The 576716-nt window shown below is 37.3% G+C and overlaps 6 protein-coding genes and 1 pseudogene across 34 annotated transcripts; 4 read left to right on the forward strand and 3 right to left on the reverse strand.

The window, feature by feature from the left end:
* The first annotated feature begins 12598 nt into the window (after positions 1-12598).
* Positions 12599-48587, forward strand: LOC141498246 (cytochrome P450 2W1-like). 2 transcript variants are annotated; one of them, XM_074201279.1, is made up of 9 exons: positions 12599-13621; positions 26407-26569; positions 29274-29423; positions 29630-29787; positions 34195-34368; positions 35463-35601; positions 38108-38292; positions 45115-45256; positions 47064-48587. In XM_074201279.1, exons 1-9 carry the CDS (start codon positions 13424-13426, stop codon positions 47249-47251), a joined length of 1497 nt encoding a protein of 498 aa, XP_074057380.1. In that variant the 5' UTR covers positions 12599-13423; the 3' UTR covers positions 47252-48587. The 2 variants fall into 2 exon arrangements, with proteins under 2 accessions (XP_074057380.1, XP_074057381.1); XM_074201280.1 differs by lacking the exon at positions 34195-34368.
* A 38897-nt stretch (positions 48588-87484) lies between these two features.
* On the reverse strand, positions 87485-469559 carry CHLSN (cholesin). 8 transcript variants are annotated; one of them, XR_012471531.1, is made up of 8 exons: positions 469361-469559; positions 456520-456652; positions 358850-358885; positions 192354-192550; positions 109632-109713; positions 102572-103377; positions 97959-100537; positions 87485-87858 (listed from the first exon to the last, which is right to left on the reverse strand). XR_012471531.1 is itself a non-coding variant. In XM_074200990.1 (6 exons), coding segments are annotated over exons 1-6 (633 nt in total). In that variant the 5' UTR covers positions 469363-469559; the 3' UTR covers positions 100544-103194. The 8 variants fall into 8 exon arrangements, 4 of the variants coding, with proteins under 4 accessions (XP_074057091.1, XP_074057092.1, XP_074057093.1 ...); XR_012471532.1 differs by lacking the exon at positions 87485-87858 and adding an exon at positions 94221-96265; XR_012471530.1 differs by lacking the exon at positions 87485-87858 and adding an exon at positions 96592-97067.
* GPR146 (G protein-coupled receptor 146) lies at positions 207085-294210 on the forward strand. 17 transcript variants are annotated; one of them, XM_074200971.1, is made up of 5 exons: positions 207085-207192; positions 247202-247351; positions 249281-249792; positions 268064-268216; positions 290750-294210. In XM_074200971.1, exons 3-5 carry the CDS (start codon positions 249777-249779, stop codon positions 291793-291795), a joined length of 1215 nt encoding a protein of 404 aa, XP_074057072.1. In that variant the 5' UTR covers positions 207085-207192; positions 247202-247351; positions 249281-249776; the 3' UTR covers positions 291796-294210. The 17 variants fall into 17 exon arrangements, with proteins under 17 accessions (XP_074057072.1, XP_074057075.1, XP_074057083.1 ...); XM_074200969.1 differs by lacking the exon at positions 207085-207192 and adding an exon at positions 207754-222294; XM_074200970.1 differs by lacking the exon at positions 207085-207192 and adding an exon at positions 207754-216473.
* On the forward strand, positions 342224-367374 carry LOC141498056 (uncharacterized). 4 transcript variants are annotated; one of them, XM_074200988.1, is made up of 3 exons: positions 342224-342664; positions 346201-346330; positions 362541-367374. In XM_074200988.1, the coding sequence occupies exon 3, from the start codon at positions 362582-362584 to the stop codon at positions 363551-363553; it is 972 nt and encodes a 323-aa protein (XP_074057089.1). In that variant the 5' UTR covers positions 342224-342664; positions 346201-346330; positions 362541-362581; the 3' UTR covers positions 363554-367374. The 4 variants fall into 4 exon arrangements, with proteins under 4 accessions (XP_074057089.1, XP_074057088.1, XP_074057090.1 ...); XM_074200987.1 differs by having other exon boundaries at positions 342224-346330; XM_074200989.1 differs by lacking the exon at positions 346201-346330 and having other exon boundaries at positions 362568-367374.
* GPER1 (G protein-coupled estrogen receptor 1) lies at positions 385862-391488 on the forward strand. The gene is made up of 2 exons (XM_074200985.1): positions 385862-386303; positions 388719-391488. Exon 2 carries the CDS (start codon positions 389122-389124, stop codon positions 390217-390219), a length of 1098 nt encoding a protein of 365 aa, XP_074057086.1. The 5' UTR covers positions 385862-386303; positions 388719-389121; the 3' UTR covers positions 390220-391488.
* LOC141503702 (U6 spliceosomal RNA) lies at positions 421639-421739 on the reverse strand (annotated as a pseudogene).
* Positions 469560-476977: 7418 nt separating the features above from the next.
* Positions 476978-482694, reverse strand: ZFAND2A (zinc finger AN1-type containing 2A). Of its 2 annotated transcripts, XM_074200994.1 has the most exons (7): positions 482496-482694; positions 481535-481656; positions 481046-481140; positions 480263-480391; positions 479504-479655; positions 478028-478108; positions 476979-477801 (listed from the first exon to the last, which is right to left on the reverse strand). In XM_074200994.1, the coding sequence occupies exons 2-7, from the start codon at positions 481587-481589 to the stop codon at positions 477783-477785; spliced, it is 531 nt and encodes a 176-aa protein (XP_074057095.1). In that variant the 5' UTR covers positions 481590-481656; positions 482496-482694; the 3' UTR covers positions 476979-477782. The 2 variants fall into 2 exon arrangements, with proteins under 2 accessions (XP_074057096.1, XP_074057095.1); XM_074200995.1 differs by lacking the exon at positions 482496-482694 and having other exon boundaries at positions 476978-477801; positions 481535-482177.
* Positions 482695-576716: the final 94022 nt, after the last annotated feature.

Below are 576716 nucleotides of genomic sequence, written 5' to 3' on the forward strand. Positions count from 1 at the left end.
GCCTTTGTACCCACTGTGATAAGTAGCCCAGCAAACTGGCTTAAATGGTGAAGTTTTTGGAGATTGGCTAAACAGATTTTGGAACATCAATGAATCAGAATATTACTGTGCTGTAAGAAATGATAATCATGAAGCCTACAGGAAGCATTTAAAGAACTACATGAACTGAAGCAAACTGAAGTGGAGACAAGAATATTGTGCTCATAATGAATACAACAATATAAACAGAAAGTCCCCCCCAAAAGAAAATCGAAAGGGAAAGTTGCAAAATTATAAAAAAGCAAGCATTAACCAAAGAAGAAATGTGAGAAGCCATTCCCACCCACCCCCATCCCTTAAAAAGGTGTGGTACATTGCACTTATTTTTAAAATTTTTAAAATGTATTGATCAGATATCTGCTTTTTTCTTCTTTTTTTTAGCCTTTAAAATTATAATTTGTTATGACTGATTCTCTGTAGAATAGTAGAGAAAGCTATGAGTATTAAAAAACCCAACAACATCAATTAAAACATTTTTTTCATGTTTTGAAAGTTTTTCAATAATCAACCACATGCAAATATATATTTTTTAAGTTACACGATTTCCTTCCACTCTCTCTTCTCACCCCCTTCCTTTCAATGGCAAACATTCAGGTGAATATTGTCCATATACCTTATTGTTTAATATGTTTACAGATTAATCATTTTTCAAGTATGAGGAATTAAGATTAAGGGAAAAGAAAGAAATCCATGAAATATGAATGAAATACATGAGAAATTTTTAAAAAGTTATGTTGTGTTCATTCAGATTCTGTAGGGTTTTTTGATTTATTTTGTTTTGCTTTTCTTCCTCTGGATGGGGATAGTATTGTCCATAGCTGGTCTCCTAGGGTTATCCAAGCTCTCTGAAATGCAGAGAGGAGCTGTTTTATCAAGAATGATCATCTCACAGTATTGTTGTTAATGTGTACATTGTTCTCTTGGTTTTGTTCCCTTCACTCAGCATCAGATCCTGTAACTCAATTCATGCTTCTCTAGAGTCTTACCAGTCATGGCTTCTTCTAGAAAAATACTATCCTTTAACATTCATATATCATTACTTGTTCAGCCATTCCCCATTTGATGGACATCCCTTCAATCTCCACTTCTTTGCCACTCCAAAAAGAGCAGTTATGAATATTTTGGAATATGTGGAACCTGTCCTGTTCTTTATGATTTTTTCTGGATATAGGCCTAGTATTGGAATTGATTGGGTCAAAGGGTATGATCAGTTTTATTGCTCTTTGGGCATAGTTCCATATTGCTCTCCAGAATGATTGAATCAGTTCACAATTCCATCAGCAATGCATTAATGTCCCAATCCTCCCACAAGCTCTTCAATATTGTTTTCCGTTTTTGTCATCTTAGTCAATTTGATTTGTGTGAGGGGATACCTTATAATTGTTTTAATTTGCATTTCTCTAATCAGAAGTGATTTGGAGCATTTTTAATGAAAACTTTTTTTTAAAAACAAATTTAAAGATCCAGCCTGAATGGTTACTGTGAATTTCATTCTAATTAGACAGTCAGGTGAGTGCATAATTGGCTGTGGTCTGATCTCTACTGCCAAAAGATAGCTAAGTTGATGAACTTTGCGGTTAAAGAGAACTTAAAGAAAATAGCTATTAACAATAAGAACTGACACAACTATTTAGGTGATGGTTAATTGAAATTTCTATTTCCAGTAAAGAAGATGATCTCCCCAACTGAAGATTCAAGCAATGAGCAGAAAAATACTTTCATGTAGATCTTTTCATGTATACTTCAGATGTTCCTGTATATAATAATAATTTTTCTTTTAAGTTTAATATTTACCCCAATTACAAATAGAAACAATTATTTATATTCATTCAAAAAAATTTTGAGTTCCAAATTCTTTCTTCCTTCCCCTTTGCTCTTCCACTGCCCCCCATATTGAGAAAGCAAGAATTTAATATAGGTTATATATGTGTAGCCATGCAAAACACAATTCCATGTCAATCATGTTGTGAAGGAAAAAAATACAAAACCAAGAAAAATAAGAAAGTAAAGGAAATTATATTTTGATCTGCATTCTGATTCCATTAGTTCTTTCCCTGGAGAATAATAGCGTTTTTCATCATAAGTGTTTCAGAATTGTCTTAGATAACTATTGCTGAGAAAAGCTAAGCTATTCACAGTTGATCATCATATAGTATTGCTGTTACTATATATTTTCTTCTGGTTCTGCTCACCCACTTTGCATAAATTCATGTCTTTCCAGGTTTTTCTAAGAACATTCACTTCATCATTTCTTATAGCATGATAGTGTACTTTCACAATCATATACAATAACCTGTTTAGCCATTCCCCCAACTGATGAAAATTCCCTAATTTTCAAATTTTTTTGCCACAACTGAAAGGGCTACTATAAATATTTTGGTAATATTTTTGTTTTTGTCTCTTTGGGATACAGGTCTAGTAGTTACATTGATTGGTCAAAAGATATGCATGATTTATAGCCCCTTGACATAGATAGAACAATGCAGTTGAGATATGTGAATTGCTCTAAGTCTAGGAACCTTCCTCTTGTGTTCCTATAAGTGTGTGCCCACACTCTACCATAGCTACTGAATGCAAGGATGGAAGAGTGTGATATGAGTTTATGTGTATATTATACAATTTGTTATTTATGAACTTGTCTTAATATATTAGTACAGATGATTTCTTTTGTCTTACTATTAAGTAAATACTATGTTTCAGATCTTAAGGTGTCAAAGTGAGAGGCTTATTGGATAGATAGAAAATATATTATTTGGGGTCTTAAAAACTAAAGTAGCAAGTAGAAATTTACTCCTCTTGACAGGTTAACCACCTGGGTCTTAAGAGAGTTTGAATGTATCTGTATGGTGGTCCATCTCTGGGATTTTAGATCTCCTAGTGGACAAGGAGGTTGGAGGAATGAGTCAAACTCATAGAAAAATGGAATGTCTAGCTCTACTAGACTTAGTGATATAAACATTCCTACTTTGACATATTATCTGGTGCCACATTGTGGGGCCATTGGGAAATTCATTATTGTTTGGTCTCCTCATAACTCCACTTGTTTTTGTTTTTTGTTTTTAGTTTGTTTGGTTTTGTTTGATAAAGATTCTAGAATGACTTGGAACTTTCTTGTCCAGGTCATTTTATAGATGAAGAAACTGAGGCAACCAGGATGAATTGTCCAGGATCACAGAGCTATTAAGTATCTGAAGTCAAATTTGAACTCAGGTCTTCCTTTTTTCCTTTTTTCCTTTTTTGTTATTTTGTTATTTTATTTTTTTCTAACTACATGCAAAGAAAGTTTTCAACATTCATTTTTTTTGAAAGATTTTGAGTTCCACATTTTTATCACCTTCACTTCTTTCACCCTTCCCCATGGCAACTAGTAATCTGATATAATTGTATAAGTATATTCATGTTCAATCTATTTCCATATTAGTTGTATTGTGAAAGAAGAGTTAGAATTAAAGGGGGAAAACTATGAGAAAGAAAGAAGCAACAGAAAAGAAGTTTGTTCTACATTCAGATTTCATAGTTTTTCCTCTGGATGCAGATGACATTTTCCATCACAAGTCTTTTAGGATTGTCCTTGATCAATAAATTGCTGAGAGGAGCTAAGTTATCATCTCATAATGTTGCTTTTTATATGTACAATATACTCTTGATTCTGCTCGCTTCACTCAATATCGTTTCATGCAAGTCTTTCTAAGCTTTTCTGGAGCCTGGTCACTAAAGATTTCTTTCTTTGCTTTTTTTTTTCTGATCATGATTTCTTATAGAACAATAATACTCCATCACATTCATATATCAGAATTTGTACTGGCAATCCCCAAATGACGGGCAGCCCCTCAATTTCCAATTCTTTACCACCACAAAAAAAAAACTGCTATAAATAATTTTATCCATGTGGATCTTTCCCCCTTTTTATAATCTAGTAATCATAATCATTTTATGGCCTAGTAGTGTTATTTATAGATCAAAGTATGCACAGTTTTATTATCCTTTAAACAACAAACTCAGGTCTCTGGATTACAGACCTGACATTCTATCTACTGTGCTACCCAGTTGCTCTATTCACCCTAGCACATAGTAATAGGTGTGTCACTGGAGGATATCATCCACCAAATACAGAAGCACAGCAAAGTCCACCGGTATTCAAATTAGGATGGCAGGATTGTTTAACCAGAGTCAAGTTAAAGCAATTGGGATTTTGCAGAGAGAAACTGGATTTGGGCACCATATTCTTTTTAGTCACATGCTTCAATAACTAATGATAAGTGTCTCATCTAGAAAAAAGATAGCAAAGCTTCAAAGGAAGCTACCCTGAAAGAAATGTGTTTGGCAGAGAAATTTAAATGAGAGTGGACAGACAGAGATTAGAGCAGGAATGACCATAATGAAGCAGGGAGGAGCATCCAAGAGGGCTTAAAAGAAAAGAGATGAAAAGAAATGCAGGGGAGATGAAAGGAATCAATAATTATAATAATAATTATTATTATGATGATTATTAGTAATTATTATGGACATCTATAAAGCAATTCAATATTCATAAAACACTTTCCTCACAGAGGAAATAAAATTTATTTTGTATATACAGTGTATAAAGAGGCAGCTTAGCATGGTGACTTGAGTGAAGCCAGAGCATTCTAGCTGTGTGACCCTGATCAAAATCATTTGATGTGTTGGAGCTCACTCTCTAAGACTCCAAGGTACAGAACAGGAAGTAATCTTAATTGGTAGGAGTTTCTCACCTGAAAGTCCCTGTACAAATAAAATCATAAAGTACTGGAGTTAGAAAGACTTGAGGTCAAATGCTACATCAGACTGGATCACACAGTTAGTTAAATATCTGCCTCAGTTACCTGATCTGTAAAATGGGAATAATCTAGCACCTACCTCCCAGGATTGTGGTGAGGACCAAATGAGATGAAAAGCATTTCACAAAGCTTCAGGCACTCTATTGGTTATTCAGTTGTTTTAGCCATGTTTGACTTTTCGTGATCCCAATTGCAATCTTCTGGGTAGAGATATTAGAGGGGTTTGCCATTTCCTTCTCCACTTCATTTTACAGAGAAGAAACAGAGACAACCAGGGTTCAGTGATTTGCCCAGGGTCATACAGCTGGTAGGTATCTGAGGCTGGATTTGAAGTCAGGAAATGGAGTCTTCCTCTCTTCATTTTTGTCTTGATATTCCCATTATCTAGTAAAGTGACTGACACATAGTGATAAATTAATTAATGGAGTTAAATATATGATTGATGGACCTAGGAAAACTGGAAGGCAACAAAACATATGACCCATTAGGAATTATGAAAATGAGGAGATAGTAAGCATTTATTGAGTACCTACTATGTGTTGGACACTGTACTAAGTTCTTTACAAATTTCATTTCATCTTCACAACAAACCTCTGAGGTTTACAGTTGAAGAAACTGAGGCAGACAAAAGTTAAGTGACTTGCTTAGGGACATATAGCTAGTAAGTGTCTGAGGCTGAATTTGAACTCAGTCTTCCTATCACTTATTAAGGATAATGGTTTGAGCTCATAATAAGCTCATGAAGAGAATTGTGACTGGGCTCAGTTTTCTCTTTTGATGGGCATATAGGCAGTTGGTGTAGAAATATTTCATGCATGGACTGGGGGTCCGTTCTTTGTGGATGCCCACACTGTCCACTGAGCCCTCTCTTGGCTAGAGCTCTTCTCAGAGACTCTATTCACCCACATACCACATTTGTAACTTTAAACCTTTTTGCTCCTGGTTATAGCTTGTAAACTGCTTATTCCACATTCTCCAAGGTGAGCAAAGAGGGTGGAGTGTTTCTGGCACTCCCAGGGAAGGCATATAAGTAAGCCCTGCACTCTGGAACAGACTGTAGGTGGGACTGCCATCCTGGGGGCACCTCCCCTGCCTGCACAACGGGTCCCAACTACCATGTTGTTCCTGACTTTTCCCTTGTCAAACCCAATTGGTGTTGCTCTGCTGGGGGCTCTGCTCTTCTGGGGACTGTTGTACTTTCTCACCCAACTCAATGAGACAACTGGAAAGTGGCCCCCTGGACCAACCCCTCTCCCTTTTATTGGGAACCTTCACTTGCTGGATTTCAGGAGACAGGACAAGTCACTGATGAAGGTAGGGCTGACTGCTTTCCTCTTCCAGGGACCAGCTCTTTTCTCAGTAAGACTCTTCACTCTGGGGTTGGTGACCCTGAGACTTCATTGCCTCCAGCTTCCTCCAGCCTAGGGTGGGTGAGAGTGTGGAACTGGGAAGATGTTTTAGGGAAAACAGGCAATAATTTCCCACTTCAGTTTCAGCAAGTGTTTATCAAGGGTGTGGAGAATAACAGTGATATAAGTTCAAGTTCAGAAAAGTGACAGAACATTGTTAGCTGGAATAGCTGGAGGGAGTCTTTAGAATGGAAGGGGACTTGACTTGTCCTGAGAGACCTATATTTTTAAAGCTCTTTGATCATAGAGAGAATGATAATATTGAAACCTGCAGTCCAAAGATGTGAATTGCTCCAAGCCCAGGAGCCTTCCTCACGTGTTCCTATAAGTACGTGCCCACACTTTACTATAGCTGCTGAATACATGAGTGGAGTGTGATATGGGTTTATATGTGTATTATGCAATTTTTTATTTATGCACTTGACTTGTTATATTACTGCAGAAGATTTATTTTTACTTCATTATTAAGTAAAAAGCTATGTTTCTGATCTAAAAATTTCAAAATGAGTAACTGATTGTATAGATAAAACACCTATTGGAATACCTAAAGTGGTAAGTAAAAGAAATTTATTTCCCTCAACAGGGTTGCCTCTAGAAGAACCTTAAGAAAGTTTGAATGTATCTGTGTGGTGATCCATCTCTGAGATCTTAGATCTCCTTGTGGGAAAGAAGTTTGAAGATATGAGTTGAGCTCATAGAAAAATGGGATATCTAGCCCACCAGGTCTAGATAAGGATTAGATGAATGACTAGTGCTATAAACACTTCCATTGTGACACATTATCCGGCATTACATTGTGGGGTCATTGGAAGATTTTTGTTTAGTCTCTTCATGACTCCATTTGTTTTTTTCTTTTTTTGGGGGGGGGGGAGAGGGGCAAAGATTCTAGAATGGCTGGGAATTTCCCTCTTCAGTTCATTTTATAGACAAAGAAACTGAGGCTAAGAGGGTGAAGTAACTTGTCCAGGCTCACAGAGTTAGTAAGAATCTGAGGTAAGATTTGAATTCAGGTCTTCCTTTTTTTTTCTTATTATTTTGTTATTTTATTTTTTCCAGTTACATAGTTTTCCAATTACAATAGTTTTCAACATTCATCTTTTTGTAAGATTTTAAGTTCCTTTTTTTCCTACCATCCTCCCTTCCCTCACCCCTCCCCATAACATATCCATATTAGTCACGTTGTAAAAGAAGAGCTAGAACTAAAGGAGAAAAAAACTACGAGAAAGAAAGAAGTTTTAAAAAGTGAACGTTGCTTTGCTCTGAATTCAGACATCATAGTTTTTTCTCTGGATGTGGATGGCATTTTCCATCACAAGTCTTTTGGAATTGTCCTTGATTACTGAACTTCGGAGAGGAATTGAATTCATCATCATTGATCATCTCACAGTGTTTCTGTTAATGTGTAAAATGTTCTCCTGATTCTGTTTACTTCACTCAGCATTAATTTATGCAAATCATTCCAGGCTTTTCTGAAGCCTTAACACTCGGAATTTCTTTCTTTGTGTTTTTTCCCCATTCATGATTTCTTATAGAACAATAGTGTTTCATAACATTCATATACCACAATTTGTTCAACCAGGCCCTAATTGATGGGTATCCCCTAAATTTCCAATTCTTTGCCACCACAAAAAGAGCTGCTATAAATATTTTTGTACATATGGATCTTTTTTATTTTTTATGATCTAGTTATCATAATCATTTTTAATGACCTAGTAGTGGTATTGATGGATCAAAAATATGCACAGTTTTATTTCCTTTTGGGTAATGAACTCAGGTCTCCTGATTTCAGGTCTGTTATTCTATCTGCTATGTTCTATGTGCCCTAGTACATAGTAATAGGTGTGTCATTGGAGGATAGCACCCCACCTTTTGCTCTCATTATAGAAGCATAGTACAATCCCCGGGTATTTAAATTAGGATGGTAGGATTGTTTAGCCAGAGACAAGTTAAAGCAATTGAGATTTTGCAGAGCAACTGGATTTAGGCACCACATTCTTCTTGGCCACCGCATTCTTCTTAGCCACTTACTTCAGTAACCAATGATAGTGTTTCATGCTGAAAAGGACAGCGATGTTCAAAGGAAGCTACCCTGAAAGAAATGTTTTTGGCAGAAAAACTGAAGTAAGGAGACTCTGGTGGACAGACAGAGATTGAAGCAGGAATGACCATAATGAAACTTGAAAGAACATCCAAGAGGGCTTAAAAGAAAAGAGATGAAAAGAAATCCAGGGAAGATGAAAGGAATCAACAATTATTATTACTAGAGTAATTAATTATTATTATTGATGTCTAGAAAGTAATTCAATATCCATAAAACACTTTCTTCACAGAAGAAATGAAATTTATTTTGAATATACCGTGTATGAAGAGGCAGCTTAGCATGGTGACTTGGGTGAAGCCAGAGCCAAGAGGACATGATTTACCTCCCATTTCTGAAGCATTCTAGCTGTGTGACCTTGATCAAGTCACTTGATGTCTTGGTGCTCACTTTCGAAGATTCCAAGTTGCAAAACAGGAAGTTATCTTAATTGGTAGGAGTTTTCTCACCTCAAAGTCCCCATACAAATAAAATCATAAAGTGCTAGTCTTGGAGTTAGGAAGACCTAAGTTCAAATGCTGCATAAGACATTTAACTGGCTGTTTGATCCTGGATAAATCATTTTGTCTGGCTCAATTACCTGATCTGTAAAACAGGGATAATCTAGCACCTACCTCCCATGGTTGTTGTGAGGACCAAATGAGATAAAGCATTTCACAAACTTTAAGGCACTCTGCTGTATTTGTCTCTTTATGACCCCATTTGGGGTTTTCTGGGTAGAGACACTGGGGTGGTTTGCCGTTTTCTTCATCAGCTCATTTACAGATAAGAAACTGAGGCATCTGGGTTAAGTGATTTTTCTAGGGTCACACAGCTAGTAAGTGTCTGAGGTTGAATTTGGACTCAGGAAGAGTTCCTGACTCCAGACCTGGCTCTCTATCCCCTGCACCACCTGTAAAGCACTATATAAATACTGTTATTATTGTTATCATCTCTATTCTATAGGAGAGGCAGTTCAAAAAAAGGAGATAGTGACCTGGGAATTCAGATTCAGGGAAAACCTAAATTCAGATCTCATTTCTTTTCTTTCTTTCCTTTTTTTAGGGGTGGGGGGTGAAGGGCACTGTAGTTAAGTGAACTGTCCAAAGTCACACAGTTAGTATCAAGTGTTTGAGGTCAGGATTGAACACAGAGGTCCCATTTGTGACACATTAGTTGTATTAGTTGTATGACCTTCCCTTTTCCTTTCTGTGTCCAAGCACATCTCTAACACTATGAATTTCAGAGAAGGCGATGATTGCATTATCAGAGGAAATTACTCACCCAGACCTCTCAATGCCTAAGAAATTCTAGGCCCAGAAGGGAAAAAAAAAATGTCTATATACTTATATAACAACCCTCATTTAAAAAGCGCTTTAATCTTTGCAAAGCACCCTACATATATTTTTTCATTTGATCCTCACAAATAATGCAGTGAGATAGGTGTTATTATTCCCATTTTACAGATGAGGAAAATTAGTTTGGTAGAGATTAAATGACTTATCCAGTATCAAACAGTTAGTATATCTAAGGCAGGATCTGAGCTCAGGTCTTCCTCCCTTCAAGTCAAGCATCCTACCCACTATTAGTATCATTTTTAATGGTTGCATCTTTTCTATATATATAGAATGTAAACCCTTTGCAGAGTGGGACCACTTCATTTTTGTCTTGATATTCCCATTATCTAGAACAGTGACTAATACATTGTAAAAATTAATTAATGGAGTTAAATGCATAATTGATGAGCCTAGGAAAACTGAAAGTCAACAAATATATGTGCCCCACTAAGAATTTAGAGAATGGGGAAGGAAATAAGCATTTATTGAGTACCTACTGTGGGCTGGACATTGTACTAAGTTCTTTTTTTCAGGAAATAATATTTTATTTATTTATTTATTTTCACAACTACATGCAATGGTAATTTTCAACAATCTTTTTTTTTGCTAGGTTTTGAGTTTTACATTTTTTTCTCTCCATCCCTTTCTTCCCCCTCCCCCTGACAGAAAGCAATCTAATGTAGACTCCATTTGTATAACCCTGTTAAACACAGATACATGTTGAAATGAAAGAAGAATCAACTAAGGTAAAAAAAAAAATCAAATTGAAATAGGGAAAAAATTAGAGAGGGAAAAATATATAATGCCTAAGGCAACTTTTAAAAATTGAAGATAATGACTTTTGTCTTCATTTAAACTCCTTAATTTTTTTTTTAGGTTTTTGCAAGGCAAATGGGGTTAAGTGGCTTGCCCAAGGCCACACAGCTAGGTAATTATTAAGTGTCTGAGACTGGATTTGAACCCAGGTACTCCTGACTCCAAGCCCAGTGCTTTATCCACTACACCACCTAGCTGCCCCTCCTAAACTCCTTAATTCTTTCTCTGAATATGCATGATATTTTCCAACATAAGTCTTTTAGATTTGTCTTTGATTATTGTGCTGCTGAAATGAACAAGTTCATCATAGCTAATCATCACCCAATGTTGCTGTTTGTGTGTATAGTGTTCTTCTGGTTCTTCTCAGTTCACTTCATGTACACTTCACTACACTTCATGTAAGTCTCTCTACTAGGCTATTCTGAAGTTCCATCCTTCATGATTTCTTATAGAACAATAGTGTTCCATCACATTCATTTAGCACAATATGTTCAATCATTTCCCAATTGAAGGGCATCCCTTCAATTTCCAATTCTTCACCACTATGGAAAGAGCTGCTATATAATATTTTTGTACACGTGTATTATTTATCCTTTTTTTTTTGCGATCTCTTTGGAATACAATATGGTAGTGTTGGGTCAAAGGGTATGGACAGTTTTATTGCTTTTCAGACATAATTTCAAATTGTTCTCCAGAAAGGTTGGGTCAGTTCACAACTCCACTAACAATGCATTAGTAACTTAGTTTTTCCTCATCTACCCCAACATTGATCATTTTCCTTTTTAATCATACTGGCCAAGCTGAGAGGTGTGAGGTGGTGCCACAGAGTTGTTTTAATGTGCATTTCTCTGATCAATGATGATTTAGAGCATTTTTTCACATGACTATAAATAGTTTTAATTTTTTCATCTGAAAATTGCCTGTTCATATCCTTTGATCATTTAGAAAATGTAAAATGACTTGTATTTGAATATTTCAGAAATGAGTCCTTTGTCAGAACCACTAGTCATAAAAATTGTTTCCAACTTTCTGCCTTCCTTTTAATCTTCATTACATTAGTTTATTTGTGCAAAAACTTTTCAATTTAATGTAATCAAAATTGTTTATTTTTGTACTTTGTAATGTTCTCTATCTAATCATAAACTGCTCCCCTTTCCATAGATCTGACAGGTAAACTATTCCTTGTTCTTCTAATTGTTTTTTTTTTAGCTTTTTTTTGCAAGGCAGTGAGGTTAAGTGGCTTGCCAAGGTCACACAGCTAGGTCATTATTAAGTGTGTGAGGTCGGATTTGAACTCAGGTACTCCTGACTCCAGGGCCAGTGCTCTATCCACTTCACCACCTAGCTGTCCCTTCTAATTGGTTTTTAGTATCACCCTTTATGTGTAAATTCTGTACCCATTTTGACTTTATCTTGGTATAGTGTGTGAGATGTTGGTCTGTGTCTAGTTTCTACCATACTATCTTCCAGTTTTTCCATCAGTTTTTGTCCAATAGTGAGTTCCTGTCCCCAAAGTTAGTCTTTGACTTTCTCAAACAGCAGATTACTATAGTCATTTACTACTGTTTCTTTTGCACCCAGTCTATTCCACTGATCCACCACTCCATTTCTTGGCCAGTACTAGACAGTTTTGATGATTGATGCTTTATAATATAATTTTATAAAGAGAGAGCACCTAAGAGAGGATCTTCTCCTGTCACCATCTTGACTCCACCCCCCTATAATATAATTTTAGATCCGGTATGGCTAGTCCAACTTCCTTTTCATTTTTTCCATTAATTCCCTTGATATTCTTGATTTTTGTTCTTCCATATGAATTGTTATTATTTTTCTCACTCAATAAAGTAATTTTTTGAAGTTTGATTAGTATGGCACTGAATAAGTAATTTAATTAGGTAGAATTGTTATTTTTATTATGTGAGCTCAGCTTAGCCACGATCAATTGACATTTGCCCAGTATTTAGATCTGATTTTATTTGTGTGAAAAATATTTTATGAATATTTTCATAATTTTTTGCATTTGCCTTGGCAGGTAGACTCTCAAGTATTTTATGCTGTCTACAATTACTTTCTATCTCTTACTTCAGTTTCTTGTTAATAATTCATAGAATTGCTGATGATTTATGTGGTTTATTTTATATCCTGCAACTTTGGTAAAGTTGTGAATTGTTTCAAGTAGTTTTTAGATGATTTTCTAGGGTTCTCTAAGTTTACCTCAAATCATTTGCAAAGAGTGAGAGTTTAGTTTTTTCATTATCAATTCTAATTTCTTCAATTTCTTTTTCTTCTCTTATTGTTAATGCTAACATTTCTAATACAATATTGAATAATAGTGGTGATAACGGGTATCCTTGTTTCACCCCTGACATGCTAAGTTCTTTACAAATATCTCAGTTCATCTTCACAACAATTCTGTGAGGTTTACAGTTGAGGAAATTGAGGCAGATAAAGGTTAAGTGACTTGCTTAGGGACATACAGCTAGTAAATGTCTGAATTGGAATTTGAACTCAAGTCTTCCTGAGTATCAGGAAGATAGTAGGGATCATGGTTTGAGCTCATAATAAGTTCATGAAGAGAATTGTGACTGGGCTCAGTTTTCTCTTTTGATGGGCATATAGGCAGTTGGTGTAGAAATATTTCATGCATGGACTGGGGGTCTGTTCTTTGTGGATGCCCACACTGTCCACTGAGCCCTCTCTTGGCTAGAGCTCTTCTCAGAGACTCTATTCACCCACATACCACATTTGTAACTTTAAACCTTTTTGCTCCTGGTTATAGCTTGTAAACTGCTTATTCCACATTCTCCAAGGTGAGCAAAGAGGGTGGAGTGTTTCTGGCACTCCCAGGGAAGGCATATAAGTAAGCCCTGCACTCTGGAACAGACTGTAGGTGGGACTGCCATCCTGGGGGCACCTCCCCTGCCTGCACAACGGGTCCCAACTACCATGTTGTTCCTGACTTTTCCCTTGTCAAACCCAATTGGTGTTGCTCTGCTGGGGGCTCTGCTCTTCTGGGGACTGTTGTACTTTCTCACCCAACTCAATGAGACAACTGGAAAGTGGCCCCCTGGACCAACCCCTCTCCCTTTTATTGGGAACCTTCACTTACTGGATTTCAGGAGACAGGACAAGTCACTGATGAAGGTAGGGCTGACTGCTTTCCTCTTCCAGGGACCAGCTCTTTTCTCAGTAAGACTCTTCACTCTGGGGTTGGTGACCCTGAGACTTCATTGCCTCCAGCTTCCTCCAGCCTAGGGTGGGTGAGAGTGTGGAACTGGGAAGATGTTTTAGGGAAAACAGGCAATAATTTCCCACTTCAGTTTCAGCAAGTGTTTATCAAAGGTGTGGAGAATAACAGTGATATAAGTTCAAGTTCAGAAAAGTGACAGAACATTGTTAGCTGGAATAGCTGGAGGGAGTCTTTAGAATTCTAAAGTCTTTAGAATTCTAAAGTCCCCTTTAGAAAAGGGGACTTTATTTGTCTGGATGGATCTATATTTTTATAGCCCATTGATCATAGAAAGAACGATAATATTGACTCCTATAGTCTAGAGATATGAATTGCTTTAAGCCCAAGAACATTTCTCATGTATTCCTATAAGTATGTGCCCACACTTTATTATAGCTGCTGAATATATAAGTGGAAGAGTGTGAAATGGGTTTATATGTCTATTATGCAATTTGTTATTTATGCACTTGCCTTGATATGTTCTGCAGAAGATTTATTTTGCTTTATTATTAAGTAAATAATCTAATTTCCATTCCAAAAGTTTCAAAATGAGTTACTGGTTATATAGATAGAAAACCCATTGGATGGGGGCTTAAGAACTAAAGTGGTAAATAGAGGTGTTTTGCTCTCCCTCAGCAGGGTACCTCTAGGGCCTTAAGAATGTGAATGTATCTGTGTGGTAGTTCATCTCTGCGATCTTAGACGCTAGTGGGAAAGAAGGTTGAAGGAATGAGTTGAGCCCAAAGAAAAATTGGATGTCTAACTTCACTAAACCTAGTTGAGAACTGGATGAATTACTAGTGGTATAACCATTCCCACTTGACACATTATCTGGCATTACATTGTGGGGCCTTTGGAAGTTTTAGTATTGTTGTTCAGCCATTTCAGTTATTTCTGAGACTTCATGATCCCATTTAAGTTTTCCTTGCCAAATATTCTAGAGTAGTTTGTAGTATCTTTCTCCAAACCATTTTATGGATGAGGCAAGCAGGGTGAAGTGACTTGCCCAGGGTCACACAGCTAGAAAATGTCTAAGGCTGGATTTAAACTCAGGTTAACATTCTACGTCCTGACCACCTAGTTGTCCATCCATTACCTCTAAGATCAAATATAGAATCCCCTGTTTGACATTTAAAGTCTTTTATAAGCTGGCCCCTTCCTAACACTACTTTTTTTTTTTTGCATTCCCTAATGCAACACTCTAATGTTGTTTTGTCCTTCATTCTTAAAGAAGACCATGACATCATGCCATGACAAACACATGAATTGGATTTGAGTGAGGGGAGTGCTGTCACCAGCCTCACTTTCTCTTCCAGAGCCATCTGGGTCCAGTGGCCACATATGAACCAGAATGACTGGAGATGGCCCTGGATGCGAGGGCATCGGGGTTAAGTGACTTGCCTAAGGTGCCATAGCTAGTAAGTGTCTGAGGGTGGATTCGAACTCCTGTCCTCCTGACTCCAAGGCCAGTGCTCTATCTTATTTGTTTTTTTTTATTTTTAATTTTTATTTATTTGTTTGTTTGTTTATTTGTTTATTTATTTATTTTAGGTTTTTGCAAGGAATGGGGCTAAGTGGCTTGCCCAAGGCCACACAGCTAGGTAATCATTAAGTGTCTGAGACAGGATTTGAACTCAGGTACTCCTGACTCCAGGGCCTGTGCTCTATCCACTGCGCCACCTAGCCACCCCTCTGTCCACTGCACCGCCTACACTGTAGCAAGACTGGTCTTCTTGCTGTTCCTTCAACTCCTGTCTCTTATTTCTTCCACACTTAGTGCATTGTATGATCCATAATAAATACTGCATAAATGCTTTTTGAGTGATATCACAGTTCAGGAGGGAAGCACTACATGTTGCAGTCCAAATCCTACCTCTGACATTGATTACTTTTGTGACGTTAGACAAGTCATTGGACTTCCTAGAACATCAGCTTCTTCACCTGTAAAATGGGAAATTCAGACTAGATTACTTCTAAGAACTGTTCTAGCTCTCTCTAAAAGCTTATTGTGAGCAGGGATGTTAGAGGAAATATGAGGCAGAGGAATGAGCTCTAAGGAGCTACTGTGTCCCACACATTAGCTAAGGATTTACCAGAATTTTACTTCATTTGACCTGACTGTTGAGTAGATTCAACAATTTTGACTCCATTCTCTTCGGCTGCTTGGAGGGTTGTCTCTGAAACCATACTAATGGAGACCTCTCACCCTTAGTAAATCACATCCTTCAAACTGATTTCTGAAAGTGGAGATGAATTTGTATTGAATTCTCCCCATCCTTCTGTCTGTTTCCTTTGGTGATCAGGAGGAGCTGGATGCCAATTAACAGGTTTCTTAGCCTCCTCACACCCCAGGTTTCCCATCTGTAAAAGGAGGGGACTATATTCAATAACCTCTATGTTTCCTTCTAGCTTAAATCTATAATCCTTTGATCCTATAATCCCTGGTCATGCCTGAGACCAGCCCATTTGGTTTATAATCAGTTGGTGATTCATGGTATCCTTAGGCAAAACTATTAAAATCTCTTGTGACTTCTTTCCTCTCTTTGTTTAATAGCATACATTTACAAAACACTTTTCTCACAACAACTTTGTGAGAGAAATATTGAATATATTGTTAACTCCATTTGACGGATGAGGAAATTGAGACCTCAAGAGATTTAAGTGTCTTGCTTGGGGTCACAAAGATAGTTAGGATGAGTTCTGGGACTCAAAATTAGATGTTTGGTTTCTAAGACTGGTACTCCTCCTACATCATCACACCGATGATTAAACATCTAATGCAATAAAGTTACCAGAAATTAGAACCCTCAGGCAGTGAACTTTCTAACTCATTTAAATTTCTGATCTCTTGAGGGTCCAATAGATAACTGTTTCAGCCTTTGTTGAAAATGAAGATACCTTAGCCTACTTTCCTGCCTTAGTGAATACAGCAGATGGGGTTAAATCTTGCTATGTTGAGAGAGAGTCTCAGCTAGCAGTTTAGGAGTATTCTTTCACATTAATTATGAACTAACTGCCACCTGTAGCAAGTATGAGATAGATAATACATGATAGAGATTGAAAAAATTGTTGTTCAGTCATTTCAATTGTGACAGACTCTTTGCAATTCCATTTGGGGTAATCTCGGCAAAGAGACTGGAGTAATTTGCCATTTTCAATTCCAGATCATTTTGCAGATGAGGAAAATGAGGTACACAGGATTAAGTGACTTGCCTAGGATCATATAGCTAGTAAATGTCTGAAGAAAGATTTGAACTCAGACGATGAGTCTTCCTTGACTCCAGGCTTAGTCCTCTATATACCACACCATTCTAGCTGCTGCCCTTTCAAAAAAAATTGTCATAATCTTTAATACAATGATTCTACTGTTGGGAATATGCCCTAAAAGTGTATCATAAACAAATAAAAAAGTTATCTGTTCTAAGATTTTCAAAGCAGTATTATACTTTAATTAAAAACAAATTAATATAAAACAAATTCAATTTCAGGTAGAGGAATAGTTAAATAAATTGTAGCACATTAATGTAATGAGATACTATAATGCAATCAATCAATTAGTACTTATTAAGGACCTATGATATGTCAGTCTTTGTGATAGGTTCTCAGGATGCCAATGAAAAAGAAAGATCAAGCAAGTATATATAAAATAAAATGAGGGGCAGCTAGGTGGCACAGTGGATAGAGCACCGGCCCTGGAGTCAGTAGTACCTGAGTTCAAGTCTGACCTCAGACACTTAATAATTAGCTAGTGGTGGGGCCTTGGCCAAGCCGCTTAACCCCATTGCCTTGCAAAAAAAAAAAAAAATCTAAAATAAAATAAAATGAAATCCTGAAAAGCATTGAAAGAATTCAAAGCAGGGAAGAAAACAGAACTAGAAGAAAGGGCTACATATCAAGTATAACCAGGTAAAAGGAAAAATGAATGAGAATGAGTGGACAAAAGAAATCCTAATGCAGGTTTAGCAGAAGAAAATTGTTATCTTACTTTACCCACACTTACACAGCAAATTTCTTTAGCTTCATTGACATTTGATGTTAAGCTTTTAATAAGGTATTTAAAAAAAAATGATAGGACCTGTGATTGCACATAAGGAAATAGGCTACACCAAAACAGATCAGCAACTATATTGGAAGTTAAAATCTTAGACCTGTCCAACATTCTACAATTCATATGTATTAAAGGTGGGACTTGAAGACATATTTTCCTGACTCTGAACTGCTATCCCATCCGTAAAGACACATCATCTTTTAATAAAATAGCTAAACTTTTAAAAAATGGAGGGAAGCTCAAGGTACTTGACTGAATAGGTACTGAGTCCAGTAATGAGTAATTAATTATTTGGCTTAAATATCTTCTACTTATCAATCACTTTGATTTCTAAAAGTAGAAGAAAATAAAAACATTCTAATCTTTACTTTCTTGTAACTCCTTATTCCAGTTACCTGTTTTTTCAAATTTCTACCTTTATTTTTTTAAATAGAAGGTAGTACATAAATTAGAGGCAACAAGAGAGGCATGTAGTTTTTAGGTCAAGAAGAGGTAAGTTCAAGACCTGCCTCTGACTCATACTGCTTGTATGATGCTGAGCAAGTCACTTAGGTACCCCATGGTACCTCTGAAAATTAGGCAACTCTCTGAAAATTACAATTGTCAATTTGCATATTGCATAATATAATAGCAATTACCAGTTGGTAGTGCAGTGGATATCTATAGTAGATATAGAGTCAGGAAGATCTGAGTTTAAATGTAGCCTCAAACACTTACTAGTTATGTGACTCTGGGTAAGTAAGTTTCCACATCTCTAAAATGAGCTGGAGAAGGAAATGACAAACCACTCAAGGTTCTTTGCCAAGAAAACTGCAAATGGGATCCCAAAGAGTCAGAAATACCTGAAATGACTGAACAAAAAAACCAAAAACTTGCCAATTTTCATTGACTGGAAGAATTTCCACCTGAAATGTGCTAAATCAATGCAATTGTAGATCTGACCTTAATTAATAAATTAATAATAAATAGAGGGTTTGTCATTGGGTCACAGGACATACTTGCTAGGTGGTCATAGGCAAGATATCTGATTGCTCAGTCTCCTCAGGCAACTAATATCTCAGGTCTCCACATAGATGCAATCACAGGTCCAACCCTGTCCCCTGTCCATATGTAACAATTGAAGAGAGGGACCCATGTATAGTAAGGGGTCTATGTGTTGCAAGGGGAGCCTGATGTATATGGCTCAAAGGGAGGCAGAATATACATCTCTAGTCTCTTTTCCCCAATTCTTCTTCACAAAAGACTTTCATTACTGCCAGAATGGGAAACAGGAGGTTGAGACCAGTGGTCACCACTCTACTCAGCTCAGCTAGAATGAGTACTGGGCTAGAAGTATATCTATTTATTCCTTTAAAAATCATTCATCTAAGGGATATGATTAGAATCAAGTTAACTTCTGATCACTCTATGTCTAAGCCTTGCCCCCTTTCCCAAGTAATGCCAATTTTACAATGAACACACATAGTACATATCAAAAAAGTTTAATTTACTTATTTTTTATTTTATTTTTCCAAATACATGCAAAGATTGGTTTCAACATTCATCCTTCTGCAAGCTTTTGAGTTCTGCATTTTTCTAGCATTCTCTTTTCCCTCTCACTCCCCATGGTGGCAAACAATCTGTTATAGCTTTTCCACATTCAATTGAATTTAACATATTTCTAATATAGACATGTTGTGAAAGAAGAATTAGAACTAAAGGAGAAATCATGAGAAAGAAAGAAAAAACAAAAGAAGTTTTAAAAAGTGAACATAGTATGCTTTTCTCTGCATTTAGACTTCATAGTTTTTCCTCTAGGTGTGGATGGCATTTTCCATCACAAGTTTTGGGATTATCCTCTATCACTGAACTGCTGAGAGCTGTTGCATCCAGCATAGTTGATCATCTCACAGTGTTGCTCTTAATTTATATGATAATCCCCTGGTTCAAAGAAAACTATTTATCCAAATCATAGCAAAACAGGAATCAGAGACAGTATACATAGGAGAATACATTCCAGATAATATAGAATGGGGGACTTCTCCCATTGGGATTGAGATAACTCAACTTATTCAAGAGAATGTCCTTGAAGATGTCCAAGAATGTCCAAGAAGAAACTCCTCAGATGGCAAGAGTTCTAAGCTGGGGATAGAAGTGTGATGTAGACTTCCCACTTCTCTCAAGTCTCCCAGAGTCTTTTACTTAAGCAACGTGATGTGGGGGTTGGCCTCTGTCTTCTCACAAAACTGGATGCTAAGCTTCAAGTCTCTCTGGAGTCTCCCAAAGTGGAGACTGGCTGAGAATTTTTTTCAACTCTGCCTATTCCTCAGGCAGGTTAGAACCTTCTCCACCAATAAGGAAAGAGTTCCATAACAAGGGGCCTTGAGATAGGGTTTACATATATAAATACTAATTATTTTGCATTCTATACATTAGACCATTTCACATATTCTACAATCCAGTGATCCTGGCCTCTTCACCCTTTGTCGTACAAGACAACCTATCTCCCAATTTCTGATATTTTCACTGGCTAACCCTCATGTCTGGAATTCTGTGTCTTTTTATCTCCAACTCTTGGCTTCCCTGGCTTCCTTCAATTGTCAACTTCTATAAGAAGCTTATCTGGTCCTCCTTAATCTTAGTATCCAGAAACTCTTTCCAGTTTACTTTGTATATAGTTTGTATACACATAGTTGTTTGTGGGATGCCTCTGTAAATTCTTTTTTTTTAAAGTTTTTTTTTAACAAGGCAAAGGGGTTAAGTGACTTGCCTAAGGACACACAGCTAAGTAATTATTAAGTGTCTGAGGCTGGCTTCGAACTCAGATCCTCCTGACTCCAGGGTCAGTGCTCTATCCACTGCACCTCCTAGCTGCTCCTTGTGAGTTCCTTTAAAGTAGAAACCTTTCCCCCCTCTGTGTATCCTCAGTTCTTAGCCCCAGGCCTGATATCTAATAGGGGCTTAATAAATATTGACGAGATTGGGTAAAAGCAGCAACAGCATAGTATGATGATCTATTCCAACAACATATTCCACGCAGTTATTTACACCACTGCAGGGTAAGTGGTGGCATCCGTAAGCTAAACATAAATTCTAACCTGATTCAGAATGGATTTTGTAGTTTAGATTTGGTGGGATGGACAACAAAGCCTAATCATGTGTTAAATGCATTGGTCGAAATAAAAAGGAGTTTTCCTTCACTGAACTTATGCATATTGATGTTGGAGACAGAGGTCTAGAATCTGCTGGGTGGCAATAGGGTCCAATGGCCTAATTGTTTTTATTCTAGATGAGATTAGTACTTCCCCAGAATTTGCCCAACAATGTCTTGGAAATCCTCTTTCCCACCTTTGATCGTAAATCAACAATGCAAAGTAGTAGTAATATTTTTCTGCCTTGGTACCTGGGAGAAATGATCCCAAAGGACATGACTAGATCTGGGAAACCCTCCTTGTCCCTTTTTTTCTCAATTTCTATGACCATCTTATTTGAACTTAAATTGAAAGGAGTAATAGAAGAGAGAGAAATAAGAGAAATTACCAGCTGAGCAAGACTGACTCCCACTTTAATCCTTTTCGATCTCACTTGTTTCATCACTTCTCAATGTGTCTCTCATCATTCACACTCATACCTATAGCCACACACACACACACACACACACACACACACACATACATGCATGCATGCACATAGTTGCCAGCGAAATCTTTCATCAACTTTCCTATTGTTCCAAGAAAGAGATTGGCACTAGACTGTGATTTAATTGGCACAGGAAACACCCAGATAAGAAAACTCTCTCTAACAAGGCAGGTTGGCACCTTCCCTGGGATTTAATCTTTAGAGTTGCCTAGTATGCCAAGAAAGTAAGTGATTTATATGAACAAAATGCTTGAAATTATCATTGTCTATAGAAATGCAAATTAAAACAACTCTGAGATATCACCTCATACCTGTCAGATTGGTTAGCATGATAGAAAAGGAAAATAATAAATGTTAGTGGGGAGTGGGAAAATTGGGATACTGATGCACTGTTTTTTGGTTTGGTTTTTTTTTTTTTGGTTTTTGCAGTGGGGTTAAGTGACATGTCCAAGGTTACACAGCTAATTATTAAGTACCTGAGGTCAAATTTGAACTCAGGTCCTCCTAACTCCACTGCACCACCTAGTTGCCTCTACTAATATACTATTGATAGAGTTGTGAACTGGATTAACTATTCTGGAGATCAATTTGGAACTATCCCCAAAAGGAAATGCCACTACTAGGTCTGTGTCCTAAATATTTTTTTTTAAATGGGAGGGGAAAAGGATGTATTTACACAAAAAAATTTATGGCAGCTCTTCTGTTGTGGTAAAAAATTGGAAACTGAGGGAATATCCATTAATTGAGAAATGACTGAACAAAAGTTATCGGATATGATTGTAATGCAATACTATTGTTCTAGAGAAATGTTCAGTAGGTAGATTTCAGACAAACCTGGAAAGACTTACATGAATGATGCAAATGAATGGAAGAACCAGGAGACCCTTATATATGATAACAGCAACATTGTATAATGACCAGCCATGAATGACTTAATTCTTTTCAGTATAATGATCTAAGATAATTCCAAAAGACTCATGAAGGAAAGTGCTATCTACAACCAGAGTAAGAACTATGGAGTCTGAATGTAGATTGAAGTATACTATTTTCGCTTTTTTGAAGTGTTTTTTTCTGTTTGTTCTTTCACAGCATGACTAATATGGAAATATGTTTTGCATGTAATACATATAAAACATAAAATTTCTTATTGTTTTATTAAGAGGGAAGGTGCGGAAGGGAGGGAGAAAATTTAGAATTCAAAAAATTTTTTAAATGGATGTTAAAATTTGTCTTTACATGAAACTATAAAAAAAATGCTATTTTAAAAAAGAGAGGAAGTTGCTTGCTCAGAGTCAGATAACCAGTACATATCAAGTCTTTCTAGCTCCAATCCTAGCTTTCTATTTACCATGGACTATTCTAATTTCAATTATCTCTTCATCACTGAACATACATGGCTGATTTGCAAATAGACATTCTGAAGCTGATCCCATTTGAAATGGGACAAGAAAAACACTTGTGATATAGTAGAAAGAGCACTGTGGGGGGTAGGGAAATGTATTTTTGATGTGGCTCTTACACTAATAAGCTGTATAACCTTTAGCAGGCCACTGAGTATGGCCTAAACCTCAGTATTTTCATCTATGAAATCGCACTAGATAAACTAGAAACAAAGGTCTTATCCAGTTTCAGTATCTACAAATCAGGTGATAAAACACTCCATAGGAACATTACATTGTTACAAGCTTTAGATTGGCATAAAGCAAAGAGTGGGAGCTGGCACAGTAGAGAGAATACTGGATTTGAAGCTAGCTGGCCTGGATTCAAATCCCAAATCTATTATTTAATATTTGTGTGAACTCAAGCATTGTCTCCTAATCTAGCTGTGCCTCAGTCTCTTCATTTGTAAAAACAAAAGAATTAGATTTCAGAGGTGTCAAACTTGCTATTAGAGGACCACAAATTTCTACAAAAGTCTGGAGTATCCCTGGAATTAGATTAAAGTGTAACTGAGAAATGTTTAACAAAATAAGCTAAGTTGTGTAGTGGATAGAGCACTGGGCTTAGAATCAGGAAGACTCATCTTCATGGGTTCAAATCTGACCCCAGGCACTTACTAACTGTGTGACTTTGGGCAAGTCATTTAACTGTTTACTTCATCTGTAAAATGAGCTGGAGAAGGAAATGACAAACTATTTCAGTATCTCTGCAAAGAAAACTCCTCAAAAAGGGGTCATGAAGGATTGGACATGACAAAAACAACTAGACAACAAATCAACAAAATAAATAAAAAATACAACACAGCACAATGTTAATTTGATTTTCTAAGTCTGGATTATATGACTTCTAAATTCCCTTCTAATTCTCAGTCTGTGATATGGAATTTGAATGGCAACTAATGACAGCTTCCTGTCCTGAGTTTCTTTTTCAGTTTCTCTTTACATGGATGAGTGGGACTTTCCTGAGCCCCTTATGTCTCAGATTTTCCTTTTAGCACACAACCTAAATTCCATAGAATCTAAGGGTATGAATATGTAGGGATAGAGTCTGGTCCTATGATTTCATTCATTTAGGAAATTTACAGATAAGGAAATTAATATCAGTAATAACAATATTAATAATAATAACTAACATTTCTCTAGGTCTCTAAGGTTTGAAAACTCTTTACAAATATTATCTCATTTGATCTTCACAACAAATCTGCAAAGTAGATACTCTTATTATCCCTATTTTACAGATAAGGAACCTGAAATTAAGTGATTTACCTAGAGTCACACAGTTAGTAAGAGTCTAAGTCAGGAATTGAAATTAGGTCTTCCTGACTCTAAATCCAGAGCTCTCTAGTCCCCTCACCTCTACCAGTGTAGGTCAGTACCTTTCCTGAAACCTGCCTAGAACATCAAAAGTTTGAGTGACTTCCCAGGGCCATAAAGCCCATATATGTCAGGCTCAAGAACTGAACCCAAGTCTTTCCTGGCTGTGAGGCTGACTTTCTAGACACTAAGTCAAACTACTTTTCTATGAGTACATACCTGATGATAATTTAGCTTGTCATAAACTATGATAATTATCATAGCTTATTTGGTTCATGTTTACTATCATCCCATAAAGATTCTAATTTCAATTTCTTATGTCTATAAAGTATTATTCACTTCTTATAAAAATTAGAAGATATTTAATTAAAACTGAATTGCAACCATTTTTTTCAAGTCTGATCCTCACTTTCTGTAGTATCAAAGAATTGGTAACAAAATATATGCCCACTAATTGGGGAATGGTACAACAGTTGTGGTACATGAATTTAAAGAATATTTCTGTGCCGTAAGTAAGAAATGGTGACTGTCAAGACCACAGAAAGGGAATTGTCTAAGGAACATATAGGTTAAATGACTTTTCCTGGAGTTTTCTCTTCCCAGATTTCAGAGAAATATGATCCCAACTTCACCATTCACTTTGGAAAGACTTATAATATGAAGAGAAGCAAACTGAACCAGAAAAAATAAATATATATAATGGCTACAAAATATCAACAACAAAAAATGTAAAAGAACAAAGCAAAACTGAACATTGTGTGACGAGAACAATCAAGCAAGATCCTGAAAGAGACCTGATGAAATATCCTTCTTTTCCTTCTTTAGAGAAGTGGGGACTGAAATATATGGATTATATTGTTATATATTGTCAGGTTGTGTTAAAGTTTTAGTTAATCTTGTTGAACTGTTTTTTTCCCTTTTCTTTTTAATTCTTTTCTACAAAGGATGACTTCTGGGGAATGATAGAAGATTGTTATTTAAAAAAAAAAGGCAACTCTCCCACTGCTCCCCCCCAGTCTCCAAATCAATAAAAATGAGAAAAAAGGGAATTCTATTCCTTGCTTTCAGGGAGAAGATAAAACTTGGATCTTTCACTATAATGAAAGTGAAATGAGGAATGTTGATTTACATAATCCTACACTATAGCAACCATTCCTGGGTAGTTCTGGTTTTTCCCGGCCCTGCTTCTCCCATCCCCTTTTTGTATCAAATCTCATTTTCAGAGATGGGGGACAGAAACAGACACCCTCCTCCTTGAACCTGCAAAAGTTGAAGGAGAGAGTGTTGGCTAAAAAGAAAAGGCAGCATGTACTAAACACCAAAACCAGGTCTTATATTTAACAGAAAGGGGTCCAGTTGAATGGATGGAGGTCTGCTAGAAACTCTGCAGGGCTGAGGGATGACTGGTGTACTTAAATATTTGACTAAAAATTTTCAATTGCCACAAATTGTCCAAATAATTGAAGGATATACAATTTGGTCCTAGGATCATAGATCTAGAAGAATCTTAGAAGCCAATTAGTCTAATTCATTCATTTTACAGATGAATCAATCACCCAACATCACACCAGTAGAAAGTGGCATAATTTGAACTCTGACTTTATATTTCAAAGTGAGCATTTTTTTTTATTATACCATCCTGGTGTGGGAGTTCCTTTCACCAGTACCAAAACAACCCATTTATGACTTGGTAGATAAATCCTAGGGAGTTGCCTTGAGGCACATATGGGTTAAGTGAATTCCCCTGGAGTCAGGGACACCTTTTTTCCCCCCTTCCCAGATTTGAGAGAAATATAACCCTGTCTTGACCATTGACTTAGGTCTCCAGAAGATAATGGTGCTAACTGGCTATGAGGCTGTGAAAGAGGCACTGGCCATTATAGCAGGATTTGAGCCCAAGTCTTTATTGTCCATAACTTCAGCCTTTTCTAGCCACACTGTTTTATTTTATCCCTAGGTCATTTTGTTATTGCATTTGTTAAGTCGTTTATGATGTCATGTAATGGAAGGGGACCCTAGCCTGAATATCAAGTGAGCCAGGTTTTCTTAAGATGAAGAGTTGGATAATAAAGTCTCTATAGTAATTTTTTATTTTAGTCTTGTGATTTTTGATCAATGCATACTTTAATCCCTAAGAATCCTAAGTTTTAGTAAGAAAGGCATTTATATACCTCTGTATTAATATATATATATATATATATATATATATATATATATATATATATATAAAACTTAATCACTTTTTCTTCTCTGATAACATGACCTTTGTGCCCCCAATCAGATTTCAGAGAAGTATGGCCCTGTCTTCACTATTCACTTTGGTCTCCAGAAGATGGTGGTGCTAACTGGCTACGAGGCTGTGAAAGAGGCATTGGTCAACTCTGCTGAGGAGTTCGCTGACCGACCACCCATCCCTATATTCCAATGCATCCAGGAAGGCCAGGGTATGTGATTGAGACAACATTGACCCTTACTGAGCATGGAAAAAGGAGAACCTTCCAAATGTACCTTCCCCCACCCCAAGTGCCCATGTCAGCCAAGGCAATTGTCCCATAGAGCAATTATTCACTTCCATTTTGCTTTCATAATTTTGCATAGTATGGCTATACAATTAAGGATGTGCCCCCAGGTCTAAGGACACACACACACACACACACACACACACACGTGTGTGTGTGTGTATTTGTGTGTATACATATATATAAACACATACATATAAGCATAAAACATATCTGTATATGTGTGTGTTGAGTATCAAAGAAATGAAGGACTGAGTAAAAAAGTAAATGGAATAAAGTGATTCCATGTTCTTTCATAATATTATCTTGTGTTGCAACAGAGCTTTATTCATTTAATAGGACTTTGGATATATATCTTCTAGTACAACTCTCATCAAACTCTATGAGGCAGTCAGTGAAATAATAATAACAACACTAACATCAGCAACAACAATTAAAAGTCATTTATACAGCACTCTAAAATTTGCAGTGTGAAACAGAAAGAGGATTACAATAGTCTAAGTGAAAAGAATAATCAAAACCCCCAAGCTCAGCACCCCAAAAGACATATGAGAAGGTTCCATGTACTAGGAGCAACATCCTAACCCCTTCCTAAACCTAAACTAACAGGAGATTGACCAGTCAGAACCAGTCTAGAATATAGCCCCCCCCCTTTTTCTTGTAGAGGAAGGGGACCACAGATGCAGAGTATCAAATATATTGCCAGACTAGGGTGATATTTCATTTTTCCAGAACTGTTCCTTCCCCACCTTCTCTCCCTTATGCTTTGCTAAAGGGAACATTTTTCTGGGAAGGGAGAAGGTATGTTTGGAAATAAAGGTAATGTAAAAACCAAAGATATCAAAAAATTTTTTTCATTAAAGTCTGCAACGTGATTTATTGAAATCATGAAGTTTCAAATCTACAGGTAACACTATAGGAATTATACTCTCTTTGGTGGTGGTTGTCCTTCATTCTTGGTGAGGATCAAAATAATATCACTTCATTGGAGTTAAGGCACATTCCTTAACTGTCCTACTGTGGCTGATCAAACCAATATTGGAAAGTTCTACCACAGGTTGGGCACAAATAATCCATGTGAACATTTAGAGTAGATTTACTCCATAAAGGTAGCTAGGTGGTTGAATGGTGGATAGAATACTGAACCTAGAGTCAGAAAGACTCTTAACTCTGATACTTATTAGCTATGTGACCCAGGGAAAGTCACTTAATCTCTCTTCACCTCAGTTTCCTCATCTATAAATGGAGGATAATAACAAAATTTTTCTCAAAGAGGCATTTTGAGGATCAAATGAGAGTTAACTTGTTAGATTGGTTTGTAATTCTTAAAATACAATCTAATGCTAATAAATATTATTTATAGATGAGGAAATGGATAATCAGAAGTGATGGGCACAAAGTCACATAGGAATTCATAGAATGAAATTTGGAAAGGGTTTTACCAGTCAGTCTCCTCATTTTACAGATAAAGGCCTGAGGCCCAGAGAGGTAAACAGATTTGCAAAAACAGGTGGTAAAAATTGGAGGTTAGATTCAAATTCAATCTTCTTGGATCCAATTTTTAGTATTCTACAATTTCGCTATACTACTTATTATCTTTCCATTTTACAGATGAAGAAACTGAGGATCATTGAAATTAAGTGATTTTTATCCCTCCCAAACTCTTACGGCAACTTGCATACAATTGGCACTCAAATGTTTGCCAATGATGTGAGTAGTGATTATGATGGTTTGTACTGAATCATACAACTCATAAATAAAATAGGGGACATTTGAACATAGTTCTTTCAAGAGAAAAGGTCTAGAGCACATAGGGTGGGGTATTTCAGTAGAGATCACTGCCTGTGGTTCTCTAAGGCTTTAGACAAAGGAGAAGGAAGAACAGGCTAGGAATAGAAAACAGCAGATAAAGCAAACCTCAGATAAAAATAAGAGAGTAAAGGAGCTGCAGGTTCAGAGCAAATGATAAGGAGAGAAAACCAGAGTTAGATAAACTGAGAGAACCACAGTATAAGGGTAAATTGAATTCAAAGTCATTTAGGTTGAACAGCAGAATAGTAATAAAGTACTATGCTAGGGTTGGTTGTCATAGATTAGCTCCTTAAGAATGAATGGATGAGGTGTAGCTAGGTGGTGCAGTGGACAGAACACTGACCATGGAGTCAGGAGGACTGGAGTTCAAATTCAGCCTCAGACACATAATAATTACCTAGCTGTGTGACCTTGGACAAGTCATATAATTCCCATATTGCCTTGCAAAATAAAAAAAAGAAGAATGGATGAATGGATAGATGGATGATGACTTGTTCTGATACCATATGCTGAAACTAAATTGATATTTAATAAGATGAGAGTAGAGAGCTTTTATGAATTGCTGCTCTAGTCATAAATTTCTTGTAAAGAGCCTCAAGCTGCTAGAAAGTGTCAACAGTAGACCTCTTCCTCAAACCATCTTCTGGGTCAGGGGAGAGATGAATGTCTTCAGAGAAAATATTGTTTCCTGACTCCTAGTTGAAAATTTTTTGACTTTGACTCTCCTGGAAACTTTGTTAGGTAGATGAATGAAGGAGAAGCAAAGAGTGGAACGTTTCTTAGTAAAGGAATAACTTGTAATGCATTCACCCCACAGGAATATTTTTCTCATCTGGGGAACTGTGGAAAACCACTCGTAAATTTACAATGTCTAGCATGCATAACCTTGGGATGGGGAAAAAGATGATGGGAAAGAAAATTCTGGAAGAATTTAGCTTTCTGGCAGGATTAATAGACTCTTTCAAAGGTGAGATTTTTGATTCCATTCATTCATTCATATATTCATTCACTTATTCATTCATTCATTTGTTCATTCATTCATTCATTTATTTTCTATAGACCAGTTTGTTTCAGAACCTGAATTTAGTACCTCCTAATGTAAGGTCTTGAGATTATTGTTGGGAGTTTTATTTGCTTGGGTTTCTTTGTTGTTGTTGGTTTTTGCTCTTGCAGGTAAACCTTTCAAGTTAAAGCTATTCAATATGGCACCAACCAATGTCACTTTTTTGCTGCTCTTTGGAGACCGGTTTGATTATCAAGATCCCACATTTGTTACTTTACTAAGACTAATAGATGAAGTTATGGTTCTTCTGGGCTCTCCCTTCCTCCATGTGAGTAGCTTTCCCCCTCTGGTGCTAATGGTAAGCATTACTAACAAAACTTTAACTAGATGTTAAGACATGTGGGGCAAGATAGGGGTAAGGGATAGCTTTATCTGGGAGTTGTTACACTGAGATAGCATCACAGGAAGGGTGCAGAACAAGTATCTTTGGCTATTACTTTCATAAGGGTTAGGCAAGAAGAGGATTAAAGCACTGAGGGGATGACCCGACCATCCCCTGCCTTACACTGTTTGTAGAGGATGAGTAAACAATTAAGACAGTGTTGTCAATGTCCTTTATATTTCCTATCCAATGTCAAAACCCCAATCACCTACTCTGGTTACAGCTCTAATTTAATTTGATTAGTCATCAGGCTCAAACTTTTAGACAATTCAATGGACTTTTCATTTGAGTTACAAGTTACCAACAAAAACGAGAAGTCATCAAAGAATATGCTCAATGTCCCTCCTCCCCCAGAATACCTGTCTGCTTCCCTTATCAGGCTGATCTCCTTTTTCTTCTCCTCCTCTTTCTGTCCATTCTCTGTTTCCTTCTGCAGTGTTTTTTCTTTCCCTTTTATAAAATTACCCCTAGGAATGTATTTGATATCCTCAGATCAGGACTGAGGTTGGACAACCCATTCCACTTTGAGGTAGTTCTAATTGTTAGGAAAATATGGCTTCTTTGCCTAGTCCTGACATTAGAGGTCAATCAGAACAAGTCTAATCTCTCTTCCATGTGACAGTCCTTGAATGCTTCAATCAATCAACTGATAAGCCTTTATTAATCACCAGTTCTAATCCAATCAATGTAATAGGTATTGGGGGTATAATGACTAAAACAAAACGATCTTTGCCTCAAAGAACTTACATTATATCAAAAGAAACAACATGTTCTGCCATCATGTTCCCCTTAAAGCTTTAGGCTAAACATTCTCATTTCTTCCAACTGAGTGGTTCTACTCAAGTTCTAAGATAGGGGTCAGTAAATTACTTAACACTTAAGGAACAGCTGCAGGACACCCTTGCTTCTTACCAAGTTTGAACAACAGTTTGTGTGTGTGTGTGTGTGTGTGTGTGTGTGTGTGTGTGTGTGTGTGTGGTGTGTCTGGTCCACTCCAGTACTATGTCATAGTTAGACAAATATACCACAAGAGCAGGTGTAAAATAGGTGGATTTACTTCCCTTAACTACTACCCCACAAATATGGGGTAAGTTCATTCAATGATTATTCACTCACTCACTGACTTTTCCCTCATTCCTGTTTTCATTAAAAAAAAAACCATTTGGTTTTTATACCACTTTCTTTCCTAATACATCCCTCCTTTCTCCCCTACCTATAGTGCTATCCCCAATAAAAAAGAAAAAGAAAGAAAAAGAAAAGTTTCACAAAATTATTGAACACAAATACAACATGTAGATGCAATGTTTGCAAGGTTCCTCAGTTATAGTCCCCCACCTCTGCAAACTAATCCCACCTTCCCTCAACATGCAAGGAGTATTTTTTGAGCAATTCTATTGAAAGTATTATAAGCCAACATGCATTAATATGAGGTGTTACTTATGTTCTAGGCACAGTGTTAAGTGCTAGGGATACATAGAAAGGGAAACTATAAGTCCTGCTCTTAAGGAACTCAGAACTAAAAGGGGGAGATAATATAACTAGGTACATGGATGATACATTATAAATGGAAGAGAATCTCAGACAGGAAGATATTAGCTGGTGTGGGGACTAGCAAAGGCCTCCTTAACATTTTAGGTCACTCTTTACCTCCTCCACTGCTTTCAATGGCATCACCTCACCCAAATGCCTTTGGGTATCATCTTGGTAAACCTCACACTCTATGTTGCCAATCTCTGATCTGAACTGTCCTCTGCATCATATTAAACCCACTTTACTTTTCTTCATTTCTAAATCAGTTCATATTCTCTCCAGTTTGAAAAACAGAATTGGCATAAATACTAAACATCTGGAAGAGGAGTTGAAAAGGGCAACAAGCCAGATGTTTTATTCACACCAAATAAAACATCTGGATATTTGAAAAATCTTTGAATGAGCAATAGAACTTTTTGACTTTTGGATATTTGGTACCACATAGAAATTTTCTCAGGCATAGAGAAGAACCTTTCTTTGATAAGTTGACTGGAAAGATTCATGGACCAGGAGTAAAAAGACTTGGATTCTAGTCTCTCCTCTGTTAGTTACTAGCTGTGTGACTTTGGGCAAGTCATATTACTTCTCTGTGACTTGTCTTCAGTTTCCTCCTTTCCTAATCTCACATTCTGAAATCTCTAGAAATCTCTTTGAATTTATTTTATTATTATTCATTTTCCTTAATTTCAAAATATTCCTAGTGTTTTTGTTTTATATTTTATATAAAAATTTTATATTTATATTTTATATATATTTCTGAATGAATTCCTTCCCTCTTCTCTACCCAGAGAGCCAGTCCTTGTTACAAATAATAAAGAGGGAAAAATGAGTTCATCAAAATGAATCAACTCAGTAATCAAATCTGATAGCATGTGTAATGTTCCATATTGATAATACTCCATACCTGCAAAGAAAGGAGGAAGTAACAAATGTTTGTTGATGACTGTTAGAAATGCCTTTCCTTGAATATATTTTCAAGATGTAAGTTATCAGATTTAATCCCAAATATCTAGCACTACTTTAGCTTCCCCAAATAGTTAGGCAATTTAAAAAGACAAAAATAAGGGGAGAAACGCTATATAGTGGACACTCTTCCTCCTCAGAGACATAGACTTTCTCAAATAAACAAATGTGTCATTATTTATGTCTGATCACCATTTCATGAGGGGTCTCAACTATGCTTCACTCTCTGAACTACCCAACCTCCTCACCCAGAACCTTGCCCACTTATGCCACATCATACCCTAGATCCAGCTCTCTTGTTTGATGACTCCCTAGTCAGAATTTCAGTTTCTGATGGATCCCAATCAGGCTCACTCCACTCCCAAGTCAGCTCCTTTCTAAATTGTTCCCCCATCATGCCCATCAATTGGGGAATGACTGAATAAATTATGGTATATGAATTAAATGGAATACTTTTTTCTATAAGAAACCATAAATGGTCAGACTCTAGAGAAGCATGGAATGAATTACAGGAACTGATGCTGAGTGAAGGGAGCAGAACCACGAGAACAATGTACACATCAACAACATTGTGAGATGTTCAACCCTGATAGCTGCAGTTCCTCTCAGCAGTTCAGAGAGCTAGGATAATCTTAGGAGACCAGCTATGGACAATGCATCCTCATCCAGAGAAAGAAAAACAAAACAAACAACAAAAACCCTTCAGAATTTGAATGAACATTACATTCACTTTTTAAAAATTTCTCTTATGTATTTCTTTTCTGTGTCATGATTTTCTTTCTTTTCCCTTAATCCTAATTCCTCATACCAAAAATAACTAATCTGTAACACACACATGTATGTATGCATGATATTCACCTGACTGTTCACCACTGGGGGTGGGTGGGAAGGGAGGGTGTAGGGAAATTATGTAACTTAAAAATATCCATATGTATGTAGATGAATGTTGAAAACCTTTCATAACATGTAATTAGAAAAATAAAATAAAATGTCAATTAAAAAAATAAATTGTCTCCCTCTCCTACCCCAAACCAATTTCTTGTTTTCTTTTATGTTTTCTTTTACATTATTGAAATGTAAACTTCTTGAGGGTATGGATCACATTAGTTTATTACATTTTTTCCCAGTGGTGTAACAGGAGTGCCTGGCACATGGTTAAGTCCTTAATAGAAGCTATAAGTATCCATTTATCTATCCATCTATCTATTTATCTATCCATCCCTCCAATATATCATCTATTTATATATTAAATAAATAGATAATAAAATAACTTCACCACTAGCCCTTGCCTTATTATACACATACTAGCTGTGTGACCCTGGGCAAGTTACTTAAACTCCTGGTGTTCCAAGTTACTCTCTAAGACTATAAACTGCAGAGAAAGTGATGATTTGTTTTGGTAGAGGAAGTTCTTTACCTGCTGTTGCCTATCCCTGTGAAATCACAAGGCTTATCTCTTCACAAGCCCTATCCCTGCTCCCCTACCTATTAGCTTCTTTCTCCTCAAGCCCCATACTTTTCATTGTTCTTTCATTTTTTTCTGCTTCTAAGCAAATAGACATTGATTAGTTGCTAATGATCTTTAGGCATTAATCAAGAGGCTCAGATCCTTCCCTAGACAGTCTCATTTGTAAAAACTATCCAGAGATTTGGAATGGGGAGAAGAGGAAGAGGTTAGAGCAGCATTAGTGGAAAAGGAGGCAGTTACTATTTAGAATTTCCCAGTTATCTCTTAGTGGCTCAATGTATTGGTTCTTCCCCATGAATTTATTAGTATTTTTCCTTCTCCTTTAAAACTAGCTATTTAACTTCTACCCCTTCCTTGGATGGTTCCTCAAACCCCATAAAACAATCTTAATAAAAATAGAAGAGGTGAGAGTCATCCTAAGGAACTACATGGTGGCAAGTAGACAGCACATCTCTGGAGGATACGTCATGAGCTGTGTTGATGCCCTGATGCAGAAACAGAGTGAGGTACTCATTAATGGTATTGTACCCTTCAACTGAGCTGAGAAGGACCTTCAAGATCACTTAATCCAAACCTCATTTTACAGGCTAGAAAACCAAAGACCCAAGGAGTGAAATGACTCACCCAGGATTACACAGGGGCAGAATCAGGATTTGAACTCAGCTTTCTTTAGTTTCTTCCATTATATTCTCATTGGCTTTTCTAGTAATTCATATATATATATATATATATATATATATATATATATATATATATATATATATATATATATATTTTAAAGGAGCCTAATCTCATACTCAAATAATAGGTTTCCCCTAGGATATTCTCAAGGGTCAAATCCAGGATTATGAAATAGATGAATAGACCATAAGTTTTTGTCTGTATAGATTGTGTGATCTGTTTTCACATAAAATGGCACAGGGAGAACATTGTAGTGAGAGGACCTCAGTTCAAATCGCTTCTCTGATGCTTACTACTTCTGTGACTGTAAACAAGTCCCAACCTCCCTGGGCCTCAGTTTCTTGATTAACAACAACAATAATTCTTAGCATTTATAGTGTGTAATTACTAGCAATTGTAGTATATAATATAATAACAACTAGGACATGAATAACACTACATATTTTATCCTCTTTTATGTTGGCATCAACAAAAGGAGGTAGATGTTATTATTTTTTGACAGATGGGGAAACTGAGGCTTAGACAAGCTAATTGATTTGTCTAGATAGAGTCTAAGGCCAGATTTAAAGCTGATTCTTTTTTACTCTAAGTCTGGGGATCTAAGTACTATGACATTTAGCTGCCTATAAAATGAGAGGGATTGGCTAGGTGACTTTGGAGTTCCCTTCTAGCTCTATACTACAACTCTATAAGATGTCAATGTTTTGTTCATATGCCTTTTTTTGAAGCCTTTTTATCTTTGTGTTTTCTTATCCTTCTGGTACAGATCTACATCTCTAACATTTGATTACAGAGCCAAGTATAAAGCCATGTTCACTTATAGGGGCAGGATGGAAAGAAGTTAGGGAAGTTTTAAGGCAGGACTGAACCTCTGCCATCCCAGGGCAGTGACATTAACCAAAGTCATTTGGTTTTGAAGGAATCAAAGATGGAGACTTATTTCTCTGATGCAAACATTATTGCTTCTCTCCTTGACCTGATGATGGCTGGGACTGAGACCACAGCTACCTCCCTGCAGTGGGCCGTGCTGCTCATGACCAAATATCCAGAGGTTCAGGGTGAGTCTGTTTCAACCTAGCCTTGTCTGTGTCTTCTCTTTTTAACTAAACTGGCTAGAGGGAAAGCTTTGTTTTGTGATTTATTGAAGCATCTCAGATTACTGTCAAGTTACTATAGCTGGCTTTCCCTAGATAGTGTTCCTTTTAAGATCTAGTAGCCAACAAAATGGCATTGTTTGTTTAGTGAATTATCACTGTTTGCAAAAACCCTAGGAGCCAATAACCTAATTTCCTAGACTGAGTGCTTCACTTACACTAGAGAGATAAAAAGACAGACAGACAGACAAATAGAGACAGACAGAAGAGACAGAGAAACAGAGACAGAAAGAGACAGAAACAGAGACAAAAAGAGACTGATAGGCAGGAGAGACAGAAACAGAGAGATGAAAGAGAGAGAGAGAGAGAGGAAAAGAAAGAAAGGAGGAAAAAACCTCAACTCAATAGGAAAAGTAACATATTCTTTGGGCTAAGCACTGTCCTAGGTGCTAGAAAAACAGACAACAATGAAAATAATCCTTGCCTTCTAGGAGTTTACATTCTACTAGAAGGAATGATATGTTAACAGATAAGAGAAAGCAAATCATTTTTTAGAGCTCTAAGCCAACCCAAACTTCACCCCCCCCCCCCAATTAAAAAACCTATACAAGTCAGGGGAAGTGAATAACAATGCTGTAACAACAGGTAACTCCCAGCTTGATCTGTTCCTACTAGCTTCAGCATTGGGACAGGTCAGACCTCATCAGACAATATAGGAAAAAAGCAGGATAATCCTGGGGTGGAGAAGTGAGGGGAATTACAATGATACTAGTTCACGCCCAAAGGGCAACAAAAATGTGCATACCCTTTGACCCAGCAATACCACTACTGGATCTATACCCTGAAGAGATGAGGAAAAAGGGTAAAAACATTACTTGTACAAAAATATTTATAGCAGCCCTGTTTGTGGTGGCAAAGAATTGGAAATCCAGTAAATGTCCTTCAATTACAGATGGTATATGTATGTCATGGAACACTATTGTTCTATTAGAAACCAGGAGGGAGGGGAATTCAGGGAAGCCTGGAGGGATTTGCATGAACTGATGCTGAGTGAGATGAGCAGAACTGGAAAAACAATGTACACCCTAAGAGCAACATGGGGGTGATGATCAACCTTGATGGACACATTTATTTCATCAGTACAACAATCAGGGACAATTTGGGGATATCTGCAATGGAGAATACCATCTGTATCCAGATAAAGAATCATGGAGTTCAAAGTTCAAGGACTATTCCCTTTAATTTAGAAAAAAAAACCCGGCTATCTTATTGTCTGATCTTGTTATCTCTTATACTTTATGTTTATTCTTTAAGGATATGATTTCTCTCTCATCACACTCAATTTGGATCAATGTATACCATAGAAACAATGTAAAGACTGACAAACTGCTTTCTGGGGGGGGGGGGTGTAAGATTGGGGAAAAAGTTGTACAACTCAAAATAAATAAAATCTTTAATTAAATTACAATGATACTAGTTCAATAGAGACTCAAAGAGATGAACAGGGAGAAAAAAGCAGTCCAGGTAGCTGGTTCTAAATCAATAAATACAAATTGTGAGCCAGGATCATAGAATGGAAAGAAGAATGAATTTTGAGCCAGAGGAACTAGGTTGAAATCCAGACTCTGCTACTCTTGCTACTTATTACTTGTGAGATTTTTGAACAGATTATTTCATTCTCTGGATCTTTGTTTTCTCATCTGTAAAAAATGAAGTGGTTCAATTAAATTTATGTTCTCTTTCATCTCTAAATTCTATGATTTATCTATTATAATTATAAAATAATTATTTAATTTATATCATTATAGCATTAGTTGTCTATGACCATATTTTATATATATTCATTCATTTATTCATTTGCTTATTCATTCATTCATTATTTATTTATTTGTTCATTCATTCATTCATCCATTTATTTATTCATTCATTCATTCTTTCATTTATTTGTTTGCTTATTTATTTATTTACTCACTCATTTATTTGTTTGTTTATCTATTTATTCACCCTATAAACCCTGGCCATGAACCTTCACCATCTCTCTGATAGGCTGTTCTTCTCCTTATCTTCTTTTTCTCTTCCTTCCTCTTTCCCTCCCTTTCTTCTTCCTTCTCTATTTTCCTTCTTCCCTCCCTCCCTTCTTCTATCACTTTTCTCCTCCCTCTTTTTCTTCCCTTCATTCTTTCTTTCTCCTTCTTTTTCTTCCTTCCTTCTTCCTTTCATCTTTCTTTCCCTCCCTCCCTTCCTACTTCTGGAGGTAATAGGGAGCCAGGGGAGTTTATTGAGTAGGGAGGTGACATGATCTAAATCTCTGGCTTATGTCAATTGCTTTGAAGTGTAAGCACACCAAGGGGAATCCTCTGTCTCCTTTCCCATGTCTTAACATGAATAGAAATTTGAACAAAGAAGTCACTCTTAGCAACAGCCATATAATGAACCAGGTCAGTTTAAACTTTTGTATCTTTTCCTTTAGCCAAAGTACAAGAGGAGCTGGATCAAGTCCTAGGAACAACAAGGCTACCAGAGTATGAAGACCAAAAGGTTCTGCCTTACACCAATGCAGTAGTTCATGAAATTCAAAGATACATTGCCCTTCTTCCCCATGTCCCTCATTCCACGTCGGTGGACACCCATTTTCGAGGGTATTTTTTCCCCAAGGTAAACTTTTTCTGAAAGTATGACCTTAATCTATGTTTTGAGGAAAGAATTTACATCTTGTGGTGTCATCATTAAAACAATGACCACTGGAGTAAGGAAGTTCTGAGTTCAGATCCAACCTCAGATCCTTACTATGTAACCTTGTACAGATCTCTTAACCCTGTTTGCCTAAGTTTCCTCATCTGTAAAATGAAATGGAGAAGGAAATGGCAAACTAGTACAATATTTTTGCTAAGGAAACCCCAAATGGGGTCACAAAGAGTTGGACACAACTGAAACAACTCAACAACAACAATAAAGGTGGTTGTGAGGACAAAATAAGATGATTATTATAAAGAGAATTGTAAGCTTCAGAGGGCTATAGAAATGCTAAGCATCTTATTTTGTCAGTCAGTCAACATTAAAATGCTTACAGACACTATACTAAGCAGTGGGGATACCAAAAAGGCCAAAATAGTCCTTCTACCCAAGAAGCTCACATTTTAATGGAGGACACAACCTATAAACAGGTATATACAAAATAAGGAAGTAGCTGAAAGGCAAGCTCAAAGAAGAAATCATTGTGGTTGGAGAACATTATGCATCAGGTGAGATTTGAGCTGTATTTTGAGGAAATCCAGGAAAACTGAAGAAGAGCTGAAGGGATAAAGCATTCCAAATATGGGGGAGAGTCAGTATGAATGTATGGAGTCAAAAGATGGAGAGTGAAGTGCAACAAGTAAGTCAGCCAGTGTACTTGAATGGTAAAGTGCATAAAGAGATATAAAGGATAGTTCTAGAAAGATAGGAAAGGGGCAGAAATTTTATTTATATAAATATATTTTATAATTAAATATTTTATAATTTTAAAATTATATATATATACATATATATATATATTTTTAAATCTAGAAAGTAATAAAGCAATGGGGTCTATTAATGAAGGAGGAATGGGATGTCATAGCTAGACCAACTTCTGCCATAGAAAAATCACCATGGCATCTCAATGAATTGGAGAAGGAGACTTGAGACAGGGAGATCAAGACTATTGCCTTCTAATAGTTCAGTGAATAAGAATGCTAGTGTGACTGAGCAAGTCACTTAACTGTCACTTACCTCAGTTTCCTTATCTGTAAGATGGTGATAATAATAAAACTCTCCCATGGATGTGAAGATCAAATAAGATAACTGCAAAGTGCTCTATAGTAAGTACTATAAAAATGTTAACTTCTGTTGGAATATCCAGGTGAAATATGATGAGGCCCTGCATGTAGTCTGTGTGAGTAGAGAGAAGAGAGATGTTATAAAGATATAAACTATGAGATATGACAATGGCCAAGATAGGTGAGATGAGTAAGAATGAGTCAAGAATAATGTCAGAATTGGTGAGCCTGGCTGATTGGGGGATGCTTGTGTCCTCAGTAATGATAAGGAAGTTTGGAAGAGTGGAGAGTTTAGGAACAAAAGATGAATTCTGTTTGGGACATGTTGGACCATGTGCCAAAAACATTTGGTTATATGGGAAGTAGGATTAGATATAGTTATGGGAATTGAGAACAAGGTAATAGTCTATATTTTTCTTAAGGAAAGGTCCTTAACAGAGAGGGAGAGATCAGGGAATATGGCAATCTATGGGGAGAAGAGAAGGTTTGTAGCAGCTTCGTCCCCTTCACATATGTGAGTTCTTCAACAAATCCCTTTCCATTATTTTTCCCAAATGGTACAGCCTGCCCCCAGAATACTACTCAATGTTAGAATTCTCCTTTTATCAAAGTAGACTAGTATCAGACAAAAGGAATCAGTTTGATTTCCATGATAGAAGAAACATGTAAGATTGAGAAGGATAAGGTCAGCAGCAGGGAATACATTAGCATCAGACAGAGCTCATTCCAGTTAATCTCCAGATATATAGGGCAGAATAAGAAAACTTCATGAACTGAAAAAAATGCCCACAGGTGAATTTTGTGTCTATGTCCCTACTTCTACTTCTAGGTAAGTGGGCTGAGATTGATCATAAAAGCATAATTCTAGATTCAAAAGCTAAAAGGACCTCGGAGGCCATTTGGACCAGTTAGCTGCCTCATCTTGCAGATGAGGAAACTGAATGCCAAAGAAATTAAGTGAGTTGACTGTCATCTAATTCCAGAACCCTTCTTTCCCTTTTATCTCACTGCCTCCTATGACCTGGGTTTTTGTTAAATTCAGAGACATTCTGAAAAAGTTTTTGAGATAATTCAAATATTTACAGACCGTAGGCTTAGACTATTAGGTGCAGAATTTATCTGCTTTATGATACAGGTGAGGAGACCAGAGAATGGACCTGGCTCAGGTAACAGGAAGATCCTGCTCCATGAATAAATACTTGTTAACTCATTGGTGAACTGACTGAATAGTTGACTGGCAAACACTGGGCCCCAGATTAGCTCTATGTAGATTGGATACTGAATATTTTAACTACTAGGATCTCCTAGCAGACTTGAGGAATTCCTTCCTACCCTTTTCTGAAGTTTCCAGCAGTGTGTTGAGTTTAGAGAATGTGAATGAATTTTAATGTCAGTAAAATAATTTTGATATTGGTCTCTCCAGAATTTGGAAAGTCAATCAACTGGGGGAAAAAAACAAACACCAGATGGTATAATATAGAATTTAACGGAGTTGCATTCAAAGTGGCCCCCAAAACACTCATTGATTACTATATTGATTCTAAAGTCTATCAGAAATTAATTTTACATTTTTGTCTTTATTTAATGCTCATTAGTGTGATAAGTCAACAAGGAAGAAATAATTAAACTCTTACTATGTGCTTGGGGCAGCTTGGTTGTATAGTGGATAGAGCACAGGCCTTGGAGTTAGGAGGACCTGAGGTCTGACCTCAGATACTTATGAACTGTTTGACTCTGGGCAAGTCATTTCATCATATTGGCCTCAGTTTCTTCATCTGTAAAATGATCTAGAGAAGAAAATACAAACTATTCCAATATCTTTTCTAAGAAAATCCCAAAGAAGGTCACAGAGAGTTGGAAATGAGTAAAAAAGAACTGCCTGCATATCAACATGTGTCAGATGCTGGGGTGGGTACTGGGGTAAATGAGAAATAACTAAAGTGTTATCTCACTCATTAATTATCAAGTGAAGAACATTAAGATTCACATCTAATCTGTCCCACAGAAAAATCATAGGCCAGGTATTAATTTTGGGGAACCAAAGATGCCAGGGGTTATGAATGAGTTTACAAGGATTTAGGTCAGGAGAAGAAAGCAGGGAGGGAAGAGGAGAGTAGACTAAGTCATGCTGATCACTTCACTAATGATGAACTCCCAAAAGGAGGAGGAAGGTGAAAATAGAAAAGGGAAGGTAGAGTAGAGGCTAGGTACTGTACTGATGAATGACATGCTTCTCTCCGGGGACATTAAATCCCAATGGTGTATGACATTTCTGATCTACTATAAGATTGGAATGTGCCTTTGAGTGATTTTCCTAATAGTAAGACTGACTCTGACTTGAACCATCCACTTATCTTTGGTAGTCAAGGGTATATATTTAGAAAATGGTTGGTCAAGATAGTCCAGGAGGAAGCTGTTTTGTTCTTCCTCTGTTTCCCTACCTACACTTAGCACATAATAGCCCATAAAGGGCAGCTAGATGACACAGGAGATAGAGCACTAAGCCTGGAGTCAGAAAGACTCATCTTCCTGAGTTCAAATCTGGCCTCAGACAAAATTTGCTGGCTGTATGTCCCTTAGCAAGTCACTTAAACTTATTTGCCTCTGTTTCCTCATCTATAAAATGATCTGGAGAAGAAAATGGCAAACCACTCTAGTATTATCAAGAAAAGCCCCCAAATGAGGTCATAAAGACTTGGACCAAACTGAAATGAAAGGACAACAACACACAGTAGGTTCTCAATCTCTGTTCAGTGATGGATAGTATGGAACAAAGGCCTCCTCTAGGCTTACCTTTTCTGTCTTAACTCATTTCAAATACATCCTTCATCCACTGCATAGCCAGTCATCTGTCAATTTGTTGCCTGTAACTTGCTTGTTACAAATGAACATTTGCAAATACACAGCTACAAAGGATACATAAGGTCTTCCTTATTTATGTTAAATTCTAAAGAGCCTCCAAAGGAGTCTAGATTTAAAATCTTGATATAGAATATAAACATCTGGAGGGCAGGAAATATATGACTTTGAAATTTGCAACCCAGAACCTAGCATTGTGTCTTTCACATAGCAGGCATTTAATAAATGCTTGTTGGTTAAGGTAAAATACTTCAGATAGCTTCCAAAGTTTCTTCCCTCATTTTTTCAAAGCTCTTACAATTTTTCTGATACTATCAAGAGGAAAAAAAAACCTCATAGTTAATTTCCAATAATCTTTAAGACCTTCTAATTTCCCTTTTGAGAAGTAAGTAGTGGATTCCCAAATGAATTTAGAATTAGTCTGAGCAGAGTTCAAGTCCCCGGTTTTGACATATACTAACTACATACCCGTAGGCAAGTCATTTAATCACTAGGTATTCCAGAAAAATCTCTAAGACTATAAATGAATTGTTGATTTGCTTAGGTAGAGGGAATTACCCAATACAAATTAAATTATAGTCTTGAGCAAAATACAAAAAAAACCCCAACTTCTTCAAACTTTTATTCAATCAAAAATGGGAACCATATTATCTGTCTTTTTGAAAGTCCCACAGAACATTATACATAAAATCGTGAGATAACTACATTTAAAAAAAAACATTACTTTAAAAAAATTTGGAGATGAGGGTTGAGGAAAACAGAGGAGGGAGATTCATGTAAGAAGTATGTGTGGGGGTGGCTAGGTGGTGCAGTAGATAGAGCACCAGCCCTGGAGTCAGGAGTACCTGAGTTCAAATCTGGCCTCAGACACTTAATAATTACCTAGCTGTGTGGCCTTGGGCAAGCCACTTAACCCTATTGCCTTGCAAAAACAAACAAACAAAAAAAAAGAAGTATGTGTGTCTTTGTATATGCATACACAAATATTTGAATTTTCTACTACTTTGGCAATAATAAATTATGCTTCTTTTTGAAAAATTTGTTCTAATTAAAAGATTATGAGTTGATGCTAGAGAATATAACGAAATAGTTTCTATTATTCTCTAGCCAACTAATCCATTTGTGCCAACTAGCAATTATGTGTGATTAATTTTTTTTAAATTTTTGCCCTGATTGGTTTTTGTATGGGTATTTCCCTTTTTCATAGATCAGTGGTTATCAAGCATTCCAGAGATCCCAGATGACTTCAAACTATTATCATTGAATTAAATAAATTCTCTTTGTAATTTTGATCTAAGTGTTATAAGAGACTTTTTGTGACTACATTGATTTTTACCCTTTCTAATGCCAAATCAGCCAGATCTATGGAATAATATTGTCAGAACAACCCTGTCCCAATAACAATGATCAGATATGCAAAATATACTGAAATAAAATAAAAACTGAAAGCTAAAATTTTTTTCAATTAACAAGCATTTCTTCCAAATTAATCTTTATTTTTCAATATCCCTACTCCTACATTGAGTTAATAGAAAATTGAAAAATAAAAGCTTTTATATATAACTCAGTAATACAGTAAAACAAATTTCCACATTAGCTAAGTCAAAAGTGTTTTTCTCCTTCAGCATTTTAAGTACATCACCTCTCTGGCAGGGGTTGAGTGATCTGTTTCATCTTCATCATTTTTGCATTTATGGCTTATCATTGCATTGATCAGAATTCTAAAACCTTTCCAATGGGCAGTTTAGGTGGTACAGTGGATAGAGTGCTGGGCCTAGAGTCAGGAGGACCAGAGTTCAAATTTGACACTTACTAGCTATGTAACCCTGGGCAAGTCACTTAACCCCAATTGTCTCCTCCCAACATAAAGTTTTTCCAAGATGTTTTTCTCCAGAATGTTTTCATTGTACACATTATTCTCCTAGAGGTGGTTACTTCTTTCTGCATCAGTTCATAGAAGTCTTTCTAGTTTAGACTAGACTAGTCTAAACCTAGTCTAGACTAGATTAAAGGATTTGTCGGGTGACTCCAGGTTTACTATGACATTCATTGTGCCATCCAGCTTCCACTAATGAGAGTTGGTAATGAGAAAGGCCATATTGGTCTGGTGTTGCCAAGGCAACTGAAGGTGGGGACTTGAAATTCAATAATTCTAATAGCTTTTTAGGGGTGAATTAATTATTTGACAAATATAACCTGCAAATGATGTTATTAATATCCAAATAACCCTTGATAGAAAATAGGTTCTGCACCCCTGATTTAATTAGCAAATTTTTTTTTAGGTTTTTTGGCAAGGCAATGGGGTTAAGTGGCTTGCCCAAGGCCTCACAGTTAGGTAATTAAATGTCTGAGGCCGCATTTGAACTCAGGTACTCCTGACTCCAGGACCAGTGCTCTATCCGCTATGCCACCTAGCTGCCCCAACAAATATTTATTAAGTATTTTTTTTATGTGTGGTACACTGTGTTAGGTGCTGGGGGCACAGAGATAAAAATAAAAAATTGTCCTTGCCCCAAGGAGTTTACACAAAGTTTGGAGGATACAAAGTTAAAAAAAATTACATCAGTTGGGGTATATGACTTGTGATATATGATCATATTGTAGTATATGAATTGTGATTGAATGTTATTGTGCTATAAGAAATGATGGGCAGAATGATTTCAGAAACATTTGGAAAGACTTACACAAAGTGATACAAAGTGAAGTGAGAAGAACCAGGACAACAAAATTACACAATAAAGAGCCTGTAAATGATTTAGCTATTCTCAGCAATACAATGAATGTTTCATTCACCCTTGCTCCCCAACCCCTTTTCTTCTAGGGAACCCCTGTAATTCCTCTACTCACTTCTGTGCTTCTTGATAAGACTCAATGGAAGACTCCAAATGAGTTCAACCCCAGCCACTTCTTGGATGCTGATGGGAACTTTGTGAAAAAGGCAGCTTTCCTTCCCTTCTCCATTGGTAAGGATCACTTTTCATTTTTATATGCTACTTTTGCTTTTTAATGTGTTTCTGGATACTTTAGAAGGTTGGCTCCAGAATCAAAGAATTTTGGTTTTAATATCACCCGTTACTTCTGTGGACAAATTCCTTCTTTCTCCTCTCTGGGCCTCAGTTTCCTCATCTGTAAAAAGAAGAGTTGGACCAGTTGAACCTGAAGAGACCTCTCAGCTCTCATACTAATCTTGTGATGAAAAAGGGCAAATGCTATTATTTCCATTTTATAGATTTAAAAACTGAGGCACAGAGAAATAAGGAAGTCTAAATATACCAAGATAGCTAGCAGTAGAGTCAGGAATAGAACTCTACTTCTTCAGAACCCAGGCCAGTGTTCTTTCCACTAAAATAAATTACTTCCATTATTAAGTGCCTACTATTTCCAAAGAATAGAGATAGAAAAATTCTGATGAAACAAGCTCAAAGACACATTTACATTAAAAACTGGTGAATCATGGTGGGTTCCATGGAAGAAGTGGCACTGGAGTCCATCAGAATCTTAAGCTGGCAGAAATGTATAATAATAGACCAAGTTTACTTTGAATTCTTTCCTCTTTCTCCCCTTTTAAAGATCCCCTCCCTATTTGGGGATCCATCTTACCCAGTTCCTAGGTCCTCGTGCTTTCATCCACTGAGTCATTCACATTAGAATCTGACTGACCTTCACCTGTCTTCCAACTGAACAGACTTGGTTCCATTCTCTCCATGCTCTCATATTTTACTGAAATGACTGATCAATTTATGTATGCCATAGTACAAGTGGGCAATCAATTATTCTTTCTTTATATTATTTCAATTAATTCTCACATCAACCACCATTTGAAGTAGGTGCTTTTATTATTTTCTTGTGGCTTGATTGTTTTCAACTCTTAGTAATCCTATTTGAGATTTTCTTGGCAAAGATACTGGAGTAGTTTGTCATTTCCTTCTCCAGTTCATTTTACAGATGAAGCAGATGAGGCAAACATGGTTAAGTGACTTGTCCAGGTCACACAGCTACTGAGTGTCTGAGACCAGATTTGAATTCAGGTCTTGCTAATCCCAGGCTCAATGACCTAGCCACTATATCACCAGCTGCTTCATGAGGAGAGTATGGTTCAGGAGGTGAAGAAACATTCCTTTATTACGTTGGTCCCTAGACTTTGTTAGGCAATCATTCCTCTTTATTCTAGGGGCTTTTTCTCCCTTACCTGTGTGTTTATTTTGAAAAGTATTTTCATTCCACAAACAGGGATTTCAAAAAGAGTTATATCAAAATCTTATATCCAGGGAGAATTTGAGTAGCAAAGGGTTTAGTGGGCAGCACAGAAGATAGTGTGCCCTGGGGCAGTAATTTCAGAAGTGAAGGAGACCCTTCCCTCAGACCAAGTAGCCCACATCTCCTGGGCACTGGCAGTAGACCCCTGGAAGAAGGGAGACAGATGTGAGGGGAAGGGGTTCCAGAAGAGGAATTTCAGCAAGGCAACTTTGAGAGTAGTGGCCTAGAGTTGAGTACAGGAGATATCATCTGGGTGAGATTGGAGGGCTGGAGGAACTTCATCTTCTGGATATTGGTACCCAGAGCAAAGTCATGGACCGCCCCCCCCCCCTTCAAATTCTGATCCCAGGCATGGGAGCAAGCTAGGGACTACAAGAATGGGAGGGGGGAAGGGACAAGGGAAACATTCCACATCCGTCGCATCACACTCCCCTTCCCCAAGACAGCTATCCATTCTGCCTGAGGGCCATAGGACCCCCAGGTCTGAGGTTTTTTAATTTGTTTTTTTTATAGGCCGTCGAGTTTGTATAGGGGAAAGTCTAGCCAAGATGGAGATGTTTCTATTCTTTGTGACCCTACTTCAGAGATTTGCTTTCTACCCACCGCCAGGCATCAAAGAGTCTGACCTGGACATCACCCCTGAGGCAACTTTCACCAAGAGGCCTCAGCCCCAGTCTGTGTGTGCAAAACCAAGATTCTAAGGAACAGGAGCCAGGAACAACCCTCAGGCTACTGGGTAGGGGAGGACAGATTTGATTAAATGGTAGCCAACATGCAATGCAAGCCAACAGGATCCTCCCTTGGTGGCAGAACTGTGAGAAAGGTAGCATCCTCAAACCTATCTGCTCCCCTTGGAACTTTCTTTTTCACCACCCTGACCTACACCTAACTACCCCAACATCCTGATGATTTCTACCTTTATTCCTATCAAGACCTCCTAAGGGACTGAAATGAATTTGCATTGAGTCCAAATAGTGTAAAGTGTAATATCCTTCTTCCCTCCTTCCCTTGAAGAGGGACTTGGATTTGAAAACAAAGTCTTAGATTAAGTTAGTGAAGCCCCAATGGTGACATTTAAGGCATTAGCCATCTTGAGGTGAAAGTGGGGTGGGATACAGTATTGTTATTGCTAAGATTTCTAAAAATTATATAGAACAATAGAGGCAAGAGTGTAGATCCCTATTTTTAATAGAAATACTTTCATACTTCCTTTATTATATATTAGCTTGTTTTAAAAATATTCTTTATATTGTGTACAGAAAGGCCCTGCTATTCTAGTTTTTAAACAAAAATGAATGCTGCGTTTAAAAGAAAAATCTCCATCTGATATGATCACAAACCATTTTTTTCTCTTCTTTCTATTTATCATATTAGCCAGTGAGGTAAAGGAGAGACCATAAGAAGTCTTATGGTCATGCCTGAAATCCTGTCAAATAAAAATGGCTATCTTCTCTGCCTTGTTCTGGAAACTCTTTATCCTGGCTTCAAAGTTCTCAGTTAAACTTTAAAAAAATTTAAATAAAACATTTTTTGAACTCCTACCATGTACAGTGCACTGCTGTAGGTCCCTAGGAAGAAATAGATATATACACACATATAGAAATATGTAAAAGATACATGTTAGCTAGCCTAATAGCTAGTTGGCAAGTAGGTAGATGGTTAAATGGAGGATAAAGCATTTATTATTGTTCTACATGCTGGGGTTTCAAATAGATATAAACAAGACAATCCTTATCTTCAAGTTTTTATTCTATTGGGAGTAAAACTACACATAAGGAGCAGGATATGGAAGTCTGATTCTGTGAAAGATAAGGAGAGAACACACCTTTGAGAGCCCATCACCACTGGAATTGAGAGGAGGATAATGAACCAAGTATAAGCAGAATGGTGTGGAGATGACCAATAAGAGGGAAAATGGCATTAGCTTTAGTTTAATGAAACTAATAATCTTGAAAAGTATTGCAATGAGAACAAGAAGAGAAGATGATGCTGCTGATAACATTAAAGGAACAATTCAGACAGTGCTAAGAAATATGCTGCAGGAAAAAGATCAAAGAATAGTCTTAAAATTTTTTATATCATTGAAACTTAAAAATCAAAATCAAAGACATGTAATCAAACATGGAGAATAAGGGGAAAAATCTTAAAGAAAATCCTAAATATTTAACAAATGAGTTAGCAAAGAACAAAGAAACATGTGCTAGACATCTTTTCCAAGTCCTCTGAAGTTCTAGGGTTGTTGCTGTTGTTATTAAGTCATTTCAATAGTAGACTCTTTGTGACACCTTTGGTTTACACCTAGATGTATGTATGACAGGGAACTCACATGAATGACTGTTTCTTTCTCTATACCTCTCTCTTCCTCTATCTCTTTTTTCTCTAGCTATGAGGACTCCATCACTCCATTTGTCCATGTACAACTAATCACAGCAGTTAATATTTGAGGGTTGGGTTCCTACTGAAAATGTCACCTCCTTAGTTTAATGCAGATCTTTTTTTTTTTTAGGCTTTTGCAAGGCAAATGGGGTTAAGTGGCTTGCCCAAGGCCACACAGCTAGGTAATTATTAAGTGTCTGAGACCAGATCTGAACCCAGGTACTCCTGACTCCAGGGCCAGCGCTTTATCCACTGTGCCACCTAGCCAGCCCCAGCTTAATGAAGATCTTGACTGACATTAATCTGATCTATTCTGCCAGGTCAGGGGTTGGTAGAGGAAACCTTAAAAGTAAAAAGACCTAAATACTAGGTCTAAAGTGAAAGTATAAGTCAGAAAGATCACAAAGAGAAATTCTGTTTAGATAAATATTGTTGTTTGTTGTTATTCATCCATCATTTTCTTTCTTTTGGGGTGGGGCTTTTGCAAGGCAGGGGGTTAAGTGACTTGCCCAAGGTCACAGAACTAGGTAATTATTAAGTGTCTGAGGTAGAGTTTGAACTCAGGTCCTCCTGACTCCAGGGCCCGTGTGCTATCCACTGAGCCACCTAGCTGCCCTCATCCATCATTTTCAAAGAGGACCAGTGACATCATAGGGTGTTGTCTTGACTTGAGCATGAACTGGATTTAAGTGAGTCAAAGTTGCACAAAGTTGTCAGCCCGCTGTCTTCCAGAGTCACTGATGTCTAATCAAGCTCCAAACTCTCCACTATGACTGCTTCATGGCCCCTGTTAAGAAGTTGTTTTTATCCACCCATTCCAGCAGGTGAAGTCTTCAAGACTTCTGTCTGATAGGTGATACTTTCTATTCTCAACAAGGAATGAAAAACAAAGAAGAAATGGAGCTGAGAGAGATGTATTGATTGGCATCTAGTGAATTCTTGTTATCTAATACTCAATTTAGTCCTACAGTACCCCATATTCCTGATGCTTTGGAAAGGGTAGTGCCAGTGTCCTCCTGTAGCCCATAAGACCTCATGTAATCCTAATAAGACTAGCAATAGCTAACTTTTACACAATGCCAATGATGCATTGTGATAACCACTTTATAATTAGTATCTCATTTGATCCTCACAATAACCCTCAGATCAAAAATGTTAACATCTGATTTCTTAATCTTTTTTTTTTTGGCTTTTCAACTTCCTTAAAGTCATTAGTGTCTATATATAAATGATAATATGTTTCAGTTTCCCCACAAGAATATTTGAATTTCAAATGTCTTGCACGGACCCATAAGCATCTGACACCGAATATGTCCAAAACTGAACTCATCATCTTTCCCCACCAATATCCTTCCTCCTTCCCAAACTTCTCTTTTACTTTTGAGGACACCACTATCTTTCCAGGCATCTAGGAGTCACCCTTAACTTTCACTTTCTCCAACCTTCCATATCTAATCTGTTGCCAAGTTCTGTCAATTTTACATGTGTAACTTCTCATAGATGCCCTCTTCTCTCCTCTGGCACTGACACTCCCCTGGAACAAGCCCACATTACTTCACATCCAGACTACTTCTATAGCCTGCTGGTACATCTGTACACCTCAAACCTTTTCCTTCTGCCTTCAGGGAACTTGCATTTTATTTGGAGAGAAAATATGCACATGTGGCACCTCTCTCCTACAAAGAGACTTCCCTATTCTAGAGTCTTGGGGAAGCTGACCTTAAAGAGAAGGGCTTTCTCTCTAGTTCATTATGGTCCCACTTAAAATTATTCTAGGAAAATCTCCTTAAACTTACATATGACTCATATTGAAGGGATTAAAAGGAATTTTTCTGGAAAAGTTGTACAATATAGAAAGAAGTAGATAGCAGGTAAAGGACAGCTATTTATTTCTTCTATTACAAAAAATACCTAAACCACAATAGACTTCAATAACTTTGTCAAGAAAAGCTCAAAATGAGGTCACAATAAGTCAGATATGACCGAAATGACTGAACAACAACAAAAGCAAGAACAAACATATAAACTCTGGGGGAATATAATCCTTCCCTTATACCACCTCAGGTGAGTGAAGGAGGATTAGATTAAATTCACATTGACAAATACTTCCAACATGAAACAGTAACCCATAATTCTATGAGGAGTAAAGGCTTCTGAAAGACTCAAAGGACTGCTGAATATGCATATTTCATTTTTTATTTCAGATCTCCACTGCTGATTGCCTTACTTAAGATAATATAATTTCTGGTCATTTAGGCATGCAGGCTTCATTTTAGAGTTAGTGTTAGTTTTCTCTGAGAAGGCACAATTTCAAGATGCACCTCTTGCTGCCAACACCTGGACCTCTCCATGACTTTAGACTTCTCAAGCTCACAAGATGACCACCTAAACTAAAAACATTCTACTCTGTTCAGTCACCTGTACTAAGGAAACAAAATATGAAGCAGAAAAAAACTACTAGGGACTTGAGAACCAATCTCATGCAAACAAATGTACACACATGGCTTTGTGCATATAGCCACTTTAGTTGTTTTTGGAGAGACAGACAGAGACAGACAGAGACAGAGAGACAGACAGAGAGAGACAGAGACAGGGAGAGACAGACACAGAGAGACAGAGATGGGGGAAAGAAGGGGGTGGGGAGAAAGAGAGAGAGACAAAGAGAGACAGACAAAGAGAGACCCTCCCTCTTCTCTCTGGAAGACCAAAACTGCTTATGTTCTAAGAAACACTCTCCAAAATTAAAAAGAGCAGAAGTCATTTTTCCCCTCTAAGCCTACTGAATGGGCAGCACTTCCTGCTCAGTCATCAATCAAAGTAATGGGGACCATAGAGATGACCCAAGAGTCTCTGGTTGCCCATGTAGGTTAGCAAGGAGCCACACAGGAGTCAGGGCCCATTCCCAAGCATACTCCAAAGGATGATTCCCACAGTTCCCCCCCCCCCCCCAAGAGCCAAGGTCTCCCACAGCATCCAAGGTCAGATCTATATCTGGCCACTGGCTCCAGCTGGCTCCAGAGGAAAGAATGAGGCTAGTTTACTTTTCTTAAATACAATTCACTTGATTGTCATGGCATCACTTTCCTGATATCATGGTTTTCTTCAAAAATGAATGACAAAAACAACTCACAGGCTCATCAGAACTGAGGAACTTTCCCAATTATTCTCATTATTTAACTATACACCAAATGCATACAAAATAAAGATAAGGTAGCTTGGGGTAAGGAGGGGAAGGGACCAAAAGTTTGGAGGGATTGGGGGAAGGCTTCATGTATAGAAGGTGGCACTGAAATTGAGCTTTGGAGAAAACTAGGGATACTAAGAAATGGAGATGAGGAGGAGACATATACTAGGCATAGGGGATATCATGAAAAGGAAGAGAGATGTGAGATGGAGTTTTATGTGATAAGAAGAACAAGAAGGGCAGCCTAGTTGGACTGTAGAATATGAAAAATGGAGCAATGCCTAATAAGGTTGGAGAGGAAAGTTAGAGTTAGGTTGTGAAATGCCAAACAGAGGAGTTTTTACTTGATCCTAAAGACAATAGGGAGCCACTATAGTTTATTGAGCAGGAGAGTGAAAGGGTCTGACCTGTACTTTAGGAAATTCACCTATGTGGAGGAGAGATTAGAGACAGGAGAGATTTGAGGAAAGGAGACCAATTAGGAGAATCACCTGCCATTTTTAAGCCTCTCAATTCAATCTGCAGGTAAGGTCTGAACTGATCTTCCAATATATCCTATTGCAGTAATAAGAGAGTACTCTATTATTGGCAAGATAGTAAACCTTTAACAATTAACTCTCAAAAAAGAAAGAATTTTTAATTTATTGTTAAGTTTAATTGGCATTTTATCCATTTTAAATCCGATCAACAAAATAAGTCAAGCCCTGAATTGTAACAATTGCCAATTTATGAGTTGTAAATGCCCACACTGAAAATTTAACAATCATCTTCTGGAATTTGAATGAACTGATGCTGAGTGAGATGAGCAGAACCAGAAAAACATTGTACCCCTAACAGCAACATGGGGTGATGATCATCCTTGATGGACTCGCTCATTCCATCAGTGCAACAATCAGGGACAATTTGGGGTATCTGAGATGGAGAATACTATCTGTATCCAGATAAAGAAACGTGGCATTTGAACAAAGACCAGAGACTATTACCTTCAATTTAGAAAAAATAAACCTGTTATCTTATGTAATTTTGCTATCTCTTATACTTTATTTTTCTTCCTTAAGGATATGATTTCTCTCTTATCAGATCCAATTGAGATCAATGTATAACATGGAAACAATGTAAAGACTAAACAGAATGCCTTCTCTGGGGGGGTGGGGGGGAGGGAAGCAAGACTGGGGGGAAAATTGTAAAACTCAAAATAAATAAAAATTTTCTAAAAAATAAAAAACCAATCATCTTCCCGAGCCTGTATGAAACTTGCTCTAGCTGCAACTCTAAATATCATCTGTTTTAAGATTCCAAGGAGAGTTTTCCCCACAGTGGTGGTCCGGGTCCAGTTAGAAAAGGTTTATGGCCACTAGAGGGCACCATTCATTACAGTTTTCAGATTTACCAGAGCTGGATGCTAAAATAACTGGGCTGTTTTCAAGGTCTCCTCAGGTCCCATTTTCTCCTACCTCCCCTCCCCCAAACCCAGGTGATGTCAACTTTTGACGACTATCTAGGTCAGCCTTGAAAAAGGAAATGGAGCTTTCAAAGCTTATTTTCCCATAGGGTCATGACCATTTCTATGACTTCTGAAAGACCTTCCACAACATTTAACACAGGAAGGGGGGTGGGCACAGTAGGAGCGCAGTAATTCCATGTTGATTTTATTTGAAAAATGAAACTCTGACTCATGACCTGGTGAGAGAAGGTGGAATTAAAATCCCAAACTTCAAAGATCACACTCAATAGACAATTTCTCCCCAGACAGAATGCTTTACAGCAGACTGAGGGGAGTCTCTCATTTAAAAAATAAAATACATTTCTATTGATGCATTTTGGTTTTATATCACAGTCAGACTCAGAGAGATCCCCCTCACCCGCATCAGTATCTAACCTTTCCTTGTGATGAGGAAAAACAGTCCATCAGAACACTTAGCACTCCACTTAATCTGCCACAAAGATCTGTTTTGGATCTAGAAATGACATCAATACCCATTTAGTCCAACTCCCACATTTTACAGATGAGGAAACTGAGACTCAAATGACCTGGCCATTAAATAAATAGTATAAGTGGCAGCAACAGAATGTGAATTCAGGATCTCTGATGTCAAATCCAGGCCTCTTTTTCATTCCATAAAGCTGCCAAGGAGGAAAGTATTTTTCATTATTTATTCTCTAGTGACAAAATTGGTTGTTGCAATTACTCAGAATTTTTCTTACTTTTATTAATTTGTATTTACATTAATGTGAACACTGCTTATTATTTTCCTGGTTCTGCTTGGGGCGGGGATTTGTATCAGTTCATGCAAGAGTTTCCATGCTTTTGGAATTTCTTGTGTTTTCATGTTAAAGAAGCATACTTTTTATTAAATTGTTTTTAAAGTTCTGGGCTTAATGAGAACCACATGAAATTAGCATTTCCATATGTACATACATATAAGTTTATGCATATACAGAACACTATAAATATATATTTCATATATATATATACATATACATATACACACACACAGACAGTCATACACATATGGGTAGCTAAATGGCACAGGGAATAAGGTATCAGACCTGGAGTCAAGAAGACTCATATCCTTTATTTCAAATCTGAGCTCAGAAACTTACTAGTTGTGACCCTAAGCAAGTCATTTAACCCCATTTGATTGAGTTTTATCATTTGTTAAATCAACTAAAGAAGGAAAGGACAAATCACTCCAAACTTTGCCAAGAAAATCGTAAATGAGGTCACGAAGAGATGGACACAATTGAAAACAACTGAAACAACACATACATGTATATATATACACAAATATATGTGTGTATATAATTGTTTATATATTAAAAAGAGAATTGTATGTAAAACAATAAATCTCTTAAAGCTAGCTTGCTTTTATTGTAAAATATCAATATTCTATTACATCCAAAACTAGTTGGTTCAATCATTCCCCAGCAGATGAATATTATTGCCAGTTGTGGCAAACACAAAGTGTTCTTTAGAATATTTTGGTATATATATAGACCTTTATTTTTGGAAGTACCAGAGGCAGCAGACAGAATTGGATTGGGTACTGGGGATCTGTATTGGAAATTTTGCTCTCCCACTCTCTACTTCTGGGAGTTTGATCCAATAGGAAAACCTCTCATTAAGTAATGCCTCTCTTTAGAACTTTAAACATTTCTACTAGTTTGAAGTCTGTGAACTAAGCCAGCTCTGGATTTGTGATTCCCCTGGACATGTTGTGGGCATTTCCTGGCCATTTCCACATTATGCCACTTCAGCTATGGCTATCATCTCCATCACCACCCTTCCCCCTCTCCCAACCTGGGACTCCATCTCTACCCCTTGGACACTGGGCTCTGATGGGTAAGCCTTTATCTTTTCTGTCCTCTCCATGTCACTTGTCACTTCTCAGTTGTTTCCATACTATACTGCCCCACCTTTCCAGTTTCCCTTTATATCACGTTCCTCCCCTCCCCTTTCTTCTTCTCTTCTCTCCTCTCCTTCCTGTCTCCTCCTCCTCTTTCTCATTCTCTTTTTCTTCCTTCCAGGTAGATTTTTAGGAAGGTGTCCTAAAGGAAATGACATTTGATTTGCATCTTGCAGGGTGGGTGAGGGAGTGAGGGGTGTGGAGGACACCCAAGGAAGATACAACTCTTGACTGGCTATTACTGCTTAGGGATATAAGATGGAGAGTACTGAGAAGTAAAGCTAGAAAGCTTTTGGGGAGGTCAGATGCTGTCGAAATCAAAGAAATCCAGATTTAGCATAACCTTAAGGCAATTCTCAATTTCCCAAAGTGTTTCTGAGAGTGTACTGGGATTCTATTATCTACTAACTCCATCACACACCCCATATCTTCCTCTTTCCCTTGTTCCTAGCCTGCTACTTAACACCAACAGATAATTATACAATTCATAATAACTAACATTTATATAGCACTATAAAGGTGGCAAAGTATTTCCAAGTTAATCTTCACAATGACCCCTAGAGGAAAGTACTAGAAGTAATATTTTACATTTCACATCAATGCCATTTCACAGATGAGGTAACTGAGGTCCAGGGAGGTAAAGCTACTTATTCAATGTCACACTGCAAGTAGCAGAATCAAAATTCAAATAGATTTTTCCTGACCAGGCCCAGCTCCTCTACCCATTAAACTTATTGTCTCTCTGAAAATTACAAATAGCATTTATAGAATTCTTTAGAATTCTTAAGTCCTTTGTATACATGGCCTCCTTTTACCTTACAAGCCTTTGAAATTAATATGATATTTTGCAGGTGAGGAAACTGAGACTAAGAAGGTCAAACTAACCTGGGTTACACATGGGTTACATAATTAGTTAGAACTAGAGGCAGGATTTAATCTCACGCCCATCCTGATTCCATGCTACTTCTAGACAATTCCTCCAGTGTCTCTTGCCACCAGGACACACAAAAGATAACTTGTAACAGCTTGATGCTGGTGCCAATGTTTCATTAGCACCTTCATTTTTCTAAGAGAAGAAAACTAAAGTACAAAAAAATGAAACTTCTCTGCCTAAAGACATACAAAGAGTAAGTGCAGAGTACATTAGAATCCAAGTCCTCTGAATCCAAATTAAATATTCTTTACCATTTTATCACAATGCATATATATGTGTATATATATATATATATATATATATATATATATATATATATAATATATACCCACACAAGATCATGGGAACATGAGTTCATAAACTTAGAACTTGGAGGGATCTTAGAAGCCACTGAGCACAATCTTCCAATTTTTCAGATTAGGAAAGTAAAGCACATGGTCACAGAGATGGGATCTGAGACAGGATTTGAATTCAGGTCTTGCTTGCTTACTCCACATCCTGTGATCTGTTAAATAATAAAACAAAGTTTAAAGTCCCAAGGTCAGAGAAGGAAATAAGAGGTGAAATAAGGAAGAAGGGGGGAGGGGGAGCTAGGAAGTACAGTGGAAAGAGCACTGGCCCTGGAGTCAGAAGGACCTGAGTTCAAATCCAGCTTCAGATACTTAATACTTACTTAGCTGTGTGACCTTGGGCAAGACACTTAACCCCACTTGGGAAAAAAAAAGTGAAGAAAGGGAGGACAGATAATGGTAAAGTCCCCTAACAATCTTATTGGGTACTTTTCTGTTGAAGCTCCTAGTGGTAGAGGATATTGAAGGGAGAGAAAACTCAATAGGAATAATCTGCTTTTCTAGTTGCAGGGCAGAATCTAGGTGGGGTAGCATTTTCTATTAGGAATAGCAGCGACTACCCCTGGCTTCTATCAAAAACCTGCTGGGGTTTAGATCTCAAGTCTAAACCTCTAGCATCATTCCCCACTAGGTGACGCTCAGTCCACAAAAATGAGTGAAGTTCAAGCTTGGCCCTTCAAGGGATAAACTATCTTTTTCAATAAGAACTCTGTTGATTGATTACCCAAGACTGGGGGTTGCTTTTTCTCCAGTCCCACTGTAAACTCTCAACAGACCTGGTTGCTGTCCAGAATAAACACACCAAACCCTTTTGTCAAAAGACACAATTGTAGTTTTTAAAGTGAATGTTAAAAAATTGTTTTTCCAACTAATTGGGGAAAATAAAATACTAAACAAAAAAAAGTCACAATCATATCCCCAACAGAGACTTAAAATCCAAGGCTACTTATTCTGTGTTGGTATTCTAGAATAATACCTTAAAATCATGATGAGCTATGTTTTCCAAAGAAGCTTATTATTTAATTTCGTGTTTCCCTCAATTTACATGCAAAAAATATTTAATACTTTTTAAAAAAATGGAGATTCAAATTCTCTCCCTCCCTCCTTCCCCTCCTCCTTGAGAAGGTGAACAATTTAATATGGATTATATTTGTGCAGTTATGTAAAACATTGCACTATTAGTCATGTTGTAAAAGAAAGTGCTGGTCAAAAAATACAATAGTAAAGAAAATAAAGCAGGCTTCAATCTACATTCTGACTCCATCAGTTCTTTCAGAAAACCTTTCTGAACATCACCATAATTGTTCAGTGGAAAGGGTGTTGGCTCTGGAGACATCGATTTTAGTTCTGAATTCTAGCTCTACTTCTGTGACCTTCGGCAAGTTACTTAACCTCTAATGGGACTCATTTTCCTCTTCATAAAATGAGGGTGATGGACTAGTCCCTACAAGATTTCGGAAGTTCTTTTAAGATTAAGCTGCTGGAGGATTTGCATGAACTGATGCTGAGCGATATGAGCAGAACCAGAAGAACACTGTAGACCCTAACAGCAACATGGGGGCAATGACCAACCTTAATGGACTTGCTCATACCAACAGGGCAACAATCAGGCACAATTCTGGAGTATCTGTGACAATGAATGCCATCTGTTTGAACAAAGACCAAGGACTATTTCCTTTAAATAAAAAAATGGCTAATTATGTAATTCTGCTATATCTCATACTATATGTTTCTTCCTTAAGGATATGATTTCTCATGACATTCAACTTAGATCAATACATACTATGGGAATGATGTAAAGTCTAGCAAACTGCCTTCTGTGGGGGGATGGGGAAGGAAGAAGATTGGGGAGGAATTGTAAAAGTCAAAATAAATAAAACCTTTTTAAAATTAAAAAAAAAGATTAAGCTGCTGGTAGCATTTTTATCTTCAAATGGCAGATCAGAAAACTGAGAAATATAGCCAGTGGCCAAATGCCTTTTGTTTCAATCCTTAGAAAGAATAAATTGGAAAATGGCAGAGAGACAGTGAGAGTTTAGGATCTTGCTATCTCTCTCTAAATGAGTAATAGAAATATTTCTTCCCCACCAAAAGCAAGTTACCTAAAAAACAACAAAGCTCTCAAATAGAAAGTGTTTCATGTAGAAAGAAAAGAACCAATCAGAGATATTAGCTAAGAAAATTTTAAAAGGTCTACCACAATGGTGGTACCATGGATGGAGTTCCAGGCTTAGAGTCAGGAAGATTCATCTTCTTGAGTTCAAATTTGGCCTCACACAAACTCTAAGAACTCCATAGCACCTGCTTCAGGTAACTTCAAGGTCGTTGGAACAAATTGTTCTTCTCTATTCATTCTGCTGGGGGAAGCTTTCACATGCTTTGGGTAGATATCCTCCTAAATGACCAACAGGTTTGAAATCTGGTCTATTAATACTCTACTGTTGGAGTCAGTAGAAATTGGTTCAGCCATTCCCCAAAACAATTTAGAATATGCCGCACAGTTCCCTAAACTACACTTTGATCCCATTATTCCACTTCTAGGCATATTCCAAAGATCTCACGTATGTCAACATAGTCATAATAGTATTTTTTGTTGTGGTAGCAAAAAGAAAACTGAAGGAAAGACACCAAAGGAGAAATAAACTACATCAATACTAGGAGGATGTGACATGTACACAAATGAATTATAATATAAGCAGAGATAAGGGGGAAATTAAGGCTATGCAAAAACAAACAAACAAAGCAAAGAAAATATGCTTTGTGTTTGAATCCAAACTAGAATAATCTGAAAAACATATCAATTTGGATAATAAACTTGATAAGGAAACTGAGACACAAAGTGGTCAAGGAATGAGGTATACCCGAGACTGCACAGATAATTACTGACATAGTAGATTCTAGATCTCAGGTCTCTTGACCCCAAATTATGGTCTCTTTCTACTGCTCTGGACTATCATGGAAAGTTTCAAGGAGGATCTAAGTATCCCTGTCTCATGTGTCTAGTCTGATCCACTAACTACAAGTCTCAGTGTCACTTCATTGCCTAGATCTTGAAAGATAGTCTGAAATTCCATCTGCAGTACAATAACCATTTTTCCGACAGCCTTACTAAAGACAGACATAATTGGGAATTATTGCATCTGGGGCAAATTTAGTTGGAGGAAGAGGCATCAACAATCTGAACATAAGTGAATTCATGCTGAGAGATGAGCTGACTGATCCCCCACAGAGTCTAATACTTATTCCCATAAGGGTTAGTAGAAGGGGAAAGTTGGGCTCTGGGAGAAAGGGTCAAAGCAGTCCAGCATCAGTCATATCACACAGAAGAGGCAAGGGACCATGGAGGCTGTGTATGCCCTTTCCCCTTCCCCCATCATGCCAGCACCCTGGAACAAAGCCCTATTCACAGCATTCTAGTTACAGCTATGACTGACTGGACCCAGCTTAGAAAGAGACCTCAGAACAATGAAAAAAAAATCTCTTATTTGTCAAATGAGGTCCTGGGGGACCACAATCTGCTCTCTGGGTGGTTTGGCTTGCACAAGCTTGGCCACACATGTTGTAATAGGTTGGTAACTAACTTTTTCACTATACAAGTTTTATTTTCACAAAAGGGAGTTGGCTATTTGGGGTGGGGAAGGGGTATCTTAAGAGATGTCTCAATGACTTTCACTGGTGACTTTTTATCTTTAGGATAGTTTTTGTCCCTTTTGAATATTTATCTTGAGATGTTAGGAACTGGTCTGCTTTCTTTCAGACCTGATCCTGGTGTCTAACTTCAGGTTGCTTTCCTGAGGGTTAGAGAAGGAACAGTTTACCTTGGCACATTAGGAACTGGGGATTGGGGGAATTAAAAGGGAAAGGGAAACTTTAGGCCATTGGGAGTCAAAATGCCAAGCTGATGCTGGCTCCCCGGCTTGGGAACAAATGAGGAGCCTGTGGCCAAATGAAAAGGATGTGTTCTTATGTTGGTTTGTCCCTGTCAGCGCAAGTGGCTACTGAGCTAGGCCCCAAGAAACCACCCTGGGGAGAGTTTAATGAGGGCCTGGATATCTATATGGAGTGTGGTTTTATGTTTGGGTCCTTGTGGCTTCTCTCTCTGCCACATGAGAGGGGGGCTTTGTGGCCCTCATGGCCTCCTATAAGGGCCAAGTGTTTCCTAATTGCTATCTGCAGATGCTAGAAGAATAGATTCCTTGCCATTTGGAACCAAATATCCCTGAATTTCAATTGACATGTTTTTTTCTCTCTTCTTGGCTTCTCTTTGATGATGGGGAATATTGTGTTTTTCATTTCTTAGGGCTGGTTTTGGCTTTTTTTCCCCACATGTTCCTTCCCTCCTCCTCTTTGTTATTTGACTGTGGGGCTATTTGGGGCTTTGAAAAATGAAGTTTGACATGATTTCCAAACTGGAACCAAGCCTATGGTAACTCTATGCTGGAGAGCAGAGGGTTAGAGAGAAGGATGGGTGATAGGTGGAACAATCATTGGAATTCAGTAAATGAACAAGGATGAGATGGCGGGGCTGCTCCCACCCTCTCACTGGAGTGAAAAAGCACTCTGCCAGGGAAGGTTGAGACAGTTGAGCATATAAAATGGTATCTGTCAACAAAATGAGTCTTCCACGCTCAGTGGCAAAGGGCAGGTAGAGACCATAGATTTTCTTACTACTCCATCCAAGACAGTACCAATTGTGTCAGTTTTTCCTCTGCACAGATCAAAAGGCCTCTCAGGCAATACCACCCACCCTTACTCCCATGAGCTCCTCCTTGTTTACAGTCCTCCGGACAGCTAGTAGACCAGAAATGACTCCAAATGTCCCCCTCAAGAGACTTCTCAGGTTTAGACTTGCTCCAATCTGGTTGTAGAACCCACTCAGGGTAACCTCCTTTCTGATCCACTCTTAAACATGGGCCAATTATTGTAAATTATAACGTCTGGGACATAAAGTCTTGTAAGCTTGACTCTGTGGTTGTCCTTGAGGCTTAGGGGCTTCCCTGTTCATACTAATTCCTCAGGCTCCTGGACAGTCTGTGCTGCTCAAAGAGTCCTGTGGTCTGTCTGTGCCGCCAGTGGGGGAGAAGCCTTCTGGCACCTTGAGGTCACCAGGGGTTCCTTGACTCTGTCCTCTGAATTCTAGTAGGTTCCTTTGCCTGCCTAGCTAATGATTCAGATTGGGGCCAGTCTGACCTTTGAGAGAAAGAGCACATTCTACAGAGAATGGAGAACCACAGACACTGTGGGAGGGGAAACAATTCAAGAGATAATGTTTAAGTACCTACTCTGTGTAAGCCTCTGGGGATAGATAAAACAACCAAAAAGTCCCTCAGGGAGCTTCCTTTTTACTGGGAGGATGTGACATGTACACAAATGAATTATAATACAAGCAGAGATAAGGGGGAAATTAAGGCTACGCAAAAACAAACAAAGCAAAGAAAATATAATACAAGGAAAGGAATGATTAAGGGAAAGGAAAAATTCAGACATACTACTTTGGGAAAATTTTGAGGCAGGAGAGAATATGTTTCAGGAAGATTTCACAGAGAAGGTGATGTCTGATGTGGACCTAAAGGAAGAGGGGGGAATTCTAAGAGACAGAGATAAGGAAGAGTGAAATCAATTTACTACTAGAGGAAGAGGAGAACAGTTAAGCTTTCCTAGGGAGGATGAAGCCCACCAGCTAGCTTTTAGTTTTAGTTAATTATTCTTGGTAAATAAATACTATGCTCAATTGTTGTAGTGCTGAAACAGTTCAGAAGCTGTATTCATTTTCTAAACTTAAGTTCCCTGATACAAAGCCCTGATCTCCTAGTCCTAGTTACATCTCTGCCCAAATATATTCATTTGTACCCTAATTCTCTTTCCTTTTCTTACAAAAAATGTTTTGGATTGTTACTGATACCATAAACTATGTCATTACCCATGCTCATTCCATTAGGCCCTCAAGGTCTTCAGACTTTCAGAGGTCTCTACTAAAAATCAAATAGCCCAGAGAGACTAGATACCATTAGCCTCCATAATTATCACACTACTGGGAGTTCAGTTTATCATGCTGGCTTTTCATTTTTAATAACCAGTTAAAACTAAGACCCCGAGGAAATGGCCCATAGGAAAGGCATATTTTTTTGTTTGGGTAGATTTTTCTTATTGGAAGAATATGTGTGTGTGTGTGTGTGTGTGTGTGTGTGTGTGTGTGTGTGTGTGTGTGATAATAAGAGAGGATAAAGAGCAAGAGTTGACTCATTAAAAGAGCAGACAGGGAGACAAGGACAAAGTTCAACAATGCTATAGCTCTACTGAGGGTCCCACCCAATGTGGCTGAGCTTAGGTTATTTTCCAAAAGGTTGGGCAATAGAAAGAAGCAATTTAAATGCTTCCCAAGTGGCAGACCCATTGTCCAGGACTAGTTTTGTGAGCTAATAAAACAGGATAATTGTTAAAGAATGGGGAAGTAGGAGAGTAGGGTAGGGAACAATTCTTGGTGAGAAGTAACTATAGTTTCACAAAGTCTAATTCTATGGTGGACTCAACCAGTGAGGATGGCCCTAGAGTTTGGGGCTATGAGATGCTATTGCTAACTTTATAATTGCTTCTTCTTCAGGATACCCTTACCATTACAAGTCAAACGGACTCATATATACACACCACACCACACACACACACACACACACACACACACACAGTCGAGTTTACCTTCAGAACCCTTAGGAGCCTAAGGTTCTTATGCTGAATTCCATTTGGCACCAAAAACTCATTATAGTGCTCTAGGAAGGCTTTTCAAACCTCTCCAACACCTCTTTAATTTTTTTTGGTTGATATATTTTTTACATTTTTATTTCCTATATATCCTTCCCCTCCAACCAGAGCCAATCTTTGCAATAAAGAATAAAATCTAGATAAATAAGAGGTCTGGCACATCAACAAGTCAGGTCAAATGTATATACTACATACATATGTAGTATATAGTATATAGTGCTGTACATCTGTAGTTCCTTACCTCTGCAAAGAAAGGAAGGTAGCATGCTCTCATATCTCCTTGTACTCAAGCATGATTTTTTTTTGTAAGGTAGCTAGATAGCAAAGTGGATAGAGCACTGGACCTGTGTCAGGAAGACTCATCTTCCTGAGTTCAAATTTGGCCTCAAATTCTAGCTGGCTAACACTGGGCAAGTCACTTAACCCTGTTTGTTTCCTTCAGATTCCTCAATTGTAAAATAAGCATAGGAAATAGCAAATCACTCTTTGCCAAAGGAAATCCTAAGCAATGTCACAACTGAACAATAGCAGTTGGTCATTACAATCACAAAGGGTTCAGTTTATTTATTTTTGTTACATTTTAACTCCCTCTCTTCCCACCCTGCACTAGAGAAGGTCACCATTTCACGCGCGTGCGTGTGTGTGCACACACACATGCACACATGCACACATATACATATACACACAAACATACATACACATGTGTAGGTAAAACTATTCTATGCATATCTTTATCAGTTCTTTCTCTGGTGAAGGATAGTATCTTTCTTAATGAGTCCTTTGTAGTAGATTTGAGTATCTAGAATATTTAGAATAGCTTAGTCATTCACAGTTGTTCTAACAACATTGCTGTTATTGTGTATGATGTTCTCTTGGTTCTACTCGTTTCATTCTTCATTATTTCATACAAGTCTTTCCAAATTTTTCTAAAATCTACCAGCTCATCATTTCTTATAGCACAATCATACTCCATCACAATCATATATCACATCTTGTTTAGCAATTCCCCAATTGATGGGCATACCCTCAATGAGAATCCAGTTTCAAATTATGTTTTATTCTTTTCATTTACTTCTTCTATTTTTTATATTTTTCTATTGCCTTGTGTCTATCATTTTTCCTTCCTCAGTTAGTGGAAGACGTATCCAAGATCAGAAGGCTTTCTTGCTCTCAAAGAGCTGAGCTAAATGAAAATTTTAGTCTGAAAAATTAATGTTGACATCTATCTTAGGTTATACACTTGAATCATAGGAGTGACTTCTGGAGACAATGCCTTAACCCATTAGCATTCTCATGGACTTGGTCAGGATAATGAAAGAGATAACTTTTGGTAGCCCTTCCAATTATATCATATAAGTAACTGTCCATCACTTGTCACTACCATCAGCAGTTTGACCTAGTTGTAGTTACCTGCAAGTGAATTTATGTCAAAGAACAGTAGAGAACAATGTGTTTAGATTCAATTTGATTCAATTCAATTCAACTGACATGACATTCACTGAGAACTTACTAGGTGCAGAGTATTGTGCTAAACTCTGGGGATACAAACACACAAAAAAATAGTCCTTGCCCTCAAGGTGTTTACATTCTACTGGAGGATACTGGGACAAAATCTAGCAATAGAAAATAATTTCAAGAAGGTGCTCATAACTGGGAGGCTAAGAAAGGAAAGGAGGTGGGAAAGGAAAAAGAATCCAAGTACCTACAATGCATCAAGTATTGTCCTAAGAGCTTTACAAAGTTCAGGTGATTCTCATGGCATGCCTGGGAGGCAGATCCTCATTCTACAGTTAGGGCAACTGAGACAAATAGAGATTTTTAAGTGATTTTTGCCCAGGGTTGCACAAATAGTAAATGTCCGAGGTCTGATTTGAAATCAGGTATTCCTGACTTCAGGCCCCTTGCTCTAAACTGATTAAGGACCTCTAGAATTTCTATTTAGGTGATGTAAAAGGGAGTGGAGTCCAGATATACACAAAGGTTCAAAGTGGGGGATGGAATGTTGTATAAATGGAATCACGTGAAGGTCAAAGGAACAAAGGGTGCAGGATGGGGAGTGAACTGGATTTGAGTGAGGCAGAGTTTCCCCAAGTCATCAACCTCATTTTCTCTTCCAGAATCATCAAAGTGCAGGACAAAAGTCAAAACAACTGGTGATGATCCCAGGATGCAGTGGATGACCCTGCCTTCTTCCTTATCTGTCCAAGCTCAAAGCCCTCTGCAGCACTTGCTTCAGCCACCTTCACGGCCACTGAAGCAAATTGTTCTCATAATCCATTCTGCTGGGGGAAGTCTTTACATATTTATCCTCCAACTCACCAATGGGTTTGTGGCCTGCCAAAATGGTTTAGCTCATCTGCTGGGGCATGGTCCTGTGCACGCTATGGCTTCTTGGTGACAGTTGGTTGACAGGTGGTACCAAAGGTGGACGAGCAGTATTTAAAAGAGCTTGGCAAGCCCTCACCCTGAAGGTGTAAGTCCTCCCTAAACACTTCATGAAATCCCATGTAAGTATCAACAAAGGATTAGAAAACATCCCATTCCACCCCCCACCCCCCACCCCAGGCCTGGGCTGGTTCTGTCTTACTATGATTCATTTTTCGTTTCTAATTTCTCTATTTATACTCTTTTCTGTAAATCAATAATTGACTGGTAAATATGATCACAGAGAAACACCAAGAGGTTTCTGGTTTCCATGGAGGGTAGTCATTATTCCCCCACCTTCCCTGCCTTCTGCTAGAGGCTGCACCTGCCCTCCTCTCTGTCCAGTTGACCTTTCCTTCTTACTTCTATCAGTTAACAACAGACTGGATACATGCAGTCAAAGCTGAAATTTCCTCCTCTCATGAGGACAAGTTGGGGCAACTTCTTTCTTCCTAGAGTTATGGGAGAAGTCTTTGATGGGGGATGAGATGGTGCATGGTCTACCAAAACTGCTTCCTATCAATTTAGCAAACACATTCTATCACCAGTAGCATGCACCACAACAGCAAGACCTATGAGGGTCTTTGTAGGGAATAGTAGAGAAGTGTAATTCCAAAGGCCTGGCTAAGTTTTGACTGGAAAGTCAACAACAGTTGTCAAGAGGGAAGATAAACTCTGACCTGACTTCTTCCGCTTCATATGTCTTTCTCCCCAAAATGTCTACAACATCATTCTGGAAGCCCCTGTTCAGAACTTCTATGTTTCTCTTTGCTCATATAGTGGCCTCTACCCTGGTGCAGACCCTCATCACCACACCCCTCCACTATTACAGTAGTCTTCTAACTGGTCTCCTCACATCAAATCTCTCCTCACTCAATCCATCCTCAATTCAGATGCCAAAGGGTTATTGCAGGCAGCTAGGTGGTGCAGAAGGAATAGGAGGACTTGAGTTCAAAGACCTAAGACACTTGATACTTATTAGCTGTGTGATCTTGGGCAAGTCACTTAACCCTGATTGCCTTGTGTCCAGAGTCATCTCCAGTTGTCCTAATTCATGTGTGGTCACTGGACTCAGATGGCTCTAAAGGAGAAAGTGAAGCTGCTGACATAGCACAACCTCCCTCCCCCCTACTCAAATTCAATTCATGTACTTGTCATGCCCTCACCTCCCTGATGCTATGGTCTCCTTTGAGAACAAAGGACAAACATCATCATATATCTTGCATGTACTTTTTTTTTGAACACTGTTTACCCCTATTAAAATAGAAGCTCTTTCTTTGCATTCCCAGTGGCTGACAATTGAATTGCCAACTCTTCTATCACACCTTCCCAGGTTCCCCAGCTGGAAATAATCTCTCTGCCTAGAATCTCTCAGACTATTTATTTTGTTTGTCTTCTTATGCACTTATCAACCAGGCATTGGAGAGAATGTACATAAATTCATGGTGCATTTGTATCAGCAGCATAAGAGCTTTGGACATGGTTTATATTTAGTAAATACTCTTGATTGGTTGATTTTGTTATTGTTGTTGAGTTGTTTCAGATGTGTCTGACCCTTTGTGATCCCAGTTGAGGTTTTCTTGGCAAAGATACTGGACTACTTTGCCATTTCTTTCTCAAGCTCATTTTATAGATGAGGAAACTGAGGCAGAGGGTAGAAATGATTTGCTCAAGTCACATAGCTAAAACTGTGCCACCTAGCTACCCTGTTGCTTGATTAATTGATTCTAATTTGTATTAGGGATTTTTCATAAGCTCATAGTATTCAGAGATTGTTTATCCCTCCCGCCACACTGCAAACTCCATGAGGGCAAGGACAATTTCTTTTTGTCATCAAGGCTTAACATATTATCTTGTAACAGTAGAATAAATGGAACAACAATAGTAAAAACAGAGAACAGAGCAACAAAGTGGTATATGCTTCAATCTCTTCAGTATGTCTGACTTAACAACAAGGAGAGGCAAATTAATAAGATCATAGATTTAGAACTGGAAAGGACCTTGGAAGTTATCTAGTTCAAAGCCCTCATCTTGCAAATGAAGAAACTAAGGCTGAGAGAAATGACAACTACTCAGGGGTCATTTGGGTAGATTTTTCAGTGGTGTATATTATTGCCCTTCTTTTACCAATCATAGTCCTTTCAGAGGACCCAGGGGCAAGTGTCTGATTGTCCCAGCCCTTACTATTCTCCTTAGGGCAAAAACCAATAAGATGTAGCACCTTTGTTCATAAGGTGATTCTCATAAATTAGTGCCTGCAGATGACAGGTAGTTACAGAACCATCCTAGAGAAGACCTCCCCCACCCAGTTCACTTGCTGTTAACTCTCACTTTCCCTTCCACCTTGCTTTCCTGAGAATCATCCCTGAGGAGAGAAAACTCAAATGCAGAGGGTGTACAGCTTAGCAGTGGGTCAAAAGTTTAATTTGCCTATTAAGCAATTTTATGAGGTCTATGGAATTGGCTGCCAATTCAATGAGGCAAATAGAGGTTGATAAATATAGCTTCTTGCCTGGAGTGGGATTGAAGGGGGCGAGGGTGAAAGGAAGAAAAAGCATCTATACAAACAAAGCTGATGAAAATAACTCCAGCAATGAATTTATCTTTAAAGTGAACACATGCTCAAAATTCCTCTGTTCTTTTCTCTCTTGTATGTTCTCACCAGGTGACATAGCTAGGATGAGATAAAACGGATACCTTCAGAATCAATGAGGAGCTATGGGGTAGAGAAGAATTTTGGACTTGGAAGTCACAAGACCTGGATTTGAGTCTCAGCTCTGTAGCTAAATCTCTGAGTGACTCTAATTTTCTTTCTTTGGACCTCAGTTTTTTTTCACATGTCAAAAAAAAAATTCTTAGAGTTCTTAAGATTCAAGGAGATAAAAGGGCCATCACGGTGTGCTAAGAATTGGCCTCACAGTCAGGAAATATCTGAATCAACTCCAAGCTCCAACACATACTAGCTGTGTGACTGTGACCAAGATACCTAGCCCATCTATGTCCTAAGCAGTTATCCTAAGACAATTAGTTTCAAAGAGGGTGCTGATTTATTTTTGGAAAATGAATTAATTACTCATCTGAGGTTCACTACACTGGTAAAACCACTGATCTTATGCCAAAAAAAAAAATTCTATGAGTCTCCAGGTTGAAGGTAGCCTTGGGTCATAGGGAATGAATAGGGAGGTATGGATGCTAAGTATTGGGAATACAAAAAGAAGCAAAAGATAGTTCATGCCTTCAAGGAACTTATAATCTAATGGGGGTGGATAACATGTAAGTAAATATTAAAAAAAAAAAGCAAGCCATATATGGTATAAATAGGATATAATTAACGTAGGGAAGGTATTGGAAGAGTTAGGGAAAGCTTTCAGTAAAAGATGCAATTTTATTTGGCACTTAAAGGTAACCAGGTAGGTCAGTAGACAGAGCAGAGGAGAGAGTGTATTCCAAGTACAGAAGAAAATGCCTAGATTAGAAAGAGATGGAATCAGGAGGTCAGTATCACTGGATCCAAAAGTATGTGTTGGGAAGTGAGGGGTAAGAAGACTGGAAAGGTGGGGGAACTTTGAATAAAAGATTTTGAATGCCAAAGAGCATTTTGTGTTGATCCTGAAGGCAATGGGGAGTAACTGGAGTTTATTGGATAGTGGGGTGACATGAATGGACCTGAACTTTAGGAAAATCACTGTAGAAGTTGAATGGAGGATGGATTGGAGTGAGAGAGTGTTGAGGCAGGTAGACCCATCAGCAGATTTTTGTAATAATAAGGTGATGAAGGCATGCATCAGAGTCATCAGAGGAGAAAAAGGGGTATACTAAAGAGATGCTACAAAGATGAAATCGAACAGATTAGAATATGGGGGTGAGAGATAGTTAAAAAGTCCAGTATGACTCCTGGGTTGGAGTTTGAAAGATTGGGGGGATGGTATTGTCCTTGACAGTAACAGGGAAGATAGGAGGTGAGGGATGCAGAGGGGGAAGTTCAGGGGGAAAGATAAATGAGTTCTCTTTTGGCCATGTTGAGTTTAAAATGACTACTGGATATCCAGTTTGAGATGTCTGAAAAATGGAGATGTGAAATTAGAAGTCAGCAGAGAGTTAGGGCAGGAAAAGTATTCTTGAGAATCATCAGCATAGAGATGGTAATTAAATCCATGGGAGTATTGAGATCACCAAGTAAAGTAAGATAGAGGGGAAAAAGAGAAGAGGGCCCTGGTCTGAACCTTGAAAGACACCTATGGTTAGAGAAGGTGAAAGGATTTAACCAAGGAGACAGAGGTGAGATCAGAGATGATGTCAAAGAGGAGAGTCAGTTTTAAAAACTGCAGAGAGATCAAGAAGGATGAGGTTTGAGAAAAAGTCATTGGATTGGAAAATGAAAGTGTGTATAAGTGTCCAGTCATCTGGCCCAGTACTGATCCCCTCTCCCCACCAACACACACACACACACACACACACACTCACCTGCCTCCCAATAGGAGAGAGATTTATTTCTGACTTAAATATGTCAGAAACATTCTAGACTCTAAAAAAGTCACCCATTTGAGCATATTTTGTACAACTCAGCATATCTCTGGAAACAATTGTTTAAGTTACTATAGATTTCATACCACGATCCACTAGGGCCTGTCTCTCTCTTTTTTTTTTCATTTTCAAATAAAGTAATACGATATAATAAAATGCAGAGAGCTGTTTCATGCCAAATTGCTCCACAGATGGTTACTTTCTGCTACAATTTTTGATTTAAATACCACAAAGACTTGAAAACCCCCAATACTCTGGAGCCCAATCTGAAGCAGAGGTGAAATTCTGAAGTTAACTCTTCTGCTGCCCTTTCCTGGGAAGACCTGGGTGGCTGTGCAAACCCAACTTCTGGTTCCAACATAAGTCCTGACTTCAGGCCACAGTAGTTCTTTGCACCTGCTTGTTGATCTCACTGACTTCTATAGACTTCTGGTTGGGTGATTCAGTGGTTAAAACATTCTATGTTGAGTCAATAAGAGTTTCAACTTTGATCTTAGACACTTAAGTGACTCTGAACCTGAACAAGTGGCTTAATTTCTGTCTGCCTCACTTTTTGAATCTGTTAAATGGAAATGATACTGCCTCCTACCTCCTAAGATTATTGTGAGGATCAGATGAGATAAGAATGCTTAAAGCAGTAAGGGAATATTAGTGAGAGGTTAAAGTGTAGAGAGAGGGACCAAGAGGATTTACAAGAGGATGTTGTTTTTAAAAACAACTGAAAGTTCTTTCCAGGTTCCTCTGCTATTACATCAAGGACTCCTCTCTTTCTCAGGAAGGGCTTCTCCCATCGTTAAAAAGGAAATACCCTTGGGAAAAAAAGCAGGACATGATGCCCTTAATCAGTTCTAGACAAACTCTTTCATGTGAATTAGATTAAAGTTGCTTTTAAAGGGTCAAGAATTTGAGGGCCGAAAGACCCAGGACAGATGAGCTTTGGGTGATGGAGAAGGTGGAGATCAAGGTTAGCAAAGCCAGGCAGGGGTGGAATGGAAAAGTCCTAGAATCACGGAGTTGGAATTTATAGTCCCTCAGGACTTGGTTTCCAGGATTATTACATTTAACTCTCCTCAGTGTCGATTAGGATCCAGTCATACTAGCTTTCTTGCTATTCATTACACTGCCATACCTTTGCCCAGACTGTGCCTTCCATGCCTGGAATGTACCTTCCTCCCCTCTGCCTCTTGGAGTCTCTTCTAAAAGGAATTGAAGAAGGATATGGTAAACTACTCTGTAAACCCTGCTAAGAAAACCCTCAAATGGAGTCATGAAGAGTCAGGACATAAATGAAAAATAACTAAACAATAACAACTTTCTGATTCCAGGATCAGAGAACAATTCATCTCCATCTTAGTATCCCCATTATTACTACCCCCCTAGAAAAGTGCCATGTGGATCTTAAAATACCAGCTGCCTAGAGAGACTAACAATACTAGTCCCATTATGAATAATAAATATTGCCCATTACAGTTTACAAGGTGCTTTCACATGTATTATATTTCTCAGTTCTCATGACAACCCTATGAGGTGGGTATTGTTATCCTGATTTTCATATGGAGAAACTGAGGCTCTGAGGGATATCACAGGTCCCATACTGGTTCACAACAGAGCTCAGGTTACAATCCTGCATGCCTTCTTTACACTGTACCCCATGGGCTCTCTAACACAGCATGAACTCCATATCTGATTCCTCCCCTTGAGGACAAGGGACAAGGAGCCTGGCATATAAAAAAATCCCCCAATCCAACCTGTCAGGTAAAACTCAGAATGCACCTGGAGTTGACCTCTTAGGAAGTCCCAAAGCAAAGAATGTGGAGCCCTGTCAATCCAAAAGACTTTGATATCTAAGGTCTCTTCCAATTCTAAGTCCTGTGATTTTAATTTCCTGTGATGTTGTCTTTGCAGTTGGAAGGATATAGTAGGTGAGGTGACCTTGGCCAGAAATAGGCAACTAGTTTCTAGCATATAATACCAAGGAAATCCCATATTTCATTTTTCCTGGGCAAGAAGAGAAAGATCAAAAAGATATACAGCTTCAGTCACTCCAACGTCACTCTCCAACAACCATTGTAGAAGGTGTAAAGTTCCTCATTGCTGCAGTCAGCTACATATCTGTTTTTGTTTCTTAAGTACTTAGATCGATAGCTTTGCATTGTGGAAAGATTAACAGACTGGAGGGGCAACTAGATGGCATAGTGGATAGAATGCCAGACCTGGAGTTGGGAAGACTCACCTTCGTGAGTTTATATCCAATCTTAGACACTTACTAGCTGTGTGACCCTGGGTATATTTTTCTTGGCAAAGATACTAGAATGGCTGGCCATTTCCTTGCCCAGCTCACTTTACAGATGAGGAAACTGAGGCAAGCAGGGTTAAGTGATTTGCCTAGGGTCACACAGTTAGTAAGTATCTGAGGTCAGATTTGAATTCAGGAAGATGAATCTTCCTGACTTCAAGTTTGGCAGTCTGTGCACTATGGCACCACCTTAGCTGTCCCTTACTGCCTGGGTGATCTTGGGCAAATTATTTAACTCCTTTGTTTTTTGTTTTTGTTTTTGTTTTTTGCAAGGCAGTGGGGTTTAACTGACTTGCCTAAAGTCATACAGCTAGGTAACTATTAAGTGTCTGAGATCAGATCTGAACTCAGGTCCTCCTGGTTCCAGGGATGGTGCACAGCATCTAACTGCCCCTACTTAACTCCTTTGAGCCTCAGTTATCTCTTCTCAAAAAGGAAAAATCTGGACTAGATAACCAATAATATCCTTTCTAATTCTCCATCACTGATATGATCTAGGCATCACATTTGGATGCTCTCAGAGTCTTGGTTTTCTGCATCAGGTTGGACCTCTAATATTTCTAGTTTTGCATTCTGTGATTTCAATTTTCTATGATATTGTCTTCTTCCAACTACTGCTGGGAGAAAGGATTCTTTCATGTTTCTCCCAGTAAAGTTTGGATAATCCACAACAAATTCTCAGTCTCCTAATTTTCCCCTAATGAGTAGGTTTCAGGTCAGTGTCTCCTGCCATCCTTTTGGTATGTGCTCAGGAAGATTGTACATTCATTTTAATTAAATTCAACAAGCATGTATTATGTCCCTACTCTATGTAAGAGAAACAGTGTGGAGTAGTGATTAGAGATAACCTTGGAGTCATGAAGACTTGGTTTCAAGAGGCATCTCTGACACATTCTAGATAGATGATGTAAGCTTGTAGGCAACTCTCTATCACTATAAGCAGCAGAGAGCATGATAGAGGGAGTTCCCCATTGGGAAGGGAATAAGTATTTATTAAGGTCTTACCATATAACCTGCACTATATTTGTTTTGTTGTTCAATCTGTTCAGGTATATCTAACTTCATGACCCATTTGGAGTTTTCTTGGCAAAGTTATTAGAGTAGTTTGCCATTTCCTTCTCCAGTTCATTTTACAGATGAGGAAACTAAGGTTAATTGACTTACCTAGAATCACACATCTAGTAAGAATCTGAGGACAAATTTGAACTCAGGTCTTCCTGACCCCCAGCCCTCTCTATCCACTGTACCACCTAACTGCACCATCTACAATGCTAAGGACTTTACAAATATAATCTCATTGAATCCTCAGAGCAACTCTTTTAAAGTAGGGACAATTATTATCCCCATTTTGCAAGTAAAGAAACTGAGGCAGATGGGGTCAAATGACTTGTCACATAACTAATGCATATCTGAGGTCGAATTTGAACTCAGGACTTGCTGACACCAGGATCAGTGTTCTATCCACTGTTTCACCTAAAGGTCCTTAGCATACATCATTTAAAGTTAAAAGAAAAAGTCCCTTTTTCCCACTTAATATTTACCAAGTGATTGAAATAGTTGCTAATCTTACTTTTTAACTGCTCTACCATTGTATGGACCCTAGTGCACTGCCTAGCAATGCTGGGAGTGCCAAGAGTTGGCTTATAGGTGGTCTGCCCCCCTCACCCCCATTACTCTCTGAATGCCAATCAGGAGCTTTTATTTCTTCCCTGTCCTACCAAAGGACTATGAATGTCTCATCATCATGTCCCTGAAGATTATAGCTTTGCAGTACTTACCTTGCAGAAGGCCAGCATGAAGACTCAAATAATGCTTTCACACAGTAGGTGATCCAGAAATATTTGCTGAAATGAATGAACAAAATGTCAACAAGGCCAGGGCTTGAATGACATTTCTTTGTGATGTAATTTTTTCTTTCTCCTTGTTGCACTAGTTTTTGCTTGGATTTTATTTTATTTTATTTTTCATTTTTTATTTTTTATTTATTTATTCTCTTTTTGTACAAATGTTTTTTATACATTAATAAAATATTCTTGTTTAAGAGTAAATAGAATACCCCTCCCCCCCAAAATATAGACTCACTTGAGTGATAAAGGGGAGAGAAAAAAATTAAAATTAAAAAAAATAGTAATAATTGTAGGTATGGCCAGGTGGCACAATGGACAGAGCCCCAGCCCTGGAGCTAAAAGTACCCAAGCCCATATCCTGCCCCATAGACCCAACAATCACCCAGCCATGTGTCATGCAAGCCACCCCAACCCCAATGCCCTGCAAAAACCAAAAAAAAGAAAAAAAAAAGACCCAAAATAAAATAAAATAGTAATAATAGTAGGGGTGGCTAGGTGGCGGACAGAGCATTGGCCCTTGAGCCAGGAGCACCTGGGTCCGATTCCGGCCTCAGACACCCAAAGATCACCCTGCTATGTGGCTTCAGGCAGGCCACCCAGCCCCATTTGCCCCGCCCCCCCAATAATAAAAAATGTGCTTCAGTCTTTGTTCCAATACCAACAACTCTGTCATGGGTGGATCACATTCTTTATGATAAGTCCCTCACAAAAGTTACTTCCATATTTTTCCACCGTTGCCATTGCTGATTGCAACTCCCTCCTTTCTTATTTCTCCACTACCATGTACTATATTTTCTCTCTCCTTTCACTCTGACTCTGGATGGCCTGTCTGGGTGGCACAGCAGACAGATCCCTGGTCCTGGGGCCAAGAGGCCCTGAGCCCCCATACCACCCCTTAGACCCAGCATCCACCTGGCCCTATGGTCCCAGACAGGCCATCCAATCCCAACCCCTTGCTAGAAGTAAAAAGGAAAAGGTGTTATATCTGACCACTCTCCCCCCATGGTCCATCCTCTCCTTCATCACTCACATCCCCCCTTCCCCCTGTCCCCCCCTTTTCTTCTTACTCCAGATGCCTATACCCCATTGAGTATATATGCTGTTTCCTCTCCTAGCCACCTCTGATGAGAGCAAAGATTCCCTCATTCCCCCTTGCCTTCCCCCGCTTACATATCATTGTAATAGCTCATTGTAATAAAGAAAAAACTTATTATATGAGATATCTTGGCCTATTCCCCCTTTCCTTTTTCTTTCTCCCATCACATTTCCCTTTTTTTTCTATTGACTCCATTTTTACACCATATTTTATCTTCAAATTCAGCTTTTTCCTGTGCTTCAACTATAAAAGCTCCCTCTACCTGCTCTATTAACTGAGAAGGTTCATATGAGTATTATCAGTGTCATTTTTCTATGCAGGAATACATGCAGTTCATCATCAAGTCCCTCATATTTTCCCCTTCTCCTTCAATCTCCATGCTTCACCTGAGTCCTGTATCTGAAGATCAAACCTTCTGTTCAGCTCTGGCCATTCCAACAGGAACATTTGAAATTCCCCTGGTTCATTGAAAGTCCATCTTTTTCCCTGGAAGAGGACAGTCAGCCTTGCTGGGTAGTTGATTCTCAGTTGCATTCTAAGCTCTTTTGCCTTCCGGTTTTGCTTGGATTTTATTGCAGGTGTCTTCCAATAGACGATTTATCATTTCCAAAATTTTCCCTGCCCTTTCTTGAATTGTTCAGTATGCCAGGCTCCATCCCCGATTCAAGCTATCTGCTAAAATCCCATTTAGCCTTCAAGATTCAGCTCAAATCCCAAGTCCTATAGGATTTCTTTACTAATTTCTCCATTCAAAAATCATCTTTCCTTTCTTAGAATCCTCACATAACCTTCCTTTTTCTCTTTTGTACCAATTGATTAGATTCTATTTATTATAGTTATCTATATGTTTTACACCTCCTCATCCCAAGGGCAAGATGTCTCTTATTGTTGTATCTCTCCAAGGGGTTTAGTACAATGCTTTGTAGATATTTAATATTGGTTGAATGAATTTGTTTCCCAAGTCAGAACTGAGTTTTATCAACCTTTTGTCATCTTTTATTAAACTTTCATATTCTACCTTGCAATCTAGTTATTTGTATGCATAACTTTTCTATAATTCAGGATAGGTACTATAACCTACTGGCATCTGGGATGGGGGAGGCATTGCAGGGATAGGAGATGTCATGAGTCTTGTTGGAGTTTTAAATAGTTTGGCTAGCATATAAATTATCTGAAGAATGAACATATTGAGGCAGAACAAAAAGAAAACCAAGTCTTTATTGGTTATACAAAGTGACATAAATTATTAGTATCTTTTACTGATGGGTTCTAAATGGATGAGTGGTTTGCAGAACTCTAAAAGGGTGGTTAGATGAATTTAAAGTCAAGAAGACTTATCTTCTTGAGTTCAAATCTGACCTCAGGTACTTACTAGCTGTGTGACTCTGGGAAAGTCACTTCACCCTGTTTGCATCAGTTTCCTCATCTGTAAAATGAACTGGAGAAGGAAATGGCAAAGCATTACAATATCTTTTCAAAAGAATACAAATGGGTGTTAGACATGACTGGACAACAACACCTCTACTTATGGAAACTAAACCTCAATTTATATATAACTATTACTCTCCTTTCTGGGTTTTATGTTGACCAAGTAGTTCAACTTTAGTCCACAGGTGTGGGTGAGAGGTGATGGAGGTTAGAGTGATCTGCTCAAGTCTGAACCTTAGCTCCAAGGAACACTCAACATAGCCTGCACCTAGCAGAATGATCAGACAGTTCCTTAGAGGTTGGGGAGGGAAACACTGAATCAGAATGGAGGCATGAATAAAGTGCTAGACAGGCTAGTCTGCCACTACTCATTGTGTGACAAGAACCTTTCTTTATATATTCATCTACAAAATGAGAGGTTGGATTAGAGCATCTTTAAGGGTGTTCCAGCTGTAACATTTTCTGCTCTGTACTCCCGTGGTCAGATCCTAATTACGATGACTTTGAGCCAAAGAGACTGGAGCAAGCCCAGGCTTGAATGAAGCATTTCCCATTGGTCAAATGGAGAAAACGAAGACAGAACAGTCAAGTGACTCCTCCTTCCTCCCCTCTTCTTTCTGCGAGGTCCCACAATTCATTGCCTTCAACAATATCACACTGTGACCAAAAAGCCTTCATGGGGGCTGTAAGCATCTCTGCAGTAATGCCAAGGAAAGAACTGAATTGTGCATGCCAGAATTCATTCAAACCCACCTTCTGGGCCTCCCACTCCTATGCTTACACAGAAGCCTTACTCACTGGAGCACACAGCTCCTAATGTTTTTATTATTATTATTATTATTATTACAGTTATTATTCAAGACCAAGGCATTCAGTAGGGGAAAAAAAGAGTCTTCCAAAAACCATTGCTGCCTGGGGACTAAGAATTTCTTGTCTCTCCTTCCTGGTTTATAGGAAAATAACTACTACTGAATATTTTACTTTACTATGCATATTTGTTACAAGGAATTTGTTTTTCTTTTTTTCTTTTTTTCCCCCGTGGAGTGGTAGGTGGGAGGAAGAGAAAAATAGATTCTTGTTAATTGAAAAGCAATTAAATTTTTTTTAAAAAAGGAAAATATACCACCAACTCACATTTCTGTTTAGCCCTTTATGTTTTGTGGCCCTCACAACCACCCTCAGGATAGTGAAAGTATTGTCGTTCTGCATTTAGTAGGGAAGATAACTGATGCCCAAAGTCACATAGCAAATAAGTGTTGGGGGTGGATATTGAATTCAGATCTTTTGACTACAAAGCCAGCATGCTTTCTCAACTTGCTTCCCAAAGGAGCCAATCAGCTCCTGGTCAGAGCACCTTTCACATGGCAGAAACTTATTTGTGTGCCAGATTGAATTTGTTGGACTAAATCAATCAAGAGTCTATAGGACATCTGTGAGATGCATTAGTTACCATGGAGAATGTAATATATATGATTCCTGGTCTCAAGGAGCTTACAATCTAGCTGGGAAAGCAGCTAGGTGGCCCAGTGGATAGAGCACCAGCCCTGGAGTCAGGAGGACCTGAGTTCAAAACTGACCCCAGACACTTAATAATAATTATCTAGCTGTGTGGCCTTGGGCAAGCTACTTAGCCCCATTGCCTTGCCAAAAAACCCTAAAACAAAAATCAAACAATCTAGCTGGGAAATCAGTGTTGATCCGCATTCAACATACATTTGGTGAGTACTTGCTATGTAGACCAGTACTTCATCCAGAGCTATAGGTCAGCTATAGGTAAAGGGTATGTGCCTATCTAAATACATACATATATATATATATATATATATATATATATATATATATATATATATATGTATATATATATGAAAACCCCATTAGTATTTCAATGTACAGATGAATACTCACGAGGAGACACTGATAGATTGATTATGTCTGGAATCTTGCCAACCCTTTCTAGTGGAGACTGTGATTTTTGCCTTGAGGTAAATAGAGGGACAAGAGTCTGGACCTAGAATTTGAGGAGGTTAAAATTCTCCTCTTGTCTCTGAGAGGGATGTTGTTGTTGCTGTTCAATTATTCATGTCCTGATTCTCCATGATCCTAGCATGCTGATATTATCCATGGAGTTTTCTTGGCAAAGGTACTGGATTAAGATAATGGATTTTCTTGGCAAAGATACTAGATTAAGGCAAACAGGGGTTAAGGGATTTGTCCAGGGTCACACAGTTAGTAAGTATCTGAGGTTGGATTAGAAATTGGGTCTTCCTGATCCAGAAACAATGCTCTATCCACTGAGTATCCTAGCTACCTTCTTAATATTGTTGAATTCAAGGGCATGCTTTTTAGGTTCAAAACAAATGCCAGTAGCTTCCCTGATCACTCTTAAGGGATAAGGGCTGCCTCAAGCTTACATTGACTGGCTTTGTCTTCTCATACAATGATGGGTACTAAAAAAAATAATAAATAGTGAAAAGTAAATAAAGTCATTTATTGAGGCAAATAGAAAACAGAAATTGCAGAAATCTATACTATAAAACAGATTAAAATATGTTAGAAAATGTAAAAAAGATAAATGAGCTTTCCCATTGGAGTGATATATTTCACTTCAAATCAAAAGAAATGCCCTGATTTCACCAAAAGGGAAGTTCTCTGAAGCTTCCATGTGAGCAAGATGAAAATCAGGGACATGTTGAGGAATCAGCTTTCCTTGCATGTCTGTATCTTCCAAAGTCTTTCTCTTCTCTCCAGATGTCTGGATTTAGTCCCAGAAAGAGTCTGGAATCATAAATACCCTTTCTCTTGAAGAAAAAAAGAATTTTTCTCCTCTCCAAAGCTTCAAATGAACAAACAGAGAAATTTTATTGCCACCTCGTCAAGTTTAATACCCACATTTTAAAAAATTCATAATAAAGAAAAATTAAAAAGCAGAAAAATAAGATCACTGTAGGCTAACAAGTTGTAAGAAGGCATTACAAAGAAGGTAAACTCTGTACTGAGTCACTCTAATCTCATTACATGAACTTGTTTTTCTTTCTTTTAGCATTTAAAGCTCCTAACAACCTGAACCCATCTAACTTTTTTAGTTATCTTGCATTTTAGTTCTCCTTCAATGATTCTGTTATGCTGATTTACTTGTAGTTCTACCCAAATGACTTTTCATGCCCCATCTTTGTATTTTGGCCATTTCTGCCCTCAAAGCCTCCAGTGCATCCAACTATCACTTCTATGCAGAGGATTCCAACTCACTATATCTATCTGTATATTCCTTGAATTCACCACCTTCTAGATATCTCCACAGGCATCTCAACCTAAATATGTTCAAAAGAGAAGCCATTATCCTTTTCAGCAGACTTGTTACTCTACCTTTTATGTTTCTTTTGTTGTTGTTTAGTCATTTCTCAGTTATGTCCTATTCTTCATATCTTCATTTGAGGTTTTCTTGGCAAAGATATTAGAGTGGTTTTCCATTTCCTTCTCTCAACTCATTTTACAGATGAGGAAACTGAGGCAAATAGTGTTAAGTGACTTGTCTAGGGTTGCCCAGCTAGTAAATCTCTGAGGCCATATTTGAATTCAGGCCTTCTTGACTCCAGGGGTCGGGGTTCACTGTCCCTGTTTCTTTTGAGGGTATCATTATTCTCACTGTCATCTACATTCACAATCTTGGTACCACCTCTGCCTCATCCCTAACATTCAGTCATTTGCTAAGTCTTGTCAAGTTCATCTCTCTCTCACACCCATCCCCCTGTCCTTCACCCATTCTCTAGTTTAGATTCTTTCCTTTCTGAACTATTGCAGCAACATCTGAATTGTGTTCTCAGCTTCTTCAATTCTGGCTTTATTATAATTTATTTAGTTGCCAGTGAGATATTGTTCAGGTATAGATGCAATCATGTTAGTTACCTCCTCAAGTGATTTGTCTTTTCCTTAATAAAATACAGTTCCTTTGGTTTCAAAGTCCTTCACTATCCAGTTCTTGCTTAGTTTTCCAGGCTAATTACTGCATATTCATTTCCTTCACATGTTCTATGTTTCAATCATACTGGACCACTTGTTGCTCCCTGTACATAGCACTCCATCTTACATGCCTATGCAGAAGCTATCCCCCTCCTCCCCCCCACTGCTTAGAATGCATTTCCTTCAAGAGTCCTTAGGACAGGGTGGCTAGGTGGCATAGTGGATGAAGCACCGGCCCTGGAGTCAGGAGTACCTGGGTTCAAATCCGGTCTCAAACACTTAATAATGACCTAGCTGTGTGGTCTTGGGCAAGCTACTTAACCCCATTTGCCTTGCAAAAACCTAAAAAACAAAACAAAACAAAGAGTCCATAGGACAACTGTGAGATGTGTTAGTTACCATGGAGAATGTAATATATGATTCCTATCCTCAAGGAGATTACAGTGTAGCTGGGAAATCAATATTGATTTCCATGAAACTATTTTATTCAACAAACATTTGTTGAGCACTTGCTTTGTAGCAAGTGAAATTTCTAGCTTCCTTCAAGGTTCAGTTCAAGTGACACACCTCTTAGAGAAAGACTCTTCTCATTCCCAAGATATTACTGCTTTGTCCTGGAAAAATTAATTTAATTTTCTGCATACATGCTATTTCCCACTCCCACCACCAATAGAATGTAAGCTCCCTGAGTGCAAGGACTAAATCTTTTTTTCTTTTTCTTTTTTGTATCTCAAGCACAGTGAGCTTGAAGTCCCTTCTAGTTCTAAAAGCTATAACATCCAGGCCTCAACTGGATAAAGCCAGAAATAACTCACCAGGGCAGCTGGCTTGGTCTGGAGATCTTACAAAGGCAACCTCAGGGGCCATACCAGGATACATGAAGGCTAGTGCCAATTGGTCAAGGACACTTTGGATGGTCCAAAGTCTCATTTAACTGAAAGGTACATTAAAAAAGCACCAGAATTCCTTGTCTGTGAGTTTCTGACACATTTTATATGAATATAGATTTGAGGGTCTGGGGCCCCAAAAGGTTAAAAAAAAAGGCAGGAATTCAAATAAAATGTGATACTCCAATCCAGAGCTTTAGATCCTACTTTTTTAGGTTAAAGATGTTTGAAATATCAACACATCAAAGAGCTGGGAGGAGGGGAGGAGAGGAGGAAGGGGAGAGAGGGCAGGTTCTGTGGGGCTGAGAGGTTATTTCTAATCCTCTCTGAAAAGTGAATGTTCTTTCTCTCTCTCTCTCTCTCTCTCTCTCTCTCTCTCTCTCTCTCTCTCTCTCTCTCTTTAGTTTTTGCAAGGCAAATGGGGTTAAGTGACTTGTCCAAGACCACCCAGCTAAGTAATTATTAAGTGTCTGAGGCTGGATTTGAACTCAGGTACTCCTGACTCCAGGGCCGGTGCTCTATCCACTGCGCCACCTAGCTGCCCCAAATGTTCTCTTTTCAATGACCTTTTTAGAGTAGGGACTCCCACCTTGTTTTTGCATCAAAGACCCTTCTGGTAAAGTTTATAACTTCTCAGAAGAATGCTTTTTTTGTTGTTGCTTTTAATGCATGAAATAAAATACTAAAACTTATAAAAGCAACCAATTATTTTTAAAATTATATTAATTGTAGATTTAATTCACTCCAATTTGAATAACTTAATATTATAGATTTTTTCAAATTTATTTATAAAAATCATTTTTTAAAAAAGAGTTCAAAAACCCCAAGTTAATTAAGATCCTCTGCTTGAGAGGAAAAATCCTTTGAGAACTCACCATGGTCAGGGAAATCAGACATTCATAGGATCATACTTCTAGAGCCTCAATAGCCTTTATTTTAGGTATGGGACATTGAGGACCAGCAAAGTTAAATGACCTCTCCAAGGTACTGCAATTAGTTTTTGAGGGAGGATTAGAACCCAGGTCATCTGATTGCATAGCCAACACTCTTCCTACAGCATTTCTTAATTGTGTCTTAAGGCCTCTTTTAATATTCTAGTTTTTTAGGCAACCTGATCCCAACTTCTCCTCCTGCTCTGGGGATGTCTGCAAGTTTTACCTCTCCTCTGTAGGGAATGGGAGAAAAATCTTGAAAAGCCCTGGTTGGGAGGGGGAAAGGAAAAATTGCAAGTTTCTTTTGCTGGGTGGGGAAGAAAACAGTTTATCTGGAGTTGATGAGAAAAATCTAGCATCTCTTGTCAATGGCACCAAGTCTGTATTTGATTTCACTTTTGGCTTCCAGGGGTGCTGCATGTGCCTTGCATTATTCCTCCTAAGTAAATTAAAAACAAAGCCACACACGGTCTCCAAACCATAAGCAAATTTTCCAGAACGAACAAACAACACACAACTGTCTTACACGGCTCTGTGGCCTAGATTGGTCTATTTAAGAAGAGACATTCTTCTGTAAATTGAAAATAAGAAGTTAAATATAACCTAAACAAACGTACATAGAGACAAGGCCAAATCCATTCCAGAAAAACAGAGGGAGCACATGGCCAAAATGAGCCAAAGGCATTCATTTTTCAAATATGGTCTCAACTAAAAATTGATATCTAGGGCTATTTAGAGGTAGTGTGGGGTTTTCTTCCCCTCCCCCTTCCAAGAACCTCCTAAAAGAATGGTTTTCAAACCAGGGGAAATTTGACTTACTGAAATATTACAGTATTAATCAGAAAATGAAGTGATTTGAATAGAATAAGACACTTTATTTTTCTGATTTTCACACCCCAAACCTAAATCCACATATTTGTGTCTGAAAATACAGTCTTTCTATGTAAAAATCCCTTTCATAAAATTGCAACCTCAGTTTCTGATTTCATGTCATCTGTCACAATGGGTCCTCTGGTGCCGAGCTGACCACAGCCTCAGGCTCTCCACTCTTTGGTATATTTAGAAACACCTCTGTCCATCAAGGCATAGGTGGTTTATATGTGACACAGTAGTTAACACAACTGGTTACCTTGGTCAACAACTGGCTGATTCAGTCAAGGGAAGTGGGGGAAGGGAAGAGAAAGGACAGGATGGTTGTTAGCTAAATTATGTCGTCTGACTAAATTGACTGTGGGACTGCAAAGCCTGGTTAAATCTATTCCTGTAGCCCGATGTAGACTTTACTGACATTGACCCCTATTGGTGGTGTTTTCCCTGGTGCCTGCTTGTCTCCCCTTTTGCCTTTCTTCCTCTCTCGCTCCCTTGGTCTCCAGCTTCTTAATTTCCATTCCTGCTCAATGCCCTAAGTCTCCTGAGGAAGGAGTAGTTCCTGGCTGCTTTCCCTAGAGCTAAAGAGCTGCAGTCTATGCATCAAAGAGAATCTGATTACTTCAGTAGAAAAGCCATTCAATTTATGAAGTTGGTTTTTAGAGGCCTTGAATTGTAAGCTGGGGCAGAAGGAGGTGCCAGGTTTAATTTTTAGTTGCTTTTACATAATGATATCATAAATCTAGGGCTGGAAAAGTCCTTAGAGGCATCCGCTGCAACCCCTTTGTTTTACAGATGAGAAAATTCAAGGTTAGTGAGGTTAAAGTAAAGTGGTAAGCATCAGAGACAGAATTTGAACTCAGACCCATACTAATTGTATGACTTTGGGCAAGTAGCTTAAGTAGCACTTAACCTTGTTTGCCTCAATTTCCCCATCTGTAAAATGAGTTGGAGAAGAAAATGACAAACCGCTCCAGTATCTCTGACAAGAAAACTCCAAATATGGTCATGAAGAGTCAGGACATGATCTAAACAACTGAACTAAACAAAGTGATCTCTGACTCCAGAGTCAGTACTCTTCTTAGCATGCCAAAATTGGGTATTGCAGAAAGACCTAGTCCAACCACTTCATTTTATAGATGAGGGTTTATCACTTATCCAAGGCCACCCAGGGAGTATCAAGAAAGAGATTTAAACTCAGATCCTCTGATGCTAGAGGCAGCATCATCACTGAGAACAGCAGAATTGTAGAATTTAACAAGAAATATAATTTTATAAGGGGGAGGAGGGAATGGCATTTACATAGTGATTACTGTGAGTCTGGCACTGACACAAGACTAACCACTTTGCAGACATTATCTCATTTGATCTTTTACAAAAGTCCTGGAAGGTAGGTATTATTATTACTACCTTCATTTTACAGTTGAGGAAACTGAGGCACAGGTTGCCACTTGTTCACTGTCATACAGCTATTATTCTGAGGCTAGATTTTAACTCGGATCTTCCTGATTCTAGGTCCAAATGCTCTATTCATTTACCATTCACTTATGTTCTTTCTTGTTCTAAAATTATACAAATCATGTCTGTACTGCTTCAGGAGTCAACAGACCTGTATTCAAATCTCTCTTTTGATACAATATGACCTTGGACAAGAAATTTAACTTCCCTGGGTCTCAGTTTCTTCAACTGTAAAACAAAGGGAGTGAACTAGGTCCTTTCCTGTTCTGAAATTGCATAATTCTGCTGTCTCCAATGGAAACTAAGGAACAGGGAAACAAGGTAACTTGGCTTACTGTATAGTAGAGAAAATCATTCCTAGACAGGAAACTTTTGACCTCAAGGGCTGAATGGGAGTTGATCTGCTCATGCAGTGCAACCCTAAAGCAGATGCTAGATATCTAGGAGTGATTCCTACTAGAAGTCTGTGAGAAGGAAATAGCTGGGTTCCAGAAGTTGTCAAGACAACATGTTTTTCTTGAGTGCTGACTGTATGCTCAGTGTGTTGTGCTTTCAGGAAGTAGAAGTCAATGGTTGTTCTTGAATAGATTTACAGCCTAGCTGAGGTTAGAGAGGATGGGCAATCCAAGGGATGGCAGTCACTGGAAGACAACAGTAAAATGAGGCCCTTGAGGAGATTTGTGACCTAGCTAGGGATAGAAAGGATAGGAAATCTGAGGGGTGGCAGTCATCAGAAGACATCTGTAAAATGGGCCATGTAATATTTGGATCATTTACATCAGAGGGCTTTTTGATTTTATTTTGTTTTCCTTTCTATCCCCAGCACTTTGCACATAGTAGGTGCTTAATAAATATCTACTGAATTGAATTCTTGGTATAAGGGTCCAGTACTGTCAGGAAAAGGCTGAATATTGGATTCATTTATAATTATTTTTTTGGGTAGACATGTCAATTGTCATTCATTCACCAAATCAATACAAAAGATAAGTAAGCATCTACTATGGCACTTTGCTAAGATCAGCAAAAAACAAAAATATGATGAAAAATACTTGGAAAACTTTAAAGTATCATGTCAATATGAATTACTACTATTACTAATCAAAGGATTAAGTAATTTGTCTCCAAGGACAAGGATAGCATCTTATTCTACTCTATCAGCTTTATCAGCTTCCAAGTTAAAATTCTCTACAGGACTGGATCAGATATGGCCCAGTGGAGAGATTGCCAGGCTTGGAGTCAGGGACACTTCCTACCTGTATGACACTAGGCAAGTCATTTTTGTTTCAGTTTTCTCAAATATAAAATGGGAAAAACAGTTCCTACCTCTCAGGGTGATTGTGAGGATTAAATGAGAAATTTTTCAAAGTTTGGCATAGTGCCTTGCACATTAATAAGCTCTCAATAAATACTTATTCTCTTAGCTCTTTGCCTTCAAGGAGGGATTCCCATTTATTTATTGTTGTCAATATTTCTGTGACACAAATGTTTTGTTTGATACTTGACTTTGTTTAAAAGACTTTGAAGTGTGTGTATGTGCATGTGTGTATTTTAAGTTAATTAGAATTAATTCTGAGAATTTTGGGGAGAATTTAATGTCAAATTTATACTAAAATCTATGTTTTTTTTAAGTTTTTGCAAGGCAAATGGGGTTAAGTGGCTTTCCCAAGGCCACAAAGCTAGGTAATTATTAAGTGTCTGAGACTGGATTTGAACCCAGGTACTCCTGACTCCAGGGCCAGTGCTTTATCCATTGCACCACCTAGCCACCCCTGTTTTTTTTTTTGGCAAGAGGGAGTTTCTAATTATTTCTCTTCCTCAGAATCACCCTTCATTTTACCTCACTGCTAATATCAACAATCAAGTCTCCATAACATTCCATCATATCCATCCCCTTCTTTCCACTCATGTGGAATTCTTTCCACTCTGTCCCAGTTCAGACCTCATCACCTTTTTTCCTGAAATATTATAGTAACCTTGACTGGGATCCTAGCTTCTATTCTTTTTCTTCTCTAGCTTGTCTTTCATATAGGTGTCAAAATGTTTTCATCAAACATAGTTCTGTGTTACTACCCCTTTGGGACATATCAACAGCTCCAAACTGGGTTCAGGATAAACTCCTCTGTAGTAATTAGGGCCTAATCATGATTCAATTTTTGCTTGAATTTATTTTGAATCACTTCTCATTCACTTTATGATCTCACAAAACCGGTCAATTTGTCATTTCCCATATAGGTCATTTGATCTCCCATCTTTCTGCTTCTGCTATCTCCCATGCTCATCATGTTCTCCCTCCCTTTGTCTCATCACATCCCTGGAGAATGAGGCTGGTGACTTTGCACAGCCCTTCCTCAATTAAATTCAATTCACTTGCAAGTCATATGACATCACCTTCTTGTTGTCATGGTCTTTGAGAATGAGAGACAAACAACAGTTGCCTTCAAGATAGCTCAGGGTTGATCACCGGCATGAGGCCTTTCATGAATCTTCTCCCCCATTAGTAGTCACCCTCCTCCAGAATATGTTGTAAGTTCCACAAGGGTAGAGCCTTTTATTTTTTATTCTTTCCTTCTTTATATTCTCAATGCCTGGTAATACAATAGTAATACATAAATGTAAGCTATTGTAATATTAATTATTAGGAGAGATAACTGAGTGATAGATAATTAGTGTCATAAGAGGCATTTAAAAATGGTTATGAGAGATCAATTTCAGTAGTGTTATAGGGGCAGAAGCCAGACAGTAAGAGCTTCTAGAGTCAGTGGCTAATAAAGAAGTAGAGGCAGCAAGTGTGTCTCTTTCAAGAAGTTTCTTTTATGGTGGAAGGGAGCAACTTAATGGGAAGCAAGGTTAACGTAAGAGGATGCCCAATAATTTTGGAATGGTGAATAACTCATGGTACACAAATGTCATGGAGTACTGTTGTGCTGTAAGGAATGAGGAAATAGATGATTTCAAAAAGACACAGAAAGGTAATGAACTGATGTAGAGGGAAGTGAGCAGAAACAGGACAATTTATATTGTAACATAAATATTATGGAAACAAGCTTTTTGAGAATTTTTGTAAACCAATGAAGAATGAAATGAGAATGAGAAAAATGATTTATAGAATGATAATAACATTTTAAAAATAGCCAATTTTGAAAACTATAAGAACCATTATCAATACAACAACCATCCATGATTTCAAAGAAGTGATGACAATATATTTATACTGTTATTATTCAGTTGTTTTAGTCCTGTCTGACTCTTTGTGACTCCATTTGGGGTTTTCTTGATAAAGATACTGGATTGGTTTGTCATTTCCTTCTCCAGTTCATTTTGAGATGAGGAACTAAGGCAAACAGGGTTAAGTGACTTGTCCAGGGTCATACAGCTAGGAGTGACTGAGTTCACATTTGAACTTAGGAAAGTGAGTTCAGGCCTTCAGGCCTAGCACTCTGTGCCACTTACCTGCATTAATTCCACTGCCGCAGTCCATTAACATTTTCCAAATCTTTTTTTTCCTGCTAACCTATCTAGTTTTGTCTAATATTTATGAAATTAATTTTCTGAATCTAAACACAAGACTAAACATTTAACCTAATTAAATTTCAAGGGATTATAGTTTACTTAATTATATAGCTCATTGAGAGCTTTTTTTCTACATTGAAAAGAACCAAAAGTGAAAAATCTTGTAACCAATAAACAGTTTCAATTACCTTGATTCAACAAGAAATTATTAATCACTTACTATGGGGCAAGGTACTACTTAAATATCCATATGTACCCTTTTCTTGAGAAGGCCTTGCTTTCACTTGGCAACAGCGATGAAAATACCACTAGCACTAGCACTCCTAGGATCTTCAGATTTTAATCAGTACTTCATGATATTTAACAATGTTTCTAAATTCCTTCTGGCTGTGTGTCTGTGAGAATCACCAAAAATTGTGTAGCAGGTAAATTTTTAGGAAGATTTATAACCTCTTGGGTGCTTGCTCCAGAAAGACATCAGTCTTCTCTGTTAAGGTCAGGTCAACAAATACTTGTTTCAGTATACCTCATAAGGGGTCACTAATCATAACTTTACAATGCCTCTTTCTTATCTAATCTTTATTGGATAATCTCTGGAGGAAGATAACATTTTCCATCATGACTCTTTTGAAATTGTCTTGGATCATTGTATTGATGAGAAGTCATCCATAGGTGATCATTGCTCAAAGTTTTAACAGTATCATTAACATTTCATCTTCAACTAGAACTACTTAATTCCTTAGATTACTCAAAAGCTGAAAAGTTCTCTTTGAAATCAATATCTCAGTCCTTTGTTTTTTAAAAATGGCATTTCATTTTTTTCCAATTACATGTAAAGATAATTTTTAACATTCATTTTTTAAAAAAATGTTGTATTCCAAATCATTTCCCTCAACCCCCACCTCACCCAAGACAATTAGCAATTTAATATAGATTTTATATGTATGTAATCATGTAAAGCATATTTCTGTGTGAAAGAAGAAATAGGTCAAAAGAAAAGAAACATGGAAAAAACAAAATGAAAATAGTATGCTTCAATCTGCATTCAGACTTCATCAGTTCTTTCTCTGGAGGTAGATAACATTTTCAGTATGAATCCTTTGGAATTGTTTTGGATCATTGTATTGCTGAGAAGAGCTAAGTCATTCATAGTTGATCAATGCAGAAAGTTGTTGATCCTGTGTATAATATTCTGATTCTGCTCACTTTACTTTGCATCAATTCATGTAAGCCTTTCCAGGTTTTTCTTAAATTTACAAATTCATCATTTATTTTAGGAAAGATTTTATTTATTTTGAGTTTTACAATTTTTCCCCTTATTCTTGCTTCCCTCTCCCCACCCCCCACAGAAGGCAGTCTGTTAGCCTTTACATTGCTTCCATGGTATACATTGATCTAGGTTGAATGTGATGAGAGAGAAATCATATCCTTAAGAAATAAAAATAAAGTATAAGAGACAGCAAAATTACATAATAAGATAATGGGCTTTTTTTTTTCTAAATTGAACAGTAATAGTCTTTGGTCTTTGTTCAAGCACCACAACTCTTTCTCTGGATATAGATGGTATTCTCCATCACAGATAGACCAAAATTGTTCCTGATTGTTGCACTGATGGAATGAGCAAGTCCATCAAGGTTGCTCATCACCCCTATGTTGCTGTTAGGGTGTACAGTGTTTTTCTGGTTCTGCTCATCTCGCTCATCATCAGTTCATTCAAATCCTTCTTGGCTCCCCTGAATTCCCATCCCTCCTGGTTTCTAACAGAACAATAGTGTTCCAATTTCATCATTTCTTTAAGCACAATATTATTCCATTACATTCACATAGCACAGCTTGTTTAGCCATTCCCCAATTGATGGGCACCCCTCAATTTCCAATGTTTTATCATCACAAAAAAAACTGCTACTAGTATTTTTGTACATGTTGGGCCTTTCCCCTTTTTGTGATCTTTTTGGACTTAATAGTGATATGGCTAGATCAAAGAATATACACAGTTTGACTACTCTTTGAGCATAGTTCCGAACTGCTTTCCAGAATGCTTGGATCTGTTCACAACTCTACCTTTTTGATTCATGCATAAATTAAGCAAGGCATTATCATTGACTTCAATATCTCTTCCAGAGTCATCACAGTCCAGTGGAAAGGCAGAATACAACTCCACCAATAGTTTCAGTATCTCAATTTTCCCACACTTTTTCCAACATCTATCATTTCCCTTTTCTGTCACATAAGTCAATCAGATGGGTGTGAGATGGTACCTCAGAGTTGTTTTAATTTGCATTCCTTCAATCAATAATGATTTAGAGCATTTCTTCATCTCTATAGATAGCTTTAATTTCTTCATCTGAAAACTGCCTACTCTTATTCTTTGACCTGGAGAATGGCTTGTGTTCTTATAAATTTGGTTCAATTCACTATATAGTTGATAAACGAGGCCTTACTAAGAGACAATTACTGTAAAAATTGTTTCTGTTTTCTGTTTTCCTTCTTTTCTTTAAATTTATTTTTTATTCTCATTTTGTACAAATGTTTTTCTTTACATCAATAAAATATACTTGTTTACAAGTAAACAAAATACCCCTCCCCCCATGAATATAGATAGATTTGCTTGGGCAAAAAAGTAAAGGGGGAAGAAAAAAAATTAAAATTAAAAAAATAATAGTAATAATTGTAGGTATGGCCAGGTGGTGCAATGGACGAAGCACCAGCCCTGGAGCCATGAGCACCCGAGTCCATATCCAGCCTCGTAAACCCAATAATCACCCAGCCATGTGACATGCAAGCCACCCGATCCCCACTGCCCTGCAAAAACCAAAAAGAAGAAAGAAAAAAAAAAGACCCAAAATAAAATAAAATAGTAATAATAGTAGGGGTGGCTGGGTGGCAGACAGAGCATTGGCCCTTGAGCCAGGAGCACCTGGGTCTGAATCTGGCCCCAGACACCCAATGATCACCCTGCTATGTGGCCCCAGGCAGGCCACCCAGCCCCATTTGCCCTGCACCCTCCCCCAAATAATAATAACAAAAAATGTGCTTGAGTCTTTGTTCCAACACCAACAACTCTGTCATGGGTGGATCTCATTCTTTATGATAAGTCCATCACAAAAGTTACTTCCATATTTTTCCAATGTTGCCATTGCTGATCACAACTCCCTCCTTTCTTATTTCTCCACTACCATGTACTATATTTTCTCTCTCCTTTCACTCTGACTCTGCTGTAGGGTCGCTGAGTGGCACAGCAGACAGATCCCTGGTCCTGGGGCCAAGAAGCCCTGAGCCCCCATACCACCCCTTAGGCCCAGAATCCACCTGGCCCTATGGTCCCGGACAGGCTATCCAATCCCAGCCCCTTGCAAGAAGTAAAAAAAGAAAATGTGTTATATCTGACCACTGTCCCCCCCATGGTCCATCCTCTTCTCCTTTATTCACATCCCCACCCCTTCCCCCTGCTCCCCCCCTCCTTCTTACTCCAGATGTCTATACCCCATTGAGTATATTTGCTGTTTCCTCTCCTAGCCATCTCTGATAAGAGCAAAGGTTCCCTCATTCCCCCTTGCCTCCCCCCTTCCATATCATTGCAATAGCTCATTGTAATAAAAAAAATCTTATTATGTGAAATAGCTTGGACTATTCCCCCTCTCCTTTTTTCTTTCTCCCATTCCATTTCCCTTTTTTTTCTTATTGACTCCATTTTTACACCATATTTTATCTTTGAATTCAGCTTTCTCCTGTACTTCAACTATAAAAGCTCCCTCTACTTGCTCTATTAACTGAGATGGTTCATATGAATATTATCAGTATCATTTTTCTATACATGCAGTTCATCCTCATTAAGTTCCTCATATTTCCCCCCTCTCCTCCAATCTCCATGCTTCACCTGAGTCCTGTATCTGAAGATCAAACCTTCTGTTCAGCTCTGGCCATTCCAAAAGGAACCTTTGAAATTCCCCTGGTTCATTGAAAGTCCATATTTTTCCCTGGAAGAGGACATTCAGCCTTGCTGGGTAGTTCATTCTTGGCTACATTCTAAGCTCTTTTGCCTTCCAGTATATTGTATTCCAAGCCCTACGAGCTTCCAATGTAGCTGCTGCTAAGTCCTGTGTGATCCTGACTGCAGCTCCATGATATTTGAACTGTGTCCTTCTGGCTGCTTGTAATATTTTCTCTTTGACTTGAGAGTTCTGGAACTTGGCTATAATATTCCTGGGGGTTGGTTTTTTGGGATCTCTTTCTCGGGGGGATCGGTGGATTCTCTCCATTTCTATTTTGCCCTCTGCTTCTAGAATATCAGGGCAATTTTCCTGGAGTAGTTCTTTGAAAATGATGTCAAGGCTCTTTTCCTGATCATGACTTTCAGGTATTCCAATAATTTTCAAATTATCTTTCCTAAGTCTGTTTTCCATATCAGTTGTTTTTTCAATGAGATATTTCACATTTTCTTCTAATTTTTCATTTTTTTTTTGGTTTTGAAGTATTGATTCCTGATTTCTGGTAAATTCATCAATCTCCCTGAATTCTATTCTTTGTCTGAAGGATTTATTCTCCTCAGAGAGTTTTCTTATCTCTTTTTCCATCTGGCCAATTTTGCTTTTTAAAGCATTCTTCTCCTCCATAACTTTTTGAGCTGTTTTATCCATTTGACCTAAGCTGTTTTTTAGCATGCTATTTTCTTCAGCATTTTTTTTGGATTTCCTTGACTAAGCTGCTGACTTCATTTTCATGTTTTTCCTGCATCTCTCTCCTTTCTTTTCCCAGTTTTTCTTCTAACTCCCTCATTTGGTTTTCAAAGTCTTTTTTGAGCTCTATCATAGCCTGAGCCCAATTTCTGTTTTTCTTGGAGTCTTTAGATGCAGGAGCTTGTGCTTCCTCATCTTCAGACTGAGTATTTTGATGCTTCTTGGGCTCATTTGCAAAATATTTCTCAATGGTCTTCCTCTTGTTTCTTTGTTCATTTTCCCAGCCTAAGCCTGTTTTTTGGGGGGGTGCTTCCTGAGCTTTTGGGACACTCCCACAAGGGTCTCAGTGTGTGAGGTTCTGTCCTCCCTCCTGGTCTGTGAATGACCATAAGCACCCCCCTCTGCCAAGGGGCTGAGGTGGGGTGGGGCCCTGCTGTTCTATGGGGGGGGCCTAGACTGCCATCAGGATCTGAATGTGGTCAGAGCTCCAGAGTCCTGTTCCAGGGACAGAGGACAGAGCTCTGCAGTCTCTCTTCACTCCCCTCCCTCAGCTCAATGGGCTCATGCCCTGGGGGCTCCTGCTTACCAGCTCCACCTGCTTCTGTTTCTCCGTCTAGGCTGCCGAAAGACCAGGCTGCTGGCTGTGTGCCCTGAGGGCTGGGCTCCATGTGCTCCCTCTGGCAGAGGTCCCCCGCTGTTCCCCCACTTTGTGCCGGTGCTCCCTGGGGTGCAGCTCGGGAGACTCCCCCGCTGCTGTGAGCTGAGGCTCCCAGTGCCCTGGGGCTGCCTCCAGGAGGCTGAAGTTCTTTGGCTCTGGCGGGCCACCCCTCTGGCCGGCTGCCCCTCCAACCCTGGGGAGCAGAGCCTTTCTGCTCTTTTCCAGGTTACTTTGAGTAGGAGAACTGCCTCACTGGGTCCCTTTGTGGGTTCTGTCTCTCAAAAGTTTAGTTAGAGTCCTTAGTTTATGAGTTTTTATCAGAGAGCTTGGCTCCACCCCTCTGTTTTCCTCTAATCTTGGTTGCATTGGTTTTGATTATTCAAAAACTTAAATTTAATGTCAAAATTATCCAATTTATCCTTTATAAAGGTCTCTATCTCTTGTTTGGTCATAAATTTTCCCTCTTCCATAGTCAATCCTTTCTCAGTGAAGAAGAAGGCACTACCCTTGAGGAGATCAGATCGGATCCCTTAAGTAGATTTGGTACTCTTTGTTCAAAGCTTGGTTTCCAGTTTTCATCTCTACTCCAGATATTGAATTTATTTCTACCAAGGTTAGTATGTTTTGTATGGATGCAGAACATTTATTTAAGGTTATTTTATGTTGCTTTTCTTCTTTGAGATTATCCTCCACTTCTGTGTATTTATATTCTCAATTCATTGTTTTATTTTTTTGGTGAAGTTTGCCATTACAGACTGCCAATTATTTTTGCTGTGAATATCATAAATTCTGTTCTCTTTATTCTCATTTCTTTTTTAAACCATTAGGAACATGCCATGGTTCCTTGTTTTCCTAAATATCCCCAGGACCTCTGTCTCATCAAGTATTGGATCATTTCCCTTTGTTTTGCAGCATTTATTCATAGATGCTTAAACTCATTTACTGGAGGTTATATGTCCTTCTGTGGTTGATTTTTTTCTTGTTGAACCTGCTCAGGTTCAAGGTTTTTGAGTTTTCTTTTTCCTGAGATATTTGGTAAATTATCTTCTCCTCTTGTTTTCCTCTGCTGCTCACTTTCAGACTCCTGCTCCTCTAATGGTTTCCCTGGGGACTGGATCTCAAATTGTCTCAGCCTCTTCCCATTCTGGATAATTCAGTTCACCATCTTGGGTCACATGAATTTTGGAGCGACAGAACTAGCTATATCTGATTATTGGGCTCTTTCCCTCAGGTTTAGTGGAGTGTTCTCTACTTACCTGCATGGCAATCTGTTCTGATCCCTTGATTTCTCAGTTCTCTGGCCCAGGAGTATAGGCATAACTATAGTAGGGGATTGCCTCTGTCATTTGGAGTTTTACTATCAGAGGCTCCTGGAGCAAGATGGGGTGAGCTCTTTTTAAAGCCCAGACAAGTCCCTTTCCCTCCGTTCCCCATCTTCTTGTTGAAATCTTTTGCAAGGGTGGCTAGGTGGTACAGTGGATAAAGCACTGGCCCTGGAGTCAGGAGTACCTGGGTTCAAATCTGGTCTCAGACACTTAATAATTACCTAGCTGTGTGGCCTTGGGTATGCCACTTAACCCCATTTGCCTTGCAAAAACCTAAAAAAAAATCTTTTGCAGTGCAGAATGCTGTTCCAACACTGTCCACCAAAGTCAGCTTAGAGCTGAGATCTCCAAGACATTAAAAAGAGGGTGAGCAAAAATGGGATATGAGGTCGAGTTTGTTGCAGGTCTATGGGATCAGATCCTTAGGTCAGCCAGTGCTACTGGTGGAATGGTGGGAGGTAGAAGAGGATACAGTATGAGATCAGGGTAGAAATCAGTTTATGATTTTTTTTTAACCTTTGAGTTTCAGGCGTTCTAGATCATAGAGACAGCTGAAGTAGCATTATCACTGGTACATGATTTCTGTTGAGAGGTCAAGAGGATCAGTAAAAATGGCAAGCCCTATAGCTTGTTGGTCATGTGACCTGGAAGTTGCCTATATTTATTTCTTAACATCAATTTAATTTAAAAAAGGGTGTTTATTTTTTAAAAGTATACTTCCACAGTTAATTTGGTACAATTTACTTTATGTAGAGTGGATTTGTTTTCGGAACAAATGAGAAGTTTTGTAGTTTTCTCCAGCCATGTTCTGTAGATTTGAAGCCTGTAGAAGTCAAGAATACAAAGCATTCTGGGAGGTGACAAAGCTGGAAGAGGGAGTGGGGAAATCATTAAGATGAAGGGGATAAAAAGGAGTGAAGGGGTATGAGAGGTGAAAAATAATGAGATCATAGATAGAGGAAAAAGACTGGGATCTTGAGGGGCAGAATTCTGAATAATAAGGACACTTCAGGTTTGGTTATAGTGATGAATAGTTGTATATATATATATATAAAATGTTTTTACAAATCATCTTTTTTGCAAGATTTTGAAATTTATAATTTTTCTCCTTCCTCCCTCTTCCCTTCCCTCCCCCCTCCCCGACAGAAAGTAATCTGATACAAGCTTTATATTTATAACCATGTTAAACATAGATCCATATTGAATGTGCTGTGAGAGAAGAATCAGATCCAAAAGGAAGAAAGAAAACATTAGAGATTACAAAATGACACAATACATAAGACAACTTTTAAAAACTGAAGCTAATAAGCTTTGGTCTTCATTTAAACTCCACAGTTCCTTCTCTGGGTACAGATGGCATTTTCTATCATAAGTCCCTTAAAATTGTCTTTGATTATTGTATTACTGAAATGAACAAGTCCATCATGGTTGATCACAGCCCCATAATGTTGTCAAAGTGTATAATGTTCTTCTGGTTCTGCTCACTTCCTCAGCATCAATTTATGCAAGTCTTTTCAGGCTTCTCTGAAATCCCATCTCTTATGATTTCTTATAGAACAATAGTGTTCCATCCATACATATACCACAATTTGTTCAGCCATTCCTCAATTTCCAATTCTTTGCCACTATAAAAAGAACTGCTATGAGTATTTTTGTCCACATAGGGTTTTTACCCTTTTTCATGATCTCTTCAGGATACAGATACAGTAGTGCTATTGCTTGGTCAAAGGGTATGCATCTTTTTATTGCCCTTTGGGCATAATTCCAAATTGCTCTCTAGAAAAATTAGATTATTTAACATGCCATCAACAATGTATTATTATCCCAGTTTTCCCACATCTCCTCCAACATTGATCAGTATCCTTTCTGGTCATATTGGCCAGTCTGAGAGGTATGAAGTGGTACCTCAGAAATGTTTTAATTTGCATTTCTCTAATCAATAATGATTTAGAGCAATTTTTTCATATGACTATAGATAGTTTTGATTTGTCTAAGAATCGCCTTTCCATATCTTTCGACCATTTATCAATTAGGGAATGACTTTTTTTTCATAAATTTGACTCAGTTTTCTATATATTTTTGAAATGAATCCTTTGTCAGAAACACTAGTTGTAAAAATTGTTTCCCAACTTATTATATTCCTGCTGCTTTTTAATTTAATGTAATCAAAATTATCCAGTTTTTAAAAAATGTTTTCTATCTTTTCTTTGGTCATAAACTGCTCTCCTTTTCATAGATCTGACAGATAAACTTGAATAGTTGCATATTTAGGGGAATGTGACTTTGCAGAAGCTTTACAAATGTCTCCAAAGTCACAAGCTTTGGAGTATTGTAACTTACTCCTATTGTTCAACAAGAGATCATTCAGTCCAAATCTGTTTTTTTGTTTTATTTTTTGTTTTTTCTTTTCTTTTCTTTTTTTTGCTTCTGGACTACATTTCAGAGGATAGAAAACACTATTTGCTTAGGTAAAAAGTTCTCATTTAACATGAAATACAAAGAATTAAATTACTCACACAAGGAGAAATGGGCTTTTGGAAGATGAAAGAATCCCATAGCTTCATTTCTGAAGGCACGTCAAGTCAATGTGTGTTTATTTCACCATCTACTGTGTACTCAGTACAGATATGCTCTGTGAAGGATATGAGATATAATTTGCTGAATTATCTTGCCAGAATGTAAATTCCTGGAGAGTAGAGATTAGGTCTGGTTCAAATCTCTATCTCCAGAAACCATGAGTAATCTATATATTGCGGGGACTCAGAAGTTGAAGTTCAATTGAATGGAGGAAACAGGCCTTGCCTTCAAACAGCTTATATCTTTGTTAAGGATTTTACTAACATGAAAGTGTTAGAGAACTAAATAAGACAGTATATAATCAAGTACTCAGTTCTGTGAGATAGACTTTTGGAAGTACAGCAACTAAAATAAGGAAGAGATCATTGTAAGTTGAAGTGGATTGGAAGCATTAATGGAGGAGAGACTTGAAATAGGGAAAAGGAGAACAGGGGGTTCTGGAAGGGTTAGAAGATAGGATGTCCAGAGCATGAGTTCCTGAAAGAATCATACATTTCAATTTAAAAAGGTAGTAAAAACTTGCTTAATGTTTCTTGATAGACTGATTAAGAGATGAAGATAGCGTTCTTTATTGAATATGAATTGATAGGAGGTTTTGTAAAAGACTAGAAAGGTCTTGTGTAGAAAGGAGCAAATGTTAGTGCAAAAGGGAAATATAGTTGATTCTCAAATTTTTTCTAATGGCTTAAGTTGGGTGAATTTTTAATCATGGACTGCCATGTACCTATTACTTAGCACAGCACTAGATCTATTCCTCCCAATTTCATTTGTTATATGCTCAGGTTCTACAAGCATTTTAGCATTAAATTGAGAAAAATAAAAAATGCTGTGTTAATCCCATAATGAATTCTAAAACCAAAGTCCACAACTGATTTTTGGATTATATAAAGTTTGGATTATTTGTACCATTGTCATCCTTCAGTGGATAGGAATTATTAGGAGTTCTTGAGAAGAAACAGGAATGACAAAGGTGTGAAAAGGTTAACCTGGAAAAACTATAGTGACTCCAAACCATTGGAAGCATGGTAAAACCATGAAAAGTCAGTTGCTTTCATTAAGAATGTAGAGAACCATGGAAATATCACACACACACACACACACACACACACACCCCAACCACATTTAAACCCCCTACAAGCTATCCCACCAAGAATTAAGAAAAAGTCTGTTTCCAGGCTGGATTTAAAGTCTGCTGAAAACAGATGCCCACAAGGCAACCCAGGCTTCTCTAAGAATTCACTCTCACAGACCATATGCTCCCTGCCTGGGTGACAAAGACAAGCAGGTGGGAAGCAAGCATCCTCTGATACTGTCAGCAGACGGCATCTCTGTGCTGATGGGAGGCTGCATTACGCGCCAACATCTGAGGAGGGAATGTGCAGATCTGGAGCTGCCATATGGATTCCTGAGCCTTCCCTGATCTTGGCTCCTAGGAAATCTCACTCCTTGATATTGTGCCTGAGTTTATAAGTAGGTGGTGGGGGAAGGGCCTAAGGGCTCTTTTTCATCAATTAAAAACATACACCTCACCCCCACTAGAAGATGTTGAACATGAAGTCATAAAGAGACTCTCAATTTGAGAGTCTCCCATCATTACATAGGTCCCCATAAAAATTCCACATGGGAAAGGGATGGGGAGCATATGACTAGGTTTCTATTAAGAACACATGTAGTTTTTGCATAAAAATAAAGGTAAAAATAGTTACTGAAGACCAAAAGGAGATAGGGAGGTAGTTCAGAGAGGACGTAATCTGGTTCCAAGCTATATTTCATTCATTCTTGGTTTTTTTTTTTAGATTTTGCAAGGCAATGGGGTTAAGTGGCTTGGCCAAGGCCACATGGCTAGGTAATTATTAAGTGTCTGAGGTCGGATTTGAACCCAGGTACTCCTGACTCCAAGGCTGGTGCTCTATCCACTGTGCCACCTAGCTGCCCCTATTCATTCTTTCTTAAAATTGATGCCTTTTACTTTTTCATCATATCCACCTCTGAAATGACCCTCTCTGCTATATCCAGGGAACTATTCCTTGTAACAAACATTTTAAAAGAAGAAAATATGTCACCCTAACAAAAAGCCATATTTGATATGTACACAGAATTCCATACCCCTACCTCTCCAATAAAAGAAGAAAGGTGTATTTTCTCATCTCTTTTCTCAGGTGCCAGGCTTGATCATTATAATTAAAGGGTTCAGTTTTGACAAATCACTATTATTGTATTCATAGTTTCACTGGTTTTGCTGACATTATTCTGCAGCAGCACATATCAGTCTTCCCAGGTTGCTCTGAAATTCTTCATCCATTTTATTTGTTATGGCACAATAATATTCAATTACATGTATGTATTTAAATTTATCTATTTATTCCCCAATCAATGAGCTACTACCTATTAATTTTTATTTCTTTGTTATCTCCCCATCTCCACCCCAAGCCCACAGGCTGTTATGAGTATTTCGGTCTATACAGTATCTTCAGTTCCATCTTTGCCTTTCTTGGATATATTCCTTGTGGTAGGGTCTCTGAAACAAAGGATATGGTAGACATCTTAGTCTCTCTTTTAGTCTTACATTTTTAGCCTATTTTCACATATTTTGTGAATGCAAACTCTAGACTTATCAAACTACAGTTATCCCTTCCACATCATAGGGGTTAGGGGTATGTTGCCCCATGATCTAGAAAACATGTAAAATTTTTTGATTCTCCCCTCAAACCAAAGAGGAAGTCAGCATTTTTTCTTTTATGAGGCATTTATAGTAATTTATTATAAAATTTTGGTTGATATTATATAATACTATACATATATATATATATATATATATTATGCATTTCTGAGTTTCTAAACTTTTTTTGTGACATTTGCTAGCCTTTGCATGTCATCTGTGGCTTCTGCAAACTCCCCTCCTCAAATTCCCGTTTTATTTCTTATGCCAACTTGTGTTACTTCAAAACCACAATGGGGAAAGTTACAGTGAGGAAGGAATAATTATCCTCACTTCTTCTCATACTTACTTTCCAGGTCCCATGTGTTTTTTGCTCACACTGTTCTTAATCCTTGGCATACCCTCTCCTTATATATACACCCCTTGTATCTACACCCACCCTTCATTTAAGGTCTAATTCAAATTTCCTCTCTGAAGCCAGTCTCTGACTCCCTCAGCTGAAAGTGGTCCCATCTTCTTCCTCTCTGAAGTCTCATAGTATTCTGGTTATACCCCTCTGATATATGTACTAATTAAACCTTATTGTAAGTTGTGTTGAGTGGTCTACATATGTTGTCTCCTTGAGTTTGAGAGAGCACTCACTATATTTCTTTACCAGCAAAATGGGGCCAATGATGCTGGTGTTCAGTACCTCTGAGGGTTGTGTTGAAGAAGGTGCTTTGTGGACAGTCATGAACATGATCTTTGTATATCAAGACCTAATATAGGGATTTGTGTAGACCTGGATAATAACAGTGATGATCATAGCTGACATTTAAAGTATGCAAAGCACTTTAAAGTCTTGTCCAGGCAGCCACTAGTCATTTTCTTATTGCACAGAGGAGGAAAATAAGATGTGAAGGACTTTACACAAGTGGGAGAGCTAGGATGAGAAGCCATTTCCTTCTTTACTACCAAACCCAGTACTTTTTTTTTTTTAAAACTAGATCTCAGCAAAGGAAAAGGGGAAGGGCAGCACAGATTTACCCAATGGCAGGCTGGCTTGATTCTGCTATACAAACACTTGGTTACCATGTTCTTCTGGCCTGACATCAGCTATTGTATCCTGGCCTTCTATTCTATTAAATTCCATTATAGTTACCCTTTTTGTAACAACACATCTTGTATCACTCAGAGAAGGCTTGGCTCATGATCGCCATGATTTAAAGAGGGTGTGATATATAAGCTCCTTTTGGAAGAGTTAAGTACATTTCACTCTATTCCCCCCACCAACTCTTCTTTTTTCCTTTAAAACAAAACAAAACAAAACAACTCATAGTATTTCATGTCTGGGAAGGCTGTCAAAACCTAGCCAAGCATCATAACTGCCAAATCCTTTAAGAATCAGACTGGCAAGACTGGCGAGGAACAAGTGGTCAATTAGTGCTGTTTTTCAAGTCAAATCTTCTACCCCAGGAACTCCTGGTGGTAATTAATGTTTTTGTTTTTCTTTTTAGAAGGATTTGGGGACATTCCTCCTTGGAGATGACCACAATTCATGGAGATGTCACAGCCCCAGAGTACAAATTAACTATATACAAGGGCAATTACAGCAGGCATATGGAAAAATGAAACAGAGCAGGCAGTAAAATGAGAATGAACAGCAGAATGGCCAGGCTGTCTTTTTATTAAAAATGAGGCCAACCCATTCAGTTTCTGTCCATCCAGGTACAGGCTTTGGTTGATGTGGAGCACCCCCATCCCCCTTTCTACTCCACTCCAGTGTTTGCACTGTAACCAAGCAACAAGTGTTGTGGAAAGCTGGAGAATGAGGAGATAAAACCAGAGACACTCCACAGCTCTGGGATCCTTGCTGAACTCAGACAGGTTACTACCAAAAAACCAATTTATTACCTCTTCTTATGGGACTTAAGAGATCCCAGCAATATGCATATGATGTTGACAGTGATGGATTACAGCTGGCAGGCTAAGGGCTTCGGTCTGTATTCATTTTTGAAAACCATTCCTTTGTAAATCACACACACACACACACACACACACACACACACACACACACACACACAGTCTAAAACTTCTGGGGCTTTGGAGGCCCTTCTAAAGCCAAGGATTTGGATCTCTTTACATCATTTCAGGGTAATTTACCCTGACCAGGAACATTTTAAAAATACAAAAACATCATTCTTCCTGTATCCCAGATAAAATTAAGTCACTTAAAAAAGACATCACCAGACATAACCAAAGCTTGTATCTAGAAGTAGAAATAATAGGTTTGAACAACAAAGTTATCTTTATCTTCTCCTGATAACCTGCCTGAGCAAAAAGATCAGAGGCTGGAAGTTAGAAAAATATTCTCCATTGCTTGTGCACTCACATACACACACACACACACACACACACACTCACTGCATGCATACACACATTCAAATGACAGGAGGGCAGAGTCATCCTTTCTTGGGGTTTGGGAAGATAACTCTTCTTTTGGTGTTAGAGCTGCAGAGATTCTGGTGCGTCCCCTTTTAGGAAAGCAGCTGTAGGACTTGTCGGATTCTCTCACTCTTCTCAGATAAACTGGAATCTTCTGACTCTGAAGCATCCAATTTCTTCATGAGCATTTCAGCTTTTTCCACTGTCACCTCTCGGGCCCTTCCTCTTAGACCTTCGAGGTAGTCCAGCAGAATGGAGAAATGCTTATCTGGGACCTTTGATAGGGAAAGACAAATGGAAAAGAAAAAAAACTCAGAGGAAATGAAAAAGAAAAATGACCTCCTATTTCAGATGGGGATAGTAGAGGAACAGAGGTGGCCTCTGTGGAGTGGACATTCAGATGAAGAATAGCAAATCACTAGTAGGGAACATTGTGTTCACTACAAGTTGCAAGAGGGGCTCGAAGGTTCACTTGTTCTGGGAAAACATGCTAAGCCCAGGGAAATCAACTGCTGCAGCTGAGCACACTCATACGCCAGCTGAGCACACTCATACGCCTACTGAGCGACACTTCCAGACCACAAACTCCCCAAGTCAGAGACCCAGGGTTTGAAGGCAGCCTTGCAAGCCAACAAACACCTCATCAAATTTAACTCTGTGTGGCAGAACGTGATAATACCAGTTGTGGCAGAGGGCCGAGTGGCCATTCTGGACAGGGCCGTCGGTCATATGCAATGCTCACAGCTAGTCTGCAAAACAACTCAAATTCCAAGCCATATGGAAACCATTCCCAGATTACATCGAGGCTGGCTCTGTTACATGTACTTAAGTAGAACATGCCTGAATTGAATGAAGCCTTAATGGTCCCAAACCTTCTGTTTTCCTTTTATTTTTTCTTTATTTCTTCTTCCATCTTCTTGTTCTTTTCACAAATGGGTGAGAGAAGGGGTTTTAAAAAAGGTTACTTTTGTGCTCAGGAGGGGCCTTTGCTGGTTCAGTCACTCAATACCATTGTTGGAAAGAGATGGATGGTCCTGAAAACCATGGTTTTGTGATGTGGGATAATCATGTGTACACCGTACAATGAGATACAGAACAGGTCAGTGGCAGGAGTGGGAGGGAGCCAGGCAGTGGACTTAGAACAGGAAAACTTGAGTTCAAATTCTTTCTCAGACACTTTGTAGCTGTGTGACTCTGGGCAAGTTACTTAACTTCTCCAAGTCTCAGTTTCCTCATCTGTAAAATGGGGACAAATAAAAGTACCTATCTCACAGACTATTTGTAATAATCAAAGCAACTATTATCTTTAGAGTAGTGTATAGATGTTAGCTATTATTAGCTAAGAATGGATCTCTATTTTCCACCTGTCAGTAGAGATTGCCCTAGCATCTCTAATTTATTCATGTTTATTTTTCATATGTAAGAGACTTTTAGTTTCTATACCATCTGTTGCAGAGGATAATATAGCTAGAGGCTGCATGAAGCTGTTTTTCAGAAATGGTCTTATATTGATTCTCTACTAAGTCATCCATAACCACTTGTGATAGAAGTCCAAGCTTAAAATCAAGGTATTGGGAGGTATCATAAACAGTGGGATAGGACCTTATTATCCAGAGAATGATAAGACAGACCAATACACATTGGTTGGAATTCCTAGGTATTTATCAGCTGATGGCGACAACAGGAGAAGTCATAATGGAGAAATCACAGCTTGGTCAAAAAGACTACTTCAGAATTAAGAGACTGAGATGCCAAGAATATTAATAGGGAACCAGAGACTGGAAATTTGAAAAAAAGAACAATGGGAAAAGTCAGCAGGGAGGGATAAGGGGGAGAAAACAATTGAACAGCTAGAATGAAAGAGAATACTGAGAAGAAAATACAAACCTATCAATCTTAGAATGCCAATTGGCATTTATGGGTATGTGAATTTTATTTGCTAGTTCTTTACTTTTGAGTCTCTGTAGGGATCATGTCTGCCTTGTGGATGCCTATAGCAGATTAGGAGAAAGGGAGAAAACTTTAAGGAGTCCCTCAGATCTCTATTGCACCCCAACCCTGGGCACCTATAGCAACACTTTGTAAGAAAGTTTAGTGGGGCAAAAAAAGAAAATATACATACACACAGAGATACACATGCACACACACATTCACACCCCCCCATAGACACATGGACACATACCACATAGGCACAGGCACACACAGACACACTACACATACAAAGACACAGACACACAGACATGCCACCTACCCTGGATTAAATCTTTAGATTCAGCAGAACCTGTATGTTTTCTGCAGCCTTGGCACAAATACCTGTAATTCCATCCTATCTTTGAGTTATCTGACTTTGGTTTTGGATTCCTGTGAAACCATATTGAATATTTCACCATTCAGATGAGAATCTTGAAAACCCACAGATGAAGCAAGGCAGGTGGTCTCTTTGCTCCCCTGTCCTTGCCCTGGATATACTTGGAGACACTGGCTGTAGCTAGGTGAATTAACTGATCCAAAGAGACCACCTGGCTTTACAGTCAGAATGATCCTGCTTGAGATTTTTGAGTTCACCCTACGACACTACACTGGGACCATCAGAATCTGCATTAAAGGAAAGCTGCCTGATGCTTACAAAATGATGACTTCTAGTCAATCAAGAAGCCACAAGATGGTGCGTGGAAGGTTGAGGTTCCTATCCTTGCCTGACTTACCAACCAAGCACCTCCTAAATTGTTCCACACAGGAAGAGCCATGCTAATAATAAGTCAAGTGGGGTTGAGATCTCTACCCTTAAAGCACTCACTAAATAATTGGAGAGCTTAAAATAGGGGCCAGACAGTAATCAGTGATAAGGAATATGGAGAGAGAGCAGGGTGAATCAGAGCAGTTAAGAAAGGCTTCAGAGGCACAACCTGATTGGAACCTTCAAGAATGGGAAGGATTTCAAGAAGTGTCTAGGGCACCGGGTAAATTATTGACAGCAAATATTTGCTATCAGGTGGGGAAAAGACATTTCAGACCCAGGGGCTGGAGAAAAGCTTGGAGGCAGCAGTGCAGGGGGCTGGGGAAGGCAGAGGTGTTTATGCTACATTTGTGGGTCTTATGGTTTTCATCTTTGTCTTCCTGCTTGATAAAGTCCTTTTGAGTGCAGTCTTCCTAGCAATGCATATGGATTTTGAAGACTCAGGGATAAGGGTAGGAGTGAATAAAGAGGCAGAGTGAAAGGGCACAATTATGGCTTAGGTCTTGGGTTTCCATGGACCTGACCTCTTGCTTTCAGCTCCAATGATGTTCAAATGCTGCTCACAAGAAGGCTGCCTGAGCCTATTAGCCTGTTGTCACATCACAGGGATATATCTGAAAATTACTTTTTGGGTTGGGTTTAGCTTTCATAAAAGGATAACAAGACTGGTAAAGACAAAAAAATGTGTCTGGGGCTTAGCAAGGCAAGGGTCTCAAATTCAAGTTGATTTTCTTACAAGGAGTTTTGCAGAGAGGAAAACCTTTGGGGGGGGGGGAGTGGCAATCCTGTATCTATGTATCTATCTATCTAGCTTTCTTTAGAGTGGATTGCCATTTCCTTCTCAGTTCATTTTATTTTTGTTTTTGTAAGACAATGGGGTTAAGTGACTTGCCCAGGATCACCAGCTAGGTGATTATTAAAGTGTCTAACTCCAGATTTGAACGCAGGTCCTCCTGACTTCAGGGCTGATGCTCTATACACTGTGCCACCTAGCTGCCCAAATCTGGTATCTTTTCAATCTAGAGTTGAACAATATCAGGTCTATTTGTTTTGGAAGATGGAAGCAGCTGAATATTCACTATAGGAATGAAAGCAATCCATGGGTAAAGTTGGACAGAGAGGTCTGCAAGTCCTCTTCTGTTGTCTACCACAAAGGAGAAGATGCTGTCAGTCATCACCTAATTACCAAAGATCCTTGGGTCAGGAAAGATTTTAAAAATAAATTAAGAGTACAAAGATCGGGCAGTTAAGTGATGCAGTTGATAAAGCCCTGGAGTCAGGAGGACCCGAGTTCAAATTTGGTCTCAGACACTTAATAATTGCCTAGTTGTGTGACCTTGGGCAAGTCACTTAACCCCATTACCTTAAATAAATAAAAGTTTTTTAAAAAGAGTACAAAGACTGTACTTAGCAGCAACTTATAGGACAAGAGACTCACTCTCAAGGTCCAAAGAAATAAATCATTGCAGAGAATAAGTACCAGTTGCCATTTGTGACCTGATATTCCCAAGGTATGGACAAATAAAGGTACTAAGTGAACCATGTTTGGGGGGGGTCTGAAACATCACCTCTCTGATCTGCCACAGGGAGAGACATAGGATATTTATTCCAAAGAGACACAAATGGCTAAGAACCTGATGCTTCAGTTTTTCCTAACTTGGTTTTCCTCTGCCTTTTGCATTTATTTTTTTTCATGCCAACTTTGTACCTCCCCAGGGGTGTAGCTGGGCAATAGGAAACTAGGATCAGAGTCTTAAACTGTACTTAGCCATTATGTAACAGCATTCTGGGGTTGTTTCCCTGGGGGTGTTTACTGTTATCCTTCTGGATTCCATTGGAATTTTTCAGGCCAGAATACACACCTGCTGAAGGTAACATCAGAGGGCATAACTACTAATTGTGCAACCCGATCCTTGAAGTATACTTGAAGCACAGACAGGAGGTCAGGTGACCCCTTACTGCAAATGCTCTCCCTGGAGAAAAGACTAGAGTAATTTGCAAAATATTCAAATAAGTTTTTATACCATGAAGCAGGAAACATGCCCCCCCCCCCAAAACCCCAAACAAACAAAACCCAGAAGGAAATGAAGGAAAGTAAACATGAAAGAAAATATACACAGTGTAATTCAGTAGTGGAAAGCACATGGGCTAGGTTTAAAATGATGGGAGAAAAGTAATTTCATGTAATCATGTTTCTGTCTGTCATGAAGTATTCAAAGGGTATTTCTATGTTAGTAGTATAATCTGTGCATTTCCACTATTATGAGCTGCCATTTAAAAAACCATTTCCAAGTACTTAGTTTATATCTGATACTTCAAATGAACTTTTATGGAACTGGCTCAAATCGCAAGATAATGAAGTTGTTCAACAATATGGAAGAAACTGAACTCATATACATGGTATTCCTTAGCCACAAAAGTCAGAAGATCTAGTTGGCTCAAAATTAAATTCTTAAATCCTATATACATTGGGAAACATTGGAACTTCACTCTTGCTATAAGCCTTGCTTCCTTGGCATCATTGGGAAAAATATCCCAATAAAGGCAGAGGTTTTGGACCCTTTGAGAGTGTAGCTTGCTGCTTCAGTTTCTGCTGTAGAATTATCTGGCTATAAGAGCTCATTTTAGCACTGAGGAGTAGCTGAGCCAAGATGGCCCAGCTGTCATTGCAGAGGTCAAGGGGTGTAGGCGTGGACCCAGAAGAAAGGAAACAGAATTGGATTTAGGGAAAAGGAGGGAAAGAAACTCTTGACACTTTGCTAAACACTGTGATAAGGGCTTTACAAATATCTCGTTGTCTTCAACAACAGTGGGAGAGAGGTACTTTTATTATCCTACCTTTACAACTGAGGAAACTGAGGCAGAGAGAGGTTAAGTGAAGTGTCTAGGGTCACACATTTGTATAGGTATCTCAGGTTGGATTTGAACTCAGATCTTCCTGACTCCAGGCTCAGCACTTCATCTACTGTGCCATCTAGTTGCCCATTCAAGATCGGTCCTGGTATATAAAGAACAGCTTAGGACTCATTATCAAGTATCAGTATGCAAACAATTTTAAGGAAAAGGGGAGGAACATTAGATTAGCAGTCAGGAGACCTGGATTGCAATTCCTGGTTACCATCCATAGTCTGTGTGATTTTGGGCAAATCATTTTTTACCTCTCTGGGCCTCAAATTTCTTGTTTATAAAATGAGGACAAGTGGGGTAGATGACCCTAGCTCACATTTATATTGCACTTTAAATTTTGCAGAGAGCACTGATCCTCACAACAAGCCTCTGGGGTAGATGTCATTCCCATTTGATGAGGAAATGGGATGTCTAAATAATCTCTGATGTCCTGAGTTTCTAATCAGAAAGGGAAAGATAAGAATCATCTTCTATAAAGGTTTCCTTTTCCTTTGGACACTGAATGCTTATGTGTGCAAGATGCTGGGAAGCACAATTATAAGGTAAAGAGCATAAAACTGGAGTAGGGAGGTGGGGGGGTCCAATCTGTAGAGTGAACACACTAGTGTGTGAACCCTGGATTAGTCCTCTCTCTGGAACTGGGCTTCATCATCTATAAATGAGGTGAGGTTAGATAATTTTGAAGGCCCCTTTAACTCTTAGATCTTATGCAAGTTTTAAAAGAGTCTCATATTTACTCTATTCCACAAGTATCCATACTACTATTTCACACATGGGGGAGTGGGATTTTCCAAAGTCAAGAGGAAACAGCATAATTAACTCCACCACAAAGTCCTTTTCAGAGAGTTGCAAGAGGTAACCTTGGAGCCCAGTTATGATACCAACCTTATTGCTGTCATACATGTGAAGTAGGAGCCAGGTCTGCCTTGTTTTCTGAAACTTCCATTCCTCACGCTTATTGGCCCAGCTGGGGGGAAAATGACAGACAAAAAGAGAATCAAGTATTGATTTAAACTATGCACAGTAGGTTTTGTTTACAAAAGATGGGAAGCAGACCATGCTGTTCCTAGAAGGAAGAGTTTGGCATGTACTTCCTGGGAGACAGAGACCCATTTATCTAGGGGAATTCCCTATGGTTTTGTTTTTGTCTGGTTTCTCCCCACCTAGTTCTTTTTCTTTTAAATTTTATTTAAGGCAACTAGGTTCCACTTAATTCTAACCAAGACAAAACAGTTCTTTGTTTAAGGTCCTAAAAACAAACAAGGACTAAAAAACACCTGAGTCTCACACAAACTAAAATATTCAAAGCAGGCTTCTTTGTGGCCAAGAAGAAGCTCAGGGTAGTGGCTGGAGAGCTGGGTTTGGAGTCAGGAAGTTCTGCTCAATTCAAGTCACATCTATGATACACAGTGGCTGTGTCACTCTGGGAATGTCATTTAATTTTTTAGTGTCTCCAAGTAACTCTAAGACTAAGTTGCTGAAAATGTACTTTGTCTGCATTACTGGAAGGGATTCCTTACCAGGTTCAGTCCCAACCTCCCAAGAACTGGAATAAAAGTGGGTGATTGAACCAAAAGTGAATTCAGTAAGCAATGAGGAATGTGAAGAATTCAGAAAAAATATGGGAAGATTTGCATGTTGAGTAAATTAAGAGGAACTAGAAGAACAAAATGCAAGATGACTATAATAATGTCAATGAAAAGAACACTTAAAAGAAACCATACTTGGGGGTAGCTAGGTGGCTAGAGCAGTGGATAGAGCACCAGCCCTGGAGTCAGGAAGATGTGAATCCAAATCCTGCCTCAGATACTTAATAATTGCCTAGCTGTGTGACCTTGGCCAAGTCACTCTTCATCCCCATTGCCTTAAATAAAATAATAAAGATAACCTTCAAACTCTTAAAAAAAAAGAAACCATACTCTAAGAAGGAATAATGATCAGTCTTGGTTCTGGAAAATCAATAATGAAATATGATTTTCAACTTTCTACAGAAAGGTGTGCAATACAGCACCAGAAGGTGCTGTTTGTGTGTGTGTATGTCTGTGTGTATAGGATTATCTCATTTTACTGCACTTTGCAGACCCTGCATTATTTTACAAATCAAAGATCTGTGGCAAACTGGGTTGAGCAAATCTACTGGTGCCATTTTTCTAATAGCATGTTCTCACATAGTGTGTCTGCATCATATTTTGGTAATTCTCACAATATTTCAAACTTTTAAATTATATGTTTTATGGTAATGTGTGATCAGTGATCTTCAATATTATTACTGTAATTGCTTTGGTAAACTACAAACCATATAAGATGGTGAATTTAATCAATTAAAGTTATGTGTTCTGACTGTTCCACTGATTGCCTGTTAGCCCATCTTTCACCTTTTCTCAGGCTTCCCTATTCCCTGATGTTGAAGATCAATGCATAAAATTAGTTGATAAAGCAGCAGCAGCAGGATTTGAGAAGAATGACTCTAATTTTGAAAGAAGTTCTAATCCTGGTAAAATGCAATAAAACAGCATTGCATGCTACACAGAAATCTTTCATGAAAGGGTCAATTGAAGTGGCAAAATTCATTGTTATCTTATTTTAAGAAAATTGCCTAAGTCACCTCAACTACCAACCTGATCAGTTAACAGTCATTAACAACAAGGTAAAAAAGATTATGATTTGCTACAGGTTCAGATGATGGGTGACATTTTTTTTTTTAACAATAAAGCATTTTTAATTAGGATATGTTCACTGGTGTTTTTAGCCATAATACTATTGTACATTTAATAGACTGCAGTATAGTGTAAATATAACTTTTATATGCACTGGGAAACGAAAAAATTCATTTGATTCTCTTTTTATTGTGGTGGTCTGGAACCAAACCCACAATATCTCTCAGGTATGCCTGTATAGTCTTTAGCATATAATAAAGTATAAGTGTGAATGGAAATTAGAAAGAATATAAATATTCTATCTAAAACATCTTTAAAAATTGAAGTAACCTAGCCTGATCTCTCTCTGTCTCTGTCTCTGTCTCTCATATCACTATATCAGTTTTTAACAATTGGTTTCCATTGTTATAAGGAAGGGTTCACTGCTGGGCAAGAGGAGGGAGGAGGGAATATAACTGAAATTGACTAATATAAATACAAACCCAACAAAAAAAAGTTGAAAAAAAAAGATGGCACCTTGGAACCTAGTTCTGGTTCTAATACCTACTGGTTCCATGACCTTGGCAAGTTGTTCATCATCTTTAACCCTTATTTTACTTTATATTTTTTTTTAGGTTTTTTTCAAGGCAAATGGGGTTAAGTGGCTTGGCCAAGGCCACACAGCTAGGTCATTATTAAGTGTCTGAGACCAGATTTGAACCCAGGTACTCCTGACTCCAGGCTGGTGCTTTATCTACTGCACCACCTAGCTGCCCAGAACCTTATTTTAAAAATAAAGATAATAGAGGCAGCTAGGTGGTGCAGTGGATAGAGCAATGGCCCTGGAATAAGGAGGACCTGAGTTCAAATCCGACCTCAGACACTTAATAATGACCTAGCCGTGTGACTTTTGGCAAGTCACTAAATCCCATTGCTTTGCAAAAACTAAAAAAAAAAAAGGAAAAAAAGAAGGTATTACTCTCTGTCCAGCTCTCCTCTCTAATGAGAACTAATAAAAGTCTGATGTTTGAAATACAAAGGGAATTGACACAAATATATATATATATATCTCACATATTCAGAGAGATCATGTGGATATAGAGATATAGATTGTATATAGGGAGGCACAGGAGATAAAGAGCTGACTTTAGAGTCAGTAAGACATGGACTCAAGTACTGCCTATGGGATATATGGGTTATGTGATCTTGAATAAATCACTTTTACCTTTCAGTGCCCCAGACAATTCTCTTAAGACAAAATTATAGACAGGTGTCTATCTACATTATAAGTATAAAGAGTTTCTTCACTGAAGGTTTCTTAATGAAATCCCAGAGTACTCCCTCTACCCCTAAATATTTACATATTATTATGTAATATTTACATATATATATTTAGGGGAATGAGACCTGTGATATACATATGTATGTGTTGCATATATGTGTATATGTACGTAATTAATAAAACTGACACAGAACATGAATAGTTTTCAAAAGAATCACAAACTCTACACATTCACATGAAAACACATTCCAAATCACTAATAGAGAAATGAAAATCAAGTCAACTCTGAGATTTCACTTCTTTACATGCAAACTGGCAAAGATTTTCAAAAGACAGGAACTGTCAAATATGTAGGAAGTCAGATATACTAAGGCATCATTGGTAGATCTGTGAGGTAATCCAAGCCATTTTATATGTTAATTTGGAATGATTCAAGAAAAGTGATTAAACTCTCTCTTTGATTCATGATCTCCCTTCTGGGCATATATCCCAAGTAAGTCAAAGACAGAAACAAAGGTTTAATCATATGCTCCCTAATGTCATGGTCTTAAAGAATGAAGGACAAATAACAAACAAACAACAAAGTACTCATAGTAGAACTCTTCACTGTAGCTAAGAACTAGAAACAAAGAAGTTGTTCACTTATTGGGGAATGGATGGAAAAAAACCCCTAAAGCATATGAAAATAATGGAATATTATTATGTGGTTTAAAAATGACAAATACTACAAATTCAAAGAAACTTGGGAAGATTTTTATGGACTGATACAGAATGAAATAAGCAGAACCAAGAGAATACTATATATAATGATTACAACAATATCAATGAAGAGATGGTCAAAGTAAAGTGGAAAAACCCATTAAAGTTTTAGAGAATAGGTAATTTACAAAATTCCTCTCTCTCTCTCACACAGAAGAAATGGGAGGAACTACTAGAATAGAATATAGTATTCACTGTCAGTCAAAATTAATATAGCCACTGTTTTGCTTAATTGATTTTTTTTTTCTGTAGAGATGGTTCAGTCTGGTGAGGGATGGTAATAATTATGATGATAAAAAGACAAATACTAAAAATAATTTTTAAAAAGAAAAATGACAAAATAATGGAAGCATTTTTCTAACTTGCAAAGAACAAAACAAACAAGGCATTTTAAGAGTATAGTATCTGCAAATATTTTAGGCTATGTGGCTCATTGAATTTATAAAGTGCTGAGCAAAATTAAGACATCAGGACACAGAATACAAATGATTAATTTCCTCTTTCCTATATGGATACGTGAGCTATTTTTATATAATATTTTCAAATTAAGTCAACAAACATTTTTTGAAAAGAAATTAAATTTTTTAATCTTATTATTGTGTCCTTGTTTTTAAAATTAAATGATAGAAATTAAATAGATGAAGTTATATATCTCCCTCTGCCCTCCTCTTCACAGCAAGCCATCTCCTGTAATAAAGATGAAAAAGAAATAGAAAAAAAGACCCTTCAATAAAATTAGCCAACACATTGATTATGCCCAAAGGCAAATACAATCTTCTGCATACTTAGCCTCTGCATTTTCTCAACTTTTCTTCAAACTGAACTTGGTCATTATAATTATAGTGTTTGGTCTTGTGGGTTTTATTGGTTGTTTGCTTGTTTTGGTGTTGCTGTTTATATTGATGTAGCTATTTCAATAATATTGTTTTCCTGTATAGGATTCTTTCACCATGCACTGGTTAATATAACTTCTTATTCTGGACCAGAGTTCAAGTCTGAGATCAGGCTTGAGATTGTACTGGGTACAGTAAGGTCAACTAAAAAGATCCCAAACTTACCTATCATAATGGTGTGGTAATTGTGACATAATGGTGTGGTGATACTGCCAGAATCACCATATCATTGTTTACAACCTTGGTTGGTTTTTGGACTTGGATGGGAAGAAAACATTAAATAAATCTTGGCAGCTTGAGGGGAAAAGGTCAGGCACAAGACTGGTGAGGAGATTCTCACTGTTTCAGAGATTGAGGCTGGACTACAATCTGTTTCTCCCTCCAAGGGGGAAAGCAGCTTGAATCCTGCAGATGCCACCCAATCTGATCAGATAAAATATTGACTTTATTCTTTTTATCTTTGTGCTGAAAAAAAAGATATGGACTTGACTTGAGGTTGCCTTGAGGGGGGGAGATTTGTTTTTATAAAAGAAGTCAATTACTTGCATTCTTCATTAAATATGAATTCTTCACATTTTTATAGTGTTGTAATATTTCATACATTCACAAAACATAATTTATTTAGCTGCTTTTCAGTCACTGGACACCTAATCTGCTTCTAGTTCTTTGTAACCATGAAAAATGTTGCTATGAATATTTTGTGGGGTTATAGATAATAAGTATAGATAATACATATACACACATACACTCACACATGCACATACACACATATATGTCAGTTGGATCTCTCTCCATCAAAGGGCATGGATATTTTAGTCAATTTTTAGGCAAAGTTTCAAACTTTTTCAGAATGGTTAGACCAATAAAAAATAGTGTGTCTCCCTTCTGGCACTCCCTCAATAAACATTTATCAAGAGCCTACTCTGGGCAGAGCCAAGACAGCAGCTTGAAGGCAAGATTTCCCAGAAACTCCTCCCCCCAAAAAACTCCAAAAGCCATCAGACTATGACACTAGCCAAAATTTAGAGGGGCAGAACACACGGAAAGATTAAATGATCTTATTTCCCAGTCCAAGATAAATTAGAAGTTCCTCAGGAAAGGTGTGCTTCACCTGGACCGGGGGTTGGAAAAAAGCCATGGCCACAGTGCAACACAGCCCAGGAATCACTGCTTGATTAGGCAGTGAGAGAACTCTGCTACACCAGAGTGAGTCTGGAGTGAAGAGCACTGGCTTCAGAATAGCCCTGCAATGAGAACAAGCAGCAGGAATTGGGGAAGCCAGCCTGCACCTCCAGGGCACAGCCCAAAGATGGTAAGGGGGTCAAGGGACTGCAGAAATCTCTCTGCTTTCCCTGGGACAGGACTCTGCTGTTTGCCCCCACTCAGATCCAGACTGCAGTTTGGGCTTCCATACTAAGACAGCCAGCAGGGACCCTCTTCACAGTTCCAGGGCAGAGGGGAGCACCTGTGATCCTCTACATATCAAAGCACAGGCAAGAGAGCATAAGACCTTGAAGAAATAAAGATCCCAATGGGGTGTCCCCAAAAGCCCTAAAGCCTTGATAAATTAGTCTTAGGCTTAGGAAATGAGCAAACAAAAGAAAAAGAAGAATCTGGCCATAGAAAATTACTTTGGTCCCATGGAAGATTCATAAGATGACAAATTTGAAGCTTCTGTATCCAAAGCTTCTAAGAGAAATAGAAAATGGGCTCAGGCTATGGATGAGCTAAAAAAAAAAGATTTGAAATGCAATTAAGGGAAGTAGAGGAAAAATTAGGAGGAGAAATGAGAGCAATGCAGATAAATTATGAAAACCAAACGAGCAGCTTGGTCAAAGAAATACAAAAAAAAAATACTGAAGAAATTATGTTAAAACCAGTTTAGGTCAAATGGAAAAAAGCAAAACAAAAGGCAAATGAGGAGAAGAATGCCTCAAAAAGCAAAATTGGCCAGTTGGAAAAGGAGATAAAAAAAAAAGCTCTCTGAAGAAAATAAATCCTTCAAATACAGAATGGAACCAAAGGAAGCTGATGAACTTTGCAAGAAACCAGGAAGAAATACAACTCTTCCAAAAAAGCCCCAAATTAGAAGAAAATGTGAAATATCTCATTTGAAAAATAACCAACCCTGAAAACAGATGCAGGAGAAATAATTATTGGGCTACTTGAAAGTCATGACCAGGAAAAGAGCCTAGACTTCATTTTTCAAGAAATAATACAGCAAAATTTCCATGAGATCTGAGAAGCAGAGGATAAAATAGAAATTGAGGGAATTTACTGGTCACTTCCTGAAAGAGATCCCAAAAGAAAAACTACTAGGAATATTATAGCCAAATTTCAAAAGTCCCAAGTCAAAGAGAAAATACTAAAAGCTTTATAGTCTCTATGGCTCTATAGTCAGGATTACACGAGATCTGGCAGCATCTACATTAAGGCACCGTAGGGATTAGAATATGATATTCCAGAATGCATAAGATCTTGGTTTACAACTGAGAATCACATACCCAATAAAACTGAACATCCTCTTTCAGGGGAAAAGATGGACTTTCAATGAAATGGGACTTTTAAACTTTCCTATTGAAACAACCAGAGCTAAACAGAAAGTCTGCTCTTCAAGTACAGGGCTCCGGTGAACCACAGAGGGGGTAGATGAGAATGACTAACTATGAAGAACTTAATGATGTTGAACTGTTTGTATTCCTGCATGGAAAGAAGATACTGATAACTCATATGAACTTTCTCATTTATAAGAGCTGTTAGAAGGAGCATATATAGACAAGGCACAGGAAGGAGCAGAATATAATGGTATAATATAGTAAAAAGATGGAGTCAATGGGTGATAAAAGAAAGTGCTGAGAGGAAGAGAAAGGAGAGGAAGAAGGGGCTAAGATATTTCACATGAGAGTCAAGAAAAAGTTTTTTCAACAGAGTGGAATGGGGGAAGAAGGCAAGGGGGATTAATGGGTGAGCCTTCACTCTCATCAAAGAAGAGAAGAAATTTCTTCTCATCAGAGAAGGAATAACATACACACTTAATAGGGTATAGAAATCTATCTTACCTTAGAGAAAAATGAGAAGAAAGGGATGGGATAAGGGGGAATGGGGGGAGGGAAGGGGGGGAAATAGGTGATGGAAGAAAGGGAAGATTGTGGGAGAAGGTACTCAGATACAACACACTTTTGGACAGGGACAGGATGAAAGGAGAGAGAGAGAGAATAGAATAAATGAGAGTGGGGAGGAATTGAGTGGAGGGAAATACAGCTAATAAGAGCAACTCTGGGAAAAATATTCAAGCTACTTCTCTGGTGGACTTATGATAAAGAAAGCAACTCACAACCAGAGACAGAGCCATTGGAATCTGAACACAGACTGAAGTACATTTTTTTTTCCTCTCTGATTATTCTTGAGGTTTCTCATCTTCTTGGGGGCGAGGGGGGTTTATTTTTACTCTTTTAACAAGATTGTTGTAATAATATAAAATAAATAAGCCAAAACAAAAGAGCCTACTCTGCAACAGACATTAGGCACTGAGAATAAGCAAAAACAAGACACTTTTTACCTTGAAGAAAGTTACATTCTTCTGGGGGGAATCTAACCTATACAGATTGTCTTGCCTCTTAGGCTTACCAGCTTTGGAAGCTGAGTCACTAAATTCTCTGAGTCATAGTTTCTTCATCTAAAAATAAGGGTTGGACTAGATGGCCTCTCTGGTTTTTTAAAACTCTACTGTGTGATGCTGTGATTCTAAGTAAGGAGAGAGAAAGAAAGACAGACAGACAGACACACTCATACACACACACACACACACACACACACACACACACACACAAACTCAGTCAAAGAGAGAAATAAAGAGAATCAACAATGGGGAAAGGCTTTTTTGTAGGAGGAAATGGCTAAATAGAAGGAAAAGAATAGTTCTAAGATAAGTAGGTGAGAAGGGAATATTTTTCAGACATAGAGGGAGGTAGGGAATGAAGTGCTAAATTCAGGGAACTATAGATGGCAGGGAAGTAGGGTGTGTGAGATGAAAGAAATATGGAAAGACAGAATGGAGATGACTGTTGAGAGCTCTGAAACTTGGAGGGAAAGGAGACTGTGCTTTTATCATGGAGGCAACAGGAAATCACTGAGGATTTCTGAGTAGAAGTAACATGACTGAGTCACACCTTGGATTGTCTCTTTGGGCAGTGGTGGAGAAGCCTCAAGTTCTCAATCAGTCCCCCTTGTGCCTTCTTTTGGAAATTCATCTACCCAGAGTTAAGGATATTGGCTAGGCATAGAAGAAAACAAACAAAATAAGAATAATTCACATTTGTAGTGCATTTTTATAATTAAAGCATGTTCCCATGCACCACCTCTTGATTTTAGATTTTTGGATGCACTTGTGATTTCACCGGCACAGGGAACTCTGACTCTTCATACTCTTGTGGATTACTCCTGCTTTGAAGCTCCCAGTCTGAAGAGAGTTGCTTGAGCTAGAGGTGGGGACCTGAATCCAGGTCTTCTTGCTGTCAAAGACAGCTCTCTAATTCTAGATTGTATTGCCTTATCATTTGAGAGTAATATTAAATTGGTAGAAAAAAGGATCAAATTTATGAATACTTAGCATGATCCTTTAAGAAAGTTAGTATTTATTAATGAGGTCTGAATTATAAACTCTGAGTTCTGCCATAAAAGAAGAAAGGATGGGAAACCATATTTGATAATGAATGACAGTGAAGGAGATTATGTTCTTGACAGGGTTTATGGAGCAGATAAGGAAGTACCAGATGTTGCTCATGATTCTCCTTCCCTCATTAAGGAACACCTTACAATGGGGGCTATACCTCTTCTTTGAAGAATTGGTGTATGAGTGAGTTTTTGTGTTCTATGTTAAAAAAGAAGCATAAGGGGCAGCTAGGTAGCGCAGTGGATAGAGCACCGGCCCTGGAGTCAGGAGTACCTGAGTTCAAATCTGGCCTCAGACACTTAATAATTACCTAGCTGTGTGGCCTTGGGCAAGCCACTTAGCCCTGTTGCCTTGCAAAAAAAAAAATCATGACTTTCAATCTAGTTATACGGAAATAGTAACACATATTAGAGATTTAGGCCTGGTAGAGCAAACGTATTTACTTATCAGAAGAGTAAAATTGACTTCTCTTTAAAAGCAGGTCCTGCTATCAGGACAAAGGTTTCCATTAGGAAGAAGAGAGATGGGATAGAGAAAGAATGGGAAAGCAGGAGGACAATAAAGGAGAAAGAGAAAGAAAGAAGGAGAATATGGTAGAGTATGAAAGAACATGACTGATAATTTCAGCAGAGTACACCAGTGGGGAATTCCTTTTCATATATAGATTGGACAAGATGGTCACTGAAGTCCCTTCCAACTTTGAAATTCATGGTTCTGTTATTAATGTTTCTACCTGGTTTTCTTGGTCTCATATGTCATCTATCTCTTGCCCAAATACCACAGTATCTGAAATTCCACTATTAAAGATTCATTTTCATTGTTGGAAGGGTTGTGGGAAATCTGGGAAAACTATTACATTGTTGGTGGAGCTGTGAACTCATCCAACCTTTCTGGAGAGCAATTTGGAAGTATGCCCAAAGGGCAATAAAAATGTGCATATCCTTTGATCCAGCAATACCACTACTGGGTCTATACCCTGAAGACACCATGAAAGAGGTTTAAAACATCCCTTGTACAAAAATATTCCTAGCAGCTCTGTTTGTAGTGGCAAAGAATTAGAAATTAAGTGAATGTCCATCAATTGGGGAATGGCTCAACAAACTGTGGTATATGTATGTCATGGAACACTATTGTTCTATTAGAAACCAGGAGGGACAGGAATTCAGGGAAGCCTGGAGGGACTTGCATGAACTGATGCTAAGTGAGATGAGCAGAAAAACACTGTACACCCTAACAGCAACATGGGGGTGATGATCAGTCTTGATGGACTTGCTCATTCCATCGGTGCACCAATCAGGGACAATTTGGGGCTGTCTGCAATGGAGAATACCATCTGTATCCAGAGAAAGAACTGAGGAGTTTGAACAAAGACCAAGGACTATTACCTTTAATTTAGAAAAAAAAACTATTTTATTGTCTGATCTTGCTATCTCTTAAACTTTATGTTTTTCTTCCTTAAGGATATGATTTCTCTCTCATCACATTCAATTTGGATCAATGTATACCATGGAAACAATGTAAAGACCAGCAAATTGCCTTCTGTGGGGATGGGGGGGGAGGGAAGTAAGATTAGGGGGGAAAATTGTAGAACTCAAAATAAATAAAATCTTAAAAAAACCAAAATAAAGAATCATTTTTTTTGGGGGGACAGGTCTATTTCTTTGAGATGCCATTTAATTTTTCTTCTCCTTAATCCCAGAAGGACCAAAACATTAAATTTTTATTAAGTAATCAGTAGCATAAAACTTGTTTTCTGACCCAGCAATACCACTACTGGGTCTATACCCTGAAGAGATGAAGAAAAAGGGTAAAAACATTACTTGTACAAATTTATAGCAACCCTGTTTGAGGTGTCAAAGAATTGGATATCAAGTAAATGTCCTTCAATTGGGGAATGGCTTAGCAAACTGTGGTATATGTATGTCACGGAACACTATTGTTCTATTAGAAACCAGGAAGGATGGGATTTCAGGGAAGCCTGGTGGGATTTGCATGAACTGATGCTGAGTGAGATGAGCAGAACCAGAAAAACACTGTACACCCTAACAGCAACATGGGAGTGATGTTCAACCTTGAAGGACTTGCTTATTCCATCAGTGCAACAATCGGGAACAATTTTGTGCTGTCTGCAAAGGAGAGTACCATCTGTATCCAGATAAGGAGCTGTGGAGTTTGAACAAAGTACAAGGACTATTTCCTTTAATTTAGAAAAAAAACAGATATCTTATTGTCTGATCTTGTTACCTCTTAGACTTATCTTCTCTTCTTTAAGGATATGATTTCTCTCTCATCACACCCAATTTGGATCAATGTATAACATGGAAACAAAGTAAAGACTGACAGAATGCTTTCTGTGGGGGTGGGGTGGGGGGAGGGAAGCAAGATTGAGGGGAAAATTGTAAAACTCAAATAATATCTTTAATAAAAATAAATTTAAAAAAACTTGTTTTCTTTGATAGGAACGACTTGGGGAAGACTGAAAACCTGGGAAGCCTGGGGAATTGGGAGCATAGAGAATGAGGGTGCTGACCTGGTCAGAGGGAAATACCACCATGGGAAGGAGAGATGAAAGAAAAACTCTATTTTTAATCAAAGAATTTTGCCTGACATTAGCTTTGCTTGTGATATGAGATACTAACTGTGGCTCCCACTTTTCCAGAGAATTTACCCTGACAACCCAGATCTGCTGTAAGCCTAAAGCACAACCCTGGGCATAGCTTAAAGAGCTTTGAACATCCCAAAGCCAAACCACCCACGTATTCAGGGTAGGTATTCCAAACCCTCCAAGCAAAAGTTCAAGTATATCCAGGGGAAACAGAAAGACCAGGCCACTACATTTTTGACTAGGATTCACTCCCTGAGGTCTCAGCAGAAAATCTGCCAGTAAGGGGGAAAAAAAGTAAATGCCTGATCTTAGCTTCGAGGATTTCCAGTCTCAGCCCTCAAAGGGGCAATTAGTGACTGGCCTACTTCAGAGTGTTCTCTGGGAAGGCTCAGTGGAAATCTACTATAGAAAGTCCAAGAATACAGAGAGAAAAGACTGCTAGTCATGAGTGTGTAACACATAATAGGAAAGAAAACACTCAGATCATGAAAACCCCCCAAAAGACTCTAAATCAAACCTAAACTTAAAAAGAAAGCCACTTGGGGACATCCCGGGCCAAAGCAGGCAAATGAGTTCAAAGCATTTAAACAAATATTAAAACTTGGACTAAAACCATCTGTGTTGGTATGCTAGCATGGGTCATTAACCAAATGGATAATTTTTCAACCAAAATTGGGAATCAGATGTAAAAATAAAAGCCAAAGGAAAGAAACCAGACTCATCAGAACCCACTAAACAAACTCAATCATCTGAAACTCCAGTGATATGTTTCTTATAAAAAGAATAGTGCTGAGGAGAATTCTTTGGCTTAATATTATTATTTGGCAGCATGACTGCATGTAAGATACTCTATACTCAGTTTGCTAGTAAATATGACTTGGTGTCTGGAGAGCATGGAAAATGAACACAAATTGAGAAAGGAAGGCACACCAACTAATCAATAAACATTTATGAAGTGCTTACTGTTCGTTAGGCACTGTGGATTAAAAGACAAAATAGAAAGATGTAAGCTCCCTGCCAGCAGGGGGTAAGGATGGGAGGAGGAGGGGGGACATAGCATGTCTACATATGTCTTTAAAATAGACATACATAGGAAATGCCAGTTAAGTGAGGAGATAAGGTACTAGTGTTCACTAAGTGGATTAAGAGAGGCTTCATGGAAGATGCCTGAACTAGGTTCAAGGACACCTCAGGATTCTAAGACATGGAGGTAAGGGAGAAGGAGGTATAGTACAAGCACAAAGGCAAGACTATGCAAATGTACACCTAAGGAAGAAATATGATGTGTGAGGAATGAGGTCAGAAAGGTAGGTTGGAGCAAGGTTAGGGAAGGCCCTTAAAATGCCAATCAGAGGAGTTTATTTTTGATTCTAGAGGTCATATGGAACCACTGGAGTTCATTGAACAGGGAATGTGATTGTAACTTTGAATACTCTGACAAGGTTAGACTATAGTGAGGAGAGACTTGAGGCTATTGCAATAGTTTGGGCTAAAGGCAATGGTAGCTAAATGGGGGTGGTGCCTATGTGAGTAGAGATAGAGGGATAAATGCAAGAGTTGTATTGAAGAGAGTCTCATATTTGTGCCAATGGACCTCATCAACACAGCACTGTCTTGAGGGCCAAGAGAGATGTCTTGGTTATGAGAAGGCCGACAAAGACAAAGGTCAGGCAAGAGGCTGACTCAGAAACAAATGAATACTTTAGGAAGATGCCAATAAAATGCTCCAAGTATTTAAGAAACATATAGAATTGCATGAAGTTGTAGACAAACAAATAAAATTGTGTCTGTTACTCTGGGTGCACTCAGTCACACTTTTCTTTGAATAAATAACTTACTTTGAGAGATTAGTGAGAATTTAAAAAAATGCTTGAAAAGAGGAGTGAGTGTGTACGAGCTGGTGATGGTAAGGAAAACCTCATGGGTTATGGAGTTTAGGGACAGGATGATAAGCATCTGGGTTCTAACCTTCACTGTACAATTTTGACTGGTATTAACATTATCATTGTTATCTCATCCTCATCTTCTAATAGTGTTCAGAAAGAAATTGTTCTGGGACAAATCATTATTCTACTTCTATTATTTTACATTTAGTATTCTATGGATGACTACACATGTAGAAAGAATACTTGTTCTTTTTGTGGTTTAATATAAGATTTAGGATTAAAACATCTAAGTTCATTCTCTGTAGGCTGACTGAAAGAAATATTGGTCAACTCAGTAGCAGAAATGGATAATGGAGATGATATGTACTTCCTCTTATTCATAGAGGAATTGGATTTTTTCTGCAAAGTAGCTATATTTTCAAGAGTTTTTTGTTTCATATTTAAAGCATTTAGTAGAGCAACATTTACTATTGGAAATATACTTAAGTTTTTCTAGATTGATATTATAGCTGGTGATAGTGGGCAGCAACAGTTCAATGTATGATAATGGTCTATTCATTGTAATGCTTATTGGTTGAGTTCTCAAGGATATTTTTGAGGTCTATTTGTAGCAGTGAGATTTGTCATGTTAGTTCAAGACAAATAGTGAGTTTCTTTTCTTTCTTTCTTTTTTTTTTTTTAGGTTTTTGCAAGGCAAATGGAGTTAAGTGGCCCAAGGCCAGGCAGCTAGGTAATTATTAAGGGTCTGAGACAGGATAAGGCTGGTGCTTTATCCACTGCGCCACCTAGCCACCCCTCAAATAGTGAGTTTCTAAAATCTAATTCTGGACAGCAGGCCATGTCTTAATATTACATTCAATTGTTGCTAAACTTTTGCAACTACAAATTATGTATTACACAGCTTCTACCAGTTCCTTTTATATTCTGCAATGATTAAGTCTGATTTCTTTTTTAAAAATTTATTTATTTATTTTAGAATTTTACATTTTTCCTCCAAATTCTGTCCCCCCCCCCACAGAAGGCAGTCTGTTAGTTTTTACATTGTTTTCATGGTATACATTGATCTAAATTGAATGTGTTGAGAGAGAAATCATATCCTTAAAAAAGATAGAATATAAGAGATAGCAAGATAACATAACTTTTTAAAAATTCAAGTAATAGTTTTTGTTCAAACTCCACAATTCTTTCTCTGGATATAGATGGTATTCTCCATTGTAGATATCCCAAAATTGTTCCTGATTGTTGTCTTGTTGGTATGAGCAAGTCCATTAAGGTTGATCATCACTCCCATGTTGCTGTTAGGGTATACAATGTTCTTCTGGTTCTGTTCATCTCACTCAGCATCAGTTCATGCAAATCCCTCCAGGTTTCCCTGAATTCCCATCCCTCCTGGTTTCTAATAGAACAATAGTGTTCATTCACATACATATACCATAGTTTGTTCAGCCATTCCCCAATTGATGGACACTCTAAGTCTAATTTCTTAAGGATGACCTCCTTGTAATTTCTAACAGTGATGGACTGGTCTGAAATAGTTATCATAAGATCCTTCTGTTTCCATATATATATATATACACACACACACACACATACACACATACACACACACATATTTGCATGACTCAACTATTTATTTGATTTTTTTGGTCAATATATTTTTGTCTAATTTCATCAGAATGTTGCCCATGAAGGCATTTTAGTTCTACTCTTGGATCTTAGTCACGTCACAGGCTCCATTTGGATGCAAAACACTATTGACAAATATAATGGTGTGTACTTGGTGTGAACCTTTTCTACTGCTCAGTGGAATTTTGTTTGTTTGTTCCCAAAGTATTTCTGTAGGTTTCTGACTTGTTTATGATGCATTTTGACAAGATCTACCAATCTTCCTGTCTTTTGGTGAGGAAATATTAATCTCTTTCCTTTTAAAAATTTAATCTATTTTTATTTTCAATTCATGGAACAAAACAAGCATTTTCATAACAGAACAATAAAAAAAATGATTGTACAAGAAACTGCAAATCTGCCATTTACAATTGTTGCATATATGCAACAAAGTTATCATGCAAATTTCTTTTTTCCTCCCTACCCCCCCAACTAAGAGATTAGGCACAAATAGGGAGATACATGCATTTACACACACACACACACACACATACATGTGTGTATATATGTGTATGAAATTATTCTATACATACTTCAACTTATCAGTATTTCTTTGGGTGCAGATAGTGTCTTTCTTCAAATGTCCTTTATTTTTAATTTGTATATTTATAATGAGTTAGTTGCTCAGTCATTCTTAAAATAAGAATTTATTATATACTTTTATTGTATTTTATTATCCACAATGTTCTTTATGTATTAGTGTTAATCTCTCTATAGCTTCTATAGTTAAATTCCATTTATCCTGTGTATGTACATACTTGCATATATGCATATACATACCACCTATATATGTATACCCATTTCCCATTTGTTATATAAATACATGTATGCATATGTGTGTATAGCATATGAGAGAGTGTGCTTATGTGTGTGTGTGTGTGTGTGTGTGTGTGTGTGTGTGTGTGTGTGTGTGTGTGTGTATGCATACACTACCCAGTAAAGACGGAAGACAGCCCATAGTGGGGAGGATGGTATGACAAAAACCACTTGCCTGGGAAAACGTTCTAGAGAAGATGAGAGATAAGCTCAGTCTTAAAGCAAGTCAGGGAAAATAAATGGTAGAAATGATGGAGATGAGCATTTCAGAAAAGAGTAAGAGAAGGCATTTCTCCCAACTCTGCTAATTAAAACCCTAGTCACCCTTTAAGACTCAAATGCAGCTTTTAACTTTTGGTGATTCTGATTCGGAAAAGATTTTTCCTCTCTTTTTCTTTATACTTTTTCTTTTTTCTTATATATTTTCTTAATTTGTTTTTACAATGTTTTGTTTATGGATCACACCCTCCCCCTCACTAGACTATCAATACTTAGAGGGCAGCAACTGTGGTTTATTTAATGTTTTGACCTTCATGGAGGCTTAGTTCTACACAGAGTAGTTTTAAGTGTTTATCTAAATTAAAGAATGTTCTAAAATTCTCAAAACTATTTAATGCTTCCTTCTAGGGTTTCTCTCTTTATTCAATAACTGTAACTTCTTTCACCATAAAATAGGGGTGTAAAACCCTTTCTGGGGAAATGATTAGCTCTGGCCCAAGAATATACTTTAATCTATCCAAATTGTTTGTGGTATAGTGTTGGGGTGGGGGGAGAGCTGGTTTGGAGATTTCACTTGGAGATGGGGAAATACTTAATGAAAAACTTCTTCAATCAATAAAAACCTGCACTTTCTCTGCAACTTTCAGGTTTAAAGAGCTGGTTGTTGCACAAAAAAAGCTAAGTAATTTTTTTTTTTGCAGAGAATCAAACAACCAGTGAATTTCAGTGGTGGGACTTGGACTGAATTCCTGCTGACCCCAAAGATAGTTTTCTGTCTATGAAGTCATATTAGTTCTGAGCACAGGACAATGACAATACAGGTCTCTTTCTTTCAGTATTTTGATACAAGATTTACTGTTGTCTATAGAGTTATCTGAAAAGACATTAGGAGCTACTAGCTGTTCTACAAGACACAAATCTGGAAGCAATATCAAGCACCCACGTATAGACTTAATAGATAGCAATGAAAGAGAACTGAAGGAAGTGATGGTGGTGATACACAAGAACACAAACTTATAAAAAGACAAAAGAGAATTTCAACTAAACCCTACATCATTCATGGGTTCTCTTCCATTATGCCTGAGGCTGGTTTTTTAATATATCACCCAGCTGCTGGGCAATTAGTTCTTTGTATACAGTTACTGTTTATATATTTTTATAAGCATGTACTGATTGAAAAAACATGTGGCTGACAAAAATTTAATGAATATTTGACTTGTTGAATAGATGTTGAGTTATATTTGGTCCTTGTAAGAAGGTGATCCTATTAGAATATTCCATATTTTCATCTAAAGAGCTGACAATGAAATCCATTTCATCAAGTCTTAGATAAGTACCTGATTTTACATTTTCATCACTAAAAAACTGTGTCTGTGCATGTGGTAGGGGGTTAAAAGAGACAATGGGATACAGATTTGGAAATGTGGAGAGGGAGTGCCCATAATATATAAGGTAGTTGAAATTGACTGGAAAGACTAGCTTTTGAGACTTGTAGATCTATATCTACAACTAGATAAGTAATCGGATTTTAATAAGATCCTTTTCTAATTATTTTAGGGCAAAAGTTTATATTCTCCACAGTGCCAAGTACACAACTCTACAGAAATTAGGTACCTACTAATAATACCTATTGAATCAAAGCATCCATCCAAAGATGAAGACATGACACATTATACTGAACAATTTTTTTTTTTACTTTTGGTTGACTTGCCCAAGATCACACAGCTAAGTAAGTATCAAGTGTCTGAAGCCAAATTTGAATTCAGGTCCTCATGACTCCAGGATTGATGATCTATCCATTGTGCCACCTAACTGCCCCTGAACAACTTTTAAAGTCTCACCATATGCCCATTAATAGTAATGATACAGATGAAGAGGGGTTGGGTTGGGAATGGTATACAAAAGATGTCAAAGTCAGAAGATAAGGCACATGCCTTGAAGTGATGTTATCATTACTGACATTTATATTAACAGCAATGATTATTATTTGTATTTTATTTGAATCTGCCGTAGATTTTTCCTATAATCACAAAGGAAAACATTTTTAAAAACAGCTTTTTATATTCATGCCTCTTCATTGCCAGCAAATAGACTTCATTGGAGAAGCTGAACATCTCAGTTTGCTGAACAAAAGCTGGTTCAGTCACTGTGTTTCAACATAGAAAACTGAGGGGGAAAATTGGCGGGATCCCGAAAGGATTCTGTATCTATTACTGTAACAACTATAATTAGGGAACACTTCACTCATCTCAGCTAAAGAATGGTAAAGAATCATTATAATTCCATCCTATTTCTACTTCCAACAAGCCTTTTTCTCCTAATATTTTCCTGTTCCATTCATTTTCTTCTTTTAGCTCTGACTCTCCACATAAAAGCAGTTAACATTTATTTTTTATGAGATGTTCCAGAAATTCCCCTGTCCCTGTCCCCCAACATGTATACAGAAAGAAAACTTGTTTATTTCCATGGTCTTTTTTTTTTTGTGGCTTCATTTTGAACAAGCCAGAAATCAAATGAAAATTAAGGAAGCAATAAAATGAAGAAAATCACCTTTTCTTCCAGGTTCATACTACTTAGAGCTTTTTATACCTACCTGTAAAATATTTTATTATTTTTGGACACATATTGCTTTGATACCTCATTTGGGATTCATCTGAGCATTCTGTCTATACTGATTTGCCAAATATGAGTTTTGCAGTGGTAAGAACAACACAGCTGAATTTCTTAAGGAGGAAAAGGAGCTAACATAATTGAAGACATATTTTCTATAAAGAAATTGATAGAATTTAATGAAACATACCTACACCCTTACTCATCTAGAATCCTGTAGTCACATGGCCACATAAAAAGTTTATGGTACAGCTTATAAAAACCAAGACAAACCCTATCAAGAATACCACATACACTTAAGTAGACGCACCCACATTTATGCAAAAATCTCAGATTGTACATATTTGCACAGGGGAAATCTAGGTCAGCTTATATGCAGGTCAAATATGGTAAAAAAAAATCTTCCTAAAACAACAAATAAATTGAGGAAAACTGACAGAAATGAAGAGTGCAGTCCAGGCAAAACACAGGAGGCCAGGAAAATCTAGAGGATAGAGATCAGAGGCCAAGACTTGAGATATGCACAGGGGAAGAAATTTCATTAGCCCCAAAGTCCTCAGGCTTTCTATCCATCTGAATCTTTGAGGCCATTAAGTAGCTTCAAAGCAGTCTTGTGGGGATGAAGGATATTAAAAAATCCTTCCAGTTACACACTGTTCCATCACCTACCTTGCTATTATTGTTAGAATTCAATCCAGTATGCACTGGTGGGTGCATTATCAGGGTCATAATCTACAAAAGATGGTAAACATCATAACTTTGGTCAATCTTTGCACCAACAAGACATCCTTTCCTGCCTGAAAAGTGTTCCCAGGAGCTTGGTTGGATGAGCAGAGGACTAGAAGGATAAAAAGTCAGTAAAAGAGTGAGGAAAGGGGAGGAGATATGTTAAGTTGTAGAACCTTGGAAAGCAAATGACTAGTAAGAGGAGGTTAGAGAGTATGAGGAGCAAGAGATTTGAAAAAAAATCATTGTGTCTAATACTCCACTAGGAACTTCAGTTTCAAACATGTGATGAATTAAGAATCTTGTTAGGAACTTGTAAATAAGAGAGATTCTAACAGGTTGAGGGAAGCAGCAGGCCTTCTCCATCTGGAGACTATTTCATTTACACCAGTTATTATCATCTGCAAACACTGCAACAATCTCAGTAGTTGAAAATTAGACATTCTGCTGCTAACATACATCCATTCATCCATCCATCACCTCCCCCACCCATTCATTTAACAAATATCTGTATCTATTAAACATTTGTTAGGTTAGTAGCTGGGGAGTTAGAAAGTTTAGAGAAGACAAGCCCTCACGGAGCTTATGGTAGGACAAGACACAGACATAATAATAACTGTTGGATATGAATTTAGAACTCAATTCCTCCCTGTTCCCTCTCTGATACTTGGTGGTTGCACACACCTGCCTGCCACTTCCTAGTGTCAATGATTTTTGATAAACAACTATTTTCATTTTCACATTTCTCGTTTCTCTTCTATATTCTAACTTGACTCTTGGTCCTGAGCTCTGAATTACAGCTGCTTCTGATCCAGAGTTAGAAACTGTCCCAAGTTCTGGGGAAGCAACAAGCTATCTATATGGCTAGGTGTGCTTTTGCATGCATGTGTGTATATGCATATTGTATATATAATATTTTATATACATGTATACCTACATATACACAAACATACATTTATAAAGATGAAAGTATATTCAGGATAAAAAGAGAAAAAAGTGAAATCAAAGTAGTTACAAACAGGGTAGTTTGAGGAGTATGTGTGTGTATAAGAGCTGTAAGTCTTTTCTTCTTTACCTTTTCCTTACTGTGGATATTGATTTCCCACATAAGCACTCATTTGGAAAGGCTCCTTGCTACTGGATAAAATAGGTTGTATTAAAATAGGCAGGAGACTACTCAAGTATCTCATCTTAAAATTCTTGGAATACAAAAAAGAGCTTTCATTCAGATTTTTGCAGTGATTGGCTTAAATTTAGATAATCACTTCCTAGTGGCACAACATTCAGAAAAAATCCAATTAAAAACTTAAACATTTTGGAGCAATATTAGTGTCCCTGTTAACTATAAGAAGGAACATGAGATCTTCCTTAAATAATGTCTTGAAAATGGAAGAAAATTAGGTAATGAAAAGATACTCTAGGAAATGTTTTCTTCAAGCAAAACTTGAAGTTGGAAGGTCAGTGGCTAACTTCATGAAGATATTGTAAAGGTTGTTAAATTTGGAAACTGGGGCGGCTAGGTGGCATAGTGGATAAAGCACCACCCTTGGAGTCAGGAGTACCTGGGTTCAAATCCGGTCTCAGACACTTAATAATGACCTAGCTGTGTGGCCTTGGGCAAGCCACTTAACCCTGTTTGCCTTGCAAAAACCTAAAAAAAAAAATTGGAAACTGAAATAGGTACCTCAGTGTTTAAGCTGGGTTTGCGAGTGTAGGCAGGGTACAAAAACAGAATGGAAGGCAAAGTAAAGGAAGAAGGAAGATGAGGAAGAAATGGAGGGGATCAGATCCTAGGGCAGTATCAGATGTCAGGAATCAAAGCAGAGAGAAGGATTGGGGAGAGGTGACTAGAGATAAGTGAGCAGAACACTGGCAGTCAGCATAAGGAATCAAGCTGGCCTAAGCATCCCCTAGGGTCAGAATGAGGCAAATCCTTGAGGATCAAGCCAAAGAAGATCCAGATATCCACGAGCAAAGTTGGGTGGCAGGAAGTAAGGACCTGGGAAATAGATAGGAATCAAAAGGAGAGGGTCAAGATGAAGAAGGCAGGAAAACAGAAGGAGATATCTTAACTCAATAATTTGATTTACTCTCCTTGAAATACTGGTACCAAAATATAATGCAAAAAGATTGTAAAATGGCTAGGGGATCATTGCCTCTAAAGTTCCTTCCAGATCTGACACTCTACAGTCCCCACTGTCCTCATCTAGATAAGCAGGTATTAAATAAGCAAAAATGGAGCTACTCAATTTTTTGTCAGTGAAGTTAACAAATTCTTGAATCATTATCTTGTTTTTGGCATCTGCATAAGAGCTGACTGCACTGTCTAATCTGTGGTCTAAAAAACAGTTTTTAATATATTATTCCACCTGGTCCAGGTGGGAGAGTTTGACTACAAATTTATATAAATGTTTTTTAAAAAAAGTTTTAGATGCTTTTTTTTTGCCAATAAGGAAAATAACTGGAAGGATAAAAAAGAAATAAACCTATTGATAAAAAAAAAAATTTGTAGAATTGTAAATAAGAAAAAGTTAAAGGTTAAAGCAGAATAAAGAAAATCAAGGGTAAATTAATGAAAAAAGTCAAAGTTTATGGGAAGAATACCACATTATAACTATGCTTTTGTATTTTATTAACTCTTACTCTGTGTTGTGGCTTTCTTTAAGAATATATGCAAATACTTTCCCTAGTGGCAAATAATTAGAAATTGAAGGGATGCTCATCAATTGGGGAATGACTGAACAAACTGTGGTATATGATATGAATGGAACACTATTGTTCTAGAAGAAATCTTAAGGGACAGGACTTCAGAATAGCCTCTAAAGGCTTGCATGAATTGACACTGAGTGAAGCAAGCAGAACCAGAAGAACATTGTACATACTTAAAGTAGCACTGGATTATGATCAGTTATGATGGATTTGTTCATTTCAGCAGAACAATAATCAAAGTCAATTCTGAAAGACTTGTGATGGAAAATATTATCCATATTCAGAGAAGAGGAAAAATACGAAACTCAAAACCTTGCAAAAATATTGTTGAAAACTCTCACTGCATGTAGTTTGAAAAATACATAAAAGAATATATGTAAACATCAGTAATAATGTCTAGTAAAATAACTATATCATAGTCATGGTACCTAGGAGGAAATAATTCCTCTTAAAAACTATAAAATGATGGGCAAGATCATAACTCCATTTGCCTCCTTTCCTGACTCCTGTTCCTTAGACTTTTTCTATGTTGTGGTATATATATCTGGAATATTTCCCCTCCCATTTCTTTTCATTTCAATCTTCTAAACTTTCTCATTTCTCAATGGCTCTTTAAATTAAATCCTTTCTCCTTCACAAAGCCATCTAAATAGGCAAGGGGGTAACTTCCCTTGACCTGGACCTTATTCATCCTTTTTTGCTACCCCCAAATATACATTTATCATTAACATACCAATGGAAATACTCACAAAATTTATTTCCTGAAACATTTCTTATGCTACCTATATACTCTTTCCATCTTGTTCAAATTAGTGTCATTTGTCTCATTTAATAAGCTTTAAGTGGGTAGGGCCTAGAGCTAATTAAGGAGAATATGACCATCTCATCCAGTATTTGCTAAATGACCACTTGTCAGGAATGGAACAGGAGTTTCTTCTTCATGTTGGGACTGAATAAAATGAACTCAAACTATAAGATCTTTTCCAACTCTGGGATTTCAAGCCATTCTTCCTTTGTTTACAGTTATCTTTTCCATATTATAGGGGTTAGAGGGGTAACACACCAATGATTTGGAAAATCTATGTAAAATATTTTGGCCCTCACCTCCTTATTAGAGAAGAAGTTTGATTTTTTTCTTTTTCCTCTATGGGTGTTTACAATAAAATTTGGTTTAATAGTATCCAATACTATACATATATTTTGTGCATTTCTGAGTTTCTAAACTTTTCTTGTGTCCTCTGTTGGTTTTCTCATGTTTTCTGCAGTTTCTGCAAAACTCTCCCCAAATTCCCCATTTAATTTCTTATGCAGACAATTCCCCTGATGGGGAAAGTATTATGATATAGAAGGGATAACTATATTAAAGCTACTGAATGGGGCCGCTAGGTGGCGCAGTGGATAGAGCACCAGCCCTGGAGTCAGGAGGACCTGAGTTCAAGTGTGACCTCAGACATTAAATAATTACCTAGCTGTGTGGCCTTGGGCAAGCCACTTAACCCAATTGCCTTGCAAAAACCTAAAAAAAAAACCCCAAAAGCTATTGAGCACAATAAGGAACCTAAATCAAAAATATTTCCCTAGATTGCACCCAGCCAAGTATCTACATATGTGCATTTTTATATGCATATATGTATATATATATACACATAAGTGTGTACTACTGCTAAAATGACCAAAGGCAACCATGTAGGTCAATGCATGGTTTTGTTGCCTTGTTGGCCCAGGGAATTTGGGGACCCTGGAACATAACTTTTCACCCAGTGTAGCCTTCAAGGGTCCTTTGTGAAGGAGTTGGGGCACAGGTGGAGGTGAATGCCTACTCTATGTTAGGCACTATGACATAGTTAAGTAAATACAAAGCATTTATCAACCAAATATAAAGCAATATGAGGTGCAGCAAAAATGGTGAAGGCTTTGTTTGCCCAGGCTATTGCACAAGTTTTGCATACACCCCTTCCTCAACTTTTGCCTATCAGAATCCCTAGGCTCATTTAAAGACTATTTGACTCAAGGGTCATTTCTTCCTGACTTGTATTGATTTTATAAATAGCTTGTATAGATAGTTGTACCTACATCACACCTCTCTTATAGAACACAAGTTCCTGGAGGGCAAGGTCCAGCTTATCTTTGCTTTTTCATTGCCTGGCACAAGTAGGCTGTTTAGGAATGCTCATTGGCTGACTGACTGCATGTCCAGCTCAGGACAAGTCATATTGCTGAAGCATTTTGACAGATTGGCAAAATGGTTTTCTAAACACAGTCCTGGGAAATAGGGACTGTAAATATTACACAGGAGACTATAAGGTAAAGTTACCTGTTTACAGTCCCATGATCATTATATAAAGCAAGATTCATACTCATATCTCCTGATGTTGAGGTCAGTGTCCAAGCTTCTCCACTGTTATTGTGGTTCAATAGATAGAACACTAATCCTAGAATCAGGAAGACCCGAGTTCAAATCTAACCACAAACACTTATTAGCTATGTGAACCAGAGTTTTCTCAGCTGTAAAATGGGGATAATCACAGCACTTCCTGTCCAGGGTTATTGTGAAGATCCAACGAAATATCATTAGAATTATAGAAGTATTAATTATTATTTTCACATGGGAACATGAGATGCGCTGGTAAGGAGAAGGACTTCAGGGCTCTCACTGCTTGCCAGCCATAGCCACTAGTTACCAGTGTGAATGGCACCTGTAACCACACTAATAATCTAGCTTGTATATGCAATGAGGGGCATGGGAGAAGGCCATCCCTAAAGGTTTTCCTCATCCTATAGGAGAGAAAAAGATAAAAAGGATAAAAAAACAAAACCCCAAACTTCCTTTTTTTCCTTTCCCTGCTTCTTCTTGGGTGTTGGATCATTGACTAAAATAGCCTGGTTCTATCATCTAGAGTGGGGGTTGTCATGAGTGACCAGATGTATTATACTAAAATAGAACCTTTCTGGTCCTGACTCATCTTTCTCATTTACAATGTTTAAGGCCAATCAAGCAGACAGGATGAAACACTGAAAGCCTGACATTTTGGGAAACTGACCCCAGAGTTCCTTTCTTGGGTGATATATCCAACTTGGCAACAATTCCTCAGGAGAGAAATGATACCTTTCTACTGTTGGGGCTAATTCTTATTATCAATGCCTGGGGAGGGAATAGGATCATTAAAGATCCAGCTTCATTTGGGTTTAAAAAAATAAAAGGACAGTTCTGACTTTTTTCTTGTCCCTCTCCCCCTTAAAAAGAAAAGAGCAGGGAAGGACTACCTGATGGCATATGTATCATGTTAAAAGACAAGTTCATCTAGCAAGATTATTGTATACGTAATGAACAATTTAATGCAGTCAAACACATTTTGCCAAAAATGGCCAGCTGATAGGTGCACAGTTAGCAACAGAAAATCAAAATGTGGATTTCATCTCAGCAGGATGTAATGGAAAGGATGATATTTTTTGTTTGTTTTTGTTTCCATGCTATATCTTGATCAAAATTGAAAGTGTTGAGAAAAACTATATCCTTGAGGAAAAAATAAAACATAAGAGATAGCAAAATTATGTAAGTACATAAGACAACTTTTTTTTTAATTGAAGGTAAAAGTCTCTGGTCTTTGTTTAAACTCCATAGTTCTTTCTTTGGATACAGATGGTATTCTCCATTGCAAACAGCCCCAAATTGTCCCTGATTGTTGCACTGATGGAACAAGCAAGTCCATTAAGGTTGATCACCCCTCCCCCTTCCCCATGTTGCTGTTAGGGTGTACAATGTTCTTCTGATTCTGCTCATCTTGCTCAGCATCAGTTCATGCAAGTCTTTACAGGTTTCTCTGAATTCCTATCCCTCCTGGTTTCTAATAGAACAACAGTGTTCCATAGGGTACATATATCACAGTTTGTTTAGCCATTCCCCTTTGATGGACATTCACTCAGTTTCCAGTTCTTTGCTACCACAACCAGAGCTGCTCAGAATATTTTTGTTCAAGTGATGCTTTTACCTTTTTTCTATGATCTCTTCAGGATATAGACCTAGCTAGGTCAAAGGGAATGTACATTTTTATTGCCCTTTGGGCATAATTCCAAATTACTATCCAGGAAGGGTGGATCAGTTCACAGCTCCACCAACAATGCCTTGTTTCAGAATTCCCAACGTTGTCCTTTCTGGTCATATTGGCCAATCTGAGAGGTTTGAAGTGGTACCTCATAGACACTTTAATTTGCATTTCTCTAATCAGTAATGATTTAGAGCAACTTTTCGTATGACTATGGATAGCTTTGATCTCCTCATCTGTAAACTGCCTTTGCATATCCTTTGACCATTTGTCAATTGGGGAATGGCTTTTTTTAAAAAATAAATTTGACTCAGTTCTCTATGTATTTTAGAAATAAGTCCTTTGTCAGAAATACTAGTTGTAAAAATTATTTCCCAATTTACTGCCTTTCTTTTGATCTTGGTTACAGTGGTTTTGTTTGTGCAAAAACTTTTTAATTTAGTGTAATAAAAATTATCTGGTTTGTTTTTAATGATTTTTTTTTTAGGTTTTTGCAAGGCAAATGGGGTTAAGTGGCTTGCCCAAGGCCACACAGCTAGGTAATTATTAAGTGTCTGAGACCGGATTTGAACCCAGGTACTCCTGACTCCAAGGCCGGTGCTTTATCCACTGCGCCACCTAGCTGCCCCTTTAATGATGTTTTAATGAGATTCCTTGGTCATAAACTGCTTCCCTTTCCATAGATCTGACAGATTTCCTTGATTTTATTCCCTGATCTCCTACTTTGCTTATGGTATTTTTTTATTTCTAGATCCTATACTCATTTTGATCTTATCTTGGTATAGGATGTGAGATATTGGTCTAATCCAAGTTTCTGCCATACTAACTTCCAATTTTCCCAACAGTTTTTATTGAAGAGAGAATTCTTATCTCAGAAGCTGGACTCTTTGGGTTTATCAAACAGCAGATTACTATAATCATTTCCTGCTATCTCTTTTGCACCTGGTCTATTCTACTGGTCCACCACTCTATTTCTTAGCCTGTACCAGACAGTTTTGATGACTGATGCTTTATAATATAATTTTAGATCTGGTAATGCTAAGCTACCTTCTTTTGTACTTTTTTTTTCATTAAATCCCTTGATATTCTTGACTTTTTGTTTCTCCAGTTGAATTTAGTTACAATTTTTTTACCTCATTAAAGTAATTTTTTTTATTGTAGGGCACTAAATAAGGAGTTTAATTTATGTGGAATTGTCATTTTTATTATATTAGCTCGGTCTATCCATGAGCAGTTGATATTTGCCGAATTATTTAAATCTGATTTTATTTGTGTGAGAAGTGTTTTATAATTGTTTTCATAGAGTATCTATCTGAGTCTGCCTTGGCAGGTAGACTCCCAAGTATTTTATATTGTCTGAAGTTACTTTAAATGGGATTTCTCTTTCTAGCTCTTTTTTTTGCTGTACCTTGCTAGTAACATATAGAAATGCTGAGGATTTATGAGGGCTTCTTTTTATATCCTGCAACTCTGCTAAATTTGCTAATTGTTTCTAGTAGTTTTTAGATGATTTTTTTTACCATCATGTCATCTGCAAAGAGTGAGAGTTTTGTTTCTTCCTTCCCAATTCTAATTCCTTCTATTTCTTTTTCTTTTCTTATTGCTAAAGCTAACACTTCCAATACAATATTGAATAGTAGTGGTGATAATGGGCATCCTTGTTGCACCCCCTGATCTTATTAGGAATGCCTCTAGCTTATCTCCATTGCATATGATGCTTGTTGATGGTTTCAGATAGATACTGCTTATCATTCTAAGGAACAATCCATTTATTTCTATGCTCTCTAGTATTTTTAGTAGGAATTGGTGCTATATTTTGTCAAAGATTTTTTCAGCATCTATTGGGATAATCATGAGATTTCTGTTTGTTATTGATAGTCAATTATACTAACCATTTTCCTAATATTGAACCAACTCTGCATTCCTGGGATAAATCCTGCTTGGTTATAGTATATTATCCTAATGATAACTTGCTGTAATAACTTTGCTAGGATTTTATTTAAGATTTTTGCATCTATGTTCACTAAGGAAACTGGTCTATAATTTTCTTTCTCTGTGTTGACTCTTCCTGGTTTAGGTATCAGCACTATATTGGTGTCATAGATGGAGTTAGGCAGAGTTCTGTCTTCACCTATTTTTCCAAAGAGTTTATATAGAAATGGAATCAATTAGTCCTTAAATATTTGGTAGAATTCACTTGTGAATCCATCTAGCCCTAAAGTTTTTTTTCTTGGGGAGTTCAATAATGACTTATTGATTTTTTTTCTGAGATAGAGTTATTTAGATATTTAAATTCCTTTTCATTTAATCTGGGCAGCATATATTTTTGTAAACATTCATTTCACTTAGGCTATCAAATTTATTGGCATACAGTTGGGCAAAATAGTTTCAAATTATTACTTTAATTTCCTCCTTATTGGTGGTGAGTTCACCTTTTTCATTTATGATATTAGCAATTTGGTTTTCTTCTTTTGTTAATTAAATTAACCAAAGGTTTATCAACTTCATTGGTTTTTTCATAAAACCAACTCTTGGTTTTATTTATTAGTTCAATAGTTTTCTTGATTTCAATTTTATTAATTTCTCTTCCTTTAAATTTTAGAATTTCTAATTTGCATTTAATTGGGGTTTTTTAGTTTGTTCCTTCTCTAATTTCTTAAGTTGCATGCTTAGTTCATTGATTTCCTCTTTCTCTATTTTATCCATGTAAGCATTTAAAGATACAGTATATTCCTTAACAACTGCCTTGGCTATATCCCGTAAGTTTTGGTATGTTGTCTCCTTATTGTCATTATCTAGGATGAAATCATTAATTCTATCTATAATTTGCTGTTTGATCAACTCATTCTTAAAATGAGGTTATTTAGTTTCCAATTAGTTTTAGGCCTATCTCTCTAAGGTCCATTACTGCATGTTATTTTTATTGTGTTATGATCTGAGAAGGAAGTGTTCACTACTTCTACTTTTCTGCATTTTATTATAAGGTTTTTATGTCCTAATACATGGTCAATTTTTTTTGTGTTAAGTGCCATGTACTGCAGAGAAAAAAAAGCATATTCTTTTCTACCCCCATTCAATTTTCTCCAAACATCTATCATGTCATGGTTTTCTAACATTCTATTTATTTCCTTAACATCCTTCTTGTTTATTTTATGATTAGATTTATCTAAATCTGAGAAAAGGATGTTGAGGTCTCCCACCAATAGAGTTTTGCTGTCTATGTCTTCTGTAACTCACTCAGCTTCTATAAGAATCCAAATGCTATACCACTTGGTGCACACATATTTAGTATTGAAATTACTTCATTTTCATGGTACCTTTTAGGAGGATATAGTTTCCTTCCTTATCTCTTATAATGAGATCTATTTTTGCAGCTGCTTTATCTGAGATAAGGATTGCTACCCCTGCCTTTTTCACTTCAGCTGAAGCAAAATATATTTTGTTCTAACTTTTTACCTATATGTATCTCTCTGCTTCAAGTGAGTTTCTTGTAAGCAGCATATTGCAGGATTCTGGTTTTTAATCCACTTTGCTATTCGCTTATGCTTTATGGGAGAGTTCATTCCATTAACATTCAAAGTTATAATTACCAACTCTTTTATTGTCCTCCATGCTATCTTCCCTCTGTTTGTATAGGACAATCATTTTCTAAGAGTTAGAAGACCCAGAGTAGCCCCTATCCAAGTAGAATATAATTTTCTTGGGGGGGGGGGTAGAGAAAATTTCATTTTTTTTCTCTGTGTGTTTAAATTGAAGTAGCAGTTCATGTCCCAGCTTTGTGAGTGTAATTTACTTTAACCCCCCACATTCACCCTCTTCTTGGCCTCAGGTTTCTCATTCATAAACTGTAGAGGTAGTGAGGTACTATAGTGGACAGAGCCCTGGGTCTGTAGTCAGGAAGGCTTGATTTCAACCTGATGTCAGATTCCTTCATGATGCCTTTTCTGATGATACCATTTGGAAAGGACCCATCCATCTCTGCCCTGATATAACTAGGTAGCAATAGATAGAAAACTAGACCTGAAGTCAAGCAGATCTGAATTCAAATCCAACCTCAAATACTTCCTAGTTATGTGAACCTGATCAAATTTTGTTTGCTTCAGTTTCCTCCTCTGCAAACTGGGGATAATACATATAACACACACACACACACACACACACACACACACACACACACACGTTATAACTGTTATTAGAAGTAATATTATAGGTATTAATTTTTAAAATTCCTTCCAGCTTTAAAATTTTACTATTCTTTCCTCTTCCCCATTCAAGTAATGAAAGGTGAACCAAATGGTTCTATTGGCAGTCTCCTAGATTATAAAAGAACCTGTTACAATGGCAGGCCAAAAAAGCCCAGCAATGGAAAGGAAAAAAGATCCATCCATCCTCTAGAGAAAACCGAAGCCTGGTTGAGGAATTTGGAATCATCACTGAAGCATTTCAGAGAATTCTTACAGGGATAATTTGAATAGTAAAACTTTGCTAACCCATTAGTCAATCAACAAGTGATTATTAAGCACTAGCTGAATACATGTTGCTAAATATTGTGTCTTTTTTTCCTGAACCAAGTCAACCCCAATTGCTATTGTTATCATTATTACTGCAATTGTTACTCTACAACTTGTACTGCTATTGTTACAGATGTTACCACTGTTATTGCTACTATTATCACCACTATTGCTACTATTACTGCCAAGGTTATTACTATTGAAACTACTGCTACTATTATTATTACTTTTACCACTGTTGTTACTATTACTGTTACCAGTTACAATTTACTATTATTGCAGTTACTATACCATTCCTGCTATTGTAGCTGCTACTGTTACCAATACTACCATGCCTGCTATTGTTATTTGCTATTGTTACCACTCTTACAGCGATTGTCTTTACTATTACTGATATTGTTACTATTATTGTTTCTACTATTCTTACTATCTTTTTTCTATCCAGCAATTCTAAAATTTCAAAATACTTTCCCATTTATTTTCTCATTCGATCATTAAAACTCTGTTCATTAGATAGAGGAGATGTCTGGTAGAAGAGGAAAATGAAGTTATATAAGTTAAGTGAACTGCTTTAGTAACAAAACCAGGCCTCAAACCTAAGTCTTCTAACTCTTAAGTCAATGATCATGCCTGTCACTATGACTTATTTCATGTGTATGTCTCCTTGTCTCTTAAATCCAAGGTCGTCTGACCCTACAGTCTTGGGTTCTAGAAAACACTCATCTTTGTATCTTATAAAACAGGGACACTGGATATTCCATATGGATTAACAATTTAATTGACCCAACTCAAAAGAGTTGTAATCTGCACTTCATTGTTTTTATTATCATAGTGAAGAATAATTTGGGGTTTCTATTTTTTCAAAAGATAGGTAGGAGATACTGTAGCATAGTATACAGTTAGAAGGCTCTGGATTTCAAATCTCATTTCTGATACTAGTTGTGTGATCTTAGGCAAATCATCTCTAAAATGCCTCACAAAACTCCTTAGACCCAATCTATGAAGTTACAAATGGGCTGCAGTCTAACTAGGTTGAAGGAATGCCCATACCAGGAATTCCTCATATTGAGGATATTACAGATTTTTCATGTATTCATATATTTACTGGCTACACAGGCCTGTACATTCTTTCCTATATTTATAGGTTTTGAACTAGAAGAGACCTTAAAATCCTCTAATTCATTATTTCTCCATTTTACACATGAGGAAACTGAGGCTCAGAAAGGTTAAAACAAACTATCCTGTGTCACACAGGAGTGGCAAAGCCAGGATTTGAATACAGGTCTCTTGACCACAAATCCCATGCTTTGTTCTTTCACTGTACCATACTGACTCCTATGAGGCCCCCTAACTCCTAATTTGATTGTTATGCAATTTGTTATATATTTCCCAGATTGATATTCATTAATGGAATTCTAAAATTGAGAAGATTTGTTTTTTGCTTACTTTCTGGACATTCAGTAACAGTGCTGTGGCAAGTGTGGCAAGAGTGGCAAGAGCTGCTGGTAGCTTTAAAAATCAACATCAAAAAAGAAAAAATGTTTTAAGATTGTCTTGTTACCTAGGTTCACTTTTTGTAATAGTCATACTGATGAAGAAAAAACTTTGTTGAAATAGAATTACTTGGGCACCTATTTATCTTGAGGGAAATTTGTCTAAAGACCAACATGAATTAATATTCATAAACAGGGAATTAGTCATACATTGAAGCTCACATTTATTTAGTAGTTTAAGGGATAAAAAGTAATTTTAAGAATACTAACCTGTGTGTGGGTAATATAGATATCTTTATTATTACAATTGAATAAAGCTACTGGAACAATCAAGTGACTTGACCTGTAGAATAAATCTAATAAGGGTCAGAACTAGGTCTCTCTCCTAGGTAGCATGACTTTATTTTTATTTTCAAGTGAAACAATTTGTTTATTTGAACTGATAATCTCCTTAGATTTTTTACACTCATTTATGCCTTTCAAAAAAAAAGACAAAATGATTACATTTTTAAAAGAACACATGGATGTGTTAGACATTTTGGGAATAATTTGTTGTCTATGTTTATCTCTTCTCCTTCAATATCCATATTTACTGAGTTTTAGAAGGTTTTTTGTTTTTAATTTGTATTTTTCACAAATAGTAAAGATTGTATTCCTGGAAAATTTTTAATAATAAGAATGTAAATATAAGAATAAAGATGAGTATCAGTACAAAAAAACACATGAACCTCAGAGAAATATTGTTCAACAATCCTCTCATCAATTGAATCAGGAAATTGTGGTAGATATTTGGTAGAGGTGCTTTCTAGCATAATTAAGAATGTCCTGTACAAAGGTGAAATAAAATTAGAATTGTCTATTGAAGATTCCAGATATTCTAATTTAAAAAAAGGTATTAACTTGATTGCATCAATCCCTGAGCTTTCTTAATGTAATCCTTAAGACACTGAAAAGAAGTTAGTCCAGCAATATACACAGAATAGGCAAATGGATGAAGAATCTAATCTGCCCTAATTATGTCATATAGGTTAATGGGCAAACCATGGAATCAATCTGTTTCTTAGATGTAGAACAGATACTACAAATAAATCAGAAATTGGGCCCTTAATTGGAGATCAGAATGAATCACATCTCAGGAATTGTTAAGTGCTTTCAAATACGTCGAACTATTACAAAAGCCCAAGTACACTCTATAGGCAAAGATCATTAGTTGTTTGTCTGTCACTCCTTGAAGACAGTGACATCAAGAAGGTGATGTCATGACATGCAAGTGAACTGAATTTAAGTGAGGGAGGGCAGAGACATCAATCAGAACAAAGAACAACGAAAAGCAAAAACTTAACTAGGGTAGGGTAAAAAAGCATTGAATTTATATGTCTAGAACATTGAATTTAAAGGTCTCTGACAGCACTTATTAGACTTTCAGCAAGAGAGAAAAATCAAAACCTAATAATACCTATTTAGTAAGAATAAGTAGTTAAAATAGATTACCAGTTGGTGGACTAAGCTGAATTATCCCTTCCTATACACACTGTGACTTCTCTAGCATCAGCTTGACTTTGTTCTGGGTTGTCTGTCTTCTCTCCACACTCAGAGCAGTCAATCATTCAATAAACATTAAGCTTCTACCATATGCCAGGCAGTTCTAAAAGCTGGAAATAGCAAGAAGAGCAAAAGATAATCCTTGCTTTTAAGGAGCTCACAATCTAAGGAGGGAAAACTCATAATGTTTGTCTTTTATTTTTGAAGAAGACTATGACATCAGGGAGGTGATGCCATAACAAGCACATGGATTGGATTTGAGTGAGGAGGGCTGTGCAAGGTCACCAGTCTCACTTTCTCCTCCAGAGCCATCTGGGTCCAGTGGCCAGATATCAATCAGGACAATTGGAGATGGCCATGGATGTGAGGCAATCAGGGTTAAGTGACTTGCTCAAGGTCACATAGCTAGTAAGTGGCAAGTGTCTGAGACCAGATTCAAACTCCTGACCTCCAAGGTCAGTGCTCTATCTACTGTGCCACATAATTGCCCTGGGAGAAAATACATAAATGATGAAAAACATGAGTGGAAGGAGAGGGCAGATCCCTAGTGTGAGGCATGGATGAAGTCCTATAGTCAGGTAGAAATGATGGGGTGGCTGTCCTGGGTCTCTTCCTATTGGTCAATTCTACTTTTGAAAGAGCTTTCCATTTGACCAATTGAGGTTTTGAGAGAAGTAATTTCTTTTTGCATTTGGCTCATTTGAGGATCTGAGAGATTTATTCTCCTTTTGTGTTTGTCCAATTGTACTTTCTAAGGTTTTGTTTTCTTGTTGCAAGGTATTAATTGTCTCTCCCAAATTTTTAAGCTCCTTCCTTATTTCTTCAAGGAAGTCTTTCTGTGCTGGAGACCAGATTGTATTCTCCTCAGAGGTTCCAGGTCTCTCTGAGTTGGGGTCTTTCCCTTCCAGGAATTTTTCTATGGATCCACCTTTCGGCTGACCCTTCTTCATTATCCTAAGACCTTGAGTTGGGGGGTGGTGGTTCACCTGGGCTTGGGATCGCCAAAGGCTTTAATGAGTGCAGTTTCTCTGGCTGGCCAGTAGGAGGTGCTGGTTGCTTTCTCTGGAGTGTCTGTGACCTTGGTTGAGAGGCCTTCTCCCTTTGCTTGTGAGAAGGAATTGGAGCTATTGAATTCTTTTGCCTTCAATCAATGGTGGGCTTTACCCTGGCCTGAGGTCATTCCTCAGCTGGACTGGTTCTGTTGCTCACACACCTGGGCCTGAGGCAGAAGTAGTTTACAATTGTTTGTTTTGGAGGAGGCCTCAGTGCAGGTGTGGACTCAGAGTTTCTCAGACCTGAGGAGCCCAGCGATGGTGTCTGCAGCTCTCCTGCACCAGACCTCTCCCCGCAGCCCCTTCCCCAAGCTCCAGGGGGACAGCACCAACACCAGCGCCTCTGCTTCCCCATGGACCCAAGCCCCTTTTGTCCAGCCCCACCGCTGATCCAGCAGGTCTGGCTCTCAGGCCCTCAGACTCCAGGTTCCAATTCAGCTGTTAATCTGTCTGATTCCGGGCTGATCCTCCCTTGGAGCCCAGACTCACCCACCGGTACTCAGCCAAGGCTGCTGCGGGAGACAAATCCTGAGGTAGATGTTCCTTCTCCTGGCTTTTCTTTCTGGGTTTCCTGGTTCGGATTTCTTTTAAGAGGTTTGTTTCATGTGATAGATGGGGAAAAGATCAGGAGACTTTAGAACTGTGCCTGTCTTCTCTCCGCCATCTTGGCCGGAAGTCCTTGGGTCTCTTCATTAAGGATTGGGGAGGAACTCCCAACATTACTCTACTCTCTCCAATCAGAGGAAGCAAGGAGTCAAGGGAATAGTGCTTCCCTACTCTGCACCCCCTTTAACTTCAGGTGCTCTTGGAGTCTCTTGTCTTGAGTACAACTTTATGGTCCTAGACCTTGAGGCAAAAATTCCTAATTATGGCTCCAGTGAAAAAGTTTGTTGAGTTTACACTCACAGGCTATGACATATTATTGATGATGACCTACATGGGAAAACTGGTATAAAAGATGTAACAAGAAATAGAAGCAAGACAGCCATGCAGTGAGAATGAGTCACAACAGACGGATGGCCTGAGTGGTGCCTTGGTATCCATGAAATATTAAATGAACCAGAAGGAAGCCTTCGGTGCAGTGAGAACCATTATGAAACATTTACAGAAATACATGGGCACAAAAACCAGGTAAGAGAGGGCTGAGTTGAGATTGGCTCTGATGAGAGAAATATCTGAGATCACATTCATAAATTATTGTAGTATGAAAATGATACATCTTATATTAGAAAGGGATAAAGTTGCCCCAATTTTGTCCTGGAATGACACTTCAGCCAATCAGTATGCAAGCATTTGAATGTTAATCTTATGTATCAGGTAATGGGAGGACACACATTCAAATCCATGTCACCAAAGAAAATGGATTTAAGTAATAAATGATTATTTCTTTTACACAATAATAAATTCCAAATAAATTCTAATTAATTGGCTATTATCTATGCCCTATTTATTCAAGTTAGCCAAGTCTATCAGCAGGGTTTTTTCTGTCTCTCCTATTAATATTGAACCCCAAATTTCATCACTTATATTTAGGGAAATTCATCCTGTGGTCTTTGACTCCGGGATCTGGGAGCTCCCATCTGGCCTATAATTTAGTTGCTCAGGGAAGAGCTGGTACCCCTTTCCACAGGCTGATTTTCATTAAAGTTGTGTGGGGTGTGGGATTAAGTCCATTAAAGATTCTGTTTAACTTGGAAAAATAATGAACTGCTTCATATGTTTGCTATTTTAACTGGGAGGCAATGACAGTTCCCTAGAGCTAAATGATTAATAATTGCTGTCCTTTTTTACTTTATAAAATTGAATGTTGGCTGACTGGTCTGTATCTCTCCTTGGAGCTAGAAAGTGCTCATGGGGACATTTTTGAATGTTTGACTTGGTTTGGCAACTCTACACTTTCCTGAAGCCAGAAAGAGCTGTTAATTCTTTAAGAAGGACCTTCCCCTTCTTTGTCTGTCCCCACCACAGACACATATGCGCGCACGTGCACGCACACACACACACACACACACACACACACACACACACACACGCTATTCTGATTTAGTACCTCTGTCATGGGTGGGGTGATTTCTTTCTTTTTTTTGCAAGGCAATGGGGTTAAGTGACTTGCCCAAGGTCACATAGCTAGGTCTGAGGTAGGATTTGAACTCAGATCTTCCTGACTCCAGGGCCGGTGCTCTATTCACTGCACCACCTAGCTACTCCTGTGGGGTGATTTCTGGACTTTTTTTCTATAAAAGTTTCTTGTGTCTTGATCCTCGAATTACTCAATTCTCAGTACTCCTTGGGCAGGAGAATCTCAGTTAATTATAGAAAGAAAGTTTTGTGCTCATGGGTCTTGAGTGAAGGGTTGGGTTTCTCTCCATATCAGGAAAAGGAGTTTGATGTGCCTGTGTTAGGGCAGCTAGGTAGCACAGTGGATAGAGCACTGGTCTTAAGAGTCAGGAGGATGGGAGTTTGAATCTGACCTCACATATTTGACTCTTACTAGCTGTGTGACCTTGGAAAAGTCACTTAACCCTGTTTGCCCCACATGCAGTCATCTCCACTGGACCCAGATGGCTCTGGAAGAGAAAGTGAGGCTGGTGACTTAGCACAGTACCACCTCACTCAAATCCAATTCATGTGCTTGTCATGGTATCACTTCCTTGATGTCGAGATCTTCAAAAAATGGACAAACATTATTGTGTCTATATAAAACCTTAGCCCACTTTTTACCCTTTCCTTAGTGTCAGAGGGATGAACCTAAAGAGTCCATAAGAGTATGGACTGTGTCCTATCTAGGTGCCACAGTCTGACACTGGCAAAAGCACCACAGGCAAGAAAGTACTTACTAAAGCTTCATTGAATGAATTTTTAAAAAAGCATCATTTTTTGTGCCATGTATTTCTGAGAATCAGAAACACAAATACCAGCAGACTAGAGTCCTTGCCCCTCCCTGAGGCAACAGAGAGAAGGAAATGGTGGCTAAAAGGAGTGTTCTGGTCAGGGAAGCCAAGGAATGAGCAGTAGAGCCAGAAGACTGTAGCAGTCTTCTGAAAATGGTGACTATTCCATGTAACAAGCAAAATTCTATGTGTAACACACTAAACCTAAGCTCCATTACATCTACAAAGGCTAATGAGATATAGATCCTGCCTATGAGGAACTTATAGTCTAATGGGGAAATGATGGATACCCAAGGAACAATGTGAAAATACAATAAAAGAAGGACAATAAGAAAGGTGTAGAAAGTGCTGAGGGAATTTCAAAGAATTTTTGATTGGAGGGAGGTGAAAGGTGAAAAAATTTGGAAGGGGTAGAGAGACAAGGAAAAAATACCACTGAATCTGAGCCTTATAGAATGGTAGGAAATGGACCAAAGAAAACTTGACACATCATCATCATCTTCATCATTAGAGCAGTGGTAAGAAACAAGTTCTAATTTCTGATTTTAGGCAAAATGTTGACACCCAAGCCTTAGGCCTAAATTTTTTCAGCAAATTTTAAGTTTTATTCTGATCTGGAACCAAACCACTTTGTTAGGTCACTGAATGAAAAGACATGCTGTCCCTGCCCTTAAGAGGCATGAAACTAAATGTACAGCCAAGGGTGTGTCAGTAGAGTGGAAGAGAATAACTCACAAGAATTATGCTTTGCAGAAAAAGCTTCAGGAAGAGAACCCCCCCCCCCATCTCTTGGAGGGGGGGGGTGTACCCTATGAGAAGAAGGGGTTAGATGGGAGATCTAACATACAGGTTAGAGTTGTGGGTCTGACTTTTATTAGCCTCACACCTTGGGCAAGTAATTTTATCCTTTCCAAGTCCCAATTTCTTTCTCTCTCTCTCTCTCTCTCTCTCTCTCTCTCTCTCTCTCTCTCTCTATATATATATATATATATATATATATATATATATATATATATATCATAATGATAGCTGAATCATAAAACCAATCTTCTTGCAATTATAAGTCCCTATGATGACCTGGGCACGTGCCAAGCTGAGGAAACAAAGAAGAGCAAAGGGCAGTTCCTGTCCTCAAGGAGTTCATGGTCTAATGGGGGAGAAAAGATGAATAAATGTACAGGATAAATGGGGAATTATCAACAGAAGGAAGACACTAGAATAAAAGGGATGGGGAAAGACTTCCTGTATTAGTTCAGACTTGAATGATGCCAAAGAAACAAGGTATCAGGAACGATGAGGGACAGTTAGTGAAGATGACCAGAGTCAGGAGAAGGAGCACCTTGTTTGAACTACAAGCAAGGAGGCTGGTGACATTAGATTGATGAATTTGTATTGATGGGTATATGATATTTGTCCTTCATTCTTGAAAAAGACCCTGACATTAGGGAGATACAATGACAAGCACATGAATTGAATTTGAGTGTATGTGGGGGGTGTTGTACTAAGTAACCAGTCTCAATTTCTCCTCCAATCATCTGGGACCAGTGGCTAAATATGAATCAGGTTGATTGGAGAGGGCCCTAGATGTGAGGCAATCAGAGTTAAGTGACTTGCCCAAGGTCAAACACTAAGTATAAAGTGTCTGAGGCTGGATTTGAACTCCTGACTCCAAGGTCAGTGCTCTATCCACTGTGCCACCTAATTGCCCTTTTAAGAGATACATGTAAGAAGACAAAAAAGACAGAGAAGGGCCAGGTCTTTCTTTTTTTACTATCACAGTCAAGTGAGAAAGAGGGACTAAATGAATATGGATCAGCAAGATCTTTTAACCAACTGGTGGACCTTTCAAGATACAAGTTTCTTAATGAATACAAAACAAAAAAACATCAAGAATAAAAATTGGTGGCAACTTTCAGTCAAACAGGGAAAATTTTCAATTTCCTACTTTAAGTCTAAAAATTTGGAAGCTTTAAAAAAAATGATGAGCAGTCTTAAGTGCAGAAACTTGAACCATTTTCACTAAAACATTTAGAAGTAGCACACCTGCTAGATATGGATGTATTGCATGTATGTATGTTAATCTCTCAAAGGAAGGCTCATATAATAGGGGTCATGGTTCTACTTTGGGAAATTTTTACAGCTTTTTTATTTTAGATGAGCAGAGCAGGCAGGTCCATTGAAATAACCAAAATCTTTAAAAATCAACACATCCCCCTTGATGCACATTCCAGCATTAATGATTTCAGAGTTTTTCATGCACCATCTCATTTGAGCCTCATATTAATTCTAAAAAGAAAGTATTATGGGTATTAAAATCTTCACTTTGAAGATGAGGAAACTGAGGCTCAGAGGGGTTAAGTGACTTTCCCTTGCCACATGACTAGTAAGAGTGTGGGGAGGATCCCAACTCCATTCAAAATCCAAGTCCTGCACTTCCATAACATCTTACTGTCTTCAATTTAACATGGAATACTACAAACAAGATCAATTTCTTCTTGTCTTTGTGTGGAATTGAATCATTTCAATTTTAGCTCTTTAAAGCATTCTGACAAGCAAACTACAAACTCAAAACCCAGAGTAGACAGATAGAAGAGTTGAACATGTTTTGAGTACAGACCAATTAAGAGTCCAGTATCTCTGTTGATGACCTCATCTTCACAGTGCTACATGACAACATCCATCTTTCTCTTGCCTTGCCAACTTCTCACCTTTGCTATACAATCAAGGCTAAAAATAATGAGTCAGCATTTATGACACCTTGTTGTTGTTCAGTCACGCTCAATTCTTTGTGGCTTCATGAACCATACTGTCCAAGGGAGTTAGGGGAAGGTGTTTCTTGACAAAAATACTGGAGTAGCTTGTCATTTCTTTCTTCAGTGGATTAGGGCAAACAAAGGTTAAGTGACCTAATTGGTAAGTGTTTGAGGCAGGAATTGGACTCAGTTCTTCCTGACTCCAGGTACAGTGCTCTATCCATTGTATCACCCAGTTGCCTCTTATATAATACCTATTACATGCAGATAACTCAAAAACTCTGAAAGTTAGGAATCCAGTCTGGTTGTTCTAGCCAACTTCCATGATTGGACACTGTAGCTTTTAGAATAATAGCAAGTTACTATCATATTTAAGCATGGAATGGACTAATAGAAAATTCATTAGAATGACAATTAGAAGAACTGAGTCTGAGGCTTAGTGCTGCCACTTATTACTAGTGTGACTCTGGGAGCAAGTCACTTAAAACTCTGGACATTAGTTGGGAGGCTGTACTAGAATTCTACCCTCTTTAAATCTAAGAACCTATGAATCATCTATCAATCAGAAACCTAGAAATGATTTCCAACACTGGCACATGGAACAATGTAGTATTTTTGAGATCCCATTGAGAAGATTTACCTTGGAAGATTCAATCAGTCAAATATTTATGGAGTACCTCATATCTGCCCAAGATAGAGAGTAATGTGATAACATAAAATCTGGTGGTTGTGGCTGTGCATGAACATAATATGTACACACAGTATCTTAGATTGTGTTTATAAAAATATGGAAACAAGATCACGGGAAGCAATAGTCTTGTGTCCTTTAGATTTGTTAGAGCATATCTAGAGTACTCTGTTCAATTCTGGATAACACATTTTAAAAGGAATTTAGATAAATTAGAATGAGACCAGATAAAGATGATCATGATGGCTAGGGATTTGGGAAACATGACCCACCAAGATGTTTAGTTTACGGGATAGAATATGAAAGAGACAAATTAGTCATCTTCAAGTATTGAGTTGATGGGTAGAAATTAGAAGAGACTTTTTCCATGTGGCTCTAAGAGATAGAACTAAGACTTATGGGCAAGACTTGTCAAAAGACAGATTGTGGTTTAATATGAAAAATAACTTTTGAACTACAGTTATCTAACAATGTTGACTGATTTTTTTAAGGAGTGCTCCATCTTTAGAGATATACAAGTAGAGGCTGAAATACCATTTATCAGGGATGCAATAAGAAAGAATTTCTACAAATTTTGTGGGAGGTCAGATGAGGTGATCTTTATGATTCTCTGAAATCGGTTAGAGGGATCATAGATCACGAGTTTAGAGTTGGGAGGAATCTTCGATGTCAAATTTAAGCACTTTATTAACACTGAGACTAAAAGACCAGGAGCAGAGGACTGTTATTATATGTCATTAAGATCCTGATCTCCCCTGGTGTCTGCAGTCATATCTGAGACTATCCCAAGATGACTTATGGTAGTTTATGAGATAGTGGATTTTGTGAACTTATCTATGAAATTATTTTAAAGACTATGAAGTAGTACTGAATTTGATGTACATATAAAAAATGGAAAAACTGTATCAAATCTGGCATTTGAATATGGCCTACTGATTTTCTTTCCTCTAGAATAATATTTCATAGACAATTACTATACTTAATAATAACTCAACACATATTTAATATTTATAAAACTCTTTCCTCAGAATAACCCCAAGTGAGTTTATATCAGCATTATAATGGATCAATAAACTGAAGATTGGACAGAAGTGACTAGTCCAGGGACACAAAGCTAATATCAGTTCCAACTCTGACACTGACTTGTGCACAGTTCATTTTATGAATATTTGTATAGTTACAATAAAAGATTAGTGGGTTACCCTAGAAGCCAACTGGTTTCAAAACCACAAGGACTTTGGCATGTACATATTTAACAATTCACCTTTGTGAATGATTGGGCCCTATTGTTTTCTCTGTAGAGACAGTTTGGACTCCTCGGGCCTGAATAAATATTGTAACAGCTTTGCTTCCCACTGACATCAGAGGAAGAATGAGTGTTGACCTGTGGGGGGTAACCAAGTAAATCACTCTGCAGAGAAGTCTGTTTTTATGGAAATGCCCTTTGAGATCTGTCCTCTTGACCTCTCATAAAAATTAAGTTAAAGTTTCACAAAGGAAAGTGAATTAATAATAAACTGCAAATATGGATTATGTTTCCTTTTACCTTCTTTCCTAAACAATGCACTGCATATTCTTAGGGAGATCACTGGACAAAGGGTTGTTTTTAATTCTATAAACAAAAGATGACAATAAGCTAAGAAAACTGAGAATGCTTATTCTATCTTTCATGCATGCTTTCAATCATACACTTTGATGGGGCTGATGTTGTTTGATGTTTTTCTGAGAGATTTAGTCTAGGCCAGCTCTAACAGGTGCAATAAAGGATATCAAATTTTCTAGTCATATTAATGTGAGTTCTGTGAAGGACTTTAAGAGAACATCTATTAGAAAAGTTTTCATGGGGATAACTGTCTTTGTACTGGGAAGATACTTCTCCCCCAAGATGCTGAGTTTTAGTTATTCCCCATTAATGGTCAGCTTGATTCTCAGTTTCTCCATCTATATACTGGAAGAATGATTCATATTCCCGCTGATCTCACAAGTACAGAGTGAGGACCAAGGTATTTGTAAAGATGTTCTGAGTTGGTGATCAGTCAAATCATGGATGGAGTCCGTGAACGATTATACTGTGGGCCAGGAAAAGTACAGGATGCTCTGGAGGTTTACACAGGAAGCAGAACCACGTTCCTGCCCTCAGGGACCTTACACTCATTACTAGATGACAAGGTGTAACAAAGGTCAAGAAATGCAATAAAGCAGCAGAGTCACTTACCAAGCTTCCCCAAGGGTAAATTTTTGTGGAGTTCCCAATGTGAAATGACGACTTTATTTCTGACTGGAACTTATTAACATAGAAGTAATTATCACCTCTGATTTAAAGGTCACTCTCATGAGTGCTTATGAGGCTCCTATATCAGAAGGATTGATTATTTCTGGGGTAATAATTAGCACTAGGGAAACCACAGGAAGTTCACAGTTGGGTTCAGAAAAGAAGCCAAAAATCTGGATTAGCACCACAAAGCAAGCTTGAACTTCTTTGGCTCTGAAATCTCCTCATGAAATGTATGGAATTTCCTGATTTGAGTCTCTAGAAATGACATTCAGGGATTGCTACTTTTAGTAAAAAGAAGAAGAGGGAACTTAGGAGAAACACGGCTCGAGTATTTTTTGAATAATATAAACAGCTGGAACAAGGGTAAGGTGACCAAGTCTTTTTTCCCAAAGTATTACATTTCAAGAACAGTGACAACAAAAATAATCACCTAAATAGCAAAATAGTTAAAATAGTCCCATCATACCACCCAACCACCCTAACAGTGACTGTTTGGCATTGGGCTTCACAATGCCTCTCACTGCAAATGACCAGAGGTCTCTGTCTCTCCCAAATAGGGTTCTATCTCAGGATCTTTTCAATGCCCCTCCCCTAAGTAGGGCACATTCCATGCCTATTGCCCAAGGCATGGTTTGCGGGGGTGTCTCTAGGTGCAAAAACTTTTAGTTATGACTCTACTTCAGAGTTGGGCACATTAATTTGCGGGTACTTCTTATTTCCTTAAGTTCTAAACTGAATTCTTAGGGACTGCCTACTTTGCCCAGATTAAACACTCATAGAATATGAGTTGGAAGGGATCTCAAAGGTCACTTGGTCTAATTGCAGATGTTTCAAACTTCCCATAGCACCTGCCCCCTCCCTAGTCCTCACCTCACCTCAAGAAAATGAAGTTATTTACCATGAGTTTCCTCCTCTTCACCACTGCTCATCTCATATCCCCTCCTACTTTATCTGACAACTCTCTTACATTATTTCCCAATCTTTTTTCCTTTACTTGATTCTCAGAAGAAGAGAATCTACCCCTTCTCCTTCCATCATCTCTCTCATTTACCTTTGGTCTCTTCCTTTCTTTTGGCTCCTTCTTTACAATCCTATTCTTAAAAAGCCCTCTCTAGACTCTATCATTCCCGTAAGTTATCCTCTCCCTTTTTTCTCAAAACTTCTAGGAAAAGATGCCTGTATTTTTCATATTCAACTCCTGACCTTTTATTTTCTTTCCTTTCTAATTTGACCTTTGATCTCATCATTCAGTTAATCTCTATCCAAGTTTACCTAGTTAAATTCTTTAAATTCTTTTTGGTAAAGTTTTGAACTAAACTATCACAAAGCAACTTCCCATAAATACAATATAATACAAAAAAAGAGGCTCATGTAAATTGTGAATTTCCAATTATCTATAGCTATCGATCTAATACATGAGAATTGTAGAAAATAGCACATGGAATTATATGTCCATAATATTTCTAAATATTGCTTCATATTATAGAGAATTTAATATTCATGCATATATATCATTCTACTCATTACTTTTTCAGTTATCCTGTTTGTGCTTCCTTCTGAATTTCATGTTTTCTCTTTTAAGCATTCAAACAATGTTATGATGCCCTCCCTTTCTTTTTTCCATCACTATTACTAGCCCCTGACCCCCAATTAACTGAGAGAAGGGGAGGAGGGGAAATGTAACAAATAAGTACCTCCCTGTCTGGAGATTATGGTAACACACTTCATCATAGAGCCTTTGGAAAGACAAGTCTTTCAAAATTAGATTTTTTGTTTTGTTGTAGCCCTTTTGGAAATTGTCCTGCTAGTCCTGTTAGTTTGTACTATCAAGAAATTGTCTCATAGTTTCTAACCTAATATTCCCTTATATTCATTTACCACAATTTCAGTTCCCAGTTGAGACCTAAAGCATTCTCCTAGACTACACTTCTTTTTTTATCTTAAGCCTTTCCCATCCCACATTTAAACACCCCCTCCACCTGACCCCCTGGGAATCAGGAAGTTTACTTTGCTCCCTTTACTTTCCAGTATTGTTCTCTCTCTTAACCCTTTCCCTCCCCTCCAAATTGTTTCCCTGTAGAGTTGGATGTTATTTTTACACCAAATTATTTTTGTGTGTGTGGTATGTGTTTGATTCTTCTTTATCCATCTCATACAAGAGAGTGACATTTATCTAAAACCCACTTCTCCATCTTTTCTTCGTTTTTGTTTACATTCATGCATCAAACATAATGAGGAGACAGGAAGTTCAACTTTAGTCTTCCTTTCTATACCACTGAGTTCCTAATTTCACTTTTCCTTCTTTTTAGCCTCTTTAACCTTCAACAGAAGCAATCACCTCCAAATACTATTTTTCTTAGTTCCCTCATTATCTTTGAAGACAGTTGGAAATAGATATGTTTCTTCTCTCCTTATTGAAATCATTGCATCATCTTAAAACCCCTTCTATCTGCTTAAATAAATTTATCTAGGTTTCTCTGGGCTCTTTGCATTTTGAAATTATTACTCATCTTTTTCTTTTAATCAGAAATGTTTGAAAATTTTCCATTCCCCCCATACGATTATCTTCAGTTTTATACAGTAAATTATTTTTAATTGTATTTAAGCTTGTCTTTTTTACCTTTTGGAATATCATAGTCCAAGATCTTCCATTTAACACAGAGGTTTCATATGATCCCAAATGCAATTCCTTAGTACTGAAAGAGTTACTTTTTATATGCTTTGGTATTTTTTCTTGTGATCAGTGGATTCTTTCTGCTTCTAATAGAGCTGAGTATTTTCATTTATGATTTCTTGAAAAGAGTTTCCAAGTTTTTTTTCTTAATATGTTTTTTAAAAGGACTCTAAAGACTTTTCTTGGATTATATTTCCTTTGGACTGTTTTCTAGGTCAGTTGTTTTTGATGTTAGATCTTACATCTTCTACTTACTTCAATCTTCTGATTTTGCCATTTCATACAGTCATTGATTTCTATTTGGTCTATTCTAATGTTCAAGGAGTTCATTTCTTGTATGTGGTTTACCACAATCTCTTCTAAGCTACTTATTTACCTTCTAATTTATTCCTGTGGAGCTTTTATTTCATTTTAAAACTCTTGCTTAATTTCTTCTAGGTAGTTATATAGTCCTTGTGGAAAATCCATTTTTGTTTTTTGAATATTGCTTACAATTATACAGAAATAAGTTTTCAATAATTTTTATAATGTATTATGTTTTCTTTGATGGGCTCATCTTTATAGTTTTATGCCTGGGCCAGGCTCTGCCCCCTGTTGAACTTCTGAGTGGGGTGATTGGTCATGCTTGGCCTGGGGCTCCTGAGTTTCTATGCTAATCTCCAACTCCCTTTTAGAGCACTGGATTTTAGAACCCTCTCTGACTTCTCAGGACAGAGTGTTAGGGAACTCTGGGCCCCTGGGCCTGGACTGTCCTGATTTGAGAACTTTCATACCAATTGGTCACTGATGGGTACCAAAGTTCTTGACCTTTCCAAGGTCTTGACTATCCTGGAGTTTTCTTGCTGTACTTGCTGCCTCTGAACACAGAATATTGCAGGCTACACACACACACGCACACACACACACACACACACGTATGTATATCTCTTACCTCATCATGCTGAAACACCATCCTGTGGTGGGGGCCCTAGATGATTTTGTTTTTTTATGAAGCCATGGAACAGAGTAATTAATTTATTATAATTTTTAAATTACTCAGTCTGGTACAGTCTGAAGGAGTTAGGTTGTCTGCCCCTCCTTGGAGACAGCCATCTTGGCTAGATTTCTGCCAAATATGATACCATTTTCTTAATCTACATCTTGACCTCTCTGAAGCACTTTGCACTGTTGACCAGTTGCTTCTCTGAGGCTCTTCTTCCACTCTGGGTTTTCATGATACCCCTCTCTTCTACTTCTATTCCTACTTTACTGATTGCTCTTCAATCTCCTTTGGTGGGTTCATCATCCTATAATGGCTTCTAAATGTTGAAACAGCCTAAGGTTCTATACAAACCCCTTTTCTTTTCTTTCTCTATATCACTAATTAACCACTGGATTTTACAAAGAGTACAACATTTTGTTGGATACCATGGGTTAGCCAATATGACTTTGTTTTTCTCCCTCCACAGGTACTCCTTCTCTTTCCCCAGTGACTTTGCACTGACTGTTTCTCCTTCTTATCTTTGCCTCCTACCTAGTTCCCTTTGCTCAGCTCAAATGCTTCCTTCTAGCAGCTAGCATTGTTCCCCCATCCCCCTTTAGGTTATATATACCTTTTTCATGTATATATCTTTCTCTTAATCCAATGAAAAGTCCCTGCAGGTTGAGAATATCATTTTCATCTTTGTATTCTTGGAGCCTTGTACTGTGGCTGGTACATTATATGCTTTTAATAAATGTTGATTGATAGATCAATCCCTCTAAAACATTATAATTTTGATGGTCACCCTGTTTTCCTGGGTGTGATCTCTTTCCTAAACAATTTATTGTACTGTTTTGCTGGTCTGGCTCTTGGTTACAGCTTCAATTAGCTTCCTGTCTTAAATTACCAGTTATAATGGAAGCCTGATCTAAGTTAAGGTACTGTACTTGGCCTAACCAATATTCAGGAGGAATGATCTCTTAAATTGAAGCAGTGCATTTCCAAGAATGAAAAACAATTGGAATTATAAATGGCTTTCTCAACTCAATATATTCTCTATGAAATTTACTCCCCAATTCACAGGTAGCAATTCCTGGTGAATACATACACTCTAATAATGTTTACCCAAGTCCTTCCTCTCCAGACCTCCAGTGTATTAGCCAAACCATTTTGCTTTGCAAGCTACCCTTGCATAGTGGGAGGTCTCCAGTCCCTCTCTTCTGAGTATTTATACAATGTATGACATGTATATACATGGCAGAGAGGCCAGAGAGGTCTATATTAGCTTACATACCAAAATGTTGTACTCTCTGTAAATACATGTTATATTGTATGTAAATACATGGGAGTATAGTCTCTCTCAGCTATCCAGATTTTCATACATCTGGATGAAGCTGGGTTCCAAAATTGTCCTGATATTATGCACAAAATCAAATTGTTTGAACTGGAAGGGATTCTGAGAGGTCATCCAGGCCAACCCCATTCATTTATGTTTTACTTAGTTCCAAAGAGATCTGAGAAATCCTTATTATCAGGAATAGTGTAAAAATATAAATCACCTAGGATTAGACTTATTAGTCATATAATTAGTGTCTACAATATAGTAAACAATATTTCTGTACTGGGGAAAAGAAATGAAATCTGTATTGATCATGGCGTCAGGAAGTACATATCAATCATTTCTATGTTCTGAAATGGGACATACACTATCTTCCTTTTACAAAATTTAATCAGAAACAAATGTTACCTTAATTTTTCTTAGTTAGCATCAAAGTGATGGAATAATAGAAAGTGAGGCTTCTCTAATAGAGTGTCCAGAGTGGCATTTCTTGGCTTGATGGCAAGAGTCACTGATAATGTCAAAGTATCACCATAATGACAAGGAGGGAACTGATAAATCACATTTTGAAAAGCAAACAGATTCACATCAATTAAAACTCAAATAAAAATTATTTTTAACAGAACAGAACTAGAAACTATTGTTGCTAGTAATTGGTGACATAATCAAGCTTGAGAATGGGAGTTATAAACTGGGGGTCTGTGGATATATTTTTTAAAAAATATTTTTATAACTTTCAGTAAAAAGAGTTTTTCTATGGTTTTTGTTTTATGAATTTAAAACCATTATTCTGAGAAGAGCTTGGCAAAGAAGCTCATGATGCAAAAAAGGTTGACAATCTCCTGATCTGGAGTACTTCAATACCTTTATTTGATGAAGATACTAAAATCCAGAGCAAGGAACTAATTAACTGATGTTCCACACCTAGTTAGTTACTGGGAAAACCCAGACTAGGATTTCTGACTAGTTTTCTTTTCATTACACTATTCTGACTCAAGGTTCAATTAACAAGTTCAGTCAGTAAGATGATAAATACCACCTTTTTCCTGAATTGGGTAGAGACAAGATAGACATATTAGGGGGTGGGGGTGGGGAAATGAGAATGTTCTCATAGATATGTGTAAACACAGAAAATGTGTTCCCACCTGGGTATGATTCAGGCCAAGTCAAAAGCATAAATAAAAATGAGTTTCACCTTTCACAAAAAAGATGTATTCTTGAAATATGGGCTAATTAAATAACTATAAATTGGGTATGATTATAAATGGACTAATTAGGAAGTTGGCCTCTGAGGAATCTTTTTGTAAGTAGAAGGAAAAGACAACATGATATAATGAGCAAGGAACTCAATCAGTCCACCTATATGGTGGAGCTAGCACTGGAACCCAGAGCTGAGGAGACAAGTGGAAATAAAGAAATCATTCCTTCTCAAAGGGAGCTAATATTCTAATGGGAGGAGGAGAAGAATGCTTAAAAAGTACAGATGTAAATAAATACAATATAAAAGCAATATATGCAAAGAAATTAAATACAAGATAGTTTGAAATGTAAGACCCTAGCAGTTGGGAAAATCAGAAAAAGCCTTGTCTGAGTAGGGGTATGTTGGGGATTCATATGTTCATATTTGGGCTTAAGGAAAATTACTTTGATTAGCAGAATTTAAGTCAGTAGTTAGGATTAGTGAGAGACTTGGGCAGCAAGATCATTAAAGAGGTTGTTGCAATCTAAGTGAATGGTGATGAGGGCATGAGCTAAGGTGATGGTTGTGTAAGTAGAGGAAAGAGTTTGCATGAGATGTAAAGGCAGAAATTGTGAGAATGGGCAATAGAGTGGGTATGTAAAGTGAAGGAGAGAAAAAAGTTATGGATAATGCTAAAAGTAAGAATATTGAAGACCAGAAATATGGTAGTTTCAAACAGGGAAGTATGGAAAAGAAGAAGGTTTTGGGGAAAAGATAATGCATTCATTTTTAGGATGTTGTGCTGGTTAGGTCTCCTGGACATATATTTTAAAATGTACATTAGAGGAACTTCCAGCCAGGACAGGTGTATGAATAGAAGGTAAAAGATCCAATTGCCACATACCTACTCAAGTACAGCCCTAAGTTTGCAACAGATGAAATTTAAAAAAAAATCACAAAATCCAAAGGGAAGAAACTATAGCAACTGATTCCTTATACCTCAAAGGGTATAAGAAGTCAGAAAGAGGGCCATTGACAAAAGTTTTTGCCAGAGACTGGACAGAGATCTAGGTTGTTTCTAAGGTTCTTTATCAGGAGGCAAGAACAGAGGAGAGGATGAGAAAGTCCCAGGGTGTCCTAGAGTGGGACACTTGGGGGGAGCTATATCAATTAGTTTGCATGTTCAAGCCCAGGTTAGGACATTGAAATCCCTAATATTCTATGCAAGAAGCCAGACAGGGCCTGAAGATTCACTGCTCAAACTCTAGACCAAAGGTGTGGAGTTCAGGAACCCAGGGTGAGATAAATCAGGATTAATCACTGTCCTGAAAAGTGCAGCAGAGGAAAGAGCCTGGCCCTGGCACAAAGCCCCAATTAAGGAAGTAAAGCTGAAGAGGGAGGACAAAATCAAAGAAAATATTGACCAATATCAAAAATAATTGAAAATCTAAAAACTCTCCAAAGAGAAATATAGTTACAATTGCAAGCAGAAACTCAAAGGAAAAATGGGACTTTTCAAAAGAATGCCATGAATAGTTGGAAGAAATGAAGGAAGAGCTAAAAAGAAAGAAAAGCTTTGGAAAGAAGAATTGGAAAAAAGAATAAGTAACTTAGAAGAAAAAGTAGTGAACTTTAACCAAGTAATGGACTCCCTGAAAATTAGACTAGACCAAACAGAAATCAATGACTTTATGAGAAAGTCAAAAATATTAGAACCCTCTGTCCTTCCAAAAAAAAAGGGGGGGGGGAAAGGAGAAGATATAAACTATGTGATATTAAAAACAAACCAAAAAACCCAAACAACTGACCTTGAGAACTGGTCAAAGAAAGGTAACTTAAGAATCTCTGGATACCCTTAATATCATGATTTTGAAAAAAAAGGCGGGACACATGATGTAGAATATAGAAATAGACATATATTTATGTATATGTGAATATATGTATGTATATACATATACATATATGTACACACACAAACACAATTACTGTATGGGTTAGTTTTTTTTAGGGTTTTTTTTTTTTTGCAAGGCAAATAGGGTTAAGTGGCTGGTTTGCCCAAGGCCACACAGCTAGGTAATTATTGTGTCTGAGACCATATTTGAACCCAAAGTACTCCTGACTCCAAGGCCAGTGCTTTATCCACTACACCACCTAGCCGCCCCTGTATGGGTTAGTTTAATTGACTTTGCTTATTTGTTACATTTTTCCCCCCTTCCATTCCTTCTTCTCGGCTAATCTAGGATAGGAGTAGCAATAGTTTTATCTCTCAAAACAAGGTTGCCAGACCTTTTAAAAAATGCACATCAAAAAGAATATAAGGAACTTTAAGAGACAGCACAAACAGGATAGTTTGAAATGCAATGTGTAGGATTTATATCTCATATTATATATGTGTGTGTGTGTGTGTATTTATTTTAAAAAGCAAAGATAATGAAATGGAGATTTCCAGCTTCATAAAAATCTTTCCTTTGCTTTCTACTATAGTAGACGAGCAAAATAAACACACCTTTAAAAAAAGGACAGTGGTAAATTAATTGTTGCAGGACTAAAGATCTGAATTGAAAGTGGTAATGTATTGATTTTTTTTTGGTTTTGGTTTTTATAAGGCAATGGGGTGGTGATTTGCCCAAGGTCTGTCTCTCTCTCTCTCTCTCATACACACACACACACACACACACACACACACAATAAGTGTCTGAGGATTTGAACTTAGATCTTTCTGACTCCAGGGCCAGTGCTCTAACCTCTGCATCATGAAGGGAGGGAGGGAGAGGGAGAAGAAGAAGAGGGAGAGGGAGAGGGAGAGGGAGAAGGAGAAGGAGGAGAAGGAGAAGGAGGAGGAGAAGGAGAAGGAAGGTAGAGAGGACAGTTCTGAGATCAATGTATGGAATCTATTCTATACTTTTTTTTTTTATAAAGCAACCATAATGAAATGGAGATTCTCAATTTCAGAGTAGAGAAGAAGGGCTAGGACAATATTTTGGGACATAGATAATGAACCAGTAGAATAGACTGAAGATAAAGTAGGCTTCTCTCTCCAAGTTCTCCTCTTATTAAAGAAGAAAATAGTGTCCTGAAAACTCAGAGAGCAGAGTATCAAAGAAGAAAGGGTGATCAAAGGCAACAGAAAGACTGAGAAGGATAAGTTGAGAAAAGAAAAGACTATTAGATTTGTCAATTAAGAGAATGCTGGTAATTTTGGAGAGAGCAGAGAGCAATTGTGAGTAATCCAGGGTTGACTATAATATTGAACAAATCAGTGAACAAGCCTATTTATATTCACATAGTGTAAGGATATGACCTTAAAGATGTCTTAGCAAAGATATGAAGGAACATTCTTAAGATAAGTTCTAAAAGCCTAGATCAAGATTTTGAACTTCACTTTTGTCAACATACTTCTAGGTGGAAGGAATTTGTGCTTTATATTTAATGTTACATAAACAGACACAAAAACACACAATCCTACAGACAAAGTCAAATCAAATCCCTTCAGTTACACCAAATCAACAAGTATTCATTATGAAGTAATTTATTTTGCAATTTCAGAGTAGGACGTTAATACATTTGGCCAAAAGCCACCATGAAACTAATAATTTATTATTAACAAGTTATGGAAAAAATAAGTAGTACCCAGTGTACCCAGAGAATTGATTCCCTAATAAAGGTGAACATTAGATCAGGGCACCATTGGGGAAAGAAAACAAAAGCACAAATTATAGGGCTTCCTGGGAGACAAGAGGTTGCAGGGGACAATCTGCTGGCATAGGGGCCAAAAAAATGGAAACTCCCAGGAATAGCCAGATCTCTATCAACTTTTGGGTCTATGATACATCCCATGAATATGGCCCCCTCCCAAGGCTTTGTAAACAGTCTAACAGTAGAGAGGACAATCTTACTCTGGCATAATGAGGCAGCAGGAAATGGCAATCCCTCCCATCAGCTAGGATTTACTGCCTCTCCCCTTCTCATCTTTTTTTCATGTAAATTCCCCTTTTCTTCATTTTTAAAGGTCTTCCCTTATCTCTTTTCCTTATCCATTTTCTGGTATTCTTGTCTCTCAAGGTGTTTCTCCTCCATTTTTTCATCCCATCTCCCTTCTTCCCTTCTGTTTCTTTTAACTTCTTGCTGTCTGTTTCTCCACCCATTCACCTAACAGTTCTAGTAGTGGATGCAGGGGATACTCTCCATCATGACATTTTTAGGACTGGCTGGTGCTCCATAGGAATGCTACAGGTATTGACCATGACAGGAAAGATAGCAGGCCAAATAGGGTCACTGAAGCCTGGTGGACCAGTCAGCTAACTGTATATAGCAAGATTCTGAAGGAAACTTGATAGATCTGAACCAGTCTGCGGTGAAGTCTCTGTCAAGCTTTACCTCATTTTTGGTCAGCCCTGTGCGCTGAAAGAAATTCTGATAGAAATCAGCTTTTGTCAACATTCTTTTCTTGCCTCTGGAGCTGCCTGAGGAATAATAATCCATTGCTAAAAGTAAGTTTGTCTCATATGTAAGACTCACCAACCAACTCATCTCTATTCCTAGAAACCTAGATTCATAGCTCTGAGTACTTAGATCCATCATCATTTTTGAGAGAGACAAAGGTTCCTAACCTTTCACCTTCCACTAGTTGGATTTCAAAGACCCTTTTAGCATTTGATCAATTGTATTTTTGTTTCATATGCCCTTATGCCCATAGCTTTTTTGATCACTATAGTAATTAGACTTTTTTCACTTTCATTCTTTCTAAATCAATTTCTCTGTTCTCCTAAACAACACCAATTTCAGATTTGCTATCATAAATTCCCAATCCTGATACTCTGCTTGTTAGTATCTCTTGAACCCTTAGACAGAACAGGAGACTGATTTATAAGACATCTCTGGAAGAGACTTTGGAGTTACCCTGAACTGAAAATGGTTTGGTCTTAGATTGTTTAGTCACAATCATTCTGCTGGTAACAAGGGGCAGAGTCCTTACCAATTTCCAAAGCAATCTCTTATATATTATTAATTCATTTGATCCTCACAACAGCCTGGTGATTCAAGTAAGGGCATTATTATACCCATTTTATTTATTTTTTAAAGATTTTGTTTATTCTGAGTTTTACAATTTTTGCCCTGATCTTACTCCCCCCCCCCCCCACAAAGGCAATTTGCTAATCTTTACATTGTTTCCATGGTTTACACTGATCCAAATTGAATGTGATAAGAGAGAAATCATATCCTTAAGGAAGAAACATAAAGTATAAGAGACAGCAAGATCAGACAATAAGATATTAGGGTTTTTTCCCCTAAATTAAAGGTAATAATCCTTGGTCTTTGTTCAAACTCCACAGTTGTTTCTCTGGATACAGATGGTATTCTCCATTGCAGACAGCCCCAAATTGTCCCTGATTGTTGCACTGATGGAATGAGCGAGTCCATCAAGGTTGATCATCGCCCCCATGTTGCTGTTAGGGTGTACAGTGTTTTTCTGGTTCTGCTCATCTCACTCTTCATCAGTTCATGAAAATACCTCCAGGCTTCCCTGAATTCTCATCCCTCCCGGTTTCTAATAGAACAATAGTGTTCTATCACACACACACACACACACACACACACACACACACACACACAACACAGTTTGCTAAGCCATTTCCCAACTGAAGGACATTTACTTCATTTCCAATTCTTTGCCACTACAAACAGGGCTGCTATGAATATTTTTGTACAAGTGATGTTTTTACCCTTTTTCATCATCTCTTCAGGGTATTATACCCATTTTAGAGATGATTTGAGGTTGAAGTGAGCTGCCAAAGGTCTCACAACTACAACCTAGAATTGAATCAGGAGGGTTAAGGTTCTGAATGTGCTGAGACAAGTGAGGGAAACTGAATAACAAAAAATAATTTTAATATTATGTTGGGAGAGAGGTGGCATGTAATAGTGAAGAGGCAGTTAGCCTTAGGACTGGGAGCTCAGTTCTGCCTCTTCCAAAGAATGGTTGGGTGACTTTGGGAAATTCACTAAGCTCCTGGAGCTCTAAGAGTATACATTGCAGAGCCAGAGCTGATCTGTAGTGGCAGATTTCTCATGCAGCAGTTCTCTTTGTAAGTGACATCCCAAATTTAGTCCCCATCTCTCTTGTTGTTGGGTAGAAAATTGCTTGGGGTAGATAGGACAGTGATAAATAATAGCAGAGAAGGTAAAGATACCACAAAAATATTTATCTTTGGACTGGAAAGAGCTGAATAAAAATGATAACTAAGATAAGAAAGGAGAATGAGAACACAAGCTCAAGTCACCTGACCTAGACACTTTATATCTGAAGGTACTGAAAGAATCAGTAAGAAGGGATTGTTGAGTTTTAGCCAATGATTTAGGAAATAATGGGAAGAATGTGAAGTCCTACAAGACTGGAAAAGAGGAGGAAACACCCTAATTTTCAAACAAGGAAAGAGAATGGAGTTTGAAAACTATAAGTCTTCGACTTGATCATGATTCCTTGGTAAAATTCTAGAAAGAAGTGGCAAACTACCTAGGAATTAAAATTTTTTTTTTGTTTTAAATACAATAAAGCTTTACTTAAAAATGTAAAAACCATTCTTAGCTGGGGTTAGATGTAGTACAGTTTGCTGATGCATGTTCTAATATATATCTTTACAATGATGGTTAGAGAAGATCTTGAAAAAAGAAGTAATAATAATAATAATAATGAGACATTATAAATGGCAAGAAGAAAGTTCATAGAGAGACAGGATAGTTTTGTTATTGCTGTCTTAATTTTAATATTCTGTTAAAACTATATTTAGTTTCTATGCAATCCTTTTTGTATTTTATTGAAGTGTTCATTGATCATATTTGTTGATGTTTAAGCTCACAATAAGAAAAAAATTTACTTGTTAACAAACTCAAAGTAAAACAAAATAACTCTCACCCCCCCCCCTCCCAAAAAAGAATCAGTCTGGCTTCAAAAAAAGGTCTCATCAAATTAACTTATTTCATTTTTGATAGTTCCATTAAATCAATCAATCTATCCACCAAGAAGTGTTTACTATTGAATTCCAGGCACAGTGTAAATTACTGGGGAGATAGTGTGAAATAATTCTATTCAGGGGTACAATAAGGAAATATAGAAGTAAATCAAGAACAAATATGAAAGAATAAATATAAATAAACACAAAGTAGTTAAAGAAAAAGTAGTTTGAGAGGGAAGGCATTAACAGGTGGGAGATAAGGAAAGGCTTCATGTAGAAGATGGTGACTGAGAAAAAGGGGACTCTGGGTTATAGGAGGGGAGGGAATGTGCTTCATATATATGTTTTATGTATAAATCACTTATAGTTTATATAGCATATTTATGTATATATTTTATATATATATATATACACACACACACATATACACACACGTATGTATAGACACTATAACAGCTATTGTAAAGGCACAGAAATGGCAGCTAAGGGAGACAGAAGGTCACAGAAGACCAGTCTAGGTCAATTGTAGAGAATGGGAGGCTAGTAATATCCAATGAAGTTAGAAAGGTAGGTTGCTGTGATATAATTATGAAACATATTAAAAGATAAACAGAACAGTATATATTTGAACCCAGAAGCAATAGGAGAATTTATTGACCAGAGAAGTGACATGGTCAGATATGTAGTTGCCTCAATTCAAACAAAGAAAAATCATGCTGGTAGCAGTGAGGAGGACTGATCAAAAGAGACTGGAGGCAGAGAGACCAATTAGAAGATTGTTGTGGGGTGGCTAGGTGGTGTAGTGAATAGAGCACCGGCCTTGGAGTCAGGAGTACCTGGGTTCAAATCTGACTTCAGACACTTAATAAATACCTAGCCATGGGCAAGCCACTTAACCCCATTGCCTTGAAAAATCTAAAAAAAAAATTGTTGCAATATTCTAGGTAATTTTAGGTACCTTTGATAGTAGCTGTGTGAATAGAGAGAAAGGGTTGTAGCAGTGAGAGATGCTGTGGGAGAAATTAGGGACTGGTAAAGATATAATTAACTTTTATAATAAAGTCTCCTATAGACAAGATAAAGAAGTGTGGCCTAGATAACAGTACAGTTAAGCAGATATGGGAATGGCTGAATGGTTGATCCCAAAAAGCAGTCAATCATTCAAAGTCAAATCAGAAGGAAGTCTTCAGCATCCAAGGAATCTGTGCTTGGTCCAGTAAAACCACCTCAGCAGATGGGCTAAACCAGGTTAAGGGTAACCAATAATTCTGTACTGAAATAAAATAAACTCCATTCATCATCATGGAGAATATAAAGTTATGATTAACCCAATATTGTTTTAAATTTAGTTATATGCATGTGTGTGTATGTAACATATTGTCTATTTTCTTTAAAAGCTATATATAACTACAATAAAAGATGGTGAGTTTGACTTCATTTCCTAGTAAAATGCTACAAAATCTCAGTAAGGGATTAATTATTATCTAGAAAAAGCAAATAAGGATCACTAAGAGTCAGCATGGCTTTATAAAGGATAGGCCATGCTAGACTAACCTAATTTCTGAGGATTAGTAAACATGCAGTTTATGAAAATATAACATAATGATTTATCTAGATTTTTTAAAAGGCAACTAGGTAGGTGGTGCATTCTGTCTCAGACACTTAATACCTGTAGCAACCTGGGCAGTTTCCATAACCTCTTTCTGTCTTGGTTTCCACATGTGTAAAATGGGTACAATTATAGCACCTAATTCATAGTATGGTATCAGAAACAATGGTGACAATATATCAAATGTTCAGCAAACCCTGAAGCATGATACAAATGCTATTATTACTTTAGTAAAAAAAAAATGACAAAGTTTCTCGGGCTACTCTTGGAAATTATGGGCGGATATGGTCTAGATGTTAGTTCAGTTAAACATATTTAGATCTTGTTTAAAGGTCAAATAATAGTTTAATGCACAATATCAACTTGAGAGGCAGTTGCCAATGGAGAGCATAATCTATGTATGCTTGACCTTCTGGTGCTGAATATTTTTATCAACAGCTTGGAATAAAGGTACAGAAGACATACTTATCAAATTTCAAGATGACAAAGAGCAGAAGAATAGTTAACACATTGGTTGACACAAAGTCAAGATTTAAAAAGATTTCAAACAGGCTAGAATGCTAGACTAAGTCTAATAAGATAGAATTTAAAAGGAATAACAAGTCTTATCTTTGGGTTAAAAAATTACCTTCACAAGTATGGAAGGAGAAGGCATCACAAGATGCCCCATCATCTGAAAAAAAGATGATGGGATTTTAGATCTTTCTGGATTAAGGTAGACTTGAAAGCTTAATATTTGTTGATGATGTGATATGGCAGCTAAGCAAATGATATAGTCTTAGAACTTAGATATAGCACATTTTAGGAAGGACATCTGAAGGGTGTCTACAACATGAGGAGCCTTAAGTCCAATGCCACAAAAAGATCAGTTAAAGGAACTAGGGTTATTTATCCTAGGGGCAGGGGAGAAAAAGTATGGTATATATATCTTTAAAAATATGAAGAGCTGTCATGTGGAAGAGGGATTTTTGTCGTTTAGTTGACTTAAGTTGTGACTGACTCTTTGTGACCCCTTTATAAGGTTTCCTTGGCAAAGATACTGGAGGGTTTGCTATTTCCTTCTCCAGCAGATGAGGAAACTGAAGCAAACAGGGTTTAGTGACTTGCCAAGGGTCATATAGCTAGTAAGTATCTCAGGTCAAATCTGAAATCAGATCTTCCTGACTCCAGGCCTGGCACTCTATTTACTGTGCCATCTAGTACTACCCCCACCATGTCTGTCCCCCCACCCCACCCCTGACCCAGAAGAGGGATTAGATTTGTTCAAATTGGTCTTTGAATATAGTAGTGCTAGAAATAATCAATCGAAGTTATGGAGGAAAATTAAGGCCTGGTATAAGGAGACATTTCCCAATAATTAGAGCTAATCCAAGGTGTAAAGGGCTACTTTGGTAGGTGGTAGATTGTCTCATTTCAGCCCTTCTAGGATTGTCTGGGTACCACTTGTCTAGCATATTGGAGTAGGGATTCTGGGTTCGGAGTAGGGATTCTGGGTCAGAGAGACTCTGAGGTCCATTCTGATAAATTCCATGAAATGAGCCTAATGCTAAAACTACAAAAAGAATTTTCTTTGTCTTCAATAATTCAGAAACTACTTCTGTATCTTTCTGGGCCTTGGAATCATTATTATGAAAGGCAATCATCACTGCACTCCACAGTAGATGTGTTGAAGTGCTGGCTAATAGAAAACAAGTTTGATTGCTAGGATGTCAGATGATTTACTTTTTTTTTTTTGCCCCTGCAGAATTCATAGTGTGCTTGTAACATTAGATGTGTCTCCTATCCTCCTCCAATAGGCTAATCCTAAGAACAAGGTATATACATTTCCCACCTCTGTCCTTCCTTCCCATCCTTAACTCATGCTCTCCTCTCAGCCTATCCTATTTCTATGCATCCTTCAAAGTGAAGCTAAAGTGCTAACTCTTCCATTATGTCTTCCTTCTAGCCCTCACTTACATCCTTTTCCTCTCAATTCCTTTAGTACACCTAGGTTCTACTACAACAAGCACTGGATTATGTGCACAAATTATTCTATAATTTTTTCTGTTTACTTGGTGTGTCTATCCAGCCAGACTTTAAATTCCTTAAGAGCAGGAATCACAGCTATCATTATTCCCTCAGCCCCCAAAGTAGAGAGAGCATAACAGCAAAAAATCAGCACTAAACAAATATCTGTTGATTGTTTAATTAGGGAGAGAACTTTGTCCAAGCTGATACACATTAGAATGCATTCACAGGAGGTATTGGCAGTTTAATTCTTGGGAAATGTGCACAGAAAAATATTTTTAGACGTCTCTGGAAAAAGTCTTTTGAAAAAGTAAGTCAGTAGCAAGTAATGTTATGGAACCCAACAGTCTTCCTTTACAAACTATAGAGCATCTTAATTTTTTACTTGGGTTAAAAGAAATCCCCCTTCCAAACCAGAAACTGGTTAATCACCAAACAGAATTCTCCATTTATTTCAACATCAGCAGAATATTTTCATCATTTGATAATTCAAAATTACTTATCTGTTTCTTCCTTGCTCTGTCCCCACATAAATTCTAAACAGTTTTTTTAAATATAAAAATTGCCAATGATGATTGATACCTAAGAAGTTGTAGAAAAGATATTATGGAGGAACTATATGGTTAGAAAAGAAGATGAATTAGTCATGTAGCACGGGATGGAACTTACATCAGCTGTAGGTTATTACTGTGACACAACTCATGCCCTACACATGCACCCACCCCTGCACCCATAACCACCCCAACTCACATTCTCAAAAGCACTTCACTTTTTGCCTTTCTACCCACATGTAGAACTTGGGACCTTCAACTTTTCCTTGAATATGTTCTTTTCTGTGTTGGGTTTTTTTTCCCTGGGGATTCAGAATTGCATTGATCACAAATGATGACAGATATTGATCACATCTTTCAGGTAATATTACCTCATGGGTATATGCAATACCACCCAGGACAACTTATTGGGTCAATTAGGGAGTCAAGGGGTCTCCCTGTCTAAGTTTGACCCTAGAACCCGCAGGCACCTAAAAACAGAATTAATTCTAAGTAGTACAATTCTGTAACCCTCCTGTCCTCCAATATTCAAAATCTGTTTCCCACACACTAACTGTGCCATGAAGATTTTATATATATATTTTCCTGTTGGAAGTGCACCATTACTCCTCTGAACTGATACAGAAATAAAGCGACATAATGGATGGAGCATTGGACCTGGAACTAGGAAGGCCTGAGTTCATATTCAGACTCAGACACTTACTAGTTCTTACTAGTTCTGTGATTCTAGGCAAGTTAACTGCTATCTGCCTCAGTTTCTCCAACTGTAAAATGGGGATTACAATAGCACTCATGTCCCAGGGTTGTTGTGAGGATCAAATTATCTAACATTTGTAAGTCACTTTTCAAACTTTAAAGCTCTATGTAAATGCTTGAGTCCTTGTGGAAGGGGCTGCATATTGTGTAACTGTATGCTGCACAGTATTGAACAAAATGTTTTGAGCACACCTTGTGTTTGATAACTATTTGTTGAGTAAATGAACAAACAACCAAGCAAGTGAAACTCTGAGGGCCAGAGAGGGAGTGTAGGGAATAGAATTGTGAATGCAATAACACATTATTTTCCCCTATTTTGGGGGAAGATTATCTGTAAAGGGGGATATAGTAGGAAAGTATGAAACATAGAACCAGAAAAATTTTTTTTCCTTGAGGGACAGGAAGCTGAAAGTTTGAAATTACTGAATGATTAGAGATAACTCACCAAAAACTGAAGTTTAAATGTACATGTGGGGAATAAAGTTTAATTAGGATGTCTGTTTTATAATAAAGTGGTATTTGCTTGATGCTTAAGGTTTCTGGTACACATTCTGATCAGACAGTATTCTGAGTGCTTTCTAATTATTATCTTGAATCTCTAAAACAACTCTAGGAGGCAAGTGCTACACAGATGAGGAAACTGAGGCAAATAGATTACATTATCTGCCCTGGGTCATAGAGCTAGTAAGCACCTGAGGATGAATTTGAACTGGTCAAAGTCAGGAAGACACCAGGTCAGGTGCTCCCAACCCAGCCCCATTCCAACTGTTTCAACATCCCCCCCCCTGCCCCTTAGTAAGTAGTTTACCATTAAAAGGTTTTTATACAGTATAGAGTGTGTCTCAGAATGTGGACAACCTTGATTCACATTCTGCTTCTGACACATAATGTGGCAAGTTATTTAATCTCTGATCATCCCAAGTAAATCTCAAAAAGTAGAAGCTTACAGAGCATTGTGTATGTGTCTCTATGTGTTTATATATATGTATTGTGTTTATCTCTATATGTGTATATTTGTTGAGGAGGAGGAGGAAAGAGAAGTGGGTTCCATGACCAAAGTCATTTTGTTCTCCATGCCTGGGACCAGAGACAGATTGGAGTTTCTCTAGTGTCAACAATCAATCAGAAACCAACTCAGCCAAGTATTAATTAGTAATAGGAAAGAACTACTCCTTAACTTTCCTACTCAAGAAGTATTCATAAACCCAGCTGGAAATCCAGACAGAAAAGGGAAAGCAGTTTTCTCTAAGTTTTTGCCATTTTTCTTAAATTTTCTTATTTTTTCCCTTAATTTTTCTTAATTTTCTTAATTTCTTAATTTTCACTACAAATATATGTATGTGTATAAATGTATATATTTGTATAGTTACCTACATACATACACATACCTACATCATCCTTCACTCCTTCAGCTTCAGTGGAAGGCTACTATCACAATGTTCTCATTTGTCTGCATGTTACAAACATGTGAGTATGTTAGATTAAACTGCAGTTCCCAGAGGCTACCAGAAGTTTGTTCAGTATAAGTCAAAGCTGGTTAGAATACAGCTCACCCTAAAGTTTTTAGAAATGAGAATTTTGGGATATTTAAAATGCACATTGTTAGATACACTTACCCACTATCCCTCCTACATCTTCAAATTTACTTCCCCCATCCACTTGAACCTGGCCTTCTTCCCCACATAGAACATTAGAGTACGAAGAGGTCATTGAGTTCACCTATTCCCAGTCATTTTATATATAAGGGCTAAGTAACTTGCCCAAGGTCAAACAGTTAGCAAGCATTGGAGTCTTTCTTTAATCTGATTTCACTGGGACACAAATGTGGCATTAGATCTGTTCTGTTCCATCAGATTGGAAATTTTCTCACACTCAGGCACCATGCATTATTCTTCTGTACTAACACAAAGCTCTGCACTCAGTTAGTGTTTCCCCACCCCTGTCTGTTCCTCAGGTAATTCTTGGTAACATTCTATTTCCTTCTGGAAACTGTGAAGCTTGACTTGATAAGTTTCAGATTTTTTGCTGTCTTTGTTCCACCAAGATGGTGGAAGGATATGCCGACCTATAGTCACTCAGGTCTTCTGTCCTCTCTCTCCCCTGACTATACAATCTCTAAATATTTGCTGTCAATCAAAATGCTTAGAGACATGAGCCCAGTCAAGGATAGGGGCAGGTTATAACTGAGACATCTTTGTACCCAAGTAAAACTGTTTGTATTCATGCATTCTGAGTGACTGACATATATATATATATATATATATATATATATATATATATATATATATATGTATGTATATATTGTGCTTAAAGGATATAGCAGCCAAAGCGCATCTCAGGAGAATTTCAGTGAAATCACCACTGACCATTTAGTCTATAATGGCTTTTTTAGGCTCCCTTGATTTTAAACTCCTCTAATAAAGCTTAGGATCACTGACTGAATGGATAAATGAATGAATGGTGAAAAACATTTTTTAAGCACTTATTATGAGCCAAGTTTCGAGAGATGGGTTTACATACAAAAACAAAGAGAAGAGAGCTTTTGCACCCACTAAGCTTTTAATGCAGTGGTTTCTCAAATCTTTGGTCTCAGGACTCCTTTACACTCTTAAAAATTATTGAGGATACCAGAGTTTTTGATTATATGAACTATATCATCATTTACCACATTAGAAATGAAGCTGATGTTTTAAAAGTATTAATTAATTTCAAAATAACAGTAAACCTACTATATTTACATAAATAATAATTCTTTCAAATCCAGCCTCAGACACTTAGTAATAATCGCCTAGCTGTATGATCTTGGGCATTGCCTTAAATAAAATAAAATAATAATAATTCTTTTTTTGTTGTTGTTTTGTGTTTTAGGCTTTTGCAAGGCAAACAGGGTTAAGTGGCTTGCCCAAGGCCACACAGCTAGGTAATTATTAAGTGTCTGAGATCGGATTTGAACCCAGGTACTACTGACTCCAGGGGGGGGCTTTATCCACTATGCCACCTAGCTGCCCCCAATAATAATAATTCTTATAAAATAGCTGTATTTTCCAAAATGAAAAAAAATTATTAGTGAGAAAAGTGGAACTATTTTACATATTTTTGCAAATCTCTTTAATGTCTGGTTTAACAGAAGACAGCTGGATTCTCATATATGCTTCTGCTTTCAATCTGTTACAATGCATTGTTGTGGTTGAAGTGTATGAAGAAAATTCAGCCTTACATAGATATATAGTTGGAAAAGGGAGGAGTATTTTAATTGGCAAATAACATCAAAGTATTATTATGAAAATGTTTTTGACTTCAGAGACCCTCAGAAAGGATCTCAAAAGACCCCCCAGGGATTTGCTAGACAACACTTTGAGCACTGCTATTCTAATGTAACACAACACAAATGCTAGACAGAGAGTGGTATTTTGGTTTGATAGGTTACAGTGAGTGAAGTCAAAGGAGAGTAGACTACCATACTCTTTCTGGTGACATTGGTTGTATTGATTTGATTTTGGTTCCAGAAAAGGAAAAGGGAGGTGGGAGTTAGGGAGAGACCTGCTTAGCAACAGTGTTGTTGATGAGAAGAAGTTGGTCAGAAAGGAAAGCGGAGCACAGCTTGGCTAGCTGAGATATACTGATCCATAGGAGGCACTCATCAATGGGGATTAGGGGTGGCCAAAGTGGTTTTTAGACCTAAATGGAATGTCCCTGATCTGACTAAAAAAAAAATTAGAATAGTATAGGTTAAATTGCTTAGAGAATTTTCTGTTTCAGGGTTGCATTTTAGTGTTCTCCCTTCAAAAATTACCTTGTATTCTTTCTGTAGTATATTCTATATGTACTTATATATGGACATGGGGTATCCTGCTGAAATGCAAGCTTACTGAGGTCAGGATCTTTTGTCTTCTTACCAAAGTACTTGATATATATAGTAGTCTTAATAAATGCTTACTTGCTTGACTGAAATTAAGCAAAAGATGCTATAAGAGAAGTCGATAACGTAATTCCTGCCATCAGGTCTTTTGCAATGTATTCTAATATGAAGAATAAAGGTCACTGACATTTGTAGGGCTGATGATCCATGATTCAAAGTTCATATTCTACCCTCCAACAGAGTATTTGAGTAAGTGGGGAAAATTTTAGTTTAAGAAAGAACTTCCCAAAAGTTAAAATGAATTGAGCAATAAAAAAGTGACAGCTTCCCATCACTGGAAGTGTTTAAGTTCAGGTTGGGAGGACCACCTGTTATAGGTGTTATGGAAAAAGATTCCTGTACTGGGAGGAAGGTTGGATTGTAGGATATCTAACAATATTCTTTGCAAATCTGAGATTTTATGATTCTTAATAGGAATAGGGACCTGATTCAGGAAGAATAATGATAATAAGCTTGGTTTTGAACATGTGGAAATTGAGAGGATAGTGGAACATCCAAGTAGGAATGTCTAGCAGCAACAGGAGATGTAGAACTGGAAAAATAACTGTTAGGTTCCAGATAATTAGTGTTCTTTGTTCCCCTTTGGGGAGCTTTGTTGGTTTGGTTTAAACCCTTGATGTGAGCAGGTGGCAATCGAAGGTCAATGTTACCAGGAGTGAAGACTACATAGTTTGCTGCCTAAGCCTGCCAAAATGACCCAGGGACTCCTGTTCACACCAGGGGATGATATCACACTGAACCAGGTAATAGGGTGATACAAAAACCAACCAGATCCCTCCCTCCCTCCCTCCCTCCCTCCTTCCCTCCCTCCATCCATCCAGTTAGCCCTAATATATGCACATATATATGTTTATAAAAATACACAAATATATTTCTTTTAAACTGTATAGAAATCTTACATTTTTTAAAAAAATATTCACCTAGCAAATCATTCTAAATTTGAAACAAATCAAGGAATTTTCTAAAACTAATGAACTGGAACCAAATCATAATTTCAAAATATTCTGCAACTAGGATCTGAATGAAGTGGTTATTTCATTCATTTTGAATACTTCTTTTATACACAAGCCTGATATAGCCCAAACTCCTGGTTCTCTTTCTAGTACATCCAGAGCCCCTGCTGCTCCTGCAGAGAATTGCCTAGATGCATCATTCCATGGGAAGTAGTTAATGGCTTCAACAGATAGAGCAGATTGGGCAATGGTTCACTGGGAGTACTAACCTGGGTTAGAAATCAAGGGTCTCCTTAACACTGGTAATGCAGCTTTCTAATCTAATAGTTTTGATCATCTTTCTCTCTGAGTACTACTGCTATTTCTTCTTCTCTCTCCTCCTTTCTTTCATCTCTCTCTCCCCATCTTCCCTCTCCTCACTTTCTATGATGACTTTCCTTCTATAAAGATTGATTTCTCATGACAATCTAGATAGATAAAAAGATAATATATTGGGAGGCAATGAAGTGGAGAGGAAAATCAAATAATATCCAGTATTCCCAAAATATGTTTTAACTTGGCTAGGGATTAAACATATTTTGAGGGTAAGGGTCTATGAAAGGGGTCAGGAGACCCATGAAAGGGGTCCAGTCCTAGTACTACCTCCAACTGTTTATGTGACATTGGCAAACACTTGTTGATAGAATTTTGTTTCCTAATCTAAGAAATAAAGGAAGCCTGACTAGGGGCCAATGGTCTTTCTAAGGTCTCATCTAGTTTTAACATTCTACTCCCCATCCTGAAACAGGCAGGAAGTCCAAAAATACAACTAATAGAGGAACAATCATTTGTAATGAGATTTCCCCAGCCTATGTGGCAGAACATGTTACACCACAGAGGGAAAGAACCTCAATCACCCCATCAAGAAGTCACTAATCCTACTAAAATAACAAGCCAGCAACAGCTGCACCATAGTCTGTAAGCAGGACAATCCGAGGTTATGAAAACATTGGCATGAGCCCAGGAGCTGTTCTTCATGTCACTGGCTGCCAAGATGTAGAAAACAGGATCCAGGAGTGTGTGGCTTCATCTAGAGGGGCTCAGGTTACTTGTAGGGAGTGGGGTAGATAGTAAAAGATGATGACTTAGAATCATTTTTAAGAAAGATCCATGAATGGACCTCCCTGCAAATAATATCCAGTATTCCAAAAATATGTTTGATATTGGTTATGGATTGAACACATTTTAAGGGGAAAGGTCTAGAAAAGGGCAAGGCCAAGGAAGTGTTTTTTAAAGATTTTTCCTGCCTGCATTCCAAAGTCAAGTATAATAGATTTGGGAGTTAATCAATACTTACTCTTCCTTTTGTCAATATGAATAATCTAGAATCAACCACAATATCAAATTTCTTTGCAAATGGTTGATTATGTGACTAGCTACTGGTATGGGATTCATGCATAGTTAGGAAAATTAAAAGGGCTAAAAAAGTTATTTCTTGATGTTTAAAAGGAGTTCAGATAGGGATAGAATCAAAATTTATAGCTTGGATATTCACAAAAGCAGGTGAAGTACCTATACCTACTACCCAATGGGTAATGTTAATTAGATGGAATGAAGCCAGTTTTTGAGCTGACATGAACAGGCAAGGGATGCTGCTATCACAAGTCATAGTTAAAAAACTAGAGCCAGAAGAAACATTACAGGTGAGCCAGCACAACCCTATGTTTAGCAAATGAGGCAACTGAGGCATGGGGGGGGAGACTAAATAACTTGCCTAAAGTCACACAGGTAGTAAGTAGCTGAGAGGACTTTGAAATCTAGGCCCTCTAACTTAACATTCTTTCTTCTGTACTATCCCATGATCACACTGCATCATCTAGACAAAGACAATTTGAAAACTGACCATTGAAAGGGGGGCAAATTCAAAGATACTGAAGAGTAGGGAATTCAGAATAAAGTTACACAAAAGTACAATGATGCAACCATTTATATAATAATGATTGGAAATACAATGAAATTAGATTCTTCAGAAGCAAACTGCCCAATGTGGAATTGCAAAACAAGTTTGATCAAAATGAACATACTTTTTATCATAACATTGTTAATATGTACTTTAAAGACAAATGCTACTGTCTTTGATGGAAAAATTTCATATACACCAAAATATTCACAGCAGTAGTTTTTGTTGTGGTTTGATAGCAAATAAGTAGAAGCGAAGTTGGTACTAGCCAGTTTCTAAATGACTAAGTGAATTGTCATACAAAAATACAACAGAATATTACTATAAGAAACAATTAATATGAAGAATTCAGAAAAATCTGGAAAGATGTATGAACCTGTGGAGGGTGAAGACTGTAGAACCAGACAAACAATATATACAATTACAATAACTGCATAAAAAGAAATAATAATAAATGGAGCAAAATTATAATTATAATGACTAAGCTTAGTCCTTTGCTTAGATAGATCAGGGACTATACAATAGTCAGAAAGGATATTTGTAGTCAGGAAAGATCAATGAATTGGTTTATTTTGATGAACTCTGTGTGTGTGTGTGTGTGTGTGTGTGTGTGTGTGTGTGTGTGTGTGTATTTAACTTTTGCTACAAGTAAAAGGCCTGCTATGTCAAGGAAGGAAGGAGAGATATTCAGAATGAATATGATTTATAAACAAAAAAATATCAATAAGACAAAAGAAGGTATACCTTTTTGGGGTGCTAAGCTTTGTGAGAGGCAAGATGGGTCAACTAGGAACCCTCAGGAAAGTGGATACAGTGGTGTCTGCAGATCACAAAACCAAAAAGGACCAATATAACTGGTTACTACAGCAAGGGTTCTGGACTAGGGATTCCCTACCAGACTGGGAAGCCAAATGCAGGGGAATTTCAGCAAAGGTGCCCTTTTTCCTTTTGTCTTTTTTAGCTTAGGGCTATAAAGGCAGTGAATCAGGTCTTACCAAATCCCTCTGGACTTGGGTCACCCCACAGGGCCAAGACAAAGGTAACTGAAGTTTACTTCTTCAAGTGTCAATAATTTAAATGAAGAATTTAGGACAGAAATTTTCCTGAAGTATATTTACACACTTCCTTACCTTTGTTAATAAAATATAATACACGTGATGTAATTTTTTCTTGATGAATGAGAATTATTGGGAAGAGCAGATATCATGCCATGGTATATAGCACAGTAGAATCCACAGGGGTCACAGGAGGTAAAGGGAACTGAGTTGTTGAGGACAGAGTGTTCCTATAATCAGTGGACTTAGGCCATTGTGCTTGAGGAGGTCTTACATCTGTTTTTAGAATTTATTTGTCTCCTGTCCAATGTCCGTCCTCTCTCATTTCTTGCTGACAATATGATGCCTGCCTGTCTCCAGAAACCCTCTCCCAGTCTTTAATATGCTGCTGCTTCAAGGCTGCTGTGGGTTTAGATACCAGATAACCAAGCTTGTTAGAGCTTTGTTTAATGTAAGAGTAATGAGGATCCAAGTAGTTCTTTGCAACAGCTATTGTGGCAACTTTGGGGCCCCTTTCTTTTTGTTATTGCTTTTCTCTCGACTATGATCTAGTTGAGGTTAGTTAGAAATAGTTGAGGTTTCTGATCAAAGAATAACCAGGCTTCCCTGGATTTACTAGGCCATAGGAAAAATAATCTCCAGAAAAGGATGGGGGTGGGGGTGGGGGTGTGTGATAGTAGTGATTAGCATAGGTATTAGCAGCAGTAGTTAGCTGTAGCAGTACTTAGTGCTAAGCAAGAAAGAAGATAACCAGGAAGAGGGAATAAGTATTTATTAAATGTCTAGTATGTTCTAGTATCACACTGCGAGTTTTACAAATACGATCTCATTTTAACCTCACAACAACACTGTGAGCTAGGTATTGTTATTATTCCCATTTATAGTCAAGGAGATGAAGGCAGGCAGATGTTAAGTGACTTGCCTAGAGTCGAACATCAAATGAAAGTTTGAGGCTGGATCTGAACTCAAGTCTTCTTGACTCCAGGCTTGGCATTCTAACCATTGTACCACTACTATAACCACCAGAAAAGTACCACATAAATTTTAAAATGCTATATGAACGTGAGTTTTCAAGAAGACGGGTTTAGGGTCATAATTAGGAGGACTGAACTTGGAGTCAGGAGACTCAGGTTTGAATCTTGCCTCTGACACCAAGCAGTTGGTCAAACCCTATTACAATTCATTAAATAAGGATGATACATGTTACACAGGACTATAAAATGTGAACCATTATCAGCAGTGATAATAATAACACCTTCCATTTACAGAAAGCTTTTCTTTTCACTTTTCCTTTTGGTCCTCGTAACAACCCTGTGTGTAGGTGGACCAGACACTATATTCCCATTTGACAGATCAGGAAACTAGCCCGGAGAGGTAAAATAGACCCAAGAAAGCTGAGGTTGCCCATACAGCTGAACACTATACATTCTGGGCACTATATTTAAGGACATAATGAGATATTGGATGAAATCAGACTAATCTGTCCAGTGAGATGAGAGAAAACATGATAAAGTCTATAAAACTGTGAAAGGCACATGAAGAGCTAGCGTTAATTTGGACTCATCCTTGAACTACAACTTTTTGGTCTGCTAAATTCAAAAACAAGCTGTGAGTATACAGGAGTCCTGGCACCCAGGCACCACAGAGCCCCAGCTAGAGAGATACAACTGATCAAAGTCCAAAGAGCCCTATTTCCCTCTGTGGAAAGTGAACTATAACATTCGTTATTCAAAAGTAGTTGAGCAATTTGAAAACATGAATAGGATCCCGAGAAGTTTGACTGCTAAAGGAGGTTAAGATGCTTTGGCGGTGACTCCTAATTTTTCAGGTTTTAAGTTATGACATGTGTTAGACATAGAGGTCAATGGGTGCCCTTTCCAAGACAAATCCTGCAGTGCCCTTGTCAGAAATGGAATATGTATGGACCATGGGCTTGATCCAGTATGGCAATTCTTAGATTCAAAATAAGATTAAACTAAATGAAGGGCTGGTATGGCATTCTAGAGTGCACAGATAATCTCCATGATCACACAGAGATGCCAAAAATGGGGAATGCCATTCCCAGGAAATAGTTAAGAGAGTAAGAACCTATAAAAAGGGGGATTTTTTTTAAAGGAAATAATTCATAATTAGAGATATATAGTCCTGAAAGCCTTTTTTGAGGATCATGGTTTTTTAAGGGACTTCACATGGTCCAGCCACCTGGTTACTGTAGGAGTGAAGCTCACAATAACAGGACGAACAATTGTGAATTAGAGTGTTCCCTAATTTCTGGCTTTATCAAATACAGGGCATTTTGTTTAAATAATATGAAAGTCATTATTATTAAGGGCTATGACTAGAGCCAGGAGATTGAAAGGTAAAGGCTCTGTAGATCTCCTGTTCTCGATCTTTCTAAAAAATGTAGAAATGATGAAATGGCGCTGTTTGATAAGATTCCATTCCCTTCCCCCCCTTCAGTCACAGCTGAATGTTGTTTCCATTTAATATAATGTTTCATTTCCTGGATTTTATTTCACCAAAGAAAACTCCTAATTTCTTTAGAGGAAATGACTAGGGGAAAAAAAGAGAGAGTTGGGTAAATCTTTCCTTTTTTATTTTAGGAAGTTTTATTTTAAGGAGTTAGTTGTAATTCCCTACAAAGGGAAGGGAAATCTGATAGACTTTAGCTAATAGATCATCTGGCTAGGTGGCTCAGTGGATGCAGTGCCAGAACTGGAGTCAGGAAGATCTTAATTCAAAACTGGCCTCAAAGACACATACTAGCTGTATGACCCTGGACAAATCACTTAACCCTGTTTGCCTCAGTTTCCTTATATGCAAAATGAACTGAGAAGAAATGCTAAGAAAATCTCAAATGGAGTCAGGGAGAGTTAGACATGACTGAAATGACTGAACTATAAAAAACAAAACAACAAAAAACACTGTATCACAAACATTTGTCAGTGTGGAGCATTAAATTCCCATCCTACAAACTATTTCCAAATTATAACAGAACTGCTCCTCTTCACCTCATAAATATGATTTGAAGCAGCAACAAGACAGGGGGTTGATTATAATTTCAGAATTGTTGGGGAGGACTGTGTGAAAGAGCCAAGAAATAAGGGGAATTATGCTATCTCTGTTATCAGGGCTTATGAGAATCAAAAAACATCCTGGCACATTGAGGTCCACCTAGTTCAACTACCTTATTCTTCTAGAATGGTTCTTGTTTCTAACAAGGAAATTGAGGTCAAAGAAATGAGATACCATATCCAAAGTCATATTATAAATGGGAGGATCACAGCAAGGATTTGGTTCTAATTCCCAGTTCTGCTGCCTCTCCAGATGATGTCCATGGAACCTGTGCACAAGGCAGCTCAGATAGCTAAGTCTTATGTCCTGTGTAGACAGTTCCATAGCTTTGGTTTGCCCTGAGGAAGGGGTCTCCCTGTTGTCTGGCACACACTCTAGAGCTGTCGGTGGACTGGTGACTTTTTGATGTTCACCTTGTTGCCTTCATGCATCCTTTCATGATTTGATGTTCACCTTGTTGCCTTCATGCATCCTTTCATGATGTCACTTTCCTGTGGCCACTCTTTCCCTAATGAGGGGCCCAGAAATTTGATGTTTTTTTATAATGGTTTATGATGGGAGGCTGTTGTCATTCAGAATGATGTTTTAAAGATCCCTGGGAATAAAGAGCTCTATTAGGACTACTTGATTCCTAAATAGTGCTCCATTCTTCCCTGTCAAGATGATACTAGAAGAAGATGGGGGACCGGCAGGGAGAAGGACCAAGTATTCTCAGCCCACTCAGCATCTCAGACTGCTTGGCTCCAGCTAACTTATTTCATATTAAATCCCATCATGAAGTTTGGTCTCAAACAAATGAGACTAAAAGTTGCTGCCCTGACTTGATGCCTCATCATTTAACTCTGTGTTCCCATAAGCCACTCCCACAGAAATCACCTCCCACTTCCTCACCCCCACTCTCCAGCTGCTTGTGCTCTCTCTTTCCTTTAATTATTTGGCTAGTTACTTATCTGGACACTGTGGTATCCCCCAGTAATAATAACAATGATCTGACATTTAATATTTTCAAAACCTTTTATATAGATTTTCTCATTTGAGCCTGTCAGGGAGGGAGGGAGGTCCTAAAGGTATGGTGATTCCCATTTTACAGAGGAGAAAACTGAGGCTTAGCTAGGCAAAGTGACTTGTCCAGGGTCATCTAACTAGTACCTATCAGGAAATGAGATTTGATCCCAGGTCTTCTTGACTTTAGGGCTCTATTCTTTTTAGGTTTTTTTTTTGCAAGGCAAATGGGGTTAAGTGGCTTGCCCAAGGCCACACAGCTAGGTAATTATTAAGTGTCTGAGACTGGATTTGAACCCAGGTACTTCTGACTCTAGGCCAGTGCTTTATCCACTACACCACCTAGCCACTCCTAGGGCTCTTATTCTTTAACAAACTTATGGGTCTTATCAGTGTATTGTGTTGTCCTCAGGTTCAGCTGAGCTGTAGAGGCATATTTGCTTCTTAGACTGCTGTGCTTTTTGAAGTTTTCTTTTATGGTTTTTCTGTTTCTTCTTTAGTTGCCTTGAATCATGTCTCACTGCTGTCAGCATCTCTCTATTTCTAGAGGTGCCTTTTCCCATCTCCTTTTAATGTTTGCTTCCTATCTTTATTTGATTGAGAAATCAGATGCCCTAGCTTGTTATGAGGTATGAAAAATAAGTGAATAGTGAAGGATTGAGAGCCTCTTTTCTAAGTAAAGTGTATGAATTAGAAAACACTGCCTTTGTGACATCAGTTTTGACTAGGACCCTTCTTTTGCTCTTGGCTCCTTTCCAGATGGTTGAAGGGTTGCCAGATAAGTGACCTCAGGATAAGTGAGGTGTTATACAAAAATCTGAGGTATGATTACTATTATTGGACAAGCATGGATTTTTCTTCAGACACACCCTCACAGATGGATCATTATGGGACATTAACATTAGTTCAATATATAAAAAAGACAGGACACCAGATTTTCTTTACAACTGCTACTAAAACTCTGATAGCACTGGGGAGAGGAATCTAGTCTAAACTGCTCAAAACTCTCATTTCTACTCTTAAGACCTCTTGATGTTTGCTTTATTTTCTTGTTCTGATGACTCTACTTAAGACCCTCTGAGGTCAACAATACTGCCATTATTTTGCATAGTTTTCTGCTTCCACGACTAGGTCAAAGAAAGTTTCTTTGGGAGGGAAAGATTAATTCCTCTCCATGAATTCAGAAGCTGGAACAGTGTGTGCTAGCTCTGTAATCCCATAGAGAATAACATATTTGGCTCCTAAAAAGCTAATACTTAGGACTACCAAGAAAATGTACTATGCTGGCAACTTTTATATCCACTTGCTCTAAAGCTGGAGAGTGGTATTGGCTTATTTTTCTTCCTATTCTTTCTTGAAAAATTTTTAATAATTTTCTTTTTAATTTATGGAATAAAGGATTTTTTGCATTTCCAAAACATATACAAGAAAAAGATGATTGAACCTCAAACTGCCAACCTAGTATGCACTAAGTTGAGTATGATCCTGAATGAAAAAAAAGAAAATCCTGAATGAAAGTCTTTTAGGTATTTATAATAAAATAACTAGAATTTGCTAGAAAATTCAATATAAAAGATTCAGAAAAAATATAAGAAATCATTAAAGACTAATTATAAGGCACTATTATCATTATTATAAGAGAATTCTTAAAACTGTTATTATTAAGGTTGTTTCAAAGAAAGGTTGGGGCTGAATTGTATAGGATGAGTTGATTCTAAAAAACAATATTCAGTAGGAACAGGTTAAAGGAGAAATAATCTCATAAAAAACAGGAAACATGAAAGAACTAATAAAGGGGAAGCTGGTGGGGGTGATAATATCGGAACCTGATTTTCCTCTGTATTGAAGAGGAAACAATGAATATATCTGAAGAAGTTTAGAAGTCTTTTGAACTTCCAGAGAGGTAAGAAGACTGGGGAATAGGATGGGGGGGAGGGATTTTCCCTGGTCTTTCTGAAGATCCAGATAGCCCTTTCTTTCTCCCTGGACAATCTTATCCAGAATTCCACCTTTAGAGGAGGTGCAAAGAGCTCTTTGAAACCAGATATTTAGAAATTCAAAACTATAGTCTATCAGTTAGTTCCATGGAATATTCTGAAGAGAGATACAATGAGGTTCATTTTCAAATCTTTCCCCAACTGAGAAGTTTGATGCTTATTGAATACATAAATTCCCTATTGGCATGAAGGAATAGGTTTCTTTATGAGATAAGCTCAATGTAACTCACTATCCAAATCTTACTTCTATCTCTAGGGGCAGCTAGGTGGCACAGTAGATAGAGCACTGGCCTTGGAAGTCAGGAGAATGGGACCTCGAATCCAACCACAGACACTTGACACTAACTAGCTGTGCAACCCAGGGCAAGTCACTTAACCCTGACTGCCTTGCATCCAGGCCCATCTCCAGTCATCCTGATTCATATCTGGCCACTGGACCCAGATGGGCTCTGGAGGAGAAAGTGAGGCTGGAAATTTAGGACAGCATTTCCTCACTCAAATCAAATTCATGTACTTCTGCTTGTCTGATTCCTAGTTCTCAGTTCTCCTCAATAGATTATCATCTCACTAATTGTGTATATTACCCCTGCCCCCTCCCTTGGCATGCTCTGTGTGCTTTTTCTCTATATTCTCATTTGCTACCATCAATTCAAAAAGCATCTCACAAAAATTCATTCCCAAATCTGGATATCCAGTCCAAGTCACTTTTTTGAACTCTAATACAGTGTTGCCAAATAACTACCAAATATCCTCACCTGGATGTCTTGGAGGAATTTCTTTTTTTTTTAAATTTCTTTCATTTTTAATTCATGGAACAAGGCAAGCATTTCCTTGAATCTCCAGGGGCTTCAAGACAGAACTTGTGTGAGACCAAAGTTAAGTCTGAAAGAGAGACTTAGGCAATGTGAAGTCATGATTCTGGCCTTCCTTGCCTTCAGCTTTTTACGTCACGCCCTTACCTTTATCTCTATCCCCACCCCTGCCCCAACCTTTTTCCAAACAGCCATCTGGCCTCTTGTCTCCTTGCCAGTTTCCCTCTGTGAAAGTAGGTTGAGAATATGTTTTTATCTACCTCTTGTTTCAAGTGTTGTAGTTCCAAAAGCAGCTAATTCAGGTGATAAATTTTCAGTTAATTTTTTTTCTAAGAGTCATTTGAATAACTTAAATTACAAATAGAAAATAAAAAAACAAAAAAGAGCAATAAAAAAGATGATTGTACATGAAACAACAAACTACTATGTACAAATATACTATGTTCAAATATATAACAGAATTACTATGTAAATTTCTTTTTTCTTCTTCCCTCCCCAAGGGGACCCCTCGCTGCCCATCAAATAAATGGCCACCTTTACAGACAAGTAGGATACATGTATGTAAATTATTCTATATATATATATACACTTCTATTTATCAGTTCTTTCTCTGGATGCAGATAATGTTCTTCATATAACCTTTATAGTTAATTTGGCTATTTATAATAGATAATTTATTCACTCAAAATCATTCTTAAAACAATATTTCTGTTATTGTGTTCTGCTCATTTTGTTCTTTATTATTTCATGCAAGTCTTTCCATGCTTTTCTGAAATCATTACGCTTATCATTTCTTAGTACAGTATTATTCTATCACAATCACAACTTTTTCAATCATTTCACAGTTGATGGGCATCCCTGCAATTTCTTGTTCTTTGCCATCACAAAAAAGAGTTGCTGTAAATATTTTAGAATATACAGATTCTTTTCCTTTTTCTTTAATGATCTTTGGAAATAGACCAAGTAGTAGTAAACCTGGCTCAAAGGGTTCGGATAGTTTAATAACTCTTTGAGTATACTTCCAGACTGCTCTCCGAAAAGGTTGGCTCAGCTCACAATTCCACCAACAATGATTTAGTATCCCAATTTGTAGGAATTTTACACTCAGCATATCCAAAATGAATTTCAATATTTCTCCTATATAAACTCATCCCTTCTCCCAACTTCTCTATTTCTGTTGAGGGGACCACCATTCTTCCATCAGCAAGTTTCACAATCTTGTTCTGACTAGAACTTTCTTCCCTCACCACTAAACCTTGTCAATTCTAACTCCACAATTTCCGTTATAAACTTTGAATGTGTATCCTTGATGCCTAGTACAACTCACAAATCACTAATACCTAGCAGCTCCTGTAGGTGCTTAACAAATGCCTATGAATTGATCTAAGTCTTCTCTTCATTCACAAGTCATTTTGGCTTAGGTCCTCATTACCTCTTACTTATGCCAGCTTTCTAATAGGTTCCTGTATTCATTTTTTTCTCCATTTAACTACCCAATAATTATTCCTAAAATGTACCTCTGATCATGTCATGTCCCTGCTCAAGAGTGAACTATTTCTAGTAGTGTCTTCCCTCTGAGATTTCTCAATAATATAAAAACCATAGATGTTGAATATACAGACTTGCTTGTATATTGTTTCCCTCATTAGAATATGAGCTCCTTTGAGGGTAGGGAAGATGTTTTTAATCCTTTTTTTTTTTTTTTGCATCTCCTGTACTTAACACAGTGCCTATCTAAAAGAAAGCATTTAATAATAGCAGCTAGGTATTCTTTTACTAGCACCTCACTTATCTTGGGTTTTAATTCTCTATACTCATTTTTATTCCATCCTTTCTAGTCCAAAGATTGTTCTCCTTGGCAGAGAGAACAAAAGTAAAATTAAGAATTAAGAAGCATTGCCTTCTTTTTTGTAAACACTGGGATTTTAGTCAACATCAAGCTGCAGCTCTATCCCCCTTTTTTTTTGATCTGCTTCTTTTCCCAATGTACCTAAACAAACAAACAAACCCCCCATGGTTGTCTTTCATGTTTCTGGCAAACTTCAGGCTTATTCTAAACTATAGCTCTCCTGACATGATATTTCTAGGATGGCACCATTTTTTATTAATCCTTCATTATCTGTCCTTTCTGACACCTTCTGACTGGTGAGTTTGCTACAAATTTATATTGATCTCTTTATGTTTTTTTTATTTTTTACTTTTTTAGATTTTTCAAGGCAATATAGTTAAGTGGCTTGCCCAAGGCTACACAGCTAGGTAATTATTAAGTGTCTGAGGTCGGATTTGAATCCAGGTACTCCTGACTCCAAGGCTGGTGCTCTATTCACTGCGCCACCTAGCTGCCCCCTTGATCTCTTTAAACAACTCCCATTTTTCCTCCTCACTGGAATGATTTCTCTCTGTCTTCGGAGTTTCACTCTCAAGGGCCAACTTTCCTGGCATGACTTTCCAATACAATTTTAACTCACATTATCTAATATCTATTTCTTAGAAGAGTATAAAAATCTGGTGGTGAAAATTTAGCATGTGGGCAAGGCTATGCCTGGCTTTCTTCTCCTCTCTCATGGACTCCCAGATGGAGTAGTCACAGCACTTTCACTCAAACAACCTGTTTCCTGTTACTGGTGAGAAGCAGATTCACCTAGAATAGAATTCCCTCTTCGTTGCTTCTTCCACCTTTTGAAGGATATTAAGTCAAGAAAATTTTAGTTGTGCTGTTTATGTGAGAAAGAGAATTTGAGCAGATATTCAGAAAACTGTAGTCCCCCCCCCCCCACAACTCTATCTAGTCTTGTGCCAGGATTATATAATCTGTTTCCTGAGTTTCTCATTTATTTTTAATTCCAAGGCTTTGCAATAACTCCATGACTACATATTTTCTATTTTGGTCTCTAGAGATCTTTACCTCTCCAAAAGCTCTCCATGATCTTCCCTGCTCTGCTTTCTGTATTTCCTTACATAAGTATGACTTCTAAATATTTCTTTCTCTTCAATTGCTTTTCTTCCCCATATCTTTTTTTTTTTTTGCAAGGCAATGGGGTTAAGTGACTTGCCCAAACATTCCAGATTTGAACTCAGGTCTACCTGACTCCAGGGCCAATGCTCTATCCACTGCTGCCATTTAGCTGCTTCCTCCATATTTCTATTTTTTTTTTCTTTTGAATAAGGTTTACCCTTCCAGAGTAATAGCCTAAAATGGATCAGTGATATTTAACAGGTCAAATTTGTTCCTCTGTGTTAAGATCTCTAATTAGTCTTGCTTGTTTGTCATATGTTCTCTATACTTATGTATAGATATTTGAGGGCACAGATTTTATTATTAGCTTTTTTTGTTGGATTTTGTCTCCCAAGAACTCTGGGCTTTTTTTTTTTTTTGGTAAGGCAATGGGGTTGAATGACTTGCCCAAGGTCACACAGCTAGGTAATTACTAAGTATCTGAAACTAGATTTGAATTCAGGTCCTCCTGACTTCAAGACTGTTGCTCTATTCATTGTGCCACCTAGCTACTCATATCCATGAACTCTGGGTGTCCCAACTGCTATTCTTAAATAGTCACTATCTATGGCAGCTAGATTAATGGATGTATCTACATCTACAATAATATGCAATTTTCTCTTCCTTTTCAATTAACAGCACGCTTGTTTAGATTTGTAAGACTCCTAGAAAATATCATCTTAACAGTATTGCTGGGTATACATCAGCTGTGATAGGAGCCTGACCATTCTTACATTTTAAGTTTCAGAGATTCCAAACTCATTTTCAGACACTATCTTTTTAACCTGGTGCTCTTGAAGACCATCTCAGTGTAAGAAAAGTACAAGCCTGAGCAGGTCCTCCTGCTTGAGAGACTTTGAGTATAAGCTCAGTGATAATATGTATGTAGGTCTGTCAAATGAGAACCCAATTACCTGTGTTTCAAAGGTTGACTGCAGGGTTATTGATTTTTCAATGGAAGCAACTTTCAAAGACCTACTAAGGAAATGTGGGGCTGTGATCTGTGTGAGTGATAAAATAATTGCTTCTTAAAGTACAGAAGTATACTTTATCAAATAAGATAATAATTGTAAAGCACTTAACACAGAGTCTGGCACATAATAAGTGCTATATAAATATTAGCTTTCATTATTCACAGTATTATCAAGGTAAAGTATAATTGGCAATTGAATATAAAAATTGACAATTGACAATTAACCAAAGACTTTGGTTTTCAGAACGTAAGTGAATGTGTACTCTAAAAGGAGGAAATGGAACCCAAGAGCTCCTTGAAATGACAGGTCTACTTTGTGATGGTCAGGGTTAGAAGGAAATGAAGAGTATGATGAGAATGGGAGGAAAGATGACATAGAAATTTGAATACCAAATCCAATGCTTCCCTGTTATGCAAATCAATGAGTAGCATAGCTAACTGAGCCAGGATTCTTAAGGGAGCAGTTTCCATCAGCATCCATGGGGATAGCACTAAAAGTTATTGTTTCAGGGCTCTTTCTGTTTCATGGTTTGCCAAGCACTTTAAATACATCATCTCATTTATCCTGAAACCTTCCCATTTTACAGTAAAAGAACTTAAGACTTGAAGAGATTAAATGATTTCATTACCTTAACTTTCAGGGTCACCACTAACAAAAGGACACTTTAATTGAGTAATAAATATAAAAAAAGTCCTCCAAATGCAAATCAAAAATCATCTGCCCTATATTTGCTCAGGGTCAGAATCTTTTCTATTGGTATTATGCTTTCTTACTCCAAGATACCAGATAATATGCTTTTCCTTCATAATGAATGTTAAGCAAAAGAAACATTACCTGTCCCTAGTTGGAAATATCATTATTTTCTTTCATCTTCATGGGGAATAAATTAGGAGACCTCAAATGAAAGGAAAAAGAGAAGGAGGGAAAGGAAAAAGGGAGAGAAAACGGGAGGGGGGGGAAGGAGAAAGAGACACTATTATTAAATCTGCTGGGGTATTGTTATCTTGGCAGAACTTTCACAAACAACTGGTTAAGATGGTTTTTGGATCACAGCTTAAAATATAGAAATGATAAGCTTGTGGCCAGGAATGGTAGTCACCTAATAAAAGATTGTTTAGAAAAATATTTGCTGAGAGAAAAAAGGGAGATAAGGAAAAAAAGGAGAGAGAGAGAGAGAGAGAGAGAGAGAGAGAGAGAGAGAGAGAGAGAGAGAGAGAGAGAGAGAGAGAAAAGAAAAGGGACTGAGGAGGCAGGAGAGAGAACAGGAAAGGGTAACACTAATAGTTGAGAAAACCAGGAAAGGACTCCTGTAGTAGGGAGCATTTAACCTGAGCTTTTAAAGAAAACTAGAAAATCTATTTTCTGCAATGAGAACTTTTTATCTCTTGAGATTACCAGTGGATAGGAAATTAAAACCAAACCAAACTACCATTACCATACCAAGTCAAAACAATCTCTTATTTTGTACACTTGCCTGAGACTAGTGACCTTTCTTAATTGGAAACAGGATTAAATTAACAATGGTTTTTAATTTTGTCACAGTCCATGATTTATGGTTTTCCATAATCATCTAAAAAGTCATGCACAGAGTTGTTAGCTTAGTTAATGTCAAACCTTTGTCAGGGTCCAGAAACATCCACAACAGTCACCTTCCTCTATCTCTGATTATAAATACTCAGGTTCTAAAAACACACATATTTTGTGCAACTTACTGTACAGTCTCTCTGATCTGGAACTTCCTAATAACCTGGTGTCCTCTAGGTTAAGTTAAACACAACTAGGTGATCTCTTGTTATGGAAAAATTAAAGCAATGTCATTTGTATTAGGGCTTTATGATAGAGTGACTGTTCTTTATGCAAACTTTCACTGGGCTCTGGGCCATCTTTTAAAGATTTTAGAGACAGCTAAGGCATGTGAAGCCATTTCAGGTAAACTTGGGTTGGATGACACTATTCAAACAAGCCAGCCAGCTCGAATGAAACAATATACTGTATTTAGCAATGACCAGAAGGAAATTTTTCAAGAGGTTAGGCTGGTTTCTCTAGTTTGGGACCTTCATCTAGGTCTCTGAATCCTAAGTGGCATCAATAAATTGGAGGGATGATCTGGAAGGTGTTGAAGATTCTTACCTAATGAGATAGTCCAAGGCCAACTCAGCTCCAGATGGTTTTTGAGGGTTTTCTTTTACAACATGAATCCCTGCTTCCTGAAGCTGCTTCCTTTGTTCTTTCTTCCGTTCCTTCTTCAGTTTTCTTTCCAGGGTTCTCCTTTCCTCTGGGGTTAGTTCCTGCTCATCTTGCTTTTCCTCATCACTTACTGTATTTGCCTGAAAAGAACCCCAAAAACCCTGTGTTGGTTCCATGGAAGGAAGGGAAATTCACAGAGCAAATACTTTAAAAGAAGTAACTTTCACAATTCCCTGGGATTTTGTTCATGTGACAGCAGAGGTCACTGGAAAAAGAAGAATTGAACACTCAGTGGTAGGCAATAATAAAAAAAAAAATCTCTGCCAACATATTCATGCAGTACTTTTTTGGAAAAGGCAAAAACTGAAAACAAAGTCAGGAAACGTTGATTGGCAAATAGCCAAGGATTTATTTACTGTGTTGAAATAAATGATAAATGCGAACAAGAAGGTTTGTATGAACCAATGCAAAGTGAAAAAAATAAAGCAAGGAAAGCTATTGCATCTAAAGTTAGAACTGGTCATTATGTTTTCTGTTGACTCATTTTTTTTATTTTTAAAATATCTATTATAAGGGATGGTTCTGGGGGAAGAGAGATAAATATATATTCAGAGACGTAACAGATATAAAAATATAATATAAATATTTGCACATTAATGTGTACTTGACAGCACAGACACATTTCCCCATTATCAGAAACATTAGTTCCATTCAATAAACAATTATTGAGGGTCTAAGGTGCTTAGGATCTTGTGCTAGTTTAGGGAAAAACATGATCCTTACCTTTATAGATTTTACAGTCTAGGAGATGATAAGCTCCCTATCTGGAAGTTTTCTAAATATCTGCCTTTTTACCTCTTGTTCTGGAAATAATAATCAAATCAGCCCAAGGACTTGTCAACAAACTACCCTCTGAGTCTACTTACCATTCCAGTGACTTTCCAAACCAAAACCTCCCTCTCTGACTACCATTCTCCCTTATATATTGTCTTCCCCTATTAAAATATAAGCTTCATAAGTGTAGGTACTGTCATGCCTTTAAAATTCACATTGCCAGTGCTTAGCATAGGGCCTGGAAGATAGTTAATACTTAATACTTGTTCACTCATTCATACCCTTGACTAACATATCAAGGGATATTTTGACAGTTTAAATCTCTAAATAAAAAGAAAAAAAAATCTTGAACTTCCAAACATGCAGGCAAAATCCATGGAGAAAATAAAGGAGCATACTATGCCATACTATGAGTTTTCACAATCCTGTCACTAATATATTTCCTCTTTGCATTGGTAAAAAGATTGAGTTTCTTATAATGAAAAAGGCAGTGCTCTCTTCTTCACCTTTCTAAGTTTCTTTTTTCTCCCAGTGATGCTATGGCCTCCTTTGGTTCCACAGGAAACTGAATTGATATATTATAGGCAATACATGTGCAACATTAGTTGGAATGCTTTTCAGTCTGCATTTTAAAAAGAAGAGAGAGAGAGAAGGATGGAGGGGAGGAAGAGAGAGAGGTGGGGGAGAGAAGGTGAAAGGAGAATAAAATGAGGGAGAGAAGGAAAAAGAAGTGAGAAAGAGGAGGAGGAGAAGGGGAGAGACAGAGACAAGAGAAAAAGAGCAACCAAAGTTTAACTCAGTGAAATGTCTCTTTCAGAGTAGAATTGCAAACATTAGCAGGGGAGAAAGTTTTAGGCAGATTATCTATCTCTTCCTACTCCTAATAGCCTCTGTTGAATCTCAGGCTGGAGATAAAAGTAAGAGTGACTCTTTGATATGTTATTGTATTGGAGTGAAATATTTTTCATTTAAAAAAGCAGTAACATTTATACCAAGGCTTCTGGGAGGAGTGAAACAACTAAACAACAAAAACTAAAACTGACCTAAACCACAAACAACTTCATTCTTGTAACTTTTCAAAGATTATTCCAAGAGTTGCTTAGTAACAGAATAGAAAAATTATTTCCATTTCATAGATGAAGGAAATGAAGCTCATTCAATTTAAATGCTTTGCCCAAAGTTATGCATTTAAATAAAAGCAATTAAGCAAACCTTAGCTTGATTCTCACATAGCAACTCATTCCACCATATTACACTTTCTCCATAGAAGTTAACAGCATTTAACTGAGGTTGGGGAAATGATAAAGCAAATATGTTTAGTATTTGTTTATGAGCCTGTACATAAAAGGTCAAATGGCATAAGATTGTGATATTACTGGCTAAGTCTAAGTTACCTTAGAGTTCCATTCAAAGCATTGCTCATTACCTTCCCTGCCTCCACACACATTCCTCCTATTATCTGAAAACTCTAACCCTCCCTCTGATGACTAGTAAAAACAAAACAAGTTGCTTGCCTGCCTCCTCTCCTCTTCATTTTGCTTCCTCTTTTTGACTCTTCCCCACCAGATCCCCCTCATAAAATGCCAATCCCTTGACAACTTTTGTCTCATGTTTAACAACTTTGCCTCTTCTGGATCATCTGAAACAAAAGAAAGAACTTTTCTCATTCCATCCCCACCCTCCTCCTCTTTTTCTTTCTTAAAAGTGGGAATTTATCCTATTAAGTAGTTCCTTAAACTGAAGTCTGTGGTTTTTAAAAAGGTTTTGATAATTGTATTTCAATATAATTAATTTCCTTTCTAAGCATATGATTTTTATTTGATGCATTTAAAAACATTCTCCTGAGAAAAGCCCTAAAAGCATCACTAATCTGCCCAAGGATCTTATGACTCCTGAAGTTAAGAACTCTTGATAGTTCTCTTAGGAACTTTAGCATTGCCATCAAGGTAAATCCCAACTGCCTCAAATATATTGAATTATGGAATTTCTTGCCTTCCAACATGACCACACCTTCCCTTCAAATAAGAGACCAATGTCAACACAAAAGACCATGCTTTTTCTTATCTCTACTAGGTATAACATTAAAGATAGTATATGCAGAGAACTTCATTGTTATTGAAAGCAACACTGGTACCATCAGATATACTCCTTGAAAAATATCTCAGGCTATATGAAAACTGTATCTTTCATCATGAAGCTATATTAATATCATGACCTAGAAAGTGATTGATTGTAATCCCATATTCCCTCATGCAGACATGCCAAGTTCTGTTTTAACTTCATCACAACAGATATATGTCAAACAGATGAAAATTAGGGACTATACTTTCCAGTAGCTTCTGGGACCTTATTATGATATGGACAGTCCTGCCAAGGGTGCAGATCATAATGCAGTCCCATTTCCAATCCTATGAAGTTCCTGAACATATCCTTAGTTGATTGGTTCTTATCCTTCATTGAACAAGACCAAAATGACATCACTATGTTTAAGACAAATTATAGTGTGTCTAACTATGGTGATCAGACCAATATGAACTCAGAATGCTCTACCCTCACTGATGAGGGTACAACATGCTGGCCAGTTCTGTGCCAGTGTCTCCCATGCTGTATAAGCAATTCTAAAGTTCTTAAGAAAGACATTCAGGGTGTTCTGGTACAGTTTCTTCTGACCCCCTTGTGAGAGCCTACCCTGTGTGAATTCTCCATAAAATAGTTTTTTTGGCAAGTGTACATCTGGCATTCTAACAACATGGGCAATTTAGGTTGAGAAAGGACCTCAGTGTCTGGTATCTTCTCCTGCCAGGTGATCTTCAGAATCTACCTAAGACAATTTAAATGAAAACAATTCAGTTTCCTGATAAGGTACTAGGGATCTGTCCTCAGCAATTCTTCCACATAAGGTCTGTTGGGGGTGGTGATGGAGGTTGTCTTTCCAGCAGATCATTTAGCATTGCATGAAAACAATGGTAAACCTGAGTTGTTCAATGATTATCTAATTGATCTTGTTGCATAACTAGTCCACTTTTCTTTTTGAGTCATAAATCTCCCTGGTAACACCCTATATATTTCATTTTTTTCCTTTGGTACTATGTTGTTGGGCAGCTTATTGGCCCAATATATATTCCACTGGGCATGGAATCAGGCACTTACTAGTTATGTGACCCTGGGCAAATTATTTAACCCTGTTTGTCTTAGTTCCTTATTTGTAAAATGAGCTAGAAAAAGAAATGGCAAACCACTCCAGTATCTTTGCCAAGAAAACCTCCAAAAAGAGTCATGAAGAGTCAGACATGACAGAAACACTCAATATCAACAACAAAAAAATATTGTTGCCTATTCACACCAACCATGGATATGCCTTTCTTCTTATTTACTGTTTACATACCTTGAAATTTCAGTTTTTCAGAGATGATGGTTCCCTGACTCATAGACATTCAGCATCGATAGAAGAAAACGGATATTAAAAAAGGAGGCCATTGTATAGAAAGAAGTGAAGAATCATTAAAATTGTGAAATTTTCCAAAGGCAAACTTATCTATTAAGCTCTTGTTTAATTCTGAGCCTAGATTCCCGTCTATGAGTATTATCTGTTGAAAACATATGAAGAGATGGACTACCTATACAGCTTGTCCATTTTTAGTTTAAAAAGGCCAAAGTCTTCCACTGCATCCAGGGCCAGCTACAGAGAAGAAAATGAGGCTGGTGATTTTGTCTCTATCTCACTTAAATTCAAGTTATGTGCATGTCCTAGCATCATTTCCCAGATGTCCTCTTCAAGGACAAACAACAAAAATAACCACATATTCTTGGCAAAGGGCATTTTTAAAATCTACTTTATTTTTCTTGTGTAGAAAGTTAGATCAAAATCTTTTTTAAGCGATGGATATGGATTTCATTTGCTAATTCTGAAATATCTTTGGTTTTGATGCTATGTTGTTTTGTAAAAAGAAATTTTAAGAAGCCATATATCTTTATTCATAGCAATCAATAAAATTCTAGGAATCAAAATTTGGGGGAAAGGGCAGGAAAAGTAGGTAACTGTCATAGATGAAACTGTGTGTGTCTGTGTGTGTGTGAAATGAGTAAAAAGGAGGATGCATGAAGAACAACAAAGAACAAGCTTCATATTACCTTTTATAAATATGCATATTAAAAGACTTGATTTGCAGACAGAAAACTTACTTCTGAATTCTAGTTCTGCCCTATCTACTGTGCATAAGGCATAGGTCACATAATCACTTAATCTTTATGAATCTAAGTTTTCTCATTCATTACAGCAGAGAACTGGATTGAGTGTTCTCTAAGGTCCCTTCTGACCTATGATTCTAGAAGAATGTGTTCTCTGGGTACATAAGTTTAAATATATAGGCAGGCTATATGTATTACAGTGAAAGCTTTAAGTACCCACAGGAAGTATGTGCATGTAATTTTCATTAAAATTGCTTAAAACTTACACACATCTAGTCCTCCCTCCTTCCTCTTCCACCCCCAACAAAGAACATGAACACAATCACATCTGCCTATTTGCTTAGCCTGATATCATATGCTGACATTTCATCATTTTGCCCAATCTGGGGACTAAAGTCGAGTTTAAAAATCAAGGCTAAAATCAGGTGATCAGGTGAACATGGGAGGCAGAGAGGATTTGAGCTGAGAGCTGGGGGCACATGTGATTGATTGCTAGCAAACCCTAGACAAGGCCAATATTCTGATGAAGATTTTTTTAAGGAAAAAATTCTGATCAGATAGGACAGAAGCAGAGGCAACTGGACCTGGTCCAGGTGCCATACAAGATAAGGTGGAAGGGTTCTTCCAACAACTTCTCACTTATTAGTCATCATTCATTTTTTTTTTTTTAGTTTCTTGCTTTATAACCTATGTTCACAAGCTCCTCTACAAACCCAAGGAACTATTTTAATATCCAAGGCCCTTGGAACACAATTATACTTAGTTTTTATAATCTGTTCTGTCCAAATCTATGAAACTCAAGGTATTGATTTTCATCGGCCTTATGGTTTGGAGCTACAAGAACTTAAGTGATCATCTTTTTGTTTATCTGGTACCAAACCTTGGTAGAAACTAAAGCTAAAGTGTCCTCTAAACATAACATGTCTTTTATTCAGAGATGTGGGGTGAGGGACAGCAGGTGAGGCTGAGTCTCACCTCACCTGACTACCAAATGGTTGAAGGCATATACCTAATATGCATTTAGTGAATGCACCAGATATACATGCTCTACCTCACCTATTTCCATTCACTGCACATCCCTGGCTTTTATCATGGATATGGACTCTCAGGGACCCAAGAAGACACAATCTTTAGGAAAAGGTTTTTGTTCCTGAATTGTCAATCAGGGGAAAGAATTGGCTATATGTCAAGAATAATTTGAAGGGTACTCAAAAAGTTCTCAAATTTATAATAATTGAAATTTCATAACTACTATTATAGATCACTGTGTTAATGAGATTGCAAATCTGTAAGATTCACGAAAGTTTTTTTGAGCTTTTTTTAGAGGAGATGGAGTTTTTTTTTTTAACTAAAGTATCTATTCTTTAAAAACAAGCTCTTTACCATACCAGGCAATTTTAATTCAGACAAAAACTGAATTTCCTACCATTAGGGCTATTCATGTGGTCATATCCAAATTCCTTTAAAAAGATATACATTTCTTATCTCTTGCCTAGCTATAGGGTAAGTTTTATTAACATCATGGTCCATTACAACTTTTTTTTTAATTTCTTAAAACTGACAGGCCATTTTTAAATTAGGTAACATTCTATGTAGCTTGATCTAAAAAGGAAAAGAGGAAAATGGCACCTTTTTTTTAACAGTCAAAACTATACCCCAATAGATAGAACTTTATTCAAATAATATATATTATCAGAAGAATTTTACTGTTAACACTCTATCTAGTCCATCTTTGCTGTTGTTGTTCAGGTGTATCTGACTCTTCATGATGCCTAGGATTGGTCCTGATCCTACTCTTCAAGAGGTAGTAGGGGGATTAGGCATACCAGCATTTATCTAGGGCATAGAAACTTTTGTCAGACTGGAGATGACTCTTTACAGAAGAATGTTTTTAAATGCATAAAATAAAATATATAAGATTACAAAAGAAACCGTATATATTACACAAGAACCCCTGATTCAGAATGAGAAGGGGCCTTAGAGGTCCTGTAGCCCAATACCTTCATTTTACCCAGGTACTAAGTGGCAAGCAGAGTGAGGAATCCAATTCATTTCTCTTGCTTCAGAGATCTTGCTACTGAATCCAATTGTCTCTCTTTTTCCTGTGTTCCTTTGAATGCTGGATTGCTGGCCAAGATAGATCCCTTTGGGAACCAGGACATTAATCATTTCAGATCATTTGTTTCCAGAAGGTCCCAAGGTCCCAATACAACTGGTCTGGGCCTGCTGTAATGGATAAGGCTAAAGATGGCAATCTGACTACTCTTCCCCTTATCAGCTACCCCTGATGAAAAAGTGCTAGTTTTGTGCCCTCTTAGGTTATAAAGTAGTGCTATATTTGCTATTACAAAAAAAGACTTGTTTTTTTTTTCCCTGAAATGTCATGATTCTGAGACTAAGACCAAGACTTGTGAAGTGCTTTCAGAAAAACATCAGAATTAAGAGCAGAATGAAAATGTAGCATGACATAGGACAGATGTGGGGGGTGGTGAGAGAGTAGATGTGGTGTTGGCATTTGCTGATAAAAATCTAAGATAAAATGGGGCTTCTTCCACAAACATAATTTTATCATGAGAATATCACCCTGCTCTCTCTAGTTTTGTTTTGCCTCATAAATGCACATTTTTGTCTGTTTAAAATGGGGTGTGTATATACATATATGATACATGTTATATACAAAAGCACATATATATATATACATACATACACACATATGCCTTTATGTACCTCATTTTAACCTGACCTGCAGTACTGTGCCCTTAAAAAAATAGGAAAATGACTCATTTTGTATATAAGTGATTTCTTGCTTTCCAAAAAGATTTACCCACAGGATTCTTTCAACAGATTTCAGAGGGTCCATGAACTTCGATTGGAGAAAAGTATTTCATTATTTTCATTGATCTTTGCTTTCTTTTATAATATTAATGTGTTTTATTTTATGCATTTACAAAATTTTATTTTGAGAAGGGCCTCAAAGGCTTCACCAGACTCCCAAAGGAGTCACATCAAAAGAGTTAAGAATTCTTTTAAATATTAAGGTGTTCTCCTTGTATATGTGAAATTTCCCCAGGCATAAATAAACTATGGTCCTCTGGGCAATATGGGAAGGAGTAAAAGATAGAGGAATTCAATTACAGGCTCAATTTTTTTAAAGTATTAAACTTCCACTATGCACAGGACATTATTAGATGTTGGGGTTTCAGACAAAAAAGAAAACAGTACATGCTCTTAAGGGACTGATATTCTATTTCAATGATCATGGAGGTCCAGTCACATTTTAATTTCTATGATTCTGGGTATGTCTGGTACAATGGAAAGACTATGGATGTTAAGACGCTTGGGTCCTAAACCTGGCTCTGCAGTTTGGTAAACCTCTTCACATTGGTTTCCTTATCATCTAGGTTTCTTCCAGGACTGTCATTTGGCAAAAAGGAAGGGATTTTCAAGATTTCAAAATCTCTTCTAAAATTCTCATATTCTAGTAATATTTCCTGATAATACTGTTACACAGAGTCAAGGGCAAAGACATTCATTGGATGATGTCTGTAACCTGTACCAGAAATATCCATCTTAGATTCAATCTTTACCAGATATATTGAATCATCATGTGATGGTAATAAGTATGGCAAAGTTAGCCTTACACTCTCTTGAAGATGGGCTTTTTTGACTTCTATTTGGTGAAGCATAGCAATTTTTTCATTTTCTTTAAGTCTTGAGAAAGGGTGAGTCATTCAACCTTCATTTCATCCAACCTCCTAGTTGTTTAGATGAGAAAAAAGGGACACAAAGAACTTAGATAACTTGCTCAAATTTACAAAGTCAGGGACAGATGAATGTAGAACAAAGTTTGTCTCCCTAGCCAGGAAAGAAACCCCCCAACAAACTTCTAGTTATGCCAGCAGATCCTAATCTTCTGGCTGGGGACTCTTGGCTTAAGTGGAAGATGATGAATGCAATCTCAGCCAAGTCTATGCTTCGAATATTCTCTAGGTTTTTTTACTTTATATACATAAAGTATATATTCAATTAAAATGTATTGCCTTTGCCTTTAATATTGCCCTTTTTTGCTTCATATGTATAATGGGTATCATATTTCTTGCCTTTTCAATGGATGGGAGGGGGAAGGAGAGTATTTGGAACTGAAGATAAAAATTTTAGAAAACTGTCTATGTTTTTGCTAATTAACATCACTCAATAAAATATGGGTTAGCATCATTGGCAATAAGCAACTCATGGTATAGCTCTTTCATGGGATCTTGGGGTGGGGAAGAGAATGTACTAAAGGTTCCCGAGAGCCTGATGAGTTACAATGTAGAGTTTGGTATAATAGGTGATCCCCATCCCAGTGAGTTTGGATGCCAGAATGACCATGTGATAGTGAATCCCATCTCATGTAGAGTTACTGTTTGTGGCACACATGCTGGTCCAGTGAGGATCCTATGTATAATTGGACCTCCAGCACATTTGGCATCCAGACAGATCAGATGTGAGGGAGTAAGCCCAAGACTGATTGGGAGGAGAGAAACCAAATTTACACTCAAATAATCTTTATTGGTCCTGCTATCTTAGGCTGACAGGGCCAACATAAGCAAATACACAAGGCTTTTGGAAGGAGCTTTAGAAACATAAAATATAACTACACTAGGAGAAATTAGAACTGTAATCAAGGCTGTGACCAATCCTGACTTGAGAAGACAGATGGGGATATGTATGTCTCCCCTCCTTTGGGTGGTGGATTACAGATGCGGAAAGAGGTCAGTGTGTTCATTTGTTTAATTGTTCTCTTATAATGTGAGGGGAGAGAGAGAGAGAGAGAGAGAGAGAGAGAGAGAGAGAGAGAGAGAGAGAGAGAATGAGTGCATGTGTATATGAGGGTTTATGTGTGTAGTCATTGGGAAATGACAGGGATATTTTTTAAAGCAACAATACAACATTTGTTTTAATTTTTTTAAACTGAAAAGCAAGCAAGGAAGGAAGGAAGGAAGAAGGAAAGAAAGAAGGAGGAAGGAAGGAGAGAAGAAAGACTGTCAGGCAATAATTAAGACACTTGGGTTTCAGTGCCAGCTCTGTCATTAATTTGCTGTGTGATTTTAGTCAAAACAAGGCATCTCCCTGAGCTTCTTCTGTAAAGGAAAGTACATTACTAAAAATGCTTAAGGGGGAAATGATAGCTATTGTTAATAACAACGTTGGGCAGAGGAGCAGCTGTCGCAGTAGTCGGAGGAAAGTTTTCTGTTCTCTTGTCTATCCAAAACTCTACTAACTGGCCCCACTCCAATCTAAGAAATAATGTATGAAAAACTGAGAGGCTAGAGTTCCAATCATCCTAAAGCTGTGGTTGACACTGCACTTTCTCATTAGCATATCACATTGCTTCAGGATGTTACCAATTACCTTTGCCAAACCCATTCCATGTCTCCTTACACATTCTGGGGGTTCAAAGTGGCCTAATATTTCTGTTTTGGGTTGGGTGTGGCTTTTGATATTGTCTTCTTTCATTCCTCCTGTCTCCCCAATCTCCTCCCCTATAGCAGGAAAGCATGCATAGGGAATCTCAGCCACCCTGAAGTATACTAAAACATTTCTATAGAGGGATTGGTGGAGTTCAATCCTGAGGGGTAGTCCAGTGAGCTGGTCTCTGGGCAACACTGTCTCTTTGTGTTCCAAGAGTCCAATTAGTTTCACAGACCCACTCTACATCAGAACACATGGGGAGAGATTTCAGGGAGAAAGGCCAAAGCCAGAAAGGGTTGGAAGGAAGGAGAGAGGTATGTCAAAGGGATAGGACCACCCAATGTCAAGGGTGGGGTGGGGGAGGGAAATGTCACAGTCTGACTAAGGAGACAAGACTGTAGGATTACACTAACTACAAAGTGTTTATACAGTCATAGGCATCCTTAACAGTGAATAAATTTGGCTGAACACATGATGGATGCAAGTTACAGTTTCATATGAAAGCATAATAAATGTGTTTTAAAACAATACAGCTTCAACTTAACCATCATCGTTGGGGATATATTACTCAGTCCAATTTTCCATCTTGTTGAGAACATTCTCCATTTGTGGTTGATCAAGGATCTATGTTCCCACAAAAAAAAATGAGGTTTTAATTATAAAATAACAGTTTTGACATATGTGCCACTATCATATGTATCTCCAAAATTCTTTAAGTTTAAGGTTGCATAAAAACTTTTAAATAGCTAATAATACAGAATTCTTGAAAAAAGTAGAATAAGAATAGTAGAATAAAAGAAAAGTAGAATAAAAATTCATAAGGAACCCAAGCTGCTTTCCTTTAGATTTGGGGAGTTGAACTACCCAGGGGATGACTTAAAACAGCAAGAAAAATACCAACAATCAGTTCATAGATTTTCAATAGAGACATTGGACAACTCCTAAATCAAAGCATCACTGATGAGTAGATTACCTTGGAATTCTAGTCCTAGTACACAGGTGGCATCAAGGGAGAGAAAAGTAAAAGGGAAAGAAGTGTTCAGGAAAGGCAATAGTTAAATTGACCATACTAATACATAGGATTTAGATCCATTTGCAGGTTGGATTAACAACAACAAAAAAATAATTATCTCCTTTCTCTCTTCCCACTATCTTCCTCCCTGCTTTCTCTTCTCTTCTCTTCTCTCCTCTTCTCTCTCCCTTCTCTACTGCTCTCTTCCTCTCTTTCTTTCTACCTCTCCCCTTCTATTCCCTCCCTTCCGCCTCTCTTCAGTCTCTCCCCCCATTTCAGGAAATTTTCTCTATTTCCACTGAGGATCAGACAAAGAAATGGATTCAAATTACAGCAGAAAGGACTTTTGGGTTAACGATTAGGAAGAACTGTCTGACTCTAAAGACTCTGTCTGAAAAGCAAACAGGATTCCCTCTCTGGAGAATTGTTTTTAAGATTTTTTAAAAAGAGAAAATAATCTGTCTGAAGTGGTAACTTTTGATAGCTCTTCCTGGAGACAGGGGGATAGACTAAATGATTAAATAGGGTCTGTTTCTAAACAGCCCCATAAGTCTATGTAATTTCAAACCCATCAAATCCTCTAGGATCTGGGCCCTTTTCCAATAAATTAGGAAAAGAAAACCTACAATGGCAGTGGTAGGTCAAGTTGTATGAAGAATATTCTGAATAAGAAATACCACCAACAAATATTTATTAAGTACTTCCCATGGGCAGAGGCAGAGCAGTACCTTCCAACACACAGATTAAGTCTAAATTATTTTAAAGCTATCACTACTGAGGTTTGCTCCTTATGATGAATTTATGGTTCTTGTTTCTCTGCATTTCTAAAGCTTAGCATCTATAAACACAGTCAATACAAGTCAAAAGAAAGTCTTAAATTTCACTGTTATACCAAAAGAGCTTAAAAATCAAAGTAAACATTTCCCCAGCAATATAAGCTGTTCTCCAGTTAGAAAAGTCTTTAGATTGTACTCCAAAGTGCATAAAAACAATTCAATCTTTATTGGCTTTTAGGCCAATAAAAATATTGCCTATTGGTTCACTGAGTATTTTGAAACTATGAGCTCTTGTCTCCCTTTCCCCCCAGAAGACCACCCTTCCAACACTGGGGACACTGAAGACATTTCAATTCACTGACTAAAATGTTTTAAGATGATACCTTGTGCAGAAAAATAAAACAAACATATTGCTTTAGAAAAATGTAACTGTTTAATAAAAACTAACTTGTATTACTACTACAACCGCTGGCAAGAGACATTGAAAAGAAATTACATTAACTTGATTTGGAAAGGTTTCTATAGACTCAACTCAGGCAGAAAAACCTCAAACGAGTTCTGCAGGAAGCCAGATTTAAATGAGAACAAGCCTTTGTATCTTTCAGATCCAGGAAAGGCGCCTTTCTACCATTGTCTATACATGGGGGAAAAGTGCATCTGGATACCCAGAAATGTTCACAAATACAGAAATTTCCACATGCTAAAGAAATTCTGAATGTAAACTTGAATGTTCTTGGTGCTTAACATCTCTAGATAGATCTTCATTATTTTTTTTCAATTAGGCACAAAAGGGCATTAAGAACTTTTGCTAATTATGCCAGATGAGAGAAACGGGAGTTGTTTAAAAAGGAGGAAAAGTGGGGAGGGGAAATCATGAGGAAGTAGTCATGAGGAAGACAGGGGAATGAATTGGTAATGTTAATATATATCAAGGAATAGAAACACGAGGAGGAACTTTTGCAGAATATTCCTCCTCATTCTAGTGAATGACTGCTTTTAAAGGGAATCTAATATAACTACTATTACCTCAGATACAGTGGGATTCATTCCTTAGTGTATTTCTAATTCTTTCTTTAGTGATTTTTACTATGAATAAAAAACATGTGGATAAAATAAGGGCCCCCTATTGTGTGTGTGTGTGTGTGTGTGTGTGTGTGTGTGTGTGTAAAGGAGAATCAACTAATATTTCTACTCCCCCAGGTATACAGGACTCTGCGCTGGCTCTTGTCATTAAACAATCAGTCTTCCGATTAAGTGAAGTCTTTGACTTGCAATGACTGCTTTTATGGCCACAGCACATACAACTTGTAAGAATCCTTAGCATTTCTGGAGGGGAGTTATGCTTGTAACTAGACTAATTCCTTTTTTTAGGGCTCTGAGAATGAAAAGCCAGTTTCAATTCAGCCACAATTCAATCCAAGCAAACATTTTACACGGTTCTTAATATATGTAAAGCACATACTTCATGGAGGGGGGGGGTTAAGGATGTGAGATTGGATTAGATCTCAAGCCGGACCTTGAATAAAAACAGCTATTGTCAAATACTTCAAAAAATACAGGGGATTGGGGGAAGGGGGAAGATCCTAATTTCCACAAACTTCTCATTAAAGATGTCATTAAAGCAAAAAATGTCCACTAAATGACTGTTCCTTTTTTATAACTACTCAATTAGGGGAGAGAGAGAGAGAGAGAGAGAGAGAGAGAGAGACAGAGACAGAGACAGAGACAGAGACACTGAGATTGAGGTAAGGGAGTGATATGTTTTATGTTTTGAAACCCTTCCTGGAGCAAAGGAAAGAAAAGGGGGGGGGGGGGGCAGAAAGAGCCGGCAGCGAGCTGGGGCTCTTCCAGGGAAGGGAGGACCACAGAGAGTCGGCAGGTTGCCAGGCAAGCTCAGCAGCGCGACCAGAGTGCATTGAGTTTCTTTAATGAAAGCCAGGAAAGAACACATTGCACAGTGTTTCTGGGGAGAGCAGGCTGGCCCCCGGTGATTGGAATCAATAAAAACACCAGGCTCGGGGCCCACTGGGGGAGAGCGGAGATCCGGGCAGCGGGCGCCGGACGCGCTCCCCACTTTCTCCCTGGCCTCCAAGCCCCCCGGGCAGCGCCGCTTCCCCGTCGGGGGCGGGCGGGCGGCGGGACTCCCGGGAGCGGGGGCAGAGGCGCCGCGGGCCCGCGGGGCTCGTCTTCCGAGGGGCGGCGGCCTCGGGCACGGGCGCCCGGCCGGGGCAGCGCCCGACAAGTGCAGCCCCCGGCGCCCCCTCCGGGGCCAGGCACCGACGCGCCTCCCCTGCAGAGAATGCTAGGCGGCGGCGGCGGCGGCGGCGGCGAGGGAAGGAGACGGCACGCCGCGGGGCGGCTCCTCCGGCCGAGAATGCGCGCGCCGGGCAGCGCGTCCGTCCCCCGCGGAGGCTCCCGGGGCGGCCGGCCGGAGCCCCGCTGAAGCCGGCCCGCTGAGGCCCCGGGCGGCCCGCGCGCTGGACGGCAGCGAGGGACCCGAGGGCGAGCGAGTCGTCGGGTAAGTCGGGGCTGCGCTCCCTGCCCTGCCCGCGGGCGCCGGGCGCGGGGGCCGCTGTCCGGACCCCCGGAGGCCCCGAGGCTCGGGACGGGAGCCCGTGGCCCCCATACACTCTCTTCTCTTACTGCGGGCCGGGTCGGGTCAGGCCGCGGCGCAGCTCCGCCCCCAGCCCCCAGCGAGCCGGGGCCCCGCGGCCTCCCCGGCCCCCGCGGCTCTCCCAGCGGGGCCAGGTCGGAGCCCGCGTGCTGGGGCTGCCCCTTTTCTGGTACCGCACGGACGCGGAACCGCCGCCTGCCTGCGGGCACGATCAGCGGGGCCAGGGCAGCGGGGCCCGGGCAGCAGGGCACGGCCAAGCCAAACCCCCAAACTTGAAAGGGCACAATCTTAAATAAGCTCCTTCCAAAGCTTTAGCCGCGCCGTGCTACTCGAAGGCCCTTTCTCAAAAGCAGACGATCCGCAGGCCCTGAACGTTGCTCAGAACTTGGGAGCTGCAGGTGAGGCCGAGGAGCATCCCTGAACAGGAATGAACGTCTGCGGAGCAAGAAGGCACTAACGCGTGCTGCGGTCGGCTGTGGAATGGAATCATCCAGAGCCTCGTTCACGTGCCGGTGTTTGCCTTGTAACGCTCACGCCGGGGCTTGGCAGAGGAGGACAGGTCTGAATTTTAACACTAGCTCCGTGGGGCTTCCTTGAGGGGATTGTGCGCAATGCCTTAGAAGGCGCTGATCCTGTTACTCCTGCACTAGAAAAGCAATACAAACGCCACATTTTTATGTCTAGATATACCGCCCCCCCATATGGCAGGCACCAATTCTGATGCAGTTTTTACCTATAGATTCTCCATATGGTAGCCCATGGATTGTCACAGAAACAGATGAGGCCGAGGAACTTCAAATTATGTGAATGGACCATAATTTTGTGGGTTGATCTATTTGGATAATATTTAGGGAAATTCTAGGTTTCAAAAAGAGCCACTAGGCATGGTTATGATCTATATTTAAGATTTTGAAGTTTTATAAATTAGAACAGAGCAGGCAGGGTCTTCAGAGGCTATCTAGACTAGCACCCTCCCAATACAGATAAAGACAGTGACAGGGATGTTCAGTGACTTCCCCAAGGTTACCCTTCCATAGTATCACAGATAACATTTGATTTCAGTCAGTACTCTTTCTCTCTATACAAGGATGTTTCCTATGATTTTTTATTATTATTATTATTTTACAAAATCTAGAGATAATGTGAAAGGCCTATTGGGGTCCAAAACCACTGCAGACCACTGTCTCAGACTATTCCTTCCCCTTTCCTCTAGCCCTTCCACTCCTAAGAGTTCCCCTAGTGTATGAATACTTTTACTCTGTTCTTTGGAGTTTAGGATCTTAAAAAAGACATCAACTCTACACAAACTATTTATTCCCAGTACTTCTGAGGGCAGCTGCTCCTTCCCAGCTTATCCTTCCTCCCACTTTTACTCATCAAATTCAGATTAGTCTCTGCAAAACAATAAGTGAAGCAATAATGCTTGGGCCACCATTCTTGTGACATGAGCAGATGACTGGTTCAGCCCCGCGTGGGTGTTGATAGTAGGAAGACTGTAGGGAGGGTGGAAAAGACCCAATATGGTTAAATGACTGCCTCCTACTCAGAGCCACTCCCTGGAGAGGGATGTCAGCAGAGGTCACTTCCTAAGACTAGTATTCCTTGTGCCTATGTCAAGTCCTACTAAAGGAGATCCAGGATCTTTTAGATGGTGATGATATTTAACTTAGATTTTACCTTCCCATGTTGTAAACAGGAAAACTGAGATCTGGGACTAAATGAATCATGGGTCACTTTCCTGTCAGAGGTGGCTGCTTGACACAAGATGACAGGTGGTCCCTGACAACCTTTCACAACTGGCTGACCCTGTGATTTTTCTTAAGAGCTTAGGGCAAAGGAAAATCCCTTGGCTGCTCTTTTCTCTACAATATCCTCATCTTCCTTAACCTACTTGCACCTGTGTGCATCCTTATCCCTTCACCAGGAGCTTTAGAATCCTGCCTCTCTGAAATTAATTTCCAAGAAATATTCAAGTGTCTTTACCATATGTGAGAAACTGTGTTAGGTCCCAGTGATAGATAAGTCAAAAATGAAACTGTCCCTGTCCTCAAGGAGCTTTGTAGTCCTTCCACACTATGATGGAGAGGTCCTGGCCTTGGTTTCATAATTTGTGGTGGTCAACTGAGTAGATAGGAGTAGAATACAGGAGATAAAGTACAGCATTTGGCACCCTGAGGGAAAGTATAATTTCACTTCAAACTGGCCTTGGGTAAAAAAACATTCAAGGGAATGAACTAGAATTCTTTTACTGCCCCCGGCTGGTCATATCCCAGGTCACTAGTTCTCTGATTATGATCTGCAACTCTGGAAGAGATCTGTGTCCCCAAAAAACAAAAGACAAAATAAAATCAACTCAAAACTATTAAGGCAAGAGTCAGTGCTGGATAGATTGGATAGATCTAGAACTAGACCAATCCTCAAAGTCTACTAAAGACTACAGGAGCAGCCAAAGGCAAAAAGGAATAAATTAAGGGAGCTGAGTCAAAGAGTAGGGAGGTGATAGCAAGGTGTTATTAAGGAAAAAGCTGCAGTCCAGAGAGGTTAAGCAATTTGTCTAACATTGAGAAGCCAGCAGTGACATGGTCAGGAAATGAATTCCAATATCTCTTAAGACTACTGCTTTCCATATACTCAAAAGTCTCTTCTTGTACTGATTAGTATCTGTGATTTCAACAAGATGAGTCAGGTGGGCTTCTGCAGAGGCAGTTTGGGGATCACTGTATGGACTTGGCAATTTTAAAACATGCAACTTAAGGTATTTTCCTCCTGGTCACTTTTAGGTCCAACTTATCTTTTATCATGCTTGTCCAAGCATTTTTGTTTAGTTATTTCAGTTGGATCTGTTTCTGACTCTCTGTGTCCTCATTTAGGGTTTTCTTGGCAAAGGAACAGGAGTGGTTTGCCATTTCTTTCTCCAGGTCATTTTATAGATGAGGAACTGAGACAAACAGGGTGAAGTGACTTGCCCAGAGTCACACAGCTTGAAAGAGTCTGAGACCCAATTTGAATTCATGAAGATGAGTCTTCCTGATTCCAAGTTCAGTATTCTATACACTTCACCTAAATGCCTCCAAGAATATAAACTGATGAACTAATTTGACAGGCTGCCCATCCAGCTACATCCAGAGGCAACAAAAAGTTCAAGGAAAAAAGCATCAGACTCTAAGATCAGGGTGCAAATCTCTTCCAATAAGGTTAAGGTTATTGTTTGACCCTTGGAAAAACATTTAATTTCTATATGCTTCAATTTCATTATCTGTAAAATATGGAGGTTGAGTTTGATGGCCTCTAACAGCCCTTCCAGTTTTAAATCTATAATCTTAGGTCTTAAAGTGGTTAAAATACAAAATTGCTATTTAAAAAGCAAAAAAGGCAAATTTTACAAGCCCCCCCCCCCAAAAGCAGATTGTATACAGATAGCCTGCTATTAATGAATTAATGCACAACCACTAGCACATGGGAAATGGGATCAAGGACAGGTTTTTCTTAATGAAGGGGGAGTTGGGGGAAAGTGAGAAAGGTTGAGGGCTTAGGTCAGTGATTTGGGAAGGTGCCAGATCAAGGAAGGGGTGTTGTGGTGGTGGTGGGGATTTCAGGGGCCATTTTGAAAGCACACAAAAGGAGAAGAAAAGGTAAGTAAAGGTAAAAGGTAAGAAAATAGTTTGTGGATTGGCAGTTTTGCCAGGGCCCTAACTTGAACTTGACAGTTTGCTTTCCTTCCACAAGCAATAAGCAGTCTTTTCCTTATAGAATCTCCTCACACCTTTGCTCTGCCTCATTTGCCTGAAATGCAGAAGTCCACAGGATGAATAGGCTCAGGGGAGCTTGGACCTGTGTCTGAATCATTCATCATGAGAAAGGCAATTTACTCATCCTCCATACTTCATAGATAAGATTTCCTTCTATGGAAATGCTCTAAGTGATGGGTCAAACTTTAACAGGATCCCTTAGGATGGGTGCATACTGATTTAGAAAATCACATAGTGATGTCATCTATGTTTTATTGTGATTTTATTTATTTTGTTACATATTCCCCATGGTTCTGACAGCACTGGGAAATGTTTTATACCTCTGCCCTACATGACAATGCTCCAGTTCCCAGTAACAGGTTTAACATATCAGACCCAAACTCCATCATACAACCCTGTATCTATGAAACTTAACTTTTCCCTGTAATGAGATTCTGGCCAGTGACATGCATCTTCTGCTGTATAGGTATACCTGTATATGCTGTTAAGAAATAGTTTAAAAATTTTTTGCCCTAAACACTGTCAAAGATCTGATCCTTAAAATCTGATTGTTCTCTCATCTCCATTGAAATCTTCTGTTGGGTAGCTTGAAAGCAAGTGAATATATGTGTGTATGTACACACACATACACACACACAGAGAGTGGAGGAGGAGTTGGGAGATCTGAGGATCAGGTCTAGATTTGCCGTTATCATCGAATAAACCTAAATTCTATGGCCTTCTGCTCCCTCATCTACCTTTGTAATGGGGGCAGTGATCCCAGCCTTGCCTGGCTCCTTGGATTGCTGTGAGAAACCAATAGGGGAATAGCTGTGAAAGGGCTACAGAGGCTGCACATGGAAGAAAGTGAAGTGTCACTTTATTAATATCTTCCAAAAGGAAGGGAGAAAAATGGGGTTGAGCTAGATGGGTCAGTATCTCTCTGGAGTTGACATGCAATATGGAACTGGAATGAGATGACTGGTAGTTTTCTTTGGCATCTGTTGTGTGTTTTCTGGTCCTGGGCTAGGGAGGGCAAGAAACCTAGGGACTAAAAAGTAATTTCATCATCCCTCAGCTTCTTTCACACCTGTAAGTTTTCTATATTGATTTTAAATCTGTCAATGTTACTTGTTACCCCAATTCCTTTTTTCTAAAAGAGCCTCACAGATTCCTTCAATGTTTTGTTACTAAAAGTTTCCCACAGGGTTGACAACTTTTCCTGTAGAAGCCATAAATCAGTACCTTCTGACATACATCTCCCTCTCTCTAAATAATGGTTAGTACTTTTTTTTTTAGGTTCCCAGGAGAAGGCTGAGTTTAGAAATGCATTATTTTTGGCTGGAGTTGGTTTGAAACATTTCATAGCAGTTGCAATTTTGTGTAATTGATAATGTATGCAAAGTTATGTAAAACAAACACGGACAATTTTTTTTAGTTAATTAGGAAGCATGTGGTAGCCTGATACTTCTCTATCCTGATCTATTACTCCTATTATGGTATATATCTATGGTATTCTATCTATTATGGTAGATAGGATCTGTGTGGGTATTCTATGTTAGCAAAGCAGCAAAAAATAAAAAATAGCAACATCCTGCCCCCTTCATTTTGAAGCCAAGTGATACCATTCCTACTTTTGCTTTACAGTTTCTCTGGTGAATCTGTTCTCGACAGTTCTTCTGCACTGGAACTTAAGTATCCAATTTTTCAGTATCTTGCAAGACCTCACCTGGGGCACTGAAAGAGCACTGGTTCTGGAGACAGAAAACTTGGGTTTAAATATGACACTTAGTCCTTTTGTGAACATTAAAACATCACTCACCACCTTGGGTCTCAGGGTCTTCATTTACAAACTGAAGGGGCTGAATTCCATTGTCTCTTAGGTTCCTTCCAGTTCTTGATTCCCAGTTCCCTGCTCCAGCCAACAGACCTGAATGGATCAGCTGTTTTTTTTTCTCTTCTTGTAATAAATGGTTTGTCACAATATCGAGACTGGCATTTTAGATAGGATCTTTTTACAATATTCCTGGTATATTTGGCAGAGCATACAGGGCCCAACTTGGGTCAGTAATTCAGCCCATGGCTGTTGAGCTCAAAGTGCCTTGGTCACCCCACTGGTTGCTTTTTTTAAGCGGGGTCCCCCCTCTCTAGGCGTGTGCCTCTTGCTCTCTATGCTGAGCTCCATCTGAAGCAAACAGGGGCTCTGTGTGTACAGAGAAGGCAACTAAATGGGAATGCAGAGAATGGAGCCCATTGTCTTTCAGAAGGATCCCAGGCAGAAAAGATAAAGAGCTCCACTCAAAACGGAAAGTCTCAAGGAAAAAAAAAAACCTCCTGCCCTCTTTGCCTGAAATGCCCTTTTCCAACAAGAGGTGAAGTCTTGCACTAGCTCTTCAGAGCCAGGAGGACTGGAAAAACTTAGAAATCTAGTTTGTTGTGACACAGGCAGTCCCTGTTCCAGGTAGATAATACTGGGCAGCCAACACTACTTACTGTGCCCTCATTAAGAGATCACAGTAGCAAATATTTTTGGAACTCTGAGGTGATCTGAATGACAGAATGGTGTAATGGAAAGTTTAGGAACTGAGAGGCCTGTGTTCCCATCGTTGTTCAAAACTCTGGGCATGTCAGTTCACCTGTGTCTGCCTGGTTTTTTCTCTTCTCTAAAATGGGGGGATAAAATGCATCTATTAAACAGACAAAAAAATTAAAACTGACACTAGGCCTTTTACAAAATGCTCTTTAGCTCATTTGAGTCTGACAACAAAGCTGTGAGGTAGGAAGTACTAGTATTATTATTGCCATTTTATAGACAAAGACCCCAAGGCTCAGAAATTAAATGACTTTCTCATTTAATGAGTTTGCTTGAGGCAGAGAGACTTGCAGTAGTTAGATGGCTGGGGTCTGGAATCAGGAAGACCTGAGTTCAAATGGGATCTTCAGGACACCTGAGCTAAGCAAGTCATAATATAAATTGCTTGCCTCAATTGCAAAATGGGGATAATGTAAAGTAGAACCTGTCTTTCAGAGTTATTGTGAGGATCAAATGAGTTAATATTTGTAAAGCTCTTCACAAAATGCTTGGGAAATAGTAGATATTTAATAAATGCTTATTCCCTTTCTCTGATTTGATTGTCAAAATATCCCTAGGAAATGAGTAGTAGTCCCATTTTGTGGATAAGGACATTGAAAAAGCATAGAAATGAATGACTTTACTGGCAATTTTCCTTATCTGTAGAACTTCTGTTCTACCGCAATAAAATGGAAGCTCTTTGAGGGCAGTACCTGTTTTCAGTTTTGACTCTGTATCCCAAACACTTAATAAATTGATTGATTAATAAATCTCAAAGTCAACATATTTGCTAAATTTGAGATCAGTAGAGATCCAGGCAGAGATCAGTCTAGCAGGCATTACTGGAATGGAATGGGAATGGTGTTCTGGAACCTAAAGGTTGGGGACCATTAGATTAGATGATCTCTACAAATCTTTGCCCTTCTACTTTATTATGTTTTACTTTGATAGTTAATTGTAAATATTTTTTGGGCAGTAACTGTCTTTACAAAGTTATAGAATAGTAGAAGTTCAGAGGGACCCAAGCAGCTACTTAATTAGTCTAACCCCTGACCATATGGAAATGCCACTATGATACCTGAAAAGTGGTCATCCTGTCTCTTCCCACAATGGGGGAATCCACCCACCTACTGTTTTAAGTAGCTCTAACTGTAAGGAAGCTTTTTCTTTTTTTCAAGGTAGTGGGGTTAAGTGACTTGCTCAAGGTCTCACAGCTAGGTAATTATTAAGTGTCTAAGGCCGGATTTGAACTCAGGTCCTCTTGACTCCAGGGCCAGTGCTCTATTCACTATGCCACCTAGCTGCCCCTAAGGAAGCTTTTTCTGACATAAAACTTAAATTTCCTTCCTTGCAACTTCCTACAATCTATCAACATTTATTAAGAGCTTGGTACTGTGCTAAGTACTAGAGATATAAAAAAGAAGCAAAAGACAGTCTCTACTCTTGAGGAACTTACAGTCTAAATGGGGTAGACCACATGCAAGCAATTATATGCAAAGCAAGTTTATGCAAGATAAACAGGAATTAATTACAAAAGGGAAACACTGGAATTAAGAAGGATTAGGGAAAGCATCCTGTAGACTGCAGGAGTTTAGGTGAGAAAGAAAGGAAACTAGGGAGGGCATCAATATCTTTCCTAAATCGTGGCACCCAGAACTGAATATAATACTCCAAATGTGCTCTGATTATAAGGAAAGAATACAAAGAGACTATCACTGTTTTATTCCTGGACATTATTAGCTTTTTTGTGTGCCATGTCACTGTCTTAACTCTTGGGAGTTTTCAGTCCACTAAAGACTCCATTTCTTTTTCAGATGAGTTGCTTGTCTAGTCACATCCCCTTATCCTGTATTTGGGAAGCTGATTTGTTTGGATTCAGTCATCTAGTCTTTTCCCAAACTATCTAAATGCACTATCTTCTAGTCCATATCTCCCTATCTTTCCACAAGTAAAATAAGAGAGATTCTGTCCAATCCTCTGTTCAAATCTAGGTAACCAATACAGCAGTTTCATGATACTTAGTCCAGTAATCTTGCTTCAAAAAAAAGGAAGAGTTAGTCCGTCATGAAATGTTAGTGAAACCATCTTGGTTGGATTCTTGTAATCACTGCTTCCTTTTCAAGATGTTTGATAGCTTAATAATACAATAAGACATTAATTTGATTTTACAATACATTTTAGCATTCTGTCATGAGTTGAAGTCAAGCTCACTGACTTAGTTTACAGACTTCATACTCTTTATTTTTTTATCTTTGAGATTCAAAGTATCTCTGTTACTGCATTTTCCCAATTTTCCACAGTCTTTACAATAGCTTACTTTTCTTTCAGGGTATGGAATGTATCTCATTTGGTCCTGATGACTTGAATTCAAGAGAGATAGCTAAACTCTCTTAAATGTACTTAGTTATCTACTAACCTTTAGCAGAGAAAAAGAAATAAGTAACTCAATTAAGGAGAACTTTAGGGCTCACTTTTTTATTATTCCTATTTTTGGGATGAGAAAACTAAGCTTTAGAGGGGTTATGGGATTTGCCTGAGGTTCCACAGCTAAAAAATAGAACAGCCAGGATATGAAACCAGGATTTAAGATTCCAGCTTTTGATTTGTTGAAGGAAAAAAACTATAAACCAATCAAAACAATAAACACCAACTTTTGTCCCCTGTCCAGGGATTTCTTCTCTCTACACCAGGACATTTGGTTCCTATGATACTCCATATTTGAACACTTCCTTTGAATGTGTGATCTTCCGGGTTTATAAAGAATTCATCATAATTCAATAAGTTTTTTTTAAACCGTGTGTGCAAGGAACATGCTTGGAATGCAAAGACAAAAATGAAAACAATTTGAACCGAAGAAGTTTATATTCTATTGGAGAGAACAGAATGTAAGTGGAGAAGTCAATACAATGTAATTACAATGTGATTTGAAGAGTAAGGGAAAATCACTAAGAAATGGGGGACTTTCTGTAAAAAGTTGGTCCTTCAGTTGAGTTTTGAAGTTAGAGATTCTAAGAAAAAAGAAGAGGGCAATCATTCCAGGAAATAGAAGACAGCCCACACAAAGGCAAAGAAGAGAAAGATGGGTTTCAAAGTATTAGAGAACAGTAAGTAATCCACTTGAACTGGAACATGAAGGGGGAATGAGGGGTTGGAGCCAAAGAAGGGCCTTAAATGCCAAACTAAAGAGTTTGTAGTTTACCTTAGAGGCAAGAAAAAGGAGTCACTGAAGCTTTTGGATAAAAGAGGGCTATCGATTTTGCTGATATGGGAGAGACTTGGAGATCTGGAGAAAAACTAGGGCACAACTGCAGTAGTCCAGATGAAAGAAGATGAGGATCAGCTCTAGCGCCTGGAGGAAGGGGATGAATGAAAGAGAACTTGTGGAAGTAAAATGGATAAGATTTGATAACTGACTGAATAAGCAGGATGGGGTGGAGCATAAGGGTGAGAGACAGAGTAGAGGATGACTGCAAGGTGGCAAACACACAGGTGACTGGAAGGATGGCTGTTCAAATAGAGACTCGTGTTAGGTAGGAACAGAGCTCAATTTCCTATAACCCTAAAGACTTGATTACTAAGCTCTCAGATCTCTGATCAGCTGTCATAATATTTTCTCATCTTTTCTGGTCTCAGATAACGAATCTTAAATTTTCTACAGTTGAATTCGGCTTTTGTTTCTCTAGTGAAAGAGCAACTGACATGAGAACTTCCCTTTGATGGATAAAGGCCAGGCTAGTTCCCCAAATCATGAGGCAGGGGAAGTTACTTTATAGTGTACTTCCTTTGCTTTCCCACTGGCATGCTGTTGCTCTGGGACCACCTCTTGTGGTCTGTCTGTGCCATATGTGGTCCCTCAGAGCTTTTTCTACCATGCTGTTCTCCATTCCAAATTCCTGTGTCTACTTACACACACACACACACACACACACACACACACACACACACACAAACACACACACACTCTTCTATCACTTCTTAGGTCACAATAAGCCTAATAAAATTAATCTCTGCTATGGAAGGGCTACAGAAAATTCCCAGATCCCTCATCCTCATCTTCTCTTACATTGTGTGGTATGTATGTATATTTTTGTCTATAGTTAGATTCCTTTTTATGTATTGCTGTCTCCTCTGATAGAATGGAAGCTGCTCTAGGACAGTTTCATTTTTGTCTTTGGTTCACCGTTGCCTAGAAAGGTGTGTAGTACCTACCAAATATGTACTAATTGACTTCTTTAGCTACCATGTGTCCATTGTAAAAGTGATTTTCTGAAGATAATATCAGTGACTTTATGTTTTTAAGACCAGAGTCCTCCTAATGGTGGTAACTTCAGCCAGATAGGACAGAAAAGTATCATGGCAGATAGAGGAGAGAGAGAGAGTTGACCATGGAGATTAGAATAGACATTTCCTTCAATTCTTCCCCCAACCCTCACCACCACCTCTGTCACAATAAAACATGTTCCAGACCTGTTTGCATGCTAGGTTGCTAGGTAATAGTCCTTATTAAATGCTCTTTTAGATGCTACTAAGGTAGTTTTCTAGAGCAAAGTAGTGCATTAAACAGCTATTTTAGTTTGAGTTTGTTTTTATATCTTTCCTCATGTTTTTAAAAGCTTAATAATAAATTTTATAAATGTTATATTGATATTATAAATATAGTAACATTTACATAGCACTTTAAGGTTTGGAAAGTGATTAACATGTCATCTCCCTTGATCCTTAAGACTAACCCATGAGATAGGGTTATTATTATCTTCATTTTCTGGATGAAGAAATTGATGTTGGAAGAGGCTGACTTGTCCAGGGTAATAGACTATCAGAATAGGTCCAAACTCAGGTCTTCCTGACTTTAACTACTATATTTATTACTATATTTAACTACTATATTTCTAGTCAGGAGTATCTGTTAAATACTCTCGTTAGATCTGGAAGTCCCCAGAGGGAAGCCAGGGTCTATGCCTCCTGATTCTTTTATATATCTTTTGCTTCAATTTCCTCTTGCACCATTCCAAAGCCCAATTCTGGGCTCTGGCACACAGTGGCATCAAACACTCTTCAATGAATGACTTTTATTGAAGTTTACCCCCACTATAAGCAACCCTGGTTAGAATCTGTGTTTTTGTTTGTTTTAAAACAAAACAGATAACCTAGCTGATGGCTGCATGCTTTATGAAAAACTTTTTTTAACTAAAAAAATTAGGAGTTGCTTGGGCATCACATAAAACAAGGTTCACTTTAAGAGAGATTTCTTTTCAATACAAACATCCTAATATTGGGACAACTGGATAGGTATACTGTCCCAGCACCCCAACATCTCAAATATCAATTAAGCATTGGCCCAAAGGTACAGAATATATCCTAAAACAACTATTCTCTCTAAGCCCAGGTAGAGAAGAAAAAAACCCAAATAGATAAAACCTAAGTGACAAGAATAAAGGGCACAGACAATTCTAAGGGAAAGAGCTCTATAAAAGATGTCCCCTCTTCCTTTTTTTGGTGTCCTTTGTCTCCAGTCAACAGACCCTTCTATTTCTTCTCCATCTCCACCTCTCAAATAGAGTTTCATAATAGGACTAGGTGAAACTATGTACTAATGACTCCTGACTGGCTCATAATGACTTCATGTGGTTCAAGCCAAGACTGAAAAAGATTTATGTGAGAGGTCAGCCCTGAAGAACGCTGGGTTTGAAGTCAGAGTACCTGTGTGGACAAATGATTTAACCTGTCTGGGCCTCTGTAAAATGATGGGGAGGGGGTGGACCAGATAGTATTCAAAGTCTTTTCAGGCGGTAAACCATTAAAATGACTATCCTAATCCAGAAGAAGATAACCTTTTAGGGCAGCATTTTACATCCTATCTCATTACAAAAATCATGAAGGAAGCAGTTGCAATCTTGTGAAGGACACAAGCTTGCCATGGAAACAGTGCAGTGAGAACTTTGGCCTTCTCATGCATTCTGCTAAAGAATTCCACACAGAGGCAGCATGACCTAGCCCAAGTCCTGGCCCACTTTCTTTTTCTACAGTCCACTTCCTCCTGGATGCAACTGTTACAACTGGTTACTTTTTAAAATCATCTGCTGTTTGCATTTGATCTAATCACTCTCTGTAGTTTTTACATAATATCTGGAAGATAGCCCTCATTTAAAAACTCTTCATATTTCATACCATTTCCAGCAGCAGGTGTTGGTAAGGCTGTGCTGGGAAGGGGGCTGGGTATGTGGATGGGGGGGCAGGAAAGAGGAGGAAGGGATGGAAACTCTAAGACTGGACACTGGGCTGAGCCAGGGGATCTGAGAGCATGGTCTGTCCAGCAAAGCCTTCTGCTTGACCCTACCTGCAGATTAAAGAAGTTTCTTGGACAGCTGCCTCAGAGAAGGCTGAATGAATTCTGCTATCTTGAGATGAGTTTCTCCCTCCTCCCTCCCATCTCCCGAGTGTTGCCGCTTTCCTACAACCCCCTAAACCCACCCCACCCCAAATTCTCTGTTGTCAGGCTGGTTACCTGCTGAAGATGGCAGAAAGTCTGGAAAGGGAGAAAGGAGATAAATATCTCATTGAGAGCAGAAGGTGGCAAGGGGAGACTCCGAGGACAACACAAAACGGTGTATTCGGGATTATTGCTACCTAGAAAATATAAAACGTGCCTTGAGCTGACAGGTTTATGGCTCCAAATAGTTTTGTAAGGGAAATCCAAACTCATGAGCCGGGTTGGACTCTTAAATCATTCAACAATAGCTGCAAAGAAACCCAGCAACTACTGGCCCAGAGACTGCAGGAAGCTCTGTTGGGAATTTTAAGGAAGGAAAATAACTCTGGCCTGGCTGACTGTTCCTGAGATTTCTGAACCAAAAAAAAAACTGCCCAGTTCTGGTCCCAACCCCAAAGCTGAGTCACCGTCTCCAATATGGATTTTATTAGGTTTTGATTTTTTTTTTAATATAGTGAACACACAAGGTGAGTCTCAAGTATCAAGCCAAAGAGGGAGTTCAGAGAGAGGGCAGATATTAAGCAACTCTCCAGGGCCACTGAGGTGGCATGGATACCTCAGGAAGGAATGTCAGAAAGATCCAGTTCCTTTGCACTAACCAAGGAAGGCTCCAGACTCCTGGAGCTTATGCAATACCAAAGTATTTGAGGCTGTCCAGCAAATAAAGATTTCACAGAAACATTTCTGTATGGTAGAGGTGAGTTTTAGGAAGCAGATTATAAAAACAATCTGCCCCACCCCAAACCCAAGCCAAACCTCAAATCCCATTACTGAAGGTAAAAAACAATATGGATATGTATGCCTTTATCTAATGAAGGTTTCTGAAATGATTTGTTTTAAAAAATAAAGAGGAGGGGCAGCTAGGTGGTTAGAGCAGTGCCCCTGGTGTCAGGAGGATTTGAGTTCAAGTTGGACCTTAGATATTTAATAATTACCTAGCTGGGTGACCTTGGGCAAGTTACTTAACATCCCCCCCCCCACTGCCTTGGGGAAAAAAAGAATAAATAAATAAAAATGGGATAAATAGGCTTATTAAAAAGCCACCACTTATCTCTTCCCCTCTCTCAAGTCCAGAAATAACAAGTCTGTAGGACTCTGCTATTTTTTGGGACTTGTATGAAGATATGGTCTACAGAATAGAAATGCTATAATACATACAAGTTTGATTCTTATAAATAAATCAGGAACCTCAAAGATTATCTCACCCACCACCTATGACCTTCATTTTACAGATGGAGAAAACTAAAGAGATAAATGCATGATTTACCTGAAGTCATACAGGTAGTTACTGGCAGAACTGGGATCAGAACCCAGGGCTCCTGACTTAGTCATCATACAATATTATCTCCTCACACCCCATTTTGAGCAAATAAATTCCTCAGTTTATGTGATTGAGGATATGTATATCAAAGTTTAAAAAAGAACACTGATAATAATGAAGTTTTAAATTTACTCTAATGGATTCAGTGCTTATTTATTATCTTTTTGTAAATCCTGGAGACACAAATGTGGCACTCTGGCTATAACTCCTGTTAGCTAAGATATGTGATTAGAGATAATGTAAGGGACATAATGAGGTAACCTATAAAGGAAGAGATCTGGTGGCTTTTATTTTACTCTCAGGAGAATAAAGAGATGACCTCCATCAAGAAGAGTTTCTCTGAAATCCTAAGAAAAGTACTCAAAGATCAAGTCTGCTGGGTCATAACTGGATTTTTTCATTTTATTATTCCAAGCTTTTGCTTCCTTGGGGTGATCTACTGTGACAATCTGCATCACGATTTTCTGAATCATAGTGTTTAACAATTCAGCATAAACTGGGACTTCCTGCCCACACAGAGTGGGGAAGGCCAGTCACAGAACCAATTGCAACACCAGCCATGAAAAAAAGGGCGATAGGAACGGTCTCCTCAAAGTGGACAACATTCTTCTTGTCCCATGTCACAGGTCTGTGTGCTGCCTTCCTATTGGTCAGTCACTGGTATGTCTTTCTGCCACTTCTCAAACATGCTGCTGATAAAGGAAAGTGGATACAGCAGCCAGACACGAGCATCCCTTCTGCTAAAGGAAAGCACCCCAAATTCTCACTTAGCACTCTGGAAACAAGTATCCATGTAACCAAATGCTGGAACTTCAGGCGTTTAAACACAACAATTGACCACAGCAATGAGATCAAAAGAAATGTCGTTCCTGGGGAGAAAGCAGAGCACATCAAAGTAAGCTATGGTTTTCCGAAAACAATTTTCCTCTAAGTTCCAAAACTCAGGAAAAAGGAAGTTCATGGGGGGAAAAACAGAACTATCCTAAAATAAACTCATCCTTTATGTTTCATTTACCTGCTTCCCCCTACTACTTGAAAACAACTATCCTTTCCCTGTAAAAGTTTATTCTTGATCTTCCCTTCTTAAATCAGTCTATAAATCACATATTCAATATATAATGACTGTGTGAAATTTAACAAAGTCTTCTATTTGAACAGAATTGTTCTAGGTACTGTGGGAGATGCAAAGAGTTGCTCCTGACCTCAAGACCTAATAGAAGAGTTAAGAACAAGTAGAGAAGTAATTATATAACAGACCAAACTAAAATTACAGCTGTTATATTAGAGAGGAAAGGCTAGAAGATAGAGAGCTGGTGTCAGAACCAGGAAGACTCAAGTTCAAGACCTGCTTATGATATATACTGGCTATGAAACCTTCAGTACTTTTCTAGAAATTGTCTAGGAACCAATAGCAGGATAAGATGGACATTGATACAGGGCGTTTTAATTCCCTATACCAATGAAATCACATGTTCAGTCCCTATGCTCGTCTCATCACATTATAGCTCCTAGTAACCAAACAATAATTTATTGAGGACCTACAGATATATACTTGACACCATGCCCCCATAGATTTCTCATCATGGTTGAATTCTGAGCTAGCATTAAATATGGGCCATGATGAGTACACCTCCCAAACCAAATGAAGAATACCATAGATGACCATGAAGAAAAGGCAAAGCATTAGTGGAAACTTGGATGGGTGTTATGCCCTTTGATCCTCTGACTCCTATACTCAGTACACTGTGTCCTCAGTGGTGTTGCACAACCTCGGGCAAGTCACTAATCCAATTAACTATCTTTGAGAGCAGCAACTATGACTATAATGAAGAAGAGTAAATACTAGACACAATTAAGTCAGAACTAATAAACCTCCACCCCCCCCTTGTTTCAAGATACATTCTCCTCTTCTTAGGCTCTGAATTCCTTTGTAAAATATACTGAAATGTCTTATTGTAGGCATTTGCATGAGTTCAATTTATGAATTCAGCCCCTTAATAAGCACATTATTAATTGTAGAAATTTCTTCTATATCCTTAGAGTACTGAGCCACCTATTTAAGATTGAAATTTAATTAGGCTTTCATTATGTGGATTATTAAGACTAGAGATAGTAATTTGAGGTGGGGCCAATATATAGAATTTGGAATATAAGTACATAGAACAATTAGTATTTTTATGAAAAGTAATAGTACAAAGGGAATATTTTTCATAATGAGGCTTTAATAAAAGTAGAAAGTGCTTTTGAGAATTAATTCAAGATTAATAATGCAGAATGTTCAGGTTTAAATTCTAACATTTTAAAAATGTTTTATTAACTTTTTTCTTCTTCCAAAGCTAATTCAATATTTGAATAGTAAAGCTAACATTTGAAGGATTTTTAGCTGGTTACTTATTACTCTATAGAGGACACATCTAATGAAACATTTTTCCCCTTCACTTCCATTTTGAGAGTTTTGAGAGACTAGTTAAAATAAAAAATTATCTTGGGAAATTTGTACACAAATGCAATAATGAAGGTTGCTAAGTCAATATGTAAAAAATGTTGAACCTCGATTTCCCAAAAAGGCAAACTCATCCTATAAGGGAAAGATATGATGTGAAAGTAGTATAACTATCTCTTGCTTATCTCTGATAATAGGGACATAGCAGGGTAGAGATGGGAGTGAAGAGAATCAGTACATGATGCAAATTACCTCCCGATTTTTAGTTTCTAAGATTTTTTAGGGCTGGAAAGGACATTATCAATCACCTGATTCAATCAATCCTTCTCTCTCTCTCTCTCTCTCTCTCTCTCTCTCTCTCTCTCTCAGAATTCACATTTGTAGAGCATTTAAAAGTGGTTAGATTTCTGAGCACCATTACTCAGGGGTGAAAAAAAAACAAGAAGAAAAAAATCCAGATAGGGATAATTAAGGTAAAGTAGAAGAGAAGAAAAGGAGCCTATAGGAGAAAAACTTTAAAAACAAACAAGCAGGAATCTTCTATCTGAAAATCTGAGCCTGAGAGAGGGGACATGACAAAGATCCAAGAATCAAAGAGGAAAATAGAGATCTATCCTATTTCCAATCCTGGAAGAATACTAAAACTAAGAAATCTTCTTAAATCTTTATGAACATGTCTAGACAGGTACAAAAAAGTTTTAGATAAATGAGAGGTAACATGATATAATAACTAGTAATGACCATGGAGCCAGAAAGACCGGGATTCAACTCCCACTTTTGACATATACTGGCTTTGTGACCAAGTCACATGGCAGGTTGTTTCAGGCCACCCTCTATGATAACTTGCTCACTAGCCTTCATAAAGGAGCTTTCACATCTGGGGGCACCCTGTTCCAATGAAACTATTCCTAATGAATGGTAGAGACATAATGAGCTAACCATTTTTTCATGCAGGAATTGGAATTCCATACTTTGAGTAAACAAACATAACCAAACCTTTTCTTAAAAAATAAAGGTCATTATGTTGATTACCAATTATTGCACTGTGGTTTTGTCATACTTTCAGGAACAACTGAGGTGCATGCTAATCATAACAAAAGCTGGGGGGGGGGGGATGCACAAAAAGTGGATAGAGACCCAGTGCTGGAGTAGCTTTTGGCACATACTAGCTATATGATCCTGCACAAGACATCTGATCTTGAAGTGCCTCAGGCAACTCTTTAAGACTGAAAAGTGCAGAATTGCTGCTACTTTGATTAACAGAGTTTCCTCACCAGGGGTTTATCACAGCTGATGAAATAACAATGTGTTTTTGCATGGTGCTTTATGGCTTCCAAAATTCATTTTTTCACAGCAACCCTAGTTCATGTGTTATCATCTCCCCAACACAATTTTGCAGATGAAAATATGTAAATGCCTCCAGATCAGAGGAGTCAAACACTCCACTAGAATAAGGCTTCCAAGTGTGAAGATTCAAATTAAGATGTAATTGACAAAACAAAAACAAACAAAAAAGGGGGGCATCGAGGTAGTATAATGGATAGAGCACTGGTTCTGACAGGAGTCAGAAGGGCCCTAGTTCAAATCTGACCTCAGACATTTAATAATTACCTAGTTGTGTGACCCTGGGCAAGTCACTTGACCCCATTGCCTTACAAAAAAAACAAAATTAAGATGTAATTGGGAGGGGGTAGTTAGATGGTAGAGTACAAGCTCTGGAATTAGGAGAAACTGAGTACAAACTCAGCCCCAGACACTTATTAGCTGTATGTCCCTGGGCAAATCATTAATCCTGATGGCCCCTTGCTCCCAAAGGATGTAATTGGAAATATTTAATAAAATAAAAAAAATATAATATAACACAGACAATGTTAAGTATGTGGTTTTCTAAATCAGTATTCAGTTCACAGGGATTCTTAAGTACACGCTACTAAATAGCATCATTTCTATTTGAGTTTCCTACCTTTGCCCTAGACTATAATTTACTAAATGGAAAAGATCATGACTTATTATCATTTTATTTCCAACAGATGCAGGACAGCAAATCACACATAGAAAATACCTAACAAATGCTTGTTGATTGAAAAAAGTAGGAAAAAAAACGTTATCTCAGACAGTTGGTATGTCTTTGTGTCAGGACAGTAGAGCTGTGGAAAGAAGTGTTGCTTTTTTTCCATTCCCAGACTCATGTGCTATTTTATTTTTGTGATCTCTTGATTCTTTACTCTTCTCAATTCTGGGAGCTTGTTATCTTCCATTTTCTCTCTTCATTTCAGTTGGTAGTGGGTATAAAAAGGAGTGTGATATTAGAGATATGGAGAGTAAGATAGAGTGAGGGAATATGTCAATAAAAAAGAAGGGAGCCACCTATTTAGTGCTGAAATTGAGGGTTTGGTAATAGTAGGAGAGAGAGAACTCATCTCCAAACAGAAGGATGTGCTAGAGGGAAAAAAAGGTAAAAGAAGCAAATATAATTCTTAAAAAAAATTATTTTCTCTGTCTCACATCCTTTCATTGCGGGGTAGGGAGAATCCTTGTAACATGCATAACCAAGCAAAACAAATTTCCACATTAGCCATGTCCAAAGATATGTCTCAATTATCACTTCTCTATGTAGAGATGAGAAGCATGGAGCATTATTGTCAGCTTTCTGGAACTGTAATTAGTCTCTGTGCTGACTGGTGTCTTCTAGTTGATAGCATGCACTGATAATGGGCAGCAGGTCCAATCCTATCACAGTTAGCGTCATTGTGTAACATAGAGGATTTAGAGGCAGTGGACTTGTATTTGAAATCAGGTTCTGTTGCTTACTGTACATGTAACTTTGGGAAAGTCATTTAATCTCTCTGGGTCTGAGTTTCCTCATTTATAAAATGAGAGGGTTAGACTAGATTACATCAAAGGCTCCTTCCAGTTTCAAATTCATGATCCTAGGAACAGGTTTTAATTGAATAGTTCATTTATACTACAAGTATTTGGTATCTAGGCTAGACCAGGCTGTTCAGTTGCTGGTTATTCTGGTCATCAACAGAATCACCTTTTAAATACATACATGTATAATTTTTTTCCCTAATGATACACCAAGATTTCTGGATGACTGTTTTAGGTTGATGAGTTAATTAGTGTTAATGGTGATAATACAGCTAAGTTGAAATGGCTGTTACTTTTACAAATAATACATATTTACATTTAAGAGCCAACTTTAATCTTAAAGTTTTTAACTCAAAAGAATGACTATTAATTTTACTTAAGGTAGTAGATTTACAGAACAGATATTTGGGGGGAAGAAGAGGGTTTTCTGCTCAAATCAAGCTTAAATGGGTAGATGTATACTCCAACCCATTCTACTATTCTGTGTTATCTTTTGTGTTTAAACATTATTATTATATTCTACCCTGTAAGTTGACCTAATTGTTTGCTATTCTTTCCATTTTTGCTATACTTGGTAGTTTATTTACTGCTTGGCAGCTACGTATTCCTGGTGGATTTTGCACCATTTATGTTTTGATTTCAGTGTCCCCATTTGGTGAGCAGAGCATCAGTATGAGGTTGGTCTATCCGAAGCTCTTAATTCCCAGCTATCTCTGTTCACGTTCTTCTATTAAGTCACTTCTTTAAAATGTTTGCACTTTTAGCTGGTGGTAGCAACTACCTATCTCCTCCCTAAATCACAAAGGGAACTCAGGCCTGAAAATATGGCTCATGTGGTAAAACCTGAATTGAGTATTGTATTCCCTTTGTAAAACAGCTATTATCAAAGATACAGTAAATCCTTCAGTAACAAAAGCTCTGAACAGGCCACAATTAATTTGTCAGAGCTGGCATGAAAACAGCAGGTTTTATAAATGCAGCTTTGTTTTTTACCATGTTGCATAAATTAGTACCAAAGTCTGGATGTAATTAACACCTAAACAGACCACAAAACCCACTTTGGTTATTATGGTGACAGCGAGTTATTATGTTTCTTTGCTAGCTGGCATTGAATTTCAGAAATAAATTCTGGTCACCTCCCATCCTTCCCAAATATTTAAAATCTTAGTTTAACCCCCCCCCCAGTTAAGATTAAGTATATACATACATACATTTTATATACATATATAAACACATACATATGAAGCACATCTATATTTTTATTAACCAACTTCATGTGCACATAAACAGACATGAAATGATAATTGGAATACTTGGTAATGGATTGGTCTTTATATTCAATAGTGTATGGTGCTAAGAAAGATTGTAGAGACATGAAAAAAACTAGAGGCCTTAAAGATCTAGACAAAAGGGAAGAAAGGCAAATATAAGGAGTACTAGCTCTACAGTATGGGTTCCCAAATTTGGATATTCATTCCCAAATTTAAATATTCATTCCCAAGCTTTTGAAGGGACAACTTGAATATATATATATATATATATATATATATATATATATATATATAATTGAAATATTACGGAAACTTTGAATTGATTTCCAGTCAACAAACTTTGGGTGTAGTCTTAGAGGAAAAAGAATTAGTTAATCTCTATATTTCTTATGTGTACATTGCCTGTTACATTCTAAAATTAATTTCCTATTATGTTGAACAGGCAGCCCAGAAAGATTTCTTAAAAAATCAAGGAGTACAGAGAATGAAAAAGATTGGGAAATGCAGTCCTAGATCACCAAAATAATAGGGGTACATGTTTTTATCTCCCAGTAATATGAAATTAGGGTTCAAGAACAGATGAAATAATCATACTAATAAACTATTGATCCAGTGAGTAACAACCATAATTAATCATTTTATATGTTCTTATGTTTTCCTTTAAAAAAACAGCAAAAAATTAAGCATATGGTTACAAAAATACATTAATGTAAATAACAGTGAGAAGTGATCAGTGACAAACCCAGAAACCCACCACCTGTATGTTAAGCCTTGCTTAAAGTCTGTAGCACTCATTATCCTAGGACAAAGCAACCAAATTGAACCAAAGAGTAAAGTGGGTTGTTCTCTAGCTTCCAAAAGATCAATTTGGAAGATAAGGGAAAGAAACATTAACCATTTTGTACTTTAACTAAAATCTGCCATTTGATGCCATGGCATTCTGGACAAAGGGCTTTTTTGTCCCACCTCCAGTTGGTCACCCAGACTTGAGGGATTCTTCAACCATGAAAAATGTCATGATAATGAGTACACATCTATTTCCACTCCTCTACTAACAAAGAAACTCACCTGGTTTCAACGACCAGACAAATGAAAAAGCAGGTGCAAAAGAGGCAAATTGGGGTTTTGTTTGTGTGTGTGTGTGTGTGTGTGTGTGTGTGTGTGTGTCTTTTTAAGTGAATACCCTTAAATATGAGAAGTTGCCATTCTGAATCTTCACCTATCATTTATTTATACATCTCCTAGGATATGGACACAGTGATGATGATAGTTTTCTATTGGACAGCACCTCATCAAATATTTGCTTTGAAATCCTTTAAGTTCAAGGATTTTTTCTTTTTTTTTTTTTTCTGCTGAGAAACTTACCTACTCCTTAATACAATGATTTTGGGAATGATAGTGGTAGGGATTACAATTAACAAGAAAAAACTGGTAAATACCAATGCCTTTCAGGCTAGTCCTCAATTCCCTGCTGCAAATTAACAAAGGGAACATGACAGCATGCTTCAGTCATGTCTCTCTGGCTTGTAGACATTTGTAATGCCAATAAGAACAGGGTGGTGCCCACCTCCTGAGGATCATGGTTATCTGACAGTTATCTTAAGTCAGCATTGTACATGGCCTTTGGACACAAAGCTGGGGTGAGTGGTCAGAGGTTATGTCCTTAGTGACCTAACGGGGAACTGTGCTCTAAGTTTAAAAAAACAAAGGCCTTGGAAAGAACACTCCTTTTCCATGAGGCAAACTGGATAACTTCTACTTTCACCAAATCATCTGCTATAGCCACTATTAAGATATTTTTAAATGTCAGTTCATCATGGAAGAACTATAGTCTGTTGTATATTCCAACATTAATATAACCATTCATGTAGAAAATTCAAAGTTTTCACTTAAGGTACTAAGAATTATGGTACCAGGGACTAAGGAAACCATGTTTGGGCAAATCACTTTATACTCAAGAGTCTTAGATTCTTCCTTTATAAAATGAAAGTGTTGGATTACCAGTAAAAACTAATGATCTATGATGATATTACTAAGATGGAGAATTGGATTAATTGCTGCTATTTCACAAGTACAATATTAATTTGGGGGAGAGATGTGTTGGAAGATTTTGTTTATGACATTAAAATGATTTATGTTTTAGAACATTCACAGTTTGAGATGAAATATCAGAGCATAATGAGAAGATCTGAGGGTAAAAGGACAGATCTGGGTCTCTCTTGTCAAACCTGATTTAAAAGCTAAATAACAGGACCATGTCTTTTATGATAACACTTGACATTTCTAAGAGACCACAACAACAAAAGACATTATCAGTTTGATTTAATATATAATATAGTCCACATTTTATTTTAACATTTTTTATCATTTTTTTTTACATTTTATGGAGGTTTTAAATATATATATATATATATTTTTTTTTTCAAGATAAAGTTAACCCTTTGCTGGACTTTGGGCTACATAATTGGATCTTCTGTACCACATCACACAATTGGTCATTTAACTCCACACTATTATACAGGGTTTTCTTAATTTTTTCATTAATTCATTAATTCATTAATTTCAATAAATATTTATTAAATAATTATTTCATGTAAAGTATTGGCTAGTTCACTGAGAGAGAGCTAATGCTGATAAGATACTAGTCCTTGAAATGATAGAACTTAGAATCTAATTGGCATTGGAGAGACAGAAACAGAGAACTATAATATTCATTATCATATGTTATGTACTGTACATACCACATCAAAGAGCTCCCTGCAGGGAGGGAAAGGAAAGAAGTATTTCCATAGCTCCTACTAGTGACAGGCATTGTGATAAGTCCTTCACAAATATTCTTTTTTTTTTTGTAAGGCAATGGCATTAAGTGACTTGCCCAAGGTCACATAGCTAGGAAATTATTAAGTCTCTGAGGCTGGATTTGAACTCAGGTCCTCCTGACTCCAGGACTGGTGCTCTATCTACTGTGCCACCTACCTTCCCCCACAAATATTCTTTGTTTAATCCTCACAACCACCATGGAGGGAAGACTCTATCTATCAATCTATCCATGCTATTATTTATCTATTTTACAACTAAGAAAACTGAGGCAGACTAGGTTAAGTGATTTGTCCAGGGTCACACATCTACAGCATGTCTGAGGCTGGATTTGAACTCAGATTTTGACACCAGGCCCCAAGTACTCTCTTCACTGCTCTAACTGCTTCAAGGGGAAAGTCATTACTTCAGGAAAAGATAAAGAAAGACTTCAAGGAGGAAGTGAAATCTGAGTTGTTTTAAAGCAGGGCTCTCAAGCTCAAACAGAAGCAGGTTGGCTGCTTACTGATTTAGAAACCTTCAAATTAACACAATCTCCATTGTATTTTAATAATATTTGTCTTTTGTTTTTGAAGAAGACCGTGACATCAGGAAGGCGATGCCATGACATGCACATGAATTGGATTTGAATGAGGGGGTGCTGTGTTAAGTCCCAGACTCAGTTTCTCCTCTAGACCCATCTGGGTTCACTGGCCAGAAATCAGGAAAACTGGTGATGGTCCTGGATATGTGGCAATCAGGGTTAAGTGACTTGCCCAAGATCACACAGCTAGTAAGTGGCAAATGTTTGAGGTTGGATTTGAACACCCATCCTTGTGACTTATGACACTGTGCCACTTAGCTGCCCTAGTATTTTCTATTTTACTTTTTAATACAAAATACTTTAATTATAAAAACCATAATTTGCATTATTTACTTTGTTAAACATTTCCCAATTACACTTAAATCTGGTTCAGGAAGCACTAGAGAGTTTTGCCAGAGGCCAGCAGATATCCATCCAGTTTGACATCTCTTTTTTAAAGGATGGGTGGGAATTTGACAGCAGGATGGAGAAAGCAGCTCACACAATGACTAAACTTTCCAAAGTAGGAGCTAAATCTCCTTTTTCGGCAGTCTCCTTCCTAATAGGACTTCCAAGTATTAATGTTTTATTGCATTGGTATCACAACACAAGTATAGACATTACTCCCACACTTGGAGATGTTTATCACCACAAAGAGTAAGAGAAGGAAGGACTCCAGATCCCAATTCAGGAAGACCCCTGTAATCTGTTTTCACCCACAGCATGTTAAGTGTGAAAGGAAAGGGGCCCTATCATTCATTCCATGCCTACACCTCTGTGGAGCAGCTTTGTTTATCCACATGTAGAAAAACACAATCTTCCCTAATTCAATTTCAGGCATATGGACACTGTCTAATGATTTATAATACACTGCATTAAAAGAAAATTATTATTACTCTTGGGCCAACACTGCAAACTAGAAGCCATTCTGCATTCTGTATTGTCAAATAGCTGAACGGAAAATGTCACAGTTATGATTTCTAGGCACAAGTGATAATTGGATTGGAAGGCAAAGTTCAAGAAAACAGTAAAGCTCTTGTGTATTAACAGAAGGTTTGTTCTGCTCTGCAGCTTGCCAGCCAAGGCTATTTCCTTCCTAAATATTAAAATTCTAATCTGCCATCATTTCATCTGCAGAAATGTATGACTAACTAGGAATTGAAAGCTGCATTTTTTTTTTCAAACTAGAAACTCAAATCTAGCAGGCTGATGGACAGCATAAGCATCTCTGAGACGAATACTAAGTATAAAAAGTTGCAAATGAGTCAGGAATTAACATTTAGAAAATAGAAAATTTCTTCTCAGCAACTTACAAGAAATTAGCTGACAGCAGCTTCTGGGTTTGCATTGCTGATTTAGTCATTTTAATGAAAGAATCTGGTTCTTTATGTTCTAGGAACAAATTACAAACCTGCTAAGATGTCCTATTCAACAGATACAGGCCTGAAATGATGATATAGGGTTTAAAATAAATGAAAGATTGCATATGATATATATACAACAGAGGAAATGTCTAACACTTTTTCCTTGCAAAGAAAATATATCTTGTAATAATGAAAAAGATTTTCCAAAAATACTTTCATATAGATTCAATCTAATAGTTTCAATTTTAATTGGCTTTCAGGTTTTGCATTCAATTGGTATAAAAATATAATGGTCACTTTGGTATTAAGTAGTAGTCCTAGGGAAAAAAGCAATTCTTCAATGTAGTGCTACTCTTCCCACTTCACTTTCAGGGTCTTATTATACAAAGCTCTTCCCTCTCTCAAGTCACCCTATTTTGAAGGGCAATGGTGTCATAAAAACATGGATAGATTTGCCCATCTGAGTTCTGCTTTGCCATGGCTCAAGAACCTATTATATAATCTTTTCTCTCTCATTCTCTCTCTCTATTGAAAAGAAGGCCAAATTGTAATGGAAAGAGCACTGCCCTAAGATTCAGGAGCCCCCCCCCCCATGCTAACTTGCAAAGAATGTTCTAGCATCCTCTTAACCCAGATAAATGCCCTTAGAAAAATCTATAAAACGGTGAACAACAATCCTTTTCTTATGCTCCAATGAAAGACAACTGCCAGAACTCACTGCTGTTGCTCATGCTTAGAAGGTACTCCATATCATTTCATTTCATCAAGACTCAGCTGACTTCTATCTCCCTCCACACTTTCCTGACTTCTACCTCCTTTCCCCCAACCAGCTAGGAATGTTCTTATCCTTCTTAATTCACCTTGCATTTTCTGTCTTCTAAGAGTGGGATCAAATCTCACCTTTGTCACTTACCTGGACAACTTCCAGGTCACATTTTCTTTTTATATAAAGTGAGAGTTGTAATAAGTGACTCATAGGATAGTTGAGATCTTATCTCACAATGCTCTACAAATTGTGGCACAGTGGATGGAGTTGGGAAGACCCAGGACCATGTCCTGCTTCCAGTTGTGTGGATTTCAGAGGCCATAGATTCTCAGCACTGTTTAAAAACTGCTTATAACACTATAAATCCCACAATAATGGATCAGTCAATCATTGAGCACTTACTAAGTGCTTATTGCAGGCCAGACACTGATAAAATGCTGGAGACAGAAAAAAATGAAAATAGCTCCTGCCTCCAAGGAATTTATATTATTAATGGGGAAGAAAACCAATAGGTATGATGAGCAAGATTAAATTCAAATTAATCGAGAAGGCATTAACAATAAGTACTGCTCAATAGTGGTTGAGTTCCCTACATCAAAGAAGGCACAGGTCCAGACTCCCCCTGCCTCCATGCCCCCCCCCCAAGTATTCTTTTTGTGATTTAGGATCCAGAACTGTGTGGATCAAACTCCAACCTCTTCCAAAAAGATTTAACTGAGTAACAACTCAGGTCACCTGATCTCCAAGAATGATGTGCTAAGGTTCCAATGTATACAGACTACATATGTATTTACAAAGGTCTAAATAAAGTTTATATTCTACGTGTTTGTAGATAATGAATTCCCAAAAGAATTCAGTACCATCAAAATGACACTATAAACTAATAAGTATACAATATGTAAAAGGAAAATGACAGCTCAGGCAAGATCTTACAGTCTCATTCTATTAAAAAATTAACTATGGGGCGGCTAGGTGGCGTAGTGGAGTCAGGAGTACCCGGGTTCAAATCCTGTCTCAGACACTTAATAATTACCTAGCTGTGTGGTCTTGGGCAAGCCACTTAACCCCATTTGCCTTGCAAAAAACTAAAAAAATAAAAATAAAAAATTAACTACACCTGTGTGTAATCTAGCAATTAGGAAGGAGGGTTTTGAGGGTCCTGAGTGTCCTTCAATGTGTCAGGAGAGCAAATATACTTGATAATAATGAACACAAGAAACATATTTGAGCGAATTCTTCAATTTAATTCAATAAAAATTTATCAGGTACCTACTATGTTCTAGGCCTGCTGTGAATATAAACAATGATTATAACTCCCATGTTCCCCAGTCTTTTAAAGACTGTGGGCAAACTTGGGTACAATCTTGCCTTTTGTTCCTATCACCTAAAAGACAACAACAGCTAGACAAAAATGTCCAGGATTAGCAAAGCAATCATCTATAATGCAGGGGAAAATTACTTTATCGAAACCATTTTGTAAAGCCAGTGATAAGGACAAAACTAAATTTAGAAGTAAATTAAAATTTCCCCCATTAGATTCATTCTGCTCTCTGTCTCTCTGTCTCTCTCTGTCTCTGTCTCTCTGTCTCTCTGTCTCTCTGTCTCTCTCTCTCTCTCTCTCTCTCTCTCTCTCTCTCTCACTCACACACACACACACACAAACAGAAAACAATTTCACTTCATTTACAGTGGTTCAGTGCACTGACCTCTGCATTTCAGGGCTGTCAATTCTAATCAGAGCATGAATGGTACCAATTGAGTTACTGAAATAGCACCAACAGAACAAAACCTCAACAAAATAAAACCAAAAAACCTCTTGGCTTGACTGAACAAAGTGCAACTAGTAGTGGAGAAAATATCCAAAATAAAAAGAGACAAATCCATTTTTGCTTTTACAATATATATGTCATGCCAGATCCTGGTTCTATCTCATTTAATCTTCCAAACAGATATATCACAGAGGATAAGACAAGAATCTGATTAGTTGTATTTTAGCTTCTCTTTTTGTGCTTAAATTCTAAAATATAGAAACAAGGGTCATTTTAAACAGAATGGAAAATTTCAAAATGACTTAAGACAAGAAAGGAACATAGACATGTTTCATATCCTAGAGACAGAATTCTTAAAGATGAGAGAAGAAGGAAAGGTCTAGAGATGTTTCTCTTTATTTTGGGGGGCATTATAGTCCCATGTTGCCAAGACCATATCCTGAAATGGACCACTGTTAGGAAAGCTGATATCTTTGTGGAACTGTCAAAGCATTGTAAGTGCAAAGAATCACCACCCTATGTAACAGTATTTCACATGCTAGGACAGCAGTCCTTTACCTTTGTTCTACCTGTATGAAAGATACTTGTACAAACACAGAAGTAGCTAAATCCCTATCAAAGTACCTTCATGGTATTTCCCTGTGCTCCCAGGTCCTGCTGAGTTTCTTGTCTTTTTATTTTTTAATTTTAAGCATATGTTCCAAGGGACCAACAAGTGATGTCTTTTTTTTTTAATGGGGCACATAAAATAGCTCATAAACCATTTAGTAAATGAAGAACCACAGGGACTGAAACTGATATAAGGAGGCCTGTCAGAAGCTAAAGTGTTGGGAAGAGGTGTGGTCCCTTTCCAGGCTTAAGTCACCTCTAAGAGTCCAGCCAAGCACACTTTATTCCTCTAAGTAATTTATTCATCTATTCAAGTAAAACTCAGAGGACTTAGGGCTGACCAAGGTCATGATGTTCTCTGAGCAATACAAAGGATAATGCCAATGAGACTCATCTTTCCATTTGGCTGAGTCTGATGATACTCATTCTGCACTTACTGTTTGATATGCTGATTGCTACTATTCTAAGTTTCCTTCAAATTAATTCACCAAGCATTTATTAAGTACCTACTAGGTGCCAAATACTATGCTATCTGGACAATACAAAGACAAAAATGAAATAGTCCTTGCCTCAAGGAGCTTACATTCGATTGGGGAAAAATAATGCATGTACAGAAAATTAAATACAAATTAATTTGTTGAAGGAAGTTGAACTGGGAGAAAGGGTGATTAGGATAGGCTTTCTATCGGAAGCAGCACTATCTATCAGGAAGCTAAGGATTCTGTCAGTAGAAGTTGAAGAGATAGAGAGAGAGCACATTTCAGACATGGGACACAGTCTATACAAAGGCTGAGGCAGGAGATGCAGTGTTGTTAAGGGGAAGTGGAAAAAGGCCATGCTAACTGGGCTACGTGGAAGGGGGAAATATCCAATAAGCCTGGAAAAGAAGCCATGAGCCAAAGTGGGAAGACTTTCAAAGTGAGAGGAGTTTTTATTTTATCCTGTAGATAAGAGGGAACCACTACAGTTTCCTGAGCAAAGGTGTGTTACATGGTTAGACTCATATTTTAGGAATGGCACCATAGAGAAAGGATTCATGATGGGGAGGGACTAGGGGCTGAGGGACAAATGAGGGAAATGATTGTAACTAGCCTGGGTAAAAAGAAAAGAGAAGCTAAAATAGGGTAAGTGGCTGTTTGAGTGGAGAAAAGAGAACTGACAAGATGTAAACAACTGACTGAATATGAGAGATGAAGGAGAAGAAAGAACTGAGGATGACTCCATGGTTATGAATCTGGTTGACAGGAAGGAACATAAACAGGAAAGTTAGGAAGAAGGAAAAGTAGTACAGTTTGATAAACATTTCTGTTTTTGACATATGTTTCAGATGCCTAGGGAAAATATAGTTTGCAATAAATAATTGATATGACCTATCCCCAGTTGCTGAATGTAAGAGTTCAATTCAGGAAAAAGATTGGGGCTGAATACATACAGACACAAAGATGGACAGATAGAGGGAGTCACATGGATAACAACTGAGTTCAAATCACCAAGGGAATGTAGAAAGGAAAAAAAAAGAGAAGAGGGCCCAAGATGGAGTCCTGGAGTATATCTTCACATAGGAAGTGAGACAAGTCTTATCCAGGAAACTAAGAAGGAAAGATATGATAGATAGAAAGAGAATCTTAACAGAGCAGAATTCCAAAAGCCTAGGGAGAAAAGAGGGCTAGGAAGAGAGGGTGATTTATCAGATCAAATGCATCAGCCATCACGAAGGATAAAGACTTATAAAAGGCCTTCAGATTCTGGCAGTTATTAGATCATTGCAAAGAGTAGTTGAGAGATGAATTCAGAAGCCAAAGTGAAGGCAATTATATGAGAAGCTTTTTCTAGGAGTTAGGCAGATAAAGGTGGGGGGGGGGAAGGCTAGATAGAGAAGATCTTGACATGTAGAGGAAGCAGTAAGGAAGAATCCAGTGATTAAGGAAAAATTGAAAAGCCAGGGAGAGAGAAAAAAGCCAAGCTCTTGGAAAAGGTACAAGGGCATGGAATCAGAGCCCCTCTTCCTGGAAGAGTAAAGCAATTCAAGGATAGTGTGGAGGATGTCACTGAAATGAAGTGGAGCCTACAGCTGAAGAAAGAAAGTAAGTTTACAATGGAGAGTCTCAGATTTTTTGGTGAAGTGTTTGGTGAAGTCCTTTGCTAAGACAGAAAGTGGAAGGGAGAGTTTGAGGAGAGAAGAGTTTGTTAAAAGTCCAGATGGCAAAGGGAATAAAGTTGTATCAACTAATAAAGAATGGTGTGGTGAGAGCTCATTTGAGAATACTGTACAGATTTTTAGTGCATTTAGAATGATGGCAAGACATTTGGCACTTTTCAGCAGCACATGTATGGGAGTGAAGTAAGAATGCAGAATTAATTCAATTGAGATTTAGAAAAGAATAACTCTAGGTCAATGGGGCAAGAAACTTAAGGGTAGAGGACACTATGTAGTTGAAGTGGCTAACTATGAGGTCAAGATTTTGAAAGAAGGAAAGTGAAAACAAACTAGGGCAGGGGTGATTGAACTGAAGACTAGGAATGAAGCACAAGAAAATATGGAAGAAAGATGACTCGGGGTCCAAAAGAAGAATACTGATATTGTGCGCTATGAAGAAGGAACACTGATGGGGGATGATGAGATCACTATGGGTGGCAGTGAAGGAGGAAAGATGTCATTTGTAGGAATTGAGGGGACTAATAAACTTGGAAGAAATGGTACCAGAGGGGACAATGACATGTAAACTTAAAAAGCCCTGGCTGGGGTAGAGAAATTATAAGCTAACTTCTGAACTCTAGGAGAAAGGAATGACTTTGAGACAGATAGAGAATAGGCCATGGTATAGCTTGATGTGATCTTATAAGACAGGTTGTAGAGAGGTAGTGGCAAGGGATTGAGAAGTGGCATTTGTATTGCTTTGGACTTTTTATTGCTTCTTGGTTTATTTACCAGTGCTGGTGTTCCCTTCAAAATACATATACATACACACACACACACACACACACACACACACACACACACACATTTGGGGAGAGAAGTAGTGAGGTACAATTGGGGTTAAACGACTTAGCCAGAGTCATACAACTAGTATGTGTCAAATGTCTGAAGTCAAATTTGAACTCTGGTCCTCCTGACATCTCAGTTCTATCTCCTGAGTTCCCTAGCTTCCCTTCTCCTTGAATCTAAAGGGTAGGGACCATATCTTGTAATAGGTTGACTTTCTGTCATATCTCTCCCGGGGTGCTGACTACATTGTGAGCACTCAACAAACTCTTGACTCCTATCAGGACACTCCAGGGAAAAGGCTTCTATTTCCTCCCCAGTCACATGAAGCTGACCCATCAGAGTTTTATCTTATGCAGCAAGAGTGAAATCACCATCTTTCTAGTCCATTGTCCTGACAAGAGAATCTCTCTGGCCTTACTTCATTTTGTTTGCAACTCCTTCCAATTACATGATGAAATCAGTCTTTATAATAAGGTTTACTCAAATACTGACCTTTGTGTTTGACAACCAAGGTGTAACTGAGTACAGCTAATGTTCAGGGAATTTCATTATGAGGGGAAAAAAAAGGTTCTACTCTCAAGTATTTCTGCTTATACTGGTTAGAAAGGAGAGGGAGTAAAACAGTGAAGCATGGACCTTGGCCAAATCCAAACATGCTGTCTCTTCCATTAGAGTGTTAGCTACTTGAGGGAAGAGACCATGCTTCTGCTTTCCTTTGTATCCCTGGGACTGCAAAGGGTAGCTTGGGGGGTGGGGGTTCGAGGGCTAGTACCTCCAATGGGAGTCAGAAAGACCAGAATTCAAATCCATCCATCCTCAGATACTTGATACTAGATGTGTAACCTTGGGCAATCACTTAAATCCACTAACTCACAAGAACTGAAAAAAAAAATTTTTAAGTCCTATTAAAATGTCAGCTTGTCATTTGGTATTCTGTGTGATGTTGGGCAAGTCACTGAATCCCTTTGGACCTTCCTTGGTTTCTTTAGTTATAAAGTGAGGGGTTGAGTAGATGGCTTCTCAGGTCTTCTTCAGCTCTAAATCCTATGATTTATTTAACCTAATGCATATACTTTATTAACCAGAAGACCCAAATCCCCTAATGAAGCAATACAACTGAGAACACAGGAGAATACAGTGATGTTTTTGTCTAAAGGTTCTTCACCTTTCATGTGTCACAAGCCCCTTGGGAAATCTGGTGAAATCTATGGGCCCCTACTTATAATAAAGTTTTAAATTTCTAAAATGAAATGCACAGAATTACAAAGGAAACCAATTACATTGCAATACAGTTATCAAAATGACCTTCCATTAAATAATCAACCTTGCTCTTTACAAGAGTTATGGACATTTCAAAAAGTTCTTACAAATACAGTAAAAATCTTGCTTTACTCTGCAAGCATAGAAACAATTTCATCTCTTAAAAATATGATTTCAGTACAGAAATTGGGTAAGAATAGTGTCGGGGGGGGGGGTGTACAGGAGAAAGGATAGGTGTGTTGTAGGGGGATGGCTGGTGGTAGCAACTAAGATGGAACAGTTTCCAGGAGCTTGAGCATGGGGAATAGGAGGTGTGTGGGGATCTGAGGGGGAAGAAAGAGGAGAAAGGGGTGGATGACAGAGTGCAACTGTGAGAAGTTCTGCTGAAGAAAGAGGTGATGTTAGGCCAAGTCCAGTCTGGCAGCTCTGGTCAGCTGTTCATGTGGAAGTGAAAAATCCCAAAAGAGTATTCAGACAGGAAAACCATGGTCTCCTTGCCAACACACCCGCCTTCTTTTCATGCCACTGCAGATTAATTGGCCCCCAAGTCAACCCTGGACAGAAGTAGAATGCTGCTGCCACATAATGGCTACTAATTTGTTTACATCTAATTACACAAATAACTTACTGTCTAACTTAAGAGTTAGCCAGCCACAGAGTCATACTCTGGACATCAAATACTTTGTACAAAATGTGGGGACAAAGGGGAAAAAAGACAAAAACACTTTAGGGAAGAGAATTAGAAGAGGCAGGAAGGAATCATTTTAAAATTGCTTGGTGAAGGGTCAGTCTATTTACATGATACATAGAATGTGTATTAATACAGAAAGTGCCCAGCTTACAAATTTGCTTTATTTCTGAAGTTTATTTTTAGTCAGTTGTTTGTTATCCACATGTTTGTTATAAATGTAGATAAAAAACTAATAGTATAGTAACACTATTATCATTATGGTAACAAATGGTATCAATATCATAATAGTGATAGCTTCTGTTATTGTTCAGACAAAATCATAGTTCAAAATTTTCATAGGGAACCAATAAATCAAAACATTGTCTTTAGGAGCCACCCAAGGAAAGAACTTTCCTTTTTCCTATCAGACAGCTAGACCCAAATCACAATGGACAAGGGAAAAAAAAATTGTCTCTATCATTTCCTTAATAGATTACATTGACTGTAAAGGTAATGCAAATAAAGCTTGGTTATTCTCCAAAGAAAGCTGACGATGATAATTGAGTCAGAGATTGAGCCCAAGAAGCACTTGTATGTGACAGTGATATGGACACAAACTTGAAACTCAGAGTAACCCAGCTGAGCAAGGTGGAAGATGACAGGAGTCAGTCAGCAGTCTTAGGGTTCTTGATCTTCAAGAGGACAGATTATGTCTGCTGGAAAGAACACCCCTCTGGACTGGGATGACTATGCCTCTCTTTCTCTGAAATCTGGCTCTAAATAAAATTAGCCACAGAGACTGTGTTCTCTCTTAGTGTGAATCAAGATCCAGGGTACCAGGGCCTCTATTCCTCTAGAAGTGAGCCAACCAAGACCTATTTGTGTGCAGGGTTGGACTGAGGTTAACAGAATGCCTCAGGGCATCTGGGTATGAGTTCATGGGGGAACATACACTTCCCCAAGTATGGGAAAAGTTGCAGTGACCTGCCATTCCTGGAAACTGCCCAGTGGCCTGATATCCTGGGAGTGTGGCCAGCCTTCAATGTGTTGGCCTCACCCTGCTGGATGGAGTGCTTCTAACCAAGAGCTCACCTCAGTCTGCCCTTAAACTGAGCTACCCTTAGAGGTGGGGAGCTAATGTCAACTTTGCCCAACTAGCAGCATTGGCAGCCATCAACATGGCATGATGGTAAAGGTTGACCCCACCAATCCTTCTCCCAATTCCCCCCACCCCCAATGCCTCTCCCACCTACTGGCTGATGCCAGAAATTCCAGTTAGTCTCATTCCTTTGGCTTAATGAAAATACCCTTAGGAGTAATAACATTACTCTGCAGTCTATGTGGCAGTGTGATTGAGTTTCAGATTATTCCATGTTTTGATAGGGAGAGAGTAAAGGAAGGTGAGAGAGAGAGAGAGAGAGAGACAGACAGACAGACAGAGAGACAGAGAGACAGAAATAGAGAGAGAACTCAGAGGGTGAAGATATTGGTTGTGATATAGAAGTCCTAGTCAGTGGGTAAAGGGTGAAAAATGAGGTCACAGTAGGCACAAGGGTCATAGGATCACAAGGGCCTTATATTTCCCTTTCTTCTTTATACTGTTTATTTTTCCTACAAACACTCAAAGAAACATGTAGTACATTGTTTTTTAGGTTTGTTTGAACTACGGACATCCGGGTATTGTTTTTATATTCCCAAGATTCAAGGACTGGGTGTGTGTGTGGGTGTGTACATGCCAACTTGTACACTGATCAGCTAACTGCTAATTATTTATGGAAATAGGAGCAATTCTGTGATGCTTTGGATAAAGCACGGGAATAGGAGTCCTTAATTTGCAGTTGGCTTGGCAAACACATAGGAAATACCTGAATTTAACAAAAAGCCCCCTTCTTTCTAACCTTCTACAATCCATCAATAAAAAGGGAGGAACAACAACCTTTGAAAATTACTCACCTGAGGCAATTTTGTTAAATATGTGAAGAAAGGAGTTTGGTGAATACTATTTTTATATGAAGGTGTCAGATAGTCCCTACCTAACAAAAAGTATGAGTGATGAAAAACAAAACCCATTAGAATGAACACCCCCCACACACCCACCTAAAAGGTTCTTACTCTCTTCCTCAAGCTAACTAGAGCTTTGACACAGCTGCCCTGAATTATACAAGTGTAAGAACTTAATTTACTGCAGAATGGCTCAAATTTGAAGTGGACTAATGGGCCTTAATACTGGACAAGGAAATTGAGTGTGTCATGACATGTCATAAAAGGTCTAGTTTGTCAAGCTATCAATTAAGTTCTTGGATACTTGATATAGTAAGAAGGCAAACAGAAAGGAAAAAGGTTTTCTTTCTACTATTATAAAGGTATAAAAATGAATCCTACCCAAAATAAAAATGTAACTTTAGGAACACTAAGATTTCTAATTGAAGAATTTCTAATACTCAAAATATTTTCAGAGCTAGTGAGGTGATTTCACTAAGTATTGTAAACTATTTGGAATGATTGGGAAAGCACATTCTATTTATTTTAACTAATGAGATGCATAGTTTGTAGACTATTAGTTTAAAAAACTACAATAAATAAAGTATAACCCAGGCTGATGTTAAATGAAAGACTATTTGAGTGGGGGACACACTGAGATCCTGAAGGGGTACCTTTGGATCAAGACTATGACTATTAACAAATATCAGTGAGAATTTTCTGGTTATTTGGATTCTAGATAAATGAGGGTTCATAGTACTATGTAAATTAAGGAATTTGATGACCTAGAAAATTAGTCACTATCAAGAATAGCTGGGCAGCAGAGCAGGTCAGACAAGGAATATCTGGAACCTAAAGTTATTTAGACTTCCCCGGAAAGGAGGAAGGTGGTGAGGTTGGAGGGAAAATAACAGGTAACATGGAGATTACTTGAATCAAGCAAGACAAGTAGATATAATTTTAGGAACATCTGAGATCAGATGGACAGAAAGCAAAATAAGGTGATTAACAGGTAGGTGTCATTCTGACCAGAGGGGTATGAATGGCATCCGGAGACATGCCAGCACAAAGTTAAGAACCCAGATATATTAAGAGGTGAGTGTCAATGGCAAACTTTCAGGAGGTGAGAGGCTTAACTTAACAAGAGTACTCAAACTGTGAGACAGGGAATCTGGCAAGGAACAACAAAGCAGATCCCCAGTGACTAGAAGCCTGGGGTCAAAGATGGGAGACTTGATCAAGTTGAAAAGGGCAAGAAACCTTCAATACAAAATCAGAATGAACCAAAATTCAAGGTTGAATTGATGCTGAGCCAATGACAGATACCATGATCTTGTTGTTAGAAACTAAGTTTGGTACCTCAGCCTGGGAGGGAGCTTATGTGATGTCAAGTTGAGGAGGCAGGGAAGAGATAGGGAAATGACTAGGGAGTCAGACCAGTCAGTGTCAGTATCTGGAAGGTTGCCTGTTCAACGTAAAGAGCAGATTTAGGAGTCAGGGAGTCTAAATGAAAGCTAGCTCTGCTATTTATTATTTAGGTGATTTTGGACAAGTCATCTGATTTCTCTGAATCTCATTTTCTCTCTCTATAAAATGAGAGGGATTGATTAAATGACCCTAAATTTCTCTCCACTCTAATGGTAGGATCCTATATCCATAGTACAATCAAAGCAATTTTCATTTACTGACAAAATTTTCAATGAAGACATGATGACACCTTTCTATTATTCCTTAAATCCCCACATGAGGAAAATAATCTTTACCAAGCACCTCATGGAACACAACAAGGAAGCTAATTCCTACAAGGAACCAACTAAATATAAATTGTAATTTCCCTCAAGCTATTGTATAATCTTTCCAAGAATTTTCAGAATTCTCCAAAATGTCTACGATAAAATATAAACTACTCAGTTTGGCATTGAAAACCTTTAATCCTGGCTTACTTTTCCAAGTTTATTTCGTTATTCCACTTTTTTTAGAAAGATTTTATTTACTTTGAGTTTTACAATTTTCTCCCCATTCTTGCTTCCTTCCCCCCCACCCCCCACAGAAGACATTCTGTTAGTCTTTACATTGTTTCCATGTCTGTTATACATTGATCTTAGTTGAATGTGATGAGAGAGAAATCATATACTTAAGGAAGAAAAATAAAGTATGAGATAGCAAAATTACATAGTAAGATAACAGTTTTTTCCCCTAATTTGAAGATAATAGTCTTTGGTCTTTGTTCAAAGTTCACAATTCTTTCTCTGGATACAGATGGTATTCTCCTTTGCAGAGAGCCCAAAACTGTCCCTGGTTGTTGCACTGATGGAATAAGCAAGTCCATCAAGGTTGATCATTACCCCCATGTTGCTGTTAGGGTGTGCAATGTTTTTTCTGGTTCTGCTCATCTCACTCAGCATCAGTTCGTGCAAATCCCTCCAGGCTTCCCTCAATTCCCATCCCTCCTGGTTTCTAATAGAATAATAGTGTTCCATGACATACATATACCAGTTTTTTAAGCCATTCCCCAATTGAAGGACATTCACTTAATTTCCAATTCTTTGCCACCACAAACAGGGCTGCTATGAATATTTTTGTACAAGTGATTTTTTTTTTTAGATTTTTCAAGGCAATGGGGTTAAGCGGCTTGCCCAAGGCCACATGGCTAGGCAATTATTAAGTGTCTGAGGTCGGATTTGAGCCCAGGTACTCCTGACTCCAAGGCCAGTGCTCCATTCACTGTGCCATCTAGCCACCCCACAGGTGATGTTTTTACACTTTTTCATAATCTCTTCAGGGTATAGACCCAGTACTGGTATTGCTGGATCAAAAGGTATGCATGTTTTTGTTGCTCTGTGGGCATAATTACAAATTTCTCTCCAGAAGGGCTGGATGAGTTCACTTGCTAGTCTACTTCTATAGTATTCCATAGTCTGCCACTAGTTGTATGAAGGGCCTGAAATGCCTTCCTTCTTCACAATCATTCCCTCTGAATATCTAACTTGTTCTAAGACTAAGCTCATCACTGCCCATGAGAAGCATGTTTTTGTGCCCCTCAAGTGTTTTTAGGCACCTAAAAATGCTTATTGGGGCAAACTGAATCTCACACTTTATGGTTTAGAAATCTCTTTCCATAAAAATTCTGCAAAAAAAAGGTAGAATAAGTATTTTTATTTCCATTTTGCAGATGATAAAGTTGAAGTTCCATAAGGTCAAGCATGTACTTACACAACTAGAGACTGTTTAAAATAGGATTTGAATTCAGATATCCTGGCTACAAAATCCAGTGCTCTATCTAGTGTACCATGAAGTCTCTTAAAAAAAGTCATAAAATTTATTTAATTACCTTTTAGGACCCATGAAGTTGCTGTTATTGCAGGTAGTGGTGTTCCTGGAATTAGGGGAGAAAACTAGGTCTTGGGTAGAAATGAATATAACTTTCAGGTTAACAGTCCTTTTGGGGATAGAAAAAGAGATAGAATGGACAGAAGCCTTCTAAAACATCTTGTGCTACATTGGCAGGGCATATATTCCTAACAGAATGTTGTTTTTTCCTTCATTCTCAAAGAGGACTCTGATATCAGGGAAGTGATAAAATGATATGCAAGTGAATTGGATTTAAGTGAAGGAGCAGAATATGAATATTCTTGAGGATCCAGAGAACTTTAAAACAAAGGAAAATACAAATATCAGCCATCTAACTCTAAATCAGGATGTAAGCAAATTAGTTTTTGCTTAGGTTATAAGTTCCTTTGGTCATGGAATTAGATTATAGAATTCTTTGACAACTATTTGTTAATAACTTCATTGAAATTTTAAAATGGAACTGAATTCATTAAAGTTTATACTTTTTAAAAAAGCGCACACACACACACACACACACACACACACACACACACACACACACACACACAAACTACCCAACCAAACCCAGGCCTCTGAGCCCTGCTCTTTAACTTTAAATTTTATAGTACCCAAGTTTCCTGTTTTCAGAACTCCAGGAATGGGGTCAACTCAAAAGGACATTAAGAAAGAAAAAGCACAAGTACTTACAAATGCCCCCAAGAACCTGTTACAAATGCCCCCCACATATGAACAATTTGATGTGCAGGCTGTACTTTTGTATTATTTTCAAGGAGGTTTTTTGAGAGGAGGTGGTTTGAAATCCTGCTTTGGGGATAGAATCTGCAGCTTTTACATAGCAGTGTGGTCATACCAGGACTTGTTTGCCTGGCAGCTCTGATACATGGTAACTGTCTATATGGTCAAAAGTTTTATCCAATCATCATCTTGATATGGTCAAAGAGATCATCAGTCTTATCCTAGTCTTGTTAAAAATACAATAATCAGACAGAGCAATCCTAGCATAGTCATCTTCATACAGAGTCTAATAAGATCATAGCATTTGAGATTTCGGGAGATGATTAAGGTCGACCCCTTATTTTACAGATGAGGAAACTGAGGTCCAGAAAATGAAGTGTTTTGGCTAAGGTCACACATGGAAAAGGGAAGGGGAAGACTAACACTGATGAAGTGCCTACTTTGTTCTAAGCACTTTGCAAATTGTATCTCAATCAATCCTCACAACAACCCTGGAAGGTAAGTGCTTTTGTTATCCCTGTTTTACAGTTGAGGAAACTGAGGCAGACGAAGGTTAAGCAACTTGTCCAGGGTTATCCAGATAGTAAGTATCTGATGTCAGATTGGGTCTTAAGTCTTCCTGACCCTAGGTCCAGTATGCCACCTAGATGGCTATAAGGAGTAAGTGGCAGAGGAAGGATTCAAGTCTAAGTTTATTTACTACACATGTAGCACTCTTTTGATTAAACTCAACACATGCCTGTCCATGTTAGTTCATATCAAATATTCAAATTGCAAATGATGGGCTAACTCCTAAAGGATTTTATCTCTCAATACTATTCTTCAGGACACCAGCTCAGCTTACAGAAATTCTCTCTTGGCAGTTGTCTTGGTTCTTCTGAGATGCAAGAACTCTGACCTCTGAACAATAACTTGGAAACATGAGGCATTCTACTTAAAAGGGAATAAATTTTGATAAATGTGTTTGTCACAAGAAGACAAAAAATAAAGATGAGATCCATGTTGTATTTTTGAGAAAGAGGCACAAAGTTGGCTGCCATCTCCCTGGGGTGCCAGTCCCCTTAGCCTCTACCCTCTTCATCACCCAAAGAGAAGACAAGACAAATCCAGTCTCTACCCACACTGAGTTGGCTTTCCAGAGAGTGACACACTTCTCAAGACCTTTGAAATTCTCAAAAGAATAACCAGGGGCTAGTAAAATGTTTAGTGCCCATAGACGGCCACTGCACATTCATTTGTCTCCTTTATTCCCCACAAGTTTCCTTTGTGATACGATAATCAAAGGGGTTTAATAACTGGTGTAACAATTAACCTTTGAGTTAAAAAAATTCCTCTGGTTAACCCTACAATTCATGTAGAGTATCCCTACAATTTCTGTGATGGAAAAGAGAGATACAAAAAAAGCATAAAGTCAACACACCCACATACTTCCCACCCCTTATAACTTTATCCTTGCAAAACAATCACAAAACAGAAGCTGAATGTTTAGAGAAGTTATTTTTATATCCATTTACTATAGAGCCTACTTAGCCACAAGCCTAAGGCTTGGGCTCCCCCATCCCCCTTCAGAATGGAAACTTTCTGGAGCAGGACTTCTTACCAGTTTCCAGAACCAGGCATGTTTTTCATTAGCATACACAGTGTTATAATAAATGATGCACTTCCCTTTCCACTTTACGATTCTTAAACACGCGACAATTTTGGCTGGAATGTTTTCGATTACATGAAGCAACCTTCATGGTTACTAATCTAAAGGTATGGGCTGAGGGGGAAAAATTAGGGAGAATTGTACAAATGAAGCAAAGTTACTGAGAGTTGGAGTATGGTTAAACTGAGTTCCTGAGCTACCCTTGTCAATCTAGGGCAGCGGTCTCATGTTCCTAGGCATGATTGGCTCATCAGAGCAAGAGATAAGTTGAATTCAATTACTGGCACCACAAAACATACATATTCAGAAGAAACAATGTCAACCACAATATTTCTCATGCCTCTTGCCACCAAAACTTTCATTCTCTGAGTTCTAAGGCAGTGACTATCCTTAAAAATTTTCTACTACTGTAAGGAAGGCATATCTGACATCATTTTATAGTAGTTTGCCCATAATCTTTCCAGACAGGTAAAAAGATTTACACATGTTTAGTGCTTGGGGACAGAATAGTTTACTCTTCTCATTATTCTAAAACAAAGAAAGGAAAATGAGCCATGGTAAAGGATGGGGTAGGATCTGGCCCTGGAAAATAATACTAGATGAAATATTTTTATCCAGAGAAAAGCAGGAGAAAATGAACCATCAAAAGTAGACTGGGGGGTGGCTAGGTAGCGCAGTAGATGGAGATAGAGCTTTTTGAGGGCAAGGGCTTTGATTTTTGTCTTTATATTCTCAGTGCTATACCTATGGTAGGACTTAATAAATCCTTGTTGCTTAAGTAAGGTGACAAGTTTGAAGCATAACAACCTTAAGTTCCATTCATGAGGAAGATTGTCCTTTGTTCTTGAAGAAGACCATGACATCAGAGAGGTGATGCCATGACAAGCATGTGAATTGGATGTGAGTGATTGAGTGTGTGTGTGTGTGTGGTGGGGGCTGGGTTAAGTCTTCATTTTGTCTACTGACCCTGGAGTCAGGAGTACCTGAGTTCAAATCCAGCCTCAGACACTAGGCAAGCCACTTAACCTCACTTGCCTTGCAAAAAACAAAACAAAACAAAACAAAACCCTAAAAGAAAATAAGACTGGAAGGGACTAGAAGTCATAACAAGGCTATATGTAGAAGAAGGGGTCTGTGTGGAAAAGAGAAGGCAATTAAGCCTTTGTAATTTGGAAATGCTAATTCTATGTCTTATTTTAGCAACAACTGGAAAAACCATCTCCTGACCCCCATGGTAACTCTCTTCACTCCAACAGACCATCCCTGAAACAGAGAATGGAGGTCCTACAGAGTACGTGAGATTTCCTTAATTTTCTTTACTGTGGGGACCTAGCTTCCAGCTTTAGCCCCAGGAGTGTTGTTATCAACAACAACAACCTAACACCCATCATAGCCACTAGTACCTAAAGGCAAGAATACATGTGTCTGAATAGTGACAGGAGAGGTCTCAATTTTGTAGTATAAGAGAAGGTAACTCGAGAGTCAGGAGACTAGGGTCTGTCTGGTCTTGGCTTCCCCATTAACTAGCTATGCTACAATGAGCTAGTTGTTCAACATCTCAGAACCTTAATATCTCACCTGAGGAAGTGAAATTAATCCTCTAAGTTCTTTCTAATCCCCTCAAATTCTATAATTAAATTAGATATGAAAAATAATGTTATGGGTTAATCCATAAGAGGACCATTTAAAGAAACAAGAGATCTTTAAATGACATGCTTAACTGACCTTTAAGGGGCTGACACTCTAGGCACATGCATGTGCAAATATGTGTGTATGTGTATATAAACACCTATCTATGCACACATATCTATTTTTGGTATCATTTGTCAGAAACAATTTACTGGGTAAACTGAAGAAATCATTCTTATCTACTTTGGAATTTATTATGTTATTATCTTCCAAACTTTTTCAGTTTGGACTTTTTCAATTCGTACTACAAGGGCTAAGGAACCCTTAAAGAAGAATTTAGCTAGTTACTTATTTATCTTGCGATAAAGAGCTGGGTCAAACTAGAAGATGATTCCTTTCAAACACAATTTATCCCAACTCACCCTCCCAATGAGTAAATTCTGTGAATAGAGAAATTGTATCTTAGTCCTTTGTAACTCTTTTGACAATACCCACAGTGCATTCCAAATAGTAGGTACTCAAAAAATGTTTGTTCAAATGATACACTTGAGTCTATGTTTTATAAGCTGCATAACAAACTAAAAGCACAAGCCCAGAAACTCCATAACTGTCATTTGAGGAGATTAAGCACTAATTCATTCATTTATTCCATCTCTCCTCCCTTCATTCAGGGAACAACTAGGAAGCATTTATAGTGTATAATTCCTGGACTGGGTCTTTAAGGAGATAAAAAGTTTAGACAAGAACATCAACTGCCACCATGTCTAGTAGAACTGAGTCTAGTAGAAAACATATATACAAACACTTATAGTGCATCTATAATAGTGAAATACTATATTAAGTCTGAATGGGAAGATCACCAGTGATGATGGGGGAGATAGGATCCAATGATGAACTTCTGATATAGTGACCTAACTTCTAAAAGTGACATACACACCACAAACAAGCAGGGAAGATATAAACACAGAGAAGAAAGCTGAACAAGATTGTGGTTCAGGGTTAGCTAGGTGGTGAAGGGCGACTAGGTAGCATCAGGGGCGGCTAGGTGGTGTAGTGGATAGAGCACTGGCCCTGGAGTCAGGAGTACCTGAGTTCAAATCCAGCCTCAGACACTTAATAATTACCTAGCTGTGTGGCCTTGGGCAAGCCACTTAACCCCGTTTGCCTTGCAAAAACCTAAAAAAAAAAAAAAGATTGTGGTTCATGAGAAGGCATGAAGCCATAGACATAAAGACATGGAATACTGGATGTAGAAATAAAAGCTGGAACTTGGAGGGAAAAGTCCTTTCTCAAAGGAAGTTAAGCCTAGCCAGCAAGCATTTATTAGTGGCTGCCAGGAGTCGAGAATTTTGCTGAATACTGAAAGACTGGCAAAAATAACAACAACAACAACAACAAAAATCCCATTCTCTATAGGATTAAGCACAAGTTTAAGGAGCTTTTAGTTAATAGGGAAGATTGCATGTAAACAACTATATAACAAATATGATATATACAGGATATATTGGAGATAAGATCTAAGAGAAAGGTACTAAGATTGAGGACTGGGAATTCTACCTTTCTTGCAGAAGGACTTTAAGGAAGCCAGGAAGTAGAGATGAAGAGGGAAAGATTCCCTGATACAGTGCACAAGTCAGTGAATATGATTAGAATTGTAATGTGTTATGTCATTTTTGAGGAACAGCAATAAGGAAAGTGTCACTGGAAGTAAGATGGAAGAAGACTAGAAAGGCTGGAAAGGGTGAGTATAAAAAAGAACAGACCAGTATAGATAACTTACTCAGGATCGTATTGTACTTGAATTATTAGGGTGTGCTGATATTCCTAACTGGACAGGATGAGAAAGTTTCTGAGTTTCTGTCATCAGAAAAGAAAAAGCTTTGTTTCCCTCTCCCCCAATATAAATCCATATTGCCTAGGCTTATCTGCAAACTGTTATCAGGGGAGAAATAAGAGAAGGAAGACAGGAAATTAACTTTCTGCTACATCCTATCTCTGCCAGTCGTGGGTTGGGGGAACTGGAGGGTATATATGTGCCTTTGAGCTCTTGTCCCAGTAAGGGGGGGAAAAAATCAAAGTCCTTCATTCCCAAAGCAAGAACCTGCCAGACAGAAAAGGCAAAATATCTCTTTATTTTTCAGTTTTTAAAAAATTTCTTAGGGGTAGCTAGGTGGTGAAGGGGATAGAGCAACCAGCCCTGGAGTCAGGAGGATCTTAGTTCAAATCCTACCTCAGACACTTAATTGCCTGGCTACGTGGCCTTAGCCAAGTCACTCTTAACCCCACTGCCTTAAATAAAGAAATTTTTAAAATTCTTTTTATACTTCAGAATACATATTTATTAGTTAGTCCCTACTTACCATTGTAGAGATGGTAAAATAGTCCCATTATATCTGTTTCCAGCTTGATCTTACAAATATTTGTTTCTTTTCTACATAGAGGATAGTGACATAAAAGGTCAGAGTAGTTAGGCATATTCTTTTTTGTTTGTTTTTTTTTACAAGGCAATGGGGTTAAGTGACTTGCTCAAGGTCACACAGATAGGCAATTATTAAGTGTCTGAGGCCACATTTGAACTCAGGTCCTCCTGACTCCAGGGTCGGTATTCTATCCACTATGCCACTTAGCTGCCCCCAGTTAGTCATAGTCTTCAAGGACAAGAAGAACTTACTCTTTGGAAGGGAAACAAACACAGGCATGCGAGATAGTTTGTGGATTTTTTTTTTGGTCTACATCATTCATCTGGTGTTTATTTTTTATTTTTTTTACATGTCAAGTCACGTAAACCATTAAAAAAATCAATAAAAAGCAAGAAACATAAAGTAAGTGAAATAAGTACACTTTAATCTGTACTCAGTGTGTTAATCTCTTCTCTCTCTGGATGATGATAGCATTTTTCATTTTGAGTTCTTTAGAATAGTAATGGATCATTATCTTGATCAGGGTAGCTAAGTCTTACATAGTTGATTACTATTCAAAATTGCTATTACAGGTACAATGTTCTGCTTCTGCTTACTTCACTTTGCAAGAATCCATATAAATCTTCCATGTCTTCCTTCTTTTTGGAATCATGCTGCTTGTCATTTATATTACAGTAGTCTTCTATCACAATCATAAATCACAACTTTTTCAGTTCCTTATTGATAGACATCCCCTCAATATCTATATCTTTGCCACCCCCAAAACAGCTATTTGTACATATAGGTCCTTTTCTCTTTTCTTTAATTGCTTTGGGTTATAGACCTAGTAGTGGTATTGCTGGATCAGTTTTATGGCCCTGTAGGCATAGTTCCAAACTGTTCTCCAGAATGGATGGATGAGTTCACAATTCTATCCAACTAGTGTCCCCATTTTTCCACAACTCCTTTGGTATTTATCATTTTCCTTTTCTATTATGTTAGCCAATCTGTTAAATGTGAGATGGTACCTCAGAGTTGTTTTAAATTGTGTTTTTCCAATCAATAAGTTAGAGTATTTTTATATGCCTATTTTAATGCCTTCTTCTGAAAACTTCCTTTTACCAATTTTCACATCCTTTTCCAATTTTCACATCCTTTTTACCAACTTTCAATTGAAGAATGGCTTTTATTTTTTTTATAGATTTGACTCAGTTCCCTGTATATTTGAGAGAAGAGGCCTTTATGAGAGACACTTGCTGTATAATTTTCTTTCAGTTTTCTGCTTGCCTTCTAATTTTACCTGCTTTGGTTTTGTTTGTGCAAAAACCTTTTTAACTTCATATAGTCAAAATTATCCATTTTACTTCCCATGATCGGCCACAAACTCTTCCCTTGTCCATTTGTCTAATAGGTAAAATTTTCCATGATCCTTTATAATTTGCTTATGATATCACCATTGCTGTCTAAATCATTCACCTATTTTGACTTGTATTCTAAGTGAGATGTTGGTCTATACCTAGTTTCTACCAAACTGCTCTCCAGGTTTTATAGATTGTACTTTATCAGATCTTGGTCTAGGAATGAAAGACCAATCTTAGTTCTGCTGAACACAATCCTGTTTTGATAACAGGAAATGACTCATCCCAATATTATCATCAACTCATCAAGAAATTCAAATATTATGGTTGTAGATTGAAGAAGGGGACATAAGGGAATTGATTTGTCCCTTTTGATGGAGGAAGTAAATTCTCCTGCCTGTCCTCTCTCCCTCCTCTAGTCCATTACTCATTCATGGACTACTCATAAAAAATATATCAAAGGCATCCAAAGGCTGGAGAAGAGATGGTGGTGAAAGATTGAAACTCCAAGGTTTCAAACTATGGGAGCCTAAGTAAATGGTAATATCACTGAAACTGTGAAGTCAGAAGTTTAAAAGTAAAGAAACTCACAAGTTTAACTTTGACAAAAATCTTAAATTTGAGGCAACAATGAGAAATTCAACTCATGTGGTTATAAATCAGGCTTAATACATATTAGAGATGGCAGAGGGGTGTGTGAGTGTGTGCATCTATGTGCTTGTGTGTGTATGTGATTCCTTCCACACTGGTTTTTACATTTAGGCCATCAGTAAGCTATGTCAAGTCTAGAGGATAGTTCTGATATCTTTTTTTTTTAGGTTTTTGCAAGGCAATGAGGTTAAGTGGCTTGCCCAAGGCCACACAGCTAGGTAATTAATTATTAAGTGTCTAAGGCTGGATTTGAACTCAGGTTCTTCTGACTCCAGGGCTGGTGCTCTACTCACTGCACCACCTAGCTGCCCCTCTGATATCTTTTAAGGAAAAATTATCTTAATTTGAACAAGGCATGCCCTAGATAAAATTAGACCAGCCTATATGAGAAACTCTAGTACATATTGTAACTATCACAGATGCTCCATAGGTACCTGGAAATGTGGGTCAAGAGATTATAAGGAAGATCAGGTGTAGAGATATTGATTTTGGGGTCATCTCCAAAGAAGTGGCAGTAGAAATTGTGGGAATGAATAAGTTTGTCATGGGAAGACATTAGAGCTAACAGAAGAGGACCAAGGAAGAAACAAGTCACATCAAGGAATCAAGAACAGGAAGAAGATATATAGCAAAGGAAACTGAGAAATAATTGGTAGAAAAAGTAAGAAAAAAATATGATATCTCTGAAGCCAATGGGGATAAAAAGTAGAAAGAGATGGTCAATAGTGTCAAATGATGCAGACATAAGTAAGGATGAAGACTAAAAAGGGCCATGGATTTAGGAATTAAAGTACTTAGTATCATTAGTAATCTTTGAGAGAGCATTTTTCAAGCTATAGGGACAGAAACTAGATTATCAGAGATTGAAAAGAGAGTTGACACTAAGGCATTGCTTGTAGGTAAGTTTTCAAGAAGTTTAATTGTTGAAGGGAAGAGAGATGGGATGGTAAGTAGAAGGGCAGGGAGGATACTAATGAGGAACATTTGTATTTTAGAGTTGAGAAGGCCTGAGCATGTTTTCATAGAAATTCAAAGAAAAAAGTATCAAGGAGATGTAAAAGAAGGCTGCTGGAGGAGCAGGATTATAGGAAAAGTGAAAAGGGAATGAGATTAAGGTATTGACAGGGGAATAAGCTTCAATAAAAAGTAAGGATATCTCTTCTTTGATTACAGGAGAAGAAAGTGAAGACTGATACTAAGAACTGTTGATGATGGGAGTAAAATAGTAAAAGATTATTTTGGATGGCTTCCCTATTCTTGGTAAAGTAGAAGGGTAGGTCATCTGCTCTAAGCATGAGAAGAGGCAAGATCAGTTGGGTAAGGAAGGAAAGGGGTTGAAGTTTTGAAACCATGCCTTGAATGAAATGAGATAAAGCATTGAAAAGAGTATGGAAGTTAGATAGTTGAGTCCCAGTAGGGGCCCAGTCCAGGTGATAGAGCCATATATTTTAAATTTTTTAAAAATGTATTTTTTATTAACTACTTCCCAGTTACATATAAAATATAACAATCATTTATTAAAATTGTGAGAGGATATAAATTCTCTCCCCTCCTTGAGAAGCAACTTGATATTGATGATATATTTGAAATCATGCAAAATATATTTCCAAATTAGTCATGTTGCAAAAGAAACAAATCAAATAAAGATAGTTAAAAAAAGTATGCTTCAATCTGTATTCAAAAGAACCATATATTTGTACTGTATGAGATCTATAGAGACAGATACTCTCCACCAAGGGAAAAGTGAAAAAAAAGAATAAATGTATTAGAATCACTTTATGAACTAACTCTCTGTGTAGATAGCTCTTTCTATTTCCTGAAGTTATCTTGCCTGTGGAAAGTTCCCCAGTGCTATGGAAATGTAAATTTATCTTGATTAAACACCTGAAGTTGGTCCTTATTCAAATTTCTTAATCTGTGGCAGATCTTATCTTTGAATTTTTCTATTAATGAGCAATGAATAGCATCTCAGAAAATGTCTAAAAATATTTAGATGCGCTCAACTGTCAATTCCCTCAAACATTAATTTACATATATTTTGATATTATAGTCTAATTCAGTATAATCCCATAGATTTACCCCCAAAGATAAATTCATAGGGAAGTCAAAATTTGGAAAAAATGTGGATTGATTTTTTTGCCTTCAAAGGAATCCAGTTAAATCTCCCTCCTTCCCCCAGGATCATTTATTCTTTAACCATTGTAAGGCTTTCGAGTGGTCAAAGGGGAAAGAAAGTGAACTCAGAATGGGCAGAGTTTTATTTGTGTGTCACTGGACAAACTCAGCAAATGTTAACTGAAACCTGAAGCAGAAGTCTGTCTAGGTCTGAATCAGCTGAGGAAAAACCCTGCAGTTCTTCAGCTGTGCATTTTAAAAGTATGTGTTGGAAGAATAATTAAAAAGAACTTATTAGAGAAAGAAATTGAAACCTCTGGAGGTTGGAGGTCAGGGCTTTGGTTTGGACTCACACTCATGCATCCTTGCTATTTATTTGTTTGTTTGTTTATTTATTTATTTTAGATTTTTCAAGGCAATGGAGTAAAGTGGCTTGCCCAAGGCCACACAGCTAGGTAATTAAGTGTCTGAGGCTGGATTTGAACCCAGGTACTCCTGACTCCAGGGCTGTGCTCTATCCACTGCACCTGCCCCCCATCCTTGCTATTTATTAACAGGGAAAATGACGCTCTTGAAAAGTTGTAACTTTTAGTCTATTATTTAGTGATTGGGCCCAGAATAAATAAAATAATAGAAGTAGGTACTGAATACAAAAAAAAGAAGACTTCTTCTTTACTTTTCCTCAACTCTACTTATTCCATATCTTCTTGCATGGGAATAAAACAAATACTATAAACTTTTTCTTTCTTGTGTGTCCCCATATAGTAGGAGCTAAATGCTTGCTGAAACAAAACTAGTAAATATAAATCCTGTCTCTTCCTATTATTTTTATTTATTGTTCTCTTGCTTGGGAATTCACTGGGCCAAAATGTCTAATGGTTTTGTTCTGAACCAGGGTTAGGTTTTCAATCCCCTCCCTGCCAGAAGATTTCAGCAATTATTTTTAGATAGTTCCTTGCTTTCTGTAGGCAGAACAATTGTGATTTCTCTCTTGGCATTTCCTAGGCAGGTTTTGGCTCTATAGTGGATTAGTGTTAGAACATTTTTTTTCCCCAAATATTTCTATATGACTGTAAAGGGAAGTCATGGAGGGAGCATGAGAGAGAAGACAAGGGCAGCCTATGTACTATGCTGGTGCCCTCATGATAGTACAAGTACAAGGCAACAGTTGCTAATGCCCTGATAGCTCTCCTGTAGAGAACATGCAGGTGGATATGAAAGAGAATCCTACAGGCTGGGAAGGTATGAAAGAGTTACAATCAGTGCCAGTAGAGGGATTGCACAGGCTGATGAAATCAAAGATGAAAGTATCTAAACAAGTAAACTAAAATGATGCTCCAGGAAAGAAAATGTTTGGAAATTACTTATGGGAGTCTATTAGTCTCTATCCCCCCCCCCCCCAATATTTTGGATCATCTTTCCATTTCCAGTTAGCTTCTCTTTCTGTTGTCCTTTTCCTGTCCCAGCACAGGAATTATCCTATTTGTTCTTAACTGGAAAAGAGGAAAAAAACCTACCATAGCAAAACTCAAAAGTTCATACTTCAGGCCATGGGAGAGCAATAAAGGAACAATTTATCTTTGCGATAATCTTGTTACTGGAAATGAATATGAATCAAATAAAATAGAGACAGAAATGAATATTCCCATTCAAAGAGGGAAGTATGACCAACCACTTCTTCATTTAATATCATGTAAGCATAATAATGTTTAGAGATCCATACACATGACAAAATACTTTTGAGACCAGAGAGAAGTGGAACAAACTTATACAGCATATTAAAGAACTGTTTGCCAATATATGCAAAGAACTGACTCAAGTTTTTGAGTATAAGCCATTCCCCAGCTAATAAGTAGTCTAAGCATATTAGCAGACAGTTCTCAAGAGAAGAAATCCAAGCTATGCAGATACCTATGAAGGAAATGTTCTACATTTCTAATAACTTGAGAAATACAAATTAAAACTGTGGTTTGAACTGTGGTTCAACCTCACATCTGTCAGATGGCAAAGATGACCAAAAAAATGACAAATGTCAGAGTGGCTACTGGAAAACAGACACACTGATGTATTCACTGTTGATGGACCTGTCAATGGGTCCAACCTCTCTGAAAAGAAGACGAGTTACACACATAAATCTCACTAATTTTAACAGGGCTTATCTAGGGTAACAGGAATGTCACTTAATTTAAATCATTCTTAAATCTTGGCTCTGTTCAATATTCACTATGTAACCTTAGGCAAAACACTTAACTTCTCAAGGCCTCAGTTCTCTATGATGAATTTGGCTAATGGGTCATCTGACCTGAGTCTCAGTTTCTTTCCCTGTAAAGTGGCAACAGATAATATTTTTACAGTCTGCCTCAAAGAGTTGCTTTAAGTAAAACACTTTATAAATTCTAAGGCGCTATGTAGATCTGAGCTGCTGTAATTACAAAAGACAAGGTCTATTAAAAATGAAATGAGAGAGCTAGATTAGATGATTTTAACATGTCTCTTTAAACTCTTAATGCTTGTTATTATCTGGAAAGTTGATGAATCATTCATCTCAGTTTCATTGAAATCATCTCCTTGTAGCCTTGAATTTATCAGGGTCCTGAAACCATCCCATTTCACATTAATTTTGGAAGCTGGATTAAACTTGTAAAGTATGAATTATAGAATATTTTGCAAAGAAACATGGTTTTCTTCTTTTAAGTCATATAATAACTTGAGGCTTTAAATATGTTATCTAGTAAACATCTTAAGATCTTCTTTAATAAATGTTAAGAATTATTTGCAAGAGTACATATCAAGTATGTATAAATGAAGTCTTTCAAGGTGAATTGAATAATTTGTTTCCTAGAATAGTCTAAATATTTCCCCTGAACCTAATATCTATTAATTTGCTAAGCAAACCCTTTTTCATAATGGATATAGTATAAAGCTATACAACCTTGCTCAGTCTTTGTCTGAATAAGCACAAATTCCAAACAAGGGGTGGGATGGGGTAAGGTAGAAGGTTTTATATAAACCCTCTTACCACAAGTCCATCATCTTGCTGATTTGAAAATTAAATGGAAGTCCAGCATGAGTCCCTCATGATCCTAGGATCAATCTTCCCCTAGATAACCAATAAGGAAAACCTCCTACTAGTCTTGCTCAGGTGTCCAGTCTATGCCCCCTACTTAAGAATTCATTTAAATATTTATTAATAAGATAAAAATCACAAGAAGAAAAAACTCCTTCTGGCACTGCAGTGAGATATTTTTCTTTGCTGCAACTTGGCTAAAGGGGCAAGTCCCTTTCTTTACATGGCACATAAATAATTTCTAGGGACACAAAAGAAAATGTCAAAGTTTCATGGGGTATATTAAGAAAAGATAATTCACATATCAAATGTACAAATCAGATCTGATAAAATCATTGTGCAAAAGCATTAGAGTACAACTACTCCACTTGGGTTTATGTGGCTTTCAACCTGATCCTCCTTTTATAATAGTTTAAATCACAACTTCTTCCTTAAACTTGAACCACTAGAACAAGATCATACTAAAAATATTTCTAAAGATGCCAAGGTTTTTTGGTGAGAACTGATTTAACTCAAACTTCTTGGCTTGAACAGAGTCAGCTGATCTTTTCTCTTTTTCACTCCAATAGTCATTCATTTTTTGTTTTTAATTTTGTTTTGTTTTTCTGCAAGGCAATGGGATAAAGCGACTTGCCTAAGGTCACACAGCTAGGTAATTAAGTGTTTGAGACCAGATTTGAACTCAGGTCCTCCTGACTCTAGGACAGGTGCTCTATGCACTATGCCAACTAGCTGCCCCCCCCAAAGTCATTCTTACTAAATATAACAGCTGTCAAACTTCCCATACTCTTCTACTTTCCTATTAGGCCGGGTCCTTGATCTCTGGAGTCCAAGCCAGAGACTACGTTTTGAACTAATGTCCCATACTCCTTCCACAAAGCCAGCTCCAAGTTTAAACTCCCCTAGAGGGCAGCCTGGTGCAGTTTGAAACAAGGATGGATTTATGGTCAAAGTATTAGTTTTGGTCCTGACTCTACCATTTACTTCCAGTGTGACTCTAGAAGAGTAACCACATCTCATTGGACCTTACTTTCCTCATTTGCAAAATGAGGAGAGTGGAACAGATGATTTCTTAAGACCCTTCCAACTCAAGTTTGTGTTCCTGTGAACTGGATATCTTCCAAGCAGGTTGTGAGCTAATCCATGCCTTAAGCAGAAGTGATAGGGAGGAGAGTCAACGGAACATGGGGAAGTTCTGCCTAGTAGCCTGGAAATAAAGAAATTACCCAAATTGGTATTTTTGGTCTTTTATTATATTTACCCCTTCCAAGTATAATGACCTCCCCAAAATATATAATTTTCTCTAATACAGTGAGAGGATAGGCTAAGGACCCAAATAGTGTGAATAGGTACTTACATCTATCACACACAAATATTATGGATATAATTAATATTAAAAAAATTATCCATAGATAGAACCAAAATAACCAATCATCTGGATCACTTATTTTCTGTATGACTCAGAGACTCTGCATTCCCCAAATTCAAACTATTGATCAGAAGTCAAAATATTTTTCATCTCAGATTTCAATAAATCCTATAAAAAGTTTAACCATACACAATACGTCAAGCTAAATTGCCACACACACACACACACACACACACACACACACACACACACGTACTTGTGTTTTGGAAAAAATTCACATTCAAGAACAAGAATAATGTGGGTGCCAGATGAAACCTTCAAAAGAAAAGGTTGAAAGAAATCTAAGGAGATAAACCATCTAAAGCAGTTCTTAACCTTCCTTGTCCCGAAGACCCCTTCACAGAATAATATTGTTGCTGATTTTTTAAGATTGTAATTGAAAGAAGTGCTAAATTTCAATTAAAGGTTAATGAAAATAAAGATGTAATTTTTTTTTTCTCAATAAGTTCATGCATCCTCTCCAAGGAATCCTGGGATCCCTATTTGAATTCAAGTCAGGTATACTTTTCTCCCTAATTCATAAAATGTTAAGAGTATAGATACTTATACTGTTACAGGTCAAAATCTATATCCACTAAAGACTTAAAGTCTCTACTGAAGTAGAAATTTTTAGCTTTTTGATTTTCAGGCAAAATTTCCTTAGAATAATTACTATTTGAAATCACTTAGGCTTGAAGCAAGATGTAACCTTTTTAATTTAGCACACTGTAGTTAAATGAATCAGAGCAGAGAACAGCAGTAGCCTAGAATAAGCCAGGTGACAATAAAAAGGTTAGAAAATAAATGAAAATCCAACTGCAATACACAGTGCAGAAGCAGAAGACTTGGTAGGTCACATGTGTTAAAAAATATTCTCCTCTCCTCATACTCCTCTTCCCATTATTCCTCCTAATATATCTGTGATTTCATTGATATAGACATTTTCTCCACTAATATGACCCATCCATGCCTTCTCCTGGAGAATTCTTGTCTTTGTGTTTTCATAAACCAAATTTCTTTTTCCCTAGAAAATCTCCAGAGAATTTTCCCAGGCCCTTCCTCTAGTTCTTTTGATATGTTGTGGGTACTGAAGGAAGTCTGAACTTGGCCTGAACCAGTCTTGTTGGACCCAGAGTAGTGTACATGTTAACTGTTATTGTTAATCTGTAGAAGAGCAATGGGACAGTCAATAAACATTTATTAAATGGTTGCAGTAGACAGTGCTGAACGTAGGTGTTACAACTTGGGTCTGAATGCTACTTTTGTGCCCAAGGGCAAATCTCTGGGCCACAGTTTGCTCATCTGTAAAATTAAGACGTTTTTAAAAATAGAAGTAATACCTGTAGTACCTATTTCAAGAGGTTGTTTATAAGGTTTGAATGAGATAACATATTTGGAGAGCTTTGTAAAACTTGACAATATAAATATTAACAGAATCTTCACCTGCCCCTGGCACAATGTTTGACACAAAGTAGACAAATTTAATAAATGTTTGTTGATTAGGAAGGAACACTAAGTTTTCTTCCCACCAGGATAACCAAGAGATCCCTGCCTTCTAAGTAGACAATCCATGAAAATGCTGAATTTTACTGAATGATGTGTATTCTACTGTAGATTCTCTCTTGCTACTACTTCATGGAGGAATAGGCACTCAACAAACTTATTGCTACCCATAAGATAGTTATTATTTTATTTACTGAGTTTGTATTGCACAAATCCAGAAAAACTATGTTGGGCAACAGGAAGGATACAAAAGTAGCAGGGAAAAACCAATCTTTGCCTTAAGAGACCTTACAGTCTTTTGAGAAAACAAGATCTACATGATTAAATGGATTTATATTTTCTTGGCATATATACTTTATTTACTAATACATACTCCACCCCCACTCCTTGGTCCCCTAGAATATGGGCCCTTTGTTAAAGGCCATTTTGCTTTTATGCTAGATTGTGTGGTATATCTGTAAATATCGTAGAACTTAGGGGGATAGTAGTGAATGAAATGGGGCAAAGAAGGGCTGAGAGGGACATTGGCATGGAGGCAAATAATCACCATATCCACGTATTTTGTCTTACACAGAAATCTCAGCCTTAGGCACAACATTCATGTTGGCAATTCATTCCCTCTTCTAGTCAACCCATATGGGTTTCCTGGAACAGAACAGAATGGTTACCCTCCTACTGAGTATTACACACTTCCTTATAAGTCAACCGGAGAGCACTGGTGATCTAAACAGAATTTAGGGAACTAGCCACATATAAATATAGCCATTTATGTAAAAAAAAAAAGTATTTGTATTCATATAACTACATATACAAATAAGTTAAACATTATACCTATCAATCAAACTATTTAATCAAAGGATAAAGGGAATCTGCAGTTTATAAAATCTGTTACTAAAAAAAAGATTCAAGACCAAAATAGGCATTTTTAGTTAAGAAGCACTAACAGTGAAACAAATTATTTTGGCTTTGCCCCTCTCCCTTCTCTTCCCTTCTTCCTCCTCCACAGTAATGACACCCATCTCCCAAATAAAGATCAAATGTAAATACGCCCCTCTATGGGCTAAGTGTGGGAGACAAAGATATTTAAGTTTTTGGCTATCAGACCTGAGTCCACTGGTTGTGGGACACAATGGGAGAGCTCCTATTACAGAAAACCCAGAAATTCTTACTAAAGTAATGGTTAAGAAAGATGTGGTAAAGGATTTCTTTTAATTTCTTGATTGTGTGGGGAGGAGGTGAACCTTTTGGTCTTTCTCATCTACAAACTGCTTTTATCCAGCTAAATGACTGGTCATGTAAACAGTGATTGCAGTCCTGCTTTATGAGAGGGTGTTGAAACCCCCAGAACTGCCCTTGAGTTAAGTAGGAGCCCTGATGAACAGGTGATGAGGGGCTCGGGGTGGAATGAAGACCAGAAGCTCTATTACTTATTAGATGAACATTGAAGCAGCCTGTAATAAAGAGTTAGCTAACATTTATACTGTACTTACTATGGGCTAGGCATTATCCTAAATGCAGTGATGATCTGATTTGTCAAAACCCCTGAGGGTAGGTGCTATTATTATCATTACCATTTTATGGATGAGGAGAACAGATTTTAAATGATATACCCAGGGTTACACTGATAGAAAATATCTGAGATCAGATTTGAATTCAGGAAGATGAATCTTCATGACTCTAAGGCCAATGTTCAATCGATCACACTACTAGTTTATAGCCTTATCTTTACCTTCTTATGCACTGGCAATTGGAATGAATTTGCAAAAAAAGTAAAAATCTGATTGATTTTCATGACTCAGGGAACCAATTAGATGTCTCTTCCACCTCTTATTTTATTATGATTAGTAAGTATAGTTAACACTGAACAACTAGATAACAGGTACAATTCTACATGTTTTTGGAGCATTATTTACATTTCAGCATTATAAAATCCTTGTGTGCCCCCTTCTTTGAAAACCCATCTTATATACACACAGATAGGTTTTTGCCATTTTCCCTCTTTTGTCTACTCATTTCTCCAAGGGAAAGGCTTTTCATGCTGATAAAACTGTATAGGAAAGTCTATGGTAATTCCATTTCCTCTGAAAGTAATAGACATAGGCTTGGTTCAGGAGACATTCCCCCAAATCAGAAATGGCAGTTAGGCAAACTGACATTGTTTTATGTCTTGAGTGTAAGTATATTAAGTTCATCTCTCAGAAGATAATAGGCTCTGCTCCTATTCTGACTGGATACTATAAAAACTCAGAGCATCAGAGCATCCAAAGTCAAAACAATTAACTGACACTGTGATAAGAGTATCTGAGGTAACCCAGGCAGGTTTATAAATTAGAATAAGAGCTTAGGATCAATCAGACCAATTTAGTGATGCTCTCTCATTCAATTTAGTCAGAAAGGGAAGTCTCAGACAACCAAAATAAGGTGGTGGTTCAGCATTTGAGGAATGAGGGATTGATAATATACACAAGCATATAATAAATATATCTATGAATGTATATCATCATAAAGAGGTATACTTCCACTTTTCATGCCCTGGATGTTCATGTTTATCCATCTGTGATAACACAACCCTTTCTTGCTTCCTTCCAGGCTCATAGGATCATGAACTTAACTTCATTTCAATTGTACATTTTAGTACAATTGTACCTAATGTTATTTAAAAACCTCAATATGTTATCAACAAACCCATACTTGACCCAAAACAAAAATCTGTTAAAACTCTGTATTTTGAACTACAATGTTGTTCAGTCATTCAATCTTGTCAGACTCTTCATGACCATGGACCATAGTATGTCATATCTTTCTATCCTCTTCTATCTCTCAAAGTTTGTCCAAGTTCATGTTTATTGTTTCCATGACACTATTCACCCATTTCATCTTCTGCCATCCCTTTCTCCTTCAGTCTTTCCCAACCATCAGGGTCTTTTCCAATGTGTCCTGTCTTCTCATTATGTGATCAAAGTATGTAAGCTTCAGTTTTAGAATTTGACCTTCCAGTGTATAGTGAGTTTATTTCTTTAAGTATTGACTTATTTGAGCTCCTTGTGGTCCAAAGAACACGCAAAAGTTTTCTCTAGCACCACAATTTGAAAGTAGCCATTCTGCAATGCTGAGTTTTCCTTATAATCCAACTCTCACAGTCAAATATTGCTATTGGAAAACCCACAGTTTTGACTATTGTTGGTAAAGAGATGTCTCTGCTTTTTAGTATGCTGTCTAGATTTGTTATAGCTTTTCTTCCAGGGAGGAAGGTTTTTTTGGTGCATTTAATATAGAATTCAATTTACAGAAAATTGGATATCATACACCTTTGCCTGCATGATACTAAAGAATTTGGACTATAAGAAAATCAAGTATAATTCCAATTAATATTCCTTGGTTCTGTGAAAACACAATGTTAGACAAGTACCATGAAGCTTTTAGCTCCACAGGGATGACATTACAAAACGATCTTGCCCATGAATAGTTTGTTTCAGACTCTACATTTATTAGGCACTTACCAGTCAACCACTATACCTAGGTACTGAGAAGACAAGTCGTATGTGTATGTGGGAAAAGATATAGCCCCAGATTTCATGCTAAGAAGCAATGTGTGGAAAAAATTCTTCCAAATATATTATTGCAAAACTTTACAAAGTACCTAGCATGGAGCAGACATTTAATTTGTTTTTAATGACTGACTAAAGGTGCTTTAGAAATTTCAGTTACATTAACTTACTCCCAAGGAGAACATGACTCTTCTGAGAATTTCAATCTATGGCCTCAAACTCTACTGCAGTATCCATACTAGCATCCTGTCTGTGTTGTAGAAGGAGGGCAAACACAGTTTGTATGGTAAAGAAACAAGAACCCTGATCCAAGAACCAGATCTGCTTCTAAACAGAACTGTCACTTAACATCTCTGGATCTTGGTTTCTTCAACCTGAAGGATCATATTTGTTAGATGATTCTAATTTTTGATCCTATGATTTTGAAAGTCTCCTCTTACCTTAATATTCCATGACTAAATAGCAAACAACTGTCCTCACAATGAAAAGAGAAACTGAGAGGGTTGGGGTTTTATATGTAATTATACATTTATAAATATATACATTTATAAACTTCTATATGTATATATACAGCATATGTATACTTCTTTTAGGTTTATGGGATTTTATACATTTCAGGCTGGAAGAGATTATTAGAGATTCAAACCCTTCTCTTTCCCTATTTTACAGATAAGGAAACTGAAGCCCATTAGGGTCAATCTCTAGTAAAGGACAAAATCAGATTTCAAATTAAGGTCCTTTGACTTCATATTTGATATTCTCTCCACTTCTGAATTTTTCCTCCAAATATTTGATTATTCCTATGTACTCCTTTTTAATAAATCAAGAAAGCTACTTTATAAAATATGCCACTAATAAGTTTATCTTTGATGACATTTTTCAACTCCCAAATGAGCTTGCATTCTAATCCTTCATGACATAGAAGTGTTTTTAGCTACAGAATGAGAATGTGGTATAGAGGTATTGGGGAGAAGAGAAGCCTACTCTTTTAACCTTTTTTCAAACATTTCATTATCACAATAGTAACACAATTAGAAACCGGTTTTCAAATTGCAGAATCAGCTTGCAAAGGCCATCTTTAAACAAAAGAAAGCTAGAGATGGCTCCAAAAATAGCAAACAAATCATAGTGTGAGGGAAGAATGGGACTGGAAATGGAGGGAACAAATTCAGAAGCTTATTTCCACTTTTGCTGTAATATGGAAATAAAGGCAGTCACTATTCAATCATCTTAATCTAAAGTCAAGGTAAATTAAAATGTGATATGAATCACTGAAACAAGAAGAATCATCTCTAAGCCTGGGGGTGGGGAAACAACAGAACCAAATGGCCTACTTGAAAAATCTTACTAATGTTTGCAAGAGGATTGAAAAGCAGACATTTTATCATTCTAGTGCTATCCATGGCCTTTAGATTAATTTCAGATGCCTTTGTGGTAAACTGCTCCATACAATAATATAAAGACCATGGTAAATTAATTTTCCTCATTTTTAGCTACCATCCTGTTTGCATACATGTAGTCATTTTGTCTTACTTAAAGTTTACAGGCTTTTTAGCTCCTCTTAATACAATAACACCATTCATTTAACTCAGAGAAACAAATGGGGCTTTAAAAAAATACAGAACTAGCAAAAATGTCCATAACTGGCCACACTGGCAAACAGCCTCAGGGCAATGATCAAGCCCCTAGATTAATGCCCCTTAAACTCTCCCCCAGTCTTAATCACTTAGAGATATCACGACTGAGGGCTTGTTTTTGTAATACACTCAGCCAATGAAAGCAGACAGCTAAAGCTTAGAGGATTAAGGGTAAGAGTGGAAGGGAGGGGAAGGGGGGAGTCACGTGTGTACACAGACAGAGTTCAGCCTGCCTCACAAACCTTAGGGCACCAGGCTCGGCATACTTTTGGGTTAGCTGTGATAACCTCTGTGGAGAAGCAAAGACACTGCAGCCTGGTTGGATTCGAATGGAGAGGTGACTGGAAGACAAAATGTGTCTGCCTGCTATCAAGTAAAACCCCAGGGTGGCATTTATTGGGTGAGTATCCCCCCCCCAAAAAAACCCCTCAAATAAATCACATTGTGATCGTAGCTTATACTCTTGCTCTGTAAAACTCAGTTGCAAATGTGTCACATCTAATGGGTTGAGTGGGAAAGTAACTTTCTTTCAAATCTCTCTCCTTATACATGCATACACATACTTATAATGGGCTGTCATTAAATTTGCTGAAGGGAGACTATATGGTAGCTTTGATCTGAAAGCTATAAACCTCTTCTTCACGCCATAGTTGTTAATCTTACAGCTACTGTTTCTTTAGGAATTAATATGGTTATCAAGAAAGGCTTCTTCTGCCAGGTCAAGGGTCATTCTTGTGGATAGTTTGTGGCTGATGCCTCCATCCTTTTATTATTATTTTTTAAACCATTAAACCTTGGGTTATATCTGAATATTGGCTTCCTGAAGCAAAAAAAATTCATGCTGAAGAGATTAGCTAATTTATTTCAAGGAAAGTGGTATTCTATGTATACCACCATCATATAATATCTAAATATATTATGCAAATTATACCTGCAACAAGTATTACAATTTAATTTTTGCTACTATAAAAGAAAATGTTAAATTGATCATCTTTCATTAACTAATTCTAGTTTAGGCTACTGAACAGTTGTTTGTGGTAATTAAATTAGCAATAGGATAATTCATTCTGATCTTGAAGCAGATCATTAAAGGAGATGCACTTATAAGAGACTTCTGTCTAAGTAAAAATCCTACAATTGATCTTATGTGAGAAATTCTCAAATCTACATTAACAGTTGGACAGACTGACAAAAAGTTCTCCTACCTTTTATGTAAGATTCCCCAAAAGTGTACTTTGTGTGGAAAAAATCAAAACCAAAACCAGGGGAGTGCAATGTATGGTTTAGTAGCTCTTATAGTGTATGTAAGTCAAGGAGCTGAAACCACCTTTTTTAGGACTGGCATAATACCTGAGTTCAGGTACAGCTACAGCTAGGAATTTTTAAACCTAGGTTGAATCAATTTGGGAGGGGGATGAGGGTGAAGGTGGATGGAGCCAAGGCAGTTTTCAATGGCTGCAGCTGTACTGGGAAAAGAAGCAGTCTATTATCCCTCTCTTCTCTACCAACCCATAACTCTGCTTTCATCCTTTCTAATGGCTTACCCTCTCCCCCAATCCCCACAGGAGAATGATGTGGCCGTCCTCCAGGGAGCAAGGATAGTGGTCTCTAGACCTCTTGCAGAGGAGATGTAAATTCCCCTTCTGTGGTATCCAGGACAAAATTGACATCCCATCCTGGTAAAAGCTCCAATATCCAAAAATAGTAGCTCTGATGTCCAAGTGGACTTTTTTTGGGGAAAAAAATACATTTGTCTTTTATTGCAAAAAGTTTCATGGTGTGGTGGAAAAATTTCTTAGGAAGAATGTAAAAATTAACACAAGTGTTGGTCATAAGCATTTCTGAAGGCTAATGGGAGAAGACAGTAAATTACATCAGTTACTTATGACAGTAGACATGTACTTTAAGACTAGGATGGAAAAACTGAGTGGACTTATTTCATAATTAATGTGTAGGTTACTTGCATTATACATAGACTGTATACAGAGACCATCCTACCAGAAATATGTCTATGTAGCTGACTGGGGAGGGGGGGGGGATATAGCTGGCCTAGTTTCTAGTGTGTCTATCTCCACGTGTGTAAAGCTATTCCCAAGGGGAAGAGCCAAGCACTTGTGGAAGCTGCATTTACTCTCTCAGGCCACACGAGCACCATGTGGTCGGCTCAAGCAGTAATTGACTGAACGGTCATTTAATTACCCTGTCAGACCACTAAACAGTACCCTTGCGGCCTCCAAAGAGAGTTAATGTAGCTTCCCCAAATGCCTGACTGACCTCAAGGGAGTAATTAACCCACTGAAAGAATCTGGACCACTCCACATATCAGAACAAAAAAAAAATTTTTTTTTAAACCATGGTTTAATATGATTCTTCCCTGTTTGCTGACTCTCAGAATTCCTTGGTACTTAAGCCAGGGTTTTCACTCTCCCCATTTCCTTGTCTTATTTGATCCCCGACAGTCATAGATTGCATTTGTGAAAGCTTGATCACAAGCATAGGATTATATGACTTCACTTTGGGAACAAGCCAAAAAAGAAGGCAGCCCAGGAGAGGAGGAAAAGGTAGAATTTTAACTGGTAGGAGGAATTGTGTTTCTTTCATCCGAATTGCCAAAATCTGGGACTGATGAAGGCAAAGCTCAGTCCCAGAGGACTTGAATAAGCCTGTGTTGAGGAGTCTACATGTAAAAACAAAAACAAAACTTCAATAACAGAGAAGGGAACACAGTGAAATATATCAATATCATGTGCATTCATTTTTGTATACTCATCCCATTACTCCCTTCCCACCCATACATTCCAAAGTGAGAGTGTTCAAGTGTTTCCCATTTTTTAAATTAACAAAGTGAAACCTAGGGAAACAACTGTTTCTTTTGGATCAAATGTGAAAAGTAAAAATAACCTTGCTAGTCCCCCCTTCCTAAAGTATCACCAACTCAGTAATACCTTGTCATTGAAATTAGACCATCATCATAACCAGTCAAAGATGGCAGACTCATGATGCCACAACAGCTGTTACTGAGACTCCTGACTATTCTCAGCAGAACCCCTGTGAATTTCCTAGGAAGTCAGTCTGTGCTGAACTAAGACCTCAAAACTCCAAAGAGAAGACCTTCGAAGTCAAAGAACAAAGATAAATATTCAGTAAACAATGTCCTTAGCTGCAAAACAGTGTCCTTTGTTCAACTGGTCTAAAGCAACCACCTGACTAATTGGTCAAATGACTCTACAAACTTTTGGTTATTTTTATTTCCATAGAGGGTACAAATAAGGGTAGTGTGGTTCAGTAGAGAAGGCATGAAATTAAAACTTAATAGACTGTGACTCCAATTAATATAACTTGTATACAAGTTTCTTCTCTCTGAGCCTCACTTTCCTCATCTGTAAAATAAGGAGACTGGTTATGATAAACTCAGAGGTCTTTTTCTACTCTCAATCTATGAGTCTATGTACTAGGTGAGTTCAGTTTCAATCTCATTATTCCACAGTTTGGAAATGGAAAAAGCAGAATGTCATTAAACCAAAACAATCTGGATACTTAATGAGTCATATATCATTATACTGAAGGCACTGTATACAAGATGGAAATCAGCACAAGTAAGCATTCTATATTAGGAAGCTATATGAAAGCAACATCGACTTATCATCCTTTCCAAAGAATGTTTTAGTGATGTGTGTTAATTGAGGCTACAGCCTCCACCCATTATTACAAAGTAAATAAGCATTTAATGATAACTTTTTAAAGTATTCTTGCTTATTCTAAGACACTTCTTGGAATTATTTTGGAGCTGGAGTCTATTAGATTATGTTATTTCCATAAAAAGTCTGAAAAACTTAATGTACAAAGTATTCTATTTATGATAGCTCCTCTTTCAGTCCAACACAGTATGAGATACATAAGCTCTCTCCTTAAAATGTTTGGTGACTGAGTCCATCGACAGCATTTATTGACCCCTTGCAGTGTGCTAGATCCTAGGTACACAAACGAAGACTGTTCAATTCGGGCCAAACACATTTATTCAGCATTTAGTATATGCAAAGTACTATGAATCACAACTTCATTTCTCTCCTTTACTAAGAGTGGAAAGTTGAATCGGATTTTAAGACTGATTAAACCACAAGATATCTCCATGGCCAACCAAACTACTGCAACTAATCACAATGGAAGAAAAACATTTGAATTCTAGGGTCTACATGTTATTTACATTTATAACCATTCTTTGATTGGTTTTAAAGCAGGCAGAGGACTAGCTCATCCCTAAATAAAATAATCTCATCCATGCCCCTTCTATCTAGCATGGGAGTGAGGTGGTTTCCTGGGTAGATTGCTGGACTTGGAATCAGGAAGAGTTGAATTCAAATCCTGCCTCAGATACTGACTAGACAGCTATGTGACCCTAAGGAAGTCATTTTACAGCTTTCACCCTCAGTTTTCTCATCTGTAAAATGAGAATAACAACAGTACCTACTTCCCAGGATTATTGTGAGGATAAAATGAGCTAACATATGTAAAGCTAACTTTTATATATGTACATTTATATTTACGTAAATATAAATGTACATATATATTAAATTTATATTTATGTAAATATAAATGTACATATATATTAATATAATGTATACTTGAAACATGCTTCATAATAATTCATGCATTCTAATTTTCAAATATCCACTGAGCTTTTTCTTTGGTATAGGATCTTTTCCCATTAGCTTATTAGTAAAGGCAATCATAAGGTTTCAGTTAAATTGACCTAGTTACCTTGTGCAAAGCAGCATAATTTTTTTAACCTAAAAAACATATGACTGATATTTAATTTCTGTTTACTATGTATATCCATACCCTTACACACATATTTTTATTTTTTTAAATTTTAGTATTTTAAGATGCTAGTCAGGGCAGTTTTACAACCAATGAACCTTATCTGGGACCTCTCCCATTCTTTGAATCATATCTGATTAATTCTCAATCATGCCTCCTAAAACTGAGATTCCTGAACCTTCTCCTCAGGATGTCAAATCTACTTCCAATTTTCCTCTACCAGATAACCTTTCCTTTCACTTTCCTGAGAAGACTAATACCATCCCCAAAAGCTCCTTCATCTACCTCCTTCATAACTGAGGACAACTGCCTTTATATGCACTGTGAACCTTCAAGGAGTCAGAGGACCTGGGTCACATCTTGGTTCTGCCACTTATCACTTATGTAACTCTGGGCAAGTAATCTAGTTTCTTTGAATCTCAGTTTCTCATCTGTAAAACAAGAAGGTTGGAATAGATGTCTTCTAAAGTCCCCTTTAACCCTTGATCTATGTTCCTAGAATCAATTTTCTTCCTTGCCAAAGCTAAAACTTTCAAGTATGCCCTGGATCCCTTTCACTTCACGACAGTGTTCTATACATCAATCCTTCTCTTCAATCTCTCCCTCTCTTTTATTTTCCTTCTGCTTACAAATATGCTTAGGTCTCAGTAATTTTAAAAAGAAATAAAACCCCTTTCTTCTGCCTTGTTACCTCCTCAAACTATTTGCCCCTCTCTTCTGTTATTAAAAATGACTGGGGCAGCTAGGTGGCACAGTGAATAGAGCACTGGTCCTGGAGTCAGGAGGAACTGAGTTCAAATCCGACCTCAGACACGTAATTGCCTAGCTGTGTGACCTTGGACAAATCACTTCACCCCATTGCCTTAATTAAAAAAAAAAGAAAATGACTGCACTCTTTACTCTCTACATCAACATCTTTAATATCCACTCACTACTCCTGCAAAGGGCTACCAATAACCTTTTCAGTTTAACCAAAACTCCAAGCTTTTTTCTCACTCCTTGACCTTTGTGCAGCATCTGACTCTGATAACCATACCCTCCTTAGTTTTTTCCCTTTTCACAGCTTCCAAAACTCAAGTCTTTCCTGTACTCCTTCTTCTTTCATGGTTTAAAATTTCTCCTCCAACCTCCATGTGGATATGTGAAGACATGTTCAGTTCTTTGACCTCCACCCTTCTGTGTGTTCTCTAAAAAGGTTCTTTTGTGGATCTCATTTCAGCCTTGATGCTCAAAACATTAGCCTCTTTGACTTTTCTGTCTCCTCCATCTCCCATATCCAAAAAAAACAAAAACAAAAAAAAATGTAGGCAGGAAAATGGTGCAGTAGATAAAATGCTGTACCAGGAGTCAGGAGAATCAGAGTTCAAACTCATCCTTAGACACTTATTAGTAGTGTGACCCTGGACTACTTACTTATATGGAGGATTGGATGTTGAATTGTTCAGGCAGTATTAGCACCTCTGGTGTGAGAGCTTTCTGAGTCCTTTTCAGGGCTGCGCAGTCCACCTTCACCCAAATCTTGTCTGTGGCTCCAAAAAGCTGTAGGACATGAAACAGTCCTACCTCAGGTTGAGCAGATGGACTAAGTCAGGTTGAATGTATCCACCCAGCCTCAAACCTATTAGTGACTTAGGGAGGGTGTCTTTCCCTGGTGGAATGGGGGGAATGGCCATGACTGACTGAAGCAGGTACAATGGCATTCTTAGAGCTTAGATATCAAAGATGTCAAGGTATCTCTGTAACCCAAGTCATCACCAGTTGTCTTGACTTTTGTTCTGCCACTGGATTTTGATGACTGGAGAAGTGAGACTGACAACTCTGCCTCACTTAAATCCAATGCATGTGCAAGTCAAGACATCACCCATAATGTCAGTGGATTCTCTGAAAACAAAGGAACAACAACAGTAACTTACCCTATATTTGCCTCATTATCCTCAACTATAAAGTAGGGATAATAATAGCACCTGTCTGCTAGAGTTGTTGTGAGGATTAAATGAGATAGTATTTGTAAAGTGTTTAGCACAGTGCCTGACAAGTTATATAAATGCTAGGTGCTATTATTATTTCCTATGAATTCTACCTTGACAAACTCTCTCTCATCCCTCTAACTTAGGCCCTTACTTCTTTCTCCTGTTTTATTACTGCAGTTTTCTAGTTGGTCTACCTTCAATCTTTTCTCTCTCTCTAATCTATCCTTCATGTAACTACCCAAGTAATTTTCTTAATGCACAGGTCTAATAATATCAATACCCTACTCAACAGCCCTTAAAGACTCCACATTGCATACATAGGATAAAATAAAACTCAGTAGCTTAGCATTTAAAGCTCTCCACAATCTGTCACCAATCTACCTTTCCAGCCTTATTTCAGAAAAACTTCATGCCCTATCAAGTCCACTATACTGTTTCCAAGAAAGACTGGTCCTCAGTTTCTTCTGCACATTTGCCTATATCAATCATCTGTGCTTCCTTCCTCACTTCTGACAATTGAAATCCTTTTCTTCCTTCAAGGTGATGCTGAAAAGCTATCTCCTACACAAAACTTTATTTCACAAACTTATGATTCCATTCTCAAATTTTCCTATACTATTTTTAATTGATCTCTCCTTCAATCCTCATCCTGTTCTACCATCTACAATACTGATGTGTATAACAGCAATTCGCATTTATATTGCATTTCATATAGTGTTCTGAATGTTCTCCCCCACCGCTCTCCCCAATAACCCATTACAATGTAAGCTCCATCAGGCAGGGACTGGGTTATATGTCATTCCTAAATTCTCTACTATCCACTGGATAATAGTGCCCTGCCCAAATGGTATTACTTAATAAAAGTTGACAGAATTGAATTGACAACTGCAGATTGAGATCCCTAAATCTAGAATCCTAGTAACAGTTTAGCCTATCTACTAGGAAATTACTCTTCAAAAAACTTCCTAGTGTTTTTTGAGTTGCTCACACAGTTGGTGGATTTTAAGCCCTGTTTCCATTACATATTACCTTTTAATCCTTGGGTTTTATCACAGTTTATTTTGTGGTCTACAGTCATTATTCTCAGGCAAATTCTTTACCAGATCTGATTCCTCCTGAATTTTACTTACTAGAACATCGACTGTCAAAACCTGCTACAGCTCAGGAAGTAATACACCTAAATCAGTGCTTCTTTCTTTACTCAAGGTAACTAAAATAGAATATTTGAACCAAAGTATACAGCTTAAGATTGTTTAATTCTACAAGATGGAGTTATCATAGCTAAAGAATGTACATCTTGAGGAGAGAATTTGGTTAATCTGGAGCAAAAATTCAGATATTACATACAGTCTTGAAATGTCACTTGGGTATTTGAAGATATCTAAAGATACTAGAATTTCTTCTCACAACTTCACTTTCTTTTGAAAGCAATTAATATATGCTAAAGAAATGAACACATATATTCTAACTTTATGCTTGAAAAAATATAAAGAAGTAAACTTACACTTTCCCTACTGAACCACTAGCCCATAACATAAAGATTATAAGGGAAAAAAAGTTATGGAAAGCTCTCTCTGAGTTTTATAAGAAGGGTTAAATGTTACTAGGAGAATTTGAACTTTGGTACTTAATACTATTAATACTCAATCTGCTATACTGCTGTTCATTTTCTTGCCAACCCCCCCTGATTGTTTATACTTAGTCTTTAACATGCAGCCATGTTGCTTTATCAGCCTCTCTCTCTTTCGTGTGTTAAAAGTCAAATGTATCAAATCACTTTTTATCAAATGATAATCAGAATTTTTTAAAGTTTTGATATAAGGTTTAGGTATTAATATTTAGCCTTTTAAAATATTATCTGATTTGGATGGCTTAATGGGCTCTATGTAAATTCTATTTGGGACCAAATTCTATGGAAAAACCACATGGCATGTGTTTTCAACCACAAAAACCAAAATGAGAGTAAAACCTTGCTCAAAAATGCCTTGAGATATAAAAATAGAAGACAGAGCAGAAATAAAGGCAACACCCTTTTTGTGCATTGTTTTGTTGTTATAGAACATACCTTCTGTTGTTACCCATAAAGTCTTTAAGCAGATAGATGAAATTCTTGGCTTCCAACTATTATAAAGTAGATTCTTAAAAATGTTTTTTTTTTTTAAAACTGCTTTCCTGTATGGAAATAGGATAGTGATAGCCATTAGCCCATACACTAAGCAGGCAGTAGAAATTCTCATCTATGACACAGGCCCTTCCTGATCATCATGGGGAAAAGGGTGACTTCATTAATGACATCATCTTTTCACTTGTCTCTAAGTGTTAAAACTTTGCTTTCACACTCTCTGACCCAACCACAGCACAGCAGGGTTCCCTCAGATCAGTGAGCAAAGACATGTTTCTGTTTGTATTGCTGGTTTGCCTGGAAACCTTTATTCTGCCACTGGCCATTCCTAGAGCATGGTTACCATCCAGCCTTCCAATTCAGAGCCTACTTCACCATGGGAGACTCTGCCAAAAAATGTATAACTGCTGAGTCATTGGGGCAGTCCTCACTTGCTTTATTGATAGGAAATTGCATATGGTTGAATGATGGCTTCCAGGAAAACCATCATTTCATTTGCCTTTTAAAGTTGATGCCAAAATTCAGAGGGACTTCTATCTTAAGAACTTAAGCAGTGGTCAATACCAGAAGTAAATTGTTGTTGTTTTTGTTTTTCTAAAGAGCTGTTGTTTCCTCCAGGTTTGAATCTTTCCCCAGGATGAAGAATGTAGTATTATTTCAATGTCTGAAAACTGAGGTCCCACAAATCAAATTATGGTCTAAGTATTCTGAAATCACCTTTAATGGTTTTAACATTAATCCATAATCCTGAGAAATGGGGCCTTAATGTTTTATATCCCTGGAACACAGAACAAATGATCATAAAGGGAAATTAAAAGCATTATTCAGAAGAGCAGAGCAGGGCAACTCATTTTATATAAATTTTTTTTCCAAATTACAAAAGAAAACTCATTCTTTTTTAAAATTTTTATTAAAGATTTTAAGTTTTACAATTTTCCCCCTAATCTTACTTCCCTCCCCCACCCCCACAGTAGGCAATTTGTCAGTCTTTACATTGTTTCCATGTTATACATTGATCCAAATTGAGTGTGATGAGAGAGAAATCATATCCCTAAGGAAGAAACATGAAGTATAAGAGATAACAAGATCAGACAATAAGATATCAATTTTTTTTTCTAAATTAAAGGAAATACGCCTTGGACTCCACGGTTCTTTATCTGGATACAGCTGGTATTCTTCATTGCAGACAACCCAAAACGGTTCCTGATTGTTGCACTGATGGATTGAACAAGTCCATTAAGGTTGATCATCACCCAGTGTTACTTTTAGGGTATACAAGTGTTTTTCTGGTTCTGCTCATCTCACTCAGCATCAGTTCATGCAAATCCCTCCAGACTTCCCTGAATTTCCATCTGTCCCGGTTTCTAAAAGATCAATAGTGTTCCATGACATACATATACCACAAGGAAACTCATTCTTTTTGTTTCTGATGTAGTAGGGATGCCCTCACTCATTGCCATTGCTTAATTGCCTGGAGAAAAGTTACAACCTCTTAATGCTTAAGGCAACTAAGACTTTAAGTTTCAGATTTGGGTGCTAACCTCCATAATTAAAGGGAGTTTCCTCCTCTGGAGTTTCCCTATGCCAATGAAGTCATCCATCTCAGTTCTATGACCCAAGAGCTGATTCAATTCATTAACATTTATTAAGCAACTACCATGTACCAAGCATTGTACAAGATAGAGGATGCAGAAAGAGGCAAAAGAGTTCTTGCCCTTAAAGAGCTTACAATCTAAGAGGGGTGGGGGGGTGGGGGGAAGACAACATTCAAATACAAAGTAAATTATATGGAGGATGCATATGGAATAATTAAAGAGAGAAAGGTCTGAAACTAAGAGGGCTTGGGAAGGCTTCCTATGAAGGTGGGATTTTAGTTGGGACTTTGGATTCAGTAACAAATTATCAAAAATTTCTAGGAAGAAGTTGAATGGAAAAAACCACTGAATTTTCTTTAGATATAGAACTGGATTCTCCAAATGACCATGCAAACCAGGAGACCTCACAATGAGTATTCAATGAGGTAAACAAATTAAAAATAATAACACCTTACATTTCCTTGTAGCCTCTCATCCAAAGAGCTTGAAGTACCCAACAAACATTAATTAGGTCTCACCCCACCCTTGTGAAGGCAGCTGGCTTATTATTATACTCATTTTACAGGGAGGCTGAAAGAAGTTGAATAATTTGCTAAAGGTCACCCTACAAGTCAGTGTGGCAAAGCCCATATTTGGCATGCCAGTGCTCCACATCAGCTGGTTCTGACGGTCCCACTTAATATGTCTGTCATACTTTGGTCATTGATAGGCCTTGCTACTCTAAGAGACTGTCCTTGTTACAAGATGCTTTACATTCATCATTCAAGAAATTCAAAGTGCTGAAGTTATTGGAGGCAGCTAAGTGGTGGTGAAATGGATAAGATACTGGGCCTAGAATCAGGAAGATTCATCTTCCTGAGTTCAAATCTGACCTCTTAACCCTATCAACCTTGGTTTCCTCATCTGTAAAATAAACTGGAGAGGAAAAGCAAAACCTCCAGTATCTTTGCCAAGAAAAGCCCAATTAGAGTCACAAAGAATTGGGCACAACTGAAATGGCCGAATATCAATTTTTTGAGGTTGCTGATCCTTCTTTTTTGTCAGTAGCTCTCTATCATCACAACTTTCCCTTTGTACCCTCAAATTTCTCTGTCACACACACACACACACCATCAGCTGTAGAGACTGAACTGACTCGTATTAAAAATTCAGATTTTAATCCATAACCCTGCAGAGGTCAACTCTCATCCTCAGGCTACTCTCAATAGTCAAAGCTTTGTCTAGCCTGCTGCTTAAGCATCTGCCAAAGGGAGTGACCAATAGACCATTAACAGCTGCTTAAATAGCAGGGTAGAGGGATGTCTACTGAAAGCCAAGGTGGAAAGAGTTCAGGTGACAGAGAGAGAGAGGAGTATGTGTACTCTGTATACTTAGCATATGTGTATTTATGCAGCTCTATCTCAAACTCAATCTAAGAGCATTTGCAAAATTAACTTTAAAAAGATAACTCACATTTACAACATGCTTAAAAATTTAGTGAAAGGTTTTACATAAAACAACCCACTATGGAGGCAGGTAAAAGATCATAGGAACACACACACACACACACACACACACACACACACACAGACAAAACGATTGACTGGACTCTGCTTTGAGGAAATTCACTATACTAGTGTAGCTCTCTTCCTTCTATCTAATCTTGGAGAGTTGCCTCTACTGTAGTATCCAGGCCTCAGAACAATGGAAGTGGCGAAATATGCTCGATGATATATATTCAGTATCTCTCTGGAGCATGTGTTGAAACTGGGGCTTCCTGCTTTGAGGCTGGCTCTCACTACATTCCTGTCATGATACCTCTTATCATACAGGTATAATTTCCTCATTTTTCAGAAGAAAAAACAGACCTGGGAAGGCAAGGTGGTTTAGCCCATGTCACAGAGGGTACAAAGGCTAGAATCAAGACCAAATGCTCACATCTTCTAGTGCTCTTACCACTACATCATCTGACCTCCCCTGTCATTATCATTGTTAGTATTATAATAATAGCCAGCATTTAAACAGTACTTTAAGACTTGTAAAGAGATTTAGATATTAAGGGTTTATAGATAGAGAAAAGAGAGAAGGAGTATATTTATTTTCTCTAATTTGATCCATGTGACAAATCCTAGGAGGTAGGAGCTATCATTATTCCCATTTTACAGGTGAGGAAAATGAGAAAGAGGTTAAGTGATTTACCTAAAGTCACACAGGCCCTCAGTCCTTGATTTGGGAGCAGCATTTTATTAATCTTTTTAGAAGATCAATTTTTTTAAGGTTTTTGCAAGGCAAACGGGGTTAAGTGGCTTGCCCAAGGCCACAGTTAGGTAACTATTAAGTGTCTGAGACCAGATTTGAACCCATGTACTCCTGACTCCAGGGCTGGTGCCTTATCCACTACGCTACCTAGCCGCCCCAGAAGATCCATTTCTTTACCAAGATGATCTATTATACTGATTTTTCATATATCCCTCACATATCTTTAGCAGGTTTTCTTTATTTCTCTTCTATGTCCTTCTTATTTCTGTATATTCTCTCATATAGCCCTAGATGACTCTCTCCTACAAAAATTCCAGTGCCTCAGACTCAAAGAGACCAAGTCCACTTACATTTTGTCTAATATCAAATATCATATCCAATTCTGCAGCCTATACAGCTCCTGAAACATTAGAAGTACTTGGTAAAATATGATTATTGAAATTTCTAACAACAATGAACATTCTTCATGGCAGAATTTCATGTCTGGGTTTCTGGTTTCATTTTCGTTCTTTGTATATTTGCCTGCATCCCAATTAGCACTCTCAAATGTTAGTCATCCTGAAGGACCTTCCCTTATCATTGGATCAAAGACTTAGAACTGGAAGTAACCTTAGAGGTCATCTATACCAACCCTCTTATTTTACAGATGAGGAAATGGGAGGTTCATAAATGACTTGTTCAAAGTCAATATAGTAGCAGTAATTCCCAGAGCTGGGTTTCCAACCCATATCATCCAACTCCTTCTAAAGATCATGAGGTACTTCCAAGTAGTCATTCACCATTATACTTTAGGAATCAGGGAAGTAGAAAGACTTAATACCTTCATTAGAAGGAGTCAGAATGTGATAACTGAAGTTGCCCTGTTGCACCTGACACTGTAGTTCTGAGAGATTATGAATAATTTTTGAATTGGAATCAAGGAACATTCTATTGTGTGTTAACATAATAAATATATGGCTCTGTTGTAAATGCACTTCACAAACCAAAAAAGAAATCATTCACTGTCCTTAAACAGAGAAACAACCCGGTGAGTATGACTCCAAGTTATTACCTTAGGTCAGGGTGGCAGGGAAACAAGGATTTGAACAGTAACTCTGAGCAGTATTACACATAATGCCTGCATGCATCTGACTTCATGTTCTTTTAGATGACTGAATCTGAGCTACTTCTCTCTATTTTTACTATGAGCTGCTCTTCCCTTTCCTCCCAGGAACACATGGGTCTCCTGTAGTCCCTTTCAGTCTACAAAGCTGAAATGACTGCTAGGAATCAGGAAAGGGTTTATCAGGAAGGTCTGAGACAAATAAAAAAGAAAATAAGAGGAGAATGAAGGAACTGAATGGATAAGGGCACATTCAATAATACTATTTCCTAGTCTTTGGATCTAGCTGTACTTTTTCCCTGCTGGGAAGGTCTCCTGATATGACAAAGCCTCCAGGCTAGACATAGCAATGTAATTTTACTTACACACACATACCCTATTGGAGGGTACTTAATTGGAGAGTCTACCATAACAAATAATTTAATTCTGGGTTCCTTTTTTTACTTACAAAAGTGAGCAAGACAATGAAGAGTGTAAAATTGTATAGAAATAGGAATTTGGGAATCCAAATGCTTACTCTTAGATATCTTATTCTGTTCTCCATTTGTTTGGTTTTAACCCACTAAATTTAGATGATTTGATAAAAATATACTGTCAATGAATTGTCATGTTAATCTTCCATCAACTCAAGAGAGCATCTTCCTCCAGTTCCACTGGTTCAGGGAAAAGTATCCTGGCCTGGTCAAGCCAGATGTTGGCCTTATCACTGATGTCAAAATAATAGGGTTGGAGAACACATTCTGGAGAGTAGATCTAACCTCTTGGAAAAGGCAAGATTTTTTTCATGACTTAAGCCAGTAATATTCTAGCTATGATTTATAGAATACCTACATTGTAATGGAAGGAACTCATCTACCCACAGTAGGAAGTTTAATCCTCTAATCACTCCCATAATTAAGATGGGAGAAAATATTTCCCAAGATGTTACACTTATCCTCTGGCATTATTCTGATTACAGGACCATTTCAGTATATAGAATTCATGTAGAATGAAGAGATCTTTTCATTCAGTGTCCCATCTCAGACAGATATATATATTCCTCATGCAGTTCCTTGGGCTTAAGCTTGAGAGGGTTGGACATGTGCTTTTTTTTTTTGTTAGGTTTTTGAAAGGCAAATGGGGTTAAGTGGCTTGCCCAAGGCCACACAGCTAGGTAATTATTAAGTGTTTGAGACCAGATTTGAACCCAGGTACTCCTGACTCCAGGGCCGGTGCTTATCCACTATGTGGACATGTGCTTTTGAAAGATATATTTAATATTTTATTCAAACATGATCATTTATTTTTTTTCCAATTTTGCCAAATCTCTATCAGGTTGATATTGCTTTACCTTTGCAGTATAGAATATTAACTTATTTGGAAACATTGAGTATTTTCTTTTTTAAAAAATTGTATTTTATTTTTTCCAATTACATAAAGATAATTTTCAACGTCAACATTTTTATAAGATTCCGAATTGCCAACTTTTATCCCTCCCTCCCCACCCCCTTATCCAGACAGCAAGCAATCTAATATAGATTAATACATGTACAATCAGAACATTTTTCTTAAATGTTTAAAATTTCATTTTTTAAATATTTACACAAATGTACTTCCCCTCAAAAAACAGTGGGTTTTGTTTTGACACTATAGTCAGTTCCTACTAATATCATCCCTTACCAATCCAATCCCCCTCCCTTAAGAGTCAAATATTATTCACCCCTGGAGAGTGCCTGTGTGTGTGTGTGTGTGTGTGTGTGTGTGTGTGTGTGTATGTTTGACAATTATTACAGGCATTCTCCTGATTGTGCTTTCTTTATAGAGCATATTTTTAATTAATTAAACTAACATTACTGTGCCAGTATTCCTCTAGAAGCCTATGCTAGAAAGAAAAAGAAAAAAGAAATTTTCAGACTTTATATTTAAGACCCCTGCTTTCTTGATTTTCTATTAACCTAAGTATTCTGCTGAATCAAACTCTGAAGCTTTGAAAAGGATAGAGCATGAAAGTGAGCTCCTCTCATGGTTCTGACCAGTGTTGCCTTTCTTCTGCTCTCATTCTTCCCTTTCTCCTTTATTTACACATTCTGTCCTCTGACACAAGGACATATTTCTTCTTAATGATTACTTGGTTTCTCTACAGAATAAGGCTTATGACTTGAGGCTTTAAAACCAAAGACCCACAAAAAGGCTATATGATGATGAGCATCCTTTTTTTTCCAAAGTCTCAAAACTGATTAGTGAGATCATGGGCCTTCAAGGAAGGAGTCACAGATTAAAGCTTGCTTTGTTAATCAAAAATTACTGTAGGCTCCTTCTATCCTGGAAGTATTCCAAATTAAAGTAATGCATTATATACTTCAGTGCTTACTATATGAGATGCTGGGGAATATAGAAAGTCGAAATAGGGTAAGGTCACTACCCTAACAAATGTGTCAATTTAGTAGGGATAAAAGACACTAATGCAGATATCTATGATACAATAATATATCAATAATAGTTGTATCATAGATTTATTTTTTTAAAATGTCATGTATGTGCCTAAGAGTATTCCAATATTAATAAGCATCAAAAAATCAAGACACCTTCAGCTTACAAAAGTATAAAATATTTTCATATATAATTGACATTCATATATGGTTTGGAGGTTTGCAATTCTTTTTATAAACATTATCTCACTACATCCTTACAACAATATTGTAGATAATCCAGCTATTTTTAATTCCTTAACTGAGACTCAAAGGTTAAATGAATTACTTATGGTCAAACAACTACAAAGCATCAAAAGCAGTATTTGATTTTAATTTGCTCCCAACTTCACAAGTCCAACGCTATTTTCATTTCACCTTTGCTTAATTTAAATTTATTAAAAGACAATACTAGTATAATATAATCATTCACTGGTATAATTTTTAATGGCTGTGAAAGCTACATCCCTGTCCTGCTGTATGCCATGATAGGAAACTATTTCACTAAATAGTAAAATAAAACAAACTAATCATCAAAATGCAACTTCTGGCTTGGAAATGCCGTTTCAGTTCCCAGAACAATTAGAACAAATACATTATGTGCCCTTAAAATGATGCTGGAATGAAGAGAGCCAGTAGCCATGGCATGAACAAGGAAAGGAAAACGTGACCAGATTTTATTTCACGTGATAATTTCCCCCCAATTAAGCTGTTCTTGGAATAAGATAGAACAATTCTGTTCTTGTTGTAATTCTTTCTGCTCTACTTCCCTGGGAGCCATATATTAACAATCTAAGCAGTTCCTATCTAAATGAGAGGGAATGAGGAGGGCAGGCATTAAAAAGAGACATCTGTCAAATCACCATTTGGCAAGTTTGGTAAGTTTCAGCTTTAACACTAACAGGATGACAGCAGATCACCTCCAATTTGGTGTGCATTAATATCACATACACTCACCCCAAAGCTATTGAACTACCAAACATGTTTTCACTTTCTGATTCTGAGCATCCTAGAGTTGGGCATGCCATCTTTCCTCTGCCGCTGTCATCACCACCTCATGACCAGAGTCACTGACTTGGAACAAACACATCATTCCTCACAGAACTGGGCTTTGAATGGATTGTGCAGACTCTCCAGTTTAGCACCCTCATTTTAAAGTTGAAGAACCTGAGGCCCTGCAAGAGACTCATGCACAGTTATATAGATTGGTATCAGGATACAAAATTTGAATCCAGATCCTCTTAAGATAACCCATACTGTCTTCTTATAAGAATTTTCCCCCCATAACAACTTCCCCAATGAAACCCAGTTAACCTGCTCTTATGTACTGTAGGTATCTGTCCATTCATTTTTATCTCCTCCAAATTAAAAATTCTGCTGACAAACATGTTTCCTATCACTCTGGACTTTTAGGAAACCACCACTATAAGATTTTGCCCAAGTCCTTCTGCCAAGTCAATAAAACATGGTCAAGTCTTTTCCCTGTTGTGACTGAGTAGCAACTCCCACATGGAAGGAGAAAAACAGTTGGCTGAACCCTAAAGCTAACCTCAGTCTTCTAAGAAGACCCAGAAATCGAAAGCAAGAGGATCTGGCTATATGTTTAATCCACTCAGCACAACCTCTCATTTCTTAAAACTGGCTGTAAACAGAGATAGGGAGGGGCCACTGCTGCCTGCCAAATGAAGCAGAAACTTTGTGAGTAATTTACTAGAGGAAAAACAAACTCTCTCTCTCTCTCTCTCTCTCTCTCTCTCTCTCTCTCTCTCTCTCTCTCTCTCTCTCACACACACACACACACACACACACAAGAAATACCATACTACATGTCCACTGCTGATAGGGAGGCAGTCGGGTTTCCAGAGGAAAAACACAGAGCAGATCTTTTCTGTCAGCTTCCTCCTGAAATGTTGCTTACTGATCGAGTCGGGACTTCATGGGACAGAGGAATGTTTGGCATGAACTGAAGGTAGGAGTTTCTTCATGTGGCTGCTGAGAGCCTACAGATGGACAAAAAGCTGCCCGGAGTAATGAGAGGGAGAATTAACATGAGTGCTGCAAGTAGGTGATGCAGACAGCCAAAAAGAAATAATTCTTTTCAGCATAAGTATGTTGTCTCTAGTGTGGTCAAACTGAAAAGGAATCAAGTGTCAGGGAGAACAGGGAATACCAGGAAGGAATTTGGGGGTGAGGCAGGGTGAGGAGGGGGAAGCAGATGAAATATACTTTTAAATGAGATGCCTCTCATGTAACAGCTAAGACAAATGATTCCATTTCAATAATTTAAAAACTGTACATGATACACATAGTTTCCCATCCCAGTAAGTCAGACCTTGTAGTTTTGGATCATGTCTTAAAGTGCTTTTGTTGAAGGTTTTGTATGTAGTTCTCATATTTTGGTTCTCATGTGGTGTACATACTAAGGGCTTAGTCCATTATAGACAGGTGCTGAATAAAAGATATTGAGCCTTCAGAAGAAAAATCTATCTGGATAAAGGGGAAAAAAAATGTTGGACCATGCTGTAATTTGAGGATGGTAGCTCAATAGTACAACCTCATAGAACAACAATTTCAGTTTTGGAAACAATAATACATGATGGAATGAAAACAGCATCATTTGCTAATAGTAATGTAAAAAGACCTGTCTATAGGTCTGATAGGTTGCTGGAAAAGAAAAAAGATGCAAAAATAGTATGAAAACTTTGCAAAATTAAATCACTAAAAAAAAGGTACAGCAGACACCTGTGCTTCCTGTCTCCACTAATTTTCATAGAGTCCATAGTTTCATAGTCAGATACATTTTAGGGGGCAAATGCTTCTGTTAGAGAAACTAGAAAAATTCAAAAAGGAAAAGGCAATTTTAAATCATTTCAACTGCATATTGGTTGCTATGGTAATTTGGTTGAATTGGAGTGGGCAGGAGGTGGAAGAAGAGGAAGAGGAGAGGGGAAGGAAATAAACAGGAAGTTAGCTAAAAGACTTTGGAGGGGAAGGGCTGGGGAAACCACAATTAAGATAACCAAATTTTTTTTTGTGTGTGTGTGTAATGCTATAAGAGAGCTTCAAGAGAAGGAAGAAGATTAAGGAATTAAGAAATCAGCACTTCTATTTTAAGAATCTGAATTGTCATTTTTTGTTCCTGATAACAGACATTTCTTTTAGGAGTGATGTTAGGGATATGTGTGTGCTCAATCAGACAAATAATATACTATACAGATAGAGGTTAAATTTAATGCACCCTTTATGACACAAATTGAAACCAACTTGATTTATTCACTATCTCATGTTTTTGGTTGTCATTCTTTGGATTGCAATATATTATTGCAAATTTCACTTCTTTTCCACCTGTCATTTTCTAGTACAGTTACTAATATAATACCTTAATGTGAAATTTTAGGGTTTCTTGTCTTTTTTTTTCTTTGCTGTCTTCAGTTAGCTAAGAGAATTAGTTTAAATACTGCTTCTGACATTTATCAACTATGTGACCATGGGCAAATCACTTAGCCTTAGCTTCAGAGAACTCTCTAAGTTCCATTTAATGGCTATCATAGGGTTGCTAGTAGCCAAAAAATATTTATCACTGAACCGTTTTTATTAATATAAACCATCAATTATGTATTAAAGAAATCATGCTAATACTGATACAGTTTCACTAGTTTAATTTTGGCAAACAGGTTTGTTTTATAATTCTTTTAACTGTTAAAAAAAGAGAGAAAGAAGATAACTTTCTATTTTGAAAGCACGAAGTTTAAGGTCATAGATTCATTTTAGAAAATGTTCAAAACGATTATGGGGCTTATCTGAAGACCTAAAAGTAATCAAAAGAAGAGCTGACAGTTGAACTCGGATCTTCTGACATCAAATTCAGAGTTCCTTCCACTACAAATACCGTGATTTTCATTGTACCAACACATAGCCTGAGAATATGGATCCTACTGAAAAGTCCAATTGAAGTGCCTCCTACTGCTTTGGGAAATGAAAGATTTCTACATATAATTGTTTCAGATATTGCATTTCTGCTTTTAAATACTCCTGAGCTTCCAAAAAGCATGTATTTATTGGAAAGGCAACAGAATTTTGTATCGCATAAAGCAAGAATCATTCAAACAGGTCACTCATGATTTTGAAAGTTTGCCTGATGGTTCTCCAAGGTAGGTTCATATTGCTTTGGCCGCTTTCTCCAAGGTTCTTAGGGATTCTCAAAGAGAAATTCTACTCTGTATATCTGTAAACAACTCAGTTCTAGAACTATACACCCTCTACCCCAATCCCTATCCTAACCAGCAATGATTATAAGAAATCAGAGAAATCAAAATTAGCATTAAAGTTAGAAACTAATGTAAAGCATTAACATTATACTTTCTATCAAAGTTTTTATAACATTTGTATCAATGACTTGGATTAAAGGCACCAAAGATATAATAGATCTGTAAAAGAAACAGATTAGTTAACTGACTCACTGGATATTGTTGTCAGAAACCAAAAGGATCCTGACAGGTTAGAGCAGTGGGCAGAATCTAGTAAGATAAAATAGGGATAAATGAAGTCTTACACTTATGTTTATAAAACAAATAATTTTATAGGTACAAAAAGAGAGAGGCATACTTAGGAGGGAGGCATGCTTAGGAAGCAGTTGTTCTGAAGATTATGGGAGTTTTAGTGGGCTGCAAACATAATGTAGCAGCCCCCCAAAAGGCTAATGCAATCTTGGCTGCATTAAGGAAGGCATGGCTTCTAGGAATAGCTACACTGTATGTATTCTGCTGTCATAAGATCTCATGCCCAGCATTGTGTTCAGTTCTGGCAACCATGGTTTGAGAAGGATACTGTTAAACTGCAGTGTTCAGAAGAGGACAACCAAGATGGGCGTGGGCCCTGAATCCATGTTATATGAGTATCATTAGAAGATTTGGGGATCTTTGGCTTGAAGAAGACTCAGTATGACATGATAACTTTCAAGTACTTGAAAATAAACTGTCATTAGACATATCTTATTTATTAGACTTATTTTGTTGGATCCCAGAAGGAAGAAGCAGGTGGAAAACGTGGACATTGCAGATAGAACAATTTAGGGCTGATGTCAGAAATAACTTCTTATAATTAGAGTTGTCTACAAGTTGAAGGGCAACTTCAAAAGAGGGGTAGGTTATGGGGTTTGATGAGCATGTTACTGTGAAGATTCCTTTCATCTATATATTAGACTTAGATGGTCACTGAGGTCCTTTCTAATTCTTAAATTCTGTGATTGTATTATCATAGATCCATGAGCTTGCTAATATTGGGAGGGAATACATGGAAAGTTTCTACACTAATCTATTTCAACCAGATAGATATATCAAAGAGCAGGTCAATGCAAATTGGAAACTGAGAAGGGGATATGAATGTTCACCTAGGCCACAAGATACTTATACGATCATATCTTGGGGGGTTTTAAGCTAACTAGTGAGGTTGTAGTGGAAGCAATTACATGGTACAGTGTATAGAGTGCTGGGTCTGGAGTCAGGAAGACTCATCTTCCTAACTTAAATGTGGCTTCAGATATTCAGTAGTTGTGTAACCCTAGGTAAATCACTTAACCCTGATTTGCCTCAATTTCCTCTGCTATAAAATGAGAAGGAAATGACAAAACATTTCAGTATCTTTGCAAAGAAAACCCCAAATGAGATAACAGAGAGTTGGACACAACTGAAACAAATGAACAAAAACAAAAAGGAGGCTGAGGAAGATATGGTTGAAGATTGTTAAAAAGAAAAATTTCATTGTCTCAAAAAATTACCTCTGAAATTGATATCGGAGGTTATCTAGTCTAATTGCTTGATCTTATAGATAAAAGAAAATGAAGCCTAAGAAAGTTAAGTGACTTGCTAGGTTCATCAATCAGACAGTAATGTCAGAAGCAAACTTTGAACTCAGGTATCCTACAGTCACCTTTCTTTCTCTTGAACTACAGAGACTCTCCCATTATGATAAAAGTGCAGGATACCTTCCCATTCTCCATTCACTTATCTCTTGGCTATTCAGCTAAGGCAGGTCTGTCCTGCTATGAGTATGACTTTTCTGATGAGAAAAATCTACCTCTGCACTAAATGCTATTTAGAAACATCTTAAGAGAGAGATGCACTCCAAGACCATTTTATTTTCTGTTCCTGGAAATGATTTTTTCATGTACTGCCTCACCTATTCTTAGTTAACTATACATCAGTCAGGGTAGCACCCATCCCCTACTGAGATGTAGGAAAAGGTTTGAAGCAGGCTTTTAAAAGCTTCCGGATAAGCATCCTGAATGAATTATCCATTACTCAGATTTCATTCAGAAATTACATTAGTGAGACTCACCACGGCCAGTAAAATTATTACATCATAAAGTTTCTGGTCATAACCAGCCCTGTTTGAGGCTAATAAGACAGCAGTCATTTGGATGGTTTATTACCCTTCCATGAAAAATGCACAGAGAAAGAGACTGAATCCTCAAGGGACTCGTCCTTTTGAAATGTGGCAATGGCTTGCTGTTGTTTTTGTGATAGTTTAAGGCATGTGGCTTTTCTTCTGGTCCAGTCATCCCAGATGTCTAAGCTATGCCTAGGGACAATACATCTGGGGATGTGTTGCAAACTAATTTGCTATTACTTTTTTCTTTACAGAACAACTGGAAATCATCAGAAAAACCACCCCTGATTGGTTCACTATGTGGAGCTGTGACACTTTCAATGGTACCCAGAAGAGTGAGGACCAACTCCTCTGCCATGACTTCCACCTCATCCTGTCCATCTTCTCCCTCCTCTACCTCATTATCTGCTTCCCGATTGGTCTTTGCTACAATGCTCTGCTGGTCCTGGTCAATTTGTACAACAAGGCCACTATGACTATGCCTGATGTTTACTTTGTGAATATTGCCATTGCTGGTCTCATCATCAATGCTGTGGCACCAATATACCTTCTTGGACCAACCACCACCAAGTGGGCCATCTGGAGCTTTAACAGTGAAGTTTATATCACACTGCTGATTTTATTTAATGTTTCCTCCCTGGTTATCATGTATTCAACCACCTTGCTCAGCCTGGATTATTACATTGAACGAGCTCTACCCCGGACTTACATGTCTAGTGTTTATAATACCAAGCATGTCTGTGGGTTCATTTGGGGAGGGGCAATGCTTACAAGCTTTTCCTCTCTTTTGTTCTATATCTGTAGCCATGTGTCCACTAAGCTCATCGAGTGCTCCAAGATGCAAAACAAGGAGGCAGCTGATGCCATCATGGTGTTTATTGGGTATGTTGTCCCTGCCATTGCTGTACTTTATGCACTTGTGTTGATTTTACGAATAAGGAAGGAGGCCACACCCCTGGATCACGATAATGGAAGACTGGACCCTTCTGTGCATAAGCTTCTGATTGCCACAGTATGTACACAATTTGTGCTGTGGACACCTTACTACCTAACTCTCCTGGTGAACACATTCCTTGTCTCACAAGGAAAACTCATGGATGAGCCTTACATGCGGATATTGCATTTCATCAAAGATTTGTCAAAGTTCTTAGCTTTCTCTAGCAGTTTTGTGATGCCACTCCTCTACCGCTACATCAACAAAAATTTTCCTGGTAAACTACGACGGCTGATTAAAAAAATGCACTGTGGTCATCAGAGGTGCTCTCATGACCGAGCAACAGTACAGCAGGTGATGACGTAGGAAATGACAAACTCATAGAGCACTAGCAAAGTGGGACTTCACCACACCAGGTCATACATCACACAATTCTGCTGCTTTTTACCAAGAATTTTCTTAGAAGCTCTGAGCATTGATACTGGAAGGGGGTTGCTATTCTTACTGACCAAGGATTGCTTGTTCTAACAGAGATGGCACAGCAATACTAACAGAAACCTAAGGCAGGTCAGAGAAGCTGGCATTTGAGAGCACTTTTAAAGTACTGTGTCAGGAAGCTTGAGTTTTGCATTTCTTCCCAGTTTTAATAATCTGGGTAGAGAAATGACTAAGTGAAGTCTTGATTGGAGATAAAGCACTTTGTTACCTGTTCAAGAAAAGGACAATGCTATGTTTTCTTCCTTAGAAAAAGCAATGCAATAATTCCAAATGGAATAGTCTTAGTACTCTTCTCGACATGCCCTGTGTGTCCTTACCAGGATGGTCACTCTCTGACCAAGGTAATGCTAATCAAAGGAACAGGCTGTCCAAACAGTCTGAAGTGAAATATAAGCTACAATATTATTAACTTATCTATTTTTTTCCCTTTAAAATGTGTGCATTTTGAGGTCTTTCTCATTGAAGTAATTTACTCATTTTAAACCTTTTCTAAATTAGGCTTTTTCTATATGAAGTAATAAGAATGTGGAAATCCAGTATTTATACTTTACTTGGTTATATTGTGAAAATACTTGATTCTTCACTATTTTTCTTGAATTTTTAAAAGGAAGCACAGATATTTAGCAGAAATCCACTAAATATTAAAATGAAGGAAATAATTACAAAGTCAGAATGATGGTAGAATGTATTTTTTAAATTAAAAAACCCCACAAAACCAACTACCTATGGTCCACATGTTCATGAAAGTCAGTTGTCATTCTCTCTTTGCTTTTAACAAGTTGTGTTAAATGTTGCAAAGGAAAAGCTTATGGCAGGTATGCCAATAGGGACATAACTAAAACTTCTTAAAATGAATAGATATATGCATGGTTTTAAGCTGTGGAATAATTGAGGAGTATTAAAGAAATAGTTAATTCTTCTTATACATTATAATATAGTTAAATCCTTCTCGCTGTCATGTGGCCAGTGAGTAGAGCTGATTTTCTAATTTCTAATTCTCAATCACTATAAAGTTAATTTCCAAGTCCAAAGCTATAAGAAAAATAAAATGACATGGAAAGAAAATTTAAAGTTATATAATGTTGGAGTGTACTGCAAAAGAGAGATGTGAAAATCTGTTTTGGTAAAATATAGCATGAACTTGCAGGTAGGAGGGGGACAAATGTTTGAACAACCACAGTGAACAATATGACTCCTTAATTGATTCCTGAGACTCCATAATGATTAAAAATTCTTATTTGTAAAACTTCTCTTACTTATTTGAATTGAAAGGTAACCTAAGATTAACTTATTATTAATCAGAAATGGCCATATAAAAGTGAAAGCAACTTCTATATTAAAGATAAAGTAAATACAAAGAAAATCCATGTGAGTGAGCTATTTTTTGAAAGGACACACGTGAAGAAAGCCAGTGCCAGTGAGAATAATAGACTTTGAGCTAGAAGGACCTTGAAGGTAATCTAGCCCAATTACAGCTCTCCTATCCCTCCCACTCCCATTTTAAAGATGAGGAAACTGAGACCCAAAGAGGGTCATGACTTACCTGAAGTCAGCATAGGACCAAATGGCAGGATGTAATTTACAATTACAAGGAAACAACAATGTAGTTTTATTGCCGGAACAAACCTTCCACCCATCTACAAGTTAAGCCTTACACAAAGCTCAGTCAAAATATTTTTGCACCATTCAATCTTCCCTCTGCTTTGGAAATAGCGCTATTGAAAAAAATGTGTCATTGAAAAAGAAGAACAAATGCTGACCAATGATTCCGTTTTCTATATTCTCCTGATACCATTCCTTTCTATTCCTTTTCATTAAACCTTTATCAGAGCTACTCTAAACCTACAGCTCATCTTTTCTGAGTCAGTCCTTTAAGAGAACTTAGCTAAATTATTAAAACTACTTTTTCTCTTAGGGCCACTAAAACCCCAAATTGCCCAAACAATGACACTGGGGTTACATTTTTTGCCTGTAAGAACCATTACTTGGATTAATCTCTTTCAAGGGTTGTCCTCACTTATATCTGGCCACTAGACCCAGTTAGCACAATATTCCCATCACTCAAATCCAATTCAAGTACATGTTATGGTGTCACTGCCTTGATGTCATGGTTTTCTTTGAGAACAAAGGACAAAGAGCATATTATCTGTAAAGCAACAAAACTGACTTCTTTCCCAAACTACTCCAGGCACACTTTACCAGACTTAGAAAACTGAATTGAATGTCTTTTTTTGAGAGAGAGAGAGAGAGAGAGAGAGAGAGAGAGAGAGAGAGAGAGAGAGATTACTAAGGGTAGAGTATATGGCTTTCTCCAATAATATATCACACTAGAAAAAGTGTGATAAGGAAGAACTACTATATTTTTCCAAGATCTTGACCAATATGTTATAATAGCATCATTTTAAATGTGAACATAATTACAGATATGGTTTTAATTATCTTCCTAAGTGTCTCCAAGTACTCATCTGAGCCCATTCATTTGAAATCTGGTTTCTAATCATTTCATTTCAGGAATGGGAGAATTAAGAAAGTGAAGAATTCTTAATTTTTTTTTGTCATAGACCCCTTTGGCAGTCTAGAAATATCTCCTCAGACTGATATTTTTTCAGTATGTAACACAAAATAAAGAGGATAACAAATAAATTATATTGAAATTGAGTTATCAAAATATATCATATAAAAAACCCCAAGTCTCAATGAAGAACTTCTATTTTAAAGTCTCCCCTAGTCTCATGCCCATTTTTAAATATGGAACAAAGAAAGAGTCTCAGAAAGAGGGCCATGACATCTTTTATGAAGGCACTGGCCTATAATCATGTCTTATTTTCTACTCTAATAGATGTCTTCTTCCCCAGAATAGGCTCTATAGAAAGTGGTCTTCCTCAAATACACAGATACACCTTTCAATAAAGTTATTTTTACCTCAATTTCTCAATGGTTAACAGATTTTCTATGCAAATTATAGGAGTTGTATTTATGTATTATTTTCCTCCACTTGAAAAAATAATATTTCTGTATAATCTCTTCCTCACAGTCTACCAGCCTTCTCATCTGGCCACTTATAAGCTATAGAGTGAATCTGCAAATTTCCAAATGCACTCTTTTCCTATCCCCTACCCTTATCCTAACCTAAGGAAGTAATATTGTTAGCACTAACATATCATGCCCACTATCCAGGTCATCATTCCCAACTTTCAAACCAGTAACCTCAGCAACACCCTAACCTGGATGGAGTGATTAATGCACTGCCAGTGGCCAGAACAATGCTTCTCTTTGATGACAGAGGTGACATTAGAAGCATCGACAATTATAAACTGTATCTTGGGAATGTAGTTTCATTAAAGTTGGTTTTAAGCACTCCTTTTTTGTGGCCCATTCCACTTCTTATTCAACATCCCTGGGGAATCTCACCCCATCATTTTGTGAAAGTAAACCTTCTGTCCCATTTCTTAATCTCTCTCTGTTCTTTTCTTTTCCAATGAGAGCAGGTCCCCCGCTGCTATGCTTTACACACCACCAGTCTTTTATCAGCCCTCTCCAGATTTGAAGACATCTTTTACTGTTAATTCTAACATACTGCATAATTTGGTTTTCACATCTCATTGGTGAATCTATTTTCTTGTGGTTTCCTCTCTAAATTCATCTTTGATGCAACCTGCCTGATTTGCATTTTTCTTGCCTTGGCTGTATTTTTATTTCTGACATTTCAGCTATATTGTCATAAATGAAGAGAGTCTTAAGTTGTTCAGGAAGAAAAAAGGTTAGAGGGAAGAACATGTTTTGGAAAATCCAAGGTGAACTGTGAATTTAAACATATTTCTTCCAATTACTTTAGAAGTTACACAGGATCCCATTTATAGTCTTATGTTTTGGTGGTACTACTGCTGACATAACTTTCTGCTTATAATCTTACAGTTGCTAGTTTTCCTATGAGGAATTCTATGATAGTTATTAATGGTAAGAGAGTTCAAATTTTTAAAAATCTTTCATACCTTGAAGTTGATTATGCAAAGTAAATTCAGTCATAAGTTTGTACCATCAATACAATAGATTTTTTAAAATTGGTAAGCACCAGCAAAATGAACCTATGAGTGAGTATATGATATTCAAAGAGGCACACAAATACAAAGTCAACATTTAATTTGGAAGTAGTAATCATGGAAGAATTAACCATGGCTTACAGCAAAGAAGGTATGATCACATATTGAGTTTTTGAAACAGAAGCTAAAAAGTAGTTTCAAGAATCAAAGCTTTCCCATCACAAACCTGAACTTCCCTAATTTTTCTGTAAATATGAGCCAATCTCTTTAGTATCTATATAAGTACTGTATATATGAAGAGGAAAAACCTACTGATGTACAAAGACAAGTGAAGAATCTGTTTATTAAATTATTTCCTAAAAATGAGATATGTTTATTACCCTCTAACATTAACATTTTTGAATGCTTAAAGTGCGCTGTATGTGTTCCTATGTGTATATGCTGTATGAGAAAATCATCACAGAAAAGTGCCATTATTAACAGTATTTTCCCCTTTACAGATTTAAATTTTGTTTTGATTTACTCCGTTGTAGTTCTTCCATTTAGACAGATGTCTTTATGTTAAATAAATTAATTAATTAAGTCATTCAAGTTTATCCATACCTCTGTGCTTCCTAGAGCTGAATGTTAGAGGTCTTTATCAGCCTTAGACTGATGTAACATTCAATTTGAATACCTGCTTGATAAAGCAAACAGGCAAACTTTAGCAGGGGGTCAGGGAAGGAGGAGTTAATAGGCTCACTAAAAAGCAGTCTTGCCACTGCTCTATTAGAAAAATAAAATATTTTCTAAACACCAAAAATTAACTTGTTGAAATTGATGTCATGGGAGAGAATTAAAGTTAATTTCAACCTATCCTTTCATGTTCAATAAGAAAGCATGATGTAAGGGGCAGTCATAATTTGGAATGAGTTATATAATCTAATAGAATCTTTTGAATATAGACAAACAGAATTTTGAGCCTATAAGACTATGCTCGCAAAAAAGATTTACTGAATGTCTGTTATGTGGTATAGTGCATGGAATCCAACCTGCGTTCAGAAACAGGACTTTGTATGGAGTCCATATTATGGGCTCAAGGAGATTAGATGCAGTCTCCCCCCCCCCCCCAATTTCCTTAAGAAACCAAGATAGGTTATTCCAATCAAATTAATTTAATACATTAATTAAAATAAAATACATTAGTCTGCAACTACATAAAATCACAGACTTAAAGTTGTAAAGGGCTTAAAAGAATAATGAATTTAACCCTATACTTTGTAGTAAAATTAGATCTCATACTTCAATAAGTACTATGCTATGACTATATATTAATAACCTATAACAAAATACTAGCTTTCTCAATGAGGGACTGGTAAGGGGCTGGTGGTATAGGAGGAAGAGAGAGAATTTGGAACTCAAAGTTTAAAAAATGTTAAAAATGGTTTTATATGATGCTGGGGAAAAATAAAATATTAAGTTAAAAAAGAGGCCAAAGTCAAAAGTAAATAAACAGATAGATGAATGAATGAATGAATGAATGAGTAAATAATAATTATGCTACTAAGAGAAGGATCCCTACCTACCTTCAAGGAGCTTATAATATTATTATAGAGAGAAGAGAGACCTATCCCTATGTACCCAGTGACTTAAGATCTGAGCTGCACACAGAAGTATATAAATAGTCTCAGAAGTAGGGGGTGATACACCATCCTTACATATAGAAATACCTGTAGCATACAAAGAAAAGGAAGTTTAGGAATAAAGTAACCCCACCAGGGGAGATAAAGATGGGCAAAAATCAGACAAGACCAGATTTGGAGAGATCTGAAATTCAGGCTTTAGACTATATTCTTTACACAACTTGGGTTCAAAGTCAATTATCAATCAAACAATAAGTCAATAAATATTTATGCCAGGTTCTGTGTCAAATACTAGGGATATAAATACAAAGAATGAAACCATTATTTTCAATGAGCTAATATTCTTATAATGGGTAGACAGGGGCATATGAAAATATATCTAGCATACATATAAAGAGAATAAAAAATATACACAACAGAGTTAAATGCAGAATAGTTTGAGAGGAAGGAAGAGACGGGTGGTAGAAGCTGGGGAGATAATGAAAGGCTTCACACAGCGAAGTGATCTAAAGAAGGCAGGAAGCTTCATTGTTACTTTGTCCTTGGGAATATTAATCCATTAATCCATTTAGTAAGTCTAAGAAAAGGGGTGGATACAAGGAGACCAGTTATCTTTTGCAGTAATCAAACAAGAAGTAATAGGACAGGATGAAAAGCTACAAGATTTGAAAGAAAAGTTAACAGGACTACTAAAATGGGACATCTTTTAACCTAACTATTAAGTATGCCAGAAAGGTTCGTGTAATATTCTTAGAAGGAAAATACAATAACAAGTGACTCGTCTCTTCTGGCTGACAGAGTAAGTGGTGCTGATCATACTGGCAAGAATGGATAGATCATTAGCCATTTTCATGCTCAAAATCTCTGATGTTTGCATTTGCATGTCACTGGAGGAACACAAAATTTTCTAAGAACTTCATGCCTATAGTTAAGCAAATAGATACAAGTGTACACACACACACATTCATCTTTGCCAGAAATAAGCTTACTGAAAGTCTAGAGTACGTCATTTTTTTGGGTGGGAGACTTCCAAAAAACAACATTCAAGGAAATTACTCAGATGACTCACTGGGCAAAACTCGGGTCTTATGATAGTAGTAAATCAATCGCACTGAATAATTCAAAAGAACAGGGTATGTATTAGGGAATTACAGGAATGAAGAAGGACTATATATAAAACTCAAAATAAGACACAAAATTACTTCTTATAAGCTATAGCATGCTGGGCACAGGTTCTCAAAGAACCAGAAACTAAAGTCCTTAAAATCTGACAACATTCTCAACATGGTTTGAATTGTACATAGTGCTTGAACAGACAGCTATAATGTGTTCGAAAACAATTACAACTTTTGTTCTAGTTACACTATCTGTCATATGGGAGAACATCCCTAGCATTTTTACACTCATTCCCTAAAGGTCATTTAATGTGGAATGTTATAACTTAATGTTAAATATGGTAACTACAATGCTTTAGTAATAAAAAAATACTTATTGAATAGAGAAAGAGCCCTAGATTAATAGTTAAAAGACCTGAGATTTAGTCTTTGCTCTGTTACGTAATAACTGAACAATCTTGGACAAATCCCTGTTGAGTCTGTTTCTTCAATCTTTAAAATGACAGTGAAAGACATTTAGAGATGAAGATATCTCTAAGGTCTCTTCAAGCTCTTAAAAAAAATCTTCCAACTTCTAAGTCTATGACCTTAAAAATAAATAATGTTTCTGTTATGTAGGAATGACTGGGTAATATATATAATAGATCTATTCATATTTGGGGATAAATATTCACTACCAATTTAAGAGGGGTCAGGTCCAATGTTAGCTTCCATAGGGTTTTATACCTTCTACATCACAACTTTCCTCATCATAATACAAAGTGGGTTGGAATAAGAAATTGAATGGGAATTTTTGGGGAGCTTTGTGGAAGTCAAAGACAGTAGGTGAAAGACAACACAGAAAAAGTTTAGAACCTCAGAAATGCATAAAATACACATATAGTATTGTATAATAACATATTTCACCCTTTAATACCATAATAATTCAGACTTCTCTAATATAAAGGGGCAAAAAAATTTTACACAGATTTTCCATATTGTAGAGATGCCATGTTCCTCCCCATCCTTATGATGTGGAAGGGATAATTATACGTATATATAAATATCTTTGTTGATGTTGTTATTCAGTTATGTATAACAACACTTTGTAACAACACATTTGGGGTTTTCTTGGTAAAGATACTGGAGTAGTTTACCCTTTCTCCAGCTCATTTTACAGATAAGGAAACTGAGCCAAACAGAATTAAGTGACTTACCCAGGGTTCCATCTAATAATTGTCTAGGATCACATTTGAACTCAAATCTTCCTGACTCTAGGTCCAGCAGCTCTAATACTTGCACTACCTGGTTCCTGTAAATAATTTACATTTCTGTCAAATAAATTGAGTAACCCTGGTAGAGGAAAAATCAACTGCTTCATGCTACTGTAGAAAAATATAAAAGAATAGGTACCTTTATAAGCTGTATAATGTAGAGCCCTGAAGATTCTTCAGTGCCACTGAGTGAAATGGATCATAGAAGCCCCCAAATGTTTCTGTGTGAACATGGGTAGATGTGGTCCATAGTTGAGCAAGAGGAAATTAATGTAATGCAATGAAAGTGACTGCATTCATAAAATAACTCTCATTTTAGAGATGAAGAAACTGAAGCCGAATAAGGTAAAAATGACTTGCCAAAGACATACAGATAGTCCTGTGACCTTAGGCAAGTCACCATGGTGTAGTGTTAAGTACTTTGGATTTGAAGTAGACTATTGTTTGATTCTTCTTAATAAAATCCCTCTGGTCTCAATTTTCTTGCCTGCTAAATGTAGGGTTGGCCTAGGTGATTTGTAAATTCTTCCGGGCATAAATCCTATATGGTCTCGTAAAGAACAAATTAACCTAGGAGCACCAAGTTCTTCCTGAAGAGCTGGGGGTAGAAAATACCCATGAACAAAACGTTTAGAGACTTGCTTTAAGAGCTCCATCTTGTGGACATGGACTGAATTTCGCGTTCCTGGTCACATCATTTCCCTGTAAATTATTAGCATTACTCTTAGGCAATGAGGCTTTAAAATAGGGAGATACCAGAATGTCCATGACAAGTCTAAGGAAAAAAGGATGATAATTGCATTTTTCCCAAGGAATAGTTAGCCTACAGTAGTGTTTAAAATAACTACAAGAAAAAGATAACATAATTTAGAATTTTGTAATTGATAAAACTCACCTACAATTCTTGATTGCTATTGAAACAAATAGAGAACAGGAATAAGCAGTTTTATAGAACCTATTATCTTCCAGGTACTATGACAAGCATGTTTCTAAATAAAAATTATTTCAATTGATGCTTACAACCCTGAGAAGTAGGTGCTATTATTAATACTTAATTTACAATTAAGGAAACTGATGCAAACAGAGGTTAATTGACTTGCAATCACACAACTAATATGTCTGAAAATATTTTTGAAATCAAGTTTCTTCCTGACTCTAGGCCCAGTGCTCTATTGTGCCATCTAGCTGCCTCAATATAAAGCATGTGTATGCCTCAATAATATTAAATACTAAATGCATTTTGGTAAATACTAAATACATTTTACTCTGAAAGCAAAATGTGATTGTTCCTTTAATTACATTTCCCATAACAAAAGCAAACAAGCCTACTGGCACAACAACTTAACTCTGAATTTTTAGTCATATCTACTAGAATTTTCCCAAAGGCCTCCTAAGTGTATTTGCATGAAAAATTAATATCATATATATAATTTACATAAGCTTATATGAAACAGTGTATTCCTTAGTCTTCCCCAAAAGAAGAATACTGCGGTTACCTTCATGTGATCATTCTATTAATGATATCATCTATTTTTCTTTCTACTTCACAAGTTAACTAACTAGTCAGTCTCTTTCTTTCTTTTTTCCTTCCTTCAATCAAGAGGAGTGAGAAAAATCAGAAGCATCTTCAATGGCCAGTTTGGAGAAAGCTTCTATAGATACTTTTTTCTTTTTTCTCTACTCCACCCTCTTCAACACACTTATATAACACATGCAACTTTTTTTTAGGTGGTTTTTTTTTGCAAGGCAAATGGGTTAAGTGGCTTGCCCAAGGCCACACAGCTAGGTAATTATTAAGTGTCTGAGACTGGATTTGAACCCAGGTACTCCTGACTCCAGGGCTGGTGCTTTATCCACTATACCACCTAGCTGCCCCCACATGCAACTTTTAAAAAACAGTTTTGAGAGGATCACAATCTTGAGGGCTTAAAAACTTTTGTACAAACAAGATCAATGAAGGAAGAATTAGAAGAGAAATAATTAACAGGAAAAATTTTTTTATAGCAAACTGTCTTAATAAAAGTCTGATAGCCATTAAAAATAGGGAAATGATATAAATATATAAAAACCAGCACCATTCTCCAATAGACAAATAGTGTCTATTTGAAAAAAATTATCAAAATACAGCTCTCAATCATCATATAAAAATGTTCCATATCACTAATAGAAAAGAAGTTTAAGTTAAAACAACCTAATCTACCTTATAGCTATCAGATTGGCAAAAAAAAATTGGAAAGTAACAGTTGGAGAGATCATATGTAATTGCATCTTCTTAACAGCTCTACAAGGTAGATAAGGTATATATTCTTCATCTACATTTTTACAAGATAAAGATATATATAGCTCAGAGATTAAGCTCAGAAGATCATTCTATTAGTTCTTCATGGCAGTTCTACCCAACCTAAAGGTTCTTCCTCCAACTCTCTCATCAATTACACAGATACCTATGGAGTACAAAATCTCTAGCTACTAGTTCTAAATCCCTTTTGACAGCCCACCCCCTTTTCTGATAATCTGTCTCCAATGCCATCTTTTAGACAGCTTCTCCCACATGACTGTTCATTTTTAATACACTATGGCTGACCCACACCTCCAGATGTGACTCCCATCACCCTCTGGGTGAGTCCTATCTTTCAAGCACTCACAACTAAAATGCATGAATCCAGGATTCCTGAGTCATCATGATGCAGGGTGCCTAGGTGAAGTTCCACTAACCCTATCATGGTTGCCAATTATGAACCAGGAAGAACTGCTCGAGGGAAATGGCTTGCAAGGATAGGTGGAAGTTCATTTATCAGTAAAGAAATCACAAGGCTCCCTAACTTGGGAGGTCATAAATTTTAATTCACAGGTTACTGCAAAAAGTTACAAATAATTCAGAGTTCTCTATGAAGTACTCAAGGTAAAGAAAGTGAGTTTTAAAGAAGAGAGTAGAGTTTAAGCAGAGTAGGAAAGCTACAAGCTGAGCTGAAGAGAACAAGAAAGACAGTTAAGAAATGGAAAAGGCAAGGGGAACAACCTCAAGATAGTGGCTGGACTAGGATCAGCAGAGATCCAACTGGAAGAGAAAGGTGATCAGAACTTCTGAAGAGAGCCTAGCCCACCTCCTGTGCAGGGAGGGGGTCAAGGAATGACCACATGGATATGACTGGAATCAGTCATACTTCTTGGCAGGTTACAGGACTTGACCCCCTGGATATGACTGGAATCAGTCATACTTCTTGGCAGGTTACAGGCCAGAGAGGATGAAGGAGAGGTAGGGAGAAGAGGCTGAGGTTGTTCCTATTAACTTAAGGGTATTTAGGATAAAAAATGGGGAGAATATCACAGAAAATGCCAGACAAGTACAGATAATATTTTCTTAATATTACAGGAAATTCCAGAAAAAAATATTTTTCTAATATTTCTCTTTCAACATTCATTTTTATTTTAGTATTCTCCCTAACAATTCTCTTATAAAAAAAAAACCCAGAGTGTTGGTTATCAATTACTTCACTTGATAACAACCTTAACTGTTTCTCTTCCAAACCTTCCTGAACTTGTTCTACAGTATTCTCCACTAGGTTTACTATGGTCTGGAGCCATGAACACCTTAGGTCAGACTAGTGGAAATATTTAATTTGGGAAGCAGCATTTCATGAGGCTGTCCTATGCCATAGCAAACTGCTTTTCACAAAAATACATTCTCAGGAGCAATATAAATGAATGGAAAGGGACAGGAACAAGTGAATACAACAACTTTACTCACTAACACGGGAAGGAAGCTCATCAAGAGCATGCCCCAGGCAGACTTCCAGCCAAGATAGCAGAGAGAAGATAGTCACTGTGCTAAGGTTTCCTCATCTTCCCTCCCTCATATATAATATGAAACAAACCTCTTAACAGAGATCCGATCTACAAAAACCAGAAAGAGAAGCTAGGAGAAGAACATCTACTTCAAGGTTTGTCTTCTGGAATCGTGGGTGAGCCAGGTGCAGAAAGCAGAGACTCTTCCGGGAACACAGGATGGGGAGAGAACCTGAAAGCAGGACTAGCCTGATCAACCATGGAGACATGAGCCAATTGGGGAGCACTGACTCTGGGATCAACAGTCTGCAGCTGACTGGCAGGGCTAGAGGGTAAGTACCAGTGCAGGAGAGTTGCAGACATCAATCCCTGGGCTCCTCTGGTCTGGAGGAACTCAGAGTCCATACCTTCATTTCAGCTGAAGTCTCTTCCCATAACAAACACAATTATAGCCCAGATACACCCCCCCCCAACTCAAGTGTGAGCAGTAGAGCTCCCTCAGCTGTGAATAGGGAGAGTAATTACCTTGCCCCAGGGTATAGCCCTCCATTGTTGAAAGATAAAAGTATTCAGGAGCTTCAACCACCCCCTCCAGGCCAAGGGAAAGGGCCTCAAATCAAGGTCACAGACACACCAGAGAAAGAAACCAGCACATCCTACTGGCTGGCCCACTTGGAGTTACTAAACCCAGTGAGTAAAGCCTCTAGGGATCTCAACACCAAAACCTCTATGAACCAGCCCCTCCCCAACCAAAGATCTTAGGAAAAAGAAGAAAGGCCAGCAGAAAGAAGGGTCCATAGAAAAATTCCTAGAAGAAAAAGACCCTAACTCAGAGAGACCTAGAACCCCTAAGGAGAATATGATTTGGTCTCCAGCATAGAAAGACTTCCTTGAAGAAATCAGGAAGGAGTTTAAAAATCAATCAGAAAATTTGGAAGAGAAAATTAACACCTTACAACAAGAAAACAAATCTTTGGAAAATATAATTAGACCTATGCAAAAATAAAATAATTCTCTCAAAACCTCAATTGGTCAAATGGAAAACTTCAAAAATAGAATTGATCAACTGGAAAAGGGAGTTGCAAAAGGTAAATGAAGAAAATTCTTCTCTAAAAAAAGAATGGAATCTATGAAACTAATCAATTCATGAGACGAGAGTCTGTTAAACAAAACAAAAAAAAAATCGAGAAAATACCTCATAAGCAAAACCACTGACCTCAAGAATAGATCAAGAAGAGCTAAACTAAGAATTATTGGTCTTCCTGAAAACACTGAAGAGAAAAAAAGCCTGGATTTAATATTACAGGATTTAGTGATAGGAAAACTTCCCTGATATCATGGAACCAGAAGGCAAAATAGTTGTTGAAAAAATACATCAGGGAGGCTAGGTGGTACAGTGGATACAGCAGCGGCCTTAGAGTCAGGAGTACCTGAGTTCAATCCAGTCTGAGACACTTAATAATTACCTAGCTGTGTGGCCTTCAGCAAGCTACTTAAACCCATTTGCCTTGCAAAAAACTTTAAAAAAAAAGAATGCATTGATCCCCTTGAGAAAGGAATCCCAAAATGAAAATACCAAGGAATATTGTGGTCAAATTCCAGAATTATCAGATAAAAGAGAAAATCCTGCAATCCAGAAAAACAATTTAGATACCAAGGAGCCACAGTAAGGATTACACAGGACCTGGCTGCATCAACGTTAAGGGACTGAAGGGCCTGGAATGCGATATTCCGAAAAGCAAGGAAGTGTGGAATGCAGCCAAGAATTTATTATCCAGCAAAACTGAGCCTTTACTTCCAGGGCAAAAGATGGACATTTAATGAAATAGGAGACTTCCAAATTTCCTAACTGCAAGACAAGAGCTTAATAAAAACTGGGACTTCAAACAGGACACACAAGAAACACATGAAAAGGTTTAAAAAAAAGGTTAGAAAAAAAGAAAAAAACTGCTATCCAATAAGATGAAACTGGCCATATGCCTACCTGGGAGAAAGGTGCTAATAACTCCCAAGAATTGTAACTCTATTAGAGAGAATATACTTAGCCAGAAGTGATGGACGCATAACTTTTCTGTGACTGATAGAATGATTTAAAAACAATAACTCCTTAAAAGGGGGGGAAGTAAAGAGATGGGAGGGTGAAGGAGACTCAATGGGCCAAATCTCATTACATTAAAAGGTACAAAAGATCTATTGCAATAGAGGGGAAGAAGGGAGGAGGTGAGAACCGCCTGAATCTTACTCTCATCAGATTTGGCTTAAAGTTAACATACATACACTCAGTTAAGAAGCTTATATTACTTTTCAAGTATTAAAAGGGGGAAAGGGGAGAGGGGAGGAAAATGGTAACCAAAAGGAGGAAGGGAAGGAAGAAGGGGGAAAAAGGGGAGGAGGGGTTGGATACAGAAGGGTAAAAACACCGAAGGTGATGGTAGTCAGAAACAAAATACTGGGGAATATGAATAAAGAGAAAAAAGGGGGAATATAAACAGAGGGAAGATAACATGAAGGGCAATAAAGAGTTAGTAATTATAACTTTGAATGTGAATGGGATGCACTCTCCTTTAAAACATAAGCAAATAGCAGAGTGCATTAAAAACCAGAATCCTACAATATGTTGCTTACAAGGAACTCATTTGAAGCAGAAAGATATATATAGAGTAAAGGTAAAAGGATGGAGCCAAATATAGTTGCTTCAGCTGAAGTGAAAAAAAGCAGGGGTAGCAATCCTTATCTCAGACAAAGCAGCTGCAAAAATAGATAGCATTAATAATAAGGAAGGAAACTATATCCATCTAAAAGGTACCAGAGACAATAAAGTAATTTCAATACTAATTATGTATACACCCAATGGTACAACATCTAAATTCTTAGAGAAGTTGAAAGAACTACAGGAAGACATAAGACAGCAAAACTCTACTAGTGGGAGACCTCAACCTTCCACTCACAGATTTAGATAAATCTAATCATAAAATAAACAAGAAGGAAGTTAAGGAGGTAAATAAGATTGTTAGAAAATCTAGATATGATGGATTTACGGAGGAAATTGAAGGGGGATAGCAAGGAATAAAGTTTTTTTCTGCAGTACATGGCACTTACACAACAATTACCATGTACTAGGGCATAAAAACCTAATGATCAATTGCAGAAAGGCAGAAATAGTGAATACAGCTTTCTCAGATCATAATGCAATAAAAATCATATGCAACATTGGGCCAGGGAGATAAAGAAGCAAAACTAATTAGAAACTAAAGAACTTCAATTGGAAGAATGAGTGGATCAAACAACAAATTATAGAAAGAATTAATTATTTCATTCTAGATAATGACAATAAAGAAACAACATACCAAAACCTATGGGATTCACTCAAGGTGGCTGTCAGGGGATATATTATATCTTTAAATGCTTGCATGAATAAATTACAATGAACTAAATATGCAACTAAAAAATTAGAGAAAGAACAAATTAAAAACCTTTAATTAAATACCAAATTAGAAATTCTAAAAATTAAAGGAGAAATTAATAAAATCAAAAGCAAGAAAACTATTGAATTAATAAATAAACCCAAGAATTGCTTTTATGAAAATACCAATAAAATTTATAAACCTCTGGTCAATTTGATTTAAAAAAATTAAATTGCTAGTATCATAAATGAAAAAGGTGAACTTACCAACAATAAGGAGGAAATTAAAGTAATAATTCAGAATTATTTTCCCAACTCTATGCCAATAAATTTGACAATCTAAGTGAAATGGAAGAATATTTACAAAAATATAAATTACCCAGGTTAAATGAAGAGGAAATTAAATACCTAAATAATCCTATCTCAGAAAAAGAAATTCAATAAGCCATTATTGACCTCCCTAAGAAAAAAGTCTCCAGGACCAGATGGATTCACAAGTGAATTCTATCAAACATTTAAGGAGCAATTGGTTCCAATTCTATATAAACTCTTTTGAAAAATAGGAGAAGATGGAACTCTGCCTAACTCTTTCTATGATACCAATATGATGCTGATACCTAAACCAGGAAGAGTTAAAACAGAGAAAGAAAATTACAGAGCTATCTCCCTGATGAATATAGATGTAAAAATCTTAAATAAAATCTTAGCAAAATGACTACAACAAGTCATCACTAGGATAATACATTATGATCAAGTAGGATTTATTCCAGGAATGCAGGGATGGTTCAATATTAGGAAAACTGTTAGTATACTCAATTATATCAATAACAAACCTATCAGAAATCATATGATTATATCAATAGATGCTGAAAAAGCTTTTGACAAAATACAGCATCCATTCCTATTAAAAACACTAGAGAGTGTAGGAATAAATGGACTGTTCCTTAAAATAATTAGCAGTATCTATCTGAAACCATCAACAAGCATTATATTCAATGGGGAGAGGCTAGAGGTATTCCCAATAAGATCAGGGGTCAAACAAGGGTGCCCATTATCACCACTACTATTCAATATTGTATTAGAAATGTTAGCATCAGCAATTAGAGAAGAAAAAGAAATTGAAGGAATTAGAAATGGGAAGGAAGAGACAAAACTCTCACTCTTTGCAGATGACATGATGGTCTACCTAGAGAATCCCAAGAAATCATCTAAAAAACTACTGGAAACAATTAGCAATTTTAGCAAAGTTGCAGGTTATAAAATAAACCCCCATAAATCCTCAACTTTTCTATATATGTCTAGCAAGAAACAGCAGGAAGAGCTAGAAAGAGAAATCCTATTCAAAGTAACCTCAGACAGTGTAAAATATTTGGGAGTCTATTTACCAAGACAGAAAAAACTACTAGAAATAATTAGTAATTTTAGCAAAGTTGCAGGATATAAAATAAACCCTTATAAATTCTTACAGATGAAGAAATCAAAGCGATTCATAGTCATATGAAAAATTGTTCTATATCATTAATTATTAGAGAAATGCAAACTGAAGTATCTCTGAGGTACCATCTCACACCTGTCAGACTGACCAATATGACCACAAAGGACAATGATCAATGTTGGAAGGGATGTGGGAAATCTGGGACACTAATACATTTTTGGTGGAGCTGTGAACTCATCTAACCTTTCTGGAGAGCAATTTTGAATTATGCCCAAAGTGCAACAAAAAATGTACATATCATTTGATCCAGCAATACCATTATTGGGTCTATACCCTGAAGAGATTATGAAAAAAAATATCACTTGTACAAAAATATTCATAGCAGCCCTGTTTGTGGTGGCAAAGAATTGGAAATTAGGTGAATGTCCTTCAACTGGGGAAATGGTTTAACAAATTGTGGTATGTGTATGGAACACTATTGTTCTATTGGAAACCAGGAGGGATGGGAATTCAGGGCAGCCTGGAAGGATTTGCATGAATTGATGCTGAGTGAGATGAGCAGAACCAGAAGAACACTGCATACCCTAACAGCAACATAGGGGTGATGATCAACCTTAATGGACCTGCTCATTCCAAGAATACAACATTATCAGGCACAATTTTGGGGTATCTGCGATGGAGAATACCATCTGTATCCAGAGAAAGAATTGTGGAGTTTGAACAAAGACTTTAATTTAAAATTTTTTTTAAAAGTTATCTTATTATGTAATTTTTCTATCTCTTATACTTTATGTTTCTTCTTTAAGGATGTGATTTCTCTCATCACATTTAATTTAGATCAATGGAAACAAGGTAAAGACTAACAGACTGCCCTCTGTGGGGAGTAGGGGAGGGAAGCAAGAATAGGGGAAAAAATATGAAATTCAAAATAAATAAAATCTTTCTAAAAAAAATAAATATGCACAGGAAAAAAAAAGAGCATTCCCTAACTATAGAAAAGCACTTTCACTAGCCTACAGTTTGTTCAAGACAATACTTATTTAATAGTAAAAAAGAAATAGTCAAGGAGGCAAAGATAAATGTTCCATTGATATATTAGAAAGAAAACTCCTAGAAAGTCACAAAAAACACTAAATGAGAATTTTGAGATGAATAAAAATGGAATACATGCACATTTAGTAGTCAATAAAACTTTGTCTTTGCACCTTAATCCTGAATTTGTTGCAACATAATAAAATATTCATGATTTCTCTCAAAACCAAATTCTAAAAACTATTAATTTGAATTTTATTCAAGACACTCTTTCCTTTATATGAATATGTATATATATATATATATATATATATATATATATTTCTACACATATATATTTGAAACACAGATCTTTTTTTAAATCACAACTGAAATTAAAGTCAAAATAAACAACACAAAAATGGGCTAGATCCTCCTCAATGTGATCAACATGCCCTCTAGCTTTTGAGACAACCATAGATGTCATAGATGGAGGGTTGAAAGCCAATAGGTAAACAAGAAGGAGATGGCTAGACAGAACTTAAAGCATAAGTTGGGGTAAAAACAGAGAGATTAAATTATGTTTCTCTGAAATAATGAAAGCATCAATGGAGTCTCTAGCAGAGATTTTAGCTACAGTCTGTGAGAGTCATTGTGAAGGATAAGAGCTCCAAGCACAAGGTGAACCTCAAGGTAGACTATGATAAAGAGAAGCATACTATCTATACACTTCATAACTGTTCAAGACCTTTTTGATCAGTTTCAGATAATGGGTTTATTTAACCATTATCCTTTGATGTTAGAGGATCATTCCCTCTGTTTTCTTCTCATGATCAAATACAAACTCAATTCAATAATCATTTACATTACATCTAGTAAAGCTGTTGACTTTGCATAGTTCCACTGCACTTAAATCTAACTCACCTGCATGCCATGGCATCACCTCCCTGATACCATGATCTTCATTGAGAACAAAGGACAAACAATGACAGCAACCCAGTATGTACACACTATTTTTTATGTGCTAAGTGAAATATTAAGTTCAGATAAGTTTTGGTCTCTATTACATACCCAAATAACTATATTATAAATTAGCACTTGGCAAGCACATCAGAGAGGTATATGGCTTCCTTTAAGTCTTAACTAAAATTTCATTTTCTACAGCAAACTACTACTACTCCAACTACTCTACATTCTGTTCTATTAGTCTTTACTAATTATTTTTTATTTATCCTGTATATAGCTTGATTTGTATTTTTGTTTGCATGTTGTCTTCTCCATTAGATTGTAAAGTCTTTGAGGGCATGGATTGTCTTTTGCCTTTTTTGTACTTAACATAGTGTCTGGTAATAGCAGATACTTAATAAATGTTTATTGACTGACAGATATAAGCAAAATGATGATCTGTGAGGAAAAGGTCATTAACTGGAGGAACAGAAGAACCTCATAAAAAGGCAGCATTTAATTTGACTTTTAATGGATGGACAGGAATTCAATAGGATAAATGGAGGGGGTGCTTAACTTGGTAATTAGTGGGTGCTTAATGTTTATTGATTGATTGTTTCAAACTCAAGCACAAGAAATAGTCTGAGTAAAGATATGGAGACTAGAGAGTAGGGAAAAATCCATGCAACATTACAGCTTTCCTCTAACTAGAATATATAAATCAGAATGGGGCAGGAAGAATCCAGTGGTCAGTTAATAAAGTATAGGAGAAAGTATAGAAAAGGGAGGTATTGCAGAGGTAGTGATCAAGAGTAGGCAATTGATTGTATATGATGTAGGTGAGAAACTGGGAAGGCTTGGTGAATATTTACTGATTGCTTACTCTCTGCAAAAACCTTGAGAGGCCCTTATTGAGGAAACCATGTTTTATAAGTCATAGGTCCTGTTCTCAAGGAGCTTATAATCTAGAAGGCAGGATAATGGAAAGTATACAAATAACTATGACACAATGATGCCGATGAAAAATATACTCATAATTGGGTACAATAAAAGTACCATGAGATGAATTAAAAAGCACATGTGAAAAAACAGGAGATCAGAAAAGCATGTGGCATTGAGAAAGTCATTAAGGCAGCCAATAGCATTTATTAAGAATTAATATTCTTGGGTGGCTAGGTGGCGCAGTGAATAGAGCAACGGCCTTGGAGTCAGGAGTACCTGGGTTCAAATCCGACCTCAGACACTTAATAATTACCTAGCCGTGTGGCCTTGGGCAAGCCACTTAACCCCAGTGCCTTGAAAAACTTAAAAAAAAAAGAATTAATATTCTTTATGTCAGGCACTGGGTGAACCATTAAGAATACAAAGAAAAGTAAAACAGTTTTTACTCTAAAGCAGCTCACAATCCAATGAAAGAGAGGGTGTAAAGTATTATGTACAAACAAGATACATCAGGATAAACTGGAAATAATAAACTGAGGGAAGGCATTAGAATTAAAAGGAACTGGAATGTATGCCTGAATAAATTATAATTTTAGCAAAGACTTAAGGGGAGCCAAGAGGTCGGTTTGTAAAGGAAGAACATCCCAGGCATACTGCAGACACAGTCACAAAATTAGAACAAACCACACCTCAGCACCCCCCTGCTCTTGAGTGTCCTCCCTCTCTCTGATCAAAGAAGATAGAGCACTACTCTCATATCTTCCTGGGCAAAGCAATAATCTCATCATTTTCACTTGCTTATTCTTCTGGCTTTCATCAGTCTCCAGAAAAATCATTACGCTATAAGATCACTGAAACTCACTCTTCATCAGTATTCTCTTGCCACTTGGGGCCTTTCCCTCTTTTTGGAGAGAGATGGATAGGCATAGAAAAACTATTCCCACATCATCCATTAGGGTGATAGAGTCACTATCTCATCATTTCCTATCCAGTGGACCTGATCATGTTTTTCAGTAAGAAGTATCCTACTTTCCGTTTCTGTGTGTGTGTGTGTGTGTGGTCTTCCTCCATTAGATTAGATTGTGAACTTCCGGCCAAGATGGCGGAGAGAAGACAGGCACAGTTCTAAAGTCTCCTAATATTTCCCCATCTATCACATGAAACAAACCTCTTAAAAGAAATCCAACCTACAAAACCCAGAAAGAAAAGCCAGGAGAAAGAACAACTACCTCAGGATTTGTCTCCAGCAGTAGCATTGGCCAAATTTGGATGGGTGAGTCTAGCCACAGAGGGAGGATCAGCCCTGGATCAACCAGATTAACAACTGAATTGGAGCCTGGAGTCTGAGGGCCTGAGAGCTGGACCTGCTGAATCAGCGGTGGGGCTACATGGTGGGGGCTTGAGTCAACTAGGGAGCAGAGGCCTTGGTGTTGGTGTGGTCCCCTGGGAGCTTGCGGACAGGGCTGGGGGGAGAGTTCAAATGCAGGAGAGCTGTGGACACCATCCCTGGGCTCCTCTGGTCTGAGGAACTCTGAGTCCCATTAATAGCTCAGACCTCTTCCAGAAAAAACAAATGAAAACCACTTCTGCCTCAGGCCCAGGTGTGTGAGCAGAAGAACCAGCCCAGCTGAGGAATGACCTCAGACCAGGGTAAAGCCCACCACTGATTGAAGGCAAAAGAATTCAACAGCTCCAACTCCTCCCTTCTAGCAAAGGGAGAAGGCCTCAACCAAGGTCACAGATACGCCAGAGAAAGCAACCAACACCTCCTACTGGCAGCCAGAGGAACTGCACTCAGTGAGTAAAGCCTTTAGTGATCCCAAGCCCCTGTGAACCAGCCCCTCCCCAACTCAGGTCTTAGCAAAATAAGGAAGGGTCAATGGAAAGGTGGATCCATAGAAAAATTCTTGGAAGGGACAGACCCCAACTCAGAAAGACCCTAGGACCTCTGAGGGGAATACTATCTGGTCTTCAGCACAGAAAGACTTCCTTGAAGAAATAAGGAAGGAGCTTAAAAATTTGGGAGAGACAATAAATATCTTGCAACAACAAAACAAAACCTTAAAAAGTACAACTGGACAAATACAAAAGGAGAATAAATCTCTCAGATCATCAACTGGACAATTACAAAATGAGAATAAATCTCTCACATCATCAATTGGACAAATACAAAATGAGAATAAATCTCTCAGATCCTCAACTGGACAAATACAAAATGAGAATAATTCTCTCAGATCCTCAATTGGGCAAATACAAAAGAAAATAATTTTCTCAAAACCTCAATTGGTCAAATGGAAAGTTCTTTCAAAAGTAGAATTGACCAATTGGAAAAGGAGTTGCAAAAGGTTAATGAAGAAAACTCCTCCCCCCAAAAAAGAATGGAGTCTGCAGAAAATAATGACTCCATGAGACAGCAAGAGTCAGTTAAACAAAATCAAAAAATAGAAAAAAAGAAGCAAATGTAAAATACCACATTAACAAAACCAATGACCTCGAGAATAGATCGAGGAGGGGCAACCTGAAAATTATAGGACTTCCTGAAAACACTGAAGAGAAAATAAGGCCTGGACTTCATATTACAGGATCTAGTGATGGAAAACCAGCCCTGATATCATGGAATGGAGGGCAAAGTACTTATTGAAAGAGTACAGTGATCCCCACCAGAAAAAGATCCTAAAATGAAAACACCAAGGAATGTTGTGGCCAAACTCCAGAACTATCAGATAAAAGAGAAAATCCTGCAAGCATCCAGAAAGAAACAATTTAAATATCAAGGAGCCACAGTAAGGATCATGCAGGACCTGGTTGCATCAACATTAAGGGACTGAAGGGTCTGGAATGAGATATTTCGAAGAGCAAGGGAGCTTGGAATGCAGGCAAGAATCCCCTATCCCGCAAAGCTGAGCCTTCTCTTCCAGGGAAAAAAATGGACATTTAATGAAATGGAAGAATTCCAAAAATTTATGATGAAATGACTAGAGCTAAAGAGAAAATCTAGACATCAAACAGTAGGTTCAAGAGATACATGAAAAGGTAAAAAAAAGGGGGGGGGGGTGGTAAAAGGAAAAAAAATGCTATCCAGTAAGTTGAAACTGGCTATATCCCAGCATGGGGGAAAAAAGATTCTCATAAATCTTGAGAATTGTAACTCTAACAGAGAGAATATACCTAGCCAGAAATGATGGACATCCATGACCTATCCATGAGACTGCTATCTAATGGGATGTAACTGGCTTTAACCCCACTTGGGAGAAAGACTCATAACTCTCAGGAATTTTGACTCTATTCAATAGAATATACTGAACTAGAAGGGACAGACACTCAGAATTTTCTATGACCTAGATAGAATGATCTAAAAAAATACACTACCTCCCTAAAAAGGGGGACAGGAAAGAGACGGAAGGAGGGAGGGGATTGAATGGGACAAATCTCATTACACTAAGAGGTACAAAAAACCTATGGTAATAGAGGGGAAGAAGGGAGCAGAGGAGAAACACCTGAATCTTCTTCTCATCAGACTTGGCTTAAAGTCAACCTACACATACTCAGTTAACTTATAAAACATCTAACCTTTCAAGTATTAAAAGGGGAAAAGGGGAGGGGGGATGGAGAAAGGGAAGGGTAATGGGGGGAAATAAGGGGAAATAACAAAAGGAAGGGAAGGGAAAAGGGAAAAAGGGAAAGGGGAAAGAAAGGGGAGGGTGTGATATAGGAGGGCAAACACACTGAAGGGGGTGGTATTCAAAAACAAAATACTGGGGAATATGGATAAAGGTGGGGAAAGGGGGAAAAATACAAACAGAGGGAAGATAGTACAGAGGGCAATAAAGAATTAGTAATCATAACCTTGAATGTGAATGGGATGAACTCTCCCTTAAAACATAAGCAAATAGCAGAGTGGATTAAAAACCAGAATCCTACAATATGCTGCTTACAAGAAACTCATTTGAAGCAGAGAGATACATATAGAGTAAAGGTAAAAGGTTGGAGCAAAATATATTTTGCTTCAGCTGAAGTAAAAAAAGCAGGGGTAGCAATCCTTATCTCAGGCAAAGCAGCAGCAAAAATAGATAGCGTTAAAAGAGATAAGGAAGGAAACTTCATCCTCCTAAAAGGTACCATAGACAATAAAATCATTTCAATATTGAATGTATATGCACCCAGTGGAACAGCACCCATATTCTTAGAGGAGAAGCTGAAAGAATTACAGGAAGACATACTCAGTAAAACTCTACTAGTAGGAGACCTCAACCTCCCACTATCAGATCTAGATAAATCAAATCATAAAACACACAAGAAAGAAATTAGGGAGGTAAATAGATTGTTAGAACAATTAGATATGGTAGACTTATGGAGGAAACTGAATGGGGATAGAAAGGAATATACCTTTTTCTCTGCAGTACATGGAACTTATATAAAAATTGACCATGTACTAGGACATAAAAACCTAATGATCAACTGCAGAAAGGCAGAAATAGTGAATACATCTTTCTCAGATCACAATGCAATAAAAGTCATATGCAATACTGGGCCAACAAGATATATACCCAGTGCAAATTGGAAACTGAATAACCTCATTTTAAAAAACGAGTGGGCCAAAAAATAAATTATAGAAAGAATTAACCATTTTATCCTAGATAATGATAATAATGAAACAACATACCAAAACCTATGGGATTCATATGCAATACTGGGCCAAGGAGATATAGACCCAGAACAAATTGGAAACTGAATAACCTCAATTCAAAAATGAGTGGACCAAAAAACAAATTATAGAAAAAATTAACCATTTTATAATAGATAATGATAATAATGAAACAACATACCAAAACCTATGGGATTCATTCAAAGTGACTTTCGGGGGATATATTATAGCTCTAAATGCTTACATGAATAAATTGGAGAAAGAGGAAATCAATGAACTAAACATGCAACTAAAAAAATTAGAGAAAGAACAAATCAAAAATCCCCAATTAAATACCAAATTAGAAATTCTAAAAATTAAAGGAGAAATTAATAAAATCAAAAGCAAAAAAACTAATGAATTAATAAATAAAACCAAAAGTTGGTATTATGAAAAAAACAATAAAATTGATAAAGCTCTGGCCAATTTGATTAAAAACAAGAAGAAAACCAAATTGCTAGTATCATACTTTTTTTTATTTTTTTATTCTTGTTTTGTACAAATGTTTTTTTACATTAATAAAATATTCTTGTTTAAGAGTAAACAAAATACCCCCTCCCCCTCATGAATATAGACTTGCTTGAGCGATAAAGTAAAGGAGAGAGGAAAAAAATTAAAATAAAAAAATAATAGTAATAATTGTAGGTATGGCCAGGTGGCACAATGGATGAAGCACCAGCCCTGGAGCCACGAGGATCTGAGCCCACATCCAGCCACACAGACCCAACAATCACCCAGCCATGTGACATGCAAGCCACCTGATCCCCACTGCCCTGCAAAAACCAAAAAGAAGAAAAAAAAAGACCCAAAATAAAATAAAATAGTAATAATAGTAGGGGTGGCTGGGTAGTGGAAAGAGCATTGGCCCTTGAGCCAGGAGCACCCGGGTCCAAATCTGGCCTCAGACACTGAAAGATCACCCCGCTATGTGGCCCCAGGCAGGCCACCCAGCCCCATTGGCCCTGCATCCCCCCCCAAATAATAATAATAAAAAATGTGCTTCAGTCTTTGTTCCAACACCAACAACTATGTCATAGGTGGATCTCATTCTTTATGGTAAGTCCATCGCAAAAGTTACTTCCATATTTTTTCCAACGTTGCCATTGCTGATCACAAATTCCTCCTTTCTTATTTCTCCACTACCATGTACTATATTTTCTCTCTCCTTTCACTCTGACTCTGCTGTAGGGTAGCTGAGTGGCACAGCAGACAGATCCCTGGTCCTGGGGCCAAAAAGCCCTGGGCCCCCACACCACCCCTTAGGCCCAGAATCCACCTGGCCCTATGGTCCTGGACAGGCCTTCCAATCCCAGCCCCTTGCAAGAAGTAAAAAAGAAAATGTGTTATATCTGACCACTCTCCCACTGTGGTCCATCCTCTCTGACTTTATTCACATCCCCACCCCTTTCCCCTGCTCCCCTCTCCTTCTTACTCCAGATGCCTATACCCCATTGAGTATATATGCTGTTTCCTCTCCTAGCCACCTCTGATGAGAGCAAAGGTTCCCTCATTCCCCCTTGCCTCCCCCCTTCCATATCATTGCAATAGCTCATTGTAATAAAAAAAATCTCATTATATGAAAGATCTTGGCCTATTCCCCCCCTCTCCTTTTTCTTTCTCCCCCTCTCCTTTTTCTTTCTCCCATGACATTTCCCTTTTTTTCTATTGACTCCATTTTTTCCACCATATTTTATCTTCAAATTCAGATTTCTCCTGTGCTTCAACTATAAAAGCTCCCTCTACCTGCTCTGTTAACTGAGAAGGTTCATATGAGTATTATCAGTGTCATTTTTCTATGTAGGAATACATGAAGTTCATAATCATTAAGTCCATCATATTTTCCCCCTCTCCTCCAATCTCCATGCTTCACCTGAGGCCTGTATCTGAAGATCAAACCTTCTGTTCAGCTCTGGCCATTCCAAAAGGAACATTTGAAATTCCCCTGGTTCATTGAAAGTCCATCTTTTTCCCCTGGAAAAGGACATTTAGCCTTGCTGGGTAATTCATTCTTGGCTGCATTCTAAGCTCTTTTGCCTTCCGGTATATTATATTCCAAGCCCTACAAGTTTCCAATGTAGTTGCTGCTAAGTCCTGGGTGATCCTGACAGCAGCTCCACAATATTTGAACTGTGTCCTTCTGGCTGCTTGTAATATTTTCTCTTTGACTTGGGAGTTCTGGAATTTGGCTATAATATTCCTAGGGGTTGGTTTTTGGAATCTCTTTCTCGGGGGGATCTGTGGATTCTCTCCATTTCTATTTTACCCTCTGCTTCTAGAATATCAGGGCAATTTTCCTGTAGTAATTCTTTGAAAATGATGTCAAGGCTCTTTTCCTGATCATGATTTTCAGGTACTCCAATAATTTTTAAATTATCTTTCCTAAGTCTGTTTTCCATATCAGTTGTTTTTTCAATGAGATATTTCACATTTTCTTCTAATTTTTCATTTTTTTGGTTTTGAAGTATTGATTCCTGATTTCTGGTAAATTCATCAATCTCCCTGAATTCTATTCTTTGTCTGAAGGATTTGTTCTCAGAGAGTTTTCTTATCTCTTTTTCCATCTGGCCAATTTTGCTTTTTAAAGCATTCTTCTCCTCCGTAACTTTTTGAACTGTTTTACCCATTTGACCTAAGCTGGTTTTTAGCATGCTATTTTCTTCAGCATTTTTTTGGATTTCCTTGACTAAGTTGCTGACTTCATTTTCATGTTTTTCCTGCATCTCTCTCCTTTCTTTTCCCAGTTTTTCTTCCAACTCCTTCATTTGATTTTCAAAGTCTTTTTTGAGCTCTGTCATGGCCTGAGCCCAATTTCTGTTTTTCTTGGAGTCTTTAGATGCAGGAGCTTGTGCTTCCTCAGCTTCAGACTGAGTGTTTTGATCTTTCTTGGGGTCATATGCAAAATATTTCTCAATGGTCTTCCTCTTGTTTCTCTGCTTGTTCATTTTCCCAGCCTGGGCCTGGTTTTGGGGCGCTCCCACAAGGGTCTCAGTGTGTGAGGCTCTGTCCTCCCTCCTGGTAGTTCAATGACCATAATCTCCCCCCCTCTGCCATGGGGCTGAGGTGGGGGGCCCCTGCTGTTCTATTGGGGGGCCTAGCCTGCGATCAGGATCTGCTCGCTCTGGCAGAGGTCCCCTGCTGTTCCCCCACTTTGGGCCTGGTGCTCCCCGGGGTGAAGCTCAGGAAACTCCCCTGCTGCTGTGAGCTGGGGCTCCCAGTGCCCTGGGTCTGCCTCTGGGAGGCTGAAGATCTTTTGCTCTGGTGGACCACCCCTCCGGTGGGCCACCCTTCTGGCCCCGGGGAGCAGAGCCTTTCTGCTCTTTTCCAGGTTACCCTGAGTAGGAAAACTGCCTCACAGGGTCCCTCTGTGGGTTCTGTCTCTTGAAAGTTTAATTAGAGTCCTTAGTTTCGAAGTTTTATCAGAGAGCGCCTAAGACTGGATCCCTTCTTGTTGCCATCTTGGCTCCACCCCCTCGGCTACCAAATTGCTAGTATCATAAATGAAAAAGGTGAACTCAACACCAATGAGGAGGAAATTAAAGTAATAATTCGAAATTATTTTGCCCAACTCTATGCCAGTAAATTTGATAATCTAAGTGAAATGGATGAATATTTACAAAAATATAAGTTGCCCAGGTTAAATGAGGAAGAGATTAAATACCTAAACAACCGTATCTCAGAAAAAGAAATTCAACAAGCCATCACTGAACTCCCTAAAACAAAATCTCCAGGGCCTGATGGATTCACAAGTGAATTCTACCAAACATTTAAAGAACAATTGGTTCCAATTCTATATAAACTCTTTGGAAAAATAGGGAAAGATGGAACTCTGACTAACTCTCTCTATGAAACCAATATAGTGCTGTTACCTAAACCAGGAAGTGTTAAAACAGAGAAAGAAAATTATAGACCTATCTCCCTGATGAATATAGATGCAAAAATCTTAAATAAAATCTTAGCAAAACGATTACAACAAGTTATCACCAGGATAATACGTTATGATCAAGTAGGATTTATTCCAGGAATGCAGGGTTGGTTCAATCTTAGGAAAACTGTTAGTATACTCAATCAACAAAAATCTATCAGAAATCACATGATTATATCAATAGATGGCTGAAAAAATCTTTGACAAAACACAGCACCAATTCCTACTAAAAAACACTAGAGAACATAGGAATAAATGGATTGTTCCTTAGAATAATAAGCAGTATCTATCTGAAACTATCAACAAGTATTATATTCAATGGGGAGAGGCTAGAGGCATTCCCAGTAAGATCAGGGGTGAAACAAGGGTGTCCATTATCACCACTACTATTCAATATTGTATTAGAAATGTTAGCCTCAGCAATAAGAGAAGAAAAAGAAACTAAAGGAATTAGAATTGGGAAGGAAGAGACAAAACTCTCACTCTTTAGTCTACCTAAAGAATCCCAAGAAATCATCCAAAAAACTACTGGAAACAATTAGCAATTTTAGCAAAGTTGCAGGTTATAAAATAAATCCCTCAAAAATCCTCAACTTTTCTATATATGTCTAGCAAGATACAGCAGGAAGCAATAGAAAGAGAAATCCCATTCAAAGTAACCTCTGACAATATAAAATACCTAGGAGTCTATTTGCCAAGAAAGACTCAGAAAACTTTTTTGAAAACAATTATAAAACACTTCTCACACAAATTAAATCAGATTTAAATAACTGGGCAAATATCAATTGCTCATGGATAGGTAGAGCTAATATAATAAAAATGACAATTCTACCAAAACTAAACTAACTGTTTAGTGCCCTACCAATCAAAATTCCAAAAAATTACTTTAATGAGTTAGAAAAATTGTAAGTAAATTCATATGGAGAAATAAAAAGTCAAGAATTGCCAGGAGTTTAATGAAAAAAAAAGTGCAAAAGAAGGTGGCTTAGCCCTACCTCATCTAAAATTATATTATAAAGCATCAGTCATCAAAACTGTTTGGTATTGGCTAAGAAATAGAGTGGTGGACCAGTGTAATAGACTAGGTGTAAAAGCAGGAGATGATTATAGTAATCTGCTGTTTGACAAACCCAAAGACTCCAGCCATTGTGATAAAAACTCCCTCTTTGATAAAAACTGCTGGGATAATTGGAAGTTAGTATGGAAGAAACTTAGATTAGACCAACACCTAACACCCTTTAACAAGATAAGATCAAAATGGTTACAGGACATAGACATAAAAAACAATACTATAAACAAATTAGAAGATCAAGGACTAGTTTACCTGTCAGATCTATGGAAAGGGGAGCAGTTTATGACTAAGGAAGAGTTGGAGAACACCACCAAAAACCAATTAGAAGATTTTGATTACATTAAATTAAAAAGCTTTTGCACAGATAAAACCAATGTAACCAAGATCAAAAGAAATGCAGTAAACTGAGAAACAATCTTTACAACTAATGATTCTGACAAAGGACTCATTTCTAAAATATACAGAAAACTGAGTCATATTTTTAAAACAAAAAGACATTCCCCAATTGACAAATGGTCAAAGGATATGCAAAGGCAATTTACAGATGAGGGGATCAAATCAATTCATAGCCATATGAAAAAAATGCTCTAAATCATTAATTATTAGAGAAATGCAACTTAAAGCTTCTCTGAGGTACTACCTCACACCTCTCAGATTGGCCAATAAGACCAGAAAGGATAATGATCATTGTTGGAAGGGTTGTGGGAAATCTGGGACACTATTACACTGTTGGTGGAGCTGTGAACTCATCCAGCCCTTCTGGAGAGCTATTTGGAACTATGCCCAAAGGGCAACAAAAATGTGCATACCCTTTGACCCAGCAATACCACTAACTGGGTCTATATCCTGAAGAGATGAAGAAAAAGGGTAAAAACATTACTTGTACAAAAATATTTATAGCAGCCCTGTTTGTGGTGGCAAAGAATTGGAAATCCAGTAAATGTCCTTCAATTGGGGAATGGCTTAGCAAACTGTGGTATATGTATGTCATGGAATACTATTGTTCTATTAGAAACGAGGAGGGATGGGATTTCAGGAAGCCTGGAAGGATTTGCATGAACTGATGCTGAGTGAGATGAGCAGAACCAGAAAAACACTGTATATACCCTAACAGCAACATGGGAGTGATGATCAACCTTGAAGGACTTGCTCATTTCATCAGTGCAACAATCGGGAGCAATTTGGGGCTGTCTGCAAAGGAGAGTGCCATCTGTATCCAGTTAAGGAGCTGTGGAGTTTGAATAAAGTTCAAGGACAATTCCCTTTAATTTAGAAAAAAACAGATATCTTATTGTCTGATCTTGTTACCTCTTAGACTTCTCTCTAAGGATATGATTTCTCTCTCATCATACCCAATTTGGATCAAGGTACAACATGGAAACAAAGTAAAGACTGATAGATTGCTTTCCGTGGGGGTGGGGGGTGGGGGGTGCGGGGAGGGAAGTAAGATTGTGGGGAAATTATAAAACTCAAATAATATCTTTAATAAAAATTAATAAAAAAATAAAGTGCAGGAGGCATAATCCAAAAAAAAAATTAGATTGTGAACTCTTTGAGGACAGGGACTGTCTTTTGTCTTTCTTTATCACCAGAACTTAAAACAATGCCTGACAAATAGTAGGTAATTAATAAATATTTACAGGCTGTTACTCTATAACTAAAATTAAAAAACTAGCAAAAACTGGATAGTAAAAACAAGTGAAATGCTAATAACTTAAAAGCATTTGCTAATATGGACTGGTTTACAATGGAAAAAGTAAAAAACTAAATCAATGAAAAATTCCCATTATACAACAAGAATTCATTAATTACCTATCACAAATAATAAGTTATTTATTAATAAGTTAATAAACAATACATCCTGCTTTCAAGAATACAACAACAACAAAAATGAAACAGACCAACCCCTTAAAAATCTTTTGAGCAGTACCTAAGTGTTAAATGATTTCCTCTTCAGGCCTGTCAAACTTTCCTAGTGCATTCTAAAAAAACCACACAGGTAACCTGGAGGCAATGGTAAGTAGCATCATATAATTAAGTGAAAAATAAATATGAAATTACTTTAACCTTAGTGGGTTTATGTTGTTCTGGACAAAAAATTAAAATAAAGTCAAAACAACTGAATCCAGTGCAGCTAGGAGCTTCTGGTTGGGTTGTATCTATCAACTCCTGAAACATTCCCCAGTAGAAACATTCTATTTTAAACAACAGTAGAAAAAGACTTAGACTGAGGCTAATAAACTAATAATATAAACAACTTAATTTTTTTTCTCTTTTCAATTAAGTAGCAGAATAAGAGAAAAGAAAAACAAAATTAAGTCATATCATGATAGGAAGCCCCCTCACTTCATCTCTTATTAAAAGAAGGTTAGTCAATTTGTTTTGCTTGGATGTATATGTTTGTAAGGGGTTTTGTTTATCTTTCTCAGCTAGGAAGGGAAGTGTTTGCTTGGCAGGGAAAGATAGCAGATTTTTTTTTGTTGATTGAAAAAAATTTAATTAAAAATATATTTTAAAGTAGGTTAGCCCAATACAGCTGTATTCTTCCCTGTAAGCCTCATTACACAATTACCTATTTTGAGCACAAATGGTAAATCTGAATCATGCACATTTCCTCCTGGCTGCCAGAGATAGATGGCTATCTCCTAAGGACACAATGAAGGAACTTGTAAGTTTACTTAGTTTGCAGGTCTTTCCATTTTGAGGATCAAAGGATGCTTTCATAATAACAACAGTAACACTAATGATTATAATAATGATTGCTAACATTTATTTGGAACTTAATATGTGCCAGACATTATGCTGAACACTTTATACTTGTTTTTATTCTCAAAACAACCAGAAAGTCTGGTATTGATATTTTCCCCATTTTACAGATGAGGAAACTGAGGTAAACAGGTTCAGTGACTTGAGCAGGGTCACAGGCCTAACCTGCACTCGGATCTTCTTGACTCCAGGTCCAGCACTCTCTCCGCTGAGCCACTGAGCTCTTGTCAGGACCCTTTCATGTCGCTTTCAGGAATATCTCCTAGACAAAAAACTCAGAATCTGCTCAGGATGTTACCTGAGGCAGGGAAATGCAGGGAGGAGTGCTTGGTCTAGAGTTTCATGAGTCCAGGTTTAATCCTGTTTCCATTTCTTATATGAATTTAGGGGTAAAAGGAGGCCAGAGTAGATGATTCCCTTGATGACAGAGCTACAATAAAGACGATAAAGCCTATGGTCTGATTTATCATCTCCAATGCAGTATATGAACAGTAACAGCAACCTTTCATATCAGTTGCGATAAAAGGAGTGCAGCTATCACCTTCCTGACATGGCCTCATTTACTGCCACAACTTCCACAGGGGTGGAATCTTAAAAGGTAACCTGAATGCCAGCTGGCTTGTCTCCCAGTCAAATGGCCATCTACTTTTAGATACTGAACGCAGTGTCCACAGAGGACATCTCGTCGTGGTCCAAAATAGCTGCAGTGAAGCACTTAATTAAGCATTGACTCTTGCATCCCTACAATGGATAAGATGAACGCTTTCAAGGTAAATATATCCCCAAATAGATAGAAACTGGAGATGTTTGGAAGATCATCAACAAACGCTCTTGGCTCCCAGAAGTTCCAGGTTTTAAAATACCCATGTACCAAACAATTTGGCCAAATAAACAGAGCTAACTTTGTATCTGCTTATACTGAGAATATCAGGGAATCATCACAGTGCAGTGCAATGGTCTTAAACTTTTTTGAGCATGCAATCCTATCAGTAAAGAAAAAAAATGTTGAACACATACCCTAGATGTGTGTATATGTCTATTTATAAGCTGCTTGGAGGCAGTATGGCATAGTGGAGAGGGCTGGCCTACAAGTCAAAGAGCTGGCTTCAAGTCCTGCTTCTGACACATAGTGGCTATGAACCTGGGAAACTGCCTAAGGCTCTAACTTACAGAAAAGGATACACACACACACACACACACACACACACACACACAGACACACAACACATCACTAATAGTCATACATTATGAAACAAAAAAGTTAAAAGCGTGCCACAAAGATGAAATATTATTTTATTCTAGAGTCAATAAAAATCTATTAGAAGCAGGAAAAGTGACATGGCCAGACTCATACTTTTGGAAAAATCACTTTGGCAACTAGGTGAAAGATAGATTGGAAAGCAGAAAAATCTTGAGGCAAAGAGACCATAAAGGAAGTATTTAAGTAGTCAAAGAGAGAAGTGATGAAGGTCTATAGTTATGACTGTGTAAGTAGAAAAAAGGGTGCAAATTCAAAAGATTTTGAAGAAGCAAAATAAATAAGACTTGGCAACTAACTGAAAAGATATGTGAGACCAGTGTAATTCAGGGGTCAGGGATGACATTAAGGGTATCACTGTGGATAGGTGGAAAGGTAGTGCTGCCCCTAGACAGTAAGGAGGAAATATAGATGAGAATGGATTGGCGAATAAAGACAATACAATGAGACAAACAATAAAAATCACAAGTTCATTAATACCTGGTCATAATGTAGGATTATTTTCTAATCTATTTTCTCTTCCTCTCCCCATTTAAGAAGAAAAGTCTAATAACAAACATGCAGAGTTAAACGAAACAAATCCCCTATTGGTGACATATTGATAAAGACAGGAAAATATCATATTTTACACCCTGAGTACATCACCTCTTTGTCAAGAGATGAAATAAGTATACTCCATCATGGATCTTCTGGAATCATGCCTGGTCACTGAATTGATTCAGAGTTCTTATGGCTTTCAGCATTGTCTTTAGATTAACTTTACTGTATAAATTGTTTGTCTTAATAGAACTGTTATTATTATTATTTGAATTATTTTTCTGGTTTTCCTGACCATTTATACAAGTCTTCCCAACATTTTCTTCCCAACGTTGTCTCCATCATTTCTTATACTATAATAATAAATATTTTATTATATTCACATGCATAATTGTTTTTGCCATTTTCCCAATGACAGCTCATTTCCAGTTCTTTGCAGCTATAAATGTATACACATATAAGTATTTATATATGAATCATTTTCTTCTTGATTTAATTTCCTTTGGATATAGGTCTAATAGTACTGATGGTATTGATGGTTCAAAGGGTATGCAGAGTTTTGTAATTTGGGTGGGTATAGTTCCAAATTGCTTTTAAAACTGGGAAGACCAATTTCAAAGTTCAACCAATAGTGCCTGTTTGTGGGAATGCCTTTGTTTGGAAAGGTAAAAGAAGGGGAAAGGGAAACATAGAAAAGTATCCTCTGATAACAAAAATCCTGGTGACAGATCAGACTATTATCAAAAGAAACACGTTAATTATCCATTACATTTGTCTAAATTCATTAGACAGTGAGAAAGATAGGCACATTAGAGGTGGGAAAGGCCAGAGGGGAAAAAATGGTTGTTGACAAGAGAAGTGGGATGGAACCAAAGTCAACACATTCACTTCACAATTCTATTGTGAACCTCTCTGATCTATAATTATCAACCTGTGTGATCTCTAATTGAACTTAGCAGAAACTGTGCAATGTGAAGGGGAGAGGAAGTACATAAAAAAAGTTATCTCCTTGGCATTCTCTGGATTAGATGAAAATTCCCACACCAACTGATATCAGTTTTATTATTTCTGCTTTCAATGTGAATTGTTGATGGTCTCAAACTTTCCTTCATTTTCCTCTCAGTCTAGAGCTAATGCTCTTTAATATCCTTGAGTATGACCCAGATCAGGCCACAGTTGTCCATGGAGACTGCTTCCAGAGCAGCTTCAATTAAAAAAAAATAATCAAAATGACACCAGACAACCCCCCCCCCCCAAATGATGCTTCTGTAGAACAGCAGCTAAGGAAAGTGTCAAAAGAAAAAGAACTCTGGTGGAAGGAACCAAAGCCCCTTACTACTGGGAATATTAATAAGTACAGAACATCCTACTGACTACTAAGGTTTGTAGAAGGATAAAGTGAATCAAAACTCTGATGGTTTTCTTTAGCAGCAGCAGGAATTCAAGCCCAAGATTTCCTAACTTCAAGGCTAGTCCCCTCTCCACCCTACCATACTGCCTTTCATGTCATGGATGTGATCCCTCAGTCATGCAATGCTCACTGCCACCAAATCTGTCATAAATTTTGATTCATTTCCAGAAACATTTATTAATCACCTACTAAGTACACTTAGCTAAAAATTGCTAGAGAGACAAGATGGTGGGGGTGTAGGGGATGTCATTCATTTGAGACATCAGACTCAGACTATTAGCACCAGAAGGGAGAATTAGAACTGGTGCAAATTGTAAAAAGGTACATTTCAGCTTAATATAAGGAAAAGTCACCTAAGAATGAGAAAAAGTTCCATGCACTTTCCTGGGAGGTAGTGAGTTTTCTTTTACTGTAAGGTTTTCAACAAAGTTTAAAACTGACCCACTTGGGGTGGCTAGGTGGCATAGTGGATAGAGCACCGGCCCTGGAGTCAGGAGTACCTGGGTTCAAATCCGGTCTCAGACACTTAATAATTACCTAGCTGTGTGGCCTTGGGCAAGCCACTTAACCCCATTTGCCTTACAAAAAACCTAAAACAAACAAACAAAAAAAACAACTGACAGGTAGATATGATATAAAATGAATTCTTTTTTTTAAAAAACCTATGGGGTTGAGTGACTTGCCCAAGGTCACACGACTAGGCAATTATTAAGTGTCTGAAGCTGGGTTTGAACGCAGGTCCTCCTGATTCCAGGGCCGGTGCTCTATCCACTATGCCACCTAGCTGCCCTGGAATTCTTTTACACTGGTGGTTCAGACAAGTTGATGTCTTCTAATTCTCAGACTGGGGTGCCATGATGAATGGATAGCAGAGATGCCTAATACCTCATGCAACAACATTTCTTGTCTTTGGGCACAGGATGAACTTTTATTGACCCAGGAAAACCTATGAACTATTTTTTGCTGCAATGTTTCTTTTTTATTTTTCCCAATTGCATATAAAAACAATTTTAACCTTTTTTTTTCAAATTATGAATTCCAAATTCTTCCCTCCCCACCCCCATCTGCTCATTTAGAAGGCAAGTAATAGGCTATACATATGTGGTCATGTAAAACACATCTCTATGTTAAGTCATTCTGTGAAAGAAAATTTAGACAAAAAGAAACAAACAAGAACAATAAATTAGAGAAAAAGTATCTGATCTGCATTCAGTTAGTATTTTCATTTTCCTGCTTCCCCTACAACATTTGTCATTTTTTCTGTCATAATAGACAATCTTACAGGTGGGAGGCAGTAGTTCAGAATTCTTTTAATTTTCATTTCTCTCACCAATAGTGATTTAGAGCATTTTTTTCATATAGCTATCTTTGATAATTTTGTCTGAAAACCGATTTCATATCTTTTGATGATCAATCAATTAATAAATGGTTCTTGGGGCAGCTAGGTGGCACAGTGGATAAAGCACCAGCCCTAGAGTCAGGAGTACTTGAGTTCAAATCTGGCCTCAGACACTTAACAATTGTCCAGCTGTGTGACCTTGGGCAAGTCACTTAACCCCACTACCTTAAATAAATAAATAAATTTTAAAAAGAAATGACTCATTTCTATAAATTTGACTGAGTTTTCTATATGTTTGAGAAAGTCTTAAGGAGAGAAATCCACTGAATAAAATTTTTTCACAGCAATGATTGCTAACTATATATTTCCCTCAATCCAATTTTCTCCGTTTCTCTCTCTCTCTCTATTATCCTGCTCCTTTTCAAAAGTATTTTGCTTCTGACTTTTACCTCCTCCAAATGCCCTCCCTTCTATCAGCTCTTCACCCTTTTCTTATTCCCCCCCCTCCTAGATTCCTGAATGATAAGATAGATTTCTACACCCAACTAAGTGAATATTATTCTCTCTTTGAGCCAATTCCAATGAAAGTAAGGTTATGGGTTCTCCTCTCTGCTTTCCCCCATTTCTTTTTTCACTGAAAAATCTCTTTCAGGTTTCTTCTATGTCAGATAACTTATCCCATGTTACTTCCCCCATTTCCCCTTATCCCAGGTACATTCTTCTTTCTTGTCCCTTATTTTTATAGATAATCATACTATCAATTCAACTCACACCTTTGCTTCTTATGTATGCTCCTTCTAACTGCCCTAATAATGAGAAAGTTTCTAGGAGTTATAAAATATAATTTTCCTACATAGGAATATAAACAGTTTAACCTTATGGTTTTAACTTTCCTGTTTACCTTTTTATGCTTCTTTTGCAACTTGTATTTGAAAATCAAACTTTCTATTCAATCTGGTCTTTTCATCAGGAATGATGATGTTATTTCATTGAATGTCCATTTGTTCACCTGAAGGATTATATTCAGATTTTCTGGGTAAGCTATCCTTGATTACAATTCTAACTTCTTTTGCCCTCTAAAACATCACATTCCAAGACCTCTGATTCTTTCATGTAGAAACTGCTCAATCTTGTGCTATCCTGACTTCGGCTCCACAATATCTGAATTATTTCTTTTAGACTGCTTGCAGTATTTTCTCCTTGATCTAGGTTGTCTGGAATTTGGCTATAATATTCCTGGGAGTTTTCATTTTGGGACAACTTTCAGAAGACAATATAGATTTTTTTTTTCAATTTCTATTTTACCCTCTAGTTCTAGAATATCAAGGCAATTTTCCTTGACAATTTCTTTAAAGATGATGTCTAGACTCTTTTTTTGATCATGACTTTCAGGTAGTTTAATAATTCTTAAATTATCTCTCCTAGATCTATTCTTCAGGTTAGTTTTTATTTTCTTTTTTGGAGAGCCAATCAGGACTAAGTGAATTGTCTAGGGTCACACAGGTAGTCAAGTGCTTGAGGTCATATTTGAATCAGATCCTCTTGACTCCAGGGCTAGTACTCTAACCATTATGTGCTACATAGTTGTCTCATCAATTCACTTGCCCAGTTCTAACTCTTAAGAAATTATTTTCTTAAGTGAGCTTTTGTACCTCCTTTTCCAGTTGGTTAATTCTATTTTCTAAGGAGTTCTATGAATTTTTGTACCTCTTTAGTCCTGCTTTTCAAGGAATCCTTCTCTTTGTTGTATTTTTGTCCCCCTTTTATACCATTTGACATATTCTGTTGTTTAAAGGACTATTTTCTTCAGGTAGCTCTTTTTTTTGCTTTTTCCTTTACCAAGCTAACATCTCTTTTTTTTCATGATTTTCTTGCATCACTCTTATTTCTCCTCAATTTTCTTCTACCTCTCTTAATTGATTTTTAAAATTCTTTTTGAGTTCTTCTATCAACAGTTTTAGTCTCCTTGTCACCATAGTAACTCTACAGTCAGAATATTTTCTCTGTTGTTTGTTCATTTTCAAGTTTATTTCTTGACTTTTAACTCTAGGCTAAAGAGGAACTCAACTTCTTAAGTGGAAGTGGTACTATCCTAAGCTTCAGATTTTTTGTGCAGCTATTTTCAGAGGTAATTCTGGAGACTTCTAAGTTTTTGGCTCTTCTAAAATATTATGATCTAGTGAGAGGTGTGTTTACTACTCCCCTGCACTGTGCCCTAATTTGTAAGTATCTATATGCACTCTTTTCAACTCTGGAACTGTGATCAGTATCCCAACTCACCTGTGGTGGCAAGATCTGTTGTACCAGTGCTTCTTCTCACACACTAAGACCTAGGACTGTGACACAGATCCAAATATAGGTAATACAAGAGTTCTGCCCCTAGTTCCAGCAAAGGGACCCCTGAAAATTTCCTTCTAACTTGTCCTATCCCTTACTGACTGTGAGCCAAGAGGTCTGGAAAGCACCATTGCTACCAATGATTCCATAGCCCTAAGATCTGCTCCTGGTTTGATGGGGTTGGGTCTGCACTGGCATAGCCTGTGCTGGACTGCACTCCTCTCTCACCCTGCTATAACACAGTTTTCTTACTGACCAAGTTGTCTTGGGCTGGAAAATTATTTTATTTCATCTTTCTATGAGTTCTGCAACTTTAGAATTTATTTAGCTTTATTATTTAAAGATATTTGGAGGGGTTTGGGGAGAGAGCTTAGGAGAATAACTATTTGCTCTACCATCTTGATTTCATCTCCTGCAATGTCTTTAGTACCCATCATGGACCACACTCTGCTTTAATGTGTGCTAAATTGGGGGAAAATCTGTGACATACATTCAGCCCAATGTAATATACTGACCCCCCCATCCCCATGTCTCAAATTTTCTTTCTTTTTATCTTCTGGCTTCCTCAATTTCAAGTGAAATCCTACCTTTTTAAGACTCCTTTCCCAGTCCCCCCAAATGCTCATGTCTTCCCTCAGTGATTATCTCCAACTGATCCAGAATACAGCCTGTCAATTGCTGTTTGCATGTTGTATCTTTCTCCCTCCTCACCCCCATTAGACTGTGAGGTCCTTGAGGTTGGGTTCTGTTTCTTGCCCTTCATTCTACACCCAGTGCTTAGCACAGCATCTGTTGCCTAGCAGATACCTCAGAAATACTTGCTGACCTGAATCTCTAATTGCCTGTATTACCACCAGTTTGGCATTTTTTTTGATAATATTTTATTCTTTAATTGTGTCTAAGTCTTAACTCCCTAATCAGACTATAAGGAATTCAAATGTATCTTTGGATTCCTATAAGGAACACAATGTTCCTCCAGTAAAATTCTATTTTGATGTTTCATTTGTGCCCCTAGCCCTTAGCTTAATGTCTGGCACACAGTAGACACTTCATAAATGTTTCTTGAACAGAATGCTGAACATGGCCTTGGTTTCTTGAGGACTCTGCCAGTGGGAGGCAGACTCTGCCCAGTAGGGCAATGCTGGAAAGGCCTGGCACTACAAACAAAGGGAGGTGTGCTCTGTGCCAAGACACCTCAGGACCAGCCTAGAGGAATCTGAAGAAATTGGCTCCCAGAGAATGAATTTTCATCCATAGCAGCTGATGAAGACTGTTACTTAAATATAGCAGGACTGCACAATACTGGATTATATTATATATTATTAAATACATGGAGAAACTGACTGATTAAAGGAATACTATGAATTCCTTTGTAGAGATAATGTTTATGAAGATGCTTTCAAAAAGAAGAAAGTGTTATACAAGTGAAATTATTGTTTACTGTTTATATTACTCTAGCAACCTCCCAAACCGTATAATATTGTTGAATTTTAGAGCAAATTTGATAGACAGTATGTTTAACCCAAGGAAGGGAAAGAGGACAGGTCATAATATTATGACCTGTCCTCTTTCCCTTCCTTGGCTTAAACAAACCAACTCTTCTTTCGCAAAACATAAGTCAGGAAATCTATTGGTCAGTCTCAAAATCCACTTTTTAGTATATACAGTAACCTGGGATCAAAGAGACATAGAAGCATACAGTTGCCTAATTATTTTTAAATCTTTTTCAGTTAATAAACATTTATTTTACCTCTCCTCTACCACACTGCCCTATCCTTATGCCCCCCCCAAAAGGAAAAAAATATAACCTTGTAAGAAATATGCATAGTCAAACCAAACAAATTCCTATATTGGACTCATTCAAAATATGTACCTCATTCTGTATATTTAGCCCAACACCTCTCATCTAATAAGAGAATCAAGTCATAGAAATCTACAAAATCAGTCCTGAAATGAATTAGAGGAGACTTTATAGAAATATGACTGGGGAAGAAGACAGCTAGGAATCTGGAATGGCCAGCACTTACTGTACTTCTCTCAAGCTACTATAGCTTCTGTGCATTAGAGACACCACTATAACTTGGAAATAGTGAAAAGTGAGATGTAGGTTAAAAAAACAAATAAGCAGTTGTTTTGTGAACAATACTGAAAAACTCCATTGTTGAGAAATCAAGACAACCATGGTTTTCCCTTTCCATGAGACAGTAAGAGAGATCACTCACTACATATTCAAGAGGTACATGATTTGATACTTGGCAGAATCATACCTGTGACTTGGAGAGATGCCTTATCATGGGGTTCTGCTGTAGTTGTCTTGCATTCCCTACTCCATGATTACTACCTTTGGAACTCAGGTTTTGAAAACTCAAGGGTTCAGGTTTGAGGTCACAATGATGCCAGGGAATGGACTGCCTCAGTGACAGAAGGAAAAGGGGAAATGTTGCTAGGGAGTATTAAATCTATGCTATGGTATAAGCAAAGTGCCAACAAAGCTTAGTATTCCTGTAATGTATCTTTGCTTCAAGTACATAGAACACAAAAAATGCAAATGAGGAAATGAGCATCAAAGTACTATGAGTCTTGAATTTTTGCTTCCATATTAGCAAGTGCCCTTGGGGTGACCTGATAAGAGAGTAGTTGTGTCCTGGTGAGGAAAAAAGGATGAGGTCAGAACAGAAAAAAAAAGGAAAACAGAGTTAGAAAGAAGTAAAATTCACTCATTCATCACATATTTATGGTGGGAAATATTACTTTACAAACCTGAGTTTTTAAAAGCTAGATGTGCAAGGAACGTATGGTTTCCTTCACATACGTATCTTACCTCCCCCCCTCCCCACCCCCCAAAACACTCTGTTTACATTTCAGGTAACTATCATGAGGTGAATACTACTTCCTGGATGTAAATTTCATGGGCTCCCATGCTTGGAATGTATTCCTTCCTCATCTTTGCCTTTCAGAATCTCTTGCTTCCTTTAGAACTCAAATATCACCTCCTGAATGAAGCCTTTCAAAGGTTTCCACAGACATTAGTGCTTCCCTACAAAATTAACTTCGCAATTTTTTTAGGTTTTTTTTTTTTTTTGCAAGGCAAATGGGGCTAAGTGGCTTGCCCAAGGTCACAAAGCTAGGTGGTTATTAAGTGTCTGAGGTCACATTTGAACTCAGGTACGTCTGACTCCAGGGCCAGTGCTCTATCCACTGTACCACCTAGCCACCCTGCAATTATTTTTTAAAATAATTTCATTATATTTTGGTATTACATTGCCCAAATTGTTCTTAGCAAGCTTCCCCCTCCAAGCTCCTAGAAAGTCATGCTAAAGTAAAAAAGAATCCAAGGAAGAAAGAAAGAAGGAAAGAAAGACAAAAGAAAAAAATTGGCAAAAGCAATGAATATACAATGAATATACTACATATACGCTCTTTGACCTACTTCTAATGGTATGGATGGAGTTTTCTTTTCATATTTCTCTTTTTGGGACTCAAAATTTGTTTTTTGTAATTTGGCAACATTCATTTTCCATTGTTTTGTGGTTATAATTCTTTCCATTTACATTGCTGTAGTCATATTATTGTTTTCTAGGTTGTCCTTACTTCAATTTGTATTAGTCTATATAAGTCTTTTCCTATTTCGTATTCATCAAATTTGCTATTATATACAGCACAGTAAAAACCTCATTTATGCTCCACATATTGTTCAATCATTTTGCCAAAGAGGGGCATGCATATATGTTTCCCAATTCTTTGTTATCACAAAAAATACTATTACAATATTTTGGTACCTAGAGGGATTTTCTTCTTATTGATGGCCTCCTTGAAGAATATGCCTGCAAGTGAAAACTCTGGGTCAAATGGTAGGGATGTTTTAGCCTCCTCACTTACATAATTTCAAATTGCTTTCCATAATGGTTGCAATAATTCACAGCTCCATTCACAATACATTAGTGTCCCCAGCTTTCCATAACTATTCCATCACTGATTATTTTCCACTTTTATCATCTTTGCCAATTTGCTCAATATGAGTTGAAACCTCAGGATTGGTTTGAAATTATTATTATTATTTTTTACTTCTAGTGAGTTGGAGCATTCTTTCCTTCTTTCTTATGGTTACTTAGAGTTTGCAATTCTTTTGAGTTTGATTTGAATTTTTGAGTTTGAATTGCATCTTATAATTTTTTTGGTCTGATCAGTCACAGTCAGATACACTCTATCCTGACCCTAAGATGTGCACATATACAGAATCCACCCCAAAGGTATACAAGGTCTCTTTGTGCCCAACGTGTGGGAGAGCATTCTGAGCTTGTATTGGTCTGATCTGCCACTGCTGGACACACTGTAACATGACTAACTTAGTGATATCATTTTGATTCTCTTTGAGAACAAAGAACAGCAACCAAAGTCAATAATTTAACAACACTTTTGAGAACTGTTTACTCAAATTCTTTGATCACTATCTATTTAAGGAATGACTTGGTTTTATGCATATATATATGCTTTATGTATATGTTTATGGATATATAAATGTTATATGATACAATGGATTCTATATATCATATAGAAAGAATAGATTCCATGCTATATATCATACAGAGTATGTTTATTGTAGATAAATATCTATATATTTCTTGTATCAGATACAAATATATAAATTTATCCATATATTTATTATATTCTATATATCTTAGAAACCAAATCCAAATCTTCATCTGAGAAATTTGATAGAAATATTTTTCCCATTGAACTACATCCCTTCTTTCTCTAAATGAATTGTTTATGTAGAAGTTTTTCAATGTCACATAAGCAAAATTATTTATTTTGTATATTTTCTCTTGTTGCATTTTCAGTTAGGAATAGAATTCCTTCCAACATCTGAGAAAAACATATGATCTGCTTTTCTTCTTATTTAATGACAGATTTATATAATTATCCTTACTAACAAAGTCACATATACATCTTGAATTTATTGTGGAATAAGGCACAAGACATTAATCTAAGCTTAATTTCTATCAGTCTGCTTTCAAGTTTTCCTAATGATTTTTGTCAGATAGGTAAGTTTTTTAGGTAAGTGTGGTAAGTATGTTTTGGAGTTCATCAAATCCTGGGTTACTGAGTTTTCTTTGCATTTGCTTTGTAATATTTTGCAAATAATATTTTGCATATACTTTGGGTGTATATGCTATCTTATGAATACTGAATATTTCATTTACCTATTTATATCTCCAGAACTTAGAACAGTGCTTAGTAGGCAGTCTTTGATTAATAAATGTTTATTATTTAGAACTGTAGAAAAAGTTACTAAACTGCATACACTTTGAGTTAAACCTGTAGTTAAGCCTACAGCTAAAGAGATTAAAGAAAGGAAAAAAGGTTCCACATGCAAAATACTTGTATTGGCAAAGAACTGGAAAATATATGGATGCCCAGCACTTGGAGAATGGATGAATGAATGATAATATATCAATGTATTAGGGTATTTTTGTGCTATAAGAAATGAAGAGATAGCTTCACAGAAACTTGGGAAGATTTATATGAACTGAGTTAGGATAAAGTGAGTAGAACCAGGGGAACAATTTATACAGTAAGAACAAAGGCATAAAAAACAACAATTTGGAAAGATTAAGAACTCTGCTCAATGCAGTGATCAACTGTGATTCTGGAAAAGTAATAAAAATGATACCCACCTCTTGACAAAAAGGTGAAAGACTAAATAAAATACATAGACTAAGATACACATTTTTGGACATGGCCATTTTACTGAGGGAATTTTCTTTCCCTGACTAAACAAATTTGCTAAAGGGCTTTATTTTGTTTTTTCAATGCATGAAGGGGGATGGGGGAGGGAGATTGGAGGGAGAAAAAAAATTTGATAATTAAAATAAAAATTAATAAAAATTATTGATTGACCTAATAAATATTAACAGGAGCTCAAATGATAGAGAGAAACCCTCTGGGGAATATGTGTTCACTTGTCAGAGAAATATCATGAAAGAGATAAGATCGGAGTGTGTGTGTGTGGGGGGGGAATGGAAGAATATCCCAGGCAAGGAGTCTTAGAATAAGTAACAAAATCAAGGTTAGAATATATATGGCATGGGGGTGGTGGTGGCAACTAGGTGGTGCAGTGGATAGAGCACGAGCCCTGGAGTCAGGAGGACCTGAGTTCAAATGTGACCTCAGACACTTAATAATTACCTAGCTGTGTGACCTTGGGCAAGTCACTTAACCCCACTGCCATAAATAAATACAATTTTTTTTAAAAGAATAAGTATGCTGTCAGATCTATGGAAAGGGGAGCAATTTATGACTAAGGAAGAGATGGAGAACATCACTAAACACAAACTAGATGATTTCAATTAAATTAAAAAGCTTTTGCACAGATAAAACCACTGCAACCAAGATCAAAAGAAATGTAGTAAACTGGGAAACAATCTTTACAACTAATGTTTCTGACAAAGGACTCATTTCTAAAATATATAGAGAACTGAATCATATTTTTTTAAAAAGCCATTCCCCAGTTGACAAATAGCCAAAGGATATGCAAAGGCAATTTTACAGATGGGGAGATCGAAGCAATCCATACTCATATGAAACATTGCTCTAAATCATTACTTATTAGAGAAATGCAAATTAAAGCTTCTCTGAGGTGTCACCTCACACCTCTCAGACTGGCCAATGTGACCAGAAAGCACAAAGATCAAATGTTGGAAGGGATATGGGAAATCTGAGACACTAAATGCATTGTTGGTGGAGCTGTGAACTCATCCAACCTTTCTGGTGAGAAATTTGGAACTATGCCCAAAGGGCAACAAAAATGTGCATACCCTTTGATCCAGTAATACCACTGCTGGGTCTATACCCTGAAGAGATGATGGAAAAGGGTAAAAACATCACTTGTACAAAAATATTTATAGCAGCCCTGTTTGTGGTGGCAAAGAATTGGAAATCAAGTAAAGGTCCTTCAATTGGGGAAATGGCTTAGCAAACTGTGGTATATGTATGTCATGGAACACTATTGTTCTATTAGAAACCAGGAGGGATAGGATTTCAGGGAAGCCTGGAAGGATTTGCATGAACTGATGCTGAGTGAGATGAGAAGAACCAGAAAAACATTGTACACCCTAACAGCAACATGGGAGTGATGTTCAACCTTGCTGGACACGCTTATTTCATCAGTGCAACAATCAGGGACAATTCCAGATAAAGAACTATAGAGTTTGAACAAAGTTTGACTATTCCCTTTAATTTGGGGGAAAAAAAACTGCTACCTTATTGTCTGATCTTGTTATCTCTTTATTTTATGTTTCTTCTTTAAGGATATGATTTCTCTCTCATCACACTCAATTTGAATCAATGTACAACATGGAAACAATGTAAAGACTGACAAATTGCTTTCTGTGGGGGGTGAGGGGAGGGAAGTAAGATGGGGGAAAATTGTAAAACTCAAAATAAATAAAATCTTTAATTAAAAAAAGAATAAGTGTGTCATGGGAACCAATGAAGAGCTCAAGTAAGCTAGTACAAAAATTTGCAGAGGCAAACAACAGGATGCAAGATGTTGGGGTTTCCTCTTGAGTAATCACATTGTAAATATGAGATCTTTGCTAAAATCAAATGTGACCGAAATAGAGACATGAAACAAGACTGACAGTTTCTCAAACTCATCATGTTAAAGCATAACTCCTTCTATCCTCATCCCCTACCCACCCACCACTCTTGCAAACATTCTATTTTTGCTAAAGGTACCACTATTTTTCCAGTCACCATGAATGACCAAAGTTCAAAAGCATCAACACTTGAGACAATGATTATACAGTAAAGGGATAATGATGTCATGAGTATGACCATGTTGGAAACTCCTTACAAAGACATAAAGGAATACCCCTAGAACCCTGACAGGAAATTCAGAAGGCAGATAAATTCTGTTTCTCTTATCCTTCCTTCCTAGGTTAGCTAGAAAATTTTAACATGGTCGCTTAAAGAACTCCACAGAATTTGTGGGGCTGAAGCTGTCCATCTGCCGGTAGAATAATCATTGAACAGATGGGAGAAAATTTTAAAGCCCTTTCTTGACATCCTAGAGAAAATCAGCCAAATCATTCACTGAGGCTTCCCAAGAGGAGGCAGCTGGAGACAATGTGGTTTTCTCAGATTAACGGAAAAGCTATGGGTCAGAGAGGGTGAGAAAGCATGTAGGCCAGCCAGCTCTGTCTGTCTTCCAGAAACTCTTAAATATGCCTTTGAGGCTGAGAGCTCAGAGAGGAAGGGCTATTTTTGCTAAATCAGCACTGCAAAGTGAAAGAAAATCCAAAACTATGTTGCATTGAAGGCCTGTTTTTCATACAACCAAGCAAGTGTAATATTTGTGAAGCAGAGGATCTTTTGGCTGATATCTATAGGGCTATTCTGCTACAATTCATTTCAATGTGGCAGATTTACATGTTGCCTAAAATACAACAAAAATACCAGGCTTCCCACCTGACATAAGCATCATGGGGAGAGTAGTATTGCCACTTTGCAGATGAGAAGGTTGAAGTTCAGAAAAGTTAACTTGACAAGCATCACACAACTGAAAGAGATAGTTGGGATTCTAACCTAAGTGGTTTTTACTCCTCATCTGATGCAGAATCCACTGTATGGCAGAGTAAGAAGAATACTACTATACTCCTACAACCTCTGTTTTCCAAATTTTCCTTAACAGCCTACCAGGAAGGAGGAGGTATATTCTGTAAAATCCTAGAACCTCAGTGAAACCTGCAGAAATGATAGAAAGGTAAGAATTTTTAAATTATTATAACTATCCAACAAAGGCTGATTTATGAGGAAGTAATCTCCAAACCAAGAGAAAAGTTCAAAAAAAGTATGGATAAGATTCAGTCCATTATGGATAAAGATTTTTTTCATTATGCATGTGACTGGGTTAGATATCCTCTTCTAACTTTAAAGATTCTTTAACCTAGTCTTATGTTTTCTTACAGAAGACAAAGGGAGATACATGAGACTGAAACAAAACCCTGAGCTGATTCAGTTTACCTCCTGCCTATTTGCCTGTGTTGAAGATCATGCCCCTATTTGAGAAGTCAGACAATGAAGAATAAAATAATCAGAAACAGGATAATACCTTGAAGAGACAGACAGCAATGTGTTCTCAGGAATTTTGAATTCTAGTATGCTGGGACGGACATATCAAACTACCAGCACCAGAATCAGATTAAAATATAATTGGGAAATGTTAAACAAAATAAATATAACATAATACAACATGGAGAATGTTAATTTCTAGTTTTCTAAGTCCTTGTGGAATACCAGGATTCATTTCTATTTGAATTCTATTATACTTTTCTGCTAGCCCAATGTAACAGAGAGGTAAAGGATATAGAAGTATTGATGGTTATGATTCAAAGGGCCTTTCAGAGGGTATCTAATCCATCTGTTCACTAGATAAGTGAAACAGAATACTGAAGTGATTTCCCCAATGTGACATAGTTAGTGGGTCCCTTACAATAAGTTCTATGTTTTATGTAAGAACCAAGTCATGAAGCAGGGACCTATAATGAATATAGATTGACAGACCCTAGAGAGATATTCGGAGATGGTAACAGCAAGCATTAAAAAATGTCAGTGGGAAGAAACATTTGAGAAACCTTTTTATGTACCCTTGAAGTAAAATAAATAGGTAAGCTTGCCTACTCCTTTAAGAGTAGGGCCAACCTAGATGGACGTGAAGAGGTACACACATTTCATTAAAGTGTTTCATTACTGATCTGATATAGAATCTCAACGAATTGACCTAAGATTCATGTTTGTAATCTCAGCTCTATCACTAACTTTCTGTGTGATCCTGAAAAAAATCCCTTTGCTGCTAGACATCCCTTTCCTCATCTGTAAAATGAATGGGCTGGATTAGATGCTCTACAAGGTCCCCTGAGCTCAGTTTCCTCATCTGTAAAATGAAGGTGTTGAACTAGATCATCTTTAAGGTTCGTACTTGCTTTAAAATTCTATTGCTTCCAAAACTTCCTTCACAAGCCTTAGCATCTCTTTCAGGCAACTCTTATGTTCAGCCAAATTAATTTTCTCAGTACTCCTCACATGATACTCCATCTCCTACTTCTTTACCTCTACACAGGACACTAGTTTATAACCCTGGAATATACTCCTTCCTTACATCTACCTCAGGGAATCCCTAGTTCCCTTAAAGCTCAACTTAAGGGACACTTTTAAAAAATTTTTTTAGGTTTTTGCAAGGCAAATGGGGTTAAGTGGTTTGCCCAAGGCCACACAGCTAGGTAATTATTAAGTGTCTGAAACTGGATTTGAACTCAGGTACTCCTGACTCCAGGGCCGGTGCTCTAGCCACTGTACCACCTAGCTGCCCCATTAAGGAACATTTTCTAAATGAAGTCTTTCCTGATTTTAGTTACTAGTGCCTTCCCATATTTAAAACAACAAACATAAAACAACAAAAATAACCCTTTATTTATGTGTCGCCCCCCAATAGAAAGCTTATGGCCATAAGCTCCTAGAAGGCAAGGAATATATTTCATTTCTACCTTTATATCCCTAGCGATTGTGATGCAGGACAAATAGAAGACACTTAATAAATAGCTGATGAATGATGGAAAGTTAAAGCTGGTAAATTGGAAAAAAGAAATCAATATTTCCTAGACCTATAACAAAACGGATCTTTATCTTGCTCTTTCCCTCCCTCTTTAGAATTCTTTTAAAAGGGAAAAAACCTCAGGAATTCAAGCCATTGAATACTGTCTCTTAATCCTACACTGCTCTGAATGTTGCCAATCCCTCGCCCACCCCCTTAGAAGTCACCAATCCTTCTGAGCTTAATCTACAAGATACTTGAGAGTCATCTAACAGAGTGATCTGTCTTAAAATAATACATGTTGCTCATGTCTTCATTCCACTCAGGTAAAAAATGCTTCAATGGAAACAATTTCTTAACCCCAAAATTTGAAAGTTGGAGGAGAGGGATCTTCAGGGACTTTGGAAGGCTAGTAGGAACTGTCTCTAGATGGTGGCAGGGGCCTTTGGTGACTTCTCCAGTCATTCTGTAATTGTGACTGATTACTCTGTCCACAATATACTGTGGTCAGTAGAGAGAGAATGAACTCTAGACTCCAGATTTCAGAGTACAAATTAAAGAGATCTTATTTTGAATAAAGGCAGAGCTAGAAAAATCTAAGGGATAATAATGAGAATATATAAAGGTATTTTCTTTAGCTTCTACAGCTTAGGGTATCTTCTTTTTTTAAAATTTTCATGGTTTGCTATGTCATTATGGGTGTGGGGGAATCGGGTCTTATTTTAGGCAGTTGGACTATTAAAATTCAGTTACAGAGGCTGGTTAGACTCTGGGTGGGGCTGTTTTGTTAAGGGGCCAACTTTTGGAATCTAAAGGAGGAACTGGATGGCCCCAGCTAGTCAGAAGTGTACACACACACACACACACACACACACACACACACACACACAGACTCTCACGCACAGTCCACTTTCTTATTCTGGGATAGCAAAATACATCACTACGTAGATTGATTTGAATTTTTTAAGTCATGTGACAAAACCAAGCTATTTAAAATGCAGTGTGTGTGGTTTGAATGACTTAAGACCAAATTCTAGTTTTCCTTTCATAACCATAGATTTCTGTAGTCTGTGTTTGCCTACTCAGACTTAAGTTCACGAACAGCAACTGAAGAAGATGACATGCATTTAGATAGCAGGCAAAAACTTTAGCTCCTTTGGAAATGGAAGCTTCTCATTCAGAAGTCAACTAAGTCGTCCTTGGACCAGGATTCACTGGGGAAAACTTAAGAGACAGTTTAAGGAGTAGAGCAGTCTGTAGCTGAGGTAAGTGCTTAACTTTGTTTAGCTTTGTTTTGATCTGTAAAACTTTGGCCCTGCCAACAAGAACAATTCTGCTTTCAATTTTAGTTCTCCCCCCTCCTTCTGATTTACAATGTTTTAGCTGTCTAGGAGACCAATGCAATTTCACATCTGTGGGAAGTTTCTTTCTCTTAAACTGAAGTTTATTTATAACACTAGCTGGCTCTAGGGACTAAGCGAGAGTGGGTGCACTCCTGCGCATGCGCACATGGCTATGCATACACACATACATACATACACACAAACACACACACACACACACATACACACACACACCCCTCCCTCTCCACTATCATCCCCCAACTCCATTCCAACACCCCCCAAATACACATACATACATACATACATACATACATACATACATACATACACAGAGGAGTGGAAATAGAATTGGGTCTGGAGTCTGACTAAAGAATGGGATTATTCCAACCTACATATGTAACTTTTAGCAAGTTACTTAACATCTCTCTGGGCCTCAGTTCCTTCCACTATTAAAATTTGTTTTAAAAATACAAAGAAGATCAATGACTGAATAATCTATCTCTTGAGTTCCTTTTGAGCAGGACAGACCTATGATCCCGTCACGTGCAAAAGCAGGCAAGTCCTGTATTTTCCTAGAATTTAGAATTGAGACCACTGATTAGATGGCTCAGGCCTTCTTCATTTAAGCAAGATTAGTGCTTCTCACCACAGCTGTCTCCTGGAGATGAAGGACATGTTATTACTGAAAGGAAACAGGACAGTTCAATGAGTTACTGAATGGGGAAAATCCAAATTCATAAGAAAACAAGGAACTTTTTATAGCAGGAGCATCTGGAATGTATTTGTTTCAGAGGAACATGAGACCTGAAAGTGGAAGATTCCTCTAGCTGTTGGGAGGAAGGGGAAAAATGGAAAAAGGGCAGGGGTTGGGGCCCCAGGAGTGGAGAAAGGAAGAATTTCAGGTAGTGGGGAAGGGTACAGAAAGGAATTACATATAAACAGTCTCTCCAGACAGATATTGATGCTTCCAAACTAGAAGGAAATGGCACAACTGTTAGTGAGCCAAATAGATTCTAGTTTGATACTTCAAAAAAAAAAAACCCCACCAGATTTTTAATTTTGATATACAAAGATGGTATTATATGTAGGCAGTAGTCATGCAGAGTGATTTGAGAGACTGGAAAAGACAGTTTCCATGGCAGACTTCCTCTCTCCCCTAACCCCACTCAAAAAACCACTGATTCATGAAATTTACCCTAACTTATTCATTCCTTTGCTTTAATCTCTCAAATTTTTTTTTAAGGTTTTTGCAAGGCAAATGGAGTTAAGTGGCTTGCCCAAGGCCACACAGCTAGGTAATTATTAAGTGTCTGAGACTGGATTTGAACCCAGGTACTCCTGACTCCAGGGCCGGTGCTTTATCCATAGCACCACCTAGCCGCCCCAAGTGTTTCTTTTAAAATGTAAATACTACTAGGAATAATAACAGATTAAGTTCCTAAAATTTAAGCATTTTTGTAGAAACTAGAGTTTAATACTTTCCTAGTTTTCCTCCAAGACTCGATAGAAAAACAGCTTAGTTAAAGGAAGGGACTGACTGGGCCCAGTGGATACTGATAGAAATGTTTTCTAACCTACTTCATAATACTTCTGGGAATCGTAAGTACTCCAAACTGCCACTGACTCACCACTCCTGAATTTCTTTCTTCTCTCAAAGATTATCAGTGATTTTAATATAGCTAAATTCTATAACTGTTTCTCACTACTCATCCTAAGATGAACTTTCTACAACTTTTGACCTGTCTGAAAATTCCTGCATTGGATCATCACTTATCTCCTTCCATTTTCCTCCCTTCCCCCTTCTACCCCCTTCCAAAGTCTTACCTACCCAAGCAAATGGTTCCCCAAAAGCCTTTTTGCTAGGTCATCTTACTCCTCTCTCTAAACTCTCTCTCCCCTTTAGTGAATTTATACATTCTCAAGGGTTCAGTAATTATTTCTATGCAGATAAATCCCAAGTCTACATGTCAAACCATAATCTTTCTCTTAAATGTCAGTCCTACATCTTCAAATGACAGATGGAAATATCCAGTCAGTCAAAATATTTTACTTCCGATCTATCCAGAATATAGCTTGTTTGTGTGCTATCTCCCCATTAGATAGTGAGCTCCTTCATAATAGAGATTCTTTTAGCTTTTCTTGGTATTCCCATTTCTTGGCTGACACATAGTAGGTACTTAAATCTTTATTGATTACTGCCAGCCATGCAAACAATTATGTACAAACAGGCTAGATTAAGGATATATTGGGGGGGCTACAATAGGAGGAAAATATAAGAATTAAGGGAGATTAGGAAGTTTCCTGTAGAAGGTGAGATTTTTTAGTTGGGACTTGAAGGAAGACAGAAGAACTACAGGGTAGAATATAAGAAGAGGGAACACAGGCATATAACAGTCAGTGAAAATGCCTGGGGTTGGGATATGGAGGGGAGGTTCTTGTTCTGAGAAAGGTAAGAAGGCCAGTGCTACTGGATTGCAGAATAACTTGGGCCATGTAAGAAGACTGGAAAGGTTGGGGACAGCAAGGAATGGCTTATGACAGGTTTGGAAGACTAAAAGGGAGATTTTATATTTGATCCTGGGAAAATCAAGTGAAGTTAACTGAATGGGTGAGTGGTGCCTCCCCTTTCCTAGGTGACATAAACAGAAAGGTGCTTTTGGAAGATCACAGGCACACCAACCTAGTAGGTTATTATAATGGTCAAGGCCTTCAGTGATGAAGGCTTGCACCAGGGTGAAGGCAATGTCAGAAGAAAGAAGGGAGCATATGCAAGTATGTTTTGCTTCAAGATTTTTCAAGATCCTCATAACCACTGCCAAAATAAACCAACACAGAAGAAAGACAAAGAGGTAAACTATAGTTTACATAGCATCAGTAGTTGAGAAACACGTATGCTTCATAATGCCACAGATGACATCTCTATAATTATTCCCTCCTCAGCTATGTGAACAAGAGAGAATAACAAAATAAGCCAGTCAATAAGCAGATGTTTTAACAGGTAGAATAAAGAGAAGGGGGACAATTTTCTTGAGCTATTAAAATTCTCAGATTAATACATAAATAGATGAGGAGAAAGAGAGGTATTGAGAGATATTCTGCTGAGACATCAATATGGAGAAGGAGAACAGGAAGACAATACTGAACAAAACGATGTTAGTTATGTCAACTCTTAATAGATAATTTTCAGTTCTTTAAAAAAAACCATTTTTAAAGCATCCAATCAAATCCAAACTCCAAATCAAACTCATTGTCTTTCCCTCAAATCTGCTCCCTTCTTAACTTCCCTCTTCTTAGTAAAACTACCACCACCCTAAGATGACAAATAGTAAACTTTGAGACAGGAAGACAAAAATCCATTTTAGACATTTAGTAACCATGTGACTGAGATCCAAAATTCTCTCTCTCTTTCTCTCTCTCTCTCTCTCTCTCTCTCTCTCTGCAAAAATTACAAATGTGAGCTGCTGCTGCCACCACCACCACCCATCATCATCATCATCATTCCAGACATCCTGTTCCATAACCTTATCAACAAAAGGAGAAAGAGTGCTCTGGAGTCAGAGGCCCTGGGTTCAAATCCTTCCTTTGACAGTTAAGTCATTTAACTTTCCTGATTCCTAATTATGAATCTTCCTAATTTATAAAATGACTGTGTTGGAATAGATGGCCTCTGAGATCCTCTCTAAATCAAATCCACATCCATGATTATAGAATCCTATGAATCAACTATAATTCTTCCTTTTCTATCTCCCTCCATAGACAATTAGCTGCCATCTCCTGTAGATTTCACCTTTACAGATTCATGAAAAATGCTGGCCACCTCCAGAAAAAGAATTGATGGAGTCTAAATGCAGATCAAACAACACAATTTTTATTTTACTTTTTCATGGTTTTTTTCACATGTTCAATATAGAAATATGTTTTTCATAATTGCACATGTATAACCTATATAAAATTACTTATCATAGTTCTAATTCCTCTTTCACAACATGACTAATATGAAAATATGTTAAACATTTATTTAAGTATTTACAACTTATTTAAGTTTGTTTACTGCCATGGGAAGTGGGGGAGACAAGGGACAGGAGAGTGGTAGAAAAATGTGGAACTAAAAAGCTTACAAAAAGATGAATGTAGAAAACTACCTTTACATGTATTTGGAAATATATATTTTTTAAAAAACTGAATGGCAAAAATTGTCTTATATGCAATTAGGAAAATAAAATATTATTAAAAAAATTTTTAAAGATAAAAATTCCAGGGGCATTAGGTGGTGCAGTAGATAGAACACTAGTCCTGGAGTCAGGAGGACCTGAGTTCAAATCCAGCCTCAGACACTTAATAATTATCTAGCTGTGTAGCTTTGGGCAAGATACTTAACCCCATTGCCTTGCAAAAACCTAAAAAAAAAAGATTCTACCTTTCCAGCTTCTCTCACCTTAGAGCTCTTATGTCTCTACTCTCATTCTCACCATCCTAACCAAGTTCAAAGCTTCATCACCTTTCAAATGGACTATCATAACAGTTCACAAATTGGTTTCCTAACCTCAGCATGTCTCCATATGTCAAATTCTTCTTCACATAGCTATAGAGATAATTTTTTCTCTTTAACCCAGTCTTTCTCATTATAGGATATTTCATTCCTGTACTCAACATGGCTCTCTCTAGTTTCCTGTGTAGGTATAAACCATATCCTATTCCTACAATGTTCTCCTTCATCTCTAACTTTCAGAATTCTTCTGTTTCCCCCTTCAAGGCTCTCTTTAGGTATTAAATAAAATCCTTTTGCTGAGCCTTGTTCATCAAGCCTATTAGGGTTTTCCTCATATTTGAATATCCTGATTTCTCTTTTGCTCTTCATTCCCTATCCTTTATTTTATTTATCTCCATTTATGTTGTAGTCCCCTTAAAGAATATAAATTCCCTGAGGACAGGGTCTACTTTTTTCTTTGTCTTTTCATCCCCAGGCCTGTACCCATAACAGATGCACAATAATAAATATTTACTGAAATAAGTAAAGCTATGCCTTACAGACCTAAGTCTAGTGAAAATTTTGGCTTCCTTCCTGATTTGGAAGGAAGGAGGAAGGGTGAGGATCTGTTTGTTTTGTTTCTTGGTACACTGAAAAGAAGCTTAAGAAACTACTTCAGGACTTCCAGGCAAATTGTAGCTTTCTGAAAGCAGGACAACTCTGGCCATACTGACCTGAAAAGTTAAGAGTTCTTCCTAAGATTTTTCTATTCTCATTCATTTTTCTTCTCTCCCCCCTCTGTGGTTCTGATTCTTTCCGAAAGTAACTGGATGCATTAGAAATAAGAGAGAATGGATGAAAGAAGGCTCTATGACTAGTTGCACTCATTCATTCATTCATGGCAAAGGGGTTAAGTGACTTGCCCAAGGTCGCAGAGCTATTAAATTATCTGAGGGTGTATTTGAACTCAGGTCCTCCTAACTCCAGGGCTGGTGTTCTATCCACTGCACCACCTAACTGCCCCCAGACTAGTTACATTCTTAACCAAAGGGTCCAGAGCAAAACCAGGTTAAGAATTGAGTAGTCAAGTAAGCCCATTCCTCCACCTCCAACAGTAAACACACTGTAGGTAGATATGGAGGATAGAGCAACTATTGAGCAAAAAATGAAGGGTGGGGTCGGCAGAAATTCTGAATACAAACTTTTCAGTTCGAGTCTTCTTACACAAAATGAATAATATGGAAATATTTCATATGATTATGTAGGCTTAACCTATAACAGCTTATTATTTAAGGGAGGTAGGAGAGGAGAGAAGGATGGAGGGATAAAATTTGGAGATCAAAACTTAAAAAAGTTAAAACTGTTTAATCATGTAATTGGAGAAAAAATTAAATATAATTTAAAAAATGGAAAAGGGCATGCATACCCAAGAACAGACATAATTTTTGCACTCTGAAAAGTTTCTACAAATCATGCTTATAAATGGAATCCTATTTCCAACTCTTACCCAACCATTAATTTTATATTGGTAGGAAACAGAATTCTGTTGACCAAAATGAGTCTTATGAAATCTTCAGGGGCAAAACATGGATAACTAGAAAAGGAAGTGGCATGATCAAATGAGGGGTGAAAGGCAGGTAGATGTGATGTTGCACTGATACCCCCCCAAATGTTAAAAAGAGTCAAAAACCAGGCTTTTGACAAGTATGTGGAATTTATTATTACAGTAATCATATTAATAGTAAGCATTTTTAAGATTTGCAGAGTGCTTTATATGCTGACTCTTTTGATCCTCACCCACAACCCCTATCTGGTAGGTGTTATGATGATAACCATTTTTCAGATGAAGAAACTGAGAAAGAGAAATTTAAATGACTTGCCCAGAGACACAAAGCTAGAAAGTATCTATGGTGAGTCTTCCAGACTCTGCTTCTAGCCATTTGTTACCTAGTTGCCTAAGATTTAAGCAAAGATATCGAGTAGCAGGGAATTTGAAGGGAAAGCTTACTTTCTGAACGCAATATCTAGATCAAGGAGATCTAAATCCATTTCTAAGTGGTAACTCAACCATTCCTAATTAATCTCCAATTGGCAAAAGACTCCATGAATTTTCATGCCCTCCACTTTCTCAAATCATCATACAGTTTTTCTGCTAATGGTCTAAAAGCAAACAATTGACTATTTCTGGTTAGAATCTTTTTAAGGAGAATCAGAACAAAAGCTAGCATTTCTGTAGCATTAAGTGCAGGCACTGTGTTACGGACTTTAAAAAGAGGTACTCTTATTAGCTCCATTTTGAAATGAGAAAATTGGGGCAATAGAGTTTAAGTGACTTGCTCAAGGTCATTAGAGCAGAGGTTCTCTTTCTTTTTATGAATTATGAACCCATAACTTGGCATAGTGCCAGGTACCTAGTAGGTGTTTAATAAGTGTTTATTGAATTTCATTGGATTGGTCACACAGCTAGTAAATGATTTGAGGCTAATTTTGAATTCACGTCTTTCTGACTCCAGGTTGGACACTCTATCCACTGTACACCTTAACTACAAAGAAAGAATTTCTTTCTAATAAAAATAACCATGCTCTGAAAATAGAAAATTTTTTTGTATAGCAATTTTTATCTATAAAGTAGAAAACATCAATATACACAAATACATACACACACACACACACACACACACACACACAGAGTAGATCATATATACATATCATCCAATTCAATTCAAAGAAGTAGTCATCTAGCTTGTATTTTAAAGCTAAACCCATTCTTCCATCATTCTCTCCCAAGAACAAATAATTTTTGGACAGCTCCAAGGGTTAAGATATTTTCTTCAGTCCAATTATTGCACAGAACTTCTCTCCCTTACCTCCCTCTAATCCATGTTCTATCCTCTGGATTAAAAACATCCCTCTTCCATATAAATCTTCAAATGTCTGAAGCCAGGCACAATTTCTCTTCCTATCCCAGTCCTAAAACCATCTCTTTCAAAGGCCAACCAACCCCAATTTCTTCAAATGTTTTCTAGTCACTTTAGAACACTAGTAACTGCCCACATTCATGTTTAAACTTATAAATGTCTCTTCAAAAATATGACAGCCTCCCATCCCCACCTAATGTGTGCTCTGAATGGGCAAAGTGCAACAAAACATGAAGATCCTTCTCTCTAGACTAGGAGTTCTTAAACTTTTTTGTTTCATAGACCTCTAATGACCTTTTTCTCAAGACACTTTTTTTGAATGCTATTTTACTTTTTTCCAATTACATGCAAAGATAGCTTTCTATCTCTCTCCCCCTTTCCTTACCCCTCCCAATGACAGCATATAATATAGGTTACATATGTACAATCATATTTAACATATTTCTTTGTTAGTTATGTTACAAAAGAAGAATCAGAACTAAAGGGAAAAACATGAGAAAGGAAAAAACAAAAATAACTTTTAAAAAGTAAAAATCAGACTCTATAGTTTTTTTCTGGTTATGGAAGGCGTTTTCCATCACAAATAACAATGTTGTGAAAGGCACAAAATAAAATACAATTATACTGGCATAGTTATCAAAATATTCTAAAAACAACTTCAAGGTTAAGAACCCTCACTTTAGACATAATCTGTAGATCAAGATCAAATCAGTCTTTAAAACTAAACTTGCAGTTCACCAAAATCACTCAGACATTTTCATCCTAACTTCTTCCTGTTCACACTCTCACATATGTTCTTGTATATTATTTGTGGACTTCAAAGGACTTAACATTGAATCTCAGGAAATTTCATCTTACAAGTTTCAGCCCACCATTCTATTCTTAAGATCCTGTTCTTGATCCTGTCACTGACTTTAATAGCTGTCCCTCCCATTTGATAAGCATTATCATCAGTATTTGTTCAATTTAAGGCAATAATAAAAACTTTTGACTACAGTAGGGAAAGTCCATGGTTAGGAAACATGCTGGGGTACACTAGAGACTTCCATGAAGGTAGACCATTCCTTTAAACATCACTTTTTGGTATGGTCAGTTTCCCAGTTCAAAAACTAGCAACTATACTTTCATGCAGTTCATATCTTTCCTTATTTTCCATGTGGTCTGTGGAAGACCTTGTCAAGTTTCTCCCTAAAATTCAGATATATTCAAATGTAGACGAGAGGCTATGGGATCCCTTCTCTGTATCTATATCTACAGCATTACCCTAGGTCTAGTAGTCATATTCTTCAAAAAAGGAAATGAATATGTGGATACAAAATTCAGGTTAAAAAAATTCAATAATTTATTGGAACACAAAAACTAAAGGATTAGGCCTAGAACATACTCCTTTCAGAGCTTATCATAAAATGAAACTTTTGGGAGAAATGTAAATTTTTCAAAGTATGGATCTTATCCATTTCTCAGACAGTTTGGCCAAAGGCTTTAGTAGGATTCCGTGATTTATTTCAAAAACATATGAAAGTACAAATCTGCATTATGAATATATATGCTCTTTCCCTTTAAACCATTATATGGTTATCTAACATGAGACCTAGTCATTTTTCAGTCAAGTCTGACTCTTCATGACCACTTTTGAGGTTTTCTTGGCAAAGATACTGAAGTGGGTTGTCATTTCCTTTTCTAGCTCATTTTATACTTGAGGCAATCAGGGTAAAGTGACTTGCTTAGAGTCACACAGCTAGCAAGTTCTGAGGCTAGATTTGAACCCAGGAAGATCAGTCTTCCTGACTCCAGGCACAGCATTCTATCTACTGCGATACCTAGAGCTGCCCTTATAGTGAAATATAGTTATCAAAAAAAAAATTTAGGGGCGGCTAGGTGGCATAGTGGATAAAGCACCAGCCCTGGAGTCAGGAGCACCTGGGTTCAAATCTGGTCTCAGACACTTAATAATTACCTAGCTGTGTGGCCTTGGGCAAGCCACTTAACCCCATTTGCCTTGCAAAAACCTAAAACAAACAAAACAAAAAATTTTTAATTCCAGGTTAGGAACCCCTGCTCTAAGAAAAAAGCAGTACAAGAAGCAAGACATTACCATAAAGTCATTAAATGTGGTCAGCAAACCTCATATGGATTCTTGACTTGTCAACTCAAGACCCAGCTTAAGGAAAAAGATAAGTGCAAAAGAAAATGCAGTGGATGTACTAGGAACATAGATTTAGAATTCGAAGGAACTTCTAGAGATCATCTAATACAATTTTCTCATTCCAGAGATGAGGAAACAAGAGAGAGGTGAAGTGATTTCTCTAAGACCACTCAAATAGGAAGAGGCATGGTTGGTCCTCTGACACTAAATCTAAGCAGCCATTATTCTACTGCATGTTCCCAATCCTTGTCAGGGGTCTATCTCATGTCAACCTATAGGGACAGATGGAGTCAGTCTACATTTCTTAAATATAACTCAAAAGCTTTTTGTCCAATGAGGAAGCACAATCACATAACCTCTACCAGATGCAGACTCAGTGAAATGTGGAAGGCACAGCTAGTTTTTATGTGTTCAATAGTCAATATCTTTTCTATAGTCAACTCAAGGAGATAAACTTAGGCAAACTTTCCATCTCATATATTCATAAATAAAAGCCTAATGCTTGCCCTTTCCTTCTAAGAGTATCTCCTGTTTTCATAACTTTTTCTATGTCTCCCATTAAACTATGAGCTCCTTGAGAGCAGGAACCAGTTTTTCTCTCCTCTCTCTCTGCGTGTGTGTGTATACCAGCTTACCACAATGTCTGGTACATAATAGGAACTTAATGAATAGTTGCTGACTTGACTAAACCTAGAGTAGGGGAAAACACAAGATAATTGTGTCTTTTTTTTTCTTTTGGTTTTTGGCAAGGCAATGGGGTTGAGTAACTTGCCCAAGGTCACTCAGCTAAATAAGTATTAAATGTCTGAAGCCAAATTTGAACTCAGGCCCTCATGACCCTAGGGCCAATGCTCTATCCCCTCTGCCATCAAGCTGCCCCAACAATTGTGTCTTATACAATGAAGAGGCTTGAAAGTGATAGAATGCAACTGTGGCCCATGAGTAGTGCTTCTGAACTCTGTCCTCATGCCATTGCCCTATATACCTACAAACCTACATTTTCTGTAAGTCTCAGAATATTATGACTAAGATTAGTAAAAATGTTTCTCTGAGGCAGCTAGGTAGCACAGTGGATAGAGTGCAAGGCTTGGAGTCAGAAAGACTTATATTCCTAAATTCAAATCTGGCTTCAGATGCATAGTAACTGTGGGGCCCTGGACAAGATACTTAATCCTATTGCCTTGGTTTCCTCATCTGTAAAAATGAGCTGGAGAAGGAAATGGCAAATCACTCCAGTATCTTTGCCAAAAATATCCCAAATGGAGTCATGAAGAGTTGGACATGACTGAAAATGAACGAACAACAGTAAGAAATTTGGGGGGTACTTAGGACTTATGAGGGAATGAATGAAAAGGAAAAACAATATTCTCATTCTTGTATATTTCTTAAGTACTTGATTTTGGTCAAGTGGTTGAAGATATCTGGATCTTCCAAAAGAAAGAATCTGGTTTATCCCATTAGCCAGTAGGATGGAACTTAGTTCTCATCATATCACTTTTAGCTTGCAATACAGGCCAGCTCTCTTGGTGGCCTTGCTTCCTTTACACAACGACAGAAAAAAGCCTACCCTATAGAAATCCTGTGTGTATTTCTGAACTCATTCCCCATTCCTCACACCAAGTATAGGAATCATCACTACTGTCTGGAGGAAAAGAGAGATCCTAAGGGCATAGTCAGAATCTAAACAAGACTCTCTCTCTCTCTCTCTCTCTCTCTCTCTCTCTCTCTCTCTCTCTCTCTCTCACACACACACACACACACACCCTGTATTGATTATAATTATATAAAACTGTAATACAGACCCAATGAAATGTCAGCCTCAGAAGACTCAAAAATCGCACTTTCTACTCTCATGGGCAAGATTTTTTTTTTAGTACATATGAACGAACAAAACTGAAAACTCTTTAGCTTTAATGCTGTTCCTAGAATTATTTTGTCTTGAGGAAAAGTAAAAGGAGATAGGAAGAGGGGAAGGGCATAAATAGGCTGATATCTCTTTAACATTACATGAAAATAGTACTTTCTTGAAAACAACCTATCATGCCACAAAACCAGTATAAATACATAAAAGTTTTAAATTTGACCCTCTGAAGCTAAGGCTATTTAGTTCAGATAGTCAAAAATGGATAGATATAGATTAGAGAGAGAGATAGACACACACACACATACACACACACACACACACACACAGTCTTCAAAATGAGGCTAAGGTGAGTGGTTGGTTCCTTTTCCAAATACCATTTTAATATCAGTACCAAGGTCAGATCCCAATGTTTTGTCATCCAACATATCAAAATACTAATGGACTCTATCCCTGCCCTGGGTGTGGCAGTTTTCCAGGAAAAAGAAATCAATTTAATTAACAAGTTCCTAGACTTTTCCTGGACCATAAAAGTTATGCACCACTAAGTGAGACTGAGATTCCATGTAAGAGAATCTGACATAGCTACTCAACAGTTCACTTGGCAGAAGGTTTGGAAAACGCTAAGTAGGCAGCCATAGAATCATTAATAGAGCCTAAAGAAGCTACAAAATTTCACTTCTACCAGGGAAAAGGGAAAATGACAAAAGAAAGAAAATGTAAAAATCTTTAGGCTGAGGCAAGGAAAGAATTAAAACATCAGAACAAGGATTTTTAACTCTTCTGTAAATGTAGGAAGAAAATAGGATTAATCAATTCAATGGCAATTTATTAAGTGCAAAAACTTCAAGTCATAGACACTGTATATATCTCAAATCAAAAAATGTTTGATTTAGAAAAGAATTCTCAAATAATCTAATGGAATGCTTAAATTTTATAGATGAAAATAGAGGTCTATTAATTTATGCCCAAATCACAAAGCTCAAGAAGTAGCAGAGCTGAGACCCGTCCCCAGGTCTCCAGACCCCTTTTCCAAAGTTCATTGCACAATCTCATGCTGCTTTTCCTTTACAGTAGTAGTTTCCAAAGTGTATGCTGAGGGAAACTAGTATATCAGAAGTTTTTCTAGGCATGCCTAGAAATTCTATAAAAAAAAATAAACAGAGGAAATGAAAATGTATTATTAATTCTGTTTCTTATGGATTTTGCTAGCTCAGCCTACAAAGATTGGGAATTATAGTATCTATTTTTTTTTAAATTCTCCTCTTACCTATATGCAATAACATTAAAACACAACAAGCTCTCTAGCTAATCTTAATGAAAGGGAACTCCAAATTCTCCTGTAAAATTGCCAACTTAAATTGTTCATGGTAAAGAATTCTGTGCCAGGAAGGAGAAATAAAAAAGGTTGAGAACTTCTGCTTTACAGAATATTAGCCTATGTCAAATGCCCAAATTCTAACTTCTCAGACACTCTCTACATTTACAGTTACAAAGAAAAATGGAAACCAAAACCAAGTAACCAAATCTTCAGGGCCTGTATGTGTTTAGGAGGATTTTTTCCAAAGTGTTATAAAGACCATTATCAATATATTTGAAAGAGACCCTCCCAGATCTCTTCCTGTACTGAAGTGGGTAATTTTGAACATAAAGTAATCTTTTTTTTGATAGAAGCTACCAAAAGGTTGCTTTTTATTTTTTTCTTGGCTCTAGTCTTTCTCATCATCATTCAATTTAATAAACATTTATTCTGCACCTGCTATTTGCCCAAGCCCTAGGTGAGATACAAAGGAAGAAGAAGAGGAAATAGGTTCCTGGCTACAAGGAGCTTACAATCTAGTTAGAAAGGTAATGCAGACATGAAATAAAAAGAATTTAACTCTATGACATTATATAAAAGTAGATGCCACAAAATGTGGTATAGCTCAAACATATGTAAGGTCTTAGAATTGGCAAGGCAATATAGCAGAAAAAAGGCAGGAAATTTATTGAGAGATCTTTTTCTAGTCCCAGGTCTGCCACTAAGGAGACACTTTATCACTTTATCATCTCCAGTCCATATTGTCCACATCTTTAAAACAAAGGCTCTGGTTTAAAATATTTCTAAATCCTTTCTAACTCTTTAAAAAAAAATTAACTTTAGGGCTGTATTAATCTCACTGAGAGAAAGTAGTTGGGTTTGGCAAGGAAGTCTTCATGAATGAATTTGTGTACAGGATTATGAAGTAATTATAAGAAATGTACTATCAAATTGAGAGGGAAGGTCGTTTGGAGTGGAAGGCAAAAGCATGATAAAGGTTCAGAAATAATAATGGAAATGGGATTTACAGTGAATTGAAAGGTGACTGAAGAAAGGAGGATGTTAAGAAGTAGTAGAAAATAATGAAGGATTAATAAAGTAGGACACTAATAGATGAAAAGTCCTTAGACCAGGCTAAAGGATTTCAATTTGAGGAAACTGGGGGACTGTTTCAAAGGGAATTAATAGCTTTACACTCTAAAAAAAAGAAAACAATAAGAATATAAGGAAAAAAGACAGATACCATTAAATATTTCTACTGAGTCATAGCTTGGAAAACAGATAATGTACTTCTTTAACCACTTCATCTATCAAAGAGATAACTCAAAAGAAGAGAAGACTAATGTTCCCTTATGGTTTGTCTACTCCAAATATTAACACTCCTAAATGGGGGGGGCAGGGAATGTGATCCAACAGGGCAGGTATTTTAGCACCAGAATACCAAGCAACCAATCAAAATTAGCTAAGAAGAATGATTTCAGCCCTCTAAAATTAAATAGCAACATTACTAGGAGACCATTTAACTCAAATATTCAAAGGCTATTAAGTGAACACGGGATTCCAAAGATGAGCTGGTCTGATCAATTAAAACAACAGACCTTTCCAGGGAAACAATGCTCCAAGATGAAATGAATAAGCTTGACTCTCAGCAGCCCAGAATTTACCACCAGGCCCCAGATGTGTGGGTCAATATTAAGTTAAAACTCCTCCTCTTTAAATCGACCCCTGGGGGTCCCTATGGAAACAGGAAAGTATCCCAGGCTTGTGGGTCACCATTGACCCATCTCTTCCTCATCCCATTCCCTAAAAATTAAATAGTAAATGAGAGATATAGAACAGTATAGAACAGTAGTTTCTTTGAATAACAACTTTTCCTCAAATAGTCTCTGAAATAATACTAGGTTGACCTTTACAGAGGGTCCTTCATGTGCCAGCCACTGTGGGAAGTACTTTACAATTATCATCTCATTTGAGATAATAAGGGACAGGAAACAAAAGCCCCAGAAGAGCATAAGTCAGCCTAGGAGGAAGCAGCCCTGAAGGCTATAAACCTAATGTTCCTATCTTGAGCTGTTCTATGACAGACAGCTTTTGGCCTCCTGCTGAATCCCACTATAGAAATGGATATCCTTCATATCTCAGTCCCTAACCAGTTTGGCCTTCATCTTTCCAGGTTTATCCTACATTCCTCCTCTCCACTACAGTTAAATTGCCTTCCTGCCTCACCCCCTCTGCTGTGACCACATACTTATGCTGACCATCACCTGGGTCTCCAAGGCAGCTGCTCCTCACTTTTCCCTCTTAGCAATCCTCTTTTCCTTCAAGGTTCAGTTCAACCACCATCTTTCACAAGGTCACTCATGATTCCTAACCTGACATACGAGTAAATTGTTCCTTTTGATGACTTCCTGTTTATTTTGTTCATAGCTTCTTTATTTTTCATCAGCTCAAAGTATCACAGGATCATAGATTCAGGGATAGAAAGGGCCCCAGCAGTCACCGATCCTACTCCCTCATTTTACAGATGAGGAAACTGAGACCCAGAGACATTACACAGCAAAGACACACAGAAAGTAAATGTTAAAAATGGAATTTGAACCCCAGTCTTCCTGACATTAGGCCTGGCACTCTATTTTGTCACCTGGATGACCAATGTAAATTGATAGGCATTATGATTAAATGATTGATATAACTTCTGTTGCTTCCAGTTTTCTTCAGTACCTAATAGCATATTATAGTAATGATGATAATGCAGTGCTGGACTGTTTTTCCATACTACTGAATTTGAGGTCAAATTTTCTTCACAGAAAAGAGAAAAGGCACACACAATGGAATGAATGACTAAAGATCATTTCTGTTTGGTCTTGGAATACAATCAAGGGCACATGTTTAAATAAAACATTCCCACACAAACAACTCATTCCTATTTAGCCCAGACTAAAATCAAAAGCCCTAAAGCTGGTTGTTTAAAGTAGGAAACAACCTGGAGGTAGCTCCAGATGATCCACAAAGCATAAAACTGAAATATGACATGATTTGTTTCCTGAGTCAAAAGATTTTTACAGACACTGACTATTAAAAACTAAATAAAACATTTTTTCTCAAGCATCCAATGAAAAGCAGCCCAGATAGTCACAATCAATACAGATTTAACATCTCATGCCCTTTAACCCATTCTCATTAGAATAATTTTTTTTTAACCCATGACAAATGTTCTAAAGATTTCCCTTCCAATTTGCAGTAAAGAAAAATTCAGATAATTTCTTCTTAGGACAGACCATGTTCTTAATTTTCAAGTCATGCTGGAATCATCAGAGTGATTATTCACTATTTTATTCACTGATATTTACTCACTGATTCTGAAACACAATAAGCTTGATAACCATGGCCCTTTAAAAAAAAATGGAGACATACCTGAGAAACTTCTGTGTCCAAAGGGTCTGAGGATATCTGGAAAAGAGAGGAAAGGAGAATTATTAATTATTAATTTCATTTTCTAAAAAAATTACTGTAATATATTATTGCAAGGTCAATGAATGGTATACAAGGATAGGGATGCATTTCTCCATTTGAACATGACTAATATTATGACTAATGTCAAAAGAGAACAGGCCCCGTGAGAGCAAAGTAAAATTTTACTGCTTGAAGGAGCTATTCTCCTGGTAAGGAACTGCATTTACCAAATTAGCTCAGTACAGATTGTTAATTGCCTGGAGCTTTGAGAGGTTCAATGACTTGCCCAGGGTCATGTAGTCGATACAGATCAGAGTAGCACATTATCCCAAATGTTCCTGGCTCCAGAGGAAGCTAAGAGCTTTCTACTACATACATCATGCTTCCTTTCTAAATCTAGGTCAGTATCCAATGTTTGGTCTTTTTCTCCCCCAACTTGTTATTCCAGTTCACTGAAAAAGCTAACAGTCTGACTTTGTGAAAGTTAAGCTTTCGGGGGTGGATAGGTGGCCCAGTGGATAGAGCACCAACCCTGGAGCCAGGAGGACCTGAGTTCAAATCTGACCTCGGGCACTTAATAATTACCTAGCTGTGTGGCCTTGGGCAAACCACTTAACCCCATTGCCTTGCAAAAACTTAAGAAAAAAAAGTTAAGCTTTCAAAAAAGAAACCACAGACAACTTCACTGCTCAATCTAGACTGGAGCAGGGCAGGCAGGTTGCTCAGTGGATAAAACACAGACCCTGGAGTCTAGAAGAACATGAGTACAAATCTGGCCTCAGACACTTAATTACTTACAAGCTGACCTTGGCCAAGTCACTTAATGTCATTACCTTGCAAAAAACCAAACCAAACCAAACAAAAAAATTAGACTGGTGCATCATGACAAGTTTCTCCAGGAGAGTTGTGGATTTTTCTCTGTGAATTGCAGCCCATCTTGCTTCAGGTAATTTAAAATTACGTACACCTATGATAGGATAACTTCACCAGTGTTTTGGATGAATTTATAGGGAACTAAAACCAGAAAGGATCCTACATTTTTACCTCAACTATTTTTTTTATGGGGCCAAAGCGGGGTAGGGTATCAAAGTCCAGGGTAGTTAAAGTAAATTGTTTAACATCTGGGAGAAATAAGTAAAATTAGGGTCTGAAGGTGGGTTTTCTGAATCCAAATTCATTCCTCTTTTCATTACCGTATCCTCCTTCAATGTCTTTTGATTTGGAAAAATAATTTTAAAAATGTGCCCTGTATAGGGATTATGTTAGATAACAGGAGAACTACAAAAGTTCTGAGGTATAGTGCTTTAGTGCAAAAAGTACTAGATTTGGAGTCAAAGGACCTGATTTCCAAATTTCTAATATAACAAGGGTTATCACAAATCACTTCTTTGGATCACAATTTCAATATCTTCACACTGAGGAAGTTGGGTGAGATCTTCCCTAAGTTTTCTTTCAACTAGAAAGTCATAATATAAAAGATTTAGGGATAAAATAGATCTTGAACATTATCTCATGCAAAACCTTATTCATTCAGCAGAAGAGACTGAGGTACAAAGATTAAATGGTTTATTCGGGTTCACAAAGACAGGGTGGCAAAGCTAAGATCTGAACCCACACCCACCAACTTTTTCAGTTCACTAAATTAAATCGAAGTCCCAAAGAGGAATTCCAAAAAGTGCTTGTGCTTTAACAATGATGGCATTATTGATATAAACCTACAGCCTCTCAAAAAAAAAAAGACTATTTTGAAAGGAACAAGATTCAATGAAAAGGCAAGTTGTGGTATGTATGGATACCCCCCCCCACAAAATTCAACAACAATCACATTATTTTAAGTAAAGGTATGTTTCAAATAAAATATGCATTTTTCATAGCAAATCAATTCTATAATCTGCAATGACTCTTCTTCTTAGGGATATTTATTTATCATACAAAGTATATACAAACTACCCTTTTTCAGTTATATTCACCAAGCCTTCAGGTATTCTATTAAAGTTATACATCTGAATTTATGGTCTTCAATTTCTTTCAAATAAATAGCAATTATACCTTGCAACACAGCCTACTGCTTAGTTAAAAGAAAAAAAAAGAAGCCATTTTCTATGAAAACAGAATTATTAGAATGATACATGATGGGATCATTATAGCTAGCAGTCTGTCAACAGTGTCAGAGAAACCCCTAACTTTGGGAATTTACAACTTGGTAGTAAAAATGAACTCCAGGCTGAAAAGGAATAAATCAGATTGCAATCCAATGGAGATTATTTTTTAAAATATAAAGTCTGCTATGGCCACACTGTGAGATATTCTATCATTTTCATAGCATTTTTTAAAAAAATTAAAATGCATGAGAATTTCAAAATATGGAACAAAAATATTCAAATCCAGAACTAAAATAGATCAGAGACTAAGAATTAAATCTTATAATTATTCTTTGCTCTGTCTATGGTTTTGTCTCTGGGATTTGGGTAAAGTTCCTAATAATATAGCATATAAACTACATTTAGAATAAATTATAGCCCTAAGTAAGGAAAAAATTCTTTGGTAGGAAAAGGAATGGGGAAATTACTGAAAACATTCATATCGTTTTAGTCTATGACTCAAATCTTAGAGAGCATCAGATACAGTCTTTTTACAAGGAATTATCTAAGAAGGAATAGGAAAGGAAATCTCCATTTGCCATTCTTGCTTTTGAATTTGAATATACTAATGTGTACCATTTCTTCTCCTAATGACTTTTTTTTAGGTTTTTTTTTTTTTTTGCAAGGCAAATGGGGTTAAGTGGCTTGCCCAAGGCCACACAGCTAGGTAATTATTAAGTGTATGAGACCAAATTTGAACCCAGGTACTCCTGACTCCAGGGCTGGTGCTTTATCCACTGCGCCACCTAGCCGCCCTTCCTGATGACTTTTTACTGATCCTCCAGGATGCTGGGTCACTTACAAACATCAAGGAGTTTTAATGTTTGATTGTATATATCTGTACCTGACAGATTAATTAATGTTTTCATAAATTTATACACACCAACTTAGACATATACACACACATATTAAGAAAGAAATGCATGGGACATAGGAAGCAGAAAGAGAAGATCTCTTGATCAAAAACATCTCATCTCATTCATTGGACATAGATTTGTACCTGCTAATTACTCTCCTGAAACATGAGGAAAATGCGGAATATTGGCTGTTCACATATTAGTAGTAGTGATTAGGAATTCTAATGGAAGGGAAAATCTGGGTGAATGAATGAGTGAATGTTCATTTGAGCACATGAGACACATGGGGAAATAAAGACTGAAGGAGGTTTGGGAGCACAAATTCTGGAGGACAAGGACATGGAGAAAAACTGGAGGGTCAGAGAAATATATCTTGCCCATTTTGCAATTTATGCCTTCTGCTCTAATTTTTTTAAATAGGCATTGGGAATTCTACTTCTACTTGGAACCTCTAGAACCAGCCCCTAAGAATGCCCCAGGTTCCCTGAAACTTGCTGTCCACAAAAGAAAGTGAAGGAAAATAAGCTTTCTTTTGGCACTGAGGCAAAAACTCCAATATCCTCATTTAAAATCATGACTGTCCTATTATAGTCAATCATCCATTCTTAGCAGTTGAGTCAATCAAAGGTCATTTCTGGACATTTTTTTTTACAGATTGTGACTTTGTTTGTTTCCTTCAAGCCCTTCCTCAAAAGATGGTCTCACACAACATGACGTGGATAAAATATCCCAGTGAAGAATTCATTGAGATTGAAGATATCATAAGGATACAGAACATAATATCAAGATTTATGCACATCTACATTGCACTGTTTGTCCCAACAAGTCTAGTGGCCGGCACATTCAACCTGGTCACCTTCATAAAGGGACATACTAAGATGGAAAAACTGGACTTCTACCTCTTGGACTTGACAGTGACAAATCTTCTGGTAACTCTATTTTCATTCACTGCCATAACTAGACCAGAGTATATATCAACCACAAACCTGAGCTGTGGGGTACTCTCTTTTTTCTTCAATATTTGTTACTTCAATGCTCAATACATTCAGATCGTCATGTCTTACACATTGCTGTTCCAGAATTACTTGCCCTGTCTAAATATGGTGATGCTGATCAAAAAGCCCCTGGGATATGTGAGTCTTGTCTTTGTTTGTGCTTTCATCAGTTCCCTGGGAGGGGTGATGCTTCTAGGCACAGTTGGCTCATTACATGAAAATACCCTATGTCAGGTAGATCCATTGACAGCCTGGCCTGAATATGAGATTGTCAAATTCAGCTTGGGCTTTGGGATGGCCCTGATTATAAAGGTGGTTTTCTTTACCCTACTCATTGGGAAACTGGTACGAAAAGATGCTCCTCCACAGAAAGCCGATACATCTACTTACTTGGTCATGTTGACCATTACCTTGATCATGTTTGCCTGTCGTCTCTTTTACAATATTATGCTACTCAATAGGTCTAGGCACAAACTTCAGGGGGATAATGGTTCTCCCAGAGATGAGCTCATCATGAATATTGCAGAATTAGTCTTATTTGGTGAGAGTTGTATGAACAACCTGGTCATTCTTTTTCTTCACAAGCCATGTAAACTTGCCCTGAACAAAAGCCTACGAAATCTAACCAAACGATGCCGGAGAGAAGAAACACATGACAGCATAGCCCTATAGAGAAGAATCTAAAATGTATCTGTATCAATGCATGGTGAAGGGCAAAACTGGCAGCTCGGTCTTTTATGAAGAGCATAATCTATCTCTTGAAATGACAAATTTGCCCTGCAAGATCAAGTAAGCAGAATGTGATGTCTTGGAAAGATATCATTGGAATTTTGTTACTAGTAGATTCTAGATCATCCACAAATTTTCCTAAATGCCAAAAGGCACCTCCATCTCTATCAAAAATCCTAATGGAAGGCAGTCAGCTTTTTTTGAGGTCCTTCAGAAGTTAAAACCAGTGCCAGGCTACCTGAATACACCCACAATGTATTCAATAAATGTTAAATAAATGCAGGCTAGAATGTTTTTAGATATTTAAGCAATATTTCACTTTCCTAGGTTGTTTTAAAATAGACTATTCATTGAAAGTAAATATGAAAACAACTGAAAGGTAAAGCACATATTATTCCAGAGAAACCCAACTAATGTCTTACTGAGAATAAAAAATATGGTTTTCTATGATAAACAAGTTAAAAAAAGTTATCATTTACACATTTAAAAAATGGTTTTTATAGTGCTGATTTAGTGATAGCTATGGGACAATGTTCTGTTTGTGCTAATATGCTATAGCAGAACGAACAGTCATTTAGGACTGAGGATATAAGGTTCTAGTCCCAAATTCTGAGACCAACTATGATTTTGTAGAAGCTGCTTTTCAATTTATTTTATATAAAATAGATAGATAGATGATAGACATATAGACACGTAGACAGACAGACAGATGTAGACATATATATTCTGTCCCACTTATTTACCTTTATTACAGGATTAGTGCAAAGATCAAATGAAAGCACAAGTGTACGAGTGGTTTTCAAAGTACAGATATACAAATTCAAGTTATTCATTATGAATAGTCCAATATTAGCCTGCTCTTGGGAAGGTAAACTAATGAAATGAATTTCACTTAGTATGGTCTGAACTGTACTGTATTTCTTTACTATTATTAATTGTAAATGCAAGAATAATTTTTGATGCCAATGGTTTTACATGTGAAATATGAAGCAAAATAATTTAGTTAAAGAATGTGTATTCACCTGCCAAGTGAATTTTATGAGAAAGGAATAAAAAATATATAGTAAAAAGAATTCTACTCCACTTCATTCGTTCCCAAATACTCACAGTGAACCTCTTAAATTGTAGACTTTGAAAAGGACACTAAAATAGTTCCTGACCTCATAAGATTTCCAATCTACTGGGGAGAATGACATATCAATACAAATCATCATTAGACACAAGAGGTCTCTTCATTCCAATAAATCAGATAAAGAGTGAAGGAAGAAAAGGCATTTAAATGTCATTCTGAAGAAGGTGTGATAATTTTACCAGGCAGAGATGGCAAAAAAAAAAAAGGCATTGAATGGGGAAAACATGTTTTTCTGTTTTATTCAATTTTATTTTCAAATTCCAAATTCAAGTTCCAAGTTCCCTCTCCCCCTCATCCCACACCCAATGAGAAGACAAGAAAAATAAAAACCCATTACAAAATATGTAGACATGCAAAACAAACTTCTACGTTAGCCATGAGGTGGGACAAAATTGTATGAATGAAAAATTGGAAGTGGGAAAAGTTGAAAATTTGCAAGCAATGAACATCTCAGCTTATGAGAAACTTAAGGGTCAAGTCGACATATGGCAGTTCATAACCTGCTGTTAGTGAACTTTTTAAAAAATTATTTTAATAACTGTATTCCAATGTCAATTATTTCCTTTGTAATCCTACATTTTTAAATTTATGAATTTAAAAATACTATTCTGAGAAGAGGTCCATAAATTTCCTCAGCTCTACAAAGCATGCCAGGGCACAAAAAATGGTTAAGACCTCTTGCTAAAGAAGGAGATAGGGCAAAAAATGTAAACTGAATACAAATTATCAAATGAGGCAGTGTAGATAAACTGAAGATTTTATGGGAGGAAATGATATGATGCTACAGGAAAATTAACCTTGTGGTAATGCAGTGGATAACTTAAGATAGTTGACATTAAAGGTTATGAGGGAGGGGAATGCAAAAATAACCATTAAAGGCTATGGGGGGGGCAGGGTGGACAGATAAATGACACAGTGGATAGAGCACTCGCCCTGGATTCAGGAGGACCTGAGTTCAAATCTTCCTCACACTCTTAATACTTACTTATCTGCCAGACCTCAGGCAATTCACTTAAATTTATTGCCTTACAAAAATTTAAAAAGAAAGAAAGAAAGAAAGAAAGAAAGAAAGAAAGAAAGAAAGAAAGAAAGAAAGGAAGGAAGGAAGGAAGGAAGGAAGGAAGGAAGGAAGGAAGGAAGGAAGGAAGGAAGGAAGGAAGGAAGAAAGAAAGAAAGAAAGAAAGAAAGAAAGAAAGAAAGAAAGAAAGAAAGAAAGAAAGAAAGAAAGAAGGAAGAAGATGATGGTGGCAGCTAAGGGAATAGTCTGGGCATGAGGCAATGCAGGTTGGAATTAGGATGGGAGACAGGAATGGAAAGGCAAGAATAGATATAAAATACTACCCAAGATAAACTTGGGGTAGACCAACATCTCACACCCTATACCAAGATAAGATCAAAATGGGTACAGGATTTAGACATAAAAGACACTATTATAAGCAAACTAAGAGATCAAGGAATAGTTCACTTGTCAGATCTATGGAAAGGGAAGCAGTTTATAACCAAGGAAGAGATGGAGAACACATCATTAAAAACAAATTAGATAATTTTGATTACATTAAATTAAAAAGCTTTTGCACAAACAAAACCACTGTAACCAAGCTCAGATTGGGTAACAATTTTTTACAACTAGCATTACTGACAAAGGAGTCATTTCTAAAACATATAGAGAACTGAGTCAAATTTATAAAAAAAAAAAACAAACAAGCCATCCCCCAATTGACAAATGGTCAAAAGATATGCAAAAGTAATTTACAGATGAGGAAATCAAAGCTATCGATAGTCATATGAAAAATTGCTCTAAATCATTGCTGATTAGAGAAATGCAAATTAAAGCAGCTCTCAGATACCAGCTTACACCTATCAGATTGGTCAATATGATTAGAAAGGACAATGTTCAATGTTGGAAGGGATGTGGAAAATCTGGGACACTAATGCTAATACATTGTTGGTGGAGCTGCAAACTCATCCAAATTTTCTAGAAAGCAATCTGGAATTATGTCCAAAAGGCAATAAAAATATGCATATCCTTTGATTCAGCAATACAACTACTGGGTATATACCCTGAAGAGATCATGAAAAAAGTTAAAAACATCACTTGAACAAAAATATTCAGAGTAGCCCTGTTTGTGGCGGCAAAGAATTGGAAATTGAGTGAATGTCCATCAATTGGGGAATGGCTGAACAGATTGTGGTATATGTATGTTATGGAATGCTATTGTTCTATTAGAAATCAAGAAGGATGGGATTTCAGAGAAGTCAGGAAAGACTTGCATGGTCTGATGTTGAGCGAGATGAGTAGAACCAGAAGAACATTGTACACTAACAGCAATATAGGGGTGATGAACAACCTTAATGTACTTATTCATTCCATCATTGCAATAATCAGGGACAATTTTAGGGTCCTTGCAATGGAGAATACCATCTGTGCCCAGAGAAAGAACTGTAGAGTTTAAACAAAGACCAAAGTCTATTACCTTAATTTAAAAAAAAAGTGTCATTATACTACATAATTTGGATATCTCTAATATTTCATTTTCTCCTCAAGGATATTATTTCTCTTCCAACACATTCAATTTCAATCAATGTATAGCATGGAAACAATGTGAAGATTATCAGACTACCTTCTGGGGGAGGGAGGGAAAGGGGGGGGGGGAAATTGCAAAATTCAAAACCTTACAGAAAATGATAGGTAGAAACTACTATTGTATATAACTGGAAAACAAATAAAATATATATTTTTTACATTAAGCTTCCATTTGGGTTTATTACTTTTTATTTGCAGTTTGTGTTCAATGCAAATCAATTCCATAACAAGAGTAGTTACTATGAATTAAAGCATGAAGACACAAACACAATATACAAGAACCCCAAACAAAGTACAGTATACAAAATAGAGCAGAAAGGAGTATTCATTCACACACACAGTAGCTTGTGATGCTTCTTGCATTAGGAAGTTCCTCGGTTAGCTACTAAGGACAGCAAAATTTCTTTGCTTTTTTTAATGAAGTCAGAATATTATAGTCATATTAGATATCTCAAATCTAAGCAACAGTGTGTGACCATGTGAACAAAAGAAGAAAAGGATTTCTTTAAAAGGTTTCAACATTGCAGCAGTTTTTTTTTTTAAAGCAGGAAAGCAAAATTATTTGCTTCCCTGAACGAGGCCAACTTTAGGTTTAATACCAGGTTCTATATCTAAAAATATTGAATGACAAGTCTTGTAAGCTACTCTGATTCACAAAGATTTTTTTAAAAAAAAGTATTTACAGAAATAATATAAAAGATCCTGTGAACTTATAATGATGCAAGTAAGCTCCCTATCCTTACATTCCAAATACTCAATTTTACACGTTTGCCTCTTAATTTTGAAATTTTGAAATAATCAACCTTCACAATAGGTCATCTTCAAAACTGTTAGTTATTTGACATATGCAGAAATAAAAAACAGCATTTGAAAGTTATTCAAGAGGTCGTGTACTTCAAAGGTCTTTGGAATTAAGTAAATCAAAGTAGCTAATGAAATCTAACATTTTGTTAGATGAGGAAATAATGGGAATGTCTAGTTTTCTACAGAATATTAGGAAAGCCAATTTTACTCATTTTGCTTTTACTGTGGGGAGATTCCAATCCATCATTTCACTGGCAAATGGCATTTGTGATATAGCAATTTAAATGCTATGTCAAATCCAAAGCCCCAGAGTAAATAATTTATCTCTTATGAGAATAGTGATACCTTAATGTTTTAAAACTTATCTAGAGTATATAGGCATTAAATTAGTACTGCTGAAACACATGAAGGATTTACTACCCAAAGCCTGATGATGCTTCTTCCACCATCCAGTTAAATAGAAACATGGAAGCTGTTTATACCATATAATCATTTTAATGGCTAATGAACCAAAGTGAAAACCAAGTCTCTTTTCCACAACCTTTTTCCTTTTCTGGATCGAGACAAAAAATCTACCCTTTATTCCCAAAGTAGAGTTCTTGTTGATCATATTTAGTGCATCTTTAATCTTGTAAGTGGATGTCATCTTTCTTCAGTCTTGTTCTTGAAAGTTCCAACTGGTTTAAACACTGAACTAAAAAGTCCAACATCAATCAGTCCCATGAAATCATACAGAACCTTCTCATATTATTTATTCAATGGGTGGAAAATTAGCCTAGGACCTTCTCTGGAACCAATGTGTCAATAAATTTAAAGATGTGGAATTAGAGTGGGTGGGGTCAAGACACTGAGTGTTGGTTTTGTTTCCTTCTGTGTCACAATGACTAGTAGATGTTATAAGCCATCTCAGATGGTTCAGGAAGATGGGTTGGGGAAGCATTGCTGTTGGCTTGATTGAGTCTCTTAATAGTAGAGATGTAGATGGGAGAGTGAGAGGAGGAAGACGCTGGCAGTTGCCTGCAGGGAATTTCCACTTCCCTTAGTAGTAGTGGATGTCTTGTTATGTGACTGTTTAGTTACTACCAAAACAGTAGGGCTCGTTGTAGTGTCATTTATGCTTGGTGGACAGTTCCATTTTGAGAATAAACCTATGCGGGGATCAGCAGTGCCAGGAGCAGGAGCCCCAGACACAGTCTGGCCGTGATCACCGTCCACATGGCCGCTCTGTCCGTCCGTCTGCCCGGGCCCCCTCCACGAGATGCAGCAGTCCAGCAGAGGCCCTGCTGGCGCAGACAACGAGAGGCATGGGCACAAATAAAATATTAATTAAAAAAGATACTACCCAACAAACTACATGGAGACTCATTGAAATTAGAGAAAATTAGAGAAAAATTAGAGAAAAACTTAACAATAAGGAATCAAGAAATATGTAGTGCAATCTCAGCAATACTGAGGGTATTTTATACATATACTAGAAGAAAGCTTACTCTGAGGTCTTGAATCAGATGAAGAGTCAGGAGGAGGAAGGAGAAGCAGGAAGTGACCTAAAACTCAGGTGAACCTGACTACCCAGGTGAATTACAGAAACCCACAATTTCCCTATTCTGCTTATCCTTAAATGCCTTCTGATACTTAACAAATAGGAGGAAGATATGAATTACTACTTTTATAAATATTAGATGCAGCATGTTTGTATATGTGGAGAGTTTGTCTCAAGCCAGTACAAACTAGTCCTGGATTCTATAAATAATGGCTGTGTGTCTCAAGTCATAATATCACAGTGTTCTAAGGTATCAAGCTCAAATAAGGATCTCTTCAGGCCACATGTTGATTTAGAAAATCACACATCATCATTATCTATATGGTTTTGTACTTTCATCTTCTTTATTAAACATTTCCAATTATATTTCAAGCTGGTTCTGACCCCATGTGGGAGTTTTGCAGCCCGAGTTTGACATCTCTGTTCTAAGCAACTCTTTTAAGTTCCAATTTTTTTGATGAAGGTAGTTTCTAATGTGGGAGTTCCCTATAAAATAAAATCATAAATCAGTGTCTATCTTTATTTTATGCTTGATTATATTCAGATTATTGATCAATAACAAAAGCATGATGTTTTATATTAACTGATTCATTTCTTTAAAATATATAATCAGATCTTCTTTCCCAAGAAAATATTTTTATTTTTACTATGGAAAATCTGGGTTAAATAGCTCCAATTTATATGGAACAAAAGAAGCAATTGTCCTGTCATATTTTGCCTGGGTCAGATTTTATCAAGAGTATTATGTGAAATCTTTTAAAGGTGACATCAACAAACAGTGTATCCAGGAAAATGGGAACTTTAAAACTGATAAAAAGAGGGAAGCTAGGTGGTGCAGTGGATGAAGCACTGGCTCTGGAGCCACAAGTACCTGGGTTCAAATCCGACCTCAGACACTTAATGGTTGCCTAGCTGTGTGGCCTTGGGCAAGTCACTTAACCCCATTTGCCTCGCAAAAATCCAAACAAAAAAAACTGATAAAAGAAAACAGAGGAATGACACCAGTCTTCAAAGAGTTGAAGGGCCCAAGATCCAGAGCAGAGAAGTAAAATCTAGATATAGAAGTTACAGAGAAATAGGAAGTTATTCCTTATATTGAAACAAAATCTATTTTCTATAATTTTTATATTCTGGTTCTAGTTCTCTACTCTAGACCTTGACTCTTCAACTGTTTGAAGATTGGTGTCATTCCTTTTCCTCAGTTTTTTCTAACAGAACTCCACAAAAATGGAATAGATTGCAGTGAGTTCCCTATCTTCAGAGACATTCAATCAGATGCTGGGAATAAACACACTGATAATAAGGCTGTCCAGATGACCTCCAAGGTCCTTTAAAATTTGAGGATCCTATTATTTGAGTTAAGTACTTTCAAACTCCTGGCACACGATTGAACATTTGGATAACTCAAAACATTAAGACAATGACTTTTAAGGGTACCCTAATGACATAAACAGACCTGCCTCCCTTGTGTACCTAGGAGATAAATTGTTACACTTTGAAAAGCTGGGGGAAATGTTTCTTACCTCCCTTCCTAACAATCACCAATAAAAAGTCTCACTCACAGGATTACGATTTTAGAAGCTGATTTTACTGATAGACTAGTCTAATTCCTTCATTATACAGATAAATAAATTGAAACCCAGTTTGGTGAAAATAGCTTTACCAAAGTCAATGCAAACCCAGGTTTTCTGATCCCGAGTCCAATATTCTCTTCTATACCACCCTGACTCCCTGATGTCTGAAATCCAATCCTTAAATTCTGGGGAGGGGTGAAAAGGGTGAGAAAAGGGGTGAGGAATCAACCAAAAAAAAAAAAAAAACTGAACAAAGAAATCCCTCTTTGCTAGGCTTCTTTTAGCCATCAATAGCTTACTGTTGATTTTTTAAAATTAGACAGCTTTTCTTAAATTGCTACAGTAGGATGATGGATGGAAGAATCTAGTCCCTCCCAGCTCACCTTTGTTACCTGTCAAATTCAGAGAAAAGAATTTCATTTGTTCTTTACACTATTTACTACCTGATCTGGCTCAGCATTTTTTTCCCTTCTTGCAATCAGAACATCTACCTTGTGATTACAACTGAGTATCAAATATATAATAATAAAAATTGAGACAGTGAGAAAATAAAAGAACAAACTAAAACAACAACATATTCTAGGAACAGAGAGAAAAGAAGACTTTCAAATAATGGTCTGACAAATCACAGGTCCCTAAAGGTCTGAACTTACTTAGTTCTAGGACTTGGAAATCTAACAAGTAAGCGAAATCTTTGGTATGGGATTCATAAGCAGATGAAAGACAAAAAAAAAGCCTTTAAATCTCTAAATTTCCCACCCAGCAACATCTCAGTAAACAATGCACAAATTTTAATTCAATCAGTGAAGTCCAGAAAAAAAGATCTACTACTGTAATGGACATTCTCTGACTAGCTCTTTGAGCCATCATTTAGTGAAAGAAAGAATCTAAAGTTATGTTATTAAGACACTGATAAAACACTAGGGGTCTCAGCGAGGCACACCACTTAACGCTCAATTGCCCCTCTATAAGATTAGAGGGCTGGAGGGGAGAGGTTTGTTGGTCCCTCTGAGTTCTAACTTTCTGTTTCCTACCACAACTGGCAATTTTTCCAGTGAGCCTCTCCACTCATTCGCAGATGTCTTCAAAAGGGGTATCTCCCCAGTAACTAGATGACAGATAATTCCGAGGACTCTGAAGGCAGGGAGTGGCAAAAGTTCCCAATTTTCTTTTTTTTCTTTTTTTGGAAGGCAGTGGGATTAAGTGACTTGTCCAAGGTCACACAGCTAGGTAATTATTATGTGACTGAGGTCAAATTTGAACTCAGGTCCTTCTGACTCCAGGGCTGGTGCTCTATCACTGTGCCACCTAGCTGCCCAGAGGCCCAATTTTCTTTTTCTTTTTTTTCATTTTCAAGTTTTTATTTATTGAGTTTTACAATTTTTTCCCCTAATCTTGCTTCCCTCCCCCCACCCCCCAGAAGACAATTTGCCAGTCTTTACATTGTTTCCATGGTATACACTGATCCAAATTGAATGTGATAAGAGAGAAATAATATCTTTAAGGAAGAAAATAAGAAATAGCAAGATTACATAATAAGATATCAGGTTTTATTTCCCCCAAATTAAAGGAAATAATCCTTGTTCAAACTCCACAATTCTTTCTCTGGATACAGATGGTATTCTCCATCACAGATAGCCCTAAATTGTCCCTGACTGTTGCACTGATGGAATGAGCAAGTCCATCAAGGTTGATCATCACCCCCATGTTGCTGTTAGGGTGTACAATGTTTTTCTGGTTCTGCTCATCTCACTCAGCATCAGTTCATGTAAATCCCTTCAGGCTTCCCTCCTTCCCTCCCTTCCCATCCCTCCTGGTTTCTAATAGAACAATAGTGTTCCAAGACATACATATACCAGTTTATTAAACCATTCCCCAATTGAAGGACATTTACTTGATTTCCAATTCTTTGCCACCACAAACAGGGCTGCTATGAATATTTTTGTGCAAGTGATGTTTTTACCCTTTTTTATCATCTCTTCAGGGTATAGACCCAGTAGTGGTATTGCTGGACCAAAGGGTATGCACATTTTTTGTTGCCCTTTGGGCGTAATTCCAAATTGTTCTCTAGAAAGGTTAGATGAGTTCACAGCTCTACCAACATCTTCTCTCTTCAAAGCATGCCTATCATGAATTAGGTGCCATTCATTTGAAAACTTGTCTAACTTATGTAGCTATGCACCAATACACTGTTGATAGGACTTCCTGTTGATTCATCTATTCTGGAAAGCATTTTGTAGGTACTAAAAAGTGACAAATACAAATATGAACACAAAGCAGATGACCATAAACTAAGGAAAAGTTAAGCAAAACTGTGGAAGAATGTAAGAGAATGTTATTAAGCCATAAGAAACAATGAATATGAAGAATTCAGAGAATCATAGAAAGACTTAAAGTTTTTGATACAAGATTAATAAATGCTATCAGACATTCCAGCAGAACACTACTGAATTTCCTTCCATTTATGCTCAACACTTAGAATGAAACTCTATTTTCACTAGCGTTTTCTCAAGGAATGAACAATAAGTCAATAACCAACCTGAACCCAAATTAAGTAAAACTTAAAGAAAGAACTGGCTATATCTGGCCAGGATATTCTGTGTTAAAACCTGTCCCTTTAAGTGGTCACAAGAACTGGAGGCAAATGGGGAAGGTGAAGAACAACTTAAAAAAGAAGTCCACAGATTTCCCGTAGAAATCCCATTCTGAGAAGTCAAGAGACATTTTTCTCAAGTTACCATTATAAAAATGAGATTAAGTGGGAAAACCATTGTGTACTTCTGTAGATTCAAGTAATATTCATATATATATGTATATATATACACACATTTTATATATATATGCATATATATACATACACACATATATATAATGAACAACCATCCATAATCAATGAACAGCCATCCATAATCAATCTTTTTTTTTTTTTTAGGTTTTTCTGCAAGGCAAAAGGGGTTAAGTGGCTTGCCCAAGGCCACACAGCTAGGTAATTATTAAGTGTCTGAGACCACATTTGAACCCAGGTACTCCTGACTCCAGGGCCAGTGCTTTATCCACTACGGCACCTAGCCGCCCCCCATAATCAATCTTAATCATTCATTTTCCAGATGAGGAAACTGCTGTTTAGTCATTTCAGGTGTATCTTACTCTTCATGATTCCATTTGGCATTTTCTTGAAAAAGAAACTAGAGTAAGCGTTTGCCATTTTCTTTTACAGATTAGAAAACTGAGATAAAAAAAGAATTAAATGATTTCCCACAGTCACACAGCTAGTAAGTGAGGACAGATTTAAACTCAGGAAGATAAATATGCCCAAAGAAACTGAGGTTCAAAGATCTTAAGTGATTTAAGATTACATAGAGAGTGGCAATCAGAACTAGAACTCAGGTCTCTTGATTTTCACTTAAAATCACATACTATTATACTCATTATACAATACCGTATTTGTTCCCTTAGATTAAGATTTAGGCCAGAAAAACTGTATTCCGTAACTCTGGAGGACAAGACCCAATGGAGACAAGTTTTAGTTACCATTACAAGGTCTTCTATCTAGAAGAAAAAGCTGATATCAGAAAAAATCCTAGCAACCATCTAGGGGAGTCAGTGTGTCTAAGAAGTCAGTACAATCAACAGCAGTAAAATTGGTCTTTTATGGAAGCTATAAAATACTCAGTGAAGTAAGTAAATGTGGATTTGCTTTTAATAATAACAAGAAAAGGCAAGGACATAATGTTGAATAAGAAGACAGAACACTCCCATGTTAAAATTCCTTTTCATGAACTAAATACTGTGTATAATTTTAAAAACCAAGCTTAACAGGAAAAGAGCTAAGAAAGGGCACAATTCTCTCCTCTTGGGCGGGGAACCATAGGTGTAAAATACTAGACATTCTATGAGCCATGGTTAATATGGTGTTTGGTTTTAGTGAACAGCTTTTTTTCTACCTCCTTTTAAATGTCATAAGGAATAATAACCCAGTGAACAAGGGAAAGAGATATAGTAAAAAAAAATTTAACAAAAGCAAAATATCAATAAAAATTTCTTTTAAAAAGTTCTTTTCTAGCTAGAAAGAGATAAAAGATAAAATTTTAGATCTACTACCATCCTTATTAGAATAGTCTGAAAGAAGCAATATTTTTAAAACATTTTATTCACCATGTAAATGCTTGTTAATTTCAATAAACACACAGAAGAAATCTTCAAAGATGGCAATTAGGATCTAATTGTTTCTTACCACAAAACAGAGAGTCTGCTCCCACTCTGATAAAAGCCAACACCAGTTAAAATGGGGTTTAGTTTTAAGTGCTGAGCACAAACGGAAGGAAATTCAATGGTGTTGTTGCCAGAACGCCTTCAACTTAGCCCACTTGTTCCCAGGCTTGGCAGAACAAATGGTCATAATTAGAGATTCCCACTGTATTTGGCAGAGATTGATATCCTGGGTGGTTCTAAGAAAGCAAGATAGCTTATCGCATTCTGGTCCAAAATAAACATTTACTTAATGACATGTAACCTTGTCCTACATAGCCTTAATTCATGTGACACATACTTTTTCAATATGCAGCAATACATGAGATGGACTAAAGATGGGGCAAAGCCTGATCCTGAGAGGCAGGATTTTTTTCAGAAATAAAATATTTTTTGCAAACAAAGATGCAAATCAACTGGGGAATGGAGGAACAAATGGTGGTATTAGATAAATAAAACATGCAAATAGATAAACAAAATGAACATAATGAAATATTACTGTGCTGTAAAAATTGATATGATGAATAGAGAAGTATTAAAAGACTTGTTTGAACTGATGCAAGGAGAAAAGCCAAGAAAATAAAACATAACAGCTTTAATGAAATCACAAAATGACAAAAAATGAACATAGCAAAATTAAAATGCAAGCTTTGTACCCAAGAAGAAAAAATAAGATAACCACCCCATTCCCACCTCCCAACACACACACACACACACACACACACACACACACACACACACACACACACACACACATCCTCTTTTGCAGAGATAGGGGGAGAATGTTTGGGTATAGAATATTGTATATAGGGTCACATTTTGTTATGAACTACTGATCAGTTTGGTTTATTTTTTTTCCTCTTCTGGTTCTTCATCTTTTAAAGAAACTCTCTTTGTCATAAAGAGATGACACTCTGAAAGGGAGGGAAAAGAAGAGATACTAAGGGAAATTTAGATATAAAACATAAAAATGTTTTTTTAAAAGAATATTATCCTCTAAAGTACACCTTCCAAAGATCATAGGATCATAGATTTAAAGGAAAAAGGATCCTTGAAGGTTATCTAGACTTTTCCCTCCTCTCCTCTCCCACCCTCCTTAGCCAAGGAAACTATTTCAGAGTAGCTTTCTAAATAGTGCTCTTATCACTATCTGAAAAAGACCATGCAATCAGGCAGTCAATAAACATTTTACTGAGGGTTTCCTATGTGCTAGAGTCTGTGTGCTAAATAGTAGGGAATTAAAGTTAAAACAGGTCCCTGCTTTCAAGAAGCTTACGATCTAATTGAGTAGACAGGATACAAACAACTAAGAGCAAAAAAGCCATATAGGGTATAAACTGAAAATCATCAAGAGGCCAAAGAAGGGATTTAGAAAGACTCCCTCTGATAGGATTTTAATTGAGATTTAAAGAATGTTAGGGAAGCCAGAAAGTGGAGGTAAGGAGAGAGAGCATTCCAGGTGTGGGGGGAAGGTGGGGTTTCAGCCAGAGAAAATATTCAGAGTATCTTTTTAGATAAAAAGCAGTGCGGGAGGGCACCTAGGTGTCCTAGTGAATAAAGCACCTGCCTTGGAGTCAGGAGTACCTGGGTTCAAATCTGGTCTCAGACACTTACTAATCACCTAGCTGTGTGGCCTTGGGCAAGCCACTGAAGCCCATTTGAGTTGCAAAAAAAAAAAAAAAGTAAGGCGGTAATTTAAATGGACTGCAGGAGTACTGGGCTGGGGGTCTGGAAAGTGTGTGAAAGGTATAAGAAGGCTGAGGGTGGGGAGAAGGCAGGTTATGAAGGCTTTGAATGACAAACTGAGGATTATATATTTTACTTTGGATGTAATGAGGAACCAATGGAGGTAAGTGAATAGTGTGGGGGGGGGGCAGTGGACATGCTCGGACCTGAAGATCATTTGGACATCTAAGTAGAGAGAATGGTCTGGAGTATAAAGAGCCTTGAGATAGGCTGATTCACCAGCAGGCTATTGCACTAGCCCACGCATGAGGCAATGAGGGTCTGTACCAGGGTGGTAGCAGGGCCAGGTAAGAGAAGGGAGAACATGTAAGAGATCTTATGAAGATAAAATCAACAGGCCTTAATAATTGATTAGATAAGGAGGAGTCAAGGTTGACACCTATACAGCAAGCCTGGGTGATTGGGAGGATGGTGATACCTTCAGTAGTAACAGAGAAGCTGGGGGAAATGGGGGAGGAGGAATGACTTGAAAGGAGAGTTCATTTTTGAACATGTTAAGTTTCAGGTGCCTATGGAACAAAGATGTTCAAATAACAGGCATCTAGAGATTCAAAGAGACTTCAGAAAATGTGTTGGCCAGTTAACATTTTTTCATCATTTTGACTTTCCACAAAGCGATGACATTCAGTTCCAAAGTCCTATGTTTCATAATTCTATGAGGTACACAGGAGTAAAATGAATAATATCAGTATTCTTTCCTATTCATTCCTTTAAATAGTAATTTGTATTCATGGATGGATCTTTTCTTAAATACTTATTAAAGGAAGTCTTAAAGTTTTTTGAGTTTATTTTATGGGGGGTTGGAGTTTTGAGATTTTCTTTACTGGACTTGTGATTCTATTGTAATAGGAACTCCTTCCAACACTGCAGGGCTTTACCTGCTCTGCAGCTTAACAGTTTTAAGAGAGTCAGTTAGTTGTCTATGTTACTGAGAGGTTAAATGGCTTGCCTGGGGTCACATATACCCAGGTCCTCCTATTGCTGAAGCTGGCTCTCAATCCACTAACCATGCTATTCAATTTAGAGATAATTACCAAGTAGTACTTTTGAGCCAATGGCATGCAAGTCACTGAAGAGAGAAAGAGAAGACATAGGACATCAGAACTAGACATTTTCTCCACTCACTTCTCACTTGCCATTTCACAAAAGGTAGAAAAGTATGCCAAATATTTATAAATCATTGTCTTTCCTCATTCCTCACAGGGGCTGCCATCCAAAGATGTACACTTTCTTCTCCTGCACTGTCCAATTGAGCCCTTTGACCTCAGAGACCAGGAGTGCTGGGTAAGAAACGAAAAAAGAATGTAGGCTCTTACTCATCAGTGTTTCTCTTTGACAATGTGCTAAAGCCAGGTGCAAATGATTAATGCAATGATAAATAATAAAAACGTTTTGTCATTTCCAATTATCCTTCAAATTGACTATGGTAAATTTTATATATATATATATATATACATATATATATATATGTATATATATATATATAATGTATGTTATATATATATATATATATAATTATATAAAACTATCTAGAATTGTGTATGCTATCTCAACAAACAAGTGAACATATTGCAAAGCAAGAAGTAAAGCAGAAAACCTGATGGACTTGGGAATCAGGAGACCCAAGTTCAAAGTCTGATTATGAAACTTACTAGCTGTATGACTACAGATAGGCAAGCCATTTTGCATCTCATTTTCCCTCCTATAAAAACTAGGATTATTAATATTGTACTATCTATTTCAACTCTGTTTTATAAAGAAAAAAGAGCTTTTCAAATCTGTGATGATTAAGAGAAAAATAGAGAAGAGGAAGAGGATGACAAGAAATAAGTATTTATATAGGTTTTTAATGTACTAGGATTTAGACAAATATTATCTCATCTGATCCACAAAACAATCTGAAAAAGAAGGCAATTATCATTATGCTCATTTTACAGTTGAGGAAACTGAAGCAAGCAGAAGCTAAGTGACTTGCCAAGGTTTATAAACTAGGAAAGAGAAGGAGAAGGAGGAGATGGTTTGGGGTTCTGTATTCCTTCTTCAGTTTTCTGAAGCCAAAAAAGGTTTGTTATTAGCTCCTCCAGAAATTCAATAATATGGGTATCTTCAAAAACCCTAGAATCAAACTTTTAAACAAAGATGATACTCCAAAACTCATATAGATTGAGGAATATGTTTCGTTGTTCCTTCCAATGATGCAGATCCCAATCCAGTCTAGGTAACTCTTGTCCTCCCACAAGTTTGCTACAGGCCATTTACCCAAAATGCTAAAGATTATGGCTATTTTTCCCAAGATCAAAAATGGTGCATTCTGGCAATCCATATGTCATTCCTTACTCTTACCATATAGCTGGTCCAATCTTCTCTTTCTATCATAATTACACTGATAGTGTCAGTGGGTTACAAGGACCTCACTTGTTAGATGTTGTAGCCTGCTCCCACCCAACATGAATTCCTCCTCTGCCCTATGTATAATGTTGGAAGTCAATTCTTCAGAGACTTATATTCCCCATCTTGCTACACTGAGAGAATACTACTATTAAACAGTTTTGGGTCTTTGCTTTTTTAGTAGAAGTTTGGGATCATTAAAGATACCTTGAAATTTCCTGAAGGCAACCCAGCCCATTTTCCTTGTGTTGTTAACTCTGGATCCAATGAGGAGATATGGAGATCTTCTCTTACTGTATGACCTTTGACAAGCCATGTAACTTTCTTAGGCTTCAGTTTCCTGATCTACATAAGAAAGAACTGGACCAGATAACATTTTAGATTTCTTCCAGTCTTGTGATTCTGATGATGCCAGAAAAACTTTACTGCATATATCTGAGAACACCTCTAACATGATTAGACCAATGTTATCCACAACTAATGGAAATGGAAAAATCTGCAAGGTAATATGATCAGAAACTATACTAAAAACTTTAAAATGTTCCTAAATCACAATAAAATAAACAGATACTGTGTAAAGCAATCCTTCAGTGCATATATGCAATGACTATAAGTGACATACTTTGGCTGTTTTAAATTGGCAAGTTTTTTTTTTAAATATGAGGAATTTGTACTTTCTCATGACTTCTTTCAAAATGGTGTTTCAGGCATTTTTTAACTCTGGAATGATATGATATTCAAAGATGTCCAAAATCAAGTGTTTCATTTGTTTTGTAAAAACAAAAAAATTAATAACTGGATTTAATATTTTGTTAGTATTAATAAATAATATTTTGTTGCAAGATACATTGGTATATTTTATATATATGGTGGGGCAGATATATATATATATATATATATATACACATAAATATATAAGAGCATAAAACTTTAAGTGCTAGGAGATACTTTAGAGATCATCCAATTTTTCCTCCTCATCAACAAGAATATATTAAGTTCTTACTTTACACCAGGTATTGCAATAATGTTAGCGATACAAAGAAAGTAAAAAAAAAAAAGGGGGCTCTCTCCCCAAAGAGAAGAGATGGGGGAGATAATATGCAAACAACTATAAACAAGAAAGATATTCACAGTGTAACTAGCAGGCAATGTACTGGCAGTGAATGTGACCAGGAAAGGCCTCTTGTAGAAGGGAGGATTTGAAAGAAGACAGGAAGAAGAGTAAACAAAGAAAATTCTAAGCACGGGAGAGACCCACTGAAAAGGAACAGAGTAGATATAACAGAGAGATGGAGGTCTTTGTGAGGATCAGCAAGATAGCTTTCGTTGCTGCATTGTCAGAACATAGAGGAAAAAAAATAGAAGAATGAAAAGGTAGAAAGTGGCCAGGTAATTAAGAGCTCTGAAATACAAAGAAAGAATTTTACATTTTATTCTGGAATTAACAGGGAGCCAGTCTACTGAGTTAAGGTATGGCATTGTCAGACCTGTGCTGTAAAAAGATGACCTTTGCAGTTGAGAAGAGGTTGGCCTGGATGAGGGAGAGGCTTCTGGCAGGGAAAACAAGTAATGGGCTATTGCAATGGCTCAAGAGTGAAATGATGAAGGTCTAAACCAGTATGATGACTGTGACAGTACAAAAACATGGAACACAAAAAGAGATATTGAGAAAGGGAATAGGCATCCTATGCGGGGTAGGTATGTCTAGATGAAGAGCGGAGAATGACAATGAGGTGATGATCTTGTATGCTGGAAGGATCTTAGAGGTGAAATGCTTAAAATCTGAACTTACAAAGGTGTTCCATCTTCTATTTAAATCACAAAACTAGCCAGCAGAGCAAGCTACACAGGGTTAAGGTCTGCACTAAGCTATGGGTCTGTCTAAGTTATAGAAATTCCCAAGTACAGAATCTCAGTCTTCTGGTGCAGATCAGTTCTCCTCTTTTTTGACTCTGAGATCAGCTGGCTATTTACTATGGCATGAGGTTGATCAACAGCTAACTACATGGAATAAATGTCCCCTTTTGGGGGAAGTAGATGAATCAGAATCATGAAATTCTAGCATTAGATGGGACCTTAAAGCTCTATCCTCTAACTTATATTTGAACAAAATTGCTCTTTTAAAAAATACTGGATGACCAATCCTGCAGTGTGGTAGAATGGACAGCATTAAGGCTTGAAGCAGGCCTAAATTCTAATCTCACTCAGAAGCTTGAGAACTATTGTGACAGTAGGCAATTATCCAATTTCTAAAAGTCTCATAGTTCCCCACATATAAAGTGAGGAAAGCACCTATCTGGCAGGAGGGTTGTGTGGTTAAAATGAGATTATATATGTGAGATGTTTTGTAAATTTAAAAATACTCTTACAGATGAGGAAATCAAAAGCAATCCATAGTCATATGAAAAATTGCTCTAAATCATTAATTATTAAAGAAATACAAATTAAAGATTCTCTGAGGTACCACCTCACACCTCTCAGACTGGCCAATATGACCAGAAAGGATAATGAACATTGTTGGAAGGGTTGTGGGAAATCTGGGACACTATTACATTGTTGATGGAGCTGTGAACTCATCCAACCTTTCTGTAGAGAAATTTGGAACTACGCCCAAAGGGCAACAAAAATGTGCATACCCTTTGATCCAGCAATACCACTACTGGGTCTATACCCTGAAGAGATGATGAAAAAAGGGTAAAAACATCACTTGTACAAAAATATTCATAGCAGCCCTGTTTGTGGTGGCAAAGAATGGGAAATCAAGTAAATGTCCTTTAATTGGGGAATGGCTTAACAAACTGGTATATGTATGTCATGGAACACTTTGTTCTATTAGAAACCAGGAGGGATGGGAAGGGAGGGAAGGAGGGAAGCCTGGAGGGATTTGCATGAACTGATGCTGAGTGAGATGAGCAGAACCAGAAAAAACATTGTACACCCTAACAGCAACATGGGGGCGATGATCAACCTTGATGGACTTACTCATTCCATTAGTGCAACAATCAGGGACAATTTGGGGCTGTCTGCAATGGCGAATACCATCTATATCCAGATAAAAAACCGTGGAATTCGAACAAAGTTCAAGGACTATTCCCTTTAATTTAGGGGGGAAAAACAGATCTCTTAATGTCTGATCTTGTTATCTCTTTTACTTTTTGTTTCTTCCTTAAGGATATGATTCTCTCTCATCACACTCAATTTGGATCAATGTACAACATGGAAACAAAGTAAAGACTGACAAATTGCTTTCTGTCGGGGGTGGGGGGGTGGGGGGAGGAAATAAGATTGGGGGAAAAATTGTAAAACTCAAAATAAATAAAATCTTTAATAAAAAAATACTCCATAGAATCAGATGGTGATAATGACAATGAAATGCAGTTCCTGCTCAAAATACTTTAATGAAGTTAAACCGCTAGCTGGAGTGCCTGGAGTCAGGAAGACCTGAGTTCAAATCTAATTTCAGTTATTTTTTAGCTATGGAATACTGGACAAATTATGCCACCCTTTCTGTGACAATTTCCTCTATAAAATGAGTTGGAAAAGGAAATGGCAAACCACTCCAGTATATTTGCTAAGAAAATTTCAAATGGGATCAGTTAACAAAGATTCAGACACAACTGAAACAAGTGAACAACAATATATATGTATGTATATACACATATGTACATAATATATATATATATATTTTAACATATAAACCTTGTATATATAAATATATTTATTCACTTGGAAAGCAGTTTTCTTCCTGTATTCTTCCTCAATGTTGTAACAAACAGCATTATTAAATATGGTACAATTAATGGCTTCACAATTTCATAATTGCATTGACTTTTAAGATATAACCAAAATCCAACTCAAATCAAGGAGAAATATTACAAATTATAGCTAGATATTAAAATCAAACAGATGCCATTAGGCTATTTTACTTGAACACCCATCAACTGGCACCTTAAGATTTCATGCCAGGTGGATTTTTGTAAAAAGCCTGAAAAGACAGTCATGAACTGATACTGAGTGAAGTCAGTAGGACCAGGAAATCTGTGTACACAGTAATAGTGTAATATCTACTATGAGAAACTTAACTTCTCAACAAAACATCAATCTAAGACAATTCCAAAAGACTTATGCTGAAAATTCTATTCATATCCAGAGAAAGAATGATGGAGTCTAAATGCAGATCAAAGTATACTATTTTCACATTTTTGGTTGTCTTTTCCTTCTCATGCCTTTTTTGTTTTGATTCTTCTTTCACAATATAACTAATGTGGAAATATGTTTAACATGATTGTACATATATAACCTGTATCAGATTACTTGCTACCTTGGGGAAATGTGAGAAAAAGAAGGGAGGAAAAAATTTGGAACTCAAAATCTTATAGAAAAAACATTCAAAACTATCTTTACATGAAATTGGGAAAAAATAAATACTATTAAGTGCAAAGGAAAAAAAAAAGATTTCATACCATGGAATTCCAACCACAGAATTCACTGGTGTAATATTCTAAAATCCTATAATGGATTTTCGCTCCTCATCAGACAAGGTTTGAGCTAACAGTCCCTTTTCCCAGGATTCCATCAACCAGTAGGTGGGGTACTGGGAAATGTCAGCTCAATTCCTTTTAGAGATGAGACACACAAGATTGTTTAGATATACTGGCTATTTCTTAAGCAAAGCTGATTCTCTCTGACTGTATAATGTTATTAAAAATGCCTCTAACAGTTCTGGATGAGGAGGGGGAGTTTTGTAAATGTATGTTGGATTGGTTGTTCTAAGTAAATAACTCTATACAACAATCAAAGGATTCAACTAAAAATTAAATGAGGTGACTGATGTGAGGGAGTTTAAAGTTATTTGTTAACTTGAATAGTGAAACTATTTTGATCAACTTACATATGATTTCCCAAAGACTGATCTTTTTTACTACAATATGAGATAAAATTCTACACACACACACACACACACACACACACACACACACTTAACTAAAAACAAGATTATTTGAAGTGTGCATTTAAAATCAGGCATAATGGTAATGTCAAACATTAACCAAATAATGACAAATGTGAAATAATACTATAAAGGACAAGTGGCATTCAATTCTACATGGGTTTAATTAGGTACCTATTAAATATTGGATACTGTGCTTAGACAGTGGGAATATGCAGACAATTACAAAACTATATCTGCCTCCAAGAAGTTATATTTTACTGAAGGTGGGAAGCTAGATGAGTCAGTGGATAGAACACTGGCCTTGGAGTCAGGAGGACAGGAGTTTGAATCTAGTCTCAGACACTTGACTCTTACTAGCTGTGTGACCTTGGGCAAGTCACTTAATCCTGATTGCCTCACATACAGGGCCATCTCCAGTTGTCCTGATTCATATCTGGCCACTGGACCTAGATGGCTCCAGAGGAGAAAGTGAGTCTGGGGACTTGTACAGCACACCTTTTATTCAAATCCAATTCATGTGCTTGTTATGGCATCACTTCCCTAATGTCATGATCTTCTTAGAGAATAAAAGACAAACATCATCATCATCATCATCATTCTACCAAAGGGAACAGCATCTATAACATGTTATTTTATTTGCATGAAATATGCACAAAGGAGAAACAAGGTAATGTCTTGAAAAGTGGGAGCATTCAAATAACTAGGGTGTGTGTGTGGGGAGAAAGGTACTTAAATAGTTCCCAAAAGAAGGTTGGAGATGAAAAAGAGTATGCCAAATACTAGGAATTGGGGGGGGTGGTTGAGGCTGGGAGTAGTTTACACCCAAGACCTACAGTTGGGAAATGTGAAGACCTGTACAGCAAGCAGATCAATTTGTCTAGAATAGACTAGGTGAAGTAAGGTTATAGCAGCCTAAAAGGATGGAGGAACAGTTCAGAGGCAACTGGAAATCATGGAAGCTTCTTGAGGATGAGAATACCATGATGAGATTTGTGCTTTAGAAATACCAATCTAGCAAATGTGTTGGGGATGGATGAGGGCATTGAGAATCTGGTGGAAAAGGAAAACAATAAACAGTAATCCCAAGCAAGGAGTACTAATGGTCTGAAGCAGGGTGGAGGCTGTAGGAGTTTAACATTGTATAAATAGGGGGGTGGTTAAATATTCAGGAAAAGGGAATTAACTGGAAAGTCACTTTTAAAATCCCTAACAAGACTTAACTTGTTGCCAGAGATAAGAAAGAAAAGTAAATTTCTATGGATGCAGTATGTTGGGGGGGAAAAAAGGCCAGCAGAAAAATGGTTAATTTTAGCCTTAAAAGGAAGCCTGTTCAGCACCACTTCAGCTGAACACAAATTAGAAGGACCCTGGGAAATCTATAAAGCCCTGTTTTGTTGCCAAGGACAGGCTGCAAGATCTGCATCTGCTGTCAAGAACAATGACAGTCACTTACTCAGGGTAATGTTTTTAACCAGGCTTCAATAGTGGTGTGGTGCTCTTCCTCCTTCTACCTATTTGCTGCTACTGAATTATTCAACAGGTAGCATCCAGTACCACTAGTTTATCATCCTAACCACTTTCCAGAAAAGTTAAGCCAGCATCTTGTTCCTGTCTGAGACCAGGTGAACAAACAAATCCTCAAAAGGTACACAAAAGTACAGACCATGAAGACAAAGGGAGTCTGCCTTGAACAAACACATGTGAATGGACTACCGGACCTACTCAGGTAAATCTCAATTTTGGATGTCCTTTGTAACAGTAAATATTCCTTAGGATGCTTTTCTAAAAGATTTTTTCTTGTGTCTAAAATGGGTATACCTTGCACTGGTATGATATTTAAATTGCTTTCATTATTTCAGAATTTGTGGTTCCTCTTGATAAGGTTAACATTTTTCCATGGGAGAGAGGCTACCTAAAATTCCAGGCATGTACAGCTATTTGAATGATAAAAGCAAAACTTTCTGTAGAGAGAAATTTTCTTGACTTGTTGATAGTAAATAAAGGTTTTACACTAAGATAATTTTTATAAAGCCAGCCATAAATAAAATTACAAAGCAGTCTAGCATACTTCATTTAAGGAACAATATATCAAACTTCCAGGAAACAGGATTACAAAGACTCTAACCTGTATTGCAGGATATTACACACTCTTTCAATAAAAAAGCTTGATGAAAAATAATAGGTCAATTAATAATCTTTTGAAAGAAATAGATCAAGCAAATGTAAATCAGTGTCAGAAATTACTGGGTTAATAGAGCTGATAAAGATCTAGTCTGATTTTTCTTGAACTGTGCAACCAGTGGAGACTTGAAACATAAATAATTTAATATCAAATTTTAAAAGAGTCATGAATGTTTATATATTTATAAATATGCTGTCAATTTTTTATGAGAATACTGATATAGTAATAAATTTAATGCTTGATTTATGTTTACTTTTATTTGACTATCATAAAACTAGCACTAATTTGTGAATCTAAAGGCTCTAAATATGTGGAAATAATAAAGATGTCTTTTTTCCCAGAATATATATTTAGCAAATGTGGGTATGGTAAATAACTGAAATCCTGAAGAATACCCTTTATAATTTTCTTGCAGAATAAAATCGAAAATCTTTCAAATGTTTAAAAAGAAAAAGAAACTTTAAAAACAGGTTTTAAAATGAAACAATGCAGAGGTTTTTAAATGTAGCAGCCAGAATGCAAGTGCAGAACAGTCATAGTCTTGTAATTCAGACAAGGATTATCTATCCAAGAATGAATGAAGATAGAAAAACAACACCTAATAAAGACAAATTTACATGACATATTAAATAAATAGATCTTTATTAACCTAAGTCAAGCAAGGCTGTTGAACATTTTCAAATAATAATCGACACTCACCAATACATAGCTAAAATCACAAAATTTCATAGCTATTCTCAAGCTGTAGGAAAATGAATCTCAACTCTAGTTTTGGAATATCTCAATTGAGTATTCTATAAAGGATGTTCAAAAATTAAAAAAAAACTCAAAACAAAATTTAAACTTAATTTATTTTAAATTGAAAAATAAAAATATTTCCCAAACAACTTTGGAACTACTGGATCTGCTAGTAGATATCTATGATTATCAATACTGGATGAAAGAGAATTATGAAATCAAATGATTGTACACTATAACAAAAATGTTGACAATGATCATTTACTGATAAATAGCTAAACCTGTCCCCCAATCCTAAGCAAGGGAAAAACTTTTAAATTAAAAACGTTATTCCATTCTTAAGAAACCTAGAAAACAACACAACCTTTAAAATGCAACTAGATGAGGACAAGTATCGAAGATGCATCTAACCATGTTATGTGACAGACAAGTGCTATTAAAAAGCCATTTATAGAAAGCATACTTACTGGTTAAAACTGGTATTATAAGATACAATTATTTTTAGTAACCTGACTTGTTAATGACATTTAATTTTTAAATTATCAGTATTTAAAACTCGTTTAATTTTTTAAATTTCCCTAAGGTCAACTTCACTTGATTCCATAAGATAAAAATCCATTATTTCAGTTTCAGCACCCATTGTCAAAAAGCAAAATATCTTCCGTTTTGTTGAAACAGAAAATAAAATGTAAAAGGCTTAATTTTGTTTTATGTCAAATTCCCTAGTTATGTTAGCTTATCCTTCATAAAATTTGGTTTTTTTCCCCTTCCCATCCTCTTTCATTCTTCATCAGCTGATTAAACTAAGTTAATTTCCTCTGGCTATGGTAGTAGTTTTCCTAAGGTTTTCCTACTCAAATAGCCATGCTCTTTAACAAGCTTGCTATTTTGGCTATAAAAAAAAAAAGGAATATGTTACATAAAAGAAAGATGAATCACTTTAACTGACTATTTTCCAACTCAGATTAAGCAGCATTTCAAGTCTGTAGGGAAAAGAAAGCCACATTTCCCTCATAATCCTTTAGCACACTTTCAATATAAACCATCTCTCCAATATAACATGACAAAAAGCTCCAGTCTTTATTTAACTCTGTATGTCATACAACTGCTCTAGATAGGAATGGCTAGCAGCAAACTGCTCCTTATGAGAAGTATACTGGTGTTTAAGTCAAGCTGCAGCTAGTAATGAGAAGGTAATACTTTTCTATTTACTCTTCCTAGGTATCCAAATAGTCAAGAAACATCAAAGGGCAGGTATGAATGGCTGATCTAAAATTAACAAGAAGAAAACATCAGGAAGACAAATTAAGGACTCCATAATTACCTTTAAGTCTTTCTAATTTAAAGAAAGGACTACAATCTCATCCATTCCCCCCCCCCCCCCTTGGTAACCAATGACCTTCCTACAACCAATAAACTCAAAAACCTGGAAAAATTACTTATGACAAGCTTCCCCTGACTTTACTCAGAGATAGATTTTTTTTCCTGAAGATGCATCAGATGTACCTAATATTCAAAACTGGCTTCCGTGAACCTTTTAGAAAGTCATAAAAATTTAGCTGTTCTGGGTATTTTAAACTAGACTGGAAAGACTTATGTAATCTATCAAGCAAGAGCCTTTACCATGGAGGTTTATTCTGCAGGGACCCTGTCACCAGTGGATTACAACAGTACATCCTTTGAACTGAACAGATCACACCTACTCAATGAAACTGACCCTTTCAAACAAGCCAGTGACCAATATGAACATCAACAGTATGTCATCGGTCTTTTCCTCTCATGTCTCTATACTATCTTCCTCTTCCCTATTGGCTTTTTGGGAAACATTTTAATATTAGTAGTGAACATCAGCTTTCGTGAAAAGATGACAATCCCTGACCTGTACTTCATCAACCTTGCAGCAGCGGATCTCATTCTGGTGGCTGATTCCTTGATAGAAGTATTTAATCTAGATGAGAAGTATTATGACATCACAATCCTCTGTACCTTCATGTCCCTGTTCCTGCAAATTAACATGTACAGCAGCATTTTCTTCCTAACGTGGATGAGTTTTGACCGATACATTGCCCTAGCAAAGGTCATGCGATCCAGTCTTTTTCGCACAAAGCACCATGCCCGGCTGAGCTGTGGCCTCATCTGGATGGCGTCCATCTCTGCCACCCTGGTACCTTTTACAGCTGTCCATCTGCAGCACACAGAAGAGGTCTGCTTCTGTTTTGCTGATGTGAAAGAAATCCAGTGGCTTGAGATTACTTTGGGGTTCATTATCCCATTTGCCATCATCGGTCTCTGTTACTCACTTATTGTCCGAGTTCTCATCAAAGCTCACAAACACCGGAGTCTGCGACTACGGCGGCAAAAAGCCCTCCGAATGATTTTTGCTGTGGTCTTGGTTTTCTTTATCTGCTGGCTACCTGAAAATGTCTTCATTAGTGTACACCTCTTGCAAAGAAAGGAGCCAGCTATTTCTTCATGCAAACATTCTTTTCGCCATGCCTACCCTTTAACTGGCCACATAGTAAACCTGGCAGCTTTCTCAAACAGCTGCTTAAACCCACTTATCTACAGCTTTCTCGGGGAAACCTTTAGAGAAAAACTGAGGCTGTACATTGAACAGAAAAGCAACTTATCAGCTCTAAATCGCCTCTGTCATGCAGCCCTCAAGTCAGTCATCCCTGAGAACAGTGAGCAGACAGAAGTAAAATTTAGCAGTGCCGTGTAAATAGACAACTGTGAAAGTTTTTCATCATTGTAGAACTAAACTGTGTGCCACTAAGAAATTCACATATAGCTAAGGAAGAGGAAAATAACACAACTATTTCTTTTCCTCTCTTAGGTCTTTAATGGTGTCTTGATCAGTAGTTCTCATTTAGTGGTTTGTGAACCTTTGAGAGTCCTCAACAATGTTCAAAATTCTTAAATGGTGCCTTAAGCATTAAATAATTCTAATATGAGTAGTATATTAAACAACTCTGGGAGTTTCCAATAAATTGTTTTTGTTGAAAGGGAATCCTGGAGCATAAGAATGTTAGGAACCACTGGTCTAGATGCTACTATAAATGGGCAATGATGTGTAAATTTTGGTTAAATTTACTTGATTATAATTGAGATTACTAAAGAACACAAAGCTCTAAAAGCTCTAATTGTATACAGTTCATAGACAGCCCTAATAGTTAAAGACAGAGATTATCATAATGTTTTCTTATGGCAAAGAAGAGTCAACAGATGACAAAATCATAATGTTCTGCTACTCTTCACATGGACTTTTGTTCCTCCCCCTGAGAGAAAATTGCCAAAACAAGTGGGAAAACTCAGATTTATTAAGAAGTTTCTGTGGAGACATAGCACTTTAAATGGAAACATAGCTACTGAAAATAAATCTGCCACTTTATGTAAAGAACATAAAGATTTCTGATTAAAGGCCGTTTGAAATATTCTAAATCTGATGTCATGGTGGGAAATCAAGTCCAGTACTTTATAATCTACTGCTACATACTCTGACACTTGACTAGTGCAAAAATGAGTTGCATCACTCATAAACATATTTAAGTAATGTAATCTCTCTCAGAGGGACCATCAATTCTAAAATACATGACCCCATTTTGCCGACCACCTTGTTCATAGATAAGTCACAGTCACCTGTGTAAGCTAGATTTGCATTAATGATGAAGCTTCTCATTGAATAACATAACTACTATTCTAATGCTAGTTTGATCTGAGTAGCTGACTTCTTCAATGTATATGTTTACAGTAACCTTGGCATTTAGAAGAATGAGGAATGAAATTATGAGAGTTGTGTAATGTATCATGGCCATCAGAAAGTGTAATATGGCATTTCTGGTTTAATGATATAATAATGTTAATAAGAATAATAATGTTGATGATAATGTAGATGACTCATTAAAATGCTTATAGTATAATACATTTAAGTATCATTCAATTTTTTTTACTCAAAGAAAAACAACTAATTGCATATATCAATTTAAGGTTTTCAAAAGATTGTCTCACAAAAAACCTGCAAAGAAAATAGGGTGAGTGTTATCCCCATTTTACAGAAAACTGAGAGAGTGAAACAAGCTGACCCATAAATCACACAGTCAATGTGGTAAAATCTATGTTGTAAAGAGACAAATAGCAATTTTTGCACCAACAGAATTGAGCAGTGGAAAGGTAAAATGTAAAGGGGAAATGAAAACACTAGAATACCACAAAGCCACAGACCAGAACTTCATTGTGAGAAGAGGAATCAAAGGAATTTCCAATGTGTCACAGTCAAGGCATGCTATTTGGGAGTTTGCAATTTTAACAAAGAATTTTTTCTAACTAGGTTCTAGGCTCAACCATTTTTATTCTATAAAAAGAGTCAAGTGCTACCAAACAGAACTTTCTCCACTTTGGCACCCTAGATAAAGCCCAGGCTGTCTTATCTTAGTTAAAGCTTTACTGAGGCAAGAATCAAATCCAATTTTCCTGATTTCAAGTCCTGTACCACATTGGTGAGTCATAGAACCTTCATAATTCAGCAAATTAGTTTGCTCTATTAATTCCTTTTTGGGGATATTTTTATCCATAGGTTTGAAATAAACAAAATAATACACAATTTAAAAAGCTTTTAGAAATAAAAGAAAAATAGTATCTGTGTCTATGTATATATATTTAGAGAGAGAGAGAGATCTATAAGTATAGATATTGATAAGTAGAAATAAATATATAGGAAAAGGATCAAAGAATCCAAGACAGACCTTTGGGATGAGATACAGATGATGATCCAGCAAAAGAAACCAAGAAGCAACAGGCAGGAAGGTAAAAGGATAATCAGAAGAAAGAGTGTTCTGAAAATAGAGGGAAGAGGGAGTAACCAAAAGAAAGAGTGGTAAGTGGTGTCCAGTGCTACAGAAAAATAAAGAATTTAAATAGAAAGAGCAGTTTCAATTGAGTGGGGAGGTGAAAAAGTAGACTGAGAAGTGGAAAAAAAGGAAAGGAAATGAATGCAAAAGACAACTTTCTCTAGGAATTTATGTAAAAAGATGGTTCTATCTCTTTTTATACGCTAGGGTATGACAAATATGACTGAACATTTGAAACAAGCATTTCAGGCTAAAAACAGCTACCTTTCCAAGAAACAGATGAAAGAGCCCCTCCTTTCTGCTACATTTCCCTCAAAAGTCAGCTAATACAAAAGGAAATATCATGTGAATGTTTTTCAAGCAGTAAGAACAAGTTCTAAACTTGGTCTTCCTGCTATATCCTTTGATAGTCCCATGTAAGTCATATTTACTTGGTATTGGCATGCTCGCCTACAGAAGCAGGAGAACTCTAAAGGTGCCATCATCACAGGAATTCCAGTCTGGTAAGAACTAAACTGTTCACTGATTTATTATGACCTTACATGGAGAGAGGCACAAAGTTCTCTGTCTTTGCTTTCTACCAACAGATTCACACACTTCCTTCACAATAGGGGCAGTTAACTGTGAACATCTGATCCTCAAACCTTGGGCTCCACCCAGTTTATGATCTAGGGAAAGGAACCACTAATAGGGCTCCTGTTGGATCAAAACAAACATGCAGTTTTTTGGATTCTCCAGGAAAGATCATCTTTGCAGTAAGTGGAGAGTAATACTTCAATCACACTTTAATAAAGCACAGAGAATGCAGAGGCAGTCATCAGAGAGGTATCAGGCAGGCAGGGGATGGGTGGAAGAGGATAGTAGGCATCAAGGGGAAGAGATGGGGAAGGAGAGGGACACAGAGAATCACTTAGGTAATGGTTGATCGATGGAGCACTTGGGTTGCATAGACCCATAGCACTGAGGGCTCAAGGGGCAGAAATTTAGGGACAATTTTTATAGGGTTTTGGAGATGGGAGACTGGTCAAATTTTTAGTCTTAGCTCACTGACATACCAACATCATCTCAAAGTTATCAATACCACTTTATGGTTCATTCATTTATATAACATTTTGCATGTGTGTTTATAGATTCAAGAACTATTACATGAAGGCCTAGCTGGCTTCCCCTAATTTAGCACACTGTCTCAGTATGTGGCCTCAGTTAATTTACAAGGCATTTGCAATTAGATTCTCTGCTCCCTTAATTTATGAGACAGCTTATAAGTATCTGTCATACTCCCATAATTTATGAAGTGTTTTTAAAGGACTTTTAGGCTCCTTTTTACATTTTTATTTCTATTTTATCATACTACTATGTTATCTTATACTGGTTACTGACATAGAGTCATTAACAGAGGGTTTGGGTGGGGAGGGATGATCTCAGAGACCAGAAAAAAATACAGTTTCATCACACATACAATTCGTATCAACAATACTTTTCAACCTTGTGATCACAATCAAAATGAGGACTAATAGTAGATGCTTCCACCAGTACTTTTTACCCTCAAACCAAAGACTCAGAAGAAGGAGCAGAACTTTTATGGCTCAAAATTGGCAAAACTGCTAAAGGGTGACTAGGTCTGTGATTCTTTCAGGGAAGCCAGACTACCAAAAGAAATCAATTAACCCTGCTTGGCTGGGGAAAAAAAATGAATAGGAAGGTAAGGAGACTCAGAATGGAGTTGGAATACCACCAAGCTCCAACTTTCAGAAAAAAACAGAAGGTATTTCCCAATCAAACCACCACTCAATCTATGAATAAATGTAGCATTCCCTATTAAGTTCTGAAAATAAGCTTTAAGACATCATCACCTCACAACATAAAAAACATTCAAAAAATAATTGTTGGTTGAGCTGACTCTTCATTTGAATAAAAATAAGATATTCTGTTTTAGGATCTCTTAGTCCTAGCAGAAAGTGGTGGAGATTTTTTTAAAATGCAAAGATGCATTTTTCCTGATCAAAAAATTATAAAGAAGGTATAAACATTCTGCAATCTGTATCCCCAAAAGCAAAACTTTACCTCACCTTCCAATTTGCTATGAGTATAATCTCTCAATTAGAGTTTCAAAGTTCTTTTTAACCTTGAACAATTAGATATTTATTAGAATGACTCAGCCAATAATACAAATGGAGGTAATCCAGAGCACAAATAAAAAGTTTAGTAACTAAAGTTCAACCCATCAGTTTCATTTAGGTCAAACCTTCTCATTTATATCTGATTCAACCTACTTATCCTGACCTAGAGTTTCCTCAACTCTAAGTCCTTAATCACTGACTGCCTCTTAGATACTTCCAACTAGATGACCAGTTGGTATTTCACATTCAAACCCATTATCCTACCACCTAAGCTCATCCTACTTCTTAATTATCTTAATTTTGTCAAGTATACCTTCTGTCATTCTCCCAGGCAACCAGATCTACCAAGAGTTCTGCTTGATTCTTCCCTTCTCCCTAACCCTCCCCCTCCCCAGAGCCAATCAGTTGCCAAATCTTGCTGACTTCACCTTTACAACATCCCAGAAACCTAGTGCTTTCTCACCACTCATACTTCCTCTCACTTGAACTGCTGCAATATCCTGTTCGTTGGTCTCTCTGCCTCAAAATCTCCCTCATACCTACTCCCACCCCACCACCAATTCATATTCCAATGCAGCAGCCAAATGTCTATTCTCAAAGTATAGGCCTATGTTCCACCTTTGCTCAGAAAACTCTAGAGTAAAATACAGATTCCTCTGTTTGACACAATCCAGCCTTATTAGTTTATTATATGTTACTCCTCTTCATATACTCTGCTCTGGCCAAAGTAGCCTATTTGCAATTCCCTATATATGACTTTCCACTTATCACCTTGAAGCTTTAGTACTTCCAAGCTATCCCCCAGGCCTGGAATGCACTCTCTTCATTCCCACCTTTTAAAATTTCTCATAACTCAGCTCAACAGCTGAATCTTTCAAACAAAAGGTACATCCTGAATCCTCCTCTCCCTCTCTAGGTCTTAGGGCTCTGTCCTAAGAAATGTACTAATGTCCCAGAAAGGTACTAATTGTGTGTATATGTGTGTGTATGTGTGTATATGTATGTATATGTGTATAGCATGCATTTACTTACCTATGTACCTGCTACTGGTTCTCAAGAGATTGGGGTTCTGAAAGGGTAGGGATTTGGTTTATTTTTGCTGTATTTCCAGTAGCTGGCAGAGTATCTGGTACATAATGGATAATTTTTGAATGAATAAAGAACCTTGAATCATTCTAACATAAAGCTGAACCCCAACATTACTTTGTCCTTTCAAATCTCCCTAGCACTTCATAAAATTCTACACAGCTTGAACCCATATTCCCATATCCTTATTCATTATCCCAGAAACTGATTTATGAAATTCAATTTCTGTTTTAAGTAAAGTTTTTTTCCCCATTTATTTTTAATTTAAAAGCATTTCAAAAGGGTACACAGTATAATTAGTTTTCTACTGCAGGAAAAAATAAAGCATGCTCTAATAGGCGGAATATGGAACAAAATTTTAATTAGAAAATTTAAAAATGAATTCTGGAGAGTAACTGCGGGAATTAAAGAGGGTCCAAGTCTTTCATTTTCAGGAAGTGCTTTCAATCACTGATGAAATCAAGAAGAGTGGCGAAGCAAACTAAAAATGGAATCTTCTAGAAGCTATGCAATATTTGGAGAGGTAAGTTAAAATGTGCATGATTTTTTGGAGGTATCCCTTTCAAGTCAACCAGCCATTTTAATAATAAAAACAAGAATCACAAGAAGAAAAAAGATAAAACTACATGAAAGGATAATTTTAGGAGGTTTCAATATTATGATTTATAAATATGCATGTTAAGCTGATTTCTGAATTTAAACTCAAAGGACGGGGATTTATGTGGGAATGCTCAGGAATAATGATGTTCAATACTTTAAAAATAATAACTGGCGATGTTATTACTTTCACCAATGAAGACTATAATATCTCTACATCTATAAGTAGATTTTATGAACAGTCACAGTCAAAAATTTCATTTTCCTTGTGGTGATGAGCTTCACTACACTTGGCTGGGCTGAAGTAAGGATGACAACTCTAGTCTATCAGCAAGACCTAGTGGAACGTGTTCTCCATCAACCCTGTCTTTGAGAAACCAGAGTTGCCTCCATCTCACAAGAAAGCAACAATGGAGGACTTCAGTGACACTGAAAGTTTGCTTTTAAACAAAAAAAAGTAAAAATTAAAGAAACTTCCCACAAATATCCCAAAGGGGAGAGAATCTGAAAATGTTAATATTTAAATAAATTACTTCTCAGATGAATGAAAGTACTAATAGTAGGATAAACTTTGCCTAAGAAGTATTGGTATACAAAGGATTGGTCTGGTCAGTTTCCAGAGATTCTTAGTGACTTGTAAGAAATAAGTAACTAACTAGTTTAAGTTCAGTTCCTGAAACATAGGATTCAATCCTTCAAAAAAAAACCAAACCAAAACAAAAAAACACAAACCATTATGACTTCTGACAGAGTAGTTAGGAAAGACATGGAACAGCCTCATTCACACCAAAATACTTTCTATGTTTATGGAGATCAAAATATAGGTTCCAAAGAAAAAAATGTGAGAAGATAACTTCCTCCCTCTCCTTGGCAGAAACAGGGAGATTACTTATATGGAATGCTACACATAATTTTATATAATGTCAGGCTGTTTTTAATAAGTGTTAAATTAGCTGAAATTTTTTCTTCTTTATTATGAGGGATAGAGCTCAGGACAGAGGGGAAGATATATTGGGAAATGTAAGTAATATAAAGTAAAAAAAAGTCATTTAGATTTTATCAAGAGAAATACAGGAATGGGACCCATAAATGTTGTGGGGACAAGGAGAGAAGGCGGGGAGATGGAGAGAATTTATGGTGCAGAATATTCTAATTGTCAAATTCAATGACCTTTTATCAACTTTCTTTCTTCCAGATATCTCTGTATCATCTGAAAAAGAAGCCAGTAACTAGGCAATCACTCCTCTCTGGGTTCTCTTTCATCTGCCCTGGTTGACCATCCTTTCTCAGTCTCCTTTGTAGATCATCACCGACAACATACCCCTTGTAACTGGCTATCACCCATGCCTATTTCTTACCTCACACTCTCAGAATGCTTTACATTAAATCTTTACAAAAATTGTCTTTCCTCCATCACCCCACCCTACTCCCTTCCATCCTAGCTGCCTGGGCTGTACAAATCATTTAAATCTCTTTTGCTTTCAGTTTCCTCATCTCTAAAAAGAGGATATTGAAAGAGACCACCTCTGAATTGCTTTCCTGGTTTCCAATCCCAGGATACTTCCCTTGCATTTATTTTGCATGTGCTTCTGTATAGACATATTGTTCCATCCAGTTAGACTGGAAGATTTTTGAGAATAGACACTATTACTCTCTCTTTTGCCTTTATATCTCTAGCACCTAGCACTATGCTTAGCACATAGTAAGTGCTTGACAAATAAATGCTTGTTGCCTGGGTAAAAGAGAGAGAGATAAGGGAAATTTGGAGGAAAAAGTAAAGGCAAAAAAAAGCTCATTTTCATCTCTCCCAATGTGGTTGTAAGCAATAATAATGTTTGATCCATATATAATTTCACAATTAATGTTTTAGAAAAGCATATCTCTTGAGCATCCAAATTTTCTCATCAAAGCCTTACTGACATTGCACAGAACAACACTAGGATTCTCAAGAAAACAGAGTGGAAAAGGCAGACTTAGAGACCTCATTTTCCCCCCCTTTGTTTATTAGTCTGGCCATTACGATTCTGGGACATATACCATCTGCATGACACTTCTGTGTCCTCTCCTCTTCCTTTCACTTCCCAGCTCAGTTCTGAGAAACCATAGAGAAATCTCAGCTACTGCTCATGTTATGTTTGTTGATGAGTAAGTACAGTGACCTTCAACCTTTAGTATGCCACTACTCTAAAATGCCCAAAAATGGGGGGGGGGGGAAGAGTTGGAGGAAAGCTGGAGGATAACAATCTATTTTTTGATATACTCTTTCCAAAAGCAGAATTTTAATATGCTAAATGCTGCCATTCACTTAATTTGGTTATGCTTAGTTAATAGAGAGCCAAGGTTGGCTTCCTAATTTTCTTTTTGCTTAATAAGTTACTATTTAGTTACATCAAGGCAATCTAATCTTTTCACACCCCTCCCCCCTTTGCCCCTGTACTTTATCCCTCTTAGAGAAGCACAAACACATGAGTATTTCATACACTCACACTTATGTACTTTGAGCTATGCATGTTGTTTAAAAGTGCATTTAGTGCGTGGGGAAAACTTAGGTTACCTAGAAACAAAAAAGCAATTTAAAAGGCTTTATTTTATAGAATTACTGCCAAAAATTATTAAAGCAATCTTGGGTCTCAGGTGTCACACAAATACATGTATCTGTAATGGAAATGTAGCGAGTCTGGGTAGGCTAAGTAACAAGACTAGAACTGAGGAGGTCAAAGATGGTTTATATAATTTGCAGTCCATACTTGAACTTAAGGAAAAAAATAAAATAAAATGATTTATTTTTTTCCTTAAGTCCAAGTATTTATTTCTGAATAAAACTTAAGAAAGGAACTTTGGAGCAGGCAATGTACAGGATATATGAATGGGACGAATTCCCAGGAATAGGTGGTTAGCTTGAGGCCAAGAATGTAGACTGAATGTTTCAGAATAAACATTGGAGCCAGGACCTAAGCATGGGGAGCACATGTGAAGGAGAGAGTAGCTGTGTGGGGGAAGAGGTTGGAACCCTAAGCTATTTGGTAGAATCATCAATATGTCTCAACAAAACAAATGCTAGTTCATCACAGTTGGAATTAAGCTCATACACTTCCCATTTCTACTCCAAGGGGTCAGGGTAGGGAGCAGGAAGCCCTAGCCAGTGAGTTATTCAGGTAATGCTTTGGTCTCCTCATCAATTCACCCCTCTCTCACTTAGAGGCAAGACTAGGGATAGATCAAGTGGCTAGCCAACCTATCATACTAGCCTAGAGAGAGAAGAAACCAATCCCTCCCTCATTTTAGAAGAGCAAACTGAGAATCAGAGGAAAAAACACAAGATATCATTGCTAGGATAGCAGAACTAGGAGTCTTAACAAATAACTAGTAGGACACGTGTATTCTCACTTCAAATCCACTGTTTTCTTAACTGCACCCTGCCTGGTTTTCTCTTCTATCTGCTGATCACTTTAGCTCTATATCTATCTGACTTCCCCATTACAAAGTAAGTTCCTTGAGCTGTGGCTATGCTGTCCTTGGATCCGCCCCAGTACCAAGCACAGCACACCTTCCATAGCAGGTATCTAATATGTAGGGGAACTGAATCACTGAGAGTCAGGTTCACTGGACATAATATCTAAAGGAAAACTTTCTCATATAACTGTTTAAAAAAAATAAAAAAGTCAGCTGAACTCACTAAAGTTGATATTTTTAATTCATTTTTTAAAAACAGAGATCTGATTGCTACCATTGTCCAGTGGGTGGGAAATTGAATACAGGACCAAATGCTTTGTGGCCAAAGGAAAAGAAAACAAAAGGGAATAAAAATCTGCCAGTCACTTATAATTGGGAGGAATCAATCTGAAACTTATCATAAGAAATCATATGTAGGAACAGGCTGAAACTTCTCCAGTTAATTTTTTTTAAATCACTGTACCAGAAGCTAACCAACTAAAATAATTTTGTTGATCATGAAAAGCATTTAGGAAAAAAAATATGTAGTTGAATTAATCATTTTTTAAAAATTCCTATTCCTTTGAGGTTGTGGGAGGATTGGGACATTGATGCATTGCTGGTGAAGTTGTGAATGGATCCAACCATTCTGGAGAACAATATGGAACTATGCCCAAAGAGCAATAAAACTGTTCATACCCTTTGACCCAGCGATTCCAATTCTAGGTCTATATTCAGAAGAAATTATAAAAAACAGGGAAAAGTCTTACATATTCCCAAATATTCATAGCAGTTCTTTTTGAAATGGCAAAGAATTGGAAATTGAGGGGATGCCCATCATTTGGGGAATGGCTAAACAAGATATGGTACATAAATTCTGTATGAAATGGAATATTATTGTTCTGTAAGAATAATATGGAATGGAAATGGAATACTATTGTTCTATAAGAAACCATAAATGGTTGGGCTCTAGAGAAGCATGGAATGACTTATGGGATCTGATGCCAAGAAAAGGGAGTAGAACCAAGAGAATGATGTACACATTAAGAACATTGTGAAATGATCAACCTTGATGGAAGAAGCTCCTCTCAGCAGTTCAGAGAGCTAGGACAACTGTATTAGACCAGTTATGCACAATGTTATCTCCACCCAGAGGAAGAAAAACAAAACACAAAATACACACAAAAAAAACCAAAACAAAAACCAACCTGTTAGAATCTGATGAACACTTTATAAAAATTATCTGTTATGTATCTCTTTCCCTTAATCCTAATTCCTCATACTGAAAATAACTAATCCATAAACATGTTTATCAAAAATATGTATGTACAATGCTAACCTGACCATTTGCTGCTGAGGGGAGGGGGGTTGGGAAGGAAGGGTGGAAGGAAATTTTGTAACTTAAAAATATACATGCATATATGGACGCAAACAAACAAACAAACACAGAAAGAAAGAAAAAGAAAAAAATCTCCATTACTTTCCTCCCTGCTCTCATAACTTCTTCATTTTCTGAAGATTTTAGGGGTTTTTTTTGTCTAAAAAAATAAGCAACAATTTTAATGTAAATGAACATAGCCTAAACATAACATGACAAAAGAAATTAAAAAGAAAAGCTATTATCTCTTTTAGAAGCAACTAAATTTTGAAGTTAGAGAAAGGCCTGGAGTCAGAGACTGGAGTTCAAATTCAGTCTCAGGAATATGACCCTGGGCAAGTTCCTTAACCACCATTTGTTTCAGTTTCTTCATCTGTAAAATGGAAATAATAATACTTCCTTCTCAGAGTTATCATAAGGACTGTGATGAGTGAAAATGTCACTGAGGTAACCTGAGGCAAATAGTGGTTAAGGGATTTATCTGGGCAAGATAATGGCTTATTAACGGTGAGAAATTAACTGTTAATAAAGTGGGTTGCTCCAGGCACTGAAGCAAAGGTCCAAAACTCTGAAAAGATGAGAAAGTCTTTCTTTATGGAGATGCAGGAAAGGAGGAATGGTGGGTGGCTGGGATATGTCACATTGGCTACTGTGGGTTGGGTCTTCAGGAGTTGAGGATCATGTCATTTTCTGGCTCCTGAGAAGTGTATTGCTTTATGGGACCTAGCTGCCTCTAGCAATCTTGATTAGAAAAATAAACCAATCAGGTTTAAATTTATGGCAAAGAAACAGAAGGACAGGAGAATTGTCTCAGGCCTCTGTTTATCTGTAAATAGAGGAAAGGGTTCCACTTAAGCTGGTTAGCAAGGGAGTGTGCCACATTACTCAATCACATGAACTGAACTACAAAATGAGGAAAAGGATAGATTACGGAATAACATTAATTAATAAATGATACAGCATAAACACTACTCTTCCTCAGGATCAAATAAGATAATAATTGCATATCACTTATCACTGTGCCCAGCACAAAATATGTAATATTAATTCTAAGTATTATAAAGATCAGGCATCACCTACTTATGAGTCATAGAAATATTATGAGAAAACAGATGAATAAAATTTTTGAAGTGCAAAATTCTATGCAAATTTAAAATTATAAATAATAAAAATTTAAATGAAAGTATTCAAGTTAATGGGGACAGAGACCTGGACCTATGATTTCACTGGGACAAATTTCTGGATAATAATATATCACCATTAGAGTATATATGGGCTTGTTGTTGAGCAGTTGTATCCATATCTTCATTACCTAATTTGTAGTTTTCTTGGGAAAGAAAGTTACTGCTATTTCCTTCTCCAGCTCATTTCACAGATGAGGAAAGTGAGGTAAATAGGATTAAATGAATTGGGCAGGGAGGGAACTTGAGATTGGATTTGAACTCAGGGCCTCCTGAACCCAGACCCAGTATTCTATTCACTGCACCACCTAGCTGCCTCTTTCCCCAGGTATTAAGAGGTTAAGGAAGAGGGTTACTCAGGTTAATATGTGTCAGATGGGAATTATACCCTGGCCTTCCAATTAAAATTATTATGGGTCAATAATAACTATGAATAATGGATCATTTACAAACAGGACATTTTACAGTGTTAGTATTGGGAAACATGACTAGCTTCACCCTAGAAAAGGTCTTGAAAAGCAAATAAGAAGATTAAGGACTAGTCTACCTGTCAGATCTATGGAAAGGGGAATAGTTTATGACTAAGGAAGAGTTGGAGAACATCACCAAAAACCAATTAGATGATTTCCATTACATTAAATTAAAAAGCTTTTGCACAGATAAAACCAATGTAACCAAGATCAAAAGAAATGTAGTAAACTGGGAAACAATCTTTACAACTAATGATTCTGACAAAGGACTCATTTCTAAAATATACAGAGAACTGAGTCATATTTTTAAAACAAAAAGACATTCCCCAATTGACAAATGGTCAAAGGATATGCAAAGGCAATTTACAGATGAGATCAAAGTAATCCATAGCCATATGAAAAAATGCTCTAAATCATTAATTATTAGAGAAATGCAAATTAAAGCTTCTCTGAGGTACCACCTCACACCTCTCAGACTGGCCAATATGACCAGGAAGGATAATGATCATTGTTGGAAGGGATGTGGGAAATCTGGGACACTATTACACTGTTGGTGGAGCTGTGAACTCATGCAACCTTTCTGGAGAGCTATACGGAACTATGTCCAAAGGGCAATAAAAATGTGCATAACCTTTGATCCAGCAATACCACTACTGGGTCTATACCCTGAAGAGATGAGGGAAAAGGGTAAAAACATTACTTGTACAAAAATATTTATAGCAGCCCTGTTTGTGGTGGCAAAGAATTGGAAATCCAGTAAATGTCCTTCAATTGGGGAATGGCTTAGCAAACTGTGGTTGGTATATGTATGTCATGGAACACTATTGTTCTATTAGAAACCAGGAGGGATGGGATTTCAGGGAAACCTGGAGGGATTTGCATGAACTGATGCTGAGTGAGATGAGCAGAACCAGAAAAACACTGTACACCCTAACAGCAACATGGGAGTGATGTTCAAGCTTGAAGGACTTGCTCATTCCATCAGTGCATGGATCGGGAACAATTTTGGGCTGTCTGCAAAGGAGAGTACCATCTGTATCCAGATAAGGAGCTGTGGAGTTTGAACAAAGTACAAGGACTATTCCCTTTAATTTAGAAAAAAAAACCCAATTATCTTATTGTCTGATCTTTTTACCTCTTAGACTTCTCTTCTCTTTAAGGATATGATTTCTCTCTCAACACACCCAATTTGGATCAAGGTACAACATGGAAACAAAGTAAAGACTGACAGAGTGCTTTCTTTGGGGGGGGGTGGGGGGAGGGAAGCAAGATGGGGGAAAATTGTAAAACTCAAATAATATCTTTAATAAAAATAAATTTAAAAAATATAAAAAAAGAAAAGGTCTTGAAGAAACACAACAAAAAATAATTGGATTTGGAGTGCCCATCAGTAAGAGGGAATAGACTAAGTAAATTAAGGTAAATGAATGTAATGGAATAAGGAGTTGTTAAAAAAATGGTGAAATTATTGGTCTTGGAGAAACTTGAGAAGATTTGTGTGAAATGGGCAGAACCAAGAGAAAATTTATACTATGCCAACAATATTAAAAAAAATGATCAGCTTTGGAAGAATGAAGAACTGTGATCAAAACAGTTCCCTGTTGTAATTCCAGAAGAAAGCTGGAGAAATTTATCTTATTCCTTCCCCACACCCCAATCCTCATACACAAGAGATGAAGGGTTCAATACATAGAATGAGACATATATTTTTCAACATGGCCAAAATAGGAATTAATTTTACTTGATTATGCATATTTGTTAAAAGGGTTTCATTTTTCTTTTTGGGTTGGGAAGGGAGAGGAACTGGATGGAAAGGAGAAAAAAACAAGAGAAAAAAATGTAATTATGTTTTAAAAATCTAATTGTAGTGGACACAGTGTCAAAGTTGGAAAGAGATAAAGAAAAGCTAGTTTTAAAATGACATAATGGGCTTAAACTAAAGTCTGAAATACAATTAGGCCAGATTTAAGAGAATTTTCTCACAATAAGTGTTATTACATATAGGAAGGGATAATAATAGAGACTATAATATTTCTATTTCTAGAAGGCTTGCAAAACTGGATAGTTTTTTAGATGGCTGTTACTATTTAGGAAGCAATGTAATGTACTGGAGCATGAGACTGCAAGTCAGGAGGCCTTGACTTAACACAGTTTAATTGGGTAATCCAGGGTTAGGTATTTCACTTCTCTCTTTCAGTTTCCTCATCTGTAAAATGAGAGGACTTCGGCTAAATGATTATAGGATTGACTTCTATAATCCTACATTATTCTATTACTTCCAATTCTATGAATCTAATAAAACTAAGTTTACTTAACAAAATCCAGTAAACAGTAGAGTGCAAATTTCATAAACTTCCAGATCAGTTAGATCAGTTAGAAGTAAAGCTGTCAATTCATACTTATACATGGTCTTACTTACATATCCTCAGATAAAACTAAGAACTCCTTGAGGGTAGGGTTGTGGGGAGAAAAGAAGGGACAGTTTTTATTTTTTTTTTTTAATGTTTGTTTATCAGAGTCTAGCATAGCCAGAAGCACAATGGGAACTTAATTAATATGTGATAAAGGGACCAAGCAGGCAAATCTTTTAGTTAGCATTACACTGGGTCACTCTTTTGTTTAAGAAACTTATTTGAAGGCTTTCCCAAGATTCTCAAATTGTTGATTTCAGAATTATTCTTAGCTGGTGGCTATTTTTGTCATTGGTTTCTTAGTAAGCTCTTTATGTTACATTACTTTTAACTTGGAGTGACTCAAAAAGAACATGGTCTGAATCCTATCTCTGAAATCATCAATCCTTTTGCAGAATCTTAACAATACATTACATAATGTCTTGGGGTTCTAAGAGAAGGCTCTGTCTCCTTTCCATTTACACATTGACACTGATTCAATTTCCTCTCGTCATCGCATAACATTGTCATGGTAATTCTGTATCATAAGCTGCCTCCCCTGATACTTGGGTCATAGCCACAGACAGCCCTGCTCCAGAACTGGCAGAATATCAGAAATGAATGGTCCAGGCTTTCCCTAAGCCTCCACTAAAAGAAACTGAGCTAATCCTAACTGTTTTGTGTTAAGGATATACCAACACTTCTTGTCACTATATAGGCAATCTAACTCATGGAGGCTAAACCACTTCTCTAAGATTCAGAATGAAAAAAGGAGTGAAGGACAACTTAATGCTGCAAAGCAAAATTAGGTAGACAGTAACCAAGGTCTGAACATGAGGAGTACCACTGTGAACATGCAAGAATTTTCATATATCACATGGAGAAGTTGATTTTAACCTACTGCAGGCTACTACTGTGCTAAAGGTTGGAGTTGATTTTTCATGTAATCTTTGAAAGACCCCACATTCTCAGGAGAATCACAATAAATTCCAACATAAACACAATATGAGAGATCAAAAGGACAAAAAATTCCGTACAGAATAGTAAGGTTTTTAGTAAAACAATATAATAATTTTCCCCCTGATTCGAAAATGCAAATAATCTAAAAGTGAAGGAAAAGAGTGGTTTTTGGCATCTTCTCAAAAACTCTTAATTCGAAGTGCTTCAAATGACTACTTTCATTCTCCAACTTCCTGTGTCTCCCCCAATTCCTCCTCAATAAATGCACACACATCAATGTACATACTGGCAGGCACAACAATTCGTTAGCCAATGTTCTGTGAAGATGGTGATGGGGGGGAGATATAGTCCTTGTCCTCAAATAATAATACATTTTACAAGGCTTAAATCTTTGAGAGAGACAAGCATATTCTCTCAACTTCCAGTAATGTCAGTCTCAGGAGGTTTGGAAAGCTTGACTATGCTGGCTGCAAGGGACAATCCACAGAAAATCAAAAAGTCTGACATTCATTATGCTTATTTATGACTGTATGAAAAATTCTTTTGCTTCATTATACATGCTAAACTTAAATCTCTGAAGCTAAACTTGTAATTATCATTAAAAGCAGAAGAGTTAACCAAGCAAATATATTTCATGCTTTCAATAAACCAGAGTGATTTCCCTAACAACCCCACCCCCCAAAAAATAACTAATATTGGAAAATGTTTGTGTGTGTTTCTAACCTAAATGAAAGCTAAAAGTCTAGACAAGAATAAGAACACCAAAGAGAAACTTCAATAGAGAAAAAGTACAGCATGTCCTTCTTGCTTAAAAAGATGCAGAATAAAAAGAAACACACAGACAAGCAGAAGAATGTGAATGTGTGTAGGTGTGCTGGGGGATGGGGAGGAGAGGAAAGGGAACAAAAATGGGCAGAAGGACCAGGAACAGAAAATTATCCTTAGCTTGACTTGAAATGAATGTGTCTCTTTCTGGTCATAACAAAATCCATTAGGCTACCTAGATCATCCTCTAAAAATGTTCGTCATGTAAATAAACATTTCATAATTCATATTTAGATCAAGCCAACTGGTCTTTTGTGGTGATGTAGGTCATGGTCTTTTGGACTGTTCTTCACCAGCTTTCCCGACTGAATAACAATACAGTATTCTGGATACTACTATCTTGTTAAATCCCTTGGACAGCTTCTGCAAACTCATTTATTTAGCCTTGGGATTCATCCCTAAGTAACACAACCAGTAAACTGCAAAAGTAAACTGCCAACCATTCCACCATGAACCCATGAAGTTCCTTCATGACCTATTTATTTTACTAGTTCTCCCCCCCCAAAAAATGTGATATTTTGAAAGAATTAAGGCCACAAAGCAACAACCATACAGACTAAACTATCACCTATTATAGGGATTCTTTAAACATTCTTTGTACCCTAGACCCCTTGGTAATCTAGTGAAGCCTATGGACCCCTTCATCAAGAATGTTTTTTAAAATATATAAAATAAAATCCATAGGATTCCAAGAGGAACTAACCATACCAAAATATTTGGTGAGAAGGGTGTTACAAACTCATGGAAACCAGATTAAGAACTCCTAATATATTAAAATGAAATTAGGTTTTCAAGAATAGAAATACAGTAACTTAAAAGTTTTTTTCATGGCTTGAGATGCTCAAAAGAGATTACTGGAAAAAAGGGAGAAGATATCCAAGTTCTACTCCTAGTTCAGTCATTAATATAACTATGTGACCTTGGGTTCTTCTGAACTTAATTTTTCTATTCTATACAAGGGAGGAAGTTGAACTATGTCTATTGTTCCCAATTTTAATAGGAGGAACCTTTTTTTAATATTAAACAATTTCAGATTCCTCACATGACAATAGTGTGCTCTAAAAGTAGGCACTGTTGAAAAAAATACCATGAATTCAGAAACGTTCAAATGAATATAAACTTTATTAATCAAAACAGCATCTATGTGCATTTGAAAATTATAATATATATGCAAGATGTTATTTATTCAGTCTAAAAAACATTTGCTTATTTATTATGTTGAATCATTTAATCCAATCAAAACTTCTATAAATCTACAATACCCGGGGAGAGCAATTCAATTCAATAAAAGCACTTATTTATTACACACTACTCTGTGCAGGACCCTGGACTAGTTACTGGGAGATAAAAAAAAAAACCCAAACAATCCTTGCCCTCAAGGACCTTATGTTCTATTAGAACAATATACTGGAATTAGTAGCAATTGGCTTGAGAGAGCAAATGTTATAAGTGAGGGAAATTTATTCTTTTGTTGATTATATAGATGTAAGAAAGCAATGGAAAAATATTAATAATGTTAATTAAATGTATGTTAAGTGTACTTCCCCCACCCCCCAGAGAATCTGTTTAAATTTACCAGTACACCCCTGGATAAAGAGTAACACAAAGAAATAAATACAAAATACACAAATAAAATTGGGAGTGAGGGGAAAAGCACTAATAAATGAAAAGATCAGCAAGTTTCCTGCTGTTGGTACCTAAACTCAACTTCAAACGAAATCTGGGGATCCTAAGAATTGGAAGCAAGAGGCACAACCCTCCAGGCATAAGGGTTTGGGGATGAAGAACAGACTACACTACCTTTATGAGGTAGGAAATAAACTAGCATATATAGGGAAGTAAGTAAACCATCACACGAGGAGAATTACAGTCTGCAAAAATAGGCTGCAGTCAGATTGTGATGGCTTTCAAATGTCAAAGAGGCAGTTGCATTTTATCCAAGAGGCAAAAATAAGACACCACTGAAGCTTTCCTCTACAGGGACAGGACAATGTAAAACCTATAGAGGACAGTTTAGAGAGAGAGAGAGAGAGAGAGAGAGAGAGAGAGAGAGAGAGAGAGAGAGAGAGAGAGAGGAAGAGAAAAGGAGATCAATTGGGAAATTACTGAAGTAATCTGGGAAAGAAGTGATGAGAGGCACATCTAGGCAAGTGTTTGTGTAAGTGGAGAGAAGAGGTCAGATATAGAGATGTTCTGAAAATAGAATTCAAACAGTAAACATTTTTTAAGTGCCCAACATTTGTAGGCACTGTACTAAAAAGCAAAAGACTGTTCTTGCCCTCAACCACCCTCAGCCTGTCAAAATCACCACCACCACCACCACCATCATCATTATCCTCATCATCACCATCACCATCACCATCATTGCCACTACCTCCTGGCAACTGATTAGATTGGGAGAGGGGGGAACCGAGGCAGTATCCTCCACAAGGGAAAAATCCAGCCCTTTTACTTGACTCATTCATTCCCTCCAACTATCATCCTTACAGCTGTCCTCTCTTTTACAGCTAAACTTCAAGAAGAGGCTACCTTAATTTGTTTCCATTTTCTCACTTCTCACTCATTTTTCAATTTGAAGCAAGCTGGCCATCACTAAACAAGCTCTTTACTAAAATTGCTCTTTCTAAGGACTATAATGATTTTTATTACTAAATCCAATGGCCTTTTCTCAAATCCTGATTCTTCTTGACTTTTCTACCATGCTGGCCATCTCCGCTTAGTGAAAACACTCTTTTGGATTTTGGTGACAGCATTCTCTACTCATTCTCCTCCTACCTATCAATATTTCTATTATAGGATTATCATCCATGTCTCATTCACTCTGGGGCACATCCAAAGTTCTGTTCTCAGGGAGTGTTCCTCTTCCTTTCTCTCCTTTCTCTATAATCTCAATTCCTGTGGTTTCAACAGTGATTTCTATGCAGATGACTCCCACCTGATCTCCTGACCTCCAGTCAGTCCTTCAACTCCAACTACTTGTTGAACATCTTTGCCTGGATGACCCAAAAGGCATCTCAACTTGAATATATCCTAATCCATACATACTTATTTCCGATTTTTCTTGAAGGCACAACAATTTTTTCCATTCACTCAGGTTTGCAACTTCACTTCCCATATTTAACATCTCTCAAATACTCATTCCATTCATACAGCCACTATCTTAATTCACACACTCATCAGGTCACCTGGGATATTTTGATTGCATACAAATAATTCTGCCTATATTCAACCTTTTGATCTCTAATCCAACCTCTACATAGCTGCCAAATCACCATCTCTAAACTGTAGATCTGCCTTTGACTGGTCAAAGTTATAGTTCATTTACTTTGTTTATATTGTATATTTACTTATCTATGCACATGTTTTCTAATGTAAAGTCTTTGAGGACATGGGCTAATTGTTTTGTCTTTGGATAATTTTGGCTTTGTATTTGGGATAAACAAACTTGGTCCCTAATAACTAAATAAACTCTAAGATTTCTTTCAACTGTATAATTGATTCATTATCACTTACATGGTATTCCTTATATTCCCAAGACAAAAGTGGGATCCATTACTTTTTATTTGTTCCAAGTCTCCTAGTCCAAATATTTCTTTCACTTCCTAACTGCTAGAACAAAAATACTTCTTTTGCCCTAGTAACAACTATTCTGTATCTAGTTTCAAATGCTAAACAACTTTCTTCATTTAACTTGTTTATATATTAAACAACCAACTGCCATGGGGGCTATTATGAAAAATTATGGAAAATTTCCAATTTTCAAATACCCTATTTTGGTTCAAATGATGAGTTTGGGGAAATAAGAGGAGGAATTGAGAAAAAAATGATAAACCCAATGTTTTTATTTATTCATCTCAAAACACAAGGACAAAAAAACAACACTTCAATTTATATGCATGAAAGAAACTCTAACCTCTATAACTTCTCACAAATTCCAAAGCCTGTTTTAGACATGCAGGAGACAACTAGATCAACAAACACTGTAACCATTAAGCAATCATATCCTCAAACCATTAAAAGACTTCTCATAAGCTTAAAACTCTTTAATACTTTTTTTAACTTAGTTGCGCCTTCTATTTCAATTTAGATGTTTTAGTGATTGCCCATTTAATAATATTCACTCATTCATTCATTCATTCATTTGTTCAAAATTCATTGTTTAACCCAAGGAAACCATCATTAGGCATATTCTAAAGACAGAGAAAAGAATGTCACAGATGTTTTTAAAAATGTTTTTAGCATTGCTTTTTTAAAATTTAATTTCATCTCCCCCCCATAAATTACATATAAAAACAAGTTTAGCATTCATTTCCAAAACTTTAAATTTCAAATTCTCTCGCTTCCTCCCACTCCACTCTACTCCTTCTCATTGAGAAAGCAAGTTATTTGATATAGGTTAAAAATGTGTAGTTATGAAAAACATCACAATAGTCACGCCGTAAAAGTAAACATAATTCCTTCCTGCCCCCCAAAAAGAGAAACCTCAAGAAAATAAAATGGAGGGGGAAAAAAGTATGCTTCAATCTGTATTCAGATGCCAATAGCTGTTTTGGGGAATGGATAGTATACTTTATCGTAAGTCCCTCAGATTTCTCTCGGGTCACAGCATTGCTGAAAGAGAAAGGTAGGTCATTCACAGCTGATCGCCCTGCAATATATATATATATATATATTACATTTCCCATTGCCTCTGTTCATTTAAGTTTTTTACTGAGAGCATCCTGTTCATCATTTCCCATAACAGAGCAGGATTTCATCTCAATCATGAACCATAATTTGTTAACCAATCCCCACCCAATAGGCATCCCCTCAATCTCCAGCTCCCTGTCACCAGTAAAGAACTGCTATAAATATTCCTATGCATATAGGTTCTTTTCTTCCTGTACTTCATCTCTTCTGGAATATAGAACTATCAGTGGCACTACTAGGCCAAAGGGTATACTTAGTTTTATAACCCTTTGGGCATAGTTCCAAATTGCTCTAAAGAATTGTTGAATAATTTCATAACTCGACCAACAGAGCATCAATGTCTCAATTTCTCTATATCCCTTCCAACGTTTGTTCACCTTTGCTTTTTATTGCAGTATATAAATAAAGTAGGCACTCATCAATTGGGGAAATAATGAAAAAAAAACTGGTGCATTAAAGAGAGATCCGTGCATTGTTAGAAATGACAAATTTGTTTTAACTATATAATGATCTATTAAAAAATAGGATGAGTTAAGGAATAATGACAATAGTAAAAAGGAAGTAAAGAAGATCCATCACATATTAATACAAAAAAAAGAGAATATAAACAGGATTTTGTTACTGTGTTATTTAATACTTTTATAAAGTTACATGGGAAAAAATAAAGTTACATGGAAGAAGCTGACTTCTCTATACAATGTCATTTTTTATTCTTTGCATATTAGAATATTTAATTCATTATTAAGCTCACAATAAAAAAAGAAACATAATAAAGAAGTCTTGATTAGGTACCTACCAATAAACATCTGTAGTAATGAGATGAAGAATATGTAAAGCTAAATAAGCAGTTCCTGCCCTCAGGGGATGGTAATTTATAGTATATAAACACTTTCAGAGTAGAAACTACTTGTTCTTTTGTCTTTGTATCTCCAGTGTTCAGTACAAAGCAGGAACTTTTTTAAAATTCCTATTGCTTGGTTGATTCTTAACATAGAGAGATAAGAAGAGCCTGGAAGTTTTAGGGTAATTAACACTTTTAGAGATGTTCTGAGATCAAGAGCAATTACTTGAGAGGATTAAATATAAGAAATATTCTAGCTATCCCTATCTGAACCTATTACAGAGAGTATGAAGTTCAGAATAACAAAAATGCAAACAATTCCTTGTCTCTGGTTTACAGTAATAGTACTGTATTAATCTCACAAAAAGCAAATTTGCCACTTTAATTAAATCACACAAAGATTTCCATATCTGATGAAATAAGTTACTTGTTATAACAAATACACTTATATCCCCACTTTGTCTTTGCTGTCTGTGTGTATCTCCCTATCCATCCATCTCCTTTTCTCACCTAGCAGACCTCTCTTGCATTTTTCAGGAATAATTTTATACTAAAGTTATTTGTATCTCTTATGTCCTTCTCACTAGGCTATAAACACTATGAGGGTAGGAACTCATTGAATTTTTCTCTTTCTCCTGTGGCAAAGATAATGATCTACAAATTGCTTATTGACTTGAACTGAAAAAAACACTGACTGTGTGACATGGTATATGGGCCCAAAGGAACAAACAGTCAATGACTAGTCAGAACAGAAATTTTGCCCTTTGGTCAGGGTTAAAAAGAGAAACAAACAAGAAAATTAGTTTGATTTATATGGAAACATCAAAGCAATGGAAACAACTATTACTGAAAATCACTGTGTCCCTGACCTGTACACTGGGATACAGTCAACATTCATTCTGAATATATTGTTTATTTCAAATTATTAGTGTTCTGAACTTTTTTCTGTGCAAAATTCATAACAGAAGGATTCATATATTTCCTCAACAGGGAAAGACTATTTTCTACTCACAAGTTTTCTTTTTGTTTGATTCCAAAAGCTTATATAAACACTTGTGAGATCACATGTTGTATCTAGGGGGCTGGCCTTGAAGTCAGGAAGACCCGAGCAAGTCACTGTTCCTTCATTGTTCCTGAACAGCTTTGTATGAATGAGCATAAATTTACCTGCTGCATTGGAAGAGGGAATTTCCTCACTAGAGTTCTTTATTACCAATGAAACCATATATAATAGGTCCAATCCACAAACAAGACAAAAGGAAACAAAATCCCTACATAAATATATTTAAAAATAAAAATGACTGTTCTCCAGGAGAATTAGCTTATTAAGCAGTTGGAAAAACATGACTTCTGGTTGTGAAATAAATATGACCTATTAAGTTGAGAAATATTTATGAAATCAAACTAGCTTCATTACTGATGACTATAAAAAATAACTAGTATCCAGTTATTTTTATTTATATATCACTTTAAGATTTGAAAAGTACTTTACATATAGTATCTCATAAGCATATCACATTAACTTGGTGAGGCAGATACTAGTTATTTATTTTTTTGTTTTTGTTTTTGTGGGGCAATGGGGTGTTTAAGGGATTTGCCCAAGATCACAAGCTAATAAGTATCAAGTGTCTAGAGTCTGGAATTTAACTTAGGACCCTCCTGACTCCATGGCTAGTATTCTATCAGTTGCATTACCTAACTGCCTGATATTATGGTTAGTATTCATCTTACTTTGTGGATGAAGAAACTGAGGTTCAGAGAGGATTAAGTAAGTGATGTTCATGTAGCTAGGCAGGTTCAGATGGGAGATTTGAACCCGAGTCTTTCTGATGCTAAGAATAGCATTCCATTCATTACTCCACACCAAATGACCTATATAAATCAAAGCATTCCAAGCTTTAAAAACTGACTTTCATAGATGAAATATATATAAGACTAATTGATAAACTGGCTATGTTTTTGTTTCAGTCAGGAGATCAAATTAGAATTTTGTAAATGTCTTTCTAAAGGGTAGGAAGTGGGGAACAGAAAAAAGATTAATATGGTTCCTGCCACAAAAAAAAAAAGGATTCATGAAGAAAATACTCCCGAGGGTTTTTCTTAGAAATGATGTGAGAAATTCAGCCTTAAAGAGGATAAGGGAAAGTATTTCAAGTGTGAAAATGTAAACTGAGTCTAAAAAGAGGACATGGTCTTCCAGCCAAATGATATTTTATGGCAGAGAAAGGGCAGAATAGAGATTAGAGTCATACTGAAGAATGAAGTGAGTATATGCTTCATTTTACATCACACAAAGACCTCTACTGATGAACTCCTCCTCCTTCACCTCTATTTGTGCAAATAAGTGCTGATCACTGCCTATCAACTCAGTTTCTGTCCTGTCTTCTCATTTCCCTGTGCACTATTCTGTTTGTCAATCTCATCAGTTCCCTTAGGTCCTAATTATCACCTATATAGGTGATTTACAGATCTATATATGCAATCTTTCTTGGGATTCACTCTCTCCCTCTCACATCATGAAATGCCTTTTTTGGACATCTCAAACTGTTATACAGTAGGCAAGTCAAACTCAACATGTCTAAATTATAACTCGGTTTCTTCTCCCATCATATTTTTCACTTTTCCCATATTCCTCTTACTGTCACAGGTATAACCATCTTTCTAGTTAGTTAGGCCTGCAATTTTATTGTCTTCTTCAGCTCTTTACTCATACTCACCAGAAATATTTTGTCTCCTGCCAAGATTCAACATTGTATTCCTTTACATCTCCTCCTACCTTCAGCAGGTCCCTATTTCCTCTCACCTACAATATTAAACCAGCTTTCCATTTGATATCTCTGATTTATCTCTCCTCATTCCAATCCATGCTCTACTCAACTGTTACAATGATTTTCCCTCATGTGTCTCTCTGTCACACACACACACACACATCCCTGGCCCCTTCCTCCCTTTCCAGGCTTATTAGACTTCATTCCCTGCAGTTCCTCGCACACTGCACTCATCTGTCTGCTTGACCATTTAGCCCACTGTCTCCTATGCCTGGAATGCTATTTCTCTTCTCTTCTACCTTTATTTTGGACTTCCCTGGCCTCCTTCAAGACAGTTCATGTTCTACTTAAATTGCAAGAGATCTTCCCTAGTCCCTCCTCCCAATCCTTCCTCTTACGACTGCTTCTACCTTGTATGTTACATTGATGTGTTCATGATGATTTATTCCCATTAGACTATGAGCAACTTGAGGGCAGAGACTATGTTTTTTGCCTTTATTTCTCCACCACTAAGCCACATAGTAAGCACTTAAAAAATACTTGTAGAATTACTGAATGATTGGCATGGTGCCTTTAAGAGGTTGCATTTATACCTTTTTTTTTTTTTTTTGGTAATTTTATTTGGCAAATTGAACAACTGATTATCCCTGAGTTGACTCATCTGTTATGTACTTTGCTTTCACCTATGCAATCCTACAGGTCTGCCTGTTTCAACATTTGCTTTGTTAGCAGAATCACAGTATCTCAGAGATGCCAGTCATTGAGTCTAGTCACAACAACACTACTAAAATGTGGTTGTTTTCTATCTGAAGACCTCAGAAAAGAGAGGGAAGTCACTACTTAGGAAAGAAGCCTGCTCCTACCTCAGGACTGCAGTAATTATTAATGAGTCTACATCTGCTTTTCTTTGACCACACATAGTTAACTTTGTTTCAGTCCTTGAAGGTCAAGCAAGGCAGGTCTATTCTCTCTCCTGAAGGTCAACAATTCAAATATTTAAAGACAGTTTTCATTTACCAACATTCCCTCCTCCCTCAAAACATCTCTATCTATACTCCCCTAATGTCACCAGTCTTTCAAAGCCTGGTCATCTTTCAGCTTGTCACAAATCCTTCCTAAAAATATGGCTCCAAGAACTAAAAACAACATCTGGAAAATAATGCTCGTTTCTGTCTCTTGGCTTCTCCAGTCTCCATAACTTGACCAGGGCTATTGTGTCCTCTATATTGCTATATCTAAGATAACATGAGTCTTTGAGGTCCAAATGCCAGTTTGTTTTAAGCCCTTAGTTCACTAAAAAGCTCATGGCTCACCAAAGTATCCATCCATGTCTTCTGCCTGGCCTATTTCTATTACTGCAATCACCATTTTTCAAGTAATACCAGGCTCAAAACTTGAGTATTCTATGATGCTTCTCTTTTCTTTGCCTGCTGCTTCCCTAACAAAACCTAAAGGGCTCCCCAATGCCTAAGGAATAAAGTCTATATTATTTTTACCATGGCATTCAATCTGGTCCCAGGCAATCTTTTTAACCTTCTCTTCTACTGTTCCCATTCATGAACCCAACACTGCAGTTAAATTTAATTATTAGTTTCCTAAACATATCTTGTGGTTTTTCATTTTACAGTTTGCTAATGCTGTTCCTTACATCTAGAATACCTCCCACACACACAGTTATTTTGGCCTTCACAGTCTAGATCAAATGCCACTTCCTCCAGGAAGCTTTCTATAATCATCTTGGTGTAAATTAAAAAAAATTTTTCTCCACTCTATAAATGCTTATGCATTTGTTTGCACCACTCATATGTCACTATTAAAAAATTGAGGGGCAGCTAGGTGGCACAGTGGATAAAGCACCAGCCTTGGAGTCAGGAGTACCTGGGTTTAAATCTGATCTCAGACACTTAATAATTACCTAGCTGTGTGGCCTTGGGCAAGCCACTTAACCCCATTTGCCTTGCAAAAACCTGAAAAAAAATGCATTGAATTATACTCTGCATCATACTCCTTTGTGTATGTATACTCCTGTTATTGTTCAGTACTATCTTGATTCTTCATGATCCCATTTGGGGTTTTCTTGGCAAAGATACAGGGAGTGGTTTATCATTTCCTTCTCCAACAAATGTTTTTAACTCCTCTCCTAGATTATAAGCTCTCTGAGGGAACTGTCTTAAATTTCCATTGTCATTTAGCTCTTCTATTTAATTACTTGCTTTATTTAAATCACATGTTCTTGATGTACTTTGATTCTGCTTCTAAGAGTAAGAATGCAAAATTAAAATAATTCTCTTGTGCTCCTTATTAGCAACCTTATTAATGCCTCTAAAGAGAAAAAAATTGAAACCTGTAGTTAATAGGTTTCTATATTATATATAAATTAATTACTTAGACCATCCTCTGTAGTGCTACAGCACTTCCTATCTGCATTGCCCATTTTGGCCAGATTATACACTGTCATACTGTTTTCTAACTATTTTATGTTGTTGTCTCCCAACTCAATTGCAAACACACCAAGGTCAGAGAACAGATATATACATATACATATACATATACATATACATACATACATATATGTATGTATATATTTGTGTGTATGTATATGTATGTATATATGCACATACATATATAAATGTATATAGATATAGATATAGATGTATATAGATATACATACATATATTGAAAAGGGTTTTTTTCCTTTTGCATCACTCACTATCTAAAGTGATCGGCCCAGGACAAGAAGTCAACACTGTTTGATTCCCCAACCTGTGGGTACCTGCTCAGATTTTGGAACTTACTAGTTGTATATTCATGGGTAAGGAAGTTAAGCCTCAAATTCCTCACCTGCAATATGGGAACTTCAGAGATTCATTTTAGATAATTTATATAAAGTCCTTAGCAAATTTTAAAGCCCTACTTATACAGGTGTCAGCTAGTGCTATTATCATTATGTATACTGATACAAAAGCACACATACTCAGGTATAACTAAATATATTTCCCCCTAAGAAACATACCAATAAGAAGATATACCTGAGAAAAAGTGACAGTTCAGTTAGTACGGAAAAAGGATTATGAAACTCCATTAAGTATTAACAAAAAGTAATAAGTTTACACAAGACACTGTTTATATTCCAAACAGTGGGAGACGTGAGATTTGTGCCTGGGAAAACCATCTTCAAAGTAACAACTGTTTTCCCAGCTGTGAATACTTCATCCTGGGAAATCTTTTCATACCACTACAAAAATAATTTTCAAAGGATTGTAAAACTATTCAGTCTATTCTGTGCCTATTGGTATTTGAAGGAGGGAAAGTACTTTTCTGAACCTATGGTCTGATTAGCCAGACTGATAATTCATATGACCACCACTGACTGCTATCATAAAATCAATGTGCAATAAATAAATGTGGTACCAATTCACTTAGCAAATAGGACGTTCTTTCCAAACAACGGGGGAAGAAAAATACTCTGCAATAGGTACAAAGACAGCTTGGTGTGTCCTGGTTTGGTAGTTTCTCTTATATTAATTTAAGCAGCCTCCATGGAGGAAAAATGGAAAATAAAGAACATAAATCCGAGCAACATAGGTTATCTCTTGGCGCCACCCAAAAGGGGAACAAGTTTAAATCCTAAATAAGGTATTAACTGATATCCTGAAACAAAAATCACACAGGTAGAGTTTTTGCTTTTTTTGGTTTTTTTTTTTTTAAATCACAACCGAGGAGCTGTGAAATCCTCCAATCTTTCTGGAGAGAAATTTGAAACTATGCCCAAAGGGCAACAAAAATGTGCATAGCCTTTGATCCAGCAATACAACTACTGGGTCTATAACCTGAAGAGATGATGAAAAAGGGTAAAAACATCACTTGTACAAAAATATTCATAGCAGCCCTGTTTGTGGTGGCAAAGAACTGAAAATCAAGTAAATGTCCTTCAACTGAGGAATGGCTTAGCAAACTGTGGTATATGTATGTCATGGAACACTATTGTTCTATTAGAAACCAGGAGGGATGGGAATTCAGGGAAGCCTGGAGGAATTTGCATGAACTGATGCTGAGTGAGATGAGCAGAACCAGAAAAACACTGTACACCCTAACAGCAATATGGGGGTGATGACCAACCTTGATGGACTTGCTCATTCCATCAGTGCAACAGTCAGGGACAATTTTGGGCTGTCTGCAATGGAGAATACCATCTGTATCCTGAGAAAGAACTGTGGAGTTTAAACAAAGACCAAGGACTATTACCTTAAATTTAGGAAAAAAAAACCTGATATCTTATTGTCTGATCTTGTTATCTCTTATACTTTATGTTTCCTCCTTAAGGATATGATTTCTTTCTCATCACACTCAATTTGGATCAATGTATACCATGGAAACAATGTAAAGACTGGCAAATTGCTCTCTGTGGGGGGTGGGGGAAGGAAGTAGGATTAGAGGGAAAATTGTAAAACTCAAAATAAATAATTCAAACACTAGGCAGTCAACCTTAGATGGTAACCAAACAGAATCCAGATCAGAGGCTAAGGAAAGAATTTGAAGATCTAGGGGAAAAAAGAACCTAATGAATAGGAATTTTAGGGCTGCTTCTATTATCTACTGAGTAACCTCAGGCAAGGTGCTTAATAGCTCTATATTTTATTGGAGCAGTCCCTGACCCCAAATTTTCATAGAAATTAACTATGGAAGTGTTTTGAATTATTCAAAACAAAAGTATCCTCAGAAAAGGAGCCAGGCTGATGGATAAAAAAACCTCAGGGCTTCAATCACACCTCTCTAGTGACATGGTTAAGTGAAACAATTACAGATCAGCACTGATAAAGTGCTAAAATTTTCCTCCAAAGAAATTATTAGCAATTTTTTAAAGGGGGGAACAAGTGCTATATAAATTATGAGAGGGGAATTAATTCACTCAGTTTTGTAGCTCCTGCAATGGAACTGAATTGTTCACTGCTACATGAGTTCAAATTCACCACCATATGTATCATACTGGCACTAGACCAGACTATATTCCATCTAACTATCCACTGGTGTCATCTCATCATGTACTCAACTGCCACATATGCTCCTTTTCCCCTTACAGTTTGGGTTCTGAGAATGTTAATCAAGATAACACTTTGCTGTTGGAAAGAATAAGCCAAATCAATCTAGTGCATCAAATCTACTGCCTTATTTCAATAATCCTGTGTTGCCCAAACTCCCTTCCTGGAAGTCTCTATTAGAATATAAGCTTCTTGAAGTCAGAGAGTGTCTCTTTTGTAATTATAGTAACATCTAGTAGTGTCTAACACATAGATTTTACTTTGGTGGGGGGGGTAATGAGGGGATGTCTGTTAGAGCAGAGAATTTCTATGAAGGAACTTTGTCTATCAATTCCTATGGACACAGACTCTTCAACTTCAGTTTTTAGAAATCTGCTTGGCTCCTCAGAGGGTGACCATCCAGGGTGAACCATTATGTGTATCAGGAGCTGGTTCTGAATCATTTATTCATGTTTAACATTCTTTGACAATTCAGAATCTATTTAATGATAATTATGACAATAGCTGCCATATATACAGAGCTACTCTATGCCATGCTTTATAAATATTTGATCTTCTTAACAACTCTGGGAGGCAGGTGGTGTTATTATTATTATTATTATTATTATTATTATTATTATTATTATTATTCCCATTTTACAGTTGAGAGAAACTGCATCAGAAAGTGGTCAAGTGACTTACCCAATGTCACACAGCTAATTAATGCTGTCTGAGGCTAAATTTGAACTCATATCTTCCTGACTCCAGGCCTAGTACTCTGACAAATGTGATATCTAGTTGTTTCAATTTGCATTATTAGTATTACTTCTAATAATCATAATTTCAAGTACATTTGGTATTTGCATATAATACATGATTACTTTTAGTCAGGATTCTTCACAACCATACCCAGAGGTAAGGAGAAAGAGGTGAAATTTGTTCAAACTTCAGCAAGAACAGCAAAAATTAGAATAAAGGCCAGTCAAAATTAGAATTAAAGGCTCTAAGCTTCTCACCTGTTGCTTAGCTACTGATCCATACTGGCTCCAAAAATGCTTGGAATAGTCTGTGTTAATGTGGATAAAATAATTAAATCTGAGACCCAGCATGAGGACAGCAATATCTCCCAGGCTAGAATCACTTTTAATTTCATCTATCTGCTCCTAAGAAATATCCAATCTTGAGAAAAAAATTGCCCAACAGGACTTTCCTTGGGTCTCTTCTTTGAAGTTTTCATTTACTTTAGGAGGATAAAAGAAAGGACAAGAACCTGGAAAGCAATTTGTTCCCATTACATATTCAACCCAAACTTCACATCCAGAATACAAATGATAATACCATATTATAAGAAGCATTTTATAATTTACCTAGCATTTTCCCCACACAATACTCATTCATTCTTCACAGTAAGCCAGTAAGGAAAGCAGGGTAAGTATTAACACTATTTTACAGATTAAAAAAAAGAAATTGAAGCTCAAGTTAATCAGCCCAGGACTAGCAAGTGATAGCTAGACCTTGATTCCAGAGTCTCTGGCAAGAGTCAAGTTATAATACTTCACGACTTTGTGTGTCATCCTTTGCACAGGGGCCATGCTAATCTCTGTATCGTTCCAATTTTAGTATATGTGCTGCTGAAGCGAGCTTTGGTCAACAGTTAAAGTCTGTTTTTTAATTGTAATATTCTTAAAGAGACATGTCTGAGGCATTCCGTTTGAAGAAACAGATATCCCATTCCTGCAACCATACTCTTCTTCCCCACTTCCTCATGATTTAGAGGCTTTTTTTTACTTCATTTCTTCTTACCTACCCTAATCACTCAAATGTGTGTTACCTCAGTCAAACTGAGTCCTGTTATAGGTCAGGTCTCCCACTGAATTCAGGGCCATCTCCAGTCATCCTGATCCTTATCTGGCCACTGAACTCAGATGGTTCCAGAGGAGAAAGTGAGACTGATGACTTTGCCCAGCTCCCCCTCATTTAAATCCAATTCACTTATACATGTCATGGCATCACTTCTCTGATGTCATGGTCCTTTTCAAGAATGAAGGACAAACAACACTTTAGAAAGATACAAGAGAAGGAAAAATTTTACTTCTTTACTTACTAAGAATCAGATGCTATCCCTAGCACTGGTTACTGTTGTTCAGTCCTGTCAGATGTTTCATGACACCATGTGGGACTTTCTTGGCAGAGATACTGGAGTGATTTGCCTTTTCATCTTCCAGTTCATTTTATAGATGAGGAAACTGAGGCAAACAGAGTTGAGTGACTTGTCCACAGTCACATGACAAATGTCTGAAACCAGATTTGAAATCAAGAAGATGAGTCTTCTTCACTCCAGCCTTAGCACTCTATCCACTGCACCACCTAGCTGCCTTCCTAACATTCATAACCTTGTCAAATTCCCTTCCAAACCTCGAATGATAGGTTTCGAGCTTAAAGAGAACTCAGAGGTCATCTAATCAAACCTTCTCTAAAAGTCAGAGAGGTCAAGAACTTGCCCAAAGTCAGAAAGACATTAAATAGCAAAGACAGAATTTGAATCAGGGTCCTCTTGACTACAAAAAAAAAATACCCACTATATTGCAACACAATGCCTGCTTTTCAGTGTTCCAATATGTATCACAAAGACAGTCACAAAAAGATTTTATATTTGGTCTCTTTTCCCATCCCAATCTTCTATTTTTAAAAAAGGACAAAAAAAAACTTTGAAAATCTTTTAGAAAAATGAAAATAAAACAATCATCTCTACCAATATGGTCCCTTTTCCATTTAAGATATTTCCCATCCCAGTTCTGGACAAACATGTCTCTCATGACTGGCTCACAAAAATGTCCTAAGGAAGTTCTTTGGGCTTTTTCACTAGAGGACTCTGTGCAGAAGCCTGAAAACATTATTCTTTCATCAATATCCTCTTTTCTTTGAAAACAGGATTTCTTTCTCCCATGGCTCTGATGCAGAAGCCAAAGTTTATTTAGCATTCTGATCATATCATCTATGTGAGGCTGTTGTTAAGGACGAAGTCAAATCTGGAGGAGACACAGCATCCTGATTTATGCAAGTCAGGGAAGACCTGTGGTTGCAAGTGCTCTCTACTTCTTCCCATCCCATCTTACATGACCACACATCTCAGTGTCCCCAAAATACTATTTTATTTTCTGAGCCAAATAACCAGTTAAAGGGCTTAAAACCTCCCACTTAGAAAACTGAGAGAAGACCAAAGGGGAACATAATCTCACAAAGAACCTACTTACTTTCTACTAGCTGGGGTAGACCATTAAAAACACAGCAATTGCTCCTCCTGAACTCTCTGAATCTCCCAAGAAAATGAGAGGATGGGGTTTTCTTCCCCTATGCACATTGGATTCATTTTTTTTAAAAGCAAACTGAGACAAGGTAAAAGTACAGCCTAGATTAAGTTTGGAAACTGTAGCCCCTATTTTGTTAGTATTCTCAAAAGGTTTTTTAGACTTCAAGCTATCATACTGAACTTGACAGACCCCCAAAATAACTCTCCTTGCCAAAAAAAAGTAGAATTTTCTGCCAATATAAGTATGGGCATTTATAATATTTAATATTAATAAGTGTTCTTTATTGTGAGCTGCTGAGTACTACATACTAGGAGGCTGCCCACTTAACCATCCAACTCCCACCTTGATGGGAAAGAGGGATGGGGGGGCAGGGAAGGAATATTAACTAATTCAGAGCAACATCTTTTAGAAACTCCTGACAAAAACCTGGCAGAAGCAGGGAACTCTGCCAGTGAAAAGTCAACAAAGTTAACTAGAAGTTGAAGACCAACAACAACAACAATAATAATAAACAACTAATATTCATATAGAGCTTATGTGTCAGGCATTGTTTTATAATTTTATGTCATTTGATGACAATAACCTTAGGAGTTAGGTGTTATTATTCCTCCCATTTTACAAATGAGGTAACTGAGGCAGATAGAGATTAAATGACTTGCTCAGGGTCACACTACATGTTAAGTGTCTTAAGGTTGACTTGGAACTGAGGTCTTCCTGATTCTAGTCATTTGCTTTACCAAGCTGCCACTAAAAGTTTTATTGCCTCTTTAGAAAAGCAAATCAGACCCTGCAAAGCACAGCTAACACTAGAAATCAGAATCTTTTGCATGGTTACAAGTGGGAAAGAAGAGGACTAAGTGCAGAATAATGAAACACTTCAATTGTAAAACTGTTGGAAAGGATGGTGAAGTGACAATGGACCTGACCCCCACTGTGTCAGAAAGGGAAGTACTGACTTGCCTTTATTATACACAGATTCTGATAAAGAAATAGGGCCAGTTCAGCACAGATTTCATCTGTCTGCTCCTGTCAAGTTCACTGACTTTGCCCTTTGCCATCTAATACCTATAGGTTAGACAAGCCAACCCATATCCTGAACATCCTCCTGAGGAAATTAACACATATTTGAGTAAATAACAAAAAAGAAAAGTTTTCATCATACAATAGAGGAAAACGTGTCTTTTGAGATTTCCTTGGCTCAAGTCATCTTCATGACTGGTCTTGCCTTTAGACCATGGCTTCCTCTAACCTTTTGTTTGTGACTGACTCCTCTGATGAAGCTCATGGACATGTTTTCATAATAATACTTGTAAATAAATAAAACAAACGCAAAAATAAAACAGAGTGAGACAGCGGAAATCAAATGTACTGAAATACAATTTCCAAAATCTGAAAAAAATAAAACCAGAAAAAAACAAAAACAAAAAAAACAAGTTCTAGGCTCCTCAGGATTCCCTGCTTTCAGTCTTGCCTTATGATCTGAAGGGGAAAATCTGCCTGGTTGATTCTATATTTGTTCTTTCTATGGCTTCTAGTTGACACCAGTTACAGTCAGTGTCATAGCTGCCAGTTCCTGCACCAGCTTAGTCTACTGTCTCAGAGTGCTAATAACTTCTCTGGTTGTCCTGAAATGAGTAATGCCCACCTATGAGGTTTGAAATTCAGTGACAGAGGGTGGCTAGATGGTACAGTGGATAGAGCACCGGCTCTGAAGTCAGGAGTACCTGAGTTCAAATCCGACCTCTGACACTTAATATTACCTAGCTGTGTAGCCTTAGGCAAGCCACTTAACCCTATTTGCCTTGGGGGAAAAAAAAAAGAAATTCAGTGACAGAAAAAATACTACCTTTGGCCTATCAAGAAATTGTTTAGCTTCTTAATCTTTGCTGAGAAATAAGTTTCAATTTGTACCTCATTCAAGCCTTTTCAGAACAACTATAATTCTTAACTATGGAGGAATATGGTATTCTAATCAGCATTGGAACAGCAGACTTAGTTAAAACACAGGCTGAAGCAGGCAGAGAAGAAATATACTGCAGAGGGTTACTCAGACCAACAGAGAAAAGACTTGGGCTAAATATTTAGCATTGGAAGTTCTTTTCAATCAAAGAAACAAAACTCAAAATGCTCCCTAACTATAGTAGCAATTAAAGTATTAGTTAAGTACAGTTGGGGGGATGGGGATGGGGGTGGGGTGGGGTCTTGGTTCCTTTGGCCTGAAATAGGAGAATTTGATTTCTGAGGCCTCAGCAGGTGTTGGTGAGTCTCCAAGCCTTCAGTAGTTCTTCGGATTTGATAAGTGGAAAGGGAAAACACATTTCAGAGAAACGTTTGAGAAAAAATTTCTGCATAATTCAGCACATCCCGAGTACCAAATAGATCAATGGAACTCAAAATGGGTAAAGATAAGGCCATTTGAAATAGATTCCAGTCATTAGACAAAATATTCAATGAGAGAATACAAGATGGACAGGACAACTAGTAGCCCTACCAATAAATGCCTTAAGGAAAGGGTTGGTACTTCGAGTATAGCCTAATCCTAAAATAGATTACAAAATTGCCCTACCATAGAATTTCAAACTGGAAGAGACCATGAGGTCATTTTTCCAACCTCCTCATATTTCAGAGGACACTGAAGCCCAGAGAAGTTAAAGTGACTTACCCCAAAATCACACAGCTAGTAAGTTTAAAAAAAAAAAGATTTGAGCCCAAGGACCCTGGTTTCTAAATTCAATTCTACTGTATTACATTATTTTTATCAATCTTGATGAAAGATAGAGTATGATGTCTAATAAGCAGCCATGGCAAGGCCATGAGACAGAATTTCCATAGAGGACAAAACATTGCTATTCTTTGCCTTCTCTGAAAAAAGACAAACCAAAACTGCTCTACCAGTCCTGGTCCTAGTATAGGGGCAAAGTCTAAGCCTTTCTTGATTCCCCCTTAAAGCTAGAATCTTGCCTCCATTAAATAGTTCTGATTTATCCTGATTATAACTTATTTGTACAGAGATGTTGCATATTGTTTCCCCCATTAGAATGTGAGCTCCTTGAGAACAAGACCTGTTTTTACTTGATTTCTATGAGCAGTACTTTTACATAGCATCTGACACATAGTATGATAGTAAGTATTTAATAAACCCTTATGAATGATGGACTGAATAGCAAACAGAACAAGACAATGGTAGATATTATCTTGCTAAAATCAGACATCATAAGGCAATCTTTGATATATATATATCAAAAACTTCTGAAACCTCTTTCCTTTACACCCACCAAGATCAAATCCCTTAGAAAAACTCCACTTCTTCCCACTTCCATTGTACATCTCCTTCCAGGAGACTTTGTTCCCAGCTATTAAAAATACAGGTTTCTCCATAAATGGGAGAAGGTTACTAGGAGCAGGAGAGAAAAACATGGATGTCACATTTCTGGAAGGATTACCATATTGTTTTTATAGAATACCAAGTGGTCCTCTGAAAGAGAATATATACAGGCTGGCATGAGCAAGGTACCATCTAAAGAACAGATCAAAGGTCATACCTGATTGTATTGCCTAATGTTTCAAAGAGTGGAGGAGGGAGAGAATGTAGAACTGAAAAAATATATATATTTTTAAAGGTTACACCTAATCTCTAAATAGGTTAGATTCCCTAGACTACCCTAAATCAAATATATATTTTCAGACCAAATGTTTCCTTGTTGAACACATTTGCTTCTGCTCTTTTTTTAAAACTTTTTTTTTTAATTAGTCTTCCATGCTGCAGTACCCATGGCAACCTTCTCTACTGGCAGTGATGAAACATGGCTCTCATTTATTTCCCACAATAAACCTAGAGAACTGCCAAACATCCTAGTGCTGGCAGCCAATTTGCTCATATAAAAGTATGCTGAGGCTCTCTGGTTCCCTTCCTTCAATTAAAGGATAATCAGTAAGCTTCTGCTCTCATCAAGGGAGAAATCAGGCACTTTGGGCAAATAAGAATGCATGTAGGTAGATTGTCTGAGAGACCAGGTTTTTTCTACATCAGGTAGAGGCTAATGTACTATAGGTAGAATAAATAGGGATCGACTGACTTGTTCACTCAACAGCTCTAGAATAATTGCCTACTCTATGCAAAGCGCTATATTAGATACTGAAGGAGATAGAAAATAATTAAGATACAATTCCTACTCTCATGGAATTTTAAAATGGGGAAGAAAAGGGAAAGAGGAAATATAAGTATAAATATACCCTAAGTAGAAGCAGATTAAGATAGAATAGGGAGAAATCTTTGCATTACTTGCTACATCTTCAGAGGTGATTTCTAACTTTAGGTCATGGAGCCCTAATACTTTAGACTCACTCAGGGTCCTTCAGCCAACCAATAAACAAATGAGATAAGAAATTGTAAAGTCTTTTACAAACCTTAGGATGCTACTTGTTGATTATTATTACCTGTCTGAGACTAGACTTGAATCCAAATCTTAATTTTGAGGCCTGCTCTCTATCTACTATATCAGTAACATCAGAATCAAATAGAAACTGATTCTTGCTGCCTCATACTGACTTAAAAAAAACACAAATTAACATTAGCTGAGTTGCATTGTATTTATTTATTTATTTATTTTGCTAAATTAAGCATTTCCCAGTTATATTTTTTTTGGTTTAGGTTACTTTTCGGGGGGGGGGGGGATTCTGTTGGATGCTTGCACCTATGCCAGGAGTTTTATACCTCTGCAATACACTGCCTTTGCTTCTCTTACATTAAATTTTTCTGAAAAGCCCAACAATCAAAATTTATAAGGAAGTGACCTAAACATTTAAGATTAAAGGCCATTCCCCAATAGATAAGTAATCAGAGGATATAAAGCAAAACTTTTATAAAGAAAATATCAATAATCTATAATATCTGAGGAAAAAATATTCAAAATCAATAATACTCAAAGAAATACAAATTAAAAAACCTTTGGTGTACTAGAAAGAGTACTACATTTGGAGCCAGAGGATCTCTGTTCTAATCCTAACTCTGATACTATCTATTTGATGGCAGGCAAGTCTCTGAGCCTCTTAAGGCTTTAGTTTTTTTTTTTAACCTTAAAATGAAGGGGAAGGGAGAAAATTGGATCTTCAAGCTCCCTTCCAGCTCCTAAATCCTTGATCCTATGATCATCTCAAACCCATCAAGCAACCAAAAGATGGGAAAAAATGAGAAAATTCATTGTTGGATGGACTGTGGGAAGAGAAGCAATGTATTCCCAGCTGGTGGAGTTGTGAATGAATTGGCTCAACTTTTTTGGAAAACAATTTGGAATTATGCAAGCAAAGTTACTCGATTATTCTTGCCCTTTGACCCAAAGATTCAACTACTAGAACTATACCCCAGGGAGCTGACTGACAGCAAGAAAAGACCCATATGTACAAAAAACATTCACAGCAGCATTATTTGTGATAATGAAAAATAACTGGAAACAAAACATACACAATTGAGGAATGGTCAAGCACAATGAGGTGTCTGTGAATACCAGGGGAAATTACTATGAGAGAAATGATGAAAATGAAGAATTAAGAGAAACATGGAAGATTTATATGAAATCATATAGAGCAAAGAAATCAAGGCCAGGAGAACAGCAAGCATAATAACTAAAATAATAAAAATAAAGACAATATGGGGAGGCAACAAAGTACTAATCATAAATAAGTCCTACTATGTGCCAAATGTTGGAGAAACCAAAACAAAAATAATCCCTGCCCTCAAGGAGTTTCCATTCTGTGAAGGAGACAACATGTAAACAAATATGTGCCAACAAGATCTATATATATATATATATATGTTATGTATAGGATATAATAGGATATAAAGTAGCTCCCTATTCCCCAAAAATTACTTGAAAAATTGTTTGTATTTCCTCTTCCCCAAGCAGAATTGTATTGTTCTGACTCTACCCAGTTCATTATAAATTCATTAAAGATAGGAACTGTTTTGTTTTTATCTTTGCATCTTCAGTGACTAGTACAGGGCCTGGCATTGAGTCAATTCTTAAATACTCATTGTTTGCTATTTGAGAAGAAGTGCAGGGTAAATGGGCTTGGGGTGATATTGAGTTTAGGTTCAACAACTTACACTACACCAAATGGATAAGCAACCTAAATGTTAAAAGTCACAACATAAAAAATATTAAAAGAGAATAAGATTTCATGGTTATAGATGAGGAGTAGTCCTTAAACCAAACAGGAAATAGAAAAGATCACAAGAGAATACAGAATTTTCAGTCATATGAAATCAAAAAACTTTTGCATAAACAAAATTCATGTAGCTAGAATAAGAAATGAACTTTGATGATTGGAGAAAAAATATCTTGGCCTCAGTAGCTCTTATAATGGCCTGACATTTAAGACAAACAGCCAATTAACACAGATATATACAACCAACAGCTATTCCTCAGTGGGTAAGTGGTCAAATATTATGACTAATTTTCAAAAGGACATTTCAAATTATTAACATGCATATTAAATACTGAGTCAAACTACTAATAAAAAATGTACTTTTCTCCCTTCTTTGTATAGGTGAGAAATAATGAATATGCCAAAAAAAATAGGTTGGTTGGATATTTTCTGTTAGTTTTGCTAAATTTCTTTTCTTCCCTTCTTTCCTTTATCATTTTTTTGTTACAAGGAAGAGAGAAATTTTTTTAAATGCTTGTTAAAGGAATAGACATATACTTTATTGTCAGAATTTTACTCAAAAGTATTTCCAGTCAGACCATCTCTCCTTGAATTTACATTCCAATGGTACAGCCTTCAAGAGCTCAGGGTACTCCATTCCTCCTTGCCATCTCATATCACCCAGATGCCTTCTGTGTTATCCTTCTTCACACTCATCTCCCTTAAGGAGTCGGTCCTTCTCTTTAACAAGACAAATTCTTCGACTACCTACACAAGTGATCCCATTCCATCTCATCTTCTCCAGTAGACTGATCCTGCTACCATCCCTATTCTCACACTTCTCTTTAATCTCTCCTCTCAAAAAGCAGCAACTGCTGAGCCTAGAGTCAGGAAGACCAGAGTTCAAATCTAGCATCAGAAAATCAGTAGCTGTGTGACCTTGGGGAAGTCACTTAATCTGTTTGCCTCAGCAACAGCACCTACCTTGTAAGGTTGTTGTGAAGATCAAATAAGACATTTGTAAAAAGGGCTCAGCAGGAACACACAAAATGTTGGTCCAAAATAAGTAGGTGCTTATGATGATTAATCCCTTTCCCTTTCCCTCTCTTGACCTCCAGTCTCACATCTCCAACTTCATTTAAGTAGCTAACCTAGAGGTATGTTCAATTCAGTATGTCTAAAACAGACCTCCTAAACCCTCCCCTCTTTCTAATTTCCCTAATACCCTTGAGGGAACCATCATCTTGAACTTCGGTTGTCAACTCATTCTCTGTTACTCCCTATGTCCAACTTATTCTCAAGATATTCCTGTGGCTTCTACTTTCATAATATCTCTCCAATATACCCCCCTTCTCTCCTGTGACACTGCAACCATGCTGGTGGGTTCATTCCTAGACTACAGCAACCACACGCTGGTGGGTCTGCCTACCTCAGGGCTCTGCCTATTCCAGTTCATCCCCCACTCAGCAATCACAATGATGGTCCTAAAGCATAGGTCTGATCATGTCACTTCCCTGCTACCTACACAACAAATTCCAGTAACTCCCTATCAATTTCAGGATCACATGGGAAAAAATGCTAATACAAATTGGGATAAAAGAAAGATCATAATTTACAAATCTTAGATAATGTAAATATCTTACATTTGACTCTTTATGTTCCTTAGGAAATTAAGTGGAATAGTGGCTCAGAGTTCAACATTTGAGGCAAAAGACCTAAATTTCAATTCTGATTTATACACTAAATAGCTGTGTGATCCTGGGCAAGTCACTTAACCTGTTTGTCTCAGTTTCTTCAACTGTAAAATGGAGATAATAGTACCTACTAAGGTTGTGCAAGGATCAAATCAGATAACATATATACAATGCTTTTCAAACCTTAAAATCCTATATAAATATTGCCAAAATCATCATCATTATTAACTTAGACCTTTAAAAAACCTTAGGTTTTAATATTTATCCTTTTTAAACTTCCATTTCTTTACTTGTAAATGAGGGGATTGTACTAGCTTATTTCGAGGATTTAAAGACCTCCCAACTCTAAATTTATGATCTTCCGAGATAATCAGACCAACTTGCATGTCAGTCAAAAGCTTATCAAAATTTTCCAAACCAAAGTGATTCACAGATTTGCTGCACTCCAAGGGATACAATAGAGGGAGGAAGGAAGAAAGAAAAGAAAGGAGAAGGAAGACAGAGATGGGGGGGGGGGGTGAAGGGGAGGAAGGGATGACAATCTCCTAAAAGGAATTTTTCCTCATTTATGAGGTTAATCACATGGCCCCTGGCATTCTGTCTAATTCAGTGATTAGGTACAATAGAACAAGAGAGAGAGAAAAAGCTGATTCTAAAAGTCCTTTAATCTTAACATGGAATTTGTAAATGACTAAGTAGGGCTCCTCTTCTCCCAAACACAGGCACACACACACACACACACACACACACACACACACACACACACACACTTTTTAAAAAATATATTGATAACTATCTTTGAATATAAATGAGTTTCCTTTGTAACATCATACTTTCTTCATTTAAAAACATTATTTTGCAAAAGGGTTCACAGTGTTCACCAGACTGACAGAGAGGGTCCATGAAAAAACCCATTAAGAGCCCTAAATTTATGGGCAGCTAGGTGTCAGTGGATAGAGTACTGGCCCTGGAGTCAGGAGGACCTGAGTTCAAATATGATCTCAGACACTTAATAATTTCTAGTTGTGTGGCCTTGGACAAGTCACTTAACTTCATTGCCTTGCAAAAAACAAAACAAAACAAATCAATAAACCTAAGTTTAGAGTATTTTATTTTATAATATTTAGCCTTCCTATACAAAAATTTAAATGTAAAAAGTATGCTGTAGTCATTTATTAAGCATCTATTATTTGTTAAGTGATGGGACTATAACTAAGTTTTTTTTTAAAAAGCCCACATTCTCAAGGAGTTCACAATCCAATGGAGGACATGACAATAAAAGAAATGCAAAATAAATGGGAGGTGATTCCAGAGGGAGATGGTTAAGATTAAGCACTTCATTAGAATGCTATTGTAGAGATCACCAAGTAGTAAAGTGTTGTGTCACAGTAGAAAAAACTGAGACTAGGAGGCAGAAAAACCAAATTCAAATTCCATTTCAGACAATTCTAAGCCAATCCTGCAACCATGGAAAATTCACTTAACCTTGGATCCTCAGTTTCTTCCTCTGTGAAATGTGAAATTTACTTCTGTAAAATACTTTTACTACCTGCCTCAGGATTTTGTTTGGGGAAACTTTAAAGAACTATATATAAAATGTCAATTTTTTTTAAAGTTAATTATTACATAGTATAGAAACACATGGTATTAAGGCTAAGACTGGTTAATTGACTTACCCAAGGTCACAAAGCTAGTAGGTGGGACAAGATTCAAACTAGGGTCTTCCTAACTCCAAAGTCCCAGGCTCTATCCATTGCACCACCCAGCTGCCTCTAAGATATTGCTTCTGACACAACGATTAAATCAGACAGCAAAGAGTTTTCCTCCAACCATAAGTAAAATTACTTTGAGAGGCAGCTAGGTATGAATAGTGACCTGGTTTCAGAACCAGGAAGCATTAGGGACAAAACCCTCCTCTGACATGTGATGAGTAGTTGTAACCCTTGGTAAGTCACTTAACCCTGCAAAATCCTAAAGTAACCAAGACTCCAAGGTGTAGGTGCTAGCTGCTACCTGCTTTGGTAAAGGCCAGTTTTTCATCGGATGTTGCTCATATAGTGAAATCACAAGTCTAGATACATGTCTATCCCCCCTCCATATCATCTTGATTCTTCAATAACCATTTTATTCCATCCATTTGGGGCCTGTACAGTCTTACAGGAAGGTTCTAGTTTGACCTAGTATTCTTTACTTGATGGCCTCCTCCCATCCTTCACTGGTTAAATGTAAATACATTCTATTCTGGGGTTTTATGCACAAGGTGCCTGCCCAGGTAGTAAATGACTAAGTAGGGATCCTCTTCTCCCAAAGACAGATAGACACACACACACACACACACACACACACACACACCACAGACTATTCAAACAATATCTCAAGTTGCCGCAATGAAAAATGCAGGCCACTGAGAATGTATGATAGCTGAGGCTACTGTTTTAGGTAGGTTCCTAAGAGCCTTGAAGTAGTCAATGATCTTAAGAATTCAAGGTGATACCTTCTAGAGATTGCTGGGTCTGGAATCAGAAAGACCTAAGTTCAAATCCGGCCTCAAGCATTTTCTAGTTAGGTGATGCTAGGGAAATCACCCGACCTCTATTTACCTCAGTTCCTTCATCTATACAATATGGATACCAAAAATCACTGACTTTCCAGGGTTGTCATGCGAATTAAATGAGTACTTAACATAGTGATTGGCGCATAGGAATGCTAGATAACTGTTATTTTTATTATTATTCCTGGCTATGACAGAAATGAATGCTTTAATTTCTGTAATGTATTTAGGAACACAGTGAAAATTCTACTGGATATTTCTCAGGGTTCAGGGTCTAACACTGATTACTCTCAATTATTAATTATGCCATTAAACTTGAACCAATGTATAAGTGAAATTATGTTACCCAATAAACACAAAATTATACAATGTCAAGCAACTAGAAAATACCTTCAGATCTGGTCCAACCCCCTGGAGACTACAGATGAGGTCATACTGCTAATAAATGGTAAAACCAGAATTAGGATGAAAGTCTCTTTACTCCTACCCTAGTACTCCTTGTCTATCATAATACCTCCTGGGTACAATACTCTGCACATAGTAAGTGTCCAATAAATATCTGCTGAATTAATTCATAAATACAGAGTGTATTATCAAATGAATGGTGTGAACACTTGAAGAGGGAAGAAGAGTTAAAACAAAAGTCAGCACAAGTTCATCAAACGTAAATCATTCCAAACTAATTTCATTTCTTTTTTTGGTAAGATGGTAAGTCAGAGGAATGTTGAAGACAATATTTCAGGTAAATAACTGTCAAATATTTTACAATGTCCTTATGATCAAGGCCTTCATGATAGTATAATAGCAATAATCAGACCCAAAGGATAATGATTTAATTCATCAGTGATAGCCTATTGAGAAGTTTCTATTGGCATGCAATATGACTTTTGAATTTGACCACATTATGTTTTACCCTTAACAGTTACTTGCACAAAGGCAGAAATGTTTATTAAATCAATTGGCAGCATGAAGCTGCAAGAGACAGCCAACACACAGGCTGATAGAATCAGGATCCTAAAAGAACTCAATAGGTTGGGACAATGGTGGACCAAATTGATGAGAAAAATGTTGACAAGAATAAATGTAAAGTCCTACACTTTGGCTCAAAAAATCAACTGCATAAGAGTTAGAGACAAAATAGATACCATGGGGATGGGGTAAACAAATTGTGATACATAAGTATAATGAAATATTACTTCTCCAAGAGAAACAGTAAACAGGGCGGCATGAGGAGACTATATATGAAAAGGCCTGAAGTTAATAAGTTCTGAGTTCAAATTCAGTCTCAGACACTCAGATGACCTGGCTCAATTTCTTCATCTTATAAAATAGGGATAATAATAGTATCTATCTCCCTGGGTTGTTGTGAGAGTCAAATGAGATAATATTAGTAATGTGTTTAGCAAGTGCTTGACATTTAATAGGTGCTATATGAATGTTAGTTATTATTGTTATTATTATTCTAAGATAGCAAGTGAAATAAGCAGAACCCTGAAAACAACACAAAATGATAACATGTAAATGGAAAGAACAAGAATATAAATAAAAACTGAAGGCTGTTTAACACTAATACCCAGGGTTGATCCTGAAAAAGGGATGTGAGAACACTCCCTCCCACTCTCTACAGTTGTGGGGTTGCATGACTTGGCTGACATGGTGATTAGTTTCCCTAAACTACCTTTTATCCCCTCTTTGATTTTTAGTCTTGAATTTAAGTTTCGGCTCTCTAGGTGGGAGAAGGGATAGGAATACATTAGAAGGATATAGAAGGTGACATAAAAACAAAAGTCAGCAATGAAAAATTTCTCTAAAATTGGTTGCACAAGTAAAAGATATTGTGGGATCTTGAAATTGGAAGGAATTTCACAGGTCAGCTAATACAACCTGGTTAATACAACACAGACCAAGGATCTTCTATACTAAATGATGAAGCATATGGGTGAGGTGGGAGACTTCTTCCTTTCCTTTGCCCTCCCTGTATTCAATTAGTCTTCAAGTATTATGGATTATTTCCATTAAAGAGTCTTGAATTCATTTGCCCATTGCTTTTCCCTTAGACTGCCATCATCACAGTCCAAGTTTTCATCACCTTCAAGTTTGAAAGTAGTTGTACCTTGCTAGTCTTTGCTTTCTCTAACCTTTTCACCCATTAACTCCTCTTTATTACACTGCTACATTAAACTATCTAACATACTGCTTTTTCTAGAATTGGACACAGAATTGGAACTCATGAGGTGTTTGAACATTACTTGTTCAAAAACCAACAAGAGCTTCTTACTGCCTAGATCCTTGTGGATAAGATTGGGCTTTGGAAGACTCCTATGCCTAGAAAGAGCTGGAAAGACTAGGCCAGGCAGACTGGGAGCATGGAGATTTGCCCCAAGGATCCTTGCTCTAAAAGAAAAGTGACATTAAGAAGGGACCTTTAACTATGGATGATTGGATCAAGGATGAGGAGACAGGTCAAGATGAAACAATACAACTCTATACTCTCCTCCCTTCTCCAATCCCTACCCAGCCAAGTCTCACTCCTACAATTTGTCTTGCTTTGTATATAGCTGATTACCTGTTGTCACCAATATTAGATTGTAAGTCACTTGAGGACAGGCTGTCTTTTGTTGCCTTTTTTTTTTTGTATCCTCACAATTAGTATAGAAATCGGCACATAGTAGATGCTTAATAAACACTTATCAACTGAACGACTGATTGTCTGCCTTGGTTTATAAAGTTCTCTCAGGCTCTTTTCAGAAAAATGATTGATTTCTTGGCCTCCAAAAAGTTCTCAAGGTAGTGAATGCAGTCACTGAAGTAGTTTTATTGAACTGGACAGACTTGATTCTGGTCTCTTGGATTTATAATCACCATTTTACTCCCTGCTCAGGAAAACAACCCTGACAAATTCCTGGATGGTCACTAAGACTTTGTAAACTCTCAACTAAAACATGCTAGAGGGCCTAGCATGCAACAGGCTTTCTCTCTCCTATATATGCAGGTAGAAAGCCCAGATCTTTTCAGGGTAACAATTAGAGGGAAATGATATATAGAAAGGTAATTCTACTGGGTAACTGAGATGTCAGACTATAGGCAAAGAGTCCTAGAGTAACTATCCAAAGAAATACAAGCCCAGATTACCAAGTTTCTTGCCTCAGGTATGAATTTTACTTACAATTAAGACCCCAAAATTTCCTTTCAGGATATACTAACTAATCTTTTTTTTTTTTTTATTCAGTTGGTAAAAAGTTCAGGCACCTAATAAGCAGCTCCATTAAGCTCTCAAATCTGGAAGCCTCCATGAATTAAAAGGTCAGTGATGTGTATAGCATCCAGACTGAGACAAGGTATGGTGTATAAAAGATCAAACTTTGAGTCTGAAGACCTGGGTACAAGTTCTGCCACTAAAACATACTAGCAATATGACTGAACAAGGAGCTTAATCCCTCAATGCCTCAGAAAACTCTCTAAAATGATATGCTGCAGACATGTTATCCACATATATAGGTTGAAGGAAAGGACTTTTTAAATCAGAAATTCCCCCTAAAGATGACATTACCTGTCAGGGCTATATGGGGAAAAAAAAAAAAAAGAGTCTAGAATGAGGGGATTATTATCCAGTCATTAAACTTCTCCAATATTGCATCGTACTTTGAATATAACATTTCAGAAAGGACACTAGCAAGCTGAAATATGTTCAAAATCAGATGACCTGGATGGTAAGGAGGTTAGAAATGACATAAAGATAAGATGAAGGAGCTGAAGATGTTTAAACTGTAGAAGAGAAGATTAAGGGAAAATAAGGTAACTAATCTTCAAATACTTGAAGGGCTCCCATGTGAAAGAAGGATGTGAATTGTTTTACTTGGCTCTTAGGGGCAGAGGGCCAATGAGAAGTCACATTAAGGGCAGAGTTCTATTCCATATAAGGAAAAACTTCCTAAGAATTAGGACTATCTAAAAGTGGAATTAATAAACTCCTTAGAAGACAATGAGTTCCTCATTACTGATGGGTCTTCAGAGGACCTACCTCTCAATAAGATCAGAGATTCAGAGTTGAACTACAGCTCAAAGATCAGAAAGTCTTCAGTTTACAAAAAAGAAAGCCAAAGTCTGAAGAATTCAACTCTTAAATAGGAGAGACAGAGGCTCAAAATCAAGTCATCTGACTCCAAATCCTTAACTTTTCCCAGTAAACTATGATCACCAAAAATAATTATTTTTTGTTCTACTTCATAAGTCATAATAATACATTGAGTTTTATAGGATATTTTTGTCTCCTCAAATACAATAAGTTCTAAAATTCCTTAAAGTAAGGGTAATATACTCCTCTGCATATAAGAGAATGTTGGAAATAGTTAATCAAATAAATTAACATATGTACAGTGTTTTGTAAACCTCAAAGCATCACACAAATGGTAGTTATAGTTATGATTATTATTATTATTACGGTACTGACTTTGAGTCATTCATACACAATAGTTCTAATATGAACCACCTCCAGGATCAAGAATAAAACCCTCTGTCTGGCATTCAAAGCTGTTCATAACCTGGCTCCTTCACAGTTTCACATTTTCTCTGGCTGTCCCATGTCTGGAATACTCCCTTCTCATCTCTGCCTCTAGGATTCCTCGGCTTTCTTCAAATTTCAACTAAAGAATTAGGTATGAGAAATCTTTCCTGATCCCTCTTAACCTTTTTTGATTACCTCCAATCTATTCTGAATGAACCTAATTTGTACATCATTTTTTCCTATTAGATTGCAAGCAGCTTAAGGGAAATCTGTCTTTCACCTATCTTTTTATTCTCTACAATTACCACAGCGCCTGGCAGTTTAGCCCTTAATAAATGTTTACTGAGTGACTAATTTGGGTCAAGAAGGCACCTCTTCTTCCTTATCCCAAGGACTTGAAGTCTGTTGTAGATATGTTCAATGATGCCACATGGCCAAAAATCAGATTGCAGATTTTGAATGGAGTCACCTCAAAACATCTAATTTCTGGGAAGGAGAGGGAAAAGGTTCACATTTTAGTTTACAAAGAATGGCAAAGTCATTGTTAAATTTATGAAACCTTGCCTTAGAGGACTTAGCCCTTTCAGCTTTGGAATTTCTGCCCTTGGAGCCCTCCAGTCCCAGTCATGCTTCAATTTCACCAAACAGTTCCAAGTCCCCTAAATTCCACATATAAGTGATGTATACATTACTATACATGCCCCTGTGCTCATTAGTCTAATGACTGGGGGGGGGCATATTATTAGAGAATGGTATTGATTAGATTGTAACCCTGACCAATGACTGGCATAAAGGGGAGGAACAAGTCTTTCAAACTGCAAATACAACTGGACATTGTTGTAATTCACTGCTTTTCTCACTATCAGAAATGAACCACTTCTGAAGAGAAGTTTACTGATAAAAGCTATTTTTAATGACTCTGGACTAGGTATTTATAATTATGAGTCAATTATAACAACTATGAATATACTAAGCATGTAATAATGGCTTTTGAATTCATTCATAATAAACATTTGATTTTCCAAAAAACTCAAAAGCTAAGCAGAAAAGATTAAAAGGGACTAAAGGATGGTATCTCCCTTACCTACAAATGTTGGTATCTGCCTAATTTAAAAGAAGGAAAATGAACAGATGAAAAATCAATGAAACACAATGATTACTTAAAAAAGTCAACTCGTAGCACCAAATATTGCTTTTGGTCTAGGGTTTGAATGAATCACATTTCACCCAAAGAATGATCAATGCAATGCTAAATCTAACCTCTTAAGATACATGTTAAGCCACTCTCCTGTGGTTCTTCATGGAAATCAATTTAAAATTTACATTTCTGGGGTATGTGTTACAAGTTTTGTACTGCTGGAATAATCCCCAAATAAATCACTCTATTATCATGGAAATCATAAACCTACCTCTTATTCCTACTTCTTTTTCATTAAAAACCAAACCAATCAAACAAAAACATAAGAATTCTATTTCAGTAGGTTATCACAGTTTTTAAGGGAATTGAATTTTATAAGTGCCTATATCCCACATTTAAGAAGCAGCATAAAGAAATCGAAAGGGAGCAAGCCTTAGAATCTTCTTCTCTTAGGTCAGTGATTACTTTTTTTTAGTTCATTTGTTTGTTTTTGGAGGGGTAGGGCAATGGGGTTAAGGACCTTTCCAAGGTCATATAGCTAGTTTAAGTATCAAATGTCTGAGGTCAAATTTGAACTCAGGTCTTCCTGACTGCCTGATGCTCTATCAACTGTGCCATCTAGCTGTTTAGATGATTACCTTTTGAATAAATGGTTCAAAATTGTTTTAAAGGAACATTGAAATGTTGATATGGTAAGCCACATCTTATATTACTTTATTTGGGCAGCTAACTGGCACAGTGAATTGAGTACCTGGCCTAGCTAGAGTCAGGAATACTCATCTTCGGTCAAATATGACCTCAGATATGTACTAGCTATATGATCCCTGGTCAAGTCACTTGACCCTATCTGCCTCAGTTTCCTTATCTGTAAAATGAACTAGAGAAAAAAATGGCAAACCACTATATCTTTGCCTCAGATTATAGATGAAAAGCAACAGTTAAATTTATAATAAACTGCTAAATTTTGTATTTACACAAAAGCAAACAAATAGGGAGTTAAATAGGGAGCCCTCCCTGCAAGCTTCCACTGCCCCATACTAAAAACAGCTTAACCTAAGACCATTCAGGAAAGCACTGATCCTGATCAACAACAGTCTTATGCTGCCTAATATAAGAGAGGATGCATGCAAAAAGGAAAGATGTTGAAACATGATTACTTTTAAAAGTCAAATTGTGATAAAGTGATCCTCAAGAGTATTTTGTGCTTAAAACTGTGACATAGCGAATTTTCCAGGAAATTTAAGTTTGCCACATTTGTTCTTTTTTTATTTTAACCACTTGGATAGAAATATTTCTAAAATATATTACAAAAATTTTTAACAAAATGTATTAAATATTTTCCTGTCTTTGTTTTTTAAAGTTTTGCAAGGCAATGGGGTTAAGTGGCTTGCCCAAGGCCACACAACTAGGTAATTATTAAGTGCCTGAGGATGAATTTGAACTCAGGTACTACTGGACTCCAAGACAGTGCTCTATCCATTTCACCACCTAGCTGCCCCTCCTTAAACATAATTTAACTTTCTTTTGATGGCTAAGGGCCATCATTATGAGCATCAATTACTGTTATAAAATGAGGCTGGGTTGCCTTTAAGGGTTTAGGAGATTTCTAGAGTTGTTTGTCTTACAGCAAAGAACAATCTAGATGTGTCTACTTTTTGTGATTTAGTTTTATCTCATAAGTCTATGGACCTGAAGCTAAAAGGGAATCTCAGAAGTCACTGAGTTCAACACTAGAGTGATCTAGAGAGATTGACTGACTCACATAGGTAGTAATGACCAGAGGCAAGATCCAAACTTATATCCTATGACTACAGAACCAGCATTATTTTCACTATACCATGCTGTTTCTTCTTTCATTACAATTCTGACCCTTGTCCATTGTTTTTGCTTTCAATGTGTCAATTTAGCAGCTTTACTTATCTCCTTTCAAACTAGTATCAAATAAAATAACCCTATTTGTTAGAAGTCTAGAGTAACAGTCAATAGAAACTAAGTAAGGATCTAAGCAACTCCATTATATGTTTGAATTTTTGTGTAGGGACTTCATGATCTCTGCTTTGAGGATTTGGAAGCCTTTTTTGTTTTCTGGTTTTTAACTGTGCTCAGGATAGTGGATAGCTGAGAGTATCCCACAAAAAAATAATCTCCATTTGTTTTAAAGTTCTATTCAAAACACAAGAATACAAAATACAAGAAAAGCCTTTAACTTCCTTGTCTCAAAGTAATAATTATTTCCCTCTGATACTAATAACAGATCAGGCAAGAACACTTTAGACTTCTTAATGTTTTTTTAAACATAAACATTAATAAAAATAAATTGATAGACAGCTCAGCATTTAAATAGCTATAAAGTAGAAAGCAAAGCAATGATGGGGAAAAAACAGCAGTAAGAAAAATAATTCAAGTTTCCAGGGAGTTGCTATAAATACCAGCAAACAATCATCCTTAATGATTTAATTACAAAAAAATTCACTGTCAATGGGTACTTGAGATGTTACATACCATTTGCATGAAATGTTTTGGTTCTGAACAAGCTCTTAAGATCACAAAGTTCAGGGAATTGTTTAAAATCACCAATTATAAATTAAGAAATATAGTATTAATATCCTAGTAATTCAACTCTGATTTTCAAGATTACAGTCCCCTCTCCAACCCAAAAGGGAAAAAAAAATGCAAAGCTCACAACCAAAAGAACTCAACCAATACAACACAGTTAAGACTTTATAAGTTAAAGACCTTTATCTTATTCTCACAGAAATAATAATTCATGACTTCAAGAATTCAAGTAGGTCAACCCACTTTTTCTAGTTCCCATTAGTAACTTTTGAATTAACACAAAGATAGGAGATAGAATCCAGAATTGTGATTTTACTGATCAAAAAAACTGTTAGATGAGCAACCTCCTTCTAGCAATATAGAATTGCATCTTCTTTAAAACTTAATAAAAGCATTAACTAGAACACTGAGAGAGCAATTTTGTCAAAGGCAGAGATGGAACCCTAGACTTCCTGGCTTGGAAACTGGGTCTCTATCCACAACACTACTGTGTGTATGTGTGTGCGTGCATGTGTATATATGTATATTGGTGAAGTAGGTAAAAAAACTATAGCCTAAGTATAATACTTACCAATAACACATTATTTACTTTTTCTTTTTTGGAAGGTCAAACTAGTTAATAAAAAAAAATTACTAGTCACTAAGCACTCTAGACTATCACATGGGACAAGTCTGGTCGAAAAATTTAAGTTTTTCTTACTATCAACAATTTCAGTTAGCAAAGCCGATGCCAAAAAAAGAACTGGGCATATTCCTTATATGGTGCGCAATAAAACTAACATTACAGACATAGCTAAACCAACTACTGGCTCAAATAATTCTCAGGCCTGTTATGTGAAGTGGTGTTCCAAGCAAATGTCTTTTAAGGTCTCTTATCTCTACTCTTGTGTTCAGTGTAGTAGCCAGTGTAAGCAACAGTTCTAGGAGCAACTAAGAGACTTCTTCTCTCCCCTCACCCCCACCACCTCATTACTAATATCTACCTAGATCATAGTTGCCATCTCTTGCCACAGTTCTCTCTCAGTCCTCTCCCAAACTCCCATAATACTTAACAGGTTTTAAAAATATTAATCATATTTCAACATGGATTCCTGTTCATCAGACTTGGTGTGTGTCGATCAGAAACAAGGACACTAATCTGGAAAGTAAAGAGGAGGAAAAAAATAAAGGAAATAAATAAGAACTCCAATCTCTGAAAAAAGGATATGGGATTGAGATCACCTCTTTAGAGACTACAGTTTTTATCTCTCTATCTATTCCTTTCAGAATGGATGACAGGAAGGGAGGATAAAAAAGGAAAGATGGCAGAGTGAGAGATAACCTAGCAGTATCACATCAAATGAACAAGAACCCCCCCAATTCAGTTGTCATAATGTTAAGAAAAGAAAGACTAACATAAAAAAGGAACCACAAGGAAATTCTAACAAAAAAAAAAACTTAAGATAAACTCAACATAACATAGTTTTTGGAATGACTGCCCCAATCCTGTAGAATTATGTACAGCAGCTATAAATCTAATCACGAGGTAGGCCCAATAAAACTGACCGCTGGCATTTTCCACAATGTAAGATGTCTGTAGTTCTATACCTTTGTTTATAATCTATGAGATGTCTGTGTTTAGGGATTTTAAAACTAAAAATGCTTTTCTAGTGAATGAATTGACACTGCTTGCCAGAACTACTCCAAATAAAGGTTCTACTGAGTTTTCAAAAGAACATGCCTCCAGACTATTGTCCTCTGCATGGGTCAAATTAGTGAAAGATGAAATCACCTGGGTATACCCTGCTTTCCCACCTCCCTATACAATTAGTAAAAGGTAACAGATCACTGCATCCTAAGCAAAAATAAGTTTAATAGTCCTAATATCTGCCCTAGAATCTCAGGAAATCAGAAAATTCAAGCATCCTTTATGTGAGTCAGAGGTGAGAGCATGCAAGCCACCTAAAGGAGCTGAAACCTAGGGTTGACACCAGGAACCTATACCCTATTCTCCTAGGGTAACCCTTGGCAATGCTGACATCTAGGACTTATATAAGGATGTTGATCTTTTTACTAAGCTCTCTACCATCTGAGCCCTGAAGTCTCTGGGCTGCACCAATAGCTGGTGTTGCAAACTCTGTGGTACTGCAAACCAAGCTGAGACCTCTGGGGGTTACCATTCAATTCCACACAACATTTTGAAAAACTCACCATTTTTATCTTTCCTACTAACTGATCTAAAACCACAGGCTGGGTGGATAAATAGTTCCAGATGGGTCACATCCCACATCATCACCATCCTTTCCTGAGACTTCTACTGATTACAAGAAATCTCACTAAGATTTCCATGTTCTATGTTCAAGGACTATTTCTTTTCTCCTTGGATATATTGATTAATTTGTGATAAAAATCATTCATAAACTGCCATGTTTAATAGCAGTTGCCCTCCTAATGAATTTTAAAAATCTCATCAATTCCAACTTTCCATTTTTTCCTACAATCCTCGAAAAGTAATCCTGATTCATTTGGAAAAACTTTTCACATTCCTTTAATCAATCAATTAGAAAAACCACAAGATTATTGTTTAAAAAAAGGAAAATCAGAATATGGCATTCTGAAAAGCAAATAAAATCAGATGAGGCTTGAAATAAAACCCTACAAAGTTTATCCTAAGCACCAAAGAAAATAATTGAATATTTAGTAAAAAGGAAGAATTTTAATCATTCCTTCAAAAGAACAGAGGTGAACAGGGTGTTCAAGATGAAAACTGATTCAAGATGAAAACTGACCAGACAGAATAAAGTTAAGTGCTTTTTCCCCCAGGTATAAATTAAAAACTAAGAAATGAAATGTTTGTTTTCATGTAGCTAAAACTCAGAAAATAATACTATGTATAATGACTAGGAATGTCAATTTCTTCCCTGATTCTCTTTTTTAAAAAAATTCATACTGAAAGACATAAGAAGGCAAATACAATAACATTTGGTTAAAGAATCTAATGTTTAGCCTCAGACACTTAATAATTGCCTAGCTGTGTGACCTTGGGCAAGTCACTTCACCCCATTACCTTAAAAAAATTTTTTTAAAGAAGAATATGTTTACTGCAAATATATATATATACATAAATTGGGGCAGCTAGGTGGTCCAGTGGATAGAGTAACAGCCCTGGAGTCAGGAGTACCTGGACTCAAATCCGGTCTCTGACACTTAATAATTACCTAGCTGTGTGGCCTTGGGCAAGCCACTTAACCCCATTTGCCTTGCAAAAAAAAAAAAACCTAAAAAAATCAAGAGAAAAGTTGGAAAAAGAAGCGAATTTACTATTTCACTGACAAAAATCATTCCCTTGGGGCAGCTAGGTAATGTAGTGGATAGAGCAGTGGGCCTGGAGTCAGGAAGACAGTGGGGTTAAGTGACTTACCCAAGGTCACACAGCTAGGTAATTAAGTGTCTATGGTCACATTTGAACTCAGGTTCTTCTGATTCCTGGTCAGATTCCCGAATCCACTCCACTACCAAGCTGCCCCCCACCCCCATACTTAAATTTCTAATCTTGCCTTTGGGATGGAGGGAAAACAGATAAAATGGGGATGGAGAGCAGAAAAGAAGGATCATGAGATCATAAAGTGAGCTTAAAGGGATCTCATAAAAGTCTTTATATCTAGTATAACCACCCCATTTTACAGATTAAGAAACCAAGGCCCAATGTGAGTAAAGACTTTGTCTAAGGTCTCATAGGCAAGAACACAACTAGGATTTGAATCATATTGTTTAACTTCAATCAGTGCTCTGTGCACTATAGCAGGATGTGTCCAAAGTGGGAGTTGGGCCCTATGAACAGATGGAGAATATCCTGACATGACCCTGACCAGGGGAGGGGGAATTTGCTAGTGACAGGGGATTGGCTTCAAAATCTGCTGGAAGAGGAACTTATGGAATAGTTTCACCAAATTCAGTTTCATCAAATTCATCTTGGCACTACCTTTACCTCCCAGTGGGAAAAAAAATTAACAAGGATTTCAAGAGATGAGACTATAGTTTGAAGAGGGCTAAACATGGGATCCCAGATTAAAAGGAAGGATATAGCATAAAATCAAAATCAAGAGGGAAAAGGGGTAGCCCTCTCCCCATATAAAGCCTAAAGTCACAATTTCTCTCAAAAATTAACATTCCTTGGGAAGTATTTAAAAATGAAATTATGAAGATGCAATAAACCAATTATGATAAGGGGAAAATTCAAGTAGTTTAATTAACAATGCTGGATATGGGATCTCTAAAAAAAGCTAGGACAGATTTTGAGCCTAACCAAAGCTGACCTTGAAATAAGATTACTATTTTTTCAATTCAATTGTTACATTTTTAAAACTTTCCTTTGTTTGAAGTTTGAAATCGCTGGAATTAACCTCAGAGTTTTATGGGAATTCTTCCTTCTTTTGAGGGTGGGAATTTTCTCTGTTTTGAACTTGGAGTACCAAAATGGTTTCAGGCATCCCTCTAAAAGTGAGAATTTATTTGGGCTGGCTCTATTTGCATGTGTTTAGGGCCCTTTAGGGTGAGAGCAAATTGGGGGTTTCCCTTGTGATATTTGTCAATTTTGTTCTGGGAGTGGTGCCTTTGGCACCATGATATATGAGACTTTGTATGGGTAACCCTCCCATGTGTTTGTATGTCTCTTCAGATACCTGTGTTTATTTTTTGTTTTGCTTAAGATTACTGGTATCTCTACTCTCCCTTGCCAGGGAAGTGGCTTCTAGACCACATCTATGATTTTTTTCCCCAGTTCTAAAAATTAGAATGTCTCACTTAAAATATGCAATTTAGGCATTATGATTATTAATCTAGAAATTGTGATTTTGAGAAGGGAAGAGTCTGCTTTTCCTATTTCTAGTGCTAAGTTAGGGTCAAATCCTCATGGCCATTTCTTAAACATTGCTTGGCTGCACAGTTCTCTACTCAACTCTCTCTCTCTCTCTCTCTCTCTCCCTCCCTCCCTCCCTCCCTCTACTTTTTTCTTTGTTTAATTTATCTCACTCACATTGGAGGTTTTTCTTCTGGATCCCCCACTGTTGCTCTGAAAACCTAAAAAATGTTATGTGAATAATTTATCAGAATTTGACTAACATATGAATAAATTCTGAAAGTTTTTGTAAAAAATAATTAACATTCCTAGAAATTAAAAAAAGGAGTAAGAAAGTGGGCAGAATAAAAATATTTTTGAATAAAGTTTTTACAGGGGGAGTGGAACGAAGATGGTGGCATGAAGGCAGCATTTTCTGGGAACTCCTTGCCCCCCCCAACTCCAAAAAACAACAAATGATGACTCTAGCCAAAATTTAGAGGGGAAGAACCCACAGAAAGACTGAGTGATACATTTTCCCAGTCCAAAATAACTTAGAAGTTCCGCAGGAAAGGTGTGTTTCACCAGGGCTGGGGGTTGGAAAAAATGCTGAAGGGCAGCCCAGCCCAGCCCAGAGCAGAGATCACTGGCAACAGCTTGAATGGGCAGTGAGAGAACTCTACTACACCAGAATGAGTGTGGAATGAGGAGCACAGGCCACAGAATCTGCAGCAAGAATCTGGAGAAAGCAGCCTGCACCCCAAGAGACAGTAAGGTGTCAGGGAAGACTGCAGAGATTTCTTTGCTCTTCCTCGGGGTAGGACTCTACTGTTTGCCTACACGCAGATCCAGGTTGTAGTTTGGGCTTCCATACTAAGATAGCAGGATCCTCCTTATAGCTCCAGGGCAGAAGGAAGTACAGGAGCCATGTACATATTAAAGGCAAGAGAGCATAAGACCTTGGAGGAATAAAGGTTCCAGTGGAGTGTCCCCCTAAAAAAACCCCCAAAAAACCCCAAAGCCCAAAGCCTTAGAAGTACTGTCTTAGGCTGAGGAAATGAGTAAACAATAGAATAAGAATAATCTGACCATAGAGAATAATTTTAGTACCATGGAGGATCAAAACATATACTCAGATGATGACAAGAATCGAAGCTTCCATATCTAAAACCTCCAAGAGAAATAGAAAACAGGCTCAGACTATTGGATGAGCTCAAAAAAGACTTTGAAAAGCAATTAAGGGAGATGGAGGAAAAGCTGGGAGGAGAAATGAGAGCGATGCAGAAAAATCATGAAAACCAAATCAGCAGCTTGGTGAAAGAAATACAAAAAAAAAATATATAAGAAAATAATATGTCAAAAACCAGTTTAGGTCTAATGGAAAAAGCAAAACAAAAGGCAAATAAGGAGAAGAATGCCTTAAAAAGATAAAAAAGCTCTCTGAAGAAAATAACTCCTTCAAATGCAGAATGTAACTATAGGAAGCTGATGACTTCACAAGAAATCAGGAAGAAATAAAACTCTTCAAAAAAAGCCAAAAATAAGAAGAAAATGTGAAATATCTCATTGGAAAAACAACTGACCTCAAAAACAGATCCAGAAGGAAATAATTTAAAAATAATTGGGCTCTCTGAAAGCCACAATCAGGAGAAGAGCCTAGACTTCATTTTTCAATAACTAATACAGCAAAATTTCCCCAAGATCCTAGAAGCTGAGGGTAAAATAGAAATTGAAAGAATTCACTGGTCACCTCCTGAAAGAGATCCCAAAAGAAAAACTTCCAGAAATATTATAGCCAAATTCCAAAACTCCCAAATGAAAGAGAAAATTCTAAAAGCTGCCAGAAACAAACAATTCAACTATCAAGGCTCCATAGTCAGGATTACACAGGATCTGGCAGCATCTACATTAAGGGCTCATAGGGATTGGAATATGATATTCCGGAAGGCAAAAGATCTTGGTTTACAACCAAGAATCAACTACCCAGCAAAACTGAACATTCCTCTTTCAGGGGAAAAGGTAGATTTTCAATGAAACAGGGGACTTTCAAACTTTTCCTATTGAAACAACCAGAGCTGAACAGAAATTTGATGTCTAAGTACAGGATTCCAGTGAACCATAGAGGGAATGGAAGAGAATGTCTAACTATGAGGAACTTAATGATATTGAACTGTTTGTATTCCTGCATGGGAAGAAGACATTGATAGCTCATATGAACTTTCTTATTTATAATAGCTGTTAGAAGGAGCATATATAGACAGGACACAGGAAAGAGCAGAATATAATGGTATAATATAGTAAAAAGATGGAGTCAATGGGTGATAAAGGAAAGTACTGGGAGGAAAGGAAAGGAGATGAAGAAGAGGATAAGAAATTTCACATAAGAGTAAAGAAAAAGCTTTTTCAATGGACTGGAAAGGGGGAAGGCAAGGGGAAATGAGTGAGCCTTCATTCTCATCAGAATGGCTCAGAGAGGAAATAACATGCACATTTAATAGCGTATAGAAATCTATCTTACCCTAGAAAAAAATTAGAAGAAAGGGATGGGATAAAGAGGAATGGAGGGAGGGAAGGGGGAATAGGTGATAGAAGAGAGGGAAGATCGAGGGAGAGGGTATTCAGATTTAACACACTTTTGGACAGGGCCAGGATGAAAGGAGAGAGAGAACAGAATAAATGAGAGTAGGGAGAAATAGAGTGGAAGGAAACACAGCTAGTAATAGCAACTGTGGGAAAAATATTGAAGCAACTTCTCTTGTGGACTTATGATAAAGAAAGCAAATCTCCCCAGAGACAGAGCCATTGGAATCTGAACACAGACTGAAGTACATTTTCTCTCTCTCTCTTATCTAAGTTAGGGGAGAAATGAAGAAGGTTCCTGGTCCTCTCTGAGATATACTTCAAAAAGTCTAAGGTTCTCACACAAGTCTAGTCTCCTCACAGTCTCACTGAAAGAATAAAAGAAAAAAATCTGAATTTTTTTTGAAAATCAACAAAAACAAAACTAAGAGCAGGCTCTTTTAAAGGACTTTTAAAAAAATCAATAAAGTATTAGTTAACTTGATCAAGAAAAAAGGAAGATAATCAAATTAACATGAAAAATGAACAGAATGAAATCACAGGAAAGGGGAAAGACAACTATCAGAAACTACCAAACGTAATTGTAGGTCAGCAAAATTGAAAATTAAAGGGAATGAATGAGTATATAGAACAATTTTATATAATTACCCATTTATGTCTAATAGTAACCATCTCTAGGGTAGAGCTGTAAGAAGGAAGAAAAGAAAAGGAGAAAAAAATTTTATATAACTTTATTATATATTTAAAGGGAAAAGCAAGTTGTGCAAAAAAGATTTACAGTTTCACATACAATTATCTTTTTATTATATTGTTTATGGAAATGCTTGTTTTACTCCATAAAATAAGAACAAAATAAAGTTTTATAATACATAACATATCCAAATTAACCAAAGGAATAAATATCTTTTAAAACCTAATTACAGAGAAAGAAATTGAATGATTCATATCTAAAATGCTAAAGGAAAAAGTCAGATTGATCAGCTTCACTTTTTAAGATAACTAGAGCACCCTATACTAAAAGGGGTGGGGGAGAGAAAGAACAAGAGAGAGAAAACATTCTACATAAATCCTTTTATAAAACAAATATGATTTTGATTCTCAATCCAGACATAAACAAAACAAAGGAAACAATCAATATTCACTAATGAATGCTGATGAAAAAATAAATAAAATTCCTGTAAAAGTCTCTAACAATAAAGTAACGAGAAAATAATTCAATATAAGCAAGCAGGGTTCATGTCAAAAATGCAAGACCCATTAGTCTTTAGGAAAAATTAGTAAATTATTAAAATCATATTATTTTTCAATAGATTCATAAAAGTTTTAATAAAACAGAGAACAGAGTCACATTAAAAAACCAAAATCAGCAAAGGTAGGGAAGGGCTTCTCTCTTATATGATCAAAAGCACGTATCTAAAACTAATAGCTACATTTTTTGCAAAGGAGAAAAAACAGAAACTTCCTCAGTAAAAATAAGGGTAAAGCAAGGATGCCTGCCTCTCCACTATTCCTTGAAATGCTTATGAAAGAAAACAAAATGAAAAAAGAACGGAGGGATAAACAGCAAAGAAGTGTAAAAATTACTCTTGTCTCCAAACAATAATAATATTCTTAGAAAACTTTAAAGAATTGGCAAGAAAACCAATTAAAACAAGTACTTAAATAAAATGTAAACTATAAACTATCTAAAAAAAATCAGTATTTCAAATACTGTATTAATAGAAACCAGGAAGAAATAATAAGAGAAATTCTATTTAAATAATCACGAAATTCATGAAACATCACCATGTTGACTTATAAAGACACATGCAAGATTTATATAAATAAAACAGCAAAACATTTTATATGAAATAAACAAATAATAAGAGCAATATTTTTTTTATGATTTAGCCAGGTCAACATAATAAAAAATAACCAAACTAAATTAACCAATCAACAAGAAGCATTTAGAAAACACTCCCTATGTCCTAAGTGCAGTAATTTATAAATCTAATGTACTAGTGAAAACAATACCGAAATTCATTTGGAAGAAAAAGGATATATATATATATATATATATATATATATATATATATATATATATAATCTCAAGGGAAATAAAGAAAACATATACAAAGAAAAGAAAGATAACATTCAGACTTCAAATTATATGATAAAGCAGTTATCACCAAAACAATTTGGCAATAATTAAAAAATGGAATACCTAAGATAGATAAGAAATAAAAGCTTTTTAAAACTTTCCCAGTATTTAGTCAACCTTATAAAAGTTGAGAAGAACTTGTGAAAAGAACTATGAGGAAGCCTCTCTCTTCTCATATTCTTGGTAAAATGATGAATAAAGTTGGATAGAGGAAAAAACTCTTATTTTGATTAACCTCTAACTGAAATTTATTATTTCCTTCAATTCTTCAAAACTTTAAAAAAATATGTTCCAAAGGATCCATGACACAAAAAAGGTTAAAAAAAAGGCATGAGAGATAGGAAATATAGTTTAGTGTATGAGGAAATATTAAGAGGGCCTATATAATTGGACTACAGAGAGTGTGAACAGCAGTAATATGTAATAACATAGGGAGGGCCAGATTTTAAGGGGCTTTAAAAGTCAAACAGAAGTAAAAGGAGCTACTGTTTTCCTGGGTAGAGAAATGATATAGTCAAGATTTGTGCATAAGAAAAATCATTTTATCAACTTCATGGAGGATGAACTAGAATAGAAATGACTTGAAATAATGAAGCTAAAAGTAGGCTATTGTATTAACCCAGAACATAGATGATGAAGCCCTAACCTAGAGCGTATAAATGGAAAATGTAAGATTGTGTGTGGAGGCAAAATTATATTGAGAGACAAAAATATGGAGGCAATACCTGCCTTAGATGCAGTCAGAATGTTGGGTGGTTTTGCTTATTATTTTTCTTTGGTTAAAGGTGATTTCAAAATTGGCGGGGTGGAGAGGGGGAGAGGAATGGTAGGAAAAGAGCTGAGGGTGTCTCAGAAAGTATGGAATAATACTAATAATAGCTATCATTCACTGATATAGTTTTAAAGTTTGGAAAGTACTTTACATATGAGAGTTCCCTTGGTCCTGCTCCTTTGGTCCTTACAACAACCCTATGAAACAGTTGCTATTATTATCTCCATTTTACAAATAAGAAAACTATGGCTAAGATAGGTTAAGTGAATTGTCTAGGGTCACTCAGATATTTAGAGGCTAAGGCAAGATTTGGACTTGTCTTTCTGCCAAAATCAAAAGATATAAATAAAACTTTTAAAAATAAGATACCTTTGAATTAAAGAAAATGGCAAAAATGTTCTAGTGTTAGTCTAGCTAGTCTGCTAAAAAACAAACACAAAAAACTTTTATTCCTCCAAAAAAATGAAAATTTTGTTTTTTCAACCTATAAAGAGAGCAGGTTGAATGTCTTAATAAGGGAATAAAGTTCCAAGACTAATGCTTTCCCCTAAAAGATCCCAAGTCTGTCAAAGTACAGAATGAAAAACTTCTAATGAAGACTTTGTGAAATAAATGACCCAGAAGTTTGCAGGTATGGTTCAGACATGCCTGGCTATCTGAATATCACTATTTGTAAATCTCTTCTTTTCTTGGGGATGTTATTCCTTCCTTCCATTCCAGCACCACCACCAATCACCAGCCCCTATGCTTTTAGACTTTTGGTTAACACAAGGATAACTGAATAGAGATAAGTGAATTGGGGCAGGGGAGGGGGAAAGAAAGGAAGACTGACCAGGTTTCATAAGGAGAAATCCATAAGGAAGGAGGAATCATATGGAAAGCTGTGCACAATAAAAAGGTAGAAGTCAACAGTCTCTGAATAAAAAAAAAATTACAAGACCACAGGTGAAAGGGAAAAGAAGGTGATATTCCCAAAGTATGAACTCTATCTCTCTCAAAATGCCCAGAGAAAGGAAGAAAATGTTATCACTTGATACAATTGAACAATCCTCAACTAAACATTCTGAACTATATTCTGTGGGAAGTAATTCTGTATGAGCACCCAGGGAATGAACTGGATGACCTGCTGAGTCTTCTCTATGATTAAATTTCTGGGAAGGCAGTCCAATGACCAATGAGAAGGGACAGTATCTTCTCTATCGTTCATTCTGGGTTTAGAAGGTTCTCTAAGAAGATGTTGGGGGATCGGTGAATCACATAACTGAGCTCACAAAGAGCTAAGTTCATTGCAGTAATTTTCCACATCATTCCTATTGGGTGGATAGGGAATACTGGTTTCCAGGCCTCTTAAATCTGATCCCCTAGATGAATACTTGAGCTTACTTACAATTTTTTTTTCTTTAAACAACAACAATTTTAATGGAGAAATCAGTTTTTTTTAACAACTTCCCTAGAGAACTAGAAAAGATAATAAGTATGTTTTTTTCCTAGATAAAGACTAAGTCATTTCCTAAGAAAGACTCATCTCACCTCCATTTTGCTTAAGGATGGTTTTTAAGCCTTAAGGAAAAACAAACAAAAAACTAAACTAAAATCAAAAAACTTTCAAAACCGCAGGTCTTTCTCCCAGGTCTCATTATTTTACTCAAATGAAAATCAACAAGAAAATTCATCTAAGAAGTAGCATATCGGCCTCAAGAAAAGAGCACTTGAAGGAAATAGAATGGAGTTATCAGTTCTGATTGAAAGCAGTTGCTGACACCTTCTGGTCAGTCAGCATCTACACAGGCTGTAGGAAAACCAAGCTCTTTTTCCTTCTTCACAATATTGAAATTAGTTCAAATGCACTCCCTCATGGTCTCCATGTGAATACGCTAAATCAAACTGTATCCTTTATTGCATCTATATTTCCATTTCTAATTTTCCAAATCATGTTTAAAGAATATATATATATATATATATATATATATATATGTATGTATATATCCCTTGTTATAGAATAGCAAACACAATCATATTCTAGAACTGAGGCAGGATGTTGCTATAACCATTTTCATCCCTTCTCTACCTTCCTTAAAAAATAATTATCACCAAGTATTGTAATTGGATTGGACTGAAACAATCATAAAATAAACACAGGCCGTTTTTTTTCATCAAGCAAGAATTATTTGAAAGGAAGGAGACAAATGATGAAAGGACAGACCTTTCCTCTTAAAGGAAAGGCAAAATTTTCATGGAGGAATAAATGAGGTAGAAAAAGGGTCACAGAATTATAGCTTTAGAGCTGTGTGGAAATTAAGAGATTGATCGCCTAATCCAATTCTTGCAATTTAAAAGTTAAGTGCCTAAAGGTAGATAGATATTAATATGCCAGAACTATACTATAAACCTGGATTTTCTCTCTGACACCCATAAAGAAACCTTTTTTTAATAAAACCAGATCATGGGGCAGCTAGGTGGCGCAGTGGAGAGAGCACCAGCTCTGGAGTTAGAAGTACCTGAGTTCAAATCCGGACTCAGACACTTAATAATTACTCAGCTGTGTGGCCTTGGGCAAGCCACTTAACCCCATTGCCTAGCAAAAAAAAATGATAATAAAAATAAACCAGATCACCTTGCAACATGAACAGAATAAATAACTTCAATGAATGGTCACAAAGGAATAGCATGCACTTATTTCCTGATAGAAAGGTGTTGGACTCAGAGTACAAATGGATCCTTTTTTTCTTTTTGACCCAGCTAGTGTGGGTTTGTTTTGTTTGACTATACATATCAGTAAGAGAGATTTAATTTTTCTTCCTTTCAGCTTAAGGAGTCTAAGGGGGAAGGAAGTGGGAAAGGGATTGGTGCTTGAAGTAAGGCAGGGTGATAACAAATGTTGCTACAACCATTACCAGCTCTTCTTTACATCCCCTTAAGAAAAAGTTGAAAAGAAAAAATAAGATAGTAAGTACATAGGATTTAAAAGGGATGCCATCTGTGCTTTTAAATCACAAATGCTGTATAATAAAATAAAAATAAGTAAATAAATGACAAGAAGAGGGGAGGGGAACCAGAGAAGAAAATCTTCCTATAAGGAAATCCAATGCAAAAATTAAAACATTTAATTCCTGAGCTCCAGAGAGAATGATTTCAACAGACTACCAAGGGAAGGGGGTAGATAAGGAAGTCAGCTAGAAATGAAATCCAGAATGACCTAAATTAAGAGACTTGATTTAGCAACTTATGCCTAGCTCATAGTCCCAAAGAACATAGAGAAAACTTAAAAATTATATAGTGCAGAAGCATCAAGACAACTCAAATTGGATTAAAAAGTATAATTGGGAATTGTTTCACAAAATAAACAAAAATGCAATAGAACACAAATAATGGTAATTTCTGATTTTATAAGTCAGTAAGTTCCTCCAGTTCATGTCTGTTGCCCTCACCCCAACTCCAGAAAGTCAGATCATTTTACACATAATTGAGGTCCTAAAAGGGGAGATAACTAGTCTAAGGTCACAGTTACTTGTTAATAAGCACTAGAGTTTCAGTTTTCCCACTTCTATTCCAATGAGATTCCCATTGGCTATCTAATTTGGTTATCATGTTAACTTGGGTATTTACACATTCTATGAATAAACTACTTCTCCATTCAGAATAGTCAATAAAACATTTGATATGACAGATATTGGGGAAGAAGGGTAGTAAAAAAGAAGGTCTAAGATTTCTAAAATCCCTTCCAGTCCTAAATCTAATACTATAATCCCAAGAGCACTAATTTTGGAGGGGGAAAAGACCCAATCCTCTCCATTCCCTGGTTCTGACTACAAATCATTCATTGGTGAAGTGTTGAAGAGTCTTCTAGGAAGAGGTCTTGAACCCATCTGGTCACAAGAATCTCTACTGTGCTGTCCCAGCTATGCAAGGAAACCTTAGCCACAAGAATCCTTTGGAAACCACAAAACTCACTGTCTCTTCCCTGTTCTACTTATGATCATAGAGATGTTACTTGGACTGAAGAAGTATGTATCAGTGTGGTGAGTTAGATGTGTTCACTAAAATTCTGATTTCCTTTCCTTTGACTCTTTGACCAAATTTACATTTTTGACCAGTTCCTGAGTACATATACAAAAAGCATTAGAGACTGGAGAATAAAGTCAATCAAATCTGGTGCAGAACCAGGAAAAATAAGCAGGACCAAATGCACAACACGCAGTGTCCTCCAATCATACCTTGGCTTTCAGTTTCTTCTTCTTCTTCAGGGGCTTCTTCTGTGCTAGGGGCTCTTCTTCTGCCACCAGCTTCTCTAATTTCCTTTTCTTTTTTTCTGAAACTTCAGACTTTTTCTTCTTGTGTTCTGGCATCCTGCAACAGAGAAAAAAAATGTATAACTCTCTATGCATTTAAAAAACATTTCAAACCATGTATTTTGAAGAAATACAAAAATAATCATTATGGCTTTTCTGGCTCTTTTCAAAACTCAGCTCAAATCTCACCCTGTGGGATTTTTCAAGTGTCCATCCCAGGCAGTGCCTTCTCTCTAAGATTACCTTCCATTCACACTATCTATATAGTTCATACATAGAAATGCCAATTGAGAGCAGATTAGTTCACAAAGAATGTAGAGAAAAAGAATCCAGGATGGAGTCTGGTATCTGGGGCGGGGTGTGTGTGTGTGTGTGTGTGTGTGTGTGTGTGATATAGATGATATAGAAAAAGAGAGAAGGAACAGGCAGATTAAGAGAAGGGAAAGGAAGGAAACCAATGTCAAGAAAACCCAGAGAAGAGGATTATCAACAGTTGTTGAATGCTGCAGATATCAATAGAAGTGATGTTCGAGATTCTAATTTTGAAGAAAGCCAATTTTTGGTCTGGGTTTTTTTTTCTTTCTTTCTTTGAATGAAGTCAGAAGACATACTTTTCGTAGAATGGAGAGAGAAAAGATATCAAACAGTTGCTATTGTGGGAGAGACATTTTGGATGATTACAAAAGAGATGCAATTAAGGAGGACAAAGAAGAAAACCTTGATGCAATGAGGACCCTTAATTTGTATAAGATTGGGAAGGGAAGAAAGTAAAGGCAGATCTGGGATAAGTACTAAGGGGTAAGTGAACTAGAGGATAGGGTGTGTTCCAAAATTAAGCAAAGGGAGAAAAGAACATCAATAAAACATTAAAAATACACAAAAGAGAATAAAATTAAGTTCAGAAGGGGTCATAAGACTAACAGGGCAATAAAAATGAGTTTGTTTTTACTACACACACACACACACACACACACACACACACACACACACACACACACCCCCCTAGGTGACTCAGTAGATAGACCACTGGACCTGGAGTCAGGAAGAGTCATCTTTCTCAGATCCAATGTGGCCTCAGACATTTCCTAGCTGTCTAACCTAGGGCAAGTCATTTATGTTTGTCTTACTCCAATGAAGTAAACTACCCCAGCATCCTTGCACAAAAAAATCCATGGACAGTTCTGGGGTGCTCTTGTTCATGGGATTACAAAGGGATAGATACAACTGAACAACAATAATGTACATATACATGTGTGTGTGTGTGTGTGTGTATGTTAATAGTCACAGCTTCATATATAATCCTCATTTATTGGCCTTCTTTATATATCAAAATGTTAATGTTTGATGACTGACTAATTCATTGGTTAAAGATCAGATCTGTGATTTGATTGGTTTGGGGAACTTTCAGATGAGAAAACTACCTTTCCCAATGCAGGTTGACGCCCAAATCTTAGAGAATTACCTAGAACACTGAGAGGATAAATAACTTGCTTAGGATCAAAAAAATCTGTATGTCTCTGAGGTAGGATGAATTCAGGTCTTCCTGTCTTAAGAAATCTGTACCTCGCTTCTAATCCATTATAATTTTTAAAATATATGTGTATAAAGTTTACGAAACACCTTATATGAAATATGCTAAGACCCTCACAACAATAGTTAGAGGTGAACAGTATAGGTTTCAAGACTTTTGAGGGCAAGGGAAAAATAAGGCTGACCAACCTCTCTTTCTAGATAAATGCACACTCTTCCCTGAATTTTCTCTTGGTTCTCCCCCCACCCCACTTGACTGACCCTCCTCAGTCTACTCTGCAGGAATTCCACCCCCATCCCTATTTCTCTGTTGCTTTCTCTCTCTCTCTCTCTCTCTCTCTCTCTCTCTCTCTTTATTTATCTTTATATCTCCCCCTCCTCCAATATTCTCATCTATTTTCATAGATTCAACCATGATCTCTATGCACATAAAACCAATCTAATTATTCAGTCCTCATTTCTCTCCAGAGTTGATGTCCTATAATACCAGTTATCCATTAGCCTTCTTACCTGGATGTCACATAAGAGTTCTCAAATGAAATAAATCTATTTTCCCCCCCAAAAAATCTGACCCTCACCAAACTTCCCATTTTTATTGAGGCAACAATCATCATATTCCTAAGTGGCCCTGATCTCAATAACAGCCTCAAAACTTCTATCCTCATTCATGCTATATAAACAATCCCTTCTCTCCAATCACAGTTTTCATCCTAGATCATCATCTCTTGTCCAGACTACAATATCCTCCCAATCAGCTCCCAAATCCTCTCTATTATAATACAGTCTGACCTATATAAACTCCAGTGGCTCCCTATTACCCTAGTTTGAGCCTGGTCTTGTAGGAAACTAGAGATTCTAAGAGATGAAGGGAAGAAGGTGGAGGAGGATTCCAGGCAAGGGAGATGGTTGATATAATGTCCATAGATGGGAAATAGAGAATGGTAAATAACTAGCAGGAGTTTATATTTTATTCTAGGGTTGAAAAACAAAATCTATGTAACTAAATGTAATCAATTAAGTGTTATGTATATAATGTACCTAATGCTTATATAAAATTAATGTATAATATACAGATAAACATACATGTCTGGACTTAATTCTTCAGTGCAGGGAACTCCAGGTGAAAAAACTCCATTCCTCTATGAAACTTGAAAATTACCGTGTAACTAAGTCATTAAGAAGTCAGCTGACCCAGGGTCACTCACCCACTAGGACAGCTAGGTGACACAGAAGCTAGAGCACCAGGCCTGGAGTTAGGAAGCTTCATCTTCCTTAATTCAAATCTGGCCTCAGACACTTACTAGCTATTTGACCCTGAACAAGTCATTTCACTATTTTTCTCGGTTTCCTCATCTGTAGATGAGCTGGAGAAGGAAATAGCAAACCATTCCATCTATTTTGACCCAGAAAAACCCAAAATGGACTCATGAAGAATAAAACAAGACTTAAATACTACCAAACAAAAACAACTCACCCAGTATCAAAAGGTAGACTTTGAACTCAGGACTTCCTGAACTCCAGATCAGTAGTCTATCCACCACAACCTGGTTCTTATTCTATCACAGTCTATCTTCAATATGAACTTAACTGTGAATCTGCTGTACCCCACTAACAGATCATAAGCCTCTGAAGACATGGACTAAATCTCACTTTCCCCAGTAATAATAAAGTTTCTAGCACATAGTAGGTACTTAATTATGTCTGATAAATGATGATGCCACACTACAGTTACTACATTTTACTACCTGTAAAAAGAAGAATAAGCTCCCCAACAGTGGGGACTATATAATATTCATCTTTGTATCCCTAGAGTTTGATACAAGGGCTAGCACACAATAGGTGCCTAATTTGAATTTGGTGAATTGAGGTCTCACTCAATTCAACTCTTTGATGATCCTCCATATATGCTCCAAGCTTTCCAATCATGTAAATAGTAAGGCCCAAAGTTAGCACATGTAGCAGAAAATCGATCTGCACTTTGTTGCATCTTGGCTCCAGAAGCTAGATTAAGTGCACAACCATCTGCAAATAGAAGATCATACACCAACACTTCCCCCCCCACTATGGCCTTGGCTTGTAGTCTTTTCAAGTTGAAGAATTTACCAACAGTGTGGTAGTTGACCTTGATATCATGTTCATCCTCAGTGAAGGCATTTGATAACATAGTTGAAAAAAACATGCTTCTAAGAAGCATGGGACCAAGGACACAGACTTGTTTCACTCCATTGATGACTTGGAAATCATGAGAGCATGGTCCACTGTCCAGAATTCAGGCAAGCATGATGTCGTGAAATTGATGTACAATACTGATGAACTTCTTCAGGCAACTAAATTTTGAAACAAGGTTGTGTCCTTGCTCCTAGACATTTTATTATGATGTTTTCAGCCATGTTATCAAATCCTTTCACTGAGAATAAGCATGACATCAAGGTCAGCTACAAGCCAAGACCAAAGTGGAGGGAGTGTTTGTGCATGATCTTCTGTTTGCAGATGATTGTGCACTCAATACAGCCTCTGAAGCTGAGATGCAACAAAGTAGGGATCAATTTTCAGCTACTTGTGCTAATTTTAGCCTAACAACACCAAGTAAACAGAGGTGCTCCATCAGCCAGCACCACACCATCCATATGTGGAACCACCGATTACAACAAATAGAGAAGTTCACTTACCTTGGCAATGTACTTCCTGAAGTACAAATTGATACTGAGGGTGACACACACATTGCCAGAGCTGGCTCAATATTTGGGAGGCTCCCACAAAAAAGGGTAGCAGAGAAGACATATTAGATTGACTACTGAGTCCTTATGCTGATCTCATTGCTATATGCCTGTGAAAACTGAACAGGCAGTCTACCAGCGCCATGTCATGAAAATGAATCGTTTCCATTTAAATAGTCTTAGGAAGATTCTGAAGATTACTTGGCAGAAAATATCAGACATGGAGGTCCCTTCTCAATCTTAACTGCTAAGTATTCAAATGGTACTACAGAGAGTGCAACTACAATGAGCTGGTCTTACTGTTTGAATGCCAAATATGTATTTGTCAAAAACACCATTTTATGGAGAACCCACACAGGGCAAGCACTTAATGGTGGAAAGGTATGTGAGGTACATAAGTTTAGAGTAAACAATCCAGGTATTACATGGACTATTTGTGCCTGATCTGTGGTAGAGCATTCTGAGCTTGTATTGCTCTGATCAGCCACAGTCCGACATACTGTGACTCGTCTCTAACATGGTAATGTCATTTTAATCTTCTTCCAGAATCAACCAACCAGCTGCGGGCCAGGCACCGTGGAAGCCCTGAGGATACAAATACAAGAAAGCAAGACAATCCCATCCTCAAAAAGCTTACATTCTGATCAAGAAAGATAACACATAAAGGGGTGCCAGGAAGAGGGGGTGTGGATCAGATGATGATGAGATAGCTCCAGAATGTAGTTAGCAGGTGTGAACTAAAGCAAAAAAAGGTGAAATCTCACTCATCACAGACAGCAGACTTAGAGGTAATAATCCTTATTTTAAAGATGAGGAATCTAAAGCATCAGAAGTCATACAGTTCTAAGTATCTAAGATAAGATTTGAACTCAGGTCTTCCTGGAAGAACTTTATCTGTTTCCTCATTTGCTTCCAAGTTTCAACTAGGGTAATAATGTACAGCAAAGAGACAGGAGAGAGCAGTGGTACTGGAGACCTGAGTCTCTGGCAAGCTAAGGTAAAAAGATTCAAGGGACCATACTGTCCATGGGTTTTCTTGGCAGAGATATTGAAATGGCTTGTCATTTCCTTCTCCAGTTCATTTTCAGATGAAGAAACTGAGGCAAACAAGGTTAAGTGACTTGCCCAGGTTCATACAGCTAGTGTGTGGGGCCAGATTTAAATTAAGATCTTTCTGATTCCAAGCCCAGAGCTCAATTCATTGACCCACATAGCTGCCATCTTAAAGATAAGAACATAATACTTGCCAATATTTACCATTCTGAATAGTTATGTGTATATGTATCACTTCCCAAGATAGTCTACCCAGGAGAATAGGAACAATTGATTATCCAAACTTTCTATGTCCCTAGTTCTTTCATATGATAAAATGTTTAATAACATGTTCCCAGTTAATTCTATTCAAAGTAAATACCTGGTAATTTTAAAAGATGAGCACTAAACAAACTGGAAGGAAATAAGGTAGAAGCAAGACCTTCAAACAAACAACGAACCAAAACCATGTTTACTACAAGCCAAGCCCTCTGCTAAGGGATAAGGATACAAAATAAAAATGGAACTGTTACCTATCTTCAAGAAGCTTACATTGTAAAAGAGTGAACACCAGGTAAATATACAAGTTTATAAGATAAACAGAAGGTAACCATAGCTAGGTAGAAAATGGAAAAACCCTGGACCTGGAGTCAGGAAGATTCATCTTCCTAAGTTCAAATCTGGCCCTGGACAAGTCACTTAACCCTTTTTTGCCTCAGTTCCCTCATTTGTAAAATGAGCTGGAGAAGGAAATGGCAAGCCCCTCCAGTATCTCTGTCAAGAAAATCCAAATGAAGGGCAGCTAGGTGGTGTAGTGGATAAAGCACCTGGAGTCAGGAGTACCTGGGTTCAAATCCGGTCTCAGACACTTAATAATTACCTAGCTGTGTGGCCTTGGGCAAGCCACTTAACCTGTTTCCCTTACGAAAACCAAAAAAAAAAAAAAAAAAAAATCCAGATGGGCTCACAAAGTCAGACCTTACCTGAAAAACAACTGAATAACAACAACCTTTGGGAGAAGCCAGTTCCAGGGTTGAAGAACCTAAATGCAGCCACTCCAGCAATTTTCCAGGAGTTAATAGCCAGAATAACTAATAATTCATGAGGTTAATAAAGCTTGGGGAAGGAGAATTTTTATAAAAACTTGTGATCACCCTATATGACCATATATAACAGTAAGTTTCAAACATATTCTTAATTTAAATATAAAAGGTCACACCTCAAAAAACAGATGTAGAGGAAACTTTCACAACCTATGGCCAGGGAGAAAATTCTTAATCAAAAAAGAAATGTTGGAAATCATAAATGACCTAATAGATAGTGTTTTACAGGAAACTGAAAAGGTTTTGCAAGAACAAAATCAAGGGAACTAGGGTTAAAGGTCACTAATTGTTGGGAGGGGGAAATCTTCATTTTACAAATCTCAGATAATGGCTTAATATCGAAGAGATATAGGTCATTAACACAGATATAAGACCAAGAATCATTCCCCAATGGATAAGTGGTTGAAAGAAAAAGAACAGTTCAAGGAATTTCAAACTATTAAGAACCAAATGAAAAGTTATCCCAGATCACTAATAATAAGAGAAATACAAATCTAAACAACTTTCAGGAACACCAGTATATTTATACATTTTTGGTAGAACTTTGAATTGATCCAATCTGAAAAGCAAAATACCTATTCTTAGATCCACTGCTAGGAATATTCCCCAAGGAGGTCAAACATGGAAGGGTCTTATCTATTCAGAAATAATAGGTGCAGTACTTTCCATGGTATCAAGGATGGGGAGGGGGGCAATAGAGCCCATAATTGGAAAATGATTAAACAAATGGTGGAATGTAATATATATTACTATGCTATAAGGAATGACAAATATGAAGAATTAGGAGAAACCTAGTCAGACTTATATGAAGTGAAATGGAGTGAAGAATGTGGAATAACTATAAAGGAGTACAATAAAAGCTGTCACTCATTATAAAGAACAAGCTTGGCCCTGGAGAACAGTTAAAAACTGTTTGAAAACAGGAAAAAAACAGTTGCCTGCACAAGTAGAGGATTAAAGGTGCAGATTATTGCAGATATTATCAGATTTGAACAATATGTTGACTCCCTTGCTAAATATTTTTTTAAAATCTTGTTACAAGAGAAGGCTCAGTGAGTAGAATGGGAAGGGGTAAAAAGGAATAAAATTATATTTAAATGCAATATAAAATCAAAAGATAAAGGATGGAGGGTTTGTTTGGCTTTTTAAAAATATGCTAGCTCAAGGGGCAGCTAGGTGGTGCAGTGAATTGAGCACCAGCCTTGGAGTCAGGAGTACCTGAGTTCAAATTTGACCTCAGACACTTAATAATTACCCAGCTGTGTGGCCTTGGGCAAGTCACTTAACCCCATTGCTTTGGAAAAAATTAAAAACTAAAAACAAAACCATGCTAGCTCAAAATTATTAGTTTAGAACACACCAGAAAGTCAGTTCTCAAGCCCACAGGTCAATGAATAATAATAATAACCACAATAAACTAGCATTTATTTTGCTCTTTAAAGGTTACAAAGTCCTTTAAAAATATTATCTCATTTTATCTTCACAACAACTTTGGGAAGCAGGTGCTATTATTCCTATTTTTGCAGATGAGAAGACCAAGGGCTAAGACTATTTAAGTGGCTTGTCAAAGCTCACAAAGCCAGTAAATGTTAGAAGTGGATTTTGAAGCCAGGTTTTCCTGCCTCTTCTACTCACTGCTTAGCTGTGCAGATGTCCTTTGCTTCCTTTATTTACTTATTATTAATGTTTGGGGTTTTTTTAAATTTTCAATGACTATGGGAATAGGCAGACTACAGAGAAATCTCTAAAGAGTTTCTGATCTCAAACTGGTCCAAAGATCACATATATGAAGAAAAACTCTAGTTCTCTTTCTGGAGGCTGTCTCCTTTCATACTAAGGCACTCCAAGTGAAGGAATGCCCTTAAAAACTTATCAGAACTGATATATAATTGCTATAATAATGATGCTGATATCATAATTACCATAACTTTCAGCTTCCTGAATACCAGTGGGAATTCTAAACTGAAGGGGGATATCATGAGAAGAAAGTGCTTCCAAAAAAGTTAAATCCCAGGACTGAAGTTCTTTTTATTATCTATCCATCCTGTGGCTTTTCACAATTCTGAGTATGTTTCAGACCCACAGGATGTATGAAGCCAAACTCCTGACTCCGGGGCCCATGGATTCCATCCACCGGGCCACCTAACCGAACCCCAAAATATGTTAAAAACAAACACACATAAAAATAAAGGAGGAAGGAGGCGAGGAAAGGAGAGGAATTACCTTCTCCTTTCATAAGAACTAAAAGTTCGTTTTATTTTATTGCATTTCACCTGTGGGTGGGCAGTTTCTGGAACTAAGTTTGTTGAGAAGTCAAATCATTTAGCTATATCTACATATATTTCCTCCTCTTTGCCATTCAAGAAGAAAATCATCACCCTTTACCCCCAACTCAAACCCACAGACACACCAAGTTGATATCCAGGGTTTCTCTAAGCACTCAAAATCATTTCCAAGTATAAAAAGAATATACTGTGGTAATCAGTCAATAAGAATATATTAAATTTATTGTGTCACAGTGGATAGAGTGCCACCTTCAAATCCAGTTGTGGATACTTACCAAAAGTTTGACCTTTCAATTCACTCAGCAAGTATGCTTAAATGGCTCATGTGTCAGGCATGACATATACACATTCTCTCACATATGCACACACACTCTCTCACACACACTCTCTCTCACATACACACTCTCTTACATACTCTCTCACATACACACTCTCTCACATACACACACTCTCTCTCACATACACATACACACAGACTCTCACATACACACACACTCTCTTACATACACATACATACACTCTCTCACATACACATACACACACTCTCTCACATACACACACTCTCTCTCACAGTCTCACATACATACTTTCTTACATACTCTCTCACATACACACTTTCTCACATACACACACTTTCTCACATACACACTCTCTCACACATACACACACACTCTCACATACACACACACTCTCTCACACACTCTCACATACACACTCTCCCACATACACACTCTCCCACATACACACACACTCTGTCTCACATACACATACACACACTCTCTCACACATACACACACTCTCACATACACACACTCTCACATACACACACTCTCTCTCACAGTCTCACATACACACTTTCTTACATACTCTCTCACATACACACTTTCTCACATACACACACTTTCTCACATACACACTCTCTCACACACATACACACACACTCTCTCACACACTCTCACATACACACTCTCTTACATACTCTCTCACATAAACACTCTCCCACATACACACACTCTCTGTCTCACATACACATACACACACTCTCTCACACACATACACACACACTCTCACATACACATATACACACACTCTCTCACACACACTCTCACATACACACTCTCTTACATACTCTCTCACATACACACTCTCTCACATACACATACACTCTCTGTCACATACACATACACACACTCTCTCACATACACAAACACTCTCTCTCACACACACTCTCACATACACACTACACTCTCTTACATATTCTCACATACACACTCTCTCACATACACACTCTCTCACATACACATACACTCTCACATTCACATACACACACTCTCATGTACACATAAACACACTCTCTCACATACACATACGCACACTCTCTCCCATACACATACACACACTCTCTCACATACACACACTCTCTCACATACACATACACACACTCTCGCACATACACAACACACTCTCTCTCACACACTCTCACATACATTCTCTTACATACTCTCTCACATACACACACTCTCACATACACACTATCTTACATACTCTCTCAAAGACACACTCTCACACACTCTCTCTCTCACATACACACACTCTCTCACATACACATACACACACTCTCGCACATACACAACACACTCTCTCTCACATAGACACTCTCTTACATACTCTCTCACATACACTCTCTCTCACATACACACACACTCTCACATACACACTATCTTACATACTCTCTCAAAGACACACTCTCACACACACTCTCTCTCTCACATACACACACTCTCCCACATACACATACACACACTCTCGCACATACACAACACTCTCTCACACAGTCTCACAGACACTCTCTTACATACTCTCTCACATACACACTCTCTCACATAACACACTCTCTCACATAAACACTTTCTCACATACACACTTTCTAAGATACACTCTCAATACACATACACACACTCTCTCTGACATAGACACATACTCTCTCACAGACACACACTCTCTCTCACACACACTCTCACATACACACTCTCTTACATACTCTCTCACATACACACACTCTCTCTCACAGACATACACACACTCTCTCTCACATACACATACACACACTCACATACACAGACACTCTCACACACACTCTCACAAACACACTCTCTTACATACTCTCACATACACACTCTCTCACATACACACACACTCTCACATACACATACACACACACTCTCTCACATACACACACTCTCACATACACATACAAACACTCTCACACACTCTCACATACACACTCTCTTACATACTCTCTCACATACACTCTCTCTCACATACACATACACACACTATCTCACAAACACATACACACACACTCTCTCACATACACACACACTCTCTCACACACACTCTCACATACACACTCTCACATACACACACTCTCTCTCACATACACATACACACACACTCTCACATACACACTCTCTTACATACTCTCTCACATACACACTCTCACATACACACTCTCTCTCACATACACATACACACTCTCTCACATACACATACACACACACTCTCACATACACACTCTCTTACATACTCTCACATACACACTCTCTCACATGCACACACACTCTCTCTCACACACACTCTCACATACACTCTCTCACATACACACTCTCTCACATACACACACTCTCTCTCACATACACACACTCACATACACATACACACACACTCTCACATACACATACACACACACTCTCACATACACACACACTCTCTCACATACACATACACACACACTCTCACATACACACACTCTCTCTCACATACACATACACACACTCTCTCACATAGACATACACACTCTCTCTCACATACACATACACACACTCTCTCACATACACATACACACACACTCTCTCTCACATATACACACACTCTCTCACATACACATACACACACACTCTCTCACATACACACACTCTCTCTCACAGACATACACACACTCTCTCTCACATACACACACACTCTCTCTCACATACACACACACTCTCACATACACATGCACACACTCTCTCTCACATACACACACACTCTCTCTCACATACACATACACACACTCTCACATAACACACACTCTCTCACATACACATACACACACACTCTCTCTCACATACACATACACACACTCTCTCACATACACATACTCTCTCACATACACACACACTCTCTCACATACACACACACTCTCACATACACACTCTCTTACATACTCTCTTACATACACACTCTCTCACATACACACTCTCTCACATACACACACTTTCTCACATACACATACACACACTCTCTCACATAGACATACACACACTCTCACATACACATACACACACTCTCTCTCACATACACACACACTCTCTCACATACACATACACACACACTCTCTCTCACATACACATACACACACTCTCTCTCACATACACACTCTCTCACATACACATACACACACTCTCTCACATACACACACTCTCACATACACATACACACACACTCTCTCTCACATACACATACACACACACTCTCTCTCACATACACACACACTCTCTCTCACATACACACACTCTCTCACATACACACTCTCTCACATGCACACACACTCTCTCACATACACACTCTCTCACATACACACTCTCTCACATACACACACTCTCTCTCACATACACACACACTCTCTCACACATAGACATACACACACTCTCTGTCACATACACATACACACACACTCTCTCACACATGCACACACAGATATAGATGTAGGCATTATCATACTATACTTGCACTATCTATAAAACCATATACGAAGAGACTGTATGTCGCAACGCCTGGCACACAAGAGGACACAGAGCCTCATACATGACACCTGACAAGAACACATGCACCGGACAACAGGGCTCTCGGGTGGGCCACCATGCCGGCCCGCAGAGGTACGCGAGAAGCTGGGCTCCTCAGGGAGCGCAGCAGAGGCCCGGGGCGGCCTCCGAGCAGATACGGGGCGCCTTCGGGCGGGAGGAGGGTCGGGGGGCTCCTGGCGCGCGGCTGCACTTACATCTTGGCTGTCCGCGGGGCTGTCCGGGCCCCTCCCCGCCACACTTCGCGAGCACGCCTCGGACACCCACGTGCGCGACTTCCGGCGGCTCGCGTGGGGCTCGAGTCCCTTCGCCTGGCCCCGGGGCCGGACTCTGAAGCCACCCGAGACCCCGCGAGAGCGGTCCGCTTGCGGCCGGCACTGGGACCCGCCGCCTGTCAAGTCACCTACACGTGGGGAGCTTCTTCTCGGGAACTTCCCACCTCGGCCCCGGCAGCTGCCTGGCGGAAGACGCTCGCCCCACCCCCTTAGGTCCCGCCCTCCTGGGGCCGCCCCACTCCCATTGGAGAAGGGCTGGGACTTCTACTCTACAGCCAATAACAAACGATACATCTAAGACGGCGCCGCTTGATCCCGCCCCTTCTCCCTCCCCTCCCCTGCCCTTCCCTTTCCTGGGCGGGCGCGGGAGCGGCGCTCAGCGCACGTCATCCCTAGGCGCCGGCCGTTGCTAAGAGAGCCGAGGGTTGCTAGCGCCCGGTGGCCGCTCTGGACCAGTTCCCAGGCCGGCTGTGGAGTCCTCCGGGGATGGCTCCTGCGCGCCTCGGGAAGGTAAGAAGGCTGAGTTGTTTGTTTGGTTTGGGGTTTCTGCCGGCCCAGACTCTGAAGCCGCGCCTGCCTTCCCCGGCTTCCCCATGGAAACCTCAGCCGGCCCGGCCCGAGCGGTAACGAACGGGAAAAGCTCTTCCCTCGGGCCGAGCCCCGGACGGCTGAGACCAAGCCCTCCTCCTCCGCCTCCCGCCTGCCTCCTACCCCAAGAGTGGCCTTAGCAGCGAAGGCGCGGCCCAGAAAAGGGGCCCCGCGCCCTGGGGGGCGGGGCCCGCAATGACGCTCGGATGGGGGGCTTGTGAGGCTCGCGTGAGATCATGGATGTAAAGTGGCATTTGGCAAAGTTGTAAGAGAAGTGCCAGTTGTTTGTTTACTGTTATTGATTATAATTTGCATGATAATTCTATTCTAATCTTTGTTGTTCAGTCCGGTCCAATTCTTCTTGATCGCATTTGGGGTTTTCTTGACCAAAATGCTTTAACGGTTTGCCATTTCCTTCTCTAGATGAGGAAAACTGAGACAAAGTACATTAGATGTCTTGTCCAGGGTCACAGAGCCTGTGTTAAGAGTCAGGAAGAAGAGTCTCCCTGAACACCAGAACTGGCACTCCACTCTCACCTGGCTGCCCCTCTTATTAGTATTTTATTGTTGATAGTATTAACAAATAATATTAATGATGTTATCAAGTAATTTTATTAAATCCCATTACTTTTGTGAGGTCGATTTGTCAGTGTTATTTATTAATATAATTAGTAGATACTAATTATCCTTGTTAATTATTCCACAGCAGGCAGGCAGTCTGGTAATAATAGTATGTCCCTGAGCCGTCTATTTGTCTTCCTGCTGGCTCTCAAGCAGTGCTCATAGAGCTATCAGGGGTGTGCTGGTAAAATGTTTAACAAACTGCTTTGGGAGGGGGGGTTAATGTATGTACATACACACTTTATGTTTAATCTGTTGTACCCTATTAACAATTATGCCAGTATGACTAAATCACCAGATATCCACAAACCATAAACAATAAATCAAGCCCAGATTTGTATTGAGTTCAGATTTTTGGCAGTGTAAATGCTCACACTGCAAGTTTAGGTATCAATAAGTTAGAGCTCACTTCATCCTCCCTGACCCAAAATAAATTCTCCAACTCCCAAGGTAGAGTCTACCTTTATCAGTACTGATCAGCAGTCCCTCAATCTAATAGTCTTTCTGTGATTTGCCTTTGTGTAACATCTGGAAAAGTGACAGTCACCCTCTGGGCACACAGATATCCAATCACTGCCTTTTCTAGAAATCCCAGGTTTAACAACCAAAAAGAGTTAACTTTAAAGTGTTCCCTGCCCCATTTTATTTTTTAATAATAAGTCAGTGCATGAAATATTTATGCAAGTTTTTTAAAAAAAATCACTGGCCTGAAAGAATTTAATGGGGTATATTTTGTATACAAAAGTAGAGTGATGAAAAGCATAAAGGAGCAAAGGAGAAAAGACTTGCTTAAGTCTGGGGAATCATAAGCATTCCTAGGAGGAAAGGAAGGTTATCTAGCCTGGACCCCTGCCCAAAGTCCCCATCCCTTTCATCAATTGAAAGGAAAAGGATAATCCATGATAAGACCTCAGACATTAAGGGGAGTCTTGAATCCTATTAAAGGAGTGACTTTCTCTCTGAAACTTAACCTGAAGATGAGATTAACAATATTATATTCCAGGTTCTGTGCTAAATGTTTTACAAGTTATTTGATACTCATAATAACACCAGGAAGTAGGTTATCACCCTAATTTTACTGGTGAGAAAACTTAAGGCAAAGCAAAATGACTTGCCTAAGGTCACATAGCTAATGTCAGAGATAAGATTTGAACTCAGGGTTCTAGAATCCAGGCTAGGCACTATTCCCTATAAGATTTGGGTAAAAGAAAAATAAAGTGAAAAATAAATAGCACAATTTAGTCAGCAAACAATATCAATTATTTCCTCTTAGAAAGATAGGATCTTTAGTCCTTTCAGGTTATCCAGGTGGATAGAGCACTGGCCCTGGAGTCAGGAGTACTTGAGCTCAAATCTGGCTTCAGACACTTAATAATTACCTAGCTGTGTGGCCTTGGGCAAGCTACTTAACCCCATCTGCATTGCAAAATCCTAAAAAAACACAAAGCAAAACAAAACAAAAAAAAAGATTGTCTTGGATGATTATATTGCTGAGAATAGCTAAGGTTCTTCATACAGTATTGCTATTACTCTGCACAATGTTCTGTTGGTTCTGCTCACTTCACTAAGTCTTTCAAAGATTTTCTGAAATCATCCCGCTCATCATTTTTTACAGCACAATAATATTCCATCACAATCATATTCCACAGCTTGTTTAACCATTCTCCAGTTGGTGGGGATTTCTAATTCTTAGCCACCACAAAAAGAACTGCTGTAAATAGAAGAGCTATAAAAATAAGAGCTGCTATATATATATATAATTTTATTCGAATTCCTTTTCCCCCCTCTGGGGGGTGGCCTAGGGGGAAAGACTTAATAGTTGTATTGCCCCCATACATCTAGATTACTCTCTGCCATGATTGGATCAGTTCACAACTATACCATCACAGCAGCATTAGTGTTCCAGTTTTCCTCACCTCACCTCTAACATCCATCATTTTCCTTTTTTTGGAATATTAACTAATCTAAGTGTGAGGTGGTACCTCAGAATTGTTTGAAATTGGATTTTTTTTAAATTGAGTGATTTTTTTTTCATTACTATAGCTTTGATTTCATCTGAAAATTACCTGTTCATATCCTTTGACCATTTATCTAACAATTGGCAAATGACTTGTATGTTTATAAATTTAATTTTTTAATTGTTAATTTTATTTAAGGCAGTGGGGTTAAGTGACTTGTCCAAGGTCACACAGCTAGGCAATTACATGTTTGAGGCTGGATTTGAACTCAGATCTTGACTCCAGGGTCTGTGCTCTATCCACAGTGCCACTTATCTGCCCCTGTATATTCATAAATTTGACTCTGTTCTTTATAGTGAGGCCTTTATCAGAGATACTTATTCCAAAAATTTCCCAGACTCCTTTCAATTTTGGTTGGATTTTTTTTCTTTCCAAATATGTAACTCAGCTTGACTAGATATCGATCTATAAAAAAATTTTAAAGGACTTTTTAAAAAATGTAGTTATGAGTATAAACCTACCAGTCATAGATCTTTCTTAGGTTATAGACCTGATTTTTTATAGAAATTTTTAATTTAATAGAAATAAAGTTCAAAACGTTAAGTATTTTAATAGTTCTCAAAGTACAATCTTGTGACCCCTGGGGCACCTTGAGTCCTTTTATCATGGAATCTGGGGTCAAAATATTCAAAATTCTAAGATGCTTTAATTTCTAATAAGTATTAATAAATAACCCTCACAAATAAGATTAGGAACTAGAGTCCTCAGAAATTTTTTTACAAGTATAAAAGAATTCTAAGACCAAAAGTTTCAGAACCTCTGATCTAATCTTATAAATTCAACTCACAGACCTTGCATGTTCTACTAAAGTGGTTTCATTTTGAAGCTGGATACATTCTTCCAGGTACAAAGTAGAAAAACTAAAGCGTCATAATTGATCCTCTACATGGTAGAACAGGGAAATGATAAATATTGGAGGGTATTTGGGAAATTAATGTAGTTGATAATCATGAACTGAGCCATCCACTTGACAGCAATTTAGAAACAATCATAGGTCAACAAAACTGCATAACCTTTGATCCAATAATATCTTTATCCCAAAGAAATCACAAGAAAGTGTAAAAAAAGCCCTACATGGAAAAATTTATAGCAACTTTTTATAATGGCAAATTCGAAATTGAGGGAATGCCCTCAGGGAAGGAAAAGGCTAAACAAACTGTAATATATGGATATTGTTGAGTACTATCATTCTATAAGAAATCAGTGGCCAGACTTCAGAAAAGCGTGGAAAAACTTGAATTAAATGAAAACCAGAATAGTACACAAAGCAAAGCAACATTGTATGATGATCAACTACCATTCACATCCAGAGGACTATGGAGTCTGAATGCAGATCAAAGTTTACTGTTTTTCATTTCGTTTTTTCTTTGTGGTTTTTCCCTTGTTTTGATTTCCTTCACAATATTATGAATAAGAAATGGTGCTGTTAGTCCATTGTTCTCAAAAACCATGACATCAAGGGTGATGCCATGACAAACTCATGAATTGGATTTGAGAGGTGCTATGTTCCAGCTTCACCTTTTCCTCCAGTCATCTGGATCCAGTGTCCAGATATGAATCAGGATGACTAGAGTTGGCCCTAGATAAGAGAAAGTCAGTTAAGTGACTTGCCTAAGGTCAAAGCTACTAAGTCTCAAGTGTCTGTGGCCTGATTTGAACTCCCATCCTCCAGACTCCCAAGGCCAGTGCTCTATCCACTAAACCGTCTAGCTGCCCTTAATATGAAAATGTTTTGTGTATTAGTTGTGCATGTGTAAAATATTGTTTACTGTCTTAGAAAAGAGATGAGGAAGATTTAGAAAAATGAATGTTGAAAATGATCTGTGTAACTGAGGGGGGAAAACCCCCTTTTTTTAAAAAAAGAAAACCATTATTTATACCCTATCATCTTCTTTTTTCCTGTTAGGCTTTTAACCATTATGAATTTTTCTTAAGGTTGCTAGACTGTACCAAGTATGTGGCCTAATAATTCTGCCCTAAGCTTTATGCTGTTAGAGATATGAGTAAATAATATGTAAATTATGAGCATTTCTCAGAAAATTCTTCTGTATCAAAACCTGACATCTTGTGGACAACATTGGTTTCACATCTGTAATTGGCATGTATTCAGTTAAGTTCAATGTGACAAAGGATAATCGTAACAATTTGTTTTTAGATACTATATCGTTTTAGATTATTGTAAAAGCTTTCTAGTTTAGTATTCTTATTTTAGATAAAACCAGACTTAGAAAAATTAACTCCTCTTAATTCAGTGGCAGAGCTAACCCATTTACTTTGCAGTTTAATTATGACCAACGACCAAAGTCAACGTTTTAAAATATTGGTTCCTAGAGCAACACTGTAAAGTGGCTAAAGGAGAACAAAAGATGTTATCTCTCAAACCCAGCAAATAGTAGTTCCTATTAATAAGATGAGGTGACACAAGTTTTAGCCAAGAGTTAACACATTATCACTTAAATATTGGCCTCATACTTACTGATCGTGTGACATTTACTAGGCTGGGTAAGTCATTTAGCCCTATTTGCCTCAGCATTCTATCTGTAAGATGGGCTAGAGGGAAATGGTAAACCGCTCCAGCATCTTTGTCAAGAAAACCAAGTGGGATCAATTGTGTTCAGATACAAATGCAATGAAACAACTAAACAATGATTTTATACACACTCCATTCAGATGTAGTCAACACTATCCCCACTGCTAGCCATATATACATATCTTAGGATACCTGTACTTATCATTGTTCTAAAATGTTATTTCTATGACATAAACCTTGTAGCTCATTGAGAGCCAACATCATCTTACCATTTATTTTCCCTCAATTTCCAATAATATTCATTAAACAAATCTCACTTATTCTCTACGTGACCAAGGCATTGCCTTTCTGTTCCCAAATGCTATGATAATTAGTTTAGGAATATACCACTTTTACGTTGCTGCTTTGCAGAGATGGCAGGGGGTGGGGGGACTATGACTATGGTGGATGTGTTGCTTAGAGCTGAATTTTTTTTAAAAATTCTTTACAAGGAATGAGAAGGAAGGGAGAGGACAATAGGTAATGTCAATTAAAATCCATTTTAAAAGTATGTGAATTTCCAAGATGTAGTAATTTCTAGATATAATTTCAAAGAGTAGGGTTCTAGCCAGTTTTTGTTCAATTAAGTTGTTTTAAAACAATATTTTTTTAAAAGAAAGGATTTGAAGCTAGTATAATATATTGGGGGGGGGGAATTTCCCCAGAATTGTATACCTTATAAAACAAGGTTTTTACCTAGAATATAAAAAAGTAGAAGGGAAAATCTGTAGGGTAAGCCAAGTAAATCTCAGTGCTCCAAGCACTGAAATCTGCAGTTATTAAAAATTAGCAGAACTGTTTAAGCTTTCCTTTCACCATACTCATGAAATCATAATACCCACATTTACTCTTGTTCAGTGGACAAAGCATTTTGAACATCCTTCTGATCTAGAAAACCTTTCCATAGGCACACCAATTCAATTTATAAGTACTTCACTTGGGTGGGGTAGGGAAAGGTTTGGAAGCATTTCTTATATGATGTAACTATTACTCCTATCAAAATAAATAGGACCCTTTAAAGTTGCAGCATAGTTAACACTTAAAGCTCTGTGAGCAGTATGAACTGGGAACCAATGGAAGGAAACGTTGGTCAAGGCATAAATCATAGACAAACAACAAAGCCAGAAGTTGTACAGCTCCAAAAGAAAGAAACCTGAAGATAAATGAGATGTGGGAAGATGATTTCATACCCTTGTAATTCTTTATATTATCAACAGCATGGTTGTCAGCTGAACCTTCAAATAGGGATGTTCTCAGTTTGTGGTAAAGATTATATCTCAGAATACAATAGCTGATCATATTAGTAGAGAATAATGATCTCATTCACAAGCTTTAGTGATTTTTGGAACCGTTCCATTACTCCAAATAAATCAATTTGTAGAGCTCTGTAAAGTATGCCTATAAACTTTTATGGCTTAATTAATATCTACCTGTATATTACTTCTAATAAAAATTGACATGAGATTTCACTGTCCATTTAACAAAACAAAAACGGGCCCAGAAGCTCATCCTTGAATTCATAAACAAGATGCTGACTTCAAAAGCCTGAAGAATTTTTTTTGTTTTTGAAAGGCAGTACGATTAAGTGACTTGCCCAAGATCACACAGCTAGTGTCTGAGGCCACCTAGCTGTCCCACTGAAGTATCTTAAGTTTCAAGAGAACTGTGCAGAAGCCTTCTTTATGGGGGCGGCTAGGTGGCCCAGTGGATAGAGTACCTGTCCTGAGTCAGGAGTATCTGAGCTCAAATCCAGCCTCAAACACTTAATAATTACCTAGCTGTGTGGCCACTTTTGCCTTACAAAAACCTTTAAAAAAAAAGCCTACTTTGCAGGTAGGTAAAGTGTTAAAGTTCCTCTTCCTCTTTCTGCATTATTCGATAGTTTTATAGGCTCTTCATAAGAATTGTTTGACTTTGAAATACCTTCTGTGCCTTGTCCAAAAAACCCACATACAAACTTATTAAATATTTCTGGTTTATTTTTATTACGGAATGAATAGTATGTCAAAAATTTTTAGAAAACAAGGGCAGAAAGTTACATTTTCTACATGTTAATAAATCTTTCCCCAGTGAATTAATAGGAACAATAACCCACCAAAACATGTTAAGTGTACAAGAAGTCTTAGTACCTTGGCTCAAGAATAGACTTTAAGAGACATAAAGCCACCAGAAACAATTAACTATTTATGGCATTCTTCATGCAACTTTAAATTTAAGCTATAATAAGAATGTACCCCAAGACTAAGTTATAATTCACATTATAAAGTTACAATTAAAATGTATAGAATGTGCAAAGTTATAATTTAAAGGCATCATTTTTATTTCTAACCAAATGGAGTAGAATCTGATCACTTGTCCCAGTCCTATTTAAAACAAAATTTTAATGAAAAATTTTACAATTATCCCTGAGAAATGTTAAAATGTTTTCAAGTGAAAGTTAACAAAAGGTAATAAATAATCTAAATTTTGTGGGAAAGCCCGCAAAATAATATAAAAATGCGCAGAATCATTCATTGCCAGGTTGGAGACCAAGAATGTGAAATGATCATCAACTCTTTTGTTTTCCTCTGAAAAAGAACAGAAAGAAATTAAGGCCAAGTAAGAAACACATGCACAATTAATACTTAAAACTTTTACTGTTCAATTAAGTCTTGTGCTGTTTTAGAGATTAGAATAGTTATAGTCAACTGGGGCATGTAATTTAAGATGTGTACTGCTAATTACATTACAAATTATTAAGTTTTTCAATAAGGCAGCCAAAAACCAGTGTGTAATTGTAAATATAACTAATACCTTAATCTCTGAGCTAGCCAAGTGGAAGGTAATTTGTTTGAAGGTCCAGATGATTCAGAAGCTCTCATTATAGCTGCATACCTATGAGGAAAGGTTAAATTCACTTGTGAACCTAATAAAGCTTATTCCATTGTCTATCTAGCTCAGCATCTAACACTGAATTTATTTCAAGCATATGGAATCTATAGCACAAGAAACAAAATTGGAGGAAAACAAAGGGAAATGAACTGGTAGTTCCTAAATTCTCTATAGCTTCCAATCCTATGCAGTCCAACATCTACAAGCCTAAGGTCCACTCGAAGTATGGAAAGTTTCACTACCTGTAGGAACATGTGACCATACCCCCTTTTCTCCCCTCACATGCTACCAAGACTTCTTTTTCACCACTGACCTGGAGTTATCTCTCCAGATTTCAAACCACCTTCTAGAGCTATCAACATTATTTTAATAAAGAAACACCTGACCATATCACCCTACTTAAACTCCAGTGGTTCTCCATTATCTCTAGCATCAAATATGCCTCCTCACCCTCAATAGAGCATTTAAAGTACTTTGAATTTCCAGCTTTATTACACATTACCTCCTTTTCTACAAACTGGAGGACAATCATAACTGGCCTTCTGGCTGGAGGTCTTCCATAATTTGAAGTAGTTTTATATGGACTCTCTTCAAGACTCAAACTAAAGAGCCCATTTTGGCATAAGGTGATAGCATGACACCCACCCCACCCCAAGGTCACTTGGGATCTGTTGTTTTTACCTGTATGTATAGGTTGTCTTCCTTTAGATCTTTAGAACGTGAGCTCTATGAGAGCAGGGACTTTTTATGTTATTATTTCACTAATGCAGAATTAAGTCTCATCCTTAGCCAGGGACAAGGTCAAGATGAGTGACATTTTGTACAATATATCCAGGAAAAGCAGGTCGAGACCTGTGATTTCACTGGTGCAGCAAACTTCCAGTGAATAAATGCAAAAATTCCTCCTCTCAACTATTCTGCAACTTAGTCTTAGAGAGACGGAACATGGATTTAACTAAACATACTGAAACCTGTATATCAAAAAAACCCCAGCTAATGAGAGGTAGAGAGATAATTCAGAATTTTGAAAGACAAATTGGCTCAACAAAGGAAACGTTGGTCAAGGCATAAATCATAGACAAACAACAAAGCCAGAAGTTGTACAGCTCCAAAAGAAAGAAACCTAAAGATAAATGAGATGTGGGAAGATGATTTCATACCCTTGTAATTCTTTATACCAATTTTGATCTACTATGCCAGGGGCATATTTCTGTTGGTTTCCAAATCACTACAGCTATTATTGTAAAACTAGTAAGAGTGGTTTTAATATTACTAGTTCTGTACTATTAGTAGTTGGCCATTAAAGGCACAAGTGTATCTCAAGTTAATAAATGTTGAGTTATTTATTTTTAATAGTCTATTTTATTGGCTCAGAATAGCTTAAACCATTATTTTTACCCTGCTTTGGAGATGGAACGGCCATTATTTTTGCAGTTATGATCTGAAGGATGTCTGTGCTTAATACAGAAGTTGTCATTACACTGGTCACAAAGCAGCTTGAAAATTTCTTTCTTCTTACATCCTTCTTTTGAGCAGTGGTGTACAAAAATCTAAAAGGCAAAAGAATGAAAATTGAGTTACTAGCAACAATAGACTAAATTAGGTCTAACAATCAACAAGAAATAAACTACACATTCTAATGCAACAGAAATGAGATAATTAAAATTCACAATTAAGTACCCAAATTAGAAACTAATTGTGCCTGCAACAATCAATTTAACCTCATTTTCCACCAAATCTCAAAGTTAGTAAAAGACTAGAGTTGTTTTTAAGAAGCAAGATTAGAGATGTTCTTGGAGAACATTAAATTGTCTAAATGAAGGCAGAGAAATAAACCACAGCTTGAATAAGCAATAAAAAGTTCATTTTGGTTACAGGTTTGTACCACTAGAGAAAACTGTTTTTACCATCTTGAGAGGTATGACATTTTGTTTTAATCACTCTGGGGGAAAAAAAGTTATTTTAGGGTCCATAAAATACACTCAGATCCCTAAAAGAAACCAAAGTAAAAGTGATTACTGATTCCTATCCTTAAATTATCTATAGTGATAGATGAATACAAAAGAAAATCTCTAGGGATAGAATTGAGGCAATAAGGTGTTGAGTATTTTTCCTAGCCAAGTTGATTTCACTGACTTAAAAAAAAATTACACTTACCTTTTTCTCCTGAGCTGGATTATATTTACAATTTTTATCCATATGTTGTCCCACCACAACATCTGCAATTTCTCCCCTTCCTACTGGGACGGGAACATGACAAAGTGGACACACTGGGACCTGCACATCCTAAAAACAGCTAATGTAAGAAGTTGACAATCCAAAACGTAAAAGAAAAATGGCTCAACAAAGAATAAAAATAAGCTTGTACTGTTTCTGCTTCCAGTTTGTATGCAATTACATTAAAGCTGCTTAGCTAATACAGTAAAGTGATTAATGAAAACTACGAATCTCTTTGGAAATACTGAAGGAAAAAAGGGCCAGTTAATGGCCTAAGATGAGAAATATTTAAATAAAATTTCAAACTGCTCAACAAAACTTTAAAGCTATATTTATTTTTACTTAGGAATGTGGCTAGTCTGAGCCCCATTCTGCTAGTCTACAAAAATGAGAGCCTTGATTAATTATACCAGTTTTGTAAACTGCCTTATTAGCAATAGAAAATATAGCTAAATATTTTGCTTTATATATGAAACTAGTTACCTCGTTTTAAAATGTAGCAAAAAAAGGTTGGTGTTAAGATTCAGAATTTTAGAGATACTCTAGTATAGCTTCCCATGTGATATATATACAATAAATTCCTCACTGACTTTTCATCACATTTCAAATCCAACCATATTATGAAAATCAAACCACTATTTTAATTCTATTAAAATGTATCAAAAAACTAGTTCTAATATTTGTATGCTTGGAATTTCTAAAAACAGACCTAGTTTAAATTACCTTTTTATATGCAGCAGTACATTTATGCTGCTCCAGCTGAATATGATCTTTACAAAAGACTTTGTCACATGCGTCACAGATTAATGGAAGAAAATCTAAGGAAGACAAAAATATTTTGAGAACTAAAACAAAGATAACTGTATTGTATAACAATTTTACCTGCATTGTATTGTATTTTGGACTTTGGAATATTGTTATTAACTATTAGATCATATAAACTATGTAGGAATTTTAGAAAAATTTTGAACTCAAAATGTGAACGACAGTATTTCACAAAGCTAACCACTGCTCTTGAGATCTTTAATCATAATTCCAGATTATCACTATATTGTAATACCAAAAATGTGAATTAAAAACAAACTAATACTTCCTTGCCAATTTTTTAAATAAAATAAGCCGTATAGAACATAAAATTCATGTGCCTACTTTTTATGTAAGAAAGCACCCAAACAAACCATTTTCAATTAGCATTCCATTAACAAAGCTCACCCAGTTGTTTGCAGGTTTTTTCAGAACAGTGCTTTCCCAAGTCTGGAAATTCCATTGTATAAAAAAAAAAAACAGTGCTAGTGACACAGAAACCACTTGCAAAGTTGCTCCCGATGAAATGCCTGGAAAAGAATGTTAAGATTAAAAAACAGTAATGTCATAATCAAATTTACAAAATTTCCAGTCAGCCTTCACAAGTGCCTCCAACTGGCAGATAAATAAGTGGTGATTCAATCAAAGCCAAAGCAGTGAGAAACACCCAAAGCTCCCAATCTTAGGGTGACCCTATACCGACGTCTGTTGACATTAATGACTGGCATCGAAAACAATTAGCTGAATCAGGGTTCATCAAGTCCCCAGCTTCGAGTCGTGCCGTCGTCTCAGACAGCTCAGATTAGTGGGCTGGGGAGAAGGGCCGGCAGTGCCAACAGTAACGGGGCCTCTGAAGATGGGACACGCATTTCATACACGTACACCTAAAGAAGACCGAATTCAAGCCCGGCTTCGGGCACGCCCAAGGCAAGTCGGCCCCTTCACCTCTCCGTGCCTCAGTTTCCTCAACAGTCCAAGTGGGGGTCATGAACGCGCGCACCTCCCAGGCCCGCTGTGGGACCCAAGCGAGGGGAAGCGCCGGGAGAACGCGCGCTGGCGAAGCCCTGGGCGGCTGCGGCCGGGCCGGGCCGGGCGTCGGGGCCGAGGCCGCGGCTTCCCGCACCGCAGCCCGGCGGGTGAGGCGGGGCGGCCAGGACCCCGAGCTTTGGGGGGCGCGAGCGAGTCGCCCCGGGGCTGCCTCCCCCCACGGCCCCGGTCTCCTCCGGGAGCGGCGAGGCGCGGCCCGGCTCCCGGCCCTCGGAGGGTGCTTCGCCTCCTCCGGGGCCGGAGGGAGGCTGCGGGGAGAAGTCCAGGAGAGCCCCGGCAGACGGCGGGACGCGGGGAGGAGAGGGGAGCGGAGCGCACTCACCGAGGGACGGGCGCAAGCACAGCCGCCGAGTGATTCCCGGCTCGGGGGCCGCTACTTATCCGCGCTCGGAAATTCACCGGGGAAAACTATTGCCAAGTCACGCTTCAGCGCGCTGCGATTGCGTCACCGCTCAACTGTCCAATCCAAACGCGCGGCTTGGCTTCGCCCGCTCCGCTCGCGAGCGGCCGGGCAGCTTCTAGAAATCCGACCCCGGCGCCCGCGATGACTCATGCCGAGTCACGCGGACGCGCGGCCGGAGGCGCTGAGTCAGGGCGGGGCGGGGCGGGGCGGGGCGGGGCGCGGCGGCGGTTCCCAGACGCAGCCTCCGCCCGGGGGCGGGGCCAGCGCGCGGCCGGTCCGGGACCAGGCGGCCTCGCGGAGCCCTGGGAGCTCCCCCGGTGCCGGGCTACCGCTACCGGGGCTGGGTCAGAAGCGGCGAGCAGACCCTCCGGCCTGTGGGAAAGGCACCCTGAAGAGCCGCGGCAGCCGGGGGTGTGAGCATGGAGGCGTGGTCCCCGGAGAAAGGCAGCAGAGCCAGGGCCCGCCGCATCCTGGATCACCGCGCGCCCAGCCCCTCCGGCTTGTTCCCACTTCACCTCGTACTCCGGATGACTCCCCGATTTTAAGGGACGATTACCTTGGTTTCCAGGTTGCTCTTTCTGAGAAGTGAGAAACTGCGCGCCCCTGCCTGAATGCCGTTGGGTGCAGTATTCCCAATGAAGCTTCTTAGCCTTATTATTCCTAGTGAAGTCCTCTCCGGGTTAAGAGACATCAAGATCTGAACAGACAATTATTCTTAGACTACTCCTTATCTTGTGATAAAACTCTTTACTAACGGGAGAACCGCAGACTATTTCCATGCAAAATCCTTGCATTCCAAAGAAGCTCTTAAGCCTCTTCTTGTTTGATAAGTACTGACTATGAGGACTGTAGACTTAGAAGTCCCTGCAAACTCAGACATTTCATTTAGATAGATGAAACCATTTTTTTCTTGTTACTGGGTAGATTTTTTTTCGTAAAGACTAACTCGGGCAGGATAGGTGGAGCAGTGGATAGAGCACCGGCCCTGGAGTCAGGAGTACCTGGGTTCAAATCCAGCCTCAGACACTTAATAATTACCTAGCTGTATGGCCTTGGGCAAGCCACTTAACCCCATTGCCGTGGGGGAAAAACCTAAAAAAAAAGACTAACTGAAAAACTCAACCAGCCCGCTTGGATGAGAAGGGGCTAGGGGCTGCTTGACTGCTCCTTGATCTTCACTACCTTTGTGAGACCTGGAGTGTGCCCTTCTCTCAAGAAAAGCAAATAAAAACTTTTGTTTTCTCAGACCAATCCTTGAAGATTGTGTTTAGTGCATCTTTATCATACACACAATTTAATATAAATCTTGCAGAACCTGGATTTCCTTTCAGATTTTTCAGAAATTTCATTGGATCACAGAATAGTTGGAGGGGAGTAAAATGTGAGAAGACTGGAAAGTTAGTGGCAAAGTATAATAACAACAATAATAATAGTTACTATAAATTTTTACAGCTACTCCTGGTCAAAGATTGATTTTCTTCACTCTTAAGAGGAATGGAAGGCTTGTGAGGAATTGAGACTTTGAAAGGAACTCTTGTCCTGCCCTCCTTAATCCAGGAAAACATTTTCTGTTCCCCTCCCTTTATGCTGAATAAGTTTTCTGATCAACTTCAGCTTGGGGTGGTCCTTTCATATTTAGTTCTGGAGAATAAGGAGCCAGAGAAGTTTACAGGAGGGGTAAAGGAGGTTGTGTGACTTGGTCAATATGAAGCCAGTCAGGAAATGATGTAATCATTTGCCATGGTGTACTTGAAGGTCCTGTCCAGGAAATGCTAGTGTGTAGAATACCACCCATGCCTGAGGATTATTGTTTTAGCCACTACTTGGGGACTGCCCCTGTGGCATACACATTGGAAAATAACCTGGAGACAAGTGTTAACCCACTCCCCAAGCAACCCCCCCCCTTGTCCCACCCATCATGGAAATATATTTAGGCAAAATTCTCTGGGTTGGAGATTTCTTTTGCTCTCTGGATTCCCTCCTCTCTGCCACATTCCTTTCTTTCTAAGCTAGAATCACATGCTCTGGCCTATGCTGATGGAGCAATATGGTCCCAGCTTCATGTGGCCAAATTTATGGTAATCTAAGCTTTTCTTTTCTCCTCTCCTGGTCTCCCTACCAATTCCTTCTCACTTCTTTCCTCTATTCTTTCCTAGGCCAGTGTTGTTTCCTAGATTGTAACTAAATTCTTTCCTAATCCTATGTTGTTTCTGGGTTTGTTACTAATTTCTTTTCTAGACCTAAGATTAATCTAAGTTTCTTTCTCTCTCTTCCAAGGAAACCATTCAGTCTGTCCTCAAGTAACTTGCTGTCTCTTCAAATGAAGTTTAATCTGTGAACTGCTTCTGCTTTGTAGGCTTGTAAAATTAAGACTCTGAGCTTTTACAACTCCAGGGCTAATTGTGAGTTCTTCATATAAGAATCCTTATCTTTGAGCTCACTACCCAAATTCCCAGGATCAATACCTATCTTTAATTTAGGAAGATCACTTGAACTTCTCACTCATCTGAAGGCAGGATGGACTAATATGGGCAGAAACATGAGGCATGGAACTCAAACAGCCATTTCTTGCAACAGTCTAGGCTTGATGTGATATGGACCTGCAATACAGGTCACCACTGGTAGCCACAGTGTCTATATAGATAAAGGGTCATATATAAGAAATGTTGGGAAGGTAGAAATTACAGAATTTGCCAAGTGATTGAATGTGAAAGTTAAAGGAGAGAGTAAGGATAACAGGTTGTGAGTTTGTATGACTGGAAGGAATTTAATACTTCCAAGTAATTGGGAAGTTTAAAAAAAAGGGCAAGGTTTGGAGGGAGGAGAGGAGATTAATTAGGCTTTAGACAACTAGTGAACATGTTAAGATGTTGGTGCACCATCCAGGTTGAGATATCTAATAGGCAATTGGAGATGAGATTATCAGTCAGTAGAGAAGTTAGAGTCTGCATGATAATTGAATCTATTGAAGCTGTATTATGGGGGGGGGGGGAGTGAGCCCAGAACAGAGCTCAGAGGTGTTGCTGCTGGGAGCTGGGGTCACCAGATAAGCATAGGAATTTGGGAGCCACTAGAAAGCAAAGGAATTTTCACCCTCTCTGGGACATTAAAATTGCTCAGTAGTTTATTATAAAATAACAAAGTAAACAGGTTAAGAAATTTTTCCTCCCAAAGGATCTGAAGCATTTAAGACAATGAATAACAAAAACCTAGTAAGCAGAGAGTGAGGTAGAGACTTGAGAGATAGGTAAAAAGAGACAGAGTTAAGGAACAGTCAAGCAGAGTTAATTGGGCCAGATGAGAGGAGCAGCCTCGAGGGGAGGTTCAACTCTGGTTTTATAGCCCTGCCCCTTATCTGGGCACTGAGGGCATGTGGGGAACTTCCCTTATGTGACTGACTAGAATCAGGGAGAGGATACAAATTTTACATTAAACAATGAAATAATGGGAGTCAATTTACCTCTCCACCCATTTAACAAGATTTAACAGCATTTAAGATCACAGATTTTGTTTCTGCTACATTCATAATTCTCTACATCATTTCCCTGCAGCAGAGGTACTCATGCTTAGGAGAGTTGAAGATTCAAGAAGGAGGAGGACCAGGACAGAACAATGTCTCAAAAATCCAGTAAGGAAGGAGTGCCAGAAGATTTCCATTGCAGAGAAGTAAAAGGACATTGGATTTGGCAATTTAGTGATGAGTGATACCATTGGAGAGAGCCGTTTTTGACTTGGTGGAGTCTGGAAGCCATATTACAGAAAGTTTTGGAGAGTATAGTCAGCTTTCTCAAGTTGTTAAACCAAAAAGATGACAAATGTAAGACAATAGCAAGTGAAAATGGAAAGATCATTTTTAAGAATGGGGGAGACCTACACATGTTTATGGTCAACTGGAAATAAGTAGAAATGAAGCTTCATTGTTAGAGTTGAGGGAAGATAGGAGAGGCAAACTGTTGGAGAAGACAAGGGGGATAGGATGAAGGTGTGTGAGTTTAGAGAGGTTTACCTTGACAAGAAGGGTCTTCATGTGAGATATGTGAGAGTAAAGGAAAAGATAGTGGGGAAAGATTTATGAGTGATAAAAGAATAAGGAAAGAGAAAAATAAAACACCTAGTAGATGTCCTCAATTTTTTCAGGGAAGTGAAGTCTTCAGATTTAAAAGGATGAAAGATTTTTGTGGCATGTTATGAAAAGTTTGGTGAGCAGAAGGATAAATTGATTAGGGAGGCCTAACAGGATTGCTCAGTAACAGTTTGGACCTAATTGAAATTCTGTAGCATACATCAATTTATAATGGATCTAAGCAGCATGCTTCCATGATTTCATTCACAAATTCTAATCAAACTTGTAAAAGCTCAACCAAACAGATGAGAAGCTCATAAAAAACTAAGACTGACTGGTTCTTTTTTATTGATTTTTTTTTTCTGAGTACTATTTTTTTTAGGATTTTTTTTTTTTTGCAAGGCAATGGAGTTAAGTGGCTTGCCAAGGCCACACAGCTAGGTAATTATTAAGTGTCTGAGACCAGATTTGAACCCAGGTACTCCTGACTCCAAGGCCAGTGCTTTATCCACTACGCCACCTAGCCTAGCCCCTTTTTCTGAGTACTATTATTCTGTTCTTGATGGGCAGCAAAATATTAGAAAGCTCTTAGTTTGCTACCCACCTCCAAGTAGAGAGCTAATAAACTCAAGAGTTCATATTGAAGCATATTTTCTTCTCTTTAATATTTTTGAATGTGGCTTATTTGGGAATTTGCTTTTGTATGACTATACTCATTTGTAATCACTTTTTTTTCTTGCCATCTCTATGAGTAGCACAGGGGCAGGGATGAGGGAGGGAATTTAGTATCAGGAAAAAAAAAAGACAATTGAGTCATTATAAAAACAGCTTGACTTGGTTGAAAGGATCTATAAGTGCTTGACCTGCATTCAAACAGCTCTGCCACTTAACTACCTGTGTCCATGGGCAAGTACTCCCAAACAGCTCTCTAGAAGCAGGCTTCTTAACTTTTTTGTGACTTTGGCATAAAGAATCCTTTCTCAGAATAAAGTTTTTAAGTACATAAAATAGATAGGATTACAAATAAATCCAAGTATATTGAAATAATTATCAAAATATTAAAAGATAATCTAAAAGAACCAAGAAAACCTTATATAACCATAAGAACACTGTATTTGATGATGTTTGTCCTTCATTCTCTAAGATCATGACATCTGGGAGGAGATTCCATGATAAGCACATGAACTGGATTTGAGTGAGGGGGTGCTGGGCTAAGTCATCAGTCTCACTTTCTCCTCCTCCTTCATCTGGGTCCAGTGGCCAGATAGGACTCAGGATGACTAGAGAATGGCCCTGGATGTGAGGCAATCAGGGTTAAATGACTTGCACAAGGTCACACAGCTAGTAAGTGGCAAGTGTCTGAGACTGGATTGGAACTTCTGTCCTCCTGACTTCAAGGTCAGTGCTCTATCCACTGTGCCACCTAGCTGCCTCTATACATAGTAAATAGCAATATTGTTCTAAGGATAACTATGAATGACTAAAATATTCTGAGTATAAATATTCAAATTAACTGCAAAGGACCTATGAAGGAAGATATTATCCACCTCCAAAGAAAGAAATGATAAATAGAAGCATGCATAGTATGGATGGATGGATGGATGGATGGATGGATGGATGGATGGATGGATGGATGTGCTAGGTACATCTTCCTGTCAGACTATCTTCTTATCTGTTCCAAATGGTGGACTCCTCTAGTTTGGGGTAGAGGGAGGGAGGGAGGGAGAGACCAAAACTAAAAAAAGGTATATTTAAAATATTATAAACTTATAATAGCCCTCCCCAAACTTCACTGCTGATTCATCTCCACAGGACTTTCTCTACCATGCCACAGAAACATTGTCACTCTGAAAGTAAAATCATAGATTTGAATCTATATGCTCTGTCTCCAAATTCCTTCTTTCATTACAATATCCTATAATTGAGAGGGATATCCCATCTACCTTAATATTTTCAAACACTGAATTATTTTTGTCAACAGTGACACCTCATGTATTAACAGAGTATTATCTCATTTAGTATCTCCATTAACTTCCTGCCACAGGCTTAACATAAGCCACAGATTTAACCATTAGTTCATTTTATTGTTAGATTGTAAATACCTAGAAGTGAAGGGGCTGATGTAATTCTTTAACGTGTTTGTGTGTGTGTTCAGTTGAGTTTAATTTAATTCAAGAATATTAAATTGAGTAAAGTGAAATTCGACTAAGAATGCTTCTGAAATATTCAATCTAGAGGACAAATGTTGTCTGGTTTATAGCCAAGCTCTTGGGTGATTTACAAACCCCAGGCCCAGCTTCAAGATGTACAGTATGATCACTCTCTCCTCTCAGCAGCAATTTACTGAAATAACCCTTCTCCACTTAAGACATAAGCAACACAATACACTCACAAATGTTCTTTGTTTACACTCTATCCAATAATACTTGTAAGAATACACAGCCTTCTGGCAGCCAGTCTTAGTCAAGATGAGGTATGGCTGACTTGGGTTGTCAAATGCATGGAGTTAAGGTTTGGGATTACAGAACCTAGGTTTGAATTCTGGCTTTACTACTTAATACCTGAGTGACTTTGAATATCTCTGAGCCTCAAATTCCAAATTGGATATTCAGTAAATTGAGTAATGAGTAAAATGACTGATCCCTTGCAGCTGTAAATCTATGATCCTATAATACCTAAGGAGTATTAAGACTGCATGGGTTCACATGAATATCCATACATGGCCTCCATGTCTATGAACAAAAAGCAACAAACCCATTTCCTATCAACCATGTTCATTTTGAACTTCAATTTTTCTAACCATGATCCCCTAAGTTTTCGGCCTCCTTTTGTATGTTTTCTTCTTCAATTAGATTTTAAGCTCCTTGGGGGCAAGACCTGTCTTTTCATATTTGTATTCTCAACACTTAGTATAATGTCAGTCAAATAGTAACCACTTAATAAATTTTTACTGATTATTGTCTAACATACCTTCTGGGTGGCTAGGTAGTACTATAGAGTACATAGCACTTGACCTAGAGACAGGAAGACTCATCTTCATGAGTTCAGATCCATCCTCAGCTACTTATTGCTCTGTGACTCTGAGCTAGGCATTTCACCCTTTTTGCCTCAGGTTCTTCATCTGCAAAATCATCTGGAGAAGAAAGCAGCAAACATCTTCATAATCTTTACCAAGAAAATCTCAGATGGGGTCAGGAAGAGTCAGACATGAGTGAACAACAACAAACACACCTACTGTCTTAGTGTGGGACTATAGATTCTTTTTGTTAGGTGTGAGCTGTAATCCAGTCTCAGATTAGTGCCTCTGGTCTTTGTCCATTTTCATTGGTTAAAAAAGTGAGAGCAGAACTGGCCTTTCATATAGCACATACTGTGCTATAATTTGCTAACCAAATATGCCTAGAAATCATCCAATAGATATTTTAGCCATGGAAATGATTATGCAATAGTCTCCAAGAGGCACAGCATATAATCTGTCCCTGGAGTCATTTTTAACTAAGCAAGAGTGTCTTAACTCTCCATATCCCTCTAGAATAAACTAAACCATAGGAACCAAACTTGTCCAGGTTCCCAGGTGAGAAGTGAACTAATGGTTTTGAGGGTTTTGTTGTTTGTTTTTGTATCTCTGCATTTTGCAGAGTTTTTTTTATCTAAATATGACAACCTATTTTACTGCCAGATGCCACTCAAATGGATAAAGAAGCATGAATAAAGTATTTATTTTGTTCAGAGTATTCTGCTAGGTGCTGGATTACAAATCAGAAGGCCAGACAGTTCTTGCCCATCAGTTTCCCATATATCAAAAGGGGAGACAACCCATATGAAAGGAAGGTCCAATGGTCCTTTGGGGTCAATAGCAAGACTAGCTGCCTGATAAACACTATTCTTTTGGGGTTCTTTGTCAAAGGACCCTGAATTGCTTCAACAAGGATATGAGAAGAGGTAATGATTGAAATGGTTAGTCTGTATGACCATGCCAGCTCCTCTTTCTCCCTTAAGGTGTCTTAGTGCTTTGCTAGGCCAGGTTGTCTTGTCTGTGAGCGTTGGTAGTAGAGATAACAAATACCTATCTTGGCAAGAGTTGTTCCTCCTGCACAATTATTGTGAAAGGTGAACAGGAAGCAGGGCTGGTAAGCTGGGGGTGAGAAGGGTGTTACTAGTTCCAAGCTCTTGTGTTTCCTTTCCCCATTGCTCACCTCTTGTTAACTCTCCAATGAAGCAGTAAGTCAGGACACAAGGATTCTATCATAATATGGTTGATATTTTCTGCATTGTATTATGTAGTAGAATCCTTTAATTAATTGTTGGGATGGCCAAAATAAAGCTTGAATTTTGACTCATAAAGTGATTATATAATTGTGTACATATCTGTTGTTTAAGTTAAATTTTTGATGCAAAAGCTTTAAATCCTGATTTAATAACATTTGAATTATTAAATGATATTAACCTGAGAATGTGACAAAAGACTAACACTTGTTAGGATGATTCATCAATGAACTGACAGAAATTGATTAAGCATCTTCTCTATGCCAGGCTCTGTCCTAGGCCCTGGAAGTACAAAGGCAACATTTAAACAAGAAATAATTTATCAAAGGGAACAAAATCTACTCCTGTCTACTGAGGTAAATATATGCGATGTTTGTCTCACAGACCCCTCTCAGACTATTCCTATACCTGAATCTCATTATAACCCTTCTCCTCTCAAAGTTCCTTAGATTTATTTCCTCAACTTTTTTGTCATTCTGACCCTGATCTTGAGTTCTCTCTATCATAGGATATTAGCTTTACTAAAGAACCTTCTTGCTTGCTGTGTTCTTAGGATCAAGAGTATGAATGATGGAGTTCAGTTGTCTCTGGAGCCATTAGACACTAATCATAGCAATGAACCAAGGGGGAATTGAGGAACAAAGTGAAAGTACCTGCCAGCAACAACGGCAAAATCCACCAGAATTTCTAGTCATTGGAGTGTTAAGGGCTCAGAGCAAAATGAGTAGGGTTAGAGAGGATAATAACATAAATTCAGTTAATGTTACCTGAGACATAAAGCAGGAAGTTGCTTTCCTTTTTATTTTTATTCTTTTGCAAGGTAATAGGGGTAAGTGACTCAGCCAAGTTCACAGAGCTAGGTAATTATTAAGTGAGGTTGGATTTGAACTCAGGTCCTCCTGACTCTAGGATTGATGCTCTATCCACTGTGCTTTTCATTGACCACTCTCAGGGGAATGTCCTATTTAAAATAAAAATGAAATAGAGATTCCCTATAGAAAGTGAGATACTTCAAATTCTCTTATTTGTGGATAACACCATTATGATTGTCTCAAACCCCAACACAATAAAGGGCTTCCTTGATTATTCAAAAGATATCCTCCTAACAATCTATATAGGAAAAATTAGATGGATGAAAACTGCCTGTTGTCCAGATTATGACATGTACTTTTATGACCAGTTCATTTGGTTAAGTACAGTAAATAATATAGGTATATGGGCCAGGACTGTAAGTGGACTATGAGTTCAGAAATGAATTGGAGGAAAAGATCAGAATCTATTGCATTTGGAAAATCAAACTGTTTTAAACTATCTCAAGTCCCTCCCCAATGTTAAGGTCCTTCTTTTCACCACACACATATTGGAATAACACAATCTCCTGGAAATTAATATTGAAGGTGATTTGTGAGAAATGATTCATTTGAATCCTTGATGCATTCTAATCACTATTAATCAGTTTGAAATTTTACATAAATAGTTTAGGAAAATTAAATATGACAGGTTCTTATAGTAAGTCTTTATAATGGGCCTTGAACACTAATGTAATGTTCACTACTTGTTTATCAGTTATGTAGCTCATTTGGACAACCACAAGATGCTGACAAAGATATCTCCATCCTTTTTTACCCAAATTCCAAGTCCAAATCCAGCATGGATGGAATACCTTGATGCTTTGGAAAGTCCTCCAATTTATTTTTGAACCTCTAGACCATTCTCTATTTTCCAACATGAGCAGGCAACCATTTTATAATCTATTAGTCAGTGGAGTTGTCCCATGCTTCACTGAATCTGTGACACACACCCCTACCTGCTGATATGTCATTCTTTTAGCTTTCAAGAACAAAGTCTATCAACCAATAGGATTAGGTATTTTATGTAGCCCCCTCTGGAGTGTTAAAATATCAAATCTGGAATTAAGTCTTATAAAAATAAGACCCAGGAAGAAGGGTATGTCAGAACATGAAGAGAGTGTGAGGTTGATTTCATTAGAGGGGCTAATCTTACAGATTAGATAATTATACTCCTCACAGATTCACAGAGCAATGGAGATAGATGCATAGTGGATGTAAGTAAGCAGTAATATTTCCATTGGTGACCTATGCTCAGAAAGTGTTATAAGGTATACCACAGAGAAAGATAAAATAGGAAAAATGTTATCCAATTATGGGTATAAATGAAGAATAACATGTCATTAGTCTGAGTATTTTTATCCTAAAGAATGTTTTTACATTTTTATGTAAAAGAACAGAAGGAGAATGTTTTGGAGACTCTAGCAGGATGTGAAGGTACAGATAGATTTCCTGCAACAATGAGATAGATAACACACCCATTTAAGAAACACCATTATTAATAAAATGATTTTGATATTTGCCATTTCAGTTATTAAATTGTTTCATTGATTGAACAGCCAAAGCTCTATATGTAGACCTATCTAGGCCTCTGTATACCTAATTCTCTGCAGATTTTCTCTGTGGATTCTATTTGATTAAATGAACTAGTTCCAGGTTCAATTTTTCTCACAAAGATGACTGACATAATAGTTAGGAACCTTTAAGAAAGGACACTAACATTAAAGACTGAAAAAGTATCTTCTGCCCTTTGAAAAGATCACTGCAACTCTCTTTAGCTCAGTGGTGGTTGTTAGATATATCTAGTGCAACAGGTTAAGGTAAAAAATAAGAGGACATTTAAATTCTTAACCTTTTAACAAATGAAAGCATATTTTTGAAAGGTGACTTGAAAAATACATTTAGATTCATGTGAAGTAAACTGAATTCTGCTTACTTCGTGAGACTGATTTTCTTCTTTATGTTATAGGCCAATGCCTATTTGTCCTTCTTAATGTGGGATGTACTTTATACATATTGAATTGAGTTAAAATATATGTTTACAGTCCACCTAGTATTTGTATTGGAAAAAAAGAGAGAGAATTAAGAACCTAATGACAAGATGGTGATGGAAAGCTAGGAAGCTCTTGGGGGCTTTTCCCAAAACAACTTTGAATGAAACCTCTAAACAGATCCTAAAGTGATAGAACCCACCAAAAAAAAAAGTGAAAACAACTTTTCAACGAGATATCCTGGAGGAACTTCAAGGAAAAAGTCTGTTGAGTGGGAAAAATGTGAGCACAACCCAGTGGGAGAGCAAGAGGTTTTTAGCCACAATTCAGCTAAAGTCCTGTACAGCTCTTCTTGCAACTGCAGCTCAGAATCCAGCCCTGGGCTACTCTTGCATGAAGCAAACTTGAAACATCGGAAATGCCAGAGGGGAAAGCTAAGACCAGAACCCCCAGTATCCCAGCCAAAAAAACTTGGGACTATACATCCTATATACAGGAACAGAGTTCAACTGACAATGTGACAGGAAAACAAAAAAAGCACTAACCTATTGACAACTAATATTCTGATGAGTTGATTAAAAACTGTCTCAGAAGAGGAAAGCAGTGACGAAGTGCCTATATTGAAACCTCTAAGGGGTTGATGAACTGGTCTCAATTTCAAAAATACTTCTTGGGGGAACTCAAAAAGAATTTAAAAACCAAAGAAGAGAAGAAGAAGAAAAATGAGAAAAAATTAGTCATATAGGAGAATTATGTAAACTGATTTTTAAAGTAAAATTAACCAGCTAAAAAATAAAATTAATCAATTGTAAAAGGAAACAGAATCACTAGCTAAAGAAAATAAAACTTTAAAAACTAGAAATGGACAAATGGAAATATATTATTCTGTGAGACCCAAGAGTCCATCAAACAAAATCAAAAAGCTGAAAAAAATAGAAAAATATATAAAGTTCCTCATAGGAAAAAATGACCAACCTGAAAAGTAGATCCAGGAGAGATAATAAATTATTGGTCTACCTGAAAGCCAGGATCAGAAAAAGACCCTGGACAATATCATGCAGGAAATTATGATGGAAAATTGCTCTAATATCCTAGACCAGGAAGATAAAATAGTCCTTGAAAGAAGCCATTGATCAACCCCAGAAAGAGATCCCCAAATAAAAACCCCAAGGAGTATTGTTACATAATTTCAGAGTTCTCAGTTAAAGGAGAAAATACTGCAAGCTGCCAAAAAAGAAGCAATTGAAATACCTGAAATCCACAATTAGGATTATACAGGTTTTATCAGCTTCAATATTAAAGAATCTAAGGGCCAAGAGTATAATATTTTGGAGAGTAAAGGAGCTTGGATTACAACTAAGAATTAACTTACATTGCAAAATTCATCTGGGGAAAAGTTGATTTTTCAACATAATAGAGGAGTTTCAAACTTTCCTGATAAAAAGACCAGAAATGAACAGAAAACAATCTGCAAATACAAGACTCAATAGATGCATAAAGGTAAATGGAGGGGTGGCAAATATTAGTTAACTCTTAAGAACTATATTTTTCTTAAGACAATTGAAAGGAACATAATTAGCCAAAGGGTGTGGGTATAAATTGTTTATGATGTGATCAAACTTTTAATTCTTGAATGATTTTGCCCTACATAATATTTTAGCTCATAAGGATTGTATTTCTATAAAGGGTACTTGGAAAGAAGGTGTGGTGTAAATTGATGTTGTTTGTTGTAGATCTTGAGAATTGTATTTCTAATGGAACAGTGTACTTGGACAGAAACTACTTGGACAGAGGCAGTGAGTATGAAGTAACAATGAGATGTTGTTACTTTTAAATCAATCAATCAATCAATAAATCAATCCTTGAAAATTGTACTTCTATCAAGACAGATAAAAAAGAGTATGTCTTGATAGACTTATAGCTTTGAGACAGGTTTAAAACTCAAGACATGAAAAGAAGGATTATTCTAAGAAAAGGCAAGGTATTAGAAGATAATTAACACTACAAGAAGAGGCACAAAGACCTATTAAAGTAGAAGAAAAGAAGGGAAGTAAATCTTACTCTCTTTACTCTCTTACTTTACTCTTGAGTAAATCTTACTCTCAATAGATTTAGCCCAAAGAGGGATCAGCATACACTCCCAATTGGGCTTAAAAATTTATCCTACACTACAGGGAAACTGGAATGGGGGACAGGGAGGGAAGAAGGAAGAAGGAAGAAAGGGAAAAGGGACTGATTAAAAAAGGGACAGTGAAAGTGGAAGTAATGTTAAAGTAAAAGTTAAAAAGAAAAGTAAAAGGGGGAAAGGGCTGATAGAAAGGACTGAGAGAGAGCAGGAATCAGAAGTAAAACTGGCAAGGAAGGGATAAGGGGAAAGGAAAGAGAAAACTATAAATGGGGAAGATAGCTTGGAGGGAAATAACTCTAAAATAGGATGGGTATTTTTTCCCTTCTTATGATTTTCCCCCCTTAGTTCTAATTCCTCTTTTACAACATGACCAATTTGGAAATACGTTAAACACAAATGTACATGTACAACATTTACTAGATTGTTTACATCCACAAGGAGGGGGGAGGGAAGGGAGAGAAGTAGAAAAATATGGAACTCAAACTTGCAAATGGACGAATGTTGAAAACTACTTTTAGCATGTATTTGGAGAAATTAAATAAAATTTTAAAAATCATGAGGGATGGGACTTCAGAGAAACTTGGAAAGACTTGCATGAACTGATGCTGAGTGAAGCGAGCAGAACAAGAAGAATACTGTATACACTAACAGCAATATTGTGTGATGATCAACTATGATGGACTTGCTCTCAGCAGTACAACAATCAAAGATAATTCTAAAGGATATGTGATGGAAAATACCATCCACATCCACAGAAGGAACTATGGAGTTTGAATGCAGACCAAGGCTTAACTTAGTATTTTCCATTTTTAAAATTTGTTTTATGTATTATGGTTTTCTTTTCCTCTCTTGATTTTTTATCTTTTTGAATTGATTCTTCTTTCACAACATGTTTAACATAGTTATACATGTTTAACCTAAATTACATTGCTTTCTTTCAGGGGAGAAAGGGGGGAAGGAGGGAAGGAAGGAGAAAAAATGTGAAACTCAAAACCTTACAAAAAAGGTTATTGAAAACTATCTTTGCATGTAGTTGGAAAAAAAATAAAATATTAAAAGGAAAAGAAAGAAAAAGTATTTTTAGATTTAATTCTTTATACTCTAATCATTGGGAGAGATGGAAAAAAAAATTGTGAGTCATTTATGGCTCTTTTTGGTGTCTCAGAACTTGTCAGGGTTGACAAATTGATTCTGTTTTTGTTCCAAACTTGATTTAGCCACACTTAGCATTTCATATAATGTGCGTTTAACTCCAAGGACTGAACTTAGAGAATTAGGTCTACATGGACATAGAGGAGTCCAGTCCACAATGATCCAAAATCACTAATTTGTTTTTATCTTTTTTTTTTGGCTCCTAGATGAGTTTTGAATAAATAATATTTATCCTTTTTTTAATTCCAAAACTAACCCCCTTTGCTCTTTCTTTGCTTAGTTGCATTATAAATTACTCTTGCCACCAAGGCAGCTCCATTTTGGAGAAAGGAGCAGAGCTTTTTGTTTAATAAAACTTGCTGATTAGCTTCCTGATTGGCCCATTGTTTTAATTTATCCATACTGGTTAACAATTGAACATTGTTTATTTTCCCATCAAATAGTCTTGAAGTAGGAGGGAGTCAGTCTTATGTACATGGCACTAAGGAAATCAGAATCTAATTAACTCTTATTGAGGCTTAATGAAAGGATTTTATCATTTGCTGTTTTGGGGTATTTATTCTTTTTTTTAAATTTTGTGTATGTGTGTGGTTTTTCTATGGGTTTTTTGAAATATTCATGTCCAAATTTTTGTTTCAGAAACTAAGGTCATCCTGCTCACAACCAGAGTCTGTGATGACATAATTCAGAACTTTCCCCTACATTCAAAGGAGATATTTGAGAATCTCAATCAAATAAAAAATATTTATTGAGTCCCTACTGTATATATGTATATTTTTACTATGTATACGTATGTGTGTGTATATGTATATGCATATATATATATATTTTTTTATATACACATACATACACACTTATACACACTGCAAACCTGTGTGGAATACATAAATCATCCCAGGCCTCCATGATTATGATTAGACAGTTTAAGCATTAATTTTCAAAAACATAACCAGGATTATACAAAGCAGACTATAATTAGTGACAAATGAGTGGTATAGATGAAAACTTACTGAAGAAGAAGTTCAGAAAAGAAAGAGATCTTTTCTGATTGGGCTGCTCTTAGAAGACTTCTCAAAGTAGGTGAGGTTTGAGTTTGACTTCAAGGAGCAAATTGGAAAAAAAGAACATTTGTTTAGGGAGAGTAAGTATCCTGTTGAGAAAATGACTATTCTGTGCTTTATGGGACCAAAACAGAGACTGGTGACTCTTAACACTCAACCCATGGTGAAAAATTGATATGAATTATATACCTTATTTGGGTGTGGAATCTATTGGAAGTACACAGTTGGAGGATGGGGTATTCCATAAGTGGTGGGGCCTAGTAAAGGATCCAGGTGTGGGATACATACAACATAGGGTTAGAGTTTCCATTTCAACTCAGTTTATCTCACTTAGTATTTGTTCTTTCTCTGAAGAACATTATTTTTGCCTCTAGAATGTTCAAGTTCCACAAAGATGCCATGTAATCAGAATCCAGAGGACAACCATATATATCTGAGAAGCAATGATTTGTCTCTACCCAAAACCTATCTAGAACACAATGCTTGAAGGGAAAGAAGACATTCGGTAAAGGGATGGAGATGTGGTTTTAAAATGGGAGGGCAAAACAAAGCAGCTGCAAACCTTCTAGACTACAGAGAGGGAAGAGCAAATGCCAAACCCTGAGGCTCCAGCAACAGCAGCCTGCTAAATAGATCTTTCCTTGGAAAATGATTCTGTGTCATTCTGTGCCAGTAACTAAAGCCACCAAACACAAGTCCTAATTGTAGTGATAAATTACCATTGCCTTCTCGACTTGTTCCTGGATCACATGTGGAATCAGGACTTGGACCACACTTGCAGGGGGAAGTTCAAATCAGATTTGGATTTTCATTCATCTCCTCCTCCTCAGCAGGTGCCTCCTGGCTCCACTTTTGTATAGAGAGGAAACAGGTTTCAGTTTACAACAACTTCCTAGGCATCTCTAGCAGTTGATCTGCTTTCAGCAAGAGTTCATCCACAGCTCTAGTCATTAAATCTTGTTCTGTGGAGAAAGGAGATGTTGGCTGGGAGATCACTGTTTTCTTTGACATTTAAGTTCCACCTGGATAGTTGGCAGAATTTGGTAGAAAGCAACTTGATTTAGGGTCTTGCTGGAAGGGCAGGACCTGGTGATAGCTCTTTAAGGAGATCATGTAGTGATCAAAATGATTGCAATGGTTCATTCACAGGTAAATCTGGAGGGACAAGCAGGCTTCTATGGAAAGAACAAAAAGGTGGGTGGAGGTGGCTGTGTAGTGCAGCAGGTAGAGCATGAGTACTGGAGTCAGCAGAACCTGAGTTCAAATCTAAACTCAGAACTTGGTAGTTGTGTGACCCTGACCAAGACACTTAAATTAACACCCATTGCAGAAAGGAAGGAAGGGGGGAAGGAAAGAAGGATGAATATGAAGTTAGAAGTTCTGGTTCAAGTCCCATTTATGTCATTACCTGTATTGAATCATTTCACCTCCCTAGGCCTCACTTTCCTCATCTATAAAATGAGAGGACTGCCCTAAAGGTTTATAAGGTCCCTTCCAGTTCTATATCTATTATTTTTCCTAAGAAACTAATACAATTAATGATTTGGTCAGGGACTGGTTCTCATTTTTATTTTTGTTTCTTGCACATATGAAAAGTAATATTTGTAGATTTGAATTTGATTTTTTGATTTCCTGGCTTATTATACAGAAGATTTCCACTGAATAGGACTCAGGATCTGAAATCTCATTGCTATACCTTCTTTTTTGATGACCATACACAGAATAGAGGATTTCAACTGGGACAGGGAGACTATTTTTACCTTTTTATCAAAATCTCTACCAAATCTCACAGTAATGGTCCAGTTCCCCCTTTTCTATGGTTAACTTAGGAGTTTTTGGTTTAGGCTTTTTTTTTTTAATAATATGCTTTACATTATCACTCCCTGTGGATCATGGGCAAATTGTGAGTGTAAAACAATGTAACACTGTGAATATAATACCTGACAGGGATGCTATCATTTCATACCATGCTGCCTTGAAGGCAGTTGGTAAAAACACAACAGATACTGGCCTGTATCCCAGACAGTGATGAATCAGTTAGTACTGTGTTGTACTTCATTTTTTTGGCTTGGGTACTTTTTTGGTTACAGTTGAGTTTGGAGTGTCTAGAAATGACACATTAAAAAAGTCACTTAATTCTGTACTACCCAAGAATGTGCTGGTAAATATTTAACAACCAACTCTTAGTGGAGGGGGGCAGGGTAAGTAGGGGGAATTAAATTTCAAGACTGTTCGTCAAGTTTATGTATGAGAATAATAAATTTAAAAAATTGAAAGAAAAAATTTAATTTGCATTATTAACATTATTCACGTTTAATCTGCACTATTAACATTTTCCTTATGTCTGGACAATGAACAAAACAACAGGTCAAGTCCTGTTTTGTTTCTTTTGCCAATTTCTTTTTTTTTTCTTTCTTTTTTTTCTTGGAGGCAATCAGGGTTAACACAGTTAGTAAATGTCTAAGGTTGGCTTTGAACTCAGGGCCTCCTGATTCCAGGGCCAGTGCTCTATCCACCACCTCACCTAGATGACCCTATTGTTGCTAATTTTCATGGGATAAATGCTCATTCTGAAAATTTAACAATCAACTCTGGAAGGTTGGTTGGAGTTGACTACAGAATACACCTGATGCAATCATAATATTTTCCCCCCACATTAACACAGCTCTATAACCTTTATGCAGACTCTTATTTTCCTTCCTCTGCTCTAGCAGATAAGAGCTTAAGCACCTGTCTTTTCTCTGAACACATTTAGTGTTCAAGCTGGCATTGTGCATCCTCCTGATGTGACACATTCGTTGTCTTTGACTCAGCACGTCCCAAATGCTTCACATAAGCCCACACAGAATGCACATTAAAAACTCCAGCAATGAAAATTCATTCCTGTTAAAGCAAAAGCAAGGAAAAGGACAACACAAGCCAGTGTGATTAAGGAGCAGTGAAGAGTATAAGCAACAGGGCTTTTCAAAAAGGTACACAGATTTACTAAAAAGAAGAATTAGGAGCCCCATAAAAAATGGGCACAAACAGGTTAAATGAATAATTATGTAACCGTGGCTACAGGAGCAAAATTCAATAAGCAGCTGTAAATCCTGCTCACCCTGTAAATCCATAGGTCGAGAATTAGGTAGGAATAGAGGCTGTTATGTACTGTACTTAAGTATTCATTTAAATTGAGTGTTGTGCTCAACTGAATCCCATACCTTTCCCTTTCTCCTGATTTTCTGCTTCAGGGTAAAGTGTAAAATACATTTAAAGTGCTATACCTTCCCCACAATAATAATTGGCAGTTATTCAGATCCCTTGGGTACTGTAAATAAGGAGCATACCAGGAGACTAAGTTAAGTTCATTAGAAAGCAGGAAACTACTGGTTTTAACTTGTTTGAACTAGTTTGAGGCAATCTACAAAGTGAGGAATACAAATGGTACCTGCTAGGAAACTTGGTCCCATTTTACATTCTAATTTTGGTTAGAAGTGGAAAGACCAGTTTTCCCACTTTGAGGCCAAATCCGTTTGAGGGTTCAGAAGATATATTTACTTTTCAGCTTAACAGTTTCAACATGGAGGTAGAATGTACTGTTACTTTTTGGATTTCATTATTGATGACCAAAGGTATTGTTATTTATAGCTCACCAGAAGGTAAATACAGAGGTATAGCAATAAATTACTTGTGGTACACTTAGTAAAGGTAAAGCGCTTGTCTGGCACAGATAGTCCAAGCTTGTCTCTAGCCTCGGGTACATAATAAAAATAGGGATGTGTAACAAAGGATTGAGTGATTGGCTAAACCTCTACCTAGGCGGGTTTTTCTTGTTTGGGAGGTGGGGAGTGGGGACAAGGTGTAGTTTCCAGGAATGGGCTAGGGAGGCGCTTATCTCAAAGGAGTAGAGAAAAGAGAGTCTAAGGGGTGGTGAGAAGTGGGCCATTTAAGAGACCCTGGCTAGCAACAAGATAGGCCATAGGTGCAGTTGCACACAGAGTTAAAAAGCACCAACAACTGACCCTCCCTCCACATCTGCATCCTGGAGCAAAACTCTGGTTTTGGGGTTCTGTTTATGACCAACAGGAAGACCCTGAGTATTACTATATTAATCATAATAATAATAATCAATCAATTAACATTTATTAAGTTCAGTCTAGCCACTGTTCCACCAGCTGCCTGAGGAATATTCCCAACTCTGCCACTTTCTTTTTTATGTAAATAACTTGAGGACAGATCACCTTACTTCTCTGGTCACAGTTATTTTTTCATGAGAGGTTTGAACTAGGTAATTGCTAAGAATTGGGACTTCAGTACATTTTTTCAAATTGATTTTGAATGGCTTGAGATCAAAATTGCTTCTACTGAGAGGAACTAGCATTACTTAAGGAAATGCAGCCTGAAGGACCCCACTTCAACAAAAGAGTTTCCAGACCTCTCTCTTCCAGCCCCCCCATCTACTTCAGAGGAGGTCCATTGGACAAAATGATTCCTGGCACCGGCTAATCTGAACCAGGCATATTGTTAGTGACTAGACATAGTTAATTACGCACAAAGACTAGGAATGAAGCACCCATCCATCGGTTTTAATAGAAGCTAGGATTAGAAATTAGTTGGTGTCTTAAATGATATTTTTAGAAGTCTACTCATAAGGGGGCAGGGCTCCCAAAAGCTGGAAGATGGCAAATATGACATAATTCAGTAAAGGATCATAGTTGGCTTAACATCCATTGTATGGAAAAATATTTAAAATGATATGGGATGATTTAGCCAGAAAATTGCTTGAAAAGCAGAATTTGATCTGAGACAGCCAGCCTAGATTTATGAGGACACATTCTCATAACTCACATGTTGGAGATTTCAGAAAATATTATAGCTGTGATGGACAATGAGAATACTTTCCATGATATAAACTTATCTAGGGAAATTTGCTAATGTTCTACTTTAAAGATTTATTCTAAAGGTAAGGAATGTCTAAACAAGTGAAAAGACTTTATTATAGTAAGTAGTAGTATATCTATATGCACATTCAAGGTTTAATAGTAGCAGCAGAAGAAGAAATAGTTATTTGAATAGGCAACTGACAAAATCAATGGGGAAAAGTTCACATTGTTAGGATGGCTCTGATTTTCTTGAAGGTGATATTTAATCAACATTAAAGATACTTTTAGAATATGGTTTTTCAGATAATATATACACAAAAAGCTTTAAATTGACAAGAGATCAGATGTGTTCTGCTAGGCCCTGGCAAGCAGAACTAGTGGCAATGTACAGAAGTGTAAAGGGACAAATTTAATCTTGATTCAAAGAAAAACTTCCTAACCCAAAGCGAACTCTTCAAAAGTAAAATGCAGTGCCTAAAAGTAGCATTCCCCTGTTCACTGTAGGGCTTCTAGAAAAGCTGATGAACATTTGTCTGATCAGTATTGGATTGTATTCTTGTATGACTGCAGGTTAGCCTAACATGGACCTTAGAGGACCCTAAGATTCAATAATTCTGTAATTCCATTAAATGACCCAATTGAAGCACAGTGTGATATAATAGAAAGAACAAGAGATTTAGAGTCAGAGAATATGAGCTTGGATCCTATTGCAGATAACTGGGCCTCAGTTTCCTTATCTTTAAAATAACTGTTGGACTCAGTAATCTGTAAGGCCACCAGCTCTAAAATTATATGATTCTTTTCTAGACTTAAATATACTTGAAACAAAAAGGTGCTTAAATTTCTTAGTTATTTTGCAAAGATATAGGATAGTTTATTTAAACTGGTTACTGACCAAGACTCAAAAAGTTTCTACAGAGGTTTGCTTTGGTTTTGATGTTTTGAATCTCATTAATATCCTCAATCAACCTCACAGGGTAGAAGAGATGGAAAAGGCAGACCTGGGAGAGAGATACCACAGTCATGGGACCTTGGAGGGTATTGTCAGGAAATGAGAATAGCAGCAACAATGACAACAAATGACACAAGGGCCATGTGTAGAGTTTACGGGAAAAAATTTAATGAGAAGAGAGAATGGTCAATTTGACCATTGTCTTAGTTAAGCCTTTCATCAAAAAGAATTGTGTCTATTAATTGAAAATCAAGTGAAAACATTAGCCTCAATTTGGCAGATGGTACCTGGAGACCCCATCCTCCAAATCAGGAAACTGAGACTGATCCTGAGGAAGGCTAGTTAAGCATGTAAGTAAGTGACTTAATGGGATTCAAAACCAAGTCCCCTACCTCCAGTGAGTGATCCCCCTGCCTCCGGTCAGTGATTCTTTGCACCATACAGATACATGGGACTTTAATTACAGTTTATAATTCAATCCAATTTAGTCATAGAAATATTTATTACGTATCTATTCCTATGATTGGCATTGTGTTGGTCATGCCCATTTATGACATCATGGATTGTCCATGGAGTTTTCTTGGCAAAAAAAAAAAAAACTGGAGTGATTTGCTATTTCCTTCTTCAGTGTGTCCCCTTTTTACAGATGAGAAATTGAGACACACAGGGGTTAAGTGACTTGCCCAGAGTCATATAACTAATGAGTGTCTGAGGCTGAATTTGAACTCAGATCTTCTCAAATCCATGTTCAGCTCTATCCACTGTGCCACCTAAGTGCCCAATGGTAGATGAAAGCAAAGAATAGTGGAAAGAATGCTGGGTTTGGATTAATAGCTTTATATTTCCTGACTGTGATCTTAAGCAAGTCATTTCACTTCTTTAGGTTTCCTTAGCTGTAAAATAAAGGGATTGGCCCAATCTCTTTTTTAGCTCTGGATCATTAAATTCTATAGATATAAACCTGTCCTGCCCTCGAGGAAATAACATATAAGGGTAAAGATGTAAATAAGAGAATGTGCTCCAAATGAGAATGTGTTAAGTACAGAAATCATGGTCCATTCAACAGGCACTGGAAAACTGGAGGAGGGAATGATTTACCTGGAACTGGAGCTGGGAAGTGAGCCAGAGAAGGCCACATAGAAGGGATGCTGAGTTGGACCTTTAAGGAAGGAAAGTACTTGAATAGGTAACTATAGTATCGTAGAGGAAAGGGAACTCTATTCTAGATCAGGGAGGATGTGAGCAGAGGCACTAAGATGGATCATTTTTCTATGATAACATTCTTTTTGAGTTTGTACAACTGACTTACAAATGAACTTTTGGGAAGTAACAGTTTGTAATATAGAGACTGCCTATAAGGTAAGTTACTGGCCAGGATTATCCCTGGAAGAGAATAAGCATTTATGCAGCACCTACTGCGAACCAGGACTATGCTAAGCACTTTGTAAATATTATTTCATTTGCTCCTGGGAGGTAGGTGCAGTTATTAACCCCATTTTACAACTGAGGAAAATGAGGCAGAGAGAAAGTGACTTGTTTATGGTTACAGAGTTATTAAGTTTCTGAGGCCAAATTTGGACCCCGGACTCCAAATAGAACACTCTTCTCTACTTCACTACCTAGTTGCTTCCCTTTAAGGGACTTTCTGGTTTCTAAATTAGTGTCTTATGAATTTGAGTTCATTGATCAGCCTCCAATGAACTGCTTATATTGAACTCTGTGACTAGTCTCTGACCCGAGGGACTGAAAAGGAGAGTTCTAAAAAAGCATAAATTAGGGGCAGCTAGGTGTCATGGTGGCTAGAGCACCAGCCCAGGAGCCAGGAGGACCTGAGTTTAAATTTAACCTCAGACTAGCTGTGTGATCCTGGTCAAGTCACTTAACCCTGATTGCTTCCCCCCTAAGAAAAAGTACAGATTTTACCTTTCTTTTCAAAGGCAAGTACTCTAATAAACCCTTCATGAAACCTCATTGATATCTGCCCCATAATTGCTTTAACCTTAGCTAACATTTTTCCATCATGTCTCCCATTAAAAATAAGGTGTTGCTTTTTCAATTCAAAACTGTGTGATCATGCACAAGTTACTTCACTACTGTTGTCCTCAGTTTGATTGTCTGTAGAGCTGGGGGATTGAAATGGTTGGTCTTTAAAGGCCCTTCTAAGGCTAGCATTTTATGACTTGATTCTAAATGTGATCAGCTTCCCTTTATGTTTTATACCTAGTTGCTAAATTCCACCCTCCATTTCTTGCCACTATACATTCTAGGATTGTTTTTTTTATTTTATTAATTTCTTTACCAACAACCACCAGGCCTCTGGATATATAAGAGATACATAAATGTATTTTGCAATGAATGAATTATGGATAAAGCTCCATCCTCCCACTTCTCTAAATCACATTTTCTTTACTTGTACAGATGACACACCAACCCTCTTAGTCATAATGTTAAAGATTTACAAGTTGGCTGATTTTGCTTTTTATTAACCTGTCACATACTGCCTTCCATTTGTGGCCAATTATATATGGTTAAGTTTTAACCAATGTGATCAGTCTTTTTATTACTATACAAAAAATCCAATTCAGGAGGCTTTAAATTGTTAATGATTTACATGAAAAAAATTTTCATATTGTATATTGAGAAAGATAGAATATTTGCTACTTAAATGATTTTAGGGTTCTTGGGTACATAACTAGATATAAAATTATTCCAAGTTGTTGTGGAAGTCAGCCACACCTTAGTCTCAGGTGTTATTGTAGATTAAAATACCTAACAGTGATTTCCCTTATCCTAATGCAACACTAAACAAAAATAACGAGTGTTGACTCTTTCCTAACCTGACATCGAATCAAAGAATCTAGGACTTTTTGGATGAGGTGAAAGCATTGAAAATAACCATTTTCAGTTAATTCAAGCAAAAATAAATTTCTACAAAATGCAGAGCACTGGACTAATATAAAAACAACCCAACTTGGCAGAGCTCTCAAGACAATCATAGCATAATGTAAGAGGAAATGAGGAAGTGGTTAAAATGTAGACTAGGAAAAGGGGGGAAAAGAGAGTCCTAGACATCCTGCTGTAAGAAAATCTAACTGATAAGCAAATCACTTTTGAAACAAAGATGTTGTTTTTTAAATCATTATAGTGACTGTTCTGATTGAATGTAAAGTCCTTTGAGGGAAAGTTCACTTTTGTCTTGCACATAGTAAGTGCTTGTTTAATGATTGTTTTATTTAATTGAATTTATTATTGATGGGGGGAGTTATTGTTGTTAGACTTATCTTTCCACCTATGTTTAATGCCCTTTCACACACATACAGTTTTCTGTTTAGTTTATATGTGAACCTTTAAAATACTGGAACCCCAGTTCATCTCTGGCAATAATAAAATCATGCCAAGAGTTATCCCAGGAAAGCATGTCTCCAGTCAATTCAACAAGCATTTTGTTCAATACTTATTACATGATAGGCACAGTCTATTATGTGCTGGGGTTACAAATATAAGCAGAAAGAAGGACCAGTTCCTACCTTCAAGGAGCTTCATTCTAAAGAGGGAAGACAATACATAGAAGGAATCTGGAAAGGGAAAGGAGTGAAGGTAATCATCTTGGTGGCATCATAGAGAAACTTGTGATGCAATGCAAAACTTCCTTGGCTCAGAAGTCAGGAGTCTGAAATTCTCCTTTTAATTAGTTTAATGACTTGATTTTTTACCTTCAGCAAGTTGTAATACATCAACACGCATTTGTTAAGCACTTCCTTAAGGTGATACAAAGACAAAAAGGAAACCAAAGTCTTTAGATTGGGGTGGGATGGGTTTGAAGGTCTGAAAAGAGAGATGGAGTTGGATTAACCATGTTGTCACAGTCCAAAGTTGCTGAAACATTGTGGGGCTTCATATGTTGTGAGTCGCTATTTTGTTGCCAGTTATCACATGCTGACACTTTGCTCAGTGTTGCTGGAGCACCACAATGCCTCAGTGATATGGGAGGGAAAAACGTGCTCAAGGGCTAAGGACTCTTGCAGCATCCAGACCATCACCAATAGTCCTATTTCCTATCAAATCAGGCCAAGGGATGACATGGTTCTGGAAAAGGCAAGTGAGAAGGATGTCTTTGCACAACATACCCTTCACTGTAATAAATGCAATGTGCAACACATGGCAGATAAGTTAAGGGCAGGTTGTGAAGGACTTTAAATAACTAACAGAGGAGATTATAAGTGGCATGATCAGATCGGAACTTTAGGAAAATCACTTTTGGCGATTGATCACTTTGTTGACTTTAATGATGGGGGATTTGAATTGAAGTTAGGAAAAACTTAAGAGAGGGAGACCAGTTAGGAAGTCATTAGTCTGGGTGAAGAATGATGGTGACTTTGGGGGTTGCAGCTATGTAAGTGGAGAGAAGGGGCTAGATGCAAGAGGTGTTATGAAGTGTAAACAGTGAGTAAGATGTGGTAATTGATTGCATGGATATGTAGGATATGGAATAAGGAGGAATGTTCAACCTGGGTGATTGGAAAGATGGTTGTAGACTCAGCAGAAGTGAGGAAGGTCAAAGGAAGAATAGATTCTGGGAGAAAAGATAATGAGTTCTGTTTTGGATATGAGAAATTTGAGGTACCTTTGAGGATATTTTGAAACGAAGGTGTTGTCCTAAGCAATTTGTTAATTCCCTTCCAGATCCACAATCGGTTTTTTTTAACCCAACTCCATGTCAAGTCTATTTGACTCCTGCCATCAAGTGGTGAGAGTCTAGCATGACACCAGCTACTATTTGACAATGCATATTGGAAAAGAATTTTTTAAAATCCTATTTAACAATATATATTATAAATAATCAGGGAATAAAGAATTCAACACAAATTTTCAGCATTTCTGCCTGCTTTATTTTTCAGATGTTACTTGATTTTTATAAACTAAGAAATTGTTCTAATCACATTCAAATGATGTCAAGACCTCCTGGAAAACAGGCAATATGAACAATGTACTTCAGGATATTCAGCTACCAGAGGATTCTTCACTCAGAGAGATTATTCCCCCACTTGTTCTGCATAAGACTGGTAAACACTTATCCTACTTATTCTTACATTTGATGGGATAGCTTGCTCATTCATTTTTTATTGACATGAAGTAGTCACTGGCTGTAAGCAGTATTTATGGAAATACATAATTCAGCATTGTACATACAACTCCCAAGGGAAGCCTCACATTCACTTTTTGAAAAATTCTGTTTGTTTGGGGTTTTTCAGATGGTTTTATTAGGCTCAAATAACCCTAAACTATTATTAAATCTTCTTTTAAGGTCCCCTAGACCTCTCTGGGCTATGTGTTGTGAATGAACATTTACTACAAACTAATAAGTAGTCACAGATAATCTGTGATATGCTGGGAATTATGGCAAACTGTCTGGAGGCTAAGTAAAAATTGAACTGGTTTCTTGTTACTCAGGTGCAGCTCTTGATAGTGCTATTTGAGATCCCTAAATTTTTTTTCCTTTCGTTACATTTAATAAATATATTTCATATTCCAACTCCGAATGTCTAAAGTTGAGGTTATTGTCACAGAATCACAGGATTTACCATTGGGAGGGAACTTTTGACTATTAATGAGATAAAGTTTGAGCTGCTAGGTTCACAACTTAAATTGTGTTGCCATTCTGTTTTACCGTATTGCATTGCCAAGTAGTTAATCTCTGGGCCCACAAACCTCAGACTTTATTATATATTAAGTGAACTAAAAGGCATGGGGAAAATAGGTAACAGGAATCTCCAAATTTGTCTTGGGATAGAGTAAATAATTACACTATGTCTACAAAGATGCTTTCAGAACTCTTCTTTGTATAAGGACATCAAGTCTCTTAGAGCTTAGAGTGATATTTACTGAAATATGGAGACTGGGGGCCAGCAGACCTCCAAGGTAGACCTGGCAGCCTGTCTGCTTCTTGCAGCAGCATCTTTAGTACATTGTCTTCAAACCTCAGATTTTGTCTGACAGTTAGTTCTAATCATTGTTTTGAAACTAATTTCGTTGGAATACGGAATTTTATATAAGGAAACTCCCTCTGCCAATGCACATCTGTTGCTACTGCAATTTAGAGCCATACAGGGCTGTTGGAGGGAACTTAGAGATGAAGTGACTTGTCCAGGGTCACATGGCCAGGACTAGTTCCACACTCTGAAACTTCTTCTCTAACCATTGTTAGTGTTTCTCAGCACTAACAGCACCAAGGCAAAATTTGTGAAATTGAACAAGAAGGGACCTTAACACACTTTCTTTTATGTTAGGTTAAATTAAAATACTTTTGTTGCATTCTGGTATATATATCCTAGCATTGGTCATCATAGATTCTAGAGAGGATAGAGATCTCTTTCCTTAGAGATTCATAATTTCTTTCTTGAAAATCAACTTGCCAAAATTGTCACCTAAATCCCAAAATAAGCTGAAAAACTCTTTTTTTTCTTGCAAATCTTATTTGAACATAATTTAATATACAGCACAAGCTAATAAACTAAAAGCTATATATAATAGTAGTAGCACCATAAAAAGTAACCTAATATATAAGATAAATAAACAGCACTTTTAGCCAGAGGGAAAAGAAAATAAAATAGAAATATGACATGACTTATTCTATATGCATAAATAACTTTAAAGAGAAATAATGAAGACGATTTCTACAACTTTGAATGCTGGGGAAGCTCATTATTTAACTGAAATAATATAAGGTGCCATGATCTGAGTTGAAGTGATGCATGACTAGGGCTAGTTATTTTTTCAACAACTAGTAGCCCTAGTAAAAATAGCTTTGCTATTATTTGGTTGCTCAATAAATGTTATACCAAGATTGTTGGAAGTACAATTCCAAAGGGCATCCAAGATCCAGGAAACAGGGATATTATGCTAGACTTTCTTTTCAACCTTAGTCCCGGAAATGTAATTAAACAATTTTACCACCTCTGAAAAGTTCCAGGTGACCTTTCAGGTCATCAGCTCTCAAATCTCATCAGACAGATAAGCAACCTAAGTCACCCATACAGGTTATTTATTTTAAGGAGGATAAGACTAGAATTGGGACTTGAGGTTCTCCCCTTGGTATAAATTTGTAAAGCTCTCTTTGGTGTGTCAAAGAGAAAATATGGTACCTTCAATTACTGGTTGATTTTTAGGTCCTGAGAAACTCTCTTTATGAATTTATTCTATTACTGTTTCAGTTTATCATGGTAGGTATCCCTAACCTATAATGTTGCTAAGATTTGCTTTCAAAAGAAACTCTTCTGTTACCTTTTTTGCTACGATAAAATAAGAGATATGAACAGTAGGACATCTTGGCTGATATTGGGATGTGGCAAGAAAGGGATGAGGGTGGAATTAGCACCCTGTGACCAAATTTCTGAATACTATTGAGAGAATTAAAGTGAGAGACAGTTCAGAGCTGGTCTGAAGCTAAGGTTTCATTCAAGTTCCCTTGCCCTTCTTTCAGGAGTCTTCATGGATGTTGAGAACAAGTCACAAATTCATGTGGCCTTATCAGAAACTCCTGAAGAAACACCTGATACAGATGAATATTATCATATTTTTTTCTATTTAGCTGTCCCTATTTCGGTTTTTTAATATTATTTTATTTTTTCCAATTACATGCAAAGATAGTTTTCAGCGTTTATCTTTTTGTAGGCTCTTGAGTTCCACATTTTTCTAACTCCCTTCCTTCTCCCTGCCCCATGATGGTGAGTAATCTGATATAGATTATACATGTACAATCATAGCTTTAATATAGTTTTACAGGTCATCTGTGGGCACTGAGAGATTAAGTAGATTACCCATGGTCACACAGCTATTGTTTGTCACATATAAAGTAATACAAATTAACTGATTCTAGAGCCAGTTCTTGATTTGCTATGTCATACTGCTTCTCAGGCCTCAGTGTATTAATTGAAAATGAGAAAGGTGAAATAGATGATATCTAAACTTGATTCATTTTTTATTGATATTTTATTTTTCCATATATGTTTTTTCTTGTTCATGATTTATTTTATATTATTAGAATAATTTTGTTATAAGAGTAAACATAAACCTTCCTTCCCCCCAAGAAGATGAGAAACCTCAAGGATAGTGAGAGAGAGAGAAAAAAAAAGATGTACTTCAGACTGTGTTCAGATTCCAATGGCTCTAGGGTGAGTTGCTTTCTTTATCATAGGTCCATCAGAGAAGTTGCTTCAATATTTTTCCCACAGTTGCTGTGACTGGCTGTATTTCTCTCCACTGTATTCTTCCCCACTGTCATTCTATTCTCTCTCTGTCTCTCTCTCTCTCTCTCTCTCTCTCTCTCTCTCTCTCTCTCCTTTTTGTCCGGGCCCTGTCCAAAAGTGTGTTGTATCTGATTACCCTCTCCCACAACCTTCCCTCTCTTCTATCTCCTATTCCCCTCCCCATTCCCCCTTATCCCATCCCTTTCTTCTCATTTTTTCTAGGGTAAGATAGATTTCTATACCCTATTAAGTGTGCATGTTATTTCCTCTCTGACCCATTCTGATGAGAATGAAGGCTCACTCATTCCCCCTTGCCTTCCCCCATTCCACTCCATTGAAAAAGCTTTTTCTTGACTCTTAAGTGAAATTTCTTAGCTTCTTTTTAATCTCCTTTCCCTTCCTCCCAGTACTTTCCTTTATCACCCATTGACTCCATCTTTTTTACTATATTATACCATTATATTCCGCTCTTTCCTATGTCCTGTCCATATATGCTCATATGAACTTTCTTATTTACAATAGCTGTTAGAAGGAGCATATTTTCTACAGAGAACTTTTTTATCTCCTTTTCTAACTGGCCAGTTCTGCTTTTTAAGGCATTCTTCTCCTCATTTGCCTTTTGTTTTGCTTTTTCCATTTGACCTAAACTGGTTTTTGACATATTATTTTCTTCTGTATTGTTTTTGTATTTCTTTCACCAAGCTGTTGATTTGGTTTTCATGATTTTTCTGCATCACTCTCATTTCTCCTCCCAATTTTCTTCCACCTCCCTTAATTGCTTTTCAAAGTCTTTTTTGAGCTCATCCATAGTCTGAGCTCATTTTCTATTTCTCTTGGAAGTTTTGGATATGGAAGCTTTCATTTTGTCATCATCTGAGTATGTGTTTTGATCTTTCATGGGACTAAAGTAATTCTCTGTGGTCAGATTCTTCTTTTTCTGTTGTTTATTCATTTCCTCTGCCCAAGACTAATTTACAGCACTTCCAAGGCTTTGGGTTTTTTTTTTGAACACCCCACTGGGACCTTCATTCCTCCAAGGTCTTATGCTTTCTTGCCTGTGCTTTGATATGTAGATGACCACAGCACTACCCTCTGCCTTGGAGCTATGAGGAGAAGCCCTGCTGGGCTACCTTTGTATGGAAGCCCAAACTGCAACCTGGATCTGAGTGTTGGCAAACAGCAGAGTCCTGCCCCCAGGGAGAACAGAGCTAGTTCTGCCTTCACCCCTGGCCCCCTTACCATCTGTGGGCTGTGCTCTGGAGGTGCAGGCTGGTTTCTCTTGATTCTCGCTGCAGGTTCTGAGGCAGGTGCTCTTTACTCCACATACATTATGATCTAACTGAATTCTGTCCCTGCCCCTTCAAGCTGTTCTCGGGCTGCACTGCAACCAGGACTTTTTCCAACTCCCAGTCCTGGTGAAACTCACCTTTCCTGTGGAACTTCTAAGTTATCTTGGACTGGGAAAATGTATCACTAAGTTTTTCTGTGGGTTCTGCCCCCTCTAAATTTGGCCAGGATCATAATTTGATGGCTTTTGGAGTTCCCTGGGGAAAGAGTTCCTGGGAAATGCTGCCTTCATGCTGCCATCCTGTCTCCGCCCCCCATTCAATTTATAACATTCTATAATTTTAATGAGCACATGTTGCCCAATTTATAGATTATGAGTCTAAAAAGTCCTAATCCAGGGGCAGCTAGGTGTCAGTGGATAGAGCACTGGCCCTGGAGTCAGGAGGACCTGAGTTCAAATCCAGCCTCAGATACCTAATAATTACCTAGTTTTGTGACCTTGGGCAAGCCAGTTAACCTCACTACCTTGCAAAAACCAATTAAAAATTTAAAAAAATCCTAATCCTTTAAATGGGATGTGTGCATACCTTTTTATGAAAGTCAATCTATTAACATTCCACCTTGATTCTGTGTTTATGTGTGTGTGTTTTATTCAATGTCTAATTTCAAAATGGTAATACTTTGACATGTGAATTTTGCTCAGACTTTGTTTCCCAAGTTTAAAAAAATACAGAAATATAAGAAAAAGAAATAAATTAAGGAACTTTCCAATAATTTACTTTATTTCTCACTGCTCTGCAAATATAGCTGGGTATACTAACAGCCCAACTATTGAACTTGTCCTTGATTCTGTTTTCTTTTTTCCTTGATTCTGTTTTCTATGGTGAAATTATAAATAATCATCAAAAACTTCTCTGTACTTAAGAAGGAGTGTTGATTACTGGCAATGTGTTAGCAAGTAACTTTGAACTGTATCCAGAATTTTCTTAATGATTCCTTAATGATTTGACAAATAGCTTAATAGATTGAATAATTCTGAATGTGCTGATTATAATGATGAAAGATTTTTATCTGTTCAAGGTACTCTGCCCCTACCTTCTTATTGCCTTCTTCTTCTTTACTGGACTCTATGTCACTTATGCTTGCCTAATAGTGTCATTCAAAAATAACACTCACATGATGGTCAGAGGACACTCTCAACATCTCTCTGAAGAAATTTGTAATTGATTGTGGGGCATGGAAAGGCTAAAAGTTCTGTTCAATGCAGTGTGCTCTCATCAGAGAGGCTTTATGAGCTCTATGAGCAAAGCAGAGTTTCAGTAGCTAAAAAGAATCATGAGATGAGTAAATTTAGAGATATCTCTACCCTAAATGTTCTTCTGAATTATTTCTGCCCAATCTATTGGAAGGCATTTCAAGCTAAGTATAGTTTTATCAATCATAGTTGAATACACTTTATTTTACTACATAGTGATTTCATTTTGGTCCTCTTCAAGAACCAAGGACAACTACCAACCATTTCACCAGATGCTCCAGGTTTTCTTTCTACCCATGTGAACTGGCTTCTCTTCCTCCTTTCACCACTTAAAAAGGATCTATCCTAAGTCTTCTTCCTTCTCAGTACTTTCTCATTGAAATCTTATGAATGTCTTTGATTATCATCTACATGTATATGACTCCCAGATCTCTATTTTCATATCTGACCTCTCCTGAGTGCCTGCATTTCTGGCCACTTGGATGCCCTAATGTCATTTTTTTTTAGGTTTTTGCAAGGCAAATGGGGTTAAGTGGCTTGCCCAAGGCCACACAGCTAGGTCATTATTAAGTGTCTGAGACTGGATTTGAACCCAGGTACTCCTGACTCCAAGGTCGGTGCTTTATCCACTATGCCACCTAGCTGCCCCTCCCTAATGTCATCTTAAGATCAATAGGTCTAAAACAGAAGTCATCACCTCCCCAATCCTCTTCATTCTGAAGTTCTTATTTCTGTTAATGGCCACACCATCCTCCTAGTCATAATCTCAGAGTTATTTTTAACTCCCCCTCCCAAGCTACCCACTGTTCTATGTGACCTTTGGTGACCAGCCACCTGTGTGATTGCTACTCCCAACACAGGATTCAAGGTGTCCCTGATAAATGATACTGAACCCTGTGTTGGATTAGATTCATTTATTACTTATTGTATACTGCAGAAACACTTTATTGCTTATATATCAATATAGTTATTTGACCTCAGATACTTAGTCATTGGATGACTCTGAGCAAGTCATTTCACTCTGTTTGCCTCAGTTTCCTCATCTGTAAAATGAGCTGGAGAAAGCCTCAGAGTCCTGCAGTATGACATGTTCTCTATTTGTGTACCTCACTTCTCTTATAATCAATGTCTGTGCCTCCTCCTGATAATGTTACATATATTTGTGAAAGCTTTTTCCAAGTTTGTGAAGACAATATATTATAGCTACTATTTTTAATTATTTCAAAAAATACCTTTGCTTTGAGCTGAGTATATCTACCAACTGATTGTTAAAAGGAACTACACTCCTTGTACCTCTAGTAGCATTCACCATCTGTTGACCCTACCCATGAGTATGAGTGCCACATTGGGGAGCTTCCTCAGAGGGAATGCTACTCTGGAATATGATAAAGAAATTAGGAAACTTCATCTTTAAGTTTTTATTTCTTTTCTTCAAAGTACAGAATTTTGTGGTTGAAAAATCTAAGGAGGCTACCTTAAGAACTCACTGATATATAAGTAAAATTATCATATTGGATGTGTGTCTTTTCATGGTCAGAATGAAGATTAGATTGTTCCTGTGGTACTATGATATAATAGAAAAAGTTTCAAAATGTTGGTCAGAAGACCTAGGTTCTAAAATTTGTCTGGCTTGTTAGGCAACCTTGATCAAGTCACAAGTTCCCCATGTGACCCTTAGTCAAGTTATTAAATCTCTGTGAGCCTTTGTAAAATGAACAACTAAAAATAGATTATCTCTTAGTTACTTTTTAAAATTTTCATTTTCAAGCTCAAATATTATATGATGCCTAGAGATGGAACCTTTGTCAGTTTTTTTTAAATTTTCTTTTGACATCAAGATGAGATACCGCTTCAGAGGAAGGAGCAAGGTTGGACCCAGGCAAATTATGAAGTAGCTGAATCTTGACTTATCTCATTTTCCTTCCTCTCCTCCTTCTTATGTCAGCATCTTTATGAACTCCCTTCCCAGACACTCAATGCTCTCATAACAGCCAGCATCACCACCCCCTACTGTGGCACCCTGCTAGGATTTGCTTTCTTTATGTAATCCTGCAATCTGGATATTTCTTTCTCATTCCAAACTGGGACCTCTGAATACTAGAACCCCTAGCCATCCCTCTGCAGGAGTCTTGTCCAAAAATAGGCACTTCCTTTGGGGGGGAGGGCATTACCCTTTATAATTATGGTTTAGGTAATGTTATTTTAAAAAAGTTAAGAAAGAGGGAAATGTAGGAACCAACATTCACTTCAGTAGGTGAAGAAAGAATATTATGCTCCTTATAGACTAATCTTGTTAAACAAAAATAACTATGTCAAGCATTTGGAGCCATGTGCCATCAGGTGGCACTGTTTAACAGCCATTGGCTTCCTTGAAGCCCAGAGTCATACCCAGATCAGTCATAAATGCCCTTTGAAGCCCAGAAATTCCTTGCCAGGGATCTGTTTCTTTATGCAGTATTATCACTTAAAATAAATGACTTTGCAGTCTTGTAGTAGTTGTTTTGCATTTTTTTAAAGAGGAAAAAAAACACGTCACTTTTTACTTAAATAAAATGAAATTGGTTCCAAAAGACTCTGGGATTTCAATTTTTAAAAAGTTAGAAGTTAGAAATGTATTTTCCAGGTTCTGATCTGAATATGAAAGAGGCCATTTACAAAATCCCCCTCTTTCGAAGGGCAACATCAATGTGTTTTTAAAACACAAGGAAAAGGATAAAACCACTTCAGCAGCTTTCCTCAAATCACCAAATACCAAAATTAGGAAATTTCAGATAAACTGTTCCACATGTTGTCTCTTATAATTGGTTTATACACACACACACACACACATATGTGTGTGTATATATATTTATCCCTTTATACAAACTACCTATCAGTGGCACATTTGAAAAAAAACATGAAGACATAAAATTATTTGAGTTGCAAATGACCACAGAGACCTATTTCTATCTGTATTTGACTGAGAATCTCCTCTACAACATCCACAAATAGGTTATCTAGCATGTCTCTTTTAAAGACCTTGAAGAGGCAGTGGCATAGACACACACACACACACACAATTGTGAGATTGAGAATCAAAGGACCTGGATTCAAATTTCAGTAACTGTGTGTGTAATCATGGGCAAACCACCTATCTCTTATGGATCTCAGTTTCCTCATCTGTTAAATGAGAGCTTTGGACTAGATCTATTGGCCACAAACTTTTTTTTAATATGTTGTTAACTTTATTTTAGCATAATTTATTTCTTTTTAAATTCCAATTTATTGTTTTTATTGATCTCAATTTTATTTTTAATTCTCATTTTGTACAAATGTTTTTTTTTACATTAAATATTCTTGTTTAAGAGTAAACAAAATACCCCTTCCCCCATGAATATAGACTTGCTTGGGTGATAAAGTAAAGGGGAGAGAAAAAAAATTAAAATTAAAAAAAGAATAATAGCAATAATTGTGGGTATGGCCAGGTGGTGCAATGGACGAAACACCAGCCCTGGAGCCACGAGCATCCAAGCCCACATCCAGCCCTGTAGACCCAACAATCACCCAGCCATGTGACATGCAAGCCACCCGATCCCCACTGCCCTGCAAAAACCTAAAAGAAGAAAAAAAAAGACCCAAAATAAAATAAAATAGTAATAATAGTAGGGGTGGCTGGGTGGCAGACAGAGCATTGGCTCTTGAGTCAGGAGCACACAGGTCCAAATCCGGCCTCAGACACCCAAAGATCAACCTGTTATGTGGCCCCAGGCAGGCCACCCAGCCCCATTTGCCCTGCACCCTCCCCCAAATAATAATAATAATAATAGTAAATGTGCTTCAGTCTTTGTTCCAACACCAACAACTCTGTCATGGGTGGATCGCATTCTTTATTGTAAGTCCATCGCAAAAGTTACTTCCATAATTTTCCAACGTTGCCATTGCTGATTGCAACTCCCTCCTTTCTTATTTCTCCACTACCATGTACTATATTTTCTCTCTCCTTTCACTCTGACTCTGCTGTAGGGTCACTGAGTGGTGCAGCAGACAGATCCCTGGTCCTGGGGCCAAAAAGCCCTGAGCCCCCACACCACCCCTTAGGCCCAGAATCCACCTGGCCCCATGGTCCTGGACAGGCCTTCCAATCCCAGCCCCTTGCAAGAAGTAAAAAAAGAAAATGTGTTATATCTGACCACTCTCCCCCCATGGTCCATCCTCTCCTCCTTTATTCACATCCCCACCCCTTCCCCCTGCTCCCCTCCCTTCTTACTCCAGATGTCTATACCCCATTGAGTATATGTGCTGTTTCCTCTCCTAGCCACCTCTGATGAGAGCAAAGGTTCCCTCATTCCCCCTTGCCTTCCCCCTTCCATATCATTGCAATAGCTCATTGTAATAATAAAAAACTTATTATATGAAATATCTTGGCCTATTCCCTCTCTCCTTTTTCTTTCTCCCATTACATTTCCCTTTTTTTTCTATTGACTCCATTTTTACACCATATTTTATCTTCGAATTCAGCTTTCTCCTGTGCTTCAACTATAACAGCTCCTTCTACCTGCTCTATTAACTGAGGAGGTTCATATGAGTATTATCAGTGTCATTTTTTTTTTGCAAGGCAGATGGGGTTAAGTGGCTTGCCCAAGGCCACACAGCTAGGTAATTATTAAGTGTCTGAGACCGGATTTGAACCCAGGTACTCCTGACTCCAAGGCCGGTTCTTTATCCACTATGCCACCTAGCCACCCCACAGTGTCATTTTTCTATGCAGGAATACATGCAGTTCATCATCATTAAGTCCCTCATATTTCCCCCCTCTCCTCCAATCTCAATGCTTTACCTGAGTCCTGTATCTGAAGATCAAACCTTCTGTTTAGCTCTGGCCATTCCAAAAGGAACATTTGAAATTCGCCTGGTTCATTGAAAGTCCATCTTTTTCCCTGGAAGAGGACATTCAGCCTTGCTGGGTAGTTCATTCTTGGCTGCATTCTAAGCTCTTTTGCCTTCTGGTATATTGTATTCCAAGCCCTATGAGCTTCCAATGTAGTTGCTGCTAAGTCCTGTGTGATCCTGACTGCAGCTCCACGATATTTGAACTGTGTCCTTCTGGCTGCTTGTAATATTTTCTCTTTGACTTGGGAGTTCTGGAACTTGGCTATAATATTCCTAGGGGTTGTTTTTTTGGGGATCTCTTTCTCTGGGGGACCGGTGGATTCTCTCCATTTCTATTTTGCCCTCTGCTTCTAGAATATCAGGGCAATTTTCCTGTAGTAATTCTTTGAAAATGATGTCAAGGCTCTTTTCCTGATCATGACTTTCAGGTATTCCAATAATTTTTAAGTTATCTTCCCTAAGTCTGTTTTCCATATCAGTTGTTTTTTCAATGAGATATTTCATATTTTCTTCTAATTTTTCATTTTTTTGGTTTTGAAGTATTGATTCCTGATTTCTGGTAAATTCATCAATCTCCCTGAATTTTATTCTTTGTCTGAAGGATTTGTTCTCAGAGAGTTTTCTTATATCTTTTTCCATCTGGCCAATTTTGCTTTTTAAGGCATTCTTCTCCTCAATAACTTTTTGAACTGTTTTATCCATTTGACCTAAGCTGGTTTTTAGCATGCTTTTTTCTTCAGCATTCTTTTGGATTTCTTTAACTAAGCTGCTGACTTCATTTTCATGTTTTTCCTGCATCTCTCTCCTTTCTTTTCCAAGTTTTTCTTCCAACTCCTTCATTTGATTTTCAAAGTCTTTTTTGAGCTCTGTCATAGCCTGAGCCCAATTTCTGTTTTTCTCAGAGTCTTTAGATGCAGGAGCTTGTACCTCCTCATCTTCAGACTGAGTATTTTGATCCTTCTTGGGCTCATGAGCAAAATATTTCTCAATGGTCTTCCTCTTATTTCTCTGCTTGCTCATTTTCCCAGCCTGGGCCTGGTTTTCGGGTGCTTCCTGAGCTTTTGGGACACTCCCACAAGAGTCTCAGTGTGTGAGGCTCTATCCTCCCTCCTGGTCTGTGAATGACCGTAAGCGCCCCCCTCTGCCACGGGGCTGAGGTGGGGGGGGGCTGCTGTTCTATGGGGGGGGGCTAGACTGGGATCAGGATCTGAATGTGGTCAGAGCCCCAGAGGCAGAGGACAGAGCTCTGAAGTCTCTCTTCACTCCCCTCCCTCAGCTCAATGGGCTCATGCCCTGGAGGCTCCTGCTTATGGGCTCTGCCTGCTTCTGTTTCCGGATCTGGGCTGCAGAAAGACCAGGCTGCTTGCTGTGTACCCTGAGGGCTGGGCTCCACGTGCTTGCTCTGGCAGAGGTCCCCCGCTGTTCCCCCACTTTGTGCCCGGTGCTCCCCAGGGTGCAGCTCAGGAGACTCCCCCGCTGCTGTGAGCCGCAGTTCCCAGCGCCCTGGGGCTGCCTCCAGGAGGCTGAAGTTCTTTCGCTCTGGTGGGCCACCCCTCTGGCAGGCCACCCCTCTGGCGGGCCGCCCCTCCGACCCAGGGAGCAGAGCCTTTCTGCTCTTTTCCAGGTTACCTTGAGTAGAACTGCCTCAATGGGTCCCTTTGTGGGTTCTGTCTCTTGAAAGTTTAGTTAGAGTCCTTAGTTTCACGTTTTATCAGAGAGCACCTAAGACTTGATCACTTCTTGTCCCAATTTATTGTTTAAAAATTATTATGAGAAAGGAAATTTAGATTTTACCAGACTTCCAAAGGGGGTCCATGATGCCAAAAAAAATGTTTAAGAATCACTGGATAAGGGGGCGGCTAGGTGGCGCAGTAGATAGAGCACCGGCCTTGGAGTCAGGAGTACCTGAATTCAAATCCAGCCTCAGACACTTAATAATTACCTGGCTGTGTGACTTTGGGTAAGTCACTTAACCCCACTGCCTTGCAAAAACTACCCCCCCCCAAAAAAAAGAATCACTGGACAAGATGATCTCTTACCTTAGTGTTTCTAATCCTATTATTCTCTCTTACCTCAACCTTTCCTTGCCACTACCTTTCAAGGATCTGTATATATAAAGGAAAGATTATGAGATGTTGATATAGGACTTTTAGTGAAGGGGATATTGCCTTTTAAAATTGACCCTCATTCAACTTTTGCTCCACTCAAATTGTTAAGAAGTTTTTCCTTACAATGAGCAAACATGCCTACAATTGTCTATAACTTCTACCCCACAAGGTTGAGCAGAACACATAAAATATAATTATCAGGTTCCTACCAAGTCTTTTCTTCTCTGGATAGAGAATCTCCAGTTCCTTCAAACAGTCCTTATATGACCTATGCGTAAGGCCATCAGCCTAGTTACCCTATTTTAGATACTTTGCAACCTATCAGTGCCCTTTCTAAATGAGTTATAAGAGTTGAGTTAAGCAGTTGGTGAGTTATCTGTGTGTGTGTGTATACCTCATAAAATGTGTTATAGACATCAAAGTCTTAAATAAATATTGTTTATTATTTTAATTATGGATATTACTGATAACAAATAGGTTATTATTAGGAACAAAGTAACTTCTTAGAAAAATTGTATACTAGTCAATTATTCTGAAGGAACAAAGTCAAATTTGCTCAGTGAAATAATCACACTAGGTAAATGTTAATATATTTTGGTTTGAAATTACATAGATCAAGTCCAAGATCTCAAGTTGATTTAAAAAATCAGTAATATAAGGAACTACTCTGAAATCTTTTAAGTGTAACTGAAGTTCTAAATGGCTCCTGGTCATATTTTACAAATATCCAAATGGGTTGGACTGTGTATGAGGGAAGTCTCTTATGTATGACTACATCAAGGAATCAAGGACGTGTAACCTTTTTTTTGTTGTTGTTGCTGTTGCTGTTCCCTTTGACTATCTGGGAAAGCCTTTCTCAAAATAATATTTTAAATGTACAAAATAAGACAATGAATTACAAATAAACCAATTGTGTTGAAATATAGTTAGCACCCTGTTTTTTAAGTTCATGGACACTGGATGAAGAACACTTGTAGATTGATTTTAGTTACACATCTCCAATCAACTGCTAGGGGCACCATACTTATTAACCTTTTGCTCTCTGCCTTCTTGGCTAATATAAATTATAACTATGGTTTATTCATCTCCTCTTTTCTCTTCTTTTGCAAAGTATAGATTAACATATCAACTTCTCTTCCATTTTAAAGGGTGCATCGTAAATTCAAGGGAGAGACTGAGGTCAGAAAGAAGACAAAAGAGAAGGAACAGAAAGATTGCCAGTGAGGACACAGAATATTGTTTTTCACATACATAGCTCACCTCTCTCTCCTTCTTAGTTTCTATTCTACAATCTCTGCCAATCCTGTGGGAGAAGGAAAGATACTAGCTAAGAACCTTGCACATAATATGCGCAAAAAGCTTATTGATTTATGAATGCCCATTTTTCTATTTTAAAACATCAGCTACAAACCTGTGTTTACACACACATATCTCTCAAGCTGTTGTGAGAGATATTGAAAACATCAATTTGGTTCTTGCTAGGTAGTCTATACATTTCAACTTTTGGGGGGCTCAATTTGTGCATAACTTTTTTTTACAAAACTTCATCAACAAAGAAATGGCACATATCAGACATCTCTGAGCTGTATTATCCTAAATCAATACAGTCACATCTAGCAGTAAATTTCTCCTATCATACAGTGCAGGATGCCAATGCTGTGAAAAACAAAAAAAAATTTAAACTGTACCCCAAACTATTTAATCCACATTTTACAGACAAGGAAGGAGAGAGAGAAAGAGAGAGAGAGAGAGAGAGAGAGAGAGAGAGAGAGAGAGAGAGAGAGAAACTTGTCTCTGACCCAGAGAAAGTAGGTTTTCCTGAATATTAAAAAAAACACTTTGGTAAAATGAATTCTGGCACAATGTAAAACACCACCTACGATAGTAAAATTAGTACAGAAAACCCTTGTAACATGGAAGGATTATGGTTACACATAAATATTTATTGAGTACCAACAGCTTGTTAAGCATTATGCGGAGGACATCTGCTACCTAGGCAGAAATAGCAGCTTTGATACTACTATCAGTAGGCTTGCGCAATATTTTAAAAAGAAGAAAACAATGTTTTGTAGAGTGGACTACATAGCAAAGAGTATATTTTACTTTGGATTGTTCACCTCCAAAAACTGTTGGAATCAAGACTTATAATAAGCATCCTTTCCCCCAACCCCCAAATTCTAATTATAAAACCACTCTGCCTTGTCTTCTGGCTATAAGAGAAGTATTTTAATTACTTGTTCCATAACAATACCACTTGATAATATCCACCACTCTCTGCTCCCTGAGATAGTGTGTGTAGTGCACAAGAAATGAGTCAGATCAGCGAGATTCGGCTTGGGCAAGAGCCCCTGTGGCAGTCTAAGAACTCCTCCAGCTTAGCTGGCATCTTTCCCATTAGTTATGGAATTTCCTGTAATAAGTACATTCTTCCCCTCCTGTTGTTTTTTGTTGTTGTTTATACAGTACTCTGGATACATATGGCACATGGAAGCAATTAAGGTAAAGATATAAAGTGGTGTCTGTCCCACAGGGCTCCCAATCTGCCATTCTTAAGAAAGCCCCACTGAAATATAGGGAAATCTCACTAACAGGAATCTCACTGGGTAGCACATACAAACATGTTGGCTGGGACAAAGAAGACAGAGAGCTTACCATCAGTTAGAGAGACTGGGTTCTAGACCTCCTTCTAACATTTAGTGACTGGGAAACTCCCTGGGTAAATAGCTTAATATCTCTAAATCTTAGATACTTAATTGTAAAAATAATGGAGCCTCTTTTGATGACAATTGTTGGGACACTGAGCTTATTCCTACAAATATGACCTGAAATGATTAATGACCAAAAAAAAAAACCTCCCCAAACAAACCAAACCATAGGTTGACTTTATACAAACACAGTAAAGGATGGAAATTGGCCATAATCCCCCCCCCCCCCACCCCACACACACACACCATGGACTAGTATCTCAACTGCTGGCAAAAGTAAAAACAAAGCTGTTGGGAGAGTAAAGTGAAGAGTTGGAACATCACCTCCATTTGTCATGGGCAATTTATTCTCATACCTCTAAAGAACCTCAGAACAAGGCTTCTTCTAGCTGCAATATTCTGAGTCTATGATTTGACACCTCTAATGCCATTTTGTGGACTAAGAAGTAATGATTTGCAATAGAACTATAAGGACCCTGTAACATGTAAGCATGTTATCTGATTTGGGGAAACTTAACCCTGGATGAAAGCATCTACAATCGGCTATTTACATTTTCTACACCTTCATAACTATCCTGGATGTTTCTTATACCCTTCTCCCTTACCGTTGGCCATTAGAACAAAATTCCAACACACAGTCCTTATTTGTGAGTGTTTTTGTGGTGTTTTTTCCACTTTGTAATTCAGTAGTACTACTCTGTAAGTCATTCAGTAAAACAGTAGGTCCCCATTCCTTTTTAGTGAAGCTCAGAAAGAATAAAATTTAGTTAATGAGAACTTTTTGGGAAAGTGAAATAAAGAGTTTACGATATGCAAATTTTGTTGTAAATGACCTCCATTTATTGCCAGTTGACTTGATAGGACATTGAATGCAGCTAATTAATATATGAGAATTTAAATTAGGCAAATTTGTGCAAATGGTGTTTTATAGCACAAAGAAGGCGAATTACATTTAACCTAAAGGAGGCAGCGATTTATTCCCTCTTGACATAGAAAGAATATTTGTTACTCCCATTAAAAAAAAATCATAAAATTCTAGTAAGTTACAGTAGCAGAGAGCAAATATATGGAAAATCTCACCAAATTGACATTTGAGCAATGCCCATAAACTCTTTCTGATGATACATATTGAAGGGAGGAGAGTGATGGATGAAAATTTGATAGCAATTTAGACTAGATTTGAATTATAACAAATTCTCTTTAATATTTAGAGTTGTCATGTAATTTACTCTGAACTCCCAAATAATAAATATAAATGTGAAGTAAATGGAATCAGGTTGACCAGAGGCCCAAGGGACAGTGCTCTGCATAGTCATAACAGAGACTCCATTTCTGTTTTGGGTCCTCAGCTTACCTTCTAGGAGAAAACAACTGTGCTCTTGAGACAAAGAATTGTGTATTAATGCAACCTGACCTGGCAGCACAGAGTTTTGCTCAGGTTTTCTTTGTGGCTCAGGATAGTAGAGAAAAATTCAAGATACTAAGTAGTTGTCTTGTAGGCAGGGATCATGACTTCTCTTGTTTTTTTCAAGTCTATCCCATGATTTTTGGTGGGGGGGGCTAGGTTTAATAATATGAAGTTATGACCCAAGTGCTAACTAGATGGCTATTTCTCAGGAAAAATTGTTTGAGAAGCAAACCAATAATTAAATTTATTGGAAACCAGGAAGCTAAATTTCTGCTACACAACAAGCTAGATTAAGGCATTTTAATAGTGAAGAAGACAAAGACTATTGTGTTTCATCTCCTTTGAATGTGATCATACTCCATTCAGACCATAAAAATTTATCGAGCACCCATTCTATGAAAGTAACTGGGACAAGAGTATCAAATAGAAAGATAAACTTCCAGTAATAAGACAAATATAGAAACAATTGTAACTTTAGGCAAACTATAGTGGGTGCTGCAAACAAGGATTTGCAAGGAAACAAAAATCGTATTTAGAAGGAATCAAGACATCTTTCATAGCAAAGTGAATAGAGAGTTGGGCTTGGAATCTAGAATGAGCTGGTTCAAATCCTGCCTCAGACACTTAATAGCTATGTGACCTTAGGCAGCCTCTCAGTTTCACTTCCTCATCAGGAAAATGAGGATAATAACTATCTACTTCGTAGGGTTGTTCTGGAGTTTTAATGTGACAATTAATATAAAGTGCTTTGCAAACCTTAAAGCACTTTATAAATATCAACTGTTAATTATGAAAGGAATAATGTTTGACTTCACCTTGAAGGTAGAATTTTAACAATTGCAAATGGATTGGGAAAAAATAAACAACATAAACATGATGTTCCTGGGTAGGCCTGGATGAGACTGTACTAAGCACTGAGAACTAGGGAAATATTCAAGAGTTGTTGTGCTAACCTAGAGTGAGGTTCTGATGAAGATCATTTCTAGACTGTTAGGAAAAATTAACACTGACATACTTCCAGGCCTCACTCCAGATGTGTCTCTACCTCTTTAGAATAGCATGAACATTCAGCACAATGATGTCTCCATTCTATTTAAAGCAAAAGACATTGCCACAGTAAAACAGTGAATGAAAACTTAGCCTTAAAGAGCCATCCACTACCAGGCCTCAGACACTTAATAATTACCTAGCCGTGTGGCTTTGGGCAAGCCACTTAACCCCATTGCCTTGCAAAATCTAAAAAAAAAAGCCATCCACAATGGGGCAGCTAGGTGGCGCAGTGGATAGAGCGCTGGCCCCAGAGTTGGGAGGACCTGAGTTCACACAGCTAAGTCACACAGCTAGGCAATTATTTTAAATGTCTCAGACATTTAAAATAATTGCCTAGCTGTGTGACTTAACCCTATTGCCTAACAAAAACTGCCCCCTCCAAAAGCCATCCTCAAATCCTAAAATTAGTAGAATATTTGAGAGGGACTTCTGTGAGAGGGTCTGTGGACACCATTAATTGACCTGGGTCTTAAGAAGTAAAATCATACTCTTTATTCTGCACAGAAGAAGAATCATTACAATACTATTCCTGGAACAATAATTTCTATCTTTTAACACCTTGTAAAACAAGGTTATATCATATTTTTATTTTAAGGATCCTAGAATTGATATGAATTATAATGTTTATCCTTCTTTTTGAAGAAGACCATGACATCAGGGAGGTGATGCCATGACAAGCATGTGAACTGGATTTGAATTAGGGGGTGCTGTGCTAAATCACCAGCCTCACTTTCTTTTCCAGAATCATTTGGGTCCAGTGACCAGGTATGAATCTAGAAGACTGGAGATGGCCTGCTCTGCAGAACAATTAGGGTTAAGTGACCCAAGGCCACACAACGAATAAGTGTCAAGTGTCTGAGGTCCAATTAGGGCTCCTATCCTCCTCCACCATACCACCTAGCTGCCCTAACAGCATTGTAGTAACACAGACAACAAAGCACCTACAAGGAAGTAGGTACCAAATCCTGTAAGAGGAATTCAGTCTTGCAAATAAGTCTGGAAAATAATTAGAACAAAGAAATTTTTTTTCTGATCTACCAAATTTGCATTGGGTTCCTCTATGTTCCTAATTATTTTCTATTAATCACTTCTTCACCTGTACCTCAAATCATAGGTCACCCTTCTACTTCAACACTCCTCCCTAGTACAGGTTGCAGATTCCCACATCTTTTCCAGCATTTATTTTCTGACTTGTTAGCCAATTTGATAGGTATAAGGTGATATCTCAGAGTTGTTTTAATTTGCATTTCTCTAAGCAATAGTGATTTAGAGCATTTTTATATGTCTATAGATAGCTTCAATTTTTTTATCTGAAAACTACTTGTTCATATCTTTTGATCTTTTATCAGTTGGAGAATGACTTGTGTACTTATAAATTTGATTCAGTTTTCTATATATTTGAGAAATGAGATTTTTATCAGAAGCCTTACTTGTAAATGTTTTTCATCTTTTTTGCTTTCCTTTTATTTTTAAGTTTTTTTGCAAGGCAAATGGGGTTAAGTGACTTGCCCAAGGCCACACAGCTAGGTTAATAATTAAGTGTCTGAGATCTGAGACCGGATGTGAACCCAGGTACTCCTGACTCCAGGGCCCATGCTTTATCCACTGCGCCACCTAGCCGCCCCTTAGCTTCTGCTTTCCTTCTAATTTTGGTTATGTTGGTTTAATTTGTGGAGAATCTTTTTAATTTGATGAAATCAAAATTATCCATTTTGGATTTTATATTGAATTTCATCTCTTGTTTGGTCACAAATTCTTCCTTCTCCAAAGATTTGACAGGTAAAGTATTATTCATTGCTCTCGTAATGTACTTATAATATCACCCTTTTTGTCTTAAGTTATATACCCCTTTCAACCTTATTTTGGTAGGTATGATCATACGTTTTAACCAAAAAAGAACAAATAATAGACTCTGGTTCTTTCAATTATAAGAGATATGATTTCATTGGTATAGAGAACTCTAGAGGAGGAAATAACCTTACCAATATAGGTTGATATCTTCTCAGTCTTCAAGAGTTATCTAAGGAATGAGAGGTTTGATGACTTGCCCACAATGTCAGCTATGAAGCAGAATTTGAACCTAAGTCTTCCTGACTAAGCCCTGATCTCTATCTACCCTCTACTCTGTTTCCCTCTGTCCTGTTGTGAAAAACCAATATGTGGGGGCAGCCAGGTGGCGTAGTGGATAGAGCACCGGCCTTAGAGTCAGGAGTACCTGAGTTCAAATCTGGCCTCAGACACTTAATAATTAGCTAGCCATGTGGCCTTGGGCAAGCCACTTAATCCCATTGCCTTGAAAAGTCTTTTTTTTTTTTTTAGTTTTTTAGTTTTTACAAGGCAATGGGGTTAAGTGGCTTGCCCAAGGCCACACGGCTAGCTAATTATTAATTGTCTGAGGCGGGATTTGAATTCAGGTACTCCTGACTCCAGGGCCACTGCTCTATCCACTGCGCCACCTGGCTGCCCCCCTTTTTTTTTAGTGCCTTGAAAAGTCTTAAAAAAACCCCAATATGTGCTAGACATTGGAGATACAATGACAAAAATAAAATAGCCCTTCCCCTCAAAAAGCTTAAATATTTGGGGAGACAACATGTAAGTATATGTGAATCATATGCAAGATAAATACATGAAGATGGGGGAATTTGGAACTCAAACTTTTTTTTAAATGAATGTTAAAATTATTTTTACATATAACTGGAAAAATAAAGTATTATTAAAATACTATTAAGTTTAATAAATAAAGATCTCTGAAATGAAAAAATAGAAATTAGAGGGATAGTTAGGAAGGGGATGCTGTGTTCTGGGGAAAGGAATAAGAAATACTTTCATATAGGATATGGTATTTTAGTAAACTTTGAAGCAAACTATATGTAGCACCTTCTTGGTGCATAATGGAGAGAATCCTCCTTGACTTTGAAGCAATGCAGATTCCTCAAACTGCTTCATCTTGACTATGAACATGCTTTTGATTGACTGTTGACTCTGGATATATCAAAAGGGCAATTTCTGACCTTCAAGTCTTTCCTTCTTTAATAGTATTTCATTTTTTCCCTAATTACATATGATAAAAATTTTAGCATTCATTTTTTATAATATTTGAGTTCCAAATCTTTCTCCCTTGCTACCTCTCCTCCCTCTTTTAAAATAGTGTGCTATCATGTAGAACATATTTCCATAAAAGAGAGAATTTCCACAAGAAAGAATTTTGTAACTGAAATAAATACTTCAATTAGCATTCAGAGTCCATCAGTTCTTTATCTGGATATGGATAATATTTTTCCTTTGCACTTGTCTTAAGATCATTGTGTTGCTGAGAATAGGGCATTCATGGTTGATCATTACATAATGTTGCTGATATTGTGTACATTCTTTTCCTGGTTCTGCTCAATTCAAATCTCCTCCTTGCTAGTTATCAAGGTCTAAGGAAGATTCTCTGAATTCCTAAGAGATAGTAAAGTAGAGAATACCAGATATGGAGAATGCCCCTTTGATGTATTAATGGAGGTCTGCTTAGAAGTCATTTAAGTGTTCCCATGGCAAACAGAAAGCAGTTTTTCTGACATGTGTGTGTGTATGTGTATATGTGTGTGTGTGTGTGTGTGTGTGTGTGTGTGTGTGTGTGTGTGTGTGTGTGTGTGTATGAGAGGGAGAGAGAGAGAGAGAGTGTGTGTGTTTGGGAGAGAAAGGATCCTGATAAAGAGGTACTACAAAGGGATTCTGGTAGGCAAGGCTGAGGGGAAATGCATTTCACTCATTTCCTGTGCAAAGGTATAGAGACATAGGATGAATATTATTTGTGAGGATAAGCAAGGAGGTCAATTTGGCTGGATGATGGGGAGTAATGTATATAAAGGTTGGGAAGGTATGTTGGAACCAGACTGTGAAAGGCTTTAAATTCCAAATGAAGGAATTTATATTTGATCCTAAAAGTAATAAGGAGCCACTGGTATTTATTGAGCAGGAGAATGACATGATGAGATAAATTCAATAAGTATTTATTAAATACATACTATGTCTGTGGTGTTGAGCTAAACACTGGAGCTACAAAAATTGATGTGAGATAGACCCTGTTCTTATGGAGGTTACAATTCTATCAGGGATGAAGAATACAGTTTATGTTGTATTTGGTTTATTCCCACAGTCCATAGAGAATACTACACAATATCCCTGAGGAAAGTTTTGAATCATCAGTGACCTGTTTTTTTCATAGATTCTTTTGCAGCTTCCATTAAATTCTCAAACACGTATAGAGTTTACAGAGTTTGATTGTGTGCCCAAAAGTGCCTGTTTTAGCATGTGCATTATACAGTAGAAATAGAAAAAGGTTAAGTGACTTACTTCATTCTGACAAGTCTATAGACCTATTTGGCACTGCCTCACACCCGAACTCACAAAGAGTGAGATAAAGTATAAAGATGAGGTCTAAGGCTAAGAAATTTGAGGAGAGAGTGAGAGAGAAAACACTTTCAACTGGAAGAATAAGGGAAGGCTTCTTGGAGATGTCAGCTTCTGTGTTGGACCTTGAAGGGAGGAATCTCAATAAAATGTCCTGGAATGTGTCTTTAAAATAGTGAAATGAACAATTTCACAGGAAACTGGAAAGACTAATAAGAGCTGGTACAATGAAGTAAGTAGACCTAGGGAAAGGGTTTATACAGTAACAACAATATAAAGAAAACTTTCAAAGACTTTAACTTTGATCAATGCAATTATAAATGACAAGTTCGGAAGACTGAAGATGAAACATGTTACACACCTCCCACCAGAAATGAAATGGACTTAAAATGTAGAATGAGACATGGGTTTCTAGACATGGCCAATGTAGGAATTTGTTTTATTGGACTGTGCATATTTATTATGAGGATTTTCTTTTTCTTTTTTTATTATTCAGTCAGGGAAGAGGGATAGTGTACAATGGAAAGAAGAGATAATAAATGCTTGTATAAATAAACAAATAAAAAGATAACTTAAAAAATAAATAAGTGGTTTAGGGGCACAAATGTAAAATCCATTCCAGGTATGAAAAATGCTACAATTAAAAGCACAGAGACCAGTACAAGAATAGAGAGTATAGAGGATTATTCAATTTGTGGAACTTATGAAAAGGAGTAGAGTAAGATAATAATAATGATCATCAAAATAGGAGCTAACAGGGGTAGCTAGGTGGTGTAGTGGATAAAGCACCAGCCTTGGAGTCAGGAGTACTTGGGTTCAAATCCGGTCTCAGACACTTAATAATTACCTAGCCGTGTGGCCTTGGGCAAGCCACTTAACCCCATTTGCCTTGCAAAAAAACCCTAAAAAAAATAGAAGCTAACATTTATATAGCACCTTAAGTTTTATATATGATTATCTGACTTTATGGAAAGTCAGCTTGTGAAGGGCTCAGAAGATAATTTTTTTTTTTGTTAAGTGATAGAGAGCCACTGATAGTTTTTAGTAGAGGAATGATATAATTCTAGAGGTGTCCATAGGAAGATAATTCAGATAATGATATAGAGGCAAGACTGGAAAGGAAATATATGGGAGGGAGGAAGAGCATTCGGAGACTCTTGTAAGCCTCTAAGTACAAGAGATGAAGATCTTGATTAGGATGATTCTGGTAGGAAAAATAAAGAAGGAGAATAAAGAGAGACTGTGAAAGCAGAATGGCCTGGCCACTGATGAGGTGTGTGTGTTTGTGTGTATGTGTGTGTGTGTTTGTGTGTGTGTGTGTGTATACATATATATATATATGTATATTGGGGAGGATTGCAGGTGATAAGAGAGAGAAAGGGAAGAATCAAAGATGATCTCAAACTTACAAAACCCATGCTTGGGATTATGATGGTGGCATTAATAGAAATAGATAAATGAGGGGTACTGATACAATTTAAGGGAGAAGGTGAGGAGTCAAGTTTGAGAAATTGTTGAAACATCCTGGTGGAGATGTAGGCAGTAAGGCAGTTAAGAAATGTGAATTCCAGGGAGAGGTTAAAGTGGAAATATAGATTTGGGGAGTCATCTGCATGTATGTGGTATTTAAAGCTGTTTGAGTAGGTAAGGTTATCAAAGAGGTTATGGAGAGAAAACAGAAGAAGGTCAAGGATGTTACCTTAGCTTGTTATAAAACATGTCAGACTGAACTACCAAAAATTATTTTATAGAGCTAGAAAAAGTAACATCAAAATTTATCTGGAAGAATAAAAGATCAAGAATATCAAGGGAATTAATGAAAAAATGCAAAGGAAGGTGGCTTAACCATACTAGTTCTAAAACTATATTATACTGTGGCAATTATCAAAACTATTTGGTACTAAGAAAAAGAGAGATGGATCAGTGAAATAGATTAGGTTCACAAGACAAAGTAGTAAATAACTAATAATCTACTGTTTGATAAACCCAAAGACTCCAGCTTTGGGGATAAGAACTCACTATTTGACAAAAATTGCTGAGAAAACTGAAAAATAGTATGGCAGAAATTAGGCACAGACCACCATCTCACAGCCTATACCAAGCTAAAATCAAAATGAGGACACTATTTAGACATAAAGGGTAGCATAATAAGCAAATTGGAGAGCAAGGAAGAGTTTAACCAGTTAGGCCTATGGAGAAGAGAAGAATTTATGATCAAACAAGAGATAGAGAATATTATGAAATGCAGAATGGATAATTTTGATTACATTAAATTAAAAGGATTTTTCAGAAACAAAACCAAATGGTTAGAGATTAAAGATTAAAGGAAAGCAGAAAGATGGGAAAAAAATTTGTACAGCAAAAATTTTTGATAAAGTGCTCAATTCTCAAATAAATACAGAACTGAGTCAAATTTATAAGAATGCAAGTCATTTCCTAAATGGTAGATGGTCAAAGGTTATGAATGGGCAGTTTTCAGATGAAGAAATTAAAGCTATTAGTCATATGGAAAAAATGTTCTAAATCACTATTGCTTAGAGAAATGTAAATTAAAACAACTCTTGAGATACCACTTCACATCTGTCAGATTGGCTAATATGGCCAAAAAAGAAAATGATAAATGTTGAAGAAGATTTGGGAAAACTGGGACATTAATGCATTGTTGATGGAGTTGTAAACTGACTCAACCATTTTGGAGAACAATTTGGAACCCTAAGGGCAATGAAACTGTGCATACCCTTTGTTCCAGAAATGCCACTATTAGGCCTGTATTACAAAGAGATGATTAAAAAAAAAGAAAAGAAAAAGAGCCTCTATGTACAAAATAGCAGCTCTTTTTTTTGGTGGTAATGAATTAAAAATTGAGGGGATGGATGCCCATCAATTAGGAATGGTTGAACAAATTGTGGTTTATGAATGAAATGGAATATTATTGCTTTATAAGAAATGAGCAGATTTTAGAAAACCCTGGAAAGACTACATAAACTGATGCTGAGTGAAGTGAGCAGAACTAGGAGAACATTACAGCAGCATTGTATGATGATCAACCATAATAGACTTAGCTCTTCTCAGCAATACAATGATCAATGACAGTTCCAAAAGACTCATGATGAAAAATGATATCCACATCCAGAGAAAATAATGATGGAGTCTGAGAGCAGATCAAAGCATAATATTTACACTTTAAAATTTTGGGTTTTTTTCAATTTTATTGTGATTTTCCCCTTTTATTCTGTTTCTTCTTTCACAGCACAACTAATATGTATAACATGATTGTGTATATATAATCTATGTCAGATTACTTGCTATTTTAGTGAGGTGGGAAGGAAGGATGGGAGAGAGAAAATTTTACAAAAAAAGAATATTGAAAACTATCTTTACATATAATTTTAAAAATATATATGTAAAAATTATATGAGCAGGCACTCATCATATTAGAAAGTTGGTTTGGGTTGTTACCTACCCTGTGAGATAGAGCATACATGGCAATGAGATTATAGATCCACAAAAAAAATCAAAAAGACAATTTAAAATGAGGCTCCTGTGATTGTTTTCTATAAACTTATTCAATCTAAAAACTTCAATGAAGGAAATATATGCAAAATGTAGAGTAACTAGAGCTGAATATATATATAGCATAATGGAGAGAATATTGAACTTGGAGTCAGAAATATCTAAGGTTTACCCTTGTCTCTAAAATTTTCTAGCTGTGTGATCTTAAGCCAACAACCTCCCTGTTTCTCATTTTTGAAAAGACAAAGTTAGAATCTGTGGTCTCCATTGTCCCTTTCCACTTCTAAATATATGATCCTATTCACTAGGTAAAAACTTTCTACAAAAATACCTACAAACTAATAAAGCTTTCTCTCAGTACCACCAAAAAAATGTCAGAATTGTTGGCCAGTTGGGGTATGACTAATACAAGCCTTAAAGGGGAACAAATATTGTCATTTAGTGAACGACCTAGATAATGTGAAAATATAAACCCCTCTAGTAGAATTGTTCTTTTCCAGATGAGTGGCAAACCATCCAATATATATTTGGATCAATTATCTCTCCAGACATTACTATAGCTCATAAACTTCTAGAGGGCAATTTTTCATACATTACCTAGCACATAATTACAGTAACTATAGCATAGAAATAAATTCAATGCCTGTTGAAAAATCTAATGTCTCACATGTTCCCAAGAAATTCTTCAGCCTCTTTTGTTTGAATTTTGATGGACAGTAGTCAATTCATTCCATATTTTCAAACTAGATGATAAGCTTATTCTCACAATGCTCCCCTTGGAAGCTCCAACTCAAATGACGCCATCACCCCACTGTAGAAATCACAATAGACGCAACTGGTGAGCCTTCCAAGCTGGAGTGCTCAGGTAGAGGGAGCTTGGAAATTTTCTGTGCTCTAAGGCAATGACCCTGGATTATTTTTTGGTTGTGACTGTGGGGTGGGGAAGAAATAAGTGTAAGAGGGAAGGGAATCCTAAACTGTGGACTGGCTGCCAAATTTAAAATCAAACACCTGGGCACCAGATGTGCCTCTTTGTATGAGTGCCACCATTGATCCATTTGCAGAACATTCCACATGTTAATTGCTTTACTTGGCTTGGGAGGGGATTTGGGATACCCACCTTAGTAAAAGAAAGCAATCTATAGCCAAATATCCAAATATCAAGGAATTGTACATCTCTTCTTTGTTGCTTCTGTTTTTCCATCTTAATTCCTCCAAGACCAATTGATCTTCTACCAATAATGAAGAATACTAGTTACATTGTGCTTGGTTCATACCCAACAGGTCCATTTGGAATACTGCACAATATCATTGAGAGTATATTTGAGTCATTGGTGCCTTGATATCTTTTCTTAGATTCTGTCTTTTACAGTTTCCATCAAATTCTCTAACACGTACAGAGTTTGGTTTTATGCCCAAATGGGTCTGTTTTAGCATGTGCATGATACGGTGAAAATAGAAATAGGTTAAGTGACTTTGCCTAGTTCTGACAAGTCAATGGACTTACTTGGCACTGCCTCACACCCATTGGGCCTCATTGTCACAGCCTAAGATACACATAGCTGATAAAATTAGATGGTAGCTTCATCTACATAAAATACTGTAGAACCTAATTATAGCATAATATTATCACATAAATTAAGGTAGCCTATGAGCTCTAAAATGTAATTAATTTGTACTGAAAAGGTCTCTCATAGTCCAGACACAGCATAGTGCAGTGGACAGTGATCTGGCCTTGGAGTCAAGAAGACAGGGATTCAAATTCTGTCTCCAACAAATACTAGCTCTGACCTTGGGCAAATCACTTAATTTCTCATTGCTTTTAGACTACACTAATTGGTAAAGTCAATGTGTTCATCTGGGAATTCCTTAAAGATATGAAATCACAGATCCAAAACACAGATCCAAATCCCTTTAATATAGTCATGTCCTATAAAGAACTCTAGGACTTAAGGGTGGCTAGGTGGTACAGTGGATAGAGCACCAGCCCTGGAATCAGGGGTACCTGAGTTCAAATCCAGCCTCAGACATATAATAATTACCTAGCTGTGTGGTCTTGGGCAAGCCACTGCCTTAAAAAAAAAAAGAATAAAAAGAACTCTAGGACCATAAAGGAAGTTCAAATAATGCTCTTTAAAAAAAAGCTCAATTTACTTATTTAATCATTTTGCCGTGCTTTCATTTATTGAATGAATTAATAAAGTCCCTCTCCTCAGATTTTCCAAATGATTTTTACTTTTGCATCTACCTTTTCTCTTGAGGAGTGTTTTTCTTAGCATTAACTTTCACCTCTTAGAATATAGAGCCTTTTCTTTAATCACAGACTTTGTCCTGAACATCAACAGATCTTCACCTATAAAATAATTTAGAAGAGATTATTTGGACCAAACTACAAATACCACAAGAGGAGAGGCATGTGACTCAGTGGATAGAGCATTTAGTCTAGAATCGGGAAGACCTGAGTTAAAATATGGCCTCAAACACCTACTACTGCATGATCCTAGGCAAGTTATTTAACCTTTGTTTTCCTTAATCCTCTGAAAAAGGAAATGGCAAATCACTACAGTGTCTTTGCCAAGAAACTCCACAGACAGTATTGGCATTCTGTGGTCCCTGGAGTTGACAAAAAGTTGGACATGAGTAACAGCAGCAGCAGCAGCAGCAGCAGCAGCAACCACAGGTGCCACTTATGAAGTTAGCCATGTTGGGGAAAGACATAATATTTGAGATGGTTGTCATATTCAACATGAAACCATTAGATTAGGAACCTACTCCTAAAATTGACATTCTGGTGCCTTGAGTTCAAAGAATAATAGACTAATTTCTAGAGGTCATTGAGTTCAGTCTTATAAATAACCACCTATACATTTATCCAGGGCAAATAATAATTTTTACCAGATTAGAACAAAAATAGCTGCCATTTGCATGACACTTTGTTTACAAAGTTTTTTACACTCATTACCTCATTTGATCCTAACAACAAACCTTAGATATAGCAAATATCATTACCCCATTTTTAATAGATGATACAACTAAGCACTCACTATGTGCCAAATATTGTGGAGACTCGCAGAATGGCAAAAATTATCTCTATCCTTGAGCTTACATTTTTTTTTAGTTTTTTGCAAGGCAAATGGAGTTAAGTGGCTTGCCCAAGGACACACAGCTAGGTAATTATTAAGTGTCTGAGGCTGGATTTGAACTCAGGTACTCCTGACTCCAAGACTGGTAGCACTGTGCCACCTAGCTGCTCCCTGAACTTACATTTTAATTAGGGAGACAACATGCAAACAACTACCTATATACAAGATGTAATGAATAAATTCGAGGTGGTGTCAGAGGGAAAGCACTAGCTTTTCCTTAATAAGGATGTCATAAATGATGTCTTGATAAAGAGGGGATTTTAGCTGAGACTTGAAGGAAGCTGAGGGGAGAGAATAAGTGGGGAGAGACAGAGAAAGGAGAGGATTCCAGGTATGTGGGACAGTCTGGAGAATGCACAGTCAGAGGATGAATATTATTGTTTGAGGAACAACAAAGAGGCCATCATCCCTGAGTTGCAGAGGATGTGAAGGGAAATAAAATTTAAAAAGATTGAAAAGGTAGGAAGAGAAATGACAAGTTCTAGAGGGGCTATAAGAAAACAGGTACACCTTACAAACAACATTTCCTTTCCCTTCTCTTTCTTTTGGAGTGGGGGTAGGGAGGTGAAAGAAAGATCTTCATTTTAAAAAAATTAAAGAAAAAGGAAAGGTAGAAAGGACCCAGGGTATGAAGCATTTAAAAATCAAACTGGGGTGGGGCAGGGCGGCAGTGGCAGCAGCTAGGTGGCTCAGTGGATAGAGCACCAGCCCTGGAGTCAGGAGTACCTGGGTTCAAATCTGCCCTCATTAATATTTACCTAGCTGTGTGGCCTTGGGCAAGTCACTTAACCCCATTTGCCTTGCAAAAAAAATACTTAAAAAAATCAAACGGGGGGGATGTTTTTTATTTGATCCTGGAGGTGATAGGGAGCTATTGGAGTATCTTGACTGGGTCAGAGACTGGTCAGTTAGAACTCCAGAAAAAATCAGTTTGATAGCTAGGTGTAGAATAGTCTAAAATAGGGGGAAACTTGAAATAGAAAGGTCAACCAAATGATTAATGCAGTAGTCCAAGTATGACAAGATTGAACCTGTACTGAGGAAGGAAGAAAAGGGAACAATATAACCAGACTATGTACTTGGATGGTGCTTAACCCGTATTATCTCATGCCACCAAAATGGGTAGTATTTTTCAAAGGAAGAAGGTACATACAAGAGAAATGGAAGATCTTGGCAAAAATTTGACTGTGGGGGGTGAAAGTGAGGGAGTAGTAGATGATGACATAAAAGTTTCAACCCAAGTGACTGAGAGGATAGAGATACAGTTATCATTGACATAGATTACAGGGGCATTAGGAATAGGGTAGCATTTGGGGGAAAGAATCAGTTCATTTTTGAATATGTTGAGTTTAAGCTATCTACAGTTATCTACATCCAGTTGTCCAAAGGTAGTTGAAGATGTGAATTGCCAGGTTGGGAAAGAGGTTAGAGTTGAAAATTTAAATTACTTGTTGTTGACCATCGAGTTAGTGTCCGAATTAGGATTTGGACCAAATTAGGATTTTGAACAAGATTCCTCCAACACCAAATCCAATCTTTTTTTTTTTTTAACTTAGCATGTTTCTTTATTTTTTGCTCTTTCCTTTTGGGACAGCTTTTCCTCTTTGGTCAGCCTAATAAAAGACATTGGGCTGCTGTTTTTTTAAGTGCACTTGTAAAGGGTACAAGAACTTTTGCTGTAGTAGCAAGATTTCAAGGTAAAGATCAAGAACCCTGATCCTCTCTATCCATTGTTAATAAGCATAGTATGATTAATGGTGTGCCCTGGTAATTAGGAGAATTTAAAGATATTCAGTCTTTCCAAGAAAGTTCTCAAATTTTTTAGTATTAGCACTCCTTTATATTTTTTGTTTTTTTTACAAAGCAATGTGACTTGCCCAAAGTCACACAGCTAGGTAATTATTAAAAAAGTCTGAGTTTAGATTTGAACTCAGGTCCTTCTGACTCCAAGGCCGGTGCTCTATCCACTGTACCACCTAGCTGACTTCTTCATAGTTCTAAAAATTATTGGTAACCCCAAGAGCTATTGCTTATGTAAGTTATGTATATAACTACTGAATTAGAAATGAAATCTGATGAAATATTTTTAGAAAGATTTTATTTATCTTGAGTTTTACAATTTTTCCCCTAATCTTGCCTCCCTCTCCCCACAGAAAGCATTCTGTTTTCCCTGGTATACATTGATCTCAGCTGAATGTGATGAGAGAGAAATCATATCCTTAAGGAAAAAAAATAAAGTATAAGAGACAACAAAATTATCTAATAAGATAACGGGTTTTTTTCTAAATGGAAGGTAATAGTCTTGGGTCTTTGTTCAAACTCCACAATTCTTTCTCTGTATAAAGATGGTATTCTCCATTGCAGATAGCCCAAAACTGTCCCTGGTTGTTACACTGATGGAATGAGCAAATCCATCAAGGTTGATCATCACTCCCATGTTGCTGTTAGGGTATACAATGTTTTTCTGGCTCTGCTCATTTTGTTCAGCATCAGTTCATGCAAATCCTTCAAGGTTTCCCTGTGAAATCTGATATTTAAAAATATTTATTTGATTCACCTAAATAGCAGTAATGAATTCATTGCAGGTTAACATAAAAACATATTTTATGAAAACATATTTTCCAAGTCAGGGACCAGAATCCCAGCCCACAGCAAAAAAAAACAAACAACTTGGTACTACATACCCTATACCAGAGGAACAGAACTTAATTGACAAAATAACCAGAAAAAAACAAAAGAAGTGCTAACCATTGACAACCCCTATTCTGATGGTGATAAAAACACCACCTCAGAATAGGAAAGCAATAACAAAATGCCTACATGTGAAGCCTCTAAGGGGTTGATGAACTGATCTCAATTCCAAAAAGACCTTTTGGAAGAGCTCTAAAAGGACAAAAGAAGAGAGGAAGAAGAAAAACAGAGACAAGAAATGATAGTCATGCAAGAGAATTATGAAAAATTAACTGAAGAAAGCAATAATTTTAAAAGTAAAATTGACCAGCTAGAAAATAAAATTAACTAATTGGGAAAAGAACCCACTAGTTAAAGAAAATAAAATCTTAAAAATTAGAATTGGACAAATGGAAATGAATGACTCTGTGAGACACCAAGAGTTCATCAAATAAAACCAAAAGGCTGAAAAAAATTGAAGAAAATGTAAATTTTAGAGCCTCTTAGGAAAAAAATGACCAAAGTAGATCCAAGAGAGATAATTTAAAAATTATTGGTCTACCTGAAAGCCAGGACAATATCTTGCAGGTAATTATCATGGAAAATTTCCCTAATACCTAGAACAAGAAGATAAAATAGTCCTTGAAAGAATTCATTCATCACCCCTAGAAAGAGATCCCAAAATAAAAAAAAAAAACTAAAGAATATTGTAGCCAGCTTTCAGAAATCTCAGCTAGGTGGAGCCAAGATGGCAACAGGAGAAAAGCCTCTCCTAGGTGTCCTTGCCATAATATTTCAAAAATCATAAAATTATGACTCTTAACTAAATTTTTCAGAAACAGAACCCATAGAGGGATCCAGTGAGGCAATTCTCCAGACCAAGGTAACCTGGAAAATAGTGGAAAGGCTTCTCTTCACAGGGTTAGAAGGGTAGCCTTCCAGAGTGAAGGAACTTCAGCCTCCCAGAGGCAGCCCCAGGGAGCTTGGGAGCCATGGCTCATGGCATTGGGGGCAGTTTCCTGACCTACACCCCAGGGAGCACTGGGCACAACTTGGAAGATCAGCAGGAGACCTATGCCAGAGCAAGCATGTGAAGCCCAGCCCTCAGGGCACTCAGCAAGCAGCATGGCAGTGGCAACCCAGATCCAGGAAATGGAAGCAGTCAGAGCCCATAAGCAGTAGCCACCAGGCAACTGAGCCTTAAGTGCTCAGCCTACCAAAGGTAGGGGAGTGGAGAGAGACTTTCGAGGTCTGTCCTCTGAACCTGGAACAGGACTCTGGAGCTCTGACTACATTCTCATCTTGATCACAGTCTAGGCCCCCCATAGAACAGCAGGCCCCCCCTCCACCTCATCCCCATGGCAGAGAGGTGCGCTTGTGGTCATTCACAGACCAGGAGGGAAGACAGAGATTCACACACTGAGATCTGTGTGTGTGTGTGTGTGTGTGTGTGTGTGTGGGTGTGTGTGTGTGTGGTGGTGGGGTGTCCCAATAATACTCAATACTCAAAAACTCAGGGAGCACCCTAAAATCAGGCCCAGGCTGGGGAAATGAATAAACAGAGAAAAAAAGAAGAACACCATTGAGAAATACATTGTCTATGATCCCAAGAAGGATCAAAATACTCAGTCTTAAGATGAGGAAGTACAAGTACCTGCATCTGAAGACTCCAAGAAAAATGAAAGTTGGGCTCAGACTATGACAGAGCTCAAAAAAAGATTTTGAAAATCTAGTGAGGGAGATCGAAGAAAAATTGGGAAAAGAAATGAGAGAGATGCAGGAAAAATATGAAAAAGGAGTCAGCAGCTTAGTCAAGGAGATAAAAAAAAAATCCTGAAGAAAATAACATGTTAAAAACCAGCTTAGGTAAAATGGATAAAACAGTTCAAAAAATTATTGAGAAGAAGAATGTTTTAAAAAGAAGAATTGGTTAGATGGAAAAAAGATAAGAAAGTTCTCTGAGGAAAACAAATCCCTCAGATCTAGAATGGAGCTATAGGAAGCTGTTGACTTTATGAGAAGTCAAGACACAATACTTCAACACCAAAATAATGAAAAATTAGAAGAAAATGTGAAACATCTCATTGAAAAAACAACTGATTTGAAAAACAGATTTGGGAGAGATAATTTAAAAATTATTGGGATACCTAAAAGCCATGATCAAGAAAAGAGCTTTGACCTCATTTTTAAAGAATTCCTACAGGAAAATTGCCCAGATATTCTAGAAGCAGAGGGCAAAATAGAAATTGAGAGAATCCACCCATCTCCCCCAGAAAGTAATAAAAAAAAACCCAATCCCCAGGAATATTTTAGCCAAGTTCCAGAACTCCTAAGTCAAAGGGAAAATATTACAAGCAGCCAGAAGAACACAATTCAAATATCATGGAGCTGCAGTCAGGATCACACAGGACTTAGCAGCAACTACATTAAGGGCTCATAGGGCTTGGAATATAATATTCTGGAAGGCAAAGGATACTAAAATGCAACCAAGAATTAATTACCCAGCAAAAGTGAACATCCTCTTCTGGGGAAAAGATGGACTTTCAATGAACCAGGGGAATTTCAGTTGTTCCTGTTGAAACAACCAGAGCTGAACAGAAAGTTTGATTTTTCAAATACAGGACTCAGGTGAAGCATAGAGAATGGAGAAGAAGGGTAAAATATGTGGGACTTAATGATGATGAACTGCATGTATTCCTACATAGAAAAATGATACTGATAATAGTCATATGAAACTTCTCATTTAATAGAGCAGGTAGAAGGAGCTTTTATAGATGAAGCACAGGAGAGAGCTGTTGAAGATATAATATATTGTAAAAATGGAGTCAATAGCTAAAAAATGAAATGTACTGGGAGTAAGAGGAGAGGTGGAATAGGCTAAGATATTTCATATAATAAGAATTTTTTTTGCTATTGCAATAATATGGAAGGGGGGAGGCAAGGGGGAATGAGAGAACCTTCACTCTCATCAGAGGTGGCTCAGAGAGGAAACAGCATATATACTCAGTGGGGTGTAGACATCTAGAGTAAAAAGGAAAGAAGGGGGACAGGGACAAGGGTGAGGATGTGAGTGATGGAGGAGAGGTTGGACTGTGGGGGACAGTGGTCAGATGTAACACTTTTCCTTTTTTACTTCTTGCAAGGGACTGGGATTGGATGGCCTGTCTGGGACCACAGGGTTGGGTGGTTGCTGGGCCTTAGGGGTGGTATGTGGGCTCAGGGCCTCTTGGCCCCAGGGCCAATGATCAGTCTGCTGTACCACTCAGCTACCCTACAACATATTTAAGAAGAGGGACAGAGTGAAAGGAGAGAGAGAAAATATAATATATGATAGTGGGGAGGTGTGAATGGAGGGAGTTGTGATCAGCAATGGCAACAGTGGAAAAATATGGAAGTAGCTTTTGTGATGGACCTAGCATAAAGAATGTGATCCACCTGTGACAGAGCTGGTGGTGTTGGAACACAGACTGAAGCACATTTTTAAAAATTATTTTTAGTTTTACTTTTTTCTCTCTCCTTTACTTTATTGCTCATGAAGGTCTTTATTTTTGGGGGGGAGGGGATATTATGTTTACTCTTAAACAAGAATATTTTAGTAATGTATAAAAAATATCATTTGTACAAAAATTAAAAAAAAAGAAATCTCAGCTAAAGGAGAAAATACTGTAAGAAGCAAAAAAAGAAGCAATTTTACCAGGAATCCACAGTTAGGATTACACAAGACTTATCAGCTTTAACATTATAGGATTGGAGGACCTAAAGTATGTTATTCTGGATGGCAAAGAAGCTTGGATTACAGCCATGAATTAACTACCCTGCAACATTCTTTTTAATGGTCTTAAGAGAATACAGTTCTCAAGAGTTAACTAACATCCCCCCCCTTTGTTTACCTTATTATGCACCTTTTGAGTCTTGTATTTTCAGATCAAGTTTTCAATTCATTTCTGATCTTTTTTAATCAGAAAAGGACTTTGAAACTGTATTTCTCTTAAGACCATTGAAAGGAACATATTTAGACAAAGGATTTGGTAAAAATTAACTGTAATGTGATCAAACTTTAAGTTTTTGAGTGATTTTGCTGTTCATGATACTTTAGCTCTTGAGGATTGTATTTCTATAGAGGGTACTTGGAAAGAGGATGTGGTATAAATTGATTATAAATTGATGTTTATGGATCTTGAGAATTGTATTTCTAATGGAACAGTGTACTTGGACAGAGACTGTGGTTATGAAGTTACAATGAGATAATGTTACATATAAATCAATCAACCCATGAGAATTGTACTTCTATTAGAACAGTTAAAAAAGTGTATATCTTGATAGAGGTTGTGGATTCAAGAAAGGTTTAAAACAATCAAGACATGAAAAAAGGATTAAACTAGGAGAAGGCAAGGCATTAGAGGATAAATAACACCATGTGAAAAAGCACAAAGACCTATTAAAGTAGAGGGCAAGATGGAAGCATGTGAGCCCTGAGTAAATCTTAATTCTCAATAGATTTGGCCATAGAGGGAATAGCATACATTACCAAAATTTATCCTACACTGCAAGGAAATAGAGGAGTAAGGGGAAAGAAAGGGGAAGAAGGGATAGGTAAAAGGGAGGGTGAAAGTAAATGTAAAGGTAAAGTAAAAGTTAAAAAAGAAAAGTAAAAGAGGAAAGGGAGAAAAAAAGAGAAAAGGACTGACAGAAAGGACTGATCAAGAGGTAGCAATCAGAAGCAAAACATTGGTAAAGAGGGATAAGGGAAATACAGAGTTAGTAATCATAACTGAAAATGTGAATGGGATGGTCTTTTTCTTTCTCATGTTTTTTGCCCCTCTTAGTTCTAATTCCTCTTTTACAACATGGCTAATTTGGAAATATGTTAAACACAAGTGTATGTACATGTACAACTTTTACCATATTGCTCACTGTCATGGGGAGGGGGAGGGAAGGAGAGTGGTAGAAAAATGTGGAACTTGCAAAAGATGAATGTTGAAAACTAACTTTGCATGTAATTGGAAAAATAAGATAAAAAAATTTAAAAAATCATGAGGGAAGGGACTTCAGAAAAATCTGGAAAGACTTCCATGAACTGATGCTGAGTGAAGTAACCAGAACCAGAAGATGTGTGATGTTCAACTATGATGAACTTGTTCTCAGCAGTACAATAAACAAAGACAATTCTAAAGGACATGTGATGGAAAATACCATCCACATCCAAAGAAGGAACTATGGAGTCTAAATGTAGACCAAAGCTTACTATTTTAAATATTTAAAATTTGTTTTATGTATTATGGGTTTCCCCCCTCTCATGGTTCCCCCCTTTTTGATTTCCCCTTTCTTTCACAACATGATTAAGATAGTATACAGGGTAGCTAGATGGATAGAGCTAGTGGATAGAGCACTGACCTTGGAGTCAGGAGGACAGGAGTTCAAAACCAGTCTCAGACACTTGCCACTTGCTAGCTGTGTGACCTTGGGTAAGTTATTTAACCCTGACTGCCTCGAATCCAAAGCCATCTCCAGTCCTGATTCATATCTGACTCTGGAGGAGAAAGTGAGACAGGTGACTTAGCACAGTACCCCCTCATTCAAATCCAGTTCATATGTTTGTTGTGGAATCACCTCCTTGATGTCATAGTTTTCTTTGAAAATGAAGGACAAACAACAACAATTTGGATATATATTTAAATAGTTAAACATGTATAACCTATATTGTATTGCCTTCTATTAGGAGGAGGGGGAAGGGAAGGGAGAGAGAGAGGAAGAAAAAATGTGAAACAAAGACTTACAAAAATGATTGCTGAAAACTAAATATATTAATGTATATCTATACATATATATATTGAAACAAAAAACAGTGAGAAAAGTGACATTGTTTTATATATACATATATATTTCTGTTTGCAATTCTCTTATAGCATTGACTAGTTAAAAGACATCTATATTCTCTCTACTTCTATCTTCAATTTGTTGCAACCTATTGGGGTTTTTTGGCTCTTGGTATTTTCTCTGGAGTGCTTTCCCTTCTCTTCTATGACTACTGACCTCCTTGGCTTCCTTTTATGGGAAGCCTTCCTCAATATTTTTTTTCAAGGCGTTGGGGTTAAGTGACTTGCTCACAGTCACACAGCTAGGTAATTTTTTTTTAAGTGTCTGAGGTCAGATTTGAACTCAGGTTCTCCTGACTTCAGGGCCAGTGCTCTATACACTGTGCCACCTAGCTATCCCCTCAGTATTTCTTATTTACTGCATTTTCTCTCTTTTAATTATTTCCTATTTAGCCCATATGTAGCTTGGTTGTATGTTTTACATGTTGTCTCCCCAATTAGATTGTAAAACCCTTGAGATCAGGGACTGGTTTTTTTTTTTTGCCTCTTTTTGTATCACCTCTGCCTAGTCCAGTGCCTAGTACATAGTATTCACTTAACAAATATTTATTGATTGATTCATTGGTTGAAATAAATGAAGACAATCCAGCCTCCAATGTAGTTGGAAAAGGGAAGACCATCTTGTTAAGCAAATAATGAAGGCAGCTGAAGTAGTCATTGTGGAGCACTTAGTACTTGGTTAGACATTGAAGATATCAAGGTCATCCACTGTATCTCAAGCCATCACTAGTTGTCTTGGTTCTATGAAAGAGACAGTGAGGCAACTCTATCTCACTTAAATTCAATTTTTACAAGAATCAGAAGGCATAACTCATACCTTTTTACTATTTTTATCTATTTCAAAGTCCTGTGGTGGTGGGCAAGTGATAAGGCAGCTGGTATGGCTACAGTGGGGGCTGTAGTCATGACCCTGCACTCAGGCAGCCTAGGTCATAGAGTCATTTTCTCACTGAAAGCAGCAATGGGATTTAGCTGCCCCTTGGATGTCTACACAGCCTTTATAAAGGCCCTCCCTATTCACCTCCTGGTGTGAGGAAGGGGCCAGAAAAGATGCCCTAAAATTGTCTGCTTATCCAACCCCAGCCTGTTTACTATAGCAGGCAGGAATCCTACCCTGTAATCAGAACACGAAAAAGAACAAAAACTTCTGAAAAGATGATTCTACTCACTATCAGTACATGGAATGTGGGCACACTTATAGGCAACACAAAATCCAGTAGACCTGAAAGACCAACAACTCTTGTTGCAAGAGTTGTTTCACATCCAAATAGCAGCTCTGGGTAAAAGAAGACTGGCTAGCTTTATTTGTTGTCAGAGCTGTTTACACTTTTTTTTGAAGTGGCCACAAATGAAAGGGATTGCCATGAAGCAGGTGAAGGTTTTGCAATTAAAACTAATATACTCAACAAACTTGTATGCCTACCAAAAAGAGAGAACAACAAGCTCATGATATGATTGCCACTTGCAGGAAATTGCCATGCCACTATCATCAGTGCTTATGCTTCCACCAATGCAAACCCTAATGAGATTAAAAAAAAAATTATGAGGATCTGTAGATCCTCATCATCAATGTGTTAAAAGAAGATAAGCTTATAATTTTGAGTGACTTTAATAGACTGACTTTAATAGAATAGTCTAGAATGCTAGAATAACACTGACTATCAGACATGGCAGGAAGTCCTTTGAAGAGTGGAGATGGAAACAACAGCAATGGTCACTGCTGAAGACTTGTGCATCTCATGATCTCATCACCAATACTGTCTTCCATTCATATACAATAAAACTTCATGAATACACCCTGGAAGCAAACATTAACATTTAATAGACTATATCATTGTAAGGAGAAGAGATAGATGGGATGGGAGAATGACAAAGTTAATATGTAGCACAAAATGTTGGACTGATCATAGACTTAGCCTCTTTAAGTTAAATATTCCCATTCAAAAAAAAAGTGGCAACCTTTTGATAGCTAACAGAAGACTTAAATGTCAACGTTAGGCTGCCTGAGTGCAGGGTCAGAGAGTAGGAACATGCTGTTGCTGATGTGGAGCTGATGAATCAACACAATAGAGCTGAAAGGGAGTGTACAGAAATTTGGTGTACAGTACTGCATTTTTCTCACCTGGGTCAGAACAATCACAAATATCAAGACTGGTTTGATGAGAGTGATGGGAAAATTCAGAAGATGCTAAATGAAAAACAAAAACCCAGAGTGAGTTTACTAGCAGGATAGTTCATCCATCTCTAAGAAGGTAGTTTTTAACTCCATCAAAAGGAAAAATACAAATGAAACTTAGGGAGATGCAGGATTCTTGACTCAGTAGCAGATGAAATTCAGTTTTATGTTGATAATAACATTACAAAGTGCTTTTATGATGCTCTAAAGACTATTTATGGGCCAAAGACATATGGTACATCTCAACTATTCAGTGCTGATGGAATCACATTGATTAGTGATAAAGACAAGATCCATAGTGTTCCCCACAGACCATCATCAATCAATGCTGATGCCACTGAATGTTTACCTCAGGTTAAAGTCAATGCCTCTCTTGACAAATTTCCAACTGAAGAAGAAATTTTGAATGCCACTAGTGTTCCCTTCTATGGCAAAGCACCTAGTACTGATTCTATTCCAAATGAGATTTATAAGGGGAGAGGGGATGTTCATTGTTTATACAAAAGCTAATTGAAATTTTCTGGGTTTTATGATAAGTTCAAGGATGCCTTCATTGTCCCTCTCTATAAAGGTATAGGAAATATATTGTCCTGCCACAATCATAAAGGGGGTCTCTCTCTTAAACTGTGTTGGCAAGATTCTTGCCTTGATAAGCTGATCCTTCATCTGGAAGATGGTTATCTGTCTGAGAGCCAGTGTACTTTAGAAAGGGCTGAGGGATGGTCAATATGTGTTTGCTACCCAACAACTCCAGGAGAAATGCCAGGAGCAGAACAGAGGTCAGTACACAATGTTCATTAATCTTACCAAGGCCTTTGGTATTGCTAGTCATGAGGGCTTATGGAAAATTATGTGAAAATTTGGTTGCCCAGAGAAGTTCCTTAGTATTGTACATTAGTTTCACAATTCCATTCTTGCCTGTGTTCTGCATAATGATGATGTTCTCTCACTTTCCCAGTCACCAATGGGGTGAAAAAAGGCTGTGGGCTTGTTCCATGCTTTTTAGCATGATGTTTTCAGCAATGTTGTCAGATCATTCAATGAGGAAAAACATGGCAACAAGGTCAGATATCACATTAATGGTAATTATTTAATATGAAAAGGCTTTAAACTAAGACTAAAGTGGAGGGAGAATTGGTGCATGATCTTTTGTTTGCAGATGATTGTACACAAACTGCAGCCTTTGAAACTGAGATGCAACAAAATATGTATTGATTCTCTGCTGCTTGTGCTAATTTTTGCATAATAATTAACATTAAGAAAATGGAGGTGCTCCAACAGCTAGCACTACACCATCCATAGTGGAACCATCATGCTGTAAATGGAGAAGTTTTGAATACCTTGGCAGTATTCTTTCCAGAATGTACAGATGTTTAAAGAATACATTGCCAGTGCAAGCTCAGTATTTGGGAGTCTCCAAAACAAAGTGTGGGAGAGAAGTTGTATTAGACTGACCACCAAAATGAAGGTCTACAGAGCTGTTGTACTGACCTCATTGTTTGTGGTATGCCTGTGAAATGTGATCCAGAGTGTCATGCCAAGAAACTGAATTGTCCTAGGAAGATTCTAAAGATCACCTGTCACAATAAAGTATTGGATATGGATGTCCCTTCTTCAACTGAACTGCCAAGCATTCAAAGTCTACTACAGAGAGCACAATTCTGTTCGAATGTTAAACACTTGTTTATCAAAAAAGACTATTTTATGGAGAACTCACACAGGACAAGTGCTTACATGGTGGTTAGAAGAAACCATACAGGAGACTCTCAAGGTCTCTTGAGAACTTTGAAATTGATTGTATGATATGTGGCATGATGTACACTCATCAGAGATGGTGCTGTGCTCTAGAAGCAAGGCAGAATTGAAGTAATTCAAAGGAAACCTGATATGTGCAGGTTTGGAGAATTTACTCCAAATGTTCACTTGATCTATTTGTATCTGACATGTGGCAGAGCATTACGAGCTCATATTGGTCTGATCATATACAGTCAGACACATTGTAACTTGATTCTAACATACTGGTGTCATGTTGATCCTCTTTGAGAATGAATGAGAACAATTACTGGGTTCTGTGAAGTGGTAATGGACCTGAAGAAGACAAGAAGTGAAGATGTACTAGTTATCTCCTAGGCATTCTGGGAAAGGCAGTCTTACTCCCTTTGAGGAAGAAACAGAAGCAGTATAAGGAGTAGATAATAGCACCAGAAGATGGCAGTAAAAACTCAATGGACAAGTGTAAGGAACAGCAGCTGCAGAAATGGAATGGTAGTGGAGCTGGTTGCCAAGAAAGGTGTTCTAGTCGTAGAATAACTCTAGGAGAGCAGATGGTTCAGGAGATGTTTTTCTCCAGCTGATGCTTTAGTCTATGAAGATGATACTCTTTCTTGGTAGAGATGGAGTAGAGACTTATTCCATTTGGTTTTTACTTATTATTTGCTTTGCTATTTCATCCTAATTAATGCTTTGTTATTTGGCTGCTGGTTCTGCCTGACCTGTTGGTCAAGTAGGCATTGGATACATGCTTAAGGCATACTGGTATAATTTTGATTACCCAAAACTGCACACTGAATCTGGACCACCAGATGAATAAGACCCTTGTTATAAAGTCTTATATAAATCTCATGTATTTACTCGCAATGATAATAGCTTAAATTTATATGGCGTTTTCAAATTAATAAAGCACTTTCCTCACAACAACCATACAAGAATGGTAGTATAAACTCTGAGTTTCAGAGAGGTAAAATACATTACTTAAAGTTACACAGATACTAAGTACTATAGAAGACAACTAAGTAGCTCATAGAGTAGAGCTTTGGACATGGAATTAGGAAGTTCTAAGTTCAAATCTAACCTCAGATACAACTATGTGACCTAGGCAAGTCACTTAATCTCAGTTTGCCTCAGTTTCCTTAACTGTAAAATGAACTAGAGAAGGAATGGCAAATCACTTCTGCATCTCTCCCAAGAAAACCACTAATAGGGTCACAGAGAGTAGGACACAGTTAAAACAACTGGAAAACAGAACAACAAAGTACTATGGTAACTAAATTACTAGGTCCAGGACTGAAACATATCTATAGCTTTAGATCAATACATCATCTTTACTATTGCATCTTTTTAGGGTTATTGCAGTCCAGTACCCTTGGCTAAGGAGACATTCATCTAAACTATATTTTCAAAATTATTTAGGGAAATAGACTTCACATTGTCCCTCAGTGGCTTATCCAAGGGCTTTGTGACTTGTTCAACTGAATTCCTTCAACTTTAACTTTTTTTCCTTCTAATCTGAGTATCCTTATTGAGATTGTTCTTGCTGAACTGCTCTTTTTCTGACTTGGCTTTGTTTCCTAAGTAAAACAATTTGGGATCAGCTCTAATATTTTTGCTTTAGAAAAGTACTAAAAATTAATTAATCTATAACTGTACTGATAGCAAAAGTTAATAGAAATTTTAATAAAAATACAACCCCAATAAGCTTCCCTATTGTTCTAATAAATGCAATAGTAGCTTAGAATTGCAGATAAAAAAAATTAATTAAAAAATGAGGATTGGGGCTGTGAAGTTCAAACAAAGGGACATAGTCTGCTTTTCAGCTTCCTGGAAGGTTGAAGGGAGACTGTGCCCCAAAGTGCATTCCCTGCTTCATGTAGCACATGGAAATTTTCTTGAACTTCAGGCTAGCACTTTACATTGTTTAGTTGCTTCTTTTTGATTGTTCAAATATTTTCTTCCAATGAAGAATAGACTTGGATGATAGAGATAATTAAGTGTTAGAAGTTGTTATATTTGAAATGGAGGTGGACTGGGGAAAGATTTGAAAAATATTTAATACAGGCACAAACTTGGCTGAATTGTACTACTGTATCGTGAATCTCCTCTATGGAAATTCAAGATTTCCTTATGAGGTGGCATTTCTACAATCCGAGTACTGTTTCTTTAACTATCATTTCTTGGAATGGCTCAGATTTAAAGATGGAGAAAACAATAACTCCTCTAAAAGTCAAACCAGGCCTTATTTTCAGCATGGGCCTCTCTTACTAATTTAAGTTAATCCATTATGCTATGGAATGTGCTCCTAGTGTTGAGTAAGGGAATTCCAGTTTTTCAAGAGATATGGATTCCCCAGGAAACATCAATACTATGATTTAAAGAACTAACACGTGCAGAACCCAGGGGTTCCCATAATTATTTGTTTAGTTTAGAAATTCTCTGCTGACATAGCCTATGAATATAAAAACATGTGGAATTTTCCAGGTCAAGTAGAATCCCCTCCCCAAAAAAAGCCCCTCCAAAAAAATCCCACCAAATCCACTAAAGCAACAGAAAAGAAATGTTAAGTTCTAATTCGGCTTAGTCTTTTCATTCCTTTATAGAATCAGAAGTTAACAGAATTCCTACCTTGCCAGAAAGCAATAGGATATTCTGCCAAGAATCTAAGGAAGATGGAGCAAAAGGTGTGATCTGTGGGGCCTATTAAGAGCAGGCTAAAATGCAATAAAACAGATGCCTCCAGAGGGAGCCCAAGGGAGCATTAATAACTGCAACAATGCTTACCACCATTACCAGTCCCGCCATTCCACATCCTGGGGCTGGCCCTTGGAGGTAGAGGAAAGAAAAACAAAGCCATAGGTATTGAATGAAGTTACAGATGAACATAAGACACTTTTAAAAGTGCTAAGAGCAAACTTAAAAGCCTCATCTGTACCCCCAGGATGCCTGGCAGCTGAAGTACCAAGAAGTGCTGCTGAGCTGAAGAGTCCAGAGGGAAGAGTTGCTGCTCAGGTTCCAGAATTAACTTACCCTGAGTCCTTTTGCTCATCTAGCCTCTCCCAAACTTCCTCTTTTTTCCTCTGCACAGATTCGTTCATTATTGCCAAGCAAACTCCAGAGCAAAGAAATAGCTTTAGCTCTTCTTCTTCCTTCATATAACTCTGCATCTTCTCCAAAGCTTCCCCCATCAAAAATCTCAGATGGGAGAAAAATTCCCATAATGCTTAGTTAGCCATTTGTGACAAAACCCCAAGTGTTCCCTGTGCATCAGCTCTTGTTCTTTAATAGGAGCCCAGACCTTCAGCTCCTTCCTCCTTCACTGGAATAGGGAGAAGAGGGGGGCAATAATGGTGAAAAAAGAAGAAAGGGTAATTTAGAGTTAAGCACATTAGGAGAAAGAAATGGAATAAAGCAATAAAAATGACTTACTAGGGCACCTCCTGGGACCTGTTCCATAGCACTCACATGGACTTTACAGCATTGCTGAACTGAATTGTATTCAGTTGTATAACTCAGGTCTGCCCTATATCAACAAACATTTTAGAAGAGTGTACTGTATATACAGCTTTCATTGTTCCTCTAGCCAGCTCCCCCTACTGAGGAGATACACAGGGTTAGGTACCCCCCAGAGGAGAACCAGGAGAAATCTTGACTATCTGAAGAAGCCCAAATGCCTAAGTCAAACCTCAGTTCATTTTCCTCCCATTTTTTCACTTCAGTTTTATTTTCTCCTTGAAAGTCATAGAATAGGCTTTTCAGAGCTAGAAGTAACTTTAGATATCATCTAGATCAGGTCTTCATTTTATATGACCCATGGCCCCCAAAATCCTCAAGATTTTATGAACTTGCAAGGAAGAGGGGTATTGAATATTGAAAGCTGGATCCCCGAGGGGTCAGTTTTTCTCTTTTGCATGTGACCACTCCAGAAACTCCAAGAAAATCTCCCAAGTTAACCTTTGCATAGTTCATATCTATTTATTTCCCCAAGTTGAGCAACAGACTCCCCAAACTCCATGCACAAGCACTCAATATATATATCAAGTATGGGACAATTTTTATTTCACCCCTACAGAAAATGCCCAAATGATTCACAAAATCCCCTGAAGAAATATAAAAACATAAAAACACTCAGTCTATTATATTCTTCTCCCTTTCTAACCTCCCCACATATTTTCAGGAGCTGCTTGAATGAAGAATTTCCCATTCTTCTTGGAGATGCACTATCTGAAAAAGTCACACCAATTTCTTGGAAGTCTGGCAAGGTCTAGATCTCCTGCCCGTGTTTTGACATGGTTTTAGTCTTTTAGCTGCAGAACTATACCTTATGGAGGATCCTTTCTTTTTCCTCTGAGAAGCTCTCTGTTAGGAAAAATCTTCCTCTAAGAGGCTAATCCCCACCCCTAAGTAACTTTCAATTGGAGATTTCTTTACTCAGGGTTTTTGGTTGCTTTGTTGTTTGTTTCTTACTTGAACTCAGAAACATAAAGACAGAAGGCAATCAGAATTTGGAGGTCCAGAAACTTCCCTCTTCAGCTCAACTGATTTTGTTTTGTACTTCTTCAAATTACCATTTTCTGCTTCTGAAGATAGGGCCCACCCTCTTGTTGCACTCTTGGAAAAACAAAGGAGAAAGAGCACATCAGAGAAAAAAGAATGGATAGATCTTTTCATATTTCACTCTTTCTTGAACATTTACTTTCCAATTAACAAGCTTGTATCCTTTCACTACCACCCCCTACCTACTCCATTAGAAAAAAAGAAAAATAAGATTTATGTAACAAATATGCATGGTCAAGCAAAGCAATTTCTCCCATTGGCCAAGTCCAAAAATAAATGTCTTATTTTACATCTTAAGTCAATCACTTTTCTGTCAAAAGCTGATAGCATTGTCATTGGTTACCTGGAATCAAAGTTTGCTTTTGCATTGATCAGGTTCTTAGGTCTTTTAAAATTATTTTACTTTTGGGTGATTGTTGTCATTGTATTAGTTTCTCTTCTGGTTTTGCTCACTGCACTCTCTACCAGTTCAAACATAATCTTAGTGGGTTTCTCTGAAACTGTCCTTTCTTACAGAATATCTTTTTCCATTACATTGACATCATCCATTCCCTTGCTGAGGGATACCCCCTTTACTTTTTTTTTTAGGTTTTTGCAAGGCAATGGGGTTTAAGTGGCTTGCCCAAGGCCACACGGCTAGGTAATTATTAAGTGTCTGAGGTTGGATTTGAACCCAGGTACACCTGACTCCAGGGCCGGTGCTTTATCCACTGTGCCACCTAGCCGCCACCCCACCTTTACTTTCATATTTTTTTTTTGCTATAACATAAACAACTTATATAAATATACTTATATGTACGGGTCTTTTCCTCTCTTCCTTTGATCTCTAGCAGTGGTACTTCTGGGTCAGAGGTACAGTTTAGTAACTTTTGGAGCAAAGTTCCAAATTGCTTTTCAGCATGACTTGATCAATTATTAATGTTCCTGTTTTTTTTTCCTACAGCACCTCCAGCATTTAACATTTTCCTGTTTTGTCAGTGTAGCTAATCTGATGGGTAGGATATGGAGTTTTAGAGCTGCTTTAATTTACATTTCTCTAATTATTAGTGATGGAGTATTTTTTCAAATACTTGTTCATAACTTGGATTTCTTCCTTTGAAAATTGTTTATTCACATTAAAGGAGAAATGTCTCTTAATCTTGTAAATTTGAATCTGTTTCTTATTTATCTTAGAAATGAGAATTTATGGGGCGGCTAGGTGGCCCAGTGGATAAAGCACCGGCCCTGGAGTCAGGAGTACCTGGGTTCAAATCCAGTCTCAGACACTTAATAATTACCTAGCCGTGTGGCCTTGGGCAAGCCACTTAACCCCATTTGCCTTGCAATAACCTAAAAAACAAAAAACCCCAAACAAACAAAAAAAAACACAAGAAATGTGAATTTACTACTTATTCAGAGGTGCTGATTCCTCCAACAAAAGCTTGCCTTCCTGAGTCTCAGTAACCAGGAGAGTCTCAATCTTCAGTGTACATGTCTATCTTCACCAAAGACTTCTAACAAAGGCTGTTGGCCCACGATCTTATATAGTCTTTGTGGGAAACACCTCAAATGAATCAGTGACTCCCCTAATTAATTTCTATTACACACAAATGAAGATACTAATAATCAGAAAAGTGAAGATGCTTGTCACATAGATGTTCAATGGACTTGAAACTTTATTTCCTGGTCCACTGTTCTTTTCTTGTAACATATAACTATTGTAATTCAGTTCTACGAAATACAATATATAATTTCTCTGAAGTAACCTGTCCTGCAGTTTGGTTGAAAATTGTATCTTAGTCTTCTTTGTGAATTTGAATAATCTAACAACTGGTTGAATGAATCACACCAATTTGCTGAACCTCAAACAAATCAAGCATTGATTTTTGTTAAAGTTGAGCCATAAATCAAGTGAAAGATTTTAAAAAACTAGATTGGCCAAAATTTGAAATAAATACATAAGTTTTCCATAATTTTTGCACTGAACCAAAAAGCATTTTATATAACCCAAATTTTATTTCCCTTAGTTTAAGTCCCTGACTAATCCCATAGGGCCTTATCAGGAAGATGGAAAACCAACCATGTTTTTTTTTCGTTTTGTTCTGATTCTTCTTTCACAATATGATTAATATAGAAATACATGTATTACCCATATCAAATTACTCACCATCATGGAGAGGGGGGAAGAAAGAGTAAGAATTAGAAAAATGTGGAATTCAAAAATCTTACAAAAATGATTGTTAAAAACTATCTTTACATGTAATTGAAAAAAAAAGAAAGATTTTTTTTTAAAAGAAAAACCAACCATGCCCTGGTATGATTTCAGATGCCACTCTGCTTCCCAAATACCTATTTCATTTGCTTAATGATTTACCATTTTACTTTGTTAAACTTAATGCAATGAAGCAAGATGTAGAGGACAAAGGAGTCAAGTGGGATGGAAGCCTCAAAATAATCAGCTTTTCTATCTCTGGGACTCTTGAAGGAGAAAGCCTAGGACCAATATTTGTTTGATGGCAATAAGAAGACAGGGCATTGCTTTAACCTCACATCTCCCCTTCTAAGAGACTTCATGATTTTAATGAATGGAGTTCTACATATGGATTGGAGTCCTGGAAGTTCAAAATTGAAACTCTTCAATCAGCAATACCATTTTTTTATATAGAGAATCCTCCCATCCAGAATTTTAAGATTATGATCTCCTATATTAATTAGTTTTAGATAAACTGCTTTTTTGAATAAATATATCTAAATGAGATTTGGAAATCTTATTGAAATGTTTAGGCTTATGGGGGTTTGTCAAGTTTAGAATAACAAAGGAGAATTTTTTTGAAGGCACTGCCTTTAGTTGACTGTGAAGAGAGAGATGAATTTAATGCCTTGATGGTTTCCCTTTGGGGCTTTATTTCAAGTGCCTGGCAAATAACAAGCATTTAACAAATACTTGTTGACTATCTGACTCCTATTTAAAGAATTCTGCACCCAGCCTCCCTAAAACCTGAAAGTTAACAAGGAGAAACAATCCCAATTCTAGGTTCTAGTAACCACCTGCTACAAAATGATACATTTCTCTTTTGGTTTCTTATGCTCCCACCATTTTTACTTCAGCTCCTAGTGAGGCTAAGATTCTTTGGACTACAAGAACTCACAATTCAACAAAAATACTAGAAAAACAGGAAAACAGTTTGGCAGAAACTGGGCAGACCAATATCTCATACTATATACAAAGATAAGGTTAAAATGGGTATATGATTTAGACATCAAGGGTGTATCACAAAAATTAGGGGAACATAGAAAAAAGTGAGCTGTCAGATGTATGGAAAAGGGAAAAGTTCATGATCAAGAAAAACAGAGAGGATCAAGGGAGGTAAAATGGGAAATTTTTGATTATATTACATTTAAAAAAGGTTTTGCACAAACAAGACCAATGCAGCCAAAATTAGAAGCAAAGTAGGAAACTGGGGTGGAGGGGTGGAAATGTACAGCAAGTTTCTCTGATAAAGTTCTCATTTTTCAAATATATAAGAAACTGAGACAAATTATAAAAATGAGAACCATTTCTCAATTGAAAATGATATGTATATACAGTTTTCAGGAGAAGAAACCAAAGTTATCAATAGTCATATGAAATAATCTATATCACTAATAATTAGAGAAATAATTAAAACAACTCTGAAGTAAAACCTCCTCCTCATAAGATTAAATAACAAAACAGAAAATAAAATGACAAATACTAAAAGGGTAGTGAAAAAAAATAATTCTCTATTGATAATGTTGTGAAGTTATCCAAACATTCTGGAGAGTAATTTGGAATTAAACTCAAAGAGTTTTAAAACTATGCAAACCCTTTGACCCAGCATTATCTACTAGGTCAGTATCACAAAAAGATGGAAGAAAAAGGAAAAGGATGCATATGTATAAACATTTTAGCAGCTCTTTTTGTGAAATTGAGGAGATGCCCATTGATTGAGAAATGAATGAATGAATTATGGTTTATAATTATAATGGAATACAACTGTGCTGTAAGAAAAGATGAGTGTTATGCTTTCAGAAATACATGTAAAGACTTATATGAACTTATGCAAAGTGAAGTGAGCAAAGAAAAATAATAATAGCAATATTGTGATGATAATCACTTGTGAAAGTCTTAGCTACTCTAATTAATACAAGAACTAAGAAAAGTCCAAAGGACTCATGATGAAAAAATGCTATGCAACTCCAGAGAGAAAACTGATGAATTCTGAGTACAGATTAAGATATTTTTTCCTTGTCTTTTTTTTCTCAACATGGTAAATGTGAAAATATGTTTTACATGAGATATATGATGAAAATCATACTTTGGAGCAGTTAGGTGATGCAGTAAATAGAGCACTGGCCCTTGAGTCAAGAGGACCTGGGTTCAAATCCAACCTCAGATAATTAATAATTACCTAGCTGTGTGACCATGGGCAAGTCACTTGACACCATTGTCTTGCAAAAAAAAACAAAAGAAGAAAAAAAAAAGAGAAAAAAAGTGAAAATCATACTTCTTATCTTCTCAAAGTGTAGTAAAAGGAGGAAGAGAATTTGGAATTGAAATAAAAATTTTTTAAAAAGACTATTTTTTATGTTTATGGGAAACTGTCGAGCTCCTCTGGGGTAGCTAGGCGACACAATGGATAGAGCACTGGGCCTGGACTCAGATTCAAATCCAGCCTCAGACACTTAATAATTACCTAGCTGTGTGGCCTTGGGCAAGCCACTTAACCCAATTTGCCTTGCAAAAACCTAAAAAAAAAAAAAAAAAGCTCCTCTACTTGTACCTGGGATCAGAGACTTAACTCCTGATTTCCTTCCTGGCTGGCATAATTCATTCTCCTTTTCATTTTATCTAAATTTTCAGGTGTTCAATTCTGACATCAATCAACATGCATTTGTTAAATACCTGCTAGTGCAAGACTCCACTCCAGGTGCTGGACAGAATGAACAGTTCCTGCCCTCAAGGAGCTTATATTCTAATGACATCTTTTTGTCCTAAAGTTTACTGTTTTTCAACAATTTTAGAGGTGAGTCTTTATTTGAAGATCTGAGGTTAAAGTTGTTTTATTAAGGAGATTTTGAATATAAGAGAATATAAATGTATTCTACTGAAGAGACAAAAAGCTGTTATTCTAAAACTGGAAATTTTGTTTATAGGCACAGATAAGATACTCCTGTCTTCATTTATTCCAATCTTCTTTCAAATGTGCTTGTATTTAATTATAGGGATAAAGAATAAATGAGGATTTTTAAATAATGCAAATAGTCTTATGACTAAGAATTATTCAGTACATCCATAAGAATATGTAACTGTTATCAAATTACTGAGTGAAGGGGAAAGAAAATTTGGAACTGAAAATCTTTTAAAAAATGAATTGTCTTTACATTTAATTGTGGAAAAATAAAGTAATTTTATTTAAAAAGAATATATGTCAGCCACAGCTCTTATTTGTCATTGTCAAATTTAGTGTATGGAGGAGACTGGGGAAGAGAGGAAAATAAATGGATCTTAGTTAAAACTTCAAGGCTCCTTCCTGATTCATGGTCTTAGTAGTGACAAGGTCCAACTATATCATTGCCATATCTAGTCAGAGTATTCAAAAAAAGAATTTCAGTTCCTTAGAGTTAGTCCTATCTGAGAACTTCATTAACAATGTATATGTTGAGTTATCTGAGTACTAGCCCTGTGAGTTGGAAAAAGTCCAAGGCTTCTGTATCAGAGAATGATAATGGAGTCATTTCTATAAAATTTAGGCTAATACAGAGCTAGTGATAGATTGGGAAGATCAGGAGACTTAATACAATTATTTTACTATCCCTGTTACTGATTTGGTGAACATATCTGTCAATAAATGCAAAACTGAAGGGCAGGAGATATCTAGTTATTACTTTCATACTCATTAATTTGAGCATTGTGAAGTTCCAGTTCTGAACCTTAGACTCACCAACTTTCTATGGAAGCAACCTCCTTTTAGAATGCTTTAGATAGATAGATTAGATATATACACATATATATGTACACATATACACACATATGTGTTTAATGGTAGCCATTTCTAGAATAAGTGAGTAGGGAGAAGGAAAAAAGAGAAAAAAGAAAGGTACACGATAGCTTTATTATATATTTAAAAGTAATAACAAGTTGTACATAATATCTTTGCAGTTTTTATACACTCATCTTTTTTCTATTCTACTGTGTTATGTATGTGTTATATAAATGCTTTATTTCTTAAGTTCAAGATAAAATGAAATAAAATAAATAATACTATAATCTTAAAAGTTTGATCTCAAAATGGCAGAGCAAGGAGGTAGCTCCTGTGATTTCTGCCCATATGAATTTTATATTTTACAAATGCACAATATGAGCTATATTCCTTATATATATTTAATATACCTATGATACACTAAAATGATAAACAATATACTTCAGATAAAAAAAGGAATGAGACTAAAGGACATTTTTTTGCCTTTACCCTTAGAACTTTTGTCTTTTTTCCCAACTAGGAAACACAAAACAGTAGAAAGAAGTAGTCAATTTGAGAGTCTGAGTTCATTCTGACTGTTATTTAATCTGGGTATGATCCTGAGTGAATCATCTGCAAAATAAGGGACTTGAACCATATGGCTTCTGAGGTTTCTTTCAGCACCTTGGGATTCTGTTTCCCTCATTTTCTTCAGATCTTAAGTGGTCCTCCTCAACCCAGAGAGTTCCCTTGCTACAATCTTAATTGCTTGTATTTCTCCTATTACTTCCACCATACTTTCATTTTCAGCATCTACTTCTCTATTCATGCTTCCCTACAAGAATGCATTTTTCAAGTCTTAATTTACAAAGGACACAACATGTCATAGGAGATAGAATCAGGTCTTGGAGTCAAGAAGAACTGAATTCAAGGCCTACTTTGATATATATGGATTATGTTCCCCTGGACAAGTCTGTTAACCTCTCAACAACTCTCTAAGACTACATAAGTTGCAAAAGAATTGCAGACCTCCAATGGTGGAGAGAATTTCCACACTGGAGCTCCCTATATCAATAAAATCATAACTCTACACCCAAGATAATATACAAATTCAAAAACAATACACACTTATCCTAATCCAAGAGTAGTTTTACACTAAGTAGTACTTAAATTCAAATTATTCTATCTACCAATGGTTCCTTGGATCTAAAATGACCTTTTCATATTCCTTCAAGGGTTGAGTGTCTAGATCTCAAGGATGAGACTGGTTTCTTTTATTGCGGCTAAATCCTTAATGGATTTTGGGAATTTGTCTGATAGTTGGGCCTCACTTGGCTCTTCTCTAATCTTTTTCTTTCTTAGTCAGGAAACCTGTGGTTGGAATGACCGGGTTTTGATACTCTGCTCATATTTCTATATAATTACTTACCTAACAACTTCTTTCCCAATCAAAAAAAGACAAATCAACTCAATAGACAATGTATTGATAGTGTTCCCATCATATCCTGCCTCCCCTAAAGTAAAATCTGAATCAACTAGACACTCAAGCCATACTCAATGTTCTCAAAAGATGATTGCTAAACTGATTTAATCTTAACCTCAGTTTTCTTGTCCATAAAATTGAGTTATTTTCTTTGTGATCCCATTTGGGGTTTTTCTTGGCAGATAATAGAGTAGTTTGTCATTTCTTCTTCCAGCTCATTTTACAGATGAGAAAACTGAGGCAAACAGGGTTACATAGCTTGTTTGTGTCTGAGACTGGCTTTAATAAATAGTAAGCTGAATCTTTCTGACTTCAGGCCTGGCATTCTATGCGCTGCTGCATCTAGCCACCCATAGAAGTATCTCCCTCACAGAATTGTGGTGAGGATCAAATGAGATATTGACTTGTAATCTCTAGATCAAGAGCTTGGAAGGTCTGTGCTTTCTTCCCTGTTCTTTGTTAAAATTGTAAGAGATTTTGTTTAGACATCTTCTGGATACTTTGTTATCCATTTCACCTTGCCAAAAGTATAAGTTAAGACCAATATTGCATAGCTGTCAATTGCTCTCAATGATTTCTTCCTGACAATCTTTGACTTCAGATACCAATCCTTTTAACACATACAGCTTCAACATTCTCCTTGAGAACTCTGTGCTTAATATGTCGAGTCTAGAGAAGACTGAGGTATTTTCAAGTATCACCTTCGTTAATTGATTCAATTTGAATTTAGATTCAATTCCATAGCCTACAGTTTTATGTTTCCTTGGAACACATTAAGACTCATATACTTATTAAGTCTGGGTCACATTCTGATAGTTAATTTTCTTTTTTAAACTTTTATTTATTTATGGCAATGGGGTTAAATGACTTGCCCAAGGTCACATAGCTAGGCAATTATTAAGTATTTGAGGTCGGATTTGAACTCAGATCCTCCTGACTCCAGGACTGGTGCTCTATCTACTGTGCCACCTAGCTGCCCTATTTCGATATTGTTGAAGAAAATTTCTATGAGATAAAATAATTGCTTAATGTACTTTTTCTTTAGAGCCATATAGCTTGATGTTATTCATGTAAATCAAGTGATTATTATGATGTTTTCATATGACTCCTTCCTGGATTTGAAACTTCTTTTACTCAGTTCTCTTCAGAAATGATCATAATAAAATTTGAGGTTAGGCAGAACTATGTTAGGTTTAAATTGTCCCTGGAAGATGACACGATTCTTATCAATTCTGAACATTATTGTATTAGTGATAAGTTTTAGATAGTTTTCCATGTGAATTTCAAGGACTCTAGAATTTTTACATTTGGTTACTTTGTGTACATTTGTTATTGCTGTTCATTTCATTCATGTCTGACTCTCCATGACCCTATTTGGGGTTTTCTTAGTAAAGACACTGGAGTGGTTTGCCATTTCCTTCTTCACCTCATTTTACAGATGATGAAACTGAGGCAAACAGATTGTCCAGGATCGCATAGTTAATATGAGTGTCTGAGATTGAATTCAAATTCAGGAAGATGAGTCCTCCTGATTCCAAGTCCAGTGCTCAATCCACTATGCTACCTAGCTGCCCTAGCTGTGTATATTTACAGTACTTTAAAAAGCCATTGAGTGTATAACTGAGTCAAAAGTTTTGGGTTACTCAAATAATACTTTTGGGTGGATTATTCAATGATCACTGAGTGGATGATGAATTGTTATTTGTATCCCCTTGGATTTTTTTGGCATACCCTATTTTGGTTCTTCACCTAATATGTTCTCTTTTTTGGTAAGTCTTTAACAGATTTTTTTTGAGTGATTCAAACTGATTGATAATTTATCTTAATAAATAATAAATCATTCTATTAAATATATTCATAAAACACCTGAATACTTGAGGGAATTGAGAAACTAATGACAGCTTTTTTTAGAGAGAGTTGTATAAAGTAATATATTCAGAAGCTAGTTTGCAAAGGTTATTGATCTGATTATGGTTTCAGAACTAGAGAGCAAGAACAGGGATGTGAGATACAGCTCAAGGAAATTGTGTCTGAGACTGGCTTTAAAAAATAGTAAGCTGAATCTTTCTGACTTCAGGTCATACACTTATCCTAATCCTATGCCTAGAACTGACCTAGAGGCACTAGCTAATAGTATTTTTTTAATGTCTTCTCCTCTCCCTGACCCCAAGAATTTATGTCTTCTTTTTGAGAAGACAGTTTGTTTTCTCTATGCATTTTTATTCCCAACACTTGATACAGTATCTGGCACATGGGTGATTATCAAATGTTTGTTGATTGATTGATTGATTGAATATTGTCACCAATAAAAGGTGTGTCAGTCTATGCTCCTATGACTTCATTCTCCATTTCCATAATCAGTACAACTTTCTGAATCCAAACATGCCCTACCTATTTTGGATTCACAGATTACAATGTATGTGCCTTGAAGGTCCTCACTTTTGTCTGTGTATTCCCATTACTTAGTATGGGATTTGACTCATAATAAGCTCTTAATAAATGCCTTCTCAGGGTAGCTGAGTGGTGCAGTGGATAGTGCATTGGGCTGGGAATCAGGAAGACTCATCTCCTTGAGTTCAAATTCAGCCTTAGATATTTTCTAGCTATGTGACCCTGTTTGCCTCAATTTCCTCATCTGTAAAATGAACTGGAGAAGGAAATGGCAAACCACTTCAATATCTTTGCCAAGAAAATCCCAAATGATGTCAGGAGGAGTTAGACATTACTGAACAACAATAACAACAGCAAATGCATTTTCACTCATTCATTCATTTGTAGTGAAGATATATATATGTCCATGAAAGATGAAAGATTCTTTGCAAGATGTGGAAATTTCCATGCTTATTTATTTGATATATTGATATAGCTTCTGATGTATCATTTTGGTCATACGTGACTAATTATGTGGTAAATACTAAATTTTTATAGCCAGTAGTGAGATGTTTGCTCCTTCTCCCCTTTTATTTTGTACAATCTATATTGATTACTAAGTTCAAGTTTCTTGTGGATAACTATGCTTTAGTTTCTGTTAGCAATGACCTAGTCCTGAATAATCCTCATAAATCTATCCATTTTCAAAATCTCAAGAATAAGCCATTTTTGAATACCTCATTATATTATTGGCTGAGTTCATTTGAATGTTTCCCATTGAGGACCTTTTCATTTCACTCTTGGATCTTAGCAATTTCATAGGTCTCTTACAGAGATAAGGCACTTGTGGTTATAAGTTAACAAATCCAATACTATGAGCCAGCTAACAGTCTTTACTATTTCTCAGTTAATTGATGATTTCTTATTCCACAATGTTTATTGTAGGTTCTCCACCTCTTTGTCTTGTAACTTAAAATATTTATCAATCTTCTTTCATTTTTATTAGCTTTTCTACAGTTGCCTCAGGGTGATGGGTCCTATTTTTTGGTTTATTTGTAGGTTTTTGTTAGGATGTTTTCTAAATCTGTTTTGATCCATTTAACAAATTTTAAAGTCTACATCAAGAATGGTATTGCTAGATGTTAGTTAATTTAAATGTATTTTTGTACTCTGCTTTGATTTCAGAGTGCCAGTAAGTTTGTTTTTTTAACACGTATATCTGTAAGTATTGCCTTCAACCATTAGCCCAATATTGTTGTTGTTATCTGCCCTTCATTCTGGAAGAGGAAAGACATCAGGGAGGTGATGCCTTGAGAAGCTAGTCAAATGAATTTAAGTGAAGGAAGGCTTTGTAAAGTTATCAGCCTCATTTTCTGCTCCAGATCCATCTAGGTCCCATGGCCAGATGTGAATCAGAATAACTGGAGATAATCCTGGATGCAGCGGCCTTTTTGAACTAAGAACTTTAACAGATCTTAATTTGTTTGAGACAATGACCATTCAGTGGTTAAAGTTAGGTAAGAAAAAGATGAGGCAAAGAATGGCTATTTTTACCTAGTACAAAAAAAATAAAATAAAATTGGGAGGGGAAACATACATAGGGTTTCTCAGTGATTAAGGCAGGTAAGTGAAAAATGAAGCAAAGAATGATTTCTTTTGCATTATTTTCAAATTCAAAATCAAAGCCCTCAGTTCTTATATTTCCTTAGCATACATTAAGAATTTTATGAGTTCAAATGATATTTGATATCATTGGAGAAAGATTCTATAAGATTATGGAGCTGTTTAATTTGTTTTTTAGAGGCTCAAGAGGTAAATAAGATGTTTTAGTTGTAATCCTTCCAGGACAAGCCCAGGAACTATATTAAAACAATTATAAAACACTTTTCACACAAATAAAGTAAGGACTAGACAATCTGAGAAATATCAGTTCCACATGGGTAGGCCAAACTAATATAAGAAGAATGACAATTCTGCCAAAATTAATCTACTGGTTCATTGCCACACCAAACTACCAAAAATTATTTTATAGAGTTAAAAAATAATAACAAAATTCATCTGGAAAAGCAAAATTTAGGACTATCAAGAGAATTTAATGAAAATAAAATGCAAAAAAGATGGTTTACCCATTCAAGATATAAAACAATATTATAAGAGGCGGCTAGGTGGCGTAGTGGATAAAGCACCAGCTTTGGAGTCAGGAGTACCTGGGTTCAAATCCGGTCTCAGACACTTACTAATTACCTAGCTGTGTGGCCTTGGGCAAGCCACTTAACCCCATTTGCCTTGCAAAAAAAAAAAAAAAACAATATTATAAAAACAGCAATCATCAAAACTATTTGGTACTGGCTAAGAGAAGAGTGGATCAATGGAATAGGTTTGGTAGATAAGACACAATAACAAATGACTATAGTAATTTGATATTTGATAAACCCAAAGATTCTAGCTTCTGGGATAAGAACCCACTATTTGCCAAAAAATTGCTGGATAAACTGGAAAATAGAAGCCAGAAACTAGGCAGAGATAATATCTCTCACCCTATAACTAGAGAAAAGTTCAAATGGGTACATAATTTGGCTTAAAGCAAATTCAGGGAATAAGTACTAGTTTACTTGTCAAATCTATGGAGAAGGGAAGAGTTTATGACCAAAGAGTTAGAGAACATTATGACAAGCAAAATGAATAATTTTTATTACATTAAATTATAAAAGACTTTGCCCAAAGAAAACCCTCACAACCAAGATTAGAGGAAAGAATGCTTTTTGTCAGAGGGAAAGAGGAGGAGAGTAAGGGAGGGAGAATAATATAAAACTCAAAACCTTGAAAAAAGTAATTGTAGAAAACTACTATTGCATGTAGTTGGAAAATTAAATAAATAATTTATTTTTAAACAACAGTATGCCTCTTTTATTGTTACTTCAAAAATTCAGTTGCTAATACAATGCTTTCTTTTTTCTTTTTATATAAATATTTTGCTTTCCAATTATATACAATAGTAATTTCTACAATCATTTTTTGCAAAGTTTTGAATTTTACAATTTTCCCCTCCCTCCCTTCCCTCTGCCCTCCCCCAAAAGAAGGCAGTCTGATAGTCTTTACATGTGTTTCTATGATATGCATATATCAAAATTGAATGTGTTGAGAGAAAAAACATATCCTTAATTAAGAAAGAAAATATTAGAATAGCAAAATTATGTAATACATAAGATGGCTTTTTAAAAAAAGTTTAATTTTCTTTAATTTATTTACACATTACTAAAAATAGTCTTGTTTAAGAGTAAACAAATAATGCTTCCCCCACCAAGAATAAAACTTCATGAGAAATAAAGTAAAAGAAAGAGGGAAAAAATGTGTTTCAGTCTGTGTTCTGATACCATTAATTTTTTTAAGATTTTATTTATTTTGAGTTTTACAATTTTCCCCCTAATCTTACTTCCCCCCCACCACAGAAAGCAATTTGTCGGTTTTTACATTGTTTCCATGGTATACATTGATCCAATTGAATGTGATGAGAGAGAAATCATAGCCTTAAGGAAGAAACATAAAGTATAAGAGATAGCAAGATCAGACAATAAGATATCAGGTTTTTTTTTTTCTAAATTAAAGGTAATAAATAGTCTTTGGTCTTTGATCAAGCTCCACAGTTCTTTCTCTGGATACAGATGATATTCTCCATTGCAGAGAGCCCCAAATTGTCCCTGATTATTGCACTGATAGAATGAGCAAGTCCATCAAAGTTGATCATCACCCCCATGTTGCTGATACCATCAGTTTTATCTCAGGTGGATCACATTCTTTATCATAATTTCATCATAGAAGTTATTTCCATATTTTTCCATAGTTGCTGTTGCTGATTGTAATTCCTCCATCCATTCCTCCCCACTACTATCTATTATATTTTCTCTCTCCTTTCACTCTGTCCTTCAAAAATATGCTGTGGAGCAGCTGAGTGGCACAGGGTACAGAGCACCAGCCCTGGGTCCAAGAGGCCCCAAGCCAACATCCCATCCCAGAGACCCAGCATACACCCATCCCCATGGTCTTGGACAAGCCATCCAATCTCACTACCTTGCAAAAAGTAAAACACAAAATGTGTTATATCTGACTATCCTCTCCTATGATCTACCCTCTCCTCTATTACCCACATCCCCCTTCCCTTCCACTGTCCCCCTTCTCTTCTTTTTCTTCTAGATGTCTATACCCTATTGAGTGTGCATGCTGTTTCCTCTCTGAGCCATTTCCTATGAGAATGAAGGCTCCCTCATTCCCGCTCACCTTCCCCCCTTCCCCCATTGCAAAAGCTACATGAAAAATCTTTTATATGAAATATTTTAGCCAATTCTATCTCTCCTTTATCTTACTCCCAGTACATTTCCCTTCACTCATTGACTCCATTTTTACCATATATTATATCTTCATATTCAGCTCTCTCCTGTGCCTCATCTATAAAAGCTCCTTCTATTTGCTCTATTAAATGAGAAGGTTCATATGAATATTATCAGTATCATCTTCCATGCAGGAATACATGCAGTTCATCATCACTAAGTCCCTCATAATTTACCCTTCTTGTCTACCCTCTCTGTACTTCACCTGAGTCCTGTACTTGAAGATCAAACCTTCTGTTCAGCTCTGGTCATTTCAACAGAAACATTTGAAAGTCCATCTTTTCCCCTGGAAGAGGATGTTCAGTTTAACTGGGTAGTTGATTCTCGGTTGCATTCCACTCTCTTTTGCCTTCTGGAATACTATATTCCAAGCCCTATGAGCCCTTAATGTAGATGCTGCTAAGTTCTGGATAATTCTGACTGCAGCTCCACGATATTTAAATTGTGTCTTTCTGGATGCTTGTAATATTTTCTCTTTGACTTGGGAGTTTTGGAACTTGGCTATAATATTCCTGGTTTTTTTTTTTTTATTTTTTGGGAGGGGATCTCTTTCCAGGGGAGATGGGTGGATTCTCTCAGTTTCTATTTTACTCTCTGCTTCTAGGATATCAGGGCAACTGTCCTGTAGAAATTCTTTAAAAATGAGGTCAAGGCTCTTTTCCTGATCATGATTTTCAGATAGCCCAATAATTTTTAAATTATCTTTCCAAATCAGTGGGGTTTTTTTACAAGGCAATGGGGTTAAGGGACTTGCCTAAGGCCACACAGCTAGGTAATTATTAAGTGTCTGAGGCCGGATTTGAACTCAGGTACTCCTGACTCCAAGGCCAGTGCTCTATCCACTGCGCCACCTAGCCGCCCCCAAATCAGTGTTGTTCAATGAGATCTTTCACATTTTCTTCTAGTTTTTCATTCTTTTTGGTGTTGAATAATTGTCTTGCATTCTCGCAAAGTCATCAGCTTCATTTAGCTCCACTATACATGTAAGAGATTTGTTTTCCTCAGAGAGCTTTCTTATCTCCTTTTCCATCTGTCCAGTTCTGCTTTTTAAAGTATTCTTCTCCTCAATAATTTTTTAAACTGTTTTATCCATTTGACCTAAGCTGGGTTTTTTTTTAGGGTTTTTTTTTTTTTTGCAAGGCAAACAGGGTAAGTGGCTTGCCCAAGGCCACACAGCTAGGTAATTATTAAGTGTCTGAGACTGGATTTGAACCCAGGTACTCCTGACTCCAGGGCTGGTGCTTTATCCACTATGCCACCCCTAAGCTGGTTTTTAACATATTATTTTCTTCAGCAATTTTTTGGATATCCTTGACTAAGCTTCTGACTTCATTTTCATGTTTTTCCTATATCTCTCTCATTTCTTTTCCCAATTTTTCTTTTATTTCCCTTATTTTATTTTCAGAATCCTTTTTGAGCTCTATCATAGCCTGAGCCCAACTTCTATATTTCTTGGAGTCTTTAACTGCAGAAACTTGGACTTTCTCGTCTTCAGATTGAGTATTTTGATCCTCCATGGGAACAAAGCAGTTGTCTATGATCAGGTTCCTTTTTTGTTGTTGTTTACTCATTTCCCCAGCCTGGTGTGCCTGGTTTTGGAGTGCTTCCTGAGCTTTTGAGTGTTATTGGAATACCCCAGCAAGAACTTCAGTATATGAGGCTCTGACTGCTCTCCTGATCTGTTGAATGACCACTAGCTCACCCCTCTGCCCTGGGGCTGTGAGGGGGGTGGGTCCCTGCTCTATGGGGGCCCAGACTGCAACCAGCGTCTGAATATGGTTAAATCTCCAGAGTCCTGTCCCAAGAACAGAGGATAGACTTCAGCAGTCTCCCTCCACTCCCTTGCCTTCTGTGAACTGAGTGCTCAGGGAATAGCTGCTGGATGGTTCCTGCTGGGTGGCTCTATGGGCCTGGGATCTGGGCTGTGCTGAGGGCCTGGGCTTTGCACTTGCTCTCGCAGAGTTCTCCCTGCTGATCTTCCAAGTTGTGCTTGGTGCTCCCTGGGGTGCAGGCCAGGAAACTGCTTCTGTTGCCAGGAGCAGTGCTCCCAGGTGCCCTGGAGCTGCTTCTAGGAGGCTGAAGCTCCTCTCCAGTGGGCTGCCACCCCTCCAGCCCTGTGGAAGAGAGCCTTCCCACTATTTTCCAGGTTACCCTGGGCTGGAGAATTGTCTTGCTGCATCTTTCTGTGGTTTCTGTCTCTTGGAAATGTAGTTAGAGTCATAATTTTAAGGTTTTTGAAATATTTTGGAGAGAGCACCTAAGAGAGGATGTTTCCTGCTGCCATATTGGCTCCACTCCCCCATAAGATGACTTTTTTAAAAATTGAAGTTAATAATCTTTGTTCTTCATTTAAACTCCTCATAGTTCTTTCTCTGGATATAGATGGTATTCTCCATCACAGATCCCCTAAAATTGCCCCTGATGGTTGCACTAATGGAGTGAACATGTCCATCACAGTTGAACATCACCCCATGTTGTTGTTAGGATGTGCAATGTTCTTCTGGTTCTGCTCATCTCACTCAGCATCAATTCATGCAAGTTTTTCCAGGCTTCTCTGAAATCCCATCCATCCTGATTTCTAATAGAATAGTGTCATTAAATAAAATATTAAAAAAATTTTAATATAAAAAAGGAAAGCAGAAAGATGGTAAACAATTTTGCAGTAAATATTTTTGAAAAGACCTCATTTCTCAAATATAGAGAGAACTGAGTCAAATTTATAAGAATACAAGTCATTTCCCAATTGATAAATGGTCAAAGAATATGAATATGCAGTTTTCAGATGAAGACATTGAAACTACAGTCATATGAAAAATGCTTTAAATCACTATTGTTTAGAGAAAAATGCAAATTAAAACAACTCTAAGATACCACCTCACATCTATTGTCTAATTTGACAGAAAAGGAAAAATGATAAATGTTGGCAAAGATGTGGGAAAACTGGGACACTAATGCACTGTTGGTGGAGTTGTGAACTGATCCTGCAGAGTAATTTGGAACTATGCCCAAGGGCTATAAAATTGTGCAAACACTTTGATCCAGCAGTACCACTACTAGGTCTGTATCCCAAAAAGATCATAAAAAAGGGAAAGGGACCCACATGTACAAAAATATTTATAGCAACTCTTTTTGTGATGGCAAAGAATTGGAAATTGTGGGGATGCCCCTCCATTGGGGAATGACTGAAGAAGTTGTGGCAAATGAATGCAATGGAATATTATTGTTGTATAAGAAATTATGATTAGGCAGATTTCAGAAAAACCTGGAAAGACTTACATGAACTGATGTTGAGTAAACTGAACAGAACAAAGAGAATTTTGTACACAGTAATAATAGCAACATTGTATGATGAGCAACTATAATAAACTTAGCTCTTCTCAGCAATACAATGATCCAAGACAATTCCGAAGGACTAATGATAGAAAGTCCTTTATCTACAACCAGAGAAAGAACAATGGAATATAAGTGTAGATTGAGGCATACTATTTTCACTTTTTTTCTTTTTTGTGGTTTTTCCTTTTGTTCAGATCCTTCTTTTACAATATGATTAATGTGGAAATATATTTAACATAACTCTACATGTATAACCTATATCAGATTGTTTGCTGTTGTGAGGAGGGAGAAGCAAAAGGAGAAAAGAAAACTTTAAAACTCAAAATCTTATAAAAATTAATATTGAAAACTATCTTTACATGTATTTGGAAAAAATAAAATGCTATTGAGTGCAAAAAAAAAACAACTCACTTCACTGTCATTGCTGAAAGAATGCCAACCAGCATTGGAAGAGGAAATTTCTTCACCAGGGAGTTCCCTACCCTAACAAAATCTCAAGTCTGGTGGCTATTTTTATTCTATATTATTGATGCACAATGAAAGCATATATCTTTAGTCTATTTTATACACAGTCATGGCTTATCTAATGTAATGATCAGCACCATCTTCCCTGAAGCATTTCTGATTTGTTCCAATCCCTTTTGCTTCCTTGTGGTCCTAGAACAGGAATAGTGCCATTTTCTTTGCTCTCCTCCATGTTCAGATGATGGTATTCAGTAGAGCTAGCATTCGATTTTATGCTGCCTTGTCTATTTCTTAGCACTATAGGAGCAATTTGATCACACTGGCTGCTGGGGTGCTAACCCAAAAAGTGGACATCAAAAGAGCCAAATTGCCTTGCTTTTCATATTCTTGTAAGGACTTCCAAGCTGCCATATATATCTCAAAGCACATGACCTTCCAAGGATTGATTGATATTGATATTGATTGATATTCCCTTACTTTGATATTGACATTCCCTCTCACCACATAGATGTCAGACTGGATTTTGAGGGGGGTCTATTATTTTTTTAATATAAGCACCATAATGGTCTAAGGAGCTCTGCTTTGAGAAAAAAGGATAAAAAGAGGTCTTAGTCCCCTGGAATTCCTATTGCAAAGACATTGTCTAATTCACCTTGTTCATTACTATTTGTTTCTATAGGACTTGTAATTTTTTTCCTCATAATGAGGACTCAGCATTCTACAGATAACAAACCTAATTTCCTATAGGAATTCAGGGTATCCCCAATGGTTGGGGTAGAAAGGAAGAATAGGGAGACACTTTTTTTGATTCCAGCCTTAATTTCAGACTCCACCTGTCACTGAAGCCTGTATTCATTCTAATCATAGCAGTTTGAGGTTCATGTTAATTATGTAATTTCCTTTCATATACTTACTCCCTATCTCCATAAAATAGACTTTCTGTTGCTGTTGCTGTGGATCTCATTATTGCTATCATCCTTAAGTTAAAGTTAATTCTGATTATCTTAAGTATTCTTGTTTTTCTCTTAGTAGGTGGTATATACCTGACATCTGACACCATAGTAAATAAAGGGAGGGAAATAATTCCTTTAACGATGACTTTGATTATGAATTTCTTCAGAGTAATTTAGCCTCCTGCCTGCCTGCTATAAATCACTGAATAAAAGAGGGGTTAAGTCAATAGAGGCCCTGAATGTGCCAAAATCATTAAATATTTGGAGCTAGAAGCTCTAACAGTTCACATCCATTATTAGATTCTTCTCTCCTTATCACCTTGAACCTGCCTCAGTTTCCCTGCTTCTAATCTATCTGGAAAAAATGATCTTAGAAATAATTAATTAATGTCCATTAAATGTTCATAGGATTAGTGTCATGTGGTTGCTAAGTAGTATTAAATAATTACAACCCCAAAAAGATGAGCCCATCATCTCATTTATCTGATGCATGAAAATGTTATGTGTCTTTTTCACAATGCCTTTATTTAACAAGAGCTGATCTTTGCAATTTGGTTTATTTTCTCTATCCCTTTTAATTCTAAACTAAGGAGTTATTAGCAGATAACTGCTCATTGCTGCTGTAAATCAAGAAAATGCTCATTAAAAAGCCCAATTCTGCGATTGCTTGGAGTTTTGGCTGCATGAGAATGGGAAAAGAGCAAGATTTTGGTGATGTGCACTAAATTTTAAGACATTCAGTCAGGGAAACCCAAAATGACTCATTTTATTCATTAAAACCATACTACACATGGAAAATAAGTAACAATATGAGTCCAGCAAATATTGATTCAGACCCCAAAACTGAAAAAAGGGAACACATGTGGAGTACTCACCCTATGAAGTGTCTGTTCATTATCACAAATTTTCAGAAAGATTTTCCAACATCTTTTAGAAGGAATCAAATAATAAGAATTGGCCTTGAAAAACAGTAAGGAAGGGGTGGCTAGGTGGCGTAGCGGATAAAGCATGTGCCCTGGAGTCAGGGGTACCTGGGTTCAAATCTGATCTCAGACACTTAACAATTACCTAGCTGTGTGGCTTTGGGCAAGTCACTTAACCCCGTTTGCCTTGTGAAAAAAAAAAACCTAAAAAAAAATAAGGAAGCAAATACAGTGCTTTACACAATAGGTGTTTAATATATATTTGCATTATTTAGTTGAGTTAAGTTAAAGAGAGATAGAGAATTCCATTAGATCTGAAGTCAAAGAAATCAACTGATTTCTCTGAAGATGAGGAATGCAACTAAAGAGGAAAGGGTCTGCTATAGTGAGGGCTAGTTTTTGTTCTCAGATACTGACACTGATGACCACAGAAAGGACTGAAGGTTTACTTTAAGAGTGTATCTTTAAACTCTTTATAATAAAGAGAAATAAAACAGATGATGTGAGCTAAAGACAGAATGACCATACAAATTTCATCACTGCCTTCCTGTGTTTTGTAGCCAATGTGTTGGATCTTAAGGGGAATGGGTGGGAGTGGTGTGGGGAGGGGGTCTGATTTTTAGAGGGGATTACAAGAATAGTATTAAGTCCTGATTGATCCTTGAATTTTGATGTCCCTTTCCCAAAGAATAGATTCATTACAAGACTGGTAGAATTTGCTTTTGTGTTGCTATTCTTCCCCTTTGTAGCTCATCTTTCAGCATAATTACTTGCATTGAAAAACCAGCAGTCCTCAAAGCTTTGCCCTTGTTTAACCTCAGATTTGTTGTACCTATGAACTACTCTGAACTATTTATCATTAACTCTTTACTTGGTTTTTAGACACTTCTTTTATTTTTGCTTATACTTTTTGCATCAAATAAATGTTTATTGAATTGAATTAAGTCTAGCAGCTAGGTGGTGCAGTAGATAGCAGTGGGCTTGGAATCAAGAAGATTCATCTTCGAGTGTTCAAATTTGGCCTCAAACACTTTGGCTATATGACCCTGAGCAAGTCACTTAACCCTGTTTGCCTCAGTTCTTCTATAAAATGAGCTAGAAGGGACAAAAAAAAAAGGGGGGCGGCTAGGTGGCGTAGTGGATAAAGCACCGGCCTTGGAGTCAGGAGTACCTGGGTTCAAATCCAATCTCAGACACTTAATAATTGCCTAGCTGTGTGGCCTTGGGCAAGCCACTTAACCCCATTTGCCTTGCAAAAAAAAATAAAAAACATAAGACTTGCAGTCCATATTTTATATGTTAGACAAAAAACACTGTAAGATTTTGAACAAATTTTTAGAAATTTTCTCTGCAATAGTAAATTATATATTAACAAATTACACAAATGAAAGAAATACTTAGAACCCTTCATCTTTAAAAAGGATGGAACTTGTCAATTGGATTCCCAAAGTTCTTTTTTGGTAACATGTGGAGATAACAACTTTTTTTTTTCATGTAATGACTTCATTTGTAAAGTATTAAGAGAAGCAACTGATGCAAAGTGTGGTTAAAAAAAAAACAGAACGTGGAAAATTTGTGCAAGGATTACAATACTAAATGATAGTCCATCTAGTGAATTGTAATACCCAATCACTCCCTTTGAAGAGGGGAAAGCCATCCGTCCTCATAGTATAAGAGTGAGAGTTTATATGCTATCAAAGAACAATGAGTTAGTTGGCTTATTTGGTTTTCTTTGTTCCTAGGGAGAATCCAATGTAGAGAGGAAGGGTGGTGCATCTTGAGAAATGTCAAATAAAAAACATTAGTGAAACTTTTTTTTATTGTTTTTTTGAATTTACAATATTTCCCCCAATTTCGTTTCCCTCCCCCATCCCCCACAGAAGGCAGTCTGATAGTCTTTATATTGTTTCCATG

The sequence above is a fragment of the Macrotis lagotis genome, chromosome X, assembly GCF_037893015.1.
Source record: "Macrotis lagotis isolate mMagLag1 chromosome X, bilby.v1.9.chrom.fasta, whole genome shotgun sequence".
Lineage (NCBI taxonomy): Eukaryota > Metazoa > Chordata > Mammalia > Peramelemorphia > Peramelidae > Macrotis > Macrotis lagotis.

Excerpts from the sequence above, each read along its gene's own strand:
- LOC141498246 (XM_074201279.1), top strand. The coding sequence starts at position 13,424 with ATGTTGTTCCTGACTTTTCCCTTGTCAAACCCAATTGGTGTTGCTCTG. Across the intron at positions 26,570-29,273 it reads ATGCATCCAGGAAGGCCAGG|GAATATTTTTCTCATCTGGG; the intron begins GTATGTGATTGA and ends TTCACCCCACAG. Across the intron at positions 29,424-29,629 it reads ATTAATAGACTCTTTCAAAG|GTAAACCTTTCAAGTTAAAG; the intron begins GTGAGATTTTTG and ends TTGCTCTTGCAG.
- GPR146 (XM_074200971.1), top strand. Across the intron at positions 268,217-290,749 it reads CCCAGGGTGGCATTTATTGG|AACAACTGGAAATCATCAGA; the intron begins GTGAGTATCCCC and ends TTTTCTTTACAG.
- LOC141498056 (XM_074200987.1), top strand. The coding sequence starts at position 362,582 with ATGGTCTCACACAACATGACGTGGATAAAATATCCCAGTGAAGAATTC.
- GPER1 (XM_074200985.1), top strand. The coding sequence starts at position 389,122 with ATGGAGGTTTATTCTGCAGGGACCCTGTCACCAGTGGATTACAACAGT.
- CHLSN (XM_074200990.1), bottom strand. Across the intron at positions 192,551-358,849 it reads TGGACACAGAAGTTTCTCAG|GCAAATACAGTAAGTGATGA; the intron begins GTATGTCTCCAT and ends GGTTCTTTTCAG. Across the intron at positions 109,714-192,353 it reads GCCTTGGACTATCTCATTAG|CTGGGCCAATAAGCGTGAGG; the intron begins GTAAGAATCTTC and ends TTTTCCCCCCAG.
- ZFAND2A (XM_074200995.1), bottom strand. The coding sequence starts at position 481,589 with ATGGAATTTCCAGACTTGGGAAAGCACTGTTCTGAAAAAACCTGCAAA. Across the intron at positions 479,656-480,262 it reads ATCCAGCTCAGGAGAAAAAG|ATTTTTGTACACCACTGCTC; the intron begins GTAAGTGTAATT and ends TTTGCCTTTTAG. Across the intron at positions 478,109-479,503 it reads CGTTCCATCTCCAAAGCAGG|GTATGCAGCTATAATGAGAG; the intron begins GTAAAAATAATG and ends CTTTCCTCATAG.